Source organism: Gobio gobio (genome assembly GCF_949357685.1).
Source record: "Gobio gobio genome assembly, chromosome: 11".
Lineage (NCBI taxonomy): Eukaryota > Metazoa > Chordata > Actinopteri > Cypriniformes > Gobionidae > Gobio > Gobio gobio.
This window is the reverse complement of record NC_137104.1, coordinates 27,851,605-28,373,325: the sequence shown is the minus strand read 5'-3', so window position 1 is coordinate 28,373,325 and position 521,721 is coordinate 27,851,605. Positions and strand designations below refer to the sequence as shown.

General features: G+C 39.7%; 1 protein-coding gene across 4 annotated transcripts; it reads right to left on the bottom strand.

Annotated features, from left to right (window-relative positions):
• Nucleotides 1-49,372: 49,372 nt before the first annotated feature.
• On the bottom strand, nucleotides 49,373-427,025 carry ptprua (protein tyrosine phosphatase receptor type Ua). 4 transcript variants are annotated; one of them, XM_079829338.1, is made up of 32 exons: nucleotides 426,816-427,025; nucleotides 325,049-325,177; nucleotides 256,014-256,285; nucleotides 235,808-235,889; nucleotides 220,674-220,789; nucleotides 197,563-197,740; nucleotides 189,437-189,730; nucleotides 171,287-171,610; nucleotides 161,548-161,657; nucleotides 156,872-157,073; nucleotides 153,904-154,006; nucleotides 151,636-151,933; nucleotides 144,681-144,717; nucleotides 136,346-136,484; nucleotides 132,143-132,172; nucleotides 129,713-129,873; nucleotides 127,441-127,628; nucleotides 101,933-102,005; nucleotides 101,724-101,800; nucleotides 98,450-98,467; nucleotides 91,247-91,300; nucleotides 90,995-91,031; nucleotides 79,284-79,381; nucleotides 77,201-77,317; nucleotides 76,896-77,050; nucleotides 76,401-76,536; nucleotides 70,561-70,710; nucleotides 65,634-65,948; nucleotides 57,100-57,225; nucleotides 53,019-53,176; nucleotides 52,250-52,385; nucleotides 49,373-50,768 (listed from the first exon to the last, which is right to left on the bottom strand). In XM_079829338.1, the coding sequence occupies exons 1-32, from the start codon at nucleotides 426,883-426,885 to the stop codon at nucleotides 50,706-50,708; spliced, it is 4,446 nt and encodes a 1,481-aa protein (XP_079685464.1). In that variant the 5' UTR covers nucleotides 426,886-427,025; the 3' UTR covers nucleotides 49,373-50,705. The 4 variants fall into 4 exon arrangements, with proteins under 4 accessions (XP_079685464.1, XP_079685466.1, XP_079685465.1 ...); XM_079829340.1 differs by lacking the exon at nucleotides 91,247-91,300; XM_079829339.1 differs by lacking the exon at nucleotides 98,450-98,467.
• Nucleotides 427,026-521,721: the final 94,696 nt, after the last annotated feature.

Here is a 521,721-nt window from a genome sequence, read left to right as displayed (position 1 = left end):
CACAAATGTATACAATAAATGCATGTGCTACCCTGGTGTGATTATTCATCCATCCATCCATCCATCATCTTCCGCTTATCCGGGGCCGGGTCGCGGGGGCAACAGTCTAAGCAGAGATGCCCAGACTTCCCTCTCCCTAGCCACTTCCTCTAGCTCTTCCGGGGGAACCCCGAGGCGTTCCCAGGCCAGCCGGGAGACATGGTCCCTCCAGCGTGGGGACATGCCTGGAACGTGCCTGGAACACCTCCCTGGGAAGGCGTCCAGGAGGCATCCGAAATAGATGCCCGAGCCATCTCAGCTGGTCCCTTTCGATGTGGAGGAGCAGCGGCTCTACTCCGAGTTCCTCCCGAGTGACCGAGCTCCTCACCCTATCTCTAAGGGAGCGCCCAGCCACCCTACGGAGAAAGCTCATTTCGGCCGCCTGTATCCGGGATCTTGTCCTTTCGGTCATGACCCACAGCTCATGACCATAGGTGAGGGTAGGAACGTAGATTGACCGGTAAATTGAGAGCTTTGCCTTGCAGCTCAGCTCCTTCTTCACCACGACAGACCGGTACATCGACCGCATTACTGCAGAAGCTGCACCGATCCGTCTGTCAATCTCCCGTTCCATCCTTCCCTCACTCGTGAACAAGACCCCAAGATACCTGAACTCCTCCACTTGAGGCAGGAACTCTCCACCCACCTGAAGCGGGCAAGCCACCCTTTTCCGACTGAGAACCATGGCCTCGGACTTGGAGGTGCTGATTCTCATCCCAGCCACTTCACACTCGGCCGCAAACCGTCCCAGTGCACGCTGAAGGTCCTGGTTCGAGGAAGCCAACACGACAACATCATCTGCAAAAAGCAGTGACGAAATCGTGTGGTTCCCAAACCGGACACTCTCCGGCCCTTGGCTGCGCCTAGAAATTCTGTCCATAAAAATTATGAACAGAACCGGTGACAAAGGGCAGCCCTGCCGGAGTCCAACATGCACCGGGAACAAGTCTGACTTACTGCCGGCAATGCGGACCAAGCTCCTGCTCTGGTTGTATAGGGACTGAACAGCCCTAAGCAGGGGGCCGCCGACCCCATACTCCCAGAGCACCCTCCACAGGATGCCACGAGGAACACAGTCAAATGCCTTCTCCAAATCCACAAAACACATGTGGACTGGTTGGGCAAACTCCCATGAACCCCCCAGCACCCCGGAAAGGGTATAGAGCTGGTCCAGTGTTCCACGACCGGGACGAAAACCACACTGTTCCTCCTGAATCCGAGGTTCCACTATCGGCCGAATTCTCCTCTCCAGTACCCTGGCATAGACTTTCCCGGGGAGGCTGAGAAGTGTGATCCCCCTATAGTTGGAACACACTCTCCGGTCCCTCTTCTTGAAAAGAGGGACCACCACCCCGGTCTGCCAGTCCAGAGGTACTGTCCCCGACCGCCATGCGATGTTGCAGAGGCGTGTCAGCCAAGACAGCCCCACAACATCCAGAGACTTGAGGTACTCAGGGCGGATCTCATCCAGCCCCGCTGAGTTTCCACCGAGGAGCTTTTTAACCACCTCGATGACTTCAGCCCGGGTGATGGACGAGTCCACCTCTGAGTCCCCAGCCACTGCTTCCTCAACGGAAGACATGTCGGTGGGATTGAGGAGATCCTCGAAGTATTCCTTCCACCGCCCGACGATATCCCCAGTTGAGGTCAACAGGTGCCCATCTCCACTGTAAACAGTGTTGGTAGGGCACTGCTTCCCCCTCCTGAGGCGTCGAACGGTTTGCCAGAATCTCTTCGAGACCGACCGATAGTCTTTCTCCATGGCCTCACCAAACTCCTCCCAGGCCCGATTTTTTGCCTCCACGACTACCCGGGCTGCAGTCCGCTTGGCCTGCCGGTACCGGTCAGCTGCCTCCGGAGTCCCACAAGCCATCCAGGCCCGATAGGACTCCTTCTTCAGCTTGACGGCATCCCTTACTTCCGGTGTCCACCACCGGGTTCGGGGATTGCCGCCTCGACAGGCACCGGAGACCTTACGGCCACAGCTCCGAGCGGCCGCAGCGACAATGGAGGTGGAGAACATGGTCCACTCTGACTCAATATCTCCAGACTCCCTCGGGATCCGGTCGAAGTTCTGCCGGAGGTGGGAGTTGAAGATCTCTCTGACAGGGGGCTCGGCCAAACGTTCCCAACAGACCCTCACAGTACGTTTGGGTCTGCCGGGTCTGTCCAGCTTCCTCCGCCGCCATCGGATCCAACTCACCACCAGGTGGTGATCAGTTGACAGCTCCGCCCCTCTCTTCACCCGAGTGTCCAAGACATATGCCCGAAGGTCTGATGACACGACCACAAAGTCGATCATCGACCTCCGGCCTAGGGTGTCCTGGTGCCACGTGCACTGATGGACACCCTTATGCTTGAACATGGTGTTCGTTATGGACAAACCGTGGCTAGCACAGAAATCCAATAACAGAACACCGCTCGGGTTCAGATCAGGGGGGCCGTTCCTCCCAATCACGCCCCTCCAGGTGTCACTGTCACTGTCCACGTGGGCATTGAAGTCCCCCAGTAGAACGACGGAGTCTCCAGTCGGAGCACTTTCCAGCACCCCTCCCAGAGACTCCAAGAGGGCCGGGTACTCCGCACTGCCATTTGGGCCGTAGGCACAAACGACAGTGAGAGACCTATCCCCGACTCGAAGGCGCAGGGAAGCGACCCTCTCGTTCACCGGGGTGAACTCCAACACATGGCGGCTGAGCTGGGGGGCTATAAGCAAACCCTCTCCAGCCCTCCGCCTCTCACCATGGGCAACTCCAGAGTGGTAGAGAGTCCAGCCTCTCTCGAGAAGTGTGGTTCCAGAGCCCAAGCTGTGCGTGGAGGTGAGCCCGACTATCTCTAGTCGGTACCTCTCGACCTCCCGCACAAGCTCAGGCTCCTTCCCCGCCAACAAGGTGACATTCCACGTCCCTAAAGCCAGATTCCGTGTCCAGAGATCGGGTCGTCGGGGGCCTGCAGGTGGTGAGCCCACAGGAGGGAGGCCCCACGTCACTCCTTCGGGCTGAGCCCGGCCGGACCCCATGGGGGGAGGCCCGGCCACCAGGCGCTCGCATACGAGCCCCAACCCCGGGCCTGGCTCCAGGGTGGGGCCCCGGCTGCGCCATGCCGGGAGACGTCACGGTCCTTGGTCTGATTGTGGTCATAAGGGTTTGTGAACTGTTCTTGGTCTGGCCCGTTACCAAGGACCTGTTTGCCTTGGGAGACCCTACCAGGGGCATATAGCCCCAGACAACATAGCTCCCAGGATTATTCGGGTACTCAAACCTCTCCACCACGATAAGGTGACAGTTCAAGGAGGGGTGATTTTTCATATCATCCTTAATTTCTTGCTTAGTTTTTAGATAGCCAGTGTTTCCCAACCTCCACAGGCCCATCGATAAGACTCAAGTACCTCTTTTCAACAACTACAAATGTTTATTTTCCCATATTATACTGGTTATTGTGTAGCATTAAAGTCACAAAGCTTTAAAAAAGCAACATCAAAATATTTGTCTATACTCTAGCCTATCTAAACCTGTATGACTTCTTATGTGGAGCACAAAATATATTCCTAATGGGAAAAAAAACAACAACACTTTTCTCACATATAATTTCAAAATATATTCTTATATGTTCCACAGAAGAAAAAGTCATACAGGTTTGAAATACAATGAAGGTGCCCATTTTAATGTAGGTGACAATCCCTTTAAAATGGGTCCACAAAAACATAGACTAACATGTTGTCTGTTCTTTGACAATATGTTGCACTGTGGTGAAAATTATTTTGAAACAACCTTACATTACATTACATTTAGTCATTTAGCAGACGCTTTTATCCAAAGCGACTTACAAATGAGAGCAATAGAAGCAACTACAACAGTCAGAGGCTACAGTATGCAAGTGCTGTAACAAGTCTCAGTTAATCTAACACAGAACACAGGATTTTTTTTTTTTTTTTTTTTTTTAAATAAATTAGACAGACAGAAAAATGAATAGAATGTTAAGTGCTATTCTTGATTGGTCAGGTGCTGCTGGAAGAGATGCGTCTTTAGATGTTTTTTGAAAATGGCTACAGACTCGGCTGCTCGAATTGAGATAGGCAGGTCATTCCACCAGGTGGGGGCAGTCCAGGAAAAGGTCCGTGACAGTGATTTCATGCCTCTCTGGTATGGCACCACAAGGCGTCGTTCACTGGTAGAACGCAAACTCCTGGAGGGTGTGTATGTCTGAACAAGCGAGTTAAGGTAAATTGGTGCAGAGCCAGTGGTTGCTTTGAAGGCGAGTACCAGTGCCTTGAATTTGATGCGAGCGGCTATTGGTAGCCAGTGGAGTCTGATGAAGAGAGGCGTGACGTGCGCTCTCTTCGGCTCGTTAAAGATCACCCTCGCCGCTGCATTCTGGATCAGTTGCAAGGGTTTGATAGTGCATGCCGGAAGGCCTGCTAGAAGAGCAGAAGAGCATTACAGTAGTCCAGTCTGGAGAGAACAAGAGCTTGGACCAAGAGTTGTGTGGTCTGCTCAGATAGGAAGGCTCTAATCTTCCTAATGTTGTATAATGCAAATCTGCAGGACCGGGTTGTTGCAGTAATGTGGTCAGTGAATTTTAGCTGATCATCGATCACAACTCCAAGATTCCTGGCTGTCTGGGACGACCTCCCATTTAACTGGGAGGGCAGAGCAAATCCCCCATTTAGAACAGAGCATGCATCAATGACAACAGAATGACATGATTAAGTTAGCAATTTAAGGAGGAGCTGGGGAGGAGGTGGGTTGCAAAGCAGCGTGCAGCAGAAGCGTCCAAGCAGGCAGATTGAAGTGAAGCTATGCTTAAGTAAGGTGCCCTGTTTGAGAGAAGCCAATTGAGAGCATAGGATCAGCTGAAACAGATCAGCTGAAAAGAGGTGCGGAGTTAGAATTTCCCAATCAGCTGATAGCGGAGCTTGACTACGTGGCCTGCCAGAACTAACGCTGGCGCTTGATTTAAGGTAACTAGAGATTAATGCCAGCTCCAGCTTGGATCCAGCCTCTGAAGACTTCAGATGAACCAACACCAGATGACACCTACCCCTGCAAGGTCTCCAGAACATCAAATATGGATGAAATAAAAAATGTATAATCATGTTATCATTGCTTTGAAATGCAAACTAATTTTGCTTAAATGGATATATGATATTTGTCAATATTAATTTGTAATATCTTACAACTGTACTTTCTGATATAATTGATTAATTAAATTGACTTGAAAGAGCCATTGCATTATGGTTACTGTACCATTTTGATGTTATGGACCCAATCTGAAAATGCAGTTAGAAGAGCCATCACATTGTGGACCCATTTGGGGAAGTAAAAAATGTCACTGGTGCTTTATACCCATGGTGCTTGAATATCATCCTTCACATTTTCAAAGATTTGTACTGTAGCGTTATGAAATAATGGACCAACGAATTTGACAAATGACAGTACAGTAATGAGCCTTTGCATTAATGGCACCAGTGGACCATTTGGAGGCGCTATATCTCAGCTGCTTTCATGGGTGCGTTCACAGTTCCACTGGGGAATTATACCCAGTGTGCCTGACTGTCACCATGCAAAATTCCAGACATTTTTACTGTAGCATTTTGAAGTTATGGATCCAGGAATTTGACATATATGACAATACTGTTAGAATAGCTATTGCATTGTTGGCCCATTTGGAGGCGCTATATCTCGGCTGCCTTCATGGTTGCGTTCAAAGTTCTACTTGGGCATTATACCGAGTGTGCCTGACTGTCACCATGCAAAATTCCAGACATTTTTACTGTAGCATTTTGAAGTTATGGATCCATGAACTTGATATATATGACAATACAGTTAGAATAGCTATTGCATTGTTGGCCAATTTGGAGGCGCTATATCTCGGCTGCCTTTATGGGTGCGTTCAAAGTTGCACTGGGATATTATACCCAGTGTGCTTGACTGTAACTATGCAAAATTCCAGACATTTTTACTGTAGCATTTTTAAGTTATGGATCCAGGAATTTGACATATATGACAATACAGTTAGAATAACTATTGCATTGTTGGCCCATTTGGAGGCGCTATATCTCGGCTGCCTTTATGGGGGCGTTCACAGTTCCACTGGCGCATTATACCCAGTGTGCCTGACTGTCACCATGCTAAATTCCAGACATTTTTACTTTAGCATTTTGAAGTTATGGATCCATGAATTTTACATATATGACAATACAGTTAGAAAAGCTATAGCATTGTTGGCCCAATTGGAGGCGCTATATCGCGGCTGCCTTTATGGGTGCGTTCAAAGTTGCACTGGGGCATTATACCCAGTGTGCTTGACTGTAACTATGCAAAATTCCAGACATTTTTACTGTAGCATTTTGAAGTTACGGATCCAGGAATTTGACATATATGACAATATAGTTAGAATAGCTATTGCATTGTTGGCCCATTTGGAGGCGCTATATCCCGGCTGCCTTCATGGGTGCGTTCACAGTTCTAGTGGGGCATTATACCCAGTGTGCCTGACTGTAACTATGCAAAATTCCAGAAATTTTTACTGTAGCATTTTGAAGTTATGGATCCAGGAATTTTACATATATGACAATATAGTGAGAATAGCTATTGCATTGTTGGCCCATTTGGAGGCGCTATATCTCGGCTGCCTTTATGAGTGCGTTCATAGTTCTACTGGGGCATTATACCGAGTGTGCCTGACTGTCACCATGCAAAATTCCAGACATTTTTACTGTAGCATTTTGAAGTTATGGATCCATGAATTTGACATATATGACAATACAGTTAGACTAGCTACTTAGACTAGGTCGCTCCGCTATTGCATTGTTGGCCCATTTGGAGGCGCTATATCTCGGCTGCCTTTATGGGTGCGTTCAAAGTTGCACTGGGGTATTATACCTAATGTGCTTGACTAACTATGCAAAATTCCAGACATTTTTACTGTAGCATTTTGAAGTTATGGATCCAGGAATTTTACATATATGACAATATAGTGAGAATAGCTATTGCATTGTTGGCCCATTTGGAGGCGCTATATCTCGGCTGCCTTTATGAGTGCGTTCAAAGTTCTACTGGGGCATTATACCCAGTGTGCTTGACTGTCACCATGCAAAATTCCAGACATTTTTACTGTAGCATTTTGAAGTTATGGATTCATGAATTTGACATATATGACAGTACAGTTAGAATAGCTTTTGCATTGTTGGCCCATTTGGAGGCGCTATATCTCAGCTGCCTTTATGGATGAGTTCAAAGTTGCACTGGAGCATTATACCCAGTGTGCTTGACTGTCACTATGCAAAATTCCAGACATTTTTACTGTAGCATTTTTAAGTTATGGATCCAGGAATTTGACATATATGACAATACAGTTAGAATAACTATTGCATTGTTGGCCCATCTGGAGTCGCTATATCTCGGCTGCCTTTATAGGGGCGTTCACAGTTCCATTGGCGTATTATACCCAGTGTGCCTGAATGTCACTATGCAAAATTCCAGACATTTTTACTGTAGCATTTTGAAGTTAAGGATCCATGAATTTGACATATATGACAGTACAGTTAGAATAACTATTGCATTGTTGGCCCAATTTGAGGCCCTTTATCTCAGGGGTGTTTATGGGTGCGTTCAAAGTTGCATTGGTGCTTTATACCCATTGTGCTTGACTATCATCATTAAAATTTTCAGACATTTTTACATTAGCGTTTTTAATTTATGGATTCATGAATTTGACAAACAACATTACAGTTTGAAGAGCCATTGCATTGTTGGCCCGTTTGGAGGCGCTATATCTCTGCCTTATTCCCCATGAACTTGACTGTCACCATACAACATTATAAGTAATATTACTGTAGCATTATTGAGTTATGAATCTATAAATTTGTCAGATGTGACTGAAATTATGAATCTACAAATTTGACAGATGTGACGGAACAGTTACATTACAAATTGCTCTATTGGCCTAATTGGTGGCACTATATCTCCGCTGCCTTTGAGGGTGCATTCAATTTTGAACTGGAGCCTTATTCCCCATGAACTTGACTGTCACCATGCAACATGTTATGCAACATGCATATAATGTTTGTTTTTTGTCGTCATAAACTATGCATAATTGATAGTTATGTAGTTAAATAATGTTTAGCGGACGTTTGCAACACAGTGTACTTATACTGAAATGTAATGCATCAAGTAGTTCCCTTCACTTGCTTGTAGACTTGTTTAGACATCTTTCGAGTCTTCAAGCATGGTTAGTTACAGTGTAGCTATACTTAGGAATTGGAGCATAGGTTTATTGTTGATGTATATTGCATAGACCCTTACTGGAAAAAGCTACGTTTTTAAAACAAAAAAGGTCCTTTATACAAGACGAATCTTGGCGAAATCCTAACGCAACAGTGAAGGTAGGCTATATATATATATATATATATATATATATATATATATATATATATATATATATATATATATATATATATATATATATATATATATATATATATATATATATATATATATATATATATATATATATATATATATATATATATATATATATATATTATTCGCCAAGATTCGTCTTGTATAAAGGACCTTTTTTGTTTTAAAAACGTAGCTTTTTCCAGTAAGGGTCTATGCAATATACATCAACAATAAACCTATGCTCCAATTCCTAAGTATAGCTACACCTGTGTATATATATATATATATATATATATATATATATATATATATATATATATATATATATATATATATATATATATATATATATATATACACAGGTGCTGGTCATATAATTAGAATATCATCAAAAAGTTGATTTATTTCTCTAATTCCATTCAAAAAGTTAAGCTTGTATATTATATTCATTCATTACAAACAGACTGATATATTTCAAATGTTTATTTCTTTTAATTTTGATGATTAAAGTTAAACTAAAGTTAAACTATACACAGGTGCTGGTCATATAATTAGAATATCATCAAAAAGTTGATTTATTTCTCTAATTCCATTCAAAAAGTTAAACTTGTATATTATATTCATTCATAACAAACAGACTGATATATTTCAAATGTTAATTTCTTTTAATTTTGATGATTATAACTGACATTTAAGGAAAATCCCAAATTCAGTATCTCAGAAAATTTGAATATTGTGAAAAGATTCAATATTGAAGACACCTGGTGCCACACTCTAATCAGCTAATTAACTCAAAAAAGGCCTTAAATGGTCTCTCAGTCTAGTTCTGTAGGCTACACAATCATGGGGAAGACTGCTGACTTGACAGTCGACCATTGACACCTTGCACAAGGAGGGCAAGACACAAAAGGTCATTGCAAAAGAGGCTGGCTGTTCACAGAGCTCTGTGTCCAAGCACATTAATAGAGAGGTGAAGGGACGGAACAGATGTGGTAGAAAAAAGTGTAAACGCAACAGGGATAACCGCACACTGGAGAGGATTGTGAAACAAAACCCATTCAAAAATGTGGGGGAGATTCAAAAAGAGTGGCCTGCAGCTGGAGTCAGTGCTTCAAGAACCACTACGCACAAGACATGGGTTTCAGCTGTCGCATTCCTTGTGTCAAGCCACTCTTGAACAACAGACAGCGTCAGAAGCGTCTCGCCTGGGCTAAAGACAAAAAGGACTGGACTGCTGCTGAGTGGTCCTGAAGTGAAGATAATGGGTAGACGTTCAGTCTAGGTGCTAATTCTGGGTTTATCACCATGTTCACTCAGGTGTGTTGGCCAGAAAACCACTTAAGGCCAAATCTCCAGAGAGTGAAATGAAGAGAGGAGAGATAGTTCTTTTCATTCTGTTTATTCCTTCCTCTTTCTTGTATAAGTGAGTTTAAAGGTGAGTATAATTTCGAGTGTGGTTTCTATAAAGATAGAACGAATACAAATGAATAAAGGAAACATATGCATACACTCATTCTTCCTTAAGCACAAATACACATTACAAACATAAAATAAACAGTAGTCAGAATATGACTATATCTCTTAAACTCTAAATGTAAGCAGAGAGAAAGGATTCAAACACTTATCAGATTTTCTAACATGCATTAAGTTACCAATAACGTAGATAGAACTTACTGTCGTCTATGATATACTTTAAAGCATCAATAGCGATCCAGATAATGATATTTAACATCACTTTATATTTTATTCAACCACAGAATACTTAACATTCATAACATCAAGTATTGAATGAAGTAAACATGTCTAAACCCATTTAACCCGACGCAGTCTGATGGACCGAAACTAGAAAGTAACGTGCGACCGTGGATATAATTAACACAACCGTCGTGTAGCAACCCTTACACTCCTAACTCTCATCCATATCGAATATCAAAATAACAGCTGACAAAGAAATACAATATCACGAGTAATGCAGCAGATTTACTTACTTCTCTCATTCACGCACATTCTGAGGAAAATGTCACTCACAATTATAATCCAACCGACCGATGATCTCTATCATACTGAATACTAACTGCGTGACAACCAACTGATCATCTCTATCGTACTGCATACTAACTGCGTGACGTCAGATATAGTATACAAACCAGCGCACGCTTTTGCTACCCTATTACACGCACTGAATAAACAGGAGTGAAAGTGAAACATAAAGCACATTATGGTCAACTGTACTAAATAATAGCAACATCAACATAACTTTGGGGCCTTTTCTACAGCCGCCCCCAAATGTATGTAAAACATTTGCTCATCACTAAAGGCAACAAAGTTCTATGGCTGGGGTGTAGTGGCAGGTGTGGAACCGTCTCCCTTGCAATATCAGCTGGTTTAGCCTGCCACTTCTGGCGAGCTTGTAGACTCGGCACATAGAGTCGGATGAAACGGGCCCAGAAGTGATCAGCCAAAATTTGGGAGTGTCTCCAACGGCGGCGACAGATGAGCTCACTTTCGGGGTAGACTACCTGAGGTAGCGAACCATCAGGCCGCCCCATGAGAAGAACACTGGGAGTCACTGGATCTGGGTCGCTGGCATCTGAAGACACATAACCCAAGGGTTAACTGTTAAGGATCCCTTCCACCTCAGTAAGTACGGTCCGCAGCACTTCTTCTGGAACAGGCTGAGCACCAACTGTGGCATAGAGTGCGCTCTTAACTGAGCGTATCTCCCTCTCCCACACCTCTCCGAAATGGGGAGCTGCTGGGGGGTTAAAGCGGAAGAAGATCTTCTGTGGTGCAAGGAGTTGTTGTAGTTCTTTAGACATTTCAACGAAAGTTTCACGGAGTTCTCGCTCCCCTCCCTTAAAATTTGTCCCCTGATTGGAGAACAGCTCTGCAGGTGTTCCTCTACGGGCAATAAACAGACGAAGGGACATCAGGAAAGCATCCGTATCAATAGAGGTAAGGAGGTCCAAGTGCACCGCCCTAGTTGTGAGGCACTTGAAAATTATCCCCCATCTCTTCTCCCGGCGCCGGCCCACCTTGATCTCAAATGGCCCAAAGCAGTCCATCCCCGTAGAATAGAAGGCAGGCTTGAAAAGGCGCAGACGGGCTGATGGCAAGTCTGCCATCTTCGGCACTGCAGGTTTCGACCCTCCACTGTCGACAGTCAGCGCAGCTATACTGTTAGCGCCGGATAGCCTCACGCCCTCGCAGGATCCAGAAGGAGCGTCGAAGCTCAGCGAACTCCCGCTCTGGTCCTGGGTGGCGGAGGCGGTTATCAAAGTCTTGAATCAAGAGCATAGTTACTCGATGACCTGGGTCCAAGATGACTGGATGAAGAGTGGTCAGTTCTAGGCCTTCTGCTCGACGGAGTCGTCCTCCAACACATATAAGCTCTCCCTTTTCATCCAGCTCTGGAGACAGCGTGCAAAGTCGACTGTAGCTGGGGACAGGTTTCCCAGCTTTCAGGAGGCTGTACTCCTGCTGAAAACTATCCCTCTGAGCCCTCTGAAGTATTAACTGTTCAGACTGTCGGTAGTCTTTAGCTGTGGGCTTATCATTAGAGTTGGCCGCCCCATACAGCTCCTGCACTGTCCCTTCCAACAACTCCTTCCACGAGTCGTATTGGCCCAGGTCTGAAGTTGACTGGCTCGATGCAACAGCGGCGACCCCACAGAAGATAGGTATCTTCTGCTTGGTCAACAGTGAGGTCCTCTGGCCATGAGTCTGGACTGGTCAGGAGGAAGGCTGGTCCCAGGCTCCATCTATTTGGCTGAATAAGCTCTCGCAGCTTCTTACCTCGTGTTACGTCATCCGCAGGGTTTCTTGCGGTATCAACATATCTCCAGGCATGCCCGTCAGTCAGCTCCTGTATCTCGGCCACGCGGGTGCCCACAAAGACCTTGAACCGGCAGGATTCAGACCTCAGCCATGTCAGCACCGTTGTGGAATCTGACCAAAGAGTTGTCCGATCAATGTGGATGGTAAGCTCCCTTTTCAGCACCTGTGAGAGCTGTGCACCAGTAAGGGCAGCACAGAGTTCTAATCGGGGCATAGAGTGAAATCGCTTAGGAGCGATTCTGGAACGGGCCATCAGGAATGACAGATACACTTCACCGTGTCGGTCAGTGGTCCGGAGGTACGCCACTGAACCATACGCCTCTTCTGAGGCGTCGCAAAATACATGCACCTCTCTCTGAAGACTGGAAATGTCTACAGACTTTGAGTACGGTCGGGGCATGGTGACTTGAGGTAAGACTTGCAGTTCCTCTTCCCAGTCTTTCCATCGCTGCAGAAGCTCCTGTGGCAGTAGTGGATCATCCCATCCCCTGTGTTTGTCCCAAAGGTGTCGGACAATTATCTTAGCCCTGGTGGTGTAGGGTAGGATGAAGCCCAATGGATCGTACTGACTCGACAGCACCTTGTAGATATTACGCATCGTGGGAACACTGTCCTCCACATGACGATGCTTGTAACCAAGAACATCAGTCTGGAAGAGCCAGCTTAGCCCTAGAGTAGATTCTGGGGTATCGATCTGGTTCTGAGCCAGCCACAGCTCAACACTAGCAGAGCAGCTCTCTTCTGGTAGGTGACTTATTACACCTGGTTCATTGCTTGCCCACTGACGTAGATCGAAGCCTGCAGACGCAAGAAGGGCTCGTAGTTTGTCGACTAGATGCCTCGCCTCAGCAATTGTGGGAACACTCTTGAGGCAGTTATCTACATAAAAACATTTCTGAACTGATATCCTCACATCTTCATCTGGCTGGCTGTTATCAGAGACATGGCGCTGTAAGGCAAATGTGGCACAGCAGGGGCTACATGTTGTACCAAACGGTAGCACCTGCCACTCGTACACTGCAGGAGGTCCTTCTTGACTGATGTCGCGCCAAAGAAATCTGAGCAGAGCACGATCCTCTGGGAGGAGGCGAACTTGGTGGAACATGCCTCTAATGTCTCCGCTAACTGCAACTGCATGCTCTCGGAATCTTAGCAGAACTCCCAGTAGTGATGCTCCTAAGGTCGGCCAAGGCAGTAGATGGTCGTTTAGGTTCTGCCCTCGATACTGATAGGAGCAGTTGAATACTAGCCCATTCTTGCCATTATGGCTCACCATATGGTGAGGGATATACCATTCCTCGCAACCTTCCTCGTCTGAAACTTTCGGTCCACACTTGATGACAGATGACAGGACTCTGGCAAGTCGCCTCTCTACACTTCGTAAACAGGGCATGACAGCTTCTTTGGTAGCCTAAAAGAGTGGCATGTCTTTCCGGCGGAGCAGTGGGGTTGCGTAACGGAGAATGCCATCCACCTCTACCCTGATTTTGGTCTCCAGGATGCTGATAGCCTCTTGGTCCTGCCTTGAACGAGTAACTAGTTTCTTGCTTCTGAATGGAACAATGTCAACCTGCCATAATCTCTCAACATGTTTCATAAGCTCGCTCACCTGGGGTGTTACTGTTGTAAATAGACACTGCTGGGATTGGGCATGGTGACGGACTACACTCGCTGGGCCCTGCAGAGTCCAGCCCAGCCTTGTGCGGATGGCAGCAGGCCCACCTGGCGGTCCCAATTTGACAGGTTCAATGGGTGTGATGAGATGGGGATGGTCACTCCCAGTGAGAAGCAGGGGTTTGACCTTTATAAGAGTCCGTATGGGAAAATGTCACTCACAATTATAATCCAACCGACCAATGATCTCTATCATACTGAATACTAACTGCGTGACAACCGACTGATCATCTCTATCGTACTGCATACTAACTGCGTGACGTCAGATATAGTATACAAACCAGCGCGCGCTTTTGCTACCCTATTACACGCACTAAATAAATGAGAGTGAATGTGAAACATAAAGCACATTATGGTCAACTGTACTAAATAATAGCAACACAAATATAACTTTAGGGCCTTTTCTACAGGTCCAAAGTTATGTTCTCTGATGAAAGTCAATTTTGCATTTCCTTTGGAAACCAGGGTCCCAGAGTCTGGAGGAAGAGAGGAGAGGCACACAATCCACGTTGCTTGAGGTCCAGTGTAAAATTTCCACAGTCAGTGATGGTTTGGGGTGCCATGTCATCTGCTGGTGTTGGTCCACTGTGTTTTCTGAGGTCCAAGGTCAACGCAGCCGTATACCAGGAAGTTTTAGAGCACTTCATGCTGCTGACCAACTTTATGGAGATGCAGATTTCATTTTCCAACCGGACTTGGCACCTGCACACAGTGCCAAAGCAACCAGTACCTGGTTTAAGGACAATGGTAGCCCTGTTCTTAATTGGCTAGCAAACTCGCCTGACCTTAACCCCATGGAAAATCTATGGGGTATTGTGAAGAGGTAGATGCGATATGCCAGACCCAACAATGCAGAAGAGCTGAAGGCCACTATTACCCCTTTTCCACCAAGGCAGTGCTGGTGCTAGTTCGGAGCCAGAGCCTAGTTTCAAATCGGTTCTTTGTGTTTCCACACCCAAAGCACCAGCTCCGAGCCAGGAAAAGTGGTTCTTAAGTATCACCAAAACATTGCTGGGCTAGAAGTAAGAACCGATTACGTCAGGCACTGGGGGCGGGGTCAACAAGACGAACACAAACTTGAGATTCGCGATTTTTGAAATAGCAGCTAATGGAGCTAACAGCTGCTGCTCGTTTGTAATCTCCGTCTATACTAATTACGTCGAACTGCATGAATGCGTTGTATTCGCTGTGTTTTCGTTGTGTTTTGATGCCGATGTAGGATCGTAAAACCATGTGCATCAATAGTAACTCAACGTTTGCATTGTTGATGGAAGGCTTGTTAGCAGCGGTGCTGTGCAGACCGATCACCGTATGACGAGTCCAGCGAGAGCACACGACTCCTTATGCTTTTGATTCACTCATGCGTTTTTTTTTAATATCATACGTGGATCGGTCTGTGCAGCGCCAATGTATCTCGAACAAACCTGGTGTGTTTGTGTTTCCTGCTGCCTCGCTAGCGTTGCTGAGAAAGATGAGACGTATACAGTGACGTAAGACTTGGCTCTGTTGTTTCTCTGAGAATGTGGATAAGCAAACGGTTCTTAGAAGGCTCCTCAGTCCACCTCAGAACCAACTATGAACTGGGACCAGCACTGGCTCTGAACTGGCACCCGGTTCATTCTGGTGGAAAAGGGGTATATCAGAGCAACCTGGCCTCTCATAACACCTGAGCAGTGCTACAGACAGACTGATCGACTCTATGCCACGCCGCATTGCTGCAGTAATTCAGGCAAAAGGAGCCCCAACTAAGTATTGAGTGCTGTACATGCTCATATACTTTTCATGTTCATACTTTTCAGTTGGCCAAGATTTCTAAAAATCCTTTCTTTGTATTGGACTTAAGTAATATTCTAATTTTCTGAGATACTGAATTTGGGATTTTCCTTAGTTGTCAGTTATAATCATCAAAATTAAAAGAAATAAACATTTGAAATACATCAGTCTGTGTGTAATGAATGAATATAATATAAAAGTTTGACTTTTTGAATGGAATTAGTGAAATAAATCAACTAATTATATGACCAGCACCTGCATATATATATATATATATATATATATATATATATATATATATATATATATATATATATATATATATATATATATATATATATATATATATATATATATATATATATATATATATTATATATATATATATATATATATATATATATATAGGAAATTGACAGCACCTCCAAAGGGCCGACAGTAATGGTACTACATTTCGTAAAGTTGTCATAATACAGCATTACATATATGACAAAAAAAAAGAAAATGTAGAAAACAATTAAGAGAAATTAATTAATTTGCTTACAGGTGGATAAAAGGTATTTTCAGTTATTTTAAGCCAGTCGTTGTTTCTTAGCACAATGGACAATTACATAATAATAAAAAAACATAAAAATAAAATGTATGGGTCCATAACTTCAAAATGCTACAGTAAAAATGTCTGGAATTTTGCATGGTGACAGTCAGGCACACTGGGTATAATGCCCCAGTGTAACTTTGAATGCACCCATAAAGGCAGCCGAGATATAGCACCTCCAAATGGGCCAACAATGCAATAGCTATTCTAACTGTATTGTCATATTTGTCAAATTCATGGATCCATAACCTCAAAATGCTACAGTAAAAATGTCTTGAATCTTGCATGGAGACAGTCAAGCACACTGGGTATAATGCCTCAGTGCAACTTTGAACGCACCCATAAAGGCAGCCGAGATATAGCACCTACAAATGGGCCAACAATGCAATTGCTCTTTTAACGGTACTATCATATTTGTCAAATTCATGGATCCATAACTTCAAAATGCTACAGTAAAAAATGTCTGGAATTGTGCATTGTGACAGTCAAGCACACTGGGTACCAATGGGACCAGATTCTAGAGGTAGTCCACAACTCTTCCATCTGTGCACGGCACGGATTGATTCATTGTAAACTAATACATAGGACTTACTACACTAACCACAGATTGTCTAAGTTCTACCCCAATGTTATAGATGTCTGTAATAGGTGCAACCAAATCTCCTGCAGATTTCATTCACATGTTTTGGTCATGTTCTAAGCTAACAGACTTTTGGTTTAAAATTTTCAACACTCTTCACACAGCCTACCACTGTATATCAAACCCAAATCCTTTGTCCGCCCTTTTTGGTATTTCACATGGCAGCACTCCAACAGCTGAAGCACAACATTCTCTGGCCTTCTGTACTCTACTTACTAGGCGATTGATCTTACTTAACTGGAAGCAAGCCTTACCTCCATCATATGACAGATGGATTAAGGAAGTTTTACATAACTTAAAACTTGAGAGGTTAACGTTCTCCCTTAGAGGCTCCTTGAGGATATTTGACAAAACTTTGAACCCCTTGCTTTCCATCATAGATTCTCTAAATATCATTCCTGATGAGTGAAATGTTTATGTCCTTTGGACATACAGTGTAACTAACAACAATGCTACTTATTATTTTTATTTTATTTTTTATTTTTTTATTTTTTTCTCTTCTTGTTTGTTATCTAGGAGTGGGGGGCGTCATGGTCTGGGACCTCATGTAGGTGGACAGGGATAGTGTTATGTTGGAAGTGTGGGGGGAGAAACTGGAAAAAATGTGAGCACTGTTGTATATTTATAGGTTCTGTTTCTTATTGTGTGCATCCTGTATTTTGGTGCTCAATAAACATATTTTGCACATTGTAATTGGCTGGTTATATGATGTCATTTATTGAAATGCTTTGCCACAGAAAATTGTAGATTTATGTTTATCTTTAAATATTTTAAACATGCATGCTACCAACATATATATTTTTACCAACATATTTTTTTAAGAATATGGCATTTCCACAGTACCTTTATGATGGAATGAACTCTTCTGACACAACTCATCTGTGAGTGACTGACTCAACTACTAATGCACTAATTAAATGCTTTAACCCTTAAATGCATACCTCGGGTCTTTAGCGACCCGAGACGTCATTCTCTCCCCTCCTCCTCATTCATTTTTTAAAGTTAGACATCAACCTTCTTAGTATTCCTCAATCAATCCATTTTAAACAATATAACAAGAAAAACATAATAAAATTATAATTGAATGACTGTTTTTCCACTAGTTTTTTGTCAAAATTGTATAGGGTCGCTAACGACCCGAGTGTGTAAGATTGTAAGTTTTTTTTTCTTCTGCACAATAATAAATTAATCTATAATGACGAAATAACTGCAATTCACCTTTATTCCACAAGGTGGCAATGTCTGATACACAATGATGACGTTTCACTCATAGTTACCTCAGACAGAAAACAAAACAATAATAGGCTATTGAAATGGCTCAGCGATTTACTGCAGAGCAAGTACTGAACACATTCAAATATTACTGTCACCAGGGCCGGCTCTAGCTCTTTGGTTGCCCTAGGCGAGATTGAGTTTTGCACCCCCCCCCCGCCCCCCCCCCCTAATTGTTAAGCCCACCGGCAACTGTAGTTGCCAGTGTATAGTTGTCATTTTCCTTCTGTAAGTATTTTTCTAGATATTATCCATGTTTTATATCTTAATGACACACAAGCAGACAACCAAATAAAGGATTTCAAGAAAAAAAAAAAAGTATTAACTTCCTTCCTGTCACATGAGACTGCCAACTTCCTACCCCTACTTCCAGGGAGCACAACGAAGGCAAACCCTCCCAAAGAAAGGATATTTTCATGTTACTAATAAGTATTTTTGTTGACATATATATATCAACATAATCATGAAGGTCTCTAGAATCATCCAAACAAAACAAATCTTACAACAAATCTATAGTTTTTAGTATACTTAGTCAAACATAATAAATTTGATTATGAATAAAGATTGATCTGTTGAAAGCAGTTATTTTGAGTTAGATGCTAAATGTTCTCCTCTTATTCATATTTGACATTGAAGGGGTGCATACAACATATTTGCCCACCGGCAACTATAGTTGCCACAGATTCAAATACAATTTTCAAGAAAAAATACAAAAACCTGGGGAAAATAAATGCAGAACATGCCATTCAGAAAAAATTGGGCACAAATGGGTTAAGTATTTATAAAAACTATACAAACAAAAATGCTCCTAAAGTTACTCCAAGACTTAAAAAGCTAATTATGACTTAAATTATGCACTCTAATAAATTGCACATACAAAAATGCTACAAAGAACGTTATATTTAACGTTTAACGTTTATTATATTTAACAGATTTTTAACAAATTATGACTCAAACTATGGATGAACAAACAAAAATGCTTTTATAGCCACTCCAACACTTAATCAAGAAAATTAAGACTTGAAGGATCAACTGCAATAAATTGGTCATACACAAATGCTAGAAAGAATGTTCAAGGATATTTACCAAATATTAACTCCAAAAACTGTGCAAAAACTCTCTTAAGCACCTGTAAAGACACTTAAGCAAATTATGACCCATAAACTGGATTAACTATGCCCTCTACAAACAAAAGTGCTATTATAGATACACTGTACTTACCACTACAAAATTAAAATATACAAGTTCTAGTAGCTCTATCCCTATCTTAAATAATAAAAGATGAACAGTTGTTTCTGGCATTTCTATTCACCTTCAAAATTGACGCAGCATTAAAATTTGGCTCGTCTGGATTTCCTTATTGTCAGTGAAATGCGTAGTAATATGTAGATAACTAGCTAGCTAGTGATAGCTTAGTGACAGCAATGAAACGTCCAATGCCGTCCAATATTAGTTGATAATATCGATAATACGAAGTTAATTTATTTCGTTTGACACCTTTATGGATGAGATGAGAAGACTTACCTCTATACTGGGCTTTCTTTTGATCGTCTGCCTTTCTCTTTTTCCGTCCCTGTGCACTCGAGGGTTTAGACCGCTTCATTTTTGAAGAACGCGCCAGTGCTGAGCACTTGCCTGACCTAACGCCTGAACGCCTGTGCTCGACAATACTCACTATCAATTCAATCTAATAATCAGGTTAAGTAATTAAACGTGTGGCTGAGGGGGCGCCCAATGATGATCTTGTTTAATAAACAGTATGTTTTATTTCGCTTGTTTTAATTCTATGCTTAATGGGAAGTAAGTTTAAGGGCGCCACTAGAGGGCGCCTGGCTGCGCCCCCCACAAATTTGTCGCCCTAGGCAACCGCCTAGCTCGCCTATAGCAAACGCCGGCCCTGACTGTCACTGTCACTTGATGATGGATCTGGTGAAGGAAGCTGTCAGTGATCAAAATATTTATTTTCAAGATGTTGAAAATGAGTTTTGAGAATATGCGTGAGATCGCGAATATGATCCAGATGCAGAACGTACTGGCAAATGAGCTCTGACGAGGACAGTGATGATGGTATAAAACATCTGCTCAAACTGAACCCTTCCAAGCTCCTAAAGGTAACGAAATATGTTTTATTTTATTCTTCTGTAATTGTTGCTCTAATATCAGGAGTTTTATATGTTATCGCGACATAGATCTATCCATGTTAGATATAGATCATGGTCGCTAAAGACCCGAATATGTACGAATGTTTGGCAAAACATTTAAGATATTTAATTTAAGGCTTAAAAAGCCTGTAATATTCTTTCACTGAATGTTTCATCTACATCTCTGTAGTTATTTTCAGAATTATTCCAGAATGTTGTATTCAAGCACTTCATCATGTCTCCCTATGAATTGCATTTGTTGTTTGTTATCATTATGAATAAAAACCTTTTGCTAAATCAATGGATATACATATAATGTAAAAAAAGAAAAGAAAAAGAAAACATCTCGGTTACATATGTAACCCTCGTTCCCCGAAGGAGGGAACGGAGAAGTACGTCGGAACTGACCCACGAATTGGGATCTGATTTCAGAGACCAATCTACTTCGAGTGTGTTAAAAACGTGCTCAATCACTCGGTCACCTTCGACAAACGTCGGAACTGACAGACGAATTGGGATCCCTACCAAAATGCCAGGAGGCTTCCAGCGTCCTGCTTGAGCGCACTGGATTGTCTTAGATGGAACGAAAGTCAGGGCTCCAAGCAGGGAGGTCAGTCACTGCTGTTTCTGCAAGACCCACTCAGTGTGACAATTGGATAACGCTGGGAAAGCTTGCCCGTCTCGGGAGATGGTACACTGCGGAGCCACATCCTTCAGTTGAAGGATTGGTGGCGGAATACACATAAGGACTAACCTGGCAGGGTAGTGCAACATATGGCAGTCTCTGAGGTGGTTCCAGCCTGGTTCCAGGGGGGAAAGAACACGCCAAGAGACGACAGAGCGGGGCTAGCTAAGTAGGGTAGCTGGTACCGTGGAAGAATACACATATGGGGTTGCCGTGAGGGAACCATGGGTGCAGGCCTGGCATCAGATGGCCGCAACGTCTGGCACCGAAGGGGTGACGGAGGAGCTTGACAGGGTTAGCCGTTTCCAGGGAACACAACTGGAGACAATAAACGCACGTATCCGGCCCAGAGGGCAGGAGTGGCGTTACAAGCCGACACTTAGAACGGGCACTTAGCGCTACTGGCCACTGGGGGCAAGGATGCGGGAAGATACCGGCTCTACACGGAGGCTATAGAATCTAGCAAACGTGTTAGGTGTCGCCCAGCCCGCAGCTCTACATATTTCTGTCAGCTCTACATATATATACATATGCCTTGAGCCAGCGCCCAGGAGGAAACACACTCCTTGTTGAGTGTGCTCGCAACCCGAACGGGCAAGGCACGTCTTGGGACTGGTAAACCAAGATGATAGCATCCACTATCCAGTGGGCTAACCTCTGCTTGAAGACAGCCTTTCCCTTCTGCTGGCCTCTGTAACAGACGAAGAGTTGCTCTGAGGTCCTAAAGCTTTGAGTCCGGTCTATGTAAGCGCAAAGAACGCGGACAGGACATTAAGCTAGGGCTGGGTCTGCCTCCTCCGAAGGCAGCACTTGCAGGTTCACCACCTGGTCCGAAAGGGAGTGGTAGGAACCTTTGGCACGTATCCAGGCCGGGGTCTCAGGACAACGTGAGAGTTGTCCGGCCCGAATTCTAGGCACGATTCATTGACTGAAAGTGCATGCAGGTCCCCTACCCTCTTGATAGAGGGTAAAGCGGTCAGGAGCACTGTCTTCATTGACAGGATTTTAAGCTCTATGGACTGCAACGGCTCAAAGGGAGGGCTCTGAAGTACTCTGAGCACTAGAGCCAAGTCCCAAGAGGGTAACGAGTTTGGACGAGGAGGATTAGCCTCCTCGCACCTCTGAGGAACCTGACGATTAGGTCGTGCTTCCCTAAGGACTTACCTTCAACTGCATCGTGATACGCTGCTACGTACACTTTGAGGGTGGACGGAGACAGCCTTCGCTCCAGCCCATCTTGCAGTAAAGAAAGCACAACGCTAACCGAACACCTTCGGGGGTCTTCCCGGGGGGAAGAGCACAATTCAACAAACAGGTTCCACTTCAAGCGTAGAGGCGCCTCGTAGAGGGGACTCTAGCAGAAGAGATGGTGTCTACCACTGTTCCTGTGGTAGCCCACCTAGAATCTCCACGTCCCGTCCAGGGACCAGACATGGAGTTTCCAGAGGTCTGGACACGGGTGCCATAGAGTGCTCCGTCCCTGAGAAAGAAAGACCCTCCTCAGGGGAATCGGCCAAGGAGGGGCTGTCACGAGGAGAGTTAGTTCTGGGAACCAGGTCCGGTTGGGCTAGTAGGGTGCAACTAACAAGACATGCTCCTCGTCCACCCTGACTTTGCACAGGGTCTGTGCAAGAAGGCTCACTGGGGGAAACGCATACTTGCGTAGGTCCCGGGGCCAGCTGTGCGCCCGTGCATCCGTGCCGAGTGTACCCCCGGTCAGGGAATAGTACAACTGGCAATGGGTCAAGTCCGGAGAGGCAAACAGGTCTACCTGTGCGGCTCTGAAGAGGCCCCATATCAGCTGGACCGACTGGGGATGGAGTCGCCACTCCCCTGAAGGTGTCGGCTGCCGCACATGGGATGTGAATGGCACGAAGCAACCTCAGCTGCTTCTGACTCCAAAGGAGGAGGTGACGGGCGAGTTGGAACATGCGGCGGGAGCGTAGACCCTCCCTGACGGTTGATGTACGTAACGGCCGCAGTGCTGTCCGTACGGACCAGTACATGCCTGCCATGTAGCGGCCCCTTGAGGCAGTGCAGTGCCAGATGTACCGCAAACAACTCGAGGCAATTGATATGCCAATGCAATTGGGGTCCCGTCTACAGACTCGCAACTGCATGTCCGTTGTACGTGGCCCCCCAGCCCGTGGACGAGACATCCGTGAAGACCACAGCATGCCTGGACACCTGTTCTAAGGGCACTCCGGCCCGTAGAAATGAAGGGTCCAACCACGGGCTGAAAGTTTGGCGGCAGTAACGAGTCACTGGGACCCGGTACTTGCCGCTCTGCCACGCCCACCTCGGGACTCGGCCGTGAAGCCAGTGCTGAAGCGGTCTCATATGAAGCAATCTGAGCGGCGTTACCGTGCCTGCAGATGCCATATGCCCCAGGAGCCTCTGAAAAAGTTTCAGTTCAACACCGACCAGACTCGTTCCTCTGTGAGGCGCGCAGTCTGGTTGACCGATCCAACTCCGAGATAAGAGATCCTCTGCTTGGGACATAGTTTACTTTTCTATTGGTTGACCCGAAGACCCAACAGGCTAAGGTGACTGAGCACCATGTCCCTGTGTTCGCACAACTGCTCCCGAGACTGAGCCAGTATGAGGCAGTCGTCGAGATAGTTGAGGATGCGAACGCCGCGTTCTCTGAGCGGAACAAAATGGCTGCCTCTGCGACTTTCGTGAAGACACGAGGCAACAGGGACAGCCCGAAGGGCAAGACTTTGTACTGATTTGCCTTCCCCTCGAACGCAAAGTGTAGGAACGGTCTGTGTCGAGGAAGAATAGAGACATGAAAGTACGCGTCCTTCAGGTCGATCACTGCGAACCAATCTTGGGGACGGATGCATTCGAAAATGCCTTTCTGCGTTAGCATTCGGAACGGGAGCTTGTGCAGGGCCCGATTCAGTGTACGCAGGTCCAAGATTGGCCATAACCCACCACCTTTCCTGAGTACAATGAAGTAGGGGCTGTAGAACCCGACTTCATATCGGCTGGAGGAACCGGCTCGACCGCGTCCTTCGCCAGTAGGACATCGATCTCTGACCGCAAGACCTAAGCATCGCTGCTTCGCACGGAGGCGAAGAGGATGCCCCTGTACTTGGGAGGCCGTAGGCGAACTGAATCGTGTTGCCGAGTCTGATGGTACGGATGAGCCAGCGAGACGGCCTGGGGAGCTGTAGCCAAGCCCCCAGAGACCGAACAAGCGGGACCAATGGCACCACAGACGTACCCGGGGTGGGGCAGCAAGGTGGAACAGACAGATCCGACTCGGGAGGCCCGGAGGCGGCCCGGAGTGTTGTCTGAGTATTCCAGGGTGGGGCAGAGTGTGGGTGAGAAGGCCTGGAGGCGTCCTCGAGCCGCACACTGCTGCTCCCTGGCGAGGGGAGGAAAGGAGTGGCAAGGCCCGGGGGCGTCGCACACTGCCAACCTGGCCCTCCCTTACGTCAGCACCCTGTTTTCCAGATGGAGGCTGCTGCCTGGGGTGCCCTCTGCGACAAGCAGGCAGAAGTGCTGTGAATCAGGATGTTTTTTTGTTTAGTTTTTTTTAAACCGCCTCTGTCTGCTTCTGGGCCACCGAGAACTGCTGGGAAAAGTTCTCGACGGCGTCGCCGAGGAGGCCAGCCTGAAAGACAGGGGCATTGAGGAACTGAACTTAGTCGGACTCACGCTTATCTGCCAGGTTTAGCCCCAGGTTCCTGGACCACTAGTGTGGACATTGCCTGACCCAGGCACCTTCCGTCGCCCGGAGAGCGAGGTCCACTGCCGCACGCAGTTCCTGCTGTAGCAACAATGAGTTTCGGGGAATAATTAATTCAAATGGTATAAATATTCTATGAATATGATTTGCTTGTCGTACTGAAAATATCAACGTATAACGGAACCTTTAATCATTTAAAAGTAACCTTTATCCAAATTGATTTCTTCATCAATTATCAATCTTACAAACCTTAAGAAACATTAATCAGCTTGATCAGGACAAATAATATCTCTTATGTTTGTACAATTTGTATCACTGAAGTAGTAATACAAGAAAATCAAGCTTAAATGGGTTGCTAAAATCTTACATCTCATTGACTTTGATATTTGTGAGCAAAACAATACGGATTCACTTCAATGCAATCATTGGGTTTTAATAAAACAACTACAGTTTACAAAGCTATGATTCACACGGGGGGAAATATGCATATATATGTAGGAGAAAACAAACAATATGGTACAAACAAGGAAACATGAAACTTAACGAATAAGGGAAAAAGAATGATGGAAAGAGAGAATTAACAAGGGAGAGAGAGAGAGAGAGAGAGAGAGACAGCTTCACAGTCCTTTCACAAGAGCCCTCAAGAAATTCATATTCCCATGAACGGGAATAATTCAGACAACCTTTTCCAAGCAGTTTGATTGTGAAATAGAATACTTGCATTACTACGGCTTCTCGTGTAAGTGTCTGAGTTCGAATCGTCGGGGAAGTTCGCTAAGGATTTGCGGGTCCAGGAGAATTTCTTTGAAGTTTAGGAAAGTTGCTCCAGAAGTCTGCCGGTTTCTCTCTCCGTGCGGGGAGGCCTTCTCTCAGGGTTGGGGTCAGGGGTCTTCCCCTCCATGGCGAAATGCCAAGAGGTCCGTTCCTTGTGGTGGCGAAAATGCAAAGAGTTGATGGTCGCTCTTGTTCTTATAGAGGGGATGGCCGACGCCCAAAGAGTTCAACGCTCCAATCTCTTGCGGCTTCACGATGACGCCTCGGATCTACTCAGCGTAGATGATTACATCAACACACAGGCCCTTTGTTTAAGTATGATTTGATTAGACAAGTCACGAGGGCTGTGAGGTGTTCAGACTTTGGCCTTCCTGCCAGATGAATGATTGAATCATTACTGTTACAGTCCCCCTTTTTGTCGGATGATGTCCTATGGTCATTATCGGACAACCCCCATCACAATGGTCGGATGGCAGGTGAATCGGGACGGTTGGATAGCAGGTGTTCGTTATGGCTGAGGAGCCAGCTCGATGAGGTTTGCATCTGCATCTGGCGTGGTACCCTCCCTCCAGGGTTTCCATCGGAGACCTCCAGACACAGCTGTCGTGAGTTTGGCTGTAGAGGTTCTCATCTCGTTGAACTTCCAACTTCCAAACTTCCAACTTCCAGATACATAGCGCAGTGTCAGCTGCGGTCCAGGTTTGGACAACAGGCGAGGTATTCAGGATAGGCAATCGGGACAATGCTTGGAGGGCTGTGTTGAGGGGAGCAATGTCAATGAGCTGAGGCCCCCCTTTTTCAATCCACCGTTCTAGTTCTGGATCTAGGGTGAAGTTGTGGTCCTTGAAAAAGGCTGGGATTTCTAGCTCTGACTGATACTCTTCACTCGGAAGATGGTACAAAGCCAAATCGTCCAGGTGGTGGATGGCCCCTCGCGGTACTTGGATCCACATGTTCTGGTCAAGCAAGTTGATACGGGTGGCGGTGTCATGCTGGTCGTAGATCAGCATAGTGGTACGCACCGGAGTGTTGACGAGCCACCTGTCACCTACGATCTCTGCCTGCGTCTTGGTGACTTGGGTACGAGGCGTGGCGTCGGTAGGGCAGCGGGTGTCGCTGATCATTGGTTGCAGTCCGCAGATTCCTTCGGTGTTGTCTCTGAGGAAGGGCTTGTTAGGGCAGAGGTAGTGAATGTCTTTAGTCAGGGTACACATGTGCAGGTTCGGGGCTAAGTACAGCTGTGTATCGCTGTCGTAGTAGGCGACCACCTCGGCAGTGCGCACCTTAAGGTGTGTGTTACCCTTCCAAAAGCCCACATTGATAATGTCTTTGAGTCGGTAGATTCGGCTCGACTTGATGATGGGTAAGTTAAGAAGGAAGCCCATCTCCTTTTGCTCGGGGTCCACATAAAGGGGAATGGTCCTACCCAGAGAGTAGGCAAGGTGTACTTGCAGAGAGTCGGTGGGTGTGTTGATAGCGGATGCCAGCACACTTTGCACCAGGCTCAAGGGTATAAGGCATGGTGGGATTCTACCCATGGCTAAGCTGTCGATGGAGGATCTTACTTCCCGTAGCATGTCAGTCATTAAGGCTGTGACCAGCTGCGTTTGAGCAAAGTCATTCTGGAAGACTGTAAACAGCTGTTTCATGGAGTTCACGGTCTGGTTCAACAGGACACTGTGGGTGTTTAGAGTTACCACCGTTCCTCTCAATGTCTTGCCGACAGTTTGTAACGCTGAAATCTGTGTGGTGAGTTGCTCTTTTAGCAGTGGAAGTTCAGTCTGAATTTCAGCCACATGCCATCTTATCGTGGCTCTGTTTATGGCGTTGACACTGGACATGCCAATGTTAAACAGAGTTCCAACGGTGGCGGCGGCTCCGAGCAACGCTCGCAGGAACCGTTTGGAGCGGCGGTTGTGTCCGCCTAACTCTGCTTGGGTGACTGTCATCTTCTCCAGTTGGTTGAGCATGTGCTTGACATCGGCCTCTGCATGGAGGAGAGAGTCCTCTGTCCACTGGGCACCGGCCCAGCAGTACTGGGCTACTGCGTGGGGGATGTGTGCTCTGTAGACGTTGCGAGGGTCGAGTCGAACGTACACTTTCTGGGTGTGCGTCCGGAAATGGGTGATCAGGAGGTATGCTGTGGTTTGGGCGGTGTTGTTGGGTGCTGGCAGGCACTCTTCCCATTTGTTAAACTGGCACACCACCGTGAGGAAGTACTTGTTGCCTCTTGCGGACCTGGGCAGTGGACCCACCCAGTTGATTTGTAGGTCTGACCACGGGAACGTGATCCCTCTGCGTTGCAGTGGGGCTCTGTGGTTCTGGTTTGCTGGATGGAACTAGCAGCAAACCAGGCACTCTCTGACATACTCTGCCACATCTTGTTGCATCCCGGGCCAATATGCCACCTGTTTCAGTGTGTCATACGTGGCCCTGGTGCCGTGGTGTCCAGCACATGGTGTGTCGTGGGCGTACATTAGCATCACCCCCCTTTGCGACCGTGGCACCACAAGCCTTGGCCCTGTGCTGTCATCGGGCGCAAACCACAGAATGTTGTCCTGTATACGCAACATGTGTCTGGAGTTATGTAGGTGTTTGAGGCCTGAGTCATCAGTGAGCTCAGAGTCAGTGATAGGGTGGCTGGAGGGGTCAGAGAGGTGGTCAAGAATTGTCTTTATTGCAGTGTCAGAGGCTTGCATATCCGCAATGTCGTTGTTGGACATCTGCAGAGTTAGCGATAGCGGCTGCGAGGCGGGCATTGTAGCCGGGGCCGGTCGCTTGCTGCAGGTTAGCACTGCAACGTTGGGGCTGGATGTGAGGTTTGGGGGTACCCACATGTCGCCGTGTAGTGCGCCCGTCTTGGCGAGGGCGTCGGTTTGGTCATTTAAGTCTTTGTCGAGACCTGGTAGCTTCGAGTGTGCTTTTACCTTCTTCCAGTACACTGTCAGGTCATGTGTTCTTGTGATGTTGTCACATTCCTGGAACAGGTGTTGGTGTTTGACTGGCTTGTTGTTAGCGGTCTTGAAACCATTCTGTTTCCAGCTTGGAAGGTGTCACACGAAACTGAGTCTGACATAGTTAGAGTCTGAGCAGATGAGCAGTTCTCTGATGTCATTTCCTGATGCGATCTGTAGGGCTATGAGAATAGCTGCTATCTCTGCATATTGCAATGACTGAGGACCCAACTTGGAGTGTTGTGGTGGGCACGGCTGATCGTTCACCCACAGCACTCCTGCACCTGCCTTGAGGATGCCATCGTGGTTGTAGGAGCACCCATCAACGTAGGCCGTGGGCATGCCCTGGCACGCATTCGGTTCAAAGTATCTGTGACAGGTCAGTTATTGTTGTTGGGGTTCTTGTGCATCCGCTGCAGCAGCAGGCGTGTTATCAGAGCAGTTTTGGCATACAGCCAGGCCATTGCCCAGTGCAGACTTGTGATTCTGTGCGTACCGTGCCTCAACGTTGCGTCCCTGGAGGGCCATTAACCACGTGGCTATACGTGAGTTAGTGACAACGTCATCTCGGATGCGTTGGCTGTTGAGGAACATTATGGGCTGGTGGCAAGTCTCTATGATAACTTTCTGTGCCCCAATGTAGTTGTAGAATCGCTGAATGGCCCACACAGTGCAGAACAGAGCTTTTTCACAGTCTGAGAACTTGCACTCTGGTGGGAGAAACGTCTTGCTGGCATATGTGACCACCTTCTTGTCTTGGTCATGTCGTTGATATAGGCCAGCGCTGCGACATTGGTCGGAAAACCCGGCTTCCAGGTAGAATTCCTTCTGTGGATCGGGGTAAGCAAGTCATGGAGCTGTGCATAAATGTATTTTTAGTGCCGTCATGGCGTATTCTTGAGCATCTGACCAGACAAAAGGGCAGTCTTTCTTCAGCTGGGCTGTTAGAGGTCTGGCCATGTCTGAGTAGTTTTCAATGAACTGTCGGGAGTAATTGCATACCCCTAGAAAACTGTGCAGGTCAGAGACGTTAGTAGGAGGCTTGATGTTTTGAATGGCATGAATACGGTTTGACTGAGGTTCAATGCCTTGGGATCCGATTAGCAGGCCCACGTAGTTGACCTTGGTCCGGCACCACTGTCCTTTGTGGAGGGCGATCTTGGCACCGGCTGCGGATAGTTGGTTCAAAACATAGTCTCTTTCTTTCAGGTGGTCGGCCACCGTTGTGCTCTTCATGAGAACGTTGTCTACATAGATCAGGTTGGTCTTGAGAGGTGTAGCAGGTTCATCAGTCTCACTGACAGGCTGGTGGGAGACTGTGTGTACTGCGAGGTGACTGTCCTCGGTCAGCTCCGTTCGGCACACCTGATCTTTGGTCATCGGCATGACAGACGTGAGGGCAATGAATTTGAAGGGTGCAGTGAACAGTGTGTTATCTGTACTCCCTCGGGTATCAGTGGAGGTGGAATGGGCCCAATGATGGGTAGTACAAGTTCAAAGTCATGAAAGTCATGGCTCACTAGCCATCCCAGCCGGTAGGCCTTAGGAATGTTGATGTCAGTTGCTGTGCAGTTGTTGAAGAGGATGTAGACTACACGAGATGACACTTCAGTGAGGGGTGTGGCTTCAAGTGTGAGTCCAAGTTCCACACATTCAGGTGAGGGTTTGAAGAAACCAAGCGTGTGGTTTAAGGTTTGGCCACATCGCATGTTGAGCCAAACAGCGACCCCTTTGGTGTATGCTGGTATCACCGTTCCCTGTTCGTTGACTAGGGTGCAGACCTCCGGGATGGTCTGTCCTGCCATGAGGTTGTCATGACTGATGGAAACGTGTGGCTGTAAAGTCAGTGGGGTTTCAAGTCGACCTTGCCTGAGGTCCACAGCAGCGATTAGCCCCTGGTCTGATTCTGGATCAGAGTGTTCATGAATTAAAGCTCGTCGTACCTGCCAGTAGTCTGCTTTGACAGTCTCTGGTTGATGGTCTAGAAAGCTGCGTACGTCCCCGTTAGATGTGATTCTGAGTAGGTACAATCTGTCCCAAGTGTTTGTGTTAGCGACAGTCTGCAGGTGAAAGTCTATGTCTTGCAAGTAGGCGTCAACGTCGTCTCCTCCTGCAGGGTCTGGGCTGAACGTAGGGATATTTCTGGCCAGCTTGTAAAGGTCTTTATGAGCTATGTGGCTGCTGACCCTGACTTCCTGGAAGGGCTTCCCTTCCTCCGCCGCTGGCGGGGGTTCGTGGAGGCTAGCGGGTGACAGTCTGAGCAGTGGGCTGTCACCCCCCTTTCTAGCTCTTGGTTCTTGGCTAAAAGGTGCGGACCAGCTGTTCGGGGGAAACTCTGTGTGGTGCGTTTCCCCTTCCGGGTCACTTTGCAGTTTATATGAATGTTTCAGTTCTCTGTGAACAAGGTCAAGTTCATCTTTGAGCTCATGTCTTTGCTGGACAAGCTCATTGATCTCGGCTCGGGCAACCTGCAAGTGTTTTTCGGAGGCTTTGGCTTTGGTATCTCTGTCTTTGAGTGCAGTGTTGGCTCTCTCTAGGAGAGCTTCGCCTCTCCGGAGCTGTTCGTTGAGTTCTTCCCTGGTGTCTTTCTCCGACTGCTCTCTGTGGTCTGTGTCCAGACGCAGATCTTCCAGGGCCTTTCGAAGTCTTTCTACTTCTTTCTCTCGTTCTGTGTCCGTTTCCCCCTCTTTCTCTAGGTCTCTAGAGTAGCTGATCTAGATGACGCTGGGTGAGGGCCTGGTTTCTCCGGGTCTCCTCGGCTTGGAGCTTTAACTCTGCCGCTTCCTGTTCCAGGTCGGTGTGGCTCTTTACTCTTAGCCGTGCCTGGGCGACAAGGTTGTGGGTGAGGCTCCCGAGGATCTTGGCCAGTTCTTCGTGAGAGTAACTCTGCGTCGGGTCATGTGCCGTCAGCTGGTCTAGCTCTGTGTCCAGTTCCTCCTGTTTCAGCTGTTGCAGATCACTGGCGTCCTCAGATAGAACAGTGCTCGTCATCGCTTCCAGCCATACCGCTAGGCGGTCACAAGGGACAGCGGGACTGGATGAACGGGACATACTGGTTCACTGTGGGCGAGAGAAACACAGCACACACACACAAAGAGTCCAATGCAAGTTTGTTCTAAGGTTAACAAGCTCTTGTACGGACCATGCCGTCAACAAGAATTTTGGCTAACTGATGTAAACAGTGATGTAAAACTCTATTACTTAGCTTTCCTTGGGGTCTCTTGGTGAACTGAGAGAAACAAGATTACGACAGTCCGGACAGTGAAGGTAGGAAAGAGCATAGTGAAAACAAACACAAAATGAATTGGTCTGCAATAAAAAGGAAAATACTATACTCAGGGGAGTATCTAATATTCGGCTTATAATGTGGGTTTTATCACATTTAGTCTATCCGGGGCGAATTGAGGTCGCTCAAGTGGAAAACCAGTGGCGCAGTCGGCCTTCCGGGCGTTCCCAAACACCCAACTGCCTCGGTCCTTCGTTACTCTGTATCGCGTTAGCCCACTCAAACAGCTTATGACTTTAAACACAACCTGACAACACCAACCCGTCAACCGCCAGCCAGCACAGCAAAATTGGCACGTTCCCTAGAACCCTCTTTTTCAAGAGTGGTCCCCTATTAGACCATGGTTTAGGTACAGGTACCAGAAATTGCATTGTGTGTGTCAGCTGAACTGGTTGACTGGCTTTGGAGTGTCAAATTGCTGATGTCGCCACTGCGGGCCGCAACGGTGGACAGAGGTAAAAGAAACCGAGATTCACACGCAGCCGATGCCGGTCACGTCGGTTGTACAACCTTGCTCGTGGAGACCACGTTGAGACGATTCTCAATTCACCACCGATGCTTGTGAGCCTTACAATAAATACACAAAGAGGGTAAACAGGTGAAATCAAAATGAATTAGGACTCTATTGTTTACCGGATCGAGTGATTTATGGTTGCAGGCGAAAATGAAGTGGAAAAGAGAGAGAGAGCTGTGAGCTGACTTAGCAGAGTACGGCCGCACGTGGCGTCCTTCCTTCCAAGCGGACTGTCAGTAACTTTAACCTCTTAACAAGCGCCCCATTTTTTAGGAATTCTTTGAAAACGATATACCCAAATGAAAATGTCTGCAGCTCTTAAACCCTATGGTCTATATTCATAAACCTGGTCTTATTTTAAACTAGACACTTGAAATATTGCTACCCAAGAGTCATAATAACTCAAAGTAATATGGGAACAGAGTAATATACATGTAAATATACATGTAAGTGACTCACGTTTTTTGTTTTTTTGTTTTCACTTAGGGAAAAAAATATTATAATTTAATGTTAAGAGCCTGAAAATAACTTAAATATAAAACTGAATGTCTAATCATGTCATGATTCAAATATGAGGATGATTCTCTCAGTAATGTAGCTTCTGTGAGCTTTTATGTCAAGAAAAGTCTAGGCGTCATTTCAAAAAGGCCATTTATTTCAGAACATTTGCTATTGTAAAGAGTAGTTTTTCATTCAAATAAATCTGCAATAAACTGCAATATACTACTAATTATAATGGATAAACAGTTACTGAAAACTAAAGCAACTATTTACAGAGATTACAAAGTGTAAAAAACTAATTTAGCTGATGGGAAGCGTCAGTGAGAGGCTGCGCGCTCTCCATGGCGCAACTGCAGTGGAGCGCGCAGTCTCTCACTGAATACAGCGCACAAACAGTATTCACCAAAGCCTACTTACGCAAACTGCGCAAGATAATGCCTTTTGATTGGTTACTAAGTCCATCAATCAAACCTTTGTTGGAAAGGCATTGGCTGGGCACCGAGTGCCTTTATCCAACGAAAACCATGGGCGCAATGATTGACAGCTCACCGAGCCTGTAAGGCACTTCCTCTATATGATGCATCCCAGAAGAGTCTCTGATTGAAGGAGAGAGACGGGGGAGGGTTTAAAATACGTGGGAGAAGCTATTCTAGCAGGGGGAGTTTGCCAGACACGGAATAGAATCGATATTTCATTGAAAATGGACATGATTGATCACGCTAACTCAAAACTCTCTTGCAAACAACGGAGGATTTTTAGTTTTTTCCCTATTTTTTCGTTGTTTTGGATTAAAAAGTGGGATGCATTTTGAAGAGTGGACTCTTACACAGAGATGTATGCGGGTGTTTATTGGATTCGTCCGATCTGATCTGAACGACAGGAGATGAAAGATGAGTAACGCTGATATTATGCTAATGTTTACATGGACGGTCCTTTAGCGTTTCATTTAACCCTTTCCTCTCTGGTGTATTTATTGCAAAAACAAGTTCAGAACATGAATCTTGAGTGTTTTAGCTTTCAAATGATGCATAGTTTGTGATAGTTGATTGAATATTTTGTATAAAACAAAAGTAAATAAAAGTACACACCCCCCCACTTCCGTCAACCCCCCCGTCCACGATCCGATGCGGGTTAAGAAGTTAAGAACCTAATTTTAATTTAAGTTAGAGGAAATTAATTTTTCCTTTTAAACCCAAATTCAAATAAGTGTGTTTAATCAGCGAGAACGGAGACCTGGTTGCTGCCTAATGTTTAGTAAAATTGCATAAATGAAAACGTTTCTAACAAGTTACAAATACAATTCACAGAGTTAAACAATTCACATGCTCTACTTAGGAAAGAAATTAAGTTTGTTAAAACAAAATTAATAGCGGAGAGTAGAACTATCCGAAAATGCCCATGAGATGGCGCAGTCGAGTCCACCCAGACTAGAGTTAGTTAGTTGGGCCCGATCGGGATAAAGTTTTGGTGAAGTGTAATTCGAGAGCTGTTAAGTCGCGCCCTCTGGTGTCTAGCACGCAGAGTTGCACCTGCTCGTGTGACTGAAGACCAAAAATCAAATGATGGCCGCGCACATCCGCAGAATTAACACAAATCACAATTACTTTTAGACCACGGCGGATCTTTTTGTGCTATATTGGCACAAACAAATTGGCAGGATTCATTCACTGCACAAGAAAATGTGGATACAGGAATTACCGTCTGTTTACGTCACATTTACAAGAACTCCAATAGACATTTATCAAACTGGCTGACTGGCTGAGTCATGTTTTAGGTCTCCGATTTGGGTAACTAAGCCAATGTGAAACCAGGAGTTTTATCGTTTATCTTAACGATTTAATATTATATTAGGTCTATTATTGAAGAGAGGAAACTCGCTCTATTTCAATCTTCCGCTTGAAAGAAGATTTCTTCGTTCAAGTCAAGCGGGATAAAACAATATTACGCATGTACGGACTGTACAGAGATTTCTTTATCTCTGCAGGACATCTAATATTGCTAAATTAGCATCTGTTAATAAGCTTAAGCTGAGCTCGGCGTTGTGCCTAGTCAGTAAGTGAGTTCGCTTTGCACGATTTGTCTCACAGTTCAAACAAACGAACGAAAACGCGCGTGCATAATATTAATACCCAAAAATACACATGAATATGAATATTAATATTGCTCACAAAAACAAAGTTTGAAACTGCCCGCATCCTCCACCAGAACTGTAGCAACAATGAGTTTCGGGGAATAATTAATTCAAATGGTATAAATATTCATGAGTCTATGAATATGATTTGCTTGTTGTACAGACAATATCAACGTATAACGGAACCTTTAATCATTTAAAAGTAACCTTTATCCAAATTGATTTCTTCATCAATTATCAATCTTACAAACCTTAAGAAACATTAATCAGCTTGATCAGGACAAATAATATCTCTTATGTTTGTACAATTTGTATCACTGAAGTAGTAATACAAGAAAATCAAGCTTAAATGGGTAGCTAAAATCTTACGTCTCATTGACTTTGATATTTGTGAGCAAAACAATACGGATTCATTGGGTTTTAATAAAACAACTACAGTTTATAAAGCTACGATTCACACGGGTGGAAATATGCATATATATGTAGGAGAAAACAAACAATATGGTACAAACAAGGAAACATGAAACTTAACGAATAAGGGAAAAAGAATGATGGAAAGAGAGAATTAACAAGGGAGAGAGAGAGAGAGACAGAGAGAGAAACAGAGAGAGAGAGACAGCTTCACAGTCCTTTCGCAAGAGCCCTCAAGAAATTCATATTCCCGTGAACGGGAATAATTCAGACAACCTTTTCCAAGCAGTTTGATTGTGAAATAGAATACTTGCATTACTACGGCTTCTCGTGTAAGTGTCTGAGTTCGAATCGTCTGGGAAGTTCGCTAAGGATTTGCGGGTCCAGGAGAATTTCTTTGAAGTTTAGGAAAGTCGCTCCAGAAGTCTGCCGGTTTCTCTCTCCATGCGGGGAGGCCTTCTCTCAGGGTTGGGAAGACCAGGGTTGGTCTTCCCCTCCATGGCGAAATGCCAAGAGGTCCGTTCCTTGTGGTGGCGAAAATGCAAAGAGTTGATGGTCGCTCCTGTTCTTATAGAGGGGATGGCCGACGCTCAAAGAGTTCAACGCTCCAATCTCTTGCGGCTACACGATGACGCCTCGGATCTACTCAGCGTAGATGATTATATCAACACACTTTGTTTAAGTATGATTTGATTAGACAAGTCACGAGGGCTGTGAGGTGTTCAGACTTTGGCCTTCCTGCCAGATGAATGATTGAATCATTACTGTTACACTGCATAACCCTTGGGTCGGGACTACCCTCGTGCATGCAGGACAGAGGGTAGTAAGAGAGGGAAAAATGTATACAGATTTTGGCCCTTTTGGTATTCCATATTTTGACACCAAATAGTTCCATACTGCTAATTTTTCCAATGCCCATCCGGGAAAAAAGGCACGGGGGCAGGCAAGGTGATTTAAGCGTTGCACTACGCCTCAGCCACCCGGGAAAGCATGGCTGTCAACTCTGAATCTGATTCAGCAAGAGAACACACTATTATAGTGGGAAACTCAGCATCATCATTTCCAGCAAATAACAGCCCTCTCTCCGATGCAGCAATTGAAACACTAGGTCCCCTTGTTTTTTAAAAGGACCAGCAATCCCATATGTAAGCTACCAGCAGGCATGTGAGACAGTGAACGTGGCCGTCAAACTCCATATGAAAAAGGCAAGACGAACACTGCACCGACGTGTTCATGTTCTCATGAGAGAACATGAACAACCCACAAACACAGTCTCAGCATGCTTGTGATGCGATAGAGGAGTGGAGGCCCACGGAGATGTACCCGGTGGGGAAGCACCACTGTAATCCTCAGGTCACCAAGGCTTATTAGCCGAAGTAGCCCTTTTCTGGCTTTTGCAAGAAAAGAAACTAGATCAGGGAATAGGCGAAGGGACTCAACCCCGTTTGAGGTTTCATAGTCTCGACCGCGCATCTCTAAAGCGCAGAGTGACGTGCTGGGTTGCCGTGACAACCCCCGCTGTCAGCCGGCGCCTGACGGCACACAGCGTGCTGAACGCTCAAGCCCTTACGAGAAAGGTGAAATGAACCACGCGCCAACGTGACCATACTCTCCTGAGAGAGCATGGATCACCCACGAACGCAATCTCACATGTTTATATGTGAGAGAGATCGTGGCCGTCAAATGAGGACAGGAAACAACTGCATCCAGAAACACACGGTTTGAATTACATCTTGAAAAAGACGCAGGGTCAAACCTTGTTGCTCTTTTAGAAAAGCAAAACTGCTCTTTTAGTGCTGCGCAGGTCAGAGACGTTAGTAGGAGGCTTGATGTTTTGAATGGCATGAATACGGTTTGACTGAGGTTCAATGCCTTGGGATCCGATTAGCAGGCCCACGTAGTTGACCTTGGTCTGGCACCACTGTCCTTTGTGGAGGGCGATCTTGGCACCGGCTGCATATAGTTGGTTCGAAACATAGTCTCTTTCTTTCAGGTGGTCGGCCACCGTTGTGCTCTTCATGAGAACGTTGTCTACATAGATCAGGTTGGTCTTGAGAGGTGTAGCAGGTTCATCAGTCTCACCGACAGGCTGGTGGGAGACTGTGTGTACTGCGAGGTGACTGTCCTCGGTCAGCTCCGTTCGGCACACCTGATCTTTGGTCATCGGCATGACAGACGTGATAGCAATGAATTTGAAGGGTGCAGTGAACAGTGTGTTATATCTTTTAGTGCTGAAGGGAGATGACTGCGGCTCACACAGTTCAGATAGTGCAAGCCTGCCTGAGCACTCAGAAACGGAAACGCCCAGCCAACCAACAAAATCAGCTCTTTATCTCCTCTGAATGGCCAACCGCTGAAACGCGCCTTCATACCCGCACTGGAACACAGTCCTTCTCACGAGACTCGAATAACACTCTTCGTAGAAACTGCGAAATGATGCACTGTTCGGCTCCGAAGTAGAAAGCAATGATCAAGTATTCCACTTCCTTACTTATACCCACGCTGCGGGGCGGTGTGTGAAATGCGTGAATCGCATGCCAATCTCCATTGGCTCGTTTTTAACACACTCAAAGTAAATTGGTCTCTGAAATCAGATCTGAAAGGGAACCAACATTCAAGTAATGTAAGTAATCCAAACCCGAATAGGCCTACTGTTTCTACACCAAAATGCATGCACTGGTTTAGTATCATAAATAGCTGCTTGTGACACACTCATGTATAGGGATTTAAGCATTTGTTTTCCAAATGACATTGAATTAAACCAGCATATTTGTCCATTTTTTTTCAAGTCAATACAAAATTTTTACTGAATTGATAGCAAGCATGGCATTGAAGTTCCTGTTTAACTCCTAAGTATAATAAATTATTTATGCAATACAAAGTCAGTGAGTGTGGCATACTATGAAAAGATGTTACCAAGACCATGAAAGACAATGCATCAATGTTCATATTAGTAGCCGCAGGAAAGGATGGAAGCCTGGCCTTGTAGATGAGGCTATTGTGTGAGAAGCAATAGAGAGCATCCAGGTTTTGTAATCGCTTTCAAACAGATGCTGCTTCGCTTCATACTGCATCCTTCCAAGACACACAATGGAATAACGTGGACTAGAAAGCATTAATTTGGTAGCTTCTTAAAGCTGTTGTATAAATCACCCTGAAATTGATTATATAGGCTGATTATATACATATTTGTGGGCATAGTGACTTTTTCCTAAACTATTTCCCCCACACAATAACAATGTAATGTATAATTATTTATTATAGTATGGTATTTTATTTTTATTTTTTTATTTTTGTGGTCATGAAATGAATATGTTCCCAAAACCAGTGTTCCCCTCAAGGAACTTTGCATTCACTCACAAAACATTTGTTTTCTCTTGAAAATGTTTTGTTGTTTCCTGAGAAACATCATGGGTCTCCGATCAAAAAATCCACCCTAATGAAAAATATAATTTCTTATTTCTTTGAAGTTTTAAAATGACCTAGACATCTTCATTTAGATTTCATGCCATTCGCTTAGAGGAGGTTATTGGGTAGCAAGCAAAATTCTACCTTGCATGCTAATTACAAATCATAACACAGATCAACTAGTCTGAACTAGCATATAATCAGTTGCATGTTGAGGTTGGGGTTTTAACAAAGATAAATGTTGTCTGGCGAGATGAGGGAGAGAATGCAGTCATTCATCTGACCTTATCAGACAATTCTAAATAAACAGCATTGTGGGAAATAAGAAGGAGATCAATGCACAGCAAGAGTCATCCATCGCCACAACTGAAAGCCTCTGGTCTGTTCAGCTATTTGATAAAAAGTCCATTAAAGCATGTCTCATTAAATGATAAGCTCAAATGAAATCACAGGATGGAAAGATTTGAAGTAACCACCTCATGGTGTGTTGGTAGAGAGTAATTGTAGGCCATCTAATAATCACAACAACAAAAAAAGTATATATAGGCACAGCAGCATGCAATAGTCACCACAAATTGATTTCGCTTTTATATTGAAACTGAGCTGCAAGAGGCTAATTGGATTATATGATGTGCCGTGACCCGTCAAGTTGTGGCTTGTTCTGAGATATCAGTGCTTTACAACTAAGATATATATGAGTAAAAAAGGTCATGATGGATCAGAGAAACTATAGTGAAGAGACTTATCACAACACTGCAGTCTTATCAAGCATAATAAAACAATTATCTCCCTGAAGCAGGTTCTTTAGATTGTATACCCGTAGTACAGTGTTCATTTTAGGACATCCTCAGACCTCAGTCATATGATGAAAAGGCGTCATGCCTCAGACTAAAAGGCTTCAGGTCTCAGGAAAAACATCCTCAGGTGTCAGGTCTCATACAATTAGGCATCGGACGAAAAAGTCTCAGACTAAAAGGCATCGGACGAAAAGGAGTCAGACTAAAAGGCATCAGACGAAAAAGTCTCAGACTAAATGGCATCGGACAAAACGGACTCAGACATAAAAGGCATCAATCAGACGAAACGCACAAAGAACGAATGTTTTGAATTGCACCGCCTCAATATGATGTCACATACATGGTTTTATACTGCTGAGATTATTTTGTAAATTTGTATTATTCTCTAGTTTTATTTTCACATTTAAATCGTTAGCTAAATAATACCACATTGCAACTAGCTAACTTATTGGCAAACTATGGTGAAGGCAAAGAAAAAAACCTTTTGAGACTGTGTTGTTATAAGCACAGCGCTGATTTATGTACAGAGGTTACAGAGGCGTGTGGTGGGAGCAGCAGCACTGGCTAATTGTTATTCAAGCATAATAAAAAGCATATATATATATAGAGAGAGACCTAAAGTAAGCTGTACTTGATATTTTATTCTTAGTTTTAATGTTAGGCCTACACTGTCCAGCAGAAATAAAGGAGTTTAGCTAGTAGCAATGTGTTATTGTTTAGCTAATGTTTTAAATGTGAAAATAAAAACTAGCGAATACAAATTTACAAAATAATCTCAGCAGTATGTGACATCATATTGAGGCTGTGAAATTCGAAACATTCGTTCTGGGTGCGTTTCGTCCAATTGGTGCCTTTTATGTCTGAGTCCGTTTTGTCCAATGCCTTTTAGTCTGAGACTTTTTCGTCCGATGCCTTTTAGTCTGACTCCTTTTCGTCCGATGCCTTTTAGTCTGAGACTTTTTCGTCCGATGCCTTTTAGTCTGAGACCTTTTCGTCCGATGCCTTTTAGTCTGAGACCTTTTCGTACGATGCCTAACGAGACCTGACACCTGAGGATGTTTTTCCTGAGACCTGAAGCCTTTCAGTCTGAGGCGCGATGCCGTTTTGTTTGACTGAAAACTTTTAGTCTGAGGCATGACGCCTTTTCATCATATGACTGAGGTCTGAGGATGTCCTAAAATGAAGACCGTAGCACAGTGTTACATCTGACATTTATCAGTATGATAAATAAGCTTATAATAAAACAAACAAACATGTTACTCATTACTCGGATGTAGCTATTTCATGTCTCAGAAGTCTTAATGGAGATCTCAGTCATGTTTCATTGAAGTATAATAAATAAATAAAATAAAATAATAAAATAGAATATAATATAATTAAAAATAAAAATAATAATTATTATAAAATTTTACAGAACAGCAGTAAAATGACAAATCTAATATTTATGACTGTGACTGTCTTGATTTCTATTTGCTTTTAAAAGTGAAACCATTGAACTTTTATGTTGATGGAAAATGCAAGGAGACCTGAACGCTCTTGTTGCTATTTTGTTGACAACAGATTTATAAACGATTCTCATTACAAAATTTGAAAAGACGGTTAGTGATTGTTGCCTTTTTAAATGTATGTTATAAGTGACACAATCTCACAGCATTGGCAGATATGGAGTTTGCATTGATTAATCGCTTCCAAAATAAGTTTGTGTTTACATAATATATGTGTGTACTGTGTATAATTATGATGTATACTGTAAATACACACACATTCACGCCTATATTTAAGAAAAAAAAAAAAAATTATATTTATGTATAATATAAATTATATAAATATTAGGGGTGGAATGGTTCAAGGTTAAAAAAATCAAACCGCACAGTTCTCCACCCACGGTTCGGCACGCACTTGCACCGCGGTTCATCTAAAATCTGATGACGCATCTATAATATGGTTTCATGAAAATGTAAAACAGACAGACAGCTCTGGGACCATCTTTGGGATTTCCGCCTGGATTTGGCCTACCCAAATTGAAAAGTTTCCCATTCCCACATACAGTGGTCTAAATACACAATTTTGGTGTCATTTTACATAAACCACTGCTAAAAGTGATAAACATGTAATTCACGAGTTCACACTTACATCAAATTAAATGGAGTAAAGATTATGCATATTTGGCGTGCTGTCCGGGGGAGGGCTCCGGGGGAGGAATTTTGGACCGAACCCAGAGTATCCCCCCATGATAAGATAGTCTAGAACTAGACTGTATTTTATTATGGATTGTGTTGACGTCTAATGAGAGTTTATTAAATCAAAGTGAGGAGATGGGGTGGTGGAGGGATGCTAAAAATAAAAACAGTCAACGAAAGAAGGTAAATATGCTGTATATATACACCTCCTATTGTTGATTAAATCGATTGGCTTGATGTGCTCCACATGTTTAATTAGGTTTAATTATCTGGATGTGCTCCTCCCGAAATTAGTTACTAAAACTTCACGTATATGTTGTCTGAGCTGTAACAACCCCCCAAAAAGAGGCACTTTTTGATTTTTTGGTTATAAATTCAGTTTTGAAAGTGTGTAACTCAGGCCCTGTGTGCTCTAGCACCCTGCATACAGTTTGGGCTGTTTCCACAAGATTCCAGAAAATACTGGAAAAAGAATTTTGTCTGTATCATGATGTATGCCAGATTTATTCAAATTGATCTGAAGGGTAACACTTTATTTTGATAGTCCACTTTAGACATTCTACTAACTATAAGTAACTTTGCAACTACATGTCAACTAACTGTCATTAGAGTATTTGTAGACTGTCTGCTTAATATTTACTAAAACTTTATTTTGTTTGTCCCCAAACAGACATTCTACTGACTATAAGGAACTTGGCAACTACAATTCAACTTATTCTACTAACCCGAACCCTAACCATAACCTACCAGTCTACTGACAGTCAACTAATACTCTAATGACAGTTAGTTGACATGTCGTTGCAAAGTTACTTATAGTTAGTAGAATGTTTAAAGTGGACTATCGAAATAAACCATCTGGTGTAACCATCTTAAGTGCTAAAATTTCAAATGGTACCACATATGAGGTCAGAGCTCCTCCACAGACATTTCAAATTTAAAGTATACACTTGATGATGTCATTCCAGACCCTGTACAGGGTCTGCAGAGTTAAAAAATTTTCTTCTTCCCCAAGACAACAAAGAGATTAAATGGAGATACTTTTTATTGATCTCAGGGATGTTTTTTTTTCTTCTTCATATTTCCATATTCTCCTGAGAAGTATGACCCATGTGAATTCCGAAAAGGCTTTAATCAATTACCAAAGCAACTGCAAATGTGTTTTCAGATAAATGTCATGGATGGATTGCTTCCAACAGCACTGAAAGAGCTAGCGGTGCATTCTCAGCCATGGCATTGTGTTAATTTATACGTGAACCGCTTATGATCTGGGGTTCAGTGTCTCTGAGCTGCTCGGTTTGCAGTAAAAAGTGGTGGGGCTTTAACATAAAATAAAAATATATTAATATAAATTTAACTACCATGTGCCCCAACAAATACTGCAGGTAGAATATAAATCAAGTAAAAATTGTATTAAAAAAAAGTTTGATTACATAATATATGTGTGTGTATATAATTATTGTTATTGTATAATTATTGTGTAATTATGTATAAATACACACCCATTCATGTATAGGTTCAAATTACAAATTACGGTTCAGTTTGTATCACTGTTTTAGGGTCCTGTTTCGGTACGGTTTGGTATGTGCTATGTCAGGGTAATTAGGACATTTGTCAAATAAAAATAATAAAAATAAGAACAAATAATCAAACTACAAGCATTAATCATTATTGAAGTTACAAAAGCTATTCAGTCAAGAGCAGTGAGTGATTTCTTAGTCATTTGTTGTTTGATTAACATTAAAAACACAGACAAGAAAAGGCTTCTTTCCCATTAAGAAATAATGCACATCAGTACATACTGTTACCCATGAACGCACGTCTTTTTCGACTGTTTACATTTTACTTAAGACAATCTACTATGTTCGCTAGGATTACTCACCAAGTATAGGGCATATATAAGGGGCATGTTGACATTTTTTTGTGTGAATTTGTCCGTTCAAGCGCAAGATTACGTCTCAGTTCCGTATGTAACGTCTCGGTTACGGATGTAACCCTCGTTCCCTGAGGAGGGAACGGAGACGTAATGTTAGTGACTAACGAATGGGGGTTTCGCTTAGAAGCCTATCATCTTCGAGCTTAGAGAAAACGCCCAATGGCGTGCCAATGCCATGGGGCATGCGGAATTTGCATACGTAACTCCGCCTCACCGCGTGAGTATATAAGGAAGTACGAGGCCATATCGCATTATGTTACCTGCTTGAGGAGCCAAGACTGAACTCCTGCGTTCCAGGTAGCACAGCTGATGCGGCAAGGGGACGTTACGTCTCCGTTCCCTCCTCAGGGAACGAGGGTTACATCCGTAACCGAGACGTTCCCTTTCGTTCAGTCACTACGACGTAACGTTAGTGACTAACGAATGGGGGTCCCAATATAATCCCGCCACTCAGCTGTCTTCCAGTGCCCTGCGTAAGTGTGAGTACCCTGTCGTAAGACTAGTACGGACGAAGGACTCCCACTTATCACAGGATTACCAAGGTACACTGGGAAGCATATCCCAGTGAGGGAATGCCAAGGATGCCTACCCGTGGGGAGGACTTAAGAGACACATATGACCCGGCTAGGGGCTGCATATGGAGATCTCTAGGGCACCAGCCGAAGGTGGATTTTTAACCCTAGGGTTGGCGGGGGACACGGCAAGGGAAGAAACCCGCTCACTGCGGAGACTTACGGTGAAATACTCGTGTGGGGGTCGCCGGAGGGGAACCATGCACACGGGGCACCTGGCCGGAGACGAGGGTCTGGGCTCGCTAGAGGGCAGACACACAGGTATCGGCGTAAGCAGTGCTGGAGGAGCTCAGGGCTCTCGGGGAGCTCACCTGAGGAATAATCGCACGTATCCAGTCCGTGGAGTGGAGTGGCGAGCAAGTGAAGACACCAAGCCTGGTCCATTACCGGCCCCTCGGGGGGGCGAGTACATAGTCGGACACTGGCTCCACTCGGAGATAGTAGAATCTGGCGAATGTGTTGGGTGTCGCCCAGCCTGCAGCTCTGCAGATGTCTGTCAGCGAGGCGCCATGCGCTAGAGCCCAAGAGGAGGCCACACTCCGAGTGGAGTGTGCCCTCACACCAAGGGGACATGGTCGACCTTGCTGCTGGTAAGCCAAAACAATGGTGTCCACTATCCAGTGAGACAACCTTTGCTTTGAGAGAGCACTTCCCTTCCGCTCTCCACCATAACAGACAAAGAGCTGGTCTGAGGTCCTGAAACACTGCGTCATGTCTACGTAGGCGCGGAGGGCGCGTACTGGACAGAGCAATGCCAAGGCTGGGTCTGCCTCCTCCAAAGGCAGCGCTTGCAGGTTCACTACCTGATCTCTGAAGGGAGTGGTAGGAACCTTGGGCACATATCCAGGCCGGGGTCTCAGGATCACGTGAGAGTTAGCCGGCCCGAATTCCAGGCACGCTTCGTCAACCGAAAAAGCCTGCAGGTCCCCGACCCTCTTAAGAGAGGCCAATGCAGTCAGCAGAGCCGTCTTCATCGACAGGAACTTAATATCAACCGACCGCAAAGTCTCAAAGGGAGGCCTCTGCAGAGCACTTAAAACTACTGAGAGATCCCAAGAGGGTACGAGAGGAGAGCGAGGAGGATTCAGTCTCCTCGCTCCCCTCAGGAACCTGATGATCAGGTCGTGCTGACTTACCTTTTTGTTCTCCAAGAGATCGTGGCGGGCAGATATAGCGGCCACATAAACTTTGAGGGTGGAGGGAGACAGCCCACGCTCCAGCCCCTCTTGGAGAAACTCAAGCACGGACCCGATCGGGCATTTCCAGGGGTCTTCTGGCGGGAAGAGCACCAGGTGACGAAGAGGTTCCACTTCAACGCATAGGCATGCCGAGTGGACTCTGCCCTAGCGGAAGTGATGGTGGCGACCACCGTAGGTGGCAGGCCACTCAAACCTGCCGCGTCCCGTCTAGGAGCCACACGTGGAGGTTCCAGAGGTCGGGACGCGGGTGCCATAGGGTGCCCCGTCTCTGAGTAAGGAGGTCCGGTCTCAGAGGAATAGGCCAGGGAGGGGCTGTCGCAAGGAGTATGAGTTCGGGGAACCAGGTCCGGCCGTGCCAGTACGGGGCGACCAAAAGGACCTGCTCCTTGTCCTCCCTGATCTTGCACAGGAGTTGTGCGAGTAGGCTCACTGGGGGGAACGCATATTTGCGTAGGCCCCGCGGCCAGCTGTGCGCCAGTGCATCCGAGCCGAGCGTGCCCTCGGTCAGGGAATAAAACAGGCTGCAGTGGGAAGAGTCGTGGGAGGCAAACAGATCTACCTGTGCGTCGCCGAACTGTTCCCAAATCAGCTGGACCGTCTGGGGATGGAGTCTCCATTCTCCCGGGAGAGGCTGAAACCGCAAGAGCTTGTCGGCTGCGTGGATCAGGACTCCCGGAATATGGACAGCACGAAGGGACCTCATGCGCTTCTGACTCCATAGGACGAGATGGCGGGCGAGTTGAGACATACGGCGGGAGCGTAGACCGCCCTGGTGGTTGATGTACGCTACTACGGCCGTGTTGTCTGTCCGGACAAGCACGTGTTGACCCTTCAGCAACGCTCGGAAGCGGTGCAGGGCGAACCGTACTGCCAGCAACTCGAGGCAATTGACATGCAGTAGGCGCTGGGGTCCTGTCCAGGAGCCCGCGGCTGCTTGTCCATTGCACATGGCACCCCAACCCGTGGCAGAGGCATCCGTCGATACGACAATATGCCTGGAAACTCGTTCTAAGGGAACACCTGCCCGTAGAAAGCTGAGGTTCGACCACGGGGTGAGCGTCTGTAGGCAGGGCCGGGTCACTTGAACCCGGAGCGTGCCAGACTGCCATGCCCATCTCGGGACTCGATCGCGAAGCCTCATATGAAGCAATCCGATCGGCGTTACCGCGGCTGCAGATGCCATATGCCCCAGGAGCCTCTGAAACAGTTTCAGTGGAACCGCACTCTTGCTCTCGATTTGACGGAGGCAAGTCAGCAGAGACTGCGCGCGCTCGCTCGAAAGCTGCGCGCACATGGCGACCGAGTCGATGTCCATACCGAGAAAAGCGATCCTCTGCGCGGGGCAGAGTTGCTCTTCTCCCAGTTGACCCGAAGGCCCAGACGGGCTAGGTGTTGGAGCACCCGATCTCTGTGTCCGCAAACCTGCTCCCTAGAGTGGCCCAGTATGAGCCAGTCGTCGAGATAGTTCAGGATGCGAACCCCGTGCTGCCGAAGGGGCGCAAGGGCTGTCTCGGCAATCTTCGTAAAGACGCGAGGGGACAGAGATAGCCGGAATGGGAGGACCGCGTACTGATATGCCCGCCCCTCGAAAGCAAACCGTAGGAACGGTCTGTGTCGAGGAAGGATGGAGACATGAAAGTAGGTGGCCTTCAGGTCGATCGCTGCAAACCAATCGTGAGGACGAACGCATTCGAAAAGGCGTTTCGCAGTCAACCTCTTGAATGGAAGCCGGTGAAGGGATCGGTTCAAGATGCGAAGGTCCAGGATTGGCCGTAACCCACCGGTTTTCTTGGGTACAATGAAGTAGGGGCTGTAGAACCCCGACTTCATTTCGGCTGGAGGGACAGGCTCGATCGCACCCTTCGCCAGCAGGGTGGCAATCTCCGCACGCATGACGGGGGTATGGGCCCCGGTCACGGTATAGCGGACTCCCCTGTAGCGGGGAGGAGCCTGCGGGAACTGAATCGAGTAGCCGCGCCTGACGGTCCGCGCGACGCAGCGGGACAGCCCCGGAAGCTGAAGCCATGCTTCCAGAGACTGCACCAACGGGGTCATACGGACGGCAGACGTACCCAGGGTGGGGCAGCGAGGCAGCGTTACCGGCCCGAACAGGGGAGGCTGTTGGGCGTCCCGGGGTCGGGGCACGGTTAACGGCTGCGTCCTGACAGAGGAGACCAGGGAAGGACGCACGTTCCACTGGGGTCTGCTCTGCCAGGAGGCTGGCGACAGAGAGGGATGCGAGTGGCGGGACCCGTGGGTGGCGCACACCGTCATCACCGGTCTCTGGGTCCTCAGAGACAGGAACATGAGTTCTTCCCAAGCGCTGCTAGTCCGGGGGCCAGCAGCGGAAGGATTTTCCCCCGGCCCTCCACCGGGGGAAGGAGAGGACCTGCTGCCATCCCCTGGGAAGAACTGGAACCCATCTCTGAGTTGTCCACCTCCAGCCTGGCGTTTAACCAGTCTGGGGAGCGGACTGGGCGACATCCTCAACCACCTCCACGGCGCGGCCCAGGTGAAGGCTGCTGCTGGTGCCGGGCGGGAAGAGGGAGGGCGCCCTCGGCGGCGACCGGACTGAGGCGACTGAGCCGGCGGCTGGTGCAGCAGCTGACCGCCGGGGCAGTACGTGTTACAGCCACAGTCTGCAATGGGGCGGCCGAGAACCGTTGGGCGCAGTTCTCAGCCGCGCCGCCGAAGAGGCCAGCCTGGGATATGGGTGAGTTGAGGAGGTGGGCCCGCTCAACGTCCTCCACATCACCAGGTAAGGCCAGGTGTTCTCCCGGACCACAGCTGTGGACATCGCCCGACCCAGGGAGCGTGTGGCCACCTTCACCGCCCGGGGGCGGGATCAGTTGCGGCACGCAGCTCAATGAAGAGCCCTGGGTCGGCTCCACCCTTGTGCATGTGCAAAGGGGCGGCGGCCTGCCCGTAGTTCTCCAGGACCACGCCACCGAAGTAGACGAGCCCACAGGCTTTGGGAGGGTGCTTAGGACAGCCACACCACGCCACGTCAAAGCCCTCTGTGGACACCGTAGTGCGCAACAGAGAGTTCAACAGTGGGGGGGAGGGGGCCCCAGTGTACCCTAGGCCGCGGCCCCATCAAGGGCAGAGAAGGCGGAGGAGGCCACCAAACGGTCGCGGGAAGCACGGGGACTTCCGGGACCGCGTGATCTCCTCATGCACCCCGGGAGCGAAAGGCATTGGGGGCGGGGCCCAACAGCTGTCGGGTGCCGCCCCCAAAAACCAATCGCGCAACCACGAGCACCCGCGACTGGGCGGAGTTCCACACCAGCGCGAGACTCGCGGCTGCCCGAGATAACATGGCTGTCAACTTTAGGTCGGATCAGGCAGTGCTGACACACCCGGAGGCGGAGCACAACCTAATCGTCATCCCCAAAGGACTCCAGCCCACCTTGGGATGCGGCGATCGACATCTCACTGCTATCCGGAGCGTGAACTGAACGAACGGGGCGTCAGAGACGGGCCGTTGATTCAGTCCAACACTCGCGGGAAGCGATGTGTAAGAGGGGGGCGTATGCAAATTCTGCATGCCCCATGGCATTGGCACGCCATTGGCCGTTTTCTCTAAGCTCGAAGATGACAGGCTTCTAAGCGAAACCCCCATTCGTTAGTCACTAACGTTACGTCGTAGTGACTGAACGAAAGGGAACCTTCGTTCCCTGAATGAGGGAATGGAGACATTACGTCAGTGACTGACGAATGGGGGTTTCGCTCATTCGTCACTCATGATGGCGTATATGACTGAGTGAATCACGTTCAAGCACACGGCACTCACATACAAGAATGACTGTTTTGTCCATACTTTTTGATCATCGCTGTTGTAATGTATTGGGAAGCCAGAATGTGCATCCATCGACAGAAACATACATTAAGCTATGAAGAAAAACAAGCTTGATTAGAACATGAACAACAATAATGACAATGAGATAAAAGCAACATTGGAATGTTTTATTCGTTCATGTTACATTTTTTTTTTTACAAAATAAAACACAACCAATAAATACAAAGATAAAAAGCAACTTTTTTTTGGCGAGTTCCTCACCATATTCCAATAGTAGCATTTTTGTTTCTTTTACATAATTGCGTATATCTTTTTGTTTTACTGTGCTCAATGACAGCGAGCAGCAGCACCCAAAGCACACTGGTCACAATGGATTGCAATGAAACATGAAACAGGCATGCAGATCCATGAGTGATCCTCTTTGCGCGCACACAAACACGCACACACACACACACACCTCATACAAAAATGAGTTGGCACATTAAAGACAACATCTACAAATTTTTTTTTTCAAAATATATATTATATATACACCAAACAAAAAAACTAAAACTAAAATAAAACAAATAAACCCAGAAACTATCTTTTTAACTATTCTTCTAACCTGTCTGAACTTTTGAGTGCCACTTTCTGATTTAAAGGTGAAGAGTATCATTTTTGCACCACTAGCATCACCAAACAGATTTACAAGAAAAACTCACCGTCTTCAAACAGCTGTCCCAAACACTCCCCGATCTGTTACTGGTCAGCCAAACACATAGTCCCGTCCCAAATTCACATCATTGGTTGAGTGAATGTTGCTGTGTTGGGATGCTCAAACAAACAGAGCAATGTTTTGATAGCGCCACAGTGTTACACTTTTGAAGAGAATCAACCTATGAATGGCTCTGCACATTAAGCTGGGATAGGAGATTAACATCATCAAATTATACAGATCACCTATAAGTAATTCAATAAAAAAAGAAAACCTCCATCATCACACCCTCACATTCAAGGTATGCTTTCCGGTAAAATCATCACAGTAGATCGCCCCATGAACACAGTTTAACAATACACATAATGTACAAACACAATGTTATCCGCCCATGTTTTCGCTGTTGCAGTCACATGGTTTCAGCGTGTTTTCCTCCCGCATGGTGTATAAGCCCTATAGGCGAAGCTCAGAGCCCGTCACGTGATCAAAGACGTATGTCGCACATCTCAAAGCAGTTGAAATCTCATCAATTCCCTCAAGGGTTTGGCAGGAATATATGGCACAGGGAGTCAGTGGAGGAGAAAGCACCAAAACAAAAAGTACACAGAGTACAATAGAGGTTGATGGTTAAAGAAATGTGCCAAGTCTTGCATTCCCACTCTTGACGTAGATATGCATTCTCACTGGAGGACAGCTCATTCATATGGGCTGGATTGGCCCAAGCGAAAGGAAAAAGAGGAGGCAAGGTGAAGAGGTTGAAGCCAGTGTTGATGAGGTCTTGAGCTCTTATGTTATCTGACCTCCAGGCAGTCCAGGTACTCCAGAGCCAGCTCGTAGCAGAACCTGTACTGCTCCTGTGAACGACATCAAGGTCGCATCAATTTCTTTGGTGAAATTCACAAACTACATTTCACAAAATACAATTGCATAATGCAAATAATTTTTTTTTACATTTAAAGAAAATGTGAGTGATGTTTGCCTGTGAATCGTTAATCCTATAATAAACATCTGATTACAGAACTATGTGATTTTTCACCCTCTCTAGTGATTAGTATAAAGCTAACTAACTTGTAGTTGCAAAGGCAATTTTGAGTTATACTGAGCAGATGAATCTGATGGCTTGAATCACATCGCTGTGCCTATAGTTACAGGTCATCGCCTTATCAGTGCGAATTACATTAACAACATCAAAACTCCCTCAATAACAAAAGAAAGATGGATGTCTAAAAAATATGTCTTATGACCAGGTAAGTAGCTTATATGCGGTTGTTGTTTTGACCTGTTTTAGATATAATGATTGCCATTCATATCAGATAACGGTGGAGACTATTCTTGTCAAGACTATTACTGAGACTATTACTGTAAGACATAAAATAATTATTATAACAATAAAAAACTAACTGAAGTATATATTTTTTGCAATTATGACAATATTACAGTCAACCCTGAACATAGTGTTACATATGTGTTTTATGTGTGTTACATGTGTGTATTTGCATTTGCTGTCCATTATGGATGTGTTGTGGTGATTTATTTTTGACAAATTATGTAACAGAGTGCAACTTACAACAGCCCATTTTTCCTTTCTTATGAGTGATTTTGTGGGTTTTATTTTGGGATGTGTTGTAGTATCGCTCCTTAATTTTTTTGTGTTTTCTGCATTGCAACTGGATTTTTTGGACAAAATATGTAACAAAAAGCAATGTTTTTATAGTTTGGGGGGTGGGGCTGTTTGTGGGTGGGTGGAGTGGTGTATGCGTGTGTGAGCATGAGCATGAGTGTTTCACATTGTGTTCTGTGTTGTGGCTGATTTTTTTATTTTTTTATTTGACAAATATAAAAAAAAAGGATTTCCCCATTCCCCAAATATTTTTACAATTATGTATATAATAATAATAATAAAAAAAAAACATCTTAAATCGCCCCAACACTGAACACATGTACAGTAAAAACATTAATAATGTGAGTGATATTACATTTTTTTTTTTTAAAAATACATTATTATGTTACAAAATCACATTTTACTGTCTGGGGTCTCTTGAAACCCTGAAACATCCTGAGTGTGACTTTTTTTGCACCAACATACAACCAGATATAATTCCAATTTATGTTTTTGTTTGTAGAGCTAGCAAGTGTCAACCACCACGTTAAGTCTCATGCCATTTAGATGAAGGGAACTATTTTTTTTTTATTTCAGCAAATGTCATTTGTGGTCAAAAAGACCTGATGCGCGCAGAAAAAAATATTTGCCAAAGTGTCATACATATTGGTTAGGGGTTTGGTCTAATTATGTGAATTAGCTATAGTGAAGATTCCCTATCTAAACACCACTAACCATAGACTCCACCATGTTGGGCTTGGAGTTCCGGAGAGTCTTGACGGCATAAAACACATCGACCATGTTGTGATGATGCACCATCTCCATTATCATGGTGCAAGCGCAGAAAGTGCCACTACGTCCCCCACCATTCCTTAAAGACATTCATATGTTGTTTTATTAGCATCTTCAAGAAAATAAGCAGCTTGTAACACATGAAGGAGAGGGATCTGTGCAGCACACTTTCAAAGCTTGTGTGGATTATTGTATTAGAGATGTCTGGAGGGGATAGCGGTGAAAGAGCCATATTTGTGCCACCACAGGCTGCCAGATATCTGCAATACTTTTGAACATGAAGGAATGGAAAGTACCAGTGTGCTCTAGGGAAAAGTCATGCAATAAAAATGTCACATCCTACTGAGCTAAGATTATTTCCCCTAGGGCTACTGATAGAAGAAGGGCACCCCAGCACAGATGCATTGAAGCCCAAATATGGTTTGTCTGTACGACATTGTCATTAATAGAGGATAGACATATTAAACTACAGACACGTGCAGGTGGCAGGTACGTATCCTGAGGCAAGAGCACTAAGAAGTCAAATGCTGAGAAAAAATGAAGTCATGAAAAAGCAGCCTGAGATTAAGCGCTTTAAGCAGATTTTCCCTGTTGGGTGGCCACGGAAATTGCAGGAGCACAGGAGCAAACAAGACCTGGATTGTATAATCAACACAATGAAGTGTAATTGCTCTCCAATTAGCATTTGGAACAGGAGCAGTTTGAAACTTACAAGCAGTGCACTATAGTGCGACCATCGCCACACTCCCTCTGCCACTTCTGCACTTGTGCCAGCAGGTTGAGAAAGGCCTTCTTAGAGTCTGGGATTTCACGATAAGCCGACCAGCGCAGAAACTGGAAATGTCGCACTACCAGATGACCTTCCTGCAACTGAACGATAAACACAGAGAGACCAAGACCAGAAGAAAGAGAAAATTATTAAAAATCGTAAACATAGCATGCAAAATTTAATTAAAATGGGGTTTTTAGTCTGTTCAAGTCAAGAGGGTTTAAATCTCTGAGGTAGCATATATGGAGCCCCTGAAGGGACATGGTGGTATAAACCTGCTTTTGCATTTGCTCTCAAAACTTTTGCATTCCCCTAGAAACTTTGAGGGGAACACAATACTTTGAAAGCATATAAATATAATTTTACCATATGTTTTTCATCCTCATGTGCCCTTAGGGGCTCCATATGTGCCACATCAGAGATCTATACCTTCTTGCTTTAAACCAACAATTAAAACCAAATAACAACAACCTGTTAAAACTTATATTAAATTACTTATAGTAAAAAGCAAAAACACAACGTGCATATTTTTGTGTCCAAGTGCATTATTTCCTTTTAAAATAATTAGATAAATTCATGACATACAGTCAAACCCAAATTTATTCAGACACCAGATATATTTTTTTACAAGTGGGTGCAGGACACTAAAAGTTAATTTATATAAGTGAGGATAGTAAAATAAATTAAACTGTGACATATTATACCCAAAAATTCTTTATACAGTGGACCACCAGTAAAATTGATAAAACATTTTGGACCAGAATTATTCAGACACTTTGACCTGACCATACTTTGCTTAAGTGTTTTTTTTTTTCTTTAATAAGTGTTTTTTTTTTTCTTTAATTGCCTTTTACGCCACAAACTGGACAAAATAAAGCATTGCTTGGTCATTGGTTGATCTAAATTGGTATGATCTAATTGTGTACTTGAATTTAACTTCTGACAGCTGATTGGTTGATTGTAACCCATTACATACCATTCTATCAAAGTTATCTGACATTATCAAGAATTTTTTTCTGACACAGTTTAACTCTTGAGTTATTAATTATTTAATTTTCTAAACTATAGTGAATAAACTGATAATGTGAGAAAATGTTGAAGGTGTCTGAGTAAATTTTGGTTTGACTGTATATCACTTTATTCTATAAAAACATATTTAGTTTGAATACATTTTCAGTACATTTAAATAATACATATTATTTTATGTGTTGTTATGTTAAACCCACAAAATGTCAGGTGGTGCAACTATCCAAACAAATGAACAGACTAAGAAAACTATTTAAAATTGTGTCTTAATAATAAATAATAATAATAAAAAACGAAATACTATAGCAGTTATTTTAGGTTTGAAACCTTCCATATAAACACATTTTATAAATATCCGTAGTTTTAAAGCTGTTGAGATCATTTAAAAACTTTTATCCAGCGATTGGTATATTCTCAAATGTCCGGGTGGCACAACTGTAAACATTGATTATGAACTGACAAGGTAATAACAGTAAACGTGATAATGCATCATCCATAAGACCCCAACAGATCCTTTTGGCAAAGTGAAAAGGTTTGTAGATCTCTCCCAAATACTGGTAAAAACTTCTCATTTCAAGTATGTGTAGGTTGGTTCACGTTCTATGTCAGGTGGTACAACTACAGTACACTGTAAACAAAAATGGTACTAAATAGCACTAAAAGTGGTTCATTGGCTTTTAATCATAGGGGAACCACTTTAAGTCCTATATAGCACCTATCTTTAAAGGTGTTATACAGCATCTTTGTCAAATGGTGCTATGTAGAACCCATATAACATATAACCCATTTATGCTTTTCTGAGGTCAAAAACCCTTATGTGGGGGCCCTGGAGAGTTTGAGAACCGTAAAAGAACGATACAGGGGCTTAATGGATTCTTTAAATGGCAGTGGTGCTATATAGCTCCTTAACCACCCCAAAGAACCGCCGAAGAACCACACTAGGCTTGATAGGTTCTTTATACGGTAATGGTGCTATATAGCACCTCAACCATCCCAAAGGACAGCTGAAGAACCTTTTGTGTGTGTGTGTATATATACATACAACTATTTGGTTGTACCGCCTGACACAATGAAATTAAACACTTTGGAATGTCATTTAACAACTGAAACTTGTTTAAATGCATTGTTCATGACACAAAAAATGTATGGGAAATAAAATCAATAACTACAAATCAATAAGCATCCCAAACCTAGTCCCTTCTTCACGATTTCACAATTTCACGATTCTTTATCGTCACTAGGTACAGCGAAATAAGAGCAATCCTTCCAGTGCAGTCACATATACTTAGTGCAGCTAAAACATCTATATGCCATAAACAATATAACACAATACACACAAAACCAGTGCAGCCAGGCGAATAGTCAATATTGCACAGAAATAGTGTACTATAAGCAGTAAGAACTGCATGATATTGCACACAATAAAAGGGAGGTAAGTGCAACAGAATGTAAACAGAACATAATAAAGTGAAGTGTAGACATATACTAAATAGTCAATAGAGTTATACGAGAGATGTTGTTAACCTGTGGGTTGGCATGTATAAAATGCCCCATCAGATTACTGCATTCCACACATTCCCTGTGTGTGTGTGTGTGTGTGTGTGTGTGTGTGTGTGCTGGCAGTGTTCAGTTCCCTTATGGCGCTGGGGGTAAAAACTGTTCATATTGAGTCATACTTTAAATATTCTGGTGTACTTTTTTGTAAATTTTTTATGTTGTTGTTGGTTTTTTATATAAAAATGTGTTTTTTTTTTAATGTTTTTTATTGCTTGAAAAAAACTGATAATAATAAAACTGTGGATATGTCCCATATCGGTAACAGGGTTCCAGAAATGGCATACACATTTTAAGTAAAACATCTCATATAATAATTAGTTTGATCTCCTGACATTTCCAAACAACATTATCTGAAGGTTAAGCACATCCATTCACTGATGCCTGAAAAATGTCACTCTATTTTGTATCATATTCATGGTACATCTACTGTAAGTCAAACTAATTTCAAAACAGCACACAATATTCAGCTCATCTGTAAGTCATTGACTGGATCCTTTGAGCACTAATTAGCATCTAAATTGCTCTGTAAAAAAATCGTAAAAGCATTGTTCTGTCACTGGGCTTTTCTTTGTCTAGGGATGGCGCCGTTTAGCAACATGATCTATCAATAGCACTCTACGCCTCAGTCTTGTACCTTTTTGATGTTGTGAGAATCATCATTCCAACATGGGTGGCTCTCTCTGGGGTCCTGCGAAGAGGCAGTATGGGACAATTTCTGACAATGACATGGAGTGTTTGCCTGGCTTGCAGTCTCTCAAAGAGACAGAGGGGAAATAGGGAATGACAGGGGCTAGCCAAACTGACAGAGGTACGGATGGGAATGTGGCTAAAGGTTGACAGCCTGGCTGACAGGAGTGCTAAAGGGGGCCAACAATGAGAGGTGAAACACTCGGGACAAGATTTCAAAGAGACAGAATGTTGACAATGATGCCATCAGGGAGGACTAAGGTCAGCTAGAGGTGTGAGAAAGTGCCTTTTTATTCAGACAAGTCAATATCAGAAGCTCAGACCACACTGAGAGAGACACTATGCACACAACTTTATCACTCTATCACACACACACACACACACACACACCCAGCGAGAAATTAACAGGTCTAATTATAGCAATGTAGTGTCCGCCAGTGCTATTTTGTGAAATGGAGACTGACCACACTTTTAAACCTTTGCTTTAATTTCATCGGTATTGAATTAATTTTCTATATGTCTCTGAATAGATCATTTAGCCATTAGCCTCTCAGTTAATTAACCTTTCTGGAGTGGCCATGAACTCAGATAATCTCTTTTTAAAAAAGATAGATGTTAAGACAGGTGATTCGTCTAGTGAGGTCTGATTTTAATGAGGTAATGTAATAAATGTCAGCACTAAAACTGGGTGATTGTAAGACACATAGGAGATAACATATATTTGAAGATGACATATATGGCACTATAAACTCACCCGTGTGATGTTGTTCACCCTGAATAGACGGGTGACAACATTGTCATCAGTGGATCTGGAGAGTAGCTCCACCGTCATGGGTCCATACTGCTGCATCCCTGTTTCAGGCCAGTACTGAAGACAAGGCTGAGAAAGAGAAGAAAAAAATTACACATGTAAATTGCTGTGTAATTACATTTGAATTACAGAAGTGAAAAAAAGAAAGAAAATTATATACTACAACAATAATAATATTAATAATACTACTAATAATAAAATGCATATATAACTCAATAAAATACAATTAAACAGCACATACACCAAAATAATACAACTGTATTATTATAGGTGAACAACATCAATGATGACATTGTTGATCATAAAATGGAAAGGTATGATACCTATTATAACAATGATTATAAACATTTAATAAAGCATATTGTAAAATATGTGTTTTTAAATATTCAAATATTATTAAATGTTTTCTTTTTGAATTATGCAATTTGATATGTAAGAGGAGCGGAGGGGTCTTGCATCATCATGAAGGGGTTTATTCTGCGTTAACAACCGGCTGAATGTACATTATCCCACTTATTACATGGCTACATGCCATATTTGTAAATAATTAGACATGAAGTAGTGTCTTGAGTTGAAATATTTATTATGTCTTTAAACACAAAGCTTCCACAGAGAAAGACGTTGCTAGCAAGCGGTAAGTGCATTTAAGGGATATGATATGGTCATATCACTTATTACACAGCATTTCGACACACAAATGAATATGGAGATAAGAGATATTGGTTTGAGATGAAACCGTTTTAAAATCTTTTTGTTGTTGATCCAATTACAAATTTAAACATATAAGGAACATAAATCAAAACCACAATGAAATATATACAAACAGATGCCATGAAAACTGACACATTACAATAAAAGTATTTGTGTAGGTCAAACAAACATATTTAGGAAATCTGGGCAATCATTTATCCAACAACATCACACTGATTTCTGCCCAGCTCTGAATAGTCCAGTCCTTTGCACCACTGAGCTTAGCAGTAGTGCCCTCCTGGAAGACAATGTCTCTGAAGTAAGATAGCCAAATTAAAGTTGTAGTGGTGGATGGTTCTATCCAAAGTTATGGAAGCTTGTTTCCACCACAGAACAACATTTTTAAAAAGATGATTGCAACTTTTTTCTCTCACAATTGCGGGTTTTTATCTCGCAATTCTGACATTTTTCAGAAATAAACTCACAATTGCGAGTTATAAAGTCAGAATTGCATGATATAAAGTCGCAAAATTGCATGTTAGAAAGTCAGAAATGAGAGATATTTTTACGATCACCAGTGAGAGTGCCTGCGATCACCACCAGGGGGCACACCACCCTGGACTATTGCCATAACATCTAAGACTACATTTCCCATAATCGTTTGCCTGGACTCATCAGCCATGATTGTTTTCAGCCGTGTCTCATTAACCTCATTAGCCGTGTTGGGGAAAGTTACTTTGAAAAGTAATGCATTACAATATTACGTTACTCCCTTAAAAAGTAACTAATGCGTTACGTTACTTTTGCGTTACTTTTTCTCACCTGGGCTGGGCTTGTTTTTGTTTATAACAAAAAAGTTATATTTTTGTGCAACGGTAAAGACCTCTTCATACCAAAATTGAAATAAGCCCCAGGCTGAGATAAAAACGCAAATTCACACATGAACAGTAGAGGGCGCAGCTCTGCTGCCATTCTGGATAATGGGAGAATAGGATGCAGGAGAAAAAAGTTTTACCAATAAAAACAAAAAATCTAGTAATTTTCATCATCAAAGGTCAGCAGCAAGACATTGGTAAATTAAATATAAAGGTATTAGGCATAAAAATAGTTGTTTTATTTAACATTTAATTATTGGAGGTTTGCATAGTACTCTGATTTTGCATTTGACTGATTTTATTTATTTTGAGGAGTACAGAATCTTTATTGTGCAAGTGAGATAAATAAATGCTCACATTTAGTCTGGAACTACAATAACCCTCATGTTCACACACAACGCCTCTGCACTTATTTTTCTCAACATGGGGGCAGGAGAGCTGTCAGTCAAATTAATGTGAAAAAGTAACTCAGATATTTTGTTGTAAATTTGAAAAGTAATGCGTTACTTTACTCGTTACTTGGAAAAAGTAATATTATTACGTAACTCAAGTTACTTGTAATGCGTTACCCCCAACACTGCTCATTAGCCATCCTATATAAACCATGTTAACTCTGTCATTCACTGCAAAGTCTAGTTTAGTGTAACAACTGCAATTCTGAGCGTTCTCCCTGGTTTCTTGTCTGTCGGTTTTTGGATAACCAGCCTGTTCTTGGATTACTCTCTTGCCCATGTTCCCACCTTGTTGTGTTTGTTTGTTTAGACTGCCTGCCTATGTTTTGACCTTGCCTGTACTTTTGACTATGATTGTGGATTACCCTTGAACCCTTAAATGCATACCCTGGGCCTTTAGCGACCTGAGACATCATTCACTACCCTCCTCCTCCTCATTAATTTTTTAAAGTTAGACATCCACCTTCTTAGTATTCCTCAATCAATCAATTTTAAACAATATAACAAGAACAAAATAATAACATTATAATTGAATGCCTGTTTTTCCACTAGTTTTTTATCAAAATTGTATAGGGTCGCTAACGACCCAAGGTGTAAGATTGTACTTTTTTTTTCTTCTGCACAATAATCCAATTAATCTATAATGACGAAATAAGTGCAATTCACCTTTATTCCACAAGGTGGCAATGTCTGATACACAATGATGAAGTGACGTTTCACTCATACTTTACTGCAGAGTGAAAACGAAACAATAATAATTATAATCTGCAAAACTTGAAATGGCTCAGAGATTTACTGCAGAGCAAGTACTGAACACATTCAAATATTACTGTCACTGCACTGTCACTTGATGATGGATCTGGGGAAGAAGCTGTCAGCGATCAAATTATTGATTTTGAAGAGGTAGAAAATTAGTTTTGAGAATATGCATGCTTGAGATCACGAATATGAGCCAGATGCTGAATGTACTGGGAAATTAGTTCTGACGAGCACAGTGATGATGGTATAAAACATCTGCTCAAACTGAACACTTCCAAGCTTCAAAAGGTAACAAAATATGCTTCTGTAATTGTTACTCTAATATCAGTAGTTTTATATATTATCGCGACAGGTATAGATCTATCCATGTTAGATGTAGATCCGGGTCGCTAAAGATCCAAATATGTAAGAATGTTTGGCGGAACAGTCATGCATTTAAGGGTTAATAAAGCTGCGTTTGGATCCTCAGCCTTCGCGTCTCAGAGCAGTACGTTACAGATATAAACTTGCAATTACCTTTTTTATTCTGTGGCATAAGCTTCCATACAAAGGTTTAATGTTTTTCTTGGCAAATGCATTAACTAACATTGTTAACAATAAACAATACATGTGTTACAGTATTTATTAATATGTTAACATTGGTTAAATACAAGTGTTCATTGTTTGTTTGTGTTAGCTCAGGTCCATTAAACATTAACAGATATAGCTTTTGATTTTAATAATGTATAAGTGAATAAGATTAAACAATGCTTTAGAAGTATTGTTCATTGTTAGTTCATGTTAGCAAACTGAAACCATATTGTAAAGTGTTATCTATTGGCATAATATTTAAAAACAAAACAACTTTTATTTATGTACCAAATTTTTCAAATCAATCTTATTTTGAATTTAGGAATACTGCCCTAATATATTTATATACACCGGTCAGGTGTATGACACTGTTATGACACAGACCACTGACAGGTGAAGAGAATAATCCAGCGTATAGCGTTGGTTCTGGCAGGGCACGTTAGTCAAGCTTGCATCAGCTGACTGTCAGCTGATCACATCTACCTATAGGAATACGATGCCTATCACAGCGTGCATATATAAGCTCCTTCAGTATTATCAGCTGCTATCGCGTTCTCCGGAGCTAATTACCCTCCTCCATCCCCAGCTCCTCCACTCGTCAGTCAAGATTTGGCATTCTGATTCCCCCTGAATCAGACTAAATTCGAATTAGGTTGTACATTTTAATATTGACATTAATGCTATCTGCAATACATCGTTGCTTCTGTTCTGTTTACCCTAAGGGGGGTTTATCACTGCTCTCCCTGCTCTTATCCATGCTAGGCTGCATGGATGCGCAGGGAGTTCTTGCCCAGAACAGAACCATACCGCCAATCTTAACTATATGCAAATTGTCTATCCCTTTGACGATAGTGATCCTGACAGAAACACTGATTATGTCTTCATCACAGCACCTGTCAGTGGGTGGGATATATTAGGCAGCAATTGAACATTTTTGTCCTCAAAGTTGATGTGTTAGAAGCAGGAAAAATGGGCAAGCGTAAGGATTTGAGCGAGTTTGACAAGGGCCAACTTGTGAAAGATGACTGGGTCAGAGCATCTCCAAAACTGCAGCTCTTGTGGGGTGTTCCCGGTCTGCAGCGGTCAGTATCTAGCAAAAGTGGCTCAAGGAAGGAACAGTGGTGAATCGGTGACAGGGTCATGGGAGGCCAAGGCTCATTGATGCAATCCATGTATGATCCGATCAAACAGACCAGCTACTGTAGCTCAAATTGCTCAAGAAGTGAATGCTGACCCCTGTCCACCACCGAAAGCGTGGTGGGCACGTGACCATCAGAACTGGACCACAGAGCAATGGAAAAAGGTGGCCTGGTCTGATGAATCATGAAAGAGTTTTCTTTTACATCACTTGGATGGCCGGGTGTACGTTGCTTACCTGGGGAACACATGGCACCAGGATGCACTATGGGAAGAAGGTCGAGGCAGTGTGATGCTTTGGGCAATGTTCTGCTGGGAAACCTTGGGTCCTACCATCCATGTGGATGTTACTTTGACACAGACCACCTACCTAAGCATTGTGGCAGACCATGAACACTCTTTCATGGAAACGGTATTCCCTGGTGGCTGTGGCCTCTTTTAGCAGGATAATGTGCCCTTGCCACAAAGCAAAAATGAAAAAAGAAAAAACGAGTTTGAGGTGTTGACTTGGCCTCCAAATTCCCAAGATCTCAATCCACCAAATTCCCAAGATCTCAATCCAATCGAGCATCTGTGGGATATGCTGAACAAACAAGTCTGATCCATGGAGACCCCATCTCGCAACTTACAGGACTTAAATGATCTGCTGCTATCATATTGGTGCCAGATACCACAGCACACCTTCAGGGGTCTAGTAGAGTCCATGCCTTGATGGTCAGGGCTGTTTTGGCAGCAAAAGGGGACCAACACAATATAAGGAAGGTGTGGTCATAATGTTATGTTATGTATGATCGGCATATATATATATATATATATATATATATATATATATATATATTTATATTTACATTGTGCCCCACATAATGTAAATAATGAGATACATATTCAAGTTAATGTCTATGAATTGTATTTTTTTTTTTTAAGATAGCAGACAGAGAAAATGGGCATCTTTTGATTAAGCGAAGGGTGAAGATAGACAGAGAAAGGATAATAGAGTAAAGGAAACGCCAGAGATAGGCTAATCAGCACTGAAAATCCAATTGCGGCCCACCAAGATAAATAATCCTTGCTCATTTCTCCATATCGGCTGCATTTTCTAGTCCAATCTCCCACCAGATTACCATTTGCTCAATGTGTCAATTAATTTTCACTCACGCCTGTTGCAGACAGATCTAATCCAACACAGTTTTATTTGAAACGAGTAGGCGTGAAACAGCTTCAGCCATGTATTTCCAGTGTGAGATAGAGAGATGTTGATATAGATGAGATAGAAATTGATAAATCCTTGTCACAGTGATGCGTATTAACAGATTGACATGGTGCAGAAGATGATAAATATTCATACAAACACACTCAGACAGATCAGAAAGGGGTGACGGCAGAGGAAAGAGAACAGCGGGATATTTCTAGAAAGTTAGAAGGCTAACCGAGTGAGATAAAGCAAAGAAAAACATTTGCACACATAATATGGGGGACAGGAAACATAAAAAACTATAAAATAGTCTTGTGCAGATCACCTCACAAATATAAAGCACAAGTACAGATGTATTATCAGGTGAGTCTTAAAGACGACACCTCTAATTTTGTATTCAGTCGAATAATGTGCACCAGAGATGCTTTATGATGGAGAATGGGTCACAGTGGTTCCCCGCAGGGGAAGAAGAGTGAAAATCACGAGTAGGTTGGTGTCTTGGTGAGTTTGTCCTTTCCATTGCCAATTTAGTCAAGACAAACACATTAACAATGTGGGGAGTCTCAAATGAAAGGCACATTGTGTGTACACTGTTCACCCAGAGTGAAAATTATGGGGTCTGGGGGGGTCTGACCTACCAAAAAATAGCTTTCACACCCTCAAAGACTTCACAACAAAAGATCGCAGGGGGGCTTAAAATATGTAAAGGTTATATTCACAACACAGATGTCTGTGGCCTAAACCTGATTTTCTCTCCTCACATGTGGCACAAATGTGTTTTTTGGATGAAGCAAAAACATTACAAATTGCACTGACATTTTTAATTGTAATCTAAATCACTTTCATATGTGGAAATACATTTTTTTAAATAACTGGTGCATTTATTTTCCTATAAATAGTTACTAAATAGTTACAGTATACATGAAAAATGTAAGTTTTGAATAAATCTGGAGTGCATATTTAAGTTTGTTCAATAAAATCACAATTCATGCCATTTTTCATTACACAATGCTTTCAGTCCCACTTTATACTAGGTGTCTTTAACTAATATGTACTAACATTTAAATTAATCATATACAATGCACTTATTGTGTACGCCTACATACATGTTTTTACATTGTACTTATATTTTAATCATGTAATTACATCTGTAATTACACTGTTGAACCTTCCCTTACACCTCAACCCACCCTTAAACCTAACCATACCACCAAACCTGTCCCTAACCTTACCCGTATACCCACCTCAGTAGCAGCAAAAGTGTTTTGAAATACAACATGATCACATTAAGTTTTTAATGTAAGTACATAGTAGTTAAAGACACCAAATATAAAGGGCTCTATCATACACAGGCTGCAATGCGGCGCTAGGTGCAACGCAAGTGTTTTTTTGCTAGTTTCATTTTTTTCTGTCGTTAAACTAGCAAAAGTAGATTCGAACACGCCCTAAGTGCACCTGTGCGCTTCAGACCATGCACTTAGATCGTTAAAATAGGGCCCAAAGTGTGACCATGCTTTCTTTTGTAAAATATCTTTGAAAAAGAAAGTATGATACTTCTCTACTGTTTAGAATTTACTGCAGTATATTACATGGTTCATGTTTACATTAAAGTACTCTTTTTTTTTAGATGGCACTGAAATTGATGTCCTAAGGGGCCATTCACACAGAGCATGTTTTTGTGTTTAAAACGCAAGACGTCTAAAAGGTCTAGAGGTCACTTTTTAAAAGTTTTAAAATCTTTTTTTTTTTTACTTGATAATAGTCTTTTTAGATTGCTGTGTCATGCTCGAGACACTACAAAAGATGCAAGAGGGGAACATAACGGTTAAACAGGTCTATCAACCATGTGTTTACATTACATTTACATTACGTTACAAAAAATTTAATGAAAGACAATGGAAAATTAAAGATATTGTGCAGTAGAATGGAAACACACACTGTGTGCAGAGCCTCAACACCTGTGTAGGTGTTCCACTGTTTTGATTGTATTTAATTGTTTTAGATTTGGAATATATTTCAATACGCCGATACTTTGTACTTTGTACTTTGTATTATGTTAGGTATTGAACTTTTAATTGTTTTGAGAAAAAAAAAATACAAACACATGCAAATTGGGCTGTAGGTACATAGAAATTTAGTTATGGTTGTGTCTATGTGACAAAAGCAGCCATGTAATTTGAAAGAAGTCATTGAATGTATTTTGTGCCAAAGCAACAGAAAATTTATCCATAGTTTAACACACATACACTGCGTCCAAAATCGAATACTTCCCTACTATATATTATACAAAAAACAGTACACCAACAGAGTAGTATTGTATATCCGAATAGATAGTATTCGAAAAACACGAAAAGTACCCAGATGATCTACTACTTCCGCCGAGATTCTGAGGTGCTCATTCGATGGACACATCACTATCCCATGAGGCCACGGGAGAGGATTTATGAATAGCAGTGAAGCAATGCAACTGATGCTGGTAGGTCACATGACATAACAACATGGCAGATTTAGTACATCTGAGTTTCATTTTTACTACCCATATGTATATTATATACTGTAAAACAAATTCAAATGTAGTACCTACTCAGTATGCAATGTCGGACAGAGCGATAGATTTTGGTTGTTCTCACTGTGTGAAGAAGTTTTGAAAAACTGGCTTAAATCTGGCCTAACCTAATGAAAGTTCAGTATAGAGTAAGCTATAAACTGAGCAGAATAATTCCAGGAATGAGTGCTATTGTGTAATTTGCACAGCATCAATGCACATTGTGGGTTGTTGATCTGTTAATCTAGCTCTCTTACCCAGGCAGAGTTGGACTGGTTGAGTTGGTTGAGCATGATGATGGAGGTACAGCCGTAGTCAAATACAAGTCTCCAGAAGTCTGCAGTGGTGGTGGGCAGGGGGTGAGGAGTGACCACAAATGCAGCAGGCTGCAGGAAGCTGTCCATCAGTGCTGCGTTTATGTAGTTGCTGCCATCTCCCTCAGTGGACACGAGAAACGCGAGGGCACGGTCGGGCGGCAACACGTCCATGCTCCGGTTCTTCTCGCGGTTCCGGGGCAGCAGAGAGACGCTGCACTCCTCTACATCCAGGTGAGGGGTTACAGAGTTTAGAGTCTGAAGAGAAAAAAGCCAGACAAAGAGAAAAGACAATGGATCAAGGGGTGTCTGGGTGCACTCAAAGGAAATGGAATGAGATAACTAAGTGAGACAATAAGAGAATGAGGAAGTACAATTATGCAGCAAGCATAATTGACTAGAATTGATAAGAAGGAAAAATGACCAACACAGCTAAAGCGGAAAAAGTGTAAAATGATGTGAAAGGAAACACATTAAGAAAACAGATGTTCCTGACATCTACTACTAGTGTCTAGAATTATGATTATTTTATCATTATAATTATTATTATTTTAAAATAATTTTTGTCTTATCGACTTTATGTAAACATATGTTATGTGAAATAGCATATTAAGGGCAGTACTAAATGCTGATAAAAATGATAATCCCTCTTTTTTAATTAATACTTTTTAATTATTTGAATGACTATATTTAACATTTCACAGATTCTGCAAGGTGTATTTCAACATATGACCTCAACTAGGTCTAGATGCAGAGGAAATAATTTGAAATAAAAAGGATTTGTCTCGGGCAAAGAATGGATACAAAGCTTAATAGCTGAAAATAAATGCAGACTGGTCACATATGAATACTTATGCTATGAGCCTTGAGGTGAATGAATCAAACTGAGAATTATGCTGATTATTACACTTGATGTGTAAAGTACTTCAATCCTGATTGGTTCTGACAGCACAAATGGGACATTACAATTATGATTATTAAGATTACATTGGCTCTGAGAGCTGTGCTATCAGGAGTGCAGGGACAGGTATACACTCTGAGAGTGTTAGGCATGAAGCCATTAAGAGCTTAATGTTAAAAACATACATGCGGAACTGCAAAATGAGGGAAAACCCCATTAAACCCTCTCTAAGTGAACGAAAATAGATGCTACAGCTGGTTGACTTCATCAAAGTTTGAGCTGTGAGTTAGTGTGTAGCACTTAAACTGAATGAAACAAAACGACATGATTGCATTAACAGCCATTGTCATTTTATTGAAAATACCATAAAATGAATACAATTCTAACAAACTACATTTTGTCAAGAGAATGTGAGTGGTGCTTTACTGTGCTACTAGATGTTACCAACTTTGGAACATGAAAAATGGTTGGCTAAAAGGGTTGTACCTTGTTTTGGGAATAACATGCAATAAGAAAAATAACATGCAATAACAATCAGAATCTCATCTCCCATTCCCTTTAAAAGCCAGTGGCGCTTGCACCATGGCGGATTTGCATTAGTAATCCTTTTATTTTGAATACTTAAAAATGTTTGAGTGCTGCTGCGTGTCCCTGTGTGTGTAATAAGCAGAGTGTACATGCGTTGTGTTCCCGCCTATAGATGCATATTACTAACCGCCCTTTAACCCTTGTGCATTGTTCAAATTCACTACCCTTTCGTTATGTTCGTGGATGAAAACAGCCACTAAATTAAACTGCTGTAAAAATGTATCAGATAAATATTTTTTTCAATTTTTTTTTGCATAAATCTCTTAATCAACCTCAGTCCTGATCAAAACTACTAAATGTTAAAAAAAACTTTAATTGCCACATTCATAAATTATGTCACTGATTTGGGGAAAAAAACACACAAAATGACTTATTTTCAATATAAAATGTGATTGTAGACTGGATGCACACACACACACACACACACACACACACACACACACACACACGCACACGCACACACACACAAATACACAGACACACAGACACACAGACACACAGACACACAGACACACAGACACACACACACACACACACACACACACACACACACACACACACACACACACACACACACACACACACACACACACACACACACACACACACACACACACACACACACACACACACACACACACACACACACACACACACACACACACACACACACACACACACACACACAATAATATGCTGTTATAATCCATATAAAAGTCCATAGAAAACTCCATTGAAAAGCCAGAAACTAAGCTTTTTTTTTTGCACAGTCCGATCTAAAGGGTTAATGGGGCCACCTGGTTATCAACCGTAAAATTTACAAATTTTACCTCTTCCCAACAGGGAAAACCATCAAAAATAAAAAATGCATGAGTATATGGTGTCATGGCGTTGCAATCAAAAAATGTGGTTATAATGGAAGTCAATGGGGCAAAAACAGCCACGAACAGTAAATGAGGGAGAACATTTTTTAATCTGATGCTGCACAAAAACTAACAATGCATCAAAGCCAATGTTGTTTCTGATCTTTGACATGTCCAAGACTGTGATAAAAGGTAAAAAAAAAAATCCAGTCCACAATCACATTTTACATACAATGTACTGTTGAGTTTTTGAAAAATGTCAAAGCATTTTCCCAAAATATATGTTAAAATAAGATTTGTCACCAAAAATCATTCCATTTGCTGAAACACAGAGAAAGTTATGGCCAAATTAAGACTCAAGACCCCCATAGTGGATGAAAACATCCCCAACAGCACATAAGGGTTAAATAACACAAAAGATACTATGCTATTGACTTTAGATCAGGTTTTTATTGGTCAATGGCGCAGTCCTGCATGCCATGGCCATGGGCGCACACACCACAATAGCTCTTTAGGGTAACAACTGTCAATTTTTTGCACAGTCCGTAGTAAAAAGAAGGAAAATAATAATAATATTGTGAGGTTTTAATCTCTCGCTTCAATACAGTGTACAGTGCATACAGTGCTCCTAATTTTCCAAAAGACTAATCCAATTACACAATTACTCATTTTTCACTTAAACGGTAATGGACTTATGTTTGGTCTCTTTATGTGGCCAGAAGTGTTCATATGCTACACTTTTTTTTAGAGCGTATAAGCATTTTAATTTGTCAGTGTGTTTCAGCGGTACCTCCCATTTGGACCAATCTCACCACACAATCTCTTCCTGGGTCTAAGCAATGAGATGTAGTCAATGTACTTGAACAAGTACCATCCACAGTGCATTAGCAGAGTCTACAGCATTAAACCGGGCTGTCATTAGACTGTCATCAGCAGTAATATTGCTGGATATTAACTTGCTAAAAAAAAAACGCAATAGGCATAATAATGTTTTTTTCTCAGCTCAGTGGTCACAAAAAGGATACATCCTTGTATTTATTGAAATAAAAAGAAAAAGAGTGAATTTGCCAAAAATGTGATATGTGGCTATTCACCATTTGAGAGTTCTGGGGTCAGTTTTGTAAGAATGCTGTGAATACTTTTACCCTGGAACATGTGCAGCTACTTTGAAACTCATAAAGCTACTCAATAAGTACAGTTGACTTCTAAAATGACTCCGTGCTACTTGAGAAACAGACATTCTAACTAGAAAATGATGTGTATTGGCTCAGTTTGCTCAGTTGAAAAGTTGTATGCACAATACAATGTGGCATAACTGGTCCAGATCTCTCTTGAATCATACTCACCTGAAACTCTTCTCACAGTTGAGATCAAGAAAACATTTACAGTGTACTATAAGTTATAATAATAACTGAAACTAACAGGAACTGAAATGGATATAATTATCTGTTCTAAGATCTGAACATGTATGCAGCAAAATATAACACATTTGACAACTAATGAACTGTTATAATATGTATAACATGTCTTTTTTAAGATATGTGATAGGAATGTAGGGTTGAAAATAATCAAAGATATTTGAAAATTAACAAAGACATTTGCTTTCCAGTTTTAACCCCCTCCGAGGGCCATTTGGAATTCCTAAAGACACAGGGGTGTACATAGTGATCAAGGCCTGTAGGCCAAGATGTGTGTACATCGGTTGACTTCTTAGTTTCACACTTTTAGTAAAGTGGGCAAAGTTGTTATTATCTGATTGGTCAGTTTGAATGTCTTACATTTGGGTTTCAGTCACATGGTCAAGGAAGGGATAAAAGAATATTGCAACTGTTGCTCTGTCTTTTTGATTCTCTGGCTCTTCTTTGCTCTTTTCTTTGTCTCTTTCTCTCTACACACTCTCTCTCTTTCTATCCCTCAGGTAAGATTCTACATATATGAGCCCGATTAATGGTCCGATAAAGTTATTATCATCTCATTCATCTATTTTGTAACTATTTTAAGTGTAACCATAACCGAATATTATCATTAAACCCTTTCAATAACAAATTATGTGCTAACTAGTTTTACCGAATGTATTACCTTTAATGTGCTACCTATTGCAATATAGTCACACTATTGCAACGCTCTCCCACATCTTTTTTGCTATTATAACTGCACTTATTTCAGTCATTTCTATAAGTAGCAGTGGGTGGTAATAGACAAGAAATGTACAGATTTCTACCACCTTGCTGATAATGTTTTTCAGCGATTCTGCAGCCTGAACCACTGTAGGCAAACCACCCTGAAACTAACCACCATAAAAACACAACTAACCCTAACAGAACATGCCAAGGTCCAAGCCAATTGCAACCAATTGCCCATTAAAATCAGTCTATGTAAGTCTCTTTTTAAATTTTAATATCACAATGCATACTGGTTAGTGACAAATCATTAACCACTTCAAACCCAACACTAAAATGTTGGATTAATCTTTTTTGAGTCTTTGTCCTCAATTCATTCACTCCTAAATATGACTCACCTGAAACTCTTCTCGAAGTTGAGAGGTGTTGGTCTGAGAATCCACACTCAACATGTCCTTATAGGTGAGCGCAAACTCACTGATGGGGATGGCGGTCTCTCCGCACAGACAGGCCTCTAGTATGGCATCATGAATAAATATATACTGCTCCTAAAACCACAGGGAGAGAGAGATTGACACAGAAAAAGTCAGTTCAGGACACACTACGACAGAAAACCGCTTCAAAGAAATGAGGCCATGTCAAAACATGCACGATGCAGTGTCCAATTATTTGCTTTTATCTGGCTTTAATTAAAAACGATGTGACAAAATGTCAGAGAGATTAATCGAGGGGCTAAATATTAGCTTAATTTAGCAGTGTGGGAGGGAAATGTCAAATTCAATCATATCTATAGTCCCACGTAAAGATATAAAACACTTTTGCAATCATTTACAAATGGCCATTGGCGGAATGACTTGAGACTTCAGAAATTGAGGTATATGACAATAGTTGTCCATAGAGATACTAGAAATAATTATATAATTTTTCTGAAGAAAATTTGAGTGATGCTTGCCCATGGTAACAAGTTGCCATGGCTTAATGGGTTTTCTGACTGGTTGCCAGAGTGTTGCAATGGGGTAGTTAAAGTGTTTAGAGTGTATGTGGTTTCTAGGGTGTTCAGGTGGTTGCTTACTGACCTAAAGTGGCTTTTGCACTGGGTAGTTCTAGGGACTTAGTTATAACCACCAGGGTGTTAACCACCAAGATAACGCCAAGAAGTGACATAAGCCACGCTTGTTGTTGTAACTTTTATTTTGACGGCGTAGCAGATTTTGACTGCACTGAGAACACTAGAGCCTGAGCACACAGCTCTTACTTTTTCCGTCTTCATTAGTTTACGATCTGTTTAACAGTCCTGTCTAATAAGATATTAGATAGAACTGTAATACAAAGAAAGTAGACAGTATATGAAACAGTATTAGAGTTTGCCACGTGGTTGATGTCCAATGTTGCTAGCTGAGCATACTGTATACATCATCGTGTTTCACTTGGTCCCCTCAAAATTTGCGTTGGATTTTCATATCTCATATTGGATTGGAAAATCATGCCTGCGGCGACATTTCTGCAAAATTATATTACGTGGCTTCTTGCATGTTTTGTGACATTTTCAAAGTGAAATGTCCAGTGAGAAGAGCTAAAAGTGTGTTAAATGTTATCCAGTAAAGATGAATGTGAATCTGGCAACATTTTACTTAAGGTAAATGCTAAAAGGTAAATGATCTGTTGCATTTGAAAATAACCTACCACCTACACTAAACCAACGAATAATGTTAACAAAAGCAAACATGAGATAAAAACACATTGCGCTAAAGCAAGCATGCCATTTTAGCTTGCTTCTAAAAGTCTTTACTATGCAAGTTTACAATGTCAGAAAAGCCATACTGAATATATGGAGCTGGTTATGTGATGAAAACATAAAAATATATTAGTTTTTAAATTATCCACTATGGTAAAATTGTTTTGAGGTCATAACCTAGTATTGTACAAGAAACAATGCAAAGTAACCCTGTTGAAAACCCCCCCCCCCCCCCCCCCCCCAGCATATCCTGGTATGTTTTGAAGCATGGCAGATGGTTTGAGCTGGTTTATGCTGGTACTTAGTTGGTCATGAGCTGGTTTAAGCTGGTCTTGAGCTGGAGCTAGTTTCTTAGGACCAGCACTTGACCAGCTTAAACCAGTTCAAACCAGCTGACATGCTTAAAAACTTACCCAACCAGCATATGCAGTTTTTTTCAACAGGGAAGTCTTTATTAATTGAATATCAGCCCATGTAAGCATTACTTGTGTGAAAAGAAATAAAACTTGTTGCTCTTTTTTCTGTCATTGGTGTTCATTTCAGCTGGAAAGGGCCATGAATTGTATGCATGGAAAATGTAGGTGGAGACACATTTTTGGACCTAATTCAAAGGAGCTTAACTCCAAGTCTCTATGACATTCTGGCCTCTAGATGTGATTCGAGTCCCCTGTCAATGTAAGATGGGATTTGTTCGCCGATATTTCGTCTGACTCGCTAATCCAATCTCTTAAAAAGTAATATTTTAAGAATATAAACAAGTCACATGATGTGAGGTGTTGTTTGGGAAAAACTACATAAGGAAGTTTATTTAAGTAAGGTATTTATAAAAATCGTGAAATAGTGATGCTTGCTTTATCAAACAATCATTATAGACACATAAGTGTCCTTAATTAGATAGCAATTTTTTTCTTCTGATTCTGGTTTACTCTTTCAATCTGTCTATTTATCAGAGGGTTAAAGGTCAGGCAGGAGTATTCTGTTTGATATCGATTGAGGAAGTACACTAGACTGGCCTTCAGCTTGCTGTAGCATAAGCAGCAGTGTGTAATAGTGAGGGCAGAGATCTCTTATGCATTATAAAGCAGTCTAGACAGCAAGACGTGTTTCATGGCTTTGCTTTTGTCTTCAAAATCGTTCTTGTGATATTAAGCGACCAGTGATTATACATTAAATTATGGTTACTCCTTTGTTGTCCAGGCTCTTGAGGGTTCACTTGAATAGAAAAATATTCACAGCTACTTTCGTCCGTCAGCTTATTAACATGCAGTTCACCAATTCCTTCTCTGTCTTTCATAACTGAATGAATTTGAGTGGAAATAATAAGATGGGAATATAAATTATTCAAAAGTAACACATTTTTATACAAAACGCATTTTAATGTCTAAATCTCTTTTCCCAAGCATCCTCAGAGAAACTTGTGTTCAAGCCCATTTTTCATATAATTGATTCTGTAAAGAATATAGAGCAGTTAAACGCAAGGCAAAATAGTAAACTCGAATTCGCCATGAAATATTACATAACATATAGCATTCAACCTATACTGCACTTGTATGATAGATATTAACATTTAAAAGCAACTTGAATTGCCATTCTCAGCTCATTTTACTTTCGTCATCTGTACGCACAAGTGAAACAGGACAGGAAAGTGGGACTTGCTTTTATCTAATAGAATTGATTAGTTAATTAAGTTAAGCCATTAAAGCTAGGATGTGCAGTTTCATATAAGCTAGCAATAGCAAACTAGCTTTGAAAGCACAAAAGGGGAAAATATTCAACCCTCCCTCAGAACTCTCTTCAAAGCCACACCTCCTCTAAAACACATGAACACGCACTGTCAAAGCAAACTCTTAATTTTAATCAATGTTTTTAAAACGAATTTTGCTTCATATTGATGTTTAAATATTATACCCTATGTTGTTGTTGTTGTTGTTGTTTTTAGAAAGTTAATTGCTTTCTTTAAACTGAATTTCGTTTTGTATAAATTGTATCTTAATTTTAATCAATGTTATTAAAATGAATTTTGCTTCATATTGATGTTTAAATATTATACCCTAAGTTGTTGTTTTTTTGTTTGTTTTTTAGAAAGTGAATTGCTTTCTTTAAACTGAATTTCGTTTTGTATAAATTGTATCTTAATTTTAATCAATGTTTTTAATATATTTGATATAATATAACAGACTGGTATAATAAACATATTAGTATATTTGATACCAATATAGCAGACAATAGCCTTAGCGCTGGCTCATGCATTTCATGTGTTTCTGACTGAAGCTCGAAATTATATTTGAGTATTGTGTGTATTTGATCATTTACAAATGATTCAGAAAATATTTGCCATTGAAATGACTGGGAAAAAGTATCTCAATCAACCTAAAGTCACCAGATACTATTTGAAATCATAATTGCATTGCATTATGTTGTTTTAAATCCCAAATATTTTACTTATAACATTCATCATTACCAATTATTCAGTTATTTGTTTTTATTGAATATTGAATTGGGTTCAGTGTCACAATATTACAGTTTTTTTTTTAGCTCTTCTTTCAAAAACATTTCTGATTGAAATATTGTTTCTTTTTTTGGCAGACAATTTAGCTTGCTTTAAGTAAAAACTTTAAGTAAAAAACATTTAGATTTTTCCCCCAGAAAACTTTTTTTTTTTTACTGTTACTGTTACTGTACTTATCTAGGAAACCTAAAATCTAGTAGGCCTACCTAAAGCTCATTTATTATGCAGCTGTTTTACAAAATGTAAATTAATATATTGTTTTATGTGAATGTGTAGCATACCTGTCAAGTTTTGGATTTGAAAATAAGGGAAATTTTTCGGCGCCCACCGGAAGCAGTCCCACCACCCCAACCAAGCTCCAGTATCCCTTACATTTTAAGACAGGTGTTATAGCATAAATGAAAACACAAAAGGGTATATATGATATGCAAATAAGCCTTTAAATAAATGCTCATTTTCTGTTCATTTAACATTGCTTGTCTTTACATTTTATTTTCATTCCACACATTCTTTTCATTTCATATTGCTTTTCTTTTACAGTTTTTCTTTTCATTTCACATAACTTTTCTTTACTCTTTTAGTGAGTTATTGAACAAATTTGTTGCAGACTTTGCATTCTTTAAGACTGTTTTGGAAGGAGTGTATTTGTGGGCTGGGCCAGAGTGGTTCATTTTACATGAGAGTAGAGCACAAACAGTTCTGTTGTCTAATGTCATCCTATTCTCTGTAACAATCTTTCGCTAAATACCCTTTCTGAACTTGCATTGCTATGGGCAGGGCTCGACATGAACGCTTGTCCGGGACAAGTTGATTTTTTGAAGGGGCAAGTGAAAAATAATTTTACTTGCCCAACGGACAAGTATCCTGAGTAAAATGTCAAAACAAAAAATAACTAGGGAATCACCAAAGTGCAGTAATGATTCTGCATTCAGTTAGTGTAAGTGGAGATCGATAGTGGATAATAATATCAAACGAACTGACGTTAACAAGGTTGTGCTGTTGAGGCTCACGCAGCCTCTCGAGGAGAAAATCGAAAACAAATGAGCGCCGCTCATACAAAGAAACTCATTTAACATACACGGTTAAAATGGTGTAGTTATTATATTTATAACATATGATACAGTTAAGCAACATCACACTAACAAGAGTGTTGTTTTCCTGAACACCATCACGACTGGAAATGACACTGATTTCATACGCCAGTTCCATAAACAATTAATTAACATTAAGTCACTTACATTTTATAATTAAATTCGCTGTCCCATTGATCACGGTATTTACACGAGGGTTTTTGTTTTTTTGGCAGGAGTGCCTTAATCCGTCTCTATCGTTACGTCCATCATCCGTCTCTGTTTTGTTTTTTTTCCCGCGTTGTCACTCGTCATCTGACCTCACACACTAACCTCGCGACAACTGACACCTATACTGTAGGCTACTGCAGATGGCAGTTATCGTGAGGCTAGTTACAGAGCTCAGATTGGAAAAGTTTTTGTTTTTTTACTCCGGTATTATTGTTTTTTAATAACGCAGGTTAAAATACGGGAGATTTACAGGAAAATACTAATATGGGAGGACGGCGGGAAAGAAGGGTAAAATATGGGACTTTCCCGGCCAAAACGGGATACTTGACAGGTATGATGAGTAGGCTCAATGATTCTCACATCATATTGAAGCAAAAACAAAAAAAAAACACATCTTGTGAACACATATCTATTGTGTGTTTTGAAGCCTTAATTAAAAATTTTATTTATTTATTTTTAATTATGCATAAACATTATTCTCTCAAAAATACAAGCATGTACATACATGTTGCTCACATATTATGGTAGCCCAGTTTGTGCTGAATACAGTGTAATTGCACTTTTGCCATTAATATGTTTATAAGCAACTGAAAACTGCACAAATGTCAGAGCATGTCAAAACTTCTAAAGGGCCCCAAAACAGCTCAGACTCCTAGGGGTAAATGTGACCCATTCTTTTATTTCTGAACTTACCTCAGTCTGGATCATATTAATGCGTCGTGAGCAGAGTGTCTTCACACAGTTATAGATGTCCACCACACCCTCACACTCCGCCATATCCAGCATTACGTCCAATACTATGTAACAGCCGGTGCGGCCAGCGCCCATACTGCAGACAGACAAAAAGATGGCTGAAGGAATAAAGTCATATTATTAAATAAATGAGTAAATTAAGAAATAGGCTAAATTACCTAATGAGGGTGGCCTCGAATTTGCAGTATCCGACCCCACCCCCAAGCCCCCCTGAGAATTATAAAAGCCCCCCCAGGTCGTGTGTCCTGGCACCGGGACTGCCCCGATGTATCGGCCACTAATCAGTATCGGCCAATAAAAGCTATCATTTTCACTATCTGCCTTCACCCGATTAGTTTAAAAACAGCCGATGATCAGGGGCGATTATATCCTATTAATCAAAAGGATGCAGAAAAACATGTCAGACTGCAAAAATAGGAAGTAATGCTTGATTACCTGCAATGGACAACCACTGGCCCAGCATCAGGGGGTGTGGAGGCTTTGACCCGCCGGAGGAATGCCAGCAGTCCTGTAGCATGATACGGGACTCCATGCTCTGGCCAAGATGTAAAGTGGAATTGGCAGACCTCATGTTTGGCTGGGTAACCCCGCTAATAGAGAACAAACAAAAATGTATATATATATTAATTTTTTTCATAATTTCATCAAAATACCGCATATTCAAAAGCTCCATTAACAAATTTACATTTCATTACAAAAAAATCATTGCAAAACATTGACAAATATCTCAACATGCTTACCCGCTCCATTGCAAAGGTGCGTACAGTGTATTCTGCCAGTGTTTCTGTTTTCAGTAGAGTGATTTTAATGTCTCCATAGAGCTCGTTGTCATCTGGCCAGTATTTACAGCACTTCATCTAAACAAAACAAATCACATTTCTCAAATCATATTTACAATTTGGTTTAATTCTTAAATTTTGATTTAATGTTAATCATGAATATTTATTTTTCCACTTACAAATACATATATACAAGATTATTAATTATAAAGACCATACCATACTTAAAGGCACAATGTGTAAGAATTTTGAATTAAAATATCCACACACAAAAAAACACTAATGTTGTATATTATGTTGACTTCTACATTATCTCAAATGTTTCCAATAATGTTTAAATACAGAGAAATTCATCAATTTTAACCTGTGTAATGGACTGTGTCATTAGGTCACGTCATATATGCGTTACCCTCGATTTATGTCCACTCCCACAATTCAACACTCATTCATGGCGTCATCAAGCCATGCCTTTGTAATCATTTTGAATAAGTGACCTCAAGCGTCGAAACTTACATACTGTACCTTTAATCAATATATTACAAGCCAAAATTAAAGACAACTACGAAAGATAAACACTAAACTACTTGGGGACACTACATTTTTCAACTAAACATCTAAATAAATCTAATTAATAAACTAAATTAACCATTTAAACTAAATTACTGATCTAATTATTGATCTAAAGCCCACACTGTCACTGTATGATAATTGAAATGAACTGATGACATCACCGTTTTTTCCCAGAATGGCTATACAGCTGAATAAAATTATACTGCATTATTTTCCTGTTTAACACTGTAAAGCTGCTTTGAAACAATCTACATTGTTAAAAGCGCTATATAAATAAAGTTGACTTGACTTGATAAACCACAAAAAAAAAACACAATCATCTCTGCCGTCAGTAAAGCTAGCCAGTATGTGTTCTGCACATCAACAAACTGCACATAGACGTATTAAACAAAAAATTTTTAAACCAAAAACCGTGATTTTCAATTAGACTAATATAAAAATGCACTTTAAATAAATGACATGGGGCCAGATTTACGAAACCTGGCAAATTAGCATAAGAGCGTAATTCCAAAAAAGCATAGATGGGAGTGGGAAGTTCTGCGTGTGATCTACTGATGCGCAAATTAAAGAACACAGGTGCAGCTGGATCATTTCCATAATGACCAATGCAATCTACCGGTAAGCGACTGTTTTTTTTTTTTGGGCAGTAAATAATAGCGCAAACACCAGTAAATTGACAAGCGCAAACCTTTGTAAATCACCTCGCATGATTTAAATACTCTCCTCCCATACATTTTGCATCAGAAATGGAAACTCCTACAAATGCATATGCAACAAGGTCAGCTGCAAAAATAACCCTGTCAATGCATTTTCAGCGCTAGTTTTCCACTGGGTGTAGTAAATCCTGACTGTAGTTTTTTAATGCCAAATAGGGTTTGCGCTGGCACAAGCTATTAGTAAATCTGGCCCCTGGTTGGTTTATTTTTGTAATTTAGCCTAATGTATTATCAAAATGTTTGAAGAGGGAATTAATTATTAGAATCAGTGTATTTGTGAATAACTGCATTTTGAGGCATGCTAATTTGACAAAATACAAAAATCTAAAATTTGTTGACTATAGATTCTGCCAAAATATCATAGTTACTACCACATAAAACTGTAATACTACAATAAACTTGCCGTAACTTGATTGAAGCCAATAAATAAATACAACCAAATGACTGAAAGTGACTTAAAAATAGATCCTATATTAATTTACTGTGATGTTACAGTACTAACAACAACTGTAGTAACCATGGTATTCTGGAGGAAATGGGACAAAGGAAAGTACAATTAAATGCAAGATGGCTGGGGCGATAAAAATCATTAATCAGATGGAATGTTCTCTGGCTAATGGGGTGTCTTGGTAAGGTTTATCTTCAGTAATGGTCAGCTGTGGACTGCAGTGGTCAGTGTTTAGTAATAGATGGTGTCCATTAGTGGGCGGAGGAGGCGGCCGGGCAGCCGGAGGCAGAGGTAGAGTTATTCTACTCACTCTCCCCACCTCCACCAGTTTGGTGATCATCACGATGCTGTAGCAGTTCTCCTGCCAAACCATGCGCCAGAAGTCATAGATCATGTCCTGCTTGGGCCCTGCGGAGAGAGAGAAGAATAAGGTTTCATGGAGAATTGTGGGAGGTGAATGATTTGAACACAGGATAAAGAGAGGATAGAGGTGGTTTTGTGAAATAGCGGGTCGCCACTTCAATGAGGATTACATAAGAAAAGAGAAATGGCAGGCTGCTGGGACGGAACAGCTATAAGTTCATACAGAATCGAGAAACTGTTGGCAGCGAAAAACGAACATTGAGTAGCAAAAAACTAAATTTCTGGTTCCAAGATGCTAGGCTGATGCTAGGGTGTTAGTTACTAAGGCAAGTGTTTTCAGTGTACTGCTATGTGGTTGCTAAGATGTTATGAATGCTTGTGTGTGTGTGTGTGTGTGTGTGTGTGTGTGTGTGCTATGGTGCAAGGCCATCATTAAGGGAACATTTTCCTGGGCCCTGTGATGCGGGGGCCCATGACCCTGTGACGAAGGCCAAGTAATAGCATTCTGGTGGACTTTAGTGTGTTTCTATGTGGTTGCTAAGCTGTTTGGATCTTTTCTAGCTTGTTTCTGTGCAGCTACTTAGGTTTTTAGAATGTTCTTATGCAGTTGCTAAAGTGTTCTAGGTGGTAGATGCTAGGGTGTTTCAAATAGTTTCATATTTTACCATATCAACAATCTCTAGATATCACTATGGTATTCTCTATAGAAGAGTGTAAATATATTCTTAAAGCAGTGTAAATTCAGTGTAAATCCATGGGATTCTCACCCTCATTCCAAAATGATAAGACTGATAGATTTCTGTTCATCACAACCTAAACTTTGACGCTTCAAAAAGTTCATAAAGATGTTAAATTAATCCATATTAATTGAGCGGTTTAATCCAAGTCTATGGAACAGATATGATCATGTTATATGATTAACAGATTTAATGTAGGCTTTTTATTCACATAAGACCCTTCCACATAGCAATACCGGTAAATTACCGTAAAATTACCAGAATGACTTTACCGATAAATACACAAATATGCTGTTCACACAAACAACAGCGTTCTGTTTTTTTTACCGGTAAGAGACCATTCACACATCAGCAGCAAAATACCGGTAAATCATCAGATCTTTAAACGCTGTACTGTTGTCTTCATCTGCCCTCATGAGGAGAAGAGCTTTAGTTTCACTATCATTTCAATTTGACAACATCTTTTTGACGTCTGAGTGACAGGCATAACGAATGATCTAACAGAACACGTGTTTGCTCTTTAAAACACGACACTCACGTAATAGTATCAAACTGTAGAGACGCAGCGCTGATGAATGTAAAAAGACTCTCGAGCATGACGTTGAAAAAGGTGTGAGATGTGGCGTAACAGTCAAAGATGATAATTTTGCGCATATTTAAATAGAAAAACTATTTAAAACCTTACTGTACTGTAAACAGCACAGAGTATTCACGTGATCTTTATAAGTCTTTATGATTACCCAAAGCAGACTTCGGTAACACTTTATTTTACAGTGTCCTTGTTACATATTACGTAAGGGATAATGTACATCCAGCCGGTTGTTATCGCAGAATAAACCCGACAGAGTGATCAGGACACCGACGCGAAGTGGAGGGCTCTTGCATCACTCTGAAGGGGTTTATTCTGCGATAACAACCGGCTGGATGTACATTATCCCACTTATTACACGGCTACTTGTCTTGTCTCAAATAAATTAGACACAAAATATTGTCTTGAGTTTAAATATTTTATAAGCTCTTACGCAAAGCTTCCATGAAGAAAAACAGTTCCAAACTGTTTTAAGCCTTTATCTATTGCTGAAAAGATGTGATTTTACCATACATGTTGAAATTAATGCTGAAAGGGTTAGTTCATACAAAAATGAAAATTACCCCATGACCTCAAGTCATTCTAGGTGTATATGACATTCTTCTTTCAGACAAATAAAATTGGAGTTATATTAAAAAAGTCCTGACTAATCCAAGCTTTAAAATAGCAGTAGTTGTAGCTTTGTTTTTGAAGTCCATAAAAATGCAGCTGTCCGTCAAATAACGTGCTCCACACGGCTCTGGAGGGTTAATAAAGGCCTTCTGAAGCAAATCGATGCGTGAGCAGAGTGTAAGATGTTTGTGTAAGAAAAATATCCATAGTTAAAACTTTATATAGTAAAGTTCCGGTCGTGAAACCCTTGAAGTCTTACTTTGTAACCCGTGGTGGTTAACTGTTTTTCAGTCACAAGATGGCGCCAGACAGTAAAACGACAGCGTTAAGCTTATAAGTAGTACCGGTCAAGATAACTTGTAGCACACGGATGAGCAGTGTGTTATTCACTTTGGTGGTTGTTATCTTGGAATAACATACCACTGGAATGCGAGATTGATCAGAATCAAGTATTCCACAGAGCCGTGCAATAAATGTACTTACTATAGTAATAACAGTAAATTATGCATAACTACATGCAACTAAACCTCAACCAAACCCTATTAATACCCTAACCCTATAGTAAGTACATGTAGTTAATCGATATTACTCAGTACTTAAATATATAATTACACTGTAACAACGACACCTTAAAATAAAGTGTAACCCAGACTTCTTACGTCAGCGTGTTCTGATTTCATACGTGAATATACCGGTAATCTTCATTCTGCGTACACACAGCGCACAATACAGATAATTTTCTGGTAACAACGTTCCTTAATGGTAAATTGCCGGAACTAATTTATCTGTATTTTTGAAAAGGTCCTGTTAACACATGATCTGTTACCAGTAATTTACCGGTAATTTACAAGTAAAGACTGTGTTTGTGAAAGGGGCTATACTATATATATATATATATATATATATATATATATATATATATATATATATATATATATATATATATATATATATATATATATATATATATATATATATATATATATATATATATATATATATATATATATATATATATATATATATATATATATATATATATATATATATATATATATATATATATATATATAATATATATTGATCAACGCACATACAAAAACACATCAAATATGATCAACGGAAATATAAACGTGCTTGCTTGATGAGCAAGAATCGAGATGCTGCTCGATTCATACAGATTACTTTTATAATGTGTTGAACATTTTGAAGCATTAAAAAGTGTTGATGTGTGGCTGTGTGGACTTTCAAAGGAAGGATACAAATGGTTTCATTAAAAATATTTGTATTTGTGTTTCTCAGATGAACGAATGTCTTATGGGTTTAGAACGTAATTGTTTGGGGAAACAATATCTTTAACACTATCATTGAGAGATGAGTTAGGTGCTGTAGTTTAATAGCTAACTCTAAGCATGAGCAATAGTAATAGTGATGCTTACCTTAGCAAACACCACTAATAAAGTATTTACTATTAATAACATGAGGAAAACCTCTTTCTTGCTCACTCGTCTCATTCTACACATGCAGAAACACACACACATGGCAACATTAATGCAGCGCTTCGAACATTAAAGGAACGCTGCTGAAGGATTATAACCGCCCTGACTCTGTCAGTGCTGTGCGCATTCTGCCCTCAGGCTAGAAGTCTGTTATCTTCTCTACCTGTTAAAACAATTACAGCCAACAACAGGTGCCGCACTTCCTGTGCAGCTTTCCCAATATCGCCTGCAGCTACATCCTCTAAAAATCTCATTTGAACATTCTGCTTTACAGCCAGGAAGAAGCTAAGGTTATTCATCATAAATAATAATGTTAAAAGAGGAATGTTTTAGAGGTTTAAATAGAAGATGGGAAGACATTTGTTCTACAGCTATGTGTTTGTGGGAATTTGAAATGCCATTTCCCAGATGACAGCATCAGAACACTGGATCCAGCCCAGGTTAATCAAAGCACCTCTGCTTGGAGAAAACTGCTGTTGTGTTTTCAGAGCAGAAAACAAACAACTTTCATATTTCCTTATGTAAAAAAAAAAGCTTACAAGACCAAAGAAACTGCATACCAGAGCTGTTAGAAACCAAATAAAAATGTACTAAAATATCTTACCAATCACATAGTAACATGTTGGAAACCACCCATAATACCCACACAGAAATGCACCAAAGAGAACAACCAAACACATAGTAAGTTTCGATCCAAATATTTTCAAGTTTCGCACAAAAGGAAAAAAATATAAATGTGAATTATGTGTGTTTTCCTCCAGTTGTTCAAGCGGATGATGGTGGTATTTGGTAACATAGTAACTAACAGTAAATAAAACAAGGCACGCATAGAAAATGGAGATAGCACTGTTACAAATGGGCAAGTTATACATTTACTAGCAGTGCAGCTTACAATCGCCAAATTGAAAACTTTTTGATGAATTCAGGCACTAGCAGCAAAGGCATTATGATGACGTCGAGTCCCATAAATATGGGAAAGACAACGTCAGCAGGATTTTTGGGCGTTCATAGTGACCAGACATTTTACTCACAACCTTTGCCTATGACATTTCAGAATGTCAGAGGCCACATTTGAAATGTTATGCAACATCATTGACACAATCAGCGGAAAAAGCAGATTAGTCACATGGGTTTAATGTTTGCGACATCAGAATTAATTATGCAAATGCGGTTCCATCTCCCATTATTCGCATTAACTCTTTTTCTGACAAGTCAAAAACCAGCTCAAGTGAGAGTAAAAACTTTTTTTGCAAATTAAGGATTTTTTTTTTTTAAGTTGCCATTTCCATCACTCGTTTCTGATGCGATACTTCAAAATGCACATAAAAACAGGGTGATGGAAACATAGCTAATGAAAAGCAACACCTAAATCACTTATCACCCTATTTAGGGCCATAGCTGCAGGGCTGATAATTTCAATTTGTAAAAAAGCTCATTGAGTCTTGAGCACATATGTATGCGGTGCTGTTACCATGTGGACATGCAGATGATCTTCACAGCTCGACAAACTAGTAAGATCTCAGGATCTAAAGTCAATTTAAAATTCTGGATAGTGAACAAGGCAAACAAACCCCACACATGAGTGTGTGTACACATGCTCAAAAAAGCACAGCAAAGCCAGATGTGTGTTTATGTTTGGATGGAGTCTGTGTTGATCAGTGACCCCGGCGTGTTGACGAACAACATGAGCGAGCGAGAGAGAGAGCAGATTAAATGAGATGTGTGTCTAAGTGTGTGAAGTTTTCTGCAGCAAGCATGCTGGAACTGAGGAGTAGCTGAGACCCGCATATACAAAACTACAGAAAACTGTACATATCCATAGAAGAAGAGAGACAGATAATCACTTCACTTTAACCTGTATACCTTTATAATCAGTTACACTGTCATGTTTTTTAAAAGGTTGCACAAAAAAACAAAACATAAAAAATGTAAGTAAAAACATCAATATTGTGAAATATTCTTAAAATCTCTTAAAATAACTGCTTTTATTTTCATATATATTTAAAGTGTAATTTATTTGTGTGATTACAAAGCTGAATTTTCAGCAGTCATTCCTCCCATCTTGTGTCACATGATCACTCCTGAATCATTCTAAAATGCTGATTTGGTGCTCAAAAACCGTTTCTTATCATTATCAATGTTGGAAATAGTTGTACTGCTTAATATTTTTGTGGAAACTGTTATTCAAAAGAAGAACATTTATTTAAAATACAAATCTTTCGCAATATTTTATATGTCTGTTCTGTCACTTTTGATCAAACTATTGCATCCTTGCTGAATAAATATGGGATTAGTTTTCTGTCAAAAGAATTGCGGTCATGGATAAAAAAATAATATGCGTGAATCAAAAATGTAAGAAAACATTTAAAAACATATTGCACAAATCAAAACTTTAAACGTATTTAAAATAATACTGCACAAAACTGAAACATGAATTCAGAGTAATCCAAATGGCAAAATCCTGTTTTCTGCTCATATTTTCATTTTTTGTACACTTATGCTGTTTTTCTCTTCGCTCATCTTTCCACAGTCTGCAATTGCTTTTCTAAAAGTTGCAGTTTGAGTTGCATGTAAATCAGGGCGGGCTTTAGTGTCATCATTTGTCCACTAGTTCGAGATTGACAGCTCCTCCTCCAGCCAATCAATCGAAGAAGGGAGTTGACATCAATCCAAAGTGACTCATGCTGTACAGGTGAAGATGACTGACCGTACTTTAGTATGAAATGACAGATATCTCATAAATAATTGGCCGATTAGGTTCTAAAATTGTTATGATGCAAGAAATATAGATGGGGGGTGAGAGATGAAATGTCTGTTTTATGGATTATGTCAGTTTTGTGGCATTTGTGCAACTAAATAATTGATCGCTTTAATTATTTTTTTTGTTTTGATAAATCCAGTTAACAATTTGTGTAGGCAGTGCACAGGCAGTGCTACAGCTGCATTTAGAGAGGCATTTTCATGACATGGTGGTCACCCACAGGTTTCAAACCTGCGTTCTGTTCTTTGTAATTGACTGGACATGCTAAGACGTAGGGCTACACCATCAGTTGTTGTGAATTAAATGGTACTGAAGTACTTTACAAATTTTATATCTTTCACACATAAGCCATGGTTTACGTCACATTATATGATGTTCTAATGTAAAATACCGGTAAATAAAACAAAACGTTTATCATTACAAGTGATAACATATGGGTTAACATACACATAACATATATAGGCATAACATACCCTCACTCCAAAGTCCAAATCATTTAGATGTAACGGTATTCAGAATAGAACAAGAATGAAAATACCTAGGCCTATAAAATAAACACAAATTATAGAGACTCATTATAAGCCTAAACAAAAAATATTAAAAGTGAAACTGATATATATGAAATTTCCATATTCACGATGTAACATTTGGTTGCTAAACTATTATTTATTATGTAAAGAAAGCGTTGTACTTCAATTGTGTCTTAAAATCCATGTAAAACAGCATCCTTCACATGGGCAAAAATGTGTTTGGAATAACACCATGGCCACACACACACTGCCCGCTACATCACATATTGAGGAACAGACTATTTAAATTGAGCCTTTTCCCAAAAATGTCAAATTTTTTCTTATTTTGTTTAAATATCTTTTTTTTTTTTGGGAAAAGATGGATCTCAAAATCATACAGCCACTGCTGGAGAGGGTTCAAATAAGCACAAGATGCTGGAAAACTGAAGAACTTGCAGGACCAACAGGATTTTTCTGAAGAACATTGGGCAGTTTAACTGCTCTGGACAAACAAGGGACTCAAGAACAACCATCACAAAAAAAATAAAAAATAATTATATATATATATATATATATATATATATATATATATATATATATATATATATATATATATATATATATATATATATATATATATATATATATATATATATATATATATATATATATATATATATATATATATATATATATATATATATATATATATATATATATATATACTGTATATATATAAAAACCAGCCGTGGATCATCCAGGTAACGACACAGTATCAAGGGTTCATAAACTTTTGAACGGGGTCATTTTTATAAATTCAGCTATTTTTTTTTTTGTCTATAAAAACTATATGTAAACTATATGTAAATATTGTTTATGTAAAATATCTTATTCAGGACAGTTCTAAATAAAAATAACAATAAAAATATAATAAAATAAAAAAAAATATTATACAAAATATAATAAAAATAATAATTATTTCGTTAAAATGATTCACATTTTCACAGATTCTGCAAGGGGATCACAAACTTTCAAGCACAACTATATTTCACACACACACACACACACACACACACACACACACACACACACACACACACACACACACACACACACACACACACACACACACACACACACACACACACACACACACACACACACACACACACACACACACACACACACACACACACACACACACACACACACACACACACACACACACACACACACACACACACACACAGGGATGCAGGCACGTGCAGAGGGGGGGGGGGGCTTTGGGTGCTCGACCCCCTGCCCTTTTTCAAAATGAACCAAAAGTGCCCCTCTCAGACAAATATCAATGATAATATCGTGGTCAATAAAACTAAATAAATGTGATTATTATAACATGACAATGTATACAATAGTAACGGACGGCTCAAAAATCGGACAATTTCTGTTGAGGCGTTGCCATAACGCGTTGCTATGGGTTGAGTGCGTTTTGATTGACAGCTGATTTTCCTCTGTTCGGAAACGGCTCTCGAGCCAAATATGGTCCTGACGTAAAGGAGAGTGTGTGGCCTCGCGGGAAAAAAGTAAACCAATATATTTTTTTTCATCCATAATCAGAGCTAATGTATTGATTTAATTACACATCTATATATTTTAAAGTATTACACAATGCCCGTTTGTTAGTGTATAATACGCCAACCAATCGTGATCTGGCAAAGGAAGTTCAAATTCCATTGGCGATGTGAAGCGGTAATTTTCTGTTCTTATTCATAAATCGGTTGAAAATTACATGGACAGACGAACTAACGTTTGTGGAACAATTTCCTGCGGTTTGTCTCATTTTATAAATTTTATCACTGACAAAATGGATTTTAACTGACAACAAACAAATCCCTGCACAAAACCACATCAGCAAAAGTCGCATTAATGGTAAGTAGCCTAGTGTTAAATTCACTTGTATTTATGTATATTGATACACCGTTTACTATTTCATGAAACTATCAAAGTTAACAAAACCCAAGTGCCACCGGCACCTACAGGTTACGTGAAAGGACTTTATTATATTAACGTTAACATTTTTTAATATTATGCAGCATTATGAAAGAAGTCTCTTATGTTCTTCAAGCCTGCATTTATTTGATAAAAAACAGCAATATTGTGAAATATATTAAAATAATGGTTTTCTATTTTAAAATAATTTAAAATATAATTTATTCCTGTGATCACAGCTGGATTTTCAGCATCATTACTCCACTCTTCAGTGTCAAATGATCATTCAGAAATCATTCTAATATGAGGATTTAATGTCAATGATGGAAACTGTGATACTCTTTTCAAGATTGTTGGATTAATAAAAAGTTAAAAAGAACATAATGTAATAATATTTCACAATATTAGGCTACTTTTTTTTCTGTATTTTTGATTAAATAAATGCAGGCTTGATGAGCATAAGGATATATATATATATATATATATATATATATATATATTGCCCCTTTTTTACATTTGAGCCCCTGCCCCAGATGAACTCTCTGCACGGCCCTGCAGGGATGTAGTGGAGGCTAAACGCACGTAAACGCCGTTTACGCACCTCCCAAAATTCGGAAATTGTGTTTACCCACCTCCAAAGTGCGTTTATCCACCTCTAAATTGAGTTTATCCACCTCTAAATAGCCTACAGTTCCTAAGCCATTTTAAATTAAGCTTATGTCGTTTTAGTTTCATATTGTTCATTTTCATTGGTTGTTTGTTGTACAGTTAGACGAAGTCTTTCATATTGCGCTGCAACTGTCAGTGAGTAGTGGGAAGTTCGGATCATTTTACTGACTCGGATCTTTGAGTCTCGTTCAGCAAAATGAACTAATCTTTTCTCTTTCCGTCTGTATGGGACTGACAGGAAGAACAAAAGACTCGGATCTCACCTGTCGATTCAGAATCAGAACCCATATGTTGCGTAATGTGCATGCGCGGTCAACACAAAATGAACAAATCACTCTCTGAGACAACTCGGAAGTCAACTTAAAGAGTCGTTCAAAATGAACGAATCATTCATGAACGACACGCAACCAAGTTTCAAACATGGATATCCGGCAATTTTTTAAGCGCCGTCAAGACAGCAGCCCTCCTCCTAATGCCAGCAAACGGGCTCGGCTACAAGCCCAAAGTGAGTGAGCTCGGAAAACAGTAATGTTACAAAATTTTATGTTTTTAGGGTTAAATTGGTTCACGGTTAGATTCATGCCACTGACTCAACAAGTCACCTCTTCCTTTTCCCATTAGCCAATGTAGGCCTACAAGTAAAATTCAGGATACATTATAATCAGATAAATAACTGGATGTAATTATATGCATTATCTGGTATTTAAACCACTGAAAGTTTGTGACACCAAGCTCCCTTTGCTAGTCAGCTAGCTAACGTTAGTTATTGTTATCACTACAGCCGTTCGCGGGTACGGTAAACGTTTCTATGGTAATAACAGCGAGTTGGACCAATCAGGCGTCGCTGTTAAGCTTAGGACTGTGGGTAGTGTAGTTTTTCTTACAGACCTCTAGCTACAGAAGCAGAAACTTTCGTTTCACAACTCGTGGTCAGTTTACCTCAGATGTTTTAGACATTATGGCTGATAATCTAAATCTTTATGGAGAAAAATCAATGGTAGTTTTACTTCCTGTTTACGTCTGTAGATTTCTCATAAATTCATCAAAAGTTTACATTCTAAATGCAATCGCAAGTGATCGGTGTCTGCACCCTCATCATCAACACAAAGCTCTCGCTCTTCTTCACCAAATTCATCCTTCTGTCGTTAATCTGCACCTGCCTCATTAGCAATTGGCATAAACTGTAATCGACAACTATTTTGATAATCGATTAGTCGGCTTGAGTAATTTTTTAAGACAAAAGTAAAATTCTTTGATTCCAGCTTGTTTAATGTGAATATGTTCTAGTGTGTTCTCTCATATGTGACAGTAAACTGAGTTATGGACAAAACGAGACATTTGAGGACGTCATCCTGGGCTTTTGGCAAACACTGATCCACATTTTTCTGACATATTATAGACCAAACAACTAATCGATTACTTGAGAAAATATTCAACAGACAACTATGAAAATAATCCCAAATCTAATCATTATGTACAAGTGCATTGCATTGGAACCCCTGGATATAAGCCTCCCCTCTCTATCTCTCTTAAATATATTTGTTCTCTCTGAGAACAATAGCTATCATCAGGATACACTATACACCGGTAGGCAGTGGCCCACCTTACCGTGACCACGATGCGGTCACCCAGAATTTATAGTTTACCCACCTCTTTTTTTTTTTACCACTACACCTCTGCACACACACACACACACACACACACACACACACACACACACACACACACACACACACACACACACACACACACACACACACACACACACACACACACACACACACACACACACACACACACACACACACACACACACACACACACACACACACACACACACACACACACACACACACACACACACACACACACACACACACACACACACACACACACACTGAATAATCTAAAGAACAATAGAACTAAGGTTCTTCATGGAACCGTGCATACTAATGAAAAAAAAACATTACTTTAAAAGAGTGTGGATAAAAAGGGTTGCAGAAATGAAAGTGAGAGGAATAAGATTCAATTCTATACTCTTATAAATTGTATCTGAATAAAACAAAAATAAACAACCTAATCAGTCACCCTCACAAAAGAAGAGACTGCAATGAGAAGGAAGTGCTGTTGTGTTTGGATGCCAAGAGAGAAATTAAGATCAAACAGCAAAAACAATATCTGCATATGAATCATTCAATCCTTTGTCGAAGAATTGGGGCACACAAATACATACTCACACTACACAATGCATATACACAAGTGATTTTAGAGTAGCAAGAGTATAAAGACTCACCTTGTGTTGCAATGAAATGATTGGAGCGCTGGTACCCCTGAGAGAGAGAGATGCATTATTATCAATCAATGTCACTGTATGTTTTAAATACACTTGAACAAAATGAATGTGTTATATTCTGACTTATTATCCCATTTAAGGGTGAAGTGAGTAACTTCTGTGCCACTTGCATCACCAAACAAAATTGCAAAAAGCAATGACCCCCCTGTCCTCCACAGGTCAGACAAACAGATAAAGCTTTCCCAAACTCACGCCATTGTTGTCTCCAAACTCACGCCATTGTTGCAGTTGATTCTGCACATTAAGCTGAGATAGGAGAAAGAAATGATTAAGCTATCCTGCTAAACGCTGTCCATACCATTACGAGCAAGTTACTCTACAGTTACTGAATATGTTAAATGTTATGTTTCTTCAATAAAATGAAACAAAGGAAAAAATGAATCGCACAGTGTAGAGATGGATGATAATATTTTCCAACCTCAAGGCCAAAATGTAATCTCTGACAGAAACACAAAGGCCCGGTTTCACAAACAGGGCTTAGATTAAGCCAGGATTAGGATTTAGTTCAATTAGGACATTTAAGTAACATTTATAAATATGCCTTAGAAAAAAAAACTTACTGGTGTGCATTTTGAGACAAAATAATGGCACTGAATTAAAATATGTCAGTGCAAGTTGCTTTCAGTTAAAACTGCTCAAACATGCATTTTAGTCTGGGACTAGGCTTAATCCTTGTCTGTGAAATTGGGGGGAAATCACGTAGATGAAAAAAAAAGTATAGAAGTATATAATGTATATAAAGTATGATGTTTTTAAGTGAGGCTGAGAATGTGACAGCAGAACATGCATCTCTGTATCTCAAAAATGAAAGTGTTTATTCTTGACATTTGATAAAACAAGCAAATATTCAAATATAGTATCTGTAGTGTGTCTATAGCCCTATTCGTACGGGATTAGTATTATCTGGGCACCTTGTGTGATTTAGAAATTACCCCCCACCCCCCACATCAGCATTTCGTGTGGCACATTCGCACAGGAAAAGTGAATTTGTGATTTTACTCACATTTACTGACTTATCTCCTGGATATGATGTCAAGACTTGGAAAGGTGTTGTTATATATAGCTATGATATATCATAAACAGCCAAACGAGTCGCAGCACAGATCAGCAGCAGAAGTCAGATTTCATTTATCACCCGCGCTGCTCCGCATCATTATGAATGCCTGTGCGGTCGTGCACATTTTACTTTTGGTTTAGCTATTTAAAAGCCCCCGCCGGTGATACCGGTATTACTGGTGTTGTCACAAATTGTATAGTTGTGTATAGCGATATGACCCAGCACCCAAAATACTATCAAAACGCTCCAACGCAAGCTCCATTCTTCGCGAAAAATGGTTAAAAAGGCACACAGGAAACAAAAACCTTGAAAAATTCTAAATGACCCCGCCAAATCCTGGGCAAATCACAGAGATGCAGATTCGCACGGGACTAATATTATCACAGGACTAAATATGCCAAAATATGGTAGGTCATTTGCGGGGGAATTTTTACTTTACAAATTACAGACATGGCCGGTTTGCGGTCAAACATGGAGGTCACCAGGTAATACTAATCCCGTGCGAATAAGGGTTTATGTGATAATAATCTGATATTGAGCTTTAAGAATAGAATTTATTAATGTACAGAAAATCCTAGAAAATGTTATCTTTGTTCAAACATATCACGTTTGTTCAAAAACGTTGCATTTACCTCTGAATAGCAATTCAATGTCCAAATAATCTGGTGCCTATTTTATTTTCTTATGGGAGCCAAAAAAAAAGAAAAAGAAAAGACAACCCTGCATAAACATTTTATCAGCCTTTGTCTTGCATACAGACTTGCCTATAGTGCCTAGAGATTTTCAAATCTGTCACTTATATGGTCCCATGACAGTTAGGATTCTGCCATAGAAGCTAGCTGCTTGTGTAGACAGCAGTTTTCGGAAAATAACTATTTTCCTGCCAGGGTTTTGCCAGAATAACACTGATTACCTCTTCATCACGGCACCTGTTAGTGGGTGGGATATATTAGGCAGCAAGTGAACATTTTGTGCTCAAAGTTTATGTGTTAGAAGCAGGAAAAATGGGCAAGCGTAAGGATTTGAGTGAGTTTGACAAGGGCCAGAGCATCTCTAAAACTGTGTGGGGTGTTTTTTTTATTTTAAATTGTATTATTTATTTTTTTTACCTTCATTTATATAGCGCTTTTTACAACACAGATTGCTTCAAAGCAGCTTTACAGTGATAATAGGAAATTCATTTTGATTTTGATGAAAAGTTGATGATTAATTTCTGTTGTAAAAACTGATTAGTCATTTAATTTGGTGTCATTTAAACAACACCATCTTCAATTACAACAAAAAAAACCCCAATGCATTCCGGACCCTATCCGCACGGCAACAGCGTTTGGTGGCCCGAGAATGCAAACCATGAAATAGGTTTGAAATAGTTTTGAAACTATACCATCATCCTCCCTGCGCAATCTCTAAAAAGGCGAATCCGTGTAAACGGCGACGGCCTATAGGCAAGCATGTTTGAAAACGTATGTGTGCATATGTGTTTTTATCTGTATAGAGGGGAAGGGAGGGTGCTCCCGGTCTGCAGTGGTCAGTCTCTATCAAAAGTTGTCCAAGGAAGGAATAGTGGTGAACCGGCGACAGGGTCATGGGCAGCCAAGGCTCATTGATGCACGTGGGGAGCGAAGGCTGGCCCGTGTGGTCCAATCAAACAGACAAGTGGGGAAAGCGCTGTCTTATAAATTACAGAAATTTCCATCAATGGTGAGGAAAGAGTTCATATTAATTAATGTACTTAATATTTAATATATTCAAAATTTCCATCAATGGTGAGGAAAGAGTTCATATTAATTAATGTACTTAATATTTAATATATTCATCTTCTATTCTTAAAACCTGTGTTCGGAAAGGTTTATGGTTCATTGTAGTGCTTGCAATGTTTTGCTGTTGTCAGAAAACAATAGATGATTTTTATTTAAGGAGCAGGGTGGCTTTATACAGTAAGTATAATGAACCTTTATCTGCTCTTGAAAAATGAATCTGCTCATTTGCCCACACTGCACCTCAGCGCCTGTGTGTGTGAATGTGCGGGTTGGTCTTTGCTTTTGGGGTTGGAACGCTTTTAGTCTTAAAGGTTATGCCCAAGTTGATTGTGCAATAGTCAAAGATTTTTGAGTGGCTATAAATCCAAAGTCTATGTGAGCCTCAATGCTATGGACCATGTAATGATATAAATTGGTAGAGATTTTGCAATACTGCTTATACTTTGACAGATGGTACTGCTTCAGGATATTTACACATGATATTGACAAGTAAATAATGAGGAATGGGAAAATACAAAGCTGGATGTTTCCCATCAAATCAAGACAAGAAATCATTTGTTATTAACGGGTGTTTGTGAAGCACAACAGCAATAGTTTAGTTGTATATGGTTGCCAAGCAATGTCACAACTTGCTCTATTAATAATGAAATGTGTTTGTGTCAAAAAGTTGTCTGTGTACAACTTTTAAATGGCTTCAAACACCGCTCATCTAATCAAAGTTGAAACGACATGTTTTTTTTTTTTTTACTGATTTTAAGTTTTAGTTTGTTTATTTGTTTTGTTTTGTTTTTAACTCATGTGTTACATAATATGAATATGTTTAATCTTCAAACTGAAGCCAGGCTTACCATTTATTATCATTACTGTATAATCTAATCTTTTGGTTTGTAGTTAAAAAAAGAGAAAATAATTTGTAAATTATTACTGTTTATACTACGGGGCCGTTGAATGCTTGAATCTGATTGGCTGATGAACGTTCTGAGGTGTGCAATTATTTTCTGGGAAACGCACAGCGAACGTAGTTCCAGGCAGCTCTCTTGACCGCATTACAGTTCCATATCACTTCGCATAGTTAACAGTAATAACAGAAATTACAGGACTAAAAAAAAACAACATGACAGACGATTTTCCTAAAATAAATCTTAATATTTATGGTGAATATAAAACGTTCAACAACTGGGCGGCAGCAGTATTAGACAGTCCAGATGAAAACCAACAAAAGGAGGCTGACATCAAAGGCAAGCTTTTCTGTCTCATTACTGCAATCACACGTGCTCGCACACGCACTACAGTTTGCACAAAAAGGTGTTGTCAGCGCTGCCCTGACAATTTTATCAGTTAGCCTATATAGTGTAGCAACTTAAAGGCTACACATGACATTTTTTCACTAGCGAGGAAATAACAGCGCTGTTTAGAGACGCACAGAGGTAGCCAATTCACACAAGCTCTCGATCTCTCTCTCTCTCTCTCTCTCTCTCTCTCTCTCTCTCTCTCTCTCTCTCTCTCTCTCTTTCTAATAACTTCATTAATAACTGCAGCAGAATGCTATCAACGGCTCAAGCCTCCGTTAACAGCTTTAAAATGACGTTTCGGAACTAGCAAAAGAGCCGTTGGATGAGACGCGGAAGAAATAGTCCTACTCACAATAGCGATTTAAGTACAAAAACCGGACGAATCCCTTTAAATATATCATCGGATCGATGTCTTGAGGTGTGGTAACCGTAGTATAAGCGTAATAATTGACTCCGGGCCGTTCAATTATTAGAATAATAATGACCATGGGTCCGCTTTGCGTCGTGACCGCATCACCACCTCGGGTGTGCATTATTATTCGAATAATTGAACGGCCCGTCGTCAATTATTCCTTACACATACAATTACCACACAATCTAAAATTGGCATTATGCTATTTTTTTATTTAAAAATCCATCTAAAATAACTATATCATGATCTAATACTTGTACTATGATATAAAATGATTAATTGATGTGACAAAGTGATTCATTTTGGTCTTCATTTCATAATACATTTTAGCCACGAGACCATCATGAGAACATCATGTCTCTCCTGGACAGCTCTCCATGGGAGATTCCCATCAGGAGGGATCTTCTATCTCAAGTAGGGGGAACCATTTATCACCCCCAATCGGAGATATGGATACTGTGGGTTTGGCCCCTGAGGGGAACCAACTCTTAAACTATGGTCTCTCAATCGAGGTTGTTGAGACTATTCTAAACTCCAGTGCTCTTAACTTTATGGTGCAGACATTGTCGGTTTTACCCAGTTAACTGCCCAGTTGGTTCAGTTTTGGAGTTCTTTCAGGATCACTTTTCTGCTGGGTTATCCCACTCCACTTTAAGTTTAACTAAAAGTTTATGTGGTGACCATTGCTGCTTTAGGTGTTGATTCATTGTGGAGACACCCTCTGGTGTCCCGTTTGCTACATGGTGCTATGAGGCTGAGGCCCGCAAGTTATTCAAGAGTTCCGGCCTTTGGCCATTGTTTTGGAGGATTGTTCTATGGCACCCTATGAGCCTAGCGGCGACTCCTGCCTAGAGTCTGCTCCTGACATGTTGAAAGCTTTTCTTCATCCTAGTCCGGGTTATGTGCCTAAGTACCTACTAATGTAGCACACTCTATTGTTCTGCAGGCCTTTTGCCTTTCTCCCTTTCAGACGGCATACCAAGAGAAGCTCAATTTGCATTGCCAAGTTAGGGCTCTTAATTGTTACGTCCACCGATCTTCTCAGTGACGTAAATCTGATCAATTGTTGGCTGCTTTGGTTCAACCAGATGGAGTTTTTTGGCATCTTAGCAAATAATAAGCAAGTGGATCATAGAGGGTATTTCTGTGGCTCACAAGGGGCATGGTCTTCCTTCGGCCTCTAGACATTAGAGCCCACTCTACAAGGATTATGGCTGCCTCTAAGGCATTGTTCCATTCAGGAGGTTTGTGATGCAGCAGGCTTGGCCTCACCACAGATTTTATAGCCTGGATATAGATCCTGGAGTCCACTAAGTTTGTGCTCACTATGATTTACACATAGTCAGGCATTTGTTCAATATGGCATAGTGGGTACAAACATTCCCATAGCATCAACATTCTGATGCAGCGTTCAGTTCCCTTAAAAGGGAATGTCTTGGTTACACCTGTTATGGGTATCCTTTATAGGTTCCACAATATGCTGTCATCTGTCAAAGGACGATATCTCGCCAATGAGATTGGAGTGAGTTCACATGTTCTTCAGATGCAGTAACGCAGAAATGTTCCCCATAGAGTCAACATTCTGATGCAGTGTCTCGTTCCCTTCTCTGGGAACCAGGGTTATAGTCGTAACCGAGAAGTTTTACAATGGGCACTGATTTGATAGAAACGAAAAGGCCTGCACATTAGTGTTTACACTTTAACTGAACACTTAAAATGTTCATACTAAAGAAACCCATGGTCAGATTGAAACAATCATCTGGTGCAATGCAGACAATTTGACAGATTAATCTGTTCAACCCCAAGAAACAAAGAAAATGAATGGCAGCAAAAGCTGTAGAACATTTCAAGGACAAAACAACAAGAAAAAAGAGAGAACACAAAACTCTTAAAGAAGAAAAAATATATAAAAAAATATGTTGAGAAATGTCAGACCTCCTAGCTGTATTCCATTTACAGCCTTTAGATAAAGCTGGAATGCTGAATATTTAAAATAAAAAAATATATATATCTTTTTTTACTGAATTTCCTTGATTTCTCTTTACTTTTGTTTGCCCAGAAGTAAAAATCACATAAAGAAACTGAATCTGTGAATAACAAAGCAAGTGGATTTGATTAAGCTCTTATGAAGGTAAAACAAGAAGAACAAAAAAGACAGGATTTCTACATCATAGAGTAATCTGTACTGAAACAAATGTATGTATGTATGTTTGTATGCATTTATTTTGCATAATATATAAATTGTTTTATCTGCTACAGATCCATGTTTATGTCTTCTAAAAGTCCAGTATGAAAACATTTTTATTTTATTTTATCTTCTCTTGAAGAAAAACATTTCAGGCTTGCCTATATGTGATTATGTTTTTTTATATACATGTCTTTTAACATTTTATCCCCTTTTTCAATGTATTTTATTTGTATAATCTTGTAAAGTGCTTTGAGATGCAACTTTTAAAGGCGCTATATAAAAAACAGTTTATTATTATTAGTCCAAGACAAGGTTTATTCTAGATATCAGAAGCCATGAGAGTGATTTTAAAGACCCCACGAAATAAAAAGTGGTTTTATTTAATTTCTGTTAGGTTTGAGATCATATGCATAAGTTTTACTTTTTGTTTCAATCAGAAATGTCAACACAGAAACAAACAAAAAAAAGCTTTTAAGCTTTTGTTTAAAGCTTAAGCTTGTAAGGCAGTGCATTACAAGGGGTGATGCAATGAGATCAAATAAAGCTACAATAAACATAAGTAAAAGTAAAAAGTAACATAGACAGAAAAGGGCTTAGCAAGAAAAGGTCTGAGCACAGAGCCATGATAGTAGAATAAATGAGTCATGGACAGATGCTAGGAAGACAGGAAAAAGACAAGTACTTACTTCCCTGTTTATCCGAATCTAAGAGATCCCAGACACAGAGAAAGAGAAATGGGTGAGAGAAGAGAGAAAGAGAAACAGGCTAATTAAGATGATTAGAGAAAAAAGGAAAGAGTAAAGATTCCATACTGACCACCTGCAGTGAGGAAATCACTTTAAACTAACTGCAAATTTACGTTCAGATAAGTATTGTCCCAGAAAAAAAAAAACTCCTTAAGTAGTCTCTTGTTCAGCTCTTTAATGTTTAAATGAAAATGTAAAAAGTTATTTTGTCATTTACTATATCATATTCAAATTTCATGCAGACTAAGCGTGGGAATGTTTAGGAAGCTAAAGTCCAGCTAGACACTGCCAGTCCAAATCTGATTATTTATGTATCTGATTGGAATCTGATCTTAAATGATTGACTTCCACACTGTTCATCGCAACAGTTCAGATCTGATGTGTGTGTCCATGCAGCTCTTTCATTTTCTGGAATATCTGCATTGGTTTCTATGGCAACAATGTTGTGTTGATAGGCATAAGCCAAAAACAGCAACAACAACCGCAACATAGAGGGGTTTGCAATACAGATGTTGTCTAATTTCAAACATGATGTTGTGCAGCTGCCGCGTGCTGGACTACTGCGTCTTCTGAGGCAGCGGTAGAACCGTAAGAGGCTGGTACGTGCGCTTTATATGGCGTGAGAAAGTCACATAAACAACGTGGAATCTGATCAGAGTGGACAGACTGAAACAGATTTACAGAAATGCTAAATTTTTAATACGATATCAAACCACATACGTATGTGATTTTTTGCAGTTGGCACTTGCTAAATCTGATCGGATTTTAATTGGATATGCAAAAAAATCGGATTTGAACGGACAGTCTGACTGTAGCCTTTGAAATATAAAATTTTTATTCAGGGACTCAGTCCAATTTTAAAACTATTCTCAATGCTTCTAAACTTTTAGAAGCACGGGTACAAATATTTGATGAATTAAGGTGGCTTTCATTGAATTTCTTCCACATTTAAGACGTCTGCTATGCAGTGAAATGCAGTGTCACACCAGAGCCACATACAATTTTGATACTGTCATTTAACATACACTGTTTTCTGTAGCCATTAGGGATGTAATGACACATCGAATATTAAGATATTGCGATATAAAAAAGTGGCGATTTGTATCGTTGATGAAAACTATATGATTCGCGATACAGAGTTTGTTTTATCCAAGGCTCAGCTTACTGTATTTATAAGGTATAATTCACTCAAAAAATTTTATTCTGTCATAATGTACTCACCCTCATGTCATGATTTTCATTTAACTTCAAAACACAAATGAAGATATTTTTCAAGAAACCAGAGAAAGATTTCTGTCCCTCAATTTAAAGTCCATTCCCCTCAAACTTAAAAGATCCAAAAAATGTCAAAGGCATCGTAAAAAAAATCAATCGAGTGATCTAATTCAAATGACACGATGGCTTTTTATGATGAACAGATTTACAACGATGCACATAGGCCTACTGCAGTAAACACGGACGTTCAAATGATTGCGTGATGCGCAAAAATAAGTGAGTGAATAAATGGTGAACTAACCATTTACAGTTTGGGAATAGTCATTTTGACACGCTTTCTTGCGATTAGAACTGTGACTGATCGCATTGATTATCTGAAGCACACGTGCTACCAGAATGACACTCCTCAAAGTGAAAGCGCTAACATCATTTAAATAACCATATCACATTTAGTTTTAGTAGTATGATTATTCAAAGTGTTTTAGATGGTTTATTCTTATATGTATAGTGCATTAATAGCAGGAGAAGCGGAATATAGCAAGCACCGGGAGAGTATGTTTGCACGCAGTGCGAGTACTGCATGAGAAAAAAAAATTGGTTACGGCATTTCAGTGACATTACTACATTAAACTACTATATATAATGTTAAATATCATGTATAGTAATACAGTGGGGGAATATTTGTGTGTCCTGATAGTATCGAATCGTGACACAAGTGTATTGTTACACCCTAGTAGCCATATATGACAAAACTGACTTTTGAACAAGTGACACAGTGTATAGTATCTTGCATTTGTGATTTCTGTGCACTGAAAAAAGGTAACCTAAAATGTGGTTAAATCTAAAAAAAAAAAAAAATTATATTTAGCATTACAGAATCAATCCAAATATATTAAAGGTTACACAAAGAAAACTAAATTTAAAGGTAAGATCAGGTAGACTAAATAAAAATAAAAAACTATTTGCACCTCACTTCTAATGTTTTATTTATATGACAGCAGAGAAAATCACTTCAAAAGAGAAGTTTACACTGTGCTCTTTTGTCTTCTGTATTGTCTTATTTTGGTATGTCAATTTAGCTTGCATCAAATCATCAAAAGTGATTTGCATTCAAAAATCAAAAAGTCAATCCACTATTTTTGGTAATCATATAGGAGAATTGATTTTTTGATTCTTGAGTGTAAATCACTATTGAGGACTAGAGCAAATCAAGATCTGTTTTTTATAAAAGTGGAGTGATGAGGTTTTAGTATACAAACGTCCATTTTTTCATCTCCCAAAACCTGACTCAAGTACAACCCAACCAGAAAGAGAAATTCAGGTCTGTTCATTTTGCAAGTGCTGATCATAACAAAAGTGGCTTCAGCTTTGAATAGAAATAAATGCAATTCCAAACATAACAAAAATGCACAGCCTTAAAAAACTGACAGAACACCTAAACGTTAGTCCTGATATCTTTAGACTCTTTCAAACTGCAGAGGTTTTGATTGCTCAATTCCACTGGATAACCTTCCTACTAAAATACGGAAAAAAAGAAAGAAAAAAAAATTGATTTACTGAGATTCCAGCACAGATAGTTATAAAATTGATACTTCTTATGTGGTACAGGAACATGTTTTTGTTTGAACATGTGTTTGAAAGTCTTTATCTATCAAATGGTTAAGATTAGAGCAATTGTCTGCCTGACAGGAAACTTATGTTTAAGATTTGTGCTAACAAAAGAAAAGACACATCTGCACTAAAATCAGATGTTTGACAGGTTGTTAGGGAGGCAGAACAATGCAGTCATATGGGATCGTAACCAATAGCTGAAAAACTGAAATAAAACAGCAAGTGACAAAGAAAATTTGTCAATGTGCAAAGCTCTCAGCGAGAAAACAAATTACAATATAAACATGTTATGTGTAACCTTTGTTTAATGGAATGAGGAGTGAGAGAAACACATGTATAGAGATGGAGGTGTGAACAAAAGTGCTAAGTGAAAAGCAGGAAAACTTACATCAATGTAGTTTGCATTGACATAGTCCGAGTTAGGATCAGCCAGGAGGGAATGCATTTTGACACGGTGGCGGTCTTCTGTTTGGGATAAAAAACATTAGAACAATGCTAGTCAGTAATAATATTAATACTAATAATAACAATAACGTGCTACTGTATATGCTATAACTATAACATCCAACTATAATCATTACTGTGAATAACACTTACGACCCAAAAGAGTGTCGTGTCGGCCCTTGGTCTTGTCCTTCTTTTCGTTTATGTCCCAGCCATCGAAAAAACTCTACAGACACAAGCAGAGATATACAAATTAATATAGTGTGTTTGACATCACATCATCTGTACAGCCTACTACCAATAGAAATATATATATTTGTTTTTAAAGAAATACATAATTTATACAGCAATTAAGAATTAAATTGATCAAAATTGACATTAAAGACGTATCATTTTACAACAGATTTCTATTTCAAATAAACATTGCTCTTCTGAACTTTGTATGTGTGTGTGACCCATGTTGGCAAAATGAGTTGCAATGAGCAAATTTTCAAAAGTGAGTTATTGTTATTTTCACATTCTCTATTTAAATGATGTATGATTTGTTGGAATCGGACAAAAAATTACTGAGCTACACCTGTTTGAAGTCAATAGAGTCAGCAAAGTCAATTTTGAGAAGAAAACAATTTTTCTGAAGGGTCCAAAACAAAATCCCCTAGGAACCATACCTTAAAATCCCTTGTAATAACACCAGATTTGACACACACCAAGTTAAAACAAAATATCTATAGGAAAATATATATTCAACTTTTTTTCCCCCATGATACCACAATTGTTTGATAAACATTAATGAAACAGACAACCTATATTAGACCTACCGTACCGCACGGATCTAATAAAATGTTACACATCAAATGTTTTTCCCCAACAGTTAACCAAACGTTCACTTACATAACAGATAATGTGAATACTCGTCAAGAAATTTTTCAAGACATTTTGAAATACTGTAATTACGTGTATTATCGGGATCACGCGCTGTCTGAGGCGTCTTTGTGCGCACGTCTGATCTATCAGTCAGCGTGAATTTGTTTGAAAATCACATTTCATTGGTTCAGACTCATTCCATCAAGAATTTGCGATGAATATTCATAAAGTTGGAATGCGATACCAAAAACGATACCAAACTTGTGCCAGTGGTCGAGAAGCAAGCAGAGGAGAAAAACTGCATTTTTCATGAACAAGGGTTTGGTACACCTCTCAGAAAATGTACAAATAAAGATACTTTTAGATGTTTAATTGCTATTTGGAGCATAGAGACAGAGCGTATTTAGGCCACGCCCACACCGGGGGGGGGGGGGTAAACAATCCAACGCTCTCCATTGACTTTGCATTGCGGGAGGCTGCCTCATTGTCATTTCGGACTTATAACAAAAAACAGAACAATGTCTAAAAGCTGATATGTGACAAGGTGTACAGCAAACAAGCTAAAAAACACAGAAATAAGTTTTTATAAGCTGTCGACCCAAAAAAACGAGCGTTTAAGAAGATAAAAGTGGATACAGGCAATACGAAGTGACGCTTCAGCAGGATGAATGGGTACATTTTGGGATCCTGACACTCAGTATGTCTCAGTATGTGTATGTGTGCAGTAAACATTTTGTCACTGTTAAGTCAAATATCCAAATGTCCGTTTTATATATGATATTTCCTGTCGTTGATTACATTCCGCTCTAGTCGCCGTAGTTATCAGTGTAATATGACCTGTAGCGCTAAGGCCTGAATCCACTTTTTTGTCCTTAAACGCTAGTTCCCATTCAGTCGGTCACGTTCGACGTACGTCGGACGTACCGACGAATTGGGATCACTTCTGGGAGCCCCTATCAGCTTCGAGCTATCTAGAACCGGCCAATGAACAATTGGCGTGCGAGATTTGCATCTCGCGCTCCGCCCCGCGCCGCAGGTATAAACAGGAAGCGAGAGCGAATGCACGCTGTCATTCACTTCGGAGCCACACAGGCATATGAAGGACTCACTCTTCTTCACAGTCGAGTATTTTCGCTGCTATCAAGCAAGAGAGACGAAAGAACCGGAGAATCCAGGAAACGCGTGTTGGAGAGACGGCACATTTCAGTGGGATCCGCGCTGACTCATCGGCTGCCTCTGCAAGCAGAGAAAAACTGCTGTTTTAACAGCAACAGCAAAATCTGTTGGTCTGGTTGGGCGTTTTCCTGCTGAGTACAGGCACGGGCTGCACAACAATCCCGTGCGCTGTCGCGTTTCCCCCTGAGTGCCGTCGCGATGCAACTGTGTCCGGCGACCGCCTCTAACTGGCGCGGTGACCCACGTCTCCCGTCCCGGGCCTGTAAGTTCTCTTCCAGTCTGACTGGGAAGGCTTACAAGCCCTGCGGGCAGGCTGCGTCCGCCTTGCATGGCATGGCGCTGCTTCAGGTCCACCAGGCCCAAGCGCTCCTTGACATGCACGAGGGTAGGCCTGACCCAGAGCTCCTCCGGGAGCTCCGGACGGCGACGGACCTCGCCCTCCGGGCGACGAAAGTCACCGCCCGTTCCATCGGTCAGGCGATGTCCACGCTTGTGGTCCAGGAGCGTCATCTCTGGCTTAACCTGGCTGACATGAGGGAGACCGATAAATATCGGTTCCTGGACTCCCCCATCTCGTCAGCTGGGTTATTCGGCGACGCGGTCGAGAGCTTCGCCCAACAGTTCTCGGCCGCCCAGAAGCAGACGGAGGCGATCAAGCACATCCTGCCCCGGCGGCCCGCTGCTGCCTCCACCCCGCCGCCGGCGGCAGCGCCTCCGACTACTCGTCGCCGAGGACGTCCACCCGCCGCCGCCTCCGCCCCCGCCAAGGCACCGCAGCAGCCTTCCACCAGCCGACGGCGTGGGGCCGGCCGTGGGAAGGATGTCCAGCCCGCTCAGGCCGCTGCCAAGCCAGGTGGCAAGCGTCGTCGCAAGCGACCCTGAGACGGGCCGCCCAGAGATGGAGGAGACTGCTCTGAGGGAGATGGCTGCAGCACCACTCCTTCCCCCGGAGGAGGGCCGGGGGAAAATCTTTTGTTTTTCTATTCCGCCGCTGGCCCCAGTGTCAGCGGCACCCAAAACATCAATAAAAGAGCGGTTTCCAATATCTCTGGGTTCCAAGAGAGCGCGCTTGGCGGTGGTCGACGCTCCCATGCCTCGCCACCCTCAAGTACCTCTCCCTTCGCCAGCAGGGGACACCGGCTGTCGGGACGCACACAAGCGGCCTCCCCACACTCGCACGTCCCCTCCGCGGATGCAGGTAAGTGTTGCACAGCACACTCAGATCCCGCTGCGGGCCGCTCCCAAGCCGTCCGAGCCGGATCCCTGCGTTCCGCCTCGCTGCCCCGCTGCGGGTACGTCTGTGGTGCCGATGGTCCCCCTTGCTCGGAGTCTGGGAGCCTGGCTAGCGCTTCCCAGCCCGTCTCGGTGGCTCATCCGTACCATCAGACTCGGCTATGCGATTCAGTTCGCCCGGCGTCCCCCCAAGTTCAGGGGCGTTCACTTCACGACTGTAGTGGAGGCGAACGCCCCCGTGCTCAGGGCGGAGATCGCTGTCCTACTGGCGAAGGACGCGATAGAGCCGGTCCCTCAAGCCGATATGAGGTCCGGGTTCTACAGCCCGTACTTCATTGTACCCAAGAAAGGCTGCGGGTTACGACCGATCTTGGACCTGCGATTCCTGAACCGGTCCCTTCACAGGCTGCCGTTCACGATGTTAACGCAGAAGCGCATCTTCAGGTGCATCCGTCCCCGAGATTGGTTTGCAGCGATCGACCTGAAGGACGCGTACTTTCATGTCTCGATTCTCCCTCGACACCGGCCCTTTCTGCGCTTCGCGTTCGAGGGACGGGCATATCAGTACCGCGTCTTACCCTTCGGCCTGTCCCTGTCGCCCCGCGTCTTTACGAAGGTTGCGGAGGCGGCCATTGCTCCCATGAGAGAGCATGGCGTTCGCATCCTCAACTACCTCGACGACTGGCTGATTCTTGCCCAGTCGCGAGAGCAGTTGTGCGAACACAGGGACAAGGTGCTCAGTCACCTCAGCCAGTTGGGACTTCGGGTCAACTGGGAGAAGAGCAAACTCTGCCCCACGCAGAGGATCTCTTTTCTCGGTATGGAGATAGACTCGGTCGCCATGACTGCGCGCCTCACCGAGGAGCGCGTCCAGTCGGTGTTGAACTGCCTGAATTCGTTCAAAGGCAGGACAGCGGTTCCACTGAAACATTTTCAGAGGCTCCTGGGGCATATGGCATCCGCAGCCGCAGTAACGCCGCTCGGATTGCTTCATATGAGACCGCTTCAACGCTGGCTACACGATCGAGTCCCGAGATGGGCGTGGCACAGCGGTTCCCTCCGCGTCCAAGTGACTCCGAGGTGCCGCCAAACCTTCGGCCCGTGGTCGGACCCTCTGTTTCTCCGGGCGGGAGTTCCCCTAGAACAAGTGTCCAGGCACTCCGTTGTCTCCACGGATGCCTCATCCACGGGTTGGGGTGCCACGTACAACGGGCTTGCAGTTTCGGGTCTGTGGACGGGGCCTCAACTGCAATGGCATATCAATTGCCTCGAGTTGTTAGCAGTTCGTCTTGCACTCAGCCGCTTCAAAGTGCCGCTCAGAGGCAAGCACGTTCTGGTCCGGACGGACAACACTGCGGCCGTAGCGTACATCAACAAACAGGGTGGTCTACGCTCCCGTCGCATGTCGCAACTCGCCCGCCATCTCCTCTTATGGAGTCAGAAGCATCTGAGGTCGCTTCGTGCCGTTCACATTCCGGGCCTGCTCAATCGTGCGGCCGACGAGCTGTCACGTCAGCAGGTACTTCCGGGAGAATGGCGACTCCATCCCCAGGCGGTCCAGCTAATCTGGAGTCGTTTCGGGGCCGCACAGGTAGACCTGTTTGCCTCCCCAGAGACGACCCACTGTCAGTGGTTTTATTCCTTGACCGAGGGGACCCTCGGGTCGGATGCCCTGGCCCACAGCTGGCCCCGGGAAGAACGCAAGTATGCGTTTCCCCCAGTGAGCCTTCTTGCGCAGACTCTGTGCAAAGTCAGGGAGGACGAGGAGCAGGTCCTGTTGGTCGCTCCGTATTGGCCCAACCGGACTTGGTTCCCGGAACTAGTGCTCCTTGCGACAGCACCTCCCTGGCCCATTCCTCTGAGACAGGACCTCCTGACTCAGAGACGGGGCACCCTATGGCACCCGCGTCCAGACCTCTGGAAACTCCATGTTTGGTCCCTGGACGGGACGCGGAGGTTCTAGGTGACCTACCGCAAGCGGTAGTTGACACCATTACTTCCGCTAGAGCCCCCTCTACGAGGCGCCTCTATGCGTTGAAGTGGAACCTGTTCGTCGACTGGTGCTCTTCTCGCCGAGAAGACCCCCGAAGATGTTCGGTCGCATCTGTGCTTACCTTTCTACAGGATGGGTTGGAGCGAAGGCTGTCTCCCTCCACCCTCAAAGTCTATGTCGCCGCTATCGCCGCTAATCATGAGCTCGTAGATGCAAAATCTCTAGGTAAGCACGATCTGATCGTCAGGTTCCTTAGGGGAGCGAGGAGATTAAATCCACCTCGTCCTCCCTCCATACCCTCTTGGGACTTAACTCTGGTGCTAACTGCGCTACAGAGAGAACCCTTTGAGCCTCTGCAGTCAGCTGAGTTGAAAGTTCTGTCGTTAAAGACAATACTCCTGACTGCGTTGGCCTCCATCAAGAGGGTAGGGGACCTGCAGGCATTTTCGGTCGACGAATCGTGCCTGGAATTCGGGCCCGGTAACTCTCATGTGATCATGAGACCCCGGCCTGGATACGTGCCCAAGGTTCCCACTACTCCCTTCCGGGACCAAGTGGTGAGCCTGCAAGCGCTGCCTTCGGAGGAGGCAGACCCAGCCCTAGCTTTTCTCTGTCCCGTCCGTGCTCTCCGGACTTACGTGGATAGAACGCAAAGCTTCAGGACCTCAGAACAGCTCTTCGTCTGTTACGGAGGACAGCAGAAGGGAAAGGCTGTCTCCAAGCAGAGGATGGCCCACTGGATAGTGGATGCCATCGTCTTGGCTTATCAGTCCCAAGACGTGCCCTGCCCGCTCGGGTTAAGAGCCCACTCCACTAGGGGTGTTGCCTCTTCCTGGGCGCTGGCTCGTGGCGCCTCGCTGACAGATATTTGTAGAGCTGCGGGCTGGGCGACACCTAACACGTTCGCTAGATTCTATAGCCTCCGTGTAGAGCCGGTGTCTTCCTGTGTGCTCACTTCCCATAGTCAGTAACACCGAAGTACCCGTTCTAGTGTCGGCTTGCTGCGCCATTCCCTCCCCTATGGTACGGATGCGTGCGCTTTTCTGCTCCAGTCGAGTTCCCCGGAACGGCGAACCCTGTTGAGTCCTCCGCAACCCGCGGCAGTCGGACGTGGCGGAGCGTTCGACGCCAGGTCTAACACTCGTATGTATTGGTGGAACTTGTGTTAGGCTGGGTTCCGTATGTAGTGACCCCCACGGCGGTCCCATATGTGTATTCTTCCACGGTACGGCTCCCTACGGCGAGCCCGTGTCTTTCCCTCGGCAGAGCTCCTCTGCCGTCTCAGGTACGTGTTGTCTCCCTCCTAATTGGCCGGGGCCACCCCTGAGACTTCCGTATGTTGTGCTGCCCACGGCCAGCCCATACGTGTATTCTCCACATGTTAACTCCCTCTGGGCATGATGTGGCTTCCGCAGCTGCCTTCACAGGCACGCTTTCCCAGCGTTATCCAATACAGTCAGCTGAATGGGTCTTGCGGAACAGCAGCTTTGGCTCTCCTTGCGTGAACCTACCCGCCCGCATCAGATCGGGGTCTGTGGGGCTCTCGCTGGGCGCTGGAAGTGGTAGTAACTATGGCGTTTTCCATAGGGGATCCCAATTCGTCGGTACGTCCGACGTACGTCGAACGTGACCGACTGAATGGGAACGTCTCGGTTACGTATGGTAACCCTCGTTCCCTGAAGGAGGGAACGGAGACGTACGTCCCGTCGCCACAGTTGCTGTACCATCACTGCAGGTCGAGCCACTACGTGTGGCTCCTCAGTGAAAAACAGCGTGCATTCGCTCTCGCTTCCTGTTTATACCCGCGGCGCGGGGCGGAGCGGAGCGGAGCGCGAGATGCAAATCTCGCACGCCAATTGTTCATTGGCCGGTTCTAGATAGCTCGAAGCTGATAGGGGCTCCCAGAAGTGATCCCAATTCGTCGGTACGTCCGACGTACGTCTCCGTTCCCTCCTTCAGGGAACGAGGGTTACCATACGTAACCGAGACGTTTTTTGGGTCAACAGCTTATAAAAACGTCTGGGTTTTTGATTCTGGGTTTTGTTTAGCTTGTTTGCAGTTCACTTTGTCACATATCAGCTTTTATACATTGTTCAGTTTTTTGTAATAAGTCCGAAATGACAAGGAGGCCGCCTCCCGCAATGCAAAGTCAATGGAGACGGTTTGATTGTTTTTCCCCCCGGTGGGCGTGGCCTTCAGATTATGACGCGTGTCGCTCTGTCTCTATTGGGATCGCTAGACGAGTAGGGTTGGGTATCGTTTGGATTTTTTACGGTACGGGTGCCAAACCCATACTTTTAAAACAGTACCGGTACCTAAACGGTGCCTGAACGATACTTAAAAAAAAAAAAAACGACGGTAGATGACATTAAAGAATGGCTTTTTATTGAGAAAAAAATATTAAAAAATATTTAAATTGAACAATTTATTAAAAGTTTAAAGTATACTAAAATATGTAAATATAAATAGATTTACTAAAACACAATTTACTAAAAATAATTCACAGTAAAACCTAACCCAACTACAATAGGCCTAGTTGAACACTAAATAACAGTTAAGGCCTTTGCACACTGAGTACGAAATTCGCATGCGAAATTTTCGCACGTCAAAAAATAAATTCGACCTCACGTTATGTCAATTACGCTTGCACACTGCCTCCGAAACGTTCGTCCGTTAAAAAAAAAATCGGAACAGGTTCGATTTTCTGCGTTTTTCGCATCCGTTTTTCCATCTACAGTTCTGATGCCCAACCTAAAACTGCTGGCAATGCTGGTGAATGAATCGCCAGTGCTCAGATACCTACAATTATATATACAAATATTATTGTATCAAAAATACTACAATATCACACAGCTATAATTATAGCACACCAACTCACTGTAAACCGTGTGTGTGTGCGCGTGCGAGCGGATCCTAGACATACTGCCAGTCTCTCAGGACTGGAAATTGGTGGTCTTCTTTTTAATATGTGGCTCCAGTATCGCTAGCAAAGCATCAAACGGAGCCACTGACATTCAACTTTGAATCGGTCTGGATAATCCCGCAGCTCCTTGATAAAGTGGAAGACGGCATTTTGTGTTGTTTTGCGTTTTTTTTCATAACGCATTCATAAATACGCATCGGACTCAGTGTGCAAGGTCTCTGTGCGTGACGAATTTTTCGGATCACGAATACGAAAAAACGCATGCGAGAAATTCGTATGGGATCAGTTTCCCGCCAAATTTATTGCAGTCACGCATAAAAAAATTATAAGCATGAATCAAAATTTTAAAAGCACATGTAAAAATATAACGCACAAAACTGAAAAATCAATGCAAAGTTAACCAGAATCACAAACAACGCAGTCACGGAAATAAAAATAATAAGCGTAAATCAAATATTTAAACAAGTTTAAAATTATATTGCTCAAAACTGAATCATGAATTCCAAATTTTCCGAATCGCTCACAAAATCATGTTTTCTGCTCTTATTTAAAATTTTTGCATGTCCGCGCTGTTTTCTCCTTTGCTCTTGTTTCCACATTCTCTGCTTGCGGTTTCAAATGTTGCAGTTCAAGTTTCATGTAAATTAGGGGCGGGTCTTAGCAACACCATTGGTCCACTAGCTCTAGATTGACAGCTCATCCTCAAGCCAATCAATTGAAGAGGGAAGTTTACGTCACTCCAATGCGACTCATGCATGCCGCAGTTCAGCCAGCCACTGTTGAGCTACGAGTAACGCGTTCTATATCTGCAAGGAAATACATTATTGTATTGTTATGAATATAATCTTAGGACTCTATTCTTTTTATGATAGACGTTTTAGGGGGGTTTCCTCACAATTAAAGCAGTAAAATGAACATTATCACTTACTGACGCTTGACTGGCCATCCAGCAGCCGCTTTTGAGCTAGTAGCCTATAATGCGTTCTCTATCACCAGTGGTGGAAGTAGGCCTAATAGGCTACAAATAACCAGAGACATATTGACTTTAGTAAAAGTAGAAGTACACAATGACAACCCTACTTAAGTAAAAGAGTACCTGATTTGAAATGTACTTCATGAGAATTAAAAGTAGTTGCATGACAATTTATTCTATTAATGTCTATTCTAATAATTTAAAAAAGTTTAATTAATTTAGTTTTGGGTTAATGTAATTGTGCTTACCATCTGTAGCCCAGTTTGCGTAAAAAGAGTGGTCATTTTCCTCCAAAGGGGAGAGTGACTTTCTGAAGATTTCTTTCATTTCTGAAGCTCATTCTGCTCGCAGCACCCTAAACCCAGAAAGCCCTTTGTGACATGCACTGGTTCGAATATAGGCTATCTGAAATAAGTAGCTAGGACTGCTTCCAACGAAAAAAAAAAAGCCTATTCGTTCATTTAGGCCGTTGTTCACACAGCGCTGGCGCCTCCATGTCATTGTCGGCTTACTCTGCTATATTTGCTTATTGTTTATTAAATCCAGGCAAATGGTTGATAAAACATTGATTAAAATTAAGATACAATTTATTTAAAACGAAATTCACTGAAAAGAAAACAAAACTTGTTGTCAAAATCAGTTCTGACACATTGCGCATCTTATCCTGTTCACTTTCATAATCAACGTAGATTAAATAAATAAAAAAACATTATAATATTTGAACATATGAAATTAAATACGTGTTTTAATTGGCTACGGGTTCTCGTTGTGCTTCGTCGAGTTTTGATGTGTTTTATAGATGCGATAATGTTTCTTATTCATATGTGGTTACATTCCACCACTGGCTGTGAAAAAATATTTCTTTGGAATGAGAGTGGCACTAACCAACTATTTGGGGTCATGATTAACCTCTCTAAAATGTTGATTGTGTAAATTTATATATTTAATAATATATTCATGATTGTAAACAAATATATTTCCTTGCACAAACATTGGGCCTTAGAGATCCGCGGCATCGCCGCGGACTCCGCGGATCGGGCGGATGACGTGACGAAAAATTTTATTTTAATATTTTAAATTCGGACGGGTGGTTCAACCATTCAAATTAATAAAAAAATATATATATATATAGGTTTACATTGTTAAATATTGTTGCAGCGCCTGGTAGGCCACTAAGCAAACCTGCGAGGAGCCCAGCTGTCAGTATGGAGGCCTAAACATCTCGAACATACTGCCTGCTTTGTTTCGATATTAGTTATATCTTAAAACAGCCAGTCATTGTAGTATCTCGGGGAATAGCCATTTAAAAGAGAGAACGCAATAGCTACACTTCTACCAATTCAATAACATCCACAGCAGAAAACGAAGAAATAGTCGGAAAACTTTGCCCATTAATTAGACATGTAAGGCAAGCAGGCAAGTTTTGGAGTTGTTATGGACAATAAAAAATGTGAACATGCGTTGCACAGTTGTGCGGTGGACTTTCAGCGAACGAATAGAGTCTGTTTTTCTTTAATATCGAGGCTCTATAGTTTGTTTCTTGTATGATTGTTAGGCCAAGACGCGCTCTCTTCCCATGCAGTCAAAATAACGGTTTAATTTCTTCAGGCTCGTCCTAGTTGTCACCCTGACATGACAGTGCATGTTAATTAGCCTATAATGTGAATTACTTGTTTATTTTATTCTTTTTGGAATAGGCATTAATTGGTAGTAGGATAAATAGCAGCATGTTGAAATTATGTGCCAAATTGCGTTTTTTATTACTATGATAAAATTGTACAGTAGCCTATTCAGGTAACGTCAGGTTTGCCGATGTGCGTTTTATTTATGGTGTTTATTTATTTTTGTCCCTGTGCGCCGATCGGTTCCCTGCTGATATTCTGGGGTAGGCTACAATATAGGCTAATCATAGCCAATATAGGCTAGCAGGAGCACGGCAAGTGGAGGTGCTGCAAATTTGAGTTAATTTACATGTATTCATTTTTAGCATTTAGTAATTTATTTGTACACTTTAAGTGGCCATTAAAAAAAGGCTTAATATTTATATGTTGAATTATGTTTTTAAAACATACATGAGGCCATATTGTGACCGTTGCGGTGTGCATATAGAGAATGCGTAGAGCAGTAATATTTCCTCCAGAGTGAGAGCGCCTTTCTGAAGATTCCGTTCATTTCTAAAGTTCACGCCTTGTGTCATGCTGGTTCCAATATATGCCTATCTGAAATAAATAGCTAGGGCTGCCCCCAGCTAAAGTTTTTTTTCCCTGTTTATTTAAGCGCTGGTGCCTCCATGCCGTTGTCTGCTATATTTGCTTATTATTTATTAAATCCTCGAAATTGGTTGACAAAACATTGATTAAAATTAAGCTACAATTTATACAAAACGAACTAATTTCTGACCCCCATGTCTTCTTACATATATAATAATCACATTTCATAATCAACGTAGGCTAAATGAAATGAAAAAATAACATTATAATATTTAAACATATGAAACTAAACAAGTAAATAGGCTACAGTAGCCTACAAAGAAATGTCATGTTGGAGCGGGATTTGAGCGCACGCCGTTTTACCGGTGAGCGGTTCATGAGCTCCTTTAGTCAAATGCTCTATAGGCTAAGGTAGGCAGGTTTTTTGCGTTAATTTTCATTTCCTGTCGCTGTGCAGGCTCTTTTATTGTATATGACAGTGTAAACAGCTCAATAACTATTTTAGTTAAAGGTTTAATGTAGGCCAGTCCATTGCATTACGATTGCTCGCGTCAGCATCGCCTTGCATCGCCCAACAAGGCTTTCTACAATCAGCGGATGGCGGGCAGGTGCGGCTTTGAACATTGGTCAAAAAACGTTGGGGCCGACGGATTCATAGCTGTCAACATTGAACTTTGAAAATAAGGGAGATTTCCCGGAATCCATCCACAAAATAAGGGATTTTTTTTACACGATTCTTACCCACAAACTTAAAAAAAAAGAGTTTAAAGAGTTTATAACTACACAAAATATTTTGATTTTGGCGTCAGCGTCCTGATCCATCATTGCACATCACACTCATCTACTCTACTCTCCTTGAAGTTTACTTCCCGCTACTTTTTCCCTCTTTCTCCCGCCTGCGGCTGCAACTGTCTTCTTCTTCTTCGATAGTAGCCTAAGCCAGTGTTTCCCAACCTTTTTTCAGTCATTTTATCATACGTTACGCTAGGGGTATAACGGTACAGATTGCTCACGGTTCGGTTTGTATCACGGTTTTAGGTTGACCGTTTCGGTACTGTTCAGTATTTGCTATGTTCAGGGAAAAAAGGACTACTGTAAAATAAAAAAAAGAAAATAATAAGAACAAATCATTTATATACAAGCAGCAGCACAAATAAATACTATTGAGCAAATATACTAATAAAATAAACTATGCTTTTCAGGTTTTTCAGGTACATCTAACATTAGTTTTCAGGAACAGAAATTGATCAAATGTAAAATAACATTGCATATTTGACTGTTTAAATTAAAGATTAATTCTATTAAACTTAAAAAAGCTATTCAATCAAGAGCAGTGAGTGATGCCCTTGTCTTTTGTTTGACATTAAACAGACAGCAGTAAAGGCTACTGCCCCTTTAAGACCTCAGATATGCGTTGTCTTTTCTGGACTGTATAAAGCTTACTTAAGCCATATACAGACTATGTCTGCTAGAATACTCATCAATATGGACATGTTGACATACTTTTTGCGTGAATTTGTCCGTTCAAGAGCAAGACTTGAAAGAGAACTCAATATTTGCGCGCTGAGAGACGTGTGCGCGCTCTCGGATGAGTGCACAGACACATTTTCTCACAGTGCGCGCGACTTCTCATTCGCGTCTTCTGGCACTAAACCAGATAGTTGCGTGTTCTGAGTTAAAACAATCAGAACGTAAAAATACGGGATATTTTACGGGAAAATACTAAAACGGGAAGACAGCGGGAAAAGAGCTAAAATACGTGAGAAACCCGGAAAAAACGGGAGGGTTGACAGCTATGCGGATTTTGTGATGCGGTTGCGGATAAAATAAAAGCCCATCCGTGCATCTCTGGGCCTATAGTGAACGTGTTTCGCTCACAGCCAAGCGTCAGTATGCACCCAGTCGTGATCATGTACATTTTACTGCTTTAATTGTGAGGAAACCCCCCTAAAACGTCTATCATACAAAAGAATAGAGTCCTAAAATTATATTCATAACAATACAATAATGTATTTCCTTGCAGATATAGAACGCGTTACTCGTAGCTCAACAGCGGCTGGCTGAACTGCGGCATGCATGAGTCGCATTGGAGTGACGTAAACTTCCCTCTTCAATTGATTGGCTTGAGGATGAGCTGTCAATCTAGAGCTAGTGGACCAATGGTGTTGCTAAGACCCGCCCCTAATTTACATGAAACTTGAACTGCAACATTTGAAACCGCAAGCAGAGAATGTGGAAACAAGAGCAAAGGAGAAAACAGCGCGGACATGCAAAAAATTTAAATAAGAGCAGAAAACATGATTTTGTGAGCGATTCGGAAAATTTGGAATTCATGATTCAGTTTTGAGCAATATAATTTTAAACTTGTTTAAATATTTGATTTACGCTTATCATTTTTATTTCTGTGACTGCGTTGTTTGTGATTCTGGTTAACTTTGCATTGATTTTTCAGTTTTGTGCGTTATATTTTTACATGTGCTTTTAAAATTTTGATTCATGCTTATTATTTTTTTATGCGTGACTGCAATAAATTTGGCGGGAAACTGATCCCATAAATTCGGACTCAGTGTGCAAAGGCCTTTACAGTACTAATAACAGCAAAGTAGTTGGTATTGTATGCTACAAACCAGCTTCAAGGTTTAGCTTTATTTTGAAATATGAACATATTCTCTGGCTAAATATTTTAGAAAGCATCGCCTTATTGTTTCCATTGCGACGCGTCATGCTTCTCACATGACACAGCAGCTGCAATAGTGCTGTATGACAGCTGTATCAGTTTTTTCTTTTTAATTCAAAATATTCACAAACTTGTTAACTATGTCATGAACTATCTGATAGTCTGATTTTCAAATATGTGTGAGTGAATGTGTGTTAGTTGATCTATAATGCGCGATGGGCGCCGCCATGTTACTTTGCGCCTCAGAGAATCGAATCTGTTGGATTTACATCACATAAATTCATCCTCGCCTCACGAAATAAATGAAAGTAAGTGCCCGCTGAACTGGGAGAAGAATAGAGTAAACTATGTAATCTGTTAATGTGTAACCCTATAGACGAGGGCTTAATGAACTCATTTTTGTGAAAACCTCAAATTCGACCAAAATTGACATTTTTCACAGTTTTGGCTGTAGCTCGTAATTAGCCTGGATTGGGCCTGGATTTATTTTCCAAGAGGACAATGACCCGAAAAACATTCTTCCACAGAGGGTATCTGCTTAAATATTGAAAATGATGGACTGGCCCCCTAGAAGTTCGGACCTCAACCCCATCGAGTACATTTTGGGCAAGTTGCAAAAAAAACTGGACAGATCTATTGTACATTCAAAGGAAAGCCCTTGGCTTCAGTTGCAGAAGGCATGGGATAACATTAGTGTTGAAGTACTCAGAAGAAATATATTGACACTATGCCAGAGAGATGTGCTGCTAATTGCTGCAAAAGGTGGACATACCAAATATTAATGTGGATAAGTGGATAAAAACTGTACGACTCACTTCATTTGATATTTGATGTGCTCAGAGCAACCATCTGCATGTTTCATGAACATTATGAAATGAAATCATGTTTTGGAGGCAAAAAAATATCTTCAGATCTGTCAGGTGTTCTAATAATAATTTGACACCACTATATATACAGTATATACTGTATGTATATCACTAAAATAATGCAATAAACATAAATGCACATAACTGATAAGAAAAAAAAAAAAGGTAATTTCATTGAAAAATCATTTAATGTGAGCTGCCAAAAAGAATTCTGGGAATGTCAATATCAGTTTTTTTTTGTAAACTTACATGAAATGTGAAACGGAATTAGTTTTTACAGTCTTTCATGTTTTTTTAAAGCAGCGGCTATTTGCACTAAGCAATAGATATTTACACCAAGTGTTAATAGCAACTAGATTCTATTTACACAAAGTGAAAATAACATATTTTCTTAGCGATGGATGATATTTACACTAAGTGCAAATAGTGATAGATGCCATTTACTAAGTGAAATAGCATACTTAGTGAAAACAGTAATATATTCTATTTACACCATATAAAAGTAGCAGTTCTTTGCAATATGTGTAAATAGTAATTACATGCAATTTATACTTTATTTTGACAGATACATACTATTTGCACCTCAGTATTGTTGTACATTCACAGGATGCAATGATAACAGAGAATTATTAAAATTATTAAATGGATGCCGCCTTAATGGGACAATAAAAGCCCTCCCTACACATATCCCTAACGTTAGGCACTTTATTTCCACATTTAGAACATTATCTTAATTTTTATTGAAAGCAAATGCCTTTCCGATGTGATTTGTGATGAGAAAAGGGATAAGAGTGAGCTGAGCTCTGCAAAAGGCGATTCGAACCCCGGTTGATCTGTCAAAACAAAGTTCCTTAAGCCTTTTGCTTTACTGATTGCACCACCGAAGATGTTGAAATACGAGCGTTTTTTATGTTGTTTGGCCCACCAGGCATTGTTAGGCAGAGCTAGTGCGAATAGCACTTGCCAACAAGGCACGCTATTTGCACTTGGTGTGAATAGACACTCCGTATTTTTTAAATGGATACATGTATTAACATTCATGGCAGCGTGTTTTTCATCATATGATGATTAAACTATAAAGAATATAACTTTATAACTGCATCCTATACAACCTAGCACTCCCTAGCACTAGCACTCTCCAAGCTGGCCAAATGCAAATTGCGCTAAATTTGGGACTGTTTGTGGCATTACCTCATTTGCATAATTCCTTTAGTGAAGCTGGTAGAACAACACAGACAACACATGCAAATGAATGAAGCTATCAGTGTGCAAATCATTCTTAATGAATGCTTTCTTCTTCATCCTTTGGGGTCTTGATTTAATATTGTACAGCACATATTTAACAGCACCCATTGTGAGATGGGCACCAGATATAGCTTTGCATCCCTTTCACATTTGCAGGTACTGTTTAGTCATTTATTTATAATTTTATAACACATTTAACTTTCTTTCGTGTAAGAAAAGCATTGTACTTTCTCAGTGTCAAACTCAAGAAAAGCAAGTAGCTGACAGTTTTTCAGTACCTTCTGTTTGTGCATGCATGTACAGAGAAAGCTGTGAGCCCTGCCAACCTACTCCAACTGTCTAAGTGTTTTCTAATGTCGCATATTTTTTGAGCTAATGTGTGACAGATGTTTAGCACACATTCCACCCGAAAGCAGGTGAAGCGTAGCACCTGGCAATTACATCTAAATGACTGTAATTTAAAAAAGGACCCCACGAAATAAGTGCAAGTCACGTTTTCCCACTCGTCCATTAAGTCCCCTTCGCACTCGCTTTTTATCAAGTCAGATGCAGTTTACGAACCAGATGCATAATCAGGAGGCTGATGTTAATTTCTCATTGGGCACAGCACTTTTTTTCTCTGAGTGTGTAAGAGCTTTCCTTTGTTCTAAAACAACAAATGAAGATGGAGGCAGAAGTAAGAGAGAATGTAATTATACATATATTATCATTTATATCGTAAAAATATATAGTGTTGAAAAAAAAGAAAGAAATCTGCTTAATTTAAGGTAAAAAACAAAGGTAGCTGTGGCTGCCAAAACTTTACCGTAAAAAATATGGTAGCAACATACAGACAATTTTACAAAATGAACTTCAATTTACAGTGAAAAACGTATATTCATTAACTAAAATAATGTTAATATAGCAAATTTCAAAAATATGTCTTTTAGATAAGTCTATATAGATATAGAATATACTGACAACCACCTTAAAATCACAGGTGGTAAAGAGAAAACTATGATGAATCAATGCTCATCACAAGTAACTTTTCCATAAGATGAGGTATTAAAGGGATGTGTCACAGCTGCCAGTCACAGCAGTGAAAAATAAGCAATTTCCTCAGTCACTTTAATTTCTGTTTCTGTTATAATGTGTACATATTACAGGTTACACATTACTAAAAAATCTACCCACTACGTTATAGAATCTATATGTGCAGAGTTCAGGGAGACACTACTGTAACGGAGGTGCTTCTGTAGGCAAACAGAGTTGGGAATGTGTCTGCAGTGTCTGCTGTGTCTGATGGTCTTAGTTTGGATTGCCTGCCAGAAGGAAGCTGTTAGAACAAGCAGTGACCAGTGTTTCTTTTAACATTTTTTTAGCAGAGCAAAACAAGACACGATTACACTTTCAGTCTCTGAAGAATTGTATGAGACAAGGTTGTATTTGAGGAATTACATGCATTGATGTGCTTTCTGACAGAAGTAATGTTCTTTTATATCACATCTGAGAGTGAGATGAGAAGAAGAATTTGCAGAATTAGTCTGACTGTATAATCTCTGATCCCCTCGGAGCGGTGTGCAGGGGTGTGTTTCCTGAAATCAATGATGTTTTCAAAAGTCGTAGGACATTTTCAGACCTATAGACAGGGCTTGATATTAACTTTTTTGCTGACCAGCCACTGTGGCTAGTGGTTTTCCAAAGCTACTAGCCATTGGCCACAATTTCCAAGATACCATGGGAAAAACTACCATTTAGCATTTTTTACATTATCTCATAATTTGGCAGCAGGTATATTAGGCTTCTGTCACTTTAAAACCTGACGCATGGATCCATTATACTGTTATACATGCATTTTCTTTCTCAACTCTGTTAACGTTCACTTAAAACATAACCGACTTGTGCTTACGTGAATACTTGCCATTTTGACATTATTTTGTATGTACTTGACTGTTTAAGGCAGTGAAAATGAAGACAAAATAGTTTTATGTGTGCGCACTTTGGATGTGAGCACAAAATCTGTGGGAATGGGTAAAATAATGCGCAATGCACGCAATCCCACGCCAAAATTCAAGCCCTGTAACACCAACAATATTCATCCGGCGCAAATGAAACAAATGAGTGAGAGGACGCGGGTTTGTGTTGTGTCAACTCACTGTCGGAGAGATGAGAGAGCAAGAAAGCACAGCTGGTATCATGTATCTGTTTTGCAGAACATTTGTATTGGAAGCATTTCAGTATCGATATGTATAAAAAAAATCGATATTTTTGACAAGACTGCACTGCATTACAGACAACTGCTGAAATCCACTCGCATTTGATGGGTTGGCGGGTGTTAATGTCAAGCCCTGCCTATCATTTACTTCGTTCTGAAACAGGGACTTACATTGTTACAATGTTGCATTTTCTTCTTGGATTGCTTTAACAAGGCAACATTTCAGCGTATGCTACCAAACAGTCACATGTGAGTAAATATGTCCTCTCATTGGTCAGAACTGTTTATGTTCCAGATTTCCACTCATAGTGTCATCCAATTAAGATGGATTGACAAGCTCACTCCGTGGGCTTGTTGTGGCTTTATCTGTAGTCGGTGTTACATCGATTTTAGAATGTATGTAAGCTTTCATTCCCACTGTAACTGTGCTGCAAATCAAAAGTTTGGAATAATTACAAATTTTTTGTATGTTTTTGAAAAAAGTCTCTTATGACTTGAATTTATGAGCTAAATTTTTAGCAGCCATTATGCCTATGTCTTCAGTGTCACACAATCCATCAGAAATCATTCAGTAATCCTTCAGAACATATTGTCTCTAATTTGCCAGAAAGACATTCATGCCCAAGAGTAAGAGACAGTAAAAGATATGGGATGGTCGTATAAATATTATGTGCTTCTTTTAGATCCAGATGTTGCATGACAAAGCTTAAGGCCATTTTCACAACATCACTGACTGATTTACTGGACTCTTTAGAAAACTGCTGTGGATCCAAATAAGCAAAAGAGGCTGATTTCAGATATGTACAAAGCATTAAAATGAGTGTAGCAGGAGTGTAATCACTGAGACCCCCCACACACACACACCCCACAGTTTTGCACTGTACACTGATTGGTCTGTGAAGATATTTAGGTCTATTGATGTATTTGTCAGTCATACAAATAATATGTATTTTGGTATATTGTATTTTGTTTTTAAAAGGGGACCTATCATGCCCCTTTTTACAAGATCTAATAAAAGTTTCTGGTGTCCGCAGAATGTGTCTGTGAAGTTTCAGCTCAAAATACCCCACAGAATATTTATTATAGCATGTCAAATTTGGATGTGAGCAAAAACACGCAGTTTCGTGTGTTACACATTTTAATGCAAATGAGCTGCTGCTCTACACTCCCTTTCCAGAAGAGGGCAAAGCCTTTACAGCTCATGCTTTGGATACGCTGGCAACAACAAAACTGGAGAACCTCAGGCAGTCAAATGTCAGAAATTGCCAGTAGTGATTTTCAGCCTTATATGTTTGAACCGGAGTCGGATGCAGATTATGGAAGATGTTACTTTAGTTTTAGAATGCAACAGGTTTCAAATGTTAATGAATGGTTGATTGATGAATTTATTTAGTTGTTGTGGAGTTAACTTTATTCAACTTAGCACTATTAGCCTGTTCCATCATGATCATCTATAAACTGTTTTACAGGTGCTCATGTGGGAACTGTAGAAAGATGTCTACAGAGACAGAGAATATATGCTGAGTCTGCTGCATTTTGTTTAATTATGGTTATAATTTATATAATCATCTTTATCCACATTAGCTGTGCGATAATTGTTCTGGATATCAAGTTTGAGCATGACCAGTTGGTATCAACCCATCTTTCAGAATCAATTTTTACGTAAATCCAGCTTTGAACTTACCCTTGTTTGTCAAGCAGTCCGTAAAATGATTTGCACAAATATAAAGACTTTCCCTAATTTCTAACATTTCGTTCATAAATGAAATTCATCCACTGTGTCCTCAGTGGCTCAGATGCCTGGAATCTCTGGAGACTCAAAACAGAACATTAGCAATTTTTATGTGGCACAGACATTATATCAATAAGTGCTATAACGCGGATATAAACATGGTGGACTAATGTGTGGCTCACACAGGGCAGGATCTATGCTAATAGGGCAGATCGTCACCAGCCATGGGTGGGGCTTGTCCGTACTGAAATCTGACAGCGTATTTTCTGACACTTCTTCTGATTTATGGGGATTATAAAAAAAGAGTGGGTGGAATTTTACCATCATAGGCTGGTTGTTTTCACACACTGTTCAAACACCATGCAAAAGTGAATTTTGTATAATATGTCCCCTTTAAATGTAGTTGGAGATACTGGTGCCTCTTAACCCATTTGTGCCCACATTTTTCTGAATGGTTTCATGCATATAGTCATGTTAATAGTGTCCTATGTGAAGATGTTCTGCATTTATTTTCCCCAGGTATTAATTTTTTTTCTTGAAAATCGTATTTGAATGTGCGGCAACTATAGTTGCCGGTGGGCAAATTTGTTGTATGCACCCCTTCAATGTCAAATTTGACTAGGATGAGAACATTTGGCATCTAACTCAAAATAACTGCTTTCATCAGATCAATCTTTATTCACAAACAAATTTATTAAGTATAAAAGTCGAAGAACATTCGATGCAAACTCAAAAAAGCTGCATCTATCTTATAATCTGTTGAATATGAAAAAACAACAAACAACAAATATCTTAAAACAACAACAAAAGTCTTAAAGTGGTGGAACATAGAGCAGAACAAAGTGCAGCCATTAAGTTGCCCTTACAGGGCATTGTGTATCAAAAAGTTAAATGAAAATAAATTAATATAATGACGAAAAAATTACATCTATACAACATAAATAAATTAGCCTGACAAGTCAGACCCACATCAAGATGTTGGGTCTGGAAACTCACCATTGACAGGGCTCAATCCGAGGGGCGGGATAAACGGTTGTCTTTCAAATTCCCTTCGCATACAATTGGATAGCGTCATAAGCGCCACAACCAACCAGAGCGAAGAAGAAGGTGAAGCCGAGCTAACGTTAGTTGATAGACTTTCGCCGTATCCGGTAGGCAAAACTTCGAATATATCTTCTTTTCTTAAGAATGACTTCACTGCCGTTCTTTGTTCTTTTCTCAAAGAAAAGCTCAACTCCAAGTCTTCCAGAGTCGCGGCCAAAGCCGATTCAAAAGACCGCTGTTCATCAGCTTTGTTTACGAGTAGCACGCAGAACCTCTGCAACTGAGACTGACAAATTGATGTATTTGTCAGTCATACAAATAATATGTATTTTTGTATATTGTATATTGTTTTTAAAAGGGGACCTATCATGCCCCTTTTTACAAGATCTAATAAAAGTCTCTGGTGTCCGCAGAATGTGTCTGTGAAGTTTCAGCTCAAAATACCCCACAGAATATTTATTATAGCATGTCAAATTTGGATGTGAGCAAAAACACGCAGTTGTATTTTTGTATATTGTATATTGTTTTTAAAAGGGGACCTTATGTTAAGCCCGCCCACCGACTCTACACACGCTGTGATTGGCCTGACCAGAGTTTGTTTTTTCCAGCTCTCAGGTCTACCGAGAGTTGCTAGACTACACTCGCGTCAAAATAAAATTTCTGCCGCTAGGGTGCGTCTAGATTTCTAGGCTATAAATAAATAAATAGTCCCATAGTATTCAATGGCTGACTGTAGTAGGTGATTTCATATAATAGTGTAAATGTAAACTCATTACTTGTCTGAATTTACACATTATAATGGAATCGTAAGCTACTAGTCATAAAATGAATTAGGGTGCTTGACCGATTAGAATGAAACGCATCCATTCCAAACTGGATGAAGGGTCCTCGATATTTTGGCCCTTACACGACACAATATCATAAAATATGAGATTTTTCCCTATCAAATTAAGGTCTACTGTACAGTAGAGATGTCAGTTAAAGGGTTAAGTTATGTTTTAGGTGGGATATTATGAAAGCAAAAAGCCCTAAACAAGACCAAAAATCTTGATTTATGAACCTGTTAACACAGTATACCCCATTTCCCCATTATATCTACTTACAAGTCATTATATCCTTTATTTGGTTGTTTTCTTGCGTGTCATTTAGATATAAAACATGGATACTATCTAGAAAAATACTTACAAAAGGAAAATGACAACTATACACTGCGGCAACTATAGTTGCCGGTGGGCTTAAATGGGTTAACAGTTTAGTTCACTTAAATTATTTTCTTTTACCTCAAGGCCACTAAAATATCTTGTAGAAGGTGAGACACTAGTCCTTTAAATTTTTGGTTTCAATTGTCCAAAAAGTGCATTGTTGTGAATGGGAATGCTAGTATTAGAGTCCACCTTGGTCCATTGAGCTTTATCAAATGGCACAGTTGGTGTACTAGTTAGTGTACTTGCGGCCTTTAGGGAGTCCCACTTTAAAAAGCATATGATGCACCCTCGATTCACCCTTTTGCACAACTCTGCAAAGGCAGCATTTGGGCCACAGCCATAGCTGTGTCGTATATTAAGCTTTTCTGATTGGCAGTGATTGTTGCTTCACTCAGTATTTGCTTTCATTGAGGACAAAAAAAAAATACTGGATACTTTGTTAAGACACAGTTTTGTATTTTTCTGATTGCTGTACTTTCAATAACCATATCTCTCGCTCTCTCCCTCTCTCTCTGTCCATCTGTCCTGTCGTCATTGAAGATCACCCCAGGCTCAGCTGCTACACAGGGTGACATTCTCATCAAAGTATGCCATTCTTTCATTCTTCCTAAACCAAATCACATAATCAATATTTGTCTCCACCTCAAAACAGTTCTCTTTCTCCCTCTAGTCTATTGAAGATAGTGAACTCAACAAAAAAAAGGCACAAGAAAGATTGTTTTGATTTCGAAGTAGAATGTCTTTAAAATATACTTCACGCACTTCTACTATCACATTACTCTTTGAATTGATGTATAGTTCTAAATTTCTAAACCCTCTAAGAGTGCTTTCAGACTAGAACTTTATGAGCACACTCATATTTGTTTGAGACTTCAGGTCGCGCACCCGCAAACCTTGAAAGCCCTAAAAAGGTGGCTGTTCTGTGTTGACCCTTTGGAAACAAAGCCATATGTTCAAAAACCAAAATACAAAAGCAAGGATGAGCAACCCTGTCCATTTTGCAGAATTCTCCTGCACAGCCATTATAGCAACAGGTGTAAACCGTGTTGCTGCTTTGATGATGCAATTAAACTCTGGTTTGGACCAAGCAATTGAATCACGTGTGAAAGCTGCCTAAATCCAAGACACATAAAGAACATTTTCAGCCATCGCTGAGTGTTTGTCATCCTAATTTTTGTGGTGTGCTCTGCACCGTTACCACTAGTCGAAACCCCATCGGCAGCTTTTCGGTTGACTGGGCATGTTCAATTGGTGGAGGCGCCCGTTGGTGAGAGAAGTCTCTGATTGGATGTTCAGCTTTGCAAACCAGTGCACATGAAGAAAAACAAAAGTGATGAAGGCAAGCAAACAACAGAGTCAAGAGGGCACACACAGAATGATCTTCTCATTTTCCATCGTCATTTGATCTGTGATGTTTTTATCAAATATGTAATATAGAATGTTCTGCTTTTTTCGGTTTGTATATCCACAGTCCTAGATTTTCTGGTTTCCCTTTTTGAATGACGAATGCAGATATCGGCCACCTGCTGATATAAACAGTTATTTCCTCTCATGCAGGTGCAGAACATACATACTAGTGTTCAGTAGTTTTTGTTTTAGTTTTAACAGCTTTTGGAAGCAACATTGCAGAAACCAAAGGTATAAAATAGATGTAAGCGACTCTATAAATTGACTCTTTGAAAAGTACTAGCCACCCCTTGTGAAAAAGTAGTATACCTTAGCATATTTAAAAAAATATATATTATGTAAATAATATACTTTAAAATAATATAATTAATCGCAAACGGAAAGTAATGTTTTCAGACACTTAAATATCAATTAATTGTTAATAATGTGCAATGGGCCTCATACACTCTGCAAAGTTTAAGAATGACTCAAATTTGTTAAAGAATAGATTATTCCATATGATTATAGAATACCACAGTCACTCCTGAACTCACAGTCACAGTTGACAATGATAACCATAGCAATGCTCTGGATACTTGTAGCTGTAAACAAAAAAACAAGAATCCAAACATGGATGGTGAGATAAGCTGTCAGCGTCTAAACATATTTGCATCAACTAGTCGCTGTGGCTCACAGGTGCGCATATAGCTTAGTGTGGGTGACGGGCATGGGCTGCGAGTTGGCTATGATGCTGCATATTTTGTTGCAGGCTAGTCACAGACTTAAAATGTCAAAAAGGGATAGGCTTCAGTCTTGTATTGTGTGCTCGGCTTTAGCTGGAGTGGATGTGGTCTGCATTAGAGCATCAGACAAATCATAGAGCCAACTATGACCTTACCCTCAGCGAGTACCATGAGAACAATGTCTTTAGCAGAAACATGAAGAGGTTTTTAGCAGAAGCACATGAGACAGCCACGGCAACCATTCAGAGGCTTCTTCCACCCTTCTAAGAAATTGTGTCCCAAGACTCTTGCAGCCACTGTCCCTTTTTAGGTCCAAAATAATAAGAAAAAAGGTAGAAGCATGTATTCTTTTTGAGTCATTAATCTGAGCTCATGAGGCACATTAATCCCTCCTTCAGAATCCATGTATTCCACCGAGAAAGTACGGAAAGAGCAAAGAAGAATTGTAGGTATTATTAATACATAGGTGGAATATTTTGATTGAGAAATGTCTTTTCTGTGAAGGGATGATATGAAATACCTTTAAATGGTTTGACAACACTTTGCTCATACTGGAGCCAAGTTCTGACATTAGTGTACAAGTCACGTTCTGGAGCTATCCATGTTTTTTTATAAAACACACTTCTCAGCATGAGGGCTAAGAACGAGAACATACACTATCGTTCAAAAGTTGTGTTTTTTTCAACCAGGTTGCATTTATTTGCTCAAAAATACAGTAAAAATAGTAATATTGTCAAATATAATTACAATTTAAAATAACTGATACATTTATAATTAATTTATTCCTCTGATGGAAAAGTACAATTTTATTAATACTCCTGTCTTCAGTGTCACATGATCATTCAGAAATTAATTATATTATGTTGATTTGGTGCTTAAGAATCTTGTTAATATCAATGTTGAAAATGTTTGTGCTGTTAAAAAAAATGTTTCCAGAACTTTTTGACAGATATAAAGTTCAGGAGAGCATTTGTGTTACATACAAATCTTTGTTGTCATTATAAATGTATTTAATGTCACTTTGGAGGCAATGTAGGTTCTTCAAATAACATAAGCTAATAGATCTGCACAGTTTTGCTTCAAGTTATAAAACTCCTTACTCGGTTTCCCATTACTACATGTCACTGTCTAACCCAGTAGGCATATATTTGCTGAATTGCTTGTCAAATCCCCTATATAACCTCAACGGACCCTCACCTCGTACTCCTGTTTGAAGCCGTACCCCTCTCCTGTCTTCATCTGGTTGATGTGCTGGAGCAGGTCTGCCACTCTCACAGCCGGGTGGAGCTGCCCTGTGTGGTATGGAGAACTTTTTCTCCTGCAATGCCTTCTGGGAGAACCACCCAGCAGGCTGCTGGACTCGTTTACAGTGCTGCGCGGCTCATCTGAGGAGTGAAGAGAAGGAAAGATAAACACAAATAGACTGTGTGTGGAGCAAAGGGAAGAAACTACAGGTAACTTGAAAATTGCAGTGGGACATGTTTTACTGAAGGTGTGAACCGTAACGGCAGAGGGAGTTGTCTTCCTGATACTGTGAATCGCAGTCAGTGTGCGAGTGTGAATTGAAGTAAAACTGCAGGGGCAAATATGTTATTGTCACGGTGTGGTTATCTTAGGAACAAACTGAAGAATCAAAAGATCAAATCCAAATGAAAACTTTAATTATAATGCTATGGAACAGGCAGATGGACAAAGAAACACACACTAACACAATGGTGACTGGACCAAGAGTGCAGGGAAGGGTGCAGCTTAAATAACAAACTGAAACAAGATCAAGTAATGTTAAGTTTGCTTTGTAGCTGGTTGGCTTGATCCTTGGATTATAACACTTTAACAAAGTCTTTTTGTTTTTAAATCCCCATGAGAAAAAAAAAATGGCCAAATTACTTCCAGAACAAACGGCACTGAAAAAGTGGACGAGCACTAATGCACTCTACTGTTTCCACTACTTTCATGTAACATTTACACAATGGCCATCAACCCATATAGCGTTAGAATTAGTGACATTTATTACCAGCTCACTGGCTTGATACTGTTCCAGAGGACAGCTAGTTTACTTTTCAGTGAGAGAGGTGAGGCAGAAAATTTAGAATAGAATAGAATAGAATAGAATAGAATAGAATAGAATAGAATAGAATAGAATAGAATAGAATAGAATAGAATAGAATAGAATAGAATAGAATAGGCAGAGGGCCAGCGCTTTCACTTTACTGGCACACTACAAAACTTGTCGGACACAGACTCATAGACGAGTGGGAGGATGTTTAATATGTAGAGATAGATTATAGTGATCCATATGCAAATAATGACTAATGGAGATAAACAGTGTTAAGTGTTTACTGTGACTGTAATTATCTCAACAACTTTGTTCACTTGTTCACCTGTTTTCCAATACAAGCATTACATGTGATGTGATGTGTGTGTGTGTGTGTGGTTCAGGTATACCCAACACTATTGGGACAAAATGCCACAAAGATGGCAATATCTGAAATCCTTGTCATTATGGGGACATTTTTTGGTCGCCATGAGGAAAACAGCTTATACTGTATATCATACTAAGAGCTGTTTTTTGAAAATGTAAAAATGCGGAAATCTTTCTCTGATGGGTAGGTATAGGGGATAGAATATATAGGGCCCGATTTACTAAAAGCTTGCGCCAACGCAAACCCTCTTTTGGCGTTAAAAAACTATTGTCAGGATTTACTAAAGAAAGTGGACCTTTTTTCACCAAGCTGCTTGGCAATTTCCCCATAGCCCTCTCCAGCTTTGTGGAGGTGTACAATTTTGTCTCTAGTGTCTTTGGACAGCTCTTTGGTCTTGGCCATGTTAGTAGTTGAATTCTTACTGATTGTATGGGGTGGACAGGTGTCTTTATGCAGCTAACGACCTCAAACAGGTGCATATAATTTAGGATAATAAATGGAGTGGAGGTGGACATTTTAAAGGCAGACTAACAGGTCTTTGAGGGTCAGAATTCTAGCTGATAGACAGGTGTTCAAATACTTATTTGCAGCTGTATCATACAAATAAATAGTTTAAAAAAAATCATATATTGTGATTTATGGATTTTTTTTTTAGATTATGTCTCTCACAGTGGACATGAACCTACGATGACAACTTCAGACCCCTCCATGATTTCCAAGTGGGAGAACTTGCAAAATAGCAGGGTGTTCAAATACTTATTTTCCTCACTGTATATATATAATTATATAATAATTATATACAGTACACACACGTTTTATGTAAACACAAACTTTTATTTTGGATGCGATTAGCATTAGGTCATAATGTTATGCCTGTTCGGTGTATATATAACCTGGATTTAAAATGACTCATATTGTGATATAAGATTGAGATCATACCACCTACCTCACCTCTGAAGATTAAAGTTTTTTGTGTGTAAGGAGTAATTCTTTCTGCTGTGTGTGTGTGTGTGTGTGGGGGGGGGGGGGTGTGTTTGTGTACTCACTCCTGGCAGTGCAGTTATGTGAATCCATGAAGGTATGCGTGGTACGATCGTCCTGTTGCAGTGTACTGTGCTCTGTCGTACTGCAGTCCAGTGACCCCAGCTTACGTGTCTTCTCCTGACGATATGTCATGACTGCTTTGTTTATGTTCACCTTCTTCCTGCTGCAGAGTATGAAAGACAAGAGTGAGACTACAAAAAGAAGACTGTAAATGAAAAAAACAAAAACAAATACATAACCAATGGAGAAGTTTCAGAAGAGAAGAGGATTTGGGATAGATCCAAGCGGCAACCTCCCGCAGTTTCTCTTGAAGCCAATACGGAAGTGCCTCAAACTGCATTTCATCGACTGGCCGCTAGGGACAGGCTCCAGAAGGGAGCAGAATCTCATTGAGCCCCATGTTAAAATGGCCAACTTTAGAGCAGAATAAAACATATTTACAGCCTGGTACAAATTGTTGTTTTGGTCTATACGGCTCATTTTGCCCTTCATGACAACTGTGAGGGGGGTGAATTTTTTTTTAACTCATTCGTTTACATTATATAAAGCCTTAAAGTTCTGCATAATTAAGGGCGTGGCCACTTCGAGTGACAGGTGGATAGCCATTTATCTGCTGTCTGTTAGTCATTGCGTCACTTAAGCTCCGCCCACGTCCCGCCTTTTTGCCCATTTTCTGTTATCGGGGAGTGACGCGCCAAGATGGCAACGACCATCTCGTCCCTAGTTTGCGCTTCAGAACGGCTCATCAGAATCCTATGGGTGACGTCACGGACACTACGTCCATATTTTTTACAGTCTATGGATAGATCCCATCAACAGAAACTATAACTTAATTTGTAAAGAAAATGCAAGTGGGTCTTCACCAGGTCATTGCTATACATCGCCTGTAGCATGTTCTAATGCAAAAGTCAAAAGAGGCCAAAGTCTCTGATATTCAGGTTTCTAGATGTGACTGGGTCCTTCCCCTAAGCCAAGTGGATTTCTGTATCCATTTAATTGAAGGGAAAAATGTAGAAAATAGCACACCTCTCAATAAGCCGTATGTGTGACCAATCACACTTACATTTGCAGTAGGGATGCCACAATTCTCAATATAATATTGAACCGTTCGGTACGGCATTTAATTAATTATTTTTCTACAAATTCTATCATTTGCCTCCATCCCAATATACTGAACAACGCGACATACATTCACATCACACGTTATTGGTAGAGTTATACTCACGGAACACTATAGTTATTCACAATCACGAAAGTTCATTATTTGCATGCGTTTTAAATTCTTGCCGGTTAAACATTTCATTCGCGTGCATATGCACGGTTTTAACATGCGCTTTTCCGAGTGCGCGCACTAAACGCCTGTCAAACACGTGATTACTGGACTAAGTAAGTTAGTCGTCTTACTGTGCTAATACTGTCAAATACACACAAGATTAACATAAACACAGTCGGTTATGTATAAAGAGCAGCAGCATATCACCCTGTAGCCCAAGCCCATGGTTAGTACCTGGATGGGAGACCAAACTGGGAAAACTAGGTAGCTGCTGGTAGAGGTGTTAGTGAGGCCAGCAGGGGGTGCTCACCCTGTGGTCTGTGTGGGTCCTAACGCCCCAGTATAGTGAGGGGGACACTATACTGTAACAAGCACCGTCCTTCGGATGAGACGTTAAAAACCGAGGTCCTGACTCTCTGTGGTCATTAAAAACCCCAGGATGTCCTTCGATTAAGCGTAGGGGTCAAAATTGGCCCCTGTCCATCATGGCCTCCTAATCATCCCCATATATATATATATATACGATTGGTATCATCCCTCAGTCTCCTCTCCACCAATCAGCTGGTGTGTGGTGGGCATACTGGCGCAATATGGCAGCCGTCGCATCATCCAGGTGGATGCTGCACATTGGTGGCGCTTTGAGTGAGTGCCTAGAAAAGCGCTATATAAATGTAATTAATTATTATTATTAATAAGAGAAAGTAAAATTGAAGTCCGTCTGTATATTAGATGCACGCAGGTCTTAAATTGACAGCAGCGCAGCCTATAGTGAACACGCTGTCCTTAAAGGGCCAGTTCACCTCTAAAATTATGTCATTATTTACTCACTCTAATATTGTTCCAAACCTGTTTTAATTTCTCGATTACAGAATTTTCATGTTTGAGTGAACTATCCCTTTAATGTTAATACAACAACAAAAGACAAAGAGAAAATCACTCACTGCTCTTGACTGAAAAACGTATATACCGGTAGTAGCTTTAATAACAATTTTTAATAATTTAACAAGGGCGAGAGTGACAGGAAAGAAAGTGAGAGAACAAGAGAGAATGCTAAAAGATAGAAATTTAAAAAGTTTGGCTAATCTCCAACAAATCAAAGCTACTGTAAACAACAGAGGCTGATGGGAAAAGAATGGAACCTAAAGAGAGAATGACTTACGGGTAGTAAGGGTACGAATAGATGTCTCTTCTGGTGAGAGAGAAAAAAACATATAGGTTAGCCTGGCTTCTAGTACATTTACATTTTACAGATACTAAAGCAACTTACAAGCCATACATGTTTTAAAAGCATGCATTCCTTGGGACTCGAACCCATGTCCTTGACATTGCTAGCACCATTCTCTATTGTTTTAGCAGGAAGGCAAGTGATCAGGCAAGTTAACATGCTAATTACTCGAAGATATTGAGATAAACATTTGTCTGTAGCTTCATGCCAGTATATTACAAATACACATTGTTTCACAACTGGCTTCACTACTTGGCTTTACTTCAACTCTCTGAAATCATTTGCTGGTAATATACTGTAGTAGGTATAGTCGAGGCACATATTTGAATCTGAATATATCATCATATATTATTTGAATCTGAATGCACACTTGTATGTTATTTTTAAGTCTAATATTGGTTAATGATATGAAGGAATTGTGTTGGCCCCTTTGTTTTTTGGAACTTTGTTATTGGCTCAAACTTTGTTTTCATACTGTACATTAGGGCTGCACGATTCTTGCTAAAATGTGAATCACGATTTTTCTCCATGGGAATTGAGATCACGATTCTCTTACACGATTCTCATTTTTTCTTATACTTTAAAAAAAATGAATCAATTTGAATTAAAAGTAATTAGTTACAATTAAATTAAAATGTAGAAACAACAAATGTAGACAGACTAGATGTAAATATATGCTTATTACTATTTATTTCTATTTTTATGATTATTTAATATCTTGCCTTGTGGAGAGAGGGTTTTTGTTGTCTTATTTCGTTGTTTCATTTTGTTTTTGCGTTTTTGTAAAAAATGAAAACTATAAATAAAATATTTAAAAAAAAATGTTATAAGAAAACGCTTAACGTGGCTTAATGTACTAAGACAGTGTTACAGACATCCCAACCTGAAAAAAGTCATTTCAGGGAGGTACGCCCCCCAATAAAAAAAAACATGAAAGGAGGAAAAGTATCCCGAATTTCACCACAGAACATGACTTTACTTGTATATTATAATATAATATATCATTAATATATAATTTCTATAGGCCTATGCAATTATTTGAAAAAAAAAAAAAAGTACAATTATGTAGATCACTTTTACTATTTACATAAGCTGGAAGGAGTTTGAAACCACCAAGACTCTACCTAGAGCTGGCCGCCCGGCCAAACTGAGTGATCGGGGGAGAAGGGCCTTAGTCAGGGAGGTGACCAAGAACCCGATGGTCACTTTGACAGGGGTCCAGCATTTCTCTGTGGAACAACCATCTCTGCAGCACTCTAACAATCAGGCCTGTATGGTAGAGTGGCCAGACGGAAGCAACTCCTCAGTAAAAGGTACATGACAGCCCGCCTGGAGTTTGCCAAAAGGCACCTGAAGGACTCTCAGACCATGAGAAATTAAATTCTCTAGTCTGATGAAACAAAGATTGAACTCTTTGGCCAGAATGTCAAGCGTCATGTCAGGAGGAAACCAGGCACCGCTCATCACCTGGCCAATAACATCCCTACAGTGAAGCATGGTGTGGCAGCATCATGCTGTGGGGATTATTTTCAGCGGCAGGAACTGGGAAACTATTCAGGAACGAGGGAAAGACGAATGCAGCAATCTACAGAGACATGATAAAAATAAACAGCTCCAGAGCGCTCTGGACCTCATACTCAAAAAGACTTGAGGCAGTAATTGGTGCCAAATGTGCTTCAACAAAGTATTGAGCAAAGGCTGTAACATAAGATAGAATGTGGAAAAAGTGAAGCGCTGTGAATACTTTCCATATGCACAATTACTTAGCAAGGAGGTTGTAACGTCGCTGTTTTTTAAGTAATTAAACTCACAGGTTCATTGCTAGTAATGAGATGCTGCACAGACACAAGTAATTCACATGCACTCTCTCTCTCTCTCTCTCTCTCTCTCTCTCTCTCTCTCGATAGGCTAATTCATTCAAATAAATCGTATAATTCAATCAAATAAATATAACCTTACTACACTACTTTATCTCTGTGTCTGATTTAGACATGTGCCGGTAAACGGTAATACGATATACCGCAATAATGAACATGCACAATATTGTTATCGTGGGCACTTCAAAATACTGTGAATAATTATTTATTACGAGTTATTCAGATTTTTAGAATGAATTTTAAGAATACTTTACCCATCAACCATTTAAAATGAAAAACACGTCAAAGAGGAACGCACTGATGTAAATAGACCGTGCATGAGCCGAGCACATGGCGGAATGAGGAGACACACTGAAGTGCACATTCATTCTTCGACAGCAGAGGGCGCTGACGGAACAGCAGAAATGCAGCCGTTTCTCCAGTAATCACATAACCTAATACATAATACTTAAATAATTAAGGCTATTAATTTTCAAACTTGCATTTTATATTTTAATCTGGACTAAATGACATGCCCTAGATATTGTTTGAATATGTTCTGACTGTTGTTCAATCACACACTTTACAAGGCTCCAGTATTTAACATTAGTTCCTTCATTAACAAACTGACAATGAAAAATACTTCTAAAGCATGTATTAATCTTAGTTAATTGTACATTTCAGCATACCTATTGTTCTTTATAATTCTTTTGCACTTTAATCTGTTTTAAATATTTGTTTACTTTATACATTTTTGTGTATTGCTTTATTGTATTTAAATGTTTGGTTCTTTTGTTATAAGAAAGGGATTTAACCTGTTATTGTATGACAACACTTTTTTTGCAACTTATTTCAATATCGTGATAATACCGTATACCGTGATAAAAGCTTCAGCAATTAATCGCAACATGAAAATTTGATACCGGCACATGCCTAGTCTGATTTAAAGCGGGCAGAATGCTAGATCTAACAAATGGTAGGTGACAAAACGAACCACTTTGTATCTTTGTTCTTTGTTCCTTGATTACCCCTTCAAGGTCGGTCAGAAATCTTGGAGTAACCTTTGATGACCAGCAGTCCTTCAAAGACCACATTTCAAAGACAGCTTGGTCATGCAGGTTTGCGCTGCACAACAACAGAAAGATCAGACCATTCCTAACAGAGCATGCAACACAGCTTCTTGTCTGACTACTACAATGCGCTTCTGGCTGGACTTCCATCGTATACGATCAAGATGCTTCAAATGATTCAGAACGCAGAGGCACGTCTTGTCTTCAACAAGCCAAAAAAGGGCAGATGTCACACCTCTCTTTATTTCTCTGGACTGGCTACCACTCGCTGCTCGCATCAAGTTTAAGACGTTGACGCTTGCTTACAGATCCACCACAAGCTCACAGCTGAAAACTCATCTCTTCCGTGAGCACTTAACCTCATCTTTAAAAAAAAACAATTCCTTTATTCCCTCCCTATTCTAGCTTATGCTACTCTAGGCAATGTCCAAAACCTCTTCATGACGGATCGCTTCCTGTATTCCTCAGTTGTAAGTCGCTTTGGATAAAAGCGTCTGCTAAATAAATAAATGTAAAATAATAATAACAACAATGATATAACTGCTTTAATTATGTGGTTTTGTTCACATGCAGCATTAATATTCATTATAACTTTGATTTTAATGTACTTTGCTGTAAATTATTTACCAGCATTTTTAAAACTGTCTTCTTCACAGGAGCAATACCTGTATGTGTGAAAATACTTATTATCTTTTCACAGATAGTAAACCAAGCTTTACCTGTACTTCACATTCAACAAGAGTCATTCAATTATATCCATGGAATAACCTATTCCTACACATGCAGTCAATCATTATAGCAATATAAACCCCAGCACAGTGAATTTTCTTGTATGATACTGGATACTATAACACTGGCTTGCTTTTTCTTCTTCTTTTTTTTTGCAGCATTAATGACTGGTTGACTGTTCATTATAACACTTATTACACTGCTGCAGAATGCAGCGATTGACCAATCACAGTGAATCACAAATGTAATAAGAGTGGATAATGTAGTTCTGTACTTAAAGTGTAACAGAGGAATCTGTTTGTCATGAGCCATGAGTTTGGAGCGAGCTGTAATTTAATCATTTAAACCTCTGAAGATGTGTTAAAGCGTTTTGTGCGCTGGTTTATTAGTGTCTAGACGCTGCTGCTGCTGTTGGTGTGGTGTGATGTGACACTGTGAAGAAAATCTAGAATTGGATTTGATTTTAATTGGATCTGAGTCACCCTTTCTTGACAATAACCACGATGGCTCCCAGCAGGAGGATGAGAACAACCAGACCCCCAGCACAGGCCCCCAGAATCAGCCCCATGTCCTCGGCATGCTGGGACACCTCCAGAGCACGCTTATGGTCCTTGCAGGCCACTGAGAGTGAAACACAAAGAAAGACAAAGAGTTAATGAATGATTGTGAGATGTGAGAGAAAAAACAAGTGACATCAGATAAACTTGCTGAATATCAGTAAAACTGTAAATCTACATAAATAATAATCTACTTAAACACTATTTAAAGATAACACTGCTAATTATGGTAAAATGTCAAATATTTCATTCCATTTATTTATTCAATATTATGCATAAATAAAATGAATATAATATCCTAAATATATAAAAGTAATATAGAAAAGTTTTTTTGTCATCACACAAGTCCCCCTGTGGTATTTTTCTATAATTTTTTTAGCAAAAATATAAGTGATTATATATAAATTTTTATTACTATGTGTTTATTGTGTTTTGATATTACTTAACTACATTTTCTACTGTACATTTACATTTTTCATACATTATACACTAATGTTCAAAAGGGTCAGTGTGATTTTTTAAAAGACATGAATACTTAATATTCAGAAAGAATGCAATAAATTGATCAAAAGTAACAGCAAAAACATTTATAATTTTACAAAAGATTTCTCATTAAAATAAATAAATGCATTATTTTTGTACATTATACAGTACCGTTCAAAAGTTTTGGAAAGTGTGATTTTATTTTTACAGACATGAATGCTTAATATTCAGCAAGAATTATATAAATTAATCAAAAGTGACAGCAAAAACATTTATAATTTTACAAAACATTTATAATTCAAATAAATACATGCACTATTTTAAATATACAATTGTCAAAGAATCCCGAAAAAAGAACCACAGCTTCCACAAATATATTCAGCAGCTGTTTTCAACATTGATAATGATTTTTTTCTTTGACAGCAAATTAGAACTATTTCTGGAGGATCATGTGAAACTGAAGACTGGAGTAGTGATGCTGAAAATTCAGCTTTGTCATCAAAGGTATAAATTACATTTTAAAATATACTATAAATAGAAACTATTCATTTAAAATTGTAATACTATTTTAAAATGTTTTACTGTATTTTTGATCAAGCAGCATGAGAGACATAAAACATTAAAAAACTTTTTTTTTTTAATCATACCGACCCCAAACTTTAGTGTATATCTGTAACAGTAGTGCATATCTGCCTGGCAAAAATGGCTGAAATATTTATTTATCAGAAAAAAAGAAAAAGAAAAAAAAAACCTTTTAAAACTAATCTTTAAAGGAAATGTATATAAGATTGTGGCCAAAACTGGTACTGCAATCACTTTCAAATGACTGTAGAGCGGTGTATCCCCTCTCCCTCTCCCCCTCCCCCAGCAGGAAGGTAGGCAGCTGCAAGGAGCTTCCAATGGCAAGTGACGAGTCCTACACAGCAAGTTTTTTTTTTCATTGCATTGTCACAACGTTTTTCTGATTCATAACAAGGTCTTTTAGGTTTCGTAAAGTTTTATTTTTTATCCAAAAAGTTTGTAGCTGCAGCTGTGGTAACTAGAGCAGAGCTGGCAACCCGGATGCCGAAACACTACTGACTTCGTGATTGGTAGATAGGTGGAGGGTGGCGCTTCAGGCCAAAACACAACATGTCAACATCAACATCAGTTGATTTCTCTTTTAAATTACAATATCCTGGCCGGACAACTGTTGTCAGTGATGTAAGTATTTGAAATTAACATGATTTCTTAATGTCTAGTGACATATCAGGGCCATTTTATGATTAATTGAAATACATTTCTTACATACAGTTCCTTTAAAGCCATTTTAGAGAAAACACATAAATATCCAAATATATATTTGAATATCTTCAAATATGAAAAATCATAAGATATAATTTGCCTAGTCGAATCCCTAATACTACAGCACACCACATTATCTCAACCAGCAGATGAGCATTAGAAGATTAGAACAGTAGCCAGGTAATGCTGGCACACTACTGCATGTTAATCTGCTAAAGGTATCGCAGCGTTTGGAGGGAGATGAAGAAACAGTTTATCTGCATCAAGCAGCACATGAACGAGCCACAGGGGAAGAATCTCAACCCAGGGTGCCCATGGACCGAGAGCAGACCGGGTCTTTGGTAAATTGGGGTCAGGTCAGTGATGCAATTGTGCCATTTCTGGTTAGATTCTGAGAGGTCCTGCTCCTAAAATGGAGCATGTTGGATCTACGTTTGAGCTTTCAAAATCCACGTTCTTACAGCCAATTTTATGACTGAATGTCTCCTTTAACAAATATTAGTATGCCATTTTGACTTCCTGTTCCTTGAGAATAACACCGATTTAGCCAAAACTGACATAATTTCAACTCTAAAATAATATGGGAGCAGTCTAGAACACAAAGTTCTGCCCTCTAGTGTCTTAAAATCAACCCATTTTTGAAAGTTTGCCCACAATCTTGGAGTTGGACGTCTTGTTCCAAACAGGTTAGGCAAAAACAAGTTATTTTTATTCAACCCAGAACAAAACTGCCTGCACATAAGAAAGGATCAGGCAAAAAATTCAGTGAGCCCAGCATTTGACCACTTCAGTGTCCAGTGATGACAGATGCTGGTCAAAAACTTGAGAAAGAATGTCACAAGCTAAAACTGGCGGACATTTTGAGCGTGTTCCTCGGATTTTATGGGTTTCTGTGTCTCCATTTTCTCTTCTTATAAATGCAGTCAATTTCCAAACAGCTCCAGAGAACAGCATGAAATCTCTCTCTCGATTAATTTAAGCCCCTGCGGCGCTTCCAAAAGCAGAAATTGCCATTTGAAAAATCACAGGGATGGAAGTGCATCATTATACCATCTGCTGTAGGGACATTAATTACAATATCATTGATTAAATAATACCTAAATAACAGAATATGACATATAAAACAAATAGGCTAAAGGGACATTCTGCTGGTGGGCTATAGTATAATAGTATAGTATATTCAATAATAGCAAAACATTCTTTATGTGCCATTTACAGTACTTCGATTCTTCAGTATCTTCATAAAGATGAACTCACAAACTAATTAACAATATAATGGAGTAATTATTTCTTTCATAAAATAGACACTCGCTTAACTGTTAACAGTGTAGAGCAACAGCCTTGAATAAAAGCTTGAGTCTTATTTTTACTCCACAGCATTGTGACATTCTCCTGTACATTTTGTGATTTTTTGTCATTTCCTCACAGAGAAGAGCAGTAAAAGGTCAGAAACATCTCTGCTCCATCTACCTAGAAAACATTTTGGCCCCACTTTATATTAGGTGGCCTTAACTACTATGTACTTACATCAAAAAATAAGTACAATGTACTTACTGTGTTCAAATTGTATTGCAAAAAACCTTTGCTGATATTGAGGTGGGATATGGGTAGGGTTAGGGACAGGTGTGGTGGTATGGGTAAGTTTAAGGGTAGGGTTAGGTGTAAGGGAAGTGTCAACTGTGTAATTACAAATGTAACTACAGAAATTAACTACAGATTTAATTACATGCAGGTATTTTTAAATGTAAGTACAATGTAAAAACATATATGTACACAATAAGTGCATTGTATCAAATGATTAATTAAAATGTTAGTACATAGTAATTAAGGCCACCTAATATAAAGTGGGTCCAACATTTTTGTATCATATGCACACTTTGGATGTAAAGCATTCAAAATGAGATTGTCTTCTAAGATTTCTTACTAGCCAGATTGAATGCAGCATAGCATTTATTCTTCACAAAAGGCAATTACAGAATGCATAGCAAAAAAAAAGAAAGAAAGAAAGAAAAAGAAAGAAAAAAAAAAATCAATGAATAGAATTATGCGGGGAAATACTAATTAAAAATATATAGATTATAATACATTATGTGTGAGGTTTATGGCCACTCTGCTTCATGGCAGCATTATCAAATGGTTTACTTTACAATAATTCAAAGGCCCATCATTAAAGGGGCTATATGCGTTTTTCTGAAATTTAAACTCGCGACTGACACCTGTGGCCAAAAAACAGAACTGCTCTTATTTTCTGCTCGCTCTCGCAGCGGTGGTGACGTCACATCCGCAGACAGCGCGGGAAAAAGACGACCTGCCAGAAAATAGGAAAAATAGGATACAGGCTTATAGGTGCACCCACTGTGAGAGGACAAGGTGTCAGTATGCTCATCAGGAGATGTTTGAGTCATAAATGGTAAAATAAAAAGGCTATTGTTACATTTATTTTGGGGAAAAAGTTGCATATAGCCCCTTTAAATATGCTGCTTATATCATGATAATCACACCTCAAATCATCTACATGTTTGTCAGGATGTTGTACGTAAAAAGATTAGAACTAATTTCTTACATATCTTATTCCAAGCGTCCATTGTTGAAATGTCATTTTAGAGCTATAATGGAGATTTGAGCAATTGATTTGCGGGTATTTGAGAGACAGGGAGAGAGATTAACTGTGTGTGTGTGTGTATGTGAGAATTACCTGAGGCTCTCAACATTGTTTGGCAGCAGCGTCTTTACTAATAGCAAAGCTGTTTAACTGCTTTAAAAACAGCGATATTACCACCTTGCTACAGAGCAATGTAATGTACTGTAGCTTTTTAGTTGCAAAACTATTTTATTGATTAAGTATTTTATTGATAAAGTCTTATTAGTCTAATTGGTTTACTTAAAGGAATTAAATTCTTAAAGAATTAAAAGGGATTTAAGGAAATAAAGAAAATAAAATAAGAATGGTAAAAGTTCCAGTTCTATTAAAGTAAACTATATGCAAATAATATATATATTTTTTAAATATGCACATATTCACTCTTATTTCCGTCTGCCAAATATGTAACAATGCAAAATGTTTCTTGTCAAGCCAAATTCAGTTATGATTTACATAACTAATGTCACATTTTCAATTCAAAATGGTGAAATACGACACACTCTTTCACCGCTATAAAGTGTTGTGTTGGCATATGCACTAACAGTAAGCCCCGCCTTCTTTGATTTGATTGGCCATCTCACTCATTGACTCTGACAGTGAGGGGGGGGGGGGGACTTGTCCCCCTCAATGTCTATGGTGGTTACGGCCCTGTATTGTGATAATTAAATATTGACTTTGTTATCACCAAAGCTCTCTCTTTTTGGTGTTTGATCATTAGACCATTATGCTGTCTCAGAATCTGAAATCAGTTTCAGGAGTACATTTTGAACACAAACACTCCCTAAAGTCATTGGCTTATAGGGCAGTGAGAAAAAAAGTCAGCCGCCTGAACCAAATCCTACCTGTGACAAAACATATTTTTGTTGTTGTTGTTGTTGCTGCTGCAAAGAACTCCAAATACTGCTCAATTCAAAATAAATATGTATTGAACAAATAGATTAAAGATCAGCAAATAGGCTGTCAATTAATTACATGAGTTGTTTCCTCACTACTGAAGCCTTTCCTCCATTGACATCCATTTAAAAAAAGTCCTCTTGTCTCCCTGCCAGTATACAGCTGCACTAAGCTATTTTTTTGCTAACCTTGGAACTGTGGTGAACATCAGGTAGGATGGCATTCCAGAGACCAGTTTATGGCAAGGCCCCTCTCTAACTATCGGTGTGGTGGAAGATGTGCCACACGGTGATTGGACCCTTGGTGAATGAACATATGCCAGGTGAATGCCAGACACCTCTTACTGGGCAGGAAGGGGGACCTTCTGCACCCACCACCACCAAGGAGAGGACTCTCATTGGTCTAAAAGTTGACTTTAACCAACAAACTCATTCCTAAGGTTTAGGCAAGAGCTGCCATAAAAAATCCTTCAGAACCTCCTGGATGCAGCAGCAAAAGAGAGGCCACAGAGATCTATCTAAATCCATTCATACACATGTTTGGAGGCTTTAAATGTATATAAACTGCAACTCATCCACTTCATCTTCACACCAAGCACTGTTTATGTTAATGGTCATAGACTGTAAACACAACAGTCCAAGGGACAGATCCATTAAAAGACAAACAATTGTGTGGACGATGACTTAACCGTTTCTTATCATATTTGGTCTCTATCTGTTCCATTTGATGCCTTTTATATTTTAAAAGAGGTTTGGTAAAGAAATAATGCATGGGTAAAACATTAAAGACATTGTCTTGACATGCCACTTTATGCTATGCAAATGAGTTCCACACTAGGGTGGGAAACATCGGGGCTACTTCGGACATCAGTAGCCAATCACACTCCAGGATCGGAAAGGCGCCGGATTTCAATCTCCTCCTCATCGGAAAGGGATAAATATGTCCCCAGGGTAGACACACCCTTGTTCTGCGTTTCTAACCCGACGGGGAAGGAGACACTAACAGACACATCACGTTCTGTGTTTCTAACCTGACGGGGAAGGAGACAATTACAGAAACGTCACGTCCTGAGTTTCTGACCTGACGAGGAAAGAGACTACAAGACGGTTGAGGTTAAGCTTTTGAGAGCAAAACCTTTATATTGCTTTCGGCTGCACTCTAGCTGCAAGAAGGGTTCTATCACTGAGAGATCTTATCTGACCCTTTCGACGACTCCAGCAGCACAGCCCGGTCCACCAAGGACCTCTGCATCGGCAGACATTGCCTGTCCCACACGGCTCCTCAGTGACGCAGCCAGCCTGCAACGGACCCTGTGAAGATTCGACTGACCCAGCTACCTGGTCCATTTCCTAAGGACCCTCTCGGCGCAACCAAAGTTCTGCATCCTTCAGCCCAGCGTGGCAACGACTACTGGATCGCAGCTCTGCGCCTCCCCACTGCATAACTCCCCATACCCGCATAACCAGTGGAAGACGTCTCTACTGCCGGACCAATCACCCGACTGTGTGGAACGTAAATATAAACTTACCAAACCTCTGTCTAGAGACCTTGGCATTAGTTTATACATGCAGCATATGTTTTCTAACCTGCTTAGATAACAGTTACCGGAGGTCAGCTTGTTACAAATAATAGGTTTATTATTTGTTTAATGATAAATAAGCATTTATTTATCACCATTTGCTAGAACCATTAGGTGGTTTCCACAACAAGCATTCCCATTCAATTATCTTCCATTGCTACATTCTGTTCAACAGCATTGCATTTATCCATTCTGTGTTCACATCATTTATCAGTGTATTGTTTCATTCATTACTTTTATTTTTGGTTATTAGTTTACTATCCTTTAGAAGTGTATATTCATTACTAGCATTATTAATCATTGAAGTATTTACTCTTGCATATCTATTGTTAATAATCTTCATTCATTTTATTACTCTGTGTCTTCATTGTGTTGATGATCAAAGACTCTACTAGTTATCCAGACTCACAAATCCTTCAGATAAATCAGCTGACCAACTCCCTCTAATTTACATTCATTCTGAATTATTGAACAGCTCCTTCGAGAGTGTTCTTATATTGTTAAGATAGTATTCTTAGCTGGTGCCCCGTATCAAAAAAGGGGAGGGGTCATCTGATACACTCATAACCACACCTTAAGTGACACGTGATCTAAAAATCACTGACGTCAATGGTGAATTGAGTAATAATCACTACAGAACTGTTATGTGTCGTAAAAAAATAATAATAATAATTGCACATATTTGAACGCTCATCAAACAAATGCATTCAACAGCACTGTGGTACAATCAGTAATAAAACAAATTTCTGGAAAATAGTTTAAAAATGATCTATTGACTACAATACAGCCTGAGCCAAGATTCAGATACTTCACATGAGGAGCATTATTATATGATGCGCTACTATTAATGTGAGCTTCCACAATTACTGCCTACACAGGCAGCGTTATTCAGTACTGCATTAACTTATAAAAATGCATACTTTGAATGTAATATATGCTAAAAAAAAGGATTACACATTTTTTTTTGATAAAAGTATAAAAGTAGCATAATGTTGATGCCTTCATTTTGTAAGTGCATCTCTAATGCTTAAAAATGTCTGGGTAGGTAGATCCCTAGGTTTTGGAGCAGGGCCTGTTTACTCCTTTCTTTTAGCTTTATCTTAGTTGTCAGCCTGTTAACATTATATTGGCTCACTATGCCAAACTTGAATGAGAAATGATTATGTAATTGAATCATAATAGTGGGTGAATTGTGCCCATTGCAACTATCACCACTTGTGTTTTGAGAGACTGCCATATTAAGGTAACAAATATTCTTTCATCTCTTGGCAAAGTGTGAGTGAGCTGCAACAAGGACATTTTGTTAGCATTGGTGTATATGCACTGTCAACGAGGCATGCCCTTAAGCGTGTAAACAGTGCAGATAAAGAATGAATTACCTTTACGAGCGATCCGTATGCAGTTGATCCTGGTCTCCTGAGGATAAAACAGAGTTGATGCAAGTTATCAGGGCTATCTGAGGGTGAAAGGATAGCATGTGTGTTATTTATGTGAATATCTAACTAAAAATCCCACAGGTAGTCAAGTATAAATAGAAATGCCTACTTTGATTATATTTACTAGCAAATTAATGAGAACACAGGTTGGACATGAAGGGTCAATCCAGTGAGCACAAAGTCAGCATCCCAAATTACATAAAACATTTTAAGTGACAGATTGGAAATCCTTTACATAGTAAACAACAAACAAACAGCATTTTTCACACAAAACACATGCATTTTCAGACATATCGCTACGTTACTTACTCCTAAAAGGTTCATAATGGTACACATTACTAAGGTACTAACATAGCTAAAACGTTATGCAAATGTTAGAGAAAATAGGTTTCTTTTTTTTGTGTAAAGATTAAAGGGGAAATTACTTTTGAATGTTTTATGAACATTCTGAAAGGAGTAAGTATTTACATTTAAAACAACAACAACAACAACAACAACAACAACAACAACAACAACAACAACAAAAACAGACAAACATTCAACTAAAATGTTTCAGAAAGAAGAATAAAAAAAAAAAACAGTCCACGAACAATTTAAAACTACAAATATTTTTTTTTTCTTTGAAAAAATATATGTGGGATATGCAACACACATTTCTTTTCAATAGATTTTTCCATTAGCATGTCGCTAACCTAACTACACAACGTAATAACAACAACAACAAAATTAAACAATTTTGGGCTAAATAGTAATTTTTAATTAGACGGGACATTTTAGAAGTATTTATAATCAACATTTGCTTGTGTCTGCCATTTTGAGTATATTACACACACACACACACACACACACACACACACAAAGGGTGAACTATAGAGACATATCAAATTAAGATTTACAGGTACAAATTGTAGCTTTATGTGCCAATTATGCAAATTCATGTACCTAGATTGGAGTCAAGACCTTTCTCACCTAAACTACCGGTAAATTGCCTTTTAAATTGAAAATCAGCTTTGAGTCGCTTTCTCCTCTCTTTCACCGGGGCATATGTGACATATATACCACCACATTTTAACATGTCATTAAAACATGTGTTCCACAGTCCTCGTCGAGGTTGTGAGGCAGCACTGAAGGGCAGCATAGAAATTAATCACTGTCAGATGATATATGATATAATACGCGCACTCAACGCTGCTTTTCAAGTGGCTACTAAGAGTGGTAATGCATAACAATTTTCCACAATTCAATATGGTCAATATTCAGAATGAAAAAGTGTCACATCCCCAAATGTGATTGACTCTTATGTGTCTGTGGAAGTATGTATGGGAGGGGTTAACAGCCAATAAATTACAGTTTTTTACAGACGCTAGGACACATTTCTCAATACTTAGGTCACTTTTGCAAAACTCTTCACACAGTGAGCACAACAGTAGTCTATGTGTGCTAAACTTAGGATAAATTATCATTGCTTTGGCACAAAATGCATTCAATGACTACATCTCTCAAATTTCATGAATTCTTTTCTCACTCAGACACAACAACTGCCAAAACTCTTTGTACGTACAGGCCAATTTGCACATGCTTACATACTGTTTTCAAAACTGTTAAACTTATGTTCAAAACAATAACAATACAAAACTGAATAAGACAGCAATTTGCTACATTCCTACAGTAATATTTTAATGAAAGATATTTTAAATCTTAAAATTAAATGCAATAAAAACAATTGGACAATTGGACCAGCCACAGCTTATTCTCATTGTAGATGGTAGATGGTGTGTATACAAATTCTTGTATTTTGGAATTACTTAGTGCCAAAAAAAAATAACGAATTCTGCATCATGTCTGATTCATTCCAGGAACATACACTCACCTAAAGGATTATTAGGAACACCATACTAATACTGTGTTTGACCCCCTTTCGCCTTCAGAACTGCCTTAATTCTACGTGGCATTGATTCAACAAGGTGCTGAAAGCATTCTTTAGAAATGTTGGCCCATTTTGATAGGATAGCATCTTGCAGTTGATGGAGATTTGTGGGATGCACATCAAGGGCACAAAGCTCCCGTTCCACCACATCCCAAAGATGCTCTATTGGGTTGAGATCTGGTGACTGTGGAGGCCATTTTAGTACAGTGAACTCATTGTCATGTTCAAGAAACCAATTTGAAATGATTCGAGCTTTGTGACATGGTGCATTATCCTGCTGGAAGTAGCCATCAGAGGATGGGTACATGGTGGTCATAAAGGGATGGACATGGTCAGAAACAATGCTCAGGTGGGCCGTGGCATTTAAACGATGCCCAATTGGCACTAAGGGGCCTAAAGTGTGCCAAGAAAACATCCCCCACACCATTACACCACCACCACCAGCCTGCACAGTGGTAACAAGGCATGATGGATCCATGTTCTCATTCTGTTTACGCCAAATTCTGACTCTACCATCTGAATGTCTCAACAGAAATTGAGACTGATCAGACCAGGCAACATTTTTCCAGTCTTCAACTGTCCAATTTTGGTGAGCTTGTGCAAATTAGAGCCTCTTTTTCCTATTTGTAGTGGAGATGAGTGGTACCCGGTGGGGTCTTCTGCTGTTGTAGCCCATCCGCCTCAAGGTTGTGCGTGTTGTGGCTTCACAAATGCTTTGCTGCATACCTAGGTTGTAACAAGTGGTTATTTCAGTCAAAGTTGCTCTTCTATCAGCTTGAATCAGTCGGCCCATTCTCCTCTGACATCTAGCATCAACAAGGCATTTTCGCCCACAGGACTGCTGCATACTGGATGTTTTTCCCTTTTCACACAATTCTTTGTAAACCCTAGAAATGGTTGTGCGTGAAAATCCCAGTAACTGAGCAGATTGTAAAATACTCAGACCGGCCTGTCTGGCACCAACAACCATGCCACGCTCAAAATTGCTTAAATCACATTTCTTTCCGATTCTGACATTCAGTTTGGAGTTCAGGAGATTGTCTTGACCAGGACCACACCCCTAAATGCATTGAAGCAACTGCCATGTGATTGGTTGATTAGATAATTGCATTAATAAGAAATTTAACAGGTGTTCCTAATAATCCTTTAGGTGAGTGTATATTGCAGTGAATTATAAACAGATATGTGTCCTTGTTTTACACAATAAAACATTGTATAATGCTACATGTTAGTGTTTTTTAGGTCATTTTTTTGTGGGTGACAAAGTGTGTTTGTTGGCTGTCAACCTTAGCTAGTGTTCTGGAAGTTGATTTGAGACCTGAATAAAGTGTTTTGGTAGTTGTAGTGCATTTTGAATGTGAAATGAACTTCTTTGCCAAGCAGTTATCAGGGGGAAATAGCTCTCATAGAAATTTAGAGAGCTACCGCAAAAACAGAAGTTCAAACACAAAATTCTAAAGATGGACACTTGTTTCTCTGGTGCATAAGGTCTATAAGCTGCAAAATTTGAGGTCTCACTCAAGTCTGTAGCGCAAATAGTGCGAGATGAGTTATGTATTGGGTTTAAAAAATTATCAGGGGGATTAGGGGGTTGGAGCAACAGCCTTTTGCAGCTAGCCTTTCCTACTAATAATTTCTGTTTTATTCTAAAAATGTATTTGTATATTCTAAAACCCAACCCATATGCCTATTGAGCTGCAGTAAGCCACTTTAGTCAGAGTAATTACTGTTTAAATTCAGGGCAAGTCTAATAGAGCAAACCTGCACCTAATTATCAGGAATAATTGTCAAAATAATAAGCACCAGCAAAGCCGAGCATTTAACGTCGCTCATGTTAAAAAGATTTATTTAGGCTGATTGAGATGGAAATGTGTTTGGGTCAGATAAACAATAACCTAAATGAATTTGACTTGTCTTGTGTTAGAATAAACTCACTTTGAATGGTGAGTGTCAGACAGCGTGAGTGGTTGACGCTCCTGTTTATGGCCAATTATGTATTCATTACTTTCCATTAAAGGAGGGATTTTCAACACAGTCCTATTATTGGATACAATGGTACCTTTGTTTTGTTTGTAATGACGAGACAGCCGGCCAACATGAGTCAAAATGAGTGTGTTTGTCTTATTCTCTAAATTTATAACCCTCCTTTTTACTACAGGGACACTACAGAGTCATTCCCTTGACAAAGATACAGAATACAACTCCACAGGCCTCATTAAAATGAAAATTGATGATCAAATGCTTCTCACTTTTGCACTCACAATGAAAACTTCCATGTACCACAGTCTGAATCTCTGCATATCACTTCGATACATCAGACCAAAAGCACCACAACAAAATAAGCAGCATCTTAATAGCAGTAAATAGGATGTTATGTTGTGCTCAAATGATTTATGTCCTTAAATAGCTTTCCAAGGTTGCTACAGAAGCAAATTATATTTTCAGTGGTAGTTATTTATTCTCATTAATTATATAATCATACATAATTTATTACTGTATATAATTTCCTTGGCTGCTGTCTATTTCCCAAATCTCCACCCAACATCAAAGTTAACTGGAAATGAAGAAAAAGTTATGGTGCGTTAAGCAGGCTTAAACAAGAATTGATACTGATAAACTTGTAAAGTCCACGATCTGGAGGGACACCTATCAGCAGAGTTTAGCTCTAGCCCTAATTAAACACAAGCAAACCAGCAAATCAATTCAGTGCCGTAGCGCAAATCTGTATTTATCTATATAGTATCTGTGTGCCACACTCAGGTAAAGTGATGTTAATAAAAGGGGAATGGTCACAGGAGATGCTTCTTATTCTCAAGTGGAAACAACCATACGTTTCGGTTGACCACTTGTGATTGGATCACTTAAACACATCTTAATTCCAGATGGAAACAGGGCTTCAATTTCACTCGCTTGGTTTCCAATTCCATTGTATATATGACAGGCATCAGGGAGCTGTATTCAATATGCAGGAGACTCTCTGAACTCCCAAGAGAAGTGAGATGTCTGAGATAAGCTCATGTGCTATCGAGAAAATCTAATTAAAAATTGTCTGATGAGAATACACTGAAAGAGCCGTCAATGTAGTCTTAAAGAGCTGGTAAACTGAATATGATGTTATGTGTTGCCTTACAAAGAGTTAAAGAGCTGAATAGACCTGAAAAAGACCTGGTCTGAAAGCACACTAAAGAAGAAAGAGAAGGTGACCCATTCAACTGTTAAAGCTCGAAAGCCCCGAAATGAACTGAAAGAAATAGCACTTTCTTAACAACAGAACGAACTGGACATGGTCAAAAAGGTATGACACTTATATGATTCAGATCAAATGGATCTTGTCAAAGGGTCAATAACATCTGGTCAAAGACTCTTACATGTTAATAATCAGAAAAGGTTCATTGTTTGCACTCCTGAACACACTGATAAATGGTCAGTCATTGACAGACATTCAATGAAGGAAATAGGAAATTGGCATCTTCTTGCGGCAATGTAAGCGTAGCAACTGTAAAATGTCAGCAAAAGCAATTTCCTGGTGGCTAAAGCTTCTACATCCATGGCAAAGAGCAGAGAAGATGCCTCTGGGGTCAAGTGTAGAACCAAGGTATTAAGTTATTTATGTAAGTGACACCAACAGTGGTGACAGCAGTGCTGGGAAAAGTTGATATGTGATGATGTGCAAGAAATCTCAGAATGAACCAGGTGTTATACAGCTTGGAGGACTCTTCTATATATAAGATCCCTACGTTTCAATATTCATGACTAGAATGTAACTAACCCCCACCCCCCCATCATTATTGTAGTATAGCTGAAGTCCCGCCATTACTTTAGTTTCAGGACCGCCACGATAATAATAAAATAAAAAAAAATGTGTTGATGTGCAACACACTCCAGTTTCATATTTAAAGAGTAGACCAGATATAATGCTTTCATTTTGTTTTATTCTGTTTGTAAAGATTTCGCTTTTCTGCTGTTATCCTTGGGTTCTTTCTCTCTTTCTGGATTGTCTGTTGTGTTTTTAAGAGTGATTTTTCGGATGCCTGCTGCTGGGGAGAGTACCACCAATCAATAATTTTCTACATTTCTAGTCAGGGTATCTTACCGTGATTTTGTGAATTTTGTGCAGTCTTTAGCAATGCTTTAATAGCCTTTTTCAGAATTGTACATCTCAAATCACTAGCCAATCTGGCAGGTTACTTATTGTGTTGAGTCACATCTGTGCAGATTTAGCGCAAATACTAAACTCGTGAGTCATCATGCAGTGTATTGTGCAGAATCTACACATTTCTGGCTTACTTGAACATAAACATAACTATGCAACAAATAACGGTGTGCTTGTTCATTTGCATTGATGCAATAGCAAGATTACAAAAAAACATAATAATGTGGCGATACCTGGGGTAACTAACCCCATTGAAAAAAGCCAAGCAACGAAGCAGACCCTGGTTTATACTGCATTTGTTAATCTTTGTTAACATTATTTAATAAAAATACAACTGTTAATTTTCTGTTCATGTTACACAACAGTGCATTAACTAATGTTAACAAATACAACTTTTGATTTAAATAATGTATTAGTACATGTTGAAATTAACTAAGATTAATAAATGTTGTAGAAGTGCAGTTCATTATTAGTTCATGTTAACTAATGTAGTTAACAAATGTTAACGAATGAAACCTTATTGTAAAGTAACCCCCCCCCCCCCCCCTTCATTTTGGCTATTAGAAGTTCTAAATGGCCGGTAACTTAAAAATGTAGTAGCCAAATTGGCCAGTGATTGAAAAAATTCATTTCAAACCCTGCTGATACATATGCTAAGATCTGATGGGATGGTCAACAATGTAATATTTAGTGGAAATAAGTCTTAAAAGACAATGCTTTCTCTCTTCATGACAGGATATTTTAAATAAGCCAGCTTCACCCAATATACATACATTCAATTCCTTATGAGTATTTATTGGGCAGATGTGATCACTCACCCCTCTGAAGTTACTGGAGGCCTGGAAGTAGATGAGATAATTCTTGCTGGGGTCAAGAGGTGTGTTCCAGTAGCCGTTGTAGGTGTGGTTGTCCCCCACGGTGAAGGGTGTAGCCTCTGGCAAGCTGCTGGGTGGGAGTTCAGCAGTGTAGTAATGAGGAGGTGCACCACTTGCCCCTCCTCCTCCCACTGGAGTCTCTCCATGGGAGGAAGGTGCAGGGAAACACTCCATGTGACCCAACTCCCTCCGCCTCACTTTTCTGGAGCTGTCCTCCTCTACCACAACCACATGGTAGGTGCTGAACAGGAAGATATAATGGTCTTTAAACCCTGAACTGTTCTGGACTGTACCATACTAATTTTGCATTCCTTGACAGAATAATGGTCTCATGTGCTTAACACTAGAACCGCCACGGGGTAAAATTAACCCATGGCTGTTTTTCAAATGTACATAACAGATTTCCAATAAAAATGTCTCCCAGTCACTGACTTTTACTAAATTGTGTTCTTTACAATCCCCTGTTGTTAAAAATTGTTTAGATAAAACCAGATTTAGAAAAGGGGCATTTATACCTATAAGCGCCAGCGGGTCAAATTTACCCCTATATAATTCCTCTATTTTCGCGCTGTGTTTGTGCAACACGTCGTCTTACTGTAAACAGTCACACAACGCACGGTCAAATAAAGATGTTTTAGCCTATTTATAAATGTTCAAACTTTGGATTAATTATACATTTTTGATTTGCAATTTTGTATTGAGTATTGTTTGCTACTGTTGCTATTTATTCAAGTCTGCCCGTTCCCTGAAAAAAAAATCCGATATGATGGAATGAATAAAACAATTTTCATGATTATCCCAAGTTTATTGCTGTTGTTCTCTTATTCAAATTATAAATTATATAACTATACAAATGAATAATTAATTAGGTAAAACTGTGCACTTGAATTCGTATGTTATCCTTATCGTAAGTTGTCATACATCTTATGCAGTGTTGTGTATTATTATTGCTCTTCATTGTCTATTTAGGGTATTTTAGTCATTTAAATAACATGGGTTATCTTAATATGGGATTAATTACATTTTATTATACTATTACACCACCCAAATATATATTTATTTCCATCTAATTCTCGTCGTCATTGCGGGTTGGTTTAGCCTATAGTCACCAAAAAGTGATTAGTGTAGCCTGCTTAAAATAGCATAAAACAACAGGACAAAAACATAGTTGATGACTAAAAATAATAATTTCATGACTCTATACATTACTTTGTGAAGACAGTGGCATAATACAGTGACATATTACGTTTTTTAGCCGTATCAATACAGTATTAATCTGCATGGGTAAATTTTACCTGCTGGCGGTTTTAGGTCGCGACCTCTGGCGGTTCTAGTGTTAATGAAACAATAGCTAAATAAAACTAAATAGCCTATATAACAGTATAAGAAGGCTCATACAACAGTATATTTGCTACATGATTTTAAAAATTCCAAGCCAAGCACAAAACTATAGAAAGCAATTTAGCTTGCCATTAAAGTGGTTTAGTGTATGTGCAATTACCTTAGAATTCAAACATACCATGATTTGGATGTGCATTTGTCAGCAATTTTCAATGACTTCAAATATCTCCAGTCATATTTATAATGTACAAGCCTATTATTTATTTATTTTATTTGACTGTTTTCCCACTAATGCCATACTTTCAATTAATTTCTTCTGAATAATATGCCGTGTTTCCACCGCAGGAACTTTCCCCAGGAAGGTGGTAATTTTGAGGTGGTACTCTGTGTGTTTCTACCGCAGGAACTAGGGTCTAAATTAAGTTCCGGGTAAATATTTCCCTGTCAAAATGGCCCTGCTTGCAAGGTAGTACTTTTTCAAAGTTCAATAACTTTCGGGGGTGGGTCTTGCCATGAGTTTACGCAGCAATTTGATTGGTCGACTCCACGCAGTATTTTATTTCAACCGCTGTGTGCAGTTTGAGTTGGTTGCTATTCAAATCAACAATGAAGTTTAAAAAAATGACTGATGGACCGACGACGAGGTTAAGGCTTGTGTTCCGGGTAATTTTGGTAGAAACGGGGCTATAGTTTTTAATGACAATCAGCCATACCCCCCCCCCCCCCCCCCCTAATGCTAATATGCATTTAATCTTTGGAAATCTGGATTGTTGTCATTGAACAAGTCTGCCAACAGCCTTGTCAACTTCAAAAATATATTTTTAGCAACAAAAAAATTTTTTTTTTGTCACATTATATCGGGTTTATTACCTAACAGGTGCTCCTCGCCCCAAGGCTGGACGCAGCAGGACTGTTATGGTGCTCTCAGATTCACTCAGCGGAGAGGGGACGTCTTCATAATCAAATGCAGGCGCTGTGGGGGGAAGAAAGAGCAAACAATATCTGATCTGTCTCAGATGTGAGTAAGAAATCAATTTTCTGTGCCAGCATAAATGACACCTGAGTGATTTGAGATCTGGACCAGTGAACAAATCATTCTTTTGTGCTGGTCTGCAAATTCCACTGAATGATCTGACTCTATGTTTCTGTTGCAGTGTTTCTCAGTTAACAGCTCACTGAAGGGGAATATTATCAGTAAACAAAGACTTAAAATACAGATTTAGAATGACATAAGGATGAGAAAATAACAACAGAAGTTTCTTTTTTGTTATCTTTTTTTTTTTTTTTAAATGACACTCCCACACACCCAGCAACTCTAACACACAAAAAAAATCTTTCAAATTAGTCTTGGTTTTCCATTGACTTAAATCCCTTGCTCCAAAGAGAACAAAAATCCACCCCTGACAGAGCGTACCACACAAGGGCCATGAAACACAGTAATGGAGGCGGATGAGAGCGATCCACAGTCTTTTATGAAGTCTCTTGAGGGGTGAGTGCAGAACAGACCTCCTGCTCCCATTCCTGCTTATTATTGGAAGTCAATTAGTGTGCTAGTACAGGGAAACGGGTCAATGTCTCAGCCTTCAGCATACCAAAACAAGCAGAAAATCTACAAAGATGAGAGCCGCCATCACAGTGCTAGAGTTAGATCTGTTTTATAAGAGGACCGTGGGATGTTGCGATTGACATGTTTATTGGAACTAACCTCAAAAGAAACACACAAATAGGAAAAGTTTTGCTAAAGCTAGGTTTGTGTGTGTGTGTGTGAGAGAGAGAGAGAGAGAGAGAGAGAGAGAGAGAGAGAGAGAGAGAGAGAGAGAGAGAGAGAGAGAGAGAGAGAGGATATTTAAGGGAACAGTTATTGCTAAAATTATTTACCCTGAAGCCTATTTGACAAAGCAGGGAAGCTATTTTATGACTTCAGAAGATTGGAATACAGTTCCCAAGTTGTGTGGACGTTTAAGGTGAGACACCACAGATGAGACACCTAACGCTAACTCTAAGACAACTGACCATCTGCAGCAGGCTCTGCCTTCATAAATCACTGAAGCTGTCCGTCAGTGCAGCTCAAGTTCTCTGATTTTGAGACACTTGTAAAAACTCGAACTAAAGTGCATATAAAATCTTTAATTTACAGTGTTTGTGCTTTTTTTTTTCACACGACAGTGTGAAAAAAAACTGATGGTAGAATTTAATCTTGCTGAGGAGGAACACTGAGGCATGAGTGTTTTTATGTTGTTTTACAAATGAATGCTAGGCCTGACTATTTAAGTGACTGTATCCTGATTATAAACTAACTATTACACCATTGATGCTGATAAAGATACCTCAGGACATTTAAGATACTGACACTCCAACAAGTGACATTTGACTGGAAGTTTATATCATTGTTCTTAAGAAGTTCTTAAGAACGTTCTGTGTATATGGTCCCTTGTTTTGTATTACAAGTTTTCTAAAATGTTATGTGTAAATATGTAAATGTGCCATTATCTAATTAAATTTTCAGAGCAGAAATTGGAAAAAGGATTAAGCCATGTTCAAAATTCTTTCATTTTTTGTTAACATATTAAAGTTAAATGGGATTTTGGATATCTCTTTTTATCATTCCATAAATCAGAAAATACTGTCAACAGCGAGAAACAACACACATACACACACACACACACACACACACACACACACACACACACACACACACACACACACACACGTTTAACTCCCAATGTTTTAGGAATAAAATACTATGCAAATCAGGTGAATTATATATAAACAAACCTTTGCAAATATTAAAGTATTTGGGAGAAAACAGCTTAAAAGATATGTATTGTACACTCTAAAAAAATGCTGGGTTAAAAATAACCCAACTTGGAGACTAACCCAGCAATTGGGTTGTTTTAACCCAGCGGTTGGGTTAAATGTTTGCTTAAAACAACCCAATCGCTGGGTTAAAACAACCCAATTGCTGGGTTATTCCATTTTCAACCCAACTTGGGTTATTTTTAACCCAGCATTTTTTAGAGTGCAAATTAAATCTACAGATACAAAAATATATAAAGTGTATATAATAAACACTTAAATGTGTCTTATAGATATTTTCTTTCCACTAATCTGAAAGAAGACATGTTATGGAAGGAAAATATCCCAAAATCTCAAAATTGACCAGTGCATGAGGAAAACAAAAAATGGCCTGTAGTGTACTTTTGTATTTTTGGAGCTTGATAGCTCATGGTAATAAATGAGCAGATCCAAAATGTTTGGAGTGATGCAAGTAAATCATTTACATTTTCGAGGGAACTATACCTTTCATGAGGTTTTTTAAAGGGGACTGTCCAAATGATGCTACATTTTTGGTAATAACTACCAAAGGAGTGAAGACTAATCAGCTTCTCTTTAATGATCCGTTTATTGAGCAAATCAAATGCAAAGCCAGAGACTTTCACCACAAGTCTGTAATTTAATTGGTGAAAATAAGGGTCTACCATTTTTCTTTCAGTTTACACTGTTTTCCCCTCAGTTTGTTGACTTAAGCCTGGGTAAACCTTGGTATCAATATTTCTGCTGTTAAGAGTCAATCTCGCCAAAAGAGTAGCTTTTCCCTAGCTGAGATTATGTCTAATGAAGTCAAAATAAAGTCTGAATAAATCCTGAACCAATTAAAAGGCCCTTGCAGGCATCCCACATTCATTCCAGTGATAAAACCAAAGCCCATCAAGCTTCTAGTGGAAAACTTATAATTAAGTACTTCAGATTCAGATTCAGAGAGACACAGCTTAAATTTGTTGGTTTTCTGACATGGCTCATATCCCAGAATTTCATGTGGCAATTCATATTTCCTCACCTGAGATATTGGTGGTGATTTCAGTTAGGGCAGTCTGGCCAAAGCCCTTAGCGGTGCGGGCACGAACAGACACCAGGTATGTGGTACCAGGGTGAAGCCCGGAGAACATATGATATGTCTCGTTCTTCAGTTTGGAGACAGTGCGCCGTGGGCCAGGAACGTTGATGCTGGGATCTGACGATTCGATGCTCTGGTAGCTGATCTAAAAGACAATAACAGACAGTGAGCCCAGAGGAAATGATGTAATACCGTACAGTGGAGGAACAGTGTTGATGAATCCCTGTGATGCAGTCTTATAGTCAGCTACTGTGTATGCTTCACTTGATCCACAACAGAATATTATATTTTTCGAAAGCACACTTTAAGCTACACAGATTGTTTCAATATAACAAAATTGGTAGCATTCATAGAATGTTACGGGTATGAGGAAACTCATTAAGTTAAAGCAAGTCATTCCAAGACCTAAACATCTATGTACATTCAGACATAATATTTCTAGACTCATTTACTCCCCAGTGATATCTTGCTGCTCCATTTTCTTCCATGCAAGAGGACTCATGGTGTATAAACCATTTAATATATTTCATATAAAATGCAACTCAGCCGGCAGATATATGTTTTCATCCAGAGTCTCAATTATATGGTGACAAACTGTAAAAATGAGAGGACATTTTAACTGCAGTAGACCCACAACTAGATACAGGTGCTGGTCATATAATTAAAATATCATCAAAAAGTTGATTTATTTACCTAATTCCATTCAAAAAGTGAAACGTATATTATATTCATTCATTACACACAGACTGATATATTTCAAATGTTTATTTCTTTTAATTTTGATGATTATAATTGACAACTAAGGAAAATCCAAAATTCAGTATCTCAGAAAATTAGAATATCGCTTAAGACCAATACAAATAAAGGATTTTTAAAAATCTTGGCCAACTGAAAAGTATGAACATGAAAAGTATGAGCATGTACAGCACTCAATACTTAGTTGGGGCTCCTTTTGTCTGAATTACTGCAGCAATGCGGCGTAGCATGGAGTCGATCAGTCTGTGGCACTGCTCAGGTGTTATGAGAGCCCAGGTTGCTCTGATAGTGGCCTTCAGCTCTTCTGCATTGTTGGGTCTGGCATATCACATCTTCCTCTTCACAATTCCCCATAGATTTTCTATGGGGTTAAGGTCAGGCGAGTTTGCTGGCCAATTAAGAACAGCGATTCCATGGTCCTTAAACCAGGTACTGGTTGCTTTGGCACTGTGTGCAGGTGCCAAGTCCTGTTGGGAAATGAAATCTGCATCTCCATAAAGTTGGTCAGTAGCAGGAAGCATGAAGTGCTCTAAAACTTCCTTGTATATGGCTGCGTTGACCTTGGACCTCAGAAAACACAGTGGACCAACACCAGCAGATGACATGGCACCCCAAACCATCACTGACTGTGGAAACTTTACACTGGACCTCAAGCAATGTGGATTGTGTGCCTCTCCTCTCTTCCTCCAGACTCTGGGACCCTGATTTCCAAAGGAAATGCAAAATTTACTTTCATCAGAGAACATAACTTTGGACCACTCAGCAGCAGTCCAGTCCTTTTCGTCTTTAGCCCAGGCGAGACGCTTCTGACGCTGTCTGTTGTTCAAGAGTGGCTTGACACAAGGAATGCGACAGCTGAAACCCATGTCTTGCATACGTCTGTGCGTAGTGTTTCTTGAAGCACTGACTCCAGCTGCAGTCCACTCTTTGTGAATCTCCCCCACATTTTTGAATGGGTTTTGTTTCACAATCCTCTCCAGGGTGCAGTTATCCCTATTGCTTGTACACTTTTTTCTACCACATCTTTTCCTTCCCTTCGCCTCTCTATTAATGTGCTTGGACACAGAGCTCTGTGAACAGCCAGCCTCTTTTGCAATGACCTTTTGTGTCTTGCCCTCCTTGTGCAAGGTGTCGATGGTTGTCTTTTGGACAACTGTCAAGTCAGCAGTCTTCCCCATGATTGTGTAGCCTATAGAACTAGACTGAGAGACCATTTAAAGGCCTTTGCAGGTGTTTTGAGTTAATTAGCTGATTAGTGTGTGGCACCAGGTGTCTTCAATATTGAACCTTTTCACAATATTCTAATTTTCTGAGATACTGAATTTGGGATTTTCCTTAGTTGTCAGTTATAATCCTCAAAATTAAAAGAAATAAACATTTGAAATATAATGTAATGAATGAATATAATATACAAGTTTCACTTTTTAATGGAATTAGTGAAATCAACTTTTTGATGATATTCTAATTATATGACCAGCACCTGTATATCCTCTCACTAAAAGTCATGAAAAAAACTATTAAATTGTAGTCTGATTTGATATTTGCAGAGCTACATATATTCTTGTATAGATTATGTCTTTATGTCCAATGTTTGTGATATTTTGTATTGTTCCATGACAGTCATATCACACAGGGTCATCTTTTTTCCATTAAATCGATTAATCTTTGACTAGATGGGAGGCTCTCAAAGCTTATATAAAAGGACTAATAGTTACACAAGCAAGATACTTAACAAATTCTACCTCTACGTGATTCATATAAATAAATAAAAAATATTAACAAAACATTTCTTTTTTTTAGACTACTTAAATATTTCTGTCTCAGATGTAGAAATACAAATATATTATTATATTTATATTATATTTCAGACCTGGATGGCATCTCTAAAGATATATGGTGTAATGAAACCCCCATATTTTAGCACGGAACAGTCACACCTCAGATTTGAAATTATAGTCTTCATTACAAGCTGTTTGAAGAATCTGTTGAAACTGCTCCACTACCACCCTCACTTTGGAATACTCATATAACATTAATGTCAAAGTCGGAGGAGCCACCTACAAAGAGTGACTCATTTATCTTGCTTAATTAAAGCAAAAATTATTGCAAAAGTACTTACAAGAAAGCTTGAAAAATGTTTAACCTTTCTAGGTACTTCAGAGCAAACATATGTGCGATCTGAAGTACTGTGGTTTTATTGCACATATTACACATCAGAGACAGAGTCTGTTTCACTTTGATGCAGAAGTGTTTGACAGAATTGAAAACAACTACCTTGAAGTGTTAATTTAATAACAGAGAAACTTCATTGTCCCTCTCAAGATCCATCAACTTCAGAAATTATATGCTCTATTTTGCAACTACTTATTATTAAAATGCTGGTGCAGCAAATCAACCACTGAGAAATCGTTACCAAATTCATCAACATAATTTAGCCCATCAACAACAACAAATAGCACAGTGAACATAAAGCTACACACGTCAATCTCAAACGAGCGATGAGTGTAAGCTGAAGCTTACATGTGTATATGCTGACAGCTAAGGTAATTGAAGTGGGCCGAAGCAGTGAAATATTACCAGACTAAAGCACTTAGTCTTAAACACAATTGCCCCATCCGACAGTCTCTGCAAGGCAAAAAAGCAATTATGTTTGTTCGTCGACTAATTGAAGCTTGGAGAATTAACTACAACATGATTAGCATAAGAACACCTAGACTCTGTGAAGGGTGGAGAGAATTTACACACACTAATGGCTTGCTGATTGGGAGGGAGTATGAGGGAAAAAAACAAACCCTGAAAAAAACAAAGGAGGAAATGGATCGTACTCCTATTGCTGAAACCAACATGATTTCATGAGAATTCGTATGCATTTGTCTATAAAGTGTGGTACTACCACACGTACAATTAACCCTCTGGTGCTCCTCGCATCTCGGTCAAAAATGACCGACATGAAGTTTAATAATGTTTGAAAATGAGTTTGATAATGTTTTTTATCTGTCAAAAAATATATATTTTTTTTATTTCAATGAAATGAAGGTACTATATTTTAGTTCGATAAAGTTTTTTATTTAATATGTTGTATTTTTAGGGATTTTTTTAGTATTAAAGGTGCCCTAGAATGAATTTAAACAATATTTTAAATTGTTCTCTGATATCTACATAGAGGGTTTGTGACTTATTTAAGGGCAAAATTAGTCCAGATACGGTTTTACAGGTCCATTTACAACCCTAGAAATTGTCCCTAGAATGAAATGGTCTGTTTTTGCCTTATTTGGAAGGGTCATGAATATTAATGTTGAGTTCTGCTCTGATTGGCTGTTTCACTGCGCGGCTCATTTCAGTAGCTTCAGTGACAACAAACACATCATGACAATTGAGAGATTATTCATCCAACCTTATATGTTTGAACCTGTTTCTGACGAAGATGCAGATTTTGAGGAACAACCAATTGCTTTGAGATTGTAAATGGACGCTGTAATTGTAATTGATAAATAAATATCTTACATTTCTATAGCTGTAAATACGTAATCATGTTTACGTTTTAGTTTCAATGCTAATATGCGTTATGGACATATTGACAGCATCTATGTACTTATGCCTACGTACTGTATAAACAATGAGACTAGGCTGCTGAAACGTTCATGTGATTCTGCATAACAGCTATACTACAATATTCTTCACCCCACAGTATCAAAGGCAGCATAAACTGTGGTGTAGTCATTATAATAGGAATTCAATGCATTAATGTGTCAATTTAGCTTGACGTTATTTACAACCTGACACACTTTTGGTAATTATTACTTACTAAGTCTAATTTTAAGATAGATGTTTCCATTTACAATGCTTTCTAAATAACACATTACCTCATACTGTGTGATCAGACCATTAGGCTCCAAAGGCTCCTCCCACTTCAGAAAGATCATATCGTCCAATGGGGTGAAGGTTAAAGATTCAGGGGCAATTCCTCCTGGGACTGCAGGAAAAGAAAGAAAACAATCAGAGTATGCTCAGATCCATCTTACTAAACAGAGTATAATACACAGCTGAGATGAAGGTGGAACAGGTGGAGGCAAAAACAACACCTCTACAGACTAGAGGGGAGGAACGTTTGATGTTCTTGAACAATTTGTCTTCTTTACCAACACATGGTGTGGAATAAAATAGGGCAAAAAAAAGAGAGAAAGAGAGAACACTTGATGCTAGACTCAATGTTTGAGAAAGAGAAAAGGATCCAACTTTCAACCAGGCATTCAACATGGCTATAGGCTGAAATCATCTCATTACGGCTCAGTGAGTATGAAAGTTGGGGAAACGTATGTAATACGTTCTGGAATGGTCCTCAAATGGTTCAGGTCATACTTAGAAGGGAGAGGTTATTATGTGAGTATAGGTGACCATAAGTCTGAGTGGACATCCATGACATGCGGAGTCCCACAAGGGTCAATTCTTGCACCACTCCTATTCAACCTGTACATGCTGCCACTCAGCCAAATAATGAAAAATAACAAAATGGCTTACCACAGCTATGCTGACGACACCCAGATCTACTTAGCCCTATCACCTAATGACTACAGCCCAATTGACTCTCTATGTAAATGCATTGATGAAGTTAACAGTTGGATGTGCCAAAACTTTCTTCAGTTAAACAAAGACAAAACTGAAATTACTACATTTGGAAACAAAGATGAAATTCTGAAGGTGAATGCATATCTTGAGGCTAAAGGCCTGAAATCAAAAAATCAAGTCAGGAATCTTGGTGTGATTTTGGAGTCAGACCTGAGTTTCAATAGTCATGTCAAAGCAATAACTAAATCCGCTTACTATCATCTCAAAAATATATCAAGAATTAGATGCTTTGTTTCCAGGCAAGACTTAGAGAAACTCGTTCATGCTTTTATTACCAGTAGGGTGGACTATTGTAATGGTCTTCTCACCGGCCTTCCCAAAAAGACCATTAGACAGCTGCAGCTCATACAGAACGCTGCTGCCAGGATCCTGAGCAGAACCAGAAAATATGACCATATCACACCAGTCCTCAGATCTTTACACTGGCTTCCAGTTACATTTAGGATCGATTTTAAAGTGCTCACTCAGATCATCAGGATCAAGTCAATTAGAAATACCAAGGGTTCACTCAAAGCAAGGAGAGTCTGCTTTTAGCTATTATGCCAGCCGTAGCTGGAACCAGCTTCCTGAACAGATCAGATGTGCTCCAACAGTAGCCACTTTCAAATCCAGACTCAAAACACATCTGTTTAGCTGTGCATTTACTGAATGAGCTGTGCCACTGTACGTGCTTTGTCCGAACTGCTTGCATTTTAATTTATATGCTTAAATTTAACCCTGTTTTTATTTTTATTTTTAATTATACTCTTTATTTTTATCTTTCAATATTTTCTTTATTTTTTATTTCTTTAAATTCCTATTATAACTGTAATATTTTTATTTCATTTCTGTGTAAAGCACTTTGAATTGCCACTGTGTATGAAATGTGCTATACAAATAAACTTGCCTTGCCTTGCCTTGCCTTGCCTAATAGTGAGTGTTATGAGCTATAGGAAGGGTGGCTTCCAGTATTCAAATGCAGAATCTTGGACAGTATTGAGGAGAGTTAAGGAAAGATGATTTCACTATGCAAACAGATGGGAAATGTGTAGAATTGGTTCCATTTAAAAAACAAATGTTGATGCCAACAGCAATTTTGGGCCCAAGCATACAACATACAGTTTCTATAGTTGTTTGTTCTGTGATACACATCAATTGCTTCCCTGTAGCTCAAACAGAGCGTGGCGCTAGCAACGCCAAGGTCATGGGTTCGATTCCCAGGGAAAGCAAGAACTGACAAAATGTAAAATGTGTACCTTGAATGCAATGCAAGTTGCTTTGGATAAAAGCGTCTGCCAAATGCATAAATGTAAATGTAAATTGTGATTGCTGCACAAATGCATCAATGCAAGCAATTTGGGGGAAACAAAGTGGAATATGCCACATTAGGCTTCTGTGCTTCCTTTTCCCTGTGAATACTTCCCCCCCCCCCACATGGCGTACATTAAATGGCTCACAGACAAACAAAATGCATGGTATGATTGCAATTATGGATAGATTGTCTACTCATGTTCCTCTTATCCACAGAATTACTACACTGCTCATCAAGTATCAATCATTAAGTAGAATTGAAATCTAAGAGTATGGTCTGTGCCAGCTAGTCAAAGATTGCATGACTTCAATTTGTTCAGTTTGTGAGTCCTCTAAACAAAACAGGTTGCAGGTCTGATCTAGGCCCTGTTTACACCTAGTATTAAAATGTGTTTCGGTTGATCAGTCGAGGGAGACACATTCTATCTCAAGTAGAAAAAAAATCTTACAAAAAACAAGGCTACCACTTTTTACAGTGTACTCTGATACATTATTTATAACTTTAACCCAACTGTTATAGATGTAGGCCTAATCTGTTCTAAGATGAGATATACATCTGAACAAGTATGAAGCATAATGACACATTTTATAACTAGCGAAGCCAACTGTTATAAGTATAATTATAACCATCTATTTCACTTCAAGATTAGATATAAATTTGAAGAAAGAATGCAACATATCATTAGAAAATAAAAAAAATTTAAAACTAAATGTTGACAATTGAAAAATTACAAAAAAACATGCCAAGGTCTAAGCCAATCAAAACCAACAGCCCACTGTAATCAGTCTATATACGTTTATTTTGAGTTTTCCGAAATGCGTCTTGTTTGCAATAACATATCTATAGCTAGCTACATAGTTTTGTGAGGATTTTAACTGAAAATAAAATGTAAACTTGTTTAAACTTTGCCCCTTTCTTGATTTCCAACAGTTGCAAAGTACAACGTGAAAGTGCAAGGCTGAGGTGCCATAGTGGGTTCTAACATCCATGAGCACATTGAGCAGGCAGTTTCATTCTGGTTGAAAGTCTATCTGAGTGTCAAAACGAAAATGTGCATGCTCAGATGTGTGAATTCGGCGATATATCGTGTATCTGCTGATTCACGCAGGGGAAAATAAACTTTCAACAAAACATTCAGGGAATTTAGAACGTTCTGATGAAAGGAAATATATAGTCCATGGCTAGATAGACGTTTGAGAATGCATTGCTTGTCTTACCAGAGAAAATTATTTTTTTATTGTGATCAATCACCCCTATGGTTAATCCGCCTATGCTGTTTCCACCTGGTGTTTAAATCCATCTCTTTTGTCCACTATTAACCACTTCTGTTCTGATTTTTCAAGGGGAGGGTCTATGGGCGGTTAAATGTGTGGGCTTTTTTCAGACCTTTCGATCTAATGGACGAAATAAGCTCACACAATGTACATATGAATGCAACTGGAGACTATGGAAAAACACAAGGAGAGCAGCAGCTTTCGTTTCTGCTCTGACAGCCGCAAGACCACGCCGAATCCTGGGAGTGTGTGTTAGAAATCAGGAATGGTGAGAGAACACTGTGCTTGGTATGTTTTTCATCTTCAATCCAAACTTGGGTTTTCAGCCTAGAAAGTTAAAATCCCATCTGGTTAGCGCACTTCCCTTAATGTATATGCGTTAGTCAGTAGGCGGAGAGTAGACGGTCTTTTGTCAGTCCCTCCAGAAAAAAGCGATTATGCGATCGCACGATTTAATGCATAATCAGCCAAAGTCTGCATATTTATGCGGGGGCCGCATTTTTTCAAATACGCCGCACTTTCGCTGCATAAATTGCCTATTTCCGCGTGCAAAAAATGTCCGTTTACTTCACACAAGAGCCATTTCCCCCATATTGCCATGGGAATGTTTTGAAGTGACGTAATTACCCAATGTGAACATCATCGAAAGCTGCAAACCCCGTGGTGAAACCATAGATATCGGTGAAACCATGATGAAGCACGCAAATGCCCATTTGCCAACAAAAATAACAGCAAAAGACAGCGCAAAGCAGTTTCCCGGTGTGTTGACCGATTTCAAAACACAGCATCATGAAGCTTCGAAGCGTTATGAATCAGTGAGTCGATTCAGCGGTTTGGATCGCCAAATTCACGTATTTCAGCAGTTTGACACGCGATCCGAATCATGAATCGACTCGCTGATTCATAACGCTTCGAAGCTTCATGATGCCGTGTTTTGAAATCGGTCATCCCTATATAAGTCGTTATTTAGGGTTTTTTTGCGCACAAAAACTACTCTTGTCGCTTCATAAAGTTATTGTAGAACCACTGTAGTGAGATGGACTTTGTAACGATTTAGTACCTTTTATGGGTCTTGAGAGTGCACAGTGCATTGTGCCAATGGAGGCCTTTCTGAGCCATCGGATTTCAACTAAGGCCTATTTTTATAACCAGAGTTTTTCCTCCTCCGTGTTCCGAAGATGAATGGAGGTCTTACGGGTGTCCAACGACATGAGGGGAAGTCATTAATGACAGAATTTTCATTTTTGGGTGAACTAACCCTTTAAGAGATTGCACTTTGTGCATTGGAAGCACTCAAATGTCTGTTTTGTATAGCTACCTCTATAAAACAGGAAGTTATTTATTCATTTTTTCAAAAGTTATAGCATATTCCTTTTGTTAAGCTACAGAACTTGTTTGACTCAATGTTTTGTAAATTTGAGCCATGTGTTTATTAAGGTCTTCAATAAAACAAGATGAGAACTTAAATATTCCCAGCACTTTCTGCTATGTAGTGCTTTTTTTCTCTTTTTCATCAAACCGCAGTTTTTGCAAGTTCCCGCAATTTCATCGCATAAAATTCCATAAATATCCCGCATTTTCCATCGCATTTTTGAAGAAAAGGTGCCGCATAATCAAGGATTTTTGCCCGCAACAATAAAAAAAAAAAAGCCGCATTTTTCTGGAAGGACTGTTTTGTGGCTGTTCGAACACATTTGACCACATGAGCATCTACACTATGAAATCAATCTAGTCGAATGTGTTTTCGACTACCTCTGGAAGTGGTCGAAAGTGAACGAGCTCAAAATGTTTTTGTGCTGTCCACTTGTGATCCGACCAACCAAAACGTATCCTAATGCCAGGTGTAAACAGGACTCTTGTCACAGATAGCATAGTAAAAATAGTAGCAATTTATTTTACAGTTATGTTTGCACGTACTTAATACTACTACTACTACTACTACTACTAATAATAATAATGATAATAATAATAATAATAATAATAATAATAATAATAATAATAATAATAATAATAATAATAATAATAATAATATACACCGATCAGGCATAACATTATGACAGGTGAAGTGAACAACACTGATTATCTCTATATCACGGCACATGTTAGTGGGTGGGATATATTAGGCAGCATGTGAACATTTTGTCCTCAAAGTAGATTTGATGTTAAAAGCAGGTCTTTGAGCATTTGACAAGGATTTGAGCGTTTGACAAGAGCAAATTGACCAAATTGTGATGGCTAAACTACTGGGTCAAAGCATCTCCAAAACTGCAGTCCTTGTGGGGTGTTCCCGGTCTGCAGTGGTCAGCATCTATCAAAAGTGATCCAATGAAGGAATAGTGGTGAACCGGCAACAGGGTCAAGGCTCATTGATGCATGTGGGGAGCGAAGGCTGGCCTGTGTGGTCCAATCAAAAAGACGAGCTACTATAGCTCAAATTGCTCAAGAAGTTAATGCTGGTTCTGATAGAAAGGTGTCAGAATACACAGTGCATCGCAGTTTGTTGGGTATGGGGCTGCATAGCCGCCCGCGGACCAGTCCGATTCTGACCGCTGTCCACCGCCGAAAGCACCAACAGTGCGCACATGAGCATCAGAACTGGACCATGGAGCAATGCAAGAAGGTGGCCTGGTCTGATGAATCACGTTTTCTTTTACATCACGTGGATGGTCGGGTGCGTGTGCGTCGCTTACCTGGGGAACACATGGCAGGAGGATGCACTATGGGAAGAAGGCAAGCCGGCGGAGGCAGTGTGATGCTTTGGGCAACGTTCTGCTTGGAAACCTTGGATCCTGCCATCCATGTGGATGTTACTGTGACACGTACCACCTACCTAAGCATTGTTGCAGACCATGTACACCCTTCCATGGAATGGTATTCCCTGATGGCTGTGGCCTCTTTCAGCAGGATAATGTGCCCTGCCACAAAGCAAAAATGGTTCAGGAATGGTTTGAGGAGCACAACAACCAGTTTGAGATGTTGACTTGGCCTCCAAATTCCCGATCCATAAGTCCGATCCATGGAGGCCCCCCCTTCGCAATATACAGGATTTAAAAGATCTGCTGCTAACATCTTGGTGCCAGATACCACAGCACATTTTCAGGGGTCTAGTGGAGTCCATGCATCGACGGCTCAGGGCTGTTTTGGCAGCAAACGTGGAACCAGCACAGTATTAGGTCATAATGTTATGCCTGTATATTGGCTGCAGAGGGCATGACACCATTGAAATTCAAGTGACAAACCAAACGCTCCAACAAAAAAGACTGTAAATGTTGTTTATGCGTTTACAAAATTGTGAATTTCCCTATTCAGCATAAGTTATGTTAACAATTGTTGTTGGGCGTGCAGTTCATTTTAGGGACATTTCATCAAGAACCGTCCTAAACAAATGGGCCGTGAATGAACTTAGCACTGAACTTACCAGTAACATCAGAGACTGCTGATGCTGCATGACATGTCGTGAGATAAGGTAAACACTGACTACTAATGAGTAGATGTCCAGAACATTTTGGAATATAACCAAAAACCTTCACATGCATATCCCATCTCTATAGAGACGCTTGAAAAGGCTGAAAAGCAGCAGAGTGTTTTTATATCCCTCCTTCTCATTTCTCATTAACTCTCTCTGTCTCTTTCTGCAAGCATACTGACTACCAGTAATTTAACATTACTTGGAGAATTAATTAATTCATTAACTTCAGATCTTGATGTTGTTTCTAATTAACCAAACACATCAAACACAAACAAGCTTTATCAGTGTACAAAACATATGAATAAACCAGCAGAGAATGATAAATGGAGAGGATTCATTATGAGCCGTGTTCATTTTCAGATGGGGAGGTTTTCACTTGACCTCTGAGAGTTTCATCTCAATGCATTTGCATGAGAATGCGCCTCCTGCAAAAATGTGCTACCTGACACACAATGTAAATAAAAATGCATAAATAAGCAAAAATCTTTATTCCATTTTGCTGGTGGCCTTTTCGTATGAATTTTTCATATACTTCCATTTAAAAGTATGATCTTCCATTTAATTAAGCTGAAGCATGGTATTCTGTGAGTCAATATTTGTGTTGTTGCTATAATTGGGCTTCAAGCACTGCGGGCATACTGGGCCCTGGTGCGGTCGCTACATCATAATTGCTCAGATAAATACATGCCTTTGCAAAGATGGATGAGTTATGGCTACTGACCCGTGAAAAAAAAAGAAAAAAAAAACACCTCGGGGTAAACGAAAGTTTAATCAAACTCAGAAAGTTTATGAACAATACAGAGATAAGAAATTTAATGATGCAATTCTTCATCATAAGTCGTAAATACTTGATTACATCACATATTGAGCTGTTTGGGAGTTTGTTCTAAAGAAAACTGTTCTGAAACACGAATGGATTAAATGCTTTATGAGACAATACTGTCTTATTAAAATGTTTATGAATGTAGCTGTGCAAGGTCTGTTAATGTAGTGCTTGATTTAATAATGTTAACGTTCCCATGCATGCTAACAGGTGGTTTTCATATTTAAAATGTCTGAATTATTGATTATGTAACTTAAATTACACAAAACTCTTACTAAATCAAGCAATAAATCAGAGGTTACAATATTTGACAAGGAAAGTTGAGTTGACAAGAGGAGTGAAGTGTGGATATGGCCATAAAGTCATGATGGTTTATTGGACGGTGCAGGTTTGAATCTTGCCTTAAAGGAACACTCCACTTTTTTTGAAAATAGGCTCATTTTACAAGTCCCCTAGAGTTAAATAGTTGAGTTTTACCGTTTTTGAATCCATTCAGCCGATCTTTGTATCTGGCGGTAGCACTTTTAGCATAGCTTAGCATACATCATTGATTCTAAACAAACCATTAGCATCTCATTCAAAAAATGACCAAAGACACTTTCAATATTTTTCCTATTTAAAACTTGACTATTCTACAGTTACATCGTGTGCTAAGACAAACTGAAAATGAAAAGTTGCGATTTTCTACACCTATATGGCTAGGAACTACGTTCTCATTCCTGCGTAATAGTCGCAGATCTTCACGGCCGTACCATGGCTGCAGCGGCGCAATGATTCGTAGGTATTCTGTGAAACACGGTGGTAGTATACCCCTTCGACTTACTATCACAGCCCTTTACAACACACAGAACCATGGCTAATCACACAGGTAATTCCACAACACAATTTGTCGGCTGCAAGCCTTAAACTTTCTCTGCAACTACACGAACTTAGTGCCGGTCACATTGAAAGTTACCTAGCTGGGGGCTACTTTAAGGGGCTGTAATATCATTGTGCTGCTGCAGCCATGGTACTGCCGTGAAGATCCGCGACTTTTGCGCAGGAATGAGAAAGAAGCTCCTAGCCATATAGGTGTAGAAAATCGCAACTTTTCATTTTCAGTTGGTCTTAGCACACAATGTAACTGTAGAAGAGTCAAGTTTTAAATAGGAAAAAAATTTAAAGTGTCTTTGGTCATTTTTTGAATGAGATGCTAATGGACTTATCAGAATCAATGATGTATGCTAAGCTATGCTAAAAGTGCTACCGCCAGATACAAAGATCGGCTGAATGGATTAAAAAACGGTAAAACTGAACTATTTAACTCTAGGGGACTTGTAAAATGAGCCTATTTTCAAAAAAAGTGGAGTGTTCCTTTAATACCACTTTTCCCAATATTTACCAGTCATTAGTGATCGCGCGCTCAAGGCTGTTGGACATTAGAAGTAAATTGTAAATTAGAGTTAAATTGTATTAGAGGTAAAAAATGATATAAATACTGATCTGTTTCTCGCACAAACAGATCGTTTCGTGTCTTAAGACATCAATGTGTCGTCACGAGCCACAGGGTTTAATTTGGATTTGTCTGTGCATGTTTTTTTTTTTATTCTCATACATTTTGTTACCATTCATATGCATTATACGACTGACAGACTGCAACCTATATCACCTATATTTTGGATGCCCTGCGGGTAAGCAGATAAACATAACATTTTCATTTTTGGGTGAACTATCCCTTTTACTGTAAACTAATAGTTTGCAAATGATTGGTAAGTACTTTATTACTGTATACCTATTATACAATGTCACTGAATTTTGATTTCATGGTGACTTAAAGGTGCACTGTGTAAATTTTAGCGACATCTAGCGGTGAGCTTGCAAATTGCATCTGCCCACCGCTCACCCGTCCCTTTCGAAGCACATGGTGACTTCAATGGTGACTTCACTGTAAGGGGACCCGCAGTGTATGTAGATAGAAATGGCTCATTCTGAGGTAATAAAAACATAACGCTTCATTATGTAAGGTCTTTATACACCACTGAAAAAATAGTTATGTATATTATATTGCATTTCTGTCAATAGATCCTCATAATATTACAATGCACCTTTAAGGCAAAAAAAAAAAAGATTCAGTACTCACTGTCTTCCTCCGTCTGAAAGGTCACTTCTCGGCTCTCTTTCTTGCCCTCTGGATTGGCCAGCGCCAGCCTCACATGAACGGCATGGAATGGTGGTAGATCCCGGAGTGTGAAGCGGGAGGTGTTCCTCTCCACCGACAGACACTCCCTCACCGTGGCATTATTCCCGCCAGCTCCGCCCCCAGTAGCAGTGGAGTAGCGGTAGCACAACGACAGGGAGTACGTATGACAGCGCGTCAGGTTGTAGCCGACCGGCTCCCACTGCAGGAGCAGCTGACGGGATTGAATCTCCGAAGCCGTCAAACCTTTGAGGGGACGCATGGGCTCTGGATGAGACAAAAGAGCAACTGAATTATTATGAACTAAATTATGTACATTGCACATTTTCACACAAATTTGAGTTTGCCATTAAATGATGCTAAGCTAATGACACCAGATATAATTTATATTATTTGAAACAACACCAAACAGAAACGTTTTAAATATCTTTCGTTAAATGAAAAATGTGTCTTCACTATATTCATAATTTCTCCTGCCTTGTCCAACATCTTGGATTATTTTTATTTATTTTTTATTTGTTTCACTGAGCTTGTCACAGTGCATTATGAGATTGCCTTTTCCAAGAAGAACATTATAAAAAATAAAAAAAAAAATTTCAAAAAGGGGTTTTTACAGCGATTTCACGGCTGCATAAAAAAAAAAAAACCTTTCAGTAAATCCAGCTCACGTGGGGAAGACGTTGTTCGCTTCATTTCACCGGATTCGTTTGTAAACAAGAGACTGGATTTGCAGACAGGATGAGATTAAAAAACAATGCTTTGGCTTCTGGATCTGACAGGAATGATGCAACACATTTATGTGAGTAAAAAGATTTTTTATATGTGATAGTATTGCATTGTTATGTTTGATATCTACTGATTATGTATGTGTCTAACTAAACATAACTTCCACGCTGTCACAGGCTTGAGTATCCTTTGTATTTCAGGTGCTGTTGGTTCATTGTCCAGCAATTCGTGATCAGACTCCATGGGCCGTATGGGCCAGGGCTCACACTATCTTAAATAGTGAAATACACGCGCGTGCACAGTTATATCCACCGATCGGGTCGGCCAGGTAATACAAAATAACATTCCAATTAATTGCGGGTGGATGAGAGATAAATCATTGTGTTTGTTTGATAAAGACATTTTGTGAGCCTTGTGGGGCGAATCATTCCTGTTGCTATTTTTCCACATTGGAAGTTTTCAAAACAATTCCTCACGTGTAATGACTGGGGAGCCGCAGCTCATTATAATATGCAAAACGGTTATCCAATCATAGCAGTGGGCATTTACTTCCAAGTCTTCAATGCGGCACACCCATAAAAATGAGCTTTTCAAGAGCAAGGCTCAAAACCAGGGTAGAAAATAGCCTATTACTTATTCATTTTGATGTTTTTTAATGTAAAAAACACACAAACGTCTTAAAGGGGTCATAGAATGATACATGCACTTTTACAAGTTGATTATACAGAAATGTGTGTTGGCAGTGCCTGTACACAACCATCCTATAATGATAAAAATACATCCAGTGTATTTTTTTAATATCCTTATATATTTTTCCCTGTCTCAAATCGAGCCGTCTGATCGTGTGACGTTACACGGTGTACGCCCCTCCTAAGATTGTTGATTGACAGCAGCTTTTCAACACAGACCCAGACCAGAGCGAGCTGTCATCAAGGCGTCTAAGCGATTGTGGTGTTGTGTTGTTGGGTGTAATAACGAACACAGCAGTCATTTTGATGTTCCTAAATCCGAACCACTGAAGACCCAGTGGCTGCTGAGTTTTGTTTTAGAAGGGAATATTCCCCCCGATCAACGTCAATGTTTGCGCGAATCATTTCTCAGCAGACTGCTTTATAAACGATCGTCAGTATAAAGCAGGTTTTGCTTATAAGCTGCTCTTGAAAAAAGGATCGTGTTCCTGCTGCACCTCAGGCAGATGTGAGTGTAACGATTTATTAACCTTTATATTAATCTTTGCAAATCGCTTGCACGCTTCACGATGAATGAGGCTAAAGTTTACAGGGTAAGTTACATTACGGCATGCTTTCTGTGTATGACGTTCTCAATATAATTCATAATCCCACGTTTATAATGAACAACGCGTTATGTTTGTTATTACAAACTGTGTAAGTTACTCGGGTGATAAAGTTAACGTGGTAACACTACACTAAGCTTACTTTTGTACATGGTTTATAACGGTGTCTGTTACTGATTAAGAAGTAATGTAAAAAAAAAAATCTTATAACATAACATCAATCTGTCAATGAACTAACACATCAGTAAACACATAGCAACTACGCTACTCTGCCAGTACAAAGATAGATCAAAGTGACATGACGTTAACCAACCATTCAGAAACGTTCGTCATCTGTTCCTGGTCCGACTCCGGTTCAAAATGATAAGGTTGCTCAGATGTGTCCTCAGAGACTCCCGTTGCCATTATTTTTCGAAAATATACCCTCAAATGTTGTCAAGGCAACACTCCACGTGTGTTGTGGTGTTGTGTCGGGTCGAACCGAACGCCCCACAGAGCAGAGGGGGCGGGGTGAGCAAAGCTCATTATCATTTAAAGTCACATACACTGAAATGACTTGCCTAAAACTAAGCTGGTTTTGACCAGGTAAAATGAGTGTTTTCTTACAATACTAATGAGAATTTTTAATTAAAGTATATTACAAACTTTTCATTTAGACACTAAAGAATCATATTAACTTGTACAAAAATGTCATTCTATGACCCCTTTAAGTTGACATGAAGATCCTTTTGTGCAATGGACAAATATCGAAAAAGAAAAAAATGCACTGTGGAATCAGGGTTCTATTTGTCAGCTGTTGATTGTATGTTCAGATGTGGGAGTTTCACTCAAAAGATAAAGTAAATGATTGGAGAAGTCCTGGATTCATCACCAGAGAGAAGGTCCAGCTTGATTAACCATAAAAAATAAAAATAAAAACACAAAAAAAAAACACACACACGGTACAATTTCAGGAGCGACAACCACATATAAATACAGGAGTGAATCCCCTTATCATTCTGTGTGTGTACGAAACACAAATTGCGATGATTGTTCCACCATCAACAGAGGTGTCATGGGTTTTTATGCTTGGAAGCCTGCTTCACAGAGTGGTAGTGTTGTCATGTCCACTTTTTTAGAAGCGTTTTTGGGATCGTCGTCAGGTGCGGGTCATGATATTTTGGTCTTGTTTTCAATATAAAGCATTTGGATTTATTTTGGTTTATTATGGGCTTGTTTGTTGTTTGGTTTTCTAGAAAGATCTGGCAACACGAATGAGTAAAGGCTCATGCCTCTTTATCTCATACCCTGTGATTTACATACAAAAGAGAGACACCTCTCTAATGCGCATTTAAATACATAATCAACAACTGGTTGTTCAGTTTGGTTCCATAAACAATGCATTGAATTTTTGTAAATGCAGTTGGGACTGCCTGTTCTTTTTGGGAGTTCAATTTGGTTGTAGAATGTGATTGTCACATTCTGTGATTGACTTTAAAAAGTCCGGTAACTAAAGCTCTAAAAGGTGAATTCACTACCAAATGTAGCAGCAGTGTCTACTTAGAAAATCTGATCTGTAATATGCAATTAGAAAATAAATATAGTGAATTATCATTTCATGGAGACCATATATGTAAATAAATAAATAAAGCAGGTTATGTTCCAGGGTTAGTTTGCTTAAGAGGTATTCAGATGTGTTTTATATAACTAATATAGTTATTAATATAACCACATTTGTTTCAGTTATATAATATACACTATTATATATTAATTCTAAAGAATTAGAATAAAAAGAATTATAACAAGGTAATGTTTAAATGTTAATTCAATTAAAATATATGTATTATTTATTTTATTGTCATCTCACACATGTATCTGCATTCAATTAATTAGCATTAAACAAACAATATATTCCTTATTCTCAGTGAATACATATTGCTTAATAAATGAAGACATTGAAAAAATGTTTTCTGTGCCCTGGAGGTGTTTTGACATGATAATATTTGTTTTTGATTTAAATAACTTCATTTAAAAGTAGACATTCTAAAGACATATCTGTCATGTCTGTGTGGCAAGTATTCACTGAGTTACAGTTCATTTTCAGATGCATTTCAGAGTGGACTTCACTGAGAGAAACACGGAAGAACGCGCATCCTGTTTGTTTTCTTTATTTAGCGAAAAGCACAACATTACATTTTTATTGTGAGTGTACACACAAATAAAAGAAGACACTTCAAGCTCTGTAAAGACGTATCTCTCATGTCTGTGTGGCCAGTATTTTAAGTTGTTTTATGCTGTCATGAGGAAAGATCCAGCAGAACGCACCGGCATGTTCATCGAGTTCAGAGGGTTAATTAAGGTGACAAAAGTTTAGAACAAATTTTCAACTTTAAGTACACTAGCACACTTCAAAGCTAACAGATATGGGTGACAAATCTCTGAATTAGATTTCATGGGGTATTTATTATTGTTCCCTTTCGTAGGGAACTCGCACTGTGTCGAACGACTCTTTGGGAAATAATGTCACAATGTGACAGGTGTCTGAAATCACTATCGAATCACGGTAATCCTATTGACCGGTGACAGCCCATGATGTCATCAATGTGCGACCCGGAAGTATATAAGGGCGCCTTGCAAACACACATTCATACTTCATCTTCAGGGATTGTTCTGTCTGAAGCGCTTCAAGTTAAGGTAATACAAATTCATTATTTAATGCACACAAGCCATGTGTTTACTGCCTGGGATCAAGAGCATGCACAGTCAGTTCTTATGGAGCTGTTTGTGTGAATTGTGACCGTTTTTCAATCTGAGATCGCTCCGCTCTCGTCTGACTCTCTTCTTGAGGGCAGAGGGTTCGGCATCTGGGACTGGTGATGCGGGTCCCGCTCATGCCAAGGCAGAGTGCTGATGCACATCATGGGTTTCCCAGATGGAGCTTGCCGATCGTCGTGAGAGGGATGTAATACTTTCAGATGATCTGGTGGCTGACGAGACTTATCAGCGAGTGCTCTTAGGGAAGGCTGGTGAGAGTGGTAAATAAATCCAGAATTTTCTCAGCCACCCTGCCCGTTTATGCTGAGCTGATGGATGTTATGGAACACACTGCAGGCAGACTGCTGCTGCCATGTTAGAGGAGAGATCGACCCAGCCATAAACCATCGGCTCAGGTGAGCCTTCCATTCCTTCCTGATCTTCTTACAGAGATCGAGAGGGCATGGAAGAACCCATATTTGGCCCGATATTCATTAACATCAGCGATTTAACTTCGCTGATGTTGAGGGGATAGGGGTATATGGGTATGTGTCGATGCTACCGATTGATGGGATGTTTGCGAACTATCTTGCATTTGGGTAGGCATCAACACTGAGAGCTCCAACTCTGCCATCCAACCTTTTAAAACTACGTGGTGCTTTAATGGCAAGGCATACAGGGCAGCAGGTCAGGCTGGTGCTGCTTTGCATACCATGGTGGTGTTTCAGGCATACCAGGCAGATCTGCTGAAGGATCTCGATCAGGGGTAGGTGTGTAACCCCTGATGTGGTGGTCGAACTGCGCCGCACTACAGATCTGGCTCTCTGTGCCACCAAACAAAGTAGCTGCCGCGATCGGTCGATCGATGGCGGCGATGGTGGCCGCGGAGAGACATCTGTGGTTGAACTCGGCTGATATCGCCAGGATTCGCCAGTTTCGCCTTTCGAACTTTTCCGCCGCCTCCGTTGGGGCGGTGGTGGGAAAGTTTGGGGAGGTGAAGGCATGTTCAGGAGCATTTAACCTGCGTACCGCTGATATCCGTATCCGCGCCCAGACAGGCGGGATGGCCTGGCCCGTCACGGTCCGAAGGCAGGAGACAGGGTCAGAGTAACAGTATCGCCTCTTGTGCACCCCCTCAGAGGAGGAATAGGTTGCAAAAGAGAGGCGGGACTCCCAGAAGAAGGATTTGAGAGGGATGATCCATCACAAGCGCAGTTAGCGTCGGTGATGGATCTCCTCCCTGGGGGTGAGCTGAAAACCTGATCCTCATCGTTCTTCTTCATCGCTTCCCCAGGCGCTTCTTACATCAGGCCTGGGGCTGGGTGGAAAGATATTCGATGACCCACCTTGGTTTAATCAGTGAGAGCACCCCTTTCGGGCATGCAAGGGCAGTAGACACCGCGGTCATATGAGAACTGTGTGGTGAGTCTTTGCTCTACACGTCGCAGATGAGACGGGTTGGTCTGTTCGTGTCGATAACACTAAAAATGTATTTCTATATAGACCTTCGTTCCCTGTATAGAGTATGGGTCTATGTCACTGTTAGAAAGGTAGGGAGAAGTTTGGGCCCTGAAGTTTTCCCCTGTTAGGTGGCAGAATAAAGCACCAGTTTGGGCTTTGTATGTGAGTATGTGTTGGCTTTCCCCTTTGAGGATTCACAGGGTGAGCCACCACTAATTTTTTGATGTGTTATGTAAACTTAGGCTTCCTCTCATGACGAGAGTAATTTGAGGCCGCCACTCATTTCCACTGGAATGTTACCAGAATACTAAGCGGCAGAGCGTCCTTCTAGGAGAATGGAGTGCTTGCTGCCACTTGGTGTTGTTTTACTGTGTTGTCTTTGGTTCTTTTAGCCAGCTCAGGGTAGAGTAGTTTGTCTCTTCTAGAGTGTGTTTACTAGAGACTGATGCTGGAGCTTCAGATGGGTTTATGCTGGTTTAGCTGGCCTAGGCTATATTAGGGATGATGGAGGCGCTTTGCTGAGGCATTGTCACCTCTGGCCTTCACTACGTGAATTTGAGTTTATCTAGCATCCCTAATGTCAGCCTCTTCTCACGTGAGAGTCGTTCGGCCAAGGCCCACCCTCGTTTTCTGTCTGGGGGACATGCATAGCAGCTGCAACCAGGTAGGCCTGTCCGGCCTCCTTAGTGCTTTGAACATAGGTGCTTTGTAGATCCTTGGATTGAGCAGTAGACTCCCCTCGCTAGCAAGGGTTGTAAAGCGCTACGCTGAGTATTGCTCTCTGGGATACCCGTCTCTGAGATTCGGTCTGAGGAGGACTGCCAGTTTTTCAGTCCCTCAGTCTGGATACCTCACCAAGGCAGTGTCCGGATGCTCTGTTTCTGAACAGACAGGGTTGGCCAAACCGAAGTGTCCAATATAAGAGGCACCAGGTCAGGCCTCCCTGGTGGCATTCGGGTGAATATGTTCCCCGGGTAGTGATTTGGCTGGGGTTCCTTCGGGTCCCCTAGCCACGTTCCCTGAAAGGGACCCCTTCTGTTGAAGTGGTTGGTCCCAGGCCTTTGAGCAGTAGGACCTCATGTGAAGTGCATAAAGGTTCCTTTTGAGGCTTATAGCTTGGGCTATGACGGTAGGGAATGCTGTCACTGACAGCCCAGTGTGACCTGAGGGGGAGTGGTTCAGGTATTTCATGTGAAGTTGCTTGTTCTGACATTTGTCACTGCCAGGTGGCATGCACTCCCTTCAGCATGGTGGTGTGCATAGATCGTTCCCAGAGCGTCGTTCGACGCAATGCAAGTTCCCTTCGAAAGGGAACACTCTCAGGTTACATATGTAACCTATGTTCCCTGAGAACAGGCGCCGTTATATATTTCTGGGTCGCACATTGATGATATCATGGGCTGTCGCCGGTAAATAGGATTACCGTGATTTGAGAGAGATTTCAGACACCTGTCACGCTGTGACACTATTTCCCAAAGTGTCGTTAGATGCAGTGTCTCATTCCATGTTCTAAGGGAACATAGGTTACATATGTAACCTGAGAGTGTTTTCCATTGAAAAATAGAGCAATTAATTTACTGACAGATGGGCGGAACCAGAGAGAATGAACAGTTGACCCTTAAAAAGTAGTCAGAGAGAGCAATAAAGTACTTTAATGTGTAATTACTTTATCATCTATGTCAACATTTATCATTACATGTAAATTATTATTTCATATAGCTCTGCTTCCTCTCTCACAGTGCAGATGTGATTAGAGCTGCTATGAGTTAATTACCTATGTCATGTGTGAAGGCAGGGGTCCTTGTCTCTATTTCCTGTCACTTTAATTCCCTCTCTCTAAGACTGACATGTATTTCTACCCCAGGAGAGACAGACCGGAGACAAGCCAAGTGAGTCATGTGCCTGTGTGTGTGTCCGTGTGCGTGTGTGTGTGCCGTGTGGTGGGGATAGAATATACAATTTGTACAGTATAAAAAGTCATTATGTCTACGGAAAGTCCCCACAAAGATAACGAAACTGAGTGTGTGAGTGTGAGTGTGAGTGTGAGTGTGAGTGTGAGTGTGTGAGTGAGTGAGTGAGTGAGTGAGTGAGAGAGAGAGAGAGAGAGAGAGAGAGAGAGAGAGAGAGAGATATGTATAATTCAATAGCACTTGACATTACAGGATAAGTAGCTCTGCAACAAATGCACAATGATGAACTAAAACCATATAATTATACTTTAAAACTGAAATCACCTCCTAAATATAAAAGAAAGGTCCTATCAAAACACCCCCCCCCCACCCCATTGAAATATGTTTTTGATAGGACCTTTCTTTTATATTTAGGAGGTGATTTCAGTTTTAAAGTATAAATATAGTGTTCTAGTTCATCATTTAGTTCATCAACACATTATTCATAATGTATTCATAATGTATTCAAATACTATAAAGGCAAGTGTTACCATCCATCCAACCAACCAACCAACGCTTATTCATCATGGTAGTATGTTCTTCTGTTTAATTTATTTTTGTATTTTAAATGCAAATAATTGTTACAGAAATGAGAATGATCATTGAGAATATGGGAATTAAAAAAAATACATAAAAAAAAATGAGTAAGCTAATTATTATAATTGTTCATTTTGTCATCACAAACAAAAGTGAAATACCTGAATGCATTATGGTAATTAAAATTAGATTCTTACCTTTCATTAAAAAAAATCATACTTTTTTTAATGTGTATATATTATTATTATGTTTTTGGGGGGTGAAATTTGACCCTGATGTTTTCGTAAGACATTTCTTGTTTACACTCAGAGCTGCTTGAGACAGTCAATGCCCAGTCAACCCTGCTAAATGCCCGCAGACCACCATACAAACCCCCACCTCTGCCTTCCCTCAGAGTCCTCAAGACAAATCAACCTGATTACACTAATTAATGAGACACATCTACTAAAACTCCCACAGGCCTGATGAGGAATGGCCTAACAGCTGGAAATGACACACACAAACACCAAACACAGTCACATCCTCTGAGAACTTAAATTTGACCTCTGATATGAATTGAATCTGTTTCACTCAGAGGACCGAGAGATACAGTGACAGAAAAAGCACAGATCAAAGGGAACAGCAAATAGTGTGTGCTGACTTGTAGTATCTATCATGTTATATTAATAAGGTACTAGATGAGTTTGAAGGTCAGAATGATAGATTAAAAAATGTAAATGTTAATTTAGCATATTTCTGATTTAATCAAAATTTGGTAATATGAGGTCTGTAAATATAATATATTATAAAAGGTATTCAAAATGCCTAATATTCCATTAAATATTTAGATAAATCTTAAATAAATGTAATAATTACTATTAATTAATTAATTAATTAATTAATATATCATATAATTAATATAATGTAATGTAATGTAATATAATTAATGTAATAGCAGAGTGATAGGGCTGTTTATCAGCACGGCTGTGATATTTGGCCGTAGGTAATCACAGCGTGCTTATGTACAGCCATATCGCATGGCTACGAGTCTTATATTTTCTTTATACAACAGTTCCACGGCACAAGAAAGTAAATAAAAAGGAAACAACAACGGAGTGTCTTTAAAAAGACTCTTTTGTGCAGAACTACTTCCTTCCGCCATGGATTCAAATCTCAAGTTGACAGTTTAACAGTTGTGACCAAGCCTCTGTTACTAATTATAAAACGCCACTTTAGAACTAGTAATGAAGGAATGCTGAGTTCATTGAAGCTTATTGTATTATGTAGAGTAGAGAGAGAGAGAGATCGACTAAATTAGTGTATTATCTGCATCTGATATAGTATTCATTCTTATCCATTATAAAAAATCAGTTTGAATGTCCGCTGAGGAAAGTGATGTCTTTGTCCTTTCCAAAGATTTCCAAAGACAGCACTAAAACAACTTCCTTATTTACACCAGTCGCTCGATCATAAAGACCATCATTTAGTGGTGTAATAATGTAACTGTCACCGAATTTGAAATTACAATCACTAATGGACCCTTTCTCAATACCAAATGTGGCATATTATTTATATAAAATAATATTTATTGAACAATAATATTTAAATGAACAACAAAAGCCATTATAAAAGACAATAAGAAATAAACACATGCAAACAATGCAGTCAAACGTGCAAAAGCAGCACTGTAGGCCCTACAGGATTTAAGATAAACAGCCTAAATATAAAGTTATCACAATTAATTTTCCCCTTAACCCAAATCGGTTTGCTCTGGAACAATAAGACCAAAGATTGCCTATTTGATATACCCCCAATTAATTATCTCATGTTTAACCCCTATCAATAAGAGCCAGCGCCAAATTCCCAAATGACTGGCTGAGATGTAGTGATTCTCGGCGGGTAAATGAGCGATGGATGGCTGCTGATGGCCTGGAGCTCGCATTTGCGAAAGCTTTTAAACAAATTGTAAAACAGGCGCTGTTTATATGTTTATATGTGAGTCACATATCTGAGGTCTAAATAACTACATTATCGGAACTACTCGGTTACGGATGTAACCCTCGTTCCCTGAGGAGGGAACGGAGACGTAACGTTAGTGACTAACGAATGGGGGTTTCGCTTAGAAGCCTATCAACTTCGAGTTTAGAGAAAACGCCCAATGGCGTGCCAATGCCATGGGCATGCGTAATTTGCATACGTAACTCCGCCTCACTGCGTGAGTATATAAGGAAGTACGAGGCAATATCGCATTATGTTACCTGCTTGAGGAGCCAAGACTGAACTCCTGCGTTCCAGGTAGCACAGCTGATGTGGCAAGGGGACGTTACGTCTCCGTTCCCTCCTCAGGGAACGAGGGTTACATCCGTAACCGAGACGTTCCCTTTCGTTCAGTCACTACGACGTAACGTTAGTGACTAACGAATGGGGGTCCCAATATAATCCCGCCACTCAGCCGTCTTCCAGTGCCCTGCGTAAGTGTGAGTACCCTGTCGTAAGACTAGTACGGACGAAGGACTCCCAGTTATCACAGGATTACCAAGGTACACTGGGAAGCATATCCCAGTGAGGGAATGCCAAAAAATGCCTACCCGTGGGGAGGACTTAAGAGACACATATGACCCGCTGAGGGCTGCATATGGAAGATCTCTAGGGTACCAGCCGAAGGTGGATTTTTAACCCTAGGGGTGGCGGGGACACGCCAAGGGAAGAAACCCGCTCACTGCGGAGACTTACGGTGAAATACACATGTGGGGGTCGCCGGAGGGAACCATGCACATGGGGCACCTGGCCGGACATGAGGGTCTGGCCTCGAAAGGGCAGACTGAACTGATGTCGGCGTCGACAGTGCTGGAGGAGCTCAGGGCTCTCGGGGAGCTCACCTGAGGAAATAATCGCACGTATCCAGTCCGTAGAGTGGAGTGGCGAGCAAGCGAAGACACCTGAGCCTGGCCCATCACCGGCCCCTCGGGGGGGCGAGTACATAGTCGGACACTGGCTCCACTCGGAGATTATAGAATCTGGCGAATGTGTTGGGTGTCGCCCAGCCTGCAGCTCTGCAGATGTCTGCTAGCGAGGCGCCATGCGCTAGAGCCCAAGAGGAGGCCACACTCCGGGTGGAGTGTGCCTTCACACCAAGGGGACATGGTCGGCAATGGTGTCCACTATCCAGTGAGACAGCCTTTGCTTTGAGAGAGCACTTCCCTTCCGCTCTCCACCATAACAGACAAAGAGCTGGTCTGAGCTCCTGAAACACTGCGTCATGTCTACGTAGGCGCGGAGGGCGCGTACTGGACAGAGCAATGCCAAGGCTGGGTCTGCCTCCTCCAAAGGCAGCGCTTGCAGGTTTACCACCTGGTCCTTAAACGGAGTGGTGGGAACCTCGGGCACATATCCAGGCCGGGGTCTCAGGATCACGTGAGAGTTAGCCGGCCCGAATTCCAGGCACGCTTCGTCAACCGAAAATGCCTGCAGGTCCCCGACCCTCTTAACTGAGGCCAATGCGGTCAGCAGAGCCGTCTTCATAGACAGGAACTTAATATCAACCGACCGCAAAGGCTCAAAGGGAGGTCTCTGCAGAGCAGTTAACACTACTGCGAGGTCCCAAGAGGGTACGAGAGGAGAGCGAGGAGGATTCAGTCTCCTGGCTCCCCTCAGGAACCTGATGACCAGGTCGTGCTGACTTACCTTTTTGTTCTCCAAGAGATCGTGGTGGGCAGATATTGCAGCCACATATACTTTGAGGGTGGAGGGAGACAGCCTTCGCTCCAGCCCCTCTTGGAGAAACTCAAGCATGGACCCGATCGGGCATTTCCAGGGGTCTTCTTGGCGGGAAGAGCACCAGGTGACGAAGAGGTTCCACTTCAACACATAGGCATGCCGAGTGGACTCTGCCCTAGCGGAAGTGATGGTGGCGACCACCGTAGGTGGTAGGCCACTCAAACCTGCCGCGTCCCGTCTAGGAGCCACACGTGGAGGCTCCAGAGGTCGGGACGTGGGTGCCAAAGGGTGCCCCGTCTCTGAGTAAGGAGGTCCGGTCTCAGAGGAATAGGCCAGGGAGGGGCTGTCGCAAGGAGTACGAGTTCGGGGAACCAGGTCCGGCCGTGCCAGTACGGGGCGACCAAAAGGACCTGCTTCTTGTCCTCCCTGATCTTGCACAGGAGCTGTGCGAGTAGGCTCACTGGGGGGAACGCATATTTGCGCAGGCCCCGCGGCCAGCTGTGCGCCAGTGCATCCGTGCCGAGCGTGCCCTCGGTCAGGGAATAATACAGGCTGCAGTGGGAAGAGTCGTGGGAGGCAAACAGATCTACCTGTGCGTCGCCGAACTGTTCCCAAATCAGCTGAACCGTCCGGGGATGGAGTCTCCATTCTCCCGGGAGAGGCTGAAACCGCGAGAGCTCGTCGGCTGCGTGGTTCAGGACTCCCGGAATATGGACAGCACGAAGGGACCTCAGGCGCTTCTGACTCCATAGAATGAGATGGCGGGCGAGTTGAGACATACGGCGGGAGCGTAGACCGCCCTGGTGGTTGATGTACGCTACTACGGCCGCGTTGTCTGTCCGGACAAGTACATGTTGGTCCTTCAGCAGCGCTCGGAAGCGGTGGAGGGCGAAACGTACTGCCAGCAACTCGAGGCAATTGACATGCAGGAGGTGCTGGGGTCCTGTCCAGGAGCCCGTGGCTGCTTGTCCATTGCACATGGCACCCCAGCCCGTGGCAGAGGCATCCGTCGATACGACAACATGCCTGGACACTCGTTCTAAGGGCACACCGGCCCGGAGAAAACTGAGGTTCGACTACGGGGTGAGCGTCTGTAGGCAGGCCCGAGTCACTTGGACCCGGAGCGTGCCAGACTGCCATGCCCATCTCGGGACTCGATCGCGAAGCCAGTGCTGAAGCGGTCTCATATGAAGCAATCCGAGCGGCGTTACCGCGGCTGCAGATGCCATATGCCCCAGGAGCCTCTGAAATAGTTTCAGTGGAACCGCACTCTTGCTCTCGATTTGACGGAGGCAAGTCAGCAGAGACTGCGCGCGCTCGCTCGAAAGCTGCGCGTACATGGCGACCGAGTCGATCTCCATACCGAGAAAAGAGATCCTCTGCACGGGGCAAAGTTTGCTCTTTTCCCAGTTGACCCGAAGGCCCAGACGGGCTAAGTGGTGGAGAACCAGATCTCTGTGTCCGCAAACCTGCTCTCGAGAGTGGCCTAGTATGAGCCAGTCGTCGAGGTAGTTCAGGATGCGAACCCCGTGCTGCCGAAGGGGTGCAAGGGCTGCCTCGGCGATCTTCGTGAAGACGCGAGGGGACAGAGATAGCCCGAATGGGAGAACCACGTACTGGTATGCCCGCCCCTCGAAAGCAAACCGTAGGAACGGTCTGTGTCGAGGAAGGATGGAGACATGGAAGTAGGCGTCCTTCAGGTCGATCGCTGCAAACCAATCGTGAGGACGAACGCATTCGAAAAGGCATTTTGCAGTCAACATCTTGAACGGAAGCCGGTGAAGGGATCGGTTCAAGATGCGAAGGTCCAGGATTGGCCGTAACCCACCGGTTTTCTTGGGTACAATGAAGTAGGGGCTGTAGAACCCCGACCTCATTTCGGCTGGAGGGACAGGCTCGATCGCACCCTTCGCCAGTAGAGTGGCAATCTCCGCACGCATGACGGGGGCATGGGCCCCGGTCACGGTATAGCGGACTCCCCTGTAACGGGGAGGAGCCTGAGCGAACTGAATCGCGTAGCCGAGCCTGACGGTCCGGGCAACCCAGCGGGACAGCCCCGGAAGCTGAAGCCAGGCTTCCAGAGACTGCACCAACGGGGTCATACGGACGGCAGACGTACCCTGGGTGGGGCAGCGAGGCAGCGTTACCGGCACGGACAGGGGAGGCTGTTGGGCGTCCCGGGGTCGGGGCACGGTTAACGGCTGCGCCCTGACAGAGGAGACCAGGGAAGGACTCGTGTTCCACTGGGGTCTGCTCTGCCAGGGGGCTGGAGACAGAGAGGGACGAGAGTGGCGAGACCCGAGGGTGGCGCGCACTGCCGTCACCGATCTCTGGGGGCTCAGGGATGGGGTTGTCAGTTCTTTCTTTAACCACATTAGGGTGCTGCTGACCCGGGGGCCAGCAGCTGAACAAAAGATTCTCCACCAGGGGAAGGAGCGGCCCTGCCGCCGTCTCCTGGAAAGAACTGCCCATCCCTGAGCCGTCCGCATCAGGAGCGCCGCTTAGCCTGGCGTTTCTTCGCGGGCTGCGGGGCTGGAGCGGACTGGGACGCCTTCCTGCGGCTGCCTCTGCGCGGCCCGGGTGGAGGCTGCTGCTTGGGTGGCGCAGAGGTAGAGGGAGCCGCAGGAGGGCGCCCTCGGCGGCGAGCGGGCTGAGGCACCTGCGCGGGCGGTTGGGTGGAGGCAGCAGCTGACCGCCGGGGCAGGATATGTTTTATTGCCTCAGTCTGCTTCTGAGCGGCCGAGAACTGTTGGGCGAAGCTCTCGACCGCTCCGCCGAATAGCCCATCCTGTGATATGGGGGCGTTGAGGAAACGGGTTCGCTCAGCGTCACGCATATCAGACAGGTTGAGCCATAGGTGTCTCTCCTGGACCACATTTGTGGACATCACCTGACCCAGGGAGCGTGCGGTCACCTTCGTCGCCCGGAGAGCGAGGTCGGTGGCGGCACGCAACTCATTGCTGAGTCCTGGATCAGCCCCTCCCTCGTGCATATCACACAGCAACTTGGCTTGGTAAGCCTGAAGAGTTGCCATGGTATGCAGAGAAGCGGCGGCCTGCCCCGCAGCTCTATAGGACTTCGCCACCAGGGATGACGAAAACCTACAGGCTTTGGAGGGGTGCTTTGGGTCACCACGCCAGGACGAAGCGCTCTGTGGACACAGTTGCATCGCAACAGAACGTTCAACTGGGGGGACCCCAGTGTACCCATGAGCCGCAGCTCCATCGAGGGAGGTGAAGGCGGAAGAGTTCGCCAAACGTTCACGGGAAGACAACGGGGACTTCCAGGAATGCGCAACCTCTTCATGCACCTCGGGGAAGAAAGGTATTGGAGGAGCGGCCGGACGGGTGTCCGGACGCGCCGCCCCCAAAAACCAATCATCCAACCGCGAACGCTCGGGCTGAGGCGGAGGGTTCCACTCCAGTCCAAGCGCTGCGGCGGCCCGAGACAGCATGGCTGTCAACTCTGGGTCCGACTCGGGCAATGCTGGCGCACCCGAAGGTGGCAGCACAGCCGAATCATCATCCTCAGATGACTCCAGCCCACCTTGTGATGCGGCGATAGACATCACTTCCTCTTCCGCCGCGCCAAACGCCACAGTCGGGACAGCAGGAGCCGGCCCCGATGTAGACGCCTGAGCGCGGACCGGGTCAGGTGCATGAGAGGGGGGTGTGGGCCGAGGAACTAGCGTCGGAGCTTTGTTCCACACCGTCACCCTCAGATCACCCTGGTCACCAGCCAAAGTGCCGCCTCCAGAGGAGACCGCAGATTGGGGGGTGGCGGAGGGGACTCTCGTTCCGGCATCAGCACGGAATTCACGGAGTCTAGATCGAAGCACCGAGATGGCCAGGTTCCCGCAGAGGGAACATGAGTCATCCACAAGCGCTGCCTGAGCGTGCTGAAAGCCCAAACACGTCACGCAGCGCTCGTGCCCGTCAAAAGAAAAAAGCGATCTACCGCACCCAAAAGTGCACGGACGAAACATCCTGAAAAGGACGTGTCACGTGCAAGCTCTTTTGTGAGAGGAAACTTTGCAGTCGATGCCGAAGCGCCCAGGGAAACACACACCAGCTGTCAGGCGGACCACTGCACAGATCAGCAGGCAGGAAGTATGCGATCACTGGAACGCGCCGTCACATCAACACCGACTGGAAAGCTGCTCGTCTCGAAGAAGCTGACAGAGTCTCAGAAGGCTGTAGGAGTGAAGAGGTAGGTACTCTTGGCTCCGAAAGCAGAAACATAATGCGATATTGCCTCGTACTTCCTTATATACTCACGCAGTGAGGCGGAGTTACGTATGCAAATTCCGCATGCCCATGGCATTGGCACGCCATTGGGCGTTTTCTCTAAACTCGAAGTTGATAGGCTTCTAAGCGAAACCCCCATTCGTTAGTCACTAACGTTACGTCGTAGTGACTGAACGAAAGGGAACTACATTCTGTGACACAGTAACAGTACTATTTGTAAATTTATGGAGGTTTGCTCGTCTGCCATGACACTCTCTGTGAGAAATGTTGCAAGTGGAGTGATACAAATTATGAAACATTTAGAGTGCTGTTACTGGGATAATATTGCACGGCTCTCAGCCAATCAGATTCTAGAACCAGAAGAAAAAACGGTATAATATAACATAACATAACAAACATAACATAACATAACATAACATAACATAACATAACATAACATAACATAACATAACATAACATAACATAACATAACATAACATAACATAACATAACATAACTAATATAATATAATATAATATAATATAATATAATATAATATAATATAATATAATATAATATAATATAATAATATGGTGTTGAAGTCTGAACTGATGTCACTCCCAGGACACCAGTTTCATCATTACTCAACATGTCATAATAAGGTTGTGTATGTTAGAAATATACCTACATGAAAATAACTTATTGAGTGGAGGAAAATATACAATATTATATTAATAGTCAATAGATATCAAATTATGCAGAGTAATAATCCAGTGCAGAAACAAGCACAGCAGTAACAGCCTCTACAACAAACCATCAACAGTGGGTACCAAAAATAAAGATGTCTGCCACATTAGCAACATGCATGCAGTGTAAAGTTTATTCAGGGACCGTGTTCTTCTGCTGCTACTGGCAACCAAGATAAATAGAGTCTCAGAGCACCTTTGACAGTGATATATTACAAAGTCCAAAAGCAAGGTTATAACACAAGTACATTTATACTACAGTTGGGTCCAGTTTACTTCAGCCAAAAAAAAAAAAAAAACACCTCTCAGAGGATAAGAGAATAAAACCAAAATGTGATTACTTGACTGCTTGACTCTGTTTGGCTCAACTTACTTCAAAGTGAAGTAAATTAAATCAAAGTTTAAATTTGTTGTGGTTTCACAATATTTTTGCTATCATTGAGCACATCTATATGCTGGAGTACATGTAAAAGTGGCGTTACTATGACATCCCATAACCTCAAGGGGGTTGGATACTGATTAGTCAATACAGTGTCCCGGTTGTGTTAAAATAGAAAATAACAACAATAAGTTGTTAACAAAGTTTCACTTAAGTTTCAAGAATGAAAAGTCAACGAATATGTGTGTGCAAACATTAATTTCATCTGTCATAGATTTACTGCAGTAAACATCAGCTGTCTGAGATATAAACCCTCAACAAGCATACTCTTCCTGGCTCTATTTACCTGCACACTTGGTTCTGCTGACCAGCGGGGGTCCAGGCGGGCCGGTTCCACCCTCTCCAGGGCGGGTGAGAAGAACGCTGATGCGATACTCTGTATCTGGTTCAAGGTGCCAGACTTTATACGTTAGTGAGTTGACTCCGTGTGTTTCAGACCATGGCGAATGACTGGCCCTGTACACAATCTCTCTGCGGATCACCGGTCCATCGCCCACTATAGAGTTAGTGTTGAGTTGGATGATCAGATAGGTGGGGCCAGAGCGCAGCAGCTGGGGTGGAGCTATCGGTGTGGGTGGGACTACAAAAGAGTACAGAAGAAGAAAGAAAAAGGTTTTGAAACAGGATGCATTTGGACAGGTATCACCTTTTATTTGGCCTCAGTCATATATTCTAAATAAATAAACAGACAACTGACAATGAAATCAGACTGAAATTATCAGGATATAGTTCAAAACAAACTTCAGGGGCCCTATACGATCTAAGCATGTGGTCTAAACGCGCACGGCGCAAGTGAAGAAAGAAAGAAAGAAAGAAAGAAAGAAAGAAAGAAAGAAAGAAAGAAAGAAAGAAAGAAAGAAAGAAAGAAAGAAAGAAAGAAAGAAAGAAAGAAAGAAAGAAAGAAAGAAAGAAAGAAAGAAGGATTAGTTAGAAAGAAAGAAAGATGGAATAGTTAGAAAGAAAGAAAGAAAGAAAGAAAGAAAGAAAGAAAGATGGATTAGTTAGAAAGAAAGAAAGATGGATTAGTTAGAAAGAAAGAAAGATGGAATAGTTAGAAAGAAAGAGAGAAAGAAAGAAAGAAAGAAAGAAAGAAAGAAAGAGAAAGAAAGAAAGAACGAAAGAAAGAAAGAAAGAAAGAAAGAAAGAAAGAAAGAAAGAAAGAAAGAAAGAAAGAAAGAAAGAAAGAAAGAAAGAAAGAAAGAAAGTAAGAAAGAAAGATGGATTAGTTAGAAAGAAAGAAAGATGGATTAGTTGGAAAGATAGATTAGTTAGAAAGAAAGATAGATAGATTAGTTAGAAAGAAATATATATTAGTTAGAGAGAAAGATGAATAAATTAGAAAGAAAGATAGATTAGTTAGAAAGAAAAAAGATGGATAATTTAGAAAGAAAGAAAGATGGATTATGTAGAAAGAAAGAAAGATGGATTATGTAGAAAGAAAGAAAGATGGATTATGTAGAAAGAAAGAAAGATGGATTATGTAGAAAGAAAGAAAAATGGATTATGTAGATGGATTATGTAGAAAGAAAGAAAGATGGATTATGTAGAAAGAAAGAAAGATGGATTATGTAGAAAGAAAGAAAGATGGATTATGTAGAAAGAAAGATGGATTAATTAGTTAGAAAGAAAGAAAGAAAGAAAGAAAGAAAGAAAGAAAGAAAGAAAGAAAGAAAGAAAGAAAGAAAGAAAGTGGGAAAGAAAGTGGGAAAGAAAGTGGGAAAGAAAGAAAGAAAGAAAGAAAGAAAGAAAGAAAGAAAGAAAGAAAGAAAGAAAGAAAGAAAGAAAGATGGATTAGTTAGAAAGAAAGAAAGATAGATTAGTTAGAATGAAAGAAAGATAGATTAGTTAGAAAGAAAGAAAGAAAGAAAGAAAGAAAGAAAGAAAGAAAGAAAGAAAGAAAGAAAGAAAGAAAGAAAGAAAGAAAGATGGATTAGTTAGAAAGATGGATTAGTTAGAAAGAAAGATTAGTTAGAAAGAAAGAAAGATGGATTAGTTAGAAAGAAAGAAAGAAAGAAAGAAAGAAAGAAAGAAAGAAAGAAAGAAAGAAAGAAAGAAAGAAAGAAAGAAAGATGGATTAGTTAGAAAGAAAGAAAGAAAGAAAGAAAGAAAGAAAGAAAGAAAGATGGATTAGTTAGAAAGAAAGATGGATTAGTTAGAAAGAGATAAAATAGAAAAAGTTTGAAGATAGATAGATAGATAAAAATAGTTTATAGATATTAATAGATACAGGGTCGCCTACAAGTCGATGTATCAGAATGCTGATGCTTTTTATGTACGCCTATCGCTCTCTACAACGACAGACACATAACAGTAATTGATAGGATTAGCCTTTGGTTTGCAACATTATCAAACAGATAATAATGTGTTGGTAATGTTACATAAACCATGTTCCCGTTCACCATCTCAGAGTCAGACGGCAGCTTTACAGAACCTCATAGAACATCAAGTCAGTGGACAAAGACATATAGCTCATCAAGACATCATAATATACATCACATAGGCTACATAATTCACCCGCTATATCGCTTTTTGTACCTGATGTTTCCTGTCCCCTCTTAAAGGTGTTCTAGTGATCTCTGTGTGATATCAGCATGATAGGAATGATAGGAAAAAAGCCCTGCACGTTGACGGGATTGGTTATTTGTTTATGACGGCAGGGAATGGGCCGTTTCAAATCACATTTTTGAGACTCTCTTTGGTACACTGCAGATTCATTAAAAACACCACATAGACATATAAAGAATATTAAAAACCACAGGGGTTTTTAAGTAAAGGGAAAGTATGATGCAATTTTCCTGATGCAGATTGTAAACTACACTCACCTAAAGGATTATTAGGAACACCATACTAATACTGTGTTCGCCTTCAGAACTGCCTTAACCCTCTGGGGTTCTTCATTTATGGGTCACACTCAGGACCTTCGGGTCAAAAATGACCCGGAGGGCGGGATTTAAGATAAAATCGATTTGAGTAAAATCAATGAAATATATTATTGTTTAATAATATTTTTTCTTTTCTTTTTTGGTGTTTTGAGATAATTTTATGATTTATAATTAATATTTATGCAATAATTATGACCCATTTTTTCCCATTGAATATAATAAAAAATGTATATATATATATATATATATATATATATATATATATATATATATATATATATATATATATATATATATATATATATATATATATATATATATATATATATATATATATATATATATTTTTTTTTTTTTTTTTTTTAAATTTATTATTAAAGCTGTATTTCATTTTAGAGTCAAGCCTGGGCCTCATGAAAGCAATTTTTTAAATGAGATCGGTGCCATCCGGTGGACACATTGAGCATTTTTATCACGCAATAGCAAATTTTTACCACAATAGTGGATCTTGTGTTTTTTAATTTTTTTTAAAAAAATCGTAGCTTCATTGGAATGGTCCGGAACTTGGTGACTTTATTGGTACTTGGTATATGAACACCCAAAAAAATTGGGGACAGAATTTGAAAAGTCTAAGTGGTCGTAAAAAAAAAAATAGTCACACTCAGGACCTTCGGGTCAAAAATGACCCCCAAAGGAAATTAATGGGAAATCATTTTTTTTGTGCATACAATCTACAAATCAGCCAGGATGCAGACAAAAAGGACTCAACAGTGAAGGGGTGAATCTCTAAAACATCAAGAGTGCAAAACAGACAAAAAAACTCACACACACACACTTATACACACAAAAACACACGCACACACACAAATTAACGCGTGCCATTCCAAAAGCTAATTGTGTTTTTGTGAGTGTGTGTGTGTGAGTTTTTTTGTCTGTTTTGCACTCTTGATGTTTTAGAGATTCACCCCTTCACTGTTGAGTCCTTTTTTCTGCATCCTGGCTGATTTGTAGATTGTATGCACAAAAAAACTCTTTATTTTCATATTTTTGCCAATTTCCAATTCATTTCCTATGGGGGTCATTTTTGACCCGAAGGTCCTGAGTGTGACTATTTTTTTTACGACCACTTAGTCTTTTCAAATCCTGTCCCCAATTTTTGTGGGTGTTCATATACCAAGTACCAATAAAGTCACCAAGTTTCGGACCATTCCGATGAAGCTACGATTTTTAACATTTAAAAAAAAAAAAATTTGGGTCAGAAATGACCGAAGAGCCCCAGAGGGTTAAATCTATGTGGCATTGATTCAACAAGGTGCTGAAAGCATTCTTTAGAAATGTTGGCCCATATTGATAGGATAGCATCTTGCAGTTGATGGAGATTTGTGGGATGCACATCCAGGGCACGAAGCTCCCGTTCCACCACATCCCAAAGATGCTCTATTGGGTTGAGATCTGGTGACTGTGGGGGCCATTTTAGTACAGTGAACTCATTGTCATGTTCAAGAAACCAATTTGAAATGATTCGAGCTTTGTGACATGGTGCATTATCCTGCTGGAAGTAGCCATCAGAGGATGGGTACATGGTGGTCATAAAGGGATGGACATGGTCAGAAACAATGCTCAGGTAGGCCGTGGCTTTTAAACGATGCCCAATTGGCACTAAGGGGCCTAAAGTGTGCCAAGACAACATCCTCCACACCATTACACCCCCACCACCAGCCTGCACAGTGGTAACAAGGCATGATGGATCCATGTTCTCATTCTGTTTACGCCAAATTCTGACTCTACCATCTGAATGTCTCAACAGAAATCGAGACTCATCAGACCAGGTAACATTTTTCCAGTCTTCAACTGCCCAATTTTGGTGAGCTTGTGCAAATTGTAGCCTCTTTTTCCTATTTGTAGTGGAGATGAGTGGTACCCGGTGGGGTCTTCTGCTGTTGTAGCCCATCCGCCTCAAGGTTGTGCGTGTTGTGGCTTCACAAATGCTTTGCTGCATACCTCGGTTGTAACGAGTCAAAGTTGCTCTTCTATCAGCTTGAATCAGTTGGCCCATTCTTCTCTGACCTCTAGCATCAACAAGACATTTTCGCCCACAGAACTGCCGCATTATGAATGTTTTTCCCTTTTCACACCATTCTTTGTAAACCCTAGAAATGGTTATGTGTGAAAATCCCAGTAATTGAGCAGATTGTGAAATACTCAGACCGGCCCGTCTGGCACCAACAACCATGCCATGCTCAAAATTGCTTAAATCACCTTTCTTTCCCATTCTGACATTCAGTTTGGAGTTCAGGAGATTGTCTTGACCAGGACCACACCCCTAAATGCATTGAAGCAACTGCCATGTGATTGGTTGATTAGATAATTGCATTAATGAGAAACTGAACAGGTGTTCCTAATAATCCTTTAGGTGAGTGTATAATATAATAACATATGCAGACTGCATCTTTTTAAATACAATCATGGAACCATAAGACTGACTAATTAATACTATACATACACATAAATAATAATATAAATATAACTATAACTGTTATTATAATTAAGTATAGGTTTTGATGTGGTTCTATAAATATATTTATAAAATAGTAATAACCATAAATAAGTATAAATGGGGATATATTTCATTATGAGCATGGGCTTCATAGAAAGTGTTAATGAAATTATCTCAGATTGAAGGAAATTAGGGGAAAAAAATTGAAAAAAAATGCAGTGAAAGGACAGACAGAAGCAGCTTTCATGCATTAAAAGCATATTTCTCACAACATTAAAATGTAATCTGTGACAGCTTTGTTACTGATATCTGAGTGTCACATTCAAATGAATTAAACATCTATCCTGATTGCTTAGTCTGTCTAATCTCTCAATTTAAATTAATCATCATCTCTGTATGAGATAATATCAGTATGACTGTGAAACCTTGACTTTCAATATTGCAGTTATTCATAGAGCTGCATTTAAAGCAAATATGAATCAAGTAGTTAATAGGAGCACAGATAAACATGCCTGAACGCAGAGTTCCATTACCAGACCTGTTTCTGGCCAGTATCAAATTCATTCCAGAAGGAGTAAGACGTTTCTGCACCTCACGCTTGCCTGCTGACAATAGACTCACTATTGCAAAGCCACTGGACATATTTAACCCCATTGAAAAGTGCATTTTTGAAAGTTGCACTTAAAGGAGAACTCCGGTGAATTTTTAAGTTAATCTTGATCGTTATACCTTTGTGAGTACTGTCTATAGAAAAAAACAACAACCGGATTGGTGCTTGCAACACGGAGCTGTTACAGTTAATGCCCAGAGCTCCCACTCAGCTAACACAGCAGCTATGGGGGCATATACATAAAGAGTGTCTGTGTGCCTCTTAACAGACACAAAATGCAATTAAAATGTCTGTCCAACATGAACAGGGCCCTTACATGACAACGAGATGCGTTTAGCAACTTAGCCATTGTTTAAACTCCCCGAAATAGTGTTTTAGACGGCAAGCTGTAGTGTCGCGCTGAAGCCCATTGGGAACTCAGTTGTAGCCGGTAAAATGTAAATAGTCCAGGGGGGAGGAGCGTTGTGTGTGTGAAGAGTGATGATCGGCTCACAAGTGAAGAAGAAATGGTTCCTAACGCTCCTAAATGTCTTTACTAAAATGTTTACTAAAATGTCAGCAGTTAATCCAAGTTGAAATTCATATGGAAGCGAGGCCCTTTCTTAAATTCTGATGATGAAAAAAATATAAATCAGTATAAATGTAATGCATTTTCAGTTTTAATGTAATGACTCACTCACTTCACCCACTCGCTGATTTGTGTGTTAAGCAAATCAGAATTTGAGTATTCATATGTTAAGTGAAGCATCATGACAGTACGTCTATTTTGACAGACAGGACATTTGCCTGCCCTGAAAGGAGCAGTTCAGCAAATCTGTATGGGTTTGATTTGCTCTTTTATTCGCTTGTGTGTGTGTGATCAAATGTTACACTGTGACGCAAATACAGCACACTTCAGCAGCTAATAACGGAAGTTCAAAAACAAAACATAACCAATTTGAAGTACGCAATTCACCCCACCCAAACAGAACACTACAACTGTGATTACTCCTTTTGTTTTGTGGATTTTCAGTGACATTACCTCAGTTCCAGTAGAAATATGAGTCATTCACTTTTTAAATCAAGCCACCATCACGAGAGGTACTTGGGTGCTAGGACCATAACGAGGCTACATGGGGTCATTTGCATAACTGATTGCACCAGTAATTTCGTTATATTTGGGTGAGATATATCTCTGATTGGTGGATATGACCGTAATCAGTCTGACGGCTCTCTCTCGAGTGCTCTAGTCAAAGAGGTTACAACTCACTCAGGCTTATCTTTTGCTGAAGAGATCTCTAGGTGGGGATGTGATGTTACAGTAAATCAGGGAGACACACTCAGGTGATGTGATTTGATTGGAAGTTCAAAGAGATCAGAAGATTCCAGAATGTTCTGTGCTTTAAGAAGATAAAGTTTGTGAAGTACAAATTTATTGAATTTATTGTTCATTATTCTAGTAGAGAACCTTCTACTTCGACATAAATAGCTGATGTGACATTGATGAAATATTTCATTTAAAGACCCCCTGTGGTGAAAAACAAGTTTTTAATGTTGTGTATAAGTCTATGTGGTGTTTTTAATATGCTTTAAGACAAACCACGAGCAAATTCATAAGCCAACACCATTGTTGAGTATTTTGAGTATTCTGGGTTTGAAATTGGTGTTCCTAAAGTCCCTTCTAACCAATTCTAACCTTCTAACCAGTTCGACCTTGTCACCAATCACGTCAATGTGCGGCAAGCTTTAGCATTTCATCATTACTATGTTGCAAAGCAGGACAGTCTCAAGAGAAGCCAGGCTATACCGGCATATTTTTCTGTTGCTATGCAAAATCGGGTACATTTAGCAATATAGCGTCGTGAAGACTTTTACAACTATACAGCAGACAGTTCACAACCAGAGAACATGGAAAATTGTAGTTTAGGCATAAGTTCACCATGAAAACTATATTTACCTTTTTTTTTTATAATCTATTAAACCAGCTGAGAAACGAGGAGCATAAACTAAAATTCTGAGTTCTAAGCGCATTCCCGGGAAATTCAAAAATCAATTACATTTTCATGTATGCGCCGCTCACTGAAAGTGCAACAATCTCAGTATGCAAAGAACTAGCTGTAAAGGCTCCGTCCTCTTCTGGTAAGGGGACAGTGAGCCGTAGCTTATTTGCATTTGAAGGTGCACACACAAAATGGCATGTTTTTGCCCACACCCAAATGGGGCAAAATTGGACATATAATTAGACACAAAATTGGAAAATTGGTTAAAATTAAGGATCTGTGAGGTATTTTGATATGACACTTCACAGACACATTCTGGGGACACCAGTGACTTATATTACATTTCGTAAATAGGGGCATAATTGGTCCCTTCCAAGTTATTTATATAGATACGTTTGTAAACAAGTAAACCTATAACATAATTTGAAGGAACATTTGTCATACCTCTGACGATTAGTTCTGCAAAGTTTGACACTGCAGCTCCATATGTAGACTGAGTGATGCATCGGTAGAGGTCCTGCTCTCCACGTTGGGCTCCACCCACCTGAAACCACGCAACCAATCGACGCTCCCCTACTGATGATGTCACTGAGTATGGTGACATCAGAACACCATTACGCCTCTGAAAGAGAGAGAGATACGTGATGCAGAATTTATCCTCCATGTGATCTCACTGTCTAATCAATCTCTATCAAATATATTTACACGGTAACACTTTACAATAAGGTTCATTAGCTAACATTAGTTAACTACATTAGTTAACATGAACTAATAAAATGTGTTTTCATGGATGAGAGAGGGAGAGGAAGGGATGGTTTGAGAGAACGAGACAAACAGTACTGTAAGGGGCGACCCGATATAAGAAGGTTTTTATGAAGTCAGGTGATTGGTTGAGGAGCACACGAACCTCAGTTAACTAGTTAACTCCATTTCAAGAGCAAGGACCACGCCACAAACATGAATGTTGGAGAATTATTTATTGAAGAAGTTAGGGATGAATAGGGAGAGGATGAAGGGGAAGAGAGAAGGGGATGATAGTCAGGCTGATCTGGGCATCTGGTGTTGGCGACCAAGAGTGGGGGCATCATCTCAGTTAAATGTAGGCTGAGTGATTAGGACCCAAAGATTAAGAAGAGCTGAGGTAGGCTTGGCTTGACAGAGGTCGTTTAGATTGTTACGGATGTAAGAGTGATATGCTTGTGAAGATTCCGATTGTATTGTCTGAGATACCTTGTCTGGCCATTGAGGTAACTGCTCCAATGAGGAAAGAATGTATTGAGTGGTGTTCTGGAGATATGCGGGTGATACGAAGGATTTGTTAGAAGAACTTGCTGAACCAGGATCTGTGGCAGTTTTCCGGTTTTAGTAAGAAAGAGCAGATGTAAAACGGGTTTTATACTCCTAATTGCTCTGTTTTGCTTCTCCAAAGAGTGAATATGAGTGTCTAGAGAGTGGATAGAAATGTCAAAGATGCAGATATGGATAGATGGATTGAAGGCGGAGGAAGTAGGGGCAAATTCTGAACATCGTAGGAAGCCGAAAGGCATGGGGGGAACATGGACTCTACATAGCTTGAGTGTAGAAAGGGGATGCAGCGGCTAAGTAGGTCGGTGGTTAGTGGAAGGCGTTTGTGATGGCGTGATAACCTTTGAAACCAGCCGGTTAAGAAAGCTGAAAATATGCTCAAGGCACGGCAAGGCTTCTTGATAAGCATTAGTGAGATTTCTGATCTGCTGGTTAGTTGAACTTGGTTGTAAAAAAGTCAATTCGGGAGTCGGGAGTCTGAACTTCTGAATTGTGAGTCGGCTATGAGATTGAGGTGTGAGCGGCTCGGCTCGCAAGAATTGACGCAGAGGTCAGTGAAAACTTTGATGAGGGTAGAAAGCCCTAACCATGGTGGTGCAAATGGAGGAGTGACAATTAGAAGTCACCAAGAAGGTGGAGGACGTAAGGGAGTATGTGATTGTTAATGGGAATAGTTCAATAGCATAGTTCTTCTGAAAGAGAGTCGAAGATCTTGGGGCTGCTTCTGCAATCGAAGGTGAGGCATAAGGCAAAGTATACTCTTCCAGAGGACCCTAAAGAAGCACTGGAAATCTGGGTGGATAGGCAAGCCTTTGAAGGTGCTGGTGATATCTGCTTTGGCGAGCCAAGCTCTGTAGTCTGCCAGGTAAATAAGTTTGATGGCATGGTCGATGGTAGCATATTGTGTAGAGAAGTCTGGAGCTGGAATGATACGGTTAATGTTTAGAATGTGAGCGCTGTGGTGAGAAGACAAGTCGATTATTAATCTCTTTTAAGGATAGATCGGTTGAAAATAGAAATGGAGGATAAAGGATTCCAGACTGGCCTGCGTGTGGTAGAATCAGCTGTATGAGGTATCTGGAGTGAAGAGTTAGCTGTTTGAGTAAACAGGAGCCGTATTGCTGTGAACATCGACTAATTTGTGAATGTAGCTGCTGAGACAGGAGAATGGGCAATGGACGGCTGAAGCTGGCCAAGTACGTGGCTCTGCTGTGGCTAAGTATATGGGGTTTTGCTAGATGGTAGGATGCAAGGTGTTGGCGGATTGTCCCATGCAAAGAAGAATTCCTTGGGCCACTGGAAAACGTATCTGGACTGAAGAGTTAGCTGTTTGAGAAATTTCAGAGTAAATGGGAGCCGTATTTCTGTGAACGGCTGAAGGAAGGAAAGAGGATTGGAGGTTGGGATGAAAGGATTTGTGTGAGTGAGATTTTTGAGCAATTGTGAGCACTGAAGAAAAAGAATGATAAAATTAAGTGAAAAAGATCAGATGAGCTGGGATAGAAATTACTGGTCAAAATGTGCCAGTGTAGAGCTGCTAAGACAGAAGAATGTGATGGACTGCTGAAGCTGGCAGAGTAGGTGACACATCTGTAGCTAAGTATATGGTTTGTTGCTAGATTGAACATTTTAATGAGAAAACATCTTTAGAATATTATCTTTGAACTTCCATTTTCGCGGTAGCTCTGTATATTTCTATGGCATTGCTGTCTAAGAGTAATTAGCTGGTGAAGTGGATTTATTTATTGTAGAGTAAATGAAAGTTATTATGAGCATTGTAATTAACAAATGTCAGTAGACCGGGAAGATTTTTAAAACTAGCAGTTCATAAATACGTAAGATCAGGTGTCTGAACAAAGCAGCAGCTCACACAGGAAGTGATCCCAAAATTCAGAGAACATGAAAGAAAGAGCCTGTCATTCAAAAGAGAGATAAAAAAAAGAACAGATCACCCTACATTCTGGCATCATTTAGTTCCATTTTGTAAATCCAAACCTGTATGACTTTTTCCCTCCTAAACAGATGATAAGAGAACCCAAAGACTGTCAAGTAAAAAAATAAAAAAAAGGCACAAAAGCTCTTAAAATATCATACACCGTAAGTAGACCAATATTTAAACTGAAAGAAATTGTTGTAGGATGTTCTTTGGAACAATTTTCATTACTATTAAATGTAAAACATTTATAAATGTTACATTTTGTCATAAAAATAACGAAATATTATTTTCTTGTAAAGTGCACTTCATGTTTTATTTACAACTTAAAAAAAAAAAAAAACATTTTACAGTGTACTTTTATAGAAATGTCTTGGATTTTGATATGTTCCACGCACAAAGCTTACTTTGATCGCTTTGAAGTGTTATTTTAGAAATATTTATATACTATTAAAGTATAGTATTTATAAATATTTTGAAATAGCTTTGATGTTATACTTTCAGTTTTTATTTATATTTAAGTGAGTGATTTTTGTTTATTTTATGTATTTATTTATTTATTTTCAGTTTTAGTTTAATAATGTTAGCACTTCAACTTCAACTTATTTTATTTCAGTTAGGTACCAAGGCAACATTTCTAATTTTCATTTAATTTTAAGTTTTCATTGAATATTTATGTTTAGAGTCAGCTTTATTTCATTAAAGACAATGTTTTTTTTAATAGATTTACTTTTAGTTAACAAGCTTGGAAGACTAGGAATATTGTGAATATAGTGAATATTGACTACTTTTAAAATATGTTTATGGTGTTTTTTCTTCTCTTTTGGATCAGTATAATGCAAATACCAGTGGGAACACTGAACAATATCTCCTTTTGCATTCCATAAAAGAAAGAAAGTCAGGGCTGGAACAACATGAGGGTGAGTAAATGATGTCGGGATTAACATTTTTGGGAGAATTCCTAAACCTCTTATAGACATCTAACAACACAACATCCTTTGTTGCCTGAAAGAGCACTTTCAACAGCCTCAATCTTTCTTGAATTGCTTTGAAGCATTTGAGATGCTGGCAAAGCAGAAGAGAAAATAAACAGAAGACTGAAATGGCTGGCAATTACACAAATGATGTAAATATCAAAATTTTTCGCCTCAATGCACTGTGCCTTACGGCCACGCCAGAGAAACAAAATAAATAATACACAGCAATTAAATATGGAAGCCAAACTTTCTAATGTCAGCACATGTTTTGAACTATTCCCCTCTGCTCTGAAAAGAGCATGGAGGCAGAGATTCTGCTAGTGAACTAGTGAAGTACACAGACAGAAGTGTTTGAACAGTGTGCGATCATAGCCGAGAGAGAATCTTAGTCCAAAGAAGATTTGCTCAAAGCCAAAACAGAAGCTGCAATTAAAGCATCTGAACCATCACCGTTTGACAAGAGACCCCAGGATAAATTACTGGACTGGGAAGATGGGCTGTCAATAGATTCACGGCGAATATATCGGATGTGTTCTTCATTTAGGGGTAAAACAAAGTTCGAAATATGTGAGCAGCAATATACTGTAAGCGAACATCCGACGCCGCCCCCACTCTACTAAGAGCGAAGTTTAGATGAATATGTAAATATGTGTTGCACACTTTCCTCTCAATAAAAAAATAAACACAACAAAGTTGAGAAAACAGCAAGCATTTTAATAAAGCATAAGAAAAGCATCAGATCATAACAATGTTGATGTTTTCACAAGCTCTATGGCACTCCAGTAAAGTCATGTCACGTTTATTTATATATCGCTTTATACAATAGATAGCTTAAAATCAAGCAGCTTTACCATATTAAACATGTAAAACAGTGTCAGTGTCTCGTTTCATCAGAAGTACAACTTAATTTTTCTACTATAAAGCAGCTGTCCAGTGTGTTCATGTTTTTGACATCTGACCTCGACAGAGTGAAATGGAAAATATTTACATGTGAAAGAAAGCGGAGCTACTGCGCACATACCTATTAATCTCCATGAACCAATGGTAGCACCAAGGTGTTTAGCAGCCTTTGGCAAGCTGTTTTAAAATCCCAAAACGAACTCCAAATAAAGTTTGTTTCGGTCAAATCAGTACCTTCACTTCCAGTTTGTTGCTGCCTCGTGGTTTGATTTTGATCTCTGTCTAGTTTATTATTAATCCTCTGTTTTCATCTTAAAATCAATTTTATAACCTATAATTTTCTCTTTCTACATCGGGTGAACATATGCCTCATAGTATTCTATATCAAAAACATTCAAAACGATTTGATATCGCTAGTTTTATATGATTCCCCGAACATATGCTACTAGCTTTAGCCCATTAGCATCACAAGTGTGGTCCCAGCTCTTGTTTACACTTAGAAACTTACTTATCTGTTCTAATGGCGAATGTATCGGATGCGTGTCTACCTTTGATTGCAGGTTAGGACACGTTCGAGTTGAGGCTGGAGACCGTGTTACACTTTCAGATATAAGAAAAAATATATATATTTTTTTATCTCTTACTGTCTATAGACCTCCAGGGCCCTATGTGGTTTTTCTAAAAGAGTTTGCGGATTTTCGGTCAGACCTATTAGTCGGCGGATAAATCACTGATTGTTGGGGATTTTAACATTCACATATAATACAAATGACGCGTTAGGAGTTGCGTTTACAGACATACTAAACTCCTTTGGGATCAAGCTAAACATAACTAAACACACTCATCATTTTAATCATACACTAGATTTAATTATATCGTATGGAACTGATTTTACTGATATAAATATTCTAGCGCAAATTGATGATGTCACTGATCACTAGGATGATTTATTTGGTTATTCATAGATGATCTTCCACTCCATGATAGCTTTCTGTATCTCATTCTCATTTCTGTATTTTCAAAATGGTGTGTTGTGTTTGGTTATGGACATTATTATTATCTTTATATGGGGGGGGGGAGCTGTACATTTATTTAGAATTTCTTAATTTGTGTGTCCAATATGAATAGAAGAACGTGATATGGGTGAAGAACAACGTGAGGGCAAGTAAAAAAAATAAGTTCTACATTTTAGTCAGTAAAGTACATTTGTTATGCAGGCACACTTGCAATAACTGCAGTATAAGTGCAAGTTAAATGTGCTTGCAAAACTGTAACAGCCTTATTAGGTATCATTTAAATGCATATGCTGGTTGCTAGGGATAACTGATATAAGGAAATATCAGTGTGAAGTGTTTCGCCTGTGGTGAGAATTTTAATAAATTAACTACATTAATTAAAGGCTGGGAGGAGTTTGAGACCTATGTTATATGTGTGTATGTTTATATGTGTAAATGTGCAAAACACAATTTTTTTGTGTTGTGAGTGAGAAAGAGCATTTGCAGGGATAGATTTAAAATATAGTTAAATTAAATAAAAAATGCACCAGTATACATGCTTTGTATTTTGAGTACTTTCAGCATTCATATCACTGGGTTCCATGATGATTAGGATGCAGTCTTAGACGGTAGCTGCCTATGTAAAAAGTATATGCAGTGGCAAAGAGGTTCACTAGGTTCAGCTCACAAGGAATCGAGTGTCTCAAAGTTTTTCCAATTGGATTTACATACAAAACAACCAGTGCAAAGCACAACAACAAAAAGGAATTGAAAAATAAAAATAAAAAGTACTCCTAACTAAAACCTGGGGACTCACATCTGGTGCTAAAAACTAAAAATGCAAAAGAGCCCTCAGCAACTTCAGTCACCCAGAAAGTGTTTCATATGTGCAAACTCAGAGAGCTATATGAAGAGAGAATCCAGTCAATAGTGGAACAAGAACTCAGTGTTAGTTCAAGCCCATTTCTGCTGCCTGGAAAGAGAGATTATAAACTGAGAAAAAGAAAATGAGTTTCAGTGAAGAGAAAACTGCCATTAAAACAATATGTAAGGTGGATGTTGAAGGTTGGATGCTTTGTAAATAAAATGTCTGACAATTCATTAAGGAGCTTTTCATGTATTTGCCACGTGCCATATACATTATTGTCTTTGTTATAACAATAAAATGTGTAACACTTTGAGTTCTATATGCAAGAAATCCAACTTTAAGCAGATTGTCTTTCTCTTCTGGGAAATGTGGAACTGCATTTTTGTCCAGCCAATCAAATATGAATGTAAATGTGGAAGTAGCATCAGGACCAAATATTGATTTTGGAGGAATATTAACAATATAAAAGCTACTGTATCATATTTGACACCCAAAATTCTAAGGCCTCTAAATTATTAATATGTTCAAAACTTTGCTGAAAATCCTGTTGTACACAATCTACTATGTATTATGTTGTCTGATTGATAGTTCATACTTTTTTTGCAAGTAAAATTCCTTTTAGTATAATTGTAACCCCCCCCCCCCTTCAGGTTGTGGTATATGTATTTTTGCTGTGAAATATAAACATTAAGAAAACCTTACATTGTTAGTAATAGTTCATGATGAACACTTACTTAGGTTCACTTGATATATTGATTATCCATATCCATCACGTTTGCCCCTCACAATAAAAACTACAGAGCAGAGCAGTCTGCTATACTGTTGTAAAGGTCTGAGATTTACATTAAAATCTGAATTTATGACCAAACATTATGACCACCTTCCTAATATTGTGTTGGACCCACTTTTGCTGTCAAAACAGCCATGACCCATCGAGGCATGGACTCCACTAGAAGATGTGCTGTGGTATCTGGCACCAATATGTTAGCAGCAGATCATTTAAGTCCTGTAAGTTGCTCCATGGATCAAACTTGTTTGTTTAGCACATTCCACAGATGCTCGATTAGATTGAGATCTGGGGAATTTGTAGGACAAGTCAACACCTCAAACTCATTGTTGTGCTCCTCAAACCATTCCTGTACCTTTTTTGCTTTGTGGCAGGGGGCATTATCCTGCTGAAAGAGGCCACAGCCACCAGGGAATACCGTTTCCATGAAAGGGTGTAGGTCTGCAGCAATTCTTAGGTAGGTGGTCTGTGTCAAAGTAACATCCACATGGATGGCAGGACCCAAGGTTTCCCAGCAGAATATTACCCAAAGCATCACACTGCCTCCGCCGGCTTGCCTTCTTCCCATAGTGCATCCTGGTGCCATGTGTTCCCCAGGTAAGTGACGCACACACACTCGGCCATCCACGTGATGTAATAGAAAACCTGATTCCTCAGACCAGGCCACCTTCTTCCATTACTCCCTGGTCCAGTTCTGATGGCCACGTGCCCACTGTTGACGCTTTCAGTGGTGGACAGGGGTCAGCAGGGGTCACCCTGACTGGTCTACGGCTAGGCAGCCCCATACACAACAAACTGCGATGCATTGTATTCTGACACCTTTCTATCAGAACCAGCATTAACGAGCCAGTCTTCACTCACCACATGCATCAGTGAGCCTTGGCTGCCCATGAACCTTTTGCCAGTTCACCACTGTTCCTTCCTTCGACCACTTTTGAATGATACTGACCACTGCCGACCGGGAACACCCCACAAGAGCTGCAATTTATTTTGCCGTCACAATTTGGCCATTGTCAAACTCACTCAAACAAATCCTTATGCTTGTCCATTTTTCCTGCTTCTAAGACATCAACTTTGAGGACAAACTGTTCAGTTGCTGTCTAATATATCCCACCCACTAATAGATGCCATGATGAAGAGATAATCAGTGTTATTCACATCACCTGTCAATGGTCATAATGTTATGCGGTGTAAACTGACAGGCTCTAATTTCTGAGAGACACATAGAGGAGGCAATGTGGCTATTGATTTGCAATCCCGGTGCTCATTTAATTCATAGTGATTACGCTCATTCTCTTCACACACTCATTATTGTCTACTGATTTTAGAGGTTTATTTAGCTATAATATTGTGCTCTCCCCTAGCTCACCTGTTATCCAGCAAACACGAGAAGTGTCTGCAGAATATTTTTCCAATTATTTGTTAGAATTCGTTATTCATTTTGAAGCCATTATCCGTGCCTTTCCGAATAAGGTATTCGGCTTCTGGCACATCCCTAGCAAACAGCATTTATTTGATAATCTTATAATAGCTGAACAAATGTATTAAGAGTTTGAACACACCAAATGATATATAATGAGTCATGGACATTTGCTTGCTTGTTGTCTACAGAGGGGTTTTTGGCATTATTGGTATTTTTATATTATTGGTAATCAAAATTTTATTTAAATAATTCAAATAGATTTTCAGCAATTTAACAGATTATAAAGTTTATAAAGTTATTTGCTGGATACAGCCATAACCAAAATCACTATGTATGTGTGTGTGTGTGTGTGTGTGTGTGTGTGTGTGTGTGTGTGTGTGTGTGTGTGTGTGTGTGTGTGTGTGTGTGTGTGTGTGTGTGTGTGTGTGTGTGTGGTTGGGGCAATGCAGACAATTAATGTGCTTAAAATGACCTAGTTTTCATGCTATGTTCATTTTATGTTAGATAATGGTTTATCTTGCATATCTAGTAGTTCTCACTCAAAATAATATGGGACTTGAACCACTATTGCTTTATTCATAGAAAGGGCTATTCATGCTGTTTATTCATCCAACTACAAAGAACTGCTTTAGGTGTAAAAATTACCTTGTGTACCTTTAACACCAAACAACTAGTGTCGAGCTCTGCTTCTGGACATGGCAGAATTTCCAGAGTGTTTTTCAATTTGCTGTAGCTTACTTTAATACTGGACTGTTCAAGCACAACCAAGTTCAAACTTGTGTGACCTTTACAGTGTAATGGAATTATACTGAACTTCGCAACAACATGAATGAGAGAGTGAAATGGTTGTAAGACAAGAATCCACATGGCCTGGGGTAAGACCTCTGCTCTAATACCAAGTATAAAAACTGAAAGCGAGAACAGATCGACCTGATAGGGAGCGTTGACACAGGATTCATTCTTGTGTTCAAAAACAGCTAAATGGAGTGCATCACAATAGAACACAATCCCACAGTTTTAATACTTTTTTGGTAACACTTTATAATAACTCCATGCTATTAATCATTAGTTAATCATTAGTAAATAGTTAATTCATCATTTTTAAAGCATTAATATACATTAATAATCAGTTTATAAATACATGCGTTATTCTTGATTTATAAGCATATCTATAATGTTTTTAATAATTGTATTTTCATACTTTATTAATGATCAATTTATCATTTCTAAATTAAGTATTACATTATTTACATACCAGTTATTTAGGAGTGGTCAGTGGTTCATAAGATCATTTAGAAAGTGTAAGTAAAATATTTATAAAATATTTAAATGTACATTCATACATCATATTATTTAGACACGTAGTAATAGTTACTCAGTAACTATACATGAGATTTAAAGGCCAAGTTATCTTCTGCATTGCTGTTCTCTAATGTTTTAAAGTTAGTACTGGTTGTTTTGACATGTTTTGATATTTTTTTAAACATTTTATTTGTTGTATTTTGGCACTCCTGTAAACCAGTGGTGGCACTGGTAGATTTTTATTCAGCAGTTTGCTCTTTACAGAAATGTATTTTATATCAAATTGCAGAGGCTTGGTTTAATTTTACTGAAATCAATGTTAAGTGGTCTCTTAATGTTTTCCAGAGCTGTATGTCTAAATTATAAGATGTATATATGTACATTTAAATAGTTTATTAATCATTTACTTACATTTTACTTACATCATTTACTTAAAGGTGTGATGAATTGAGAAATCAACTTTCCCTTGAGCTTTTGATATATAAAAGGTCATGGTAATATAAGAATATCCTGTACATTTCAGAGCTGAAAACTTCCTTGTTAGTCAAAGAAAAGCTTTTATTGACACCAGACCCAGAAAACGATCAATCTCAGAAAGTGCCAGGCTATGAAGTCAGAGTGTGGTGAAACGCCACCTCAACAGAAGAAGTACCCCTGATTCTGTAGCCCCGCACACAGACTCGTGCCACTAACATAACACAGGCCTACATGGAGCTAAACCGGATAGAATTTCTAAACATACCACATAAGCTTCATTCAGATTCCAATATTATAAATGCATGGATGAACATTATTTTTAATGAATATCCAGCTCACGTGGGGAAGACATTGCGCATCTGTTCTTTCATTTAACCACGGATTTGTTTGTAAACAAGAGACTGAATTTGCAGACAGGATGAGATTACATGAATGAATGAAGCATCACACTTATGTGAGTAAAAATGTTTTTTATATGTGATAGTATTGCATTGTTACAGATCGTTTGATATTTATTGATTATGTGTACGTGTCTAACTGAACATTAGCATGCTGTCAAAGGCTGAAGAATCCTTTATTTGTGGTTTTGTTGGTTCATTGCGATTTGGGGTTCAGACTCGGACATGTATGGGCTAGGGCTCGCAAAGCCCAACGTTCGGGGTTATGTGTTTTTCAGACAGGCTACCAAAACGTAAGACCGGCCTGCCGACGGGCTAGCCTGGTCCTACCAGACTCTCGTACATTTCTTTTGTACAGAGAGTCTGGCCACTCTCTATTGACAAGTGTTTACCTCCTTGAAGGCGGGTACTCTGTTGAAGTTTAAAGGGGTGGTAAAACACAATTTCACTTTTCTAACTTTAGCTAGTGTGTAATGTTGCTGTTTGAGCATAAACAACATCAGCAAGTTACAACGTTCAAAGTTTAAAGCAAAGGGAGATATTTGCTTTTAAAGAAATCAATTTCTAAGGACTACAGCAAACGGCCGGTAGGGACTACAGACATTCCTCCAGGGTCTCTGACATCACCTGCCCCAATATTTACATAAACCCCTCCTCCGAGAATATTAAATAAGGGGGGGGGGGGGGGGGGGGACGAGGCCACGGGAAAGCGTTGTTGTGGTATAGTTAGTGGGCTGGAGTGTTGTTGCCGCAATGCAGACGAAACGCTGTTATTTTCATCCGGATTGCAGGTCCACTTAATTCAGCCTTCCAAGGGACGGGGTGCGTTGCAGTGCATTTAACATACAACATGTTATATGCATGTGTGTATGAGACAGAGGGGAACAGGTCGCATTTGCAGCAGATATATGCTGCCCATCATAAATCAAAGCACGAGACAGACAGGGGTTGGAGGAGAAGACCGGAAAATGTGACATAATGGACAATAATCGTCTGTATTTGCAATACACGAGCCGCGGTTCAGCTACGCGAGACAAACACTGCCAGTGTGAATGCACAACGGGCGAGCGCGGCTCCCGCTGCACATTTCACGGAGGAAAGCTTCCACAAACTTCGCGAGTTCAATACAGGATATGCACAACGGCTTGTCCTGAAAGATGGATTTAAAAACAGAAGCTGTTTACGGGCCACAACCTGTAAGTATGATTTATTTTTCGTCGATGTGTTTTCCTGTAATAGTTCGTATTGTTAATTGTACGTTGTAGCAAGGAAGTAAACAAATGACAACGCTGTTTGGCTCTGCAAACCAGTTTGTTAAATGCTCATTCATACTTAACGTTATCCAACAAACACTTAACGTTAGAAACTTTTTAAAAAATCTCAACAGTGAACTTGGCATTAGTGTAAAATATTCTTTGATTAGAGCTTTTATGTATTGTTTATCTACATGCATGCTAAACATGGTTCTGTGTTTGATTTGGCTACTATAGTAAAGACAATGTTTAGTGTTCGTTTTGAGTTCTTGCGACAGATATTTGGTTATAATCGTTCTAAAAATACAAAAGCAACGGTGCCATTCAGTAGCGATCACAGGTTCTGCTCGATCATCTTCACAAAAATTGTCTGGGTCTGATTCGGGCTCAAATTGGTATGGTTTTATTGACGCCATTGTTTCTAATACTACCCAAAGCACAGTCTACCGGTAAAGGTAAGGGGCGTGATGTTTCCGACAAACGTGCACTAGGCGGTTAGCGAATCACAACACACTGGGCCAGCTAACCAATCAGAGCCCACTGCGTATTTTTGAGGGACTGGCTTCATTCAACCCGGAAACCATCAGACCGTTTTTACAAGGAGGGACAGAGCAGTGTAGAATAAAGGTAAAATATATGAAAAATAATGCAATTTTTTAAAAACGAAGCATGAACACATGTTACAGTGCAACCCACAAACACAATCAAGCCTTCGAAAGAATGTGTTTTACCACCCCTTTAAACCTATTGGATCTGCCAAGAGCCACTCTGGAACTGCCATAACTAATCGCTAACATTTGGTCATAACGTATGTCATGCGCCGTTGGCCTTTATTTCTCACATGGAAGTCCGTAAAAATAAATGTGAAGCCACCTCAGTGATAAAACCTTGTGCATTCAGATTGTGATTTATTCACGGTGGAGGGGAGAGTTTTGTGGTCGGGAACGTGCTGCTCACGTGGTCTGTAACATGATTGCTGTAAGTAAAATATCATATGCTTGGTATGATAAGAATAAAAGCTGCCGTATAACAGCCCAATTCAAATGTTTACGAGCTTTTCTTAATTTTATTTTTTGAGCAGTGATGAAATATATTGCTCTTGAAAATACTTGCCAGCATTTACAGAAATACAAGTCTAGAAATGCATCCAAATTACAGCGCAACCGCACGGTGCTCTGCAGTGGTCAAAAAGGATATAAACAGTGAATTTTGAAGTGATATATTCTTGAAAATTCAGAGATGTGGATTCGGACACCAATTAAATTACCACACGACCTTGGTGTTTGTCTAAAACAGTGGGTAATTCGACCATGGATTTTTACGCGGGTGGTGGGAGACGGACAGCAATACAATCACTGACTAGCCCCTGTAAATGATGACAATACCTTCCGACCGCACGAGAAACAATTACCGGGACTTCAGCCAACTCCTTCACCACTAACGGAGCAAGCTGGAAAATCAAACTTTTCCCAGGACACAACATCATGGCCACCAACAAAACTCAGCAAAGATTGTTCTTGCTCCTGCTGTAACTTCTGGATATTCGGCAGTGGTGCCACAACGGAATGAATGGCTTCGCTCGCATCTTTTGTCCACCGCCATTACTGAACTACAACTCAAACTAGCGCACAACATCAACGTCATCTTTCTCAGCCACTCCTTCTGTTCGCTGATTGGACCGGTAAAAATTTGTTCGGAGAAAACCTAAGAATATACAGCAGTCCCAGACAGAGTACTGAAGGAAACTGAAAATTGAGCGGGAGTACGTAGGAGGGCAGAGCCAGGCTACCAACGGGCTATCTTAAATAGTGAAATAACATTCCTTTCTTGATGTGCGTTCACTCTCTTGACTTGATATTTGAAGGAAAAATACAATCGCGGAAGTTTTGATTACGCAGTCTGCAGCGTACTTGGCGTGTGTGTGTGTGTGTGATGCACGGTTCACGCTTATATCCAACGATCGGGCGGGCCAAGTAAGACAAAAAATAACAATCCACTCAATCGCGGGTGGATGAGAGATACATCCTTGTGTTTGTTTGATAAATATATTTTGTGAGCCCTGTGGGATGAATCATTTCGGTTGCCGTTTCTCCACAGACTTTCAAAACAATTCCTTGTGCCAAAGCTCATTAAATATGCAAAACTGTTATCCAATCCTAGCCGTGGGCGTTTACTTCCAAGTCTTCAGTGCAGTACGCCCATCAAAACAGAGTGTTTCTTGAGAGAGCCTCAAAACCAGGGTAGAAAATAGCCTATTACTTATTCATTATGATGTTTTTGAATGTAAAAAGCACTCAAACATCATACGTTGACCTGAAAAAATTAAAAAGCCAGTTCATGACACCTTTAAATGATCTTATGAACCACTCCTAAATAACTGGCTTGTAAATAATGTAATACTTAAAGGGATAGTTCACCCAAAAATGAAAATTCTGTCATCATTTACTCACCCTCAAGTTGTTCCAAACCTGTATGAGTTTCTTTGTTCTGCTGAACACAAAAGAAGATATTTAGAAGAATGTTTGTAACAAAGCAGATAGAGCAACCATTGACTACCATAGTAGGGAAAAAAATACTATGGTAGTCAATAGTTGCTCTATCTGCTTGGTTACAAACGTTCTTCTAAATATCTTCTTTTGTGTTCAGCAGAACAAAGAAACTCATACAGGTTTGGAACAACTTGAGGGTGAGTATATGATGACAGAATTTTCATTTTTGGGTGAACTATTCCTTTAATTTAGAAAGGATAAAAGGATCATTAATAAAGTATGAAAATACAATTATTAAACTCATTATATGTATACTTATAAATCAAGAATAAAGCATGTATAGCTGTATTTATAAACTGCTTATCAGTGTCTAATGCTTTATAAATGATGAATTAACTATTTACTAATGCTTAACTAATGATTCATAGGATGCAGTTATTATAAAGGGTTACCTATTTTTCTAACTTGGCACGCTGTCATAAATGCCACACATTGTGTGAGAGACAATCTATATATATGCAACAATGTCTCTTAAGAGGTGCCACACTGAAGGCTTAAGATTTGGCTGGTTAGCATGGTGGCTCTTAAAAATGTGAAATGAATTTTCGGTGCCTTTGAAGTCCCCACTAATTTTACTCACTAGTGGTTTTGGCCTGTGCAACTTTTGTGTGCCACCAGCCAATAATCATAGTCATGAAGTCATTTTCCTTTTGCTGTAAAGCGATTATATGGCATTCGTGGCTCAGGTTATTGCCTCAAAACATTCTGTGGTCCGTGAGCAAAGATGGCAGATTTCAAATTGCTTCTGGGGGGCTGTGCACCAAACAAGCAGCTGCCATTGAGATTAATGAGAATGTTAACGGGTATCTCCACGTATTACAGACCTATTAGCAGCACCATAAATCATAAACTGGATGTGAAAAGGGAATACTAGATAAAATTCCTCAAGAAGATTCTGTGTGGTTAGCTGTAAGTGAATTCTGCTGTGACACAAAATAATTGGTCCAGCAACAAAGTAGAGATATACATAATACATTTTTTAAGTACATTTTCATGTTATAAATGTTCCTATGGAAACTTGTTCCACCACTGAATATAAAACAAAAAAGGTAATTAGCGACTTTTTATAGATAGTGTACTATCTCCGTGACTTTTTTCTTGCAATTGTGAGTTTACATCTTGCAATTATGAGGGTTTTTTTTCCCTCTCTGGGATATAAACTTACAATTGTGAGTTATAAAGTCAGAATTGCGTGATTTAAAGTCGCATCTAAGGTATAATGTAAATCCAGCCAGTTGTTTTTGCAGAATAATTAGGCGGAGTTGTCTTGCATCACTCTGAAGGTTTTTTTTCTGCGATAACAACCAGCAAGATGTACATCATCCTTTACATACAGGATGTACATTATCCCTTAGGAGCTTGTCAGTTTTTACTGGTTGTTATCGGTGAATAACATATCACTGGATGGCGCGATTGACCAATCAGAATCAAGTATTCCACAGCGCCGTGTAATAAAAAAAATCTTGCAATTGTGAGTTTATGGGCCCTATTTTAACGATCTGAAACGCAAGTGGCAAAGCGCGAAGCGCAAGTAACTTTGTGGGCGGGTCTCGGCGCTGTTGCTATTTTCCCGGCGGGATAAATGGCTCTTGCGCCCGGCGCAAATCTAAAATGGGTTGGTCTGAAGTAGCTTCATTATTCATAGGTGTGGTTTGGGCGTAACGTGAATAAACCAATCCGAGCGTCATCCAACATTCCCTTTAAAAGCAGGTGCGCAAGTTCCATTATGGATTGCTATTATTATGGCGTATTTACCAGGCGCACGCCAGGAGCGGTTCACAGCCGAGGAGACTGATGTTCTTGTAAGAGCAGTGAAAGACAGAGAAGTGAAGTTGTAATGTTGTACATTATGGTAAAGGTGATTTCATAGTCTTTTTTTTTTTTTTCAGTCTTTCAGTTTTTTCAGTTTTTCAGTCGATTTTTTTTCCTGGTTCTTGACGGACAAACCAATTTGTCAGATGTCCTTATATACATATATGTCTTGCCACTATTGGGCAAACAGGTCTTATCCTTAATTATTACAATTAGCCTGAATCATTTGTAAGCTAGATTTATGCCTATTTTTTCACATCTTCGTGGCACACCACAATGATTTCCATCATCTCATGTGTTAATATTTTTTTAGTGTAACAATTTATGATTTGCAAAAATAACTGTTGCATCTGTGTAGATTACATGAGCAAAGTGTATGCGCGTTGTGCACGCTATACATTATGGTCAAGCATGCGCCCTTAAAATAGCATAATGAACAACGCGCAACGCGCCACTGACTTTAGACTAGGTTTTTTCTGGTCAGTGGCGCAATTGTTTAATGGAACAGCAAAATAGCACCAGGGATTGTTTGCACCGGAACACGCCTCCTTTTTTGCGCTGAACCGCCCAGGGAGCGCAAGTTCATTCACTAGTTTAGCGACGTGCTTCTGTGGAAGGAAAAGCGCGCTTTGCGCGGGTGCAAAATAGGAATGACACATGCGTCGGTGTACAAAGTCAATTGCGCTGGGTGCAAGATAGGGCCCAATATCTCGCAATTCTTCATTTTTTTTTTTTTTTTTCTGAATTGTGATAAACTCGCAATTGAGGTATATTATAACATTATAACTCGCTATTGCAAATACATATCTGCAAACTGCATAAAATAATAAAGCTGTATTGGTGATAAAGATGATCTTTATCACAAACAGAAAAGTGTGTTGTAGAAATTTTGGGTTGAGCTTTGGTGATGACCTATACTGCTTAGTAAAATTATATATTTAGCAATGTTTTTTTTTCTAAAACAACAGAAAAAAAGGATATTTAGTAGGGATGTGTAACACTTCAGCCCAGGAAAAGTTAATCCCTCCACCAGAGGGAGCCATCACCTGAGTTCTAGTGACACTTCCTGTTTGTAGTCTCACTTCCTGTTTGTAGCTTTATAAGCCATGTGCCTCACTGAACACATTGCGAAGTATTGCCTGTTTATTCTGCCATACCAAGCGTTTTCTATTGCTATTGTCTTTGTTAAAGGGTTAATTCAGTGATTTAGCATTAAGCTTTGTATTTAAACTGGGTCATTTATGTAGTAAAAATGTGAAATTATTTTTTTATTTTTTGTGCCTTCTAGACTGAGAAAAGACAGAAAATGTATTTTTGTCTCATGTGGATGAAAGACAACAACTCCCAGAATGCACTTGCTTCGCTGCCCTACGAGGCCACTCCGTACACCGTTGTTTTGATCTTCATAGTAATACCATCAATTCGTTCAGTTAGAGAATAAACACTACAAATAAAAATTTAACATGTCTTTTCAATAATGTGTGAGTGAGCCGAATGAAAGTCACGGCACAGACGCAGCAGTGTCAGATTTCATTCCTCACGAAGAGCTGAGCAGAACATTAAGCGACAGTCTGGCACGTTTTCTGATCGCATATGGAAGCTAAACTATCACAGGAATTCATTGAAAAGTTGAAACACTCACTTTGCTCTGCATTGCTCCGTTATGAATGTCCGTGCGGCCGTCTGTGTCTTACATTCTGTGCGTGAGATCTCTCCCCTATGGGCGGGTTGATAAAATGTGGAAAAGCTTCATCTAGTGGCTGTTGTCTTTAGCCTTTGGCCAAAAAATCCTCAGATGACGCAAAATGACATTTGCGTCATCGGAGGATTTTTTCCAGAAATAAAATGCATAATTATCTCGTCTCAGGGGGATATGAGGGGGGAAAGTACCATAATTTGAATATACTACCGGGTTTCTACTGATACAAAGCCTAATGCTAAATCACTGAAGTTACCCTTTAATGTTTTGACCCTCTTGCCTGTTTACTGGATCTTCTCTTTGCCTTTCGTTTGTATTTTGTTTGCTGTCTGCCTGCCCAGTATTGTTGCTGAACCTTGCCTGGACCTTGATTACACATTTTGCCTGTCGTCTTGGACTGTTTGATCATTTGATTGTTCTTTCGCAATAAATTACCTCTGCAACATGGATTCTGATCCGACTCCAGCTATGGCTTCGTTACAGAATACTTCGCCTGACCTGAATCCAGCAGAGGTTACACAGCTCAGAGCCAGGATTGCTTATCAAGGTGATGTACTACATGAGTTTCAAGAACAACTTGTGAATCTTCAAGCCGCTAATGAACATCTGACACCCTATATCCAGTCAATGCCTTCCCCACGCCCTGACACGGTAAGACTGGCACTACCAGAAAAGTTTGATTGATCTGCAGACAAATGCAAAGGGTTTCTGAGGCAGTGTTCCATTTATTTCACTCACCAATCCGACTCCTTTAACCAAGAAACAGCTAAATGTGCCTTTATGATGAGGTTGCTGACCGGCAAGGCGTTGGTGTGGGCCACAGCAGTTTGGGATAATGACGAACAAATTATCAAGTCCTTCACGTATTTCTCCCAACAGATTAAGTAAGTTTTTGAATACCCTGGAGGGGGTAGAGACATTTCTGTTCAGTTGTTCAATTTACGCCAGGGGAAATTATGTGCAGCTGATTATGCAGTACAATTTTGCACATTAGCCGCACAAAGCGGGTGGAATGATGTTACTCTCAAGTCAGTATTCCGCGAAGGTTTAAATTCACACTGCAAGCTGAGCTGGAATGCAAGGATGAATCGTCAATCTCATGCGCAATCGGCCTCGGCCCAGTGCATTCAAGCATTTCTCTACTACTGCCTCATCTCCTGTTACTTCATTAGCCGAAGCGGTAGAACCCATGAAAATCGGATGTGCAAGGGTGCCTGAGGAGGAACGCCAGTGCAGACGAGATGAGGGGTTATGTTTCTACTGTGGCCAACCCGGACATCTTTGTAACGCATGCCCAAGTAGAGCCAGAGTCCCGGTTGGATCCTCTCAAGGGGTGAGCATCACTTTTTGATTCAGTTTCCAGTAAAAATTTCCAGCTGCATTGAACCTCATTCATCATCAGACAGTTACCAGATTTAATATCCCTACAATACCATGTAATCCTCCCATCCGTATCACAGCAGTTGATAATGCACCCATAGGCACTGGGCAGATTACCCATAAAACAATCCCTATCCAGATCCAAGTAGGAATTTTCCATGTTGAAACCATAACACTATGTCATCACGTCTCCTCGTCACCCCATTATACTAGGTTACCCATGGTTGGTACTCCATGACCCACTGATCTCATGGAAAGAAAGGGAATTGCTACGGTGGTCACCATTCTTTCAAGAGCATTGTCTATCCACCAAGTCCGTAGTACCATGCCTGACCACAAGTGTGGAGAGCCCCCAGACTAACATTCATACTCGCATCCCCAGGGAATATTCTGAACTCATGGAGGTATTTAGTAAAGAAAACCAACTACCCACCCAACTACCACCCCACTGACCGTGGGACTGTGCCATAGACCAGCTACCAAATGCACCCCCCCCCCCCCCAGAAGCAAGGCTTACCCTCTATCTCTTCCTGAGACACAGGCTATGGAGGATTACATCGAGGAGGCACTAGCATCAGGTTTCATCCGCCCCTCTACATCACCTGCTGCAGCTGGATTTTTCTTTGTTGAAAAGAAAGATGGTGGACTTCGGCCATGTATAGACTACAGGGGCCTGAATGCAGTCACAGTTAAGTACCGGTATCCCCTGCCATTAGTCCCATCTGCCTTAGAACAACTACGATTTTTACTAAGTTAGATCTCAGAAGTGCCTACAACCTGGTCCGTATCAAGGAAGGGGATGAGTGGAAGACTGCATGTATCACCACTAGGGGGCACTATGAGTACTTGGTCATGCCCTATGGCCTGGCCAACTCATCTTCAGTTTTTCAGTAACTTGTCAATGAAATTTTCAGAGACCTTCTCAACAGCTGTGTGATCGTCTACATTGATGATATCCATATTTACTCGAAGACCAGGGATGAACACATTCAACAAGTCAAGACAGTGCTCAAACGTCTCCTCCACCATCAACTATACGTGAAAGCGGATTTAAACCCCCACCATAACCTTCTTAGGCTAGAGGGAGTAGAGATGGATGAGTCCAAGATCAAGGCAGTCACTGAGTGGCCAGCTCCCACAACCATCAAGGAACTACAAAGATTTATTGGGTTTGCAAACTTTTATAGACGATTTATAAGGAACTCCAGCACTGTTGCAGCCCCTTTCACTAAATTACTCAGATGAAGACCTGGGAAGTTGACTTGGCCAGAGAACGCACAGGATGCTTTTAACAGACTCAAGTCCTGCTTCACCACTGCTCCCATCTTAAAACTTCCAGATCCAGGCCTTCATAGTAGAAGTGGATGCTTCTGTCAGTGGCATCGGAGCTGTACTTTTGCCAGCGTCATGGTTCTCCAGGTAAATTCCACCCATGTGCCTCTTTCTCTAGAAAGCTCACCCCTGCAGAAATTAATTTCGATGTGGGAAACAAGGAATTGCTGTCCATCAAGTCCGCTCTAGAGGTGTGGAGAGACTGGTCGGAGGGATCCAGATACCCATTTCAAGTCATCACTGACCACAAAAACTTGGAATATATCAAGAATGCCAAGAGAATGAATCCACGACCGGCCAGGTGGGCGTTTTTTTTTACCAGATTCAATTTCACGGTTACTTATTGTCCAGGCAGCAAGAATAGCAAAGCAGATGCCCTATCTCGAAGAGATGACCCAGCACGTTCAACAACTCACCCCGAGTCCATTTTGCCACAGTCGGTCATCCTTGCACCCATTCATTGGGACCTTATGGAAGAGATCCATCGTGGACAACAAGATGAACCATCACCATCAGACTGTCCCTCCAATAGGCAGTATGACCCCAAAATCTTAGACAGAGGGTTTTGCAGTGGGTACACTTCTCTAGGTTCTGGTCACCCAGGAATTCAAAGAACTACAACGCTGGTACCTAACTCTTTCTGGTGGCCCACTCTTCTCCATGATCTGACTGAATATGTCAATGCCTGCCATGTCTGTGCACAAGTTAGAACTCCGCAGCAACTCCCTGCAGGGCTGTTGGAACCTCTGCCCATCCCTCAACGACCATGGTCCAACTTGGCAATAGACTTCATCACTGATCTCCCCAATTCCAATGGTTTCACTGCCATCTGTATCATAGTTGATCGTTTTTCTAAGTCCTGTCGTTTGATCCCTAGGAAAGGTCTACCCACAGCCATGGAGACGGCAGAGGCCCTGTTCAACCAGGTTTTGCCGCAGTGGGAAAGTCATATATCCGGTGTTGCGCCCAAATGATCAATTCCCCTTATTATTAATCTAATGCCGCGTTTCCACCGAAATTACCCGGAACAATTTGTACCAGGAACTTTTTTTACAGGAACTTTTTTCCCCCCAGATCTGCTACTGTCTGCGTTTCCACAGCAGTCTAAAGTACCGGGAGGATTAGGCAAATTAGTCCGGTGATGTAGGACAGCGCGCGGCTGCTCCTCCCAGTCAGAGACGGACAGGAATAATTTTTGCGCGATACTGTCTGCAACAATAACGAGGAGCAGCGCTGCTTTTGGTAGTTATGTATTGGTTTAATAAAGAGGTCATTAACAAAACGGCGGAAAAGAGGAGAATAGACGAGCACTGATACTAAAGCGTATTCTGAAAGCTCGTAAAGCTAGATTTAATGTTATTATCAGGTATTATGGACATTGACCGTGGGATTGCTGAGACGAATGCGCGCCATCGGACAGAAAGAGAAAGACTGATATTTACTGAACGCAGAACGAACCTCGCAAGACTTTTAAAAATGCCGGTTGAAACAAAATGCTGCGTGAGCTCAACCAATCAGCAAGTTCAGCGCCCAAGTCCCACCCTGGAAAGTTCCCGAACTTTGAAAAAGTACCACCTCATGAGCAGGGCCGTTTGAAATATTTGAAGGGGAAATATTTACCCGGAACTTCATTTAGACCCTGGTTCCTGCGGTCGAAACACACTGAGTACCACCCCAAAGTTCCTAGTTCCTGGGGAAAGTTCCTGCGGTGGAAACACGGCTTAAATTAATCTACTGCGTGAGATTTTACTGGGCCGTAACAGACCTGTGTGTTTTGTATCACTAGTGCAATGTCCGTTCTCGGAGCATATAAGCCCTGTCTGCTTGAGGCACGCGAGATTCCTGCCTTTAATAGAATATATTTTACTTGACTCACTGTTATTCAAGTATGACGCTTGTATATTTTAGTAACACTGCACATAATGTAGAGATAAATGACATTTAATAATACAATAATTCCAACTATCCTCTACTCATCAAATAGGGTGCAATTGCTGCTGCTTAATTAAAAAGTGCACTGAATGTTTATGAGTTTTTTCCTTTTTCTTTTTCTGAAGGTCACATTTTTCCGACTTCCAGCAGTTTAACGTCCCAAATATAGTTTTTCTATGCTTCATTAAGCAATAGCAGCTTATTAAAATAAAAATTCCCTCACACACACTAACCTCCATCAGGAAAGGATCAGTCTTAGCAGATCGTCCAGTTGCCACACACTGATATGTGGCGTTCTGCCCTGCGTTCACCTCCACATCCCCGAGTCTGGAGAAATGAGGCACTTTATCTGTGGAAAAAGAGAAGTAACAATTATTACAATGTTATCCAATTAAAACTGTAATAGGTTGATTGCATGACATACTGATTCATTAATCAAATTAATCACAATTAATCACATATGAATGAATATATTATATATATATATATATATATATATATATATATATATATATATATATATATATATATATATATATATATATATATATATAATTAAAAGATTTTACTTTATTACTTGTTAATATTACACTAACAAGTACGTACGATTTTATTGCCATCTTCTGTAAATACCACAGTAAATAATTCATTCACATTGGTTCATTTTCCTTTTACCTAGTTATCGGTTCTGTTTTGTCATTGGTTGCTTATGTCATGTGTTTACCCATTGTCTTTTATTTAAGCCCCCATGTTTGCCATGGTTTCTTGTTGTGTGTTGAAGTCTGTATGCTGTTCCCTGTTTCAAGTTCCAGGTCATTTATTTATAGTCAAGTCGAGTTAGAGTTTCATGTTTTGTTTTGTTTAATGTCTTGGATGAATATTTTTAATAAACTGCTCTTGGGTTCTTTACACCATCATACTGTTGTATAATTCATTTTTAATTATTCATTCATTCATTCATTCATTCATTCATTATTTATGAAAACCTGTGAGGTTTTGTTCCTTTTCAAACAACAAAGTGACAAGTCCAGTTACTATCTTCACTGTACTACGGTATCACTGTACTTATTTAACATAATGGTAAATACTAAAAAAATATATAATTTCTATTCATACTAATTTAATTATCTTTTTTTGTGTTTTTGTAGGTATAAATTATATTGCCAAAAGTATTGGGACACCCCTCCAAGTCATTGAATTAAGATGTTCCAATCACTTTCATGGCCACAGGTGTATAAAAACCATTTGTGAAAGAATGGGTCGCTCCCAGGAGCTCAATAAATTAAAGCGTGGTACCGATAGGTTACCACCTGTGCAATAAGTGACTGCATTGTGCCAAGTGTAAAGTTTGGTGGAAGGGGGTGGGGGTGTTTTTCAGGGGTTGGGCTTGGCCCCTTAGTTCCAGTGAAAGGAACTCTTAATGCTCCAGCATACCAATACATTTTGGACAATTTCATGCTCCCAACTTTGTGGGTACAGTTTGGGGATGGCCCCTTCCTTTGACTGTGCACCAGTGCACAAAGCAAGGTCCATAAAGATGATGAGTGAGTTTGGTGTGGAGGAACTTGACTGCACAGAGTCCTGACCTCAACCTGATAGAACACCTTTGGGATGAATTAGAGTAGAGACTGCGAGCCAGGCCTTCTTGTCCAACATCAGTGCCTGACCTCACAAATGCGCTTCTAGAAAAAAAATAGTCCTAAACCTTAATGAAAGCCTTCCCAGAATAGTTGAAGCTGTTATAGCTGCAAAGGGTGGGCCAACTCCATATTAAACCCTAGGGACTAAGAATAGGATGTAATTAAAGTTCATGTGCATGTAAAGGCAGGTGTCCCAAAACTATTGGCAATATAGTGTATATTTTTTTCCGATATTCGATTCTGACCAACAGCGCATGTTCCCTGTAGTATTTGTTACTTCTTAAATCTTTTTTAGCCTTCACCATTTTCCAATAAAGTGCAAAATAAAAATGATTTATACCGTTTCCCCAGTTGTTATGCAGTCCATTCATATCACTTATCTCTAAGCGTCATGTTTTGTCTTCATGCCCACGGAATGCCTCATTTGTTCTTATCTGCCTGTGCTTGTCAACTCAGCATCAAATCATTACTCGCTTTCGATATCAAGAGCACCGGTGCCATAACATAACTGCACTTCACTTATCCTGGACACTTTGCTGAAAATACAAGAGCTGCCAGCTTTATTTTCTGTTAGAGTGAATCTGAGTGAATGCAACGTGACCAATGCAAAACAAAATAGCCGACCAGACAGGAGGTACAATTCGATACGTTCAATTCCTATAAGCCTTTCCTATTTTTCAGAGCATAATAATGAAAGGTATGCAAGCGTTGAATGCTTAAAACACCCGCAAACCACCATCTAAAGAGAATTCTATTTATCTGCTATCTGCTTTTACTTAAAGACGGGTTCTTGATGCACTTTGTTCTCTTCCGCACAATACATCTCTTCAGTGGCTTTCCATCTCTCATCTATAATTGCATCAGTCTGCTAACATGTCACTAATAAGTGAAGTTCATGCAGTTTAATGGTGGCTTTCTTATTGCAGCGACTCAAAAAAGCCAGATGTGAATGGATACAATGAAATCTCAGTTTGTTCTGCCTGAGCGAGCGGCGAGGCCAGAGCTGTATGGTGTTTTATTGACTGTTTAATAGGTAACTTATAATTTGAAGCAGGATGGTGGTGGCTTAACTGCCATTTTTGTGCTGTAATACTGTGTGAGTGTATTGGTTGCACTGATGCATTCCCTGTTATTGAATATAAGAGTAAAATAACACTGATTTTAAGGATGACTATTAAGTCTAGTGCCAAACAAACATGATGGCAGCAATTTTCAGAGGAGAGTAAATCTTTGTTTCGCTACTTGCGGGAGCTTTTGCGACACAGAACTTCAAGCTTCAATATAGCAAAACAGTGCCATTCCGCAAACAATGTGCCGACTATAGATATGTAGGTTGAATGGTCCAATTTGAATTGAAATCACAAAAAAATTGCAAACCATAGCAATGGACCCAACATAGTGTTTCATTATTTTAGATAATATTTTAGACACTTACGATAATGTGTTCAAAATGTCCACACCAGAAGAAAATAACTTCATATGATTATAGTCGCAAGGTGTTTCGTTAAACCTTTGTTATAGTTGCATTTTTGGTTGGTAATAATATAAAAATAATTTAAACTTAAAGAGATAGTTTAAAAATATACAGTACCTCACAAAAGTGAGTACACCCTCACATATTTGTTTCTTTAGCAAGGCAGTGGTCGTCTTGGAGGTGTGTTTGGGGCCGTTATCATGTTGGAATACTGCTCTGCGGCCCAATTTCCGAAGGGAGGGGATCATGCTCTGCTTCAGAATGTCACAGTACATGTTGGCATTCATGGTTCCCTCAATGAACTGTAGCTCCCCAGTGCCGGCAGCACTCATGCAGCCCCAGACCATGACACTCCCACCACCACCATGCTTGACTGTAGGCAAGACACACTGTACTCCTCACCTAGTTGCACCACACACACGCTTGACACCATCTGAACCAAATAAGTTTATCTTGGTCTCATCAGACCACAGGACATGGTTCCAGTAATCCATGTCCTTAGTCTACTTGTCTTCAGCAAACTGTTTGTGGGCTTTCTTGTGCATCATCTTTAGAAGAGGCTTCTTCTGGGACGACAGCCATGCAGACCAATTTGATGCAGTGTGCGGCGTATAGTCTGATCACTGAAAGGCTGATCCCCCCCCCCACCCCTTCAACCTCTGCAGCAATGCTGGCAGCACTCATATGTCTATTTTGCAAAGCCAACCTCTGGAAATAATGCTGAGCACGTGCACTCAACTTCTTTGGTCGACCATGGCGAGGCCTGTTCTGAGTGGAACCTGTCCTGTTAAACCGCTGTATGGTCTTGGCCACCGTGCTGCAGCTCAGTTGCAGGGTGTTGGCAATCTTCTTATAGCCCAGGCCATCTTTATGTAGAGCAACAATTCTTTTTTTCAGATCCTCAGAGAGTTCTTTGCCATGAGGTGCCATGTTGAACTTCCAGTGACCAGTATGAGTGAGTGTGAGAGCTATAACACCAAACTTAACACACCTGCTCCCCATTCACAACTAATACTAACGAGTCACATGACACCTGGGAGGGAAAATGGCTAATTGGGCCCAATTTGGACATTTTCACTTAGGGGTGTACTCACTTTTGTTGCCAGCACTTTAGACATTAAGGACTGTTTGTTGAGTTATTGTGAGGGGACAGAAAATATACACTGTCATACAAGTACACTCACTATTTTACACTGTAGAAAAGTGTAATTTCTTCAGTGTTGTCCCTCACTTTTGTGAGATACTGTATTCTCACACAAATATTTTGTGCATCCTATGTTTCAGTTTCTTGTACATTCCAATTGACCTCCATCCTGTTTTTGAATGGAAGAACACCTGCTATGTGAAAGGTCTTTGAGAAATGATTGGTGTCTTGTTGACATGAACCTGAACTTGAGGCTGGATAGTTTGGACATTCGGACAACCCACCGTCTAGTCAATTTAGCAAATATCTGTAAAGCAAACAAGGGAAATAGGACAGAGACGCCTGTCTGCTCTGGTTGTGACTCCAGCGGCATAATTTTGCTCTAGTTCTAGTGGAAATGTGTGGTATCTGAGCAAAAACCTCACAGCGCTGCCTTTGGCAAAAGCACAGGATTCTGGGTAAACACAATGGGCTGTTTTTGTCACAATGTCTCTATAGTTCGCTGACAACCTAAATCTGGCAACTGATCAGTGAACCTGAAACTGCTTAATGGAATCCTCCCATAATCCATATTCCTTCTCTTTTTTATTTGTTTGTCAAATAAATATAGCTTTGTTTTCATGTTGGTTTCATATGTTTAATAAATAATGTTTAATACAATTTCAACAAAATTGTTGGACCAAAAATAACTATAAAAAATAAATAAATACTACTACTATTTATCATCATATTTGCCCAGTTGATTAATCACAGTACATTAAGACAATTGTTTTTTTTTATATATATGCAAATAATTCACTCTAATATAACTCAATCTATTTAAATATTCACAAATTTATGCACATTTACAGAACATAAATCTGAACATTGAATTAAGCCAGGTTCACAATTATTTAGTCATTTAGTTGATATACTGTATTCGAGATAAAGATTTTTATAGGGAGGATTTTGGATACCTCTTTTTATAACTCATGAATCAGAAAATTATGTAAACAGTCAGAAAAAAAAAACCCACCATATATTTAGAAAAATAAAATGCTACTTACATCAGGCGAATGCTATATGAACAAACCCTTCTGTAAAAACCTTGAGAATATAGATAATACTGCAAAGTTTCAGTTGTCACGAACGTGCTCTGACTGTCACAGTAACAAATGAGCGGTGCTAGAGGTAATTCGGCGTCTTGTCTATCAGCTTCCAAAGTTTGTAACTCCTTGTCTGTGTATTCTGGCTCAAAACGATATGGTTCAGGATTTTGGTTTGAAACAAAGTAAAAATCCTCTGACAATTCCTAAAAGTCAGCCATGCAACAGTCACGTTCGCTACTATCTTCCTAGTCACGTTGGTTTTGTTGACAGACGTAACAGCGGGGCTTCTCCGGTCCTGCGAGCAAATCACTCCGCACAAGTAGAGCTGTGACTATACACATCACAACATGTAAATAGGAAAATGTTTGTGTTATTTTGTCACTTATTGAGCAGTAGGCTACCTGGAGCCATATACCTCCAGTCTTTGTGCTAAGCTAGGCTAACGGTGGGTGCGTCAGACAGAGCTATGGGATGTACGGAGATGAGAATGGTATGTATGGACTTATCTAACTCTGGGGGATAGAGTGAATAAGCTAAAGTCCCAAAAAAGTGGAGTGTTCCTTTAATGTTAAAAAACCTCAAAGTGAAATTTTCATGCCATGGGACCTTTAATATTAGTAATAAAACTGCTTTACTACTTTTAAAAGAACTACATTTATCATGTATGTTTGAATTAACTAATAATTAACTAACTATATATATATATATATATATATATATATATATATATATATATATATATATATATATATATATATATATATATATATATATATATATATATATATATATATATATATATATATATATATATATATATATATACATATATATATAAAAAAAATATATATATATATATATATATATATATATATATATATATATATATATATATATATATATATATATATATATATATATATATATATATATATATATATATATATATATATATATATATATATATATATATATATATATATATATATATATATATATATGTATATATATATATGTATTTATAATTTACATTCATTGATAATAATAAATATGAACTAAGGCTTATGCAAAACAAGAATAAGCCAGTCCAATCTAAAGTTCCTTCAAGCACTTCATGTCATGGTATTAATTCTGGCCACACATGATTTTAGGCCCGATTCGAGGCTTGTTGCAAACCAACTAATACTCAATTGAATGGTGTCATTATGATTGTTTTACAGCACCCAATCAAGCCGGAGCTTCGCCGATCCCAAATCTTTTGATCGGGCTGTCTCAAACAGGATACCCATGACAGCCAATGAGAGCGAGCAAGCTTTCACCAACTGGAAGTTGCGTGCTTTTATAGCTGAAGCATGGCAGCCACAAACATGTCATGAAAGAGGAGTATTGAGAAAGAAGACTATGGCAACAGTATACGTGACTTTATAATGTGTCATGCAAGAACTATCACAACAGGGTTGACAAGAAAAAGGCATGGGCACAAATTGCCGCAAAGTTGGATGAAACAAGTGAACCCTCCATATTTGTTTTTTCTTCTGAAGTCACAATTGATCACATGAGTTTCTGTGAGATCTTGGTGCATGGTCTGAAGCGCATGGTGCGGGTGCACTTAGGGCGTGTACAAATCCACTTTTGCTAGTTTAACGGCGGAAAAAAACAGTCAGTGTGCCAGGCGCATGGTCCAAAAGGGTTGTACTTAATCTCAGTTGCTATTTACATGGCGGAAAGACTGGATGCTTCTCCAGAGAGAAATCCTTTTATTTTTAATATTTAATATTTTAAAAAAATGTTGTGCTGCTGCGCATCCCTGTGTGTGTAACAACCAGAGTGTACGCTGTTGTGCACCCGCCTATAGGTGCATATTACTAACGTGCCCTTTAAATAACACAAAAAATATTGCGCTATTGACTTTAGACCAGGTTTCTGTTGTTCAATGGCGCAGTTGTTTTCAGTTGCCTCATAACAGCAACACGCCAACAATGCATCGGAACACACCTCATTTTCAGACCAGCACGCCCATGGGTGAACAGATGGGCACGACTGTACGTGACTGGCGCCGTATTGCGCTGGGTGTATGATAGGACCCCTTGTGTCTGTGGAATTATGAAATCCACAATGAAATTGTTACTACAATCGACAGGTGTGTGGTCTCGCGGTCTGGCTGAATCATCTAGTGTGTGCATTCGGAGGATTCTAAAAATCGCTGAAACTGTCCTTGTGTCTGTAGTCTCCCAAGGTTTTAAAATGGGTTTAGTGTGTCCCAGGCTTAACCAAGCAAAATTTGACAGATTTTGTTGATGAAAACACATGTGGAAAACACAATAAACAAGCACAAAAATGTCAAGAGTGTTGAAAAGGGGAAGTGTGAACGCCTTTCTGATAATGTATAAGACTGTGACGCAGCCTTTGTTAAAGTGTGTGTGAACAGATATCTGTTAGGCCGCTCCATCTGCAGAGGACCACAGTGATCTGGTGCTTTTGGGAAACCTGTCTCCATGGTGACAGTCTTTCACCCTGACCCTGGGACAGGTTCTTCACTCCATTGTCATTCAAGACGACAAATGCTTGTTGCTTGAGGTGAGTTTTTTTTTTATATATATTGCGGTAAGGGGCTCTGGGTGAGTTTCTCAAAGAAAAACAGCGGTTCTGGGACGAGCCGGACTTCTGAACAGACAGTGTGCCTCAATAGCTTTTAATTTATCAGAAATACCCTCTATTATCATTCATTAATGCGGATTATACTTCAGGTAATGCACAGCCAGCTGAAGGTGCAGAACGAATTACATATGCTACTATTGTCTGAACTATCTAACTGTTTTAAAAAGCTGCTGTGCAGTCTAGAGGCAACTATCTTCAAATCTGAGTAATAAGGGATAGTTCATCCAAAAGTGAAAATTATGTCATAATTTACTCACCATCAAGGTGTTCCAAACCTGTATAAATGTCTTTGTTCTGCTGTACACAAAGGAAGATATTTGGAAGAATGTATATGTTATGAATAGTATTTTTTTCCCCTACTATGCTAGTCAATCGGGGCGAGATCTGCTTGGTTACAATACAATTACAAGATCTCGCCCCGATTGACTAGCATAGTAGGGAAACAAATACTATTCATAACATATACATTCTTCCAAATATCTTCTTTTGTGTACAGCAGAACAAAGACATTTACACAGGTTTGGAATAACTTGATGGTGAGTAAATGATTTTGGGTGAACTATCCCTTTAATGTGTACGTAATATAGGGTTAGGGTAATGATTAGGGTTAGTTGCTTGTAATTATGCACAATTTACTTGTATTACTATAGTATGTAAGTACACTCTCACAAAGGATGTGTTAATTTTTTTTTTCACATTTGTTTTTTGTGTTAGGGCTATTTTAACACATTTTGTGTAATTTTATGTTGAATGCAAGTTTTTTTTTTTTTTTTTACATTTTATGTTGAATGTGTATTAAAAAAAAGGAAACAAAAGGAAAGGAAAACAACACTGTATCCAACACAAAATGTGTTAATTGTCATCATATCACATTGCTGCCTACCTCAATCAAGTTGTTAAGCAAATTAGCGCCTCTTTTTCACCGGTGGACGACTTGAATGCTTACACGTCAGGTAACGTATTTGGATTTATTTGTTATTAGAAACTATTAAAAAAATGTCCCTTTTTGTTGTTTGTGACATTTTTAGACAATTAGCATTTACACATTTATCGTCCTCTCCTGCGGTGCAGTGATATCTGACGGGACTTTCACAGTTTCTCCTCAAAATATTTTGAGGGGACCCACTTTATATTAGGTGGCCTTAACTACTATGTACTAACATTTAATAATTAATAATTTGATGCAAGGCACTTATTCTGTACATACATGTTTTTACATTGTACTTACATTTTAAAATTACCTGCATGTAATTACCTCTGTAATTAATTTCTGTAGTTACATTTATAATTACACTGTTGACACTTCCCTTACCCTACCCTTAAACCTACCCATACCACCACACCTGTCCCTAACTTTACCCCGATCCCACCTCAATATCAGCAAAAGAGTTTTGCAATACAATATGAACAAAATACGTGCATTGTACTTATTTTTTTTATGTAAGTACATAGTGGTTAGGGCCATCTAATATAAAGTGGGACCTTTTGAGGTAATTTATCCCTTTTTTCATGTCATGTATTTGGATTACTAGAAACTATAAAAAAAAAGTATATTTTGTTGAAATGTTTAGACGGTCGGTCAAGGTGCGTTTCCACAGCGACCTCTCGTGCTTACTGGTATACAGGATTTTCAGATATATATCTTTAAAATGTCTATGAAATTCAAATTACGTGAATATTGACTTCATGTAAATGTACCAGTCAAGTTTTAATAAATACATATTTAAAATAAAAAAAAAGCTTTGTATTGCATTCATTTTGTTAAACTGATTAAAGCACATTACGATGGTGTAATCCATCACGATTCACCTGTGTGATTTATGACACATTAGTGTTTTAAATATTTTAACACACTGTCAGTGTTAAGAAGAATAACACACTGGATGAGTTAAAACTAACACAAAATGTGTTGTCCTTAAATAGACACACAAGTGTGTTAAGAAATAACACAGGTTGTGTTGTTTTTAACACATCCTTTTTGAGAGTGTATTTAGTTGCATTTTATTGTTTGATTACACTGTAACAGTTTCCACTGACAAGGCAAGTTGTTGGACCCAAGTGCAGTTCTTTAATTTAAACATAAGTCTTAACATAAATCAACTGCACTTGGGTCCAACAACTTGCCTCGTCAGTGGAAACTGTTACAGAATAACAGACCGCCAACAATGGACCCAGTAGTTGCCATGCTTCACCTCTGTCAAGGCCAGCGTCCTATAGAGGACTATGTACAGGAGTTTTGTGGACTGTGCTACCTTGTCAATTTTAATGATGTGGCCCTCAAGGACATTTTTAGATTTGGGCTTAACGAATCGCTCCGCTCACAGATGCCAGGGGGGAAGATCCATTTTACCCTGGCCCAATAAATAGACCAGGCCCTTTTGTTGGGCGGCTCAGCCTTTACTGTGGGAACGGTGGATGAGGAGCTCCACTGTCCCACAGAACCCTCCACACCAGCGAGTCCAGCCCACGTCCATGCTCCAGCCCACATCCATGCTCCAGCCCACGTCCATGCTCCAGCCCACGTCCAGGCTCTAGGCCACGTCCAGGCTCCAGCCCACGTCCAGGCTCCAGCCCACGTCCAGGCTCGAGCCCACGTCCAGGCTCTAGCCCACGTCCAGGCTCCAGCCCACGTCCAGGCTCCAGCCCACGTCCAGGCTCCAGCCCACGTCCAGGCTCCAGCCCACGCCCAGGCTCCAGCCCACGTCCAGGCTCCAGCCCACGCCCAGGCTCCAGCCCACGCCCAGGCTCCAGCCCACGTCCAGGCTCCAGCCCACGCCCAGGCTCCAGCCCACGCCCAGGCTCCAGCCCACGTCCAGGCTCCAGCCCACGCCCAGGCTCCAGCCCACGTCCAGGCTCCAGCCCACGCCCAGGCTCCAACCCACGTCCAGGCTCCAGCCCACGCCCAGGCTCCAGCCCACGTCCAGGCTCCAGCCCACGTCCAGGCTCCAGCCCACGCCCAGGCTCCAGCCCACGTCCAGGCTCCAGCCCACGTCCAGGCTCCAGCCCACGCCCAGGCTCCAGCCCAGGCTCCAGCCCACGAGCCCGCTCCAGCCCACGAGCCCGCTGTCCCGCCCAAGAAAAATGTTTTGGGGGGGCAAGGGGTACATGGAGGCCACGAAGGCCACGCCTCTGTGGCCCCCTGAACCGCCGTTACCGCCATGGCCTGTTGAACTGCCGTTGCCGCCATGGCCGTCCACGGCTCCTGAGAGTCCAGGTCCTCCCACGCCTGAGAGTCCAGGTCCTCCCATGCCTGAGGGTCCAGGTCCGCCCATGCCACAGGGTCCAGGTCCGCCCACGCCACAGGGTCCAGGTACAGGGTCCAGGTCCGCCCACGCTACAGGGTCCAGGTCTGCCCACGTCACAGGGTCCAGGTACAGGGTCCAGGTCCGCCCACGCCACAGGGTCCAGGTACAGGGTCCAGGTCCGCCCACGCCACAGGGTCCAGGTACAGGGTCCAGGTCCGCCCACGCTACAGGGTCCAGGTCCGCCCACGCCACAGGGTCCAGGTACAGGGTCCAGGTCCGCCCACGCTACAGGGTCCAGGTCCGCCCACGCCACAGGGTCCAGGTCCGCCCACGCCACAGGGTCCAGGTCCTCCCACGCCACAGGGTCCAGGTCCGCCCACACCACAGGGTCCAGGTACAGGGTCCAGGTCCGCCCACGCCACAGGGTCCAGGTCCGCCCACGCCACAAGGTCCAGGTCCTCCCACGCCCCCCAAGACTTTTTGTTAAGACTCATTGTTGTTTGGCTAGTGGTGTTTTGGTGTTGTTTGGGCGTCAGGGGTCACCCATAGAGGGGGGGATCTGTCACAGGGTGTTTTGGTGTTGGTTCATGTTCATTGTTCTTGGTTATGTTTTTAGTTTATCATGTTATGTTTGAGTGTCATGTTTCTAAGTTAGTCTTGTCATTCACTTCCTGGTTTTGTCATGTTTCATTGTCATGTGATTCCCATGCCCTCATGTGATCTTGTGTCTTGTCCTGTCATTGGTTCATTGTTTAATCACGGTTCACAGGTGTCACTTGTCTTGTCATTAGTCTCAGTGTATTTAAGCCCTCATGTTTGCCGTGTGTCCTTGTCTGTTATTGTCATTGTAACCCGTTGTCAGGCAAGTCTTTGTTTCTAGTCAAGTCAAGTCAAGTCAAGTCCTGATTTTATGTTTTGATTTATGTTTTGATTTATGTTAAGACTTATGTTTAAATAAAAGAACTACACTTGGGTCCAACAACTTGCCTCGTCAGTGGAAACTGTTACATACACTTAATTTTAACAATTGTTACAGTGTAATTATACATTTATTTGCTGAGTAGTATCAATTATCAACATGTACTTACTATAAGGTAAGGTTAGGAATTTTGGTTTAGGGTTAGTTGCTTGTAATTATACAAAATAAATTATACATAATACATAATAAATACATGCAACATATGTAACAAGGACACTGTAAAATAAACTGTTACTGATTAATAATGGCATAATAATACTGCAGATTAATAAAGTAAATAACCAATTGATTTAGTAGTTGTAAACATGAATGCTACTTGCAAGCAAGCAAAATAATGCCATGTCAGGGAATATAAAGTGATCAGTTAGCAATTTATTTTAGATTTGCAGAGAATGTCAGCAGTTTTTGCCATGTTTTCAGTTGGTCTAAAGTTGACTGTAATACACCCCAACTGTACAGATTCCAGAAAATTGCAGTAGTAGATAGTAAATAGTAGAGTGTTTTTAAAAATGAATGTACCTCTAAAAAACGCTGATAGAAAGCATGGCCATTTGTCAGTTCATTTATATGTTTCCATCCATAAAGTGTTACTAGCTAAACCTCAGAGTTCAGTGATTTGATTTCATCCTGGGATGTTTTGGCAATAATTTTTAATAATGCATCACCAAATTGTGAGCCGCATACTGAGACAGACAGACAGACAGACTTCCAACATTTATATAATGGAGTTAACATATTAAAAGGAGGACAGTCAACAATAGTCTTTTATACCCACCAAGGCTGCATTTATTTGATCAAAATACAGTAAAATAGTAAAATTGTGAAATACTATTACAATTTTTAGCAGCTATTATTCCAGTCTTTAGTGTCACATGATCCTCCCGAAATCATCCACATATGCTGATGTACTGTTCAATTATTATTATTAAAAAAAGTATTATTATCGCAATTAAAAAACGGTTGTGCTGTTTTTTGGTTTGCTGGACTGTCTTCTTTTAAAAGACATTAAAAGTCTTTAATGTCATGCATTTCTGTAAATTAAATTTTCACTGACCCTAAGACTCATGGCCCTATTTTAACGATCTAAGCGCATGTTCTGAAGCGCATGGTGCAGGTGCACTAGAGTGTCCTAATCCACTTTTGCTAGTTTAACAACAGAAAAACAGGGTTGTACAGGGTTGTCTCCTAATGAGTCATGGGTGTGTTTGGGCGTAACGTGCTATAAACCAATCAAACCAATCACCATGGCTGATTCACTATTTACATGCCGGAATTTGCGAGCGGAAAGACTGAATGCTTCTCCAGAGAGGAATCCTTTTATTTTTTATATTTGGTATGTTTGTGTGCTGCTTCGCGTCCCTGTGTGTGTAATAAGCATATTATGTGTACATGCGTTATGCACCCACCTATAGGTGCATATTAACACGCCCTTTAAATAACACAAAGAATACGCTATTGACTTTAGACCAGGTTTTTGTTGGTCAATGGCGCAGTCTTTTTCAGTTGCCTCAAAATAGCAATGCGCCAACATTGCGCATGAACACACTTCATTTTCAGACCAGATGAGCTTGAGTGCATTTGTTATTTAACCAACGTGGCGCAGGACGTGAAAATGATAGCTGCTTTGTTCTGAAACTAGCAAAAAACAGGGTGTATGATAGTGCCCTCAAAGAGAATTGTATTGTCAATCCAGTGCCAGTGACTCTAAGTGGAGCTGTCCGTGGTGCTGATCACTTAGAGCCCTCTATACATTATTTAAGTCTAGGCAGGCGTCAATGATTTTACTGCCATTACAGATTCCAGGAAAGTTTTAAAAATGTGTAGGAAAGAATTTGTACAGCAAGAAAATCAATTGTAAGGTTTTTGTGCATTCCAGAGCCTCTGGGTATTTTTTTCAAATGCAATAATAAAGCTTTTATCAGCTTAAAACAGCATTTTGAACAGAGAGCTTTAAACTTTATAGGGCTACATTTCCCAAAAGCACTGTGAGCCCAAGTAGGTCGTGAAAACCATTGCCACTAATGTTTTCTACGATCAACTTAGCTTACGATACTTGTGGGAAATGCAGCCCAGGTGTCAAAGAGAACTTGATTTGCTGACAAAACCAGAGAAATGTAATTACATTTAAATTCAAAAGATGATTTGTGGGATGTTTATGCACCCAAGTGGTTTACAGCTAGAGAGCTTGTTCAAATAATTAACCCTAAGTATAAGTTCTAGTAATAGCAGGGTTTTTCCACTAATGAGCAAAGTTTTGTTAAATCCCCACACTCATGCAGTAAAATAGCCTCTTTAAATGTATGTAAAAGCTCAACACTGGGCTTACAAACTTGGGTAAAAGTCTTTGTGTGTCTGTTTCTGGAGCATTTGCAATTACGTTCTTGCTGTGGGGTGTAAAATTGAAATGCAGGATGCCTACAGTCGACTCCATCAAATTAAAGCAGCCCACAAACTGAGCCTCACAATTCAACAGCACGATCCCCATCCACATACAATCTCCTTTTTTCCAGCATTCCTGTCAGCATGACTGCACTGCATTTCCCAGAAGTCAGCAGGTAGTGAGGCTCACAGTGGGCCGTGGCTTCGAGCTCCCCAGTCCAAACTACTGGAGCAGAATTATGCGGCGTCCACTAACACACACTTCCAGCTGAGCTAATGGAGTGTAGGTCAGCAGGTGAGTGAGGACACAGGAAGAGTGAGAAGAGAGAAAAATAACAGCATAGAGATGGACACAGGAGATTCGCTCTTATTCACACCTGAGTGAAGCAACAGATTACGTAGCGGCACACAGGGCACATAAGCCAAAGAGAGAAGCGCTTTTTCTTTCTTCTCCCCCAGAAAATAAATAAATCTGAGACAGCAACCGCTGGGACAGAGAGATGGAGTGATATCTGGACAAAAGGTCAGCTGCAGGAAGTGGACGTGAGCAAGAACAAGGGAAATTGAAGGCAAAGTGTCAGTGGATAATTGTCTTTCATGATGGCTATTCAGATCAAAAGTAAGCGCCCCGAGATTCTGATGGGAGGAAATAGCCACCTTTGTTCCTCAATCTGGATGGGCCGACCTGGTCATACGCCCCCCTCTAGGCTGGAAAAGGTCAGTGAGTGTGTGTTTCTGTGTGTAGAGGGACAGAACTTACAGCAGGGGTAGTTTAACAGCACTATATCGTCCAGGCCGATGTAACCCTTCTGCTCGGATGAGACTGTGGCTTCAAAAACGATCTGCAAGGAAAGATATGAAAAAAGTGAGGTGAAAAAAAGGACAGGACAGTCAGGGGAGAATGCAGAGCAGGCACAAAACATTTTCACAATTAAAAATGTTACAGAAATGTCACCTAAAAAATTATAATGTGAACAAGATATTATGTGAGGTTAATGAATTTGTAATCGTTTCAACTTGGCCCGCTATGAGTGGGGCTTAAACTTCTGGTGCTATTCGTTTAGGGGTTGCATTGGTTGTTTTCCCGGTCATTAGTGACCGGACACCTAAAAATTAAACTTCCTCCACCCCAGTAAAACCAATGTACTTTATTTTTCTTCAATTTTGTATTTTGAGATGATTTGAAGGTATTTTTTTATATTTATGCAAAAATTATGGTCTATTTTTGCCATTGAAAATAATTTAAAAAAAATAACAATTGTATTTTTTTTTTATTATTATTATTATTGCAGTATTTCAGGTTAAAATAGAGACTAGGCCTTCAAAATAATTTTTTTTGAAGGCAGATTAGCGCCCTCTTTTGGAATTATTTAAGAAATCATGCAACCATGGGTGTAATCACAAGAGGTCTCTATGGAGAGGCTTGAAAATTCCCAAGTTCTGTTTTGAACACATTAAATTATATATATATATATATATATTTTTTTGTTAGAAATATAGATTTTTTTTCTGTTAATTTGTGTTTTTGAAGATGTCCCTTTCAATTCCTATGTTGTCATTTTTGACCGAAGAGCACAAGTGGGAGTTTACGACCACTTAGCATGCTCAAATCATGCCCTCAATTTTTGTGTGTGTTTACATACCTAATGCTAGAAAAGTCAAGTTTCATATCATTCTGATGAAGCTGTGATTTTTAAAAATTCCAAATGTGGTTCATAGGTTCAGTTATTCATAGGTGTGTGTGTGTGTGTGTGTGTGTGTGTGTATAAGTGTGCGTGTGTGTATGAGTGGATGTGTCAATATCACACTCTTGATGTTTTAGAGTGTCACCCCTTTACTGCTGTGTACTTTTTTTCAGCATCGTGGCCGATTTGTAGATTGTACACGCAAATATTCTGTGAATTTTTGTGTTTTTGCCGATTTCCCATTCATTTCCTATGGTCGGTCATTTATGACCGAAGACAATGAACGCTACTTTTTTTTTTACGACCAATTAGCATGCTCGAATCATGACCCCAATTTTTTTGTGTGTTTACATACATAATGCAAGAAAAGTCACCAAGTTTCATATCATTCCGATGAAGCTGTGATTTTTAACATTTCAAAACAGAAAATTTTCCGGTCAGAAATGACCAAAGAGCACCAGAGGGTTAAACCGGCAATAGCCACTCTAACAAGAACACCTCTTAAAGCCAGGAAGCTCGGATCCAGGTCACGGCACCAACATAAATTGTCCTACTTGTGCCGCTCAAAGCAGGATTTGAACCAGCATTAACATGATTTTCAGTTAATGTGCAGTCACATTTATCGCTGCTCTGCGAAATATCACTGGTGTAACCCAGTCATTTCAATAGAAATCCATGAGAGGAGGAAAAGTTCCCCATGCAGTTTTTTACTCATGTTCAAATTGGTCACGCAAATTTCACTACAAAAAAACACTACATTACTGACAATTGACCTTTTTTGTCTGCAAAATTTTGTCGACCTCACCTTTACACATATGAATTACCAAAAAAAAAAAAATGTCATTGTAATTTGTTTCTAAAAGTTGCAGAATGTTAACATTTAGTCACAACAGTGTGTGTGTGTGTGTGTGTGTGTGTGTGTGTGTGTGTGTGTGTGTGTGTGTGTGTGTGTGTGTGTGTGTGTGTGTGTGTGTGTGTGTGTGTGTGTGTGTGTGTGTATGACTACATGTTAACATTTGGGAAAAAAATAGTCTGATTGATTGATTGATTGATTGATTGATTGATTGATTGATTGATTGATTGATTGATTGATTGATTGATTGATTGATTGATTGATTGATTGATTGATTGATTGATTTTCCGTTTGTTCGTTCATTTGTTCCTTCATTTATTTATCTATGTAGATTGATGGGGGTAAAACTATAACCTACAAGCTTTTGGATAATTGGACTGGTATTCTAGATAAACACAGATCTGTTGATATTGATATTGATATTGTTTAAAATATATACCAAGCATCTTATGGGTACAACAGCTGTTCTATAATTACTAATAGAACATCCCTGTGATTGTTATTATACCAGATGTTTCCATTTCACACTGTCTCTATAATCACCTCAGTTGGGTTGTCTCTTGCATTGAAGCATGTGAATGAGCAAAGTGCTTTTTCCTTTCAATTTGTTTTGCTTTCTCATTTTATTCTTGGTGTGAACAGGCCTGCATGTGTTCTTGTGTGAGCGATTGAACTGTGTATGTTCCCAAAGGTCTTTCTAACGCTGCCTCTTATATTTCAAACATATTCATTATTCTTTGTTCTCTCAATAAAAAATACAATCTTGGCTAACTCAAATACATAATTGACCACTTACATGCAGTTTTGCCTACCCACAAGGTAGCATTTGCTCATGTAAAACGTTATGCCAGAGTTGGCTAAGCTAAAGGCATCTTGATTCAGCACAACAATCTCCCTGTTTTGACCTACCAATGAATTTGACTCAAGACTTGTGCTCTGCTGAGAATACAGATCTTGCTCTCTAGTGGCCAATTACACTGCAAGTACCCCACATCATTCATCCGTTTACACAACCTTTAGCCATTCTGCTAACAAAGGGAAGACTGCCTCCCCGGCTGTTTCATTGTTGGACAGGCACAGATAGCTGATAGATGTCCTACCGCTCTGAATCAAACAACAAATGAGCTGGCACCGCTAACAGCCAGCCAATCAAAGCTGAGCTGCGGCTAGCAAAGAGTCCTGACACTGCACCAGGGTTTCTGTGCACACTGTCCTTATCTCCAGAAACATATTTAGTGATGTTTGCTAAAGCAAGCAGAACTATTCCTATAGCTTATATGTGGAGTTTTGAACAAACCCCTAACCCCTTTAAGAATTAAACTTCAGGCCTTAAGAATCGCTTACAACACAGCCAGGAAACCACTCAAACTTAGGTACATGCAAGCACCAGTCACATTTCTTTAGAGAAATTTATTTTTTTATTTTTGGGATTCTTTGCAAGACATGGAGCATATTAGCTGCTGATTCAGGTCTGTATTGATTGGTCGTCTTTACGCCCAAACCCTCTAGCTAAGATTTGATAAAGTCACTGAAAGGGAATTATAGAGGAGAGTCAAACTGAGTCATTTGCAGAGGGAGAGATATAGCAAGAAAGAAACAAATGGCCAATATAAAATAAGGACTCAACTAGAGGCTAAATTAACTACATTAAATGTGTTACAATCAAAATTGTACTTACAATGAAAGTCTAAGGGACACAGCAATGCACCAAAATTACATTTCTAAATGTATGGCCAAGAGACTTACATGTTAACATGAGACTTTATATTTTTAGCGTTTTATTTTTAAATCGTGCTTTCATACTACATAACAAAAACATACTTTTGCATTAAAACAGAATGGTAGTCATTTATTTAATGTGATGTTTTTCTTGAAACAATCCCTGTATCAAATGTATGATTAAATTGTTATTATTGTGCCTTGCACATTTTGTGCTAATCAACACACACTAGTGTTGTTGCCAAGACAACCTAAACCGAGACCAAGACCAGAGTGTGTTGAGACCAAGGCAGGGCGAGACCGAGTTAAGACAGACCAGCACTCATCAATGTCATCTGAAAGATCCATATTTACTGCCTGAGAAATGTCTTATATTTAAAATGAATAAATACAATTATAATAATAAGACACTGTATAGAACTGTTACCAATCAAATGAAACCATTAGCAACAAAATGAATCTTTGCACTGCAGTGGCAGAACAGAAGTTGCATCTGAATCGGTACAAATACAACTGCATCAATATTGTTGGGATTTTTTTTATAAACATTTGAATATAGAAATATGATGGTAAAAAAAATGAAATGACACTTTTAAATATGAAACTAAAACCACCAGTAGGTGGTGGCAAATCACTTAATGAGTGAGTCACAGAATCATTTATTCAACCGCTTCATTTAAAGCAGCTGATTCATTCAGTAAGGAAACACTGCTGTGTGTTGCTCAGAAACGCACAATAGTTCTGCTGATTTTTTTTTTTTGTTTGGAACTATTTTCGTAGCTGAAATTGCAAAAACATTTTTATATTGTTTGGTAGTTATATTTGAGTAACGTTTAAGCATCTTCAAAATGAGAATGTAATTACTTTCTCCAGAGGACACCTCAGCTTAGAATGAGAACGGTAATTGTGCATGCCCCTGATATAGATATATATATACAGAAGAAGCAGAAGGGCTGGTAGCATTGTTAATATTTGATAAAGGCTGCTTGTCATCTCCAACACCTACAGTACTGGCAGCAGCACAATACACATCAGAAGGAGAAAGGTGGGTTTTTAAATATGCAGCTCATAGTAACTGTCAGCTATTTATCTCATTGCTCTTATTTCCTGTATTCAACCCACCAAATGTCTTGAGCATCAACATGATAGAGATCAAAATACTGCAGGCAGGAAACAATTGCTCGTTGGCATACAAGCGGAAGCGTCTCATTTTCACCAGTGGGACGCTGTTGCATACCACGTACGGATCCATTTTATCAGGGCAAGCTCAGGAGCGCAAACACAAATAACAGAAAAGGTCCTTTTCATGTCTTACAAAAGCCTTGGAAAACCAAGGAATGTTGACAATGCGATTCACTTCTCGCAACAAACCCCTGGTGAATCTCCAAAAGCACTCATGCATCTCAACATGAATTGGACCCCACACACTGTAAAAACCCTGTCAAAACCAAACCAAGAAAAGCTCTCAATAAAGATTCACTTCAGATTGGTTATAATTTGGACATTTGAGGGACGTTTTTTGCGTGTATGTTGCCAAACATACAGTTGGTGTGTTGATGACTCGAATCTGAAGGGTGGGGGTTCAATCTGTCTTAATGATTTGTTGCATCCATTATCAAAATGTGTTAAAAATGTGTCAGGTTTCTTGGCTCATTGAGCTGGATCATGAACGGGAAGCTACTGAAATGGACAAACTAACAAACTGTGCAGTATGTGTGCAGGTGGAGAGACTGTGCCCCACAGCGGACTCCATTCAAGGCACAGTTGTTGAGCTTATATTAGGCGTTTATGGGCAACCATGATTTGATTGAACATTTGATTTGATTTATCCGCACAGCTGTGCACTGAAGACACAGGAACATAACACAACACAAATGAGGTACCAAATAAACAATTTAATTCTACTAGCTAGCAAAACATGGTTGCACTTGGCACTTAAAATAATGGAGGACACAACCATGAAGACAAGTGAGAGCCAAGAGAAGACCGGTGGGAATGGGACAGGGACAGGGACAGTCATGTTAAAGGAGTTAAAAGGATAGAAGATAAATGATCATCTACTGGGCAAGTGTTTGGACAAGAGTCAAAGTCATCCCTAAGCTTATTACAACAGCTTGCAACAGCCAGATTGCAAAACCACTGAATATTCAGAACTGTTTCTTTATTTCTTTCGTTCTATTCTCTGTTGTTATCTTCTTTGTATTTCTTTCTGTCATTCTTATTAATTTATATTTGTCCGAGGCCAAAAACATCCCCTCATCATATGATACACGTGTTGTTTGTTTATTTAGCTGGTGTAAGTCAACAGAAAATGCATGGAATAATTAAGAATTTTTTATGTTTTTGAAAGAAGTCTCTCAAGGCTGAATGTATTTAATCAAAGATATAGTAAACAGTATTATTTTGAAATATTATTACAATTTAACAGAACTGTTTTCGATGTAAATGATAATCCATAGCTGTCCATTAAACGATTTTTAATGAACAATTTGGAGGCAAAGAACCACCTGACACAAAGCATGTTCAAATTGTTTGATGCACAGATAGCCCTGCATTATCATACACATCTATACAAGTTAAAGGTGTTACTGATGTTAATAGTGCATAATTTGACTGTACAAACTACAGCTGTTTTCATCAGTGCTCGTCAGATCTATTTCTTTGAAATAATAAGAGAGAGAGAGAGAGAGAGAGAGAGAGAGAGATGTATATATAACCTGAGTCTGTTCATCTCTCTACTAACAATGAAGTTGTAAGTTTAATTACTTCAAAAACAGTGATGTTATCCCCTCATTGCCCTCATCGATTCTTTTACAAAGCGTTTTTTATTAATAAGATTTGTGTGACAGCGCTGATGTGTGTTTGTGTGTGTGTGGGTATTATAAAGTAAGATTCGACTTCCAAGGTAACATATAGTAAATGTGACCGTGAAATAATAAAATGTAACAAAACTTTCCTTTCCAGATGGCCCTTGAAGACATATTTTCACTGTCCTAGTCTTGTCATGGTCTTGGACAAGGGTGGAATCCGATTTTTCTCCTCACACCTAATGGAAGTAGTGGGAACAAACTCCACTGGACCTGGCTGTGTGTGGTGATAAATCAACATTCAGTTCTATTCTAACCTTTTGAAACACAATGAAAGTCCCACAAGAAAAGGAATCTGGTCTGACCTTTCCTGAACAGTTCAGTTGTGTTGTCTGTTCAGACCTGTCTTCTGTTTGCACCACGTGTTCTCCCTGCATAATGACTAGTCTCTCGGTGCACAAGAAATCCACCATCAATAACTCTAGGGTAGATATTGGAAATCCATTGTGTACAGGATGAAAAAAGGGTCAGAGGACAGATCACTCTGTATTCAAAAGAAGAAAAAAGTACAAAAAGTAAAAAATACTATTAAAATAATTACAGTGATTTATTGTCATTTTGAGCATGCTATTAGTTTCTAAAAGTAAATATATATACTCTATGATTCAAAAATGTGTTTAGTTGCCTTATCAACTACGCCATGCTGACTAATGCCAGCATGTTGTTCTTGAACAAACAATCTAAACACTAAAACTCAGAGGTCTCAGCCCAGAGCCATTAGTGTGTCAGTAGGCAAGTGGGCCTTACAATGTATTACTCCTACCATCTTAGGAAGGTCCTGAAGCTTTTTATGCTCAAAGAAAAATCCAAACTAGCCCGAGCCATGCTGCAGAAGAGTCCAGACCCATAGAGCATAGCTACCAGAAATGGCTTGAGTGCTTAGATTGTTAGTTCAAGAACAACAAGCAGGCATTGGTCAGCATGGCACAGTTGGTGTGGTGTCCCCATAGCATAAGTGGCTGATTCAGAGTAGAAGTTCCCTCAAAAGGGAACGTCTGGGGTTACATATAAGAAAGGGAATGAGATGCTGAGTTGCGGTGCCATGCTTCAGGCATGCCTGCGCGTCTTCCTTCAGACAATACAAATATGATGACTTGTCATGTCAGCCAATGTATGGCGTGTTTGTTCAGACACCGGGTTTCACGAGGTTGTCGTCAGAGCATCAGCAGCTAGCGCAACTTCTCGTTCCCTTTCTTAGGGAACCAGGGTTACATACACTATATTGCCAAAAGTATTGGGACACCCCTCCAAATCATTGAATTTAGGTGTTCCAATCACTTCCATGGCCATAGGTGTATAAAATCAAGCACCTAAGCATGCAGACTGCTTCTACAAACATTTGAGAAAGAATGGTTCGCTCTCAGTTGCTCAGTGAATTCAATACCATGATAGGTTGCTACCTGTGCAATAAGTCCATTCGTGAAATTTAGTCACTACTAAATATTCCATATTATAACAAAGCGGAAGCAATTGGGAACAACAGCAACTCAGCAAATCACAGAGCTGGGTCAGTGCATGCCGAGGCGCACAGTGTGCAGAAGTCGCCAACTTTCTGCAGAGTCAATAGCTACAGACCTCCAAGCTTTGTGTGGCCTTCAGATTAGCTAAAGAACAGTGCATAAGAGTTTCATGGAATGGGTTTCTATAGCCGAGCAACTGCATCCAAGCCTTACATCACCAAGTGCAATGCAAAGTGTTGGATGCAGTGGTGTAAAGCACGCCACCACCAGACTCTAGAGCAGTGGAGATGTGTTCTTTGGAGCGACGAATCACGCTTCACTGTCTGGCAATCCGATGGATGAGTCTGGGCTTGGCGGTTGCCAGGAGAATGGTGCTTGCCTGACTGCATTGTGCCAAGTGTAAAGTTTGGTGGAGGGGGGATTATGGTTTGGTGTTGTTTTTCAGGGGTTGGGTTTGGCCCCTTAGATCCATTGAAAGGAATTCCTAATGCTTCAGCATACCAAGACATGTTTGGACAATTTCATGCTCCAAACTTTGTGGGAACAGTTTGGGGATGGCCCCTTCCTGTTCCAACATGACTGCACACAACTGTACAAAGCAAGCTCAATAAAGACATGGAAGAGTGAGTTTGGTGTGGAGGAACTTGACTGGCCTGGACAGAGTCCTGACCTCAACCCGATAGAACTCCTTTCGGATGAATTAGAGCGGAGACTGCGAGAGAGGCCTTCTAGTCCAACATCAGTGTATTGCACTTCTAGAAGAATGGTCAAAAATTCCCATAGACACTCATAGAACTTGTGGCAAGCCTTCCCAGAAAAGTTAAAGCTGTTATAGCTACAAACGGTATGCCAACTCTATAATAGACCCTACGGATTAAGAATGGGATGTCATTAAAGTTCATGTGCATTCAAGCCTTTTCAGGTGTCCCAAAACTTTTGGCAATATAGTGTACGTAAAACCCAGCCGTTTTTAAGTATGGTGACCTAATACCTCAAGTAACAGATTTCTTTTTTGATTTGTGACATTCATTCTGCTTGCTTAGCGGTTTTTTTGTTTGTTTGTTGTTAAGGAAATATGTCTACAGCATGCCTCGAGAACCTTATTGCTTTTATAAAATGGTAACCACACAATACAAATAATAAAGTAAAAAATATATGTATTAGTATATTACTTTTTTAAAGTAAAACCATAAGATGCCATCCTTCCACCAGAAAAATTTTCCCTGAGAGTGACAGTAAACGGCAAGAGAATGTTCAATATAGTGCGTCATCTAATAGAGCTCTAACAAAAACAGAGACTAGGAACTGTTATCATGCGCTGTCATTAATTTTTTACACAATATTAAATATTTTCTCACACACATACTGTGCACATGCTTATCTCTCTGAATGAGAAAAAGTTTGTTTTCCATGTTTTTGTTTTACCACACCTGTACGCAACACAGCTCAATGAACATACAGTACCATCCCTGAAACTTTTGTGCACTACAGAAACTGTATATTTTGCCAATATATTGTTTATGTTGTGGTCAAGTGTGGATGCTAATAATGATGTGCAGTGATACACAATAATTATGTGCAGTGATCATGTGTTTAGTCATAGCCATGCTTTGTCAGAAATAAAACAAGGGTATTGACCAATCAGAATCAAGGAACGAAACTATCAATTTTATAAATCAGATATGAAAAAAACATGTTTATGTAATTCTTTATTTGCTCAAGATTTAATTAGCAGACTAATAACCATAAACTTGAAAATATTGTACTGCTAAGCTTTTGGTGAACTATATGCTGCATTCCAATTCGCCTACTTATACTACGACCTAAAAGTATGTACTCTTTTGTGAAGAAAAAGTACATACTTTTGAGTGTGTAGCAGAAGAGTATGCAAGCTTTGGGACATACTACTTCGTCATCTATAACGGACTCCGTTGCTTAGTAATGTGCATCCCGTCACCGTTTAAACTGCCCTGTCAATCATCGTCACAGTTCAAATCATCCACATTCAATTTAATTGCCTACCGTATCAGAGAGAAATGTAGTAGCACGTTGATCTGCCTTTCGTGGGTCTTTAATGCAGAGACTCCTCTCATGTGTTTGCAAAGTTAATGGCCAAACGTATCATTACAAAAGTTCACAATGCTGCTGCAAGTGAAATATAATGTGGATAATATTGAATAAATATTTTTTCGTCAGGTTAAATACTGATAATTGCTCACTCAAACCCCTTTATCTAACCCTCTCTACTTAACCGTCGGACTCGCATAACTGTCATGTTTGTAGTTTTTTTAACACTTTTTTTATCCGCGTTTGTAGTTCTAATCGAATCCTCATCCATCTCGCAATGGGTTGTGGGCAATATCAGCCGTTAGAGAGTGCATCGATCTGCACTTCGAATTCTGACCGGAAATAGTAGACCATCCGGGAATCTTTGGAATACTCTTTTCAACATACTATGATTTGGGACATACTAATTATTTTTTCAAATACTATTTAGTACGGCTAGTATGCGAATTGGGAAGCAGCAATAGTTTCAGTCACCTCCCTCCTCACACATCTATCAGAAGTCATATCGCTTTCGGGGGAGCGTGACTTATTAAAGTTTGAGAACCTCCATGTTAAAGGAAATGTATGTAAGATTGTGGGCAAAACTGGTACTGCAATCACTTTTAGGGTGTACTCACACTAGGCACGATTGCCTTGTACCGTGCTCGAGCGCGATTGTCCCCCCTCCCCACTCCCCCGCTGGCCTGCACTCACATTGCACTTAACGTACCGGGCCGGAGCACGCTTAAGTCATTCACGATGCAACTTTTTGTTTTGAAGAAGACAGGAAGAAAAGCGCTTTCGCTAATAGACTGCCTAATACATTTATAATTTATGCCGCGCAGCGATTTTCACTTGATTGCACTGCACATATCAGAAGATTATTACGGAGGCAGCTGACTTTGACGGAGGAATTTGCAGCTTTACCCGCAAACTTCAATTCATGTTCATCAATAAGGTGAAAACCAGAACCATTATAAACCTAAATATTATTGAATTAATTGAAAAGTGTATCCAAGTAGTAATAGTTTGGTGTTTGCTGTTGTAATGTTGATAGTAGCGCGCAGCTGCTCCGTGCTCCAGCACGGTTAGCGCTCACACTGCATGCGAACCGCGCCCGAGTCCAACTGAACCGTGCTCTGGCCCACCTCTTCCAAGCGGGCCAGGGCCGGCTAATCGAGCCGCGCCCGAGCACGGTTCGGATCACTCACACTAGTCAAACGAACCGCGCTTTGGTGGTCAAACGCACTCGGGCACGGTTCAAACTGGCTAGTGTGAGTACACTCTTAAATTACTGTAGAGCGGTGTATACCCCCTGACTCGAGGTTGCCAGATAGGCTGCAGGATCCAGCAGGAACGTAGGCTGCTACAAGGAGCTTCCAATGGCAAACGCGTCCTACACAACAAGTTTTTTTTTTCATTGTCACAACGTTTTTCTGATTCATAACGAGGTCTTTTAGGTTTCGTAAAGTTTTATTTTTTATCCAAAAAGTTTGCAGCTGTGGTAACTAGAGCAGAGCTGGCAACCCGGATGCCGAAACACTACTGACTTCGTGATTGTTAGATAGGTGAAGGGTGGCGCTTCAGGCCAAAACACAACATGTCAACATCAACATCAGTTGAGGGCTGCAACTTCACTTTTAAATGACAATATCCTGGCCGGACTACTGTTGTCAGTGATATAAGTATTTGAAATTAACATGATTTCTTAATGTCTAGTGACATATCAGGGCGATTTTATGATTAATTGAAATACATTTCTTACATACAGTTCCTTTAAAGCAAAGCATCAACAGGGTAGCTTTACTAAACCTGATGTCCATAGAGCCCTTAGTTTGCAGATAACTGCTAAAATCGGTTTAACAAATGTGTCTCATATCAGCCTCACAGGGAGAACTCTACATCAGTCTTAGGGGTGACAGCAAGTGCTGCAGTTGAATGATCCACATCCTTTTTGTTTTCCCAGGTAGGATTAGGAGGAGGGGGAAATGGTATCCTTAATACAAGCTGCCGCCCCATGGGCCTGACTGCTGATCTCATCGCTACAGACCCACGCGGGTATAACACAGCGCTCATGTACTCTCTCATTCCTTCATTCCATCTTTCATTCATTTCTTTTCCTCTCTCTTTCCTCCGCTGTCACCCAAAGGGAGTGTACGTGAGTTGATTTAATCTATGTGAGCCGGGTGAAGTTGCCCAAGAGGTTTCCAGTGACCCATGAGCCATAACTGAGAGAGATAGAGAGCGGGAGAGGAATGAGGAACAAACAAGTCAAACGGACACAGATTACAGAATGAAAGGATGGGGGAAAGAGAGGATGAAACATGAAAGTACACAACCAGTAAAAAATTTTATAATTGTTTTTTTTATTGTTGTTAAAAGAAGACTCTTATGCTCACGAAGTCTGCATTTATTTGATAAAAAATACAGTCAAAATGATATTACGAAATATTATTACATTTTATAAGAACTGTTTTACTATTTTACAGTTTTACACAATTGCTAAGACACCAAACCCCATATATATATATATATATGGTGAAGGTCTCTTGAATCATCCAAACAAAACAATTCTTACAAGAGATCTATAGTTTTTCGTATACTTAGTCAAAAGTCCAAGCGGCAACTATAGTTGCCGGTGGGCAAATGACTTGTAAGTAGATATAATGGGGAAATGGGGTATACTGTGTTAACAGGTTAATAAATCATGATTTTTGGTCTTGTTTAGTGCTTTCTGCTTTCATAATATCCCACCTAAAACATAACTTAACCCTTTAACTGACATCTCTACTGTACAGTAGACCTTAATTCGATAGGGAAAAATATAATATTTTATAATATTATGTCGTGTAAGGGCCAAAATATTGAGGACCCTTCATCCAGTTTGGAATGGATGCGTTTCATTCTAATCGGTCAAGCACCCTTCCTTGAAAAAAATATTTTTATGACTAGTAGCTTATGATTCCATTATAATGTGGAAATTCAGACAAGTAATGAGTTTACATTTGCATTATTATATGAAATCACCTACTACAGTCAGCCATTGAATACTATGGGACTATTTATTTATTTTTGTTATAAAGATGTAATTTTTTCGCCATCATATTAATTTATTTTCATTTAACTTTTTGATACACAATACCCTGTTATAGGGTAACTTAATGACTGCAATTTGTTCTACACTATGTTCCACCACTTTAAGACAAATGTATTTGTTGTTTGTTGTATTTTCATATTCAACAGATTATAAGATTAAGTTTGCATCAAATGTTCTTCAGCTTTTATTCACAATAAATTTGTTTGTGAATAAAGATTGATCTGTTGAAAGCAGTTATTTTGAGTTAGATGCCAAATGTTCTCCTCCTAGTCAAATTTGACATTGAAGGGGTGCATACAACAAATTTGCCCACTGACAACTATAGTTGCCGCACATTCAAATATACGATTTTCAAGAAAAGAAACTAAAACCTGGGGAAAATAAATGCAGAACATCTTCACATAGGACACTATTGACATGACTATATGCATGAAACCATTCAGAAAAATTTGGGCACAAATGGGTTAAACATATGGAAGCTTGTTCCCGCCACAGAATAAAACATTTTAAAAGATAATTGCGACAATCTCACAATTGTGAATTTACATCTCACAATTCTGACTTTTTTTCTCAGAATTTGCTAGATAGTAAGTCCGAATTTTGTGATAAAAAGTCAGAATTGCGAGATATAAATTCAGAATTGCGAGATATAAAGTCAGAATTGTGAGATATAAGTCCAATTCTGAGGGGAATTTTTTATTTTTGTTTATATCTCACAATTCTCACTTATATCTTGCAATTGCGGCGTTATAAAGTCAGAATTACGAGATATAAACTTCTTATTGAGAGAAAAAAAAGTCAGAATTGCGAGAAAAGAAGTCGGAATTGTGAAATAAATAGTCGCAATAACCTTTGTTTTATCTGTGGTGGAAACAAGCTTCTATATAAACACCATTTACAAATCTTTTTGTTGTTGTTGTTGTTGAAAAACGGTAAACACAAGTGGCAAAAGGTAAACACATCTACAACACATTTATAATTTTTTACACACAACGGGCTCAAAATGTTTCACACTTTTACATCTAATGATTTGATCAAAACAACAGTACAAAATATAAGCCAGCTCAGAGTGAACAGGTGCTCTGAATGTTCATACCAACAATGGATGGAAACTATTTGAGAAGGAGAGAAAGAAGGCTATGTGTAAGTGATGGTGGATGAGGAGGAAGAGGATGAGGACAAGAAAGAGCAAGGCGTGGAGTCTTTTGGCTTCAAGGCTGGAGACAAAATTGCCTGTGATGTGGAAAAATGTCCTCAGGCTGGACCCAACACGAAGGCATGATGCTGAGGCAGAATGAATGTCTCATTGACTCTTTGACTTTTTGGGCTTTTGCATTTGGACTACTATATTTTGAGAATACATGGAAGTACTGAATATGCAGACATTCAATAGTGTACAATATTCAATACAATACTATACTTGCAGTACATACAGTATGCAATATATACTCCATTTCCCAAGATCCTCCTTGTCTCACACCTGAACTTACTTCCTCATCGTCTCTCCCTGGATTCCCTGCACCTGGTCTTGTCATTAGCACTCCTTTATATTGAACTCACTCCCTGCACTCTTTGTCCGTTGATATTGTTATGCTTACGTGTGTGTGTTTGGTGTTTCCTGTTCATTCTGTGAATAAACTTGTCTATTGTGGAAGCTCTGTATCTTTTCTTCCCTGCTGCACCATACACTTGTGGCATATATTGACTGGCTGTGTGTATTATCTGAAAGCATTGTTTGATTTTGAATGCAGGTAAAATGGTTTTGAGTCGATTGATTTTGCCAGAGGATTTTGTGAATGTGGTTTGAAGATTTGGTTTTGTGATTAATGTTGTGAGAAAATGGGTGAAGGTTTCAAGAAATGTATCTTAGCAATTGTGAAAAACTGTAATATATTTTAAAATGTTATTTATTCCTGTGAATTTTCAGCACCATTACTCCAGTCTTTTGTGTCCTTTTAAAGATCCTTTAAAAATCATTCTAATATGCTGATTTTGTACTTAAAAAAAGTTCTTATTATTATCAATGTCGAAAAAAATAAACCGTTTTTGCTGCTTTTTTGTGATAAAGTGATACACTACCAAATGTTTGGTGTAAGATCAAAAAAAAAGAAGAAGTAATTAATATGTTTTAATAAGAAAGTAAGGATTTTTTTTTCTGTTTATTTACTTTGAATGATTAATATTCTATGTATATGTAATGTAACAGTGTTCTGTTTATATGAAAAGTTAAATAAAAACACAGTAAAAAAAAAAAAAAAAAGAAAGTAAGGATAAATGCTAGGGTAGGTAATATTTCCTATCTGTTCCTATATATTAGGGCTGTCACGGTCTCTGATTTTTCACTGCATTATTTTCGTGGCCAAAAGAATACACAATAACGATATATGAGATAATGATCTCTGTAGAAATCTTGAAAAAAAAAATAATGCTATTAGTCATATTCATCTTTACTTTTTTGTTTACGTTTGTTTGTTTATGTATTTATTTTGGAAGAATCACACCATTGTATAAAAGGAACAACTACACTTAATGTCAACTAGTTTGAAATAAATTCCTTCTGTGAACTGATGTGGCTTCTTATCGCAGAATGAGGCAGAAATTATATTCTTTCATAATATTCTATACAGTGTACAAGGACATTGGCATTGCATTATAAATGTGCATCATCCTTATGAAAATTCTTCAGATGGCTTGAATAACATAGATAAAACATACACTGTCGCAATGGTGTTTTAATTCTCTTTATATGTTTAATCAGTCAAAAGGTCTCTGTCTGCATTTTATTCAGCTTCAGCGATAGCTGGATGTCTTTGTCCATATTAGGGATTCCATTACTCCTATGAGTCTCACTTGTGGACTTTCTGCACAAGGGCGCCCTCCTGCGTCGAGTATGAATGAAACATAAATCACATTGCCCTATTTGGGGTAAAAATAGGGGGAAAAAATACTGCTCTCCAAAGATATTTGAAGTGAACATACGATAATCCATACATTTTTATCCGAACGAGCACAGCTTTGGACTAAAAGCACATAGGGACGTAAATAATGTACAGTACAACATAGAAAGGTGTCAGCAGGTAACAGGTTAATGTAACATTTCCCTTTTCAGGACTAGCAAAATAATTGCAACTTACTCTCTGTACAGTGATCTGTAAGTTAACGGAGATGGAGGTGGATGAAGAGGTTGGTGGTTTTCCCCCCTTTTGTGCTCACTGTTAATCGACAAGTCCTGCAGACTGGGGTGATAAACGAGTCATTTTTGCGGAATCCAAAAAGCTTCGACACAGGCGAGCTAACTTTCTTAGAGCAGGTAGAGTATCCCATCTGTCGTATCCGACGACATGCTTTTACTGCTATAATGTGACACACCTAATTAACACTGTGATATTTTTTTTTTCTTTCTTTCTTTTTTTATAAATATCACAATTATCGCCAATACCCATCAGGGGCGTTTCCTCTGAGGAGGCAATGTCTCATCAAAAAAAACTGAATGAGAAAAGAATAATTACAAAAATAAAACAACGCAAATATTACAAAATGTGACATTAAAAACCGTAAGTCACTAGTATTTATAAAGTTACACTTTCCAACAGCGGCACCCGCAGGTGAAGTTAAAGCGGGAGACTTGCCTACCCAGGGCTCAATTGACTTATAACAGACCCCCTAATGTATGCGGTGGGTTTAGTGGGGGGTAATTGAGAATGAATGGGAGAAAGTCACGAGAGAGGAGACAATGCCTCCATCGCGCTATGATTGGCCCTGATTGGTTATGATTGGATATGATTGTTGTGTGTGCGATAAATCCCGCCTCTTGTTTTAGCGCACATTCTCGAATCAGCCTGAATTAAGATAATGGTGAAGTTAATGTGAAGACTAATTCAAAAAGTAAACAAACAACTCAGCCACTTACACCACTCTATGTCAAGTTAAAATTAAACTTGAAATGGCCTGAATACATGATGACTGAGGGGTTTTTAGTGAGCTTAGGGAAGTTAAAGGTACATTTTCATGTCAGTGTCTGTGACAAGCTTGATGACTGCTGAAAATAAATGGACTATTAATATATATATATGGCTTGTGCAAACATCACACGTTGCTAAGCAGAGTTGTAGACAGAGTTATGTTTTCAAAGCTAACTTGCTATTGCTAGCCTCAATGAAACTGCACACCCTAGCTTTAAATTGACCATAAGTAAAAGACATTTACAATGTTACAAAAGATTTCTATTTCAATTGCTGTTCATTGATAGCCTGACAAGCCAGACCCACATCAAGATTTTGGGTCTGGAAACTCACCATTGACAGGGCTCAATCCGAGGGGCGGGATAAACGGTTGTCTTTCAAATTCCCTCTGCACGCAATTGGATAGCGCCATGAGCGCCACAACCAACCAGAGCGAAGAAGAAGGTGAAGCCGAGCTAACGTTAGTTGATAGACTTTCGCCGTATCCGGTAGGCAAAACTTTGAACATATCTTCTTTTCTTAAGAATGACTTCAGTGCCGTTCTTTGTTCTTTTCTCAAAGAAAAGCTTAACTACACTCGCGGCAAAATACATGTTGTGCCGCTAGGGTGCGTCTAGATTTCTAAGCTAGTTCATTGAACTAATTATTAAAGAATCCTGAAAAAAATGCATCACCGTTTCCAAACACACACACAAAAACCCACAATAGCTGAAAGACGTGTATATTACATCCTTTTTTTATAGATTGTGAATTTGTGTGTCCTTCAGCCTGACGCGGGTTTGCACAAATTGTTTGGTGTGAAAGGTCCATTCGTCATCGGTTCATTTGGCTTTTCGTGACCGTTTGGTGCCTTTAGAAGGCAGCTGCCTACATTTTATAATGTTTTTATAAGAACTATGAAGCTTTACACGCCTCTCTATGTAGGCAGCTCACTATGGTTTGGAACAGAGTTTGTGTATTCTGCTCTGAATGCTCTGCTCCGCTGCCTCATAATATGCTCTTGACAACACAAATGCAGCAATTTAGCTGTGCCTTTATGTGCATTTGAATCTGTCTGTTTTTCTTTATACAATTGAACACAACATTTATCACATATTTACATATAATGAATTACAGTGTTATAAATAACTGCAGGCAATTGTTACAAGTCAAGTCAAGTCACCTTCATTTAGGTAGCGCTTTTTACAATACAGATTGTTTCAAAGCAGCTTTACAGTGATAATAGGAAATTAATGCAACAAAGACTGACTAACAAGCTAACAACAGTTGACTAACATGCCTCGCCACATCTCCAAATCACCTCCAATTTTCCATATTCTCTGTATTCCACCACAGCACGTCTGAACCAACTAGACACCACACTCCAAAGAGAAAAAAAATGAGACGGAGAGAGAAAGATAGAACCAGAGGGCTAAGATAATTTCTTCACATTGTCTGTCTGGGAACCCTGCGGCACACTGTGCGTGTGTGTGTGTGTGTGTGCATTGATTGTAGCAGGGCTGTAATCTCATTAAGGCTGCTCTGATTTATGGAGAAAGGAGCGATACGGGTCAGAGTTGTGGAAACCACACCGGACCTCCTCTTTCAAATGGGTCCCACACAAAAGCGGGGGTCAATTGACTGTGCTCCTACATACGCATACACACACACACACACACACACACACATACTCAACTTAGTGGTCATTATGGACTTTTTGGGGAGCAAATGAGGGGCAAGTTATTAATCATAGCCTTTAACAAGGTGACAGTGTTCTGTGCACTAACCATCAGAGGAACAATAACATATATTGCTGACCAGAACCGAGAGCTGAGGATAATAGACTATTTAGTGATAGGAAAAGTGTTATATATATATATATATATATATATATATATATACACACACCAATCAGGCATAACATTATAACCACCTTCCTAATAATGTGTTGGTCTCTCTTTTGCTGCCAAAACAGCCCTGACCCATCGAGGCATGGCCTCCACTAGACCCCTGAAGGTGTGCTGTGGTATCTGGCACCAAGATTCTAGCAGCAGATCCTTTAATTCCTGTAAGTTGCAAGGTGGGGTCTCCATGGATCGGATTTGTTTGTTCAGCACATCCCACAGATGCTCGATTGGATTGAGATCTGGAGAATTTGGAGGCCAAGTCAACACCCCAAACTTGTGCTCCTCAAACCATTCCTGAACCATTTCATCAGACCAGGCCACCACCTTCTTCCATTGCTCTGTGGTCCAGTTCTGATGCTCACGTGCCCACTGTTGCTGCTTTCACTGGTGGACAGGGGTCAGCATGGGCACCCTGACTGGTCTGTGGCAATGCAGCCCCATACGCAACAAACTGAGATGCACTGTGTATTCTGACACCCTTCTATCAGAACCAGCATTAACTTCTTGAGCAATTTGAGCTATATTAGCTCGTCTGTTTGATCGAACCACATGGGAGAGCCGTCGCTCCCCACGTGCATCCATGAGCCTTGGCTGTGATATTGATATTGCGTTTATACAACAGTTCGATAAATGTGCAAATAAATAAGAAACAACAACGGAGTGTCTTTAAAACCCCTTTTTTGTACATAACTACTTTCTTCTGTCGCTTCATTGAAGCTTATTGTATTATGTAGAGTATCTTTGTCTTTGTCATTTTAACAGTTATGGGGATTTTCCATGACAGCATGCTAAAATGACATAACATTACATTTACAATTACATTACAACATTAAATAAAAATATAAAGTTATGAAACTGCCCTTAGCTAAATTGATTAATTAATAGATGAATAAGACCAAAACGTTTGATATACCCAAAATTAATTATATGTATATTAAGATACAGGGAAATACAGGGTACATGGCCACTGACGGTCTGGAGCTCAATCTCCGAAAATGTCAAAAATGCACTATGTTTATATATAAATTGCATATTTGAGGTCTAAATAACTACATTCTTGCCTAAAAATCTCTACATTCCGTGATGTAACAACAGTAGTATTTGTAAAATGATGGTGGTTAGCTCGTCCGCCATGACACTCTCTATGAGAAATGTTGCAAGTGGAGTGATACAAACGGTGAAGCGGTCCCAGTGCTGATACTGGGGTGATATCACACAGCTGGAAAAGGCTCTCAGCCAATCAGATTTGAGAAAAACTAAAAAAACAATAAAAAAACTGTGAAAGCTAAATTTATAAAAAAAATAATATTAAAAAAACGAATTCTGTAATAAAAATAAAAAAAGCTGAATATTTAAGTTACAGGATTGTAACAAAGTCAATGTGCACTCACCTGGTACTCGCTGGGCCAGAAGGTGCTGACGGCCAGCTCCACCTGATGCCACTGCCGCCCCTGAGAGCCGGATACATTCCACACAGCATTTCCCCGTGAGCCACCGTTTACACGCACATACACACTCAGGGCCCCGGGACTGTGTCCGTCACGGCTGTACAGAAAATAACTGAACTGCACACAGTGTGTGTCGTTCTCACTCAGCGGACGTAACAAGAGCTGAGCACGCTGTCCTGCACCATACTGTGAAGAGTTCACCATCATGTAGGAGCCTAGGGAGAGACAGTGAGAGAGATTATTTTCTTGATTTACTTGCTACTGTTTGTTTGTTCTATTTGAACTATTGCTGTTTATTTTGTTAAACTATATAAATTGCTGTTAGGAACCCATTGTGTTTTCAGACAAAAAAATAACAACAAGGACAAAATATAATCAGCCACTCTAGAGAGCAGAAGTGGTGTACCATTCCTGAATTATTCCGTTTCTGAATGAAATGTTGAGTGAATGATACAATGATTCACTCATTAATTCACTTTTTGCCATCTACTGACATGTAACAGAAGATAGATTCACGGAAAAATCACCACCACTAATGCACATATACAAATTAAACTGACTTTTGTTTTGGGCAACTGGGATGGAGCTCTTGCTAAGCTCAAATTTATACAGTAAGCATAAATGATTGCTGTGGTGTTGGAGCAGGGCAGAGTTCACTGTGGGTAATGTAGTTTAAAGCAGGTGTAATCAGTGCAGTGATGATGGCAGCTCTGCTTGGGCACTCCACCATTATTAATCACGCTGACACAGTTATTAAACCTCTAATGTCTGCCACCAGGGTACCACACAAACTACATTACATACAGCGAGACACAGTTTTAAAACTAACAGCTGCAAATTAAAGAAACACCAACAAATATTACAAAGACATTAACAAAATACTAAATGTTGCATCTCAGGGACATGTAAAATCACTTTGATTGCTCAATGTCTTGAAGAAATGATCTGCTGTTTTCTTTATTTCTTTTGTTCTCGTTCATTTTTGCCCCAGATTTTTACATTTTATGGAAGAAAATGTGAGTAGTGTTGGTGCAAAACTATTCTAGTCTCTACATATGGCTCAGGTCCTTCCTTCAATGTAAATCTATGGGATTTGTTTCGCTGGATTAATCACTCTCCGTGCAAAAGTCTGATTGCTTAAACGGTCTCAACAAGTTATTTGAGGTTTAATGTTTTCTTTATTTCTTTTGTTCTCGTTCATTTTTGCCCCAGATTTTTACATTTTATGGAAGAAAATGTGAGTAGTGTTGGTGCAAAACTATTCTAGTCTCTGCATATGGCTTGTGTTATTATAGCTATGCTTAAACAGTCTCAACAAGTTATTTGAGGTTTAATGTTTCATTTATGTCTGTAGAATAAATGGTGCAGTATGACAGATTAAAGAATAAGTTAGTACGAACAATAACAGATCTGAATAAGGACAAAAAAGTTTCTTAGATGTGACACTTTTCTGAAGCTTGACATGTTGTTTTCTGGGCTGTTCAGCAAAATTGCAATTTTCAATCGTGAATACAGGTGGCAGCCATTAAGGGTAAATTCGAGTCTCATGGTTTTTGTATTGTTTTCGCAATTCATAAAAATAAACCCAAAGCTGTTATAACATCTGTCAGGTTTATGCTCCTTATTTATCAACAGAAGAACATATATTCATTCATTTAGAACTGCACAGAACCCAGAGATTCAAGTAGCCACATAGAAGAATAGACACACTGTAAAAAAATCAGGCCTCTCCAATTTCATCTAATTGTTTTGTTGGCCAAATTAAATTTCGGTGAATTAAATTGCATCAATTCACAGAAAGTCAATTTGGCCAACGGAAAAATTTAGATGTGACCAGTCACTAGAAAATTTTAAATTGGAGACCTGAATTTTTTTACAGTGCATGTAGAATTAAAGACATGAAAATAAGGATCCCAGTCATTTTTGAGAAAAAAAATGAGAAAGACCTTATGTAACGGAAGCCAGATTAAAAGAGCTGTTCAGACTTCACCCCCTGCCCTCAAGAGGTGCGCTAACGGCTGATTTTGTCCTTTTAAGCACACCCACCTCCCATGCTGGTTGGTGCTAGTTCAAATCTTGCTCAGATTGGTGCGAGTAGGATATTGGTGTTGTGACCTGGATTGTGAGTGTAACGGAGGCCAGAGCTGTATAAGCAAAGTTCACTCCCCTGGCTTCAAAAAGTAAGCTAGAAATCTTTTCCGTACTTTTTAGTACCCTCCTCCCATGCCATATAAAGCTGGTTCAAATCCCTTTGAAGTATGGAGTTGTGCAATTAGGACATTTCTCCCATGGCCCGAATGGGGCTGAGGGTAATGGAGGCCAACTAGTAAGTGCTTTATAGGTAAACTTCACTCCCCAGGTCTCAAGAGGTGCACTAGAGGTCTTTAGCATAATAGTCAGTGCCTGCCCCTTTAGTCACTTTGTTTTGCAGATGAAAAAAAATTGAACTGCAGTAGCAGTGGTAGGTGGGGATTTCTCTCATATTAGAAATAATATTACCAAGCATTATTTTGTTTCAATCAACAGAAGAAAAACATAAACTGCAATTGTTTCTGAATAGTGATTGATCTAAACAATATAGTCCACTTAGATTAGACAATATTCAGAAACAGGTGCAACGAATGAAGCGAATAGAAAAAACACAAGAACGAAACTCATAAATAAATGTGTTATAAAGGCCAATACAATTGAATAATATAGTCGTATATATAAATGGGGCATTTGTCAAGTGAAGGCATGCTGTCAGAGTTTCTAGTGTTGACAGCTATATGTGAAATATATGAAAAGTAAAATACACAAATAACATTTATATTATCTTCTGTTTCTGAACAAATAAAGCAGTAATTTAAGTAATAAATAAACAAGCCATATTTTTGTTTGAATTGTCAGAATCTCTCAAACAAACATGATGGTTAATAATTTTTTATTTAGTTATAAAATAATTAAATACAAAATAATTATATATATATACAGTATATATATATATATATATATATATATATATATATATATATATATATATATATATATATATATATATATATATATATATATATATATATATATATATATATATATATATATATATATATATATATATATATATATATATATATATATATATATATATATATATACAGTTTATTAACATGTAATATAATTTTATCTCAAATGAATGAGGTATATAAAATGGGTTTAAGCCAAGGAGCTCTACATTTTTTTTTAGAATTGTTATCGTTAGTAAGCGAAGTGGCCAGACCCCCTTGTGATTGTACTTGTCATTGTGACATCTTCCATGCCGGTTGACGCTGGTCGAAGAAGTGCAAGTACACTTACCTATAACTAAACTGGCCTATAATATAAAATTATGAAATATATCATGGAAGAAAACAGATAAAACATTCACTGCAGGGATATATTTCCTTTATATTTTAAATATCTGGAGATATTTAGCATTTTTGCCTTAAGACTTGGATAGTTTCTGGCCCATTTTCAGGAGTACAGAAAAAAGATGGCACATATGGTTCAATAATTGTACTTTTTCATTGCATGCATTGCGAATAACTTAAGTCGAAGGTCAACAGCTGCCCTCCATCTGCATTTGAAATTTAAAGCGCATTCTTTCTTCCGCTTGACTGTTTCAAACAACAACCAGCTGAAGAACAAGTTTGCAGTTCCATCGTCCGGAAGAGAACATGAGCGTTTGTTTTCCGACTGACTGTCAGGTTTGTATGCATGAGCGCTCTCATGGAACGGACTTTAGAGCCACGGCTTAAAAAGAACAGAGGATAAAAGAAGCTTCTTAAATCAAAAGTCCATCTGACAGTCTTTATGCAGATCAGGGCCTGAATGAGCATCAGTGCCTGCGGTGAATTGCTATGACAGTCACAAATGAAAAAGTTTTGTATCCTGGGAGAACTCAACTCAAAGCAGAATGTGAACTTTTAAATATAGGCTACTGGCAATTTTACCACTTTTGAATGCATCATTCTGAAAGGAAATCAAATGCAAAACTTAAACAGTTTCCTCTTAGTTGGTGGTGGATTATAATAGGGTGGATGATGGGAGTGCTCAAATAAACAAAATGTACTTATCTAATATGGTTTTCATGGTCAACATGAAGCTACAATGTAACTTGTTTTCTTAAAGGATACATACCACATACAGTTTCTGCCAATCTTATGTTAAGCTTGAGAGTAGTATTGCATCCTTCATATCTCCAAAGAGACAAGGTTGAGGAACAAGGTTCTCTTTCCCTCACAACCAAAAACACACTTATTTAGTGACATTGTTGATTTCTTGGTCTAAAAACTAAATTATAGCGCTGCCGACGGCTTCCGTAACCCGAACAAAGCTCGTTGATGGACTCTGGCTCTCGCTCTGGTTGATGTGCGCATGCACTCATCCAGGAGAAGTGTCCATACAAGCAATTCTGCCCTGTATGACGTCATACAGGGCCATACATGAAAGAAAAAAGAAAAAAAAACTTTCCGAAACTTGTTCGAATCCTGAAGGAGTGTATTTGGCACATAGATACTCATGTCGTCATACGTCCATAATTTTCTTTTTTTTTTGGCCATGTTTAGCATAAGAATCAAACTCTTTAACAATGTAAATAAGTCAGAATGCATGAAATTATGCATTAGACCCCCCCTTTAAAAAAAACAAACAAACAATCAAGCAAACAGTGTTATTCTATTATTTTATATATACACACACACGCACTGAACAAAATTATAGACGCAACACTTTTGTTTTTGCCACCATTTTTCATGATCTGAACTCAAAGATAAGACTTTTTCTATGCACACAAAAGGCCTATTTCTCTCAAATATTGTTCACAAATCTGTCTAAATCTGTGTTAGTGAGCACTTCGCCTTTGCCCAGATAATCCATCCACCTCACAGGTGTGGCATCAAGATGCTGATTAGACAGCATGATTATTGCACAGGTGTGCCTTAGGCTGGCCACAATAAAAGGCCACTCTAAAATGTGCAGTTTTACTGTATTGGGGGGTACGTACTGGCTGAGGGGGTCCCGTGGGGTCAAAAAAAAAAAACTAAATATCTGGTGCAACCACCATTTGAGTTGATCAGGTTGTTGATTGTGGCCTGTGGAATGTTGGTCCACTCCTCTTCAATGGCTGTGCGAAGTTGCTGGATATTGGCAGGAACTGGAATACACTCCGGTGAGTATGCTGGCCATGTAAGAACTCAGAAGTTTTCAGCTTCCAGGAATTGTGTACAGTTCCTTGCAACATGGGGCCGTGCATTATCATGCTGCAACATGAGGTGATGGTCGTGGATGAAAGGCACAACAATGAGCTTAAGGATCTCGTCGTGGTATCTCTGTGCATTCAAAATGACATCAATAAAATGCACCTCTGTGCACTGTCCATAACATATGCCTTCCCATACCATAACCCCACTGCCACCATGGGCCACTCGATCCACAATGCTGACATCAGCAAACCGCTCACCCACATGACGCCATACACACTGTCTGGCATCTGCCCTGTACAGTGAAAACCAGGATTCATCTGTGAAGAGAACACCTCTTCAAATTGCCAGACGCCATCGAATGTGAGCATTTGCCCACTCAAGTCGGTTACGACGACGAACTGCAGTCAGGTCGAGACCCCGATGAGGACGACGAGCATGAGCTTCCCTGAGACGGTTTCAGACAGTTTGTGCAGAAATTCTTTGGTTATTCAAACCGATTATTGAAAAATGGGGGCAAAAACAAAAGTGTTGCGTTTATAATTTTGTTCAGTGTATTATATATATATATATATATATATATATATATATATATATATATATATATATATATATATATATATATATATATATATTTATTAGTGCAGTGAATCGATTAAAAAAATAACTAATTAATCAAATTTTTTCTGTAATTAATCATGATTAATCGCAATTAAAAAAAACATTGGAGTTTTTTATATTTTGATATTGTAATAATTTCAGTTACTCTCCAAATGAATGAAGGAACAATTTAAAGACAGCTTATTTTAAATATTTGTTGTAATGGCATTTTATGAATGAAGGCCAGTATCACTGATACTAATGTCTCTATGAAACATTAATGACATTAAATTATGGCCTACCCTGGCCTAACTTGGCCTACCCTGTTAGACAGAGTCTACACAGAAATTTAATAAAGTTACCAAAACCTTTCTCAACTGCATAAATAATAAATGAAATATAGATTAATCATCATTAAAGCTAGAATTTTTTCTGTTTGCGTTGTTCTTTGATGAACATTAATGACAGACAAGATAATTCGTGCTGCTGTCACTTTAAGATCTGCCGTTGCCGAACATGACGTGGATCTGATGCGCTGTCACGCGCATCTCATTTTCTCACAAGTTCATTTAAGACGTTATTTAACTAATTTAAGACTCCTAATATGAGAATACTCTACAAAACTGGCATTTTGGCAAAATTCTGTGTTGTTGTTATTTTTTGTTCAAGAGCGAAAGATAACTCGATGTGTGCACGAGACTGGTGCACACGGGTGTGTGCATGTGTGTGTGTGGGTGTGTTTGTGTGTGTGTCCCTCGATTAGCTCCCTAGCTTCCTAGGTGGTGAATCAGTATATTGTGTACATGAATGTAGCCGACTCCCTGATCAGTGACCTGACTACTGAACTATAGGGAGCGGATTGAGACGCACCCACACAGACAGGAGATTGACATAAAGCGAGTTCTCTTGTGTCTTGTTGCGTTTAGATTGTTTAAAAGCATTTACATGAATAAGAGCGTAATCATATAATGTAACGCTGGGCAAAAATGGATATAAAAACGGACGCTGCATTAAACGCGTTAATTATTTTTAATGCGTTAAACTGAAAAAAATTATCACCCGTGTTTAGGCGTTAATTTGCCCAGCACTAATATATATATATATATATATATATATATATATATATATATATATATATATATATATATATATATATATATATATATATATATATATATATATATATATATATATACACTATTATAGTTTATTAGTCTATTATCGTTTTAACATAATAACATCCTAAACTGTTTGTTTTAATACTGAAATAGTTTCAGACATCTTAAATTATGATGTTAAGAAGCTAAGCTCTTTGGTGGCCGGTATGGCTTGAGATACTTCAAAGCATGAAATAGTAATAATGTCTGAACCTTACAAACACCTCCAATGTACAATCACAGTTCCACTCGCTCCCGCCGCCCATGCTGCTGTAATCACGACTAAGCTTCCTGGAGGCTCTGGGTCCATTTCTCAGAAGTTATTAATTTCCCTCTCCCCCTCCTTCCTCTCCCAGCACATGTAGAAGCCTGCCTCCTCTCAGATGAAGGGTGTGAGCGCCAGGGACCATGACCCAAATGAAATTTTTCACACACTCATTTTTCTAGAGCCCATTTTCAGGCCCTGACAGGTGGCGGAGGAGAGACAGGAGGTCAGACAAATGGATCGTGACAGAGCACTGCTGGAAGTCTGACGTCAGATTATACATTATACTGTTCCTTATTTACTGATAGAACCGAAGCCACAAGAACCTAAAAATGATGGTAATTAATAAATAGGACATTCGGAGTTCTGTACATCTTAAAGGGATAGTTCACCAACTAATGAAAATGCTGTATGCATTTATTTCTTCTGCTGAATACAAAAGAATAGTTTTTATATGAAGAATATTGACATTGAAAACAGTTTTGGTTTATAATAAAGTAGGAAGTCCATGGGGTAATACCAGCCCATTATTTATTGATAGAATCATAAACATTATTTTAGACTGGCTTGCTAGATCAGTGGTTTTCAAACCTGTCCTGGGTGACCCCCAGCCCTGCACATTTTGTATGTCCCCCATATTTGACTCACCCACTTCAGGTCTTGCAGTCTCTAATAATGAGCTCATGAGTTGAATCAGGTGTGTTAGATGAGGGAGACATACAAAATGTGCAGTGCTGGGGGTCCTCCAGGAAAGGTTTGAAAACCCCTGTGCTAGATGGATGGATGGCTGGGTGGATGGTTGTATGTATGTATGAATGGGTGTGTGTATGGATGGATGGATAAATGGGTCAACCAATCAATCAATCAATCAATCAATCAATCAATCAATCAATCAATCAATCAATCAATCAATCAATCAATCAATCAATCAATCAATCAATCAATCAATCAATCAATCAATCAATCAATCAATCAATCAATCAATCAATCAATTGCAACATGACCTGTTTTGTACAGTGCAAACTTGTACTTGTACGGTTAAATCATATAGCGATTAATGAGACTATTAAATAATTATTTTTTTGTGTGCCCATTTGCTCAAATAGCAAAAGAAAAGCTCCACAATAGGATTTTAACAACCTTTAAAAGAGAGGAAAAAAATTGAGAGTCAGAAGAGGGAAAGTGGCAGGATTTACAATGCTGATGACAGATAAAATGCGTCATCACAGTCTGTGAAAAAGGTCCATTGAGTAATGCATAAAGTTGTCCACCTCAAACAGTTTTACAGTGCAAAGACATACATTTTGTACAGCTGATGCTTTAACAGACATTTAAGCTGTACATTTCTTCTTTTAACACTTTTTTTTACACTTGTCCCATATAGACATATTTTCAGACCCACACTGTAATGATGTTTGTGTTTTCTAAAATTAGGGCCAAAAGGACTTTCTCCATATTGAACCCAGAGCATTCTTTTAAGACACTTGTAAAGTGACAGACACTATGGCATGAAGATTATTGGCACACCGTACTAGGTAGTTTCTGCCTGTTGCTCCTTTAATTAACTCTGATACTAATAGAAATAATACAAATAAAAAAACTCCAATGTCTTTATTTGAAGTTCAGTAATAAGCACATTAACTTGCCATGCTCATTAACTATCATGTTTTCTTGTCACCTTTTGCTCAGCTCATTGTGACAATGAAATCACGTATTGTAAAAGTGTGTGTAACTCAGGAGTGTGTATAAATAGATCTCATATCAACGTCATTAGCTTTTCAACATATGTGGCCTAAAAAAAAAGCATTAATTCTAGAAACAGCCCTCCAATACAGAGAAACTCCTGCCAACCACTTTGCCAGATTCCCGTCCTCCGCTGAAACTCGCATGAAGTTAGTCGGGAACGCTAGAGGAAAGTGTGAGAGAAAGCGAGCGAGTGGGTGGGTGGGTGAGAGAACTATGGAGGAAAATCAAGAGAGAGAGCTGAAAATTGTCAGTGCAGAAATATTTTCCATAAATTCATAAACGCTGATAAGGCCCCATCTTTCTCCCATGTGCCCCGGCCAAGGACGAAGGAACATACATTAGGAGATTAGGAGCAGCGCATTTCCATCACCTCGCTGAGAGCGAGACCCATGGGCCCAGCACACGATTTTATCAAACACACACAGAGGCGAAGGAAAGGCAGCACTGGTTTCAACTTCATTTTCCCTCCTCCGCTTCTTTAAACACCCTTCTCAACCTCCGCCATCAATAATCTGCCCCTGCTGTCCTCTGCTTCATCAGAATGATTCCATTAGCTTTCTTAAATATTTGTGTTTAAACACACACACACACACACACACAGTATATATATATATATATATATATATATATATATATATATATATATATATATATATATATATATATATATATATATATATATATATATATATATATATATATATTATTTGTTGTGCTCTAACATTTATTTATTAGACCTTCAGGTTTCCACATTATTTGAAAGAAATCATTTGGTAGGATGCTTTTCAATAAAACGATGGGAATAACATTCAGAGTTACTAATTGCACTTGGTGCAAACAGCACTTGCCACACAACACTCCAACAGTCTGTATGATACTGTATGATACATAGTTTGATATGTGTCTTTGAATTATAATTTTACAACATGTTATAACCTTTTAACAGTGAGTTACACAATATTTTCACATTTACCTACATCGATAATAATAAGAAATGATACTTGAGCACCAAATCAGCATATTAGAATGATTTCTGAAGGGTCATGTGGCACTGAAGAATGGAGTAATGAATTAAATTTACATTTTAAAATATATTACATTGAAAAAGAAAAAGAAAGCAGTTATTTAAATGTTTCACAATATTATTGTTTTACTGTATGTTCTATCAAACAGGTACAGCATTGGTTAGCATTGTACCAACTAAAAAAAATTGTACCAACCCAGGACTTTTGAAAAATATATTATTAATATTATTAGTATTATTATTATTATTATTATTAAATGTAAACACTTTTTACATTAGTTTATGTATACAAAATGCAAGATTTGAAGCACAAAAAAAATCTGTGTATCTTTGAAAATAGAATCTGCTAATAAAACAAATAATGAAACATACAACATAAATATATGTTCTACTTTTAAAGAACAATAACTTTGATGTTTGAAAATAAAATAATAATAATAATAATAATAAATATATAAATAATAATAAATCGGAAAAAGTTGGGACAGTATGGAAATGCAAAAAAAAAAAAAAAAATAGTGATTTCTAAATTTACTTTGACTTGTATTTCATTGCAGACAATATGAACACAAAATATTTCATGTTTTGTCTGGTCAACTTCATGTCATTTGTAAATATGCATCCTTTCCTGTCATTCAGACCTGCAACACATTTCAAAAAAAGTTGGGACAGTAAAGCATTTACCACTTTGTAATGTTGCCATTCCTTTTCACAACACTTAAAAGACGTTTATGGACTGAAGACACCAAGTGATGAAGTGTTTCAGGTGTAATTTTGTCCCATTCTTCCTGCAAACAAGTCTTAAGGTGGGCAACAGTATGTGGTCTTCGTTGTCGCATTTTGCACTTCAAAATGCGCCACACATTCTCTATTGGAGACAGGTCGGGACTGCAGGCAGGCCAGTCAAGTACCCGTACCCTCTTCCTCCGCAGCCAGGACTTTGTAATGTGTGCAGAATGTGGTTTTGCATTGTCTTGTTGAAATATGCATGGACGTCCCTGGAAAAGATGTCTTCTTGAAGGCAGCATATGCTCCAAAATCTCTATGTACTTTTCAGCATTAATGGTGCCTTCACAGAAGTGCAAGTTACCTTTGCCAAGGGCACTGACACAACCCCATACCATGACAGACCCTGGCTTTTGGACTTGTTGCTGGTAACAGTCTGGATGATCCTTTTCTTCCTTGGTCCGGAGCACACGGCATCCATTCCTCCCAAAAAATACCTGAAATACTGATTCATCTGACCACAGTACACGTTTCCACTGTGTGATGGTCCATCCCAGATGCCTCCGAGCCCAGAGAAGTCGACGGCGCTTCTGGACACTGTTAACATAGGGCTTCCTTTTGGCACAGTACAGTTTTAACTGGCATTTGTGGATGTAACTACGTATTGTGGTACTTGACAAAGGTTTGCCAAAGTAGTCCTGAGCCCATGTGGTGATATCGCTTATAGATGAATGACGATTCTTGATGCAGTGCCGCCTGAGGGATCGGAGATCACGGTTGTTCAGCTTAGGCTTGCGCCCTTGTCCTTTACGCACTGAAATTCCTCCAGATTCCTTGAATCTTTTAATTATGTTATGCACTGTTGAATGAAATATCCAAATATCTTCCTATATTTCTTTGAGGAACATTGTTTTTAAACATTTCAATAATTTTCTCACGTATTTGTTGGCAAACTGGCGATCCTCGGCCCATCTTTGCTCCTAAAGGATTAGACCTTTCTTGGATGCTGCTTTTGTACCAAATCATAATTACAATCACCTGTTGACATCACCTGTTTCAAATCACATCATTATTTAACCATTTTACTATTATTAGCCCTAAATTGCTCCTGTCCCAACTTTTTTTGAAATGTGTTGCAGGTCTGAATGACAGGAAAGGATGCATATTTACAAATGACATGAAGTTGACCAGACAAAACATGAAATATTTTGTGTTCATATTGTCTGCAATGAAATACAAGTCAAAGTGAATTTAGAAATCATTTTTTTTATTTTATTTGCGTTTTCCATACTGTCCCAATATATATATATATATATGAATCCACTGTACTGTTCACAAGACTGGTCAGAACTACATTCATTGGAATTTTTGTGGTGAGTCCAATATAATCTCATTGCATGATTCCTGTTCATCAATGATGAAACATTATGAGAAAACCCCTTCTTTAATGTCAAATACATAATTTCCGCTGTTCATATTTTGAAGTTAATGCTAAAGAAAATACAGTCAATGTGGTTATCGCATTTAATTAATTTAAAGCTGTTAAACAATTAATCTCATAGAGCTACGCTTTATGAATTAATACTAATGAGTTCACACTGGTTTCATGCGCATGCCAACACATCATTCAGAGGCAAACAGTGGATGGAAAAAGTACCAAATGTGCATTTTAATCAATGTTTTACATCAATGGTTTTGATTCTTTTGGAAGCAGCAGGGTAGCTTGCGCTATCTTTGAGAAGAGCTGTGACAGTCGTGCGTCAAATCGGCCTTGATCTAAATAAGCTCATTAGTTTATTCTCTCACCCGCCCTTCTTTCATCCCACTGTTTAAAATGGAATAATTGCTTTGTTGCATCAATTCCGCTTTTTGTATCAATGTGACTTTATTCTGAACCACAGTCACCTTGGATGTTATTTGAAGGACATCAGCAGGTCGCAGCAAAAACATTGTCTTTTTTGCAAAACAAAAAGCAAATATTCAGTTCAGTCTGTATCATCTCGGCTTTCATTCTCATTTCCCTTTCATCCTCTTCCCCTTCCTGTTTCACTCTCATGGGTTTAAACCCTGCAGGCTCACTGCCTGTGTTCTTTGGAACTCAGAGGCGATGCAGATTTTGGCATTTACGGAGCTGCAGGCTGTTCAGGCGGCGCTTGAATAGGGAGTTGCATGAGAATGGGTGAAGATGGCAATGCCAACTGGTCAGAGATGCCTCTCTGGACCCCAGCAAACAATCACAGATCTCTTTCTAAAGCAGTGTTCACCGAATTGTGCATTTCTGAACAGGATTTCCTTCAAAGCTCAGAGCACAATGGACAAAACTGTCACATCTGGGCACAGACGCCGCAAGTGTCTCGGAGGAAAATATTGATCTAGGATCAGTCCTTGAATGTTCTACTCTGTGGGATGTGAAATTCATTTTGTTCGTTTCGAAAATGTAGTGCTTTGGATAACTTGATAAGCCACCAAAACCAATGCCATTTATATATCAACTAAAAATTGTACTAAATACATTTATATGGGAATAGTTTATATAAACATATTTTTCTATTCATCAAGATTTTAAGCTACAATGTAGTAGTATACATTTCATATCCCTTTCCTCTAGCTCAAGGGTCAGGATTTTTTGACCAAAGAGTAATTTCTTTATTTGTGGTTAATGCATTTTTCCAAAAGAGCCACAGTAAAAAAATATAATATTATATAAAAAAATAAACAAAAAGAAGAAGAATTGCCAATACAATTTCAATAGTAATTAGCTATTTGGTCCATAGACTATTAAAAACAAACTAATATGCAAGTTGCAATATGGAATTAATTGTGCAGGGCTTTCACTGTGAGGTTGTTAACAACTGAGGAGCATAATCTTCTTCCTCTTCTGTGTGTGTGTGTGTGTGTGTGTGTGTGTGTGTGTGTGTGTGTGTGTGTGTGTGTGTGTGTGTGTGTGAGTGAGAGAGAGAGAGAGAGAGAGAGAGAGAGAGAGAGAGAGAGAGAGAGAGAGAGAGAGAGAGAGAGAGAGAGAGAGTTAATGCACACAGTGCTTTACATACTGGTTACATCTACTGTGCCCAACCAAAGACAAAGGCTCCTATGCATGTCTGTGTTGCGCTTGGAGCATGCGCACAGCATCCTGTCAGTAGAATTCAGTTATCTTTTGTGGCTTATCGCGCTTTTAATATTTATTTTCAAAATGAAGCACATCCTGCTCTTTTCTCATTCATTCATGTTTCTTTATTAATAACTTCAAACTGTATCGTCAACTGAAATCTGTGCAGATTATCATAGATATGACACATTTATAGGACAAAAAAGCTCTTTGCGGCAAAAGTGAATGTACCCGCGAGTTAAATGTTTTGAAATGTCTCTTTGCACAGCAAAGCACCAGTTTCAATAAAAGGATATGTTAAAGTTTATATAACCTACTTTTAAATTTCCGCTGCTGTTCTAAAAATGGTTTAGATTATCTCAAACAAGCTACACAGCTGCTTGAATCCGAGCGCAGAAGCTGTAGGTTTACCACAGAGGTTTACAGTTGATTGCTGTCGTGACTCGTGACACTTGCGGACAGCACTGAACACACACTTTGGCCGATACAACTTGAATATTATTATTATTATCATAAATTGTTATGATGTACAACAAAGGAGTTGTAATTGGCTGCTTTTTCTGCAGAGAGCGGATCTCTGTTGATGTGATTTGTTTTATCGATCATTTGTTGGTAAAGGGTGAGAGATCTGGCGAGCGATAGCTTCCCGACCACTGCTCTGGCTCAAACTAAAGAATAGCACTTGCAAGTTCAGGTTCGATTCCCAGGAAATGTAAGTCGCTTTGGATAAAAGGATCTGCCAAATACATAAGTGTAAATGTAAAGGCCTACAATCTGTCTCAGAGAGATCGCTCTGATTGGCTGATCAGTTTAGCGAATGAGTCAGTGCATGAGAATAAAAGTGAAAGTGATGAAAACAATTTCTTTTTTAACTACACTGCTGACCCTTCCCTTACACCTTAACCCACCCTTAAACCTAACCATACCATCAAACCTGTCCCTAACCTTACCTGTATCCGAACTCAATAGTAGCGAAAGTGATTAGCAATACAACATGAGTACAATAACTACTTTTTACGTCATATTTTTATATAAGTAAATAGTACTTAAAGACACCTTATATAAGTAAATAGTACTTAAAGACACCTAATATAAAGTTCACAAAATCCATACTCTCCCAATTAATTTGAGCTCATAAAACCTGAAAGTATAATAATTATAAAAGAACTAGAAAACAGTTACATATGCTGCATCTACATACACAAATGAGTTATTATATGCTTATTAATGCTGAAAATGTCCCTTTGTTATGTGGAACTGTCAAATCGCAGAACATAAAAATTGTAAACTTAATTAACCTGCTAACTGTCAGTGTCCCGGTAGTTGTGCATTATTTATTAAATATGAAAAAAAAAAGAAAGAAAAAGGAATCCGCACACCAAACAAATTCAAAGTTCAAGGTCCATTGAAAAATACAGTTCACTGAAGATTCACATGAAAGATGATAACAAAAAAACAAAGTGCACAAAAAAAAATGTGACTGCACAAGAAAGAAAAAAAAATCCATCTTGGACTATCGTCAGTGCTAAAAGCTTAAACATTAGTCAACAACATTTATTCCATTATCCCCGTTTTCACAGATTTGTGATTTTGTTGGAGGCAGAAAAGGTATCGTTTTCAAAATCTTGCACTTTGAAACCCGTTTTCCAAAGCTTGCATTTTCAAGCCCCCAAAACGCTGTTGTTGTGCAAATGAACGGCCAAGACGCAGACACAGTGTCATGTACACATATATTTTTTTAATGATGATGGAGTATGTTTGTAGCCTAAGGGTAAATCATCTACCATGGTCTATCCTTAGGGGTAAATGGCATTGGTTTTGGTGGCTTCTCATACCATCTCCTTTGTCACAGCTGGGGAGAAGGCACAACAGCAGCTATGCTCACCAGGTGGGCTCCTCTCCAATGCAAGAGACTGGCACCTCCAAGTGGACCTGGGAAGACAGCTTAAGTTCCCGAAGCACATCACGACCACTTCACTCTGCCCAGACGTGGTGATAACATCGAGTCGACCAGGTAGGTGGTCATAGTGTAGCTTACTGTCCCCTGGGAAGACAGATTGGAGGAGGCAAACGAGCGCAGGAGAGCCAAGTATGCAGAGCTGGTGGCGGCTGGAAAGTACGCAGCGAGCCAGTGGAGGTCGGTTGCAGGGGCTTTGCTGGACAGTCGTTGCTCCGAACACTCAAACTCCTTGGAGTTAAAGGACAACTGTGCAGACGAGCCATAAAGAACATCTCCGAGGCTGCAGAAAAAGGAAAAAGCCTCACGATGGCTGTGGATCCAGAGAGGGGATCCGTGGAGTAGCACGCCACTTGGACACAGGGCGGGGACTGATCACCCCCAGCAGGGTCGCCCGGGCAAGGGCAAGACCCGAAACACCTGTTGACCCCGGGATCATCACTGATGACGTGTCCAAGTAGCACCAGACGGTGTGTGTTAGAACTCCATCAGCATTAAAAATCTTTTTTTAAAAATCTTTAAATCAATAATATCATTATAATTTCTTGCCAGTGCATTATTTATTGCTTTTTTTCTATATCACATTTTATTTTAGTAATGATCATAAATTATGTATCACAATATAATATTGAAAGCTTAAACACTAAACATTCATCCTGTGCAAACCGTTTGAAATTTGACATTGTATTACAATAAAAGTGGAACTAAAACCTTTTAGTGGGCTCAATTTTTTGTGATATCAACTTCTGATTTGGAACACAACTTAGTTAGACATTTGCCTTTTTATTTTATATACAATTGTTCAGCCTACAGTGTTTTTCCACCAGATGGCATTGTTCCGTGTTCTAGAGTGAACGTCAGGAACAGGTGTGGTGTGTTACCGGTGATTGCGCTTGAGCCACGAGACTGCGAGTACAAAAGGAATGGCGGAGTTGGACTGTGGACTGTGGACTGTGAGTTCCATGTGTGGCCTCCCCTATGTTATGTTTCTTCACCTTGAGCCAGGTGGACGTAACAACAATGGAAACCAACCTTGGGTCTTTATTCCAAAGCATTTATGAATTACAACCATTTAAGTTCAGATCTACACTATATTGGCAAAAGTATTGAGACACCCCTCAAAATCATTAAATTCAGGTGTTCCAATCACTTCAATGGCCACAGGTGTATAAAATCAAGCACCTAGGCATGCAGACGCTTCTACAAACATTTGAGAAAGAATGGGTCGCTTTCAAGAGCTAAGTGAATTCAAGCATGGTACCGTGATGGGTTACCACCTGTGCAATAAGTCCATTTGTAAAATTTCCTCAATATTAAATATTCCACGGTCAACTGTTAGTGGTATTATAACAAAGTGGAAGCAATTGGGAACAACAGCAATGGGGGGTGGCCCCTTTCTGTTCCAACATGACTGCGCACCAGTGCACAAAGCAAGGTCCATAAAGACATGGGTGAGCGAGTTAGGTGTGGAGAAATTTAACTGGCCTGCACAGAGTCCTGACCTCAACCCGAACACCTTTGAGATGAATTAGAGTGGGGATTGGAGCCAGAACTCCTGTCCAACATCAGTGCCAGACCTCACAAATGTGTTTTTAGAAGAATGGTCAAAAATTCCCATAAACACACTCCTAAACCTTGTGGAAAGCCTTCCCAGAAGAGTTGAAGCTGTTATAGCTGCAAAGGGTGGGCCAACTCCATATTAAACCCTACGGATTAAGAATGGGATGTCATTACAGTTTGTGTACATGTAAAGGCAGGCGTCCCAAAACTTTTGACAATATAGTGTACGTTCAAAAAGTAACAGTTTAACAGTAGAAGGTAAAACTCTCCGTGTTTTCTAACTTTTTTCTTATTTACTTCTTGTTGAGGCACTGATTTTCAAGGACCCGGAAGAGATGTCTCTAACAAAATTATAAAGATTTATATTTTTAAAGATAAATAAATTCTTTGTAAATTCTTAGGTAGCCATTTGTGAAAATAAAACATTTGTTTCTTTTGATTTAATTTTAATGATTTATGTTTACAGTCTAAATCTGATCAAATGATAAACAAAACTGTTTTTTTTCTTTGATTACAACAAAAATGGCATTTATATTTGACACATTTTTAGTGTTTGTGTCTCGTTTGTAAGTAATGCATGTGCATGTAATAGTGTATTTCTCCCTTCATTTGAATGTATTTGTTTATAGACCATAATTACACATTTAGATTATATCAGTAGTTTAAAGTTGATGTGTACTTTTATCTTCAAATTAATTATTAATGAAGCAAAACTCATATACGATCCCTAAAGTCCTTACAGGATTTTAACTGGAATAAAAATATGTTTGAACATGATTAGCCTGTGGTTTCATGCATAGTTTATTAACATGTTCTTTTGAAAGTAAAAATAAAAGTAAATACATTTTATTCGGCAATTTTTGAGAGTAAATAAACATATTTATTAAAATTAGTATTTTATTACAAGTTTTTAAAGTCCTCAAGTCACTTAACAAAACTGACCTAAGTGGGCACATGATTTGATATAATAAAAAAAAAAACTTGCATTATAAGAGCAAATACATCAATGCATGTGTAAAGCCTACATTATGGGGACAAAATGTCCCCACAAAGATGGCAATATTAGAAATTCTTGTCCTAGCGAGGACATTTGTTGGTTCCCACAAGGGACACTTGTTCACACTTGTTTGGTTTGATTAAAACAAACCCTGGTGTGATTGCTCTGTTAGTGCGGTTCATTTGAACATGTGTGAACGCTGCCATCCGGACCCTGGTGCGCACCAAACAATCGGACTGAGACCAGTGAAAAGATGGGTCTCTGTCCACTTCCAAGCAAACTCATGGTGTGGTTCGAATGATATATGAATGCAAAACGAACCAAAGACGTGTGTTTGTGTGTGTGACAAAGGGATTCTTGCCACTGTTTTGACTCCTTTACACATTTTATAAGCTCTTCACGAGTTATCAACTTGTCAAAATGTCATCATGTGCAGGCTACACACACACACACACACAAAGAGCTCATTTATCCCAACACACAACATTGTTTTGGATGTTCAGTAAGTTCTGTCTCAAAATAGGCAATATGTCATAAAAGCTCACCAATCAGATTGTGAACGTATCCCTATATCTTTAGGTTCGGTGATAAAAATGCCAATCTGAATGTTGTTGGGGTTTTTTTCGGACCAAATTAACCAAACGAACCGAACTACAAGTGTGAACACCCTAAAAATGCAGAAGGTTTTCGGTGGTGTGTAGGTTTAGTGGTATGGTTAATGTAAAAATCTTTGTCTATGGAACGTCCCCATAAAACATGGAAATCAACAAATGTGTGTGTTCTTGTACATATAGTTTATGAGGACACAAATTAGTATTATGACAGGTATTACAACGTAAACGTGGTTTACAAGGACCAAATTGCTTAAAAAAAAACACTTAATTGTGTTTTTTGAAATTCAAAAAAATGCTTTGGCAGGTTTGATGTTTGATGGGTAGATTTAGGAGTAAGATTAGTATAAGAGGATAGAATATACAGTTTGAAATAAAATAGAAACAATGTAAAAACCATTACGCCTATGTAGAGTACCCGTAAACCACATACAAGTGTGTGTGTGTGTAGAGGTGTGTGTGTGTGTGTGTGTGTGTGTGTGTGTGTGTGTGTGTGTTATGGATGGTATATTTTAAGAGATGTCAGTCTGAAGCTTTAAAATGCTGGATGCCCTCTTCCATAGAGCAAATCAATAAAGTATTAGCAGCTCAGAGCCAACTGTGTGTCTGTGTCTCCCTGAGGGGAATCCAAGCTCTGCTTTAACTGGTGACTACTGGAGACTCACTTTCTAACACTTTCCCTGGACACCTGCGATACTCTTCAGAGAGGTGAGAAAGTGAGGAAAAGAAGAGGTAAGGAAAAAACGACAGGCAGTAAGGGTTGGGACAAGATGAGAACACTGAAATCATACTGTAATACAAGCCACAGTGATATGGTCGAATTTCAGTTGCGAGGAAGCTACAGTGCAATATATAGTCAAGCTAATTTTGCAGACTATAGTCAAGCAACCTTTTTGAATAAGCAAACTGAGCACTGTGTGATTTGTTCTTTCACGGTTGTTCCTTGTCATATTGTGCAGTATGATACGACTCCAGTGCCTGCCTTGGGTAAAAGCCTACTGTGCAACATGTCATTTATGTCAGACTATACAATATACATCTCAGTTAAGACAAATGGTCATGACTGACATTGTTTGAGTTAGGACTGCATGGTAAAACAAGACTCTGACTTCTCAGTAATCAGACCCAGTGACGGCTTGTCAGGGGAGGAAAGGGAGGCACAACCCATAAATTTGAGGTTAAAAATGGGAGAAGGACAATTTAATGTTCATAAAATTCACAGTTATTCATTTCATGCCTCAGAATGTGTAGTTCTTGTTAGTAATTTCACCACTGTAAGTGTAACCACTGCTCTATGCACTGCTGAATCTGCCGATGTAATTACAAACATTCGGAAAACTGTGTAAAGGCAAGTCTGAAGGCCATTACATACTCCGCAATCACCGAGAAAAAAGTTATCGCTCCCAGGGCTGCGAGAACAAAATGACGTAATTTTGTTCTTGCAGCACTGGTTCGGGAGTTCTCGTAGCTTGTTCTCGACACATCGTCTGAGCAGCACTTTTTTCTTGTAGGTGTCCGAGAACTATTGTGTGATTGGGCAGAAATGTAAAGTGGGCGGGGTTAATGAGGAGAAACGAAAATGTTCGCCACCTGCTTTTCTCGTGAAGTATGGAATGTCCTGGCCAGAACGAACTTTGTTCTTGCCACCTCGAGAAAACAAGCACATTTCTTTGTTATTGTGGAGTATGTACCAAGGTTGAGGGAATAGAGAAGTGGACAAGGAGACAAATCCATAGCTGGGAACTTGAGAAAAAAAAAATGGAAGAAAAACATTTCTGTATTTGACTTTCAGCGATTAGGAGTGTTAAGAAAAGAAACACGGCAGAGGAGGCTATCCTCCCTTGGTATATCAACCAATCATCGAAGAGAAGTAAATTACGTGATATTCATTTGAACTGCTACTGCTGATGTACCAACTACATATGAAGAGTTCAGATGCAAAAGCTGCTAAATGCCACCTCTGTCAAAAATTTGATAATGATATTGAGCGAATGCTCTCCGCATATAGTATATATTTATCAAATACTTTCACTTCAAATCCGCTAAATCCCAGCGACAGCCCATTCAGAAATGCCAGTTTGTTGGCAGAAACCTCTATGAAACCCCTTTGCATCACAGTTCCCCAACTGTGTGAATCAGTTTCTTCATTGTTACATTTTGAATTCTGCTTTCATGATTTGCAATGTTTCCAGTTGCATCTTTAGTGATTTTGCAACTGTTTACTATGTCTTTTTGTCCAAACAGGTAAACTTAGAGGTTTTTGCAAAAAAAAAAAAGCACACATGGACTGAGCAGGTTTTGCAGCAAAAGACTAAAGTGACATTTTTGAAAATAAGGCATTTCAACAACTGACTAATAACCTTTTTATTGCCATTAAAGTGAAATTACTGAACATAAACATAGAAGCCTGATAACAAAAAGCTAATATAAAAGAAAACGTCAGATGGACATCAGGGTTTTTGCATGTGAACTCTTCATATGGAGAGTAGATATATTCAATATTTGATTGCAAATTTACCAAACTACCTTTCGAACAACAGCTAGGAAGACAGCGTCACTAAGTGGCCTAATGTGCTCTTTTAACATGGACATTTAAAGACAGAAGGATACATTTTTGCTTCAAGTGAGTTAAATTATTGTCTTGCTGCATGTGTGTTGTCTAAGAGTGACCAACAAGCTATTTTAAAGCAGTATAGGCAAAAACAAATTAATAAATAAATAAAATAAAAAGTCCTTGTAAGTACTAAAATTTTGTGTGCCTCCTATTTTAAAACCCACCAGACACCACTGATCAGAACAGATTTGATGTAATTAACAACAATTGTAACATACAGGGAGTGAAATATAATGACATATGTTATGCAGTCGAGCTGGAACTGAAGGCCTCCTTTCTTGATCTCTCTCAAAAAAATGTTGGCATCAGTGAGATTATTTTTTTATTTAAAGTGATACTTTTATTCAGCAAGAACGCATTAAAATGATTAAAAGACAAGACAGAACTTTATAGTGTTAATATATATATATATATATATATATATATATATATATATATATATATATATATATATATATATATATATATATATATATATATATATTTCAAATAAAGGCTGTTCTTTTCAACTTTCTATTCATCAAAGAATCCTGAAAAAAATCATGTTTCCCAAAAAATATGAAGCAGCACAACTGCTTACAACATTGATAATAATAAGAAACGTTTTGCATCCTGTTAGAATGATTTGTAAAGGATCATGTGTGGAGTAATGGCTGCTGAAAATTGCCATTACAGAAATAAATTGAACAAATGCATTTAAAAAAAAAAACGGTATTTTAAAATGTAATAATATTTTACAATATTATCGTTTTTACTATACTGTTTTTGATCTTTGATAAAATAAATGCAGACTAGGTGAGCATGAGACACTTCTTTCAAAAACTTTAAAACAATCTCACTGACCCTAAAACTTTAAGAATTTAAAGAAAAATTTAAAATGAATACTATGTCAGTTAGCATGTAACAATAACTGATCTGAGAATACTTTTCACAATTCAAGTAATTCGACCAAAAATATGATTATATTATATTATTACAATGTTTGTTAATGAGTCAATAATGAAAGTAATGATAATGTTATTCAGTATATTTATGTTTGTGAATTCCCAGATCAGTTATTTGACACATTTCTCTTTCATTAAAGGTCCCATGACATGGATATTTTAATTATTTTATAATTTTTTCTGAGGTGTACTTATATTGTTAGTATGATTTTACATCATAAAATGTCATAATTTAGAAATAAAAGGCATTTTTCTATCCTGATTTTAGCCCTCTGGCTTGAATGCTCTGTTTGAAGGGGCGTGTCTGCTGTGAGACTTCAGTGTAAATGCCCACTGCTGTGATTGGCTGACATCTTTGCATTTGAAAAGCGTATTACAAGTGGAACCCCTCTCGAATACTTTTACAATTTTTTTTTACTATTACAGCTGTCGAGATTAACGAATCGTGAAAGTGTTTACAACCTCAAATCAGAAAAAGTTGGGACAGTATGGAAAACGCAAATAAAAAAAAAAAGAAGTGATTTCTAAATTTACTTTGACTTGTATTTCATTGCAGACAATATGAACACAAAATATTTCATGTTGTGTCTGGTCAACTTCATGTCATTTGTGAATATACATCCTTTCCTGTCATTCAGACCTGCAATACATTTCAAAAAAAGTTGGGAGAGTAAAGCATTTACCACTTTGTAATGTTGCCATTCCTTTTCACAACACTTAAAAGACGTTTAGGGACTGAAGACACCAAGTGATGAAGTGTTTCAGGTGTAATTTTGTCCCATTCTTCCTGCAAACAAGTCTTAAGGTGGGCAACAGTACGGGGTCTTCGTTGTCGCATTTTGTGCTTCAAAATTCTCTATTGGAGACAGGTCGGGACTGCAGGCAGGCCAGTCAAGTACCCGTACCCTCTTCCTCCACAGCCAGGACTTTGTAATGTGTGCAGAATGTGGTTTTGCATTGTCTTGTTGAAATATGCATGGACGTCCCTGGAAAAGATGTCTTCTTGAAGGCAGCATATGCTCCAAAATCTCTATGTACTTTTCAGCATTAATGGTGCCTTCACAGAAGTGCAAGTTACCTTTGCCAAGGGCACTGCCACAACCCCATACCATGACAGACCCTGGCTTTTGGACTTGTTGCTGGTAACAGTCTGGATGATCCTTTTCTTCTTTGGTCCGGAGCACACGGCGTCCATTCCTCCCAAAAAATACCTGAAATACTGATTAATCTGACCACAGTACACGTTTCCACTGTGTGATGGTCCATCCCAGATGCCTCCGAGCCCAGAGAAGTCGACGGCGCTTCTGGACACTGTTAACATAGGACTTCCTTTTGGCACAGTACAGTTTAACTGGCATTTGTGGATGTAACTACGTATTGTGGTACTTGACAAAGGTTTGCCAAAGTAGTCCTGAGCCCATGTGGTGATATCGCTTATAGATGAATGACGATTCTTGATGCAGTGCCGCCTGAGGGATCGGAGATCACGGTTGTTCAGCTTAGGCTTGCGCCCTTGTCCTTTACGCACTGAAATTCCTCCAGATTCCTTGAATCTTTTCATTATGTTATGCACTGTTGAATGTGAAATATCCAAATCTCTTCCTATCTTTCTTTGAGGAACATTTTTTTTAAACATTTCAATAATTTTCTCACGTATTTGTTGGCAAACTGGCGATCGTCGGCCCATCTTTGCTCCTAAAGGATTAGACCTTTCTTGGATGCTGCTTTTGTACCAAATCATAATTACAATCACCTGTTGACATCACCTGTTTCAAATCACATCATTATTTAACCATTTTACCTCATTACTAGACCTAAATTGCTCCTGTCCCAACTTTTTTTTAAATGTGTTGCAGGTCTGAATGACAGGAAAGGATGCATATTTACAAATGACATGAAGTTGACCAGACTAAACATGAAATATGTTTTGTTCATATTGTCTGCAATGAAATACAAGTCAAAGTAAATTTAGAAATCACTACTTTTTATTTTTTTTGCGTTTTCCATACTGTCCCAACTTTTTCTGATTTGGGGTTGTATTATTATAGCATTATTTATTTTCCTATCACATGAAAGGCTGCAGTGTCCAGCATTGAGTACACACACGCTGTTTTTCTCACAAAATGCTTTCACCACAACTAACAGCAAACACAATATCGATATGTTTACAGTAAGAGCTTGGTTTTGCAGCATAACTGCGTCATTCATTATAACGGGAGTTTGGGCAAGTGTGCAGATAAAGTCACGACGTGTGATTGACATTCGAACATTATAAAGAGAGTGTTCTTTGATCGCTCTCTGTAGTTTAATCACAGATTTGTTTCCTGCTACTAAGAGAAACAATGTGAAGTTGATCGTTTAGTCACTGGCTTGATTCACTGTTGCATAAACAGTATTAAACAATTTAGAAAGAAAATGTGTGTGAACTTGAATAATTAGCTACACATCAGAAATCACTGATCACAGATCAGGCATTAATGAGCACTATTACTCACTGTTTGTGGCGGAGCTGTCGAATCCATTTTGTTAAAGTCAGTTTGTAAAGCCTGTGCTGACATCGTGACTGAATTAATTGTAAAAAATAAACTGAATCCATTTTCTCCAAATTCTCTGGGCGGGCAAAGCAGAGAAAGGGGAGGTAACCTTTCCCCTTATGACAACATATAGGGAAGATTCTAGATTGGCCCATTTGAGCTTTCATTTTCTCAAAGGCAGAGCAGGATACCCAGGGCTTGCTTTACACCTACACCATTTCTAGCCAACTGGGGGACCATATAGGCAGGCTCATATTAATGTTAAACAACCTCATAAAGTTAAATGTTCCTGTCATGGGACTAGACATGTGCCGGTAAACGGTAATACGATATACCGCAATAATGAACATGCACAATATTGTTATCGTGGGCACTTCAAAATACCGTGAATAATTATTTATTACGAATTATTCAAATTTTTAGAATGAATTTTAAGAATACTTTACCCATCAACCGTTTAAAATGAAAAACACGTCAAAGAGGAACACGCACTGATGTAAATAGACCGTGCATGAGCCGAGCACATGGCGGAATGAGGAGACGCTCTGTAGTGCACATTCATTCTTCGACAGCAGAGGGCGCTGACGGAACAGCAGAAATGCAGCCCGTTTCCCCAGTAATCACATAACCTAATACATAATACTTAAAGACTTAATGCTATTCATTTTCAAACTTGCATTTTATATTTTAATCTGGACTAAATTACATGCCCTAGATATTGTTTGAATATGTTCTGACTGTTGTTCAATCACACACTTTACAAGGCTCCAGTATTTAACATTAGTTCATTCATTAACAAACTGACAATGAAAAATACTTCTAAAGCATGTATTTATCTTAGTTAAATGTACATTTCAGCATACCTATTGTTCTTTATAATTCTTTTGCACTTTAATCTGTTTTAAATATTTGTTTACTTTATACATTTTTGTGTATTGCTTTATTGCATTTAAATGTTTGGTTCTTTTGTTATAAGAAAGTGATTTAATCTGTTATAGTATGACAACACTTTTTTTGCAACTTATTTCAATACTGTGATAATACCGTATACCGTGATAAAAGCTTCAGCAATTAATCGCAACATGAAAATTTGATACCGGCACATGCCTACATGGGACCTTTAAAAAAAAAAGCTCAGTATTTATTTTTGCTTTCAGTATCAGTCCCAGCACTTAAGCGAAAACTAGAATTTTAAGCTTGCTGGAGGAAGAGAAAAGGTGAGTGATTGTTTTCGACGGCAGCCGTCTGAGGCAGATGAGGGGACCGTACCGCAGTTTCATCTCTGTATAAACACCACCAATAAACAAACAGCTGAAGAGCACGAGGCTGAGGGATCCGTTCAGCATCAGCGCGCTCTCACAGGAGCAGCATTCCTGAACCTCTATAATCCACAAACCCACTGAGACATCTGCACAACAAAGCCCTGCGGCACAGATATAATCACACATGAATTATTAAGAAATCGAATTAATGAGCCAAATTAAAAGAACCTTTCACACAAAGCGATTGCTATCTTACAGTCTAAATGCCAGCAACATGTTGGTCACTAGGGTAGTGACAACACATATTTTCTTTTATTTTTTCTTTACTTTTCTTTCTTTTTTTGACTAATGTAATACAATATCTTCTCACACACACACACACAACCATATATATACACACATATATATACACACACACACACACACAACCATATATATACACACATATATATACACACACACACACACAACCATATATATACACACATATATATACACACACACACACACAACCATATATATTTATATATATATATATATATATATATATATATATATATATATATATATATATATATATATATATATAGAGAGAGAGAGAGAGAGAGAGAGATAGAGAGAGAGAGAGCATGGTTCGATTGGGATCAAGCGTGGTATGCATGTGGTGTGATCGCTAACCGCGACCAAGCACGTAACATCTGTGCGTAACAATGTCACCATTAAGACAGCAAACACCTTCTATTACTACTTGGATACTACACTTTTCAATTAATTCAATTAATTTGAGTATATTTAGTTTTATAACGGGCCTGGTTATTACATTATTGTTGAACATGAATTATGTTTTGCGAGTAAAGCTGCAAATTCTTCCAAAGTCAGCTGCCTCCATAATAATATTCAGCAGCACAAGCAAGTAAAAATCGCTGCGTGGCATAAATGATAAATCTATTAGGCAGTCTATTAGTGACAGTGCTTTTATTCCTGTTTTCTTCAAAGCAAAAAGTTGCATCGTAAATAACGTATGCGTGCTCCGGCCCGGAATTTTAAGTGCAATGTAAGTGCAGGCCAGCAAGGGAGTGGGGCAATCGCTTCAGGGCAAGGTACAAGGCAACCATGCCTAGTGTAATTAATTAAATAAAAAGTGTACTACTAGTATAGAAGATGTTTGCTGTTGTAATGATGACAGTAGCGCACAACTGTTCTGTGCTCCGGCACGGTTAGCAATCACAATCAAACCATGCTCTGGCCCACGTCTTCCAAGCGGGCAATGGAAGGTTTAGCAAACCACGCCTGGGCACAGTTCAGAGCGATCACAATAGTCAAACAAACCAGACTTTGGGGGTCAAACGAGAGTACACCCTTAGGGCGTTTTTACACTGGGCACGTTTGTTGCGGTCCGAGTGCGTTTGTTTCTGGTGGCGCCCACCGCAGCATTGGTCTGGTTTCAAACTCAACTTGATTCTATCGAAACCTGGTGTATTTGCATTCATGGGTCAATGTATTGTGTTTTGTGTTAATCTGGTGCTATTATGCACAGCAGAATAAACTCGATTTGGGGTTTACTGTATGTATGGAGGTGGTTTTCTGCTGCTTGCAAGCAGACTATTTTGAGGAGACATTGGACTGCCATTAATTTGCTTCCCTGATTGCAGTCTCTATGCCTGAATACAATGCAGGCACACTGCAGTCCATGTTGCTTTCACATTCAAACGAAACGCAGCTCAGTTTGAGTGCTACCAAACTCAGACCAATTCCTCCTGGTAGACTCAAGTTCAGTACTTTGGTGCACACCCGAGTCCGCATGACAGCTTTCACATTACCAAATTTCCATGCAAACTGTGCCCCGTTCCGAACTAAACTGCCAGAGTAAAAACGCCCTTAAACGTTATCGTTATAAGCAGCTATCCACTTCTGAAACCAATTTGAAAATACTTTGAACATGATGCTCAAAGATTGAACTGCCATCCATGCATGCATTTGTTAACAGCTGAGATTGTGAACTATTCTGTCACAAATTGCTGTCATTAAGCTTCTGCATATGTCTCTGAATAAGAAAAGAGTGAATGTGCTACAGTTTATGCTTTGAGGAATGCATTTATGTGTAAAGGTTTTTTATAAATAAATACAAAATTCTATCTCTTCCACATGATCAGTCAAGTTAGTCTGCTAGTTTATATTATAATTGGGAATGTATGACTGTTCACACTTAAAGTTCCTTTCACAGCAAACATAAAATAATAATAATAATAAAAAAAATATTAATAATAAAAAATAAAAAAGTCAAAGACAAATGGTCAAATTAATATCTGTTGGGTTGAACAAAAAGCAAATTCAAGTCGGTACAATAGAGCTATGCACCATTCAGCTGCTCTGCCATCCATTTTATTTAATGTAATAATAATACACAATAATTGATGGCATAGTAAAAATCCAATTGTTCTTTATAAAAATTAGAATACTATCATCAAAAAACAATAATGCTTGTATATTTAGAGAACAGCATGTGTAAAAAGAATAGACAAAGAAACTGTAGATGAGCTAAAACAAAGCCACTCGAGTCGAGACTGACTGACATACTGTTGAAAACATGCTGTTGTATTGCAGAATCTCTTCCAGGACACAAATCAAACTGAAACTCCACCCTGAGTCAATTGAACAGATCCCGTCCCAGTCATTTAGTTGATTTGATGTCTGCGTTTGACCTCTACTAAATGCATTTTGGATGGACTGCAGTAGAGGAAGAAGCGTTTGGATTAATGGCTGCTGGAATGGAGATGCTATCAGAGGAGGGATTTGGGCTGAAGTGAATGAAACAGTTGATGACCTCCTCCAGGCTAGACTGGACTAAAGCACCGTCCATTTGAGTTTCAAACCAGCCTGCTGATAAGACGCTATCTGTCACGAAACGAAAGAAAGAAAAAACACACAAGAGAGATGCTTTGACAGAGAGACGTCTACTACTACAACACACACTAAGCGCCAAACACTCCAGTGACAGTCCACATGCTTAATCCGAGAACGTTCACTGAACATAATAACACAAATTCAACAGGCTAATAGATTTTCTCACACTTTACAATGCAGTTAAGCCCACACTATGAATTTGACACATTTCAATGTCTCTATTTTTCTGCTGACAATTCACACTTTTCAAAAAGCTGTAGTTATTCTAGTGCCAATATGTTGATTTGTTACAAAAAAATATTTATGTTCAGCTTCAGGCAGTAGGGGGCAGAATAGCTCTTGCCCTGAATGATTTAAACATCTGTGGAGCCATGGTGTGTCAGCTGGCGTGACGGTTGGCTGGCTGAATGAATGGTAATTTAAGATGTAAAAGCGTTGGTGAATAAAGAGGGCGCCGGATTAACTGCCGGATCCTTTAAACCCCAGAGGACTGGCAGCAGCCCAATCGGGACCACCAACCACCTGTGTACTTTTAAAATGGACAGTTCTTCATTCCTATTTGCTGCCCGAGTAACACAGCGACCAATCAGAAAGCAAAAATAATTTAAACCAAAGTGAAAGCTTTTGTTTTGCCTAGTTTTGAATCATTATTTATTTGAAACTTGTGTGCAAAGTAATGCACCTTAATAATGATCAGGAATTTAATTTTGTCCCATCTTTAAGGGTGCTGCTGGAGGAAAATAAGGCCTCAAAATCGATATAAATCAGCATCAATATAAATCAGTGTGTTGAGCAAACGGAACAGGCAGAAATATGACCTGCTCTTGTAAGGCAAAGAAAAATATATCAGTCATTTATAAATGTGGGTTATAATACACAGATCTGTCAGTAATACTAAGATGAAGGGAAAATACATCGATGAAGGAAAAAATTGCATTCTACTATTCAAGTAAAAGATTGCAAAAGGTTTTACATGATAAATCATTAGATCAATAGATGTTATTGGATCATATGCATAGTTAATGTGATAAACTACACCTGTGAACTGAGAATTCTGATTTATGTGGCAGCAAATTCATTTAAAAGTTAGATCAGGTAGAAATAGCTCAATGAAGCAATTGCAGGTTACCACTTGAGGACACGTCATAGATCCACTGAAAATCACCATGACAGCAGTTGATTAAAAGTAATTGCAAATATGACTTAGAAAAGTGAAAGTTCTGAGAAATTTGAGCACAGATGATATTTGCTGCGATATTTTGCATTTAATTCAGTTGTCATTCAGACATTTTTTAATCTGACATAAATGTGTAAATACTTTTTAGGGCCACTGTACATTTCCTTTTTTTGCGGTCTACTGAAATATAGCACATTAACTGTATTAATATATCCCTGCATCATAACTGTGATCACAAGCCTCTTAAAATCAAAGTGCTGCAGATCTGGAGCTCTTGAAATCAAAGCGCTTCTTCAGTGTGCTTCTACAACAAATGAGTGTGTGTGTGGAGCCTGTGCTGTTGTCTTGTGTGTGTTGAAGACTGCTGGCCTAACGGTCGTCCCTCACTGACAACAATAGCCTCCTCAAGACGCCAGCCTGTTTTTGTGTGTGTGTGTGCATGTGTGTGCAGCAGTTGGTAGCTGTTCTGGGGGAGGGGTGTATATCATGGAGTATGAAAAGACCATGACTGACTTGGAAAAAAAAAACACAGACAATATTAATACATTTTCAAAAATGAAATCTCTGTCATAACTTACTCACCCACCTAAACCTGTTTGACTTTCATTTGACTGTAGAACACAAAATAATATATTTTGACACGTTTCAATGTTTGTTGTTGTTATTTTTCATACAATGAAAGTAGATGGAGTCCAGTGTTCTTCAAAAAAGAAATTGTGTTCCACTGAAGAAGAAAAAAAAAGAAAGTCTTATGGGTTTGGAACAACATGAGGGTGAGTAAATGATGACAGAATTTAGTTTTGTGATAATATAAGAGGCCTCGTTTCCCTTTATTTTCTAAAAAGAAAAGAGAAATTATGCACATGAGGTTAAGAGATCATTTTCATAAACAGTAAAATCACACAAACATGTTTTCTGTGCCTGGTTTTGAAGTGCCACCCAACCGAACGGATCATTTGACTCTGTCCACGGAAAACAACAATCTTCTATTTCACCATCGATTCTGCTTTCTCTTCTAGTTTTTCCTGTCACTTTGAGATTTATTTCCACACACTCGTTCATATCTCCCTCTGTCTCATTCCAGTTCAGCTCAATGGGGCGTAACGCTCTGATACCCTGGCTTCTACAGGACTATAATGCTAATGACACTTACTATAAAATAGATATAAAGAAAACAGCAGTAACCACATAAAGACAACAAAGATTTCGATTACACTGAATCATTTGGTGAATCACACAAATAACTGTTCAGGTCACAAACAAAAGAAATGATATGTTACATAAAGAAAATGAATGCTATTATTTTATCAAGATATAATTCCACATCTTTTGTAATTATAGTACCATGTGCTTCGGAAATCATTGATTGAATAAATGATTTAAGTTATGTACTATACATCAACAGCTCTATAAACAACATATATAATTATAATGATAAATATTTAATTTAAAATATAAGAGTACATAATATTTTGAACCTAATATTACAAGTTGCTTCATATTATTGTTGTTATTATATGCTTAATTATTTAATGAATATTCAAAGTTATGTCATGAAACTATCAGTAGCCAATGCGCTTGCGTGATCAACCTTCAAATACTCTGTAGCATTTGCTTAGCAGTGCAGCATCCTTCCAGAAACCCTCCACCTTCCCCAGCTCCACCTGTATAGATCTGCTACGGGTAATTCATGTACGCTATTAGCAGAATGTCTTACTTGCTCACAGCAGCGTGTCATGAATGTATTGGCGGAAGCAAGTCCTGTACTTGCTCTGTAGCAGCAGAAATAACCTACAGCAGCAGCAGCAGCAGCGTAGCAGATCTATTCCGCCAAGACCAAACATATCAACATTGTCATATCCATTACCATACAAAACACTCAGAGAGCTGTCATGACAGAACTGTATTTATGTAAACACATTTGAATTTAGCAGTTGATCATGTGATGCACTGACCATTCTAATCCCACTGATGTGATCGTACGCTCCAGGGATCAGCCAAGACTGATCACACTGCTGTGATCATACATGCGAAAGGGTTAAAGAACCCAAACCTCTCAAATGTATTTCTAGAACAACTCATCACTTGTCACTCTATATGATGAGTGCAAAAAGTCACTAGGTTGATTGGTCGATAACATTTTCAATGTGGGCATAGCAAAAGATCAACAGTTTCAGGAAATATCTCCCTAATGTTCTTAACTTGAACCTCTCAGTGTTAACATGTCCACTGAGTCTCAGTCTGTGGCTGGTAACTTCCATTTCTGATGATTCTGTTCTTTTCTATTTTTGGCCTATTCAAATCTGTGATTTATATATTGTCTCCGTTATCCCCATGTGACTCTAGGGTTTGTAAATGTGTTTAACTTTGATATGAATTTGATGAGCAGTGTGGTTATGAAACTGATGTTGGATGGTTGTTAGTAGGTGATTACATTTCAGGACAGCGGTCCAGAGCGGAACGCTTCCCAGACAGAGATAATGGCATTAAAGTGATTAAATCTTCTATGGATTTCACACACTTGATTTAAGACGCAATTTTCAGTAAAATAACCTCAAAAACTCAACACAAATTAGCCATAGCACATGTCTTTCCTGTAGTGTGTTCACAGTCTGTCATTTGCACGTCACCCTAAGCATACAATGAAAGTGTGTGTGTTTGTAAGATTAAAGCTAACAGCAGTGTGTGTCAGTGTGAAGTATGTGCAGACAGCAGAATAGGGCTGGCGTTGTGTCGCTCTCAGATGAATCACACACTTCCGTGTGATTCAGTCCTCTCCAAGGATTACAGCCATCTACTAGAAGACCCACACACCTCAGTGCTAAGCCCACTGCCACTCACAGTCATACTGACACCTCATGCTTATATCAACACACAAAACACAACATGTTCAAACTAGTGCTGTCAAATCGATTAATCACGATTAATCACATCAAACATAAAAGTCTGTGCTTACATAATACACTGTATATGTGTGTATATATATATATATATACACACACACTCACCTAGAGGATTATTAGGAACACCTGTTCAATTTCTCATTAATGCAATTATCTAATCAATCAATCACATGGCAGTTGCTTCAATGCATTTAGGGGTGTGGTCCTGGTCAAGACAATCTCCTGAACTCCAAACTGAATGTCAGAATGGGAAAGAAAGGTGATTTAAGCAATTTTGAGCGTGGCATGGTTGTTGGTGCCAGACGGGCCGGTCTGAGTATTTCACAATCTGCTCAGTTACTGGGATTTTCACACATAACCATTTCTAGGGTTTACAAAGAATGGTGTGAAAAGGGAAAAACATCCAGTATGCAGCAGTCCTGTGGGCAAAAATGCCTTGCTGATGCTAGATGTCAGAGGAGAATGGGCCGACTGATTCAAGCTGATAGAAGAGCAACTTTGACTGAAATAACCACTCATTACAACCGAAGTATGCAGCAAAGCATTTGTGAAGCCACAACACGCACAACCTTGAGGCGGATAGGCTACAACAGCAGAAGACCCCACCGGGTACCACTCATCTCCACTACAAATAGGAAAAAGAGGCTACAATTTGCACAAGCTCACCAAAATTGGACAGTTGAAGACTGGAAATATGTTCCCTGGTCTGATGAGTCTCGATTTCTGTTGAGACATTCAGATGGTAGAGTCAGAATTTGGTGTAAACAGAATGAGAACATGGATCCATCATGCCTTGTTACCACTGTGCAGGCTGGTGGTGGTGGTGTAATGGTGAGGGGGATGTTTTCTTGGCACACTTTAGGCCCCTTAGTGCCAATTGGGCATCGTTTAAAAGCCACGGCCTACCTGAGCATTGTTTCTGACCATGTCCATCCCTTTATGACCAACATGGACCCATCCTCTGATGGCTACTTCCAGCAGGATAATGCACCATGTCACAAAGCTCGAATCATTTCAAATTGGTTTCTTGAACATGACAATGAGTTCACTGTACTAAAATGGCCCCCACAGTCACCAGATCTCAACCCAATAGAGCATCTTTGGGATGTGGTGGAACGGGAGCTTCGTGCCCTGGATGTGCATCCCACAAATCTCCATCAACTGCAAGATGCTATCCTATCAATATGGGCCAACATTTCTAAAGAATGCTTTCAGCACCTTGTTGAATCAATGGCACGTAGAATTAAGGCAGTTCTGAAGGCAAAAGGGGGTCAAACACAGTATTAGTATGGTGTTCCTAATAATCCTTTAGGTGAGTATATATATATATATATATATATATATATATATATATATATATATATATATATATATATATATATATATATATATATATATATATATATATATATATATATATATATATATATATATATATAGCTGTGTGTATAAACATGTATATATGTATATATACACAGACGCACATTATGTAAACACAATCTTTTATGTTAGATGCGATTAATCGGAATGAATCGGTTTAACAGCAGTAGTTCAAACTGATTTTACATTTCATTAAGATCATATTGCTAGGGTTGAAAGTGTTGCTTGGTGGTTGCTAACTGGTCCAACTCAAAAGAGCCTATGATATTGATATACTATTGATATTGATATTCCCTGTGATATTGTAATCCCTAAATACTGTATGCCTCCTTCAGAGACAGTCCAAATGATTTGTTAGTCCTCACACAAAGTTATAATCCTAGAAGCAATTTTATGATACTTTTTTGGGGGTTTTGTTGTTGTTGCTTTTACTCCACTCAGCACTCAGCATTTTCACTGGCCACAATTTTGTTGTTAGGAAATTTGTTGTTGGCTATATGTAAATTACCACTGTAGACATCCAAATCAAGTCTACATGAAATGTATAACATGACAGGTCATCAACAGCTGTTTGTCTGAAAAAAATAAGATTTTTATTTTTATCAGCTATGACATTTTTAAATCTAGCAAATTTTGTGTACAAGCCCATACAGTAGCCAAGTGAAATAAATATCCATATTTTCATGTGATGTGACAGTTAATTTTATTAAATCTAAAAGGTGTGCATCATACCTGACACCTAGATGAACACTTTACAGTTGTTTTTTTGACTGTAAGTCATTGTCTTCAAATGCTATTGAAGTTAGAAATGTGTATACCAATGTCATATGTAACTTTAGAGACGGGCCATAAATTTGCGAATATCGAACGTCTAACGCCAAGCCAGCTTTATGCCAATCACATCAGGTGCGCTATGGTTCTGTTGTGATAATTGTTTGAAACTATTTTCGCTGCTGAAATAGAACAAAAACAGTCATTCATAAATAAATCTCCTACGTACATCGCACACACATCTCTGCTTTGATGAGAGTGCAGATTTCAGTGAGTGAGAGCACGCTCTAAACAAAACTCTGGCGTTTCAACAATGACTAATCTGATCGTCTCTGATTATGAGTTTGCATTTATAAGCGCAACAGACTAGCGTGGGATTGGTTATAATGCGCATCGTGATTATAACATATGCCTTTTGAGAAGACCCGCCAAAGTGGCTAGTGGGAGTGACTGTGTTACACATCACAGCTGAAATCCACCCAAAAATGGCGGGTTGGGGGGTGTTAATGTCAAGCCCTGCATATTATATACATATATATATATATATATATATATATATATATACATATATTCATAAAAAAGCATACCCCATCAATTAACAGTAAGAGTAGCTCACAGTAGGCCTGTCTTCAAAGGTTTATAAGTTCCAATTGAAAAATAATTCCCCAATTTAAAAATTATAGGCAATTTTTACTTCCAGAACCCAATTGTTGCATTCTATTGTGTGGTATAACAGCAAGGCTACATCAAAACATATTACTAAACTCTGAAACTAACAAAGAATAACATGGCTATTAAAGAAACAAGTACCATTTTTCAGGAAACAGCCAACTGTGAAAAAAAATTATGTCACAAAACTCAAACCGTGAAAAGTAATTTTACGAAAGGTGCAAAAACACAGTGGAGCACTATAAAAGAGTTTGCCTTACAGTAAGTGCAGCTGAAACCATCTGTAACCTCTAGCCTCAAAACATACCGCTGTCATCTTTGATTGACAGTGATATAAAATGTGTACTGTTCTCTGTGTACTTATGGCACTTAAAGGGATTGTGTCATGAGAAATTGATTTTTTTCGTTGATCTTTTGAAATAAAAGAGTTCATGTGCTATTAAACATTCTGTAACTTTCATACTTCAACTTAAAACTCTTTCCCCAGTTCAAAAACAGCATTTATTGAAAAACCCTCTACAGCTGAAGAAGCAGAAAGGTCTGAATCCAGAAGAGAGAGAAAAATTTGCGCAAACACTGTTATGGCATAAACAAGATAGAATTAATTGATGACAGATAACCTCGCATAGTGATGCACAAGTTGCTTATTTTTTGTTAGAGTCAGGTAAGGGAATTCATTATTGTGTAGACACTCTCTAAAATTCACTAGTGTAAAATTAGTGCTAATGCTAGCTAGAACTACTAAATGCCTCTTAAAAGAGGAAAAGAAGGAAACTCTCAATTTGTTTTAATAGTGAGTGGAGGTTCGCAATGAGTTTAATAGCAGATTCCTGAGAAACAGTCCTGATAATTATGAATTGCTTTATAGTTACTTCAGATAAAGTATTTCTGCTTAAAAGGGTTAGTTCACCCCAAAATTTTAATTCTGTCATTGATTACTCAACCTCATGTCGTTCCAAACCCGTAAGACCTTTGTTCATCTTCAGAACACAAACAAAGATATTTTTGATAAAATTCGAGAGCTCTCTGACCCCTCCATAGACAGCAATTTAATTAACACTTTCAAGGCCCAGAAAGATAGTAAAGACAAAATAGTCCATGTGACTCCAGTGGTTCAACCTTAATTTAATGAAGTGACGAGAATACTATTTGTGTGCAACAAACAAACAAAAATAACAACTTTATTCAACAATTTCTTCAGTTTTACAATTAACAATTACTGCGTCGTGGTGCTCACGTGAACAGCTTCAGTCAATGAAAAGCTGCCGTTCTGGCGTAGCTCTGACGTAACTCGGAAGCACTGGACTGTATATACAATGTCAATAGCATAGGAGACTGACACAGGCGTGAAGAAATTGTTGAATAAAGTTGTTATTTTTGTTTGTTTTTGCACACAAAAAGTATTCTCGTCACTTCCTAAAATCAAGGTTGAACCACTGGAGTCACATGGACGATTTTAACGATGTCTGTCCTACCTTTCTGGGCCTTGAAAGTGTTAACTAAATAGCTGTCTATGGAGGGGTCAGAGAGCTATCGGATTTCATCAAAAAATATCTTAATTTGTGTTCCGAAGATGAACGAAGGTCTTATGGGTTTGGAAGGATTTTTGGGTGAACTAACCCTTTAATGACACTTATATAAATATCTAAAGCAAGACAGATGACGACAATGAAGAGAAAAACAAAGCAACAGTCTGCCAAACAGAAGAAAAAAGATAAAGCACATGGAAGACAGGGAAAAAAAAATCCATAAATTACGATAAGAAAAGAAGAATTCGGAATGTCAGGCAGCCGGCTGAGCTTTTAAGGTACAGATGGTGAAAACTCAGAGAAAAAGAAGAAGGACCAAATGAGTACGAAAGGACTTGGTGAGGTCTTTACTCCTACAAACACCTCTGCAGTATTTGTCAGTGGGCTGAACAGAGTTTTTCCACTGGCTGAGAAAAAGAAGCAACAAACGGAAAAAAGGCGATCAATCAACAGCGTCCGTGCAACTCTCTTGCCTCCGCTTAGCTCAAGCTCTTTCCACGCCCCTCACGACAGTGATAAATTAGTGGCGCACTAAAGTGCTTTACAGCTCCGCAACGCTTATCTCATCAACATCACACCGGCGTGCCTGAGCAACATACTCGTCCCAATTCACCTCCCTATGATACATTTATTTCAGGTCTGGTACCAGGGTACAAATTTAACACCCAGCAAGGGCCAAATGCAGGTAATAATTGGCTTTGACAACAAACAAAATAAATAAAGGATAGCCAAAGCCGGTAATTACTGCAAAACAGATCCCTAAAATGTGTTGTTGTTGTTTTTTTGTTTGTTTTTTTGTAATGACTAGCTGGCTATTAGACAGCTTCTTAACTAAATAAATAAATACATTGACAAAATATATATATATTTTTTATAAAAAAAATTTTTTTCTTCCTAATTATCTTTTTCGCTTACTTGAAGACAGGGGCGGATCTAGACCCCTTTTAGGGAGGCTTCATTCCTCAGGCTTCAAAACCAGGGAAAATAGCCTATTATTTATTCATTATGATGTTTTTGAATGCAAAAACCATGCAAACGTCATAAGTTGACCTCAGACAGGGGTGTCGCACCCGTGGGGGATGTGGGTGTTTTAACACCCACACTTTTCCCGGTGAGAGGGTTCAACACCCACACGCAGTTTTCCCGCAGTTTTGCACAAACGCTGGGATGCCACAATTCTCATTATAATATTGAACCGTTCGGTACAGCATTCACGGTTCAATAAGCGCTTGTGAATTGCGTTGTTTTTTTTTCTTTTGTTTTTGCAGTGCCTGTGAGTCTACGCGCTGATATGAGCAAATATCCAATCACTATACACAGTGCTAGACACGCTTGCAATGCTGGTGTCAGAGAGTTATACTCACAGAACACTAGTTATTTACAATCACGAAAGTTCATTATTTGCATGCGTTTTAAAGCCTTGCCGGTTATTCGCATGCTTATACACCGTTTTAAGGCGCAGAGCGCGCGCACTAAACGCCTGTCAAACACGTGATTACTGGACTAAGTAGTCTTACTGTGCTAATACTGTCAAATACACACAAGTTTAACATAAACACAGTCGGTTATGTGCAATGTGAAAGTACATTTGCGTGTGTCTGTATATTAGATGCACGTCTTAAATTGACAGCAGCCTATATAGTGAACACGCTGTCCTTAAAGGGACAGTTCACCTCTAAAATGATGTCATTATTTACTCCAAACCTGTATTCATTTCTTCTGTTGAACACAGACAGCTGATGGTAACCATTGGCTTCCATATCATTTCCTACTATGGGGACTTTAATGTTAATAAAACTACAAAAGACAAAGCACTCTCTGTTCTTGACTGAAAAACATTAATACAGTAGCTTTAATAAGAATCAGTGTATATTTTATAATGAAGTCTATGTAGTGTTTTATTTTTACATTTATTCATTAAATTTCATACTTAAATGCTGCTGTACAGCTTTGAGCTGCCAGTGTAAATATTTATATATATATATTATATTATACTATACACTAGGAATGTGTACAAGGTTTTTTTAAGTAAAGTTTAAATAAGGTTTTTCAAGTCTTTTAAGTAAAATAAAAAATTAGCATTTTTTTCTGTCCCCATCACCTAAGAATAGAATAACAAAAAACTGATGTGACTAGCCATCAGAACCCAACCGAACACCGTGGTTAAAAAAAACCGAGGTATGTATAATATATATATTATATATCTCGTATGTTATACCTTTTGTACCCTTCTGTCATTGTATTCATCGTTTTTATTGTTAACAAAAAAACCACATCCATCCCCCACACTTTTGAAAAGCTTGCTACGCCTCTGACCTCAGACAACAGTATACAAAATAAAAAAGCCAGTTCATGACCCCTTTAACTAAATATATATATAGATAGATAGATAGATAGATAGATAGATAGATAGATAGATAGATAGATAGATAGATAGATAGATAGATAGATAGATAGATAGATAGATAGATAGATAGATAGATAGATAGATAGATAGATAGATAGATAGATAGATAGATAGATAGATAGATAGATAGATAGATAGATAGATAGATAGATAGATAGATAGATAGATAGATAGATAGATAGATAGATAGATAGATAGATAGATAGATAGATAGATAGATAGATAGATAGATATATTTATATATATATATATATATATATATATAGATATATAGATAGCCAATGGTTACCATATATATATAGATATAGATATAGATATAGATATAGTATTCGTTTTTGCTGTGATCGTAAATTTAAGATCAAGAATTGTGAAATTTCCCTGGTATGTAATATGTTGGTATCATAAGTTTACATAATGAAAAATAATGAAAGCAATAACTTTTTATTTATTTATTTATTTATTTATTTATTTATTTATTCATTCATCGCTCCAAAACTTATTGAAAGAACTCGCAAGTATAAGTGAGTGACCCAATGTTCTGCAATGACTGTCAAAAGTAAAAGATTTTATACTGTTCCGTCATTAATAAATATATACTACACAAGAACAAATGAATAATGCAGTATTAACATTCTAGGAACTACTATTAACTAACAAGTAACTCTGATTAATACATTAGTAAGTAATAGTGCTCAGTTGAATGTGGTAGTTCACTATTAGCTAATCAATAATTCATATTTTTTTCATTCCTCCCAGAAGACTAAAAAGTAGTATGTTCATAATTAATGCAAATAATGCACAATGTATAATTAATTCAAAAGTCAAGATCATGGTAAACCACTAGTAATGACTCAAGTGTTACTACTTACTTTTAAAGGAATTACTAGTTGGATCCGTTTTCTAAAGTGAAAAGCATGACAACTCTCTAGTAATGACTGAAGTCTTTTTGGGTTTTGGAAAGTAATTATTTTAGAAGGATCTAGTTGCACTTGAGTCATTACTAGTGGTTTACCATGATCTTCACTTTAAAATACTGATCCAAATAGGCCAGTAATTCATTTAGAAGGATGTAGTAAAACTTGAGTCGTTACTATCCAAAACCTTACAAAAACTTCAAAAGCTTAATATCATGCTTTTCACTTTAGAATACTGTTGCAAATAATTAGTAATTCCTTCTGAAGGATTTGGCTAATACTTGAGTCATTGCTAGTGGTTTACTATGATCTTCACTTTAGAATTAATTATACAATATGCATTATTCACATTAATTATGAACTTGTATAGTAGTTTTTAGAAGTCCTCTGGGAGGTATGAAAAATATTTGTTATTGATTAGCTAATAGTGAACTACCTCATTCAACTGAGCGCTATTACTACTAATTTATTAATCAGAGTTTCTTGTTAGTTAATAGTTACTAGAGTGTAAATAATGTGTTACTCATGTGTTCCTGTGTAGTTATTCATTCATGACGGAACAGTATTCTAAATTGTTACCGAAATGCCTTTACTTCCACACAAATACAGATGTGAGCTTCTTCCATAAACATTTAATTATTCAAATATTTTGACCGGTAGATAAACCATTTCTTGTTGGGAGAATAATATGTTTGTTTTTTTTAAAGAAAATAATAAATGGTAAAAAAATATTTAGGCTAAAGTTTTGCTCATACTGCCCACCCAAGCTGGTATATTTGCTTACTTGTCCCATTGGCAGGTATGGCAAAATGTTATTTTTGGACCGTGCTTGTTACTCCCTCCGAATTGCTCTTTATCCATTACATTTAGTCCCCGTCACGTTTTCATTTTGCTTCTTTTGCCAGTTCCTCCATTGGCAACCATTTATCTTCCCTTTGTCAGCGTTGAGACTACATGTGTGCATGAAGATGTCTGATTAACTTCTACCTCATTTTCTCTAAATGTAAACCAAAAATATGCTTCACATTATGTATTTCATTACTGTTTCTCTGGTACTCCATCCTATCACTATCATAAAAAAAGAAAATGGCGGTGTCACCGATAAAGCCTTCTGCTCTTCTGGTGAAATTATATGAGTTATCATAATAAGACCGTCTTTTGTGCTCTGTGCTGCTGAAGGCTGTTAACAGCTCTTACACTTGAGATCATTTGAAGGTACATATCTGAAACACTATTAGATCCCTTCAATCACCTTTATCAGAATAAAATGCTATTATCGGCTTAAAACACAATGTGCAACATGCAATAAAATACATCATACAACCATTAAGATAAAGTCCACATACACGATACAAAGTTTTGATTTGAAAACATAATGAATCTACTAAATTATTGCTGTGTGCACATAAAGAATATTAAGTTACTCCTGAACTAATGATAACCATAGCAACGTTTTGGATTCACTTATCTGGCAGTGGCATCTGCACTTCCTTCAATGGAATGAAATACAACAGACTCAAGCAACAAAGTGGTTATTGAAATATGGTTTAAGTGTTCTGCCTAATGTACTGACAAGAATTAGTGGTAAACTTTTCTATTGAAACTTGTATGTTGTGCATTTACATGTATTTATAATTACACATTTGCAATTTAGCACATTTAAAAAACATTAACTTGATAAGTAATATCGAATAACACTACAGTTAAAATTATTATCTGTTACTTGTACTTTAGTATGTTAGTCAACACATTAAAGGGATAGTTCACCCAAAAACGAAAATACTGCCATCATTGACTCGCCCCCAAGTTGTTCCAAACCTGTATGAATTTATTTCTTCTGCTGAACACAAAAGAAGATATTTTGAATAATTACCAACATTCTTCAAAATATCTTATTTTGTGTTCAACAGAAGAAATAAATTCATACAGGTTTGGAACAACTTGAGGGTAAGTAAATGATGACAAAATTGTCCCTTTTGGGTGAACTATCCCTTTAAAATAAGTGTATACTTATATAAAGCACGGGAAAAGATTAAAACATAATGTACTCTGCCATCATTACAAATTGCACTGTTGTGAATTACTATTACATGTTTTTAAGTATACTTTTGAGATTTGAAGAACACTATACCCTTACAGAAAAAAACACATGAATTTCACATGTGATCCTGTCATTTCCAGATCTTTTTGTTTCACATGCATCCTTATTGGTTTCACATGATCTCATGGGTTTCACATGGGAATATATGTTTCACATGTGATCTAATGGGTTTCACATGGGAATATATGAGTTTCACATGTAATCACATTGGGATAAACATTTCACTTGTGAATTCCAATGGGTTTCACATGTGTAAATGTTCCAAAAGCACACATTTCCCATGTGCAAAACATCCACATATTTCACATGTGCTTTTAACATTTTTTACATGTTAAATTTCATATGTGCAAAATCACGTGACCACATGTGTTTTTGCACATGTGAAGTTTGTGTGTTTTTTTCTGTAAGGGTAAGTGCATATTCACTACACTTAATGTACTTATTTTTCACAATGGCTTATTATTATTTTTTATTCTGTTATCAAACTGGTTGACTAAACAGTTAATAAAAATGATGTTGTCACTATATTGTAACTATAATACTACAGAACAAGAATAATAATAAGAATACAACTGTATAAGAAGACAACTGTATTTAGCTGCAGTGTGGACATGAGAAAAAAATAATAATATATATTTTTTCTTTGTTTCATACAAAAAAGTAAATATACACATGGTCATACATTCACACAAATAATGTGTGGGCAGCAGCATAAGCATCAGTGTCACAGGTCTACACGGAGTCATGGACCGGTCCTGAGGAATTACGAAGACCGGCAGAGAATTTGCTCTGCACTTCACTCTATATTATTGTCAATGGCTCTTCATGCGTGAGGGGAATCTCACAGCTCTGCTCTAAATCCTAGTGATCTGCCTCGCTGTCAACTGCCTACAGAGACATCCTATCCGAAAACGAACCTCATAAGTGACTGATTTGGAACATTCTAAATTGTCAACAAGAGCACAAGCCACAAAAATAACGCTCACATTTGATTCCAACAGATTTTGACATTAACATGTTGCTAAGCTAACAATGTGATACTCTAATAAGTAGATTAGGAGAGAAATGGAAAATTGTTGTTATTAGTACATTATTAGAGGATACCCTTGTGAAAAAGAAGTATGCTTAATTGTATTAAAAGTGCAATTGAAGTTTAGTTTATTTACTGCATTTAAATCATTAAAAAACTATCCACCTTTTTCTGAACGTGGAGGTCTTGCCCGACTTATGTTCCGTACTGGAATGATGCTTTACATTTCCGGTCTCCGGTGTTTCTAGTAAAATTTGTGTATTTTCCGAGCTGATAATGTAATGTTAAACCTATGGAAATGGTTTAAAAAGCACATGGATCCACAGTGCCATCACTTTACAGTGTCACAATGACCATCTTTTCGTCCGTGACTCAAAGTTTAATGAGCATTTAAATTTTTTTGTAATGTTCAAAAAGTTTCTGTTCAGTAAATGCAGATAAGGATATTTGTGCACTGAAAAACTATCTTACGTCTGTTTTTCTCTCTGTCATTTTATCTGACCAACAACACAAAGCAATAGTTGTTTAAATATATGTTATCATAGGTTCACCACAAAGTAATATAATTATTAATTAAATTATCTTGCTTCTTCCACATAGTATTGAGCAAAACCCAACACAGCGACAGGTCTACAATATTAGCCTAATCAGACTGTGTTAGGTGTAGTGGGACTTACAACAAGCTACCAAACAATAACAGTTCCTGTAATTTCCTGCCATTTACTAAGTAATACATACATTTACTAAGTATGTGATTTATACATTTATGCGAAATATGTGCAGAGTTTGTTCACTGCATATCAAACAGCATTAAACAAAACACTTCCTGTGGGAAAACTTTGAGCTTTCCAGCTTCTGCTAGCGCCTCTGCTTCTCCAAGAGAGCTAAGAAGTGACAACTCCTGAGGGAGGCCTGAGCCACACATAGGACATATCTCAAAAGTTAGCACCATTTAAAGGCCAACCGAGTCTGGAAGAGAAGCGTTTAATCCACACCACGCAGCCTGAATGCTTTTAATTAATCTATTTCATGTCTTTGCAATACACACACCGCCTTTCACAGCAAAAGTGAGGCGAGAGAACGAGATACGGCGTCTCGCCAATTGTCTGACAAGTGCGCACGGTTGTGCTTTGAAGTGTCCGAGCCTTTGAGCCTCTTGTGAGGATGATATGTGCAAGCGGTTTAGGCTGTTGAAGAACTGGATTACATTGCCTCTACTTTTCCAATTAATTATCCGGCTGTTTGGGAAATGAGCACGAGGGCACCGCAGGGTTTCTGACTGACACTCGCTCAAGTGCCCACGCGCTCCAAAATAGAGTAATGAAGCCAAAGGAGTGCGGAGTGATAGAAAAGATAGAACTTGGTCCAAGTGAACAGCAGACATAGTCCCGTTTGTGGGTGTAGTGTTGGTTTTCCACATTCAACAATCTTAACTGCTTTGGAGAGTTACGCAAAAAATGATCAAATTGAATGAACTCACATTTCATTTTGATGTAGCGTTTGTGGTTAATTTTGAGTCTGCTTACTTCAATGAAAGACCACATTTTGTGATACAGACGTTATCACAGAAAAACCATTAGCTTGAGGTCAGTAAAAACTCTCAGCATTGTCCCTGGAGACTATAAGTGATGTTAAAAAGGGAATAAAACCATTAACCTGAGGGAGGGTATTTTCCAAAGGTCAACAGATTACAGGGCTTTTGTGGATAGTGGCTATTTGCTGGGTAAACGATTCTGGTAATGTTATTAGTGCTGTTTGCTAAGGCAAGCATCACTTGCTTATATTGAGGGTTGGTGATCTGAACAAACCTTTAACCCTGGACTGGTATCATTTGTGCTACAGAAAATGATGATACTTTAAATCGTGCGGCTTGTTGAGGAGAGGTGTGCTCTTACTTTTCTGGTCTGACTAATGAAAAATTCTTGAAATCTGAAGCTGAGGCCACTGACTGTATCTAGAATATCATTGTGGAAAATTCACACAATTTGTGCAATATTACAGTTGAAATGACTATTCTTCCACAGGCATGCAGACTCAATATTCCCTTGAAGACAATTTTGCTGCATAAGTACACAGTCTATCATTAAAGCTGCAGTCCATAACTTTTTTTGGGTTAAAAATGATCCAAAATCAATATGAGCAAGTACACAACAAGCCAGTATTCAAAAATATCTCCTTACCTTAGCCCCATTCACAACAGTAAGCTTGTAATAATGTGTTATAATTTGAGTGGTATGGTGGATTTCCACGGAAATTCAAGCATGTCTTTGCGTCATTACGTCATGTCTGTATACAAAAAGGAGGAGTCTGGCTAGTAGTAGTAACGCACGTGAGAAGTGGACTGCATGTTCTTCAGTGGATCATTTATAGCCTTTTCTCACAGCAGCTGGAGTAATTATTATTTTGATGGCGGATTGTAATCCAGAAAGGCCCAAATGTCAATCATTAGTGACAACTGGAGATTCACTCATCGCAAAATTAGACTGTGCAGAATCTACAGCAAACGCTAATACACACTAAATACACTTAGTCACGCAATACTAAGGCTGTTAACATTAACAATTTGAGAACAAAGTATAACAATAAAAATAATTTGCACGGTTTGATGTTATATGAGCAATCTGTAAATTTGATCACTGTTGGTAGTGTAATTTATTGTAATGTTTTGTTCCCAAAAGTGTAAATTGTTATTTAGGTTAGACTCCAAGATGTAGAATTTGTGATTCTGAAGGACAGTATTTACACTGGTGTGGTGACTGACAGCAAGCCGCACAAACTCATCAAAACATTAGATTCATCCGCGCTGAGATGGTGCAGATACACAACTAACGTTAACTGCAATTGCCGGTTTCAAACAGAGATGGCGACACAGAGGCAAAACTTACGGACAACAGCTTTAACTTTTAACATAACTGACAGGCTAATGACAAGAAAAAATACTATGAAAAAGTAAGACCATATTATAAAAAGAATATATAAAAAGTAAAATATATTTTCTTTGTTAAAGGTTAAATGAAGTGCAATGCTTGATTAAGTATATTGTATTGATTTTTCTTTCTTTTGTGATACAATATTACTATAGGAAAATTATTTCTAAATTAGGCAAAATATATATTTGACTCACATCGTTGCTAGTGATGTGCAGTTTAAATCTTTTTTTGACTTTAGAACTGTCCATTTCACTGAATCAGTTAAAAAAGTATACTTTCAGGTACAAAGCCTTGCACATATGCGTGGAAGAAATAAACAATATTTCAAGAATGTAGGGGGCCCCACATCTGACAAAAAGGATATATAGTTACAATGTAGTTACATATTTCATATAGTAGCTCATAGTTCACTGTGTTAAAAATAATCTGTACGATTTCTTTTAATTCTACTTGTGCTAACAGTATTTTATTATTATTACTAACCATTAAAACTAAAAATTGTTTGAATCAACAAGTAGTTTTGACATTTTCCACATCTTTTTTTCCAACCTGTTCAAACAGTGCTGGATGAGTATTTTGTTCCATGTTTTTTTTTTTTTTTTTTTTTTTTTTAAGAACTAAAATATAAAGGCTATATATTAAAAGACTATATATTATTGTCCAAGTGCGTTGTACAGTGTTTTTGTCTAAAAAAAGACTATATATTATTGTTCACAGTGCATGTTACAGTGTTTTTGTCTAAAAAAGACAATGGGCCCTATCTTGCACCCAGCGCAATTGACTTTGTACACCGACGCATGTGTCATTCCTATTTTGCACCCGCGCAAAGCGCGCTTTTCCCTCCACAGAAGCACGTCGCTAAACTAGTGAATGAACTTGCGCTACCTGGGCGGTTCAGCGCAAAAAAGGAGGCGTGTTCCGGCGCAAACAATCCCTGGTGCTATTTTGCTGTTCCATTAAACAATTGCGCCACTGACCAGAAAAAACCTAGTCTAAAGTCAGTGGCGCGTTGCGCGTTGTTCATTATGCTATTTTAAGGGCGCATGCTTGACCATAATGTATAGCGTGCACAACGCGCACACACTTTGCTCATGTAATCTACACAGATGCAACAGTTATTTTTGCAAATCATAAATTGTTACACTAAAAAATATTAACACATGAGATGACGGAAATCATTGTGGTGTGCCACGAAGATGTGAAAAAATAGGCATAAATCTAGCTTACAAATTATTCAGGCTAATTGTAGTCTAATAATTAAGGAGACCTGTTTGCCCAATAGTGGCAACTTCTGGCAAGACATATATGTATATAAGGACATCTAACAAATTGGTTTGTCCGTCAAGAACCAGGAAAAAAAATCGGTAAGGGTGGACGCAGCGATGTCCTCTGCTGGCGTCAGGTCCTGAGTAGAGGCAGATCCACCTCCCGTTACACGGCGTGCCCGATTGATGCTGGCAAGCTTGGACTTTCCCCGTCTTCTGATGTCATTGTAGCGCTTGCGGCACTGGTGCGACGTCCTGGGGATGCCAGCTGATGAAACAATTGTGGCTATTTCCTCCCACGCCTGTTTAACCGACGCTATTTTGGGTGGGTTTCTCCCATCCCCATACAACACAACTTCTCGGTCTTTCACTGCTCTTACAAGAACATCAGTCTCCTCGGCTGTGAACCGCTCCTGGCGTGCGCCTGGTAAATACGCCATAATAATAGCAATCCATAATGGAACTTGCGCACCTGCTTTTACAGGGAATGTTGGATGACGCTCTGATTGGTTTATTCACGTTACGCCCAAACCACACCTATGAATAATGAAGCTACTTCAGACCAACCCATTTTAGATTTGCGCCGGGCGCAAGAGCCATTTATCCCGCCGGGAAAATAGCAACAGCGCCGAGACCCGCCCACAAAGTTACTTGCGCTTCGCGCTTTGACACTTGCGTTTCAGATCGTTAAAATAGGGCCCTATATATTAAAAGACTATATATTATTGTTCACAGTGTATTTCCTGCACAAATCCTGCTACAGAGCTTTGAGCTGGATATGCAGGCACTGTGAATGCTTTTTGGACACAGAAATAAAAACAGAACTAATGGCTCTAGCATCTCAAAGGCAAGCTGGTGGTCTCCAAACTATTGATATAACTGACACTTATATATTCAGTGGAAAATGTCCTGTCCTTTCTATGGATGTGTTTTAAATTATAGTTCTATATTTAGGTTAAAGCGTCACATCTTATTATACTTTAAAGTCCTTGATCAGATATTGAACCTTCAAGGGCTTTCGCAACTTCGATCTGAACAGCACCGTCTGTCTACATGAGAATGTACAAAAATATTTATGAACATTTCTGTAATGCAGTTTTAAATAGTGACGTTTTAAGGATCCTATGAATTGCCAGGGACATCGAGACGGAGAGAGTCATACAGACAGCACATATGTAAGCTAAGCCAGCAAATAAGCATGAGAGATGGAAAAATAAAGCAGCAAAAAACAAAGAAATACCCTCCAGTGAGAGACTGCTGGACTCAAAGAGATGGGTTTTTTATTCTTTCAGGCTTGGAAAATGACTGAAATTTGTCTGTTCCCCTGTTATTTTGTCCGAGGGGCTTTCATTAAAATAACAAACATTGACTTTAGAAAAGCCATGAAAAGAGTAATGACTTTGAGACAGAGTGTGGAGCGTGTGCGTGCTTGGGCCGGGGGTGACGATCAGTCAACATGCAGTGAGATAGGACACACTCGCTCTGGATTTTAATTATCTCACCCTCCCTACAAAGTTTGTACTATTTGTAGAGCAAACTACATCCTGCTGCTTGAGCTGTACACACAGAAAAATAAGATCTTTTGTTTACTTTCAGGAAAAGACCAGTCTGACATTTCCCCTTCACATACGCCTCACTGGAAGTGTCTCTTTCAACCTCCTGATATTTATATTCAGGCGCTTACGCCATTTCCCAGCATCCTTATCTTCTGGTCCTGTCAGAGCTTCAGCTAGTCAGGGGTTCTTAGCTGTCTGGTGGAGACGTTTCCCTACATCCAACTTTATTTCAGGAAAGGGAGACAGACAATGAGGAGAGAAACTTTCCCAAACAAGCTCCCTTATTAGACCCCACACATCGGTTCCTTGTCTCAATGAAAATAGATGTCATGTCCTGGAATGGTCAGACATTCTGATTGGTTAGGTGACGTTCGGATTCAGCTGAGCCATTTTGCATGTGCTATTTCAGTCTTATAAACAACCCACAATCCATTTAAACATTAACAATTAACACTTTTAATATTAAATTAAGTCATTGTAATTATTTTCAAGGTGTCACACCACACTGCCTCTACTTCGGAATGCAACATTTCCCGGGTTGGGCCCAAGTGTCCCCTTTTGCTGCCTCTCCGCAGGTATGTCGGTTGTCCCATTGGTGCCGCTTGCATGGAGCCTGGAAGCCTGGCTAGCACTTCCCAGCCCATTACACTGGCTCATTGGGACAATCAAAATCGGCTATGGGATTCAGTTTAACAAGCCCCAGGTTCAGCGCTGTCCTCTTTACCTCGGTGGCAGGCAAAGACACCCCTGCCCTGCGCACGGAGATTGCGATCCTGCTGGTGAAGGACACCATGGAGCCTGTCCCACCAGCCAAGATAAGGTCAGGTTTTACAGCCCTTACTTCACCATATCCAATCTTGGATCTGCAAGGCCCTTCACAAGCTCCTGTTCAAGGTTGTCTCAAATCCCAAGGTGTGCCGTGCCCCCTCAGAGTGAGGGTCTCCTCCTGGGCGACACCTAACACCTTTGCAAGAATCTACAATCTCTGGGTTGAGATGGTTTCTTTCTGTGTGTTGGTACAAACAGGTAATGTGCGGGAAGACTGGCTCAGTGTCTCGCTTGCCGCGCCACTGCCCTCTCGAACAAACAATCCCCTCAGGCGAACCCTGGAAAGAGTTCTTCTGAGTATCAGCTGGCAGTCACACACGTCAGAGGTGTCGTACTGGGTACTGGAGAGGCATGCCCGGTTAGCCAACCCTTGTGCTGGGCTAGATGCCACATATGCTGGGATTCTCCTTGGTAATCCCATAAGCGTATTCTCCACTGTAAATTTTCACTGTCGGTAAACCAGTGTCTGTCCCTGGGCAGGTTCTACTAGGCCCCAGCTCTGTGAAAGGAATTGCTCTAGGCTCCCAAGTGAGTCCCCATTTGTCAGTCATCTACATAACGTCTCGGTTCCCTCCATCAGGGAACTAGGGTTGTGACAGTAACCAAGATGTTTCTTTGATCATTTCATTGCATTGTTCATCTCAGTTTTAGAGAGGAGATGTTTTATACTTTTCAAAAATATCTGAAGAATTTGGTGGATGAAATCAAATATGACAGTTTTGTAGAAATTATGGTTTTTTTTTCCAAAGCAATAAAATGACCTTGAAAATAATTAAGTTTAAAGTTGACCTGAACATTAAAGTGAATTTTTTCTCATTAACGTAAAACTAACTGGCCTGTTTTTGTTGTAGCATCTATGGACAGTGCTAAGAATCTATGAAAATAATTTTCTCCCATTGTGCTGTCTCTGCCTCTCCTCAAACCTGTCTTATCGATCAGCATATCGAGCTCTGAAAGTCCTATTTAGTTCACACAGACGTTCACCTAATGTCATCCCATTGATTGCCAGTAAAAGTCAGCATGTTCTACATCAAACGTTCACGTATGCTGGGATGTTAGAATATTGCAAAAAGTTTATTCTTCTCAGCGTGTTTACTTGCACCAGGAATGTGAACATTTCCACCTACGCACAAATCAGAGGGAATCGCGTTGAAGATGTTACCAGATAAACAGCAATCACGGCCGGACAAAGGAGGTGATAATTGCAGCTGAGTCCAATAAAAAAGCATATCAATGGCGTTTGAATGAGTCTTATCTGCAGAAAGATTTCAATGTATCTGATAATTGCAGAAACAAAGCATCTTTTGTGTTTTAATTGGGCTGCCGTGTGGGTCTGGGAAGAGAGACTCAATCAGTAGGCCATCGAGGGACTCATCCTACGTGCTGTCAGTCAAAGACTCCTCTACACGATAAAACGGCCAGATTAAATTGCCTTCTCTGCTGCAAAGAATTAGGGTGGGCTGAAATTGTATTTTTTTTCCTCATATGAAAGGCTCCAAAGCGAGAACTGATCTTGAAATAACTTGGCTGCGAGAGATGGAATTGCAGGAAACAGGATTTTTATGAAAAATGTCTCACGCCGTCATGGGTGTCAACAGACATTAGTTATAACGCTAGGGAATATGAAGCTGTTCTGAGGTACTGATGTAGAGGAACACTGCTGATATCAGGTAGTCATAAACATAAACATTTAGTTTTATGATATGCATTTAAAGTCTACTAAATAAGGTATTTAAATGAGAATACAGTTTGATTGAATTCTCACAAAACCAAACCTCTCAGTGCAATACTTATAAATAACTAGTTAGATAGTCATTTATTTTAGCTGCTGTGCCCAAATGTTCCATGCCATTTTTTCTTATTTTTAAAGATAAACTGTGCCGCAAAACTGTGCCTATGATGCCTCAAATAATAAATGTATACCCTTTTACAATTAATTATATTTATATGATTTACAGATGAAATATGGCATTAACATATCTAATATTGACAGCAACAATTGTATAAGGTCTGTAAATAACTTGTGTTATATACTAGCACAGCAAGATATGCCAAGGTTTGTAGAGTTACCCAGGCTGTTTGACCCTACTAACAGATGCTGTAAATGCATTATCTCTTTTTCGTTTGCTTTTGTTAATCGTATCGGTTAGGTTTAGGGTAGTCTCACGTAGCCAGACCTTTACACTGACGGCGAAAGGTCTGGACTCTATCGCAGCTTTCATTGGCCCACCCAGAGGCCTTCTGACTGACATGTAAAACAACCAATTACAGTTTGTCATGTTTAGGGGCATGCAAATGTAACGTCAATGTCCATACAATAACAGACGGGTGTGTAAAACTCTTGGACATATTTTAAAGAGTCTATGCCACAAACTTTACATACTTCACATACTTTTGAAAATCCTGATTGATCCTGATTAGCACTCATGGTCACATCAGTTGTAAATACGACGGCATGCTTCTTCCATAAAGGGGTTTGCCATCACGGCATCTTTGTTTCCAGGGTAAAATCATGTTATAAATGTACAGTCAAACCAAAAAATTATTCAGACACCAGATATAATTTTTTACTAGTGGGTACAGGGCACTATAGTTCATTTATGTAAGTGAGGATAAAGTACAATATAAAGTATACAAAATAAAGTAAACTGACATATCATACCCAACAATTATTTATACAGTGGACTACCAGTCAAATGTATTAAAAATATTTGGGACCACAATTATTCAGACACTTTGACCTGACCATGTTTTGCTTAAGTTTTGTTCTTTAATTGCCAATGTGACCTTTTACACCACAGACTGAACAAAATAAAGCATTGCTTGGTAATTGGTTGACCTAAATTGGTATTATCTAATTGTGTACTTGAATTTAACTGCTGACAGCTGATTGGTTGATTGTAATCCATTACATACCTTTCTATCAAAGTTATCTGACATTATCAAGATAAATTTGTTCTGACACAATTTAACTCTGTGTTCTTGTCATATTTTATTACCATTTTCTAAACTATAGCGAATAAACTGACACTGTGAGAAAAATGTTGAAGTGTCTGAATACATTTTGGTTTGACTGTATGCTAATCTGTCATAAAAGTAATGCTATATCTATATTTTTAATGGAAATGCTACTGGACAGCTTTCTCCATGTATTATAGACCCCTTTTCACATCAACAATATCTATGATTTCAGATCAGACATTGAACAAAACCCTATCAGTCAATGGAATTGCTCTGAGCTCGAAGCAGGATAGAATTTGACACGGACATAAGATGTAGCATGAGACCAGTTTATTTATTTTATTACTGAAAATCTAAAGCATCTAACCTTCCACCACTATCTATAAACAATCACTAACAGAACACTTTCCTCTGAGTCATTTCATTTGTAATTTAGAGGAAATAATTGTTTACCCTTCAATTTGGAGAACTATACTTCATTAAGCATAATCAGACTTAAAAGACAAACAATGTACGTGCACGCACATACACACACACACACACACACACACACAGTTGCTGATGAAAACGGCAATGCATTCTGAAGCATTAATTACCGGCTGTGACACTGCACAAAAAGACTAAATAAGACATGTCAGTTGGTCTGACAACTGAGCTCCATGGCTTTTATAGTCTTGACACTTCACTGAGGAAATTACAATATTCACTGTAATTTCAGAGATTGCACAGCAATAAAAATATGCTTAAGGTCTGCTCAAGCTGTCACAATTTTAATAAGTTCACAAATCGTTGATTATGCATTTCTTTTATTTGTTCCCTATGTGGCTCCTTCTCTGATGACAGACCATTTAATGACAGCATACAATATGTTTTGTTATTTCTATAAAAGCTTTATGTTAGCCCTTGACTAATCTTGCAATGACACTTTTGATTATCAGAATAAAGTCAGTCCACTTAGCAGGCCACTTATTCTCGTCAATAATTGTCTTGTCTCACTTGAATAGGAAGTGAAACAGATAAATAAAATTGCAAATATTTTGTTACATTAAAGCAGCCAAGCAATTTCCTTTCTAATTCCTGGAAGTTGAAAACCATGCAATCAGATTAAAGGGTCATGAAACCCCAAAACACTTTTTTTTTTGTAGATGTGAAGAGATATGTACAGGCTGCACATCTCTGAAAACACTAAAAGCACTCATACATTTGATCAACAAGTGGAAATTGGTTATTTTTGCATTTTTCTGAGCAATTTTGTTGTTCTGGGTTGAAAAGCAAAGTTAAAGCAACGTCACAGAATGTGAAAAAGAAGCATGCCTCCGGAGTGTGTGATTGGTTTCTGAGTGCTTCTCTGCATTTATTCATGAGAATTAACTCTTTTAACCCAATCACTGCGCTGTATTACGCATGAGATTGCATGACAATGGAGAATTCAAACAACAAGCACATCAGAGCAGTTTATGCATGGAATGAATAATGGACCAAAGTAACTATGCCTTTATTCTTTCCATGTTAAACTTTTGTTTTTGTTTTTTATTTATTCAGAGACTATAGTGATCTTAAATGTAATGAAAATATTATTAGATGTTTTAAATGTCTAATTTATGCTGTGTTTCTCCCTGGTTTTGGGATTTTGACGTCATATAAGCGGATTTTTTTTTAAATGCATCAAGGTGCCCTCGACTTTTTTTTTTCTTTTTTTCTCTGTGGTCATATTTTATTCATGTGTCTGTATAATGAGGGTGTTGTCTCCCCTTTTCCCACCTTCTACTTTCCCACTTTTCCACAGCTTTACACGCCCATTTTTTGAGACTTGTGAATGACCAGGCTAAAACATGAAACTTTTCATGAAACTTTAAAGCTTGCAATATTGAGAAAGTTCGTATTTGTATGCAATATGCATCAGCCAGTCAGTCAATAGAGTGCTGCAGGGATGGCATATTTTTGCAGATCAAAACCCAGGGTAACACTTTAGTATGGGGAGTACATATTCACTATTAACTACAACTTTTCCCTCAATAAACTCCTAATTTACTGCTTATTAATAATTAGTAAGGTTAGTTTTTATAGCGTGTAAGTTTAGGTATTGGGTAGGATTAAAAGATGTAGAATAAGGTCATGCAGAATAAGACATTAACATGTGCTTTATTTGTACTAATAAACAGCCAATATCCTAGTAATATGCATGCTAATAAGCAGCTAGTTAATAGCGAGAACTGAACCCTAAAATAAAGTGTTACCAAACACGGAAATGAGTTAGGATTGAAGCATTTCCAGTGGAACTTTTGATGGATTTCAATGGAAATTTTTTTGGTTAAATGCCTGTGGTTAACATAAGCTAAGATATTTTCATGTTATATTACAGGTACTGGTCATATAATTAGAATATCATCAAAAAGTTGATTTATTTCACTTATTCCATTCAAAAAGTGAAACTTGTATATTATATTCATTCATTATTCACTAATTCCATTCAAAAAGTGAAACTTGTATATTATATTCATTCATTACACACAGACTGATATATTTCAAACGTTTATTTCTTTTAATTTTGATGATTATAACTGACAACTAAGGAAAATCCCAAATTCAGTATCTCAGAAAATTAGAATATTGTGAAAAGGTTCAATATTGAAGACACCTGGTGCAACACTCTAATCAGCTAATTAACTCAAAACACCTGCAAAGGCCATTATATCATGGGGAAGACTGCTGACTTGACAGTTGTCCAAAAGACGACAATTGACACCTTGCACAAGGAGGGCAAGACACAAAAGGTCCTTGCAAAAGAGGCTGGCTGTTCACAGAGCTCTGTGTCCAAGCACATTAATAGAGAGGCGAAGGGAAGCAAAATATGTGGTAGAAAAAAGTGTACAAGCAATAGGGATAACCGCGCGCACCCTGGAGAGGATTGTGAAACAAAACCCATTCAAAAATTTGGGGGAGATTCACAAAGAGTGGACTGGAGCTGGAGTCAGTGCTTCAAGAACCACTACGCACAGACGTATGCAAGACACGGGTTTCAGCTGTCGCATTCCTTGTGTCAAGCCACTCTTGAACAACAGACAGCGTCAGAAGCGTCTAGCCTGGGCTAAAGACGAAAAGGGAAAAAAGTGGTCCAAAGTTATGTTCTCTGATGAAAGTAAATTTTGCATTTCCTTTGGAAATCAGGGTCCCAGAGTCTGGAGGAAGAGAGGAGAGGCACACAATCCACGTTGCTTGATGTCCAGTGTAAAGTTTCCACAGTCAGTGATGGTTTGGGGTGCCATGTCCTCTGCTGGTGTTGGTCCACTGTGTTTTCTGAGGTCCAAGGTCAACGCAGCCGTATACCAGGAAGTTTTAGAGCACTTCATGCTTACTGCTGCTGACCAACTTTATGGAGATGCAGATTTCATTTTCCAACAGGACTTGGCACCTGCACACAGTGCCAAAGCAACCAGTACCTGGTTTAAGGACCATGGTATCCCTGTTCTTAATTGGCCAGCAAACTCGCCCGAGAAAATCTATGGGATATTGTGAAGAGGAAGAAGCGATATGCCAGACCCAACAATGCAGAAGAGCTGAAGGCCACTATCAGAGCAACCTGGGCTCTCATAACACCTGAGCAGTGCCACAGATTGATCGACTCCATGCCACGCTGCATTGCTGCAGTAAATCAGGCAAAAGGAGCCCCAACTAAGTATTGAGTGCTGTACATGCTCATACTTTTCATGTTCATACTTTTCAGTTGGCCAAGATTTCTAAAAATCCTTTCTTTGTATTGGTCTTAAGTACAATTCAAATTTTCTGAGATACTGAATTTGGGACTTTCACTTTTTGAATGGAATTAGTGAAATAAATCAACTTTTTGATGATATTCTAATTATATGACCAGCACCTGTATATGACAAAAAAATACATCAGTAATACCGCCTTGTGCCTTTTTAGACAGTTGCTAACAAGAGGCTAAAAGGGACTACAGAGGTTTTTGGGCACATTAAATGTCATCATTCGAACAGGTAAATTTATCAACTCATTAGTCTGCTTTTACAGCCTCATTGTGTTCATAATTATGCCTTTGCAAACGACTCTAACTCAAACTTTTAGGGATTTTTTTTTTTTTTTTTTTTTTTATCCAATTGGGTTTATATCGAGGGAACCAGGGTGATGCGAACTTCCAGGTTATCCTACAAAAGTATGTCATCATTGCGGACCTCTATGCATCATAGGTGGTCAAACTTGAGGATACTGCCTTGAACTCTGAAAAGTAGACAAATATCCACTACACAATAAGTTCTGGGAAAATATCTAGTGTTAGAACTATTGAGTCACGGTGACTTAAAAGGGTGCTTATTGTTCATTATTCAAATGACCATCCATTTTAGTAAGACTCGCACTAATGGCAGTGAACAGCCTTTCATTATCACTTCACTTATCACCTACAGATCCCCCCACATACACCTGACTACCTGGATATCAATTATCCTGACAAGACCAGTCATCTCTGTTCTGATGTCAGTCCACCCCTCGCTGTCTTTCTCTCACTCAAATCCCATCCAGAAATAGCCACAGTAAGCTCATAGGCACAATCAAGGTTCCTAGAGCCAAGCAAAGTTGCGGCGTTCCAGCTTATAATGTTTCCTTCGTGATTCTACAGGAAAACAGAGCTCAGATTTGTTTGCCTGCAAAGTGTGGATTTTTTATGCATTTTGTGCTTTATGAACAACAACATATCTTTTCACTACTTTAGGATGAGACCGCAATGACACTCCAATAGGTATGTGAGTATATCTTATAGACCTCTGAATGAACCAAATCCACATGAAGCCCACAATTCCATCATTATCTGCTCATTATTGTACTGCTGTTACCCAGGGCCATGAGGGAGAGCTAATAGAGGAACTTAATGCTTCAAAATGGAGTCAGCGATAATTTTTGTGCTACCTTTAAAGATAACATTAAAAAAAATGTGTTATCAAAATAAAGGCTGTGCAGAAGCTCTCAATGCCGTTACATTTTTAAACATGTCACTTCAATGACATGACATGTGAGAACTAATAGCCTTTTGTGTCAGTGATGGCAAATCTGGTGCAATGCATCCAAAGGCATGATTTTTGAATTGAACACAAGCGCAAATTGGATTTTTGAGCTCCAGCAGAGGAGAAAACTATTGGTGAATGGCCCATTCCTCACATAAAGCTGTCATGTGCGCTATATTTCAAGTCATCTGAAGCCGCATGAGAAGTATGAACTACTTTTATGTCTCTCTTGGAGCTTGGCAATATAAATCACCATCCACTTTTGTTGTATGGAAACAATCAGCTCGGAAACAAAATCTCTTTTTTTTGTTTTATTGAAGAAAAAAAATTATAGTGTCGAAATGACACTGGGCTAACTATTTAGAATTTATATTTTTGGGCAAAATATTAAGCAACACTTTACAATAAGGTTAAATATTGTAAAAAAAAAAAAAAAGTGTAAATTGTATATTTTAAACCCGCTTTGTATTGTTATAAAGTCTGTAGTATATGTATATGTTAGGAATAATTGATGATGGGCCATTTAATTATTAGAAAATAATGCACACCCGACGTGTTTTTCTAATAATTCAATGGCCTAGTGTCAATTATTCCTCTTATACTACGGTTACCACACCTCAAAACATTGTTCAGATGATTTATTGGTCTATTTACACCAAGTGCAAATAGCGTGCCTTGTTGGCAAGTGCTATTCACACTAGCGCCGCCTTCAAGAGTTTTATTTGTCACATACACAGTTATATACACAATATACAACTGGCAGTGAAATGTAAACAGGTCCGCTCCATGGACAGTGCAAATAACAGTTACAAGAACACAAGGGAAATTAAAATAGAAATAGAATAAAATTAGAATAAAAAGTATTAACATAAGTAGAGTTATAAATAAATCAAGTAAGATAAAAATATGAAATAAGATAAAAATAAAAAAAATAAAATAAAAATATAAAATATAAAGTAAGTGGATATGATAAGTGAGATAAACTGTAGACTTAAAAATAAGTGGTTAACATAAAATATATATATATATATTTATATATAGAGAAGTATGATGTGCATGCAATAGGTATAATTGCAAATCGGAGTATAATGTGCAAACAGGAGTATGATGTGCAAACAGGTTTATTACAGGTTGTTACACAGTAACAATAGGAACGTAAAGTGCAGTGCAATGGCAGTATGTGAATGTTAATGTTTAAACTGGATGTTTATGCGTGTGCGGGGTGAAGTGAAGTCACGTGACTGAGTTCAGGAGTCTGATGGCCTGGGGGAAGAAACTCCTCCTGAGTCTTTCAGTCTTTGCCATCAGGCTACGGAAGCGCTTACCAGATGGCAGCAGGGTGAAGTGAGAGTTTGCAGGGTGATTTATGTCTCTGATGATTTTGGTAGCTCTACCTCTGCAGCGTTTGGTGTAGATGTCCTGCAGAGGCGGGAGAGCTGAGCCTGAGATGCGCTCGGATAAGCGCACCACTCTTTGCAGGGCTTTGCAATCGTGACTGGTGCTGTTCCCGTACCACGCTGTGATGCCTAACGCCTAACAATAATAGTAGTAGTAAAGTAAAGCACAAGGCTTAAAGATCTAGGTTTAGACACGAACAACCCGGGTTCAAATCTGCCTTTTGTAGAGCTCGCTCTTCTCTCTTTTCCTGAAAATGGAAATAAAGTGCCTAACGAAATGTTTAATAATAATAAAAGCATTTATGGGGTAGGGTTAGGGATAGGTATAGGGAGGGCTTTTATTGTCCCATGTAAATAGAATATATTACTATTATTTCATTTTGTAAATAGCATCTACAGTTATTTGCACTTAGTGTAAATATAATCTATCACTAAGAAAATATGTTATTTTCACTTAGTGTAAATAAAATCTAGTTGCTGTTTACACTTGGTGTAAATAGCATCTATCGCTATTTGCACTTAGTGTAAATAGCATCTATCACTATTTGCACTTAGTGTAAATAGAATTTATCGCTAATAAAATATGCTATTTTCAATGAGTATAAAAAGAATCTAGTTGCTATTTACACTTGGTGTAAATAGCATCTATTGCCTTATTTTTATTTTGTCAGGTTTTGTCCTTAAAATGCTCTTTTGTGCAGGGCTAATTTCTTATGCATCTAAACCCAAGCCTCCGTTGCTAATTCCAAAACGTAATTTTAGAGCTAGAGCTAGGCTTGAGCCATTGACAGCAGACTAATGCAGTTATTAATGCAGTGAGTTATTAGAGAGAGAGAGAGAGAGAGAGAGAGATAGCATACTGTATGTCAATTACCTCAGTCTGTGCTTCTCTTTCATCAGTGTTCGACAGCAGCATCTACTAATATTAAACTCTAAGAACAGTGCCTTTATTTCCTCACTAGTGAGAAATGTCATGATGTAGCTATTAACTATGTAACTATTTTAGAGATAAAATCATCCGAGCCACGCTGACAACAAATTTCTACACAAGTGTGTGTCCACTCTATGTGTGTGTGTTTGAGCGGGAGAGTAGAGAGAGCGGGAGAAAGAGAGTATGTATGTGCTTTCCGTACATAAAAAAAAAGTAATTGTATGGCTAAAAACTTGGTGAGTGTCGTTGTGGGTTTTGGTCCTTTTGCTGTTGTAGTCTGTAAGGACCTTTCAAATAACAAATAATTTGTCAAAGTGATATGGAACTGTAATGTGGTCAAGACCTGCCAGGAACTACTTTAGCCGTGCATTTCCCTGGAAATAATTGCACACCTCAGAACGTTCGCCAACCAATCAAATTCAAGCATTCAACCGCACCGTAGTATAAGAACATTTATAATGTTTACTCATGCTTTGAGTTACCTGGACCAAGAAATTCAAGTTTATTTGTCAGAAAGTTTATTTGACGCAATTTTGTATCCCTGCCCAAGTACAGTCAGATAGACAGAGGGTTATTAACAGTTATTATACGGTTTATCACTGAAAATTGTATCATGCTATGTCTGCAGTATTGTAAAAATGGCAACAGCTTTCTTACCGGTACACGTGGCACCGATTTTTTTTTATTTTAAAGAGCCTTTTTACGGTTGTATAGGTAGCCAAGTTTTATTGAAAGTCCATTTTGCCAGCAGTGAAGTACCCCTTTAAATGTAATGTTTCAACATTTACTAATACATTATTAAAATCAAGAGTTGTATCTTTCAACACCGAAGATGAGCACTACAGTAGCTTCATCCTGAATTCCAAAACTTCCAAAGACATCCTAAAACTCTCACAATGTCCCAAGCCTTCAGTTTAATTAGGATTTATTTAAGCCGGTCTGATACACCATGTCATCTTAGAGAAGTTAGTGCTGCATTTTTTTTTCAATGTCAGATAAGCAAATGGCATCTCCCCCTTCTCCTCAGCCTTCCAGCTCATTCTAAAATCTCAGTAATATTGTCTTACTTGAAATCACTAACTTCTTAATTTGTATTATCATGGAACTGGGATAATGGCTGGAGAAAACTTAAAAACTGTAAAAGTTTTGTGTTCTTTCAAGGTGGTGATGAAAATATGAGACGGGGAAAAAACACAAAAGTTCAAGTAAACAGAAAACGTATTTCTTGCAAAGGCATTGTGACCTCTGACGTAGCATAAACACTGACGTAGCATAAACACTTGCATGTAACCCAACAGTTAATGAAAGTATTACTTTTATACATTGATTTCTTTCCACCATTTCAGTCTTGTCTACTTGTATTTTAGACACGATTAATATCGTAGACTTAGTTAATTTTGAAAAAAAGTGTTGCAAATCAAGCTCATTTTGCAACTTGTTGGACCAGAAATCATTAATCAAGAATTTGCTGCATCAGTTAAACTGAAAGTGCCAGAACAAATGTTTGTCAAAAATTCTACCAGAGTTCCTGAGATTCCACAGCATGACTCCAAACAGGTAAAACTTTTCTCATTCTGATGCAAGAACAAACCTGCCATTAAAGCTTATTAACTCTGCCTCTTATTCTAATAATATATTCAATCCATTTCTCTAATCAACACACTACAAAGCAGCATGAAGAGTGTCAGAACAGAGCGAAGCAACAAGCCGATAGGCTGAAAGCTTGTCTTATTACACCTTGACATCAAAGACAGCACTGCTTCCCTGCATCAACACAAATGAGCATCTCAATCTCGTCAGGAAACAAGGGGAAAATTGGCCCGTGCTAATGTGCCATTTAAATGCAAAGAGGAATTTTCTGCAGTGCTAGCTAAGATTTTTTTGCTTTTTTGCACCTGATCTTCAACGGAGGCATGTCAAAGTTTTAGAGAAGGGTTGACATGTTCTTGCAGCAGGGGGCAGTGGAAAGATCAGGGCCCCGCCCGTCTGTTTGAAGTCAAACTCAAAAAATGGAAGACACGACACACTTCTGTTAAAGATCCAAAACATGTCTAGTTTCAATGATCTAGTATTTCGGGGAGTAAACAAAGAGGTGCTTTTAATAAACAGAATTTATTACTTCATCTTCAATCAGTGTGTTCATATGCATCTAAGAGACGTTCAATTTCTCAGGATCGTTCAGGAGTTTATGTGCTGTATGCTAGCAGGTGTTCTTCTCCGAATGTGGTCTCCAACTTTATGAGTCATCAGAACATACAGTACTCCCATTGCGTCGCTGTTCATTTGCATAAAGTTGACTTAAAGATCACCAACATGCTGTCACACATCACTGGAAATCAGCAACACCCGTTGAACCTGAATGAACTTCCCTTTACACAGATTATAGGTTTCAGGCAATACCTTTAATGTTTTAGAACACTTAAATCTAACTTGTCAGTGGGCTATAAGCTTATGCTTTAGTTATTTATTTAATTACACAAAATAACACTTTGTTGTTGATACATAAGATAAACTGTCTCACAGATTCTTTTTTTAGAGTCCATTTAAGTACAATGTTCTCTACGTTTGAAATGTTTTGCTTGAACTGTCATTGGTTCAAGTCATGCCACAAATTAACATTCTGCCTCATTTACTCACTCTCATGTTGCTCCAAACTAACTAACACCCTGAAGGCATTTTTAATGATTTCACATCTAAGTGGCATACTTAAAAGTAATGGCTTAAAACTATACAAAAAACAAGATATAAATAAGTGCATGGTCTACTTTGATAGAAAATAGGGATGTGACGGTGAGGAAACACAGATAAAACCAGTATCACCAGCGGGTGCTTTTCAAATCGTTAATTTTAAACCGAAAGTAAAATGCGTACGGCCGCTCTGGCATTCATAACAGAGCGGTGCGGAGCAAAGAGAATGTTTTCAATGAATTCCCTATGAAAGTTAAGCTTTCATAGGCATGAACTGAGTGAATGACTGTGCGGCCGTGAATGAATGACAGTGCAGCTGTAAATGTGTGCGCACTCTGCAGCCATGCTCATTTTACTTTCGGTTAAGAATTAGCGCCAATTTGGGGATGGGTTGCTTTAATTGTGGGTTCATTAGCCTATTATTCTTAATGAAAAACACAACAACAAAACAGAACAATGACAAACTCACTTAAATAGGCGCTTTGACATTTCGCTTTGAAACCAAATCTTCCGCAATCATCTTGTCTGTCAGCTCTTCGCTCTCGTGATAAATTAAATCTGTCTCCTGCTGCTAGTTTGTGCTGCGACTCTCGTTTGGCTCACACTGTATTGAGCAGACACTTTCAGTTTTTAATTGTACTGTCTGTTCTCTAACTGAACTAATTGATTTTATTACAATAAAAATCTAAACAACGTGGGGGTGGTGCCGCGGTGGGCAAGTGATGTAACCAGTGTTTCGCCTGAACACCGGTAACACTGACAACACAGACTATCGCAGCAAGCCAAATAATAGATTTGATCATGTTTGGAGGTTCTTATATTACATCACTGCTGAGGAAAAACCCAGAAAAAAGGGTGCAATTTATTGATTTATTTTGTTATTATTGATTATTGAGATGATGACTATTATAAAATATAAATGGAAGCTCATAATATCAAGTTCGGACTTGTTCCCAATCATGTCAACTGCATCTGAGCCAAATTTTGTGTTGATATCTTAAAGCAATCAAAAGTTATGGCATTTGGAACCAAGGTAGCCTTTTTATCAAAAGTAAAACAAAAACTCTCTCCAAATACGAGTTTTAGTGAACATAAGAACTGCTTACAAGTGTAAACGCCACAATAAAGCATAAAAATATTTATATTTACAAAGAATTAGAAACAAGTAATAAGATCCTAGTTGATGAGTGATGATTTTCAGCACTGTTCCAGCTGTGCGCTCCTATTCAATGGCACATGGTAGATCTGTCAATCAGGGCGATCAGCCCAATCCAAGTGTGCTCCAGCTGTAAGATAGTCTACACATCGTCCGTCCGTCCGACCCACCTCACCTGAGATCCAGTTTCCATTGGTTGAACTCGGATCACGGAAGTAAGCATGCCTCACCAAATAAGCATGTCTTGTCACTCCGTAAGTTTTTTTTCAAGATCTACAAGTCAAATATTCACAAATCACAAATATTATGTTGTGTTTGGGCCCGTTTGAATCGGGACAACCTAAAAAAAGATGCTCTAAATAAAGATGTGTGATTAACTATGTTTACTGATGTTTTGCAAAGTTATAAAGCACAAATGTGACCATGACAAAATTGAACTCGCACATACTCTTTAAAAAATTTTTACACATGCAACCATTTTGGTCGCAGTCTGGAGAACTGTTTAGCTTTTATTCACATATTAACATTGATCAATGCACATACATAGAGCACATCAAATATGGTAAATGGAAACCTGAACATACTTGTTTGATGCACAAGAACCTAACCTCATTGGTTCTTGCAGAAGTTCAAACCTGCTTGTGTGACACATTTTCACGTCAAGCAAGCACTTCCGTTTACCATATTTGATGTGCATGGGTCATATGTGTTTGGAACGACATGAAGGTGTGTAAATAATGATAGTTTTCATTTTCAGGTGAACTATCCCTTTAATGGTGTTCTTTTATCAGGGAAACATCCTAAATTGCACGCGCCTAAATTTCACACGTGCCTCAGACACCGGGTTCCACAGGACACGTCCCCATAATGTAATTTGATGCCGTGTGGAGTTCCCTTGATAGGGAACCATTAACACTATTAATTACTAGAGGTACAAGGCACACACAGAATTACGTGCACCTTTTAAAGCAAAATTTAAGGTGATTTGAAGAGTGGTGAAAACTTGAAATGCAAAAGATTAATAGACTTTTCAAAGAAGCATCAGTATTCTACGGAGCTTCTCTTTTCTGTTAGACCTGCATTACACTGGTCTACCTTTCCTCGCTCTCTCTCTGTTTCTCAGTTCCACTTCATTGACATGCTGAACATACCCTAGTATGGATCAATAATATTGAGCAAATAGCACCCAATAAACTAAGCTGTTGTCTCAATTGGAGTGTCTTTAGCAGCTTTGATGGAATTTAACCCTCCAGATAAGTGCAGTATTGGACGGCTACTCAAAGAAATGTCAACACCAAGTGCCACAGAGTTTCTTCCAGCTTCTTATGTCCAGTTAACAACATTACGTGCCACTAAAATGGATCCAGGGTAGACATTTTATATCACAGTATGAGTAGTATTAGATCACAATAATGGTACACATCACAATATAGTTTACTTATTTTTCATCGAATGGTGTGGTGATGTCTATTTCTGAATAATCCAATGAATTAAACATTTTACAAATTAATGTTAATTTGTTTGTTTTTTTTCATAACAACTGAACAATAATTCTAGCATCAGTGCAGTTTTTGGTGTCTATTAACTTTAGTTGTGTTTAAAGTCATACATTTTAAAGTTATAAAGTTATAAATAATTGTAATTGTTTTAATCAGTTTTAACCACACAAAAATTAAATGAAATAATTTGCTCGCCCTCGTGTTATTCCAAAACTGTATGACTGTCTTTCTTCTTTTATTTTGAAGAATGTTAGTAACTAAACAGATTCAGTTCCCACTGACTTCCATTGCATGAACAAAAAATACAATAGAGCAAGAAAAGCAAGAAATGCAAACAAGTTCAGAACAACATATACAGGGAGTGCAGAATTATTAGGCACGTTGATTTTCTGATCATATTTTTTTTCCAGGCACATTTGACCAATTCCAAACCACAGTAATCCTAATAACTACTATTGATTTAGTATTTAATAATGTATAAGTGATATATAATTGTTCATGAAGGCTGGAAATGAAAATCACCTTATATTCAGGTGTGCAGAATTATTAGGCATGTTTTCTTTTACAGATAAATTGAGCCAAAAAGGTCTGGTAGTACGTTTTGGGAGTTCATTTTAGTCCATCCTGAAGTCCGTTTTGCAGAGATGGACTAAAAATGAACTCCCAAAACGTACTGCCAGATTCTGGAAGATGAATTCTTCAAACAGTGGTACTAGAGGATGTGGTGCTGGTCCTTCAAGAGTCACTCTCAACCTATAAAACCTATAAAGCCTATAAAAAAACCTTCTTCATGTATTTTACAACACTTCAGCTTGTGATTCTTATCTAGTGGGGGTCATTTTTTAGGATTCTTTACCTAACTGAAGTCTCTGAGATCCTGACACCTTGCACTTCTGGAGACTCCAGGTAGGTTGCAGCTCTGGAAAATGGTGGCGCTGGAGACTAAAGGGTTCCTGATGGTTTCACCCTTAATTCTTCACCTTAATTCTTAATTATTTTGCAGTTAACAGGTGTCTTTTCTTCACCACCTGTTTTTGTCAGATCCTGCTGACCCAACGAGCATTTCACTGTCCAATGGTCACGCCTTAACTGCAATGTCTAGTATTGCATTAGTATTGCATCCTTCTCATGGGCATTTAATACTTTTTGACTTTTCAGTCTGAGTTAAATCTCTTTTTTGGCTCAATTTATCTGTAAAAGAAAACATGCCTAATAATTCTGCACACCTGAATATAAGGTGTTTTTCATTTCCAGCCTTCATGAACAATTATATATCACTTATACATTATTAAATACTAAATCAATAGTAGTTATTAGGATTACTGTGGTTTGGAATTGGTCAAATGTGCCTGGAAAAAAAATATGATCAGAAAATCAACGTGCCTAATAATTCTGCACTCCCTGTATAAGGGCGAGTTAATGATGACTGAATTATAATTTTATCATTTTTGGGTGAACTATTTTTGGCTGAACTAATTTAATCTCATATCTTATGGCATGTTTAAGAAAAGCACATTGAATACAAGTAGTATATTATTATTATTTGGTATCCATGGATGAGTTAGTCAACGGAATATTCTGGACATATTGCTACCTTGGTACAAACAGTATATAATAATTGATGCTACTAATCAATGGATACTGACCATTTTGATGAAAACAATCATTCCAAAGCACAACTGTGTCTGTGAGAGCACCCAGACGTATAAAACCCATAATGCACAAAAAGGGTCCATATTCTGACATCATAAAAATTACTATTTAGACTTGATAACCATTATTAGAGCAGGAAAAAAAAAACATGTGTTACTGTAGCTCCCCATGCACCTTGTGGAGTTGTACAATTATCGCTGAGACCATACAAACTCTAAGCATGTTAAGACACAACTCTTACATGAACAGCGACTAAAAGCACATTTATAATTGGAGGGACACAGTATACTTTTAACATTTTACACATTTCAGCAAGACACCATGAGTTGCCATGACGCTCCGAGCTTGTGGTCAGGATGTTCCAAAACCTAGTAAGCTACTTGAGTCCAACATAAGCGTAGAAACTCATAGGTGACTGTTTTAAAATACAATAGGCTGTAGGCAACCTCACGCAACTCGTAATTTATTCCAATAGAGTTTAGCGTTAACATGTTGCTAAGCTAAAAACGTGACACTCTAGCACAAAAGTACTTAGCTACGGAACTCCTAAGGGGACTTTGCATTCACTTTCACAAAAATGTTTCATTCGTACGCAAGTCAGTAAACAGGGAACATTCTCAGAACTTTGGCTAACATTTTGGCAAGGTTCTCTCAAAGTAAACAAACATTTTCAATAACATTAATAGAAAGTTATTTCAAACTTATCTGGTCTTAAATAAAGTTATGGAATGTTTTTTTTCTGAAACATTTCAGTTGGATATTAGTAGATTTATTGATGTACACATTATATAAACAATATTTCTCTTGATTTTTACTGAGCATGTCACAATGGATTCTGGGATTGCTTTATCCGTTAAGGACACATTCAGTTCTTTCTTAGGTTTGATAGATTCGGCCATTTCACATACAAATAAACATGGGAAACTATGATAGTACAATCAAGTGTTTAATACAGCACCAAAAAAATAAATAAATACAAAAATTAAACTCACCTCGTATAAGGTCAGAGGTCATGTGCGGCCAGCTATAGGTCCGTACAAGCTGCCAATCAAAATCATCCTCCTGTGCCTGTCTGTATTCACAGAGGCTGGGGTCGGAGTCTTCCTCAAACGTGCAGCCAGCTAGACAGAGAAATAACACATTGTTTGAACAAAAATACATATAGATGATCAATTTGCATTGCGTTTTGCATTTGTAGGTCAGTTGATCTGTTGAAATAATCTGAAAAGTCATAAATTCCAACATTAATCTCTACTTGGGAAACTGCAACAGAAGTCATACTCTACTAGTCATACTCTACTGAACTCCATACACAAGATGTAAGTAAATTATAATATATCAAAAGTATTTGAATAAAGAGCTCTTAAAGGTAGTGTAGCAAAACCTTACTGTAATTGCAAGGGTCAGGGAGAGGTTGACAAATTCTCATGCGATACTAAATTTCAGCTGTTTTTGGCGCAACAAAACTTGACCAACATCATAAGAGAACTTCAGGGAGACTCTTAAAAAGTGCAAATATGCAAAAGCTCCATTTTTGATCACACTCTGAAAACTTTTTTTATGAGCTCAGTAGGATGATCGTTGCTTTAGGCAGATGATGTGTTTCTGTACATAACTTTATGTGAGTTTGCTAGCTTTGTAGTGAAACCTCAGGGCTGTTGTGCTCGAGTAATTAAATATTCCGCACAAAACTATGGTTTACTTTGTAGCTGTAATCTTTCAGGATTCTTGTTTCTTTCACTGAGAAGAAAGACTTTGTTCAGACAGGCAGCAAAAATCAGATTTTTTGGCATATCCAACTCAAATCTGTTTAGTTGATTGCAGAGAACAAATATTCAAATATTTCAACATAGAGTCATTGTTTTTTTTCAGTGACCCTATATGTTGAAAAAATCCCCAATATATTTTCTCTCTGCAATCAACTAAACAGACATGCCTCTACCTCTACATTTCACAAAAATCACTTATGCATAGAATTCATTGCAGTTTCCAGTAGTGATGTTCGATTCTTGAACTAATCATTCTTTTAACACTAAAACTAGAATGGCCATAGCAATCATTCTGACCATTCATACTAGACAGCACCAAACGAACAAAATCAACAATTTGAATAAAATCGGAAAATATGGATTTAATGGAGCACCAGGCTCCATTTTTAATAAAAAAAACAATATTAGAACAAAATATACACACATTTAGGATAGGGCAGGGTACTATAGCAATATGGGTTTAATTTCAACAAAGTTATTACATTGCAAAATTTAAAAACAGTCAAAATGACTGCCTCGGTATTTCTAGTGTTAAGCTGGTTCACAGAATCAAACTAAATCGAATTTTAGTGCCGGGTTGATGACAAGAACACACACATCAGAAGTAGCATGCCATGCACACTCCTTGCGCAGCACCAAATGAGCCTATAAGAATGTCCAGACAGGTTATTGAACCAAAGAACCAGTTCAAAATGAATAAAAAAGGAACAGACTAAAAATAACTTGTATTGACTAAACGCCAATTAAAATGAGTGTCCGCAAGAAGTGTCATTTTCAGAGACAGGAGAACAGCTATTCTGTTGATTACTGTATAATGATTTTTCCAAACTCAATGGAACATGAAGTTTTAATCCAACTCAAGCCAATTTAAAAAAGCAGTGGCTGATAAACATACATGATCATTTCACCACAGGGTGTCAGTGCTCGTCTAAACTAGTGACCACAGTGATGAAATGTGTGACACCTGATGAACAAGATCAGTATGAATATTTATAGATTTGTTTGTATTCAATATTTTAATCACTAGTATTCTGTGTCATTTTTCATTGTCAATCATTTCACCTGTATGTAATTGACATGTGTATGCCAGAATTCTTAATCAATATTCTATTTAGTAGTGTTGTCAATTATACTGTTTAACATCGTTAATTTTTTTGAAGGCACATAGGCTACCGCACATTCATTCATTTATCTATTTTACTGGAATAATAGCCCCAATGCACATAAGCAATCCTTTTTTATCAGTCAAATTAATTAAAAAATTTAAACTCAACAGGTATCTATTGTAGATCAGTAAGAGACAACCACTGTTAATGAGAAGACGAGCACTGGACTGCTTTATTATTCAAAATGCACAGTTGAAAGCATATTTATAGGAACATTTCAGCAGGTTCAAGATATGTTAAAGCAGAGAACATGATTCATTATTATAATCAATTGACAGCCGTAAAACATAGTAATAATCTGCGTTCTCACGTCTGTAGGTGTGCTGAACGCTGTTACCGGAATAGCTGTAAAAAGTACGCGGGAGTATTTGTGCAAGTAGTCCATAGAAAATAAATAGATACTAGCTGAAATGAACATTAGTGGCAGTAAAACACCACCAGCTTTGGTTTCTTTTCAAGTTATGATGGGGCAGATTATGGATTGATAAATATTTATTTCCATGCAGTTCCTTACACAATATGACTTCAAAGCACTTTTACCGTACTGCATGATTTGTAAAGTAATACATTTTGACATTTGCATCACATAACTTGCTCCACGTTTATTTGTTTTCTGATATTGTAAACTTGCTCGGTAAAGAACTCAAAGCCTTGTAGCATCAATTTGAGTTTATTTTCAAACGCGATAGAGCATTAACCTTTAATTCCCTGGACATTTCATTTACAAACTGCCATGATACGTACAACAACCAGCGTAATAAAACATTGCCAGATCAGATAAAACTGAATGCGCTTTTAGCACGTTTTACTCATTGGTCAGGATTTTTGTTTTTGATTTCCATAGCCTTGTCATAAAGGTTTTGATGTGACTGTAATATCATATAAAAGTATACAACTATACACAAATTCACTTAACAGAGAAATAGAATGATGAAAAGATATGCAAGAGCCATTTTTGTATATTATTGGACTGTCTAAACAAATGGATCTGTTTGGGGTTCATCAGTTGTAAAATAACAGTGCGGACAGTCAGCCCTAAAAATTGGATTTGGAAAACCAATTTGAATTGTGTGTAGTGTGAAGAAAGGCTAATCGCCCGCACTAAAACTAATGGTGCAAACGAAAAGACTCTCTCGCCGGCGCATGTAGTGATGTGGAATCATCTCAGGCAAAAATGATTGAGTACCACACCTGAACTCAGACTCCAGCTAAAAGCTTTTCTGTGCTTTTTGTTTCCCTTAATTGCATCTAATAACTTTGGTTTCCTCAGCTCTGCGTGTAAGTGGAGGTGTGTGTTTCGGCTCAATTAGCTCCAGGCTTTGAGGATGGTGAGGTAAAGACGGGTCAGGTAGATTGCTGTCACCTGCCAAACATCAACATCACACAGAGACACTGAGACAAAACTCACGTAATAGACTCATCACCAGTGTGAGGTGACCCACTCTTATGTGTGTGTGTGTGTGTGTGTGTTGGAAAACATGCTCTCAACAGAAGCTAATAATACTCCATCTAGAGTAGCATCTAAAAACAGAAGCACTCTTACAACCACATGCACTCGCGCTACATTACAGGTGGTGAAATTATAGGCAGACCCAGGAAAGTGGGCCGAACTACTGGCATAAAGAGAATAACATCTCAATAGAGTCATGCACTCTCAGCTCCCCCTTGATTCTGATTCGTCAAATACACTCTTAGAAAAAAAAGGTTCACTGGTATTCTATATAGAACCAAAAATGCCTTAAATGATTGCATAATAATGTTCAACAGGTTATTAACAGGTTATTATCCTAAAAAGATAATTAAAATTAAGAATGTAAGCGAATTAATTAATTAAAACTAAATCCATAGAACGATCCCACGATGTGATATGAAGCACTCTATATAACCCTTTCTACACTACTGTTCAAAAGTTTGAGATCAGTATCAGTAAAATCAGTCTGGCAAGGGGAAAAAAAGACTTTTACGTTTGTTTGTGTTTTTTTTTACAAAAACTTATATTTCAAATACACTTTCTATTCATCAAAGAAACCTGGGGGAAAAAAGCACTATCAAACATATTAGGCAGCACAACTGTTCAACATGGATAATAATAAAACATTTTTATTTTCTTGAGCACCAAATCAACATTTTAGAATTATTCCTGAAGGATCATGTGACACTTGCTGCTGAAAATTCCCATGTTGCCATCACAGTAATAAAATACATTTTAAAATATATTTAAGTAATAAACTGTTATTTTTAAGTAACAAGGATATTTCATAATATTACTATTTTACTATATATCTGATTAAATAAATACAGCCTAGGTGAGCATAAGAAACTTCTATAAAATTTGGAACGGTAGAGTATTTTTGTATTATTTCCCTAAACTGACAGGTAATAATTAATCATTACCAGTCATGCACTTTCTTAAAGGGTACATTACACACACAGTTTCTCATGTTAAAGGGATAGTTCACCCAAAAATGAAAATTCAGTCATCATTTACTCACCCTCAAGTTGTTCCAAACCTGTATGAGTTTCTTTGTTCTGCTGAACAGGTTTGGAACAACTTGAGGGTGAGTAAATGATGACTGAATTTTCATTTTTGGGTGAACTATCCCTTTAACTTACCACTCTTGTGTTAATCTTGAGTACCTATAGAGTAGTAATGCATCCTTCATATCTCCAAAGAGTCTTTAGTTTTATCATATTTATAAAAGACAGAAAGGCTGTGCCGATTCTTTCAGAAAACAGCGGAACTCATGGAGGTGTGTCGGGCGGAGTCCCGAGCGCACCTGCGCACCTACACACGCACACACGCACACACACACACACAAGAAAAACTTCATGGCATTATCCTTGGATAACTTTTAGATTCACTATACATTCGTGTTGTTTACATTATATGCACTATATTCGCCGATTTCCAACAAAACACAGATATTTGATGCAGGTTCACTCACTGCCTGCGGTTTCGACTCATGACCGGGAACCAACAAAAACACTTTCAGAACTCAGTTGCTGCTCCAGAAAAACAAACTGCAGAGCTGTTTCCTTAACACTGTGTTATTTTGGAAGCTGAACAAGGTTATCTTTCCCTCACAACTAAAACACACTTCTTTAGTGACATTGTTGATTTCGTGGTTTAAAAACAAAATGACAGCGCTGCCGACGGCTTCCGTAACCCGAACAAAGCTCGTTGACGGACGTGCTCTTGCTCTCGCTCTGGTTGATGAGCGCACGCACTGATCCAGGAGAAGTGCCGATACAAGGAATTCCGCCCTTTATGAAGTCATACAGGGCCATACTCGAGAAAAAAAAAAAAAAACGTTCCGAAACTTATTCGAATCCTGAAGGAGTGTATTTGGCACTCGTTTTTTTTTTTTTTTTTGGCCATGTTTAGCATGAGAATCTAACTCTTTAACAGTGTAGATAAGTCAGAAGGCATGAAATAGCATTAGCCAAAAAAAAAAAACATTGTTTTAATTTATATATATATATATATATATATATTCGGACGAACATAACTTTGGAATGAACAAGACTAACCTTTTTACAGTCTGTGTTTTAGAAAAAGCATCTCTCTAGTGTCTTGAAACATCAATATAACCAAATCACTACAGGATTAAACACTGGATTTCACTGCAAAGCTACAAGAGCAGCTCTCAAGAAAGTCTTTTAGTTGTCAAAATTAAATAGCAGAGACAGGCTTATATTACATCGGTTTATAATCCTCAGCTGCCATCTCCAGTCATTTAAGAGCAGGATTTTCAGCTATCTGGGAAGGAACTCCATGTCATTGTAAACAGCTTTAGAGTCAGCACTGCTATCATCAGAGGCTGCGGTCTGTGAAAAGCAAAGATAATGATTATTACAGAAGAGCTGTAAAGCTTTTATCACTGCTACCATGGAAAGTGAGAAATTATGATGTCAAAGATTATTACTGCTCGCTTTGTCTCTCTCTATTCTGCTGGTGTGAAAGTATCACAGTTGTATCACTTCAAACAAACACACATTCTCAGAGACTAGAAGAAACATTATAACGATTCAGTGACAGAGCACTGATGAATTTAGTGAGTTCATTTATTCACCAGAGTGATTTAAACCAGTAACTCAGTAACCAGTAAGTTTGTGTTTTTAAATGATTCACTGGTTGTGCAGAATGTGAAAATATTATTAATATTATTCTTGTCTTTTAATCTAATCATTCAATTCAGACTGCAAACTCACATAAACAACTTATTATTTCTTTTACCACGGCGCTAGGAATTCAAAGCGATTCGAGGCGCATATTCAATTTGGAGCAGGAAATGCTGGTTGGTCAGTTTCCAGTTACAACAATTTGTTTCAGAAAGCAGCAAAGTGTGAAATCGCTTTGCATTTGTAGCTTCAAATGCTTTCCCACTGCCTCATAGCAGCCTGATTTCTGAAGGTGTTAAAGAGGCTCTCTGACTCCATGCCAGACCCCGTTCATGGGCTATGGTGAGGGTGGCTCCGGGGCCCACGCTCCCTTTGTTTGTTTACCTTTCCATCTGTTACTTTAATAATGCAGAGGCCTTACTCCACTCTCAGGCATTATGAGCACACAGCTCATCTCAAAATGCCTGTGGTGTGTCTGCCTTCATTTTCAGTCCAGTTGTTGACTCATTTTGAACTACTCCGTCCAGACCAATAACATACACATACACCTGACAAAGTTGTTATTCATGTTATTCTTGCATTCCACTGCACTTTTTAGTTGTGAGTCTTTAAATGTCTCGTTCAAACAGCAACTTACAGTAGCGTCTTGAATACTGTCTGTTTGAATGTCCAACAGGAGTCAAATCAGTATTCCTACCAGAAACCAAAGTACGTCCATTAAACTGAAAAGTCAAGACATGAGTCCAATCGAGCCATGAGTTCATCCGTCAAATATTCATTAACCTACAGAGCGGAGTATTTAAATCGTGCATAATTATTTATGGGTGCAGCTCTGCTGGAGAACAGTGACTGGATCTAAAACCTTCAGATGACCCACAGATCATATCTCTGTTGCTGTAAATTACCCAAAGCAAAACCACACACGAAAACAGGCAACACAAGGCATGTATGTGTTTGTGCAGCAGAGCGTCTTACTTTATGACATAACAGACAACTAGTTGTCCAGTCCGGTTCCGTTCACACAGCACAGGTTTTCAGAGAATGTGGTTGTGATTGTGAACATTACAGGAGAGAGTTTGGCTATAGTATTCGGTTGTCAGTCCCATAATAAACAACTGAGCTTGGTGTGAACGTATAACCATATTAACCTCTTAAGGCCTGGGACCATTTTTGGGATTTCCACCTGGATTTGGACTACCCAAATTGAAAAGCTTCCCATACCAACATACAGTGGTCTAAATTCAAAAGTTTGGTGTCATTTGAATAAATCTTCCATACATGATCCACATAGAAATCTTTTTTCCAGTCTTTTCTGGAATATAGTGGAAACAGCCCAAACTGTCTACAGGGTGCTAGAGCACACAGGGCCTGAGTTACACACTTTCAAAAATGAATTTATAACCAACTTTTAGCAGTGGTTTATGTAACTTCAAAGGGTTTCCTGTAAAATGACACCAAAATTGTGTATTTAGACCACTGTATGTGGGTATAGGAAGCTTTTCAATTTGGGTAGGGCAAATCCATACGGAAATGGTACGAGAGTAATTTAGTGTAAATAAGTTACTTTGTGTAAAACAAATGCCAAAGTGATGCATCTCTCCATAAAGTAGAGACTCTAAGCTTTCAAATGGTACCACATATGAGGTCAGAGCTCCTCCACAGACATTTCAAATTGAAAGTATATACATGATGATGTCATTCCGGACCCTGTACAGGGTCAATGTGGCCATATACACACAGACACAAAATAGTTTTTCAATGTTTTCTATAGGAAGGAAGGAAGGAAGGAAGGAAGGAAGGAAGGAAGGAAGGAAGGAAGGAAGGAAGGAAGGAAGGAAGGAAGGAAGGAAGGAAGGAAGGAAGGAAGGAAGGAAGGAAGGAAGGAAGGAAGGAAGGAAGGAAGGAAGGAAGGAAGGAAGGAAGGAAGGAAGGAAGGAAGGAAGGAAGGAAGGAAGGAAGGAAGGAAGGAAGGAAGGAAGGAAGGAAGGAAGGAAGGAAGGAAGGAAGGAAGGAAGGAAGGAAGGAAGGAAGGAAGGAAGGAAGGAAGGAAGGAAGGAAGGAAGGAAGGAAGGAAGGAAGGAAGGAAGGAAGGAAGGAAGGAAGGAAGGAAGGAAGGAAGGAAGGAAGGAAGGAAGGAAGGAAGGAAGGAAGGAAGGAAGGAAGGAAGGAAGGAAGGAAGGAAGGAAGGAAGGAAGGAAGGAAGGAAGGAAGGAAGGAAGGAAGGAAGGAAGGAAGGAAGGAAGGAAGGAAGGAAGGAAGGAAGGAAGGAAGGAAGGAAGGAAGGAAAACTACTTTTATATACATTGATCAAAAATGACAATAAAGACATTCATAATGTAATTACAATTCAATTGTAATAATATTTCACACGATTACGGTTTGTGAGCAGCCTTCTTCTTTGACACACGCACACATATACAGTATATACACACATAATGTGTCTGTTTAAGTGTATCTATAGACTAATAATTTATAAATTATTATTTAACCACAATTCATTTTGTAATTCCACAAGTTCCAATTGAAGTAGGTTCTTCAATGAAACAATATTTATTATTATTATTATTTCACTACATTAATTATATTAACTTTTATATTAATTATGTTACTAATAAAAAATATCAATTTTAGTCATCCTCCGGCCCGTTTGAGAACCACTCAGCACTAGAGAGTCTTTGACGACTGCTACGAATGCTTCTCTTTTAAAGTGACGAAGTTAAGTTAAATGGCTCGAGACCCCTGCATTCTGTAGTATCCAGGTGTTTGTAGCTGTTTCTGAACGCATGATTGTGCGAACACATACACACACCGTCACAGCCGCTGTGGCACTGTCTGAAAGCAACGTGCTTGTAGGCGCTGAATTTGCTCAGCTCTGCAATGTGTTGACACATTCCACTGATGATTCTCAATAGGGCTTTACCCGTGACCCTTTGCTTCTTCGAGTGCTCAGTTATAAAAGTAATTAAATTCTAATTATTTAAAACTGTTTCATATGTGTGCGTCTTCCCAGAGGAAATTATATTGCTCATATGTAGCCCTTTCATAGTTTAGTAAATGGCATATACACCTGGCTTAAGGGTGAGTAAATCCTGGGGTAATTTTCATGTTTGGGTGAACTATCCCTTTTGTAAAAATCTTTGAAATATCAACTTAAATTACTTAGAAGCTAAAACAACAACAATCATATAATCAGCTTTAAACTTGTGGATGTATAGCTCAATTCATTTGATGGGAAATGTTCATATTGATTTTTAATGAAATCTTTGACTGTAAATTGTAAATCTGTGCACAGATTTAGTCTCACAGAGTGAGGCTTTGTGGAGAAACAGCTAAGTTGGTCATTAGCTGGTCCAAACTGGTCACCAGCTGTTGCAAAAAATAGCTTGACCGTAAGCTAAAATGACTGGATTTTTGCTGGCCCAAGATAGATAGGTCTAATGATCAGTTTAGACCAGCTTCAATGTTCAAAACCAAGATTGACTCAATGGAAAAACATGCCTCTACCCACATTTTTGCAATACTCCAAAAACATACTTTTTCATTTTCATACAATACATACAATTCTCTGCAGTTTCCAGATGAAATGAACACAGGGGCAGAAAATTATAATTACAGGGACAGATTATTGATTAATAAAGTCTTATTTTCCTTGCACAATACTGAATTATGACCTCAAAACACTTTTATGAACGATTTGTAAACTAATACATTTTGACGCATCACATAGCTCCATATTTATTAGAGGTGTAACGGATCATAGTTGATGCATGATCTGTATGGATAAGGCCCCACGGTTCGGCATGCATGTGCATTATAGAGCCAAAGTTTATCATTTGCATGTGTTTTGTCTAGCCAATTTACACATTCAAGCAATATTAAACCATTCAAGCGCAAGAACGGTTTTCTGTGGTATCAAAGTATTTTAAAGTGTGTTTTAAGCCACTCTGCCCGATCAATTCTGTGATTCAAAAAACTGTAACATGATCCGAACCGTGAATTTTGTGATCCCTTGCACCACTACTATTTATGGCTTTTCTAACAGTAAACTTGCTCGGTAGCTCACCTGGTACAGCACTGCATTTGCAATGCTAAGCAATCGGGTAGGAGTCCCAGTAGCAAAAAAAACTGCATGGTTGCCTCTGCAAATTGTTTTCGATCTCATATTTGCTTTAACACTATCTGTTAGGTTCAGTGTAAGTGGTATGTTACTTTCAAATGAGCAGCAACATTTTAGCGAAACTATTCATTTCATTTCTGAGCTGCCACAATAATGCACACCCAACAAAATAAAACATTGCCAGATTCACATTCCTCTATATTGGAACCTGCTTTTTTTCACTTTGAAAGTGTCACAAAATGATGTGAAAGAAGCAACATAATATAATTTAGCAGAAATGTCGCCACAGGCGGAACTCATTGCTGTCTAGAAAAGACTACAGAGATCTCATTTGTGATTTTTCTTTCCTGTGGGGTCAGTACTTACGCTACATGTTAAACACTTGTAGAAAGGTTTGATTGCCTGCCGTTTCATGTGTCTGTATGACTGTGTGGGTTGTTGATGGCACAAATGCTCCACTTCCCCCAAGGAAACACTAGAAGAAGAGTATTTTCAGATCTGCTACATAAAAAACCTGAACTGTTTTCCCAGAGCAGCCTTCTCGCTGAAATGTCAAACATGATTAATTAGGATAGAAGAATTTCTCTTTAGCATTTTGATCCTTGCGGTATGCTAATTAGAAATTGCATAAATGAAAACCAGCCGACACAGCCTCTCATCAGCTTTAAAACAGGGCCTGACTGTACTTCGCCGAAGCTGTATCGTGTCTCCAGACATGCAAGGTGTGGTGAGACAGAACAAAGCGTCGTAAATAAATAACGCAGTGTGAATGTTGCGGCCGTTACTTTGAAAGCAAGGGAAGTAATTTGCAGAACACCGCATCCCAAAAGTTGAAGTGGAGATGCAGGTATACGTGCGTCGGAGCTGTCTTTGATGTCTGAGAGTGCACTCTGCGCGCAGTCTGCTATTTTTTTTTTATGGCTTTTCTTTGAAGGCAATAGTTTGTTAGAAGGTTTAATATCTGTCTTGCAGTTCCCATTTGTAGTGCTGTCACAAATCTGATCATCACTTGTAGAAAAATGGAAGAAAGGAATAAAAACAAGTGTAAAAAAAAAAAAACAACTGAATGAGAGACAGAGACATTAGGTAGCATGTAGGCTAGTGCTTTGCGCTATTTCACCATCTCGGTTATCTATAGACCAGATATGGTCCAGCTATGAGTAACCCACTTCTGGTCAAAATGTCGTTTTTGCCAAAATAACCTGCATGATATTCCATCATGTAAGCAAAGTCAACAGTGATTACAAGGAGTTTGGTTTCATTTCTTTGACATGCTCATGTTCTAGATGACTAGTCTATTCTTGGGCTATGGCTAGACTTGGGCTATGGCAGGAAGATTTGTCTGTAAGGGTAATGTTTAAATGCGCAGTTACCTGACAAATATTTTTTGAGTACTCCCTCCAATGCGAGGAAGACCTGTTTAGATCTCCTCTGACGGGTAAAACATTTTGAGATAGCCCTCCAGTTAGGCCAAGAAGATTTGTCTGCAAGGGTACTGTTTAAACGCACAGTTACCTGACAAATATTTTTAAAGTAAACCTGACTCTCCATTTTCTTCCACTCCAGATAGGGGTTATACTATATATATTTTTTATTTTATTCACTTACAATATTTTGATTCCATTTCTGTGTAAAGCACTTTGAATTGCCACTGTGTATGGAATGTGCTATACAAATAAACTTGCCTTGCCTTGCTAGACGTCTATAACATTTTCACTGACAGCCCAAATTTGACCTTGTTTTAGCCTAGACGTCTGGGCTGTGGTTGGATGAGGCTGTGAAAAATTGCTTGCTGGGCAGTGTTAATTTCATTGATACATTTTCATTAACAATATTTTTTCATAGACAAATAAATAAAAAAAGAAACGTTTTAGATGACAAAAATTATGACGGAATTCTACTAACTAATAAAAATGAGATGGGAATGTAAGAGATGGGCGATGTGGGATGAGATCCCGTCAGAACTGATGTATTGCGTGGTAGATGCGCATATTTGAATTGTAACGTGCTGATCTAACGGTGGGACATAAGGACATAAGTGGGCATACACTTGCTGTATGTCTCATAAAATGTTCAAAAATGTATTTGAGCACTTTTTTGCATCTTTTTGCACTTGAACAGACCAATAAATTGAAAATTAATGCATAAAATCTTTTTCTGGAGCATTACAGAATGTTTTCACCTTTTGTAATAGTTGCGTATGAGTCCCTCAGTTGTCCTAAGTGTGAAAAGATGGTCAAATATGCAAAAAATTTGTGGGACCTGGAGGATTTTTTTTGGATGTTGTGCAAGTTTATTGCAACAATGGAGCCGCAAACTACACATACTTTTGAAAATCCAGTGTTTAGTTGATCCTGGTAAGTGCTCATTGTCACAGTTGTAAACACAACGGCGTTCTTCTTCGAGGGAGTCACGGCATTTGTTTCGAGTGGACCGTTAAAGAACGCAACATACACATCTCGTGGACATCCAGTACAATTCAACCAATTAGATGACGACTTCGAAACTCCTGAAGTGCTTCCAGATAAGTGTGCCATATGCATCAGAGAGCCAACGGTCCGTGGGCATGACGTCTATGGCTGAGACTAGGTGTATGTAAACTTATATGTCATTTGCGATGTTTCAGTGCATTTCTTTCCTGATTTGTCCAAGCTTTTCAAAAACATTTTTTCTTTAAAATCAAAGTTTGTAATGTTGTGATTTGCCTTGTAGCTGGTTGGTTTGGTCCATGATTTTATATGTCAATAACAGGCTTTTTAAGACAGGAAAAATTCTCGATTCAAATCGATTCAAGTCTCTGCATGTGCTTTGAATGCAGAGCACAATTTATATGATACATGGAGTGCTGCCTATTGAGTGTTTTAAATTAGTCACTTATTAGGTTCCATTTTAATGTTGCCTTAATAGACAGCAAGGCAACTCACAAGTGTTTGGACCAAAGTCATGCTGTTGCTTCTCTCGGAGTAACTCACTCAACTTCAATGAGAAACGTTGGTATGTTTTTATGGGCCATAAAGACAGCAAATATTGGTTGTTTGGTATTGTTTCTGCTAGAAAAATGATTCTCTGGGGCGGAGAGTGTTATTGATGGTTAAGTATAAGACATGGTCTATCAACTTTTGACAATTACTTAGAGTCAAACAGTTACAAATGTCTCCCCATTTCCTGCTTAACAATTTATCTCAGTGCTGGATAGGAACTAATTTTCTTTATGGCTCCGATGCGTGACATGTCCATCAGCCAATAATATATGAGTAGCACTGGCTGATTCGAACTGATACGCTTGCAACTATTTCAGCACAGTCGTAGCAACACAAATGCTGATCTTGTTTAGTGCATTAGGGCGTGCGTGAAATGTGTCGACGCGTCGGCGGCACATTATTTACGTTCTAGAATGGAACAGAAGATCTAGAATAATGGCAGCTTCTGCTCCCGGGCATAGTGAAAATGATCATTTATCATATAAAGCCAGACCGCGACATTCAAAAGTGTGGGAGTACTTTAAACAGAAGCCGAATAAAACTGTGCTTTGTTCGCTCTGTAACGCCGGTTTCACACTGCGCGCGGTGGCAGAGCAGGAGCTGTGCGCGTGGAGAGCGGGAGCTTTCACACTGCCAATCAGTGTTGCCAAGTCCCGTTTTTTTTCGCGGAATTGGGCTACTTCTACACTGTTGCCGCGGGCTGTCCGCGGGTTGAAGCGATCCCAACTATGTGATATTTATCCCCGGGAATTAGAATTTTAGCAGGCATCCCTGCAAAAAAAACACACATATTTAACCCCCCGTAAGCGATGTTTACCAGAGAACCTCCCCGAAACGCGATTGGGCTTGTTTTGGGCTAGTTTTGAGTAACGAATGGGTGGGTTTTGTTGTGAAAACCTGGCAACCCTGCTGCCAGTGTTCTCTCCAGTGTTCTCTCCAGTGTTCTCTCGCGCAGCTGAACCGTGGCGCGTGTATTGCAACAGACGGTCACATTTTCCGGTGTTCTTCTCCGACCCCAGTACGTCTCGTGCTTTTATTTATTATGGGCTGCATATATCTCCTGTTAATGCGACCTGGTTCCCCTCTGTCCCAAACACATATGCATAATAACATGCTGTATATAGGTAGTTTGCATGATTAAAGTAACATTAAAGTTAAGATATGCCTCTAGCTTTAATCATTTAAATGTGTCTTTGAAGTTTGGGCAAAAACTTCTGGCAGCTTTAGTCGTTGTTTATGCACATGTATATCTTCAAAATAGACGACTAGTTATACTATATTAAAACTATGCTGAAAGCTCCTGTATGTGAACCGTTTGCAGATAAATACAAGTGCATTTTCGTTTACTATTGACACAAATCAATAAGTAAATCATACTCAACTACTATAGTAAACAACTTTTCCTAATTAGGCCTACTCTGTTCATATATTTCATTATAAAATGGCATACTATGTACACTACCCTTCCTGAAATACAATTAATATTGTCATCATTCATTGATTTCATGTTAAAATATACAAATTCACTACCCTCTTTGAAATACAATAATCAGTAAAAAGGAATCATAAGATTAATCCGGAAAAATAATCATTAGATTAGTTGACTAATCGAAAAAAATAATCGCTAGATTAGTCGACAGAAAAAATAATCGTTAGTTGCAGCTCTATAGTGCATCTTCACCACACCAACTGACATTTCATCCTAAACGTGTGCTATGTCATTAAGCTATTAGTGTTAACATTCTTCCTCTTTATGATATTCCAGAATATTTATATACTGTTATAGTAGTTAGCATTATTTTTCAGTTTTCATTTTAATTTTGGTTTAAATTTTAGTAATTTTTAATCATTTTAAGTACTTAGTGTTTCCCTGCCAGCATTTTATTTATTTATTTAGTTACTTTGTTAGTTAGTGAGTTAGTTCATTGCCAGCCACCACCAGCATTGGTACAGGCACAAACATGGGCAGAGTTTCTATTTATAACATGTTTTTGCAGCGTTGTGCAATGTAACCAATCACAGACATATGTGTTGATTTCTTGAATGTAATGGCCAATCAAATGCATTTAAGATAGAATCCACTCACCGCTCAAAGTGAGTTTTTGTTCAGTGCTGAATTCTGCATGCTGGACAATCCTGAGATTATAACAAGAAAATGTGTAGACATTATGAGATTCATGTGAAGTCAGCTTCATTGATAACGGAGCTTTGTGAGATCGTGCTTAACTGAGATGTCAGCTTTTTAGGAATTATTAAGGGAGCGCACTTTGCGCACATTCTGCCATGCCAAACCGCACAAGCTTGCTTTTATGTTAAATTAATTGAAACTATTTCACGGATGGAAAAAATTTCATAAAAAAAATCTATTTATACATTTATGCGGGTGGGAGCAGGACAAAACGTTAATGTTGTGGGCGGGAGCAGGAGAAGATAAAGTAAATTTTTGCGGGATCATTCAGGTCTCTACTTCACACTCCTACATCGTCCTGGGTCAACACTTCATTTGGTAACATTGCAGTTTTGAATGTGATTAATGTTTGATGATCTTGTTATTTTACAAGTGCATAAACAATGCTTTTATTGATGGTTTCTGCTTCTTTTTCGCCTGTTTTGATCCAGAGATTATATACTCTTTTTAGAAAATGCTTAAGAGCGCCCTCTATCGTATAACAGTGGAAACATGGATTGCAGGAAATTTCCATCAATGGTGGGAAGTGTTGTGTCATAAATTACCGAAAATTCTGTCAATGGTGGGGAAAGACTTAAACTTATTTAAAACATTCGTTTTTCATCTAATATTTATCTTATTTCAGTAGGGCTGTACGATTAATCGAAAAATAACCGAAACCGACATTCAGAACCTCTAACCGACGTATTTTTCCCATGTCAGTTATTTCGGTTTTCACGTGACTCCGCCCCGTCAGTCACATCAAGTGCAGTTTGCAGGCACACAGAGATGCAGGAGCGGTTATCTGTGTTTATAGATGCCCAGAATCACTATAGTAACTGCATGTTTTACATAGTTTATACAGGTCAGTTAATTGCTGTTCTTATAGCCTACGCGCTGACACACACACACGCGCACACACACACACACATACACATACGGCGTGCGGAAGCTATATATTAACAATAGCAACACTGCATCTGGTTATGTCATGCTGGAGCATTGATGACTTATTCACATTAAGAATAAGAACATTTAAAAGATGCTGTCCTTCTGAGTAAGTGTCAGAAACACATGAAAGTCGAAAAAAAAATTCTGGTCTACTCTGCTCAATCATCTCCAAAGTAACCTCCCAACAATGCAAGTGTAATCTATCATTTGACAGCTAGCACAGGCTCTGAAGCTCGGCCTCCTCACAGTCGGAGGTGTAAAGCATGTGTTCGCTCCTGCTGTCTGGGGTAAGTTCAGAACGGCGGGGAGTCCAGGTGTTTATCAGGGACTGTGTGCTTCCACTGCTGGAACGTGGAGATTCTGTCTGCTGTCAGTCTGAAGCGAGAGCTAGAGTTATGATGCCACTGAGATGGGAATTACACATTTTTGATGGCGATCACAAATTGTGTGCTTGTGTTTACAGCGTCTGGAAAAACTGACCTAAATACGGATAGTAAATACTGCCTGATAGAAAGTGAAGAAAGTGAGAACAGAGAAAAGAGTGAGACACAAAGATCTAGTCCACCAGTTAATGATTTAACAAATATTCACAAATGCAAATCAAGTTATAAACTCACTCAAAATCCAGTGGAACTTGATAGGTTACCTAGTCACAACCATGAGTATGTTAATATTATAATGAAACATTACTATTAATTAAATTAATTAATAATTATATTAACAAAAGTATGCTCAATTGTATTGAATGTGCACTGGTAATATACTTAAAATGTACTTGATAACATAATATTAATGAAATAAAACACCACTTAAAAGGAACACACCACTATTTTTGAAAATAGTCTCATTTTCCAACTCCCCTGGAAAATTGCAACTTTTCATTTTCCGTCTGTCTTAGTCAAGTCAAGTCAAGTCAACTTTATTTATATAGCGCTTTTAACAATGTAGATTGTTTCAAAGCAGCTTTACAGTGTTAAACAGGAAAATAATGCAGCATAATTTTATTCAGCTGTATAGCCATTCTGGAAAAAACGCTGATGTCATCAGTTCATCTCAATTATCATACAGTGACAGTGTGGGCTTTAGATCAATAATTCGATCAGTAATTTCGTTTAAATGTTTAATTTAGTTTATTAATTCGATTTATTTCGATGTTTAGTTGAAAAATTTAGTACACGATGTAACTACAGAAGAGTCAAGTTTTAAATAGGAAAAATATCGAAACTCTTTGGTCATTTTTTTTGGAGCGAGATGCTAACGGTCTAATCAGATTCAATGATCTATGCTAAGCTATGCTAAAAGTGCTACCTCCAGACCCGGAGATCGGCTGAATGGATTCGAAAACGGTAAAACTCAACTGTTTAACTCTAGGGCAGTTGGAAAATTAGCCAATTTTCAAAAATAGTGGTGTGTTCCTTTAAGTGTACTTAGAGTATGTTTCTTAACACACTTAAGTACACTTTTAAAAAGTGGAATTTGAATAATGTCAAATTAGCTTATAATGTCATTATGTTCTAATAATATTTTGTGATTTAGAGATGTACACTTATTCTGTTGACTAAAATAAAGCATTATGGAAACCTTATTACATTATAATTTTAACTGTATTATAATGTAATATAATTGTACCTGTATTGTGTTATTTTTATATTACTTTTAAAGCTTTTACATTTTACATATTACATTTAAAGTACATCCAACAGTACATTTAAACCACATTCCAAAGATAATAGAAGTAATTATGAAATTACATATAAACATGTAATTAAGTCCTACCAAAAACATTAAATTATATGTGAAACCAACAAGGCTCAAGCGTAGTCCCAGACTAAAATGCATGTTTAAGCATGTATCTTAAAATATGTCAGTGCCATTGTTTTGTCTCAAGATGCACAGCAGTAATGTTTTTTTTCTTCTTTCTCTAAGGCATGTTTATAAAAAACTATACTTAATTGAACTAAGGCCTAATCCTGGCTTAATCTAAGCCCTGTCTGTGAAACCAGGCCTAATTTTGCACTTAAGTAGCTATATTCTTCTTTAAAAAAATGTTTTAAAGGTATGCTAAAGTCACAAGAAATCCATAATTTAGTATGATGCTTTAAATCAAACGGTTAAATGTTGACCAATTTTCTATCGTGTAAAGCACATATAAAACTGACTTGACTTAATAAAGCAATAAGAACTGTATAAGGTCGGAAATTAATAGGATCTTTGGGACAAAAATGCCCCAAAAATGAATAAAAATGCCCCAAAATTCAAGTGTCAGTATGACTGTGGAACAAGACTATCGATTCAGAGCGTTTTCAGCACCACCTCACCTTATGTTCCAACCCCGTATCAATTATTCACAGACTCTAGATTAAAATTTACGACTGAGCTCCACAACGTGTTCTGGAAATGAGCTCCATATCATTGTCTGACCATCTGTTAGTTCCAAACTTTTTGTGACTGTTCTACTCTCATGCCTGCTGTAGTGACACTTTTCCAACTTCTACTGCCACACTTATGACACTTTCAAACTAGTAGTCTCAAAAGGGCCAAGGTGAAAATGTATTTTACTTCTTTCCTCTGGATGGTGTTATGTAGAGTATGGTTATACGTTCTTGCATTGTTATTATATTGCTCCAATCTGATTGCCTGGATTCTATGATTTCAGCAAACGTTCTGAACAAGTTTTGATAAAGTGTGTGAAGTTTGTGCCAGATATTCAGAACTTACTTACTTATATAAGGCTGTATACTACACTTAAAAATCTTCACGTATCACTTTTGAACGGATCGGCATACTTACACATAAAGGGCCCTATCATACACGTGGCGCAATGCGATGCCAGGTGCGACGCAAGTATTTTTTTGCTAGTTTCAGCCCGTGCTGGTCTGAAAACAAGGTGTGTTCAGGCACATTGTTGGCCCGTTGCTATTTTGAGGCAACTGAAAATGACCGCGTCATTGACCAACAAAAAAATCTGGTCTAAAGTCAATAGCGCAGTATTTTTTGTTATTTAAAGGGTGCGTTAGTAATATGTGCCTATAGGTGGGTGCACAACGCACGTACACTTTGCTTATTACACACACAAACATGTTTAAAAATTAAAAAGTAAAGGATTCCTCTCTGGAGAAGTGTTCAGTCTTTCCGTTCGCAAATTCCACCACGTACATAGCAAATCCGCCATGGTGCAAGCGCAACTGCCTTTTAAAGGGAATGGAAGATAAGACTCTGATTACACACCCATTAATCATTAAGAGATTAGGTACAACAATAAACACATTTTACACTAATTTCTCTGGTGGTGTCTGTAAAAATAGAGACTGCCGTTTTACTACTTGCATGAGTTGTTATGCCATCTATCATTTTGATGCCATATTCAGCTTTATCTGCCCTTAAACACACTGTAAAAAATGTCCCTGTAAAATAACAGTAAAGAGCTGGCAGCAGAGACGCCAGCAGTATACCGTAATTTTTACGGTAATCATACGTAAAATGACTTTACGGTAGTAGTCTGTAAACCAGGAAAACAGTATATTTCTGTATTTCTATAATTTACAGTAAAGAGCTGGCAGCAAAGACGCCAGCAATATACCGTAATTTTTACGGTAATCATACGTAAAATGACTTTACAGTAGTAGTCTGTAAACCAGAAATACAGTATATTTCTGTAGTCGCACTGTTAAATGATTTCACACTGTTCACAATGTAGTCGCACTGTTAAATGATTTAAATGCAGCATATTTCTGTGAGTATTTGGAAATTACAATAATATTGTTTAGGTTGTTACTTTAACTTCTCACAGTTTATTGTAGACAGGCACATAATATGTGAGAAGGTCAATTTCCAAATAATTTCCAAATAATCAGAAATATGCTGCATTTTTTTTTTTTACTGTATTAGAAATACAATAGATTTAACAGTTTCATATCATTCAATATTGATAGCAATTAACTTTATTATTCTTGGGGCTAATTGCTTAAGATATGCATTATTGTGAATATTATGCAAAATAAGGAATACAAACTTCAAAATCAAATACCTTTATTCCAAAGAGCAATGTCAATGTCAACATGAATACAAAAACAAAAAAAATAGAAGAAAATAAACATCAAAGAAGAGATTTCTAGTAGCAAACAGAAACAGCCTAGTGTCTGCTTTAGACTATGGCAATAAACTTAAAGGGTTAGTTCACCCAAAAATGAAAATTAGCCCATGATTTACTCACTCTCAAGTCATCCTAGGTGTATATGACATTCTTCTTTCAGATTCTTCATTTCATTTCATAATGCTTACGCTATGTCTGACAAACGTAACTGGTGTTAGATGTAGCGTAAGCATTTTGAATTGCGAGAGGCACAACACTTTTCCCATTAGTTGAAAAAACAGAAGACGATTGGCCGGAAGCTAGATAATTTACATTTATATATAAAGTTTTAAATATGGATATTTTTCTTACACAAATGCATTGATTCACTTCAGAAGCCCTTTATTAACCCCCTGGAGCTGTGTGGAGCAGTTATATGACGAACAGATGCACTTTTATGGACTTAAAAAACTGAAAAATCACTGCCATTATAAAGCTTGGAAGAGCAGGACATGTTTAATATAACTCTGATTGTATTCGTCTGAAAGAAGAATGTCATATACACCTAGGATGACTTGAGGGTGAGTAAATCATGGGGTCATTTTCATTTTTGAGTGAACTAACCCTTTAAATTCTTAAATTGCTCGTCAGAGACTGATCTTAACCCTAACCAAACGGGAAGGGTTGACTAGATAGTTAAAAAAAAATTATTTAAGACATAAGTTTGAAGACTTTTAAGTCACTATTAAGACTATTTAAGGAACATTAAGACCTTTTTGATTATATGAGCAAGAACATTCAGCATACAAGCATCGTTGGCACGTTTTTGGGGAAAAAAAGCCCACAGGCTCATGTTTTTCCTCTTAAAATAGTCCTGTGAGTTAGATTAAAAGTCAATTTAGAAGATTTTCATATGTAATCTGCAATGTATTCTCTGCTGTCTGTAAAAACATACTTTCATTTAGCAGAATTGGCAACATTTGGAAAACAAACTTAAGAAGTAACATTTTGAAAATGTGCATTAAGGCCATTTTGAAACTATTAAAGTACAGTAGAACATTTTGACAGTATGCATCAATAAAAACATTTAGGGTTCATTTCATTTTAGGTTACCTCTTCAAATTGTCCTCTGAGGTAGGCTTGTATTTTTACCTCTTAAAATAGTCCTTTGAGGTAGGTTTGTGTTTTTACATTATGGATCCAGGAGAGATGACTATCACTTTAGTAGCAGCTGTTCCTCTCTGCAGCATTACTCCAGTGTTGCCACTGTCAAACAACAAAAAACAATCATAATAATAAATAAACTATAACATCAGGAATGTACAGTATACACTCCAGGCTAATTCTTATAAAGTTAATAATACCAGTTCTTTTGTGGCTTAATTTGGCAAGACTGTCAAAACAAAGAGAGCGAGATTAAAGAGCTCACCGATCTATATGAAGTTCCATTCAAAGTCAAAGAGATTGTTCAGTAGCATGGCGACGTGTATATTGACTGCAGAAGACTTCTTCAGGACGATCACACCTTTCTTCTTGGAGACAACCTTGCCCCTTTTGGCCTTTGTCCCTCTCGCTGGATTTATACCAATAAAGCGCCTGAAATCAAAATAGTCTAAGATCAGAGTAGGGTTGCAACAACATACTGTTTTGTGTACATTAAATTAAATGTCTTTTTTTGTCTTTCTTTATTGCACAAATAGAGTGGACTTGAATGACATATAGAAGTGACATCAAATAGAATTATAATAAAGCCTATAGTCCAACTAAATATCCAGAGTGTGTGTGTGTGTGTGTGTGTGTGTGTGTGTGTGTGTGTGTGTGTGTGTCTGTGTGCATGCGTGCGTGCGTGTCTAGGTGTAGGTGTGTGTGTGTGCTGTGGCTTGAAATGTACAGTACTAATACCATTTTACACCAAAAAATACAAACATTTTAATTTAATTTAATTTAGTTGTATATATCCATATAATTATGACAAGTAATGAAGGGGTTTTACCTCTGAATGAATTCCAAAGCACAGGCTGCCTGCGCATCTTGATACTGAAGGTTGAATATGTAGTGGCAGACACCTGTAGGGAACAAATACATTATGCTTACCATAATAAGATTTTAAGAAGAAAAATTATAAAAGGTCAATGAGTAAACACTAGGGGAGAGTAACCTAGAGGCGAATAGGCTTATGAAGTACCTACAGTCAAACTGCTAAATAGATTCGGCATTCAAAATTTAAAGGGTAACAATTTTATTTTTACAGATCTTGGGGAGTTCTACTGCAAATGTTACCAAAATTAAACAAAAAAACTACCCAAAAGTAATAATGTTTTGGCTATTCAAATCTAAGCCTCACTGTTAAATGACATGTTCAAATCCCTAGCAAGACAAGCTCCTGAGCATCAGTTTGATATCAAACATTCTTGGCAATAGGAATAAGATTTTAATTACCGTTTAATTTGTAGATGCAAGACCCGATGGATGTTGATAAAGGACACTCAATGATGTGCAGCACGTCATCTAAATTGTGCGTCCTCTTCTGGAAAATCTCCTATCCAAATGAAGGTTCCTGAAGTCCCTCCAGGAGTTAATGGCAATGGCAAAATTATTTCTGTATTTTTTAAAGAAAATTGACCAAAAGCAGTAGCCTCAATTTAAAAGACTAACGTTGTATCAAACATCTGACCGTGCTCCAAATTCCCCAGTGAACACTCAGTTTCCAAAAAATACTGTAGTATCCTGTAATTTAAAACATCAGCATACTGTTTAGGGCCTCAGTCCTGTTGCTCCAAGTTAAGCAACCCCCAAAGCATTGCTAACTACAGTACTAAACTGTTTAACATGAAAACAGTATTTTAATGTTGCAAATTGGCTGTAAATTTACAGCAATTGCTTACAGTGCAACATGTGAAACAAAGCAAATTGTGATCACTTTGCTTTATCTTTAGCCAGAACGAGTTTTTGGCAAAAGCCAAACTAACTTTTGTTCACATCCCTAACCTTCCATAAGCAAAAGTGATAGTGCTTGCCTTAGCAGATGCCACTAAAACACTTTATAGTGTTCTATAAGTAGCAATTACTGTGTTTCCCTTTTCTTCAGTGAATGGACTTGACTGGTTGCAGGTGGCTTTTTAAATGTTATTCTGTTTTAACAGACTTTCAGTCCTTTAATAGCCCTTTAACATTTTTTCGGCTTTGTTCGGCTTATTCCCTCAGCATATACACCTCAGTCAGCAGACAAGCTAAACTCCTGAGGGAAAGTGTTTTTTAGAAAGCAAGAGGAAAGATGGGGCGTCATCCTCTCAGCTTCACATCCATTACCCTCCGATCTGCCGCGGGGAGGAAAACATTAGCGAAAAAAGAAAGAAAAGGAAGGAAACGTGGCTGTCATTATAAGTGCCACCTTCCCATTTTTCATTTAGTCTGTTCATTTATCCCCTTCTGTACAGCGAGAAATAAATTAGAGCTATAACTTGAGCTACACAAACCTTTATTTGGTTCTTCCCCCCCCGTTATACTTCTATAGACTTATAGGCATCATGAATAGAGCATTAGAGAACATACAACGCTAATTATACTCATTATTGCTCCGCCGCCGTCATTTAGCACCTGCACGCTGCACGGAGGAGAGGACCATGACAGAGCTGGGAATATAAAATTTTCATATTGCCTTTGGGGGAAAATGAATTTCTCTTTCTTGTGAAAAGAGGTTGAGCTGATGCTTTTAACTGCAGTTAGAAAGGTGTCAGCTGCTTGGTCTATTCACTGACACCATCAAAGTACTTCTGTGGCTGCTTTCAGATTTATGAGTCCGCCACTTTTACACTTTTACTCAAAACTTGTCTTACGCTAGAGCATTGCGATTTTCTTTAGGCTCCACGTTGAGTGCCCTGAGAAGTGAACCAGATACTTCACTTGGATGTCACCAATGAAATGAGTTGTCATAAAGCTCGGCAGATGGTTGGACAGTAGAGGGATCATATATCTCAGTCCCTGCACAGAACACATTTCAACTTATAAGTCATATAGGACACATTCACAGTGCAGCTGAAAAGGGCCGTCACTCTATTTCTGCATACTATAATCTCGTTCTATTCAGTTACAAGCAAATTCACTCCCAGAAAATCCACTTATAACCATTTTGTCATTGAGTCTGTGTAGTGTGTACAGAACTGAACTGAACATCTAGCAATATTTTAACGATCTAAGCACATGGCCTGAAGCGCATGGCGCGGGTGCACTTAGGGCATGTCCAAATCCACTTTTGCTAGTTTAACGATGGAAAAAATGGTCATCGTGCCAGGCTCATGGTCCAAAAGGGCTGTACCTAGTCTATAAATGAGTCATGGGTGTGTTCTGGGCGTAACGTGCAATAAACCAATCAGAGTCTCATCTGCCATTCCCTTTAAAAGCTAGTTGTGCTTGCACCATAGCGGATTGCTATTTACAAGATGGAATATAGACACCCTCAACCTGCAATGACTATGATCCACTACACTGACATGTAGGCATTTTTATCTTTATGTACACAATTAGGGATGCACCGATATCACTTTTTTTTGGTACTTACATTTGGATACTTGGCGATACCGAGTACCAATGTGAGTACTTAATAATACCATTACAGTTCTTCTAAAAATGTTTTATTTGCATCAGATGTTTTTCACTTTCTGACTGTAACAAAGTAAATGTACAAATTGATGCTGTTGCTGACATTGTAACATTCAACTTGGTGTTTTCCTAAACAAACACGGCACTGCTGCCCATTTCACATAAATGTAATCTGTAACACATTCAGTGGATTTCAGTACCACACAACATAGTAGCAGAACAACTGAAATTATATGTTATCATAGCCATAGAGCGTTTTTCGGAAAAGAGAGAGGCAAATTCTTTTTGATGAAAAGAAGCTTCTCTGCATTATCAGCTATGAGCCGGTTTCTGTTTTCATCTACAATGTGTGACACTGAGCTATGGATGTGCGAGACTAGTTGATTAAACGTTAGTGCTGCTGCTAGACGACTTGGAAAATACTAGTCGTTTAAAAAAATGTTTGGTTTTTTTTTTGGGGGGGGGGCACATTTAAGGTTTTGCTTTATTTTTTATTTTTTTTACAAAGGCTATGTTTAAATCACCGTCGTGTAAATCTTATATGTTGAAATTTATATATTATTCGGAAAAGTGTATATCTGCAGCAAAACAAAATAATTTGAGGTAAACATTTATACAACATTTTGTACATTAACATTTAGTGTTAATGCAATGATGGATATTGTATGAATTTTGGGTCATTAAAATGAGCAAACCTGCAGTTATGCATACTGGAATTTGTGATCATATCAATACATTTCTATGTTTAAAGACGTTTTTTTATTGGGTCACCACCATCTGGGACATGAAGGAAAACCATTTGAGAACCACCATTTTATAGGGCTGTACTGACAGCCATAAACAGGACTATTTAAATATATCATATTACTGTACAGTATCTCTCAACAGTGAGTTTTCCCCTGAGTAGCTCTTCTTTAAAGGTTGATCAAGATTAATTAAATATATCTAACATTTCTCTCCAGAGATCTGATGATTGCACACAAGATTGATCTTTTTCTCTCTCCATCAGACCACTCCAGACACTGCAGGGTTGTCAGGGTTACTTTTTCTAAACTTTAGAATGCAGGACACACACATTTCAAAATGTGAATGCCAAACATGCTGGTGTCCTTCCCCTGCCATTTATTACTGGCAATAACATATGCTTTAGTGATCTGATCACAACATTTACACCTGGCATTGACATTTGTTTCAAATGCGATTGATGTGACCACTTGTGGTCTCTAATTTCAAAACTACATACATTTCACGTTACCTCAGCATGCCACTGCATGTTCATGTCACACACACTGAGAAGATGTAGAGTATAAGTGGTTATTCACTGCTCTCTTGGACGCATTAGCATTTGCGATTTCAAATGTGGTTTCTGAGCAGCCTAGAACGTGATTTCAGTGATCGGATTACAATGGACACTGTTTAAAACTGTGATCAGATCATCCAAGATAGATGTTCATACCAAGCGTAAATGAAGCATATGTTATTCACACAGTCGAGAGTGTGGGGGAAACTCGGCATTTAAGGAGCCCATAATAACATTTCATATAATGGCTCATCAACCAAAATCCATCTATTCAGAAAGTTGTCTTACAAACAGAAATTAATGTGTTTTTAATGTGCCATCTATTTTGATATAGTATAATTCCATCTTGACTTGGAAAACAGGACTTGATCATTCATTCTTCAGCTACTGTTGCGCACAATCCCCAAAAGCAATTTAACAAATTGTGTTGCTAACTTCAAAATACGTGAACAATTTAGCAGTGCCTTCTAAGAGCATGACATTAAAATAAAAAGTGTTTTAACAGCTCTTGTGTGGAATCAGAATTAGTGACGTTTTAAAATAAAGCACACATCCCCAAGAGATTCTCCACAGCAAGCATTTAGTAGAGTATTTGCATACTTTAATGGATTCATTTTGCTAAATGTGTTTATTCTTTAAAGCCCCTTTCATTTCTGAGTTTATAAATGGATGTAGTTTGTAAATTGACAATAACATAAATGCTTGATGATTTGGAGGATTTGATTGGGGACTGTCTACATTCCCAAGGAACTTTGAATTGACTCGCTCAAAATATGTAACTGGTTGAAATGAAATGCTTTGACATGCAAAGATTAAAAGTAGCTGTTGTATAATGTTTCTGGCGTTGATCAAATGCATTAGTAGTGTACTGACACTTCAATAAGTGATCAAGCATTAACACCCAGACATTTTAGCTGAAAATTCTCATGTCGCATATATCAAATATCAAAAAGATTAAGACATGAGATTTAGCTAATACTTTTTTTTTATTGTTTACAGGCAGGTCAATACAGAATCTGCAGCTCTTCTGCATGTACTGTAAATATGGATGGATGTAAACAAGTTCAGAGGTATCAAAGAAGGTTGAATACACTATAGTAGCTGAAAGTATATTTACCAAAAATTAGCCAAATTATTAAAAATGGTACTTATTAGCCAACATTTGTACTAAACGACAAATAAACCACAATAAACTTTGTGGTCACTACTCAAACTAGTTATATATTTGTTTGTAATTGCCTATGTGTGTCACTGTATTATATCTCAACTCAATCTCTTTTTCCAGCATGAAACATAATATAAAGATTTCAGAGAGGAATGCAGTATGGTAAAAGTGTTTTGAGGTCAAAACATATGTCATAATTTGTGTGAAAAAGAATAAAAGTTGTTGGTGTTTTACTGTCACATTTGAGCTGGAAACCGCAGTGGATTGTAGGTATAGGAATGTTTTCCCAATTAACCTATGTTGGTAAACTCATATTTCAATAAATAAGTGAGAATTTAACATTAATTCTATGGCAGAATAATGGACATGGACTACTTTTACGAACCAAAACACAGACATGTACGTACGCCACTATTTACAATATTTATGTTTGAATTTAAAATATATATATATGTTTAAAATATTGATATATTATTAGGTGTATGTATTTATATATGAATATATATTATTTTACTTTTTATTTATTTGACATTCAACGGACCATATTCCTCTGCATCAAAGAACAGAGCAGTCAGTAATAATGTGACTTCCTCCTTCAACATGTACAGCGGCGTGACCAAAAACACTCTTATGATGCACTCACTGACTAATGGCATGTCATGTTCTTGAAGTGTGTGTTTGTGTGTGTGTGTGTGTGTGTGTGTGTGTGTGTGTGTGTTTGTGTGTGTGTGTGTGTGTGTGTGTGTGTGGGCAAGAGGACAAAAAAGAACAGAGAAAAGGACAAACTTCAAATGAGCCGAGTGAAGTAAATGTGAAAATAAATGGAGTGATAAAAAAAGAAATGGAGCAAAGTAGAATAATGCAAACCCATTAAGGAGAAAGTAGAGAACAGGAAATGAAAACGATGCCATCTTTTGATGTGTGTGTGTGTGTGTGTGTGTGTGTGTGTGTGTGTGTGGGCATGTTTTTGTGAAATATCAGGACACAAATGTGTATAATGACATGGGTATGACACAGGTATTACAAAAAGAGGGTGAAATATGAGGACGTTCCCCATGTCCTCACTTTTCAAAATGCTTATAAATCACACAGAACAAGTTTTTTTTCACAGAAAGTGAACTGCACAGTCTCCTGTGAGGTAGGTTTAGGGGCAGGGGCAGTGTAAGGGGATAGAAAATACGGTTTGTACGGTATAAAAACCATTACGCCTATGGAATGTCCTCACATTTCACAAAAACAAACATGTGTGTGTGTGTGTGTGTGTGTGTGTGTGTGTGTGTGTGTGTGTGTGTGTGTGTGTGTGTGTGTGCGTGTGTGAGTGCGCGTGTGTGAGTGTGTGTGTGTGTGTGTGTGTGTGTATGTGTTGTAGGTATTGATAGAAAGGCAGTTATGACTCTCATCTCTAAGTGTGTGGGGGGGGGGGGGGGGGGGGGGTACAGAACAGCATGAAGGTGAATGAATGATGACAAGATTTCATTTACAAGCCACATTTCCTGACCGGCAAGAAAGACCTTAGACCGTCACACTGACTAGCTAGAAAATCAACATCCCATGTGAAAATGACCTAACACGAGGTCAGCATGACCCGCACTGGTATATCCATCAATCAAAATGGAATAAATTGAGCCCAAAATTGCTTGTAAATTAAAATAATTTTAACACAGGCTAAATTATTACAGTAACAATACAGCAACAGTAATAATCAAAACGTTTAATGTACTGATAAGCAAGGACATCTAGAAATTGACAAAAAAGTAAAAAAAAAAAAAAACATGTAGAAATTATTCAAATATGTTGATTTTATGCTCAATAAACATTTCTTATTATTAATGTTAAAAAAACAATTTTTGCTGCTTAATATTTTTGTGGAGACCATGATGAACTACCTTTCAAAAGTTTAGGCTAAGATTAAAAAAATGACTTTTGTTCAATAAGGATTAAACTAATGTGCAACAAAATTGACAGTAAAGACATTAATCAAGTTTTTTTTCTAAATGTTCTATTCAACAAAGAATCCTGAAAAAAAGTATCATCATTTCCACAGTAGTTCCACAATTGTAGCATTGTAGCAGCAAAAACCGTTTTTAAAGGATTAGTTCACTTCAAAATGAAAATGTCCTTATACTTTACTCACCCCCACCTCAGCCAAGATGTTCATGTCTGTCTTTCTTCAGCCAAAAAGAAATTAAGTTTTTTAAGAAAAACATTCCAGGATTTTTCTCCACATAATGGAATTCAATGGCATCCAACGGGTTGAAGGTCCAAATCAATTAACTAATCCTTTAACTATGAAAATAATAACTATTATTAATAATTGAGTACCGATAATAATTGAGCACAAAATAAAATAATTGAGCACCAAGTTATACTAAAACTTCCGCTTTGGCGTTACAGGAATAAATTATATTTTTTGATATATTCAAATAGAAGTTATTTTTCTTTGTAATAATATTTCACAATATTACTGTTTTTACGGTATTTTTTGATCAAATAAATGCAGCCTTGGTGAGCATAAGCGACTTCTTTCAAAAGCATTTAAAAATCTTTAATTATTACAAACTTTTGATTGGTAGTGTATTTTTTTTTTTTTTCCACCAAAACAAATAATCCAACTACGGTTAAAGCCTGAACCCTGTAAGTTGCGAATAAACTGTGTATTATAGTGAATCGACAGGGTTAAAGCTTTCATTATAAAGTCACATGACCTGAGTGCCAAAAAAGGCCTTAAACACTCACACTGACTAGTTGCCAGATCAACGTTGCATGTGAAAATGACCCTAACAAGAGGTCAACATGACCCGCACTGCTGCATCCATCAATCAAAAGTGCCGCATTGCCTCTATGAACCACAACATGCCCTCGGCAGCACCAAGGTCAGCCACCCGGCCAACTGCAGCTCTCAGAGGGGTGTACTGGGAGAACAGGTGGACACTGACACACACATACACACCTGTTCAGAGAGATGGACAACTGGTGTCAGCTGCACAAGGGCAGTACCATGCCAGATCGGGTCAAAGCAAGGCACAAACTAAAAGTAAAAGTTGCAAGCACTTGCATAATAACACCAATATGATGTCACTAAGCATAGGGCAAAAGTGGTGCGTTGCGGGTGTTTGCAACAGAAACACTTAGCAATTAATGCTGTAAGAGTGTGATGTTCTGTAATTATAAGCTAACACGGTGGATGTGCTTGTTAAGACGCACCAATTACACACCCATCTAATACACACTATTATGAGAAGATGGCTCACCACAAGCTATTGTTCTGATGTAAATATATGATTAAAAGTGTAACACAGAAACGAATGCTGGTCACATCCTATGACTTTCAATTGCTAAAATGAGGACCAGTAAATGATGACAGAATTGTCACTAGGGGTGTTGGTATGAAATGAAAATGCACCATAGCTAAATGCACGTCATAGATCTTGAGCATTATTTTAACAATCTTTTAATATTTAAAAATGGTTGTGTGCTGCTGCCCTGTGTGTGAAATATGCGGAGTGTATGCGTATGCATATTACTAATGTGCCCTTTAATTAACACAAAAATTACTAAAAACGTCTGCGCCATTGACCCACAAAAAACAGGTCTAAAATCAATGGTGCAGTTTTCCGTTGCCTCAAAATAGCAACGTGCTAACAATGCACCCGAACACACTTTGTTTTCAGACCAGCACGGCAATGGGCGAGCAGATGGGCGTGAGTGCATTTGCTATTTAAACAATGTGGCGCAGGACCTGAAAATTATAACTTTGTTGGGCTGAAACTAGCAAAAAAAGCATGTGTGTCACACCTGGTGTTGCATTGCACCGGGCGTATGATAGTGCCCCTGTTATGAACAATTCATGAATGTATATGTTTAATTTATGATATTCTCGGTCAATTGTAGTAAACGATTCACAATGGCAACCGGAAACATTCAGCCATATGTTTTCGAAGCAGAAGAGCAAAAACTAATATACAGGGTCATCTACAAGTTGATGTATCAGAATGGTATGCGTTTTATGTATCGCTTTCTACAACGTCAGACACATAACAATAATTGATATGATTAGTTATCAAACAGCTAAAAATGTGTTGCCAATGTTACATAAACCATACATATAGCTCATCAGAACATCGTAATATACATCATATACATAATTCACCCATTTTCCTGTCCCTTCTTATAAACTGTCACCCCCATTTTTGAGCATAAACGTGAAGACATAGGCTCAGTCTCTTTTTAACGATTACATTCAGCTGATTGAAGTGAAAGAACTTGAAGTGTAAAAAGTTATTGAAGTTTAAATTTTCTGTAAAGAAAACAAAATATATAGTCTACACAATCATTTTTACTTTAAAATACTATAAAATCAAAGCCATATGTCTAACCAAGTTATGTTCCAGATTTGAAGTTACTATTACTAAAATTTAAGTTCATATGATATTTTGTTTAGGTGCTATTTACCATAAATAGCCACTGGGTGACGCCCATATTCCATTTAATTTTTGTATGTGTTCTCCTGTCACAAATTAATACATTTCTGTCACAATATCACTTCTATCACAAAACAATATGGTCAAGGTTCAGACCTTTCCAACGATATGCATTTCGTCAAGATTAGAAAAAGTTGATGATAATAAATAAAATGGTGCAGTACATTTTGTAATATGAAACATGACACCGCCCACTAGGGGGAGGAGCCCGCTAAAAGGAATTTCTGTATTGTAACACAATGTCTGATTTCAAAATAGTCATCACAGGATAAATACTGTGGGTGTAAGCATTCAAATGATTAAGATGATTAATAAAATATGGGCCAAGCCAACTGACAGTTAAGGGGTTAAAGGTGTTCTTGTGCTCACTGTGGAAAAGCTCCGCCCCACACGTTGATAGGATTGGTTACATGTTTGTGACAGTAGGAAACAGGGGTGGATTCACTGCAGATTTAAGGTGAAAATACTGAGCATGGGTGTTGACCAAGCGGCAACCTCCCGCAGTTTCTCTTGAAGCCAATACGGAAGTGCCTTAAACTGCATTTCATCGACTGGCCGCTAGGGACAGGCTCCAGAAGGGAGCAGAATCTCATTGAGCCCCATGTTAAAATGGCCAACTTTAGAGCAGAATAAAACATGTTTACAGCCTGGTACAAATTGTGGTTTTGGTCTATACGGCTAATTTTGCCCTTCATGACAACTGTGAGGGGGGTGAATTTTTTTATAACTCATTCGTTTACATTATATAAAGCATTAAAGTTCTGCATAATTAAGGGCGTGGCCACTTCGAGTGACAGGTGGATAGCCATTTATCTGCTGTCTGTTAGTCATCGCGTCACTTAAGCTCCGCCCACGTCCCGCATTTTTGCCCATTTTCTGTTATCCGGGAGTGACGCGCCAAGATGGCAACGGCCATCTCGTCCATACTTTGCGCTTCAGAACGGCTCATCAGAATCCTATGGGTGACGTCACGGACACTACGTCCATATTTTTTTTTACAGTCTATGGTGTTGACTGATGTATTTGCACATGGTTTGAACATTAACAACTTGATTTTACCACAGTCGGGTCTATAATAAAAACTGTAATAGTATCTCAATGATACTAAAATAACACAATAACTGCTCCATCCAATCAATAACTGCGTATATGCGACAATGTTGTCAAAATGATCCCCGTTCACACGGATCCGTGAAAACAACTAAAAACATGTCAGGCCAGTAGTGCGAAGAAACACTACGCGGCTATAGACTTAACACACGTAATGCGCATGCACACAAATTCACGTTTTTGTAGTTTACACTGAGACGATAACGGTAACATTTTCAAAAAACGTGCAATTTGAAACCCGTTTTCAAAAGTTAGCATTTCCAGGCCCCCAAAACGCTGTTGTCGTGTAAATGAACGGCCAAAATGCATAAAAAGTTTTGCTTTTTAGTTGAAAAAAGTGTTGTGTAAACGTTCCGTAAGTTTGTAATTCTGTTCCTGTTTGACTGTTTGCATCTGTTGTCTTATCCTATTAGCCCTATCATTTTAAGCTCTTGTCCCATGTTCACAGTCAGGTCTTCTAATCAGAATCTCCATGATCTCAAAACAATGCAGAGTGGGATCCAAATGCAGTAACTTTACTTATATAAAAATAAAAGTACAACATATTTAGAAACAGATAATTAACACTAGACATAGGGCTTCGATAGACAGGGGCTAATTAGATAGCAAAATACAAGTGCAAATAATCAGGGAATCACGAAGGGAAACAGGAAATTGGAAGACAGAACCACAAACTAAAAAGTTTTCAAAACAACACCACACAAAGAACCATGCGTTAACTACTTTGTTTGACTAATTTATTTCACTGGTTTATTTATTCTGACAATTGTCCAACAATGCACATACATGCATAAAATGAGAAATGTGTCAGTTTTGTTATTCATCCCTGAAGCGTCATGAATATTTCACTTTACAGGGTCAATACAATAAAAACATTAGTTTTGTAAAAAATGTATTACAATTTTTTCTATTTTAATATATTTTAAAATGCAATTTCTTCCTGTGATTTTCAACACCTTTACTCAGTCTTCAGAGTCACATGATCCTTCAGAAATCATTCTATGCTGATTTGGTGCAATATTAACAATGTTGAAAACAGTTGTGCTACTTCATATTTTTTTAGGAAACCTAAAAAAAACCTAACCTTTTTTTATGATTATTTGATTTATTGATGTATTTTAAATGGAAATATTTCCAAACATTTTACATTTATTTCCCTTTTGATCAATTTAATGCATCCTTGTTAAATAAAAGTATTAATTTTGCAATAAATAAATAAATCAACTAAACTTTAGAACAGTAGTGTATGCACATGGAACACACTGAATAAATCATATTATGCTTTTTGCATAAGTTGACAAATGTCTTGATTGGAAATTATACAATGGATATTCTGTTCACAAGTGATTTTTACTTTTTTGTCTGTGTACAAGTATATAACATTTGAAGAGACTATTTCATTTTTGAAATAATTAAAATATATATTTTTTTTAGATTGAAGGTCTAAGTCATGGAACAAGGTTAAAACAATAAAAGGAATTTGAAAAGTAGCTAAAATAGGTCATGGTATAAAGTTTTCAATATGTGCACTTCATATAACAATATGTTAGTTGTAATAAAAATCAACCCATTCAACAAAAATGCCTTAAGAGCAAGAAACAGCCTTTTGAGTGACCTACTCTTCTAAGAGTCAAGACAAACCGGAGAGTGAACACTCCTTTCAATCACTGGACATGGCATTTATGGGTGGCATTTATTTCCTAATTCCACTGGTGGACTGACATTATCCAATGATTTTGTGAATCATTCAGCTGTGCTCTTATATCAGACTGATATGGTGCATATATATATATATATATATATATATATATATATATATATATATATATATATATATATATATATATATATATATATATATATATATATATATATATATATATATATATATATATATGCACCATATATATATTGCAGACAATTGTAGTAATTTACTTCCACAACAACAGTAATTATCATCAAATTCAATGGCATGAGCAAATGCTTCACACGGACATCCACCGAAAACAATAAGAGTGCCTTCAGAACGTTTGCTTTCCTTCTCCATCTCGTCAGAGCTGCTTTTGACTCATGAAAGGTTTTAAATCTAAGGGAAAATTGAGGAAATTAGTTTGTATATCTGATATATCTGCAGCATCTCAGAGGAGAATACAAACACACATCGCTGGAGGAGACGCAGCATGTGGAAGCCATGAAGGAAATGATTTGATTCAAACCCCCAGAGTCCCAATCAACCCAAACCCAACAGATATACTGGGAACATGTGCTTGCAAGAACGTGTAATATATTTCCCATCATGCAGCCACTGGTGTTAGTGCTAGGCAACACTGTCAGTGTTATGGTCGGAAATGAACAATAAACATCAAAACAGCAACAAACGTGAGCCGCTGGCAGCACTGCATTTGCACACACTAAAATAGCTTATTCAAGTCAACATGCTGGTCAAGTCAACCAGCAGCCATATCACCCTGTAGCCCAAGACTGGTTTCCCACTGAAGTGAAGCAGGGTTGAGCCTGGTCAGTACCTGGATGGGAGACCTCCTGGGAAAAACTAGGTTGCTGCTGGTAGAGGTGTTAGTGAGGCCATGTGCTCACCATGTGGTTTGTATGGGTCTTATCACTAGAACCGCCACGGGGTAAAATTTACCCATGGCTGTTTTTCAAATGTACATGACAGATTTTCAATAAAAATATCCAAGGCTCCCAGTCATTGACTTTTACTAAAATTGTGTTATTTACAATCTCCTGTTGTTAAAAAAAGTTTATATAAAACTAGAATAAAAAAAAACGGGCATTTATACCTGTAAGAGCCAGCAGGTCAAATTTACCCCTATATAATTTGTTCATATCCGCGTTGTATTTGAGCAACGTGTCGGCTTACTGTAAATGGTCACACAACTCACAATCAAATGAAGATGTTTTAGCCAATTTATAAATGTTTAAACTTTGGATTAATTATACATTTTTGCTTTGAATTTTTTATCGTGTATTGTTTGCTACTGTGTTGCTATATATTCAAGTCTGCCCATCTCCTGAAAAACAATATTTCCGATCTACAATGTAATGAATAAAACAATGTTCATGTGTTGTTCTCTTATTCAAATGATAAATGATATAACTAAACAATTTAATAATTAATTAGGTGAAAATGTGCGTTCGAATTTGTTGTTGCACATGTACATGCATCGCATGTCATCCTTTGTAATACATCCTATGCAGTGCTGTGTATTATTATTGCTCTTTATTGTCTATTTAGGATATTTTAGTAATTTAAATAACATGGGTTATCTTTATGTAATTACTTTAATTATTGACATTTTATTATAATATTACACCACCCAAATATGCATTTATTTCCTTTTAATTTGCATTGTAACTGCAGGCTGATTAAGCCTAGATATTCAGCAAAAAGTGATTAGTGTAGCCTGCTTAAAATAGCATAAAACAACAGGACAAAAACATAGTTGATGTCTAAAAATAATCATTGCATGACTTGTGAAGACAGTGGCATAATACAGTGACATATTACGTTTTTTAGCCGTATCAAAACAGAAATCATCTGTATGGGTCAATTTTACCCGCTGACGGTTTTAGTTATATAGCAACCCCTGGCGGTTCTAGTACCCAGTATAGTGATGGGGACACTATACTGTAACAAGCACCGTCCTTTGGATGAGACGTTAAACCGAGGCCTTGACTCTCTGTGTTCATTAAAAATACTACAAAATATGCCCATTGTCCTCTGTCCATCATGGCCTCCTAATCATCCCCATATAGTGATTGGCTTCACCACTGTGTGTGGTGGGCGTTCTGGCACAATATGGCTGCCGTCGCTTCATCCAGGTGGATGCTGCACATTGGTGGTTGTTGAGGAGATTCCCCCCTTCCACGTAAAGCGCTTTGAGTACCCAGAAAAGCGCTATATAAATGTTATGAATTATAACAATCTGTGTTAAAAATGTGTTTTTGTTTTTTTCAGGCTGGTTTTCTCCCTATGGTCTCAATTTAATGAAACCTTGAATGTTTTGAGCCATGTGCTACATTTCAAAGCAAATACAGTAGATTCAGATACAACTTTGTTCAAACGCTGCATAAATGATGTTATAAGTGCCACATGCCCCCATTTGCAACAAACTACCAGCTGTGGGAAAAACAACTTGCTCCACGTCAAGCCTGTGTAATGCTCAGAAGATGAATCTACATATTCATGTACTGATCCGATCTGTCATCTGGGACACATTAGAAAATGTTGTGTTGCCATAACAACGGAACACAGCTGTCTGCGCTGTAATTAAACCAGTGTTGGAGAATCACTAAGTAAAGTAACTCTACTAACTTAATGAAATGTTTCAGTAGCTTGACAGCTCAGCTATTAAAACAGTGCATGTGGTTTTTCTTTCACACTGTTAGCACACACAGCTATAAAGCCAAGCTAGATGCTAAATATTCTGTTTAATCACTGCTTGAAATTATATATACACTATATTGACAAAAGTATTGGGACACCCCTCCAAATTATTGAATTCAGTTCCGATCACTTCAGTGGCCACAGGTGTATAAAATCAAGCACCTAGGCATGCAGACACTTCTACAAACATTTGTGAAAGAATGGTTCGCTCTCATGAACTCAGTGAATTCAAGCAAGGTACCATGATAGGTTGCCACCAGTCCATTGGTGAAATTTCCTCGTGATGACGATTTCAAAACAAGGCATCATGAAGCTTCGAAGCGTTATGAATCAGCGAGTCGATTCAGCGGTTTGAATCGGCAAATTTCAGCAGTTTGGCGGTTTGACACGCGATCCGAATCATGATTCGGCTCGCTGATTCATAACGCTTCGAAGCTTCATGAGGCCTTGTTTTGAAATCGTCATCACTATGCAAGTCGTTATTTAGGGTTTTTTTGCGCACAAAAACTATTATCACCGATTCATAAAGTTATTTTAGAACCACTGTAGTGAGATGGACTTTGTAACAACGTCTTTAGTACCTTTTAAGGGTCTTGAGAGTGAACCGTGCCATTGTGCCAATGGAGGCCTTTCAGAGCCATCAGATTTCAACTAAAATATCTTAATTTGTGTTCCGAAGATGAACGGAGGTCTTACGGGTGTCGAACGACATTAGGGTAAGTAATTAATGACAGATTTTTCATTTTTGGGTGAACTAACCCTTTAAGAATGGGATGTCATTAAAGTTTATGTGCATGTAAAGGCAGGCGTAAAAACCTTTGGCAATATAGTGTATATACAGTACATTTTGTAATGCAAAATTATGTATTCATAATGATGGGTGTACCAATTATGTCTGTGGTCTCCCACAGTTTTAAAATCGATGTAAATGTAAAAATCCAGAAAATGTTTTGTGATAGGTTTAGGGTTATGGGATAGAATATACAGTTTGTACAGTATAAAAATCATTATGTCTATGAAATGTCCCCATAAAACAAGAAAACCCAACATGCGTTGGGCAAGCAGCTACTACTGGGCATGGTCGATTTCCTGCAGAACTAAAGATCAGGTAATTGAGAAAAAAAACAAAGTGGTTGTAGCAGGAAAGAGAAATACAAAGTTCATTACAAGCAGAACTCAGGGGAACAGCAGGACAGAGAGAAAAAAGAACAGTCCCCTGTATGACCAGAGCCATCGCAAATAGGGAAGGCAGGCAATTGCCTGGGGCCCAGCATTTTTAAGGGGGCACCCGAGGGCTGATCATTTAGAAATGTGTAGAAGCATTGATTGTTCCTGTCACCACCACACAAAGCATAATTTTTAAGGTGACAATTCGTTATAAGTATGAAGATTGTACTGTATTTTGAAGATTGTATTGAACTGTATCTTCTATTATAAATATGAAGATTGACATACTGTTCATTAAAAAATAAGCACTTTAATGTCGTAAAAATGTAGGTTCTGTTACATGTGTTTTGACTAATTTCTGTATTTTTTATAATTATATCTCTACGTAATGAAGATATATTAACAAAAAATATTTTATAAGGGCAAAATTGTCAATGTTGGTTCGCCTCTGTGTATGACACATACACTAGGGATATCCAGCACCACTCAACATATTTTCACGCCGCGGAGGTGGGTTATCTGAACAACTAGTTGGAAGCTGGTTTATTAACACTGATCAGACGCATTTCTTTAGGGCTGTTCACATAGGACTTGCTATATTCCAAAACAGCTGGATGGAAAACAACAGAACGGAACATATTGTACTGGTCTTGAGACAAATTTTTAATATTTGAATTATTTTTAAATATCTTATAGATGAGACACATAAAAACCTGATGCAACAACCAAATCTGTTTGAGTACATAGACCAACAGTGAAAAAAAAAATTCTGACAGTAATTGTCTTGAAATGTATTGTTGATGATAGCAAATTTGTTACAAAAGTAATGCTTGTGTAACGGAGGCCAGCTAGTAGTTGCTGTGCAAGTAAACCTCACTCCTCTAATCTCAAGAGGCTGTTAGCCTCCTTGTTAGAGCGTCCGGGGGGTGAGTGTAACGGAGGCCAGCTAATAATTGCTGTGCGAGTAAACCTCATTCCTCTGATCTCAAGCGTCCGACTCTCATGCCAGCAGACCCAGGTTCGAGTCCCACTTGGAGCGGGGCGGTTCGAACAGGAGGGGTTACACTTGGAAGGCTTTAATGGTGATGCTTTAAAAAGGATATATTTGGAGTTTCTCAGAGAGACTCTGTACTCACACTCTGCAAATACAGTATTGAACAGCAAAACCTGCTGATGCTGCTGCTCATCGTAGGGTGAGTCATTTGCATCAAGTAAATATTGACCTACCGAGAAGTCGATTACTTTTCTGGATGACTAGTGAAAATTAGAAGTCATGCAAACTCTAGCCAAGATGGGATGTAATCAAACATCACTGAAAAATAACCCTGCCCCCCCACTCTGCCATTGGTTAGACACCCCAAATTCACACTATTGGTTGAGCCAATGCTGCTATTTTGAGCTTTAGAGTTAAGAATCGAGAGCGGGTTCATATTAAAAACCAGTTTGTTTTTTTATGGATTTGTTTCTACACTTTACACTGCTATTCTGCTGTAACACAACATAAGGGCACGCTTACACAACAATGATGTACTAAAAACAGAAAAGCGTTTTTTGTGTACAGACAAACATTGTCAAAACAATCCCTGTTCACAAGGATCCGCGAAAACGATTAAAAACTTTGTATTATGCTGCCAGGCCAGTAATTGCGATGTCACTTTGTAAAGAAAAACTACTCGCCTATAGACGTCACCATTTACACAAATTCACATTTCTGTATTTTACATGGAGACGAAAATGGTCACGTTTTCAAAAACTTGCACTTTGAATCCCGTTTTCAAAAGGTTGCGTTTTCAAGGCCCCAAAATGCCGGTGTCGTTTTAATGAACAGCCGAAATGCCTAAAAAGTAAAAAAAAAAAAAATTTATTTGAAAATGGTGTTGTATAAACGGCCCTAAATCTACACTGCAAAACATACAGCGAACAGAATAGTCCGATTACTGAACGAATGATTCTTATTAGCCAGTAAATCTTTGCAGTAAATTTAATTCATACAGCACAAACCATTCTTGAAAAGGTAACACTTTACAATAAGGTTGGATTAGTTAACATGAACTAACTATGAACAACAACACCTATGTTCGGCATTAGTTAAGCTTTGTTAACGTTAGTTAATAAAAATACAGCTGTTCATGGTTTGTTCATGATAGTTCACAGTGCATTAACTAATGTTAACAAGATTTTAATAATGCATTAGCAAATGTTGAAATTAACATTAACAAAGATAAATAAATGCTTTATAAGTGCAGTTCATTATTAGTTTATGTTAACTAATGTAGTTAACTCATTTTAACTAATGAACCTTATTGTAAAGTGTTACCCTTGAAAAATGTAGTACAACTAACTTGACAGAATGACTTCGGTTCATTTTAGTGAATCAAATTCATACAGCACAACCGATGTACTCCAAACAATTATTGAAAGAATGACACTTGTGAGCCTGTTCTTTTTAGTGAATCAAATCCATACAGTATGACCAATGTTAGTCTTGCGTAGCCAGACATTCAGACTGATGGCAGAAGGTCTTCATTGGTGAAGGCAGCTTTCATTGGTCAAGGACCAACCAAGAGGATGTTTGACTGACAACCTAACGCAACCAATCACAGTTCGTTTTTTTCCGCATCTTGTTTAGGGGCGTGAAAATGTAAAGTCGATGTCCCTGCAATAACAGACTGCCGTGCATCTATAAATTATTCTTTCAAAAACGTTGTGCGAGTTTACTGCAAAAATGGAGCCCAAAATTTCACTTTTGAAAATCCAGGGTTTAGTTGATCCTAAAGATTAGTTGATACCATTAAAGAAAGTAACACGCACGTCTTGCGGACATCCTGTAGAATTCAACCAATCAGATGACGACTTTGAAACTCCTAAAGTTTTTCCAGATATGTGTGCCATATGCATCGGACGTTCAGCCATGTGTGTAGCCTGGCGTGGCCATACTCAATTCTAGTCAGAATTTGAGTCTGGTACCGCTCCATTGAGCTTTGATTATGGGGCGTGTTTCAACCGAGCCAGGAAAGACCTCAATTGGATAGACCCACAACCAATCAGAGCAACGGAGCGACGCGTAACGTTAGTTGTCAAATGTCAACAGAACTCAACTGCACTGTGTTGCCAAGTCCGTGTTTTTCTCCATGTCCGCGGGTTGAAGCGACCCCAATTATGTGATTATATAAACCCAGGAATGCGAATTTTAGCAGGCAACCTTGCCAAAATAACATATTTTGCCAACCAAACGACATTTTTTCCGGAGAACACCCCGGAAAGTTATTGTTTTGGGCTATAGTTTTGAGTAGCAATTGTGCGCGACATTGCAAAAACACTTGGAAACCCTGTCTGCACGCACGCTGGATTAAGTAACGTTACAAGAAAAAGATGAGTGTAAACGATCTTTGCCAGTAATAAAATTATTTAAGGATACACAGAGTACTTACCAACACGATCATCGTTTCTGAGAGAAATAGTGAGGGTGAATGCATATACGAACAAGTTCTCCGTTTAGGATAAGAGCAAATTCAACCCAAGAGCCTTCGATGACGTGGATGATTACGTCACTGTTTATCATCTGTCCATCATCGTCTAAAGCCCGCCCTGACAATTTCATTGGTCCGAACAGTTTCTGTTCGGGCATAATTACTCCTCTATGGAGCGAGTCCAGACCGAATTGCCCGAGCAAAAAAAATTGTGGGCGGGGCTAAATTCGGCTGGCATCCAGGCTACCATGTGTGGGTACTACCAACTGATTCTTGAAAGGATGATTCTTATGAACCGTTTAGATCCTCTTCCAAAAAAGAAAAATAAATATTGCAATATATCGCTTTGCTTACAGCATCACAATATATCACAATATTGTATCATAACCCCTGTGTCTTGCCGATACACAGCACAGATAAACATATAACTTTGTTGCAGAGTAAATCACATTGGCTAAATTATGTAAATGGTGATTCTTTGACCTATTCTAAAATGCAAATGTCACCTGGTCAATGCAGCGCAGCAAATTTAACACACGTGCATGTACAAGCACAGATGGATGATCTCAGCTGAGCTCTCAACTCCTCATGAAAATCTGCAAATGACACTAATTAGCATATTTAACTAGCCAGTCCCACATACACACACCCACTCTCACTCTAAATGTACACACGCTTCCCTCCACGAGGAAAATGAGACCCTTCAGCTCTGGCAGTGAATGGGGATGTCTAGACTAACCCCTGGAGCACAGCTCCACAACCACAAATTAAACCAATGCAAAATTACAGAGAGGAAGAGAACGACACAGCAAGTGATGAAATTAGTGTCTTTTGAATGTAAGGCAGAGATGTGCGGGTCTAAGGAGTTTGTACTACTGTGGTGTCTGTATCCATTGGGCTAGTCTACAGAAGAAACTTGGAGTCTTTCACCCAAATGTTACAATTCTGCTATCATTATTGTCATTCCAAACCTGAACACAAAAGTATCACTCATCATAGAACTTTCATTATTTTTCACCAATTTGTTCCTCACATTTCCCCTGAAAATCGTATACCATGAATTGTATTATATACACTACCATTCAAAAGTTTGTCATATGCTCACCAAGACTGCATTTGTTTTATCAAAAATACAGTACACTGTAAAAAAAAAAAAAGTTAAATTAACATTGTTAAGTTCATTTATTTTGAAAAACACAAAAACGAACAATAAAACACCCAAATTCCATCCATCTTCTTCCGCTTTATCCAGGGCCGGGTCGCGGGGGCAGCAGTCTAAGCAGAGATGCCCAGACTTCCCTCTCCCTAGACACTTCCTCCAGCTCTTCCGGGGGGGGGACACCGAGGCGTTCCCAGGCCAGCCGGAAGACATAGTCCCTCCAGCGTGTCCTAGGTCTTCCCCGGGGCCTCCTCCCGGTTGGACATGCCTGAAACACCTTCCCGGGAAGGCGCTCAGGAGGCATCCGGAACAGATGCCCGAGCCACCTCAGCTGACCCCTCTCGATGTGGAGGAGCAGCGGCTCTACTCCGAGTTCCTCCCGAGTGACTGAGCTCCTCACCCTATCTCTAAGGGAGCGCCCAGCCACCCTGCGGAGAAAACTCATTTCGGCCGCCTGTATCCGGGATCTTGTCCTTTCGGTCATGACCCAAAGCTCATGACCATAGGTGAGAGTAGGAACGTAGATTGACCGGTAAATCGAGAGCTTCGCCTTTCTGCTTAGCTCTTTCTTCACCACAACAGACCGGTACATCGACGCATTACTGCGGAAGCTGCACCGATCCGTCTGTCAATCTCCCGTTCCATCCTCCCCTCACTCGTGAACAAGACCCCTAGATACTTGAACTCCTCCACTTGAGGCAGGAACTCTCCACCAACCTGAAGAGGGCAAACCACCCTTTTCCGACTGAGGACCATGGCCTCGGATTTGGAGGTACTGATCCTCATCCCAGTAGCTTCACACTCGGCTGCAAACCGTCCCAGTGCATGCTGAAGGTCCTGGTTAGAAGGGGCCAACACGACAACGTCATCCGCAAAGAGCAGAGACGAAACCGCGTGGTCCCCAAACCTGACACCCTCCGGCCCCTGGCTGCGCCTAGAAATTCTGTCCATAAAAATTATGAACAGAACCGGCGACAAAGGGCAGCCCTGCCGGAGTCCAACATGCACCGGGAACAAGTCTGACTTACTGCCGGCAATGCGGACCAAACTCCTGCTTTGGTCGTACAGGGACCGGACAGCCCTTAGCAAAGGACCCCGGACCCCATACTCCCCGAGCACCCTCCACAGGATGCCGCGAGGGACACAGTCGAATGCCTTCTCCAAATCCACAAAACACATGTGGACTGGTTGGGCAAACTCCCATGAACCCTCCAGCACCCTGTAGACGGTATAGAGCTGGTCCAGTGTACCACGGCCCGGACGAAAACCAGACTGTTCCTCTTGAATCCGAGGTTCTACTATCGGCCGTATTCTCCTCTCCAGTACCCTGGCATAGACTTTCCCGGGGAGGCTGAGAAGTGTGATCCCCCTGTAGTTGGAACACACCCTCCGGTCCCCCTTCTTAAAAAGAGGGACCACCACCCCGGTCTGCCATCCCAGAGGCACTGTCCCCGACCGCCACGCAATGCTGCAGAGGCGTGTCAGCCAAGACAGCCCCACAACATCCAGAGACTTGAGGTACTCAGGGCGGATCTCATCCACCCCCGGTGCCTTGCCACCGAGGAGTTTCTTGACCATCTCGGTGACTTCAGCCCGGGTGATGGACGAGTCCTCCTCTGAGCCCCCAGCCTCTGCTTCCTCAATGGAAGGCGTGATGGCGGGATTGAGGAGATCCTCAAAGTATTCCTTCCACCGTCCGACGATATCCCCAGTTGAGGTCAACAGCCGCCCATCGCCACTGTAAACAGCGTTGGTAGGGCACTGCTTCCCCCTCCTGAGGCGCCGGACGGTTTGCCAGAATCTCTTCGAGGCCAGCCGATAGTCCTTTTCCATGGCCTCACCGAACTCCTCCCAGGCCCGAGTTTTTGCCTCCACAACCACCCGGGCTGCAGTCCGCTTGGCCTGCCGGTACATGTCAGCTGCCTCAGGAGTCCCACAAGCCAACCAGGCCCGATAGGACTCCTTCTTCAGCTTGACGGCATCCCTTACTTCCGGTGTCGGGGATTGCCGCCTTGACATGCACCGGAGACCTTACGGCCACAGCTTCGAGCGGCCGCTTTGACAATGGAGGTGGAGAACATGGTCCATTCGGACTCCATATCTCCAGCCTCCCTCGGGATCCGGTCGAAGTTCTGCCGGAGGTGGGAGTTGAAGATCTCTCTGACAGGGGGCTCGGCCAAACGTTCCCAGCAGACCCTTACAGTACGCTTGGGTCTGCCGGGTCTGTCCAGATTCCTCCCCCGCCATCGGATCCAACTCACCACCAGGTGGTGATCAGTTGACAGGTCCGCCCCTCTCTTCACCCGAGTGCAAAAACATAGGACATACAGCGGAACACGAATGAAAGCATTCAAGATGCTCTGTGCTCAGCATAAACATACATATATGCTATGCTAGCGTACCATTTGCTAGTTGATATTTCAAATGAATCAGGAAATATATCATAGAGGTATAAATATTAACAAAAATACTTAAAGTAGACTGTAGGTAATGTTACTTAACCAATCTGACGCAGTTGTTGAACTTTTTTTTTTTTGGTAATTGGTGATAAAACAGAGATAAATGTTGATGCTGTCCTCTCCAGCTGTTTGTGTTTATGGTTGCCATGGCAACTCTCAACGGCCACCAGGCAAACGTGAGTTCTCATTCACTACTACTGTTAGATGAGATGTAGACAGGCCATGTCTGTCATTATTCCAACGTTTTCTATGAAATATTATGCAATAAAAAGTTTAACACCCCAGAAAAATTAAACTATTGTTAATAATAATTTTGATAATAATATTGCCTCTTGTGCACGCGCCATGCGGAGGCACACCTGATTGTGTGTCACGTGACACGTCACTGTATATAAAAAGTATCCTTAATTGTTGAAAAAAAAAACATGTATCTTAGGGGAATTTCAATCTTGTGTCTGACGTTTAATTACACATTTTAAAAAGCAAATTCTGATAATCAGAACATAATAAATCAGAACATAAAGAACCTGCAAATGATGGTGATTAAATTACGAGTAGGTGATGTTGCATTTACTTGCCGGTAAGTCATGGAACTACCAATATATTACGAATTTAGTACGTATCTGGGATGTCCTTGGTTATGTAATAACGTTAGGAGACCGTACTGGCGACGTTGTGTGTTGGTAATTTGATGGTAATGATATTACAGGCATGCAACGATGTAGTTACGTTATCAGTGTCATAAAATTACCAAAATATTATGTGTGGAGTCGTATCTGGAATTTTCAAGAAATCATGAAACTCATGAAAAATGTCTTATTATTATCGATGTTGAAAACAGTTGTGCTGCTTAATAAAAATGTATCAAGGTTTCCACAAAAATGTATTACATTATTAAAGATAATTTGATAAATAGAAAGTTCAAAAGAACAGCATTTAGTTTTGATCAATTCAATGGATCCTTTCTGGGAATGGTATTATGGAGTATGTGCTTTGCTATGTGCCTTTAACCACCCTCTGCTAGTTAGTTAACGCTAAAGATTAAAGTAAATTACAGTATAAGCAGAAATTTGGGAGAACATTGCGAGTCCTTGTCCATTGTTGGTGCACCAAGTACTGTTAAATTAATGTAGAGTTAGAATAAATAATTTGTCAAGGCATTTTGTTTCAAGGAGAACACCGAGTTTTCATCAACAGCAATACATTGAAGCTCAATAAAGAGAGGAACAAATGAGCTGTGAAGGACAGAACAAGATGAAGACAGCGAGTATTGGTTGTCTTTTATCCTGATCCTGACCATGTGACTTGGCAAAACCTGAGACGTTTAGATTGATCAGCAGTTAACTCCCACTGCTCTAAAAATGCGGCCGTGGGCTCACCTCGAAAATCCAAACACCTGCCCCTCAAATCCCAGCATGCTTTGATTACTATTAGGAGCTCTGAAAGGATAGACAAGCCAAACGCTCCTTAGGTGGGAAAGTTGCTGTGTCCCATTTCACATATTTTCATTATTAAAGAGCATGCAAAACTAGTGCATCCAAACTCAAAAAAATTGAAATTTGTGATGCTCAACTACATATTGATTATTAATATTTGAAAAACTTCTGTATGCAAATACAACTTAATGTGGTCCAACCAACATGCAGGAGAAAAAAAAACTAAAACAGGAAATTATATAATAAATGTGTACTTAATTGTGTTAAGAAACATTGACATGAAAGTTGTTCATGTCTGAGCTGAGCCATATCGCATTAATTATCGCAGGCGATACGTCCGTGATAATTAATGCGATATGGCTCAGCTATCAGTGAACTACGGCTCTGTGTAGTAAATGCCGCTCTATCTGAAAGCAGGTGATGGCGATTTACTACTAATCAAGGAACCGGCTTTACTGACGAGATGCGCCTGACAATGTCATGCGATATATCGCCCAGCCCTACATGAAAGTGTACTTTAAGTACACTCAAGTGGCTTTTTATTTCATTATTATTATTATTTTTATTATTATTATTATATCATTGCATTATTGAAGTATACTTAAAGTGCCCCTATTCTACAATTGTAAAGGTTCCTAATTTCGTTTTTTTACATGCATTAAAGGTCAAAAAACACTTTCATTTTCTCATAATATACATTGCGCATCACCACATTTTTCAGTGATTCTCAAACGACTCGTTGGATGAATCAGTCTTTCTAAATCCCTCCTTTCTGCGAGCCTACTCTGCTCTGATTGGCCAGACGGCAAAGTCTGTTGTGATTGGTCTACCGCTTACAGCGCAAAGCACTCATTACCATAAATTCAGCACCGCTTCCTAAAGCTCAGTGATTGTACACACAGTAAAGACCATAACGATGGTGTCCATTTTACCATATCAATCCGAGCGCGAGTTTAATAAACATTGGAAGAACTAGTTATTCAACCTGAACCTCCATCACAAAGACGATTTTAGCAGTAGGTCACGCTACTCATTTTGAGGTATATGATATGTTGCAACTGTAATTCCTTACCATCAGCATTAACAAGTGCATGTCCATCAACAAACAGATGTGTATGTTTCTAATTTAGCGGTGCACATGCGGGAACTGTATCAATAACAGTGCATATGTTAGCCGAACACTAATGTGAATGATTGATGTAACATTAAAGGAACACTCCACTTTTTTTGAAAATAGGTTCCTTTTACAAGTCCCCTAGAGTTAAATAGTTGAGTTTTACCGTTTTTGAATCCATTCAGCCGATCTTTGTATCTGGCGGTAGCACTTTTAGCATAGCTTAGCATACATCATTGATTCTAAACAGTCCATTAGCATCTCATTCAAAAAATGACCAAAGACACTTTCAATATTTTTCCTTTTTAAAACTTGACTCTTCTACAGTTACATCGTGTGCTAAGACAAACTGAAAATGAAAAGTTGCGATTTTCTACACATATATGGCTAGGAACTACGTTCTCATTCCTGCGTAATAGTCACGGATCTTCACAGCCGTACCATGGCTGCAGCGGCGCAATGATTCGTTGGTATTCTGTGAAACACGGTGGTAGTATACACCTTCGACTTACTATCACAGCCCTTTACAACACACAGAACCATGGCTAATCACACAGGTAAATCCACAACACAATTTGTCGGCTGCAAGCCTTAAACTTTCTCTGCAACTACACGAACTTAGTGCCGGTCACATTGAAAGTTACCTAGCTGGGGGCTACTTTCAGGCGCTGTAATATCATTGCGCTGCTGCAGCCATGGTACTGCCGTGAAGATCCGTGACTACTAATGAGAAAGTAGTTCCTAGCCATATAGGTGTAGAAAATCGCAACTTTTAATTTTCAGTTGGTCTTAGCACACAATATAACTGTAGAAGAGTCAAGTTTTAAATAGGAAAAATATTGAAAGTGTCTTTGGTCATTTTTTGAATGAGATGCTAATGGACTGATCATGATGTATGCTAGGGCTGCTCGATTATGGAAAAAATCATAATCACGATTATTTTGGTCAATATTGAAATCACGATTATGTAACACGATTATTTCACATGACTTTTGGAATGTGTTGTATTTATTAAAAATACACCTTTCAACAATTCAATTGAAATTGTAACATTTGTTGTACTTTTTGAACTATTAAAATAAATAATATAACATATATTCAAATCAAAGTATAAAAGTATTCACGTAAAAATGATAATCACAAATAAATAAGATCAACAATATGGTTCGGCTAGATATGCTTTTCAGGTACGTCTAACATTAGTTTTCAGGTACAGAAATGTCTCAAATGTAAAATAACATTGCATATTTGAGTGCATAAATTAAAGATGAATCCTATTAAACTTACAAAAGCTATTCAATCCGGATCGGATATGCGTCGTCTTTATCGACTGTATAAAGTTCACTTAAGGCATATTCAGACTATGTCTGCTAGGATACTCATCAAGATGGACATGTTGACATACGTTTTGTGTGAGTTTGTCCGTTCAAGAGCAAGACTTGAAAGAGAACTCAGTATTTGCGCGCTGAGAGACGTGTGCGCGCTCTCGGATGAGCGCACAGAGATACATTTCCTCACAGCGCGCGCGGCTTCTCATTCGCGTCTTCTGGCACTAAACCCGGGTGATGACGGGCAAAACGACTGGTCATATTCAAACATACGGCAGCACTCGCATGCATTGAACAAAGTTTACAAAGAGAGAATTATTTGAAAAATATGAGGGGAAAAAAGGACGTTTACACGGCTCCCCTGCTCTCGTCAGTTTTTGTTTCTTTATTAGATTGTCATAGGTCACTCTGTTTAATTTTCAAGTGGTTAAACAAATTCGTGGTGTTCTCTTGCGTTGCAGCCACTACCATGTAGCAAATCTTGCACGTAGCATGTTTCTGCTCGTCGTCTGATTCCTCGAAGCCAAACTGTTCCCAGACAACGGAGTTGGTTTTGCCTTTTTTGCTCACCAAACGCTGCTGTAACTGCCCTCCTTCTGCCATCTTTACTCGCGCCGAGTTTTTAAATTCCAGCGGATGATGATATGCACACGAGACTCCCGATCTGAGAAAGTTTGTGGCTTCGGGAGGGGCGGATGTGCGCGTGCGCGTTTCATTCAGAACGCAAGGCAAAATAATCGTTTTTTCTCGATTGTACTATTTTGGTGATCGTTGGGAGGCAAAATCGAAATCGAAATCGAAATTCGATTAATTGCACAGCCCTAATGTATGCTAAGCTATGCTAAAAGTGCAATCGCCAGATACAAAGATCGGCTGAATGGATTCAAAAACGGTAAAACTCAACTATTTAACTCTAGGGGACTTGTAAAATGAGCCTATTTTCAAAAAAAGTGGAGTGTTCCTTTAAAGTTTGTAAAAAAAAAATTGCTCCATCCTTTATTTTTAATCAAGGTAGTAAGAACGACAGACAATCTGCATTAATAGACACAGTTAAGGTATTAGTGGCCCACAGCTGCTTAGCAGAAGTATTTCAGGTAAGACAGTAATAATGCAAGTTAGCCAGTTAACAGGAAACGTACACAGTATAAAACACAAAACAACGTATTTTGAACACACGGTAGAAAATATATACATCAATAATTATTCATACTTACAGGTTGTGATTCTGAGAAGCAAGCTGGTCCAAATAAACTGGCTACTGACCCATCTTTCAAGAGCAAGTGATTTTTGCGAATCCCGCATTGAACTCCGAGATTTGAGAAGCAAAATTACTTTTGAGGGCGGGACAAGTTGTTCGAGGGCGGACAACGTAAAACATATGCGGGCATTATACAAATGTCTTTTCTAGTGACGTAGAACCGTCACGCATTGGGATTTGAATTACAAACAACTCGTATATACGGTTCAAAGTCGATACTTTCTTTTGGGAGACAACTTTATGTATTGTGCACTTTCGACTTTACAACTTTGCAGAACGTTTACATTCACAAACAGTATTACACACTGTATGAAAGGGAATATTCTAAACAAACACACACAAAAAAAAAACATAATATGGACACTTTAAGTACACTACAAATGCATTCAATACGATTAAGAGCAATTCTTGGAATGTGGCAAGGGAGTCTATTGTTTCAAAATGCAATTTAATATGGCAGCATGTTCCTAGTATATTACTACATATTCAAAAGTACATACTTTCCCAGCACCATTGAAATTTTTAGTATGATGCTCCATTAAATTCAACTCACACAGTCCAAATTACCAACTTCCTACTTGGAAAAGTGAGACAGAACAAAATGTCTTTCTCCAGAGCTAGACAACAGACAGAGGAAGCAAAATTCATAACACAATACATACACTCAAACATCACAAACCCCCCTACACTGCAGAAAATGCAATTTGAGGGAGGAAATTACTTTGCATCAGTGAGCGACTTCACATCAGTGCCGAAATAAAGATCATCCCTGTCTTCCATTGTCGGTCCGTACCCTTCACTGCATTCTGCAGCCCAGACCTCCAAACACACTCTCTAAGACCAGGCTTTATTTTATTTTTCATTAGCTGCTTCCATCTGCAGTACGCAGAGTGAATAAATAAGACACACAAACACGTTTCTGTGTGATTTGATGGGGCTTGAAGGAGGACACAGTGCGGAACAGACAAAGATTTGGGACCGAGATGCAACAGCAACCCATTTCATTGTGGAGATCAGAGGCAATCAGCCGTCAGGCAGCACCTGCGAGCTCAGCAGGACCAGGCCGCCCTCCTCTGCCCTCCACGGGCCACCGTCGGCACGCTTTATAAAATATTCACAGATTATTGGAGAGAAATGCAGCCTGTCGCAAGAAAAGATTGAATGAGAGCAAACATGAGTGAAGTGACACATGGAGAGCGACGGAAAGAGTGAAAGAGAAGCAGCCCGAAGCATTTGTGCATCGGTTATTTTCGCGCTGACATTGATTAATTGAAGATGTGAGACCTGCTGTGCACTTTCTCTCTACACCTTTTTATGGTCAGTTTTGCAGAGGTCTGAGGGTCTTTTGAGACAGTGGGTGTCAGCTGGTGGGTGGGTGGCACGCGGCCAGCCAGGAGGCTTCTGTAAATGATTTCTTTTATTAGAAATAATTGAAAAATTAATGGACACAGCCATGTGTAATAGCTAGAACAGTAATTTGACACAATTTGGCCAGAACCAAATGGCATTTGATGTCAAACCTAGAGAAAACCTAGAGTTTTGAGGGATCAAGAATGTTCTCTGCTCTGCTCTTCAAACTTTTTTGTGTTTTTTCAACATCTTGATTTGTGAAAAATACTATAATATAATCACAAAATCAAGTTGCTATGTAAAGTATAAATCTAGTTATTTTACAGATGTTTTTATCATTTTCAAATATGAAAATATTGTGACCACCACCTTTCTACCTTTCCAATATTGTGCTGGTCCCCCTTTTGCTGCCAAAACAGCCCAGACCCGTTGAGGCATGAACTCCACTAGACCCCTGAAGGTGTGCTGTGGTATCTGGCATCAAGATGTTACCAGCAGTTCCTTTAAGTCCTTTAAAGTTGCGAGGTGGGGCCTCCATGGATCGGACTTGTTTGTTCAGCACATCCCACAGATGCTCGATAGGATTGAGATCTGGGGAATTTGGAGGCTAAGTCAACACCTCAAACTCGTTGTGCTCATCAAACCATTCCTGAACCATTTTTGCTTTGTGGCAGGGCACATTATCCTGCTGAAAGAGGCCACAGCCACCAGGGAATACCGTTTCCATGAAAGGGTGTACATGGTCTGCAACAATGCTACATGGATGGCAGGACCCAATGTTTCCCAGTAGAACATTGCCCAAAGCATCACACTGCCTCCGCCGCCTTGACTTCTTCCCATAGTGCATCATGATGCCATGTGTTCCCAAGGTAAGTGACGCACATGGACCCGGCCATCCATGTGATGTAAAAGAAAACGTGATTCATCAAACCAGGCCACCTTCTTCCATTGTTCCGTCCAGTTCTGATGCTCATGTGGCCACTGTTGGTGCTTTCAGTGGTGGACAGGGGTCACCCTGACTGGTCTGCGGCTATGCAGCCCCATACGCAATGAACTGTGATGCACTGTGTATTCTGACACCTTTCTATCAAAAAGTTCACATGCTGCCTAATATATCCCACCCACTAACAGGTGATGTGGTGAAGAGATAATCAGTGTTATTCACTTCACCTGTTGGTGTCATAATGTTATGCCTGATCGGTGTGTATGTGCATATATACAGTATATGCATGCTGTTGTCTCCCGTTCATCACTAGGGCTGTCAAAATTGCTCAAAAATGACGTTCGAATATTCCCTCTTAAAAAAGCACGAATATTCGAACTATTCGAACATCTGGTTGCGCATTTTATCAATGACGCGCATTACGTCAATAACCGGACAAATGAATACAAAGAGACATAACTACTTATATAGGTAGTCTATTTAAGTTTAAACATATTTGACAACGTATTACCTACACAAAAACAAGTAAATCAACTAATGGCTAAAGACCGCAGACCTCACTCTCTCTCGCCCTCACCCTCTCTGCATAACGGTTTAAATGAACAAACACATTTTGAGGCTGATCAAGAGTTTTGTGCAAGCAATTTAAGGTCGCGACTCTTGTCCCAAATATAGCAGGCTTCATTCAGTGATTGAAACAACTATTAATATAAGTTTTACAGCATATTATTGAACGCTCCGAGCGAGCTGTGCTGTGGTAAACATGGAACTTTTCATTGACATGAAACGGTAAATAATCAAACCAGTGGAAGCAGTGCATTTATCCTTTATTCATGCAATATCTATTCAGTCAGTACCTCGGTTCCACTGCTTGACAGAACTCCAGCCTGCCCCATCCACGACACTGATCGCTCTCATGTCCTTACAAATGAACAAAATGAATTTCTCCGTTATGGACTCTTGTCGTGTTGCAGACAGAGAGCTTGTGGCGGGCGATGCAAAGTAAGGCTGGTCCAGTTTGCAAATACAAATTAGTTGCTTATATTTACAAAACGAGCCTACAAAAGCATAAAAAAGCCCGTTTAATAAAGAAAAGTTCATGAAACTAAGTGAAAACTCACTAAAGTGTTTAGTGAAATTAGGAAACATTTAGATATCATAAATTGAGTTGTATAAGTTAACGTTACATTTCTACATACATTTTGTTCTCATGTCACAAGTAATATCAAGGTTTACTTTGATCTGTTTTACATGATTCTTTTGTAGTGTGGTTTTCGGTGAAGTGTACTAAAATAAATATCGTCACCTGTTTACATTAGCCCACTTCTTCTCGACGCTTTTCCTGATAGTTTATAGAACAATTACTACGAGTCGCCATCTGTCGTTTCAAAGAAAAGCACAACGGCGAGCGCGTCAAGTATAGACGCCTCGTCCGCTTGGGAGGGAGCGCGCGCAGTCAGCGAGGGCTCGCGCTGCGGAGACAGGCCAAAGTACACAAGGCTTCAGGCGCGCTAGTGCGCCTACTCGCAAAGCAGACAGCCACGCCTCTACTACCGCGGGCGTTTTTTCCCCACATTTTTTATGTATTCGAATATTAATTTTCACCTTCGAAATTCGTTGTTTAAAAACTATTCGAATATATATTCGAATTTAGAATATTCGTTGACAGCCCTATTCATCACTATAGAGGTTTACCCAAAAATGACGAGTTACACTTCTGAGAACCCAGGAAATGTTAAAAGGGTCCATATTCCATATAGGTCCATCAGCCATCCTGCTCTCTAATATATCGGCATCGACCAGCAAAAATTCCATATCGGTCAACCACTACTTTTAAGGTGTTTTTTGGTGACTGTATGTTTTTATTTATCAGCATAAACATTCTTCTAAACAACTCCTCTTGTGTTCCATAGAAAAAAAGAAAAAAAGAAAACAGGAAATGAAAAAAAACGCCTAGGTAACGACTGCAACCTCAGTTCCCTGAAGAGGGAATGAGCGTTGCATCGAATGACGCTATGGGAACGCAATGCGTGATGAAGTCATGAAGCACATGTCAAATCAGTCCAATGGTGAGACGAGACGTCAGAGCAGGTGACGTCACAAACCAGGAAACTATAAAGCCTGCCAAAAACAAAGCCGCGCTAGCTTCTGTGTCTTCAGTAGCGCTTTGTGTGATTCTGCCTGTCTTATTTGGTGTGTATTGTACAAGTTATGGCGAGAAAGCAGCAGTTCAGAGTGTGTGTGCACCCCTGCCTGCGTTATTTAACAGGTGGGGACGCACATTCTCTTTGTGTAGCTTGTTTGGGAGAGGAGCATGCACGGTCAGCGCTCAAGGGCGCTGGCTGTGAGCACTGCGAAGTGCTTCCATTGTGGACGCTCCGATCCCGCCTGCCGTTTTTTTGCAAGGACGCTCAGGCTCGCGTTATCCAGAGCTCTGGTCCCACTCTGATGTCTCGTCTCACCATTGGACTGATTTGACATGTGCTTCATGACTTCTTCATGCATTGCGTTCCCATAGCATCATTAGATGCAACGGGAGTTCCCTTGAAAGGGAACATCATACAAATTTGGAGTAAATAGTGACAAAATCTGGGTAAACTATTGCATAAGTGGTTAGGTTGTGGCTTTGTTTCCCAAGATAATGTACTGGCACATTGTGGCAAGGTGCATTGTGAGATATCATCACTCACATAAGTGTTGCACACTTGAAGAACTCCCCAACAGGATAACTGCAGTACTGGCTAGATGGGTGAAAGCAGACAGGTTTGTAGCCACTGGCCAGACATTGATATGAAATCTAGACCAGTTTATTCTGGACAAAAACCATTAGCTTAGACACAAATAGTCAATACAATATATTTATTAAATTGTTCCAATAGTAAACTAAAAATAAGAGAGTGTGCTTTTAGTCTACATTTTATGTACTTATCAGTGATACACTAGCAAAATTAAACTCAAGTTAAGTCAAGTGCTTTCTTGAAGCTGTGTTTGCTTTAGTAGCCTATTAAATCAATTTTTAAGAAAGTTGTCTTTTTTTACACAGTGCTATTAACCCACACAAAAACAAACAAAGATTTGGCCGATTTTATTAACAGTTCTTTCAAGGGGAGTATTGTAATTCACTTGGTTCATACTGACCTCCAATATTAGCTATTGCCAGAATAAATTATTTAAATCTCATCCCAAAAAAGTCAAATATGAAAAGGAGCATATGTAGCCTAATACATAAATCATTGGAATAAATCCACTGGTAGTGTACATAGGAGTTAATTGCAAGTACTTATTAATGTTTAAGTAAAGAAGGCACCTGCGGAGGTGCGCGGGGGGGGGGGGGGGGTGGTTGGTTTATGACTTATAATAACATGACAATGTGTAAGGAACGGCTCAAAAGTCTGAAAATTTCTGTTTATTTTTACATATCAGTCTATATGAGGCATTGCCATAACGCATTGCTTTATTGCAAAATTTTCTGCCGAAAATGGCCCAAAAGTGCATTTTCGGTTTTCGGCCGAAAGACTTTTATCACCGAAACAATATGGCCGAAATGTTGTAATGACGCAAACAGACACCGCGACCTGCACGTGCTTGTCTGAAGCAACAGAGTCTGCGGTGTGGACGTATTTCAGTATATCTGAGAAACACCCACGTCTGCTCCATGCACACGCTCATGTTCTCGATGAGAAGAGGACCAGACTTCACTGTGAAACCGAACGGTTTCCCAATGCAATCTTTAACAGTGGGCATGTTTTAAGCGCGGAACACACTTAAATCCGAGTTCCCACACCAACATCGATCAACATGTATCACGAAATTCAAACGATAAATGCCGTTTTGACGCTCTTTAATGTGGCATCACTGATCACATCACAGTTCAAGCGGCGGCGCGTGCGTGAACGCGATCATCTGTGAGCGCGATCGATCATCTTTTCCTTAATAATAAACATGAATGGAACATTGAGGACACAACTTACGGTCACGTAGCATATGTGGTGTAATCGCTCAGTCAGTGTTTCAACGGCGGAAAGACCACAATATAACTGAGGCTAAACTACAGTCATGTAAGTTAGCATCACATTTACCTCAGGCAGTCATTCAGTGTCCACATCTGTTAGTTCACTAGAGAAATCAACTCTTTCACTAAATATATGACCTATATTAGCCGTTATATTCATTATATTCTACTTAACCTGTTAATGATATCTTGATTATTTCATGTATGTTTAAATAAACCTGTCATGAAAATGACAGACACAAAAGATCATATTTCAACATCGAATTGGATAAAAATATTTTATAATTAGATTTAGAAGTTATTGCAAATACTGCCTTATGTGAAGTTTACATGTTTGCATACTGTTATTTGAGTGTTGATTATTAGACCTAAAAATAAATAGCAACTGAATTTAGGCTAATAGTTTGGCCTCTGTTGTTAACCTTTAATATTAATGTGCAAGTAAGGGCTCCCTATAGTTTACAGCAATATCTTCAATAAACATTTAGTTATAATATAATTTATTTAAGGACAGATACGTTTTTTTTTCAGTTAACCAATACAAGTAAATAAAAAGCCGTTTTGTAAAACTGCTGTACCGAACCCGTACCGAACCGTCAGTTTTGTGTACCGCTATCCCTATTCTACAGTTAACATATGGGCTATGGCAGTCTTTGTTTTGATACACTATTATGTTGAAGGCCTACAGAGAAAATAGTTGTATCTTTAAGAAGTTGCACTTGTTCTGAATGCACTTTCTTGTAGTAGTCCTACAGAGAAAAATTTTAAATGCACTTTGTTTTTATGAGAGAACATTTAATTGTAAAACCTTTCTGTAGGCCAGGGGCCGGTTGCATAAACCGTTAAGACTAGTCTTACAAGTTAGACATACATTTTTTTCTTTAAGACTGTTCATATTTTTTTTTAATCATTTACATAAAAACATAGACTGGCCTAATTTGATACGAAAAGTAAGACTGAATGCCACTTGCCTAACTGCTAGTGGCTCATACTAGATCTTAAGACACTGTCTTAACATAATGGCTTAGTTTATGCAACTGGCCCCTGAACATTATTATTTAATGTACAAATGAGTGGGGTCAAGTTAAACATTTTAGTTTGAATTTTATTTTATACTGTGCATTGTTGCAATGTGCTAAATAAATATTGGCATAATTTGTAATTGATTTATTCTTTGAAACTTTAATATTAATTTATGCAATTGCAATTGCCTTGATTTTAGTAAAGTTAGTACACAGTCATAGTCATAAATGCAATGGTACTAATAATTGGCATTATTTCTTTCGGTGTTTCGGTTTTCGGCCTTTGTTTCCTCTTTTTCGGTTTTCGGTTTCGGGCCAAGAATTTTCATTTCGGTGCATCCCTACAATTAGTCCAAAATGCAGCTGCTAGAGTTCTTACTAGGTCAAGAAAATATGATCACACCAATTCTAGCATCTCTACACTGGTTACCTGTTAAGTTTCGTATCAATTATAAAGTATTGCTACTGACCTATAAGGCCCTAAATGGTTTAGCTCCTGTGTATTTAACTGATCTTCTATCGCCTTATAACCCATCACGATCGTTAAGATCACTAAACCCTGGGCTTCTGGTAATACCGAGGATATCTAAGTCAACTAAAAGAGGAAGAACGTTTTCATATTTGGCACCTAAACCTAAACTATAATGTTCGGGGCTCAGACTCCCTCCTCCAGTTTAAATCTAGATTAAAGACGCATCTCTTTAGCCAGACATTCACATGATGCATCTCCTAACCTTGTACTCTATAGTTATATCAATGCACATGATTGTCTTTGCTTAATGCTTTGAACAGCAGCTACGCTAATTATTTTTCTGTTCCGTTTTATCTCGGGACGCCCATCCCGAGGTTACTAGAGAGTCCGTCAGCTCCAGTCTGGATCCAGCTTCTCGTAAAGACTTCAGATGACCAACACCTGTGAAGAGACGACTCAACTCCTGCGAGGACTTCAGATGACGCAGTTCTGCATCAACACGCACTCATACTCATCTCTATATACCCTATTCATTTACAACATGTATTCTTATTTCTGTGCCATAGTTATTATATTGATTAATAATAGATAGTTAGCTAATCTGTGTGCTTTGTATATGTGCATTTCTGAAATGCATAACATGTACAAATCCATTTAAATTGTAATGTAGATGCATTTTCTGTGAAGCTGCTTTGAAACGATATGTATCGTGAAAAGCGCTATACAAATAAATTTGAACTGAATTGAATATATGTTAAAATATTACATAATTCATCAATGCCCGTTTGTCATGTATAATACACAAACCAATCGTGATCTAGCAGAAGAAGTTCAAATTCCATTGGGCAATGTGAAGTGGAGCGGTAATTTTGTGTTCTAATTCATTAATCGGTTGAAAATTACATGTGCAGACGAACTAACGTTTGTGGAACGATTTCCTGCGGTTTGTCTCATTTTATACATCAAAATGCATCGCAGACAAAATGGATGTTAAATGACAACAAACAAAGCACTGAACAAAACCATGCAGCAGCAAAAGTCACATTAATGGTAAGTAGTGTTAAATTCACTTGTATTTATGTATGTTGATACACCGCTTAGGCGCTTACTATTTGATGAAACTATCAAAGTTAATGAAGTGCCACCGGCACCAACAGGCCTATTAGGTGAAGCGTAGACTGGCGAAATGGTGACGTGAAAGGACTTTATTATATTACTTTTTTTGATAATTATGCAGCATTATGAAAGAAGTCTCTTATGCTCATCAAGCCTGCATTTATTTGATAAAAAACAGCAATATTGTGAAATATTATTAAAATAATGTCTTTTTATGTTATTATACTTTTAAATATAATTTATTCCTGTGATCAAAGCTGAATTTTCAGCATCATTACTCCAGTCTTCAGTGTCACATGATCCTTCAGAAATCATTCTAAATTGACGATTTAATGTCAATGCTGGAAACAGTTGTGCTGCTTAATATTTTTTGTAACCTGCTGTGATACTCTTTTCAATATTATTTGATTAATAAAAATTTAAAAAGGACATCATTTAATAATATTTAACAATATTACGCTACTGCTTTTTTCTGTACTTTTGATTAAATAAATGCAGGCTTGATGAGCATAAGAGTATCCAAACTTTTCACACACACACACACACACACACACACACACACACACACACACACACACACACACACACACACACACACACACACACACACACACACACACACACACACACACACACACACACACACACACACGCTTAAATGTATACGCTTATGCTTAAAAGTATACATTTGTAAACGTAAAAATGCCAAGAAGTTGCATCAAGCTATCCAATCAGATTATAACTTACTATTTTGACATACACTTTTGCCTTTTTTATGCGAAATATGCATCAGAGAATCAATGAACGGGCTATGAGTGGTCTGTCAGAGGCTGATACTCAACCTGTCTGCCATCACATCTGCCACATTCTGACAAATGAAGGACAGATCTAAACAAGAAAACCATCTACCAACACCTGAGCATGGCAACCAGTTTATAAGTTCTCCCCCTTTTATTTAACCCACACACAGAAGAACAACACATGTACACAAACTTGACACGTCTCGCCAGCAGTGGCATAAACAGACTAACGGCTTGTTTATTGTGATGTAGACAGTGAGGGGTGTTGCTGCTAATGGCTGAGATACAGAATGTGCCAGAGACCGCCGTGAGGCTGGTGCAGTAATGATGTCCCAGGGCCAAGGACGGCATAATTATGTCCCCATGAGCCACACTGGACGAGAGACGTAAGCTTCACAGCACATTAACGTCACCAACAGACCAGTCCATGCAATGGAAAGAGACGTGACTTAACAATGACTCTCAGGTAATAAATGTGTATGTAAGTGCTTCTGTCTGCATGTGGAATCAGAACAACAACATTCTTAATAGTTACGCTTGTATATTTGCTGTCACAAGCGCTCGACAGGGGCGTTAAACTGTCTGGCTTTATGTCTAATGGCTAATAACTCAACTCTAATTCATCTCTGTAACCCCAGGCGGCTCTTCTGCGAACAGAATACATTGAAATCATTGAGCTGCTCCAACAAATTGTCATGTAGAATGGACGTGAATGATAATTCACAGCAGTTATTTTGACCGCAGACATTAAGTCCATCAGTATCAACCCACTGAATCTAGTTTAATCTATAATCTAATCAAAAGAGAATGTGGCAAGTAACCTAAATAAATGTGTTGAAACTGAAAATTACTAACTAAAACTGAAGCTTAATATAAATCTTAAAAAAATAATAAATATCACAAGCACATAACAAAATGACTAAAAACTGAAATTATAAAACAAAAGTTTCAAAATATTAATAAATATTATAATAGCATAAACATACTGTTTCCACTGCTGCATCTTGGGTTGAGTTATAAGTGTGAGTTAACAACTGAAGTGGATGTGATGAGAAATAATATGTGCCGCAAAACAGTGGCAAAAATGCGTCTTTGTAACGCTTATGAGCTGATTCTTTTAATAAATTGTTCAAAAAGACTAGTTTGAATCAGTCCGATTAATCTTTTACTAAATGAACTCACTTAATCAGTCAGACATGTTTCTGAATTAACATTTCACTGAACGACAAGATATGTCTTGAAATAAAACGTTTTGTGTAGTTAAAGTTGTGAAACGTAACATATTTTCATATTTTCACACTCACACACTTGTGAGGACATCTCATCAGGTAATGATATTTTCTTTGTCCTAACCCAACTATTACCCCTAACCTTCACATTGAACTGTGCACATAGCATTAGCATTAGCATTATGGTCAACATCAGATAAACAGCACAGTGTGATGCCAAACCAGATTCCCAACATCATCCACATTAAGAAACAACCAAAAAGTTGTATGTGATTTTTCCGAGTAGGTTAATGCAAGGAACGGCCAATAGCGCTAGCTATAACCCCCAAATCTGATTGGCTGATTGAAATGGTCTCCCATGTTATTAATTAAAGGTCCCATGGCATGAAATTTTCATTTTATGAGGTATTTCAACATTAATATGAGTTCCCCTAGGGGTGGTTAATCTGTCTGATTTCCCGATTCGATTCGATTACGATTAATGAAGTCCCGATTCGATTACAGTCGATTTTCGATTATTAACGATTCTCGATTAGCGATTATTGATTTTCCATTTCACAACAGTAAACGAAAATACACTACAAAGTGATTGCAGTATAAAAAAAAAGTCAGCTACTGAATTACTTAACTCTTTTATTGAGTAACAACAACTCAAAGCACTTGTCGTGTAGTGTCGTGTAGTTACACAGAAATGAATACATCACATTGTGTTGTGACTCATCAAGTTGAACTAAACAATAACAAATAAATGAAAGGCTTATTTCCTTTAGGAAGTAGATCAGAACCAACATACTGTAGAAATTGGACAATTTTCTTCTAGAAAGACAACGTGTTCAGGTGGAGGAAGACTGCAGGTTGCAGTCGAAACATGTCAAGGTAAAGAAGAAGTTTTTTCTCCAAACACCTTGTCTTTCTAGAAGAAAATTGTCCAATTTAATCATTAAGATGACAAAATGAACATTTTTGAACAACTTACTGTAGCTTCAGCTTATATACTGTACTGTAGAACACAGTGACAAAATGTCAAGAGTGATGGATGCGGTGCGCGCGTGAGGCGGGCGGGAACGCGTGGAACGCTCGAGCTCCTCTCGTTCGTTTCCTGACGTGAGAAAGACAAAAGGGGAAAAAAACGACAGAAGAAAAACGGGTTCGTGTCGGAGGAGTGTCGAGGCCCGTTCGGTTCCGTGAGCGGGAGCCGCGGGTCGGTGCAGCGGAGCAGCGGTGTGTTTCCAGCATCAGTCCGGCTGTGTGTGTGTGAGATCCGCTCATCGCGTCCTCAGGATCGCCTTAATTCCCGCGAATGTGCGCGTCGATGTGTGTCGCGCTCGCTCATCTGAAGCGCTCATAAATCTGCGGATTGAAGGCGTTTATTCGGTGTTTGTGCGCGAATCTGAGCCGTGCTAACACGCTAATGCTAATGTGCCTGAGCTCCAGAGGAGGCGAGGCGGGAGGATTTCTAGAGTGTTCCCTCAGAATCATCTCAGCATTAACGACAGATTTACATTCATCTAATGAACACACACACACACACACACACACACGGTGGTAGTGTCAGGTTTAGATAAATAAAAAAATCGATTTTTGAAAATTTAATGATCGATTCATGCTCGTCCATAACATACTCGCGATTAATCGATAATCGATTTTTTTCACCACCCCTAAGTTCCCCTAGCCTGAATATTGTCCCCAAGTGGGTAGAAAGGGTAAGCGTGAGGGTATCCGGCTAGGCTAGCCAGCTATCCCCACAATAAACTGGATTACATTCGATTACTGCTGTTGTGTCTTTGTTTGCGCTGTGTACTCAATGCGCGTCACTGACGCTTTTCATATGATTGGAACATATAAAAATAATGCTTTAATCAAACTTACTAACTCGTTCATCTCGCTGTAATGGTACATTGCATGTGTTACAAAGTTGGTAATAATGATGAAGACGGACTCGTGTTTATTCAGAACTCTCAAATACAAACACAATAAACTCGCGCTGACAGACAGCGCTCTCATAACTCAGTGGTTACTATAAATAACTTTGTTAGCAATCGCTCCGTCTCCGTGATGTCCGGTTCGCGAACGAATCATTCTTTTGAATCGGTTCTTTTTAGTGAACCGAACCAGTTCACCAAATCGGACTGAATCGTTCTAAACGGTTCGCGTCTCGAGTCAGCGCTGATCCATAATTTACTAAAGTTACTAACTTTCTGACATGAGTGACAGTCCCTCTGACTAGAAATAAACTAATAACCTGAAGTATATTCTAGTAACTACAACAGTTCACTGAAGTGAGACATGCTGAGAACTTATGAGAAGTGAACTCAGGTCCATCCGTCTCTCTGGCAGCAGCTTGTGCGTCGTAGACCTCGTTAAACCACGCCCCCTCCGCTCATTTCAAATGCAAAGATGTCAGCCAATCACAACACAGTGGGCGTTTTTACTGAAGTCTCACAGCAGACATGCCTCTTGAAACAGGGCATTCAGCCACAGGGCAAACAGCAGTATAGAAAAAATGCCTTTTATTTCTAAATTATGACATTTTATGATGTAAAAATCATACTAACAATATAAGTACACCTCAGGAAACATTATAAAATAATCGAAAAATGCCATGCCATGGGACCTTTAAGCCACATGTCCCACTCGAATACAGTACATCATATTAACAAATAACTTGGAAGTCCATTGGAAGACCACATAAATTAATTTATTCTTTAATAGTGATTATTTATCAACAAGCTCCACTAGGGAACCAACAACTTAATGTCTCAGAGCCAAAGCAAGGTTTTAATAAAGAATCAGTAATTTTAACAATTATACATAATATTGCTATTTGTAAACTATTAAGTTCTTGCATACTTACAATCATCATACGCACATGATTTACTAATAAAGACCAAATGATTTTCAACAGTTTAGGAAATTAACTAGCCTCTCCTCAACATCCTATGACAGCAACTGATTCCCAGGCCACAGATTCTGTTTAATTAAGAAACAAAACGAGTGTCTGCAGGCCTTAGTTAAATTATCTGCACTCAACCTTCCTTTCAGCAAGCAAGACAATCTCTCTAATAAGCCAATAATAGTATTAGGACTCTGGTAAACACGGTATTGATGAGTCCCTGGGTAGAGTTGATTACAGAGGCTGAAGTGGACTGCTAATGACTATTAGCTCAGAGCTAATCCTTTCCAACATGCAGCCAGACCTCTCTTAACACACTTCAACGATGTGCTTGGTGCAGCTGTTAAGCAGAATTAAATGTGATTAAATTATTTTAATAGGTACTGTATCATTCAAATGGTTTTAAAAAAACATTATACCTTTTAACAATTTCAAGAAAGGTTTCGAATATATAAAGAAAAATAGCTTCTAGAGGTCTTCATGGGCCCGTCTATTATTTAAAAGCTGGAACCGAACCCGGCGCGAAGACATATTCGATAATAACTGATATTAACAAGTCAATAAACAAGTTATGAAAAATATAACTTTTTGTCTTACCTATAGCCGTCGTCTCCCTTCCTTGTAACGTTAACGTTAACTTACTTGATTGTGATGCATTAATCCTTGCCAAAAAGTTTAATCCATGTTTTTCCTCTCTTGTTATTTAAAGCATGCTTAATTCACTCATCATTTCAGCTTTAAAAGTCCACTTCATGTCACGGTGACGGATGCCAAATGCGTCTTTGCAGATTTGCATTTCGCCAAGTTAACTCGCATAATAACTTTGACTGTTTGCCTTTTTGAACTATAATAACGATTGCTCGTTCGGTGGCCGCTGACGTCAGCATTATTTATTTGCTATCATCTCTGTGAGCCGAGTCTGACCACCAAAACTTTAAGATTAAACAAGACGGTTCATTCATATTATTATTAAAGTCAATCACAGCGGAAGCTCGGGTTGCCATAGAAACATGACACGCGCTTGAGACTGCACATGCGCGGTGGCTGGAGCAACCTGAAATATTAGCTTTTTTACGCAATTTGAGCATCATAGAAAACATTTGTGACAGTTCACCTGAGATTTTGTTGCTGATTTGAAATATATTATTTAAATATAAGTTCAAATCAAACTTCAACAGTGCGTCACACGTAGGCAGTACCATGGACGGACTGGGGCTAAAAAACAGCCCTGAACTTTCTCCCAAATAGGCCCATCATCCGGCCATTCGCCCTTAGCCGTGCGCAACAGACACTAGCCAGGATGTACTATGCCACACTACTGTCAGACTATCAGACAAGGTATTCACAACAAGTAACATCTCAAAACCAATGATGATAATAAACTTTGATTTATATTAAGGCTGTGAAATTATGAAAATGGCTAGGCCCTATTAATTTTGTCTGTGAAGCTTTCACAAACAACCACCACATTGTGCCAATTCCAAAGACAAGGAAAAACTGCACTCTGATGGAAGACAGACAGAAAGTGCAAGCTAGGATTTTTTGGTTAAACAAAAATGTAGTCAATTATCTATCCCCCTTCCTTGTATGTTAGCACGTTTAGAGTGGTAGCAATGCATGCCTGATGATTTCCCGTTTAATTCAATACCTTAGGTGAGTGAGTGAGAGATTTTGGTTAGATGACAGTAGGTTACAGCTGGACAAGAGTTCATTTTGACAAAAGCACAATGTTTTGTTTTATTGAGAGTGTACACAAATATAAGCAAACACTTTGCAGTTTGAATGATGTCCTGTATGAACAAAATGACGGAGTATGTATTGTTTTTATGTTTCCACTGTTCGATCGCGGCATCGCGCCCGCACCTCTCACACACACACACACACACACACACACATGTAGTGTTTTCATGTTTTATGGGGACTTTCCATAGGCGTAATGGTTTTTATACCGTACATACCGTATATTCTATCCCCCTACACTGCCCCTGCCCCTAAACCTAACCCTCACAGGAGACATTCTGCAATTTTACATTTTGACTAATGAACACACACACACACACACACACACACACACACACACACACACACACACACACACACACACACACACACACACACACATTAATTTAGGTAGCTGACTATGCAATTCACAAAGATAGGGATAAGGCAGCCTATTATAATGTGTCCTGCTACTACTGGCACTTACCAGGACCTCTTGCTGGTGTGAAGTTAACTCTGTCTGTCCCTCCTCATCATGACCAGGCTGTGGAAGCTCAGGCTCAGCTTCCACTTGCTGGTCCTCTACAGTCTCAGTGTGGCTAAGCGATGTAGTGTGCTGGCAGTTGCACTGCAACCAAAAAGCCAGTAGTCTCGAGAGACTTGGAAACTTTTTCCCATCCACTTTTCTCCTTACGTTTTCTGCTAGCCATAGACTTTTTTTTTTTTTTTTTTTTGCCGACGGCCGGGCAACGGCCCTCAGTTGGACGGCCGTTCTGGACTTTTCCAGAACGCACAGATTACCAATCCGTCCCTGGGCAGCACTTACTTTTGTCTCATGTTTGTCCACAATATGCATGAAGGATGCCCAGACAGAAGAGGTGCCCGTGGGTTTAACTTCTTTATATTCGTTGTTTTTTAGCTTTTTTCGCACATCACTCATCATGAAGGTATCCATTATTATTACCGTGCGCTTGCAGAGAGAGCGAGCGAGCGAGCGAGAGAGAGAGAGAGAGAGAGAGAGAGAGAGAGAGAGAGAGAGAGAGAGAGAGAGAGAGAGAGAGAGAGAGAGAGAGAGAGAGATCGCTCGTGTTTTTCTTCTTTCTTTCTTTTTTTTAAACCTTATTTCCCGGCTCACACTTTTCTTATCCTAATTTTACAAGTTGCAAGTTACAAAAAACACACAAGCAGTGCTGACTGACTCTTATAACGGGCAGGTGTTCTCTGAGTCCGGATCGACTCGGGTATTACACACAATGTTAAACAGACCCGGGACCCGTAGTAATAGATTGGGACCCGACCCGGTCCACGGGTCTCGGGGGCTCCGTGAAGACCTCTAATAGCTTCAGTAGCACTTTAGATTAGGGTCCAATTCTCACTATTAAGTTGCTTGTTAGCATGCATATTACTGGGATATTGGCTGTTTATTAGAACTTATAAAGCACATGTTTACCTTATTCTGCATGACCATATTCTATATCCTTTATTCCTACCCAATACCTAAATTTAACAACTACCTTACTAACTATTAATAAGCTGTAATTAGGTGTTTATTCAAAAGTCAAAAGTCATAGTTAAAGGGATAGTTCACCCAAAAATCCAAATTCTGTCATTAATTAATTAAAGCCTGTTAAAAGAAAAAAAGGTTAAAAAAGTAGTTTAGAATAAATTTGTATAATTATTTATTATGAAAAAAATATATGTCAAATGTCAGAGTGAAGAAAAAAGACATACATTTGAATTTTATTTATATATATATATATATATATATATATATATATATATATATATATATATATATATATATATATATATATATATATATATATATATATATATATATATATATATATATATATATATATATATATACACTCACCTAAAGGATTATTAGGAACACTTGTTCAATTTCTCATTAATGCAATTATCTAATCAACCAATCACATGGCAGTTGCTTCAATGCATTTAGGGGTCCAATGCATCTCCTGAACTCCAAACTGAATGTCAGAATGGGAAAGAAAGGTGATTTAAGCAATTTTGAGCGTGGCATGGTTGTTGGTGCCAGACTGTCAGAGTATTTCACAATCTGCTCAGTTACTGGGATTTTCACGCACAATTTCTAGGGTTTACAAAGAATGGTATGAAAAGGGAAAAACATCCAGTATGCGGCAGTCCTGTTGGCGAAAATGCCTTTTTGATGCTAGAGGTCAGAGGAGAATGGGCCGACTGATTCAAGCTGATAGAAGAGCAACTTTGACTGAAATAACCACTCGTTACAACCGAGGTATGCAGCAAAGCATTTGTGAAGCCACAACGCGCACAACCTTGAGGCGGATAGGCTACAACAGCAGAAGACCCCACCGGGTACCACTCATCTCCACTACAAATAGGAAAAAGAGGCTATAATTTGCACGAGCTCACCAAAATTGGTCAGTTGAAGACTGGAAAAATGTTGCCTGGTCTGATGAGTCTCGATTTCTGTTGAGACATTCAGATGGTAGAGTCGGAATTTGGCATAAACAGAATGAGAACATGGATCCATCATGCCTTGTTACCACTGTGCAGGCTGGTGGTGGTGGTGTAATGGTGTGGGGGATGTTTTCTTGGCACAATTTAGGGCCCTTAGTGCCAATTGGGCATCGTTTAAATGCCACGGCCTACCTGAGCATTGTTTCTGACCATGTCCATCCCTTTATGACCACCATGTACCCATCCTCTGATGGCTACTTCCAGCAGGATAATGCACCATGTCACAAAGCTCGAATCATTATATATATATATATAATGTTACAATATACTAATTCAAATGTATGTCTTTCTTCATCACCCTGACATTTCTGGCATGTATTTTTTTTCATAATAAAAAATATACAAATTTATGCTAAACTACATAAGGTTATCTTTACTTTTAACAGGCTTTTCCCTTTATTATATCAGGACTGTTGTACCACTCTGTTTTTAACTTTTTTTTTTTAACTTAATTGTTGACTCAGATTTGACCCCCCTCCCCTCAGATTTAATATTTTTAATTTAAAATTTGGTAGATGTGATTTTAGTCGTATACGTGAATTCTGCCATTAAACTTAAATCAGCATATTTAGCATGTGGTTAAGTATGATAGTATGCGAATAAAACAAGCTTTTTCACTGATAAACAGTAGCACAACTGTTTACTGAAATTTGGGTAAAACTAAACTATATGACGTAATTGCCACAAAGACGCATCGCAATCTTTTCGCAGGGCAGCCTTACAGCATAAATTCAGGACATATCCATCACTCTAGCTGGGCAAAGCAGTGGCAGCCAAGCATAGGGTACAAGATATGCCTGCAGGCCTACTGCTGAATCCCTTAAGACATGCCTCAAACATGAGAATACAGGAACTCATTAGAAAAGGATTATGGGTAAAAGGAAGAAAAGGTCAAAGAAAAAGGGATTTTTAGAAGGTCTGTGGATATGCAAGTGCTTTGGAGTTTCATCTAAAGATGCAACAGACTTGAAAAACGATTAAGTTCTTCTTAGCGTCTCCATCTGCTTGATCCTGATGTTAATTTCAAAAAGAGGAGAGATCGACAGATTTTAAACCCGTCTCGCAGACACGCCTCATCGCTGCAGTTTGCAACATTCAGCGTCTCCAGCTGACAGCCATGAGATGCCGTGCGTTTCTGACTCAGCACAAAGCTTTGTTTCTCCCTGATGTCATTGTGCTATTCATCAGTGCATCTGATGTTCTGCAGCGGTGCACATTCTCCTGTCAGAACTGAAGGAGAAGGAGCGTGTGTGGATGAGAGAAAGACTCAGATGTGAATATTTGTTCAACGTGTCGTGGCTGTCAGGGCTGCTGAATTCAGGATCAGAAAGCCTGACAGAACGCTGCTGATGTCTCCAGAGCCGCATGGCGCTGCGCCCTTCAGAACGGCCTTTCCTGACTGACAGAACAGAAAGAGAAAGCCAGACTGGACTGAGATTTATACGTCTGGCCTCTGGTATTTGAGAAAAAAATGATTTCGAGCAACAAACACAGTGCTAACATGTGCACACAGGGGTGATATATTGTATCAATAAGCAGATTCTGCCTGAACACACATGCTAATTTTCACAACTCACTCAGAGACATTGATACAATAGAGCTTGCAGATCTGGGAAGGAACTGTAGGAGGAAAACACAAATACACGGGGTAACCGGGATGTGGTCAGAGGAAAAGGGAAAATGTAAGTATTGATTCTTCACTAAAGAAAAAAAAAAACGCAATAACATAGTACACTAACCATATCAACATGAAACTGCATGTACATTTTAAAGGGGTGGTAAAACACATTCTTTTGAAGGCTTGATTGTGTTTGTGGGGTGCACTGCAACATGTGTTCATGCTTCGTTTTAAAAAAAATTGCCTTATTTTTCAAATATTTGACCTTTATTCTACACTGCGCTGTCCCTCCTTGTAAAACGGTCTGATGCTTTCCGGGTTGTATGAAGCCAGTCCCTCAAAAATACGCAGTGGGCTAAGATTGGTTAGCTGGCCCAGTGTGTTGTGATTCGCTAACCGCCTAGTGCACGTTTGTCGGAAACGTCACGCCCCTTACTGGAGGCTGTGCTTTGGTCAGTGTTAGAAACAACGGCGTCAATAAAACCATATGAGCCCGAATCAGACCCAGAACATTTGAGTGAAGATGATCGAGCAGAACCTGTTCAGTCCTCAAGAGTAAAGACTGCGGATTTATAATGATCGCTACTGAATGGCACTTTAACTTTTGTATTTTTAGAACGATTATAGCCAAATATCTGTCGCAAGAACTAACCCAAAACGAACACTAAGCACTGGCTTTAACTAGTAAGTTAGCCAAATCACACACAGAACCATGTTTAGCATGCCTGTAGATAAACAATACATAAAAGCTCTAATCAAAGAATCATTTACACTAATGTCAGGTTCGCTGTTGAGATTTTAACGTTAATGTTTGTAACGTTAGGTGTTCGTCGGATAACGTTAAGTATGAATGAGCATTTAACAGACTGGTTTGCAGAACAGCGTTGTCATCTGTTTACTTCCTTGCTACAACCTATTACAGGAAAACACATAGATGAAAAATAAATCAGACTTACAGGTTGTGGCCCGTAAACAGCTTCTGTTTGTAAATCCAGCTTTCAGGACAAGCCGTTGTGCATATCCTGTATTGAACTCGCGAAGTTTGGAAGTTTGTGTTGTCCTCCGTGAAATGTGCAGCGCGCGCGTCGTGCATCCACGCACCGGCAGTGTTTTTTTCACGCAGCTGACGTTGTGCAAATCTGGCATTGAAATAGCGAAGACGGTGGATGTTTTCCTCCGTAAGATGTGCTGCAGGGAGCCCTGCGCGCGCCTGATTCCCCGCTGACTCAAACACACGTGCATATAACATGCTGTATGTTAAACGCTCTGCAACGCACCCCCGTCCCTATGAAGGCTGAACAGAGCAAGTACCCCAGACCTGCAATCCGGATGAAAATAACAGCGTTTCCTCGGCATCGCGGCAACAACACTCCAGCCTAACTATACCACAACAGCGCCGCGATACAAAATGGCCTCACCCCCCCCTTATTTAATATTCTCGGAGGAGGGGTTTATGTAAATATTGAGCTTGGTGATGTCACCAACCCTGGAGGAATGTGTGTAGTCGCCTACTGGCCGTTTGCTGTAGTTCTTAGAAACTGATTTCTTTAAAAGCAAATATCTCCCTTTGCTTTAAACTTTGAACGTTGTAACTTTGCAGATGTTGTTTATGCTCAAGCAGCAACATTACACGTTAGCTAAAGTTAGAATAGTGAAATCGTGGTTTACCACCCCTTTAAATATAGAATGTACAAAAAAAGATGTCCAACTAACCATGGCATGTATTTTGTGAAACCCAATAGTGTGCTGCAGTACATATTTTTGTTTTGTTTCCTGGTTCCCTCAACAAAAAGTCAATAGCATTTTTCCATTGGCTTTTGGATTATTGCAGGAAATAAGCTCTGTGACAAACAAAAGATAATGATTATTACACATTTTGTACATCATGATAATCTTCACAAATTAACACAACTTTTATGATTTTTTAAGCATAAATTAAATCGGCAGAAGCTAAAATCTAAAGGTATGCTATAAACAAAACACATGGCTTGATGACTTCAATGTCACCACCATTAACTTCCAACAACTTTCATTCTACCAATAAAAAAAGAATTTTTCAGAAAGTTTAAGTTAATATAGTTTGCAAACACAATGAGGCTGTGAAAGCAGAAAAGTGAGTAGAGCAGTTTTTAATTTGTTCAGTGTGATGATGTTTAAAGACCCCCTGTGATGAAAATCAAGTTTTTAATGTTGTTTGTATGTACACTCACCTAGAGGATTATTAGGAACACCTGTTCAATTTCTCATTAATGCAATTATCTAATCAACCAATCACATGGCAGTTGCTTCAATGCATTCAGGGGTGTGGTCCTGGTCAAGACAATCTCCTGAACTCCAAACTGAATGTCAGAATGGGAAAGAAAGGTGATTTAAGCAATTTTGAGCGTGGCATGGTTGTTGGTGCCAGACAGGCCGGTCTGAGTATTTCACAATCTGCTCAGTTACTGGGATTTTCACGCACAACCATTTCTAGGGTTTACAAAGAGTGGTGTGAAAAGGGAAAAACATCCAGTAAGTGGCAGTTCTGTGGGCGAAAGGGGGTCAAACACAGTACTAGTATGGTGTTCCTAATAATCCTTTAGGTGAGTGTATATGTGATGTATGTAATATACTTTCAGACAAACCATGTGCAAATTCATAAGTCAACACCATTGATGATTATTTTCTCCTTAAAACTCCAGTGAAAAATATTCTGTGGAATGTGTGAATTCTTTAAATGTGTAAGTATCATTGGATGATGTATGATGTCATTGATGCCATCCAAAATGGGAACAGTGATTTTGAAAGGGATTCTGATACAAGTTAAGAAGATTAATGTGGAGATGCCTGTGAACTGGAAAAGTAAAATAAACAACCCATTGACCACCCCTCTGATTATTTTGTGGACATCATGCCAACAAAATCAAGTCACTCAAGAACACAGACCATGCCCCGTGACAGGTATCGTTGGCTGATTAAGGATTTTATCAGTTCCATAACTGATTTTTCAGATCAGAATATCACTAATGAGTGATATAAAATAACTGGAGTATTTCTGAAAGTTTGTGTAAGAAGATATGAAGAAAACAGAGAACACTGCAGACACTGTGGTAAAGGCTACACCAACACACTTTGCAGCAAGTGCAATGTCCACCTCTGCTTCATATGGCTATGAACATAGCTAAATCACATAAATGCCAAAGTTTTCATTCAGTACATCATGTTTTGTAAATACAATCTAAACATATTTTTTATAATAAATTATTTTTCATAAAAATATGACTTGTCAATTTCTTAATATTGTGTGATTATTAGTGTATGCATATGCTACTATTATAATCATTACACCCTGCAAATGACCCTTAGATGTTCTCTACATTTATTCAGACAGTGAGTGAAATAACTGAAATTCTGCTACCCAACAGGCCCAACGTTGCAATATTACAACATTCCCCTAAAAACTTACTAAAATGTTGAAAATGTAAAAAAACATTTATTTCTGCATTAGAGGCCTCCTACAACAACATAAAAGGTGGAATTTCTTTTTTACATTTTTTGTTTCTATATTTGGGCCTCACAGGGTTAAAAGTAGACATTCCAAGCTTTATAAAGAGATATCTGTCGTGTCTGTGAGGCAAGTTTTCCCTGAGTTCTGAGTTCATTTTCAGACGCATTTCAGAGCAGACATCACAGGGAGACCGACGGGAGAACGCGCATCCTGTTTTTTTTCTTTATTTAGCGAAAAGCACAACATTTAGTTTTTATTTTAAGTGTACATAAATAAAAGTAGACACTTTGAGCTTTGTAAAAACATATTGTTCATGTCTTGGAGGTCAAAAATGTTGGAGTATTTTAAGTTGTTTTACACTGTTATGAGGAAAAATCCAGCAAAACGCACGGGCGCGTTTCTCGGGTTCTAAGGGTTAAGGCATGAATTTTTTTTTTTTTACAGGAAAAACACTTAATTATGTCTGTAACATACTGCTCTGAGACAGAAGGTTGAGGATCCAAATGCAGCTTTATTTGAAAGGGAATCCACACTCGTAGTCAACAAACAGGCAAAAGGTCATAACAGGTAATCAGTCCAATCAGGCAAACAAGACAGGAGAGACAGGCAAATGGGTAATCCACGGAACAGGCAAGAAATCCAAAACCAAGAGACAAGAAACCAAGGAAAACGCTCAGAAATGCAGTGTGAACAAAACAAGACTTTGCCATGAATGACAGACATGACCAGGCTTATAAAGTGTGAGCTAACAAGGTAATGGGGTGCAGGTGGATGCAATCAGGAAGGAAGTCCAGGTAGTGAGTGATGTGGGAAATGTAGTCCTCAGATGAAGTGACAGTCTGGGATGGAGTGCCCTCTGTTGGTAACCACAGGCACTCTCATTTGTGATCGTGACAATGTCATTTTGGTGATTAAAGATGAGTTTTAAGGGATCAAATTATTGACAGGGGGGCTTTAATGTCCCCTAATTTTAGCGGCAATGCAAGACAGAGATGATACTTTAAAGAAATATTTCATCATTTATTCACCCTGTCTTTACAAGCCTGTATGACTTTCTCATTTTTACTGAATCTCTCCTGAGCTATGAAAGAGGTCATATTGACCAGAAGAGACTCATAAAGAGGTTATAACTGACACATACACAATTATAGCAGGGTTTTTTTTAAGGTAGTAAAATGAAACATGCCAGAAATTGAAGATTTTGCCAGCTGTCCTAAGAGGAATTTGAAATGTGTCCGACTGTGTGGAATTTATAGCTTTGAAATCAGTTTAACACCATGAAATCATGTCGCTCGTCTTCTCTGTGGGAATTCCCTCCCTGAAGGTGTGAATTTGAATAAAACTACTAGGGTAAAGATGTTAAAGTGATGTTGTATGAAGCCAACAAACAGTATTACAGAGACCCGGAAGCATCAGCAGGGCATGTTGTCAGGAATAATCACAGATTTAAGAACTTCAACATGCAACTGTTGTCTTCTATACAGCGAAGGTACACAGTGACCAAGACAAAAAAGTACCAAACTTTGCAGACCATTAGTAGAAGATGTGTGTGATAAAAGTGCTGTATCGAGAGATTTAATAAGGTTATGCCATCCACAAAACCTTAGCTTTCCACAACTGCCTTCTCAGTTTCGAGCAAACCTCACATCTCTCACACAGATATGGTGCTTATCTTGTCGAACCCTCTTTACAATTCACTCAGGTCTGTTGTTATCATGAGGTTCAGTGTGACTGTGGATTTGGAGGTTTGTTTATAATTTATAATTCTCTGTCTACCCTGCTATATTTCCCTGGGGCTGTCTGTGGAGAGTCTTGTCAAGTTTTTCTTTTCCCCTTATCTCACTTATTACACCTTTGAACTTTGTGTTTGACTTTTTGTAAAATTTTCTGCCATGTGCAGTGAAAGCACCTATTTGGCTTTCAGTTATCGGAATGTTTCATGAAAACATGCTGTCACTGAAAGCTGAAATATGTGGTCACCATTTTGTCGGGAAGGCAGGCAAATGATAATTGAGATAATGAGCAACCAGACAGTAACTGCTGGTTAGGTAGTCTGAATGATTCCCGCGTTGAAGGGCACAAACCACCAATCTGGCTTTTGTCTGTTTTTTCCTTTATTTGGCTTTCCACTTTCTGTTTCAACGATTGTTAAATGATGGTACATTAACGCCCCATGTTAGTTTCCACAGAAAAAAATAAATAATAATTAACCCTTAAAAGCATGCCATGGGTCTTTAGTGACCCTGCATAATTCAATACTCACTCGTTTTTTTTTAAGTTAGACATCAACCTTCTTAGTATTCCTCGATCAATTAATTATAAACAATATAACAAGAAAAAATAATAAACTTATTAAAAAAAATTCTGTTTTCCCATTCAAGTTTTGTAAAAATTGTATAGGGTAGCTAACAACCCGAGTAAGTAATAAAGCATCTGCTCATACGATGCAGCAAAACTTTAATTTACACCTGCTATTTCAGCTAGCACATTATCCTTTATTAAAGTGCCCCAAGTATTCTATTTTAAAGGTTCCCAATTTTTTATTTGAGATCTCCTTCATTAAGTTTACATGCATCCAAGGAAAAAAAAAAAACTTTAATTTACACATATTGCACATCATCCCATTTCCCAGAGAGTTTGAAAAGAGTCTGCTTTGTCCTCAGATTCAGTGTCTTTAAAACCCTCCTTTCCACGAGCCTACTCTGCTCTGATTGGTCAGATGGCCCAGGAAATTGTGATTGGTCTACTGCTTACAGCGCACATTGGAAAATAAATATATCACCATATTTGAATGGTAGCCAATAAAGTCCATAGGCTGGCATTATCAGTGTTGGGGAGTAACTAGTTACATGTAACTAGAATACGTAATTTAATTACAAAATAAATGTAACCGTAATCAGTTACAGGTACTGAGTATTTTTTACTTATGAAAATGTTAATGATTACTAGAGCTGCACGATTAATCGAAATCGAACCGCAATCGCAATTTGGCTTATGTGTGATTATGAAAGCGTAAAGGCTGCGATTTTAATTAAATCAATGCCCAGTGTGTTAGTGAAGAGCGGCTCTGTGATCAGGAGTAAACGCTACTCTGTCTGAAAGACTGCGTGATTGAGTCGCTTATAACGTGCGTTTGAAAAAAAAAACACGTGTCAAACATCTTCACAAACTAGGAATGTGAAGCGTTCATAAACCTGTTCAACAAAATACGTTTAATAACACATTTTAACTCACTTCATATCGTCATTTGAGTGTTTGTGAGCTGATGTGGCTTCTTATCACAGAATGAGGCAGACAATGCATTATTTTATAGTATATATACAGTGATAAAGTCTATGTCAATCAGCACTGCATTATAATAAACTTAATTATTATGAAAATACCCGAGAAGGCTTGAAGAACTCAAATACACCATATCTTGCTGCAGTGGTGTTTATTGTCATCATGTTTAATCAAAGTGTTTCTATCTTCTGTTTTATTCAGCCTACAGCCTAGCTTAGCTTCACATTAGGGATTTCCCATAGGGATTTCATGAAAACTATTACTTTTCTGAGGCAAATGTGGAGTTTCTGCTCGAGGGCGCCCTCTGGCTTCCAGTATGAATTAAATTTTTGGGTAACAAATAAGAAAAATCTTCTCTCTAAATAAATGTATATGACAATCCATGTTTTTTCCGAGTTTTTCCCACCACAGTTGATGCAAAAGAGGCTAATATTTCATATTAAAGACATAGACTTTAAGAAATTGATTTTTATAAAAAAAACAAAAAAAAGACAGTCTGCATATTAACCGGTAACCCAGCTGTTTTTTGTTTTTTTTGTAAAATAAGTTCTCTTTAAAATATGAATACAAATATTATTATTATTGTTTTATTTATTCTTACATAATATATTTTGAATTTGTAATAATGAAAATGTTATTGTAATAGTAATATATATTTTTTGTAATCGTATTTTAAATCGCAATCGCAATTTTAACCAGAATAATCGCAATTAGATATTTTCCCCAAATCGTGCAGCCCTATTACAAAGGGGGTTACATCTGATTTTTTCTGTAAAAAGCTAAGATATGTTGAATAATATAATTATTTTTATATTATTTAATTACGTTTTTGATGTGCACAATGCCTCCTGCCATTTAAAGGCCATTTAGTAAAGTGATGTTATTCCGATGCTTTTGATTGGTTCTCGTTTGATTTTTTTCATTGCACCATGTCTGCCAATTACATCAATCCACATTGCAGCTGAATATATATATATATATATATATATATATATATATATATATATATATTCAAAGCTTTTGTCTGTAGAGGCCATTTAAGAGAAATCTGAGTCTACATTCTATTAGTACAACAATATTCAACATATTAAATATTCTACAATATTGTGTTGCCATAATTTTTATATACTGTAGTTCCTCATCTAATATATCTATTTTTACACTGAAAAGCTAATCATTTTAGTTGCATAAGTTACTTTAGAAAAAGTTCTGAAAAACCTACAAAATTTCAGAGACAATGGCTCATCTGAAACACTGATTCAGTTAAGTGTTCTATAAAATAATCTTGTTAAAGCGTGTGCATAAGCTGCATTCATATGGCTGTGGAACCTTATAGCAGCTCTGTGAAAACAGATTTTCATAATGTTTACTTGCTCAGGAATAAAATTGATAAAGTCTGTAGCCTTCCAGTAGGTAAAGATCACCAGCCGGTGTCCTACACAGCATGAAGTGAAACACTCCATCACTGCTATACTATAATCAAGCAGACATGCCATTTCTGTGTAATGCCAGAATACATTTTTAATATTTTTGAAAGTTGCTCTCTCATATCTCACGAGAATTAATTAAGTTCTCAGTGATGTGCCAATACTGTTTCAATCGTTTCTCCTAAAATTCCTTAAAATAAATAATTTGTTAACATACAGTAGCTCAGATCAGGAAGTTTGACGGGAAAGTTGTGAGTCCATAATTGAGATCTTTGGTTTTAGATTGCAGATTTTGGCATCTTGGTAAATCTAAACACAACTTGAGGAATTGCGGAGATCTCCTCTAAACCTCTACAAGAGACACATGTAAGATTACCGGGCTCTTATTCTCAAATCTACATTTAATATATGGATACACACACTGTGGCAACGCATGCATTCTGCTAAACTTCTCCTTTTGAGGAGAGACGTTTTGGAACAACAAAAGGGTGATTAAATGATAGCAAAACTTCAATTTAGAGGGAACTATTCTCCTAATATATCTCCTAATAGCTTTTGTGCTGCTGATGTGACGCTGAGCTGTAGAGCATCTGTCTGTTCTCATTTCCCCGTATTATCCTCTTTCCACTGTTTTCCTCATCTTCACACTTCCCTTCCCATCCTCTGAGTGAAAAAAGATCAATCTGACGGAAAAGAAATCTTCCAGTCTTCTCATTTATCTCTGTGACACTGACCCAGAATGCTCCATGAGAGGTCACTAGGGTCAGGATAATGCATAAAACCTGTCTTCCATCGGCTTAAAGGAGATGGCCCTCATTTGATCACTTTTTTCATACTTTCTACAGTTAGATGTCCCAGAAACTGCTGGAGCCGGTGTAAGGAGAGGCAAACCCAGCGGGACTCCTGATATGTGTGTTAAGACCCACTAAAGGTCACACACAGGGACTTCTGGAATAAAGTGGTAGATCTTGCATACACTAACTATTGAAGCCTTTAAGAAACTTCCGAGTAATATCCCAACTTTTGTATAAGATAAGCACTATAGACAGAATTAGATCAGAAATTAAAGGGGACTGCCTGTTTGGCTGAACAAGAAGGAGTGTTTGGGAAACCAGTTTGCAAACAATCACTATTTTGTTACTTTGTTTGGTGCTTATGGCAGGTTTAAATGTATTTTGATTGTGTGTGTGTGTGTGTGTGTGTGTGTGTGTGTGTGTGTGTGTGTGTGTGTGTGTGTGTGTGTGTGTGTGTGTGTGTGTGTGTGTGTGTGTGTGTGTGTGTGTGTGTGTGTTGTGTGTGTGTGTGTGTCTGTTTGTTGTTGTTTTTGCTTATATTATGCTGGCCAATATAATTTTAGTCTTTGAATTATACTGCCCCCTAGTGGTGTGGATGTATTACAAGAAAGTTTTCAGGTACTGATGCTAATAAATAAATTAATGATAAACAGTAAATTCATAATTGAAATAAAGCTGCAGTGTCTTAAAGTCTTTTCTGGTTATAGTGTTGTAGTAATTGCTCTGGTAATTCATAAATAAACAGTCAACATTAATACATTTGATTGGCAAGTGTGGTATAGTCATATTTTCTGCCTTGAAAGTGACAGCAATGTTGGCATGAACACACATGTCAGGTTTTTCTATCTTTTAGCGGACTCTCCATGGTTTTTATACTGTACAAGTATAAACCCTAAACCCTAACCTAACCCTAACACAAACCCTACCCCTAAACCTACCAATCACAGAAAACTTTCTGCATTTTACATTTTTTTACAATAATTCTGTATGATTTATAGGCTTGTTTCCTCATTGGGGCATCAATATAGATCCCCACGGAGACACGAGTCCCCATGAGCCAGTGTGCATTCAGGATGAAGCTCCCACTGGGATAGACACACACAAACACACACACACACACACACGCACACACGCACACACACAGTGCCTCTAAGTGAAGTGAAGCTGCCATTGAGGCTGTCCAACAGCGCTGAAAATACAAGGGCGGCAGTGAGCTCTGAAGACAAGGACTCTACTGTCACACACACTCCATCGATCACAGGTCACATATCAACATCAATGAACATTCTGATAACTAACGAAGAGTGTCCTTCAAATGACCTCCCACTACACACAGTTGCACACTTTTATCCATCTCACTCCTGTGGTTTCTGATAATGAGTGTCTTTTTTTTTTCTTCTCAGTGGCATTTTGCTTGCCTGCATTCAGATCGTGGAGCACCGCTCTGCACTGGTGCCCATGATGTCACTGAGCCAGAATAAATTGGTCTCAAATCAAAACTGGAAACAGTGTGTGTGTGAGTGTGAAGAAGAAAGAGAGATAGACGAACCCAATGATTTGCTGGAAATTTAGGAACTCACTTCTCCAACTTGACATTAAAGGAGTAGTTCACTTGAAAATGAAAATCACCCCATGATTTAATCACCCTCAAGCCATCCTAGGTGTATACGACTTTCTTCTTTCTGATGAACACAATCAGAGTTATATTATTAAATAGCCTGACGCTTCCAAGCTTTATAATGGCAGTAACGGGGTCCATAATAAACATACTCCACACGGCTCCAGGGGGTTAATAAAGTTGAATATGGAAGGCAGTCTGGCGGAAGCTAGATATTTTACTTTATAAAGTTTTAAATATGGATATTTTTCTTAGAAAACCCCTTTGATTCGCTTCAGAATGCCTTTATTAACCCCCTGGAGCAGCTATGTTTATTATGGATGGAACTACTTTTTTGAGCTTCAAACTCAATGGACCCATCACTGCCATTATAAGGCTTGGAAGTGTTAGGATATTTATTAATATAACTCTGATTGTGTCATATACAAATAGGATGGCTTGCAGGTGAGTAAATCACGGGGTAAAGTCTATTGTGACATCTGATTGAAACGGCTTCTTTAAAAAGAAAAAGATTAGGTGAGGCTTGATTTTCTCTATCGGGAATTGATTAGACTGTTGGATCGTTGCTGTTTTCTAATGAAACCTTTTCACCGACTGTGATGACACGTTTTGACAGTCATCAGCATCGTAAATGTACAAAAAAAAATTGTTAATGCTGCTAGTGTGGGTGTTTCTAATACAGCAGATATGCGAGTAATGGAAAAATTTTAATTTTTTCTTTATCTCTATTTGTTTCCTCTTTTGGAAAGTTGTGAAAACAATATTGTGGAGTTTTTCTTTTGCTATTTGAGCAAATTGGAAAACAAAAAAAGATATATTTAATGTAGTCTCTCATTCCGATATAGAAGTTTTCCCAACTGTGACGACTTCTGCTTCTAAGAAACCCAGAAATGTGAAAAGGGTCAATTGCTGGGATCTCAAAGCGTGTGACGGGTTGAAGAGGTGTTATTGGCCAGTCTTCGCTCCAGTGCACTCATCATCATAGAAGAGATGTCGTTGCGAGAGGGACAGGAAGTTTTTTTTTTGGGTTAAATATTATGAGGGCACACAAATAATAATAATAATATTAAGAAAAATAATAATGTGCATAGATAAATCATATATAATAAACACAGCAATATTCCATAAAAATAATAACTGTCCATTTTGATTACATGGTGGTGATTTTAAAGGGAGAGGAGACAAACTAGTCATACAATAGTGGAAATTATAAAAATAGTAAGAAATTATAACACTCAATATTGCAACTGCAAAAATTAAAGACTAGCCTTCCAGTTCAAAGACCCAATGGTCCAGTTTATTTACTGTAGACTGTATTCATGAAAAATGCTAGAAAAGCTGTTTTTTAGTCTAATTTAAGCTAAATAACTACATTTAGGATATGCAGTAGTTAATTTGTTCTGTTAATTCTGATTTAAATACTGCTGTTATTAAATCATTATCAACATCCATTATTTTGGAGATTTTATGCATACAAGAAGAGACTTGCATATATAGAATATAGCAGCCGTCAAGTAGACAACATTTTCTTCATGGGACTTTTACCCCACAACCACCAACATCATCCCGAAAATGGCCTAAATTTGGAGACAAAAGTTTTTTTTGTTTGTGTGTCCTGTATGAAGCCATACTCTATACTATCAAAAAGCAAGCAATACCATAATGTTCTGACTGTTAGTCAACAAATACTCAGTGAATACCCCAGGAAATAGTTAGAGTAGCATTAGCTAATCTCTTTACACATCCTACTTCCACAACATGCCTGCAATGAGTTGTCCACTTTCCTAGGTTTCATACACAGTTGTGCTTGTGTGGTAGTAGTTTTTTCACTGCATATGATCTTGATCTTCAAGGTGGAGCTCCTGACAGAATCACTGAACGCACCTGTCAGACAAAAAATGACACTCCAAAGCAGTTTGAGAAGATTTCAAACAGTCTCCCACTGGCATCATCAAACAATGTAAAAGCTCTTCTCACTTCTTTTCACCTACACACATTCATCATGTCTCTCACACACCGAGTCTCACACAACTGCTACTTTTTACACCAAGAGGCACAATCTAAAATATCAACTTCAAATAAAAATGGGTGTTAAGATGAAGGCATCTGTTCTGACAGATGTGAGACTCATCAGCCTCAGGGATTCAAACGTATTCTTTGATGCTGTTGGTTTATTCTAAGATCTCAGTGTGTTCTTGCTAGTGTGTTGGTAGACGTTGGGCTTTCACTCTGATCTGAGAGCAGTTGGGATATAGAGGTTTCAAAACTATTGTTCCCCAGTCCATCATCTTCTACAGGGATTCTTCAACTGATAGGCCCTCAAATTCAGAAATCAGAAGATCAAAGAAAATGCAAGTTTCCCACTAGCAATTATGACACTGTGATTCCATTTATGTGCACTCATCTTGTAAATACAATCACTCTGACATGATTTTAAAAGTGGCAGGAATTTCCTGCTTATCAAGGCAAAGAATCACCCAAACAGACAGACAAATACAGATACGGATAAAGCGATATGCCACAGTTGGGTTAGATGAATATAAAGTTTACCTAATGCTATCTTCCTCAAACAAAACTTTGAAAATCTTTCAAAGATTTGATGCCTCTAACTTGGCAAACTTTGGGAAATCTGGTGACTCAGTGGTGTAGGTTGCATAACGCTATGCATATGACTCACATATCTCATTTTAAACCATTGGAGGTATCAAATGTTGCAGGTATAAACTGGTGTGTTTTTGCCAAAATGGAATGCCAAAACAAAGTTAGAACAGGTTTGTAACAAATTCTCCCAGAACTGCAAATAAAGTGTTAGCAGATATTACTAATATACTGTATCTACTAATACTTTAATGACTGTTAGTTGATATGTAGTTGCAAAGTTAGTAGAATGTCCAAAGTGTTACCGGAATGTCAATTTATATATCTTAAAAATGAAATGCATACAGTACATTATATGGATAAATATACAATATTACAATTAGGGATGCACCGAATCCAGATTTTTGGTGTTCGGCCGAATACCAAATCCACTGGTTAAGATTCGGCCGAATCCGAAACCGAATTCCGAATCCTACTGCCATCCTCAGTCCATTATCACAGTAAACACATTAATGAAGAAAATAACGTCCACAGCAGTGAAGGGGTGATTGACCAATTAATACTATCAGTTAAACGGTTTAAATGTTTTTAACGCTTTTTTGTGTGTTTTATTTTATGCATGGTTAAGAAATATGCTGTATAGCGTTTATTTGTTCACTCACGGAGCGCGTCGACATGTGCAACTTCAAACTGAAAATGAAGCAATGGAAGAGCTTAGGCTACTGTGTGGGACCATTTCGACAGAAAAATACAGCAGTAGTACAAGCTCCTGACTGGTGGAAAGCAAATGAGCGGCGCTTCCCGAGGCTGGCCACTCTAGCGAGGCGTAATCTCTGTATTCCCGGGACATCAGTGCCATCTGAAGCCTTGTTTAAGGCTTTTCGTAGTGGGGTTTTGGTCAAGTTTACTAAAGTAAACATTGTCGCGTATGTTCTTCTCACCGCTGTTTCCTGATGGTTTATAGAAAAATTACCCCGAGTCGTCCTTTGTTGTTTCAAAGAACAGCACAACGGAGAGCGCAGGAGGTGCGCGCTCGCTGTCAGCCGGGGCTGCCCTCCAGACTAACCCACATCACTTAGACATGTTACTTAAAAAAATAACAAAAAACCATACAAGGTGTGGATTGAGGTAGCCTAGGCCTGCTATTTTTATTTGACAAAAAACAACAACAAAAAAAACATTCCAGTTCTCCAAAGCTTCAAACGGATTCAGTGTATTTTCGTTTTGTCATCTTAATTTGGTAATTATTTAAGTGAAAAATATTTAGTGTAGGCCTATTTATATTTTATCTGATCTGTATGCGGATGTTTGCATAGTAAAATAAAATACATTTTGGCTGCTGTCTGTAAATTCCTTCATGCACAACTCGTATTCTTTCGGATGTTTCATCCGTAAATGTTTTAACAGCGGCTGTTGTTTATGGTTCTTCCTTGCCACCACGAGACAATTCGGAATTGCAAATTGAACATGTAGCTCGACTTGAATCGCCTTCTTTTGAAAAGTACTGCCACGTTTTCTGTTCATGAATTTAATTTTCACTTTCAACGGCGGTGTCATTACGTTCGACCAGCGGAGGCGCGTAGTGCGAACCTAGGGTTCGGTTCGGTGGAAAAAAATTCTGAGGTTCAGCGGAAACCGAACCCTGTCAAAAAGCCCAATATTCGGCCGAATCCGAACCCGAATCCTGGATTCGGTGCATCCCTAATTACAATTGCTACTTTGCTAATTTGTGATTTTACCAGGGTTCTCAACTAACTGAAGTGGAAATTAACTTTAACTTTATGTGGACTGGATCAAGCAAAAATTGGACTGGAACACAAACAGATGGATTAGATAGACAAATAAACTATAATTTTCCCTTTTTTATCAAAAAACACTGTACTGGATGATTCCAGTCCAATTTAACACATTATCCCAGAAAGCGTATGTGAAGTTTCACCTCAGATTTTACCAGAACTCCCACAGTTGCCCACCGATCTGAGGCCAACTTTCTTTCAACCTACTTCTCTGTAACTTGTCGCTAATCCTTGAATTTAATGGCATGAACCCAGACACAATTCAGCCTGTGATATTATCTCTTCTCACTTCCCCTGTCTCTTTCTCTTGCTGTCACTCTATAATCCCTCTGCAACAGATTATTAATTAAACATGCCGGACTCTGGAGCTTTACTTGACATCCTTTGGTTTACAGACGAAAAGACAAGCAGATTGGTGTCAGGGCGGGTTAAGAAGCTTGATTCTTTGCACCTGTCTCTCTCTCTCTCTCTCTCTGCCTGTTGAATGGGAGTGAGACGGCTAGTGAACGGAAACAAAAAAAATCTATTGTTCCTAATCTGTGCGCCCAATTAATCAGTGACAGACCACGACTTCCATTGTCCCAGCATCCAGCGCTGACAATAGAGATTTGCCTAGTGTGATTAGGACGCCACGTGGATCTGTTTCCACACCTAAATCTCTCTTCCAAATGATTGGCGTCCTTAATTAAGAAGTGGCTTTGTCTTTTTTTTTCTTGCTACACATGATGAGGGAGTAACGGACAATGGAGAGAAAGCGAGAGATCGGGAGAATGCAGATTTCGGTTCCAAAACATAACCCACTTTCCGCCTCAGCGTGTAATAATGGGTTGTCTGGGGAATGAAAACAATAAAAGAGAGTGCGTGATGTGGGAGGGTATACGAAGACGGGTTATTTCAGATGGGAATGCTGAAGACTTCTCCTGAACAAAAAGGCTGAACGTTAAAGTCCATTCTATGTTCGGCCCACTGCCGTCACATTTTCCGGAGCAACCAGGCCTGTCAGACCCTCGTGGAAGATGCTATTACTGGACAAAACCTTTGTTTTCTCATTTGTTAACGCCCACCATGGTATAAAAATAATACCAGAAAGTATCCGAAGTGGGAGGATTTCTCAAATATTCTATGTATTATTTCTCCTTCCTTTGCTGCAACTTTCCCAATGCCTTTTCCTCCTACTCCTGTATATACTTCTGAACACAGAAACCAGGATTGCATCATCACAACATGCTTTTCCAAACTGCTCAAGTTTATGAATGGAATAAAGTTGACAAAGTGCTTCCAGTCAGAACACCTAACACTCCAAAATGTCCCTCAAACATTTGCACCCCATCAGCAGTTAAAAGGATAGTTTACCCATAAATGAAAATTCTGTCATCATTTACTCACCCTCAAGTTGTTCCAAACCTGTATTCATTTCTTTCTTCTGCTGAACACAAAGGAAGACATTTTCAAGAATGTTTGTAACCAAGCAGATCTCGGCAGCCATTGACTACCATAGTATTTTTTCCCCACTATGATAGTCAATTGCTGCCAAGATCTGCTTCTTCCAAATATCTTCCTTTGTAATCAGCAGAATAAAGAAATTCATATAGCTTTGGAAAAACTTGAGGGTGAGTAAATGATGACAGAATTTTCATTTTTGGGTGAACTATCCCTTTAAGAAGCAGCTTCAATCTTATCTGAAATCAATCCAACCTTCTCTTTGAATAAGACAATCCCTTTGGATTCACCTTGGCTGCCAACATCACTTATGCAAGGTTGGTAAGAGTAACAGTGAATCTCTGAGAAAAGGTCAATTATTCGTCTATAGTAGCAAAAAAACTGCAAAGAACAGTAACTGAATAGCTGTGTGGCTTGTTGAGGAGAGGTGTGATATTACTTTATGATTTTTGCAAAGTGGAAAATATAAGGGCAACCCTCTGGCAGCCTAGCAGAATACTCTAGCGTTGTGGTGGTATTACTTTGTGGTCCCAAGTTATGTGGGCTTGACTAAGCATGTTGGTATCGTATAAATAGAACCCAATGACATCATAGAGACCCTGCAGAGCCTCACAACTGTGTGTCAAGGTCAATGAATCTCTTACAATATCAGATGATATAATAACAGAGGCCTGTTGCATTGAATCAGTTTCAGTTGCTACCTAGGGGTGCATTTCTCGTACAACGTCGTAACTCACAGCTTAACTACCATAGTACGATGCATTGCTGAAGAATTCAACTAGCTAGTCACGACTGTTTCCCGAAACCATACTGTCGCAAATCTGTCGTTCAACCACGTTGGTTAATGATTTCACGCAGGTGGTGGAGTAATAAATGCTTTTAATTAATTATTTTGAAATCGAATTCATGCTAGATTTTATGCTATAAATTATGAACATGGCACCTGAGGACTAATTCTTATTTTTCTCAGTTATTTTACTTTATTTCCAGATTCAAATAGGCTCTTTTTTTTACGTACTAGAGCACGTACATTTACATTTATGCATTTAGCAGACGCTTTTATCCAAAGCGACTTACAACTGAGGAGTACAGAAAGCGATCTGTCATGAGGAGGCAGTGAAACACAGAAAGTGCCTGAAGTACTACGTTTTGGACATTGCACAGAGCATCATACACTAGGTCAGGGAAGAAGTAGAGGAAAATAGAAGGAAAATAAGGAAAACATTTTTTTTTTTTTAAGATAAGGTTAAGTGCTCACGAAAGAGGTGAGTTTGAATGTTGTCAGTAATTCTACAATTCGGATGGAGGTGGGAAGATCGTTCCACCAGCAGGGAACGGTGAATGGTAATGTTCTGGAGAGGGATTTTCTGCCTCTCTCTGAAGGTACCACAAGCCGTCGCTCCTTAGCTGAGCGAAGGCTTCTGGTGGGGGTGTAGACTTGTAGGAGCGAGTCAAAGTATGCAGGAGCTGAGCTCGTGGTGGATCTGTAAGCGAACGTAAGCACCTTGAACTTGATGCGAGCAGCGAGTGGTATCCAGTGCAGAGAGATGAAGAGTGGTGTGACGTGGGCCCTTTTGGGTTCGTTGAAGATAAGACGTGCTGCTGCATTCTGGATTATTTGGAGCGTTTTGATCGCACATGATGGAAGTCCAGCCAGAAGCGCATTGCAGTAGTCAAGCCTAGAAATGACCAGGGCCTGGACGAGAAGCTGGGTTGCATGCTCTGTTAGGAAAGGTCTGATCTTCCTGATGTTGTGGAGCGCAAACCTGCATGAGCAAGCTGTCTTTGAAATGTGGTCTTTGAAGGACAGCTGGTCGTCAAAGATTACGCCAAGGTTTCTGACCGACCCTGAAGGGGTGATCCGAGATGAACCTAGCTGGTTGGTGAAGTCATGTTGTATTGTCAGATTGGCAAGGAAGACGAGCAGTTCAGTCTTTGCCAGGTTGAGCTGCATGTGATGTTTTTTCATCCATGCTGAGATGTCCGGCAGACAGCTGGAGATTCTTGCAGCTACTGTGGGGTCGTCTGGTTGGAATGAAAGGTAGAGCTGAGTGTCATCAGCATAGCAGTGGTATGAGAAGCCATGTGCCTGTATAATGGGTCCTAATGATGTAGTGAAAACGGAGAAGAGGAGAGGTCCAAGCACTGAGCTCTGAGGAACCCCTGTGGTCAGCTGATGTGCTTTGTATACCTCCCCTCTCCAGGCAACCTTGAAAGAACTACCTGTGATATAGGACTCAAACCAGTACGCACATGCATTGAAGCACTCTTCAAAAACGGTGCTTTAAATCTCTTGACAAACTAAAAGACATAAATTACATTTGTATGTTTTCTAAATAAAAGATATATATTGTACTAAATGTCAGCTTGCTTATTTTGCTCAAGATAATGATTTATTAAGTCCACGTCATGCAAACAAGAAACTATGCTTCTAACCATGCTTCTCAGGAAGGTGGATTAGTTTTTATCTGTGTTTATTGTCTTGGTAACTTACGCTACATGGCTAACCTGCTCCGGAGTAGGTTTTATTCTGGATTAAAGATCGCAAACCAAATCAGCTGTGAAGGCAAGGGTGTAGCCGACCCCCCGGGAGGTATGGGCAGGGACCATCCTGGTGGTGGTGGGGAGGATGGGGGTGAATGTTTTAATATATAAAGATTTTAAACAGATTAAGCTTATGTTTTCTTTTTAGCTCTTTGTGAACATAAATTATTTAAATTCAGTTGATACACATGCATTGATATAGTCAGATGTTTTCATTCAGCCATCTCCTCAAACTTTTGCAGCAACAGTGTTTATTTCAGTCCTTGTAAATGCGTTTAAATTCATTACATTTTTTCATAACGATCTCATCATCAACAGAGAAGTGAATCAAACTGAAGCTCTCCATGTTCCTGTGTGATTGTCTGATCGCTGCATGCGTCACACTTTCAGCTGCACACGCTCTAGTTAATCACACACTCTGGATCAAAACCTGAGTTGATAGAGAATGTTTATACCGAGCATTGTGAGCCTGCTGAACCTGATCTAAACCAAGTTGGATTTGTATGGTTTTGTCAACACTAAATCTACTCTGAATCTCAGAGTTTGCTCAACTAGCTTCATGCAACAAGCCTCTGTACAGTACTCAAGGCAACAAGGGAAATATGTTATGACTTTTTCCTTTATGGTTACACCACATGACATTTTAAATGTAAACTTTTCTTGAAAATGGTATCAACGAAACCAACAAGAATACATTTCTTAAAGGGTTAGTTCACCCAAAAATGAAAATGATGTCATTAATTACTCACCCTCACGTCATTCCAAACTCGTGAGAACACAAATTAAGATCTTTTTGGTGAAATTCAAGAGCTCTCTGACCCCTCCACAGACAGCTTTTTCATTAACACTTTCAAGGCCCAGAAGGTTGAATTAAGATTGAACCACTGGAGACACATGGACTATTTTAACAAAGTTTGTACTACCTTTCAGGGTCTTGAAAGTGTTCATTAAATTTCTGTCTATGGAGAGGTCATAGAGCTGTCGGATTTTATAAAGAAATTCTTAATTTGTGTTCCGAAGATGAACAAAGCTCTTACAGGTTTGGAATGACATGAGGGTGAGTAATTAATAACATAATTTTCCTTTTTGGGTGAACGAACCCTTTAAGCCGGGAGCACACTGTGAGATTTTGGCAACGTTTTGGCCGTCTAAGACAAATTTGTGAAAATCCTAAAATATTCCCCTGATCCTAGGCTAAAATCGGAAGTCTTTGATCGTTAGTTTGACATGTTCAACGACAGCTGATTATTGACCGTTGAGATAAAATTTGATCTCAGAAGATTTGGCGCACAGTCCTGTAGTGTGACTTCTCCTACGACAACCGTCAAATTGTTTTAATTTTTTAAGACAAACCATGACCAAAATGAACACTAGAGATTTCTTTGTAGCCACCATTTCAATCCTGCATGTAATGCAGCTCACTGTCTCCGAACGCCTCATTGATTGATGATATAAAACTGCGGATGAGTTTTCTTGCGTGCGTTTGTTTTTAATGCGCCTTGACTATCGTACAGTCTGATATTAATGACAACTTAGATCTTACAGTGTGACATGGCTTACAGTGTGGATCATGTTCGTACAGTCTGGCATGGAACAATCATAAAAAACTATTATCGCACAGTGTGCACCCGACTTTAGGCACGTTTCAAGCTTTCTTTTATTCAATATAAGCTTTGTCAAGCCAACTTTTAAAGTTTGCCTTGACACACTTTCCTCTTCTAGTTATCATTGCAGCTACTGTATTTTAATGTAATATATACATAATTATTAATACTATATTATACATTGATGCTTATGTGGTGATTTGATTGAACGAGGTCATATCTGACATGGTTACTGTCCTAGTTTCATTCATTGTGACTCCAGTCATAACAACATCTGTGACGCACTGACTGTATCCTCAACAAAAGCCCCAGACATGAAAAAGATGGGTTTGAGGTCACGGGGTCATGGAGGGAGGGGTCTATGAGTCTATGATCTTCTCATTATGTCCACAGTTGATGTGTATAACATAAAGCCTTTATAGAGTGTTATAGAGTGGCACGCTTGTTTTAAAGCTGTAAACACATTAGACTGAACTTTTAGCAGTTCATATGATAGCATACTGTATGGTGTGGTTGGGTTGATTTTGTGGAAGATTTTATGCCTGCAGAAACCTTTTCAGGTTTCAGCAGAGAAAACCCATCATTCACAAAATTCCACACGTCTTCAGTCTCTTGTGTGTTCATTTATTAAATATTTTATTTAATTCGATGATGATTTTAGCTGCCAATTAGAGTGTAGTACTCTCAGCTCTATTTAACACCATGTTAAAATCTATGAGATTCTGCTTTCAAATCAGTGTGCAGATTCCATCTTGGTCTGGTCTCTACATGCCCTTGAATAGACCTCTCTTCAGTGGGTGATGGTGCCCACTTCACTGTCCGCTGGAGGGGTTGCCAGTGGGAAAAAGAAACAGCTGTTATCCCAGGTGTTACAGTATGCTGACACATTTGACAAAGTCACCTTCCCCTCTGACTTCATGCCAAGGTGCAGACGTGTGAATAAATAATACCGACGGTTCACGTGGTACACGTCCATTCAAACATACAGGGAGAGCAGAATTATTAGGCACGTTGATTTTCTGATCCAATTTTTTTTCCAGGCACATTTGACCAATTCCAAACCACAGTAATCCTAATAACTACTATTGATTTAGTATTTAATAATGTATAAGTGATATATAATTGTTCATGAAGGCTGGAAATGAAAATCACCTTATATTCAGGTGTGCAGAATTATTAGGCATGTTTTCTTTTACAGATAAATTGAGCCAAAAAAGAGATTTAACTCAGACTGAAAAGTCAAAAAGTATTAAATGCCCATGAGAAGGATGCAATACTAATGCAATACTAGACATTGCAGTTAAGGCATGACCATTGGACAGTGAAATGCTCGTTGGGTCAGCAGGATCTGACAAAAACAGGTGGTGAAGAAAAGACACCTGTTAACTGCAAAAGAATTAAGAATTAAGGTGAAGAATTAAGGGTGAAACCATCAGGAACCCTTTAGTCTCCAGCGCCACCATTTTCCAAAGCTGCAACCAACCTGGAGTCTCCAGAAGTGCAAGGTGTCAGGATCTCAGAGACTTCAGTTAGGTAAAGAATCCTAAAAAATTACCCCCACTAGATAAGAATCACAAGCTGAAGTGTTGTAAAATACATGAAGAAGGTTTTTTTATAGGCTTTATGGACAGATAGGTTGAGAGTGACTCTTGAAGGACCAGCACCACATCCTCTAGTACCACTGTTTGAAGAATTCATCTTCCAGAATCTGGCAGTATGTTTTGGGAGTTCATTTTTAGTCCATCTCTGCAAAACGGACTTCAGGATGGACTAAAATGAACTCCCAAAAAGTACTGCCAGACTCTGGTAGATGAATTCTTCAAACAGTGGTACTAGAGGATGTGGTGCTGGTCCTTCAAGAGTCATTCTCAAAGGTGGTTGATTGTCAAAAAAATGTCAAATGATCAAAAAGTGCATTAATACAGTATATTTCAAAATGTTTCTTCACATTCAAATTAAATTACAATACAATTTGTTGCTGAATGTTGACGTGTTTCTATAAAATGAAAGCAAATGACAATACTGTTGAGATTCAAAAATGAGAAATACATTTTTTTTGTAATTTCCATTTTCATTTTAGGTTTAGTTTAAGTAATTTTGTGTTGTTGCAATTTGTAATTTTTTTTTTGTGTCTATATAGTTTATATTTCAATTTCAGCTTTAGTTTTTTTTTTTTTTTTTTACATACAATTAAAAAGTAAAGTGCCTCTATTATCATATTGTAAAAATTACTTTTTTTTTTTTATAGGCTTCTACCATATGACTGTAATTACTGATGACTCGTTTCAGGCAGTTCAGTTCAGTTATTTTTTTTTTTTGCCTTTGCAGGCATTTTACATTCACATACAGCTATATTACGCATGAAGGGTGATATCCGAAAAAAGCATAAGTGCCCCGCTTCCCCACTCCCATCTTAAAGGGATAGTTCAACCAAAAATGAAAATTCTGTCATGAATTTCTTTCTTCTGCTGAACAAAAAAGAAAATATTTTGAAGAATGTCGGTAACCAAACAAATTGGCCCCATTGACTTCCAAGGTATTTTTTTTTCCATACTATGGAAGTCAAGGGGGTCCATCAACTGTTTGGTTACCGACATTCTTCAACATATCTTATTTTTTAAACTACCCCTTTAAATCTCGTTTGCGCTTGCACACATTTAATCTTGTGTTGAGGTGCATTATGCCAGTTTTGATGAAAATGACATCACACATCACTGGTCTAACATTTTTCCAATAAATGCGTGGCATGACAGAGTAAATTATGGCAGAATTTACATTTTAGTGTGTACTGCTCCTTTAGCTTTGTTAGACAATTGTTTGGACAGCTGTGCAGTAAAACGTTGTTTGCCAAACTAGGAAGAACCATCAGCATCTCTGAAGGACATGAGAAGGTGAGTTATGTGTTTCTAAAAATATTTTATGTGTGTGTGTGTGCGCGCGTGTGTGTGTGTTTTGGAAGGGGGGGGGGGGGGTGTATTCCTTACGTTTTGGGGATGTTATTGGTCCCCATGAGGAAAACAGCTTATAAATAATACCAAATAATGTTTTTTGTTTTTTTTGTTTTGTTTTTTTGTGATGGGTAAATTTAGGGTTAGGGGATAGAATATACAGTTTGTACAGTATAACAAACAATCATCATGTCTATGAAAAGACCCCATAAAACATGGAAACCCAGCATAGTGTTGCTTTGCGGTTGGTAATTATGTTCTGATTTTTTAGTACATTGCTATAAGGCTTTTAGTCATGGCTGTAGCCACCAAAGAGGTTCCTGAGGTCTGTCCCTCTAAAATAATAAAATCTGTGAAATAATTGTCTAATAGTAACTGTACATTGTTGCTTTCTGATCTGAGCTGACCAGTTGATTAGTGTTGAATTCCAGCATGATGCTTCAGTTTTAACAGTCAAAAGTGACATGCAAGTAGCTAAACATTTAATCTGAAAATTGTATTATGATAGAAATGTTAAACTACTGACATACATACTACTGATATTATCCAGGTAAAGAACTCAACCGGAGCCGATTTGCAGCATAAGATTACATGTTGTGAATATTTTATTTAATGAACTTGGTCACTTGGCTCTTTCCTGATAGCCTTTCATTAAATCACTTATTAGTTTTAATATTTAGACAGTCATTTGTCAGTTTATGGACCTTGGTAGTTCTAAAACCCTGCATATGGCCCTGCTTTTAGTGTATTCTCATTGGTTGTCAATGCGTTACTAGGGCTGTATCCGAAATGCTCCCTTAAACAGGGCTATTTTAGGGGACAGCCCTTTGTAGTGGCGTCAGAAACCATAATGGACGTTATCAAGTGCACTCATTCAATCCCACAGTGCACCACAATAACGAGTGTACAACCGATGTATGCTTAACGGTATTGGTATGCTTAATGTATTTTGAGTGCTTATGAGCTATGTGGTTGCCATGATGTTGTGGGTGGTTGCTAGGGCATAGCTATGAAGTTGTGAAGGTGTTTTTATATTTTTTAGCGTGTTGCTGCAGTATGTCAATTCTAAGCTGTTCTGGGGGGGGTTATGGTGTTTAGCGTGTTGCTGTATGTTATGAGGGTGTTCTGTGTGGTTGCCAGGGAATGTTATGTGTTTTGAGTGTTTTTAGCAGTTACTAGTGGTTTTTCAAGTGTTGTTTGTGCTTGCAGGTAGTTGTTAAGATATTTTGAGTTATTATGAACACATTTCTAAGTGGTTGCTAGGGTTCTGATTGTGTTTTTTATTTTTTTTTATTGTAGCTATGTGGCCTCTTGTATTCTATTGTATTTGCAATGGTTGCCAAGGCATTTGTTTGCTAAGGTGTCTTGTGTGATTCTGGCATATTGTGCTGTTGCTAAGGTGTTTTGAATGTGCATGTTGCTATATTGTTGCTAGGGTGTTCTGGGTGGTTCCCAGGTCATGTCGTGTAGTTTCTAAGGTATTCTGAATGTTTTTAGCATGTTTCTAGGGTGTTGTTGGTGCATGGTTACAAGTAGCTGTTTAAGTATTTCGAATGCTATGTATTTGCTATGGTGTTTTGAGTGGTTACGCATGTTGGTATAGTTTGTGGTCGCTAGGGTTTTGTGGGTGGTTGCTAGTGTACTGCAATATAGTTGCTAAGGTATTTTGAGCACTTTGCTAAGTGGTTGTTAGGGTGTACTGGCTGTTTGACAGGTCATGCCATGCAGTTGCTAAGGTGTTTTGAGTGTTTTTAGCATGTTACTATCTAGTTTTTAGGGTATCGTTTGTGGTTGCAGGTAGTTGTTGAGGTACTTTGTGTGGTTGAGCGTGTTGCATGAGCATGTGGTTGCTAAGGTGCTCTGAGCGGTTTATAGGTAGACGTATAGGCTCAAATCCAGAAGCCTACTTCAAGGCCCTACTTTTCATTGTCAAGTAAAACCATAAGTAAGATGATGAAGAAAAAACCTCTCTTTAACCATCTGCATGATTTGCATTTTTATGAAATGCATTTTGCAATAATCAATGAATTACATCACTGTTTTCACATCTTAGAGTTAATTATCCCATTTTGTGAACTATAGTTAGTCTTTTATTATTTTATCCCCATCTGCTGATGCCTCTATTCTTACCATCTGTATGCTAAGAGAAAATAAAATTGGAGATTTGAAAGGCTCCCTTTACATAAAAAAGTGTTGCCCTGGTGATGGAGTTGTGAAGAAGGTATGCGGATGAGGGACGGGTGGGCACCTAAACACCGGTTGATGGGATCTGACAGGGTGGGCAAACCCCGCAGGCAAAACACCATCTGTTCCATAATGGCTTCTGGGAGCAGCAAAAGCAACAATGTAGTGACAGCACCTGGACGTGAGATCTGACAGGCCCTGCATGATATCCCATGATGCCTTGCAGGTGAGCGCAGCACAGGGATGCAGTGGTGTGAGATCTCTCAGGGCTGTCTATTCAGATAAAGGGCAGGAAGTTAACGCACAGCCTGCACAATTGGAGATGATCAGCGTGCATTCTGCACGGCTGCAAAAAATGAACGTGGAGCAACATGTTATGACAAGACAAGACTCAAACATGCAAACACAGCAGCATTGTCACATGCTCGGAAAACAAGGATTTCTCTCATAAACCAATCATATCCAATCACGCGCAATGGAGGCTTTAGGTGTGATCGACTTGAAGCGGCGCTGTGCAGACTGATTGGTGTATGGCATCAAAGTACCACAAGAGCAATTCGAAAGCCTACGGAGCAGTCCACTCTCTAACCGCTCTTATGGTACTTTGATGACTGGGCTTGAACAACAAATTGAAATTGTGTGCAGCATGAGTGCAATGTCTTCATCGCCTTTAACACTAGAACTGCCAGGGGTCGCTGTATACCTAAAACTGCCAGCGGGTAAAATTTACACAATGCAGATTATTACTGTATTGATACGGCTAAAAAACGTAATATGTCACTGTATTATGCCACTGTCTTCACAAAGTAATGTATAGAGTCTTGAAATTATTATTTTTAGTCATCAACTATGTTTTTGTCCCGTTGTTTTATGCTATTTTAAGCAGGCTACACTAATCACTTTTTGGTGACTATAGGCTAAACCAGCCTGCAATGATGACGAGAATTAGATGGAAATAAATACATATTTGGGTGGTGTAATATTATAATAAAATGTCATTAATCCCATATTAAGATAACCCATGTAATTTAAATGACTAAAATACCCTAAATAGACAATGAAGAGCAATAATAATACACAGCACTGCATAAGATGTATGACAACTTACGATAAGGATAACATACGAATTCAAGTGCACAGTTTGACCGAATTAATTCTTCATTTGTATAGTTATATCATTTATAATTTGAATAAAAGAACAACACCAATAAACTTGGGATAATCATGAAAATTGTTTTATTCATTATATCATATCTGATTTTTTTTTTTTGTCAGGAAACGGGCAGACTTGAATAAATAGCAACACAGTAGCAAAAAATACTCATTACAAAATTGCAACAAAAAAAAGTATAATTAATACAAAGTTTGAACATTTATAAATAGGCTAAAACATCTTTATTTGACCGTGCGTTGTGTGACTGTTTACAGTAAGACGACGCGTTGCTCAAACATAGTGTAAAAATAGAGGAATTATATAGGGGTAAATTTGACCCGCTGGCGCTTATAGGTATAAATGCCCGTTTTTAAATCTGGTTTTATCTCAACAAAAAAACAGAAAAACAGCCATGGGTAAATTTTACCCCGTGGTGGTTCTAGTGTTAAGACTGTAAGGCTGCTGTACTGAGTGAAAGCGTTTGAGAGAATGAATAGCCCAGCGATTGCCCTCTGCTGCCCTCCTTTATAATATCAACCACCTACTCTTGCTCTTTTCTGCTGACTCTGGTGGGTTGCTGGGGGTTTCAGGACACTGCTCTTGCGCAATTCATAATTCTGTCGTTTTTCTACCCATCTCTTGCTCTTTATATCTAACATCACCTGGTGCTTTGAATACATCTCAGTGTCATGCAAAAAGTATATCAGATGGTTGTGGTTAAACCGGATTTTGTAGGTTCTCCAGGCTTAAAGCTGACTTATGTCATTTTTTTGATGTTAAAATACATTCTCCTATCCCAGCTAAATGTGCAGAGGCGTATCTAAATATTGATTCGCCTGAAACAGTGTAAACACTTCGACATCCCAACTAGCCTGACATCGTCTCAGCAAATGGCGTGAATTTTTGTATCTATTAGTATCTGTTTATTCAACCAATGGCAGATAGGGTAAGTAAGTGTTCAGATAGACAAATGGTTAGAATTGCATTTGGAAATGCTGCCATACACAATAAATCATTTGAAACATTGATTTGAGTGTAGATTGTTTGATTATCTGGGAGGAAACGAGAGTACAGAACAATGAGAAACATAAAACTAGCACAGCCATGCCAGGGTCATCAGTCAGTCATTCAGTTTAGTGGTCATTATGCTAATATTTGACTGCAAATGACCAGTCACATTCAAGTATTCCACAGAATCAGGTAATGAATACATATACACAGTACGACACATTATTGATCAATGCAGTCATTTATTAATCTATTCATTCAGGAAAAGCCTCTATTGTATTGCTATGCCTTATTCTGTAGATGGCAGTTTAATGACACAGTGTTGTTTAACATCACAAGCAAAGCTGAAAGCATTTCCTTTGGAAATGGCCAAAGCACAACAGCATACGGCAGAGAACTTTCATTTGCTTGCTATATAGTAAGGCATATTGAGTGTTTTTCAACTGTAAATGTCAGAAGACTACATCATGAGTCAGATTATGCAAGTGAGCAAACTATCTGCAAACTGTATTCACTAAGTAGGGAAGAACTCACAGTGTGTTCGGCTTTTAAAGGAACGGTTCACTTTGATTAACTTGTTCCATTCCCTGAAATCTCATTCACATCCAATTTTAAAAGTAGCACGCTGACAGCCCTTTGCCAGTTTTGATGTCAACATCACCAAAAACAAATGGAAAACTGATGCGAAAACGCATGTCTTTGAATATCCTGAATGAAGGATGAGATTTCAGAGCTATAGCAGAGTGGAAAATTATAGTTGAATAATGAATTAAACCGTATAGCTTCAGAAGACTTGGAATGAAGAGTCATAACGACTACTTACAGTATTAAAGGGATAGTTCACCCAAAAATGAAAATTACCCCATGATTTACTCACCCTCAAGACATCCTATGTGTTAACAACTTACGAAAAAAGTGTAACTGGCACGACGATGACTTCCAGAAAAAATCGTAAACATTTTGAACTGCAAGAGTGGATTTGCTTCAGAAGGCCTTTATTAATCCCCCGGAGCCATATGGATTAATTTTATAATGGATGGATACAATTTTTTGGGCTTCAAATTTTGGGCTGCCATTCACTGCCATTATAAAGCTTGGAAGAGCCAGGACATTTTTTTATATAACTCCGATTGTATTCGTCTGAAAGAAGAATGTCATATACACCTAGGATGACTTGAGGGTGAGTAAATTATGGGATAATTTTACTAGGGTGAACTATCCCTTTAACTAAGAATTTATCATTGTATGAATAAAATACAGAAAAAATAACAGCATACAGGTTTAATTCTAACATGTAATTAAAGACAGAATTGTAATTTTGGAATTAACTATTCCTTTAAAAACTGGCAATGCCTAGTGTGCAACCCTTCTGTGTCCTTGAACGCATTTTCTGAAATGCCCACTCACTTTCATTTGGATTACTGCAGTGAGAGACCCTCTGTAACCTTTCTCGCCCCCAATCGCAGCCACACACACACACACACACACACACACTGTTAGTGTCAGTGAAGTGAACTTGCACTCAGGTCTCATTACCTCCCACACACCCCACTGTATGATGCTGTAATCTGACAGTATGAAGGATGCTTCAAAGACACAGAAAAATCGACTTTAACGTCGCAATACATGCAGTATGCTCCCCGAAATCCATCAGTAAACAGCCCAATGTGTACTCTGACAAAATATAAATGCCACCGAATAGACGTAACAGAATTATGTTGATAGCAAATGGCAAAAACTGCATGGTATGCACAAAAATAAAATAAATAATAATAAAACGTTGTCATGTTAGCTAAAATGTGCTTTATGTGCAAACATCTAAATTAATTTTTTCTCCAAGTCAATACATTAATTATAATGACTGAATTATATATAAAGGTAATTTCTGAGTTAAATTAGTCCAATGAAATGTATAACTGGTTGTATTAATCTCTTTTATTAAGTTTATTCATTAACTATGGCCCAAGACTCTAACATCCGCACAATCCTACATACTGTAGGACAAGGATGGATGGATGGATGGATGGATGGATGGATGGATGGATGGATGGATGGATTTTTGCCGTTTAACAGTCTTCAAACATTTATTTGTTATGTGAGTTGAAACTGATCTAGGAGCTCAAAAATCCCTCCACAAACCACAACACGACCTGACAAGCAAAGCCAGAACAGCTACAGCGATCATATTTGATGTCATGAAAGTAAACGCAAGAGACTTTGAACAAGCAGGGGGGGAAAAAATGTAAATATTGAGGCAATATACAGGAGTCTGACAGAAGCTGATCCTCAGGGCATACCTCTTCATATTCTCTTACTTACGGAGTCTGAACCAAAATGAAATACTAGATTTAATCGAGAACAGCCATGAATTCATGATTGAATAAATATATCTGACTAATAGTCATTAGAGTTTAGATTAGATTAGAGTCAACTTTATGCCACAAAATAATTTTAAATTTTTTATTTCGATTCATATTTATTAAACAGTACACCATATATATATATATATATATATATATATATATATATATATATATATATATATATATATATATATATATATATATATATATATATATATATATATATATATATACATATTTATTTATTTATTTTTTTTCATTAACTTGGAATTCTCTCATCCTCATGTTGTTCCAAGCCTTCTTTCTTTCTTCTCCATGAAAAACAAAAGAAAATGTTAGGCTGCTCACAGATCAGTCTCAGTTACTTTCGTTGCATTTTTTTATACAATGGAAATTAATAGTGACTGAGATCTGCAATCTACCTGACATCTTTAACGTTCAACAGAAGAAAGAAAGGCTTATGGTTTTGGAACAACATTATCACATGAATGTTAATTCTGTTAACTTGTCTTTTAAATCAGTGAAAGCAAGTACATTCTTACTGATGGATTGGCAATTTATTAAATATAGCTTCATATTCACACTGCCATAGGCTATGTAAGTTATTTTGAACTTATAACACCAATGGAAACATTTACCAATGCATATTCAGAAAACAAAAATCGTCTGTCACAAGAAATGAATCATGACGATTTCTCATTTCAGAAAAATAATGGTCCATTCAAATACACTCCCATCTCAAATCATTGAAGAAGAAGAAAATTAAAACCTATAAAAACTCAGCACTTCTTCACAAAACTCTGATTTATCTCATTTCTTTCTACAAACATACCGCATTAAACGCCGGCCGTTACACAGTCAGGACCTTAAACTTTCCAGCTCATGCAAAAGAGAATAAAGTGCTTCCGAAGTCTGTTTTGACTGTTCTGAAATTCCCAGGACCGATTGTGTGTGAGTATACTGATTTAGACTCCATGGTATGAAATCAAAGTCTCTGAAACACTCGTGTCTTACCTGTTGGCCCCTCTAGACTTTCCGCACAGACCCTGGCGATGAGAAACAGCAGAACAGCAGACAGGTTCATGGTAGCGTTTAGTCCAGCAGGTAAAGGCAGGTGAAATTCAGTCAGTGAGTGTGGTAGAGTGTGGTAAATATCCTGCTGCTGCGCCACTGAGTTTCATCCAGAGACACGCAGCACAGACCCCAGATCTGCTCGCTGACGTCACGGCAAACTATTAAACCCCCTTACAACTCTGGAGATGAACCCAATGTGTAGAGGAAGGGCTATGGCGCCTCTCTGTGGTTATTCACCAAAAAACATCAGCTGCTGCATATTGTTGAGGGAAACCGATCCTCCAGTCGAGTATTGAAAACACATAAAACGTAGTTCTCATTTCCTTGTCTGTTTGTTTCAACGAGTAGCCCATGGTTTCAATTCTTACTTGACGACGTGAGTATGAGAGTTTGCAATTACAAGCGTATCAAAGAGAACATTGGATGGAAACAATATACAAAGTGAAATAGCCTATACAAATAAAAACAATGAAACAAAAATGATTAGGCATTCAAGATGTCTCTAAATAGTTTGAAAAAACAAACGTTTGTTTGAGTTTTTTAATAATCATGCAAAATTCAGCCTCTCGCTTTCTGAGAAAGAGCATAATTATAGCCTAAGAAAAATGCAACATAAAAAGGAAAACATTACAGAATTAAAAACAACACGTTACAAAATGTAAAAAAAAGAAGGAAAAAAGAAAAAATCATGTGGCATTCAAGAACTCTTGCTAATTCTAATCTGAGTAGTAACAGCAGGCAAGAGGAAAATAATTATAGCCTAAACCAAGAGTGGTTGTACACAAAGTTAAAATCTGCTGGAGTAAGATGGAAAAAGTCAATCCTTTGCCGACCTCCTCTCAATGGCTCTTTGTAGTAAATAATCCTCTTCTCGTCCTCTTTACTTAGAACCATTTCCACTGCATTGGTCTTGAGATGGCAGCAGTATGCTGAGTTTGATGTTACATTATAGCAAGGCTGCTCAGTCTTGCTCATGGAGGGGTTTGGATCCAACCCTACGCAGACACACTTTAACCTGATTATGAAGGCTTTGGGGATCATTAAAAAGATAGATGTTATAATAAACATGTCTGTAAAAAAAAAAAAAAAAAAAGAGGTTTCGAGGTAGTTCTCTGGATTGAGCATCCCTGCATTTCAGGAGAAGGATTTCTGAATAACTAGAAGAATAAAAAGTTATCAGTATTGATGATGTTATCAGGCTGTGAAAAAAAGAAGAAGTAGAAAAGTAGTAAGGCAGCTATTTGCACCAAGTGTAAATCAACTAGATTCTATTTACTAAGTGAAAATAGCATATTTTCGTTGCGATAGATGTTATTTACACTAAGTACAAATAGCGGTAGCTGCTATTTACACTAGGTGAAAATAGCAGCATTTCTTAGCTATCTGCTATTTACACTAGTTAGATTATATTTATACTTATAAATAGTGGCATACTTTTTGCACCTCAGTTTTGTTTTACAATAAACAGAATGCAATAATAACTTATTAAAATTATTTAATGAATGCCGATTTATTGGGACAATAAAGCCCTCCCTAAACCTAACCCTAACCGATAAACACAATAAACACACGTTAGACACTTTAGTTCCACTTCATTTTTATTGAAAACAAATGCCTTTCCGATCTGATATGTGATGGGAAAAGGGATTAGAGTGAGTTCGACAAAAGGTGGATTCGAACCTCGGGTCGATTTGCACCAAAACTTTCTGCTGTGCGCTTTACCCTATAGTACTGCTGCAGGACACAAATCAGTGTCTTCCGTCCTTTTGTCTGGCCCAACCAGACGTCAGTGGGTAGAGTTAGTGCAAATAGCATTTGCCATCAAGTCAGGCTATTTGCACTTAGTGTAAATACACTCCGAAAAAGGGCAGACCAGAAGTGTTAATGCTTAGTTCTGCTCCTGGAGATCTACAGTCTATGCAGAGAGAAAGCATGTGGTTTTTGTCCAACCTAGCTCTAACACACCTGCTGCAAATTAAACCAGCAAGAGAATCCAACAATTAGCCATTGCAGATGTGTGTCTGATTAAAGCTGGAACTGAATTCTGCATGATCTCCAGAAAAATGATTGAGCACTCCTCATTCAGAACATACATTTATCATGTCTTTGCTGAAAGGAACAGTAGAGTATTATTCATGACACAGAAGCAAATGTTAATGAATGAAAAACTGATATAGTGGCTTCTTTTGTCTGTGTCTAAAAACACAGGTGAGCATAAAAGAAAACATGACAAATCTTACAAATCAAAAACTTTTAAACGGCAGTGTATGATCCTAGTAAGGCATCAAGCTCTGTCAAAGGATGTCTTAATTTGAAGGATCCTTTGAAGGCAGCCTTCATTTCGCTTCCTTCATTTGGCCTGTTTTAAAGGATGCATCAAGTGTATCCTTCGCGAGTTCGCGTCCTCCAATCACCAACAATCCTTTGCTCACATTCCAATTCACAAAAAGGATAGCAGAAAATGAATCGGCACTGAGCTTGTCCAATTTCACTACGTAATGCAAGACAAAATATTTATTGTAATTGTAAATTAATCACATAACGTAATTTAAAATTAAATGTAAATATAAAAATGTGTCACATAATGCTAAACTGTGCAAAATAAACCATTGTGATATGGTGACCACAGATGGTTGTCATTACCTGTAGGTTTTTAATATAAAGTATTTTTCAAATGATATTTTTAATAGTATTTTCACACAGCGGCGGAAACAACCTAGCTATGCACACTTAGGCCCTTTCTCAAATGACACACTCAATATGCACTTTCGGTCTTGTGGATTTACAATGGCTGCCGCATGCGCATGTTCGTTGAGGCTTGATAATGTACCTGGCAGTACGTAGTTTCAGATCTGCGGAACGCTTGTCAGGCAGATCGGTATATATTTCCATGCCTTTTTCCTTCTGTTGATGGCTTAGGGCTTCTTTGTTGCTCTTAAAAATGATATGCTGATACAGGTACAAACACAGTAGTTGAAAATGATTTAACGATGAAAGGGAGAAGAAAACAGCTTCTGACATTTTGTTGTCTGACAACTCGGCTCCGCTGTTAAACGGTTCACGTAAATAGTGTTTCTTTCACAGCTCTTGAAATATGAAAAATGCCACCAGAGGCATGTTTGTGTTAAATGCCGCAAAGCACAATATCATTTCAAGGTTGACATTAGCCTGATATTTGGCAGATTACCACGAAATAATATGGCATATTTGGAGGGCAGTCTGAAATCATGCCTGAAATGCTCTGGAACAAAAAATGGGTTGTTGCAAATCCCATTAATATTCCAATTTAATTACTTCTACAATCAGCGCTGATTCACCCTCACAGTTGACTAAAATCACTTAATCAATTTAGATCCAGTGTGGCTCTCAATTCATATTTAATTACACAGCCTCAGCCTTTATTCCCCAGCTTTGGCTAATATATTGTAACTTCTCAATGATGCTAAACAAAGAAGATTTGGATGGGTGGGTGGTTCAGTCGTATCCATGCTGCACACCATGGATGGAAATTCAGAAATTCACATCTTGCTCAAGGCATTTCCTCTGACTGTTGTCATTAGGCCCATCTGCATGGCATCTGCTGTCTGCTCCAACGATGTCTTGTGGTCCCCCATGCTAAACTATATTGCCTGTGAATAAGAGAGAAAAGTTGAGCTTTCTGCACAATATAAAGGTGTAATACATTACAGTAATAATGAGATTTTAGACCTATAAATAAAGTTTACATCTTTGTGGATCTCTAAAGTTGGAAACTCATAATTTCATGAAAACTCTTAAAAGTTCACCCCAAAATAAAAAATACTATCAAGTGAGATGGTGGTCCAGTGGGTTAAACCATGGAACTGATACGCAGAAGGTTGCTGGTTCAACCCCAGCGGTTACCACCAGTGTGTCCTTGAGCAAGGCACTTTACTCCATGTTGCTCCAGGGGGATTGTCCTTGTAATAAGGGCACTGTAAGTCGCTTTGGATAAAAACGTCTGCCAAATGCATAAATGTCATTCCCAACTCATGACTAGTACGCATCTTCTGAATGAGTACTGAATCTCCTGATCCCAAGCGGTCCCATGTAAGCAGATGCATGTGTAAAATAGCGAGATCATCAACATTAAACATCATATAAATCAAAACTGCCTAATGTTACTGAATGAAATGTCGACCCAGAATGAGCTATAGGACTGTGCAAGCATTAGGGGTGTTGATGGACTCGATCTACTCCATCTGTGTTTGATCATCGATTTGAATTTGATCTGGATGTTGTCTTTGACAAAAACGTGATTTTCTCAGCTTTTTTTCCCAAAATGTTGCTGTTTTTATGAAACTCAAACTGTGTTGCAATTGGATTCTTGCTCTTTTTCATCCCTCCGCACACGTAAGGTGCAGACTTGAGAAAGCCAAGTATCCCAGAATGCATTTCACACCAACCAGCGAGCTGCAATGGAGGATAAAACCTAATTTTCAAAATACTACTGTTGTCATGTCACAAAATATGTGAACAGTTTTTAGGTAAATAGATTGTGGTTGTTTAAACAATCTATTTACATTCATAAAACAGTCGATTTTCTCGACAGGGAAAATTTATGCTGATGTTTTCTGAGTTGTGAGATCCAGGCTCTGATGTTGCTGTAGTGGTTAAACATGAGAAATAGTTAATTTTAGGTAAATGCATTTATGAGACCAAAAAACGACTTGAACACAAAGAGAACTCAGGCACTACAATCCACATAATTTTAACACAAGACAATAAAATGAGGAAGACAGAAGGCTTAAAGGGGTCATGAACTGCGTTTTTTTTATTATTATTGTTTTATGTTTCCTGGGGTGCACTTATAATGTTAGAATGATTTTTACATCAAAAATTGTCATAATTTATAAATAAAAGGCATTTTTCCTACCCTGATTTTAGCCTTCTGCTCTGAACGCTCCGTTTTAAGGGGCGTGTCCGCTGGGAGATTTCAGTGTAAACACCCACTGCTGTGATTTGCTAACATCTTTGCATTTGAAATAGTATTACTCCCTCTTTTAGCTTGTTTTTACAATTACAGCTCTCATGGTTAACTAATCGTGAAAAGTGTTGCATTACATTTAGATCTATGGTTTTATATTAAGATTTTGGCATGAAAGGTTGCAGTGAGGATCATTGTAGCCGATCACACACAAGTGGAGCGCATGAAAGCAGTGATCTCGTCATTGCAACGCAGTTTCTGTACACTAACGAATGCTTTCATCTTCACTAACAGTGCAAACGTGATATAGTTAAGAGATTCGTTGAATAAAACGAGAGTCACTGATAAACGCGTCACTGATAAACTCTCCTGTTTGATTGACAGCTCCAGCACGCGCTGCTCAGACGATTGCAAAAGGAGCTTTCTTTGATCCCTTTCTTTATAGAATTTAATCACTGTTAAATAACAGATTATTTTCATCCTACTAAGAGAAACAACGAAAGTTGATGTTTAGTCACTGGTCTGATTTACTGACACACAGACAAAGAACATCTGACTACATGAATCATCACATTTCAGATCAGGCATTAGAATGAACACAGTTACTTTCATGTTGCATTACTGTTGAACCCAGCCACTGCACAATATTTTGTAATCTCCAACGGCATGTTTATTGCTTTGTAGCTCGATGCTTTAACACTAGGCTTAGGCCTATGTCACATGCGCGAATTGGTGGGTGGGGCTAAACAGGCAGTGATGAAGTAGGCGTTGATCTTCTTCTGCTGAGGCGGTGCTTGCCTCCCTTTGACGTCACATAATCCCCACTTTGAAAAAACGTTGTTTGCTGGGCCTGGGGCCTCATATATAAAACTTTGCGTAGGATTTGTGTCAGAAGTGGCCTACGGATGAAACATAGGACGTGCGTACGCACAGAAATATTCGGATTTATAAAACCGTGCGCGCGCACATCCTACGCAGTTTTCCCTTAATAAATCACAATCAATTATAAATGTAGCGCAGCTTTTGCGGCTTCATGTCACGCCCATAGTTGCCCATAAATAGTCAGTGAAACGCCCACAAGTTAATATTGATCGATTGCGAAATCATGGCAAATACAGAGAGGAAATCAAAAAAACGTAACTTCACGTAGAAACGTAGAAATTATCGTTGGCGAGGTGGAATATTTTTTGGAGGGCACAGTGTGGGCATTACTAATGCCAAAAAGGCACTTGAGGTGCAAAAGGCTGCAGACGCCGTAAATGCTGTAGCCTCACAACCTCGGACCGTGACCGAAAAAAAAAAGAAATGGTCGGACATCAAAGTCGAGGCAAAAAAACGTCTAGCGCTCCATCGCCAGAGTCTGTCTGCCAAAGGTGGGGGAAAGGGGACACCGGAGCTGACCCCTCTTGATGAGAGACTGCCGGCAATTATTGGGGAATCCCTATTAATCCCTATCCCTATTGTCTACGTGGAAATGGGAAATAGTTCAGTGCAAATGTAATTTCTTGCAGCTTTCTGAATGGTTGAGACATACGTCATATGTTATTTTATCGAAAATAAAACAAACTAAAGGCATTTGCATGAATACCATGATTCCGTAGCTGATGAAGAAATTTTTACTATGAAAACAACTTTCCCCAGTGGACAATTAATACATCTATCTATCTATTTATCTATATATCTCCCTAATTATCTATCTATCTGTCTATCTAATTGCATCTATATCTGCTCCGCCAGACGGACACATTGACGAGAATATCAGTTTTGTACATTATTTCGTTCTGTTTACCATATTATTTATGAGGATGAATTGCATAACATGCCAATATTGTTTCAGAACATATTTCACTTTTTTTTTTTTTTGCATTTCTGTTGTAATTTTCGTTTGATTTTGTTTGTTTTACACTTCAGATCGATCAAACGGGTGTTCGTGTAGGCTGTTAATTGTAAGATTTGCTTTGTGAAGTCTTCAAGTTATTTATGAGAGGCAGTATTGCCATTTCTTTTACACAACGGTCTACAGTTTCACATACTTTCACATGTTTCTTCCATCTGCCGACGGTGTCGCCATTTCTCATTTCACCCGTTTTTGTGCATACGCCTGGGTCAGAGCTTGCGTGAAGGACCGCACATTTTCCCGTCAAGTTTGCTTTTTATAAATACCAATTATTGCGTAGAGAGTGGCGTACGTCTTCTTTTGTGCGTACGCAACGTTTATAAAGGAGGCCCCTGGTGTCTATAAAAACTTTTCTTTGACTAACAAGGAAGTTTTCAGCTCTGAAACTTACAGGATATTCTTAAATTACCATGACCTTTTATATATCAAAAGCTCAAGGGAAAGTTGATTTCTCAATTCATCACCCCTTTAAATACACAAAGGATGGTAATCAACAGAACTGGGGACTGGGGCTGGAGTGGGGCTGGCGTTGTCCTCATCATCATGGCAGGCGGTGAACAGTGAGTTATTTCTAACTAGCACCCACTCTACATATTCAACGAAGCTCCCTCGAGGACCATGGCAGGCATGCCTTCAACCACTCGTTAAGCCCGTTGTGATTGAGGGTGGTCAGTTTAGTGAGTGAGGCATGCCACAACGAGAAAGTTCCTTGTGTGATCCTCAAGGGAGTGATCCCTCTGCTCCAGCTGGATGAGGTAGGCAGCAGGGATATCCATAGTAAAATGTTTTCTGAAAAATAATCCAGTCTTGTGTTTCGACAAATAACAAAAACTTTTAATGAACATGAAGAGAATCAGGCACTGCAATCCACATAATGTTAACACAAGACGGGTTACATATTCAATAACAGACAAGGACGCATGGCAAACATGAGGGCTAAATACACTGAGGCAAATGACTAGACAAGTGACACCTGTGAACAGTGATCAAACAATAAACCAATGACAGAACAAGACACAAGATAAAATGAGGGCATGGGAGTCACATGACAAAAACCAGGAAGCAAGACAGTGAACATGACAAACTAAAAACATGAAACATGAACCAACACCAAAACACCCTGTGACAATCAGGGACCATGGTAACTAATGAATGACAAGAACGAAGGCAAATGGTGACAATGAAAACTAAGACTAAAACTAAACAAGACTACTACCGAGTAGTTGTTTACTACCAGGTCCCAAACTTGCTGTACTTTGCATTGAGAGATTGTCCACCTTATTTTTAATTTAAGAATAGGAGCAGCCATTTGTAATTTGAATGTTTGAGGCTTCCGATGTCATCCGCTTCCATTTTATCTGTACAAGCACAGTCCATTATGCTGCAAACTTGTTTTTGTTAGCATATTATTTTAATTTACTATTGTAATAATAAACACACTGGTTTGTATTGCCCTGCTGAAAAATCCAGCATTGCTGGTCACCAGCATAAGTTATGTTTTGTATACTGGGACCAGCATGAGATGCTGGGTTGATGGTTCCCAGCATGGGATGCTGGTTGATGGTTTGCTGGTCCTCAACATGGGATAGTGGTTCCCAACCACGTTCCTGGAGGACCCCCAACAGTGCACATTTTGGATGTGTCCTTTGTCTGACACACCCACATCAGGTCTTGGAGTAGCTACTAATGAGCTGATGACCTGAATCAGGTGTGTTTGATTGAGGAGACATGCAAAATGTGCACTGTTGGGGGTCCTCCAGGAACGTGGTTGGGAACCACTGTGCTAGTGGACCAGCTTAAGGTATGTTTTGCATGCCAGGAACTTGGAATGCTGCTGTGCTAATGGAACAGCATATGTTATTTTGTGGGTGCTGGCAGTGGTTAAAGTGGGATTTGGCAGGTGGGGGAACCCTCAAGGTGCAACAGGGAAAAATGACTCACCGTGGGACAACATATTGAGTATCGTGGTATAGCAATAGTTTTTGGGACAAGAGTGTAACTGTGGCACCAAGTATCACAAAACTTATTTACTTGATATTTTAATGGTTTTATTTTGGTCCATCTACATCTACACTGATATGATGATGATGATACCATGTTAAAATAATATGCGACACAACCATGTTTTTCACAATGTAAATTCAAACATAAAAATGGGAAGTATAAAAATGATTAAATCCCGAATTAAGAACACGTAGGGCTATAACAAACCCAAGGGCCCCCATAGTAGCCGATCTTGGAGCCACAACGTTTTCTACCACAGAAATAATTAGTAATTTTTTATAAAACAAAATCGTCAAAGCACAGAGATACAATGAGTATATACTGTCTGAATATTCAATTTTAATATTAAGTAGGCGTATTTATAAATATTCCAGGCTGCAACACATTAACAACATTAATGCATTAACTCCAGATATGAGGTCAAAGCAAACAGGTTTCCAACAACTTTTGAATATACTGCCTTAAGGAGTTATAAAACATGTCCCCCAAGATTTTTTTTATTTTTCTGATCTATACAGTACATGTGTATTTTACGATGTTTGAAGGCTAAAAAATAATAATATAGGCCTATAGCTTTCAAAACAAACCATGTTAGTGGGCAGTAGATTATCTTGTCATACCTAGTCTCTCCTCATTTCATCACTCTCTCATTTCCATCACACTTCATTTTTCTCTCAGTCTCCTTCTCTTGCCCTGTCTCTTCCCCTCCTAAAGCTGAACTCTGGCTGATGGTCTATTCATTTTCGTCTATGTCAGTGAAGAAAGGGTTAACTGAAGTTAATTCACTGAAGGATACGAATGCTATAAAGTTTAATACATTAATTCAGAATATGTACACACACACACACACACACACACACACACACACACACACACACACACACGTTCGTTATTTTATGCGAAATTATTTTACAACATTTATTATAGATGCACCTCGGAAAAATACCAAGGTCCGGATCCTCGGTGACCTCCTAGCTGACTACGGCCACTATTACAGTCATGTAGGCAGCCTATAGTTTACCTCAACACTTCACTTTACATGGTCGGAGCGGAGCTCTTCAGTCTGGTTCAGCTAGTTTCGCCACAGAGCCTTTACTGTAGGCCTACACTTGATGTTGCGCTTGTCTTCAAATGGATTGCGCGACTGCCTGGTGCTCATTATCACTTAAATAGAGCGGCGAAAGCGCAGAACGAGTTCGTCAGCGCTGTGCGTGAGACGATCCATCTGCTTTTGCGCTGCGACTGCTGGATATATTTATTAATTTATCTGAGGTGCCTGAACGCAGTACCGGACCGTTCCGGCCCACTTTAACCCCTGGGTGCTGGTATGATCCCAGCCAGATCACAACATGTGTTACATATCACATTTCTTAGTTTGTGTTCATAGTTAAATAAAGATCATAACAATTATCCAATTAATTTTAATAAATGGACTGCATTCGCCATCCAAAGCACTTCACATATTGCCTCACATTCACCCATTCATACACCGACAGCGGTGTCAGCCATGCAAGGCGCCATCCAGCTCGTCGGGAACAGCTGGGGTTAGGTGTCTTGCTCATGGACACCTTGACACTTGGTCAGGTTGAACCGGGGATTGATCCCCCAACCTTCCAGTTTGTAGACAACCTACATGAACCACTGAGCCACTGCCACCCCATAATACATTATGTAACAAAGAAAAACACATGATGCTGTGTTTACATGTTTATTGGCAGAGCAAAATCCTCAGTGTTAATCACAATCACTGCTCTGTTTTCACATGGTCCCAATCTAAAGAGTAAAAGTAACACTACTGGCCACAACTACAACTGGCTCACAGCCACACAGCCTTAGATTAAATCAAATGCAAATAAAATCAGTAATATCACCAGAGGATGCTTATTTCAAACAATTCCAAAAACATCTTCACCATGTTCACTTACAGTATAACCCATTTAGATTTATTTCTTTCATAAGGCACACATATAAAAGTTGTTGAATCATATTTGAAGTCACCATTATGATGATTAGCATTACCTTTAGTCAGCAATTGGTAAAAGTGCATGCTATCACTATTACAATATTTCATGGTCCTGACTGCAATGACATACCTTCTAATATGTACACTTTTTGAAATCAGTTACTAACAGCTGGATTTTGACATGCAAGTTCCTAAATGAGCATGAAAGTCTTTAAAAACAGCTACTTTTAATTTTGAACTTTCATTATCAAGTTGCTATTAACTGTCCAATTGAAAGAGCTCTTATCATAACCCATGTTATTGAACAAACTGCTTATGATTATGCTGTTATTTTCTTTGTTTTCATATCATTGGGGCTTTTCACACTGCACTTAACCCTGGGATTAAAGCTTCACTTTTTACCAGTGGTTATGAAACCCTGCTCTGGAGCAGTGTTAACTCCTCATTGCGGTGCCAAACTTGTACAGTGTAAAAACTATGCAGTGTTAGAATGTTACAACCAGATGCTTAGCAAAAGATGACCAATCACGTACCTTATATTTACGTGCTTTGGGCAGTCATTGAAACACAGCGCGATGTATATAAATAATAAACTAGGGATGCACCGAATCCAGGATTCAGGTTCGGATTCGGCCGAATATTGGGCTTTTTGATGGGGTTTGGTTTCTGCCGAACCTCAGAATTTTTTTCCACCGAACCGAACCTTAGGCTTGCACTACGTGCCTCCGCTGGTCGAACGTAATGATGCCGCCGTTGAAAGTGAAAATGAAACTCATGGATAGAAAACGTGGCAGTACTTTTCAAAAGAAGGCGATTCAAGTCGAGCTACATGTTCAATTTGCAATTTCTAATTGTCTCGTGGTGGCAAGAACCATAAACAACAGCCGATGTTAAAACATTTGCGTATGAAACATCCGAAAGAATACAAGTTGTGCATGAAGGAATTTACAGACAGCAGCCAAAATTTATTTTATTTTACCGTGCAAACATCCGCATACAGATCAGATAAAATATAAATAGGCCTACACTAAATATTTTTCACTTAAATAATTACCAAATTAAGATGACAAAACGAAAACACACTGAATCCGTTTGAAGAACCGGAAAGTTTTTTTTTTTGTTTTTTTTTTGTCAAATAAAAATAGCAGGCCAAGGCTACCTCAATCCACACCTTGTATGTTTTTTTTTAGTTTTTTTTAAGTGACATGTCTAAGTGATGTGGGTTAGTCTGGAGGGCAGCCTGTTGACAGCAGAAAACACCCTCTCAATCCTTCTGTTTCCACAGCGCGAGCCTCGGCTGACAGCGAGCACGCACCTCCTGCGCTCTCCGTTGTGCTGTTCTTTGAAACGACAAAGGACGACTCGGGGTAATTTTTCTACAAACCATCAGGAAACAGCGGTGAGAAGAACATACGCGACAATGTTTACTTTAGTAAACTTGACCAAAACCACACTACGAAAAGCCTTAAACAAGGCTTCAGATGGCACTGATGTCCTGGGAATACAGAGATTACGCCTCGCTAGAGTGGCCAGCCTCGGGAAGTGCCGTTCATTTGCTTTCCACCAGTCAGGAGCTTGTACTACTGCTGTATTTTTCTGTCGAAATGGTCCCACACAGTAGCCTAAGCTCTTCCATTGCTTCATTTTCAGTTTGTGGTTGCACATGTCGACGCGCTCCGTGAGTGAACAAATAACCCTATACAGCATTGTGGCGAGCAGCGAGGCTGAGGGACCGCGAGAGCGGGACGAGGCCGCGGTCATAAGGAGTATAAAGGAGGAGCGACGACAGTGAAGGACGAGAGAGGACCAGGCCTGGAGTTTAAGTTGTGTTTTATTTATGTTTTGTTATGTGTGTGCGCCGCAGTCGTCCGTGAGGGGCTGCCGCTTTTACTTTCATTTTGTGTTCATTTATTTTGTTAAAAGTATGTTGAACGTTCGCCGGTTCCCGCCTCCTTCTTCCCACACGAACAAACTGCGTTACAAGCATATTTCTTAACCATGCATAACATTTTTTTTTTTAAAAAGCGTTAAAAACATTTAAACCGTTTAACTGATAGTATTAATCGGTCAATCACCCCACTGCTGTGGACGTTGTTTTCTTCATTAATGTGTTTACTGTGATAATGGACTGAGGATGGCAGTAGGATTTGGTATTCGGTTTCGGATTCGGCCGAATCTTAACCAGTGGATATAAATCTGGATTCGGTGCATCCCTACAATAAACAGTCGTTTCTGCATATTATAGGAAAAATGAAAAAAACAGTAATGGAAAATGCGACAAAGGACTGTTTCATTCTTACCTTTATAATTCGGAAAGTTCACTCAGAATTTTATTTTCTTTCAGTCAGCAATGTTAATCCGACCACGCCCAATACTAGAGCCTCTATGTAAAGAGGTCATGTGATCTGTCCAGACTTTTCCCTGGTGTTTTGGAATGTGCAGTGTGAAACAGCAGTTTAGGAATACCCAGGATTAACTGTTAATCCCGGGAATATTATGAGTAGTGTGAAATGTGAATAAAGATAACCCAGGATTCCATTTACCCGGGGTTTAGAATGGCCCAGTGTTAACTGTTTCAAGTGTGAAAAGCCCTTTTAAATGTTTTTGTTTTGCAATGTACACAAGCTCTTTTTAACTGAATTTAACTTATTTGTGTACAGATCCTTTGAAACAGCAGACAGATCTTGAAATGTTTCACCACTTTGAATTTTTATTTCGTTATTCAAAACTTCAGATGACATTGATTAATAACATAATCATAACAACATTTTTTTTTTTTTATTCAGTTCGACTTTCAAAAGAGGGAGCAAAAGAAATTATAATTTCTAAGTTATAATTATATTACAATAAATCATATGTTATACTCTTGTATTGTTATTAATTTACATCCTTAATATGTTACATAGAAATGTGCAAGCAAAAACAATGCTTGTCCCAAAAACACTGCATGAATACAGACAACTGGCCTATATAACACTCAACCCCGCAAGACCATGCTTGTGAACCAGCTTCACCAGCTTCACCAGCTTCGGTTTGCTTGAGCATGCATGAATATGATGGTCCACCAGCTAAACCAGCACTAATAACCAGCATAAACCAGCCTGGACCAGAATGGAATTCATGCTGGTTTATGCTGGATTTTCAGCAGGGTACACTTAGTTTTTTGTCTAGTTATTTTCCTGCAGTGGCTAATGATTTCAATGTCTTGCACATTCACATAAAATACCTTACTTTTGCTTTGTTCATGCCATTCCAGACTATATGTGCAGTGCATAGTGGAAGGGGAGCAGGGTGCGGACTTGCCTGAAGCAAGAAGTGACTCTTTTTTTTTTACTACAGTCACAGTTCTGTTTCTCTCAAGAATGGAAGCAGAACTGTGTGATTTTGCCTGCAGCCAGGTGCTAGGTTTTGAAAATCAGAGCTTCAGTATTTTCTCTCATTCCATGATCCTTTGGACCAGTTATTCTCAATTCCGGTCCTGGTGACCCACCTTTTTGCACATATCACTCTCCTATCTTACACACTGGATTCAGATCATCAGCTCATTAGGAGAGAGTTCGTTGAACTGTTGTTGCATCCCAAATCGCATATCCATCCTAAATAGTAGGCTATTTGAAAATAGAATTAGTGTGTCCCATTGTGTGATCATAGTATGTTGAAATGAGTAGTAGTGATGTAAAGTCTGATTTATTTCCGTGAACCAGTTCTTTAGAACAGTTCGCTTCAATGAACCAGTTAAAAAAAACCCTGATTCATCAGTCCCTTACGTCCTCACGCAATGTCACTATGCATTTATTTTCTTACCACTCAGTGTCATGTTATATCAAGAAAACATTCCAATAAAGTAATTTGTGTCAACTCATATAGAAACATTCAAATAAAAAGTTATTTGTTTGAACGCAAATTGTTGATTATTGCGTTTCATTCACTTAAAGGGATAGTTTACCCAAAAATAAAAATTAGCCCATGATTTACTCACCCTCAAGTCATCCTAGGTGTATACGACATTCTTCTTTTAGACGAATACAATCAGAGTTATATTAAAAAATGTCCTGGCTTTTCCAAGTTTATAATGGCAGTGAATGGCTATTTCTGCCTTGAAGTCCAAAAAAGTGCATCTATCCATCATGAAAGTAATTCATGAACCAGCCTGACCGGATATTTTCTGAGAACCGGCTTAAAAGAAGGATTCGTTCAATAATCGAATATCACTAATGAGTATTCCAAAGATACACAGATGGTCTACTTTTCCTGGACAGTTAACACCGGAGTTGCCATGGCGATAATTATTTTTTACTAATTTCCTTGTTATTCAGAAATCTAAAATATATTGCACTATGGGAATAAAAAGGGCAGACCTTAAGCTAGCCAATGATGTGCTGTTTTTAAGTCAAATGACATTTGAATGTCCCTCCAAAAAACTCTTTCCCACTGTCACCCTCACATGGAAGACACCTGTTGAAGTGTTCCAGAAATTGCTCTAATAACCTCATTTCTACACTCAAGAATCACACCTCACATCTCTTCTCAAGGGGGATTTTTTGCAGCATCTTTGGAAAGTAAATTAGATATTTTTATTCTCAAATAAACTTTGTCTAACTATAATTATATTATCATAACTATAAAATATTAATGTTTCCAAAATAGTTATGTTGCCATATGGATTTTTTATATAGTAGCATCAATAATATGATTGCAGTTATTTATTTATTTATTTGAAGTGTTAATTGTAGTATAGTTGTTTAATACATTTACAGAACGGGCAATAGGAAGAGTGCAGAGTTAGCTCTTATATGTGGTGAGTGTGAGGATGAGTTAGCCATTTTGAAGGTTAAATGATAGGGATCTACTTATTTTTGCTTTGCATGACTTCCACGTATATAAATCTTAGTGCATTTAAATAGAAGAGAAAATCATAAATTAATTGTTATACTTTTTGGACAATTTTCCATTGTGGTACAGCGTTGCCATATAGCAACATTTCCCTAAGTACTCCCCCCAAACAAATTTTTTTTTTTTTTTTTTTAATGTTTTTTTGATTTGTGTGATTTAAGTTATTTCATGTAATTATATATATATATATATATATATAGGGTGGCTGGCGGTGACGTCAGTGAGACGGTGTGGCCGGAGTGTCACAAGCTGCTGAGAGAGAGAGAAGTGTTAGTGCGTCTTTGCATGGAGTTAGTGCTCAAACTGGAGTCCCATGGTGCTGTGTTTTAAGTGGTGTGGTGATCGCCTGCAGCTGTGAAGATCCGGGCCGTGCTGAGTGGCTGCAGGTGATCCGTGTTTGTTTCCAGGGCGACGCTGACGAGAGCTCGGGAGACTTGTCATACCCCCCCCCCCCTGCGGAGGGTGCTCCTGGAACTCCGACGGGCTGGACTGACCGCAAACCCCCGAAAATGCCATCTTGCCCTCGCCGAGGCTCAGTACCTGGGTTTGACGAGGGCTGATCCAGCCCCAGAAGAAGAAAGTCGACGCCATCCTGTCAGCACCTCGCCCGGAAACCAAGACCCAGGTACGAGCCTTTTTGGGGTTGGTTATTATCGCTGCTTTATCCCTAACTTCTCCACCCTAGCATCTCCCCTGACAGACCTGACCAGGAAGGGGCAGCCGGAGAAGCTAAAATGGGACAGCGCCTTGGACAGGACCTTCCGAGATATCAAGACCGCCCTGACCACGGAACCGGTCTTGAGGGCACCTGACTTCAACTGCGCCTTCCTGCTGCAGACAGACGCCTCCGACACGGGCCTGGGGGCGGTCCTTTCCCAGTTCCAGGAGGGAGAGTAGCATCCCGTCACATACATCAGCTGTAAGTTGACCCCAGCCGAAACCAGGTATGCAGCGGTGGAGAAGGAAGCCCTGGCCATCAAGTGGGCAGTCCTGGAGCTCCGCTACTACCTGCTGGGACGCTGCTTCACTCTGATGACGGATCACGCCCTGCTTCAGTGGATGGCCCGGCTAAGGACACCAACGCCAGAGTGATGCGGTGGTTCCTAGCGCTCCAGGACTTCCATTTCACGGTGGAACATCGGGCCGGGCCGGCCAACTCCAACGCCGACGGACTCTCCAGGCTGTGGTCAGCTTACGCAGGTCTGTCAGGGCGCACTCTCCACCCACCCCTATGTTCCCCAGGTGGTCCTGCCAGGTCTCGGAGTGGATGACCACGTATATGCTTGATGGGGACGGAGCAGGAAGTCCATCATCCGTTGGAAGGTGGCGGGAGCCCCGTGCAGGCAGAAGGGTAGGGTCCGGTATTGCCAGTGCCCACTGGGAGTTGAAAACGCCGTCTTCTCCTTGGCAGAGTTTGTCAGGGGGACTTGCCAGTACCCCTTGGTGAGGTCAAGCGTCGAGATGTACCGGGCCCTCCCCAAGCGTTCCAACAGCTCGTCTACACGGGGCATCGGGTAGCCATCGATCTCCGAGACCTCGTTGAGTCGGCGGAAGTCATTGCAGAAGCGTACCATGACGATGGGGCTGGACCAGGCGCTGCGAGATGGTTCAATTACCCCTAACTTGAGCATCTCACAAATCTCATCCTCAATGGCATGTCTCCGAGCCTCGGGGACCCGATAGGGCCGCTGCCTTACGACGATTCCGGGTGGTGTGCGAATGTCGTGCTGGATGACGTTGGTCTGCCCGGGACGTGTGGAGAACACAGAGAACTGACAGACCAGATGGTTCAGCTCGGTCTTCTGGGTGGCGGACAGCTGTTCTCCCACGTCCACCACCAGGGGTTCGACCGAGGCCAGAGCCGTGAGCTGGTCCTGGGTCCCCACCCACCTCTTCAGCAGGTTGGTATGGTACAACTGTTCTTTACGCCGCCTACCCGGCTGGCGCCCGTAGTTGACAGGACCAACTCGCTCAATGACAGTGAATGGACCTTGCCAGGTCGTGAGGAACTTGCACGCTGAGGTGGGGACCAGCACCATGACTCTGTCGCCCGGTTGGAACTCACGTGGCTGGGCCGGTTGTAGTGTTGCTGTTGGGACCGCTGCGCCTTCGTGAGGTGTTCCCGGACTAATGGCATGCCCTCTCAATCCGCTCACGCATTTCCCTCACATGCTCGATGGCAGAGCGGAGAGGGGTCGGCTGCTGCTGCTCCCAGGCTTCCCGGGCCACGTCCAGGAGGCCCCTTGGCTGACGACCAAAGAGCAGCTCGAACGGGGTGAAACCGGTAGAGGCTTGGGGCACCTCTCGGACTCCGAACAGGACGTAGGGGAGCATCAGGTCCCAGTCCTTCCTGTCTTCGGCTGCCACCCGCCGGAGCATCTGCTTCAGGGTTTGGTTGAACCGCTCCACAAGGCCGTCCGTGTGGGGATGGTACACGGTGGTCCGGAGCTGTTTTACCTGCAGCAGCCGACAGAGGTCAGCCATTAGCCGGGACATGAAGGGGGTCCCTTAGTCCGTCAGTATCTCCGCTGGGATGCCGACTCGGGTGCAGAGGAGGAAAAGTTCCTTGGCGATGTTCTTTGCCGTTGCCTTTCTTAGGGGAATTGCATCTGGATACCGGGTGGCGTAGTCGACGATCACCAGGATGTGTTCATGTCCTCGGGCAGACTTAGGCAACGGCCCCACCAGGTCCATTCCAATCCGCTCGAAAGGTACCCCGATGATGGGAAGCGGAATGAGTGGACTGGGGGGGAGAGGCTCGTGGCGCAGTTTGTTGGCAGGTGGGACAGGCTTGGCAGAACCGCTTCACGTCTCCATCCAAGCCTGGCCAGTGGAAACGGTCCCAGATGCGCTGGATGGTGTTGGCGGTCCCCAGATGGCCGGCCATCGGATGGCTGTGGGCCAGCTCCATGACCATCTCCACTTTTGGCTTGGGAACCACGAGCAGCTCTTTTACCTCCCCCCTCCGCTGGGCGACACAGTACAACAGGCCACTCTTCACGATGAAGTGCGGGAGAGGATGGGGTGCTGGCTGGTGGTCTTGGCCATCTACCGTACAGACCTGCGACCAACAATTCTTAAGTCGGTCGTCCTCCAGCTGGGCCTTCGCGAAGGAGCCCCCTCCCTGGACCTGTTGAAAGACATCAAGAAACACATTAGAAGCCTGGGAGGGGGACTCACCATCTCTCCAGCTGTCCGACGCCAGCAGGGCGGTTCTCCGTCGGCTGCGGCGACTTCAGTGGCGGCTCCCGGCCCGGCTGGCTGGCTGCGTGGTGGCCCGAAGAAGCTCTTCGAACCCCGGTCAGTCCCGCCCAAGGAGCACGGGAAGAGGCAGATCCTTCACAACGCCCACTTCAACCGGCCAGGCACCGGGGCCAGCAGAAATCGTCACTCGGCGTGCCGGGAAGTGACGAGTGTCGCCGTGCACGCAGGTGATAGGCAGCTGGGCTTTGGAGGTCTTCGGCGGCGGTAGGATGGTGGCCTGGAAGAGACTGACCGAGCTTCCGGAATCCAGGAGGGCAAGTACTGATCGTCCGTTGACTTTAACCTCTTGATGGGTCTTGATGTAGACTGAAGCCAGCCAACCACGTGCGTGCTGGCGGGGCAGCTTCCTCCTGGACCACCCTCCGAGGGAAGGACGGCGGTCGCTCCCCAGGCTCGCGGTGCATCGCCGCCTCCGCCAGCTCGATGGCCTCGACGAGCTCGGCGATGGTGGTTGGGTTCGTCATTCCCACCGCCCGTCGCGCGTGCCGTGGAAGAGCTCGGAGCATCCGGTCGATCGTCACCCGTTCCCCAACCTGACTCGCGGTGGGGGTTCCCTCGAGCAACCAGTGACGAGCAAGCCACGAGAGCTCAGCGGCTTGGGCGCGGGCTGGGCGTCGTGGCTTGAACTCCCACTCGTGGAATAACTGGGCGGCCGAGATGGCGGATAGCCCGAGGCGTCCGAGGATTTCTTTCTTTAACTCATCATAATTATCAGCGCTCTCAGCGGGAAGGGAAAAATATGCTTGTTGAGCCTCACCGGTCAATAGGGGACCCAGCAGCCGCGCCCACTCGTCGCGATCCCAGTTCTCCCGTACCGCCGTATTCTCGAACATCCGTAGAAACAGTTCAACGTCATCTTGAGAGGTTAGCTTCGGCAGTAGCTGGGTTACTCGGATGCGGGGGTCAGGAAGCGGAACGTGCTGAACGGCGGAGAGGCGGAGGGCGGCGAATTCTTCTTCCACCTTTGCCTGACGAGCCGCTAGGTGTTCAGCGATCTGTTGTTGTCAGGCACTCACTTCAGTCAAGCATTTGAGCAGGTCTTCCATGACGGGGAGGAGCGCCGCCCTTTTCCGGGTTCTCATGAGTTGACTGTGGGAAAAAAAAAAAAAAACTATGTAAAAGTTCGGGGATGGTTGGTGATTCTTCACGCTCTTGCCCGCATTCTCCACCACTGTGGCAGGGCGAAGAATCACACAACACAGAATTAGTTAAAAGCCCCCGGAGGGTGGGTTTATTGCACAAAGGTGAACAAACGTGGTGATGGTGAAGTGCTGGTGCGTGGTGCTTCCTTTCTCCTCTGGTGCAGGGTGGCTCGCGGTGACGTCAGTGAGACGGTGTGGCCGGAGTGTCACAAGCTGCTGTCTGAGAGAGAGAGAGAAGTGTTAGTGCGTCTTTGCATGGCGTTAGTGCTCAAACTGGAGTCCCATGGTGCTGTGTTTTAAGTGGTGTGGTGATCGCCTGCAGCTGTGAAGATCCGGGCCGTGCTGAGTGGCTGCAGGAGATCCGTGTTTGTTTCCAGGGCGACGCTGACGAGAGCTCGGGAGACTTGTCACAATATATATATATATATATATATATATATATATATATATATATATATATATATATATATATATATATATCAGGGTTAGAACATAGAGGGTTAAGTAGAGAGGGGTTAAGGGGTTTGAGTGATTAATAATCAGTATATAACCTGACAAAATATTTATTTATTCAATGCTATCCACATCATATTTAATCTGCAAAAGCCTTGTGAACTTTTAGAAAAATAAGTTTGGTCATTAACTTTTAAATGCATCATAATGCAAACACATGAGTAATTTCTCCACACAAAAGACCCTGTTACGATAGGAAATGATCTGTGCCAAGGTGATTAACAGGGCAGTTTTAACAGTGTTTAAACATGAAAAATTAAGTAGAATGTGCCAAAACTTGTAGAATTCTTGAAGTAGAATTCTGCTACACACTTTTCTTCAAAAAAACAAAACAACACAAAAGCACAGTACATACTTTCAGGGCATAGTATAAGTAGGCGAATTGGGAATCAGCACAAGTGTTTCAGATAAGAGACACATACAAACTGCGCAAAGTGGGGGTCATCAGGACCAGAATTAAGAACCACTACTTTGGACTGAGCTCTCTCTCACTGGTGAGGAGATGGAAAACCAAGACACACCAAGACACATGGGACCAGCATGGGATGCTGATGTGCTGGTGGACCAGCATATGTTGTTTTTGGGTTCTGGTATGATCCCAGCAAGACCACAACAAAATATGTACATGTTACATATCATGTTTCATAGTGTGTGATCATAGTTAAATAAAGACCAATTAGTTGTTTACAATTATTTGATAAAGAAAAACACATGTTGTAGGTTACAAATTTACTGGTACATAGCAAAACCCTCACTGTTAAACGAGCAGTTTACATATGGTACCAATCTAAAGAGAGTAAAGGTAACACTGAAGCAGTGTTGCAGATAGAGAAGAATGAATAGATTCACTCTGCAAGTGATGACTGACCTTGGTCTTTTGTGCTTGGCGCGTGTTCATGACACTCTATTCTAGGGATGCCACAATTCTCAATATAATATTGAACCGTTCGGTACGGCATTCACGGTTCAATACGAGCTTGTGAATTGCGTTTTTTTCGGTTTCGCATTTAATGAATTATTTTTCTACAAATTCTATCATTTGCCTCCATCCTAATACTGAACAACACGACATACATTCACATCACACGTTAGTGGTAGAGTTATACTCACGGAACACTATAGATATCATATTCACAATCACTAAAGTTCATTATTTGCATGTGTTTTAAAGCCTTGCCGGTTTCATTCGCGTGCGCGGTTTTAACATGCGCTTTTCATAGCGCGCGCCTGTCAAAGCTTGTCAAACACGTGATTACTGGACTAAGTAGTCGTCTTAATACTGATCAAATACACACAGAGCCGGCTCTCCCTATAAGCGAACTAAGCGGCTGCTTAGAGCCCCGCCGCCACTAGGGGGCCCCCTAACTACAGATTGCACTCGCCAGCGTCGCCGCAGTTTATCACGCAAGACGCTCAATTCGCGTCATTCGCACCGCGCGAAAAGCGCCTTCCGCGCCGCGGGACCTCCAGACGCGCGTCAACGCGCCTTTCCATTGACTTAACATTGAAATCAAATCACTCGCGCCAGACACTCTATTTGTGTTTGGTGTAAACACAGCATAACATTGCTTGCGCTATGGTCCAGCCGTCGGCCACAGCTCTGGGCTACAGACCGCGTAGAGACAGACCCAACTCCTATGAATGTATTTTCTTTTTAACAGTTAACGTTACATGACCTACACTAGTTCTGGGAAAGAAAAAAACGAAAAATCTTTGTCTCAATAGACGCTTATTACAATAAAAAATAGTTTAATTATTGAACATTCGAGAGAAAGAAAGTAAAAAGGAAGAGAAAGAGCAATCATTTGACAGTCAAAATCAAAATGAAGTTTAAAATAAAGCGGTTAAATACAAGCTTTTTCTTATGGTCTTAATTGAATAGGCAATTAAAGATTATTAATAAATATTAATCTATATACTATTATGAAATAATTTATATATTGTTAAGCTAAATCGCCCAGACCATTTAAACCTAAAGAAAACACAGTGTCCTCTCTGAAACATTATTGAATGATGATTGATACAAGACACCTAAAAGCAAAATGGATTTGTGGTAAATTTTAGTAAAGAACACTGTAAAAAAAACAGGTCCCCAATTGAAAATTTTCTAGTGAGCGATCACATCTAAATTTGTCAGTTGGCCAAATTGAATTAATGTGAATTGATGCAATTTAATTCAATTAAAATTCAAGAAATTAAATTTGGCCAACTGAAAATTTTAGATGTGATCGCTCACTAGAAAATTTTCAATTGGGCACCTGATTTTTTTTTACAGTGAATGTATTACTGTATGTAATCATAAAAGGTAAAAAATATCTCACTCCATGCTGTGAAGGTTTAAAATATGAACAGTATGTAAGAGTTAATCAACCAATAATTAAATAATATAATTTAACATTGGATTTCTTTTAATTTACCCTTAACATAATTGTAAAAAACAAAATGGCACTTTCTCAGGAGGAGCCATTCTTAAATATTTTGGTGGTCGTGGAGAAACATTTCAGGAGGCTGACACAAGTAAATATTTCCCACTGCCTTTCTTTTGAATAGTTTTGTGCGCAACTTCAACATAGCTAATTTTCCTCTTGCCAATAAAAAATTTAGTTTTATAATCATAATTCACTATGTTGTCTAATTGTACTTTAATATTAATTTAAAATTAATGTGTTTTATCTACTCTGCATACTGTATTTATTATTAATTATATTATAATCTCAACAGCTGGAGGAGGTGACTCTACTGCTGCTTCAGTAGAGCATAGCGAGCCGCATACCACTATGGCTAATGTTGTAAGTTAGCTATATATTGTTAATGCTAAATTATTAATATTTATTTGTTTACAACAAATTGACCTTAAATTTGCAAATCTGTAATCTTTACTTTTACTGTTTCAGTGAGTGTACTTTAATAAGCAGTAAAATAATTGTAGGCAATCATGTTAAAAGATATACAGATGAAATGTGTAAGTGTTAGATTGTATACAGTTGCTGGTTTGCGGTGCAATACTCCATTATTCACTGCAAGGCAAGGCCCCAAAATTATCCTGCTTAGGGCCCCCAGATTTACAGAGCCGGCCCTGTTCATGGCTACTCACCAACATGTGGCCCACGTGCACTGATGCCAAACATTGCGATGTATTCTGAATGAGACTTCTTCAGCGAGATTTCATACCGATAGAATACCGGCAAAGGTTTCCCATTGAAAGCAATGGAGTTCCCAGTTCGTCTATAAACTGACGCCGAGGGGTATGGCCGTGCCTGTAGCGTCTTCACTATGACGCCGGGGTGCGGAGGGAAACGCAGATCGCTTTTGGGTCTTTTCTTCACACAAATCAATCGTTTGGCCTCGGAACAGTTGGATTACTTGACATTTTTCAATAAAGTGCGCATGTTGTCTGTTATATTCTGTGTTTTATATCATATAACGCAAATGGGTAGGTTAAGGGGCGGGGTTGGGCTACTTTCAAACGTTTCTGAATAGCGTAAATACAAATCAATAAATGTAAATAAAATAATGCTGGCTGATTAAATTGAGAATCATACTCCAACATGTCATAATGGAAAAATTATAACCCAATAAATAGTTACATCATGATAACATTCACATGCCCAACACGTCTGTGTATGACGCCAAAGGTGTCTCATTGGAATCACTGCAGTACCCTTAACGTCGAAAAATGCCTTTCAAGGGGTACCCTGTACGTAAAAAAGTGACGACGAGGGGTCCTGACCAAGCGTCAATATGTGACGAGTGGGAGTGAGACTGTGTTGGAATAGAATAACAAAAAATGTATGTAACAAGCCATCAGAACCGAACCGAACCGAAAACCGTGGTTAAAAACCGAGGTATGTATTGAACCGTGGACTAACTGTATTGTTGCATCCCTACTCTATTCACAACGCAGTTCACTCCGACTCGCCCAGGAAAGGCACACAAGTTGTAAGAAATCAAGATGAATAAATAAATGACGTGTAATACAACTCCTAGAAATCCCCAAAAACTTCACTAACATAAATATATCTGGACCGGAATTCCGGTTGTCAGATGACAGTCCGAATGACAGCTGACAGATGTGAATGTGACAACCTCCCATTGCAACGAACACAATAGATATATTCACCTAAGAGAAGAAGGTACATGGATTGTATTTCTGTGTGTTTTTATTCATCTTGATTTCTCACAACTTGTGTGCTTTGTGAACCGTTGTTAAAATGTTGCTTGATGCTTTGGCTTTCATTTGTGAAATAACTTTTTTTGTTGACATGTAGGTTACTCAATGTTTATTAATGGAATTTAAAACTGTTAAGCAATATCAATAGTTATTGAAAATATATATATTTAGTTAGTTAAGTAAACCATCTGCATTTGCAGTATATCCATCTGCATTGGAGTTTGGAGTGTTTTATATCCTCTTCACATACCTGACAGTGAAATGATTCCAGTGAGAACAGAACCTCAGCATGTAGCAAACCTCTCTATTATATAAAGTGAGAATGTAGTGAAAAAGACAGTTTCTGAAATGTTTCACATGACCCATTGATTTTCAGAAGAATGAAGCTGTGACTGTGGTGCCCACAGAGTCCAGATATTTCCTTCTTTTTGAGCTTAAACTACTCTGGATTGAAAACAGAGAAAATCTAGCACTATTACTGATTACATACCATACTAATTACCAATTAATAATTAGGCTAATGCTTTACATACGCCAATCTCACTGGCCATGAACAAAATCAGATGATGCTACATAGAGCATGACTAAGTCTAAAAATGGCACCTGTACATGGCATCATCAGCTTCTTTGTTTTCAGAAGCTTCTTGCCTGTCACCATTTGTTTAGGGATAAAGCCTTATACAAACAAGCCTTTATCCCTTGTACAAACAGGCTACCATCCATGGATGATGCTGTCACTACATCTGGACAAACCACATACTTGCAATTATCCCGAATTCAGCTTGGTTTTCAACACCATCATCCCAAATATCTTCCAGACTAAACTGATCCAGCTCTCTGTGCCCACCTCCATCTGTCAGTGGATCATCAATTTCCTGACAGACAGACAGCAGTTAGTGAGGCTGGGAAAATTCACTTCCAACACCTGTAAAAACAGCACTGATGCTTGACAGGACTGTGTTCTCTGCCTACTCTTCTCCCTCTACACGAAGGACTGCACTGCAAAATAACCCTTTGGGGAGGAGGGGGCAGTTGTGGCCTAATGGTTAGAGAGTCGGACTTGTAACCCAAAAGTCGCTGGTTTGAGTCACAGTACCGGCAGGATATGTAGATGGGGGTGAACAGTGCTCCCTTCCACTCACATTAACCACAATTAAGGTGCCCTTGAACAAGGCACCTAACCCCCAATCGCTCCCGGGTGCCGCAGCAAAAATGGCTGCCCACTGCTCTGGTCATGTGTTTACGGTGTGTTTACGGTGTGTGTGTGTGTGTGTGTGTGTGTGTGTGTGTGTGTGTGTGTGTGTGTTCAAAACTCACTGCTGTGTGTGTGCACTTGGATGGGTGAAATGCAGACACCATAATTGAATACATGTCATGTCACTTTCACTTTGTCAAGCTCCTAAACTAAAGCCACAGGCACAGATGCCCCTCATTGAATCTGTTCTGTTCTGGTTTGGGTCAGACTCAGACACCATATCAAACATAAGTAGAATGCAACAGACTGTTGGGACAGCTGAGAAGATAATCAGTGTGCACCTTCCCAACCTCAAGGACTACATCTCCAGAGTGAAGAAAAGGGCAGGTAACATCATCATGGACCCCTCTACCCAGGCCGTTGTCTGTTTGCACTTATGCCCTCAGGAAGACACTACAGTTCTCTGTGCACTAGAACATCCAAGCACAAGAACAGTTTTTCCCCACAGGCCATCACCACCCTGAAAAGCTAGTACACACACTACTATCTACCTATTTTTTACAGATATTTACACTCATGTATACTCATATACTCATGGTGTTTATGCCACCCAGGTATTTAAATATATATATACGGTTGTATATACACAGTATTTCATGTGTACATCTGTACATAGGCCTTCTACTTAACATCTAAATGGGACACTTTAGAATACTGTTCCATTATTAATGAATAACTACATAGGAACAAATAAGTAATGCTTGATTAACACTATAGTAACTGCTTTTAACTAACAAGAAACTCTAATTAACAAATAGTAATGTAGCAATACCCATGTGATGGGACACATGAATCAAAATCACAATTTAATGAATCCGACTACGCCACCCTGGTGGAGGAACAGGGAAATACTCCTGATAATGACGCAGGTAAGTTTTATCGCTGAAGGCAAAGGAATGTCTAGTGACGGCCACTGCTCAAGGATTGCTACAGCAATTACAAACAGTTTGGTCCATACAAGATGAACAAGGAAAGTATCCCTCACTTACATCAAGGACTGATGGTAGTTTCTGCCTTTAAATCTGCTCCACACATGCTCTGGAAAGTGCAAGCATGTGAATGAAGGAACAAAGTCCAGGGCGATTGTGACAATACGCAGTGGGGCATTTGCAAAACTGTTTTGCCAAACTGATATACAGTGAGGAGAACAAGTATTTGAGACACTGCCGATTTTGCAGGTTTGCCCACTTACAAAGCATGTAGAAGTATGTAATTTGTATCATAGATACCCTTCAACTGTGAGTGACGGAATCTAAAACAAAAATCCAGAAAATCACATTGTTTGATTTAAAATCAGAACTTACAATTTGGTACAGAGACCTTTGTTTGCAATTACAGAGATCATACGTTTCTCTTGACCAGGTTTGCACAGCAGGGATTTTGGCCCACTCCTCCATACAGACCTTCTCCAGATCCTTCAGGTTTCGGGGCTGTCGCTGGGCAATACAGACTTTCATGGTGCCCCAGACCGAGGGAGATTGACCGTCATCTTGAACTTCTTCCATTTTCGAATAATTGCGTCAACAGTTGTTGCCTTCTCACCAAATTGCTTGCCTGTTGTCCTGTAGCCCATCCCAGCCTTGTACAGGTCAACAATTTTAACCTTGATGTCCTTACACAGCTCTGTGGTCTTGGCCATTGTGGAGAGGTTGGAGTCTTTTTAATTGAGTGTGTGGACAGGTGTCTTTTATAAAGGTAACGAGTTCAAACAGGTGCAGTTAATACAGGTAATGAGTGGAGAACAGGAGGGCTTCTTAAAGAAAAACTAATAGGTTTGTGAGAGCCGGAATTCTTACTGGTTGGTGGGGGATCAAATACTTATGTCATGCAATAAAAAGCAAATAAATTATTTAAAAATAATACAATGTGATTTTACGGATATTTGTTTTAGATTCCGTCTCTCACAGTTGAAGTGTACCTATGATAAAAAATGACAGACTTCTACATGCTTTGTAAGAAGGAAAACCTGCAAAATCGGCAGTGTATCAAATACTTGTTCTCCCCACTGTAATTATAGTATCAACTGGGTGTTCTTGCTTTCGTTTTGAGAATACCTGGAAAACTGCCTTTGCATGTTCTAGGTAAGTTAAAAACGATTAATTACCAATCTTCATGTGACAGCAGTAAATTATCTACTTACCTTTGGCATATTAATATGCTGATGATAAAGTATCCAATTTTAGCATGAATTAATGTTCGTTCTGTAGTTGTGAAATAGTATATGCCCAAAACCTAATTATGCTGGAAATTCAGCTGCCGGCATAGCCTACTTGTATATGTAAATAAGGTTAAAACATTGTTAGCATAGTAAATAATAATGTTTACATTGCATGATTGACTTGTTAGCCAACACATGACTCAACTTAATTAAGCAAGACACTACAGCAACAGAAATGTCTGCTAGTGTGCTGTTGCTGTTGATAATATTCGCTTGCATTGTAATCTGAATTTGCAATACATTCTGCTGCGGCTCTAAAAAAGTACAAGGAATGTAGCACCGTTTGAAATGCGAACACAAAAGGGAAAGCATATTTCACTTTAACGAGTTCACATGCCAGCCATGCTTTGTCTCTGTATCCTCTCAGCACTACATTGCATATTCACTAGCTGTTAATATGCTTAGTAATTCACTCTAAATATTAAAACACATGATTTTAAACCTTGTACTTCTTAAGGAATTGATAAAGCTGACCACGCAAAAACGCATAGTCATATAGCTTAAGAAAGATTGTTCAGTGTTCACTTATCTTAGATGTCCCCCACACGGGACCTGGTCTCCAGCTACGCCTTGACAAGAGAATGTCCTGGCTCCACCTCCAGCTGCTGAGCCTATCACTTCACCTCGGCTTGTCGACTAATCAGATCCACCTTGACTCCTCCCTCCCTCGGCTCCACCTGGGACCGTCATCCTTACGGCTCCCTCATCTTTCTGGCTCGGCCTTGGTCAGACGTCACTCTGCCTGCGCTTCGTCTCTCCACCTGTTTGTCTCTGTTGGGCTCCACCTTCCCTTCAGCTTCGCATTGGTCCTCAGTCCCACTGGCTCCGTCTCAGTTCTCTGGCACCCTGGCTCCACCTCGGGCGCTCGTTGCTGTGGCGCTACCTCTGTCTCTAAATCCATCGGTGTTGCTTGGGCTCATCGGCTCCCCATGACTCTCCACCTCCATCAGCTCTATCTCTGTCTGTCGTCCCCCTGGTTCTATCTGCCAAGTCTGTACCATGGCTCCTCCCTCCTTCAACTCTGCCGTGGACCTTCATTCGGACTCCTACTGCTCTCGTCTCCTCCCTGGCTTCTCTCAACATTATTGGTGTCCGGGCTCCTCCTGCTCTTGTCTCCTCCCTGGCTTCTCTCAACATTATTGGTCTCCTGGTTTCTCCCGCTGTCATCTCCTCCAATGTCCTACCCTCCACCAGCCCCTCGTCCTCCTCCTAAGCCCTCTCCCTTTCTCCTCAGTTGATCTTGTTACAGTGCAATGAAGCGCCTTCTGGGAGGGGACCTACTGTACCGGCCTGGTTTTGTTTTCATTCTGTTCCCTGTTCTGCTTTTCCTGAGTTCTGTTTGTTTATTAGTCCCCATGGTTTCAAATTAGCCATGCACCTGTCACGGTTCTTGTTAGTCTGTGTATTTAAGCCCATAGTTCTGTTCCGTGTTCGTTTGTGTTACATGGTTGTGATTCTATGAATTAGTCCCTGTGGTGTTCCGTGTTGGATTAATGATTAAATACGGTTCTGTGATATTCCTTGTCATCGTGTGCTTCATTACAGCCACCATCCGTGACATTCTAAGCATTTTTGTCAGTAAAATAGTTGACAATATTCAAAGATCCTATGTGTTTATGTGAGCACTAGTTGAGCTTTACTGATGGCCTATGTAGGTACTTTGAATCTTAACCTTGGCTTGGCTTGTATCAACTCACATGCTGAGAGGCTTCAGTTGAATAAAAGTGAAGCATTAAAGAGTCATGAAATCCCAAAACACTTTTTTTGAGATGTAAACAGATATGTATAGGCTCAGGCTGCACATCATTGAAAACACTAAAGGTGATAAAATAGTTGTTTTTGCATTTTTCAGAGCGATTTCTGTCTTCCAGTTTGAAAAGCTGAGTTGGAGCAATGTCACAAAAGCTGACGTCAGCGTGTACTTTTGGCCCAAGAATGGGGCTGCTCGAAGATGCTGACGTGGACCTTTTCGAGCGATTCTCGACATATATTCATGACATAAAGCTCATTCAATCCAATCACTGCGCTGTAGTATGCATCAAATATAATTTAGTTATTATGCATGAGACAGTCACTTCGGTCAGGTTCATCTTCCATCATTATTGTTGAGACATGGTGGGGAAGTTTTGGAAGCTGTGTGCGGAAAAGTCAAGGAGGAAAGTGAGGTGTTGTTTTCAGCATGTCATGAAGGTGCTCCCTGGATTACTTTCGTGTGGGTAAAGAACGATAATCCGCGGTGGAAGAGCCGAGGCAGATGGTCGCGTTGATACGAAGTAAGGGCGCTGAGCGAGCTGTAACGGTAAAGTAAAATGAACTTGAGGAAAATAACCGATCTGTAAAGCGTGCGTCGCTCGGCGCTTCAGATGCGCGGTCGAGAATATGAAACCTCAAACGGGGTTGAGTCCCTTCACTTATACCCCTATCTAGTTTCTTTTCTGGTGCACCAGAAAAGGGGCTACTTTGGCTGATAAGCCTGGGTGACCTGAGGATTACAGTGAGGCTTCCCCGCCGAGTACATCTCCGTGGGCCCCCACTCCTCTATCGCATGCTGAAACTGTGTTTGTGGGTGGTTCATGTTCTCTCATGAGAGCATAACCACGTCTGTGCATTGTTCATCTTGCCAAACAGTGTGCATATTTGGACAAATATAGATTTATTATCCCATATTTGCTAAATATTTTGTCATAAAGAAAATCATTTCTTTTCATTTCTCACTGAATTATGCTGATCTGAAGAGCTGAATGACATTCAGAGCGATCTCTGTCTGTTCTTCATGCTGCACGCCACTTATGATCTCAGAGCTCTCTCATTCGCTGTACTCATCCCTCATCTCTCTGTTGTAAACATTGCCAACGTGTGAACCTAGAACATGTCTCAGAACCGCTGTAACTGCTGCTGTTGGTATCGCTATCCATGTCACCTGTGTCTGTGCATTGCCGGTTTAAATTAGCTAATTTTAATGTGCCTAATGACACTCCCCTTTTTATGCAAACCATTCCCTCTTTCCACACAATACCCATCCCACCTTTTCACAGTCGACCACTCCCCTTTTTGGAAGCCTTTTCAAATCGAAGGTGTGAAAAAACGCTGCTGCAGCAGGGGGGTTTCATGACCATTTAATCACTCAGCAGTTAAGCAGACTCTTCACGCCCATCAGATGACCCCTTCATGATCCTTTCAAATGCTGAATTCTGCAGTTTGAGGTTTGAATGGACCATGAGCTGCTGTGTCCTATGTTGAATATTACCTTGACCGAAGCATGTCAAAATCAGTAATGAGCGGAGTGAATGCTGGGATAAACTCTCAGTAAAATATGCTGAACTTTTGCATGAAATCCTGTATTCTCACACATTTAACTGCAGAGCTTATGGGCAAGATGGGCATTAACATAAATATGAATTCATGCATATTGCAAATAAGGGCCAGCAAGTTATGGGAATAATCAACTTCCATCAATTGCATTCGCGCCATCTGGAGGAAGTTGGAGCTCTCACTGACACTGAATATATTTGCACAATAACACAATACATATTGAAGGTGAAATAGGTTAATGAGTTATATAGGATTCGCAATTTTCCATGGCTAGGCACGTGGTCACAGCTATTTCTCCCATAAGAAAAATTTTGTTTGGCAATATCAATTTTTCAATCACTTCTAGTTCTGCTTGATGGAACAAAAGAATCTAAATCCACTGAGCACGGGTGAGTAAATGCTATTCAGATGTTTAATTACAGTTTCATTTTGCTCCGTCCCCAGAGCACGGCTCTTCTTACAGCCGTAACAATTGCATTTAGAGTGGCAGAAACAATGTCAGAACAGTTTAGGATCCTTCCAGACTGGAATCCAACTCTGCACAGCACTAAGAATAGACATGACACTTCAGGAATAACCAAGTTATGAAGATAATTTGTAATGGATAATGAAAAAATGTTTTTTAATCTTTTACACAACCTATGTTGTTCCAAAGCTGTATGACTTTGTCTCTTCAGTGGAACACAAAAGAAAATTTACACAGCTTTACACACCACAAATGTTCATAGTGACCATAACTGTCAAACAAACAAATGTAAGACAACATTTAAAACAAAAGTGTAATTATTATATGGTGCATCATATTTGGTTACAACACACACACACACAAGTATAATACATGGAATATAGTGCATAAGCTACAAAAATATATAATCCACAAAAACACAACCATGAGGCTCTGCAAATTCCAAGTTCACAAGTGAGTATTCATTATGGTGATTCAATGTGACTGTTATAAAAGACTGTTGATTTAGAGCGTTTTTTTTTCAAGACCTGAAGATTTTCAGTGAGACAATAAGAAACAGCTTGAGGAAATTGAAGGAGGAATTACACAAATAAATTGAAGATGGAATGTTGCAGAAGGCCATATTATTGCAGTCGATGATATAATAAACAGAGAAACATTGACAAAGACAGAGAGAAACCTTGTTTGGTGCACTGTGAAACACATAATCTATCTCTCTACCTCCTCACCCTCCCTTATCAACTGCAGGGGGTTGAATACATGTGCCACTCAGCTCTATGTACTTCTTCGGCATATGTTCACAATTTCTTAGGATTTGATGAAGCTTTGACATCCTGCATTGGCCAAGCAGACTACAGCCTAGAACAGTGGTTCTCATACTTGTTATACCAAGTACCACCTCAGAAAATATTTGGCTCTCCAAGTACCACCATAATGACCAACATTAAAATACACTAGCGTAGTAGGCCTAACTATTCAGCTACAGCTCTGCACAGTTAAAAAACGAGGCAGTTTATTCCTAATAAGAATATTTATTGTTGTCAGCCACTTTAACATACACAGTAAATACACAGTTTGTACATTAACACTGCACCATGCTTACATACAGGTAAATAAGATAATTAAATAATAATGATTACATTTAAATATGTTGTAAAGTTAAATTAAAACTGTACTGTACTTAACTTTAAACTTTCAAATAAAGTTTAAATTAAAATGTATGTGTTTTAACATTAATTTATTTAGTGATTCCTCTGCGTACCACTAGAGGCAGCCTGAGTACCACGTACCACACTTTGAGAATCTCTGGCCTAGAACATGCTAGATAATTTTTATGCTCATTATATTATTTTTATGAATCAACATCTGAAGGTATGTTGAGGATACATTACAACTTACTGAAACATATTTAGTCGCTGCCCGATGAAACTCACGTATGTCCAAAACGGTTACTTTTGAGGAAGTGAAAAAAACACCGTATTTCAAAAGCAGTTGAATGTAGCGTTGTCATACTTGGTACGGCATCTTTACATGTAACCATATTCTTGCCAGTGTAATGATATAATCCACATTTGACCAAAATTGAGTTTAAATGGACATACGTGCATATTTTACAGTAACGGTGGTCGATACGCGTTCTTCCGATCATTAATTAGAATGGCCAAGTCGCGTTTCATATTGACAGAGGAATACGCTCAGTTTATTAAATAGCCTACGTCTTAGTTTATTAAATACGCTTAGTTTATTTAATATTAATTATACATTTATTAAATGTCTCTTGCAAACTATGAAGGGACAATGAATCAATACACTGACATGGTAATGCTAGACAGATACTTTGTTTGTACAGTCCTACCGTAATTTTGTCACTCCTAGACGTACGTCTGGCGTCAGGGGGGAAACGTTTACCTCGATGAAGGAAAGTCATTGTCTCACCAGGCTATGTTTCAGGAGACCGGCGAGATGCTTCCACAGGGCGGTAGATACGCGGCGTGATTGACAGCTTTGACACCAAATGGATATACATGAAAATCAGATGACATGATTTCACAACTTTTCATATTTCTTTACAGTGTAGTTTTCTCTACCCTACTGTACTGAACCCGTACCGAACAGTAACTTCAAAACCGAAGTACATGCCGAACTGTCAGTTTTGTGTACCGTTCATAGACTGTAAAAAAATATGGATGTAGTGTCCGTGACGTCACCCATAGGATTCTGAAGAGCAGTTTTGAAGAAGTAGGGTCAAGCTGGCCGTTGCCATCTTATGTTCATTGTAACTCATAGAGTGCTATATAGTGCTCCAAATTAAAGAATGTAACATAAAAACCATATGGTTTGGTCTAACTATACTGTGACCATGTTCTATTTATTTATTAAACAGGTTGAGGTGCATGTTGTAGCTGGGGTTGCCACATCTGAGAGCGAAAAGACACTAGACACCACCAAAAAGTTCTAGTGTAAAATCACAAACCTGACTCTCAATCTCTCCCATACCAGACAAGGGCGCCCCGAATTTAGCGTTTCAGGATTTTGTTGTGATTATTTTATCATAATTTTAATACCTTTTCTATGTAAACCACGTTGAGTTACCATTGCATATGAAATGTGCTATATAAATAAACTTGCCTTGCCTTGCCTGACGACAGACAAGAGGATAAAAATGGACATGTCAAGCTTGATGAAAATATAATCAAAGCTTTGAAAGGTAAACTGATAAGTCAATGGAATTGTAATGCATATCTATGCAAATGATATACTATATATTATATTTATATAATAATTTAAACATGGATAGAAAACTGTTAATCATTGGTTAATTTTATATACATTTTTCCTTTTTCCTTTCACAGATCCTGTGATAAAGATATCTCAGTGTCTGAATTGCAAGTCCTCAGTGGCAGAAAATGCCAGTCATACTCAAAGAAGTGACTGTAAACTTGAAGATAATGTGACATTTAAAATCTTCGGTTTCTTTGTTTGGTTCAGCCTTTTGCAGGCTTGTTTAAAAAAAAAAAAATTGCATTATTCACTTCTGCACTCCCAGGTGAAAATACGTACTATTAAATGTATTAAAATCTTGAGTATGTTTTAAATACAATACAACTATAATATAAACATACTACTTGAATTTCAAGTGCATTTTTAATACATTTAACAGTTTGTCATTTTCACCTGGCATTTGTTTTCCAGCAACATTTATTCAATGATGTCATATTTATAGTGTACTTTTCCGTAATACAGCAGTGTGAGTGCCCATGATTACCACCAGAGAAACTCCACCCCAGACTATTCCCATACATTCTCAGACTACATTACCAATAACCCACTGCCCGGAATAATCAACCATGATCGTTTACAGCTGTGTCACATTAGCCTCATTAGCCCAGCCTATATAAACCATTTTCTCTCTGTCATTCACTGCGTAGTCTTGTGTAACTGCATTTCCGAGCATTCTCCTTGGTGTCATGTCTCTTGGTTCTTTTTGCCTGTTTCTTGGATTCCCCTCTTGCCTGTCTCTCCTGCCTTGTTTACTTGTTTGAACTGCGTGCCTGTGTATGACCTTGCCTTTTTTTGACTATGATTGTGGAGTACCCTTTCAATAAAGCTGCATTTGGATCCTCAGCCTTCCTGTCTCGGAGCAGTTCATTACAAATAAAGTGGTTGAAAATAGCTCTGCCATTGCATTTCACAGATATTTTATTTATTATAATAAATTTTTTTATGTACGCTAGGAATTTACTTTGTAATGTACACAATGATATAGTACATTAAAGTTTTCTAGATTTCAGAATCTACATTTTGAATACTGAAAAAAATAGATTTATAATAAACTAATACTAATGCATTTCTAATTAACTGAAATTCTATTGAAATGTTCATATATTCATAAAATGAATTATTAAAAATAATTTAAATTAATTTTAAAGAAATACATTTAAATTGCACAAAATGTACTTAAAGTTGTTACATTTTTGCACAATTTAATATATTAGAATATATTGCAAAGAGCTTAACTGATCTTAAGAATATCTTGAAATGCACTTAATATACTTAAAGTTGTTTCAAAATAATACATTTATTATGTATTTAGTATAGTAAATGTCCAAAAAAGCACAATTTAAATATTTCCTTTTTCACCTGGGGATTATATTATTCTTGGCCTTATACCTAAACCCTATAATTTCTAAATGAACACTTTTTATTATTCTATACTTACTATAAGCTTTGAATCTAAATCACTAGCAAACCAAATATTGCTAGCAAAACACATTAGCATTTCTCTATCCTGTTAACTCATTTGTGATTCTCTTGAGCTCCATCTTTTACTAACACCATCAAAAAACTGTTATAAGTCGGTATCAATCAACAAACATGGTGAGTCATGGCATATTCTGTAATTGTAGCTTGCACTGCTTACCATGTTTAGTGTAATCCTCTCTGTCAGCGGTGAGGGATTCACATGTGATAAATGCAAGGAATTAGTTAGGCAGGCAGAGAAGATTTCAGAATTAAAGACACATCCAAACTTTAATCAAGGATAGTAATGCAGTGTTCACACCAAACGTGAATAGAGCATCTGGAGCGAGTGATTTCCATGTTAAGTCAATGTAAGGCGTGTCTGGAGGTCCTGCGGCGGGGTGGACACGATTTCACCTCATTCATGCGTCCAGTTTGCGCGAATGATGTGATATGCGCGAGTGGTGGCGTTTGAAGCGGATTCGTGTCTGACGACGTGGTTGAAAAATCTGAACTTTGGCGTCAATACGTGCCGCGTTACCCAATCAGGAGCCTGCTACCTGCTGTCACATGGTGTTAAACTAATGGCAAGTAAATAGTGGATGAGAAACCCTGCGTTATTTAAAAATACTTCTGTTATTGTGTAACAATGTCGTTTTAAGACCTTTTCAGATGAGACTGTACTTGTTTAACTCGAATCTGTGGTTTATGTATAAAGGGATCACCTAATGGAAAATTTTATCTGCCATTTTCAGAGTTGTGAGATCCAGTCGATCAGCAGTGCTCGTTAACCCCAGCGAGAGCAGCCTTACCTTGGCTAGTCCTTCTGGCATTCGCCGCTGGCTCTTATGTCTCTGTAGTGGTTAAACATGAGATATAATGCATCTTGTGTAGATCAAAAGGGGGATCTTTGGTCTCATGAATCTATAATTTGTTGTTTGCCAAATCGTTTTGACTGAGGGCAAAGTGAAGTTTCATAACTTAATTTTTCTAGGCTATTTAACTTTACCGTTGTAGCCTACTAGCGCTGACTTTGTTTGACTGAATTGTTTGTTTTATTTATTGTATAGCTTATACCTTTTACTTATATTTTTATAATGGCTATTGATCACACATAAACTGACATTTAACAAAAAGAGACTGGGTTGTCTTTTGTCATATTTAATTGTATTACAGTGATAATCATATACACTCACCTAAAGGATTATTAGGAACACCTGTTCAATTTCTCATTAATGCAATTATCTAATCAATCAATCAATCAATCAATCAATCAATCAATCAATCAATCAATCACATGGCAGTTGCTTCAATGCATTTAGGGGTGTGGTCCTGGTCAAGACAATCTCCTGAACTCCAAACTGAATGTCAGAATGGGACAGAAAGGTGATTTAAGCAATTTTGAGCGTGGCATGGTTGTTGGTGCCAGACGGGCCGGTCTGTGTATTTCAATTTGCACAAGCTCACCAAAATTGGACAGTTTCACCAAAATGAGTCTCAATTTCTGTTGAGACATTCAGATGGTAGAGTCAGAATTTGGTGTAAACAGAATGAGAACATGGATCCATCATGCCTTGTTACCACTGTGCAGGCTGCTGGTGGTGGTGTAATGGTGTGGGGGATGTTTTCTTGGCACACTTTAGACCCCTTAGTGCCAATTGGGCATCGTTTAAATGCCACGGCCTACCTGAGCATTGTTTCTGACCATGTCCATCCCTTTATGACCACCATGTACCCATCCTCTGATGGCTACTTCCAGCAGGATAATGCACCATGTAACAAAGCTCGAATCATTTCAAATTGGTTTCTTGAACATCAGAATGAGTTCACTGTACTAAAATGGCCTTGTCTGGATGCAAGCCGAACTTAGCCCCGCCCACAACATTTTTACTCGGGCAGTTCGGTCTGGACTTTCTCCGTAGAGAAGTAATTATGCCCGAACAGAAACTGTTCGGACCAATGAAATTGTCAGGGCGGGCTTTAGACGATGATGGACAGATGATCAACAGTAACGTAATCATCCACGTCATCAAAGAGCGCTTGGGTTGAGTTTGTTCTAATCCTAAACGGAGAACTTGTTCGTATATGCATTCACCTTTACTATTTCTCTCAGAAATGATGATCGTGTTGGTAAGTACTCTGTGTCTCCTTAAATTATTTTACAGCACCGGCAAAGATCGTTTACACTCATCTTTTTCTTCTAACGTTAGGCTACTTATTCCAGCGTGCGTGCAGACAGGGTTGCCAAGTTTTTACAACAAAACCTGCCCAATTGCTAACGTTATTTAAAACTAGCCAAAAACAAGCCCAATATCTTTCCGACGGGGTTCTCCGGGGGAAAAAAGGTATTTGGGGGGTAAAATATGTGTTATTTTGGCACGGCTGCCTGCTAAAATTCGCATTTCTGGGTCTGTATATCACATAATTGGGTCGCTTCAACCCGCGGACTTGGCAATACAGTGTGCAGTTGAGTTCTGTTGACATTTGACAACTAACGTTATGCGTCACTCCGTTGCTCTGATTGGTTGCAGGTCTATCCAATTGAGGTCTTTCCTGGTTCGGTTGAAACACGCCCCATAATCACAGCCCAACGGAGCAGTATCAGACTCATATTCTGACTAGAATTGAGTATGACAACGTCAGGCTAAAAATGGCCCCCACAGTCACCAGATATCAACCCAATAGAGCATCTTTGGGATGTGGTGGAACGGGAGCTGCGTGCCCTGGATGTGCATCCCACAAATCTCCATCAACTGCAAGATGCTATCCTATCAATATGGGCCAACATTTCTAAAGAATGCTTTCAGCACCTTGTTGAATCAATGCCACGTAGAATTAAGGCAGTTCTGAAGGCGAAAAGGGGTCAAACACAGTATTAGTATGGTGTTTCTAAAAATCCTTTAGGTAGTGTAAACTGCAGTGTATTATAAGCAGCAGAGAGTGTCATTCTGGTTTTGTAAAGAATTTTTACTAAAGAAAATCATTTATATAATCATTGAAATCATTGTATAATGCAACCTGACATTAGTGTTTTTTGGGCCTGCATTTTGAAAACCTTTGCGTTTTGGTAGTTTTAGTGCATTTTTGAATGTGAAATTATGTGCTGTGCCGAGCTGAAAGTTTGTTAGGAGAACTGTGTGAACAGTTTTGAAAAAGTGACCTAAGTATTGAGAAATGGGTCCTAGCAATTGTATATAAAAAAAAAACAACAAAAAAAAACACTGTAACTGGCAAGAGGCATCCTGCACATCAAAAACAGGCAAAGCAACAAATTTATATTATTCAACATATCCTATTTTTATATATATATATATATTAAAAAAAAGGATTCAGGTAAGGCTCCAGAGCATACGGTTTCCTGTAGAGGAGCCAGTGATGCTGGATCCACAAATGTGAACATCTTCGCAACAAAGCGCTTGTAGTGGGTTGGGAACTGAAGACCAGAAGATCCAGCCACCGGAACCAATGGGGTCAGGTAACGTCATCCTGATAAGGGCATCTGAAAGGCAAAGAGGCAGTCAGAAATGTCTTACAGCACACAAGATGGATAAAAACTGGCCTTACGCACCATCGACCAGAAGGTCCCACTGAGGGTAGACTGAGTGGACTGGGGGTTGATGTCGCCAGGAAACGTCCCAGCATTAGCCTCCACAACCAGAGCTTCCACAGAAGTAGCAGAGTACCAACACTGGAAGAGAAGCCTATACAACAAATTGTGAGCTTGTAGCACTTGTCATGGATTAACATTTATGCTAAAGAATAAATGTTAAAAAAAAACTCTACTCAAAATGGCTGTCCCTTGTGATGGAACCAAGTGGTCCGACACCCACTTCATACGAGGAGGTCATTCGGTTTTCATACACCACATATCCACTTTCCTCCTGCAAATAGTACCTGTTGGCATCCAGTCGATTCTAAGCCATGCAGAACAGAACCACAAGCAGCTACTCACCATCATGCTTGTGCCACATGCAGTGACAGGGAACTGGTGGCAAAGGAAGGTGTGGATCCAACAGGATTGTAAGGTGGGTCATTTCCACCCAGGAGACGGACTGAATCAAGGCTCAAGCGAGGTAGTGTAACATCTCTAGCCACCACTACCACAAACTGACCATCTCTTATACACTGGACAGTCACTGGAACAAGGTACAAGAGCAGGTTATTACTGAGGAGCAGTTCAACATGAACACCTATACATTTCACTCTTACCTGCCTTTCCATAGAAACACTGCTGTCCGTTAAAGCAACAGTTGATAGCTTCACACTCAGCACCACTGATACCAGGTGGGCCACATTGGATCTGCTCATAATCAGCTACAACACATTTGTCAAGGGGCTCTGCCTGCACCACTGGCTGCTTAGGCTGAACCTGCTGAGGAAACTGTTGATGAGCTTGCTGCACTTGCTGAAGAAACTGTTGACCAGCTTGCTGAACCTGCTGAGGAAACTGTTGACTAGCTTGCTGAACCTGCTGAGGAAACTGTTGACTAGCTTGTTGTTGAACCCGCTGGTCAGTTTGCTGTAACATCAGAGCTTGAGGATTCTGGGGCAAATTACACCACTGTGGAACAGCATGACAAAAAGCACAAAACCACACACAAAGTGATAGAGATTGAACAGCACACCAACTTCCTGCCATTGTTCAACAGCTTGTCAGACTGTTCAGATGATGACCTTTGGTCTTTTTGTATTCTACAGATTTTGGCTAATTAACGACAATCCCTCCCTCTTCATTAACACTAGAACCACCAGAGGTAACTAGATTACGTAATTTATTACTAAATAAATGCAACTGTAACCAGTTAGTTACTGAGAATTTTTTTTAATGTAATTGTAAGTGTAATTAAATAAAATTTCAGTTACTTATGAAAATGTTAATTATTACAACATGGGTTCCATCTGAATATTTTTAGTAAAAAGTTATGTTGAATAATATAAATTTGTTGCTTTGCCTGTTTTTGATGTGCAGGATGAGCCCTCGCCAGTTACAGTGTTTTTTAGTACAATTGCTAGGACCCATTTTTCAATACTTTTTCAAAATTGTTCTCACAGTTCTCCTAACAAACTTTCAGCTCGGCACAGCACATAATTTCACATTCAAAATGCACTAAAACTACCAAAACACAAATATTTTCCCTAGCAAAGGTTTTCAAAATGCAGGCCCAAAAAACACTAATGTCAGGTTGCATTATACAATGATTTTAATGATTATATCAATGATTTTCTTTAGTAAAAATTCTTTACAAAACCACATTGACACTCTCTGCTGCTTATAATACACTGCAGTTTATGTTACATAGTCCAGGTTTACATTTCAGTACAAAATGAATCCTAAATTTTCCTTTTGAATGAATGGTAATGTGTAGATGTTCAGTTGTGTAGATGTTCGGTTACATCTAGTTTCTTAGATTTTGTTTTCATTCAGAATATATATCAATATGGTATTACTATAAAAAAGAATTCTGGGGTCCGGGGTCCGGAAACCACCAGTATCTGGTGTGACCACCATTTGCCTCACGCAGTGCAACACATCTCCTTCGCATAGAGTTGATGAGGTTGTTGATTGTGGCCTGTAGAATGTTTGTCCACTCCTCTTCAATGGCTGTGTGAAGTTGCTGGATATTGCCAGGAACTGGAACATGCTGTCGTATACACCGATCAAGAGCATGGGATGTTTTCAGCTTCCAGGAATTGTGTACAGTTCCTTGGAACATGGGGCCGTGCATTATCATGCTTCAACATGAGGTGATGGTCGTGGATGAATGGCACAACAATGGGGATCTCGTCACGGGAACTCAAAATGCATTCAAAATGCTATCATTAAAATGCACCTCTGTGCATTGTCCATAACATATGCCTGCCTATACCATAATCCCACCGCCACCATGGGCCACTCGATCCACAATGTTGACATCAGCAAACCGCTCACCCACATGACATGTTGTCTGCCATCTGCCATCTGCCCTATACAGTGAAAACCAGGATTCATCTGTGAAGAGAACACCTCTATGAAATGCCAGATGCCATCGAATGTGAGCATTTGCCCACTCAAGTCGGTTACGACGACGAACTGCAGTCAAGTCGAGACCCAGATGAGGACAACGAGCATGCAGATGAGCTTACCTGAGATGGTTTCTGGGCTGGGCTGGTGTGGTTACACATGATCTGCGGTTGTGAGGCCAGTTTGATGTACTGCCAAATTCTCTGAAACACCTTTGGAGATGGCTTATGGTAGAGAAATTAACATTCAATTCACGGGCAACAACTCTGGTGGACATTCCTGCAGTCAGCATGCCAATTGCACACTCCCTCAAAACTTGCGACCGCTGTGGCATTGTACTGTGTGATAAAACTGCACAATTTAGAGTGGCCTTTTACTGTAGCCAGCCTAAGGCTCATCTGTGCCATAATCATGCTGTCTAATCAGCATCTTGATATGCCAAACCTGTGAGACAAAGGAGAAGTGCTCACTAATACAGATTTAGACAGATTTGTGAACAATATTTGAGAGAAATAGGTCTTGTGTACATAGAAAAAGTTTTAGATCTTTGAGTTCAATCATGAAAAATGGGGGCAAAAACAAAAGTGTTGCGTTTATAATTTTGTTCAGTGTATATTACTTCGCAACCTGGCGAAACAAACCAATTCACTAAACTAATGGAATGCATAGTTGAGATAAAACATTGGATGACTAGAAATTTCCTACTACTAAATTCAGGGGAAAAGGTTTTAATCACTAGACCAAAAACATCAAAAATTAATATTCTATAATACTGTATAACTTTTGATGGCTGCTCTGTCAAGTCTTCGTTGTCAGTTAGGAACTTGGGTGTGCTCTTTTATAGTAATCTTTAATTTGAAAGCCACATTTCTCCATCTTAAAAAAAAATATCTAAATTGTGACAGTCTCTCAATGTCGAATGCAGAAAGGTTATTCATGCATCCAATACCTCAAGGCTGGATTATTGCAATGTGTTACTAGGTGGTTGCCCTGCATGCTCAATAAACAAATTCCAGCTGGTCCAAGATTCAGCAACTGGAGTAGGCATGTGCCGGTATCAAATTTTCATGTTGTGATTAATTGCTGAAGCTTTTATCATGGTATAATCACGATATATTGAAATAAGTTGCAAAAAAGGTGTTGTCATACTATAACAGGTTTAATAACTTTCTTATAACAAAAGAACCAAACATTTAAATACAATAAAGCAATACACAAAAATGTATAAAGTAGACAAATATTTAAAACAGATTAAGTGCAAAAGAATTATAAAGAACAATAGGTAACACTTTACAATAATGTCTCACCAGTTAATGCATTAACATCAACAAAGAATGAATAGCTACATTTTTACTGAAGTTATTCTTCCTTGATAATGTTAGTTTAAAAAAGCAACTGTTAGCTAGTGTAAGATCAGGGGCCTCATTTATAAAACTTTACGTAGGATTTGCGTCAGAAGTGGCATACGGATGAAACATAGGACGTGCGTACGCACAGAAATATTCGGATTTATAAAACCGTGCGCGCGCACATCCTACGCAGTTTTCCCTTAATAAATCACAATCAATTCTAAATGTAGCGCAGCTTTTGCGGCTTCATGTCACGCCCATAGTTGCCCATAAATAGTCCGTGAAACGCCCACAAGTTAATATTCATCGATTGCGAAATCATGGCAAACACAGAGAGGAAATAAAAAAAACGTCTGTTACATGTAGACAGGAGGCAGACACAGGTGTTAACAGGAATGGTAGTTTATTGACCACAGTAGAGCATGGGAAGTGGAGCAGGTGAGTTAAGCGCTTGATGGTAGTTAGGAAGGTGATATGAGTGAGAGAGTTACTGTCTTTTGCATAGAAGGTAGAATGACGCTGGAGCCTGGAGATTGCTGGAGACTGGAGATCGCTGGAGGTCAGAGGGACGGACAGGAACACACCCACACAGCAGACAGGAAACACGGAAGGAGGGATACACGCTGGAGGCAGGTAGTATCGATAGGAGAGTCCTTGAGGTAAGCATAGGTAGCAGTATATGCGAACGAGACCGGACGTGGAGTGCTGTGTGCGTGTGCTTCTTATGGTGCTGGTGATGAGTGCCATGATGAGGTGCAGGTGATAGTGATCAGTACTCTGGGGATAGAGTGCGCTGTGATTGGTGAAGGGTGGAACCTGACGTGTCTGTGACACTATCTATCTATCTATCTATCTATCTATCTATCTATCTATCTATCTATCTATCTATCTATCTATCTATCTATCTATCTATCTATCTATCTATCTATCTATCTATCTATCTATCTATCTATCTATCTATCTATCTATCTATCTATCTATCTATCTATCTATCTATCTATCTATCTATCTATCTATCTATCTCCCTAATTATCTATCTCCCTAATTATCTATCTCCCTAATTATCTATCTGTCTATCTAATTGCATCTATATCTGCTCCGCCAGACGGACACATTGACGAGAATATCAGTTTTTATTTCGTTATTTTATTTCAATTATTTTGTTCTGTTTACCATATTATTTATGAGGATGAATTGCTTCACATGCCAATATTATTGCAGAACATATTTCACTTTTCATGTGTTAATTTGCATTTCTGTTGTAATTTTCGTTTGATTTTGTTTGTTTTACACTGCAGATCGATCAAACGGGTGTTCGTGTAGGCTGTTAATTGTAAGACTTGCTTTGTGAAGTCTTCAAGTTATTTATGAGAGGCAGTATTGCCATTTCTTTTACACAACGGTCTACAGTTTCACACACTTTCACGTGTTTCTTCCATCTGCCGACGGTGTCGCCATTTCTCATTTCACCCGTTTTTGTGCATACGCCTGGGTCAGAGCTTGCGTGAAGGACCGCACATTTTCCCGTCAAATTTGCTTTTTATAAATACCAATTATTGCGTAGAGAGCGGCGTACGCCTTCTTTTGTGCGTATGCAACGTTTATAAATGAGGCCCCTGGTCCATTAAATAATAAATGTACAACTTTTGATTTTACAGTTTTTCTCAGTCACTTTGGTACATTTCTCAAATCATCCTCGACATTTGCAAAACAGTAAGTCCATTTCTTAAAACAATTCGTACAAATAGCAAAACACCATGGATTACCTGCAAAAGCCAGTCTCTTGCTCAAAATCCTTAGTTCATCTCTCAAAAGTAAATATCTGTGTCAATGAACATGTCAGTGCCATCAGAATGACAAGTCCTTGTGTCATTGTGTATGAATAAGACAGTCAAATTGCTTAGTCATGTTGTCAGTATAACTGTACTCTGGAGGGATGTTCTGATGTAAATATGGCTAAAATTTTGATGACAATTATTGTAAATTGTAGGTTACACCTTAGTGTATGTGGGAGTTTGAATGCAAGAGACTGGACAAGATTCACATTTATGCTTTTACTGTTTGTACTGTAATTTGTTGACAGACCATGTCAACCGATACAGAAAGGAAAAAGACAGCACTGCATAGCACAAAGAGAAAAAAAAACAGAAAAACAAAAGTAGAAATGTGAACGTCTAATGGAAATGTATAGAAATATGCTTGACATTTTATGACAACTTGTTCAACCATTTTGCATGTAAAGACTTATGCTATGAACTAATGCCTAAATGTTTTGGGGGGTAAGACTATTCAACAGAGACCCATTATAATACATTTGGATCAACATGACATAAGCAACTGATAATGTAGGAAACAGCAGAGAATTGTACATAATCATTTGCATGGATGTACACAAGCATTTGCAACTTGTTCAAAGAAATGAGAAACTGCTTTTTTGATGTGCACAAGTGACACAATGCTGTGAAGATTGAACAGGTAGCTTTGAGAATTTCAATTCTGATCTGAGAAATGTACCAAAGCGACTGAGAAAAACTGTAATAATGTGTTATTAACCCTCTAGGGGTCTTCGGGCATTTCTGACCCAAATTTTTTTTTTTTTTTAAATGTTAAAAATCGTAGCTTCATTGGAATGGTCCGAAACTTCGTGACTTTATTGGTACTTGGTATATGAATACACAAACAAATTGGGGACAGGATTTGAAAAGTCTAAGTGGTCGTTAAAAAAAAAATGTCACACTCAGGGTCTTCTGGTCAAAAATGACCCCATAGGAAATGAATGGGAAATTTTTTTGGGCATACAATCTACAAATCAGCCAGGATGCAGAAAAAAAGGACTCAACAGTGAAGGGGTGAATCTCTAAAACATCAAGAGTGCAAAACAGACAAAAAAACTCACACACACACACACACACACACACACAAAAACACAATTAGCTTTTGGAATGGCACGCGTTAATTTGTGTGTGCGTGTGTTTTTGTGTGTATAAGTGTGTGTGTGTGTGTGTGTGTGTGTGTGTGTGTGTGTGTGTGTGTGTGTGTGTGTGTGTGTGTGTGTGTGAGAGTTTTTTTTTGTCTGTTTTGCACTCTTGATGTTTTAGAGATTCTCCCCTTCACTGTTGAGTCCTTTTTTTCTGCATCCTGGCTGATTTGTAGATTGTATGCAGAAAAAAACGAATTTCCCATTCATTTCCTATGGGGGTCATTTTTGACCCGAAGGTCCTGAGTGTGACCCATAAATGAAGAACCCCAGAGGGTTAAATGCTGAAATGTACATTTAACTAAGATTAATACATGCTTTAGAAGTATTTTTCATTGTCAGTTTGTTAATGAATTAACTAATGTTAGATAATGGAGCCTTTTTGTAAAGTGTGTGATTGAACAACAGTCAGAACATATTCAAACAATATCTAGGGCATGTAATTTAGTCCAGATTAAAATATAAAATGTTTAAATTTGAAAATGAATAGCCTTAAGTCTTTAAGTATTAAGTATTAGGTTATGTGATGACTAGCACTGTATCGTTTTGTTTACGAGGGTTACCGGGGAAACGGCTGCATTTCTGCTGTTCCGTCAGCACCCTCTGGTGTCAGAGAGTGAATGTGCAATTCAGCGCGTCTCCTTCACTCGTTCCGCCATGTACTCGGTTCATGCATGCTCTGTTTATTTCAGTGCGCGTTCCTCTTTGACGTGTTGTTCATTTTAAACGGTTGATGGGTAAAGTATTCTTAAAATGCATTCGAAATAATTCTAAATAATTATTCACAGTATTTTGAAGTGCCCACGATAACAATACCAGAGCTGCCAACTCTCACGCATTGGCCGTGAGACACACGCATTTGATTGGTTTCACACGCTCACACGCCACACCCCCGATTTCTCACGCTGAAGTGTCACCCGGTTGGTCAAATGCCTGAAAGATGAGTTTATCTATAGATCATGTTGATCGATTAGTTATGCTTTCGGTGAGGGGGTTCAAGATTCATGGGCAAAAAAATACGGTGTTGTGCGACCTAAAACTACATACTGTTTTGGGTTCTGACGAGAACGAGCCTGTAATGAGCGAAGTGCGTTTCCCGAAAGCGTTGTTCGCTAACTATGGTCACAACTTAAGTTCCGTCATTATAAGAATAGTTAAACGAGTTGTGTTTCCCGAACCCATAGTTCCAACTAACGTTCACAAACAGCATCGCAAAGTTGATTTGCATACATTTTGTTCTTGCACTGATGTTAAATTTGTAGCCATTTTGCACTTTAACAGCCAGTCTGAGATATAGGCTATATTTGAGTATTGTGTGTAATGATTCTGACAGTTTTTTTCCATTGAAATGTCTGGGGAAAAGTGTCCCAATAACCCTGAATTCACCATATACTCTTTGAAATCATAATTACATTGCATTATGAAGCTTGAAACCCCAAATATGATAACATTCTTCATTAACAATTATTCAGTTATTTGTAACAATCTCATTGTAAAAAAAAAAGAAAAAGAAAAAAGTGGTTTCAATGTAGCCAGCTACTTTTTGATAGTAACTTGTAGTGTAGCTACTTTTTCAAAAGGGAATGTAACTTGACTGTAACTTAACTACTTAAAGTAGTTTTTACTACAACACTGTTTTTTTTTAGATCAGCCACAGCAAAAAAGAACCACACAACAGACAGAAGAGCAACAGACAGGACTGACAGTTTTTTCCTTTTTCTTCCCTGTAAATGTATGCTGTAGGTTGATGTATAATCAATTTGCTCTATTTAGACAAAACCATGCCTCTACATAGTGCTTTAAAATTGTGTGTGTGTGTGTGTGTCTATAGGATATACTGTATACAAAGCGTCATAAAGATGCATTTTGTCTTAATAGACAGAATTCATTATCAACCTTATCAAAGGCAAAAAAGAAATCAACAAAAAAAAAAACAATACTACTCAAATGCTAATGCAGAGAGAGTGTTTTCTGTGATGTGTGTATGTAATGATTATTATTTATTTAATTTTTTGTTGTTGCAATTTTTGCTTTGTACGCGGCAAAATTTTGGTTGGCCCCACCAAATCTCACTCTAAGTTTTTTTGAAAAGTTGGCAGCTCTGCAATACTGTGCATGTACGCTATCCATGAGCTCCGACTCGCCCACGTCATCCCAAGCGTCCATTTCATGCGGTGCCTCGGCGGCCACAGAAACGGAGAGGTGGGGATTAGACGGGAGGCCTCTAGTAAAGGCTGCGAGCCTCGAGCGTAGCACTTCGCAAACGCAGGCTATCGCAGTGTTGACAGTCAGATATGCCAAGGGAGACTGAATGACAACAACACAGCAATGGCTTCTGATTCAGAGTATTAACTCACTCTCAGTAAAAGCATCAACGCTTCCCAAAAATTGCACGCTGCAAAATATCATTACGTAACACAATATACACATGGTTTTGTAAGCTCACCTTAAATAACACAAATATATGAAATGCATATCCCATGACAGCTATGTATGGCACAAATAAATGCACAGCCATTCGCATGTTCCCTGTATAGAAAATATATACGAACACGCTGTTGCATCATTGATAACTTTTGAGGCTTATTTTGCAGTGTTTTATGAGCCGTTTGATCGGTTAATGGGCCGTAAAGAGAGGTTACACTCACATTGTGGATGAATCGCGTTTGTGTGAAGACTTAGGATCTACTGAAGAGAACTTATGCGACGCAGAAACTAATACAAAGCAATCGTTTTTGATCCATTAAAGGGTTAGTTCACCCAAAAATGAAAATTCTGTCATTAATTACTCACCCTCATGTCGTTGGACACCTGTAAGACCTCCGTTCATATTCGGAACACAAATGAAGATATTTTAGTTGAAAGCTGATGGCTGAGAAAGGCTTCAGATAGGCCTCCATTGGCATTCAGTACATTTACACTCCCAAGACCCATAAAAGGCACTTAAAACGTCGTTACAAAGTCCATCTCACCACAGTGGCTCTACAATAATTTTACGATGCGACGACAATAGTTTTTGTGCGCAAAAAAAAATCAAAATAACACCTTTATCCAACTTGTTCTCGACTTCTGTGTGTGCCTCCACGACGCATGCGCGAGAATATGACGCAGCACCGGCGTTCGGGAATCCATGAAACACACACTTAAGCCCCATTTTGAGCACTACGCCGAGACCTAAAGCACGATCAATGTAGAATCCAACAGCTTAGACACGCGCGTCTTCCTCTGCTCGTAAACAAATAGCTTCTGGGTCATATGTCCGAACGCCGGATCTGCGTCATATTCTCGCGCATGCGTCGTGGAGGCACACACAGAAGTCGAGAACAAGTTGGATAAAGGTGTTATTTTGATTTTTTTTTGCGCACAAAAAGTATTGTCGTAATTAATGAAAGAATTTGCATTTTTGGGTGAACTAACCCTTTAATGCATCTCTCACTTACGAATGTGATCTCACTCTTTGAAGCGTCAGTCAATCAACGCGTGCTGCTGTGTTAAGCGAGGCATCTTCTCATAGGATAAGGACACGCAGACTCATGAATAATTAAGCAAGACGTCTTCTCATTGGATAAGGACACGCAGTCTCATGAATAACTAAGTGAGGCCTCTTCTCATAGGATAAGGACACGCAGACTCATGAATAATTATGAGACATGGATGAGTCAGTCATCGCTGTACTATAGTACGACAAAGCGTCACATTCTGTGACATTGATACAAAGATGAATTTAAACCCGGAAGTTGAATATAGTGCAAAAATGTTTAAAATTAACTAGTTTTCTCCTACAATCTAAAGGAATGGATGGTAGCATTGACTTCTATGATGCTCAACACTCATAACTCTGTTCAAATCTCAGAAAATTTGGTTTAGGGTTTCATGACTTTTTAAAGGAATGTTAGGCTGCATAAATTAGGTAAACCGGAACCAAGGACACTTCTCATAAGATCCAACATACAGTACCTGTTACAATATAAGCAGCATCTACACTATCAGTATAATATTGTTTCTTTCTTATCCCAATGTTACTATAGTTAGTTGCAACCCGGTCCACATCCAGAACAGGTAGTGGACCTGCACCTAGAGACGACCACAACAGCAGCCCTGAATGTCAGTGGAGACCATGACAACTAGACGAGTCCTAGAGAGAGGCAGCCTGTGAAGACCTTGTCAACTAGACAGACATCGACACTTGCTCAGCGAAGACCACCAGGACAAGTTCTCTGCACAGACCCCATGACCAGCTTCAACTCCCCTCCAATCAAATGTATCTCGATCTTCAAGCTGAAGGAACTGGATGAAATATTCAGAATGATGTGAATCCACAATCGGACTTGTTATACAGCCTGGATTTAAACCACATCATGTTTGTTTAGCTGGCCAGAGGAGAACTTGCCACTGTTTTCTTTTTGGTTTGCTTAGTTTTCGTTGCTTAATATTCTGCAACAGTATTGACTCGAATGCACTGACACTATTGGATGATAACTGAACTGAGATGGATGATGACATCATTGTTTTCTACATAGCTGCTTTATAGATGATTTGAACTTATACCATTATTGATTAACTTTACACAGTTATTGAATTGAACTGAATCAACACTAAACTGATTTTAATTGAATAATTACTGTTTACTAAACTAATTCTAATTGCATCCCTACATCATAATTTTCCTGTTTATCACTGTAAAGCTGCTTTGTAACCATCTTTATTGTATAAAACACTGCATAAATAATTGTGACTTGACTATGATTGATTCTATCTATCTATATGTCTGTCTGCCTGTCTGTTTATTATTAAAGTTTGATTTAAGAGAGGGTTCAAGCTGTCTCTGTTTGGAATGCACTGCGGTGAGTGTCAAGCTCAACACGCAGCACATGTTGCTTAGCAGAGCTGCTAGCAGCGGAGGGAAAGCGAGACACAAACAGAAAGAGAATTCATATATTGTGCTAAAATACAGAGGATAGGGAAGGTTTTTGGTTGGAGCAGCACCTTCTGAATACTGATGGAGAACGTGTGTCGTGGGTCTGACGCTCAACAACCTGGTCTGTCAGCTCAGCTAAGGGGGACAGTGTGTGTGTGTGTGTGTGTGTGTGTGTGTGTGCGGTTGGTATCATGCATCTTAATGCAAACCAGGCGTGTTGTACTGGCAGTACAGAGCAGCATTCTTCACAGGAAACTGACAGGAAGGAGACAAATACTGGAGCCCACCAGGTCCTACCACCCCCCTGTAGCCTCTCTTTCTCATCAGCATCATTTATTTTCATGAGTGTAGGAATGCTCCACTGATAGCCAGTCTCCACAAGACACATGCACACATACACAAACCTTAAAGCCTGCTACTGTCTACACAGGCTGATGCCTTCTAAGGCAATATACTAACAAAAAAGACCTAGATTTGACTGATTTGAAATCCACTACAGTTTGTTTAATAAAAAGTAAATTTTCAAAACTCTTAGTTCTAATCTTACAACAGCTCTTCAAAAATTCACTGTTTCAAACATTTCAGCAATTTTTCAATCATCTTATTACTTGACACAAAATCACAAAGTATCCTTTTCATTACACATTTCATCTGCATTAATGTTACATTGACAGCATCTGCCTTCACAATGTTGCACAATCACAATGTTATTACTATCAAACTTTTTCATTCCAACTGACCTTAATGGTTAATCAATTCATATTTTGGTTCATCTATGAAATGTCCATACATTTCTAGATTCCATAAATTTCTAGTTTCTATAAATTTCGAAACAAATAAGATCATTCTGTTATGTTCGGTGAGTAAACCAAATGTTCTCATTACATATAACGATAATCTTTGATTTTTGAGCTAGGAACCAGAGGGGAGGGGGGGGGGGGGGTGTCAGGGGAGCTTGGCCCACCACGGACATGTGCCATCCCAAAAGAGGTGCCATCCCAAAGAGGGATTCCAAAAACCAAAATGTGCCATCCCAAAGGAGGGATCACTCACACAGACTTTCCTGGACCGTTCCCACCTGGTCTCAATCTTTTCCAGCAGCACCTGACCTGTGTACTGTACTATGTGTACTACGCTAGATTAAAGGCCCTTTCACACCAGATGCGTAACGAAAAAGCAAAATATTTTGTGTGCGAATAGTTCGCGTCAAAACCATTCACATTAGCCGTGACACGAATTTGCAACGTCTGTGACGTTTCAGAGCTCCAACATTCCAAAACATTTGCGGCGACAGCTGAGCAAACATGGACACTTCATCATCCAGTGAAGACGAGCTTTTCATTTGATTTAAAAGACCAAAAAGAAGGTTTTGGGTGCAGCCAGTCTTAAAGAACAGAAAGTCTGAAAGTCAAACACACACTTCAGGGAACCAATCGATCCAGAGCAGCTATGTTTCCAACTATGTTTCCATTTGAGTAACAATGTAAACATTTAAGTGCCACAGATGTAATGGAAACACATTCACTTTCCATAGTCGTGGACACAAGGTTTAGAAAAAAATCTACAAGTTTTAACTCAAAAGGTTATGTTGTCGTTGTCTGTAGCCTACAGTGGGCAAACACAGCTGCATCTGTACAGCTGTAACTACAACTATCAACTAACTAGCTGTAATCTCGTGAGAAATGCGATGCCTGGCAAAGGTTAATGTTGATTGAATGGCTAGTGACATCAACTGGATATTTCGTCACCTTTGTTTCCTTGTATGTGATTGGTTGAATCCTTTTCTGTCACCGCTAGAGTTAAAAAAAAAGACATTGAAGTGAAAAAAAAAAAAAGTGTTTTTTCGCCACAGCACATTCGCGTTTCGGTGTGGAAGAACTAATTACACAAACAGCTGATCAAAAAATAAAACGTATTATTACTTAAAGCTACACTGTGTAACTTTTTTAGTCTATTCTTAGCTAAAAACACTTAGTTCTTTCAAAAATATATGTGCTCATTAATGTATATTTACTTCTTTCAAGTAATAAAGTATTCTCGTAAGTTTATAATATGCCATTGAAAATACATAAGGTAATGGGATCTAACGGTGGTCGCCATGTTGCCCCTCCATCTTGAAAGTACATTAGCCAAAGAGGGACATACCCGTAAATTCAAGCTTCGCCTTTCGCGTTTTAACCGGTTTTAACACTCGATGGCACTGTACAAAATTCCCTGCCTCGTTATGTGTGCGTCAACTTGTTCAGACTTGTCTGGTGCATGCACAGAGAGTTTTCATCTCAGCAGCTCCAGTAACAGAGTTATACGGAGTTTTCCTGGCTTGTTTATTCCTCAAAAGTCTGTTTTTCCTTGTGTGGTATTTTTGTGCGTTAATAACTCCGTAAGTAATAATAGTTATTGTCATTGTAGATGTGTTTCAGATTGTGTCATCGCGTAATTCAGTTGATGTCACCTCAGAAGTATTTTTGTGTAACATACAATAGCATAATGCTCACCTATTTGAATAATCATTCAGTTATTTTGTTATCAACAATGTTTATTCGTTTATAGAAAATATTTGCTTGTAATGTATGTTGATGGAAATATGTATCAGGTCTGATCGGCATATTAACAATTGTTATACAGAGCGCACTGCAGTGCTAAAGCTGCGCACACACTTTTGTAACCCGACACCGCTTGTTAGCAGCGGCAGCTCCGCTCCTTTTAATGCAGCTGCATTTAGCGCCTATATATGGTACAATAAGCTCTGGTTTACGGTTACATTATACAAATGTAACTTATAAGTATAGTTATACAGTTCTTGACTGTGTATCTTCTGTCATGTCATTATCATGTATATTTACCATCCTTATTTGTTCTCTCACAGAAACCACATTTATGTACATATCCACGCAAACCTGTTTATGCCTTGCAATTGGATGACTGAATAAACATTACTATCATCAAAGTTCACTCTGGATTAGTTGCAGTTCTTTCTAGCCGAATTATTAGGCCAGTTGAGTTCCAACCATCCCACTGCGCACAGAATATCCCACAGGCACCGTGTCGAATGTGGACGAGGTCGAACTGGAAGCCATGTTAATCTTGGACTAAATCGGCCACCATAGGAGTTGAAACGAAATCGGAATCGAGAGGAACAGAAACTAAAATTCACTGGATGGTCATATACCTTTTCACTGCTAGATGGGGGAAAATATCACACAGTGTAGCTTTAATTATTCTTGCATCAAAATCGTGTCCAGTGTGAAAGGACCTTAACTGAGACTTGTTACAGTACTTGCATGCTGTTGCCCCTTGTTGGTCTAATTGCTTCTATTGCTCTCCTCATTTGTAAGTTGCTTTGGATAAAAGTGTATGCTAAATGATTAAATGTAAATGATTAAATTAAAATTTAATGGACATCCCTGTGCCCCCCTCCGGACCCCTGATAAAGGCCGCAACATACTCCGCAAGAACAGAGAAAATAGTTCTCGCTCCCAGGGCTGCGAGAACAAAATTATGTCATTTTGTTCTCGGAGCCCTGGTTTGGGAGTTCTCGCAGCTTGTTCTCGACACATCGTCTGAGCAGAACTTTTTTCTTGTGGGTGTCCGAGAACTATTGTGTGATTGATCAGAATTTTAAAGTGGGCGGGGTTAATGCGGAGAAACGGAGATGTTCGGCACCTGCTTTTCTCGTGAAGTATGGAATGTCCTGGCCAGAACGAACTTTGTTCTTGCCACCTCGAGAAAACGAACAAATTTCTTTGTTCTTGCAGAGTATGTTCCAAGCTTTATTCTCACTTCCGTCTGCTGCTTCTGCTACTGATTGCTTTTAGAGGGAAAAGCTGCCCATAACTACTGGTCTACAATCTGTTTTCTTTGAAATAATAACATTATTAGCACAAAAATCATCATTTAGGGGAGACCGGGGATGGTTGTAACACTTTTTGTTTGAGCATCAGTAATGTCTCAAAATTCGAGAAGATGTCTCAATCACAGATTATGTGAGTTAATGTCAAAATAAAAAGAGTTCCATTGTTACAACCTACCCCACTACTGGGGTGAGTTGTAACAGTTGGGGATAGATGTAACACTGAGAGGTTATTTGATGAAATAATACCCACACTATCCAATTTTTGCATAAACATTATTAAAGAAAACAACGTGAACAATTGAAACTTAAAAAAAACTTTAAATAGTTTTTTTTTTTAGATTTTTAAATGTAATGCAAAACAATTGCTGCACGTTTGTGTGTGCATGCATGTGCATGTATTCCTGCCACATAAGGGTTCAGTCACCAGCTGTTTCCAAGACCCACCTAATTTTATGTGAATTTTGAGATATTGCATAAAAAACGCTGAATGGAAACATCAAGATTGAGTTAAATTGAGGCAGATAATGTTTTAGCTGGTAAGAAGACATGCGCATAAACTATGGAAACACATTTACTGAATAAATCCCTTGATATGCAAATATATATATATATATATTTTTTTTTTTTTTATAAACTCTGACTTTGCCTCAACAGAGGATGTGATTGATAACTGGACTCATGGAGTTGGTTATAACATTTTTTAATAAACGGTTACAACTATCCCCACCCCTAACAGCCATAATTTTTTAACATAACGTTTAGCGAACGGTTTTAGCATGTGGGTTTGAAGTTAGCATAAATACAAAGCATCAAAATAAACTAGAGAAATAGCTACTTCATGTCATGTAAGTTAAATAATTGCACCTACAAGTCAATGATTGCTAGGCAAAACATAATCTGATGAAAATTGTTACTTTCTTACCTGAAAATGCAGTTTTTTTGTCATAAAATCAATAAATTTGCTCACAGTCACATGCAATTTCTCCTGTGAGCTCAAAAAGAAGATGGGAGTGTATGATATTGTTTACATTACCACAGCTCTTTTCTGAACTGTCAAACTTACAGTGTTACAACTGACCCTGTGTTACAACCCTCCCCGGTCTCCCCTACTCACCCTCAAGTTGTTCTAAACCGGTTTGAAGTTCTTTCTTCTGTTAAATACAAAGGAAGATATTTTAAGGAATGTTGGTAATCAAACAGTTTCTGGTCCCCATTGACTTCAATAATATTTATTTTTTCATATGGAAGTCAATGGGGACCATCAACTATTTGGTTACCCACATTCTTCAAAATATTCAACACAAGAAAGAAGCTCATACAGGTTTAGAATAACTTGAGTGCGAGTTCATTTTTGAGTGAACTATCCATTTAAGTGCTAAGAGCCATCTTTATGTGGAAACACAGTCTAGTGTGTTTTAAAATAATATGGTAAAAAATAATTAAAATAAAAAATACCAATCTGCAATATCAAGCAGCATAGCTTGCTGTTGTGTACAAAATAACTGGAAGTGAATGACAGACACATCACATTTACAATCCGCTCTAACAGGAAAAATAAGGTGGATAGGCTCCCACTGTAAAGGGGCTTGTTGCAAGGCATTCTGGGATTGCTTTATCCACAATAGGATGTAATTTGATGTAGATTTTTGCCCAAAATTAGGTATCTTAGTCAGCATAATTTTGCTGCTTATACTGTTTAGAACAGAATTTAAATCAATGCTGCATATAGAATGTCAAGGCTTTGTAGCTCACTAGGTTTTGAAAGCTTATACGTTTTTCACATTTTGAAAGAATGTTTAACCTTCCCCTGCTTTTCACAATCTACTAAAATAACTAAAATAACCCACAGATTTACTCACTTGTTAGATGCACAACAAGCAAGGACTTGGCAAGCAACCCTTGTTCCGCAACATAAATTGCTCTCTCCCTGTCACCTCATAGTAATTGCTGCGGAGATGGTATTTTAAGCTATTGCATTCTCATCAGCACGCCACAATTAAACCTGCTCTCAGGGGTCCAGATATATAAAAACGATTCATGCTGGGAATGAATTTGCTAATTTCATAGGCGGTAGGGATGGATAAACACTTTTTAAGCAAAGATTTCTGCACATAGCATGTGAGAATACAGATATCTACTTCTTTTTCCTTTTAACCTCTCACATTCTGCTGGGTTCCTCCTACATCAGTCTTATAGTAACAGGGCACAAGCAAGCTGGGTTGTCATGGCGATGACCACTGGGACTGGTATTAAAGTGTAACTTAAGAACTTTCAGAGCAAGAGATGACAGCTACTTACTCTATATCTTGGAGAGTCTATTGTTTGAAGCTGTCAAACTGGTTGTTATATAAATTTGACAGCTAGTGTGAGAAAGACTTTTTCAAAGAATAGTTTGTCACAACCAGAAAAGAAAAAAACAGTTGATTAAAAGTAGCTTTAACTCCATTAACGTTCACACATTGCTTGGTGCCTATTCTGTCCCTCATCAGCTCACTCGTCAACCACGATCACAAACTTCTTAGACACTCGTTGTCTGGTCTCCATGTGGATTACAAACTCCTTACCTTATTGTTTATGAAATTAAATAAGCATTAAAAAGAAAGTATTTCTAAATTTCCAAGTTGGCTAGCGAATGCGAAAAAAGGTCCATGGCGTATAAAGCACAGACATCATTTTCAAACCAAGCAGCATTTTGTTGATCAGCACTGTGAATTTGCATGCTTGAACATGAACGAAATCTGCATAGGGAACTTGTTCACCCTCATGCAATTCCTATTGAAATTACTAGATTTCCGCCAATGAAATTCACCTATCAGCATATATTTTATCTTGGATCCTATCTAAAATCTGCAGGACAGTGGGTCTACAGGAGCAGGGTTGAAGTACTCTGTTATAAATAATAGAATTAGAATATACTAGTAGTTTGCACATTCCTAGTGGGCAAGCCAAGGGTGACTGCAAGGTAAAGAACTGTTGTAAATTGGGATTTGAACCTGCTCACCTCGCCTGGCGATATAGTCTGGTGGTGGAAGAAACATTTCAAGGAACTTTTGAACCTGTCATCGTCTATTTCTCTGGCTGAAGTCACTGAGGTAGTTAAAAAGCTCTAGAAGTAGCAAGCTGCCAGGTGTGTACTTGGTTTGTCCTAAGATACTGAGAAAGAAAATTCAAGCAGCTTGGCTTTATTTAATGGCTGGTCACCATCCATCTTCATCTTGATCACATTCCAGAGGTTTTCAGTGGGGTTCAGGTCTGGAGATTGGGCTGGCCATGACAGGGTCTTGATGGTCATCCATCCACACCTTGATTAACCTGGCTGTGTGGATTGGAGCATTGTCCTGCACGAACAAACAATCCTTCGAGTTCTGGAACATTTTCAGAGCAGAAGGAAGCAATTTTTCTTTCAGGATAATCTTGTACGTGGCACCAGTCCTCCACCAAATTACACAGTGGGTGCAAGAGACTGTGGGTTGTAGTCCACTCCAGGTCTCTGTGTAACCATTAGAGGACCATGTGTTGGGCAAAGCTGAAAACTGAAAACAAATCAGAGAAGATCAGAATCAGGCAGAACATTCGTCATTAAATAAAGCCAAGCTACTTGAGTTGCACCAGGAGTGGCATAAAGTCGACCAACAGCAATGTAACCGACTGTTAGGGAGCATGCAAAAACGCATGAAAGCTGTGATTGGAAATCAGGGTTATTCCACCAAATATTGATTTCTGAACTCTTCCTAAGTTAAAGGTGCATTATGTAATATTGACAGCTAGCGGTTGAAATGTGTACTGCAGTCCAAATTCAAATATTGGAGAGGGTTGTTTCTCCCGCCCCCTCCTCCTCAGACACCGACACTCACACGGGTTGCCAGATTGAGGACACGCAACAAAAGCGAGCGCAACTGACAATTTACCTTTTCCTGCGCAGCTTTTCTCTAATATACTCCCGTTAGAGATTTTTAGATGGATGCCGAGGCTTTTTGGGTCAGGTAGAATCTGAAATCTCTGATCCAGTTTGTTTCCTGGCTTCCATTGCTGCAATACATTGTGTTAACCACCAACTGGCAACCTGTGGTAGTGAAATACTATTGGGTAAATTGGCAGTGGACGGAATCACTAAAACAAAAACAGACATTCCGTCACAGAACGCACATTTCAAAGTAGAATTACTGGCTGTCGCATTGCTTTTCAGAGAAACAAATATGTGAACTTAACATGTTTCCTAAATATCTGTATATTATGGTATGTTTATGCTTTAGTAGTCAAAAAATCACATACAGCACCTTTAAACATTAGTATTGTTTGTTTAAAAATGAATATAAACATGTTTTCTTTGCCTTATTCAAGGTCTGAAAACATGGCATATGTTTGTTAGTTTGACCAGTTGTATTTTTCTGTAAATAATTCCTCTAAATGACAATATTGTAAAATATATTGTGAAATAAATAAAAAAATGTTCATTTTACTCAAACAGATACATATAAATAATAAATCAAGAGAATCTGCTAATTTTGCAGTGGTCTCTTAATATTTTAACAGTTTAATGCTTAAAGTTAGAACCTTAAGGACTGTCAGTTCATTACTGAACGTGCATATATCATTATCACTGAGGATATGGCTGTTATTGTATGCAGTGAGTTCAATCTAGGGCAGATAGCAACCCTGCGGAGCGCCATGCACTGTTGATTATTTTTGTGGATTAGGTAACATTTCCCATCTTAACCACATGTGTCTTCCTATGCTGCACCCTGGTAATCATTTACACGTTACATTCGTTCTTTATGGTTGATATTATGTTGGGCATTTTAAAAGCACTGGAATCTCATTGAGACAGACATATTATTGGGCCCAGACACAATTTGAGAAGGTTTTTGCAGGTGCTGATATGAATGGAATGAAATTCTCTAGAATGGATTTAATACTGGTATACTGTGATGCTGAGAGTACTAGAGATCAATATCAAATTGATTTACGTCTGCATTTCCATCTCAATGGCAACTGTCAACACATCATGTTGATGCAAGAATGCGAGTTGGTGATTAATATTTTGAATTTATATTTTGGTAGTTGTGTCAATGGAGGGACAGAACTCTCTCAGATTTCATTAAAACATATATCTTCATTTGTGTTCCAAAGATGAACAAAAGTCTTACTGGTTTTGAACGACATGAGCGAGAGTAATTAATGACAGAATTTTTGGGTGAACTAACCCTTTAAGAAAAGGACTAAAAGTGTAACACATCTCGCCACTAGAAATGGTGAGCTGTTGAGTGCCATCTCTGTCTGGTCTAGACATGCTGTTAGAGGAGGCATTCAAAGGCTTGTTAAAATAGAGCAAAGATTCCAAACCATCAAAACTGTTAGTTCTTTTAGTTTCAAAAAACAGCTTTGATACCAAGTCATACTGCATAAGATTGATCAATAGATCACACTTTACTATCTTTGTTCTGAACATACAAACCTTTTCTACTACACATCAAACATACATAAATCAATACAGCACACTTCACAGCATTCTATGGATTGGATTGTGCAACATCCTTATTGATTTTACTGCACATTTTATATATTTTTTTCTTCTTATTGAACTTTCTCATTTTATTCCTTGTGTGGATTTTATGGACTTAGACATACATGTGTAATAAAGATGTTTTTCTAATCGTTATACAAAAAAAAAAAAAAAACTTCTATACCATGTGTTGCCATTCTATACCATTACATTTTACTTGGATCATGGTACCACCACAGTATAATCTTGCTAAGTGTTCTTAACGGGCTGTGCATTAAGTAAAGGGTAATATGTGAATTTAGCTGCGCATTAAACAATTTTATTACATGGCTCTGTGGAATACTCGATTGTGATTGGTCCATCCAGCAGCATATTATTCCCTGGTAACAACCTATAGAACATGATAACAAAGGCTCATCCAAGTCGGTGCATGCTAGGAGAGGTTTTTTTGTGTGTGTGTGTGTGTGTGTGTGAAAGTTTTGGTGAGCTAATAAAATATACAAATTCAAATCAATATTTTGTGTACAATTATTTAATTATGTCCCCCGGGTATCACGGACTAGCTCTCTTGTTTCATACAAAAGCAGCTGCAGCCATTTTGTAACGATTGTTTTGTACACAAATGGAGTATAAGATAACAAACAGGTATATGATTTTAAAACAATTTCATCTCAAATCAATCTTATCTCCATCATTATTTATGTGGTGGAATACCATGTAACAAGAGGTGTGACTGTACCATATTTCTGGGACATTCTACCAGAAACGTACATTATCTATCCTTGAATTGTTTAAAGTGCATAAAAAGTATTTAATCCAAAAATTTCTAAAACTGACTGATGGTTGATTTCTGTGAGTTGTTCTGTAAAGGAATATGTCATTCATTTGGTTCTCAGATATTTTTTTCTTTGTTAAAAATTCTTTTTAAAATTACAAATCCTGTCCTTGTCTTTGTCCTCAGCCGAATTGGAGCTGCAGCTTTCATAGTTTTGTTATGCTAAAAACTTTTGTTATGAAAAAAAACTCCATCAATAACAAGTTTAAGTTGTTATCATTATATCAATTGATTAAAAACATCCCTGTGTGACAGGGCCTGACAGTCCTGTGACAGGGCCTTACAAATGAATGGCATTGTTCTTTTTTATTACCTTTATTGCATATAATATGTGTTTAACGCATGCCATAGTAAAACATTATTTGAATAAATAATAGACATTACACAGTAAATGTGAAGTTTTTTATGCTGATTGACCTTTTTTTTTTTATTTTGTCCCTCTTTTACCTTGGCCTATGTAGCACTGCTTTTGATTTTGCAGTTTGTATATTAATGATATTTCAATACATATATAGATATAATTGTCATTTATATTAGCTTTGAGTAATGATGACTAATTATTCCAATTCACAGCTTGCAGTTAGATGGCTCCAGTTAGTGCAGCTGAGAGACAAAGACAATGTCGGAAACGACTAAATGCAGACCCTGAGAGAAAGGAGAAACATCTTCAGAAAGAAAGGGATGGATGGAGGCAGAAAAAGGAAAGAAGGAAAAGTATCACGCGTTCAAGGTTAGAAATGGGCTGCCATCACAGTACCACTTCATATTACAGCTTGATAATAACAGGATGATACCATGGTAATATCTATATTATTACATGGTAAATTACATGCAATTTCTGTTATTATTACCATGTAATTATTATTACCATGTAATACCAAAGTAATAATGTAGATATTACCATAGTATTACCCTGTAATTACTGAGCCGTAATATGATGTGGTACCACAGTTACTTTACATTGTGCTATTCAGTTAAATGCCTATTGAATACAATTGTTAAATCAATTGTTAAATTAAATGTTTTTATATTGAAATAAAATAAAATTAGTTTATTGAATTAAAAAAGATGTGTGGACTATATTGTCAGTCATATTCTATTGAATTAGGTCCTTATTATATGTCCTTGGCTGAACTTTACCACAGTCTAATATTACATTAACATTAAAATTATAATAATTTAAATTAGGAATGCTTATCAAAACTTAAATAAAGAACACAAAACATAACTTTTTCTGCATCAATGAAATCCATAAAGTTAGTCCTGTCACAGCACTGTCAGTCCTGTCACGCCACGGTCAGTCCTGTCACACAGGAAATTATTATATAAAAATGTACTGTTTGAGGAAATATTGATGAATTAATCTCTTTAACTGTGTAGATGAACGTGGGGGGTATATATCCACTACTATGTTTTTGTAAAAATCTTATATGTAAAAGTAGTTATTTTATAACTATATGAGTGCCTGGCGGGTATTCTGTGATTTTTGTGTACTACAGTTGACCGAAAAGTAGAGGAATTACAAAACCATGTTAGATACAATCAGGGACATGTGACCAATAAGAAAATGCTATAAAAAAAATTAATTAGGAAACCATTCTAACATATACAAATTTGTCTGTGACAGGGCCTGACATTTTAGGGGTGCAATGCGTATACAAATTTATTTTATTCAATCATAAAAACATGCTGAGGTGGCATGATATGTGTTTCTCATAGTTTAATATTTTGTCCATATGATTCAATGTTCAGATTTAACAAAAAAAAATTGCCCCCAAGATTTTTTATAAATGGAAATGTACGTTTCTGGTAGAATGTCCCTTCTATCTAGCCGTGGATTATCCCGCTTACATCATGGTCATTTGCCAGGATTGACCACTTAAAGCTGTTATTGAGCAGCGCAATATTTGACTGGAAAGGTAAAATTGGCGGTTACTTTAGCCAATTATGAAGGGCCGTATAGGCCATAATTATTGAAAAGCCTCTTACAAACACTAGTAAAATGGAAAATATTGATCAACCTTAGTGAAATTCATTATGCATAACTGAAAAACCTCATACACATTACAGAAATGAGAAAAGATTTTAGTAGTTGATGAGAGCTAGTTTCACTTGAAAAGGCAATGCCGGTTAGTCGTAACGAGTTGTTTAGGAAGGCAAACATACCTAATGTGTATGGGAAGCCTTTCACACCGAAACTGCGGTTACAGAGCTCGCATAGCTCTGTCATCGGCGCAGCTCAACGGACCGAGCAACGCGGCCGACTCCACATCGCCACTGAACGGACAGCGTGGCTCCAACTAATCTCACCAGTGCGACGCCGACCACATTATGCTTATTATCTTTTATATAAGTACATAGCCTATGTAGTGTTTGACAGGCTACTTTAAGAATTGCATGTAGTCTATATAGACAGGAAGGAGGAAGCTGTTGGTTGGTTGTTCAAGACAACTACAGTAGCCCATTGTAAAAAATTAATGTTTAACTGCTCTTTCGTGGCTATATACATGCAATTCTTCATTGTCTGTCAAATATGTGATGACGAGTCGGTCGCGCGGCTTATAAACGGAAGTGCGGACACAGCTTCCTTTTCAAGTGAAATTAGCTCTCATCAAATACTAAAATATTTTCTCATTTCAGTTATGAGTGTGAATAAATTTCACTACGGTTGATCAATGTTTCACTATTGTTTGTAAGATGTATTTCAGTTATGAGTGTGAAATATTTTCACTATGGTTGATCAATGTGTATGTTTCAATAGTGTTTGTAAGAGGCTTTTCAATAATTGTGGCCTATATGGCCCCTCATATGTTGCGGCTGGCTAGATCTAGCATCCTGCCCACTTTGAATTAGACACAGAGATAAAGTAGAGCGGTAAGATTACATTTATTTGAATGAATGAATTATAGCATTTATTTGAATTAAGCTAATCATGGAGAGAGAGAGAGAGAGAGAGAGAGAGAGAGAGAGAGAGAGAGTCTGTTGTTCAAACCTATGCACAAAGCTATGAGTAGCCGTCTCGTTGCTGAGAAATATGATGTAAAGATTCAATAGCGAAGCAACTTTATTACTAAAAGTCACGGGGCAGCGTTGGTAACAAGTTTCCATTCTCCTGTCTCTGTGTGTGCGCAGCGCAATCTCCACTCTCTATGTGCGAGTGACGTATGTGTGTGTGTGCTTCACTAATCTAGGCCTATATAAATAGGCCTGTTTGAGACCTCGCCTCGCCTGGAATTTAGGCGAGAGTAGGCGGCTGCAGTGAAGGAAGGAGTGAAAAAAGTGCAGCCAAGACGGAGTTCTCTCTTCTCGTTGTGGATCAGACACCTACAAGATCAAAGGTGGATATCGCAGGGTTCTTACTCATGCACTGTGTTGCTAATAAACTGGATGTAATTTGAGTTCTATTGCTTTTATATGAAATTATTTATAATGAACAAGACACCCAATGTACATTAATTCCATTTGAAATACGTTTTTTATCAATCATTTTTACTTTAAATGGGACCTATGCCCATTTTTACAAGATGTAATTTAAGTCTCGGTTGTCCCCAGAATGTGTCTGTGAAGTTTCAGCTTAAAATACCTCACAGATCATTGTGATGTTGCAAATACCCATTTCTGACAACAGTCAAGAACAGGCTGTTTTTGTGCATGTGCCTTTAAATGCAAATGAGCTGCTGCGTATCAAGTCTCGTGAGTAACTTTTACATTTTTGTTGTGTTTAAACTGTCAAATACACACAAGGGTCTTCTTCACCGCTGTCGCTTACAAAAAAAAAAATAGTGGCACAGTGGGTGGAAACGTGCAGATTAAGGGACAGTAATATTTTAAGAAGATCCCCTTCCTACGTCAGAATTGGAGAGAAATCTGAGTGGCTTGTTTTCACACATGCTTGCAGAGAAAGTCTTCCCAAAATAAAGTTACTGAGTTGTCCTTTTTCATGTTTTCTGAGTTGGGAGATGCACAGGGGAGCCGATTATAGCACTTATACAGGATTATGATACATTAGCCAATGTGTTCCTAAGGGAAATAAATTGAAACATTTTCTAGTTGCATTTGTCATAGCACAAAATGTAAATGTATTCAAAGAGGGCTACTGGATGCCACTTGCCTGTGAATCTAATGAGTCTAATTTAATCTTTTGACTTCAAAATAAAAAACTATAATTTTTACTCCACAAATCTAAAAACTTTAATATGTCTACAAATTCCTCATTAACATGTAGACACAGAAATTGATATTCAACATAATAAGGTGTCATAGATCGCTATTTTCCAGCGATTTTCCAATTAATTATCATCCATTTTACTGTTCTTCTTTTAGAAACTTGCAAATATGTTTAATGTTTGTGATGCATTAATTAGTTGGGTCTCTAAGCAGTCAGATGTTTGCAGTCACTGTCAGTAATTCTGTGTGGATTACGCCTGATTTATGGAGCTTGATAAAAGCACTTCTAAAAATGACTATTGAGAATGTATCTAAACACTCCCACCTCACATATCTGAGGATTACGACAAGAAAACTTGAGCAAGAAAGGGAGATTAATGAAGTATGAAATGATGATTAGGATGACAGTTCTGAGCGCACTCACACAGCATGTCCTGTCGTGAGTGGGCAAGATAAGGCCTGTCAAAGACAAGGTGATGATCTGCGCTTCTCTTTTTCCCTCGCTACCCTGACATCCCCCCCTCCACGTCCTCTCTCTGTTCTGCCATGTCGCTGTGGTTCTATAAACAAATGAACTCCTATCTTCCCACCTGAGTGATGGGGTTCACACCTTTGTCCATCTTTTTCCATTTTTCTCATTCTCTCTTTTCAACCTCCTAAAGCTCCAAATGTGAAGTCACACCTGCTGTCAGAGCCCACAGAAAGCGTCCCACAATTGCTGCCAGCGCAGCGACCGCATTGATGTGGCTGCCATTGTGACAGCGCATCAGCTGTAATGTCATGCTGACTCTGGCTCTGGCTCACATATTTGTGGAGTTCTGATCCAACAGTCTCTTTTCAAGTGTTCATCTCTAGTGTGCTGAAGACCTTCCAGAGACCTTCATAACAAAGGATGCTGTCGCGCTACTGGCTGACTACAGCGTCTACACTGAGACATAATGAATTCACTTTTCAAATTGCTGTGAGACTTTCAGCAAAATCAAATTTATGAAGCAGTGGAGAGAAATCTATAACTTGTCAATGAAGAAGCCGAACCACATTCCAAGCAGGACTGAGAATTTACTAAAATATTGAACTGCTATTAATAACAGCATTTATTTCAGGTACACTTTTCCCTTATTAAAATTTCTCACACAAAAAAAAAAATAATATTTTTAACAAACCTATTTAAAGGACTCCAGTCATATTGGCCATGTTGAGATCACATGACCAGCCAAATGCTATGCTCAATCTTAGTAACTCCCTAACATCAGATGTTTTTACTTCTGAAATAAATGAATCATGGTTAAATGTAAGTAACACATTTCTACAATGGCATTGGTAACAAAACATTTGCGTCAAACATCCACACCCCTAGGTGTCAGTATACACTATAATTTCATCAACATTCCTAGAATTTTAAAATTTAAAGTAATTGTTTTCTATTTCAATATAATTTAAAATGCAATTGATGCTATTTACACTTTATTTTGACAGATACATACTATTTGCACCTCAGTATTGTTGTACATTAACAGGATGTGATAATGACAGAGTGTAAATTATTAAATTATATTTTCAAAAACTATTAAATGCATGCCGCCTTAATGGGACAATAAAAGCCCTCCCTACACTTGACTTGACTTGACTTGACTTGACTTGACTTGACTTGACTTGACTTGACTTGACTTGACTTGACTTGACTTGACTTGACACTCACCAACAGCGGGTTACAACATCAATAACAGACAAGGACACACGGCAAACATGAAGGCTTAAATACACTGAGACTAATGACAAGACAAGTGACACCTGTGAACCGTGATTAAACAATGAACCAATGACAGGACAAGACACAAGATCACATGAGGGCATGGGAATCACATGACAAGACCAGGAAACAAGACAGTGAACATGACACTCAAACATAACAAGAACATGATAAACTAAAAACATCAACAATGAACCTGAACCAACACCAAAATACCCTGTGACACCCCTAACCCTACCCCATTATTGTTTCTATTATTATTATTATTATTATTATTATTATTATTAAACATTTCGTTAGACACTTTATTTCCACTTTTAGAACATTTTCTTAATTTTTTTTAAAGTAAGTGCCTTTCCGATGTGATGGGAAAAGGGAGAAGAGCGAGCTCGGCAAAAGGCGGATTCGAACCTGGGTCGATTGCGGCAAAACCTAGATTCTTAAGCCTGATTCTGATTACGCCACTGAAGATGTTGGAATATGTCTTTTTATTAATCTTGTTTGGCCCAACCAGGCATTGTTTGGCGGCGGAGCTAGTGCAAATAGCACTTGCCAACAAGGCACGCTATTTGCACTTGGTGTAAATAGACACTCTGTTTCATTTTTGGGTGAACTAACCCTGTAAATGATTTGTTTATTGCATCTAATAGATTACACCTTCAATACACCATTTGCTAATGTTTTGTAAAATGTGTTTTTATGCATGTTCAAGTTGAGTTGTCATTGCATTTACATTGCGTTTACATCGCAAGTTGTCATTACATTTTCAGTGTGTGGCCTTTTCGAGAACAGTGAACCATTTTAGGAAGCAATTGGCTCAAATGATTTAAAGTTTCAAAAAGCTTTGTTTCTTCCATCACTAATAGCAAAGAACAAATAAAAAGTAAACATAACCGACTTATAAATGAGACTCACCAACAGAAGGTAGACAGAAACAAAGTTAGACAAGAGACATCACAGCCATTTCGTATTTACCGTAGTCTTGAGATGACAATGTGTGATGTTCTATTCAGAGCTGTTCATGTCCTCGGACTGGGAATTACGTGCTTCTATGGCAACACTATCAATGGTTAAATTAATCTGCAGCAGTCAGGTGGTACAGTGGTTACGTGGTACTGGTAGGACCTTACCTTCGTACAAGCTGTAATTACGAGCTCTACGTGGACATGAATGCTTTTATGGTGAAATCTCAAAATCACGGTAATAACAACATGGCGTGGAAGTGCCTTGTATATAAAAAAGGACTAATGACTAACAAGACAAACATGAAAGTAATGAAGACAATGAACCAATGAGAAGACAGAACTGATAGCCACATGACAAGACAAACCAATGAGATAATAGACTTGTTTGAGATTAACTAGCCTGCCACCGGCTGGCGAGATCTGTAGGTTGCAGGCGGGAGTACAAAGATGGCCGTGCTTTCCGTAGTGTGCTGAACCAACATCGTTCATGACAGACCAGGCAATTTTTTTCCACATATAAGCAATAGGTTAACCATAAAGTTTTTTTTTCCCAAATTGGTATTCTTATACAATAAGAATACATATTTACGCCGATCAAAGTCAGACAAATGTTCTAACCAGAATACATTGCTTTTGTCAGGCGGCAGCCGATCTTTGCGGCACCGCATGAACTGGAACAAGCCTGATGACTCCCGATGACGTTTAGGATTAAAACTAATTCAACCCAAGCGCTCCTTGGTGATGTGGATGATTACGTTGTTGTTGATCATCTGTCCATCATCGTATAAAGCCTGCCCTGACAATTTGATTGGTCTGAACAGCTCTGGTTCGAGCATAGGATCAAGTCCAGACCGAACTTCCCAACCTCAAATGTTGTGGCCGGGGCTAAGTTCGACTGGCATCCAGGCTAATAAAAACATGAATGTGAAACACAACCCATGGCACTAGTCTTCAGTGTCACATGATTCTTAAAAAATCATTATAATATGCTGATTTGTTGTGGAAACCATAGTACATTTGTTCCAGGATTCTTTGATAAATAGAAAGTTCAACAAGTATGTATTTGAAAAAGAACTCTTTTGTAATATTAGCCATGGTAAAAAATTTTTAGCAGGATTTGAGCTTAAGAAGCATGGGAGATTTATTGGGGTTTTGACACGTCATTAACCGCTTTTCCACTGTCTGGCCAGCGCGAGCTAGGGCTTTCAACAGGCTGGGCCTGGCTGGGCTAATAGCCTTGGACCTGTAGCACCTAGCCCAAAACCATGCTCCGTTTCCACCTTCGGGCTAGAAGCTCTGCATCTGCAAACCCATCATTTTACCAACAAATGGAAGTTTTATCAGGAAAATAATCAGAAAGAAATTTCTGGAAACTAGTGAGATCGCAAAACAAACATGATAAAAAAGGCATTATTTTATGACATATGCTGAGCTAAATATGGATATCAGATATATAAATATTTACCATGTATGGTAATGGTTACATATTTACCATGTATGGTAATGGTTACATATTTACCATTTATGGTAATGGTTAGCGTGTCTTTTGCATCGCATATAAATAGTCCTGCCTTTAGAATTGTTTAGAATCCACATCGGATCACAAACAGAAGTTATTCCAAACACTCGCTGCTGTCTCAAAGTGAGTTTTGAGCTAAAATTATTTTTAAATGATGGAGGAAGCCCCGGCAAGGGCCCGATCAAGCCCTGAAAGTGACAGTGGCTACATCCAAAACCTGGAAAATGCTGCCTTCGGAGGACACATTTAAAGGTAGGAAGGCATCAAGGCACATCCAAATCTAAAGTTAGCTTCACTTCCTGTCTCCTGAGATAGCCTATCTGATCGATTTTGGAAGGCAGCATAAATGTATCCTTCGCTGCCTTTGACATCCCACAATCATGTGCGTTCCATTCTGTGGCAGTTGAGCTAGAAAAAAAAAGATGGCTTCCGAAAGTTGCATTTGCTGGTCAGTTTGTGTGTAAATGTAAGTTTTTGACCAATATTTGAGAAATGAATAATGTAGTAATTAAATATTTGTTTAGTTCTCACCAAAGCTCGCTCTATTTTTCTATGGATCATTAAACTGTTACCCTTCCTTAGAAGTCTGTCCGAAATCAGTTTCGTGGAGTGCCTTCATGCACAAACGCTGCCTTACAAGTCATTGCCTGATAAGGCAAGTAAGGCAACAAGTCAGCTGTCTAGGTTTTCGGGACGCAGCCAGTGGTAACGCGACTGGCCCTGGCATGTACTAGCACGCCTGCTTTGGGCCCAACAGTGAAAACGTGGCTACAGAAAAGTAAAGAATGACAAACAGTTTTTGAATATCCCATTCAAGTAATAAATGGACGCAGAGTGAACCAACTTCAAAGAATTTGCAGGATTGCCTTTCTAGTTTTCCAATGTCAGCCATTATAAATCATAATTATGAAAAATCCTTAGTGTACAAATTATGTACAGTCTGTTACAATATAATCTTAACGTCTGATAATGGTTTTACTTTCACAGCTGGTTAAGTTTGGCCCATACAAAAATTTCATGCATCACAAGTTGCAGACAGGTTTGAAATGATTTATATGTGGAATGATGTGAAGTGACAACAAACTCATATGAAATGTACTTCTAATATTCATTTGTTGTTACCATCCAGATGTAATAAATGTCTGATATTTCGCAGATTTAACTCTCAGAATTAATTTGCTCTAAGTGAATTTGCAAAGTTTGTTACGCGAGTCTGGCCACTTGAGGTTCTTGTTAAACTCTTTTATGTCATGAACAATGTAATGAACTTTGAAAACTTTGAAAAAATAATATGTTTAACAGCTGTGTCTGAGTTAAGAATGTACACTGAACTATAGAAATCTGACTAAACAAATCTCTCAAGATGCAGACATACAAGAGGCTCTGACATTACGTATTGATTATTTGAATATGGCAACATTTTAATTTAAAAAAAAATTATTTGAATATGGCAACATGATACCTCGTTCTACAATATTTAATTATTAAAGCACTTACAGAACTCCTCCCCGATCAGCCAATATGGGCATATTAGTAAGCGTGATGATATATTCCATAGCAACAAGGTCAACCCCGCCTCTACTCTTAACTTAAGACTTCTCTCTATTCCTTAGTAAAAGATGGTCTCATTAGCTTTGTGAATAGGTTTTAAGAGAAAACTCTGGTCCCACTTTATATTAGGTGGCCTTAACTACTATGTACTTACATCAAAAAATAAGTACAATGTACTTATTTTGTTCATATTGATACTTAGACAAGTATATTGATATTGAGGTGGGGTACAGGTAATGTTAGGGACAGGTGTGGTGGTATGGGTAAGTTTAGGGGTAGCATTATGTGTAAAGGAAGCGTCAACAGCGTAATTATAAATATAACTACACAAATTAATTACATGCAGGTAATATTTTAAATGTAAGTACAATGTGAAAAGATGTATGTACACAAAAATAAAACACATTGTATTAAAAATTTTAATTTAAATGTTAGTACACAGTAGTTAAGGCCACCTAATATAAAGTGGGTCCAAAACTCATAACTAATAACTTTTATTGCCATTTAGGAGAACTCTTAGTGGTAAGATAAAATGTTTTGTGTATACGGCCCCAGGCGTCAAAATTGAAGTTCAATCAGTTGATAAAGAGTTCACTGAAGACAAAGTTCTCCACACTTCCCTAGGCCATAGAAAAATGAGTAAGAGGATCCAATTAACATAGGATACAGAAACACTAATACTTATAGTCAGATAGACCATCAGTTGACATCATTTCTACAGGCTCGGATAGGAACAGTACATTTACAGTACATACTATTCTAGCAGCATCTGAACATGGTATTCAGTTCTTTATGCAAATTAGATCATTTAAAAACATTATCTTTGACAGACTTTGTGCTATATACATAAGAAACTTTAGTAAGGGTCAAAGGTAAGTCATAAATTCCAGAAGGACTCTGTTATGGTCATAAGTAAATTATATTGTGGACTACTATTTTGAAAAGTAAGTCTGAACTGTGGTGTAATGACACAATGTGTGGAGAACAGAAGTGAATAGAAAACAAGATGGATGAAGTTCTCTACTCCTGTATTTCTCTGCTTGATAACTTCTAACAGCGACAGACTCTTCACATGTGGGCTGCTGTTTAATTCACTTGGAGACTATTCCTTTAGCATTGTCATGATTCACCAGTGAGAGTGCCCCTGATTACCACCCGGACTGTCACTCCATTAAGGACTACATTACCCATAATCCTTTGCCCGGACTCATCATCACTCATTGTTTGCACTTGTGTCTCATTTACCTCGATTCCTCTGCCTATATAAACCATGTTTGTCTTGTCAATTAAGTATTGTTAAGTGTTATATACCATTTCTGAGCATTCTCCCTTGTTTCTTGTTTCTTGTCTCTTGGTCTTGGATTACTTGCCTGTTCCGTGGATTACCCTTTTGCCTACCTCTCCTGCCTTGTTTGCCTGTTTGGACTGCTTGCCTGAGTATGGCCTTTTACCTGTTTTGACTACGATTGTGGATTGCCCTTCACTAAAGCTGCATTTGGATCCTCAACCATTCAAGCCTTGGAGCAGTCCCTTACAGAAGACTTCGCCAATATGGATTCAACAGTTAGACTTGTCATACTACGTCAAGGTAATCGTATCCTCGAGGAAGATTTTTTAGACATTGCATATTTATCTGACCTGCCTGATTTTTATCTGACCTGCCTGGTCCTCGAGGGTCATTTGTAGAATTTTTGGACTTTGCCCTTCTGCTTGCTGGTTCCCCTTTCACAGTAGGGGAGGTCGAGAAAGAAGCTACCGCTAAACCTTTTTACCGCTAAGCCTGTGTCTTTGGACAAAATGGCCGCCGAGCCTTAGTCTTAGGACAAGATTGCCGCCGAGCCTGTGTTTTTGGACAAGAGGGCTGCTGAGCCTGTGTCTTCAGACAAGATGGCCGCCGAGGTGATCTACTCCACTGTGGAGGTCTTCAACCTCATCTGTGCTGTGGTGGTCGTCTGCGCCGCCGCACTGGTCATTGCCAGGCCTGCTCTGCCCTGGCTGCCTGTGCCACCCTGGTTATCTGCCCAGAATTCTTCACACTGGCCACCTGCCCAGCCTTAGCCAACCTGGTACTCTGTCCGGCCTGTGACACCCTGGTTATCTACCCGGCCTGCTCTGCCTCAGTTTCCAGGCCCTCTTCTGCTCCATGGGCCTGGCCCTTCATCCCGCCCCCAGGTCCGCCTCCATTCCACCTCCCTCCTGGAAACTTTTAGGAGCATATGGAAACCGCTCAATCCTTTGAGGGGGGGCTATGTCACGATTCACTAAAGCTGTATTCAACCATTCAAGCCTTGGAGCAGTCCGTTACAAAAAAAATTTATACTAAAAATAAACAAACCCTGCAAGCACAATAAGATTAAACACAGGTGATACATTTTAGGCATGTGCCGGTATAAAATTTTCATGTTGCGATTAATTGCTGAAGCTTTTGTCACGGTATATGGTATTATCACGATATTGATTTAAGCTACAAATAAAAGTGTTGTCATACTTTAACAGGTTTAATAACTTTCTTATAACAAAAAGAACTGAACATTTAAATACAATAAAGTAATAGACAAAAATGTATAAAGTAAACAAATATTTAAAACGGATTAAAGTGCAAAAGAATGATAAAGAACAATAGGTAACACTTTACAATAAGGTCTCAATAGTTAATGCATTAACATTAACAAAGAGCGAATAGCTACTTGGTTACTGATGTAACCTCAGTTCCCTGAGAGAAGGTAATGAGTATTGCGTAGCATACTCTAGGGGAATAATCTCTTTCCACGAGAATATGAAGCAAATATTTTATCCTTAATAATTTATCCATGTAAAGCGCAGTGCGGTTGCACAGCAGATACAACAGAGCGTATCTACGCGCTGATTGGCTGTACTGCGTCAATTGCAGGAACCTATGGCGAGGCGGCTAAGAGGGAGGACCAATGAGGTGAATACCTGAGCTCCCGCCTAAATAGCCTGCCTGAATTTGCATATCGAGTCTATCCTAGCCATACGAATCAGATTTTAAAATCAACTGAAGCGATACCCCGAGCAAAGCACAAGCAGGGCCAGCTACGCAAAACTCGTTCCCTTCTCTTAGGGGAACTGAGATTACGTCAGAACCAAGTATTTCCCTTTCGAGAGAATCACTCTTATTGCGTAGCATACGCTAGGGGACGACCTGTAAAACGCTGTGCGTGCTAGATCTCCTGCCACTAAGGTCCATAGAGAAACTGTAGGCCCTTAGTAGAATGGGAAAATGAGCTCTGACTGGGCTTTGCATCTTTTTCATCCTCTGATGAGGGTAAAGCCGATAGAGAAATGACCTGTGCTTTGAATGGGGTGGAAAGCACTTTAGGTACATAACCGTGTCTTGGCTTGAGGATGACTCTGAAGTCGCTAGGCCCAAACTCTAAACAGGATGCATTCACTGAGAGTGTGAATGTTTGAGATATTTTTTCCGGAAGGTTCTCTGGTACCCGTTGATGGGCTGTAGACTTGGAATTTGCTTCTTTCCCCGTTGTTTAATTCACGGGACCAGACACCAGTTGCTTTGTCAAGAGATCTCTTTATTTTAATAATTGTTGTTGTTGTCAGACATAGGAGAGAAAGACCATTTCTGGAGAGATGTTTTAAGTAGCTTCTCTGTAATTCTCCATTCATTCTCTCTCTCCAGACAAAGGTTTGTGGTTTTATGCACCCCGAAGAACATCTGGCTTACATTAACTAATAAACTAATTAACTAATAATAAAAATAATAATACAGATACAAAACAGGAACTAATTATGAATATTAATGAGAAGTAATATTGACTAGTAAAATTTGGTCTACATAGGCCATACGTGAAGGGCCCACAGATCGGGTCTGGGATGCCAGATCGTCCATTTTGCCTGCGTGAGGAGGCCTTTCCTCAGTGGTATTGGCCATGAGGCTGTGTCCATCATCTGAATCAGTTCTGAGAACCATATCTAATCTCTCCGCAGCGGGGCTACTAAAAGTACCGCGTGTTTGTCCTCCTTGATCCTTCTGATGACCTGAGGTATCATTGTGACCGGAGGAAACGCGTACAGAGGATGTCTGGGCCAGTCGTCGGCCAGTGTATCCTTGTGCTTGGAGAAATATATTGGGCAATGAGTATTGTCTTCTGAGGCGAACAGGTCTATCTTCGCTTCGCCATATCCGGGCCCTGATTCAGGATTCCTGGCACATGAGCTGCTTTCACTGAGCTCAAGTTGCGCCTTGCCCATAAAAGGAGATATTTCGCCATGGCGTGCAGACTGTCTGATCTCAGGCCACCCTGGCGATTTATGTAAGACACTACTGACGTGTTGTCCGTTCGGACCAGAACGTGGAGTCCCTTTAAGTATGGGAGGAAAGCTCTCAGCGCTAGAATGACCGCTTTCGTCTCTAGACAGTTTATGTGCAGCTTTTTCTCCAATAATGCCCAGGGGCCGGAGAGCGGCTTGCCCTGGTGCAGAGCACCCCAACCTAGGTTGGATGCATCTGTCGAGACTACTTTCCATCTCGTCACTGTGCCCATATTCACCCCCGATTGATACCAGTTGGTCGCTTTCCAAGGAGCCAGCGCTTTGATACAGCTGTGGTTCACTTTGATGCGTAACCGGCCCGTATGCCACGCATGGGTTGGGACGGAGTATTTTAACCAGTGTTGGAGGGGGCTTTCATTCGTATCAAGTCTATGTATGTTCCCAGAAAGCGCGCTCTTCGCAGTACTTGGACCCAAACATTCTAGATGGTTGAGGAGCCAGGATCTGTGAGTTATGAACTGTGTCTCTGATTGGGCTATAACCAGCCAATCGTCGAGGTAGTTGAGAATTTACACTCCCTTTAGCCTCAGGGGAGCTAGAGCTGCGTCCATACACTTTATAAAAGTGCAGGGCGCCAGAGATAGGCCAAATGGCAGGACTGTGTACTAATAAGCTCGCCCCTCAAAGGCGAATCTTAAGAATGGCCTGTGATGGGGAGCTATCTGTATGTGAAAGTATGCATCTTTCAGATCCACTGTGAAAAACCAATTCCCCGGGCGAATTTGCGAGAGGATTTGTTTCATGGTCAGCATTCTGAACGAGCGCTTTGTTCAGATTTCTGAGATCTAGGATGGGTCTGAGACTGCCATCCTTTTTTCGGAATGAGGAAATAGCGGCTGTAAAAGCTTGATTCGCTTAGCAACGGGTGCACGGCTTCTACCGCTCCCATCTCTAACAGTTTTATAACCTTGGAGCAAAGCACGTGACTCATGTTGCTTCCCACCGAGGCGAAAGCGCGGGGGTCTGCAACCGAACTGTGCTGCTCATGGGTTTATTTGGGTTCCTCTTTGACGTGTTGTTCATTTTAAATGGTTGATGGGTAAAGTATTCTTAAAATGCAAAATATAATTTGTAATAAATAATTATTCAATGTATTTTGAAGTGCCTACGATAACAATATTGTGCATGTTCATTATTGTGATATATCACATTACCGTATACCGGCACATGTCTAAAATGTTTTTTGTCAGGACTTCACTGGAACAGAACATGAAAACTAGGCGAGATTAAGAGGGTTGGTGAGGAAAAGAAGAGAAAAAAGTTGCCTGGTTCCCTTTCGAAAGGGAACTCTCGCTGCGTCTAGCTGACGCTATGGGGAACGCCCTCGGCGCGACTGGTGTCTGAAGCTACTATCGAATCACGGCAAAGTCTTTGACCGACGTCAGCCCATGACGTCATCAACGTGCGACCCGGAAGTATAAAAGGGCGCCGTGCCAACACATACACATCTTTCTCGTCTTCAGGGACTGTCTGTTTGAACTGCTATACGAGTTAAGGTAAAACAAATTCAATTGTTAATACACACGAGTGTGTATTTACTGCCTGGGATCAAGAGCATGCACAGTCAAGTTCATTTGAAGTTGTTTGTGTGTGAGTGTGAGCGGTTTTCAATCTGAGATCGCTCCACTCTAGTCTGGCTTTTTTCCTGAGGGAAGAAAGTTTGGCATCTGGGACTGGATGATGCTGTCCCGCTCAAGCTGAGGCTGAGCGTTGGCATACATCATGGGTTCTCAGATGCAGCTCGCCGATCGTCGCGACGATCTGGCGGTTAACGAGACTAAACAGCAAGTGCTCTTAGGGATGGCTGGTGAGAGTGGTATGAATCCTCTCAGCCACCCTGACCGTGTATGCTGAGCTGATGAATGTTATGGAACGTACTGCAGGCAGGCTGCGGCTGCCATGTTGGCGCGTTAGAGGAGAGATCGCTCGTGGTAGATTGCACGATCGTTTTCTCCTTGGCCATAAACCATCAGCTCAGATGAGCCTTCCATTCCTTCTTGATCTTCTTACAGAGATCGAGAGGGCATGGAAGAATCCATATTCGACCCAATATTCATCAGCATCAGCGTTTAACTTCGCTGATGTCGAGGGGATAGGGGAATATGGATATGTGTTGAGGCTACCGACTGGCGAGGAAAGTTTGCAGACTTTTCTCGCATTTCGTGGGCATCAACACTGAGAGCTCAAACTGTGCTTTAATGGCAGGGGCATACACGGCAGCGGGTCAGGCTGGTGCTGCTTTTCACACCATGGCGGTGTTTCAGGCGTACCAGGCGGACCTGCTGGAGGATCTCGACCAGGGGGCCGGGCTGTCCCCTGAGGCGGTTGCTGAGCTGCGCCGCACCACAGATCTTGCTCTCCGGGCCACCAAGCAGACTGCTGCTGCCATCGGCCGCTCTATGGCGGCTATGGTGGTCACGGAGAGGCATCTGTGGCTGAGCCTGGCTGATATCGGGGAGAAAGAGAAAGGCTTTCTCCTCGTTTCGCCGACTGAACTTTTCGGCACCTCCGTTGAGGCGGGGGTTGGAAAGTTCAGGGAGGCGAAGGCGCGTTCAGCGGCATTTAAGACATGCATACCGCTGAGATCCGCGCCCCCACCCAGGCAGGCGGGACCTGGTCCTTCACGGTCTGAGGACCGTAGGCAGGACCAGAGGGCTAGCGTCTCCTCTCGTGCCCCCCCCTCCGTGGAGGAGCAGGGCACAGAGGAGATGGGATTCCCGGGGGGAAAAAGGATCTGAGGGAGGTGATCCAGGACCAACGCTCTCGGCGTTGGTGATGGATCACTTCCCTTGAGGGCGGTTACATCCTAGCCCTCTCCTTTTTCCTTTTTAATGTCTTTTAATGATTTTTTACCCAGGCACTTCTTACATCAGGCCTGAGGCGGGCCCATGATGAGTAGAACTATGTTCTGACGGCCCGCCCGGACCTGCTCAGTGAGAACGCCCCTTTCAGGCATTCAAGGGCGGTAGAACATGGTGGTGAGAACCGCACAATGAGTCTTCGCTCAGCATGCCGCAGGTGAGAGTGGTCATTTTTGTGTATTACACTAAAAATATGTATTTCTTACAGACCCCAGGTTTCCTGTATAGAGTTGGGTATTCATCAACGACTGAACGCTGAGGCGTCAGTTGGGATGTGGATGAAGGAGGCGCGTTGCTGAGGCACCGCCACCGTTGGTAATATGTACCACTTAGATCGGAGGCTCTAGTAAGGCAGGTGCCAATGCTGAGGCATCAAGGTACTGCTAGCCTAGCTGGCTATCAGGTTAAAAAGGGGCAAATACGCTCTCCTGAAGGTCGGCTGTCAATTGTAGGCCTCAGTAGGCCTCTTGAACAAGGCGCGTTTTCAGTTGGAAGGCCTCAACCAGGCCTCACTGGAGGTATGTACCGATGTGCGCATCGGGACAGCTAGCCTGGCGGCTATCAGGTTGTAGGCCTCATCAGGCCTCCCTGAAGGTCCGCTGTTAGTTGTAAGGCCTTATTAGGCCTCCCTGAGGGTGAGCTCTCAGGTTGTGATCACTACCAGAGGCAGGTTGTAGGCCTCATCAGGCCTCCCTGAAGGCCTGCTGTTAACTCTAAGACCTTACTAGGCCTTTCTGAGGGTGAGCTCCCAGATTGTGGTCACTCCCAGAGGCAGGTTGTAGGCCTCATCAGGCCTCCCTGAAGACCTGCTGTTAAATTCTAAGGTAGTAGGCCCCATCAGGCCTCCCTAAGGTGTTCCTGGGATCCAGTCATCTAAAACAGTTAAGCACGAATTGCAAACAGGTAGCAGGCCTCTCCAGGCCTCCCTAAAGGCTGATTATCTGGTAGTAGGCCTCAATAGGCCTCCCTTGAGAGCGAGTTCCTTAATCAGGATGCTCGGATAGCCTGCGTAGCTTGACTGTCGACTAGTAGGCCTCAATAGGCCTCCCTGAGGGTGAGCTCCCAGGTTGTGGTCACTCGAACGAGGTAGTAGGCCCCATCAGGCCTCCCTAAGGCGTTCCTGGGATCCAGTCATTTGATACAGTTAGCACGCATTGCAAACAGGTAGCAGGCCTCTCCAGGCCTCCCTAAAGGCTGGTTATCAGGTAGTAGGCCTTAATAGGCTTCCCTTGAGGGCGAGTTCCTTAATCAGGATGCTCGAAAAGCCTGCGTAGCTTGACTGTCGGGTAGTAGGCCTCAATAGGCCTCCCGGAGGGTGAGCTCCCAGATTGTGGTCACTCGAACAAGGTAGTAGGCCCCATCAGGCCTCCCTAATGTGTTCCTGGGACACAGTCATTTGAAACAGTTAGCACGTATTGCAAACAGGTAGTAGGCCTCTCCAGGCCTCCCTGAAGGCTGCTTATCAGGTAGTAGGCCTTAATAGGCCTCCCTTGAGGACGGGTTCCTTAATCAGGATGCTCGAAAAGCCTGCGTAGCTTGACGGTCGAGTCCCAGATGGTGGTCACTCGAACGAGGTAGTAGGCCCCATCAGGCCTCCCTGAGGTGTTCCTGGGACCCAGTCATTTAGCACGTATTGCAATCAGGTAGTAGGCCTCTCCATGCCTCCCTAAAGGCTGGTTATCAGGTAGTAGGCCTTAAATAGGCCTCCCTTGAGGACGGGTTCCTTAAACAGGATGCCCGACTAGCCTGCGTAGCTTGACTGTCAAGTAGTAGGCCTCCATAGGCCTCCTTGAGAAAACAAGGGTAACCTCAGCAGGCGGTATTGCTGTCAGGTAGTAGGCCTCACTAAGGCCTCCCTGAGGACGGAGTCCCGAGCCTGGATGCTTGGGTTTCCAGCATGGCTTGCGGTTAGGTAGTAGGCCTCTATAGGCCTCCCTGGAATACCCGCTATCAAGTAGTAGGCCCACAGGGCCTCCTTGAAGTTGAAGTTCCTGAGCTAGGCACTTTGATTACCAGTTCTCTGTGAGAAATTGTGGTAGTTGGGCTTACAGCTGGAGGTTACTCGCCAGGCAGGCTCAGCTGCTCCCCTCAATGAGGGTCGTCTATGAGTGCTCAGCCGCCTGAGCCTGGTCAGACGGTCGTAGGCCTCTCATGAGGCCTCCCTGTTAGATCAGTCATTAAGGCCCTTTCGGCCTCCCTACTGCTTTGAAACACAAGCACCTGGTAGATCCTTGATTTGAGCAGGCAGACTCCCCTCGATAGCAAGGGTTGAAAAGCACTACGCTGAGTGTTGCTCTCTTGGATAACCCGTCTCTGAGTTCCGGGCTAAGTAAGACTGCCTGTGTTTCAGTCCCTTAGCTTGGACGCCCCTTGGGCACCATCCAGAGGCTCTGTTTGAACAGACAGGGTTGGCTAAACCGAAGTGTCCATAACACTTAGGGCACCAGGTCAGGCCTCCCTGGTGGCACTCGGGAGAACATTTCCCGAGTAGTGACTGGCTGGGGTTCCTTCGGGTCCCCTAGCCACATTCCCTTGAAGGGACCCCTTCTTTGGAAGTAGTGGTCCCGGGCCTTCGAGCTGTCTAGATGGAACTCCACGCAGTGCGTTAGGGTTCCGTTTAGTTGTATAGCTTGGGCTATGACCGTAGGGAGTGCTGTCACTGTCAGCCCAGGACCTGAGGGGGAATCGCTCAGGTTTTTCTATGAATTACTTGAGTTGACAGTTGTCACTGCCAATGGGCAGACACTCCCCTCAGCATGGCGGCGTTGGTATATCGTTCCCCATAGCGTCAGCTAGACGCAGCGAGAGTTCCCTTTCGAAAGGGAACGTCTAAGGTTACGTATGTAACCTCTGTTCCCTGAGAACAGGGAACGAGCGCTGCGTCGCGTTGCCATGCTTCAGGGCCTATCTGCCATACAGGCCCTTCAGACGAGAAGATGTGTATGTGTTGGCACGGCGCCCTTTTATACTTCCGGGTCGCACGTTGATGACGTCATGGGCTGACGTCGGTCAAAGACTTTGCCGTGATTCGATAGTAGCTTCAGACACCAGTCACGCCGAGGGCGTTCCCCATAGCGTCAGCTAGACGCAGCGCTCGTTCCCTGTTCTCAGGGAACAGAGGTTACATACGTAACCTTAGACGTTTCATGACAGACAGAGTCTAGAGGCACAGACAAGAAGTTGGAGCAGTTTTAATGGTGTGGAGAGTAAGAAGGGGGGGGATCTCTGGAGCAAGAGAGAGCGAGTCAGTGAGAGCTAACAACAAGCTAGCGGCAAGCTAAAAGCACACAGCATGGACCACATATTTCACACCACTTGGACCATTCGACTTTGAGCCAAGATCGTGGCCCACATGGATTAAAAGGTTTGAACGCTTCAGAACTGCGTCTGGATTGAAAGAAAAAGACAGCACATACCAAGTGAATTCTCTCATCAATACAATGGGTGAGAATTGGCAGATGATATTCTGAGCACTGCATATACTCAATGCAGTTGACAGAAGAGAAAGAAAATTACTTTGACATGGTAAAAAAGGCCTTTGATGGACACTTTGTAGGAGTGCATAATGTAATTTATGAATGAGCCATGTTTAATAAAAGATGTCAAGAAGTTGGCTAATCTGCAGAAAACTTTATTACCACAGTGCACAAGCTAGCTGAACATTTGCAAATATGTCGTCTTACGTGATGAAATGATCTGAGATAGGGTTGTTGTCGGCATATGTCCTATGTCTTTTTAAGCTCAACCCAAATTTGGATTTAGCTACAGCTATAGTTCAAGTGAGCCAGCACGAGGAAGTGAAAAAGCAACAAGCTGTTTCATAACAGTAAGAGACAGGCTCAAAGAAAGAAATCTTTTCAACGCGAAAGTCATTCTCAGCCTCAGCCTACCTCAACCAAGCCAAAACAGTGTGGGAAGTGTGGCAAAACCCCAAAACATTCATGGACTGAATTCCCATCAAAAGACGTTGAGAGTAAAAAATGTCACAAGAGGGGACACTTTGCGGCTGTGTCCAGATCAGCTCAAAAGTTGAATTCAATTGAAGAGGATGAGCCGGCTTATCTTGGGGTTGATGCCTATCCACAGTCATCCACATGGACTGAAATACTTACCATAAATGGGGGCCCATTACGTTTTAAAGGGGTAGTTCACCAAAAAAAGGAAAATTTGACATTCATCTGCTTACCCCCAGGACATCCAAGATGTGTTCACAGTAGAACACAAATGAAGATTTTTAACTCCAACCATACCATAGCTCTCAGTCATATAATTCATGTGAATGGATGGAATGTATTTGAAGTAAAAAAAAATTACATAAATACTGTTCGGTTTCTCACACAAACCGATTGTTTCGTGTCTTAAGACATCAATGTATCGTCACGAGCCCCCATGTATTATATGACTGGCACACTGCAACAGTTGGAGTTAAAAATCTTCATTTGTGTTCTACTGAAAAAACAAAGTCACCTACATCTTGGATGCCCTGGGAGTATGCAGATAAACATCAAATATTCATTTTTGGGTGAACTATCCCTTTAAAGTGGACACCGTTGCATCTGTGACTGCTATCCCAGAATCAGAATTCACACAGGATATGGCAGACACTCAGTGCCGCGCAGACCCCTGCTGGGGCCCTGCCGACCAACCGCTGGATGTTAAAGGGCAAGTGGATGTGGTCATTCAGAGAGGGGAAAGAAAGATGTTCATTGTGAAGGACCTGACCACACCCTTATTGAGCCTCCCTGCTGTCCACTGACTTCAAATGATCCCTCAGCTCAATAGTATTGACGATGCAGAGAAACACTTCCGCTCAACTTACCCAGATGTAGGGCTGGGTAACCTTAAGGGTGAGTACAAAATAAAGCTGAGAGACAACGCACACCATATGCCCTTTCTGCCCCGCGACGTGTAGCCATTCCTCTCCGGGCCAAAGTCAAAGAGGAACTAGACCGGATGGAGAAGATGGGGGTTATAGCCTGTGCTGAAGAACCGACTGAATGGTGTGCGGGCATGGTCCCTATAGTGAAAACGTCAGGGAAAATTTGCATTTGCGTGGACTTAACCTATCTGAACGATAGCGTCATCAGAAAGAGGATGAGGATGATCTTACCGGCAGTGGATGAGACAATGGCCAAGCTGGAAGGAGCCAGAGTCTTCAGAAAGCTCATCAGGCTTCTGGCAGGTACCACTCCACAAAGACTCAATGCTGTTGACCACATTCATCACACCAAAGGGCCGCTACTACTTCAAATGGTTACTGTAACAAAGTTTGTATGACGGTAAGGAAGAAGACAAAGGGGTCGGCTTACTGGGACTCGTAACTGGATTAATAACTCAATTCACTCAGGTTACAACACTGTGCACGTCGCACAAACAAAAGTCATTCATAAACTCTCAATATCAATCGTCGGTTTTCTTTCCAGCAGTTCCTCTCTGCTTGTGCCAGCCGAGTCCCAGTGTGTCTGTCCGTCTCCAGGTCTCTCTCCCTCTGTCCTCGTTTCCTCTGGTATATATACTCTCTCCACGCCAATTACTGCAACAAGAGACAGGTGTTCCTCATTTGTGCTTGATCCACTTATGTGCCGCTCGTCCTCCGACTCTCTCTCCTGTCACAGACTTCGCTAAACCACGCCATCCGGCCTGCATCCCCCCCCCCTTCCCCCCATTTCTGGAAAGGAAGTCGGCCACAGCCATCTGCGGCCCCGGCCTGTGGACCACCTTGAACTTAAATGGCTGTAAAGCTAGATACCAACGGGTGATCCGCGCGGAGATAATACCGGAGGGTGAGCACAGCCCACCGAATTGCCAGGCACTCCTTTTCTATGGTGCTGTACATCGTCTCTCTCTCTTTGAGAGCTTGCGACTGATGTACAGCACCGGCCGCTCCTCACCCTCCCTCTCCTGAGTTAGGACTGCCCCCAGCCCCCTGTCCGACGCGTCCATCTGCAACATAAAAGGGAGAGAAAAATCAGGTGAATGTAAGAGCGGCCCGCCACATGGAGCAGCCTTCACCTGGGTAAAAGCCTGCTGGCACAGCTCTGACCACTGAACCGGATCTGGCGCTTCCTTTTTAGTGAGGTCAGTCAGCGGGCTGGTGAGGTCTGAATAATAAGGAACAAATCTCCTATAGTATCCGGCCAGCCTGAGGAACTGCCTCACCTCTTTTTGGTCTTAGGTCTCGGACAGGTCGCAACCGCTGCTGTCTTGTCAATTTGTGGACGCACCTGTCCATGACCCAAGTGGAAACCCAGATACCTCACCTCCACGCGCCCAATCGCACACTTCTTCGGGTTGGCCGTCAGCCCGGCCACCCTCAGTGACCTCAGGACAGCACGCACAATACTCCATATGCCACTGCCAATCATTACTATAGATGATAATATCATCCAAGTAGGCAGCGGCATATGCAATGTGCCCGATTTAATGCCCAATAATTCATAAAGTTCGCGTAGTGTACGTGACATAAACGCCGTGCCTTGATCAGTGAGGATCTCTTTCGGGATCCCCACTCGGGAGATTAATCGAAACAACGCATCCGCAACACTCTTTGCTGAAATGCTGCAGAGGGCAATTGCTTCGGGATATCGTGTTGCATAATCCACCAGGACTAATGCAAAACAATGCCCTCGTGCAGATCGCTTTAATGGTCCGATGAGGTCCATACCAATTCTCTCGAAGGGGACCTGCATCAATGGAAGCGGGCGCAAAGGCGCTTTTGGTACGGCCGGTGGATTTACCAGCTGACATTCACGACACGCCGCGCACCACCTGCGCACGTTCTCATGAATGCCCGGCCAAAAGAATCGGACCATTAAGCGACTCAGTGTCGCCGCCTGACCTAAATGCCCTGCCATCGGATTAGAGTGAGCGGCCTGGAAAAGCATTTCCCGACGGCTCTTTGGAACTAACAACTGGGTTGTACCTTGTTTTGTTTGAGCGTCTTGGGTCACTCGATACAACCTGTCTTTTAATATGGCGAAATAAGGATAAGAGATCGGTTGTTCAGGGTGGAGAAACTGCCTGTCAATCGCACAGACCTGAGCAAACAAATTTTTTAATGTCTCATCCTGGGACTGTTCCAGAGGGAAGTCATCACGTTCAGTGAGGTTTAGCCTCTCCACAACGCTCGGTCCCTCTGTAACAATACCCGGAGGTCCCGGTTCAGTCTCTCCCACCTGCACAACCGCTCTCTCACCCGCCCTGTTTTCCCCCAAGAAACATCCGCACATAAATACCCCAATAATTCACTAAAGGCCGGCCAATTGGTCCCCAAAATTAGCGGATGTCAGAGGTGCAGGCGAACCGCGACCTCCACACTATGTTTTTGTCCCCGAAATTGGACGACAGCAGTCATCAGCGGATAATTCACCACATCCCCGTGCACACACCGTACCTTAACCATGCGGCTACTATTCAATGCCATCGGCTGTATCAGGCTTTGATGGATGGAGGTTTGGTTACATCCTGAATCCACCAAAGCCGAATAGGTACCCCCCTGGATACTCACTGGTATCTGGTACAGCCCGTCTCGATCGAGGGCAGCCTGTGGCGCGTCGGGGACCCAGATCAACATCCCTACTTCCATCACTGGACAGCGATCTATGAAGTGACCTAGGTCACCGCAGCGCCAACAAGCTGGCCCAGACTTCCCCGCCGTCCCAGTGTCAGCAAGCGGATCAAAGAATTGGCGTGGAGAGAGAGAGGGAACTGGACCCGACGCCGAGTGCAGCTCCGTCGGCTCCACACCTCTGGGGGTTTCCCACCGTTCCGGGAAACCCCCAGACCTTCCCCGAGCTGCACCCCGGTTCTGGAAGCCTCCCCTCGTCCGGGAAGCCGGAACCGGCCTGTAAGGAGAAGGAGAAACAGAATGGGAGGGGAGAGAGAATGAAGCTGCCAGAAGGGGTTCGCCGACCCCCGGGCACGCCACCATTTGGTCCTCCGCCAGTTTGATGGCCTTATCCAGCGACGCTGGCCTGTGGCACTGGACCCACAGCACGGTCTTCCTGGGCAGCCGCGCAATGAACTGCTCCAGCACCACTCGATCCACGATCTGGTCGACATCGCCCTGGTCGGCCATCAGCCATCTGCTGCAGGCGTCCCGGAGCTGCTGGGCCATCACGGAGGGCTGGCTGTTCGACCCGTTGAAGGGCCGTCAGAACTATGAAGTCCCTTTTAGTGAAAGAGGGAGATTTCCACAAAGCTTTGCTGGCCTGCAGGGCCACTCCATTGGTGCACGGGAGCTCCCCAGCCCAACTACTGATGGGGAGGAGAATCAAAACACCAGTCCCAGTGTCACCGGAGCAGTTACAACCACAGTGGCCTGATCTTGAGAGGTTCAGAGAAAAGGACACGGTGTTAAAACTGCAACAGCAACAAACGTTCAACCAGAGACACCATACTCAAACCCTACCACCTCTCCATCCTGGACAGCACATGTGAATCAAACCAATATGCACAAGAGGGACAGTTGTTAGTCCTGCACCTACACCACGCTCATACGAGGTTGAGACCCCAGGTGGAGGACGGCTGCGACGCAACCGTTCACACCTCAGGGAAGTTCCAGGGCCTCCAACATCAGGTGACATGACAATGACTAGGTCAGGGAGACTGTCTAAGGCTCCTTAGAGACTGAACATTTGAAGATGAAACACATACATACATGCCGCAGAGGATAAGAAAAAAAAAGGTTATAATTTTTTGTTTGAAAAGTTAAATGTTTATTAACCATGTTCTGGTTTATTGAATCTTGCAGTTACTTTAAGAAAAAGCCTACAAAAGGGCTACCGTGAGGTAAAATGTCTTCTGTTAGTTTCTCTGTTTATACTTTTTTACAGTTTTACTAACTACACAGGGATTTCTGTTTCGTACTTTACTTGCATTTAGCCTGAGCTGTAGAAGACCGTTTGAGGTGAAATCGCAGGAGTAAGTCTTGAGGGTTCCGTCCGAGGGTTTTGCAGTTGCGATCGATTCCTTCCGTGATGAGCGAAGGAATGACAGTGAACTTGCATGATTGCTTTGACACCATCGAGGTTGAGAAATTTGCTCAAGCTGTGAGTTGGGCCTGCTGGCTGTCTTTGGCATCTGATCAAAGAATTGGCGTGGAGAGAGAGGGAACTGGACCCGACGCCGAGTGCAGCTCCGTCTGCTCCACACCTCTGGGGGTTTCCCACCATTCTGGGAAACCCCCAGACCTTCCCCGAGCTGCACCCTGGTTCTGGAAGCCTCCCCTCGTCCGGGAAGCTGGAACCGGTCTGTAAGGAGAAGGAGAAACAGAAGGGGCGGGGAGAGAGAAGGAGGCTGCCGGAAGGGGTTCGCCGACCCCCGGGCACGCCACCATTTGGTCCTCCGAAAGTTTGATGGCCTTATCCAGCGACGCCGGCCTGTGGCACTGGAGTTGGGCCTGCTGGCTGTCTTTGGCATCTGGTTTCCAGTCCCCCCCCCCACACACACACACCTGAGGCTGTGTGTGGAGGCCTTATCTGGCCAGTAGGCTGGCTGGTCGGCTGGCCGAGATGAGGTGTTGTTTCAGCCAGGAAGAAGAGAAGAGAGAGAATCTGAGATCTCTCTTTTTAAGATCTGGGAGTAGTCACACCCTCCTGAGGTAGACCTGACCAATGATATTGTTGGGATTTCCAAGCGGAAAATTCCTCTGGAGATTTTATGGATCTTTGTTTCAAGCATGAAATCAATGGGTTTGTGCCCATTTATACTCTAATTAATGTAACAAACACATATTGCCGCCTACGAGGACGTGACATACATGAAAGTGTAAGTCGTGAAGCAAGCATTCATTTGATAGGAGACACGACATATATGAGGTTACATGAAATAGTAAGTTGTTCATAAGACATGTATAAACAAAATAACCTACAAGAGGCACTTTACAAGACCGTTATATGTGTACATACAATGTCCTTGGGTGCATGTTCAATTATAGGCGGTTTGTCTATAACTTGAGGCAAAAGCGTGTGTTTTACAGGCTTTGTGTCTTTCCCATGTGGACTTTTCATGTGGCCACATATTTTTGGGCCATAAAACAAGGTTTATCTAATGGTAACCCTGGTAGCGGAGTATCCTGGTACCCTGTGCTACTGGGGGTAGGTTTGCTACTAAGCACAAAGCATGTTAAACACATTTGTTAAATGTAACTGGCGATTATGTGTCTGATTCACCTCAGTCGCTACACCATAGTCAAACTCCCCAGAAATGTAGCGCACACTTTTCTTGGCATTGAGCCTTAACCCCAAGCACCTTATATGACTTAGCTAGAATTGACCAGTCTTCTATGTAATAGGGGTTTACCACCGTCAGAGACCTGCACATGGCATCAGGACCTCTTTCCCGACTTACTCAAAAGAATAATAACAGTCCAGTCCAGAATAACAGAATGATTTATTCTTCTCCCTGATGCTCAAGAGGTTCAGCCACAAGTGATTTTGCCATGGACTGGCCGATGGCACGGGCCATCTCCTTAGTGGCCCGGAGAGATAGGTCTGTGGTCCAATGCAGTTTTTTACCACCCCCTGGCCTTCATATCCCTCAGTAGATCTGCCTCATATGACTGCATGATTGCCATTGTGCAAAGTCATACACCAGCCCGACTCGCCACCATATATGCCTTGCCTGCTAAAGCAGATGTTGTTCGGCAGGGTTTGGTGGGCAGTGTCGGGGCTTTGTCGGATGATGCAACATTCTCCTTCAAGCCCAAGATGGATGAGTAATTATGTACTGTGTGCTTGACAAATGGGATATTTTTTTCATGACCTCAAGACCTCAGTAATAAAGAATGGAAAAGAATGGCAGGCCCCGGCGTGTAGGCTTTGCAGGAAGTGCTCCTGCTTTTCAATTGGCCATTCGGCCACACAACCTCCAATAGCTCCTCATAAGCCAAGGTGCTGAGTCCTCAAAATCCCCTGCCTTGATGCTTAGGACGTCCACCTCCTCAGAGCTAGAGAGTCCCAGCATTGGGCTCTCGAGCGGGAGCGCTGGAGCTGGTCAATGAGGGTCAAGAAAGGGAAAAATCCATCTCAAACTCCTATGGCAGACTCCAAACTCCAAACTCCTATTGCAGCTCCATCTGCGACCCCCACGATCCCCAACCACAAGGTGCTCAAGCCTGGCTTGTCTCATTGAAGGCCAGGTGGGAGCAGAAAATGCTCCACTCCCAGGCAATGCACACAAAGCTGGTGTGTGTCCCAACCTGTAATGTATCTTGGGCAGGGAGGCACACACTTAAACTGCCTTTCACTGGCCATTTTTCTTCTTATTTTTTTCTCCAGGCAAACAACAACAAATAAGTTGGACAGTTTCACACACAGAGCCCTTGCCGAAGACCAGAAGCTAACACTTTTGTGTTCTGGCATCCATTTGTGCTTCCGTGGTACACCGTCACATGCTACATCACGAAGCAGCGGCAATCGGAATTGGACTAGGTTCACACGTGCTTCAGACGCTATCATGCAGAAGCCTTCCCCATAGTCATCTTTCGATCAACCTGATCTCACAGAATTCCGTGAAATGAACACGGGTCCCTTAACTCAAAATCCGTGGCAGTTTCACGGAATCGCCGAAAATTCCGTGATGGGTCCACGGAAGTGATGCCTATATAAGTCAATGACAGTATACAGACGCGTTGGGCATGGTTATCATCATGAAACTATGATTTTTGCCATAATGACATGGAGTGTGATTCTCGATTTAATCAGCCAGCATAATTTTATTTATTTAATATTTTTTTTTACAGTATTTAGACACGTTTCGAACTCGTAACCCAATCCCTTCCCTAAACCTAACCATATGTGTATTATAAAAAAACAGGATATAACAGGCAGATACGTCTGCAGGCACAATTTATTCCAAAAGTACAAATATTCCAAGTGTTCCGAGGCCAAACGATTAATTTGTGTGAAGAAAATCCCCAAAAGCGATCAGCAGCGTCGAGTCCATCCGCCAAAGATCAAAAATACATTTCAAATTTGCCGCCGGGAGAAACGTTACGTCAGCTTTGACAGCATTGGCTGTCGTATGTCTCGTGACCAATAGCGTCATTACGTTGGCTTCGATTGTAAAATGCCATTGGCTCTCGTGTGTCTCGTGACAGAATGCGTCACGCTGAAGACGCGTGTGTATTATTTGAATCAGATATGAATGAGTGTGTTCACGGAGCGGCGGGATCATCATTTTAGCGATTTAAACATTAAGATCAACTCTGTTCTTTACATGAAGACATCGTGTGACTTCAAAAGACTTGGAATGCAACATGAGTTAATACTTTTATACTGTTTTTGGTCAGTTTTTGCAATAAATACCTGTGACTGTACTTGTATTTGCCTGTTATGTGTTTTTATATTGTTGAGAGTGGGTAGGTTTAGGGTAGGAGTGGAGTTAGTTGCTCCAAAATATGAAAGTAGCCTATAAATATTCATAAAATCATGTCTGCTTTTTACTGTCATTGACTTGCATTGGAATCACTTCCGTGGACCCATCACGGAATTTTCGGCGATTCCGTGAAACTGTCACGGATTTTGAGTTAAGGGACCCGTGTTCATTTCACGGAATTCTGTGAGATCAGGTTGCTTTCGATGCAGCGCAAGTTCCTTCCAAAGGAACTATGATTTCCAATTAATTATATAATACAAGAAGAGGGATTGTAAATCCACCCCGTTTAGAAAAACACAAAAGTGTTTTCCTCAGAAGAAATAAGGTGTTTTAGAGGGTGTGCAAATTATTGTTTTTTTTTTGTTTGTTTTTTGGTGGATCTTGACAAGACCATAGTCTATTTCTGAAGTGCCAATGGTGATAATGATCTCAATTACAGGTTGACATTGTTACAGTATTACAACAAAAAAAAGACTTTCATTGTGGCTCTGAATGGCTACTCAGTCAAATTTAAAGTCAATGTGAAATCAAAATGTATATTATTTTTTTAAGGAAGATTGCAGTATTTTATTATAAATAAATGATCCATGTCACCGGATGACCTCAATCACATGAGATTGCAACGATAGCAAACCACAATGATCCAACAATCAAATTATCAATGGACAAAATCAATTCTTGCCCTATTTTTTTTTCATGTTCTAGAAGCCGTTTCACTCAGATATGCATCACAATAAGGAACAAAAGACTATCACAACTTCCACTTCATGCCGACTTTTTAAAAGTGGCTCAGTGTTCAAAGTGAATGGTGGGATTTGAGGGATCTAGTCTTGAGTCTGGGTCTTAGGGAGGGCTAATGGACTCCAACTCTGGCTGATATACCTGCCTGTCGGCTACATAGGAAGAATCTTAAAAACAAATTTATAAACATTTCATTCACATTGGGGCAAGTTCACTTAACAGTTGCCACTTCAGTGCACATTATTTCACTGTCATTCTTCTCAAAGCAAACATGCCTCCTTTCTATGTGAATGGGGCTCGTTAGTGAATGTTAATGCTGTATTCACAAAACTTAGCATAATTATGTAAAGATACCTGCTGTAAAGAATTACAGAATCATTGAGCTCATTCATGTGAAGAAAACTGAAAAAAGTCGCAGGTGTTGTTCTGGTCAAAGCCATATAATGCCACCATATCCAGTCTTTTGAAACGTATGGCCAAAGGGCACATTCTTATATTCAGAAAACATGCTGTTTACTCGTCATTTACAATAGTGACTGGTTTGGTTGCCATGACTACACAAAATAAAAACTGTGTTGCAATTACCATTGCATGCAAGTATCATAGCCTTGAAGTCCTCCTGCAGTTTCATATTTCTGGCCAGTTTCATTTTTCTTTCTCTCTTTTTCATTTTCCAACAAAAGACAGAAAGCCTTTTAGTGCAAATACAAATATGAAAAGCAAAAGACGCGCAAATAGATGAGTAATCAATGCTGTATATCACTTGTTTGGCGAAAGGAACATTTAGGCTCCTGAGCTTCCCACCAGTAATTATGATTTTTTTTGGTGCCATTCATTTTGTAACCATCAATCTGACCTGGCTTAGCGTAATCGCTTCACAAAGAACTGAGATTTAAGAGGGAAAGATTTCACCTAGAGGAGAGACATTCATGCCTTAAAGTTCTGAGCATCCTCAGAGTGCAACTTCAGCTGTCTCAGGGCGTTTAGATCTTGCGGCTGTGATGACGAGTGGCTCAAACAGGCCATCAGCACCAGAAACAGCAGCCGCCCATCAGAGATACAAGAAATGACAGCCCTGATTTAGCAGCCGTCGAATCACTGAGAGAGAGAAAGAGAGAGAGAGGGACATGCCGATTACAGCAGTCTACTCAACTTATTTCTGCTCTTCATTAAAGCATATGCACCCACACATAGTTTAGATTTTCATAATCACACTCACAGAAAGATGATACCCACTCACAAAGAGGATTATTACATATTTAGTGAATTCCTCTCTCAACAGTCCCAGTGGAGCTCAAGTGCCCCCTAGTGACTAATATGCTCATTTGATTGAAGATATCATGATATCAATAATTGTTTTTTTCCCCCTGTCTGTTAGCATTGAGTTAATAAATATCAGTTTTTTTCAACCCTTGTCCTTCATTAGCTCATTAGAAGAAACTAATACATTTTTCAGATAAGCAAGTCATCTAAAATACATTGTTGGACCAGGACCATGGTTGATAAACACTAATCTACATTTGGTGCTCAATTGTTATAGGTGCTCAATTAATGGATATTATTATCAATCTTGAAAACAGTTTTGCTGCTTAATATTTTTGTGGAAACTGATTTATTTTTCAAGATTAGCCTATTTGATGAATAGAAAGGTTAAAAGAACAGCATTTATTTGAAATAGAATCTTTATGTATTATAAGTCTTTACTGTCACTCAACATCAGTTTAATACATCCTTGTCAAATAATTATTTATGACATTTTGAATGGTACTGTATCATGGTTTTCCAAAACCATTGTTTTCAACATTGATAATGATAAAAAATGTTTCTTGAGCATCAAATGCATATTATGATTTCTGAAAACAAAAGGGGGGCAAGCATCACTTTAATTTACATCCTGCAGATTCATACTTACCCTGTAACTACATTACCCACGGATAACTCCTTAATTAAAAAATACTTACAGTATAAAGGATTTGTTAATTTTCCGGATAGTTACACCTTTATTCTAGACTGGGTAAACCCAGCCCGATTTGCTGGATCATTGGTCTGATTGGTTGAAGGACTATCCAATAGTGCACAGAGTCATTTGAACTATGCCCGTTGATCACGCATCTTGTGCAGTAGAAAACAAAGAGCAGACTCCCCAGACTAATGTTCAATCTTAAAAGACTGAGCTTGGTCTGGTGATGCCAGACAACCTTTATTCCTCCAATATTACATATTGTTCCCTTATACCTACAAGTACGTACTTTATAGTTACACTATAATTACTGAAAGTTGCGCTGTAAATTCGCTTTACTTATGCTGTACTTTCCGGGCTGTAATCTAAAGCGTTACCCATATTTCTTTTTCTTCTGGTAACATGGAGCAAAAATACCAAAATGTCCAGTTCCTTGCCAAGGAAATGCCAGGATAAGTCTTGTGTTCACCACTGTTCCTTCCTTGGACCACTTTTGAAAGATACTGACCACTGCAGACCGGGAACACCCCACAAGAGCTGCAGTTCATCTAGCCATCACATTTTGGCCCTTGTCAAACTCGCTCAAATCCTTATGCTTGCCCATTTTTCCTGCTTCTAACACATCAACTTTGAGGACAAACTGTTCAGTTGCTGCCTAATATATCTGTAACAGAGTTTGTATGTTCAGGGAAGAAGGATGCGGGAACCAGTGAACGTTCAACAACTTTAATAAACACTAACTGAAAGTAAAAGCTGCAGCCCCTCACGGACGACTGCCGCGCACACACACATAACAAAACATAAACAAAACACAACTCAAATGTGATTTCTCTTTTGAAGTTATATGATTAGGTGTGAGAAACATAACCACATTTTAATTATTCACAAAAAATCTTCCCCTCCTCGACTGCAGCACTCAAATATG

Bases quoted from the DNA above. Each gene is read 5' to 3' on its own strand.
- ptprua (XM_079829338.1), bottom strand. From the start codon at position 426,885: ATGAACCTGTCTGCTGTTCTGCTGTTTCTCATCGCCAGGGTCTGTGCG. The intron at 197,741-220,673 runs GTTAGTGTGTGT...TCTCTCTTTCAG, and splicing joins CTGATCCTTTCCTGATGGAG to AGGCGTAATGGTGTTCTGAT. The intron at 101,801-101,932 runs GTAAGTGTTATT...TATCCCAAACAG, and splicing joins ACACGACACTCTTTTGGGTC to AAGACCGCCACCGTGTCAAA.